This window comes from Tachyglossus aculeatus, chromosome 1 (assembly GCF_015852505.1).
Source record: "Tachyglossus aculeatus isolate mTacAcu1 chromosome 1, mTacAcu1.pri, whole genome shotgun sequence".
Lineage (NCBI taxonomy): Eukaryota > Metazoa > Chordata > Mammalia > Monotremata > Tachyglossidae > Tachyglossus > Tachyglossus aculeatus.
Genome location: NC_052066.1, coordinates 159,778,477 through 160,265,529, shown reverse-complemented (window position 1 = coordinate 160,265,529; position 487,053 = coordinate 159,778,477). Strand labels below are relative to the sequence as shown.

General features: G+C 41.8%; 5 protein-coding genes and 2 non-coding genes across 21 annotated transcripts; 4 read left to right on the top strand and 3 right to left on the bottom strand.

The window, feature by feature from the left end:
- Positions 1 to 45,824: 45,824 nt before the first annotated feature.
- SPATA7 (spermatogenesis associated 7) lies at positions 45,825 to 113,572 on the top strand. 5 transcript variants are annotated; one of them, XM_038746075.1, is made up of 14 exons: positions 45,825 to 46,043; positions 54,172 to 54,243; positions 56,703 to 56,798; positions 59,148 to 59,195; positions 68,838 to 68,971; positions 77,696 to 78,171; positions 81,322 to 81,376; positions 85,998 to 86,119; positions 87,102 to 87,155; positions 88,040 to 88,114; positions 88,911 to 88,968; positions 89,250 to 90,632; positions 108,156 to 108,296; positions 113,023 to 113,572. In XM_038746075.1, exons 1-12 carry the CDS (start codon positions 46,019 to 46,021, stop codon positions 89,814 to 89,816), a joined length of 1,782 nt encoding a protein of 593 aa, XP_038602003.1. In that variant the 5' UTR covers positions 45,825 to 46,018; the 3' UTR covers positions 89,817 to 90,632; positions 108,156 to 108,296; positions 113,023 to 113,572. The 5 variants fall into 5 exon arrangements, with proteins under 5 accessions (XP_038602003.1, XP_038602013.1, XP_038602022.1 ...); XM_038746123.1 differs by lacking the exon at positions 45,825 to 46,043 and adding an exon at positions 52,605 to 52,674; XM_038746085.1 differs by lacking the exon at positions 108,156 to 108,296.
- On the bottom strand, positions 104,913 to 170,023 carry PTPN21 (protein tyrosine phosphatase non-receptor type 21). 3 transcript variants are annotated; one of them, XM_038746050.1, is made up of 19 exons: positions 169,734 to 170,023; positions 161,412 to 161,808; positions 142,445 to 142,614; positions 140,718 to 140,815; positions 137,892 to 137,959; positions 137,112 to 137,182; positions 136,526 to 136,613; positions 134,798 to 134,886; positions 133,940 to 134,027; positions 133,428 to 133,507; positions 123,584 to 123,644; positions 122,890 to 122,974; positions 117,236 to 118,701; positions 114,091 to 114,228; positions 112,976 to 113,197; positions 109,113 to 109,241; positions 108,687 to 108,921; positions 108,141 to 108,301; positions 106,427 to 106,555 (listed from the first exon to the last, which is right to left on the bottom strand). In XM_038746050.1, the coding sequence occupies exons 2-19, from the start codon at positions 161,589 to 161,591 to the stop codon at positions 106,427 to 106,429; spliced, it is 3,558 nt and encodes a 1,185-aa protein (XP_038601978.1). In that variant the 5' UTR covers positions 161,592 to 161,808; positions 169,734 to 170,023. The 3 variants fall into 3 exon arrangements, with proteins under 3 accessions (XP_038601991.1, XP_038601978.1, XP_038601984.1); XM_038746056.1 differs by having other exon boundaries at positions 169,774 to 170,023; XM_038746063.1 differs by lacking the exon at positions 169,734 to 170,023 and having other exon boundaries at positions 104,913 to 106,555; positions 161,412 to 161,591.
- Positions 170,024 to 171,904: 1,881 nt separating this feature from the next.
- LOC119938622 lies at positions 171,905 to 172,042 on the top strand. Its single transcript, XR_005454474.1, has one exon. It is a non-coding gene; the product is annotated as a small nucleolar RNA SNORA7 (small nucleolar RNA).
- A 3,351-nt stretch (positions 172,043 to 175,393) lies between these two features.
- Positions 175,394 to 225,154, top strand: ZC3H14 (zinc finger CCCH-type containing 14). Of its 4 annotated transcripts, XM_038744478.1 has the most exons (18): positions 175,394 to 175,474; positions 179,392 to 179,434; positions 185,392 to 185,506; positions 187,327 to 187,367; positions 187,765 to 187,960; positions 189,705 to 189,882; positions 189,976 to 190,128; positions 194,823 to 194,983; positions 202,389 to 202,489; positions 205,478 to 205,639; positions 210,445 to 210,519; positions 214,643 to 214,802; positions 216,138 to 216,373; positions 219,870 to 219,990; positions 221,752 to 221,888; positions 222,895 to 222,983; positions 224,245 to 224,351; positions 224,611 to 225,154. In XM_038744478.1, the coding sequence occupies exons 1-18, from the start codon at positions 175,439 to 175,441 to the stop codon at positions 224,615 to 224,617; spliced, it is 2,118 nt and encodes a 705-aa protein (XP_038600406.1). In that variant the 5' UTR covers positions 175,394 to 175,438; the 3' UTR covers positions 224,618 to 225,154. The 4 variants fall into 4 exon arrangements, with proteins under 4 accessions (XP_038600406.1, XP_038600405.1, XP_038600407.1 ...); XM_038744477.1 differs by having other exon boundaries at positions 189,705 to 190,128; positions 205,478 to 205,633; XM_038744479.1 differs by having other exon boundaries at positions 189,705 to 190,128; positions 216,138 to 216,253.
- Positions 225,155 to 225,216: 62 nt separating this feature from the next.
- On the bottom strand, positions 225,217 to 396,321 carry EML5 (EMAP like 5). Of its 4 annotated transcripts, XM_038744472.1 has the most exons (44): positions 396,125 to 396,321; positions 360,801 to 360,960; positions 355,419 to 355,517; positions 353,013 to 353,081; positions 345,300 to 345,485; positions 337,632 to 337,767; positions 331,569 to 331,770; positions 324,860 to 324,997; positions 321,612 to 321,868; positions 318,717 to 318,929; positions 317,286 to 317,453; positions 315,053 to 315,159; positions 314,328 to 314,443; positions 308,086 to 308,272; positions 307,042 to 307,147; positions 303,874 to 303,967; positions 296,015 to 296,115; positions 291,660 to 291,862; positions 288,644 to 288,755; positions 287,365 to 287,492; positions 285,944 to 286,085; positions 283,599 to 283,751; positions 280,586 to 280,717; positions 279,893 to 279,981; positions 277,636 to 277,812; positions 276,916 to 277,117; positions 273,291 to 273,417; positions 272,707 to 272,721; positions 264,741 to 264,749; positions 262,359 to 262,437; positions 260,498 to 260,627; positions 257,919 to 258,017; positions 255,191 to 255,211; positions 248,942 to 249,115; positions 244,372 to 244,580; positions 240,068 to 240,225; positions 237,245 to 237,359; positions 235,603 to 235,791; positions 234,955 to 235,127; positions 232,466 to 232,628; positions 232,073 to 232,176; positions 231,661 to 231,814; positions 229,727 to 229,827; positions 225,217 to 229,491 (listed from the first exon to the last, which is right to left on the bottom strand). In XM_038744472.1, the coding sequence occupies exons 1-44, from the start codon at positions 396,319 to 396,321 to the stop codon at positions 229,455 to 229,457; spliced, it is 5,931 nt and encodes a 1,976-aa protein (XP_038600400.1). In that variant the 3' UTR covers positions 225,217 to 229,454. The 4 variants fall into 4 exon arrangements, with proteins under 4 accessions (XP_038600400.1, XP_038600401.1, XP_038600402.1 ...); XM_038744473.1 differs by lacking the exon at positions 255,191 to 255,211; XM_038744474.1 differs by lacking the exons at positions 264,741 to 264,749; positions 272,707 to 272,721.
- Positions 396,322 to 423,405: 27,084 nt separating this feature from the next.
- On the top strand, positions 423,406 to 480,493 carry TTC8 (tetratricopeptide repeat domain 8). 3 transcript variants are annotated; one of them, XM_038750777.1, is made up of 15 exons: positions 423,406 to 423,541; positions 441,267 to 441,296; positions 445,146 to 445,266; positions 451,343 to 451,406; positions 451,519 to 451,678; positions 451,896 to 451,985; positions 460,927 to 460,971; positions 464,016 to 464,101; positions 465,350 to 465,437; positions 467,121 to 467,231; positions 470,918 to 471,057; positions 475,189 to 475,363; positions 475,657 to 475,779; positions 478,357 to 478,440; positions 479,929 to 480,493. In XM_038750777.1, exons 1-15 carry the CDS (start codon positions 423,428 to 423,430, stop codon positions 480,043 to 480,045), a joined length of 1,548 nt encoding a protein of 515 aa, XP_038606705.1. In that variant the 5' UTR covers positions 423,406 to 423,427; the 3' UTR covers positions 480,046 to 480,493. The 3 variants fall into 3 exon arrangements, with proteins under 3 accessions (XP_038606705.1, XP_038606707.1, XP_038606706.1); XM_038750778.1 differs by lacking the exon at positions 441,267 to 441,296 and having other exon boundaries at positions 423,407 to 423,541; XM_038750779.1 differs by lacking the exons at positions 464,016 to 464,101; positions 465,350 to 465,437.
- On the bottom strand, positions 451,006 to 451,141 carry LOC119935134. Its single transcript, XR_005453086.1, has one exon. It is a non-coding gene; the product is annotated as a small nucleolar RNA SNORA7 (small nucleolar RNA).
- Positions 480,494 to 487,053: the final 6,560 nt, after the last annotated feature.

Below are 487,053 nucleotides of genomic sequence, written 5' to 3'. Positions count from 1 at the left end.
ATTAAAGATCACTACATTTAGGGTCAGTCTATCTTCTGCTTTTTCTAATGCCCTTCCAAGCATCCTAACAATAATAATAATAATAATTGTGGTATTGGTTAAGTACTTACTATGTGCCAGGCACTGTACTAAGTGCTGGGGTGGATACAAGCAAATCAGGTTGGACACAGTCCCTGTCCCACATGGGGCTCAGTCTTAATTCCTATTTTACATATAAGGTAACTGAGTCACAGAGAAGTTAAGTGACTTGCCCAAAGTCACACAGCAGACAAATGGCAGAGCTGGGACTAGAACCCAGGTCCTTCTGATTCCCAAGCTGGTTCTCTATCCATTAGGCCACGCTGCTCTCTCTATTTCAAAAATACAACTTCTTTTCCAGGTTCATTCTAAAGCACTCTTTCTTTCATGTCTCCATCTATTGTTCCCTCATTACCCTACATTTGCTCAAAATTCTGAATCTCTGAAATCTCAAGTGGTTGCCCATCAACCTCCATATCAAACAAAAACTCCTCACTTTTGGCTTCAAAGCTCTCCGTCTCCTTGCCCCTTCTTACCTCACCTTCCTTCTCTTCTTCTACATCCCAGCCTGTACACTCCACTCCTTTGGTGCTAACCTTCTCACTGTGCCTCTATCTTGCCTGTCCTGCCGTCGACTTCTGGCCCACGTCCTACCTCTGGCCTGGAATGCCCTCCCTCCTCAAGGCCACCAAACAATCACTCTTGTCCCCTTCAAAGCCCTACTGAAGGCTCTCCTCCTCCAAGAGGCCTTTCCAGACTAAGCCCCCCTTTTCCTCAGCTCCCCCTCCCTTCTGCATCACCTTGACTAGCTCCCTTTCAATCAATCAATCAAGCAATCAATTGTATTTATTGAGCGCTTACTGTGTGCAGAGCACTGTACTAAGCACTTGGGAAGTACAAGTTGGCAACATATAGAGACAGCCCCTACTCAACAGTGGGCTTCGTTCTTCCCCCCTTTCCCCACCCCACTGCACTTTTGTATACATGTATATATCTATAATTCTTTTTATTGATATCGATGCCTGTTTACTTGTTTTGATGTCCATCTTCCCCTTGTAGACTGGAAGCCCGGTGTGGGCAGGGATTGTCTCTCTTTATTGCTGAACTGTGTCTTCCAAGCACTTAGTACAGTGCTCTGCACACAGTAAGTGCTCAATAAATATGATTGAATGAATGAATAGGACAACTGACTAGTTGCACTCCGTGCCCCTGCAGAAGGGTGAATAGTGCTGTACAAGCCACTATTGCTATAATCAATCACTAAATGCAGACTCTCAATCCTGGTCTTAGTACTAGAGTGGTAATTTAATTTATCTGTGTATATAATAGACAGTCTGGGTACTCAGTAGATATTATTATTACTACTCTTATTAGATCGAATACTGTGAATGTCCCAAATAGAACTCTCAGTCAAACAGGAAGGGAGAGCAAGTATCTTATCCACATTTTACAGTGAGGAAACTGACACAGAGAGGAAAAGTGATTTACAAAGCTCACACAGCAGGACAGTGGAAGAGCTAGAACTAGAACACGGGTAGATTGATTTCCACTTTTTGAATCCTTTCCTCTGATTTCAAAGATCCTTCATTGGGCAGAAAGGAAAATGAAAATTAATAAAGCCTCGAGCTGATGTGGAAAATGCTACTGTGTGAATTAAGGTGCTGCCCTGTAGTTAAAATGAATGAAGCTGGGTTCCTTTTCCTGAGAACACGAATCTTGGAATTTTTAGGGAAAACCACACAGAAGACTCTTCAATTTAAGGGGAAAAGTCAGTTACCTTCATGTGTCTTTCACATCCTTTCAGCTAATTCAGAGACCAAATTTTAAATTCAATATCTCAAGTTGTCATGTCAATTTAATGATACCCCTTAGGGGACCTGGGGGTGGGGGGTGGGGGGGTCCATAAAACACTTAATGGATTAGATTTATCTTTAAGCAGATATTTTATCTATGGAACTGAAACAATGGAAAACACATTTGCATATGGGACTCAGTCAGATGGAATGATTAAACGAGTTTGTTTGTTTTCCCTAGAACAGTGTAGATGCGAATACTGCAAGGGTCGAGACAATTTATAAAAAATGAATGAGAACTGCAGTATTTTACAAGGTGTCCTTTTCTGAAGTGGAAACCCCATCGTGTTCTGGTTAGTGTCCTGATAATATGCACTAAACTAGGCAGAACACCAAAGTCAAGGAGCCAATTTGTGACTCGTCCTTCCCTTCCTAAATTGTTTTGGTAACTGCTGAACCAAATGTCATTATAATGACTGCACAATTTGTAACGTGTTTCAGGCAATGGGTACTTGCAGCCAGGAATGGGTATGAGAGGAGAAAATGGCCTTTCCTTCTTCATATTTGTTGATGGAACATCTGTGCCCTAAGAGAGCTCATTTCTTCTATTTCTGTGCTTCTGATTGATTTCATGACCTAGGACAAACTGACACTTAGGACTTGACCATCTTTAAAGGAACACGATAGTCCAAATGGATGGAATAGATATTGAAAGTTTATATTAAATCTTGACCTGTATTTCCAGACACTCCATTCCCAGAAGTGAGCAACAACATTGTTTTGAACTGCATGTCACCAGAGATGCGTTATTCTCTGGAAACCTAACAGAACTAAATTGAGCTAACATATTGTGTGTGTATGTATATAGTACATATATATATATTAGGGCTCTTATTAGAATTTCTAGATGAACTGCTGCCCATCATCTGTCTCCCTTTGAAATTATTAATGTCTGTCTCCCCTACACCTAAACTGTAAGCTCTTTGTGGGCAGGGAACATATCTGTTTATTGTTGTACTGCACCCTCCCAAGCATTTAGTACAGTGCTCTGCACACATTAAATACTCAATAAATATGATTGAATGAATGAAATCCACTGACCAGAACTCCACTGTCCACAGAATTTTACAACCTTCAGCAGGATCAGCAATCATTCAACACCAAATTGACGAGGAAATCATTTTCTGACAAATAGTGTAACATTATGTCAATGTTAAAAAACAATAGGCTTCAAAGCTGTGTACATAACTGACTCAAAAAACTCAAAGTGAGGAACACATTCCATAATATGCCTGAATGTGGAAGGAACTGTCTATATAAAGCAGCTCTTCGTTTTTGAAGAAATTTTGAACAACTCCTTGGGCATCCTGCCATCAGCCATGCTCTTCACTGGACCCACCTAATGAAGCTGTGTTGTAACAAGCATCAATTGCTCTGATGAGCACAAACTGCTGGTGTTCCAAGACTTCTTTCTTTGTGGTTCCGTCTTGCTATTTGACATTACCTGCCCCACTGGAGATGCTGAAGAACTGGTTCAAGTCAGGGGTGATGTCTGTAGTGGAACTAATTTTTTTCATTTAAGAGAAGGACTCTAAACTCTGGACACAAGCTGTGCGCATTCATTATATTTTCGTGGTATGGTGCACGACCAAAGCAATGAAGCACTGTGTATCCCTAAACCCTCTTTAGCCCTCTCTTTCAGACTGAGACTATCTCTCTAGTGACTGCTTGCCACACAAAAGCCCAGGAATTTCTGGTCCCTCCCAACCAGCTCTTGAAACCCTCCTCCCTCATGTTACTCTACACTAAGCAGAAATTAAGGTGTACAAACCAGAGCTCTGGCTGGATGATAGGGTTTTGTTGTCTAAGGACCAAAGGCTTCTGTCCTTCTGGGACCTAATGTTACTTGTCAGGCCAAGGAATATACTTTCACAGGATTCACAGTACTGCAGGAGAACTTAATCTCCAAAGCAAGGGCTAGAATGTGTATGGGCAGCATGCAAGTTTGTATGCAGCCTATTTAAAAAATAATTTAAATGAAATATGCTGCCTTTGGCAAAGGTTGAACTGTGTACTTTTGTTGGAGACCTCCAGTAAAATATGAAGTTTGGTGTCATATTATTATTATTATTAATAATAATAATAATGGTATTTGTTAAGTGCTTACTATGTGCCAAGCACTGTGCTAAGCACCGGGTAGAAACAAGATAATCAGGTTGGGCACAGTACTTGTCCCACATAGGGCTCACAGTCTTAATACTCATTTTACTGATGAGGAAACTGAGGCACAGAGAAGTAAAGTGTCTTGCCTAAAGTCACATAGCTGACAAGTGGTGGAACTGGGATTATAACCAGGTCCTTCTGACTCACTCTTAATAGCACTCTTCCAGAGGTCTTCTTAACTCTGTCTAATACTTTTTAAAAGTTATTTAGGCATAATTGGCTATGAGTATGCTTCATTATTCTGTGGCACAGACTGATCCATAATCTCATAATTACTGTTAATCCATAGGGCCTTGCTGATTGTGAAATGAGATTTGTAGTTGCTTGCATATCAGCATATCTGTGACTGTGTTTCCAGAACAAAATCATTGGGGCTTGGCATTCATGGTGGATTCAAAGACTTGATGAGCTTCAGTCCCTGTGGAGTTAGAAAAGCGTTCCAGGGACTGGGTGCCGCTTTGTGATATATTGGCTATCTCTAACACTAAAAAAAAGATACGAATCCATCAAGTGATGATAAACCTAACACTCAGCAGAATGCCGAGCCCCGAGAACACTATTACTGCTGTGAGATCTTGGAAGCAGCTGTGAAGCCTCATTTTTATTCTGTTGGGGATTATATATGGGATTGAAAGCTATTCCTTAGTATACTTGTAGGGAAAAACTCTACTACTGCTCTTTATCTTTCCACTCCTGGGAGGTCCAATTAGTTCTCCCAGTGTTTTTCAGCATCACTACCTCCACACACACTGAAATTTCCCATGGCATTAAACTTCTTGGATGTTGGCACCCCTGAGTCCATCCCAAACAGTGAAGAATCTTTCTTTTCCATAACTGGTACCATCCATAATGGGAACCTCCTTTTTTTTAAGATGTCTGAATACCATTTTGTTACTAAGTAAGCCAATGGTCATTCAATACTCCATCCGCACTAATGTCTTACTCTTAAGGGGGATGTTGAAAGAAAGTGAAGATCATCATAGGTTGTTAATAGAAACTAATGTCTTTGAACAGCATGGTGAAAGTAGTTCTGGAGCTTTTGTAGCATCTAACATTTGAAATGATGTTTTAAATATTCACCAGAATACCCTGGGTCCAAGTTAACTCTGCTGCTCTGAATAGTAACCTGTCACAAACAGATGTAAAGCACGTGGCACATAGTAAGCGCTAAGCAAATACCATTAAAAAAAGAATCAGTGGTAAGAATCAGTGGTTTAACTCAGAGGTCTGTCATTCATTCAGTCTCTGTACATCAAGTGTTGGAACCCCTGCAGTGATTGTAGGAAGAAAGAGAACCCTAGAGCAGTTTTCTGCACTACTGCAGGTTTGAGCTGGGCCTTTTGAGCAAGAGCCATAAAAGAATGGATTAGCAGAGCTCCCAATAGGGTCAAAAGAACAATGCTTGCATATATATCAATGATATAATGATCCTGATGAAAAAGAAATGCCTGGAATATACCAATATTTAATTAGGACCACAGTGAAAAGACCAAGAGAATACTTGGTACAGTAATTTATTTGTGTTCTTTGTGTTTAGTAAAAATATCTTTAAAATCTTATAAATAAAGGAAGGGTTAAAAGGCTTCCAAATTCCTTTTGAGATAGATGGATTCAGTTGTTCAAAATAACGTTGAAGTAGGATCAGTGAGAAAGTTCAATTTTTTAAAATTCTTAACTGTGACCCAAAACAATAGACCTGAATTTCTTCACATTACTGATGAGCACGGTCACCAGATGCATCATATCTATGACATGAGTAGATTTGTATACGGTCAGAGATATTTGCTTTTTGGCAAAGATATTTGCAATCATGACTATTTTGTCAAGCTCTCTATAAGGCTGGCTTAAGAGTAATATAGCAGCAACCAAAGAGATGCTTGCAATCAAATGTCCAATAAGTTTGACTCTATTACATCATAGCCAGGTCTGCAGACCTCTAAATTCTACCTCTCACAAAGGACCATTTTCTTGTACAAAATATTATCATGAATTATGGGAAGATGGATTTTTTTATGAAGAACAAATCTTACCTAAACAGCTTGTTAGTGTAGGAGTGTTATTTGATACTTGGACTGTCATGTAATACCATTATATACAACCGTGATTAAAATTAAAAAGAATGTCCTCTGAGAATTCTTCTTGCTAATTTTCCAATTTTAGAAACAGAAATGCTGAGGTCAGTAGATAAAGTTGAATTAATAAAGGTCAACCCAAACCAGTTATTGAGATGGGTGTAAAAATTGGAACTCAGCATGTCACACATTCTGGTCTCCAATGTTTTTACCATTTTTCAAAGAAACTGAATGAACTATCTTTAGATCTGGACACAATTCCATTCAGCTAGAGAGAACTTATAGTTAAGCTACATTTGATGTCATTTGAAATTTTGCATCCTCCAGACAAATCAAATGCATACTGCTTCCTGGTAAACAGGATTTGATTATTGGGTTTAAGGAGCATAATGTTAAAGAAGGATTACTGCAGTTGGTGACCTATAGCATTCTGAACTGTGATCTGAATCTCATGGTTTTGCTACAGTCTGGTTTCTAAACGGGTTATGCTCCAAGTTGCTTCCTCATTGTTTAGCACAGCAACCACAACCAATGAAAACAGATGTGTGGTTTACCTCCTAACTAAAGATTATGCTAGACTATATCTTCAGTTGTATTATCTCTTACTGCTCAGTTTAAGATTTGCCAGGCTTTTGCTGATCTGTAAGTAACTTACAGCCAAGTGAGGTTGATCAGGCAACCACCCAGTCAGAAAAGTTGGGGAAGAATATTTGTAGGCAATGAGCTTGGAATCATCTGGATTATTTATGTCTTCTTTGGGTAAGTGGCTGAGAAGGAAATAGGGATATCCATTCCTTAGAATGTATGCTCTTTAAGTACTAATGGTAGTTAGTAAAATGCCTGCTCAGTGCAATACACTGTACAAGAGCTTGGGAAAGTAAATAGAAGCACAGGCACATTCTCTGCCACAAGGACCTTTCACTGTAATTGGAGAAACAAACATAAATGTATTTATAAATATTGAAATCAGAATAAATAATTGGTTGTACAACTGAAAGTGCATCTAAACATGAGTGAAATTGCGCTCACCACTTCCCTTTGCTCTTTTGTTCTTAATGTTGCCCACTTCCTCCTATTTGTAAATTATTTTATGTCTGTCTCCTCCTCTAGATCATAAGCCACTTAAGAACCGGGATCGTATCTTCTTCCTCTATTGTATCCTCGCTAGTGCTTAGAAGGCACTCAGTAAGGTATTCAATACTCATTATTGATTAATTGAATTAATCGTGTCTAACCTGATTATGTGGTATCTACCCCAATGCTTTGTTCAGGGCTCTGCACATAGAAAGTGCTTAACAAATACCATAAAAAACTGGAACTACATAAGTGAAAAAGATGGTTGGTGATTTGACAATAATAATAACAGTATTAATAAGATAATATTAACAGTAATAATAATATTTTTAAGAACCTACTATGTGCCAAGGCCTTTACTATGTCCTGGGGCAGATACTGATACCCAGGTTGGACCCAGTTCCTATCCTGCATGGGGATCACAGTCTAGAGGGAGCAGAAGAAGGACAGGTATAGAATCCTCATTTTATAGATGTGGAAATCAAGACAGTGAGAGTTAAAAGACTTGCCCAAGGCAAATGGCAGAACTGGAACTAGAACTCAGGTGTCCTGATTTCCATATTTGTGCTCTTTCCTAGTGGAAAGGTGAAGCTGTTGATCTGACTTGGAAGGCGGGAAATGCATCTTTGCTTTTGTTGTATTCACCCAATCATTGGTACGTTTTTCTGCACACAGAAGCACTCGATAAGTAGTAGTAGTAATTGTAATAGTAGTTGCAGTAGCATTTACTGAGCTCCTACTGTGTGTGCTGTGCTGTATTAGCAGACAGTTGTGAAGTACAAAATAATGAAAGGGCACCATTCCTTCAAGGAGCCTACACTTGAAGGGGGGGGAAACAAACAGAAAAAATATTTTCAATTGGATAGGTCAAAAATGAATAAAGAAATGTGGCATAGGTCCCTGAATGCTAAGGAGAGTAGAAATAAATTCCATTGCTTAGTACAGTGCTCTGCACACAGTAAGCACTCAATAAAAATGATTGATAAGTGGTAGTAGGAAGGGACAACATAACAGGGAGCTCAAATATCATTGTCTGATTGAACATTAAATTGAATCCATTTTTTACCACTGATACCTGTCCATTAGAATTAATTTTTCATAGAGATCTGATCCCATGAGGTTGAAAGAAACTCTCAGTTGCTACCAATGTTAGGGCAATGTCTACTGGGGTGAATTATCCATGAGACTGCGAAAATCTGTAACATGCCATTGCACAGAATCTTGAGCCAAATGGTGTCATCGTTTAAAGAGAAATTGGTTAATGTGAGCCGTTCTTAAATCTAATTCCTTCCTTTGCTTCTCCCAAGTTTTAAGAGGTGGGTAAGTTTCAGAACTGTGGAGTTGTGGGGAGCAGAGTGGTCATAAAGTCAGAATATGTTAATTCACATTTAGTTTTCATACCACTCCTCAGCTAGTCCCTCCAGGTGAATCTGTCTCAGGCAGTCCTCCAAAACTAACTTTACTTCCCCTTCAAACATAGAAATGAGTTGTTTTTAGAAATGGGGTGAAATGATCAAATTCTAAAAGTGAAAACTAAACACCAGAGGCTGAGATTTGGGATGAGATTGTGACATTACAATAGCAATTTAGAAAAGATTATTGGTCTTTCTCTAGTCCCAGATAATCTTCTGGATTAATTTTCACCTCATCTTCCAGTTCAATATGAATGTACTTCAATCAATCAATCAATCGTATTTATTGAGCGCTTACTGTGTGCACAGCACTTTACTAAGCGCTTGGGAAGTACAAGTTGGCAACATACAGAGCCAGTCCCTACCCAACAGTGGGCTCACAGTCTAAAATACTGTACTGTACTTCTGATATATGATCAGTTCAAATGAGAATAATTTCTCTAAATTTGGATTTGAACATTAAGTACCCACAAAAATTAATGAAGGTACAAATAAGGCATCTGTTAACATATGAGTGCATGTCTAATTCCCTGCACTCCTCCACATACAAATCTTCCTAATCAATCAGTCCTATTTACTGAGTGCTTACTGTTTGCAGAACACTGTACTAAGTGCTTGGAAGAGTACAATACAATAGAGTTGGTAGACAAGTTCCCTACCCACAATGAGTTTACAGCCTAGGTGGGAAATGAAGGGTAATGAAGTGTAAATATTTAAAGAAATTCCGTTGAATTTCTTAGTATTTTGCCATTTTTAGTTCCCTTTGGGACTAGTACTTGCTAGTCTTATTTAAGGTGACTATGAGATCCAGATTCAACAGGTCATTTCCCCCATCAACTAGAAAGCAGCAACTAATTTAGAATCTCAGCCAGAGCAATATAATGTAGAAAATGATCTTTTTCTTTTCTGCCATATTCACTGCTATTATGGGCAGAGAGAAACACCTCCTTTTTCCATAGATCCTTACTTCATTTTATTGACTGGCCATGCTTATGGATATGGAAGAAGGACTTTTAACTCACCAAGAAAAATTAATTAGGTTTGATTTTTGCACTTAAATTATATGCTGATGCTTCACTTAATTCACCTAAGTGCAATCAAAACTAACCTGTTTGTAAACTGCATTTATTTTGTCCTATTAAATTGTCATGTAGTGGAGCAATAAACAAAACAGCATAATTATAGAATAATTCTCCCATAATGGTAGCCATTGCCTTATTTTGCCATAATCAAGGCAATATCTCAATTTTCCAGTCATAACAGAATGAACATTTTAAGACTTTTCCAAAATAATGTCATCCTGCCCCACCCTTCCAAACACATCATTTACATACACTGAACACTTGAAAGGATGGGAATTGGCCTGGTATTTGGAAATCTGACCCTATCAAGTCTTGGCAAATCACTCATTTGCAACAAAAATTTGGTGGGTGACCCCAAGTACCTTGCTTAACACCTCCTTGCTAGGACTTCCTAATCTAAAAGGGGGGTGATACTTATCACCCATTTGCTAGTGAATGTCAAAATTATCTTGTGCTTATTTGTGCAGTGTAAAAGAAAATGATATGGACAACCTATTACAGTATCTTAAAAAACAAAATCAAGATGTCGAGGATGCATTTGCCTCTGGTTCTGAAGGCAAGATTGGCAATTTTCATCATATTAATTGGAATTTGTGCAGTGTCCAGTGTCCAAAAATGCCTATTCTTTTTTTTCTCCATCCTGGAGAAATATGAAAATGTAGTCCCGTAGAAAAACAGATGCTGCGCAAACCGAAGACAAACAGAATTAGACCTGCAATGCCCAGACCAACCCTCTATATCATGTCATTCTTCAGACTTCCTGAGAAAATTGCCCCAGAGCGCCCAAGATCCACCTTTCCTGCTGCAAAGCAGGACATAAGGCTCCAACTTGTTCCGATCCTTACCGATAACTTAGGAGGAGATTAAGCATCTGCATGCTTATCACCAGGACTGTTTCCATCACTTATTTCTTTTACCCTCTCCCTCTTAAGCTGAGAACATTTTCTATCATTCATTGAACTTACATTGCCTTACAATAAACCACTGCACTGCCGTATGCTTCGTTCCAAACCCATCCTTCCCCCAGCCCACTCCCCACCACCAAGACTCAGACACCAACTAGCGAGTCGAACTATAGGCACAGCAGTCGTTGTTCAAATGTTCAGAAGATAAAGAATATGAAAGGGCCCATTGGGCTTCATTATTTAACATGCCCTCAGTGTTGGTCCCCCTAAGGGACATGTTGCAGCAGATTTTATCCCAGCTTGCTGCCAGGATACATTTCCCTGAGAGGACATCCTAAGCAAGCAGCTACATCTGACTCCACAAGTACACCACCCATTTTCCAGAGAGACAAAGATAACCAGCAACAAAGAAGTCACACACATTCAGACTCCTAAATTAAAATACGCAGTGAGTACTGTCTGCTTGAGGCATTTTATTCTACTACTCTCATCCACTTCTGACTAATTTACCTAAAAATAGAAAAACAGTGGGGCTAAAAATACTTATGGTAATTACAGGTAATATATGTTTTCAGAATCTAACACATTCCCCGCCCCCCTCATCCTCCTGCTGCTGCTCCACCGGCTCTGCAGATCTCAGTAACATTTCCAAGCTTAAGAACACCCTGGCAAAGCTTCAGAAGAGAGATTCCTGCGACTTATGGGTAGCGCACATGGAGGAAAAATTACTCCAGATTCAGACCAGCTACATGCTGTCACCCGGCACTATTAGAGACGGTTGTGGGGTGGGGATGGAGGGAGGGAGGGTAAAAGTAAGAAACACCCACCTTTAGGATCCCAGTTCACCTGTTTCCTTGGAGTCTCAATTGGAAATTTCATTGCTCCGTTGCACGGGGAGAAGAAAAATTTAAATAAACTCCCAATCCTTTCCCTGTCTAAATGTTGCAGTCCAATAAATTAATTTCAAATAAGGGAGGAACTGGATGCTTGGCTGAGGAAATTCAGTGGTTGCCAAGTGAGAAAAATATTCAATAAGAAGGGTTCAGAGGAGGGTATTTTTAGAGGGATATGGGGAGGGTTGCACCACCCTGGGTGGAATAAAAACTAAGAGCAGAGATGGTTCGATAGGGAGGAAGGCAACATGAGAGCAGCAAGTCAGATCCAAAACGTGGTTCTCATCGGGTGTGAGGTTCAGCAGCCTGATTGTCCAGTCCATGTGCTGAGAGGGGAGTGAGGGTGAGGAAACCGCTGCAGTATTACTACACACATCTAAGTCGAACATGCACACACACAAGCATACACACACACACGTACACCAGACTAGCACAAATGAAGACCGAGCAAGCCAGCCCTCCTAAGCTACATCCACTGAACGTTGTAGGCACGCAGACACCGTCACACACACACACACACACATCCATCTGCCTCTGCCAGCAAGAAAAATCCTAGTTTAAACCTACACCAGCCCCCACCCCCCAAAAGTCATCTGATGCGTTGCAGCATGGCTTGTGTGAAGGAAAGGGAGGAGGGGGAGAGACTGTCCTATCTGAATGCAGCAGTAGCAGCAGCTTATTAGCTGAAAGAGAGAGGGGGGAGGGGGGAGAGAGAGAGAGAGAGAGAGAGAGAGACGTTTGCTTGGTGGGAGTTCACTAAACGTTTCTGGGGTGGCTCTGTAACTTACAAAGCGGGCGGGAAGAGAAACTATGCTCTTAAGGAGGAAGTCACATCTGCATTTTGAAGAAAAGTACAAGAAGAGTAAAAGGGTGTGTACAATTGTGTGCTGCCTGACGGGTAATCGAGGATACTTACTGGCTCTGCTCTCTGAGTGAGAAGGGAGAGGATGCGGTGTTGTTGGGTGGAGTTTGCAGCCGGAGACACGCTTGGCTGCCTTGTAGCTGCACAGGCAGCAGCAGGAGAAAGAGGAGGAGCAGTGCTTCTGCCCAGCTCTTCCTTCAGGGGACCACTTTCCACACGGGGTCCACTCCGGACCCTGAAATCCTCTTTTTCACCTCACGATCCCCTTTACTCTAGCTTCCTGCTAGTGCCATGGGTAGGTTTCCCTGCCTCCATCGTTGGTCTAAGGAGACCAAGACACGTCCATCAACCTTTTGTTTGCTGGGGCTACTCCCATTTCTGGCCTAGCAACCTGCTTAGGGAAGCCTCTCTCCACTGGCACCACTTCACCTCCCTTCCCCAGCTACCGACCAGCTGGCTGGGCTTGCTGCTCCTTAAGGGAAGGGAGGATGGCTGGAGAGATGTGAACTCTACCAAAAGGAGAGAGGAATACCTCATACCCTGGCTGCCACAGCAACCACCAGCTACAGCAGCTTCTTGGGCGGAGTTGGCTGCTTCCTCCCAGGTTACCATCCCTTTCTGCTCTCCCTTTGGATCCCCACAGGACTCAGTTGGGGAGCACTTTTCAATTCCCATTCCATCCCTTTCCACTGACACCAAATATGCATTGGTAGAGGTAGCAGGGATTGCACTCCATCTTTACTGAAGATTGCTGCCCAGAGGGCTTCATGGGATAATTTGTGGGGACTGAAGAGAAAGGCTTGTTATCTCTCTCTCTCTCTGTTTCTGTTCTTGGGCATCTGACTTTCCAGAGGAACTCTATGCCAGCCTTGCATCAGGAGCAGAAACTGCAAAAGCCTTATTTCTTTGTCATTCAACTCCAGGTTATTCTCAAGCAGGTAGCCTTTGCTGAAATCTGGTCAGATTTCTGATCCATTCCAGAGGAAACACCTCTCTGAGAAGTTATTGATAGTCTAGTGACCCTCTCTAAGCTGTATACCTTGGTATAGTGTCCTCACCCAAGCACTTAGTACAGTGCTAAGCATACAGTAAGCATTCAATAAATTCAAATGATTGATGGTGGGACCATAGTACTGGTCTGAGAGTCAAACCACAGGTACTTTTAGCAGTCCTCCCAGAGGTATCCTCCCTAACAGTAATAATAATAATTGAGGTATTTGTTAAGCATTAATTATGTGTCAAACACTGTACTAGGCACTGGGGTAGATAGAAGGTGGAGAAATCCCTGCCCCACATGGGACTCACAGTCTGAGGATCAAAGTAGGAGAGAGAATAGGTATCAAATCCCAACTTTACAGACAAGGACACTGTCACACCAAGAAGTTAAGTGACTTGCCCAGAATCACACAGTAAGCAAGTGGCAGAGCTGTGATTAGAACCCAGTTCTCAGACTCCCAGGCCCACACTCTTTCCACTAGGCCATGCTGTTTCTCACAGCCTCCCTGTGGTTCAGTTCCCAACCTTGATCCTTTCTCCCTCAGTGGGACACTGTGAAGAATGATGCAAGGTCAGAGTTTTCTATAAAGTGCCTTGAACGCCTCTGAGATCCCTAAATGCCATTCTCTAGCATCAAAGATCAATATAATGCAGGAATTATGAATTATTGTTACTTAAGGGAGGACATTATGCCAACAGTTGTGCAGATCCCATTGCAAGACATGAAGAAAACTGCCTCTAGTTTCTTCTAAAAGGAACTGGATACTCACCCTCAGAGTCTCCCCTCTCAAGTATCCCTTTGGGTAAATACAACTTTGGGTAGCCTGGAATAGTGGCTACCTCTGTTTTCACCATGGTTCCGGCCCTGAATCAGAGAAAGGCAGCAACAGAGAAACAGGAAAACTTCGGTGTATATCAGGTGGCCCCTCTAGATTGTAAGCTCGTTGTGGGCAGGAAATGGATCTGTTATATTGTACTCTCCCAAATGCTTAATCACCATGCTCTGCACAAAATAAGTGCTCAATAAATACGAATGACTTATTGACTGACTGAGGAAACCAAGAGCTGCCTTGTTCCCAAAAACTCAGTTCCACTTCTAGAGATGACTGAGATGAGACAGAGGTTCTGGGTCCTCCCGAAGTTTAAAAATCCTAACAAATGGTTTATCTGTGGTAACTTCTTTGTCCCCTTCCCACTCTGTAGAAGGGATGGGGCCATACTAATGTCGTGGGTCTTGTCTTAAGTCAAAACAGACAACAACACAAAGCAATCCCCCTGGCAAAATCGATACAGTGGAATTCCTCGAACATCATCAGTTTCTAAGCAGAATGGGAAGCAAGAAAATCCTTTTTCCCCTTGCAAACACCCACAGAGTGCAGTCATTGGGACCACTTATTTCAAAGATGCCATAGTTTGGAATGGGCTGGGGGGATTGACTGCCTAAGAATATGATTGGAGAGCTAAGGGCTCCTAGTTTGTGTTAAGTGCTTACACTGACACCGGGACCTTAGGATGATCTTTCTGCTGCTGTTGTTGGGCAGCTGCTCTGCAAAATCATTCATCTCCCCAAACTCCTCCCCTCCCCCATGGCCCCATCCCTCTTGCAGAAGGAGGACAAAGGCAAGTGCATCCTAAAAAAACTCTAAACAAAGAATTGAACTGATCTTAGAACCCCGGTATCACTCCCATAAAGTCCTTATCCCAAAATATGCACATGAGGTGAAATGTGCCTACTCCTTCACCAACTAGAACAACTTAAGACCTTAACCATTTGCACTGTTAGAGACCCCTTTCTTTTTCATCCTCACCCCCACCCCCACCTCCCACCGCTCCCTTTGTTAGGGAAACTTAACATCACTTACCCCGAGTGGGAGGAAAGTCTTCTCTGGTACTGAGTAATCACATCCCAAAATGATGCAGTGCCGAGTAATTCCCTCTCCAGCTGCTTGGTAACTTCCATGCTTATTGATGTTGGTGTGTTGACTTGTGGAAAAGAGAGAGAGAGAGAGCCTGAGGTTCATGCGGCAGGAAAACAAAGCATCGTAAAGTATCCTCTAGCCTTCCTGGTTCGGCAAACTACAGTTTTCTTGCACTCCCGAGGATTCCCCTCTGTTTCACATATTCTTCGATGAATTACTTGATAAGCAAACGCGGTTCCCTTCAGGAAGAAAGTCTGATCGTCCCAGATCCAGTACAGCGGCACTTAACTGCAGCAAGAGTGCATCGGTCCTGGCAGCACCCCGTTTAATTGTTATTGGGTTGGGACCCGAGGAGCAGAATTCTCCACAATAATGTTAACCTCCACCAAAATAGTTTCAGTTGGAGAGGCAAGTTTTCAAGGAGTTGGTTAGCTCGCTTCTCCTGAGCTCAACCCCCACGCTGCAGCCCCTGGTGTGTGTGTACAGAAGGAGGGGGCTCTGCTGTGTGGAGAAACATGGACTGAATGCTAATGAGCCTGCACAGCCAGGTCAGAATTTAACACGATTGCAATGATGAGGCAGGAGAATTTCCTAAGGAAGCAAACCCCAGGGAGTGAAGAGGAGGCCGGGGGGTGGGGGTGGGGCAGTTACTGTTCAATGCTAGTTCAGCAGATAGAATTTTAAAAAACCCAAACCTGATTAGAACTTATCTGGAACTTGCCAAACTCATCATGAAAGAAAGGCTCCTTATAGCCTTGTTTGGATTTCTTCAAACGAGAGTGTAAGAGGAATCCCACTCTGACTGAATACCATCTCTAGAAAGTGTGTGGTAGCTTTCACTTTTATCTTATGGTGGCATCGTTTGTAATGTCCATGGCTGATGGAGGCATGTGCCCATGTGGAATCAAAGATATTTAGAATGTTTTCTTCTAATGAAATTTCCCTCTAGGATTAGTCACTTCTCTATTGTCTTTAATGTCCTAGTACTAGTTGCTTAAACTACATACTAGGATAATGTAGTGTTCAGTTTTGTGGTTGAAAAACTAGCAAAGGCCAGCTGTGTTCATTTTTTAGAAGTTGGAGAGTGACTTCACATACAGACATTGGGTTTATGTATTCATAAATACATAGCATCTAATAGGAAGGAGAAAAATTCTCCTCACACCAGAAATTCAACTTTTACATCATAATAGACCTTTATGTTCTCATCATTAGTTGGTTATTTACCTCTTTTTAAGGAAGGTTCACCTCTTGGGGAACATGGATTCCGCAGGATCTATCGCCTGGGATAGCAATAATTCCTTTGGCAATGGGAAAGGGAGATTGTGGCTTTCTATTGGCTTTCTTTGTAAAGTGAAAGTTGGTTCTCAGTAAAAAATATATGGAGATTGTAGTGAAAACATATACTAGAAGTTGAGCCTGCAGGAAATATTCATGTTTTCAAGATTTTCACCTGCCTAGCGGAAGGGGATAGGTGAGATTATTTACAGTTTTAGCTACAATTTGAGCATTTTATGAAATTGCATAGACAAATTGTAAACTTCCAATTAATTTCTGTGGGGACAATTCTCAGGCTATCCTAACTATGACTGTGTTCAGTAGACAGATATGAAATCTTATAATAATTCCTGATACATGAAACTGCTAGATTTGTTTTATGGCAACACTTAAACACATGTATTTGGGAATATGTGCCATTATAAATGCCTATTTTGGAAATCCGCACTTGGGCTTTTATGTTACAAAGTAACTTACTAAGACCACGTCTGACCAGAGAAAGAGTACTATTTGAAGATATTTTCCAATCAATGGCATTTATTAAGTGCTTACAATGTGCAGAGCACTGTAATCTGTACAGGACAAAAGTAGCAACACCAATCAAGTCAAGTGGGTACTACACTGGGCAAAAAGATTAATGTTTTTGAAGTCATCACCATTTGTGCATGCCCAAATACACCCTGAGAACCTGGGCTCCAAGATGTCTACCGAATTTCCAGTTGGCAAAATGAGTTTTTCCACCCCTGACCCTGTCCCCACCACCTTGCTGTTGCTCTGGGTGAGATCAGTTGGCTAATGTTAGCTGGCTTACACACAGGCATAATTCATGCTGTGAACACATGGGTGGAATCTGTGGGACCTGTGAGGGTATTAAACCTGCAGCTAGATTAGCCCATGCAGAAAATGTCATAAACTCATGTGGTTGAAAGATGTTATTTAACGAGCCCCCTACCTGCAAGTGAGAGTGTCTCAAAAACTATCTAAGACACATGCGTGGCTCTCTCTTTCTTGAATATCTCTTATACTGAAGTCCCATAATCCTTCTGTTTTGAAATTTTGTCTATTTTATGCCTGGTGAAAATCTCTCTTCCTAGGGTTTTGAACCATTTCTGCTTGTTCTCTTTGTTGTAGATATGGAAAAGAGGATCATCCATCAGTGGTATTTATTGAGCATTGTGTGCAGAGAGCACTGTATAAAGCACCTGGGAGGATATAGTATAATAGAGCTGGTAGATATTTTCCCTGTCCATAAGGAGCTTCCAGTCTAGCAGGGGAGACAAATATTAAAATGAATTACAGATATGCACATGAGTGCTGGAAGGGAGAGGGTTGGGGGAATATCAAGTCCTTAAAGAGTACAGATCCAAATACATAGATGATGTAGAAGGGAGAGGGAGTAAGGGAGTTTTGGAACATAGTAAGCGATGGCCTCTTGGAGAAGATATGATTTTAATAAAGTGGGGAGAGTTGTGGTCTGTAATTTATGAAGGGGCAGAGGGGGAGTTCCAGGCCAGAGGGAGGACATGGGCAAGGGGTTGGTGGTAAGACAGATGAGATTGAGGTACAGTGAATAGGTAGGTGTCAGAGAAGCTAAGTGTGCAGGCTGGGTTGAAGTAGGAAATCAGTGAGACAAGCTAATTTAGTGCTTTAAAGCCAATGGTAAGAAGTTTCTGATTGATGTCAAGGTGGATGGGCAATCACTGGAGGTTCTTGAGGAGTTTGGAGATATGGACTGAACTCTTCTTTAGAAAATTTATCAGAGGAGCCGAGGGAAGTAAGAACTAAAGTAAAGAGAGTCAGGAGGCAGGGAGGTAAGTGAGGAGCTGAAGTACAGTGCTTAGTACAGTGCTTAAGCTTAGTACAGTGCTTAAGCGCTTAGTACAGTGCTCTGCACATAGTAAGTGCTCAATAAATATGATTGATTGAAATATGATTGATTGAGCTGAAGCGGTAGTCAAGGTGGAATAAGATAAGTGCTTGGATCAGCATGGTTGCAGTTTGGATGGAGAGGAAAGGGTGCATTTTAGAGATGTTATGGAAGTAAAACTAACAGGATTTAGTGCCAGAATGAATATGTGGATTGAATGAGAGAGATGAGTCCTGGATAATGCCAAGATTATGGACTTGTGGGTTTAGTTGTGTTGTCTATAATGATCTTCTTTATAGTAACTATATACATTCTTGAAGAAGTCATTCATATGTCAACTCTTTTCCAGATTAAGCAATCCTGAATCCTTTAACCCAGTTACACAGATAAATACAGTATATTTGCCAGCCCACCTACTTTGTCAGTCACTCCTTACCTCATTCCCAGGTAGGAAAATGAGAAATGCACATTCTTTCCACTTGCCTGACCAAATCATTCTTCACTTGGATAAGCATTAATTTATCCTCATAAAAATCAATCTTTTGCCCTTTTGTTGATTTCCTGTAAACTGGGAATGGTTCCATACCTTTACAGCCTGACTCAGATTGAAGCAGACCAGCAGATCCCAGGATCTGGGGCTCTTCAAAACCCTAACTGGTCTTTTTCTGCTGTAATTCTGCTACCCATCTATCCCCGTCCTGTATTTGTATTTGTTTTCTCCTTAAGGGTTTTGCCTTGCATTTGCCTATATTAAAAATCATCCTATTTACATAGGGCTATTTTTTTCTCATTTATCTAGGTCATTTACTTTTTTTTCCCTTCCCAGGTCTGCCAAAGTGATAAAAGCTCTACCCAATTTGGTGTTATCTGCAAACTTGTGGAGAATATTGTCAATGTCTTTACCTAGGTCATTGGGAAAAGATGCTTGATAGTTATAAAATAATTGCTAATATAATATTTAGTCAAACTTACTTTATTGTTTAAAATAGTCATTCTTAATTTTGTAAGTAAAGTAGCACTGACCTAATACTTCAGTCAATTCCCACTCAAATTTCTAAGATTTAATGAGAGGGAAGAATTTCAGAATTATTTGGACCTGCAAACTCTAAATTCTAGTTTCACATCCCAAACCTGTTAATTAAAATTTCCTCAGAGTTTCTCAGTTAATTGTTACTTAAAATAACTAAAGGTCAATAAAGTCAACAAAATGAGCATGTATTTCAGGACCATGGACAGTTAAAATAAAATTTTACTTAAATTTGAATCTTCCCTCTGTTTGAAGGGGTTGTGGGCTTAAGTACCTGAGGTGTGTGGAACAAAAGTGTCCAACTAAAAATAGTGGTGATTTGCTCATGCTTACAATGCCTTTGCCCTGCTCAATCTCACTACCTAAGAAGAAATTTAAAAATTCCATAATTTCAATCAATCGAATTTATTGAGTGCCTCTGGTGTGGAAAGCACTGTACTAAATACTTATCTCGAAGGAGTACAACAAGCTAGAAGACACAATCTCTGCCCTCAAAAGAATTTACAATCTAATTAGGCAAACACACAATGTAAATTAATGGATCTGAGGAAGACATGTTTACGTAGCCGAACTATGTAAATTGATATGTATGAAATTGCAGTGTGAGACCTTGAGTGCATAAATGCTGAGGTGGTGCAAAAGTGCTGGGATGGACATTGGGAGTATATGATCTGGGGGGAAGAAAAATTATTTGGGGAAAGCCTCCTGAGGGAAGTTAAATTTCAGAAACGTTTTAAATTCAATCGTATTTATTGAGTGCTTACTGTGTGCAGAGCACTGTACTAAGCGCTTGGGAAGTACAAGTTGGCAACATATAGAGACGGTCCCTACCCAACAGTGGGCTCACAGTCTAGAAGTTTTAAAGATGGGGAGAGCGGAGATATCATGGATATGAAGAAGGAGGGAGTTCGTTCATTCATTCATTCAGTCATATTTATTGAGCACTTACTGTGGGCAGAGCACTCTACTAAGTGATAGGAAAGTACAACTTGGCAACAGATAGAGACAATCCCTACCCAACAACAGGCTCACAGTCTGCAAGTAGGAGGGAGTTTGAGAGTGAGAGGTGAGAAGCAGAAGAGTCAAGAATGAATCAAAGTGAGAAGGTGATCTTGGGAAGAAGCAGATCTTGAAAAATGGGGTGAAGAAGAAGGGAGTGAATAGGTAGGAGGCAGAAAGTTGATGGAGTGCCTTAAAGTCAATGGCCGATAGTTCTGATTGAAGAGGAAAGGAATTGGTAACTAACTGTTGACTTCTAACCTAGAGAGTCAGTTAGAGACCTATGGTCCATCCAGCTATATTTATAGAGAGTCTACTGTATTCACTGGGCCCTTAGGGATATACAATAGGAGGAAAAGATGTAGTCCCAGTCATTGAGGATCTTACAGCACATATCCAAGGTTCTGTCCCCGATAGTGACAAACACAGATGCTTGTAGAAACAAAACAGTATTTACCCTCTATATATGTCAATGGCAATGGAGGTACCATCTTTTCCCTCCAACATTCCTAACTTTTCTCCTTTAGTAGTCCCCATTATTTATCTAAACCTTTCTTGAAGTCACTAATACCTTTTGCAGGAATGAATTCCATGAGGCACTAGTAATCAAACACCAAACAAACAAAAAATCTAAAATCCAGATTCCTTTTGGAAAATGTGAGGTATTTAAGTAGTAATAACATTCCCAAATCATCCTTGTTTTCCAGTAACAGCACTGGGGAGTGAGGGGATTACTCCACTCTAAATACAGGTTTTGTAGAACAAGGAATCCCAGAATAATGTCTGTGTTTCCTAAAACCTGATGCCAGCATTTTATTGGACTTTTAGGCTATCATCGCCCATGAATCCATTTGCAAAACCGGCCTTGGCACTAATCCTTGGGGAATCCCACCATTTACTCAGCTCCATGAATCCTACCTGTTGTAAGGAATGGATATTTTCCCTCAGCATAGGGAAAATAAGACATCTAATGCTGTTTTTGATTTATGCCTTATTAAGTGGACCAAGAAATTAAAAGCCTTCTTCAGAATATTTTGTAAAATCTGCTAATGGTATCATTAGGTAAAAGGTAAGTACCAAAGAAATGTTACATATATTCCAAGGAAAAAAAGCATGTGGTTGTGCCCTATAAATTATTGAATTTTAGAAGTGTGTTTAATCATGTGTACCATAAGATGTATATTGGTTCAAATAATTTATAATATTAGCAAATTATCATAGTCTTGCTAGCTATATGGTTTATCCAGCTTGACATTGTGATCTATATTGATGTGTCACCATGATCATTTCCATTTCATGCAAATTATTCATTCTCTTCCATTTTTCAAAACTAATATGTGATTCAAAATTTCAATTATTAATAGAATTTTGATGGCATCTTTGCTTTATTATTCTAAAAGTCCTGCAAAAACAATATGATCCCCATGTATAATGTAAGAGTAGTTCTCTTGAACATAGTTGGATTTCTTTTTGTTTCTCCAGTTCTCATTAATGTTGACTACAGTAAAACTTCATTAACTCAAAGTTCAGAATAATTTAGTCTACATGGACCTTGAGATCACTTGGTGATCCACCACCCAACTCATGTAGCATCACCAAAACCTCTTGAGAAAACTTGAGATGCCTGGCCCAAATGACTCAAGGTCATACAGTCCCCAGATTTAGTCCATTTCATTTTTTTATACAGGCATTATCATCCACATATGCTTACATAAACTTTAACCCTATCATTAAGGTTATTGCCAACTCTATCTTTCCTTGCCCTTTGACCTTCGGGGTTCAGTGTACTGAATTCCATTTTTCATTGTCGCCAGCACTCCGTGATGACTCTTGGGTAATATACATTTAAATTACAGAATATATCACATAAGACACCTGGTATTAGCAACTGAATCCATTTTGCTTAACTGTTTAAACCCTACAAAAAAAACCCCTAAAACTTGGATTGATGGTTCACTTTTATCTAAAATTCAGATTACTTTAAACAATTTTTAATTAACTACTCTATTTAAAGCTAGCTTTAGCACATAAAATATAAAGTTATGTGTGAAATTGGATTTCTTTTGGAATGGAGCAAAACTGATGAAGTAAGCCTCTATGTCTGTTTTGTGTTTGTGTTTAAACTTAATAATAATAATAATTTTGGTATTTATTAAGCACTTACTATGTGCCAGGTACTGTTCTAAGTGCTAGGGTAGATACAGGCAAATCAGGTTTGACACAGTCCCTGTCCAACATGGTGCTCACAGTCTCAATCCCCATTTTATAGATGAGGTAACTGAGGCATGGAGAAGTAAAATGACCTGCCCAAGGTCACATAGTAGACAAGTGGCAGAGCCAGAATTAGAACCTATGACTTTCTGACTCCTAGACCCATGCTCTATCCACTATGCCATGCTGCTTCTCAAAGAAGTGCTGCCCCTTTCCAAACTGGTTACACATTGACTACTCTTGGGTTAGATGTTCAGCAATGTCTTTGGAGCTTTTCACTCTGTTTGGCTCTCTTACCTTTTTTGCAAATTGTCACTGGGTCTCCAGGGCTCACCATATAGACATTGCATCCAGTCAAAGAAGCACCACTGGTGGGAGAGAGAAACAGAAACACAGAGAGCCCCAAATGTGTCTCTTATCTGCACACTGCCACAAACATTTCTGGTCAGAACTGCAACCTCACAAGTTTTGTTTTATTATCAACTATAAGCCAATAGACAAGTCCACAAATTTCCATCAACAATCGAGAAGCAGTGTGGCCCAGTGGAAAGAGCACGGGCCTGGAACTGAGAGAACCTAGGTTCTAATTCCAGCTTCACCACTTGTCTGCTGGGCAGCATTGGGAAAATCACTTCACTTCTCTGTCCCTCAGTTCTCTCATCTGTAAAATGGGGATTGAGACTGTGAGCTCTATTTGGGTCAGGGACTGTGTCCAGTACAATTATCTTCTATGTACCCAGTGCTTAGTACAGTGCCTGATACAAAACAAGCACTTGACACATATGATTTTTTAAAATAACCTCATAGATGACTAACATGTTGATGTTGATGATGATGATGATGATAATGATAATTGTGGTATTTGTTAAGTACTTGATATGTTTTAAGCAGTGAGGCAGATATAGATAATTACAACTGACACAGTCCTTGTCCCTCGTGGGGCTCATGTGTTTATCCTCAAAATGGACTTTACAAAAGAGAGGGAAATGAAAAATAACTCACAAAAGCACAAAATATGTAGTGATTGCAGAAGTAACCAACATATGGGCTTGCCTCTCCATAAACTGAAACCCCGTCTAATTCTGGCAGATAGTCTATTGCATGTCACAGCTAGTTGGTCTGTGAGAGTTGAAAAGTCAGCATGCGATTCACATTCACCTTGCTAAGGGCATTGTTTGAAGGACATACCACAGGTTTGGAATATGGAATATGGACTATATGAGCAATAAGACACAGAGGTGTATGGATAGCACAAAGTGTCTTTATATAACACTGTTCCCGTCATCCCACCAACTACTTGTAACTGTATTTTGAAAATTGCGTCCAAACCACTTAACAAAAAAAAAGGCGTATTTTCATGAATGGGTACTGGGGTCTTTAAATGGACAAACAACCTAAAAATATCAATAAAGTGCATTTGGAGCTAGTTCAGATGTGAGTTTTGGCCGTATTCTGAACAGGACTATAATATACTCCCTCACATTCAAAAAAGAAAAAAAAGTATATCTGGTCTCATATTTCTGTTTTTTTTCAATTGAATAGAATATACCTCATCCCCTTTACTGTTTTATGGGAGTGTTCTGCACAGTTTAATGGTTGCTATGTTTTAATAAGGGGTGAGTGGCTGATGTGATTTCTCTCTAAATAGCTTTGTAGGGTGATCTGAAAGCCATCTGGTGAAACGGAGGCTACCGGCTTCACAAGAGCCCATAGAATACTGACTCATTGTAATTAATTCATTTTTCTTTCTATTTAATACAGAATCTAAAGATGTCATTAATCTTAAACTTGCAGAGTTTTTTGCCACAATTGGTTTCATAACTGACACCAGCCATTAGCACCAGCAAGTGAAAACAAGAATAAGTAAAACCCTTGTTGATTTTCTTTTCAATTGCATTGACTTGCAATCCTCTGTTTCAGGAGAATTCTTTTACAAGGGATGGTGGATTTAACAGTCATTGTCTACTGTGGTGATTTCCTATAGCCAGCACATGCACTGCAATTGTAAAATTATACATATTATTGGAATTGAGAATATCTACTTTTTTGGTCATTGCTGGTTAAGATTCTCATGTCTCGCTATGATTCATTTCAATGTATAGCATTCCTGGGGGGGTCGAAAGGTCCTTTCTATGGGGAAGTGATGTGTTGGGATGAGAAGTTGAATAGAAATCAGGTTGATGGGTTATCCATATTATTAAAGATAATAGGGGAAAGCCTTGGTATGGATATAAGTTATCCAGTGCAGCAAACAATGTTGTGGTCTCATTGCAGGATCTCAGGGAGATTGCTCGGGAAATTCTGATAATTTTTTTAATGGTATTTGTCAAAGCCAAAGCCATGCATAATAAAATAAAATGATATGTAAATAGGACAACAATTTAGAGCACATATTTAAATTTCTGATTAAATTATTAGTAAATAATAGTGATATTTGTTAAGCACTTCCTTTATGCCAAGCACTGTACTAAGTGCTGTAGTAGATACAAGATAATCCAATCAAACACAGTTTCTGTCACATGGTGTGTGTGTGCGTGTGGCACCGAAAAGGACAATGCAGAATCCCACAGTTCTGGCCAGATTGGGCCTCTGAAAAAGTTGTTCCTTATTGTGTTGTTGTACCTCTCTAGGCTGTAAGCTCACTGTGGACAGGGAATGTGTCTTTTTATTGTTGCATTGTACTCTCTCCAGTGCTTAGTAGTGCTGTGCATACAATAAGCGCTCAAAAAAATGTGATGGACTGACTGACTGTAGCTCAGGACACTGTTTTCTTTTTTTGCCTCCTTATCCCTCTTATGATGTGAAGCTTTTGCTCGAAGATAGTTACTCCCTTCTTGATAGCAGTACAACATGTAGATCTAACCTCAACAGTTGACTTCCAGTTTTCAGCTAGGAGGTAGCATTTTCTGTGGCTTTGTTTTACTGTGCCTTTAAAACATTCCTTCTGCCCTTCTTGCTTTAGGTTTCCCAATTTTAGCTCTCCATGCATGCTTGGGTATCCTGCTGTCATTCATTTTCCTCACTCGTTCCACACAGGGTAGCTGTATTAAGGTGAGCATAGCTCTGATGCTGGGAGACTGACTAGGTTTCAGAGCTTCATTGCTCATGATGTTGTTCTGCCATTTGATATTAATTATTGCCCATAAGTGACCCTAATGGAACTGCTCAGGAAGCCGAGTGTTTGTTTTGTTTTGTTTTGTTTCTATGGTATGTGTTAAGTGCTTACTATGAGCTAGGCACTGTACTAAAGGCTGAGTGGATACAAGCTAATCAGGTCAACACAATCCCTGTCCCACATGGGACTCACAGTCTTAATCCCCATTTTACAGATGAAGTAACTGAGGCAGAGAAGTGAAGTGACTTACTGAAGGTCACACAGCAGACAAATTGCAGAGCCAGAATTAGAACTCAGGTCCTTCTGATTCCAAGACCCGTGCTCTATCCACTGGGCCACTCTGCTTCGGGTCTCACAGCTGTAGATAAGCTTAAAGCCATGATAAAATTTTGCAACCTAGGTAGCATGCTGACAAACGATGCAATGATAGCCCGGGAAATCGACTACAGAACCAAGAAGCCCAGCACATCCTTCAGAAGACTGGGACCTCATTCGCTCCCAGGGCTTCAACTATCATCTCTATGCTGATGACACCCAAATCTACAGCTCTGCCCCTGCTCTCTCTCCCTCCCTCCAGGCTTGCATCTCCTCCTGCCTTCAGGACATCTCCATCTGCCCGCCACCTAAAACTCAACATGTCCAAGACTGAACTCCTTGTCTTCCCTCCCAAACCCTGCCCTCTCCCTGACTTTCCCATCACTGTTGACGGCACTACCATCCTTCCCGTCTCACAAGCCCGCAAACTTGGTGTCATCCTCGACTCTGCTCTCTCGTTCACCCCTCACATCCAAGCCGTCACCAAAACCTGCCAGTCTCACCTCCACAGCATTGCCAAGATCCGCCCTTTCTTCTCCATCTGAACTGCTACCCTGCTCATTCAAGCTCTCATCCTATCCCGTCTGGATTACTGTATCAGCCTCCTCTCCGATCTCCCATCCTCCTGTCTCTCCCCACTTCAGTCCATACTTCACGCTGCTGCCCGGACTGTCTTTGTCCAGAAACGCTCTGGGCATGTTACTCCCCTCCTCAAAAATCTCCAGTAGCTACCAATCAACCTACGCATCAAGCAGAAACTCCTCACACTCAGCTTCAAGGCTCTCCATACCTCACCCTCTCCTACCTCACCTTCCTTCTCTCCTTCTACAGCCCAGCCCGCACCCTCCGCTCCTCTGCCACTAATCTCCTCACTGTGCCTCGTTCTCGCCTGTCCTGCCGTCGACCCCCGACCCACATCATCCCCCTCACCTGGAATGCCCTCCCTCCCCACATCTGCCAAGCTAGCTCTCTTCCTCCCTTCAAGGCCCTAGTGAGAGCTCACCTCCTCCAGAAGGCCTTCCCGGACTGAGCCCCCTCCTTCCTCTCCCCCTCCTCCCCCTTTCCATCCCCCCGCCTTACCTCCTTCCCTTCCCCACAGCACCTGTATATATGTATATATGTATATATGTTTGTACGTATTTATTACTCTATTTTACTTGTACATATTTATTCTACTTATTTTATTTTGTTAATATGTTTTGTTCTCTATCTCCCTCTTCTAGACTGTGAGCCCACTGTTGGGTAGGGACTGTCTCTATATGTTGCCAACTTGTACTTCCCAAGCACTTAGTACAGTGCTCTGCACACAGTAAGTGCTCAATAAATACAATTGAATAAATGAATGAAAGACTGTCAAACAGACTCTGGAGGCAGGGTACAGTAGGTTCTGGACCAAACTAAAAGCCTGTGGTGTTATAGTGTTACCCAACCTTCTCTACTACTTTATTAATGTAGACACCCACACTTTTAAATCTTAAAGTTATCCAATGTGGCAAACAGTGTTGTGGTTCCCTCTAATTGCAGGATCTCAGGAAGATTGTTTTGGAAACTCTGATAATTTTTGTAATGGTATTTGTTAAGCATTCATTATGTGCCAGGCACTGTTCTAAGCACTGGGGTAGGTACAAGCTAATCAGGTTAGACACAGTCCCTGTTCCACAAAGGGCTCACAGTCTTAATCCCAATTTTACAGATCTGGTAACTGAGGCACAGAGAAGTGAAGTGATTCACCCAAGGTCACACAACAGAGATATGTCAGAGCCAGGATTAGAACCCAGGTCCTTCTGACTCCCAGGCCCATGCTCTATCCACTAGGCTATGCTGCTTCTCTAAGCAGGTCACTTGAGTTACTAGAGCAAAGTGACAACTGCCCAAACCCACCTGCAGATTCCAACAGCTCCCTTACCACTCCTTATTCCTCTGTCTTTCTGTCACTAGGTGCACTAGGCTAAAACAGCCCCAACAGTGTCTCTGAGGGAGAAGCATGTGGCATTAGGGCAGCATTTGCTCAGGCAAAATGTGCCTTTGAGGTTCCATGTGCTTTCCCTTAGCTGAACCCACCAAGGCCTTATTCCTACCCTGATGAAACCATGGCCCTTTTTAAAAATGAAAAACCTGAATCTCAGAATCACCTCAAGTCATTGGAGAAAATGGAACAGAATTTAAGCTCTCTGACTCAGTTTTCTTTGTTGTTCACTAAGTTACTCACCAAGCAAAACAGTTTACCTGTCCTTGGGCTGTACACATTGAAAATGCACTTGTTTTTCTTCCCCTAATTGAGTCCATTTTTGCCCATGTGTATTCTTAATGCGGACAATTCTTTAGGTAAACACAATCTTGCGTATACTACTGGTAGGGTCTAGTCGCTGGGTAAAATCATTTATGAGGGTAGACAAAGAGTTAGGATTCTTCAATCTAAGCAATGCAGGTGGAGAGGGGACATGATTGAAATCTATAAAATCAGGAAGTGTGGTGGACAGGGTGAATAAGGAAGTGATGCTTTCCAAATCTCACACTATCAAGACAGAGACACTCACTAAAGCTTGAGGGACATCTACTTCTAAATTCAGTGGGTGGTAAGCATATAGAAACGGTTACCACAGAAAGGTGTACAGGTAGAAAGAATAAGTAGACTCACAAGATATCTGTATAAATACATGGAAAATCTCCCATTATAAAATTAGGGAACATTAGGGTTGAGAGTGGAAAAGCTAGGACTATTAGATCAAAGAGCAGGGTGATCTAGTAGAAAGACATGGACCTGGGAGTCAGAAGACCTGGGTTTTAATCCCAGCTCTGCCATTTGTCTGCTAAGTGACCTTGGGCACTTTAACTTCTTGATGTGATGGTGTCCTCATCTGTAAAATAGGGATTTAATACTTGTTCTTCCTATTACTTAGATACTTTCATTCATTCATTCATTCAATCATATTTATTGAGCACTTACTGTGTGCAGAGCACTGTACCAAGTGCTTGGGAAGTACAAGTTGGCAACATATAAAGACGGTCCCTACCCAACAGCAGGCTCACAGTCCAGAAGGAGGAGAAGGCTGTGGGCTCCCCTGTTGGACAGGGATGGTGTCCAACCCGGTTTATGTTTTATCTAACCCAGTACTTAGTACAGTGTTTGGCACACAGTAAGTGCTCGACAAATATCACTGTTATTATTATTGTTATTATTATTGTTACTAACAATAATAATAATAATGATAGTAATTCTTGTGCATCCCTAAACAACACAATTGAGGCAACTCATTCCTCCAAGCATGTGGTTGCTCCTGTTGGAAGCAGAATACTAGATTAAATGGACTGCTGGTGTAACATAGTAATGGTGTTGTTTGGCTTCTTATATTCTGAATAATCACCCTAATTAGATATGATTTTAGGCATCAGTTCTCTAGTTGTCCATAATATCTTCTTTGCAAGGAGAAAAGAATCCAGCTATTGTTAAGCATTACCTTTGTAACAGACTGGAATCTGTACATCACCCTCTATACAGTAATCACTAAAATAAATGTTCTCGATAATGATGAATTCATTACACCTTTACCATCTACAAAGCTACAATGGGGTTAACTGGCAGACTTAACTGGGTGGTCATGATACACCTACATGATAACATAGTAATAACTCCTCTCAATAATTTAAAGATTTCAAGCTGTCATAGGTGATTCAGGAAAGACCACGGAAGTGGTCTTTACATTTTCAAGTGAAATTTTTCCGGGGAGCCAAGGGGTTAAATATAAGATTCTATTTTTAGCTGACATTGCAGTTTGGATCTCTTGCACTAGAAAAGGGCAGTAAATTAGAGCTCCAAATCTACACCATTTTTTACCCTGTGAATGAGAGGCTCATCTCTATCCAAATTAGTGATACAATGAACAGTTTTCCTCAGCAAAGCCATGATAACCAATTCATAAAGCCTGAATTACAACACAAATATGTTTTGCATGTAGGAGTACCTTTTCTTAGTGAAGGTTTCAACACAGCTAAATTTACCAAGCACTTTCCAGAACCTAGATCTACTTATGGATGCCAATCCTTTCATGAGGTCTGTGGCAATTAGCAAAGCATCTCATTATTTTCCATTGCCAGCAAGATCCCAGCAGATTATCTCTGGATTGGCTATGGAAGATGGAATAGTAACTCAATTTACAGTATTTTTTGAAGGTCAGTTGCCGAGAATAATTTGAGGGAGCAAGAAAGAAGGAAGATAACATGACCTGTTTCTGGAAAAACTTACAAAAGACAACTTCCCTATTCATCTATGAATTTATATTTAATTGATTTTGTGTTGTTTAATGACATATACTAAAAAGAAAATATGTAACATTCAACCACCAGCCCAGTTCTTCTGTGTCATATTTTCTCTTTGGGTTTGTGAAGGAAACATGTACAAAGGGAAAAATTTACCTGCTATCAGTCCACTCATCATAATAAATTATAGATGTATTACTGTCCCAATCTCCACTCACTTGAAATTATTTATAATTTATTTCTTTTTTAAACAGATGACCATTTCATGACTCACTTACTTTTGGAAATAATAATGAAAGAAAGGTATCCATCACCGGCTTTTAAGTTTCCTTATTGTGGCCACCTGTATTTACTACATTTTTTCTTAATCTGTGTTTTTTCTGTTTTTAGTTCTGTTCTAAAGTCTATGAGTGAATTTTGTAGATGATGAATATCAGATATGTACTGACATCTGGTTTTATAAATTCAGTTTTACTGTGGAATCATTGTCATTAATATATTTTTTAAAATTATTGATTGTTATGAATATGTCATCTTGCTTGCTTGAAACAGTGGGTGATAGTTTAGTATTAGGTAAATAGCAAATGAAGGTAGCATAAGAAATAGTTAGTGAAAGCCAAGAAAAACAGACAAGATGTTTTACATTGCAGAGGAGTTGAGAGATCGGGGTAGTCTGATTTTTCTAGATAGTATCGGTTTATTTGCAAATATTTATAAAAAGAGGATCAAAGGGGTTGCACAGGTAGTTTCAAAACTGACAGCTTCCAATAGACTAAATTACAATAGATACCCAAATAATTAACTGTAGTCAGAAATACCTCATAAACATAACTGGAGTGTGACCGTAAGGACTGGGCTTTTGGTGAATAGTTGGGGTTTTTATTTATCTTTGGTTCAATTTGTGTATTAGTTGTTGTTCATTTAGAAAGGACACTGTTGCAAATCCAGAAATTCTTTAGCAGCCTAGACTGTATAGCTCAAGACAAAAGGAGAAAATGTACAAGAGACGGAGCAAACATCTAGTTTCATGGCAAAAATGGGCTGAAAATTGTATTAGGTAGGATAAGTCAAGCTTTGCTATTCAGCCATATCGCTAATGAATTGCAGCGTCTGATTGGCAGTAGAAGAGTAGAAATTGCTATTCCTTAAGCTACAGGGACGGGTTACCTAGTAACCAGAGAATGGCTACATGCTGTTCATACAGAGAGAATTTTTTAAGTGGGTTTAAAAGATTTAAAATGAATGGTTAGCCGAGGAACTAACAGAGATGGAGATGGCTCTGTAGATGAGTGTGGTTAATATCTGTGATATCTGCCACATCTAGTTTACCCAAAGTAGCACAAGATTTATGAATCTATACAAAGTGGAGTCACTCAACCTTATGCAAGATTCCCAAATGCTATTTTTGGCAGTTGCCACCTTAAAAAAAAGTGAAGTCCTTGAAAAGTTAGTGGAAATGTTGCACTTATACAATCTAGCTGTTTTCTGATTTGGAAATGTATTTTTGTGTTGGCATATCACTGCTCTGTTCTTTGAATATGACTACATTTATATTTTAAATAATAGTTTTGGTTTTGAACTGCTTCCTCTGTGCCAAGCCCCTTACTAAGTGCTGGATAAAAGCAGATCAGACACAGTCCTTATTCCCTATGATGCGCCATGTCCAAGAGGGAGGGAGAGCAGGCATTTTTTCCCAATTTTCCAAATGGCTAACAGAGGCACAGAGAAGCTAATTGATTTGTCCAAGCTCACACAGCAGGTAGGTTGGGACTAGAACCCCGGTCCTCTGAATCCCAGTCTCACGAGTGCATTGGAGATCCCTGCAGAATTAGAACAGTTCTGAAAACCCCTAAAATTCCAGTAGGCTCCAGGGCATAGCTGGAAATTCCACTTCATGCTGGACACCTGATAGGTCATCAGAATCAGAATCAGAATCGCACACAAACTGGGAGCCCAGAGGGCTGTAATGATGATACTTTTAGCATGAGGCATGGTCCTCAATGGTCAGAGGTACAAAGAGCTGAAAGTGAAGGTGCAAGAAGGGGAATGAGGTCCCCTCTGATTCTGAGAGATGCATGTCAAATGACACTTCATGAAGATGATCAGTGAAGCAACCAGTATTAGAAATTGGGGGGCATGGGGGGTAGAAGCTGGAGGCGGAAAAACTATTGGGGAGGCTGATACCATTCTAGCTGCAATATGGCAAAAACTTGGACCACGATTGTAACCTTTTGAAGAAAAGGAAGAACCAGGTTCGTCCTTTTCTTTCTTACTCATTCACTCAGTCAATCAATGGTATTTATCGAGTACTTACTGTGTGCAGAGCACTGTCCTGAGCTCTTGGGAGAGGACAATATAACAGAGTTGGGATACATGTTCCCTGTCCAAAATGAGCTTACAGATTAGAGGGGGAGACAGGCATTAATATAAAGAAATTATGGATATGAACTTCAGTGTTGTGGGGCTGAGGGAGGGGTGAATAAAGGGTGCAAAACCAAATGCAAGGGTGACATAGAAGGGATTGTTGGGGAAATGTTGGGGAAGAACTCTTGGAGGATTTGTGCCCTCAGTGAGGTTTTGAAGGTGGGGAGTGGGGTCGTCTGTTGGATATTAAGTGGGAGGGCATTCCAGGCTAGAGGCAGGATGTGGGTGAAAGGTGAGTGATGAGATAAAGATCAAGGTACAGTCAGTAGGTTGGCATTAGAGGAGCAAAGTGTGTGGGTTGCGTTGTAATAGGAGACCCATGAGGTGAGGTAGGAGGGGGCAAGGTGAATGAGTGCTTTAAAGTGAATGGTAGGGAGTTTCTGTTTGATGTGGAGGCAGATGGGCAACCATTGGAGGTTTTTGAGGAGTGGGGAACATGGTACTCTTGAGCACTGAGGTTTTGAAAGGGTATATAATAGGTGTTGTAAAATAATGATGATGTATTTATTGATAATTTGATCTTAAATGAAAAAACAAATTTTAACTTGGTTCTGTTACCAGTAAATCTCAAATCCACACCTTGAAAAATTGAGCAGTTCTGAATTTGTCCATTTGAACTTTCTAGTGTTTTTTGAATCAGCTTTGCAATTGCTTTATTCACTGTGGTACTCAATTCATCAATAGAATAGTCAGTTTAAATTTTTTGAGTGCTTAATGTGTGTAGAGCACGGTACTAAAGACTTGGGAGAGTACAATATAACAGAGAAGCAGTGTGGCCTAATAGAAAAAGCTTGGGCCTGCGAATCAGAGGACCTATGTTCTAATCCCAGCTCCACCACTGGTCTGCTCTGTGACCCTGGGCAAGTCACTTAATTTCTCTTTGCCGCAGGTGCCTCACCAGTAAAATGGGGATTTAAAGCTCAGAACTCCATCTGGGACATGGACAGCGCCCAACCTGATTAGCTCTTATCTACTCTCTGCACACAGTAAGTGCTCAATAAATACAACTGAATGAATGAATCTACTCCAGTACTTAGTGCCTGGAGCATAGTAAGCACTTAACAAATACCACAAAACAAACAAAGTTAGTTGATATGTTGCTTGCCCACAAGCAACTTGAATTTTCCCAAGATCCTGTAGTGTGTGTGTTTACAGTGCTATCTATGACTAGAAAGCTCAAGAATGTTTTAGTTGGATTAAAGATCTAAGAAAGCCTATTAGAGGAAACAGATATGGGAGGTGATATACCCATAACCATGAGGAAGAATGTCAAAGAGAGCAACTATCACACTACTCCTGTAAGCTTCATCTGGTGCTACTGTCATAAAGTACTAGGTCAGATGGACCCAGCGTGATATTTCTTATGTTCAAATTCAAACAGTGCAACTCCTCAGCCTTGTCAGCTTGGGGATTTTTGTTTAGTGACTGCATTCTCATTTGTGATATTGTCACTATTCGAATAAATGCTGTGCAATTATGTTTGCTGTGGTGCTTCATAAAATAAATATCATCCTCTCTGAATAGTCCTCATACATTTTGCTCATTGGGAAATTTAAAGTTGGAAATCTTTTTTGATCGATGCATTAGTACTGTCCGAATGCAAAGAAAATAATAGACCCGATTCAAATTATTGTTTGATACTGATGGGCTTACATTTAGAAATAGAGTCCTCTAAAGTTAAGGCTTCAGCCGTGGGGACTATTGGGCAATGTATCTTTGGTCCAGGTCTTAGGTACCATTCCCAAGCTTCTAGAGTATGGGTGAGTCTTAAACATGTTAAGTTAAAGGAGCCATCTGAGACTAAGAGCAGGATGCCCTAATATAATGGAATTAGCACTGTGTGCCAGGCCCTGCACTAAGCACTGCATTGGATATAAGCAAATCATGTTGGACACAGTCCCTAACCTATGTGGGGCTCAGTCTCAAGCCCCCTTTTACAGATAAGGTAACAAAGCACAGAAAAGTGAAATGACTTGCGCAAGGTCACACAGCAGACAAGTGGCGGAGCTGGGATTAGAACCCATGACCACCTGGCTCCCAGGCCCTGTATTTTAATCCCAGTTCTTCCAGTTACCAGCTGTGTGGCCGTGGGTGAGTAACTTAACTTCTCTGTGCCTCAGTTTCCTCAACTGTAAAACTGGAATTCATTACCTGTTCTCCCTGCTATTTAGACTGTGAGCCCCAATTAGGACAAGAACTGTGTCCAACATGATTAACTTGTATCTACCCCCAGCCCTTAGAACAGTGCTAGACACATAGTAAGAGCTTAACAATTACCATTAAAAAAACTAAAAGGTTGAAGATGATAAGGGAGAGAAGGAGAGTGGAAACAAGTGATTATAGGAAGTAAAGGTGATGAGGTCAGAGATCCAGGTAGTGGAGGTAGATCTACTGAGAGACAGGAAAAAGAGGAGGGGACATTTAGTGCAGAGTAATGAGAATGCAAAGGAGGGACTGATTGGTCAGGCATGAACTTTCCCATTAGTGGTATTTGGCAAAGTCATCAGGATTAGGGAGGGAGGGGGAAGTGACAGCTTCAGGAAGGAGATAAAGGTCTGGAAAAGTTGGTGGGGGCTGCAGGCTTGAGAAAGAGTAATAGGAGATTTGCCAAAAAGGAGAGAGAGCTGAGTTATATTATAGCTGATCAGGGTGAATTTGAAGGGATTTTTAAAAATTATTTTTTACGGTATTTGTTAAGCACTTACTATGTGACAGGCAGTCTATTAAATTTTGGGGTAGATACAAGGGGCTCACAGTATTAATCCACATTTTACAATCAATCAATTGTATTTATTAAGTGCTTACTGTGAGCAGAGCACTGTACTAAGAGCTTGGGAGAGTACAATATAACAGAGTTGGTAGACACATTCCCTCCCCATAACAAACTTACAGTCTAGAGGGAATTAACTGAGGCATGGAGAAGTGAAATGACTTGCCCAAGGTCACACAGCAGACAAGTGGTGGAGCTGGGATTAGAACCCAGGTTCTTCTGACTCTCAGGCCCATGCTCTATCCACTAGGCCATTCTGCTTCCCATAGCAGAAATCATCCGGGGGCCTGGATTTTCCCCAACAATGCTCAGCTTGCAGGAGTGGAGGAAGCAGATTGTGGGGGTGATTCAGGCCTGAGATTTACCGAATTGTACTTTCCAAGCACTTAGTAAAGTGCTCTGCACACAGGAAGATCTCAATAAATACGATTAAATGAATGAATGAATTTGGTGGTGCAAAAATGATGGAGGTACATAGAGACTAGGGAGTTGAGTTTGGAGATGAGAATATTTAGGGTGTGGACTTTACTTCTAAGGGATGGAAGGGCCAATAGGGAGTCCAGGAGGGATGTGATCATCTGGGACAAATCAAGAGGATCCCAGCAGTGTGGCCTAGTGGAAAGAGCACGGACCTGGGAGTCAGGAGGACCTGGGTTCCAATCCAGGCTCCATCACTTGTCTGTTGTGTGACCTCGGGCAAGTCACTTCACTTCTCCATTCTTCAGTTCCCTCATCTGTAAAATGGGGATTAGGACTGTGAGTCCTATGTATGACAGGGACTGTGTCCAACACAATTATCTTGTATCTATCCCAGTGCTTAGAACAGTGCATGGCACATAGTAAGCACTTAACAAATACCACAGTTATTATTACTATTGTTATTCAAGACTGTAAGCTCGTTTTAGACAGGGAATGTGTCTGTTATAGTACACTCTCCTAAGCACTTAATAGAGTGCTCTGTGCATAGTAAGTGCTTAATAAATATGATTGAATGAATGAACACTTTAAGAGCTCTGCCTAAAGATGCTGGGATTCCAGTGCAGGTCAACAGGACTCTCCCCATAAGTACCAGGGCTGAGCTCTGGCACACCCCAACACAATTAGACCATGCTCCAGTACTGTGTATTTTGAGCTAGGGACATCATACCTTTAGAGCATTGCAGTTTGGTGGGGTGGGGGGGACATTGCCCACATTCAGACTTGTTCCTTGGACTATTCTATTTACAATCCTTGGGTATCAAAAGATAAAAATAATAATAATAATTGTGGTATTGTTAAGTGCTTACTATATGCCAGGCACTGCACTGGGATGTATACAAGTTAATCGGGTTGGACACAGTCCCTGTCCCCTGTGGAGCTCAGAGTCTCAACTCCCATTTTATGGATGAGGTAACGGAGGCCCAGAGAAGTGAAGTGACTTGCCCAAGGTCACACAGCAGATGAATGGCAGAGCCAGAATTAGAACCTATGACCTTCTGACTCCCAGACTCATGCTCGCAAATGTACCAGCAAAACAATCACACCTGTTTGGCAGTGCTCCAGGTCATGAGGTTCTGATTCATTTCTGGTTCAGCCAGTGGTCATTTTGGGTCCCATGGTAACCTAGTTTGCACACTGCAACCCTGGGCTCCAATGAGGCAGGCAAAGGGACCTGAAGAGGGCCTAAGACTAAGGTGAGTTGAACCCTGGATTTCTGCCCTTTCTTTACAGGGCTCTAAAGATAGAGGGAAATATATTCCTGAAATACTTTGGGCCCTGGAAGCCTGGGGTTATCTATTGTAGTTTTCTTAGAAGCATTTGGACAGGAAACTTAGAAGATAAAGAACACCTTTCATTTTTTTCAGCAGTTCCAAGGTAAGTGTAGTCGACATTTACTTCAGCAGAAGTCAAATAGGTCTAACTTAACTGGCGACTCCACCTAGTGATCAGGTAACTCCATTCACTTCCTATTCCCCTGTCCTCTCCCACTATTAATGTGGCCTTTTATCTGACATTGTATCAAAAATTCAGTTTTCAGCTGGTCTGTCCCCTCTCTGGTATGGACACAGCGCTAAATGCCTTTGTGACTCTTTCTGTTTTTTTTCTTTGATTTTAAGCAACCAGCATCCCTCTGCCTAGTCTTCTGTTTCTGAGTTCCTTGACTCAAAAGCAATGACTGTGCAAACACCGTCCTGGAGAATACAAATACAATGGCTCTGGAGTTCAGAGTCCTCCTGGAAAAACACCTTGGGTTCAGACAGGCATGGGTGGACTTCCAAAAAATATTGTGGTATGACACCATCATTTTATCCTGGGTGCCTGATATAATGTGCATATTGTGAATGAGAGTTCAGGATCTGGACTTTGGCCCTCTTTGCCCCTCTTCAAACATTCTCCCCCTTGCCCCTCCCCACTGCGGCTTTTCAAATTGTTTCTCTGCAGCTCCTGTGCATCCCCACCTCCACCTGCCCCTGAATCCTCCTCCATCAGACCTCCCTCTGCTCTGTCACCCAGTACCACTTTTTGAATTTTTGTTGTTGTTGTTCATGGCCAGACCAGCCCCTTCCCTGACAGTAGCCCCTGAGACCACCATAGCTACAGGGACCAAACCAGGCCTGATCACCTGGAGGAATTACCAGGGAGATTGGATGAAACTTGTTTTACTTCCTTTGATACAGAACTCAGGTCTGTTGTCACACTGTGTTTTCTTTTAGTGTGAGTAGTTTTTAATTTTCAGGTTAAAACGAAAGAGTCAAGAAAAGAAATATAGTAAATTGGCCTTAAGAACAAAAAAGTTGTGTAGTGATCAACTCTCCCTGAAAATGTGCACTTAGTTTTTCCAAAATGCATGTTTTCACAGGTTTGGCTAGAATGTTGTTAGCACTGTGGAAGTTTTCTATCAGTTACAAATTATTTATTTATATTAATGTCATTCTCCCCCTCTAGACTGTATGCTCATTGTGGGTGGGGAACAAGTCTACCAACTGTTGTATTGTACTCTCCCAAGCACTTAGTACAGTGATCTTCACATAGTAAGCACTTGATAAAGACCATTGATTGATTGATTGATTTTGTCCCATAATGGGAGCCTGTTGGATACAGGATGCCAAAAGTAGCTTGTGTGAATGTATGTGTTGGCATAGTAGATGAGAACTACTTTGCAAGTTAGAGCGTAAGATCCTTGAGGTAAGGGATTGTTTCTACTTACTCTTTCATACTCTCCCATACCCTTAGTATGGTGCTCAGCGCACATTAATCTGTCAATAAACACCACTGATTGATCAATTGACGTTAACAATGGGTTTTGCAAGAAAACAACTTTTGAGTTATTGAAGAACTGGGTATACAGTACCATACTTCAGCATTTTTTTCAGTTTTCCAATTCTAATTGTTGGGATAAGCTAATGTGGAATTTTGAGATGTACAGAATAGGGAATATATAAAGGTTTCCAGGATAAAGGAATTTAAGTGATTACAGCAGCCACTGCTCTTATTTGAAGTAACTATTTATAGTTGGGCTTTAGTTTCATGCTGGAAACTCTCATTCTTTTAGCTCTATTTTAATTTTTCAATTATTGTTCCAAATTAGAGATATTTCCACTGTAAAATTAAAATTACAATCTCCATGATGTATGTTTAAGAAGCAGTTTAACAGGTAACAGGTAACATTATGATGCTCTTTTTCCCTATTCCAAGCTGTGTGGTGGGCAGCCTCTTTCTTTCTGTAATGGTCACATAAGATAGTTCCACACATTAAAGAAAAAAAAAGGAGAGAGACTGCAGCACTTGCTATATCAAGTATAAATCTCACTCCATAATACCTGCTCTTTTAAGGACAGCTAATTGGCATGAGCCACAGATTAGCAAGATGATGATGTTTTATTGCTCTATTTGAGGTGTTTTAAATATGCTCTAGCTGTCTCTGAAAGACTACCATAGGTCTTCAAGCTTGAGAAACCATAAAAATGTGTGTATTAATATGCAAAAGAACTGAGTACCATGGTAAAGGATTTTTTATAATGCTAACACATCATTAATAAAAAAAAATACAAGCTGGTAATTTGAGGCAAAAACCTATGAGGAGAAAGGTTGCAAGATTTGTATAAGATGTATGATTCAGCCCAAAGGATCACCAAATAGTAGTTTATCATGTAACAGCCTTTTATTGCTTTTCTAAGTCCAAGCTGCCTTCAAAGCCACTCCATATATGCCTGGCATGCAACTTCCATGTTAAAAAATAAGAAAGCAAAGAGATTAATCAGTCAATCACATTTATTGAGCACGTGTGCAGAGCACTGTACTAAGTTCTTGGGAGAGTAAAATATAACAACAGAGATGGGAGACCTGTACCCTGCCCACAATGGGCTTACAGTCTAGATGGGGAGACAGACATTGAAATAAATTTAAAATATGTACATAAGTGCTGTGGGGCTGAGGGTGGGATGAACAAATATGTATGTAAAAACTATATATATATACACTTGTCCTTCATACTCAAACAAGACACTCCTGTTGGAAAAGGCCACAGTCCTGGCCACATTGAACACAAAAAGGATGTACCCTGTGTGGTCATGTTTAATGTTTACAACACTGGATGCTCTATTTGATTTTACCTCATTCTCTCTAAATTCTTAATCAATCAATCAATTAATCAATCAATGGTATTTCTTGAGTGCTTACTGTGTGCACAGCACTGTACTAGACATTTGGGAGAGGAGAGTACAATAGAGTTGGTAGACTTGCTCCCTGCTCACAAAGAGTTACAGTCTACAGGGGGAGTAGGACATTAAAACAAATTATGGATATGTTCATAAGTGCTGTGGGGCTGAGGGTGGGATGATTATCAAGGGCTTAATGGTATATATCCAAGTGCAAGGGTGATGCAGAATGGAGAAGGAGTAGGGGAAATGAGGGCATAGTCAGCAAAGGTCTCTTGGAGGAGCAGGGATTTTTAATAAGGCTTTGAAGGTGGGAAGAGTGGTGGACTGTCATCATCATCATCAATCGTATTTATTGAGCGCTTACTATGTGCAGAGCACTGTACTAAGCGCTTGGGAAGTACAAATTGGCAACATATAGAAACAGTCCCTACCCAACAGTGGGCTCTCAGTCTAAAAGGGGGAGACAGAGAACAAAACCAAACATACTAACAAAATAAAATAAATAGAATAGATATGTACAAATAAAATAAATAAATAAATAGAGTAAAAAATATGTACAAACATATATACATATATACAAGTGCTGTGGGGAAGGGAAGGAGGTAAGATGGGGGGATGGAGAGGGGGACGAGGGGGAGAGGAAGGAAGGGGCTCAGTCTGGGAAGGCCTCCTGGAGGAGGTGAGCTCTCAGCAGGGCCTTGAAGGGAGGAAGAGAGCTAGCTTGGCGGATGGGCAGAGGGAGGGCATTCCAGGCCCGGGGGATGACGTGGGCCGGGGGTCGATGGTGGGACAGGCGAGAGCGAGGTACGGTGAGGAGATCAGCGGTGGAGGAGCGGAGGGTGCGGACTGGGCTGTAGAAGGAGAGAAGGGAGGTGAGGTAGGAGGGGGCGAGGTGATGGACAGCCTTGAAGCCCAGGGTGAGGAGTTTCTGCCTGATGCGCAGATTGATTGGTAGCCACTGGAGATTTTTGAGGAGGGGAGTGATATGCCCAGAGCGTTTCTGGACAAAGACAATCCGGGCAGCAGCATGAAGTATGGATTGAAGTGGAGAGAGACACGAGGATGGGAGATCAGAGAGAAGGCTGATGCACTAGTCCAGACGGGATAGGATGAGAGCTTGAATGAGCAAGGTAGCGGTTGGGATGGAGAGGAAAGGGTGGATCTTGGCAATGTTGTGGAGGTGAGACCGGCAGGTTTTGGTCACGGCTTGGATGTGAGGGGTGAGTGAGAGAGCGGAGTCGAGGATGACACCAAGGTTGCGGGCTTGTGAGACGGGAAGGATGGTAGTGCCGTCAACAGAGATGGGAAAGTCAGGGAGAGGGCAACGTTTGGGAGGGAAGACAAGGAGTTCAGTCTTCGACATGTTGAGCTTTAGGTGGCGGACAGACATCCAAAAGGAGATGTCCTGAAGGCAGGAGGAGATGCGAGCCTGGAGAGAGGGGGAGAGAGCAGGGGCAGAGATGTAGATCTGGGTGTCATCAGTGTCATATAAGAAGGGAGAGGGAATTCCAGCCCAGAAGGATGAGGGCAAGGGGTTGGTAGTGAGATAGATGAGAATGAGGTACCGTGAGTAGACTGGAATGAACGAGTGAATGAAATTAGTGGACCGGGTTGCAGTAGGAAATCAGAAGGGTAAGATAGGAGGAAGAAAGCTAAATGCTTTAATGCCAACAGCAAGGAGCTTCTGTTTGATGAGGAGGTGGATAGGCAACCACTGGTCCTTGAGGAGTGTGGAACATGGACTGATCTTTTTTTAGAACAAATGATTTGAGCAGCAGAATGAAGTATGGACTGGAGTGGGGAGAGACATGAGGCATGGAGATCAGTGAGGAGGCTAATGAAGTAGTCAAGGTGGGCTTTTGCTCAAAAAGAAAAACTCTTGTCTTGATGGCAAGAAAATACTCCTTTCTGGAGAAGCAGTGTGGCCTAGAAGATCGAGCAGGGTCCTGGGAGTCAGAGAACCTAGGTTCTAATCCCACTCTGCCACTTATCTGTTGTGTGGCCTTGGGTAAGTCATTTAACTTCTCTGGGTCTCAGTTGTCTCATCTGTAAAATGGGGATTAAGACTGAATCCCATGGGGGACATGGACGGTGTCCAACTGATTAGCTTATAACTACCCCAGTGCTTAGAGAAGCAGGATGGCTCAGTGGAAAGAGCATGGGCTTTGGAGTCAGAGGTCATGGGTTCAAATCCCGGCTCCGCCACTTGTCAGCTGTGTGACTTTGGGCAAGTCACTTAACTTCTCTGTGTCTCAGTTACCTCATCTGTAAAATAGGGATTAAGACTGTGAGCCCCACGTGGGACAATCTGATCACCCTGTAACCTTCCCAGCACTTAGAACAGTGCTTTACACATATTAAGTGCTTAATAAATGCCATTATTAGTATTATTATTATTACAGTGCCTGGCACATTGTAAGTGCTTAACAAATACCATAAAAAAGCAATAGGCTATGTTGGTCTATCCTTGGTATTTAACATTTGAACACCCTGAGGGATGGGACCATATCTAATTACCAGCTGGGCATCCTCTCCTAGCACTTAGTAAAGTGCTCTGCACACAGTAAATGCTTAATAAATTACCACTATATATGATGGAGTCTATGACAGGAATGACGGCTAAGCCTTGGCACTGAGACTTCATAACAATAATTGTGGCATGTGCTAAGTGCTTTCTATGTGCCAAGCAGTGTGCTAAGCACTTGGGTAGATAATTAGTTTGGACACAATCCCTGTCTCCTATGAGGCTAACATTCCAAGAGGGACAACAGATATTTAATCCCCATTTACCAGATAAAAAAAATAAGGTACAGAGAAGTTAAGGGGTTAGTCCAAGGCCACACAGCAGGCAAGTGGTGGAAGCAGAATTAAAACAAAGGTCCTCTGACTCCCAGGTCTGTGGTCTCTCCTCTAGACCATCCTGTTGTACAGAAGAATTATTGTGCTAGTGGTTTGTGCAGCAGCACTCACACCCTCTGGCTCCTGCTAGTCATATTGTCACTGGGGCATGACAATATGCAACAAACTAGCCGGCAGGCAACTGTGCAGTACCTTGTGAATAAATGCTTTTATATATTTAGGTTAATGTCTGCAACTGTAATCTCTTCATAGGCAGGAAACACGTCTACCAACTCTGTTCTGTTGCACTCTTCCAAGCACTTAGTACAGTGCTCTGTACAGAGTAAGTGCTCAAGGAAGCAGCATGGCCTAGTGGATAGAGCATGGGCCTGGGAGTCAGAAGGACCTGGGTTCTAATCCTGCCTCTGCCACTTGACTGCCGTGTGACTGTGGACACATCACTTCGCTTCTCTGTTCCTCTGTTAACTCATCTGTAAAATGGGGATTAAGACTCTGAGCCTAGGTGGGACATAGACTATGTCCAAACTCATTAACCTGTATCTACCCCAGCACTTAGTATGGTGCCTGGCACAGAGTAAGTGCTTAGCAAATACCATAAACAAATGCCATTGACTGATTGACTGATTGCAAAGTGCCCCAGTAGTCTTCATTCATGCTAGCCAACTATAGAAAGGACTAGAAGCCAGGTCTCCTAATTCCAAGGGCAATGCTCTTTCCCCTATATCAACAGCAGGATTCTCCCTCCCTCCCTCACCACCCACTACTATTTAGCATTAATTGGTCAGAACACATTTTCAGAGCACCCCAAATTTAGGGCTTCAGTACATTCTGTAAACTCTTTGTGGGAAAGGAATGTATCTACCAACTCTGTTATATTGTGCTCTCACAAGCACTGAATAAAGTGCTCTGCACACAGCAAGCATTCAACGGATACTACTGCTTGATTGATTCTGTTCTGGATTACTGAAGAATGATTCACCATTCTAAAGAGATATATGTATACTGTGGGTGATGGGCAAGTTGGGGCAATGACTTGCCCAAGATCCCACAACAGACAAATAGCAGAGCTGGGATTAGAACCCAGGTCCTTCTGACTCCTAATACTATTCTCTATCCATCAGACAGCACTGCCCTTTTTTATTTCTAATTGTTAAGGAAGCCCCAAATCTATGAGTTTTTCCCTCATTAGTGATTTTGGATGAACTATGGAAGACTGTACTTCCTCTCATGAGTAGGCCACACTACTGCTCTATTAGTACACTGCACTTAGTACTGGGTAACATACAAGATTATCAGGTCAGACATAGTCTCTGTCCCACATGAGGCTCACAGTCTAAATAGAAGGAAGAATGGGTACTGAATCCCTATTGTACAGAGGAAACTGAGAAAACTGAGAGGAAACTGAGGTATGGAGAAATGACTTTCCCAATGTCACTCAACAGGTACGTCAGAGCCTGTATTAGAACCCAGGTCCTCTGAGTCCCAGGCCATGCTCTTTCCACTAGGCCATTCATCAATTCTAGTTGTTAAAGGAAGCCCCAAATCCATAAGTTTTTCCCTCATTAATTATTTTGGATTAACTGGGGATGACTATATTTGCTCTTATGAGTTTTTTAGGCTGCCAAGGGCCAGGTCCAGATTCAGGTAAAATTGGCCTTGCTGACCCTGTCCCCATGAGGCATATCTCCTCTGAGATGCTTTCCCTAAGCCTTCCTTTCCTCTTCTCCCACTCCCTTCTGTGCTGCTCTTACTTGCTCCTTCATTTATCCTTCCTCCCATCCCCACATATGTATATATCTGTAATTTATTTATCTATTCATTTATTCATATTAATGTTTGTCTCCCCCTCTAGACTGTGAGCTCATTGTGGAATGTGTCTATTTGTTTTTGTATTGTACTCCCCCAAGTGCTTAGTACAGTGCTTCGCACACAGTAGGTGTTCAATAAATACAACTGAATGAATGAATGAATTGCAGGGCAAACCTAAAGAACGGCCATAACTCTGTCTCTGTCTGCTCCCAGACCAGGAAATCCCTCCCTGCCGGGCGAAAACAAACAACCCAGACCATCGTACTGGTCCAAGCCAGTCCTCACAGCAATAATAACAATGATGGTATTTGTTAAGCGCTTACTGTGTGCCAGGCACTGTACTAAGCACTGGGGTGGATACAAGCAAATCAGGTTGGACACAGTCCTTGTCCCGTGTGGGGTTCATGGTCTACAATCCCCATTAGAGAAGTAGCGTGGCTTAGTGGAGAAAGCATGGGCTTGGGAGCTCTGCCACTTGTCAGCTGTGTGACCTTGGGCAAGTCACTTAACTTCTCCGAGCCTCAGTTACCTCATCTGTAAAATGGGGATTAAGGCTGTGAGCCCCACGTGGGACAATCCCTGTGCTTAGAACAGTGCTTGGCACATAGTAAGCGCTTAACAAATACCATCATTATTATTTTCTGGATGAGGTTCAGAGAAGTGAAGCAACTTGCCCAAGGTCACGCAGCAGATAAGTGGCGGAATGGGAACTGGAACCCACGGCCTTCCACTACACCTTGCTGCTTCCCATCCTCAACGTCTCCTCATTCTCCCTTCACCAGGGGTTCGGGGTCGGCGGGAGGGGAAGAGATGCGACCCGGGCCTGGGCCTTCGCCCCTCCATCCCTCAGCCTATCCTCTTACTTTCCCGCCTTCCCTCCCCAGCCTGGAGGGGAGGACATCAGAGAGGGAGGTCACGCTCTGCGTCATGACGTCACAACCCCGGAGCCCTGGAACACGACGTCTTAGCAACCTGCCTGGAGACCGTCACCGGGCGACCGTCGCCGCCGCCACGCGTTCCTTCTCCTCCTCCTCCGGGGGAGGGGGGAGGAGCCGAGCCCGAGCCGAGCACGGCCGAGACCAGCCGAGACCAGCCGAGCCCGAGCCGAGCTCGAGCCGAGCTCAGCCGAGCCCGGGGGCCGAGGAGGAGGGCGTCCATCTAGCCCCGCGGCTGCAGCAAGGGCAGAGCATGGACATTGATGATCATGGACAGCAACCGCAGAGGTAAAAGGGCTTTTTTTTTTTTTTCCGGGAGCCGGTGGGTTGAAAGGTCGCCCCGCTTGTAACTCAATAATAATAATGGCATTTGTTAAGCGCTTACAATGTACCAGGCACTGTACTAAACACTGGGATGCACACAAGCATCGTGTAGAAGGTCATGGGTTTCAATCCCGACACTGCCACTTGTCTGCTGTGTGACCTTGGGGAAGTCAATCAATCAATCAATCGTATTTATTGAGCGCTTACTATGTGCAGAGCACTGTACTAAGCGCTTGGGAAGTACAAATTGGCATCACAATGCCAATGACTTGGAGAAGTCACTTCACTTCTCTGGGCCTCATTCCCTCATCTGTAAAATGGGGATTGAGACTGTGAGCCCCACGTGGGAAAGGGACTGTGTCCAACCCGATTTGCTTGTATCCATCCCAGCGCTTAGTACAGTGCCTGGCACCAATACCAGAATTATAATTATAATTATATAATTATTATATTTTATTATATTATATAATTATATATTATATTTATTATTATTATCATTATTATTATGCAGGCAAATTGGATTGGACGCAGTCCATTAGACTGTAAACTCGTTGTTGACAGGGCACGTGTCCACCGACTCTGTTACATTGTCCTTGCTGTACCCAGACTATGAGCCCCCCCTTCTTCTTCTCCCACTCCCTTCTGCGTCACCCAGACTTGCTTTCAATATTCACCCACCCCAGCCCCACAGCACTTATGTACATATCCATAATTTATCTATTTATATTGTCTGTCTCCCCCTCTAGATTGTGAGCTCATTGTAGGCAGGGAATATGTCTGTTATAGTGCGTTGTATTCCCCCAAGTGCTTAATACAGTGTCCTGCACACAGTATATGCCCAATTAATACAATTCATTGATTGATACTCTCCCAATTCATTCATTCAGTGAATGTTATTGAGCCCTTATTGTATGCAGAGCACTGTAGGTCAGCAGCATGACCTTGGGCAAGTCACTTAACTTCTCTGTGCTTCAGTTACCTCATCTGTAAAATGGGGGTGAAGACTGTGAGCCCCACGTGGGACAACCAGATTACCTGGTATCTACCCCTGCGCTTAGAACAGTGCTTGGCACATAGTAAGCGCCTAACAGATACCAACATTATTATTATTATTATTGTTATTAGAAGGTCATGGGTTCTAATGCTGGCTTGCCACATGTCAGCTCTGTGACCTTGGGCAAGGCACATCACTTTTCTGGGGCTCAGTTCTCTCATCCGTAAAATGGGGATTGAGACTGTGAGCCCCACGTGGGACAGGGACCGTGTCCAACCTCATTTGCTTGTTTCCACCCCAACGCTTAGTACAGTGCCTGGCACGAGGTAAGCGCGTAACAAATGACATTATTATTATTAGTATTGTTACAATGGCCTGCACAGAGTAAGTACTCAATAAATACGACTGATTGGTTGATTGAAAGGCAGTGTGACTCTCTCCCCTCCCCTCTCCGGGATTCGGGCTGTGGGGATTTCAGCCAAGGGCCTGGGCTCCCCCCTGGCTCAGCAGGGGTCATGTACTCTGCCTCAGAGCTGCTTATGGAGTAAATCGACTTTCCAGCAGCGCTGGCATTAGGCAGACCCACCCAAGACGCTGCCCCAGGGGCCAACGTTGGACTACATGTCTGTAATTTATTTATATTAATGTCTGTCTCCCCCTCAAGACTGAGAGCTCATTGTGGGCAGGGAAAGTGTTTACCAACTCTGTTATATTGTACTCTCCTAAGTGCTTATCACAGGGCTCTGGACACAATAAGTGCTCAGTGAAGCATCATGGCTCAGTGGAAAAAGCACAGGCTTAGGAGTCAGAGGTCATGGGTTCTAATCCCAGCTCCGCCACTTGTTTGCTCTGACTGTGGGCAAGTCACTCAATGTCTCTGTGCCTCAGTTACCTCATCTGTAAAATGGGGATTAAGACTGAGCCCCACGTGGAACAACCTGATTACCTTGTATCAGGTACTTATCAGCAGTGCTTGGCACATAGTAAGTGCTTAACAAATGCCATTATTATTATTAATAAATATGATTGATTGACAGAATGATCCACAAACACCACATCTTGAAGCTTTGACATGTCACCTGGTCCCAGCTTGATGCAGATACAGGGTCAGTTTTACTTTCCTGACTGTCACTGTGTCACCTGGTGCCACATTTGCCTAGATGGTTCCCAGGGAGAGGAAGCAGGTGTGCAGGTTGCAGTCTTTAACGGCAACATTTGGGCCTGTGGCTCAGAACATCCTGCCTTATCTGGTAAACTCTTGTCAATCAATCAATCAATCGTATTTATTGAGCACTGACTGTGTGCAGAGCACTGTACTAAGCGCTTGGGAAATACAATTTGGCAACCTATAGAGACAGTCCCTACCCAACAGTGGGCTCACAGTCTAGAAGACTGTGTCCAGGTGGACACAGAGTGAGAAAGTACACTTCAATCTGTGACCTTTGAACACTTGATACTCTCCCCACCACCAACACCATGGCACTTATCTTTGAATTATATATTAATAAATTACTTATTCATATTAATGTCTGCCCCCCCCCCCCCCCCAGATTGTAAGCTCATTATGGGCAGGGATTGGGTCTTTTAATTATGTTGTATTGTACTCTCCCAAGTGCTTAGTACAGTGCTATGCACATAGTAAGTGCTTAATAAATACTTTGAGTACAACACTCAATTTTGATCCCAAAGAGGAATATCCTACACAGATTGAGCTCTATGTGGAAGAGGGACTGAGTCTGCCCTGATTATCTTATGCCTACTCCAGGACATGGTACAGTGCTTGGCACAAGACAAGCACTTAACAAACACCAAATTCTTATCATTATGTCATCATTTATCAGTGTTGAGTGCTTATGTATGCAGAACATTGCACTATTGTAAGATCGCTATGGACAGGGAAAATGTATGCTTATTCTGTGGTATCATACTCTCCCAAGCACTTTTTTTATGGCATTTATTAAGTGCTTACTATGTGCAAAGCAATGTACTAAGTGCTGGGGAGGTTACAAGGTGATCAGGTTGTCCCATGGGGGGCTCACAGTCTTAATCCCCATTTTACAGATGAGGTAACTGAGGCCCAGGGAAGTGAAGTGACTTGCCCAAAGTCACACAGCTGACAATTGGTGGAGCTGGGATTTGAACCCATGACCTCTGACTCCAAAGCCCAAGCTCCTTCCACTGAGCCATGCTGCTTCTCTTAAGTATTAGTATCTAACTATCTCACTTAGTATTCATTCATTCAGTCTTATTTATTGAGCGCTTACTGTGTGCAGAGCACTGTACTAAGCACTTGGAAAGTACAGTTTGACAACAGATAGAGACAATCCCTACCCAGCAACAGGCTTACAGTTGGGAACAGGGGGACTCGAGTGGCTACCAATCAATCTGCGCATCAGGCAGAAACTTCTCACCCTGGGCTTCAAGGCTGTCCATCACCTTGCCCCCTCCTACCTCACCTCCCTTCTCTCCTTCTACAGCCCAGCCCGCACCCTCCGCTCCTCCGCCGCTAATCTCCTCACCGTACCTCGTTCTCGCCTGTCTCGCCATCGACCCCCGGCCCACGTCATCCCCTGGGCCTGGAATGCCCTCCCTCTGCCCATCCGCCAAGCTAGCTCTCTTCCTCCCTTCAAGGCCCTATTGAGAGCTCACCTCCTCCAGGAGGGCTTCCCAGACTGAGCCCCTTCCTTCCTCTCCCCCTCGTCCCCCTTCCATCCCCCCCTTCTTACCTCCTTCCCTTCCCCACAGCACCTGTATATATGTATATATGTTTGTACATATTTATTACTCTATTTATTTATTTATTTTACTTGTACATATCTATTCTATTTATTTTATTTTGTTAGTATGTTTGGTTTTGTTCTCTGTCTTCCCCTTTTAGACTGTGAGCCCACTGTTGGGTAGGGACTGTCTTTATATGTTGCCAATTTGTATTTCCCAAGCGCTTAGTACAGTGCTCTGCACATAGGAAGCGCTCAATAAATATGATTGATGATGATGATGATGAGTGCTGTACACACTGTAGGTGCTCAGTAAATTGATTGATTAGTCCCCAGTGTTCTGCTTTAATGTGAGCAGATGCACTTTGCCAAGATGTTTCATTGCTTATTTATGCTAAATATACGCACTATGTAATAATCTGTAACATTATTTCAGGATTTCCTTATCCCTGTGTCCACACCATTGTGTAGAACGCATGTGCTGTTTTAGACCTTTATTTTACATTGGTAAAAAAGAGAGGCTGATCTCCTTAAGAGGATCTGATGGCTTTGCTTTGTGCCCTTCCATCATTGAGACCCAGCCCCTGGGAAAGAGAAACTGATGACCAAACCCATTGCTTCAGCCATAGTTCTGTGCTCTGGGCCTGGGGAAAGGGTAAAGAGACAAGAAGACATAGAGTGGGAGAAGAGTGAAAAAGAGAGGAGGCTAGAGTAACTGATGAAGACTAGAAGATTGACAGAGAGAGCATGGCGTAGAATGCAGGAGGAGTAGGAAAGACACAGAGAAGTGGGAGAGAGGCTTTTAAAGCAATTACTTAAGTAGTCAGCCAATCAGTGGGATTTACTGAGTTCCTACTGTGTTTAGAGCACTATGCTGCATGCTTGGGAGAGTATACAGGAATCCTCAGTCATTCAGTTGTATTTATTGAGCACTTACTGTGTGCAGGACATGGTACTAAGCACGTAGGAGAGTACAATACAACAATAAGCAACAATTAGAGAAGCAGCGTGGCTCAGTGGAAAGAGCCTGGGCTTTGGATTCAGAGTCATGGGTTCAAATGCCGACTCCGCCAGTTGCCAGCAGTGTGACTTTGGGCAAGTCACTTCACTTCTCTGGGCCTCAGTTACCTCATCTGTAAAATGGGGATTAAGGCTATGAGCCCCCCTATGGGACAACCTCATCACCTTGTAACCTCTCCAGTGCTTAGAACAGTGCTTTGCACATAAGTGCTTAATAAATGCTATTATTATTATTACTGTTATAAGCAGACACATTCCCTGCCCACAACAGCGAAGTGGCCTAGTGGAGAGAGCATGGGCCTGGGAGTCAGAAGGACCTGGGTTTTATTCCCATCTCCTTCGCTCCTCTGCTGTGTGGCCTTGGGCAAGTCCCTTCACTTTTCTGTGCCTCGGAGACCTCATTTGTAAAATGGGAATTAAGATTGTGAGCTCCTTATGAGATAGGTTCTGTGTCCAACCTGATTTGCTTGCATCCACCCCAATGCTTAGTACAGTGCCTGGCACATAGTAGGTGCTTAACAAATACTGTTGTTATTATTGTTATTATTAGTGCTTGGGACAGTATACCAGAAACAAAAGACAAAGACCTTATAATGATAATTGTGGTATTTGTTAAGCACTTACTAGATTCCAAGCACTGTACTAGGTACCAGGGTAGGTACAAGATAATTGTACAGAGACCTTGTCCAAAATGGGGCTCACTGTCTATAGGGGAGGGGTAACAGGTATTTAATCCCTATTTAAATATGAGGAAACTGAGTCACAGAGAAGTTAAGCAATTTGCCCAAGGACACATAGTAGGCAAGTTGTGGAACTGGGATTATAATACAGGTTCTTTGACTCCTATGTCTGTGTTTTGTTTTTTTCCACTAGGTTACACTACTTCTTGTCCTTGCCCTCAAGAGGTTTATAAATTAATGGGGTAATCAAGCAGACATATTTCTTTTTTTTTTGTCAATAATGGAGGCAGGAGAAAGAATAAAGATATAAAAGATAGTGGCAGCACAAATATGTCAGGAAGAAATAGCAGAATAAGTAACTGAACATACATATATACTAAAGTGTTGAGCATGGATGTACATGCTTAAGTGCTCATGGTAGCTGTTGGAGTGACATGACGGGTGTTGGGAGTTGGTTAGGGAAGACTTCTTGGAGATAGTGGGATTTTTAGGACGGCTTTGAAGATTGAGAGACTCTGAAGTGGGGTGTAGGGAGATCTAGGCATGGGGCGTGATATGAACAAAGAGTTGAACAAAGAGGCAGGGCAATAGAGAGTAAAAAAGAGAATTTAAAGAAGGACAAGATGACTGGAATGGGAAGAGTCAGGAAAAAGAAGTGTTTAGACAAACTGAAAAAGGGAAATGAGCAGCACAAAGAGTGGACAAGATTGTCAGCCCTTGGAGGGCAGAGAATGAGTCTTGTGTCTGTCGTATGCATCAAGCATATAGTTCAGTGCACTGCACTCAGGTATTCAGTAAATACCATTGCTATTACAAGAGGGACAGACTGTAAGGACAGGAGAGCTGGGTTAGAAAGAGAAACAAGCCTTTAAGCAATAACAAAGAGAAAGGAAAACAGACCATCAGAAGAGTTGAGCATCATAGAGAAGAGAAGAGTAGCAGAAGGAGAGGAGAGGATGAGGTGGGGAAAGGGAAAGAGGAAGAAAAAGTGGTGGCCGTCAAAGACTGGGCATGCCCAGTGGTCTTGAGATGGAGGCTCCCATCAAGATCCCCAGATATAGCCATCAATGAGATGTGAAGTCTGACTTTGATAGGGAGTGGTTATGTAATATAGTATTTAATAATTATTTAAATGGAACCAGCCACTCCGGATGAAGGCAGCATGGTCTCTGCCTAGTAAGCAGGTAAAATAATGTCCAGATTTTCTACTTTTCTACTTTATTTTTTGTTTTTACTAATTAAGTCAGTATGGTATTCAGTATTGTTCTATTCTTTAAGAATTGATGCTATAAACTCTTAAAAACAATTTTTTTAAGACTGACCTTTTTTAAATGGTATTTAAGTGCTTCTTATATCTATCAATCAATCAATCAATCATATTTATTAAGCGCTTACTGTGTGCAGAGCACTGTACTAAGCACTTGGGAAGTACAAGTTGGCAACATATAGAGATGGTCCCTACCCAACAGTGGGCTCACAGTCTAGAAGGGGGAGACAGAGAACAAAATAAAACATATTAACAAAATAAAATAAATAGAATAGATATGTACAAGTAAAATAAATAAATAAATAGAGTAATAAATACGTACAAACATATACAGGTGCTGTGGGGAAGGGAAGGAGGTAAGGCGGGGGGGATGGAGACGGGGAGGAGGGGGAGAGGAAGGAGGGGGCTCAATCTGGGAAGGCCTCCTGGAGGAGGTGAGCTATCAGTAGGGCCTTGAAGGGAGGAAGAGAGCTAGCTTGGCGGATGTGGGGAGGGAGGGCATTCCAGGCCAATGGGATGATGTGGGCCGGGGGTCGATGGCGGGACAGGTGAGAACGAGGCACGGTGAAGAGATTAGCGGCAGAGGAGCGGAGGGTGCGGGCTGGGCTGTAGAAGGAGAGAAGGGAGGTGAGGTAGGAGGAGGCGAGGTGATGGAGAGCCTTGAAGCCGAGGGTGAGGAGTTTCTGCCTGATATATTCCAGGCACTCCACTAAACACTGGGATAGATAGAAGATAATAAGGTTGGACACAGCCCATGCCCCACATGGGACTTAAAGTCTTAATTCCCATTTTACAAATGAAGTAACTGAAGCACAGAGAAGTTAAGTGACTTGCTTAAGGCCACACAGCAGACAAGTGGTGGAGTGGGGGATTAGAACCCAGGCCCTCTGACCTCCAGGCCAAAGCTCTTTTCTCTAGGCCAAGCTGCTACTCTAATTTGTCTTTATATATATCACACCTAATTAATATTATTAGTATCATTATTATTAAATCATAAATAGTGGAAGCCAAGATGATTAGTAAAGACTTATGTCAGCAACCTAGAGATGGCAACTGAATAATTTTAGCTTCAAAAGCAGTTATTCATTGGAAACAGTACTTTGCCATTCCTCTATTTCCTTTTTGTGTGTGTGAGGATCTCAAAACAGTAAGTTTATTTAACACAGCTTGATCTAAATGAGTATTTCACCAAAAAGCACAAAGGTCATTTCGCAATACAAAGTGAAAGTAAGCATCACAAATGTAGCTAAAGACATTAACTATATCAAATTGTTTTCCAATGATGTAATTACTGCAAGAAGCACTCCAATAATCTGATTGACTATTCCAGTGGTTAATTAGGTTTTTCTAAGAAAGTAAGTTCCATCTGATCCTATTAGTAACAATTATTTTTTTCTTACATTTTTCTTTATAGGGAGAACATCTGCCAAACACAAATATGTTCCATCAAGCCCATTTAAAGGACACCTGAGCACAAAGAGTAATGGTAAGTGAAATGTCGTGCAAAAAATGCTTTTATTGTCATGTCATGTGTTTTTTATGAGGTAATTATTTTGATTGGGTCCCTCTATTTTATGAAAATTCTTTAAGTTTGTGGGACAGTAAGGAAGTTTCAAGTTCTTGTAGATTTTGTGAATTACTATTATCTATTATTGTTTTTATATATAACTTTTTTACTGAAAATGTATTTTACATACTGTAAGCTAAACTCTGTTCTTCATCAACATCAGTATATTTTGAAGGTCTACTTTGTACAGAGCATTGTACTAAGTGATTTGGAGCATATAATGGGAATTAAAGACACATCTTCTGCCCTCAGAAAGCTTGCAATTTAATGGGGAAGGTAGACAGACACAGATTTTATATATATATATATATATATATACATATATATATATATATATATATATGTATGTATAGGAATAGAAGGAGAAACAAATTCAACTGGTGATAGATAACAGGGATATAAATTGAATAAATAACTAGAATAAATATAGCAATATTGATATAAGCACCAAGAGTTGCTGAAAAAGCAACATGAACAAATAAATGGTCAGTAGTCAGGGAGGAGGTGTTTTTTAGGAGGTCTCTAAAGGCGGGAAAAATGCATTTTGGTAGATTTGAGTGAAGGAAGAGTTCTAACCAGGAGAAGGTGTGTGCAAAGTAGGTCAGAACAGGAAAAGTTGGAAGGAAGGAAGGGAGCTAGGAGATTAATGTGGAAGAAGGGAAGACTGCAAGCTGTATTTTTGGAGATGGAGATGAGAAGCAGCATGGTCTAGTGGAAAGAGCATGTGCCTGGGAGTCAGACGACCTGGGTTCTAATCCCAATCCTGGTTCTGCCAGTTGCCTGCTGTGTGACCTTAGGCAATTCACTTCACTTCTCTGTGCCTGTTTCCTCATCCATAAAATGGGGATGCAACTCCTGTGTTCCCTCATGCTTAGACTGTGAGCCCTATGTGGGACAGGGATGGCACTCAACCTGATTAACTCTAGACTGTAAACTCCCTCTAATAATAATAATCATAATAATAATGGCATTTATTAAGCGCTATGTGCAAAGCACTGTTCTAAGCGCTAGATTGTAAACTTGTTATGGGCAGGGGATGTTTCTGCTGATTCTGTTGTACTCTCCCAAGTACTTAGTACAGTTCTTTGTAAATAGTAAGCTTTCGATAAATACCAGTGATTGTTTGATTAACTTGCACCTACCCAGGGCTTAGAACAGCACTTGGCACATAGTAAAAGCCTAGCAAATACCATAAAAAAGTTGGAAGAAGACAGCTAGTGGAGGGCCATGAATCCAGTGGTCAAGGTTTGTTTCTATCCCTTCTAGCACCAGTGACAATGTAGAAATCAATATTTTCATGCAGAAAAATGAAAGCCTATTCTTCCTTTTTGTTTACCAGAGGAGTAAGATATTCTTGTTTCTCATTCGTAAGGAAAAATAGATTGTTTGACAGTTTTATAGTGCCAAAATTTTTTATGATGTTTGTTAAGTGCTTGCTATGTGCCAGGCACTGTTCTAAGCTCTGGAGTAGATACAAGGTAATCAGGTTGGACACAGTCCTTGTCTCATTTGGGAGTCACAGTCATAATCCCCATTTTACAGATGAGGAAACTGAGGCACAGAGAAGTTAAACAATTTGTCCAAGGTCGCACAGCAGATAAGTGGCAGAGCTGGGATTAGAACCCAGGTTCCCTTGACTCCCAAGCCCATGCTCTTTCCACTAGGCCATGCCGATGATTACTTATTTAAAAATTTTGCCAAACAGCGGGATGTTGTTCAGGTTTTAACCTCAGGTTTCAACATGACCTAGTGGAAAGAGCAGAGGACTGAGAGTCAGAAGACTGAGGTCTAATCCTGGCTCCTTCTGTGTGGTTTTGAGCTAGTCACTTAATGTCTGTGTGCCTCAGTTTTCTCATCTGAAAAATGGGGATAAAATTCCCTTCTCTTTTCTTCTTAGTTTGTGAGCCCTGGGGAACAAAAGGATTCTGTCCAATGTGATTATCTTCTATCTACTCTAGCATTTAGCACAGTGCTTGGCAAATAGTAAGTGATTAATAAATACTATAATTTTTTCTTTTGGAAGTTGTTACTGTTGGAAAATGCTGCCATTCCTTTGGCATTCATTTAAGAACTCAGTTTCAGTAATGAAATTTAGAGCCGTGAGGCAAAGACCATGTGCCCAAAGAAAGGACATCTCATACTTGTGAAATTTCTTACTGGGAAAGGTTTGAGTCTCATTGGCAGAGAGCTCATAGGAAGTTGTCGACAAGTGTATTGCAGGCTGAGATTCCCATCATTAAATAATCGGTGTCTTTATCTCTATGTTTCAGAATGTCTTGTGGCCTCTGCTTATTTCTTTCTTTCTACTTATCTAAAGTGTTGGTTGTTTTTATGTTACACCAAAGCATGTAATGATCAAATGTGTTTCAATTTTATAGCTTTTTGCACTGACTCCTCCTCTCTCAGACTAAGTACCCTGTACCTGATCAAGAATCACATGGCTATTCACTATAATAAAATCCTTTCAGCCAAAGGTAAAAATGTACTTATATGAACCTTCTACACACAATTTTAGCCCTTCTCTCCAGTTCTTATTAGAATGTAGCAAGAATGGGTAAATTGAGTTGTAGAAAGATTCATGTTTAATTCAGAACCCAAGAGAGCAGTTTGGCTGCTACTGTTCCAATTTAGAAAATTTGTGATGCGGGCAGGGGTGGGGGCTGTTGTTTATAAGAATAAACTTATTTAAAAGAACTGTTTTAGTCTTATTCCCTTGATCATTTTTATCACTGTTAATATAATATTTCAATACTTTGGTAGTGAAAAAAATTTCTTTGATTTATTTGATGTATTTGATATGATACCTTTGATTTATTTTTTCTGATTGCTAAGTAGAGGAGTAGATAAATGAAAAAGCTATCATAGTTTAGTAGAGAAATATTCTAGTCAGTAATCTTTGAAAAGGTAAAATAAGTGCTCATTTTCAGTAGTGGACTTACTGGACTGAAAATTTACATCTTGTCACTGGCTGTTGGTTCAATTGAGACCACTTTGTAGTGAAGTCACTAGCTAATGTTAATGTCTGGGATAACTGTCTTTTGCATTTCTGCCGTTTCAAACAGATAGCTACTTGAAATATTCCAGCCAAGTATTTTTAATATTCTTCAGTGCTAACCACCTTACTCTGTGTTTTTGTCACTGGTCTCAGTGAGTTTACTTCCTGAGAGTAAGGGGCTCATTTTCTCTTTTTGGGTGTGCTTCTTCAAGCCTTGTGCACACACAGCTCTAGTACAGGGAGCAGTCACTCAGTGGCCCGAACAAGTGAACGTCCCTACCAGAGTGCCTCACTTTTTTCCTAAGAGTACATTTAGTGCCTGGGAGAATTCAACTGTCTCATTTTTTAAAGTGGAGTTTCTACTAATTGAGTAGTGTGGAACATTTCTACTCTAATCATATTTGGACTTTGTGAACTTCCATTGCACTTGGGTAAATTGCTGCTGGCATAAATTCTTTGCCTTTTCATTCAGAATAATTTTATTTAGGAATAATGACTGCTTTTATTCAACTGAATGTGGTTCGTGTTCTGGGAAATTCTGAATTCAGTTAATAGAACTTCCACATATCTTGGGGTGAGCTGTTTTCATGGGCTTGCCAAATAATACCCTGTTGGACTTCTTTATTGTAAATTGATGTTATCCAAATTTTCATTGGATTTACCAACTCCAGAGTTAGTTTTATTATTATAATCAAATGCCAGCTAGTTGTTTGATTCATAGTGACTCTATGAATATACTTTCTCCAGAATGTCGTGTCTTCTGCCATGAGGTAGTTTATTTGAGGAATAAAGAACATGAAGGAATCTGTCTTTATTTTTTTTTTTACATGAATACAGTGTAACCTTAGGGACCACCGTGATAATTGAATGAGTATTAGGCCCAAAAAGAAACTTTCTGTAAAGTTTAGAATTTAATACCCCTGTTTTTCTGAAATAACTTCTTTAATTTACAAAAAGGTATAAACAACAGAGTAAGACGATAGGTACTAAATCATTCAGCAGAAGTTTTCATAAAGAATGAACTTATTGAGGAATGGAGTGACTCTGGAGTGTCACTGTGATTTTCAGGTTTTGTGTGATGGCTTTGCTCATTTCTGACTTTACATTTTAAATTTCTCAGTGTCTCTCCTTGCTTAGGAAGTGTTCTCATCACCCCAGAGAGCAGAAAAAAATCATTTTTCTCTCATAGAATAGTATTCCGTATAGAAGGTTTACGTTTTCCACTCAGGCATCCAAACTGCCTCCTATTTGAAACAGTAAGGTGATCTAGATGCACTATTAGTTTCAGGGTAGCAGTTTCGCTAAACAGTGTTTCAGAGGTGATTTAAGGCACAAGTTTCATTTGAAGTCAAGGAAACTCAGCTATGTGAAGATTTGAGAAAAAGGAGACAAGTGTTCTCTGTTTTTATTCCTTCACTTGGATTTTTAGATTTTCATTTGAGAAAGGTATCTTGTGTTGAGTAACTGAACCCAAGAACATGAATGATTTTGTACAGCACATCCACTGTGTAGAATTAACTTTGGAGCTAGGTAAACACATGTCTGAGTTTTTATTAAATCATATTTACAAAGGTTCAACAGCATAACCAGTTATGTGTGTTCAGTGACATTTTTGCTGAATTAGAAGGGAAATATGTATTTTAGTAAATATTCTGAAATGCTGAACGAAATTCATCTTCAAGAGAATTTTTTATCTGTGTATCCTGTAAGTATATACATCACTTATTTTAGAAATATATAGCAGAACAAACTGATGTTTTAGCTAAAAAATTGCACTTGACACTAACACACCAACCATTAAATAGATCACATATTTTTTCCCTTTCAGCTGCTGTAGACTGCTCAGTGCCAAATAGCATGCTTACCAGCATCAAATGTAAGTATTTTTCTGAATTGTTTTCTTTCTGAAAAAAGTGTTAGAAGCATGATATAAGAGTGGATAACTCCCTCTTGGATGTATCCATGACTAATTTGAACAATGATGCTGTCTTCATAAATGACAGGCAAGTCTCATTCTAGTCACAAAGACTTTGGGTCCGAGAACCTGCATGAAGCAATTGATTATAATACTAGTGTTGTACATAAAAATAATAATAATGGTATTTGTTAAGCACTTACTATGTGCCAGGCACTGTTCTTATTCCCTGTTTTACAGCTGAGGGAATTGAGGCATAGAGAAATTAAGTAACTTGTCGAAAGTCACACAGCAAACAAGTAGCAGAGCCGGGATTAGAACCTAAGACTTCTGACTCCCAGGCCCAGGCTGTATCCACTAAGCCTTGTTACTTTTCACACTGCCTTAGACTGGGATCTTTATGTGGGAGTGGGACAGGAACTATGACTGACCTGATTATCTTGCCTTTACCTCAGCACTTAGCCCAATGCTTGATGTCTAGTAAATGCTTAACAAATACCGCAATTATTACGATTAGCTCCATGTGCACTCTCTTGCCCCTACCAGTTGTATTCTTGCTGGCACAGAGCATACAGTGAGCAAGGAGGCAGGCAGAAGTGCAAGATATTACAGGGTGCATATAAGAATTTTATATACCAAACCCATTTTGGATTCAGGGACCATGCTGTAGTACGATGCATGCAGAGAAGCAGCATGGCACAGTGAATAGAGCACAAACCTGGGAGTCAGAAGGCCATGGGATCTAATCCCGGCTTTGCCACTTGTCTGCCGTGTGACCTTGAGCAAGTCACTTCACTTCTTTGTGCCTCAGTTGCCTCATCTGTACAGTGGGGATTGAGACAGTGAGCCCACCATAGGACAGGGACTCTGTCCAATTCTGTCACCTTCTAGTTATCGTCCCATATCCCTCCTACCATTCCTTTCCAAACTCCTTGAACGAGTTGTCTACACGCGCTGCCTAGAATTCCTCAACAACAACTCTCTCCTCGACCCCCTCCAGTCTGGCTTCCGTCCCCTTCATTCCACGGAAACTGCGCTCTCAAAGGTCACCAATGACCTCCTGCTTGCCAAATCCAACGGCTCATACTCTGTCCTAATCCTCCTCGACCTCTCAGCTGCCTTTGACACTGTGGACCACCCCCTTCTCCTCAACACGTTATCTGACCTTGGCTTCACTGACTCCGTCCTCTCCTGGTTCTCCTCTTATCTCTCCGGTCGTTCTTTCTCAGTCTCTTTTGCAGGCTCCTCCTCCCCCTCCCATCCTCTTACTGTGGGGGTTCCCCAAGGTTCAGTGCTTGGTCCCCTTCTGTTCTCAATCTACACTCACTCCCTTGGTGACCTCATTCGCTCCCACGGCTTCAACTATCATCTCTACGCTGATGACACCCAGATCTACATCTCTGCCCCTGCTCTCTCCCCCTCCCTCCAGGCTCGCATCTCCTCCTGCCTTCAGGACATCTCCATCTGGATGTCCGCCCGCCACCTAAAGCTCAACATGTCGAAGACTGAGCTCCTTGTCTTCCCTCCCAAACCTTGTCCTCTCCCTGACTTTCCCATCTCTGTTGACGGCACTACCATCCTTCCCGTCTCACAAGCCCGCAACCTCGGTGTCATCCTCGACTCCGCTCTCTCATTCACCCCTCACATCCAAGCCGTCACCAAAACCTGCCGGTCTCAGCTCCGCAACATTGCCAAGATCCGCCCTTTCCTCTCCATCCAAACTGCTACCCTGCTCATTCAAGCTCTCATCCTATCCCGTCTGGACTACTGCACTAGCCTTCTCTCTGATCTCCCATCCTCGTGTCTCTCTCCACTTCAATCCATACTTCATGCTGCTGCCCGGATTATCTTTGTCCAGAAACGCTCTGGACATATTACTCCCCTCCTCAAAAACCTCCAATGGCTACCGATCAATCTGCGCATCAAGCAGAAACTCCTCACCCTGGGCTTCAAGGCTGTCCATCACCTCGCCCCCTCCTACCTCACCTCCCTTCTCTCCTTCTACTGCCCAGCCCGCACCCTCCGCTCCTCCACCACTAATCTCCTCACTGTACCTCGCTCTCGCCTGTCCCGCCATCGACCCCCGGCCCACGTCATCCCCCGGGCCTGGAATGCCCTCCCTCTGCCCATCCGCCAAGCTAGCTCTCTTCCTCCCTTCAAGGCCCTGCTGAGAGCTCACCTCCTCCAGGAGGCCTTCCCAGACTGAGCCCCTTCTTTCCTCTCCCCTCGTCCCCCTCTCCATCCCCCCCGTCTTACCTCCTTCCCTTCCCCACAGCACCTGTATATATGTATATATGGTTGTACATATTTATTACTCTATTTATTTATTTATTTATTTTACTTGTACATTTCTATCCTACTTATTTTATTTTGTTGGTATGTTTGGTTCTGTTCTCTGTCTCCCCCTTTTAGACTGTGAGCCCACTGTTGGGTAGGGACTGTCTCTATGTGATGCCAATTTGTACTTCCCAAGCGCTTAGTACAGTGCTCTGCACATAGTAAGCGCTCAATAAATACGATTGATTGATTGATTGATTGATTGATTTGTACCCACCCCAACGCTTAGTACAATGCCTGGCATATAGTAAGTGCTTAACAAATTACCATTATTATTGTATTTATTATTATTATAAACCCTGTGGATAAACCCTGTGGTCTTTACTGCCCACTGTAGCCAGCTATTTTCAGGATCCCTTTTGAGCCCGTCCACCATAAGGAATATCCTAGGTGATTCATTTGTCAGAAACCTTTCCTACTGATGGTATAACCCCTACTTCTGGCTGTTTCACTCCATCATTGCAGTAAGGTGTGGAGAGGGCTTTGGGTGTGGGTGGGGGCAGGGGAGTGGGAGAGGTGGTAATTTAAGTATAAATGACAAGTTTCAGAAGTGATTAAATATAATAAAACCAGTCCTCATATAGTTCATGGGTTCTGTTTCAGAAGAACTCTTATCATAAGCAAGATGTAGGCTATAGTACTTATGCCTTGACTGTTGCTATATCAGTCAGTCAGCCAGTCAATCATATTTATTGAGCTCTTACTATGTGCAGAGCACTGTACTAAGCACTTGGGAGAGTACAATATAACAGACACATTCTCTGCCCAAAGCAAGCTTGTAGTCTAGAGGAGTAATGTGCACAACTGTTTTTCCCTCTTTCATATCATGTTTTATCTAAGTAGAGGCCTGTTGTTGGAAGAATATTCCATTTTTTCATTGCATTCTATCCAAAATGCATTTTGGAAGAACTGATTGATTGAATGCAAGTGTTCTGTGTTTGCAAAATTAATGTTGTATGGTATGTAACAACTGCTAATTTTACAAAACAAAATACTATTAGAATAAAAGAAGGAACATTTAATATAGCAATGCAATTTATTTGAACTTTTGAGGCATTTCAATTTATTTAAGCACTTAGTGTACTCTGCTAATAGTAATAATAATAATAATAGCAATGATGGTATTTAAGAGCTTACTATGTGACAAGCACTGTTCTAAGCACTGGGGTAGACATAAGGCAATCAGGTTAGACACAGTCCCTGTCCCACGTGGGGCTCACAGTCTCCATCACCATTTTATAAATGAGGTAACTGAGGCACAGAGAAGTTAAGTGACTTGCCCAAGGTCACATAGCAGACAAGGGGCAGAGTGGGATTCAAACCCATGACCTCTGACTCCCATGCCTGTGCTCTTGCCACTAGGCCATGCTGCTTCTCTAAGCCCTCAATAACTGTGATTGATGATTGATTGATTTAAAACTCTAAATTCTGTTTCATAATGGTCCATGAGCAAGCCAATCATTTTTACTCAATTGACATCTAGGTTTCTAATTCCTACCCTAGCAATAGAGGAAATTCTTTTTCAAAATTTTGGACTCTGTAATCTCAATTTGGTCAACATTCCAATAGGTATATGTTGTAAAACAACCTAGTCCTGTGGCCTTAAAGTGCTAGTTCTCTAATTTGCATTGTCTGCACAGTCTTGCCCTTTCTTTATATTTGGATAGTAGGTGAAGAAATCAAGTAAGTGGCTAAAGCCTGAAGTCAAGGCAAATAAACCTCTTTCCTGACATTGACATATAATTTTCTGCTGCCTCCTGAGAGCCAGGACAACATTAAAGAGATGATCAATCAATCAATCAATGGTATTTAGGACTGTGCTAAAAAACTTGGGAGAGTGTAATGCAGCAGAGTTGATAGACACATTTCCTGTCCACTAAGAGCTTATAATGTAGAGGGGGAGACAGACATTAATATAAACAAATAAATTTCAGGTATGTACAGAAGTGCCATAGGCTGAGGATTGGGGATGCTTGAAGATCCGGGAGACGTGGACTGAATGATTTTTTTATAAAAATATTCTGAGAAGCAGAGTGAGGTATGGACTGGAGTGGGGAGAGACAGGAGGCAGGAAGGCCAACAGGGAGGCAAATGCAGTAGTCAAGACAGATTAAGATAAATTCTCAGATCATCTTAGTAGCAATTTGGATGGAGAGGAAAGGGCAGATTTTAATGATGTCGTAAAGGTAGAACCAACAGGTTTTGGTGACAGATTGAATATGTGGGTTGAATGAGAGAGATGAGTCAAATGTTAAGGCTCGGGAGATAGGGAGGATAGTGGTATTGTCTACAGTAATAGAAAAGAAAGGGGGAGGACAGGGTTTGGGAAGATGAGGAGTTCTGTTTTGGTCATGTTTAGTTTGAGGTGTTGCTGGGACATCTGGGTAGAGATGTCCTGAAGGTTGGAGGAAATGTGAGACTAAAGAGTAGAGAAGTCAGGGTTGGAGAGGTAAATTTGGGAGTCATCTGCGTAAAGATGGGTAGTTGAAACCATGGAAATGAATGTGTTCTCCAAGGGAGTGGGTGTTGATGGAGAATAAAACTAGATCCCAAACTGAACCTTGAGGGATTCCACCTGTCAGAGGGTGGCAGGCAGAGGATAAGGCTGAGAAAGAGTGGTCAGTGGATGGGAGGGGAACCTGGAGAGAACAGTATCAGTGAAGCCAAGGTTGGAGAATGTTTCAGGGAGAAAGGGGTGGTCCACAGTGTCAAAGGCATATGAGAGGTCAAGAAATATTAGAATGGAGTAAAGGTCCTGGGATTTGGCTACTGCCTTAGAGGGGGAAGTTTCTGTGGAGTGAAGAGGGCAGAAACTGGATTTAAGAGGGTCAAGGAGAGAATTGGAGGAGAGTAAGTGGATACAGCAGATGTAGACAGTTCTCTCAAGGAGTTTGGAGAAGAGTGGTAGGAAGGAGATGGGACAATAACTGGAGGGAGCCGTTAGATCATTGGAGGGTTTTTTAGGATGGGAGATACATAATAATAATAATGGCATTTGTTAAGCGCTTTCTATGTGCAAAGCAGTGTTGTAAGCGCTGGGGAGGTTACAGGGTAATCAGGTTGTCCCACGGCGGGGACAGTCTTAATCCCCATTTTACGGATGAGGTAACGGAGGCACAGAGAAGTTAAGTGACTTGCCCAAAGTCACACAGCTGACATTTGGTGGAGCCAGGATTTGAACCCCTGACCTCCGACTCCAAAGCCAGTGCTCTTTCGACTGAGCCATGCTGCTTCTCCATGAGCAGTGGGGAAGAAGCCATTGGAAAGTAAACAGTGGAAAGTAAAGTTGAAGATAGGAGTCTGGGAGGAAGAAGAGGTGGGCAAATGTTTTAATAAGATGAAGGGGTGGGATCCACGGTGCAGGTAGGGGGGTAGATTTTGAGAGGAGGCGAGAGACCTCTTGAGATTCTGCTGGGAAAATTGGGAGTCAATAAAGAGAAATTAATTCTTCGTAGCTTTCATAATCAATCTATCAATCAGTCATTTATTGAGCACTTACTATATGCAGGGCACTGTACTAAGCACTTGGGAAAGCACAACACAACCGTGTAACAGACACATTTCCAGCCCATGACAAGCTTACATAGCCACTTCCCCTGCTAAATAAGGTAGAGCTGAGTGTTGTAGGATGACGAGTTAAAAGATTCTAAATGGGATTCTTTTTCCAATTTTACACTCATTTTAAATAGATTTCAGAAATACTGGCTATGGGCTTAAGGTAAAAGTGCAAGGAAACAGACATAGTTAAAATGGGAGCTAGGCAGGTATTATTTCACACATATCCAGTGTATATTTCATAGGTGATTTATGACCCTGCATTTGTGATATCCTTTCACATACTTCTTGCCCTCATTTTAATTTGAAAATGTAGAACAATTTAAATGATAGTGGAAGGTCCAGGATGAATTCTAAAGCAACTAACTGTATTTGAATTTATCCCAGAGCAAATAACCTAAAAAGGGAGGAAATTCTTAGATCAATCAATCAATCGTATTTATTGAGCGCTTACTGTGTGCAGAGCACTGTACTAAGCGCTTGGGAAGTACAAGTTGGCAACATATAGAGACGGTCCCTGCCCAACAGTGGGCTCACAGTCTAGAAGGGGGAGACAGAGAACAAAACCAAACATATTAACAAAATAAAATAAATAGAATAGATATGTACAGGTAAAATAAATAAAGTATAAATATGTACAAACATATATACATATATACAGGTGCTGTGGGGAAGGGAAGGAGGTAAGGCGGGGGGATGGAGATGGGGAGGAGGGGGAGAGGAAGGAGGGGGCTCAGTCTGGGAAGGCCTCCTGGAGGACGTGAGCTCTCAGTAGGGCCTTGAAGGGAGGAAGAGAGCTAGCTTGGCGGATGTGGGGAGGGAGGGCATTCCAGGCCAGGGGGATGACATGGGCTGGGGGTCGACGGCGGGACAGGCGAGAACGAGGCACGGTGAGGAGATTAGCAGCAGAGGAACATAGGGTGCGGGCTGGGCTGTAGAAGGAGAGAAGGGAGGTGAGGTAGGAGGGGGCGAGGTAATGGAGAGCCTTGAAGCCAAGGGTGAGGAGTTTCTGCCTGATGCGTAGGTTGATTGGTAGCCACTGGAGATTTTTGAGGAGGGGAGTAACATGCCCAAAGCGTTTCTGGACAAAGACAATCCGGGCAGCAGCGTGATGTTTGGATTGAAGTGGGAAGGGACAAGATAATCAAACTACCTCAATGCTTAAAATGCATTGTGTAGTTTTCTAATAAAGTAAATTTGCAATAATAAATGGAAATTAGAAATTCATGTCCCATCTTGTGTTTAATAAAATGTATAATCCCACAAAAGATGCTAAATTAAGCACTGCTAAATAATTTTGTCATTTCAGTGCTGCAGTTTTTTCATTCTCATGAGCATTGTTATTAACCGTTAATCTAATGTGCTTTTCCTGGGTGACTAAAAATGTACCCTAAATCATTTTATGAGTCGTTTGAAAGACATCTGTTAATTGCTGTACTGTTGCTCTCGGCCCTTACATAGGTTTTCTTGTTATCAGTTTTAGCTTTTGTTTTTTTGATGCTATTTGAAATGTAATTTTTTTACCTGAGGGAAAAACTATAGGAAGACAAAGCTGTGGGTTTTTGATATGCAGTAGTGAATCCAGGCATTCTCAAACAAGAGGGTTTTTATACTTAAAGAGAGTACTTGTTTCTCTAACTAGCCAGATAAGTTTTATGTTAAGAAGTAATCATCTCTGCATTAATATCTCATTTCTAATAGGCTTGAGGAAGTGTAGAATATTTGGCCAGTTTCAATGACCTCTAAGGCCTCGTTCTCGGCAGGGAACGGATTTCCCAACTCTTTTGTATTGTACTCTCCCAAGTGCTTAGTACAATGCTCTGCACATAGGTAAGCACTCAAAAAGTACCATTGAGTGACAGAGCATTTGCCAAGGTCACCAATGACCTCTTTCTCATTAAATGTATTGGTGGGGGGTTGTCTCTACTCCATCAGAATCTTGACATCCTAGCCACCTTTCATACTCTGGATGACTCATTCCTTCTGATAATGCAAACTAATCTTGGTTTCAGTGAAACAGTTCTCTTCTGGTTTACCTCCTACCTCTGTGACAGGTCTTTTTCGGTCTCTTTCACTGGCTCCTCTTCTGCCTCTCACACCCTAACTGTGGATGTCCTCAAGGCTCTTTTCTGAGTCCACCACACTTCACACTGTATACTTACTCTCTTGGGGAGTTCAGCTTCAGCTACCATCTAAGTGGTGTTAGATGGCAAGGTCACAGTCAAAGCGATGTGCTTTCAAAACCCTTTCCAGCAGTCCTGGCAGACGTGTGGCAGTGAAGAAAGCTCGACTGAAGAGCCCATTGTGTGATGGGACTGATCTTGCCTGCACTTCCCAGAAGCTTTTGGGAGAAATGTGTTTTTGGGAGCTTTTGGGTGGAATTCTGGAAGGAATGTGGCTTTGCCAGGAGCGAGAGAGTGGCACTACTTCTGTTGGGGTTGTTGGGCTTGGTGGAGTTTTTCTCAGGAAGGGCTTGGAGAAGAAACTTTCATTAGTTTTCTTTGGTGTTCTTTGCTGCCCGTTACTTGCTCCTGGTTGGGATCATACCAGATGAAGAGTTCCAGCTATTTCCTTTTCCTGCTTTACCTATATCTTGGGTCAAAAGGAAATGAGGATGAGCTTAATTGAAGTTATTTTAGTCTAAATCCTATTCTGTCCACATTCCCCAAGCATAACCTTAGGGTGGCCATGTGGCTCAACACTGGTGAGTGGTTTCTGGTAATTAGACACTCAAGTTTTGCATTTATACACTTAAACCTAAGTGACTTTAAATATTATTCTGTAAACTTCACCTTGTATGCCTTCTGTTGCTATTCTTTTGATTTAATAATATTGAATAAATCTTAACTTTGCTTTTATTCTGTTTGGGAATGTGGTTTGACCATGATGACTGGAGCCATTAGAGAGCTATCAATTAGGAAGCTGCCGGGAGATTCTAATCCCACAAATTTCTCTGATTGCTCCGGACATAAGGTGGTCTTAGTCCTAGTTCAGTTTCATCCTGTTATGAGGCCCCAACCTCATTCATAAGTAGCAAGGCTTCCAAGTCTAATACCTGATTCCTTACCCTCTTTCAACCTCTCTAGTCTGTTGCTTAATTGTGTTGTTTTTCCTACACCACCTCCATCCAAGTGTTAGTCGTAGCTCAGCTTGACTCTTTGTCATCCTCCTCACTAGCCTCTGGGTCATCAATCTCTCCAGTCTGTACTTCAGCCTATGCATATCTACACATTACAGAATTTGATAAAACTGTCATTTGCCAAGGTTGTGGATGGTTAGTTTGAATTCTGCTGCAGATCAATTTGAGTGGAAGCAAACCCCCCAGAATGGTAAATATTTCTGATAGTTATGTTTCCAGAACTGCATCCCTGAAAGCTGATGTTACCACATTTGTTGTCATTTCTTTTAGTAATGGTGGGAGTAGGACAACCATTGTATAAATTACAAATTAAATTGTAGATTATGAAATTCATGTTTTAGGTTATTTCACTGTTACATATTTGCAATCATCTATACATTTTGTGTGGCATTCATTCCTTATGCTATACCTTAGCTTTTGAATGGTTAGCTTTGCAGGTAAAAGTGATGGAGGTGTTTTTGTAGGTGGACCCCAGTGGGCCAAACATAGACAGTTTTGTCGCTTATCCTTAAATAAAAATAGACTTTTAAACTTTTTGGCCTATCCATTTAACCCATTATATCTTTTCTAAGATGTGGACCAGCAGCGAAGAGAGAAACTCAAGAAGGACCTAGCTAACTTCAGTTCTTATTCATGTTGTGCTAAATCCTCTTCACTGCCCAGTTCCAGAAGTGGTTCCAGGACACATTCAGCCATAATTCGTAAGGTGAAGTAACATGGTCTTTTAAAAACCTTATTTGAAATGTCTTAAGTAATATTTTGCACTAAAGCAGTAATGGATCATTTCTTTCCTGCAAAGTCAAGTACTGGTTGGTTATGAGCTTCTTTATTTTTCAGTAAGGAAAGGCCAATAGAGGAATGTGCAAACTCAGTGGCTGTTTCCCCCTTCTGTACATGACCTTTTTTTTTAAAATGGTATTTGTTAAGCACTTTTTATGTACCACGCACTGTTATAAGTGCTGGTTTGACACAAGAAAATCAGGTCAGACACAGTCCTTTCCCACATGGGGCTCAAAGTCTTAATTAGAATTTTACTGATGAGGTAACTGAGGCACAAAGACGTTAAGTGACTTGCCCAAAGTCACACCACAGACAAGTGGCAGAGTCAGGATTAGAACCCAGGCCTTTTGACTTCCAGGTCCATGCTCTTTCAACTAGGCCATGCTGCTTCTGCGCTACAACCCCGCCCCACCTCCAGGCAGGAAATTTTATTAAATAGAAAATTTCCACAGCAAGAATTCTGCAACAGAGACACAGTGACAAGAAAATGCACAACATTCACAGGCCTTGGCTCTTTAAATAGTTTCATTGATTTCATTACCTCATAATAATAATAGTAATAATTCTGGGGAAGATATGAGATAATCAGGTGGGACACGGTCTACTTCAGGGAAGAACAAGTATTGAATCCCCATTTTACAGATAGGAAAACTGAGACACAGAGAAGTTAGTTGACTTGCCCAAGGCCACACAGCAGCTGAATGGAAGACCTGAGATTAGGACCTAGTGCCATGTTCTGTTCCCTAGGCCATGATTTTCTTTCTGCAGTTTTGCAGAAAGTAACTGTTGTGACCAAATTTATGACATAGGCAAGATTTCCACTACATGTTGTAGCAAAATCAGTTACGAGCAAATTTACCACTGAGAGGAAAACGATTAAGTTGAATGATAAAATTTTGCCAACTACCATAGTTACCCATACAGTTGCCCACACCACATTACTGCCCCACCCCGATATTTGATGTGTTAACAAAAAATAATTTACAAAATTGTAGTAAGTTGTAGTCATGTGTACTAGAGCAGGAGGAGAAACAGAAGTGTGAGAAGACAACACAGCAGAAGTTGGGGGGGAATTAATTCATTAAAACTGAGGTGGGTTTAGAGAGGAGGAGCTAAAAGGTGTTAAGTGAGAAGGGGTATGGGGTTGGGACTAATTAATGAATCAGCCAATAATATTTTTAAGTTCTTACTGTGTGCAAAGCACTGTATTAAGTGCTTGGGGGAGTTGGTAGGCATGTTCCCTGCCCACAACAAGCTTACTCTGTAGTCCAAGAGACAGATATTAAATTATGGATATGTATGTAAGTGCCATGGGGCTGAGGGTTAGGTGAATAAAGGGAGCAAATCCAAGTGTAAAGGTGTCACGGAAGGGAGTGGGAGAAGAGGAAAGGGAAGGCTTCTTAGAGGAGGGGTACCTTCAATAAGACTTTGAAGGTGGGGAGAGTAATTTTCAGTCAGATATGAAGAGGGAGGGCATTCTGGGCCAGAGGCAGGACATTGTCAAGAGGTTAGTGGCAAGCTAGGTGAGTTCGAGGTACAGTGAGTAGGTTGGCATTAGAGGCATTCAGGCTAGGTTGTAATAGGAGAGCAGCAAGATGAAGTAGGAGGAGACAAGGTGATTGAGTGCTTGAAAGTCAATTGTAAGGAGTTTCTATTTGATTTGGAGATGGATGGGCAACCACTGAAGGCTCTCAAAGAGTAGGGAAACATGGACTGAGTGTTTTTGTAGAAAAATTATCTAGGCAGCAGAGTGAAGTATGGACTGTAGTAGGGAAAGGCAGGAGGCAGGGAGGTCAGCAAGGAGGCTGATACAGTAATCAAGGCGGGGTAGGATAAGTGCTTGGTTTAACATGGTTGCAGTTTGGATGCAGAGGAAAGGGCAGATTTTAGTAATGATGTGAAGGTTGAACTGAGAGGATTTAGTGACAGATTGAATGTGTGTGTTGAATGAGAGAGATAACACCAAGGCTAACACCAAGGTTACAGGCTTGTGAGACAGGAAGGATCATGATGCTGTCTAGAGAGATGGGAAAATCAGGGGGAGGACAGGCTTTGGGTGGGAAGATAAGGAGTTCTGTTTTGGATATGTTAAATTTGCGGTGACAGCAGGACATCCAAGTAGAGATGTCTTGTTGGCAGGAGGAAGTGCAAGACTAGAGAGTGAGAGAGATCAGGCCTTGGAGATGAAGCTATGTGAGCATATGAGTTTTCCAAGGGAATAGATGTAGAAGGGGAATAGAAGGAGACCCAAAACTGAACCTTGAAGGACTCCCACAATTAGTGGGTGGGAAGCAGAGGAAGAGCCAGTGAAAGAGATTGAGAATGAATGGTCAGAGAGATAAGAGGAGAACCATGAGAGGATACTGTCAGTGAAGCCAAGGTTGGATAATGTTTCCAGGAGAAAAGGGTGGCCAACAGTGTCAAAGGCAGCTGAGAGGTCGAGGAGAATTAAGATGCAATAGAGGCCGTTGGATTTGACAAGAAGGAGATCATTTGTGACCTTTGAGAGGGCGTTTCTATGGAGTGAAGGGGACAGAAGCCAGATTGGAGGGGGTCCAGGAGAGAACTGGAGGAGAGGCAGCGCTCTACGATTTGTGTACAAGAGTGAAGGAATCAGACTCTGGAGGTGATTCAGGGCTGTAGGTTAGTGGTACAAGATCGACAAAAGGATAGTGGAGCGAGTGAGTTGATTTCAGTAAAAAAAGGTGGTGTTAAGGGTGTCCATTTGGTTCTTAGGGGAAGGTTGTTTGGGTAGGAGGCTAAATGGGATACGATTGAGAAAATTGGATGGGGTCAAAAGATTGGAAGTCTCTTTGGGGGAACTGAAGAGATTTGTGAAGAGGAGGTGTGTGGGAGAGAAATTGACAGGTGAGGAGGTTGTGGTCAGAGAGAGGAATTTCACAGTTGATGAGAGTAGAAATTGTACAGTGACTAGATATGATGCGTTCAAGGGATTTTCCAAGTTGCTGAGTGGGCAAGCTGGGGGAGCAGAAGGTCAGTGGAGTTGAGGAGTGACAAAGTGGACTGCGAAAGGGTAATCAGGGACACCCGTGTGGTTATTGAAGTCCCCAGGGATCAATGTAGGGATGGGGAAAGAGAGAAGGAATGTGAGAAAGGGATCAAAATGGTTCAAAAAGTTGGAGTTGGGACATGGGGGGGTGGTAGATGACCGTGACTAGTATCTGGAGTGGGTGATAGAAGAGGTGGGAAAGTCAAGTCAGGAAGTGGGTTTAGAGACACAGAGGAAGAGTTTGGTCTTTGGCATGTTGAGTTTGAGTTGCTGGCAGGACATCCAAATGGAGTTGTACTGGAGGCATGTGCAGATACGGGATTGCAGGTCAGATGAGAGGTCGGGGTAGTCAGAATAGAGAGGATAATAGCTGAAGCCGTGGGATGGGAGCAACCTGAGAAGCAGCATGGCCTAGTGTATAGACCACAGATCTGGGAGTCAGAATCCCGACTCTGCCACTTGTCTGCTGTGTGACTTTGGGCAGGTCACTTAGCTTCTCTGTACTTCAGTTACCTCATCTGCAAAATGGGGATTAAGGCTGTGACCCCTATATGGGATGTGGACTGTGTCCAACCTGATTAGCTTGTATCTTCCCCTGCACTTAGTAAAGTGCCTGGCACATAGTAAGTACTTAACAAAAACTGTAAAAAAATGTAATGAGAAAACCTAGGAAGGAAATTGAAGAGTGAGTCAGTTGTTTATACTAGTGCTTGAAATGAAACAGGTTAGTTGGTGCAGAGAAACCAGAGTGAACCCAGGACTCCACAGTCAAAGCAAAATAGAATCCAAATACTTTTAGATGACATAGGTGGTTTTCCAAATAATTCAGGCCTCAAATCCTCATGCCTGTCTTTTGCCTTTGTAACAGCGTAGCATAGTAGTATGAGCATGGGTCTGGGGGTCAGAGAACCTGGGTTCTAATCCCGGCTGCACCACTTGTCTGCTTTGTGACTTTGGGCAAGTTACTTAACTTCTCTGTGCCTCAGTTATCTCATCTGTAAAAAGGGTATTAAGATGGTAAGCCCCCAAGTGGAACATGGATCTGATTAGCTTGTATCTACTCCAGTACTTAGTACAATGCCTGGCATATGGCGTAGTGGACAGATCATGGGCCTGAGAGTCAGAAGGTCACGGGTTCTAATTATGTCTCCACCACTTGTCTGCTGTGTGGTCTTGGGCAAGTCACTTCACTTCTCTGTGCCTCAGTTACCTCATCTGTACAATGAGGATTGAGACTGTGAGCCCCACATGGGACAGGGACTGTGTACAACCCAATTTGCTTGCATCCACCCCAGGGCTTAGTACAGTGCCTGGCACGTAGTAAGTGCTTAACAAACACCATTAAAAAAAAAGTACTATATCACCAAAACTGATGTCTGATGGTATTTTGAGGAGGAGGGGAGATCCATGATGTCAAAAGCAGCAGAGAGGTAAGGGTGGGTCAGGGTGGACCTGTGCCCTTTGGACTTGGCTATAAGGAGGTCACTGAGGGCCTTGGAGCAAGCAGCTTCAGTGGAATGAAGGGATCAAAATCCAGACCACAAAGCATTATGAAAAGAGTTGGTAAAGAGGAAATTAAGGTTGTGGACATATATAACTTGTTCTAGGAGTTTGGATGGGATTGGGAAGAGGGAGATGGAATAATACCTGGAGAGGATTGTGGGGTAGGAAGAGGGCCTTTCTAAAATTGGAGAGATTTGAAGGCAGGGGGAGGAGAGTAGGAGAAAGTGTTTTTAGAAGGAGAGAAGGAATAGATAGGGTCAGAGCACAGGTAGAGGGGGTAGAATTAAGGTGCAGGAGGGTGATCTTTCATTCAATCATTTTTATTGAGCGCTTACTGTGTGCAGAGCACTGTACTAAGCACTTGGGAAGTACAAGTTGGCAACATATAGAGACAGTCCCTACGCAACAGTGGGCTCACAGTCTAGAAGGGGGAGACAGAGAACAAAACAAAACATATTAACAAAATAAAATAAATATGTACAAATAAAATAAATAAATAGTGTAATAAATATGTACAAACATATATATGTATATACAGGTGCTGTGGAGAGGGGAAGGAGGTCAGGCGGTGGGGATGGGGAGGGGGAGAAGGGGGAGAGGAATGAAGGGGCTCAGTCTGGGAAGGCCTCCTGGAGGAGGTGAGCTATCAGTAGGGCCTTGAAGGGAGGAAGAAAGCTACCTTGGCGGATGTGGGGAGGGAGGGCATTCCAGGCCAGGGGGATGACGTGGGCTGGGGGTCGACGCGGGACAGGCGAGAACGAGGCACTGTGAGGAGATTAGCGGCAGAGGAGCGGAGGGTGCGGGCTGGGTTGGAGAAGGAGATAAGGGAGGTGAGGTAGGAGGGGGCGAGGTGATGGAGAGCCTTGAAGCCGAGGGTGAGGAGTTTTTGCCTGATGTGTAGGTTGATTGGTAGCCACTGGAGATTTTTGAGGAGGGGAGTAACATGCCCAGAGCATTTCTGGACAAAGACAATCCAGGCACTGGTGTGATGTATGGATTGAAGTGGGGAGAGACAGGATGATGGGAGATCGGAGAGGAGGCTGATACAGTAATCCAGACGGGATAGGATGAGAGCTTGAACGAGCAGGGTAGCAGTTTGAATGGGGAGGAAAGGGCGGATCTTGGCAATGTTGCGGAGGTGAGACTGGCAGGTTTTGATGACGGCTTGGATGTGAGGGGTGAATGAGAGAGCGGAGTCGAGGATTGACACCAAGGTTGCTGGCTTGTGAGAAGGGAAGGATGGTAGTGCCGTCAACAGTGATGGGAAAGTCAGGGAGAGGGCAGGGTTTGGGAGGGAAGACAAGGAGTTCAGTCTTGGACATGTTGAGTTTTAGGTGGCGGGCAGACATCCAGATGGAGATGTCTTGAAGGCAGGAGGAGATGAGAGCCTGGAGGGAGGGAGAGAGAGCAGGGGCAGAGATGTAGATTTGGGTGTCTTCAGCGTAGAGATGATAGTTGAATCCGTGGGAGCGAATGAGGTCACCAAGGGAGTGAGTGTAGATCGAGAACAGAAGGGGACCCAGAACTGAACCTTGAGGAACCCCTACAGTAAGGGGATGGGAGGGGGAGGAGGAGCCAGCAAAAGAGACTGAGAATGAATGGCCGGAGAGGTAAGAGGAGAACCAGGAGAGGACGGAGTCTGCGAAGCCAAGGTTGGATAGCGTGTTGAGGAGAAGGGGGTGGTCCACAGTGTCAAAGGCAGCTGAGAGGTCGAGGAGGATTAGAATAGAGTATGAGCTGTTGGATTTGGCAAGCAGGAGGTCACTGGTGACCTTTGAGAGGGCAGTTTCCGTGGAATGTAGGGGACGGAAGCCAGATTGGAGGGGGTTGAGGAGAGAGTTGTCGTTGAGGAATTCGAGGCAGCGCGTATAGATGACTCGTTCAAGGAGTTTGGAAAGGAATGGTAGGAGGGATATTGGGCGATAACTAGAAGGTGAGGTGGGGTCAAGAGAGGGTATTTTTAGGATGGGAGAGATGTGGGCATGTTTGAAGGCAGAGGGGAAGGAACCAGTGGAGAGTGAGTGGTTGAAGCTGGAAGTTAAGGAGGGGAGAAGGGACGGAGTGAGAGATTTCATAAAATGAGAGGGAATGGGGTCAGAAGCACAGGTAGCTGGAGTAGCACTTGAGAGGAGGGAGGAGATCTCTGAGGATACTGCTCAGAAGGATGGAAGAATAGCGGAGATCGTTGAGAGCTGAGGGGCTGGAGAAGGTGGGGGAGTGACTTTGGGGAGCTCAGACCTGATGGATTTAATTTTATTAATGAAGTAGGAGGCCAGATCGTTGGGGGTGAGGGAAGGAGGAGGGGGAGGAACCGGGGGACTGAGAAGGGAGTTGAATGTACGGAAGAGCTGATGGAGATGATGGGCATGGGTGTCAATAAGGGAGGAGAAATAGTTTTGTCTGGCAGAGGAGAGGGCTGAGTTAAGGCAGAAAAGGATAAACTTGAACGAGGTTGGCATGATGTTTAGACTTTCGCCAGCAGCATTGGGAGACTGCTGAGAAGCAGAAGCAAAATGAAGTTCACATTTGTTCATATTTTATGTCACCTGCAATATTTAGAGCCCTTTTTTTTCAAAAGCCCTTAAAAGTTATAAAATGTGATTGGTTGTTCATGGTGCTTAGGGGTTTATCAACAGTGTTTAGAGTCATTTTTCAAATGTCCTTATATGTTTTCTTATTATAAAGGATTAAATTTGACTGGATTTTTGGCGGGGCTTAGGGATTTATTGAACACCTGTTGCCCTGGAGCCAGGTATGAAGCCAAACCAGAAATGTACCAGAAGTTCTTTTGCTTGTTTTGAATAGTCAGGATTATTCTATTGAGTTACCTAAATTGTCACTAAAATTGTAGCACTGTTGAATGGATACCCTGATCTGAAAATTCAGTAATTAATATGTAAAGCAGTTCACATTTATGTACTTTGTTGTTATTTAATCTTAATAAATTATGAGAATGAGGTGAGAAAAAAATAGCAGGCTTTTTTTTCTAATGGAATGTGTTAAGCACTTACTTTGTGCCAGGCACTGTACTAAGCACTGGGGTAGATACAGGTTTATCAGGTTGGACACAATCCATGTCCTGCCTAGGGCTCCCACTCTTAATTTCCATTTTACAGTTAAGGTAACTGAGGCACAGAGAAGTCACAAGGTCACACAAAAGACAAGTGGCAGAACTGGAATTAGAACCCAGGTCCTTCTGACTCCTAGGCCCGTGCTTTATCTGCTAGGTCAAGCTTCTTCTTAACACTGGAATTGTACGTCCCAGTGTTTTTCCATACAAAGTACCTCAGAGGTCAGTAGTGAGAGTAAGATGGGGGAGGGATTCCAGATGGAGGTTTCTGACAGGGTGTATCCCTGAAAGAGGCACAGATAAAAGAATCACTGGTTCCTGGAAAGAGCAGCTTCTCTTCCCTGCCACCCTGGATCCCTAAATCCTCCCTGCCATGGTGCTGTAGAGATGGAGAATTGATCAATCAATGGTATTTATTGAGCGCTTAATATGTGCAGAGCACTGTACTAAGATCTAGGGAGAGCACAGTACAACAGAATTAGCAGGCACATTCCCTGCTTATAACAATCTCAGTCTAGTGGGGGAGGCAGACATTAATATGAAAAGCAGTTGTCACTGGGTCTCCAACTGGATGTAGGAAGGACACCCAAGGTGGAGACTCTGGTTAAAGCCAGTACTGCTGCCAGTGCAATGCTGATTCTGCACTGCACCTTTTCCAAAAGGAAAACAGCATCCAGAACCAATATTTTTAATGATGTTACTGTGTGTGAACAAAGATTTTTGTGTCTTTTTCCAAATAAGACCAAAGCTTTTTTCTTTTGAAACAAGACTAAATTTGATTTTTTGTAAATAATTGCCTAGACAAACAGTTTTAGATTTACAATCTTGGGATGCTTTCAACTTGGATTTACTAACTAAAACTGGTATTATGTTTTGTAAATCTGATAGATTTGTTGCTAATCCTTGTTTGCAGAATGCATATTTACAGCTAAGTATCTGAATAGCTAAATAACCAGGCACTTCAAATTAGATGATGGTAGTATTCCTTTTGTGTTTGCTTAATCACATCCTATTTAGAAAACTAAAATAATCAAGCCAATAAAATATTACCGTTTGTGTATTTTTAGACATCACTGGACTCACAAGACAATGATAAGCGGGTCCCCCAAGCAGAAAATGAATGTCCATATTCAGCAAGATCAGACTGTCCTTCCGAGAAACCTTACTTGGGTCCATCGCATGCTGATAAAGTTGTCAGAGGTCATTCTCGGAAGATCTGTAGTTCCTCCATCTCAGATGTAGGTTACAGGGCTCAGAGTCCCAGGAAGAAGTACTGTGGAGTTTCGTATAGTCCTTCTGCTGATAGTATTCCGAAAACGAAATGTCCACGCAATTTTCAGGATCCAGCGTCCAACAGTGGAGATCTCCTAGATAGACACTCTGAACATTTTACTGAGCGACAACTGCCATTCACTCCACGTACTTTGAAATCAGAAGCTAAATCTTTCTTGGCCCAGTACCGCTATTACACCCCTGCTCGGAGAAAAATGAAGGACTCAGTTGGGCAACAGGCGGAAGCAGAAACCCAAACTGAATTAAGCAGGTATTAAGCACTAGCAACTGGTATTAAAATATGCAGAATATAGGAGAATAAATCGGGTATCTTTCCTTTTTCTGTCTTTATTAATCTTCTAAAGGGAACTCAGGTTGAAGGCTCTTTGGATAATGCTTTCTTAACTGGCATGGGCTGTGAATTCAGTATGTATATATGAACATTAACAACTTCCTAAAATCAGTGTAGCATATAATTAATGGATGTCTAAGGATGTTACTGTTAGCTGAAACTGATCATGGATTTAATTGGACTTCGTTTACTTAAATTGCTGCTTTTGATGTATTACGTAGTTTTGCAAGTACTCCAATCGTATATTTCCAGCTTGGCTCAGTGGAAAGAGCCCGGGCTTGGAGGTCAGAGGTCATGGGTTCTAGTCCCGGCTCTGCCACTTATTGGCTGTGTGACTTTGGGCTTAAGTGACTTCACTTAACTTCTCTGTGCCTCAGTTACCTCATCTGTAAAATGTGGATTAAGATTGTGAGCCCCACGTGGGACAACCTCATCACCTTGTATCCCCCCAGCACTTAGAACAGTGCTTTGCACATAGTAAGTGCTTAACAAATGCTGTCATTATCATTATTATTATTTCCATGCAGAATTTACATTTAGTGACTCTAGAGCACTATTCGACTAGATACTGAAGTACTTGAGTTTCTCATCTCTCTCTTTCTCTCTCCTTCTTAAGTGCCATCCACTTACATCACTGTTTTTAATGTACACCTATCAGTCAGTCCCCCAGCAGCACTTTCTGAAAATAAACTAGGCCCTTAGGGTACCACTTAGAAAATTTTGGCTAGAGTTCAATAAGTAATATCCTAATGAAGCAAAAGAACCTAAATAACTCCAGTTATACCTATCTGAACTCCCAAAAGGGTTGCAAGCTAAGAAAACCATAATATTTTATTATATTTAGCCTTGCCATTTTAATGCCCAAAAGTATATTGAGAAAGAATATGTTAAGGACACTTAAGAAGAATAAAATAATTCCAGATATGATCAAAAAAGAATAGATGGGCCCAAATTCCATAGCTCTTACCAAAAGCCTCACTGTTTTATATTCTGCCCCCTATTACAATAATTACAGGTTCTAATTTAGAGGTTCTAACTTATTATCCCTGCCTAGACGGCAGGGTCCAGATAATTGGTAGCTCATTTTGTACTTAATAATAATAACCTTGGTATTTATTAACTACATACTATGTCCCAAGCATGCTGGGGTAGATAGAAGTTAATCAGGTCGGACACAATCTCTGTCCCCCATGGGGCTCACAGTCTAAGTGGGGAATAGGATTCATCCCCATTTTACAGCTCAGGAAACCAAGGCATAGAGAAGTTAAGTGACTTGCCCTAGTTCACACAGAAGAAAGTGGCAGAGCTGGGATTAGAACCCAGGTCTTCTGACTCCCAGACCTGTCCTTTTTCCACTAGGCCATGCTATGTCACAAATAGGGTTCATATCTTGTTCTTCGTAGCTAAATCCTCTGACTACTTCCTGGTCTGACTGCTACTTCTCTGTTGCCCTTTACTTGTATGTTTCCCAAGAGTCTACTTATGTTTTCTCTCCATATTCCCTCTTAAAGGGTAAAGTTTCACTTGAAGAGCATATGGATTCTATCACACTTAGCTGATGTAAAGTCTGATATCTTATACAATTATAAAAACATGTTTTGTTAATCAAAAATATTTTAAATATTCTATTAAATGCTCGTTTTAGGGAGGAAAAATAAGTTTGTCAGTCCATGAATGGGCACAGTCTGTTCTGGAATAATATATGCAATTTCCATTATTATCAGTCAGTTGTATTTATTGAGTGCTTACTATATGCAACGCACTGTATTAAGTGCTTGGGAGAGTACAATATAACAGTAAACAGACACATTCCATGCCCATAATGAGCTTACAGTCTAGAGGGGGAGATAGACATTTTTGCATATACAGTCAATTGTGTCATAATGTTCTTTCACTACCCATTTAGGGAATTAGACTACCCATTTAAGGAATTAGAGAATGTTTTTCTGACAGTATGCCTCTGTCTGGATTCAGCGCATTGCCCAAGTTTAGTACAGTGCTGTGCACACAGTAAGTGCTCAATAAATACAATTGATTATTGACTGACTGACAATACAGAGCCTGAAGAAACAGTTCTGTGGAGATGGCAGTATTGGTCAAGAGGTAAGTACTGTAACATGATTTCTCCTTGACCTGAGATTCTTCAAGAACATGCTTCCTAGTTAAAGGAGAAGTGACTGCCCTCATAGAGAATTACTAAATTGACACACGTGTGGAACAGTAGGTGTACCTCCTTTTCCCTCTTTATGTTTTATATAAGGCCCTACTGAGAGCTCAAGGACCTACTGAGAGCTCACCTCCTCCAGGAGGCCTTTCCAGACTGAGCCCCTTCCTTCCTCTCCCCCTCGTCCCCCTCTCCATCCCCCCATCTTACCTCCTTCCCTTCCCCACAGCACCTGTATATATGTATATATGTTTGTACATATTTATTACTCTATTTATTTATTTTACTTGTACATGTCTATTCTATTTATTTTATTTTGTTAGTATGTTTGGTTTTGTTCTCTGTCTCCCCCTTTTAGACTGTGAGCCCACTGTTGGGTAGGGACTGTCTCTATATGTTGCCAACTTGTTCTTCCCAAGCGCTTAGTACAGTGCTCTGCACACAGTAAGTGCTCAATAAATACGATTGATTGATTGATTGATATACACTGTAGTGGTGGCTAGATGGTAGTATGCTTTCTTTTATATTTGGAGCAGGGGGAAGGAAACCATAGATCCCTTCTGTGTTTGGTGATGCGAAAGCAGGAAACCACAGCTAAAACAAAAACACCAGAAAATCCAGGTTACTGCCTATGCCACTTGTCCCTATCCCAGTCAACCTGATGAATGTTCCTCAGAAGAAGGGGAGATTAAGTGAAAATATTTGGAATCTGTGCACTCTAATATTTTTATGTTTTTACTATATTTTAAAAAGAAATGCTTCATAAAAACCTGGTTTATTTCACTACCTGAACATCCAGAAATATGTTTCTAAGAATGAATTCCAGAAACTTAAGCCTTAGATTACAAAACATGTATATATATATTGATTAGTGTGCTAACATATTCTTTTTTTAAATGTTGCAGTTTTAATTCTGGGCTTGAGACAACTGAGAATGTCCCACATGCAAAAGTGAAGCAGGTAATAAATAGTGATGTTTAACAAGCACTTGTCTTATCCTGTCGAGTTGTTTCCTACCTATAGTGACTCCATGGGCACATCTCTCCCAGAAGCCCCCCCACTCTCCATCTGCAATCGTTCTGGTAGTTTATCCTTAGAGTTTTCTGGGTAAAAATATGAAAATGGTTTACTGTTGCCTCCTTCCACACATTAAACTTGTGTCTCCACCCTCGACTCTCTCCCGTGCCACTGCTGCCCAGCACAGGTGAGTTTTGACTTGTTGCAGATTGCCTTCCACTTGCTAGCCACTACCCAAGCTAGAATGGAATGGCTTCTGCCTGAGTCTCCCTCCCATAGCCAAGACTGGCAGAGTACTGGAAAGTCCAAGTGTGATCCTGAGAAGGGAACAAGCACTTAAAATGCACTAAACACAATGCTAAATGCTGTGGTAGATACAGAATAATCAGATGGAAGGAATAGGACAGTTCCTGTGCCACTTGGGACTAACAGCCTAAAATAGAAGAAGAAGAGGTATTTTTCCTTATTTTTTACAAAGGAGACTATTGAGGCCCAGAGAGGTTAAGAGACTTGCCTAAGGATACACAGCAGACCAATGACTCACCTTGTTGAGTCTGAGGAAACTCTGGATTTGCTGTTAGTAATCTGAAACTTGTGCTCTGAAATTTGATCAGGAACTCTTAAGAAAAAGGGATTCATTGAGTCGTGTTTATTGAGTGCTTACTATGTGCAGAGCACTGTACTGAGCACTTGGAAGAGTACATTATAGCAGGAGACACATTCCGTGCCCACAGGATTGGGTTGTGATGTTTGCAAAGAAATAAAAAAAGAAGCCCATGCATAATAATAACACATGGCTGAATTCCACCTTGTTGTCATAAGAGTTTCCTATTCCCATTTAACCTTCTTCTGCTTTATCTGTTGACCTGTTAGTGTTGTGAATTCAATATCTTTCACTTGGGGAATGACTAATTGCCTTCTTTAACTAAGACCACTTCTCAGTGGCAGCATGAATAATTTTGGTGACCTCAGTGCTAACTGACATAGGATAGGCAATTCAGGAAGTGTGGTCATGAAGGGCCTAAAATTCAGAATGTTAGCATAGTCTAACACCAAGACCCACTTGGGACTTTCATTAGCCTATCCCTTTCTCCAGTTTTGGGTTTGCAATCCACGGAACACCATTTAGGCTCAACAATCTTTTGTCCTGGAGCCCCTAATGGGTGGGATCAGTGTAAGATCTTTGTAAGCAGGGATCATGTCTACCTGCTCTGTTGTACTTTCAAGCATTTAGTATGGTGCTTTACACACAGTAACTACTCAATAAATACCATTGATTGATTTATCAGTACCCTCTAGTCTGTAATTCGTTGTGGGAAGGGAATATGTCTACCAACTGTGCTATATTGTACTCTCCTAAGTGCTTAGCAAGTGGTCTTAGTAAGTACTCAGTAAATATGATTGACTCATTGTCATCCTTAAAACCCCTTCAAGGAGTTTGATAGACTAGTCTGATTGACCTACATTAGCAGCAACCCCAGTATTTGATTGTTGGGCTAGAATTAGTACATTGCTCATCCAGTGTGGTGGTGGGAAAGTTGTTCAGGGTGGGGTGAGGAGGAAAAGAAGTGGAAATTTATCTTAATTTAATTTTAACATATTGATTTTGGAGCCAATTTATGTTGGGAATCTCAATTAGCAATCTGGGATGCCAGCTCTAAAAAAATCACAAGGCAAAATCCCTTTCTTCTTAAGTAATCTTCTCAAGTCCTCATTACTAATGAGCCTTTGTCCTCTTTAGGATACAGTTATAAGGAGAAAAATTTAACTATATCATGCCTCCATTCTAATCAGTGCATAAACCAAAAGGGGTGTTTTTGTGCACATAGATTTTCATTGGAGTATCTATGTTGTCAAAGTATCAATGGTTATTGTATAATAGGGTGACTGTGTTAATCTTAAAAAAAAAAAAAACAAACAGGATCTTATCCTAAAAGGTTTAGCTGTTCACCTCCCAGGTTGCAAGACCCTAGACCAGATAATTCAATCAATCAATTGAATTTATTGAGCGTTTATAACAATTATGACATTTGTTAAGCACTTACTATGGGCCAAACACTGTTCTAAACTCTGGGGTAGATACAAGGTAATCAGGTTGGACACAGTCCCTGTTCCGCATGGGACTCACAGTTTTAATCCCCATTTTACAGATGAGGTAACTGAGGCACAGAGAAGTTAAGTGATGTGCCCAAGGTCACACAGCAGACAAGTGGTGAAGCTGGGATTAGAATCCATGTCCTCTGCTTCCCAAGCCCATGTTCTTGCCACTAGGCTATGCTTATGATGTGAGAGTTGGTAGGTACATTCCCTGTCCATAATAAGCTTAAAGTCTAGGGGGGAGACAGACATTAATATGAATAAATAATTTATAATAGATATTTTAAAGATATGTACATAAGTGCCGTGGGGTTGGGGTTGGGGCAAATATCACATGTCCAAAGGTCAAAGATTAAAGTGCATAGATGACACAGAATGGAGTGCGAGCTGGGGAAAAAAAAGGTCTAAATCAGGGAAGGCCTCTTGGAGGAGATTCATTCATTCATTCATTCAATCGTATTTATTGAGCGCTTACTGTGTGCAGAGCACTGTACTAAGCGCTTGGGAAGTACAAGTTGGCAACATATAGAGACGGTCCCTACTCAACAGTGGGCTCACAGTCTAGAAGGGGGAGACAGAGAACAAAACAAAACATATTAACAAAATAAAATAAATAGAATATGTACAAATAAAATAAATAAATAAATAGAGTAATAAATACGTACAAACATATATACATATATACAGGTGCTGTGGGGAGGGGAAGGAGGTAAGACGGGGGAATGGAGGTGGGGAGGAGGGAGAGAGGAAGGAGGGGGCTCAGTCTGGGAAGGCCTCCTGGAGGAGGTGAGCTCTCAGTAGGGCCTTGAAGGGAGGAAGAGAGCTAGCTTGGCGAATATGCAGAGGGAGGGCATTCCAGACTAGGGGGATGACATGGGCCGGGGGTTGACGGCGGGACAGGCGAGAACAAGGCACGGTGAAGAGATTAGCGGCAGAGGAGCGGAGGGTGTGGGCTGGGCTGTAGAAGGAGAGAAGGGAGGTGAGGTAGGAGGGGCCAAGGTGATGGAGAGCCTTGAAGCTGAGGGTGAGGAGTTTCTGTCTGATGCGTAGGTTGATTGGTATACACTGGAGATTTTTGAAGAGGGGAGTAACATGCCCAGGGCGTTTCTGGACAAAGACAATCCGGGCAGCGGTGTGAAGTGTGGGAGATGTGCCTTGCAGGTGGAGAGAGTGGTGGTCTGGCTAAAATTCCTAAAGTTATATACAGCAAGAAGCAGACAAAAGTGACATGTGACAATGCAATTTAGGTAATGAGAAGACTGGAATCTGAATATGGCTCTAGGGCAGTACAGAAAGATTTCAGAATATTAGAACACAGGAACATAAATCAGAAGGATAGCAAAGTTAAAACCCTCAAGTATGAGCCCCCCCCAAATCACTCCCACCCACTTTTATATCCATGCTCTCATCCTTGTCAGCCATCTCTGAAGAACTCTCAAGCCTGTTTTCAAATTCTACCCCATGCACCTGTGTTGTTGATCCTATCTTTTCTCTCCTTCTACAATCCCTTCCACCCACTTGTCCCTCCCCAACCACCATCTTCAACTGCTCACTCTGATGAAAATTGCTCCTTTCCCTCCTACCTTGCCCATGTCTCCCTACGTCTCAATCTTTCCTCTGCCTGGAACTACATTCCTCTTATTGTCTGAAAACCGCTCCCCCGCTCCCCCATAGTCAAAGCCCATCTAAAATTATATCTCATCCAGAAGACCTTCCCTGATCAATTTGAGTGCCTCCACTTCAAATCCAACTGCCACTTTAACCTTATTGATTCTGTTATTCTCTCCTTTGAGCTTAATACAGTTTTCTCTACATAGATGCTCAGTAAATGCTATTGATTGATTGTATCCCTGAAGCTTGGTCACTGGCACCAAGAACAGGATTTTAGTAGTTTTATCTCTCTAAGTTGTGAGGCCCACAGAGAAATATTGGTACTCCAGGCCTCCTTCTTTCAGTATAGAAAAAACTTTTCCTGTATAAATAGGCTCTTGTGACTTTCCCCTACTCCTAACAGCCTAGATGGGTCCTTGGGTAGTAGTTATCTAGTAGATTTCCAAGTCCTGCCATTCCCTTTCTGCCACTTTAGCTTTAAAGATTTGTTGGTGTTCTTTTGGCAGATCCCCAAATTTGATTTTCTGGGTCTGAGGGTTTAATATTCTTTGCTGTATATTTACATCTTAAAAACTTGTTTGGTCTCCTAGGTAATGTCATTTAAAATGTTTTTGTCCTTTCATTAAGGCTCATTATGAAGGAGGTTGACGTACCATTTAAACAAGTTTGGAAAAAGTAATTGTTAACATTAATATCAATTGAATAAGATATAATGATATTTAAAATATCCCTATATCTTATTGACAGTAACTATAAACAATTGCAATTTTCCCTTTACCTTTTTTCTTATTTGCTCTAATACTTGTTTCATAATGTAGCATTGATGCAGAGTAAAGATGTATTATTTATATTGCAGCCTAGGGCTTCCAGTTATACCACATGTGGCAACATAGAAAAAAGAGCTTCTTCTCAGACATCAAGGAACAGCTTAACCTGGGACCAAATTAAAGATGATGCTTCTCAGAACTCCTTTTCAAGGTACCCCATCTATAGGGATAATAACATCAGTAAACTTTATTTCTATAACTCTGACATTACAGAAGACCCTGAAAATTAACTATTATTATTATTTTTCACTGTAAAATCTTTTGTAGTGACCTGTTTTAATATTTCAAACCTAGCATATTCACATTTTCCATTAGAATTCCAGTGTATTCTAATAAAATGCACTGTGTGTTGTGTTCATGCACTGTATTCATACATATTGAGGCAAGGGCAGAAACAAAGCATGTCAAACTTTAGATTAATAGTTTTGCTAAGAAGTGTGTTGAAATATGCATCTAGAAACTTAGTATACACAATTAGGCCAAATTAACTTTGGAGCCCCTAGACTGCCTGGGCAAAGGGACTTCCAGATTTGAGGCATATGGTGAATATTTCAGAGGATAAAAACTTGTACTGAAAAAGTGGGGCAAAAAAGAGAAGCAGTCTGCTTCGTGACCTTGGTCTAGTCACTTCACTTCTCCGTACCTCAGTTACCTTATCTGTAAAGTGGGGATTAAGACTGTGAGACATGGACTGTGTCCAACCTTATTAGCTTGTATCTACCCCAGCACTTAGTACAGTGGCTGGCACACAGTAAGCACTTAACAAATACCATAAAATACGTGTGTGTGTGTGTGTGTGTGTGTGTGTGTGTGTGTGTATGCCTATCTATCTGCACATAAATAGATATATATGTACACCGTGAATGATCCATAGTAGTTGCCCTCATCATCTTTATATTCAAGCACTTGTTCAACACTAGTTAATTTTGACTGTTTATATTCATCTGAATGACTCATTTTGCAGCATCTCAGAGCCTACAACTCAGACCAATAAAGGTGCTGGAGAATCCCAATTGTCTGGGTTGTGTGTTGAGCCTGGGAATGTTATATTGTCCTAGGTATCAGCAGTAAGAAAATTACATTCTTTCAAGCAGTATGAGTTAAAGATTTTACATTATTTCTTTTATTTTTAGGGCAACATCTCCCTCTGACACCCAGTCTTCTACAGTGAGAAAAACCCAGTCTGAGTATGTCCTTCTTCATTTTACGTCAACAAAAAGTGAAAGAAAATTTACATGATCAAAATTTATAAAAGAAATGCTGGAACTCTAGTGATACAACACAGTGGTTTTTATCAGGTCAAATCCATAAAATGTACTAAATTTGGAAAAAGTATGGAATATTCTGAAAATTTTCCAATCACGGAACTTAAACTTGGAAGAATAAGCCTCTGCTGTTGACTTCCCAAATATTTTCATAAACTCCTACTTTTTGTTACTTTCAGTCTTTCCAAAATCAGTGAAAGGCAGTTTGGCTTAATTGAAAAATGTGTGGATCTGGATTCTAGTCCCAGCTCTGCACTGCTTTGCTTTGTGACCTCAAGCAAGTCATTTAACCTGCTTTGTGCCTCAGTTTCCTATCTTATAAAATGGACTGATAATACCTGCCTCTCCCTACCTTGCAGGTCTGTTTTAAGTACAAAATAAGATAAGTGATGTGCAAGTACTTAGGAAAAATAGAGCAATTCAAAGTTTTATGACCTAGTCTAGATGTTATTCTCAACTTCTCACTCATATAAAGAAAAAAAGAAAGGGAGCAACACAATTAAATTTAGGTTATCTAATTCTAAGGAATATTTTTCAAAGGGAATCACAACAATAATTCTTTTTAAGAAATTAAGATGCAAAGTATGAATAGGAAAAGTGAGGTTTATCCTTTCCATTTGCTGTGTAGACTTTGTGAGAGTTGAGAGTAGAGAGACAGTCTGATGGACTGACAAAAAGGTATTAAGAAATATCATTACGAGGTTACAAGATAGATGTTTTTACTTTCTTTATATTTAGCTGTTTATGTCTCATATGTAAGTAACTATAAACATGGTTTTTAACTGGATTTTCTATTGCCCCTATAGAGAAGAACTCCTGTATCTGAGTTTTATTCAAGAAATAACAGATGAAATTTTGAAACTTGGATTATTTTCCAACAGGTTGGATGTTTTCATTTCCTAGTGAAGCGAATGTGGGTTTAAACTGGGCCATATTTATAAAAGCATTACCCATAAAGCACTTAGTTACTTTCTGAAATTCCTTCACTAGTGGGAAAGAAGTAAGATGTTTTCTGATTTTAGGTTATTGTTTCATCCTTGGGAATGTACTGGGCAATTCATGATCTGAAAAAGATTTTTGTTTATTAATATAAACGCGATTTGGCTGACATCTAGTTTGGCTGACATCATAGCCCAACTAAATGACCTAATTGCCAAGTCTTCAATGTGTTTTATACTGTGAAGATTTGACTAATGCAAACAAAAATGAAAGATTACTTAAATAGTCAATAATCAAGTTTTTAAATAGTTGCTTAAGTGCTCAATGAATCCATTAATTTAATAGACCAATCAATCATATTTGAGTGCTTACTGTTTGCAGAGCACTATACTAAGTGCTGGGGAGAATACAGTATAACAGAATTGGTAGACAAGCTCCCAGCCCAAATAGATAGCTTTCCTCATGAGAGGAAATGGAATAGGTTCCTGATCATGAATCACACTGACACTCAAATTTTACCACTGTCCTAAATATTGAGTTTCGACACGTAATCTCCCCAGTTTGAGGAACTATCTCACAAAAGAAAGAATGGCATGTCTTTCTGGGAAAAAAAATATGTAGAAGGGGGACGTTCTCATTTTCAATAGTCCAACCTTATGGATTTTACCATATATGTATGGTTTCTTTGTGTTGTTAATATAAGTGATTTCCTGTAAAAGTTTTTTTTTTCTTTTTCAGAGTTTTGGATCGATTGTTTGAGTATCATATATCGCAAAATAGACATCATTTGGAGGAGGTTTGTCTGTTTTTGGAGTATCTTTGAAATAGTTATGATGTTAATACAAAATTAAAAAAAATCTTTCCAAGTATATAAAAGTCTGTTTGAATATGATTGTAGCCATTAATTCAGATTATCTTTTGAAAAGTGGTTGTGCACTCTCACATCATCGCAGATATAAATACAATAGTTTCTTGAAGTAGAGTTTTCTGAGGGTTGAAGAAAGAATTTAGAATATGAAATAAATTTAGTCTAGCAAGTTTTGATGTCCATGATTAGTAAATTTATTTTCTTTCTAGGCTAAAATGCGCCATCTACTGCATATCTTAAAGGTGGATTTGGGTTGCATTACAGAGGAAAAATCTGAAAGATTAAATGCCAGTTTTGACAACTTTGATCTGTTTGATTCTGAAAACTTTTCAACTTCAGAACAATTAGCAAATGAAGATGAAAGAGTAATGCCCCGTCCAGAAAGCCGAGAGTTCCAACAAGCTCTGGATTTGTTATCTGTGGAACAGGAGGAAATGAACTCTTTCCAGGCCATCTGTAGTAAAAAGTCTTCTGGAGAAGATGCAAGTGCGAGAGTAAATGTTGGAACAGATTTTGAGCCATTGGTAGACTCTGATGAAGAACAGGATGTTTCACACACTGTAGGACCAGTATCCTCAGTGAACTCAACTCAGAGTGACTTTGAAAATATCAATGCTTCAGGTGAACTAGGTGAACTAAGTGAACTTGGCAAACTTGGTAAAAGCTTTACTGAACACCTTCAGCTCTCCAATGGAGAAGATGATTATCATGAAAAAGAAGAATGGGCTCCAGAACTCTTTGAAACAGGCACTGAAGATTATTCTCGGGATCTTTGATGGTAGTTAATAAACACTCAATGAAGACTGGAGAACTTGCCAGTCTTTTATGCTTCAGAGCAAGTATTATTCATTAGTTTAAGTGATGAGGATAGTGTTTGTCAGTTGGTCAGCACCTTTGGTCCAAAGACATGTCCATCTTTCAGATGAATTCCTGGTCCTTCTGGGTCACTTACTACAGCTGCTAAAGTTAGAAGTCTAGTTTTAAGACTGTCTTGAAAAAAAAAACTTTGATCTGTAAATAGTGTAAACTAAGGTTATGTAATATAGTATATCACATTTTTAGCACCAAGAGTTGAGCTGAAACTTAGACTAAAGGCCCCAGTTATAAACTTGGGCCAACAGTCTTGAATTTAAAAATCACTAGAAAATCCCCTGGGCTTTTATTGAGATAATTGTATAGTGCAGATGTTTTGAATGAATGAAGAGAAATGTTTTGATATGTAATAATAATAATGATGGTATTTGTTAAGTGCTTACTATGTGCCAAGCACTGTTCTAAGTGCTGAGGTAGAAACAGACTACAGTCAGTTCAGCAGTATGCCTTTTTGATTTGGGCTATTCTTACAAACAGTATATCATGTAAAGGTTTTGATTACCATGGTTTGCAGATAGCCAAAATAAATTGCTTCCAAGCAACTCCCATACATCCCTGCTCTCTTCCCTGAAGAGAGGGCAGTGGACAGGGGAGTCTGAAGGACATGAGGGGAGCAGATGAGCCATGGAAGACATGCCTTTGAGTGGAGCTGCATCTGTAGTCATGTGGAGTTGGCTGCAGATCTGGGGCAGCAGAAGAAAGAAGGAGCTCCATCCCAGGTGAGTAGCTATGGCTCAGTTCACCTGGTTTGTTTAATGCTAACCTTCTCAACTAAAACTTGGGGGGGAATTCATCACAATTGGAAAAGCCATTAGACGATGAGACAGCCTGTTTTGGTTCGTGGCATTTTGATCCTCATTATAAACCTTTGACTGTCTACAGGGAAGCTTCACTAATAGATGCAGCATGGCCTAGTGGAAAGAGCACGGACCTGGGAGTCAGAGGACCTGAGTTCTAATCCCAGCTCTGCCACCTTTCTTAAAAAAAAAATGGTATTTGTTAAATGCTTACTATGTGTCAGGTACAATAGTAAGTGCTGGGGTAGATACAAGCTAATCAGATTGAACCCAGTCCATGTCCCACGTGAGAAGCAGCCTAGTAGATAGAGCATGGGCCTGGGAGTCAGAAGGACATGAGTTCTAATCCCGGCTCTACCATTTGCCTCCTATGTGACCTTTGGTAGATCACTTCACTTCTCTGTGCCTCAGTTACCTGTCTGGAGAAGGGGGATTGAGACTGAGCCCCATGTGGGATAGGGATTGAGTCCAACCCGATTTGCTTGTATCCAACCCAGTGTTTAGTACAGTGTCTGACACACAGTAAGCATTTAACAAATACCATTATATTAGGCCATTCTGCTCTTAGTCTCCTTTAAATTCCAACGTGTTTAGTGCTGGGGTAGATGATACAGGTGTATCAGTTTGGACACAGTCTGTCTCCTCCAAAAGGCCATTTTTTTTCGTTGTTTTTAATGGTAGTTATTAGGCGTGTACCAGGCACTGTACTAAGTGCTGGGATAGATAAAAACTAATTAGGTTGGACACAGTCAATGTCCCACATGGGGCTGACAGTCTTCATCCCCATTTTACAGATGAGATAACTGGAGCACAGAGAAGTTAAGTGACTTGCCCAAAGTCACAGAGCAGACAAGTGGCACAGCTAGGATTAGAACCAGGCCCCTGACTTCCAGGCCCGGGCTTTTTCCAGTAGGTCATGCTGCTTTTCTAGTTCTGTTTAATCATCGTTTTCTTTTGCTCCATGTTTCCTGATGTGGGTGAACTCAATGTAATTTATTCATTCATTCAATAATATTTATTGAGCTCTTACTGTGTGCAAAGCACTTTACTAAGTGCTTGGGCGAGTACAGTACAACAGTAAACAGACACATTCCCTGCCCACAATACGTTTCCAGTCTAGAGGGAGGGGGCGGTCTAGAGAGGGGGATAATTGTGGTATTTGTTCAGCACTTACGATGTGCCAGGCACTGTACTAAGCAAAGGGTGTACTAAGCAAAGCACTGTACTAAGGGTGGATACAAGCAAATTGGGTTGGGCACAGTTCCTGTCCCATGTGGGGCTCACAGTCTTCATCCTTATTTTACAGATGAGGTAACTGAGGTCTGTACTCTCAAAGCACTTTGATATTCACTCCATGCCTTCCCCTACAGCATTTACCTACAGCATTTATGTACATGCTCTACATGTACTTAAAGCAGTGAGTACAGAAGCATTGTGGCTTATTGGATAGAGTACAGGCCTGAGAGTCAGAAGGATCTGGGCTGTAATCCCAGCTCTTGCCGCTTGTCTGCTGTGTGACCTTGGGCAAGTCACTTCACCTCTCTGTGCCTCAGTTTCTTCATCTGTAAAATGGGATAAAGACTGTGAGGCCCACGTGGGACAGGGACTGTTAGTAACCCAATTTGCTTGTGTCTACCCTAGTGCTTAGTACAGTGCCTGGCATATAGTAAGCACTTAATAAATATTATTATTATTGCATATCATTATACTCTGCTGCTTCCCCTCTCTAATATATCATGATGTCTGTCTCCTCCACTTGATTGTAAGCTCCCTGAGGTCAGGGATCAGGCCTACTGACTTCATGGTATTATACTCTCAAGTGCTTAGTAAAGTGCTCCAAACACAATAAATACCACTGATTGTTCGAATGTAGTTTCTGATGGTATTTTAAGCAATTATTATGTGTCAATCACTCTTCCAAACATCGGGATAGATATACGTTAATCAGTCAATCAATCAATCGTATTTATTGAGCGCTTACTGTGTGCAGAGCACTGTACTAAGCGCTTGGGAAGTACAAGTTGGCAACATATAGAGACGGTCCCTACCCAACAGTGGGCTCACAGTCTAGAAGGGGGAGACAGAGAACCAAACCAAACATATTAACAAAATAAAATAAATAGAATAGATATGTACAAGTAAAATAGAGTAAGAAATATGTACAAACATATATACAGGTGCTGTAGGGAAGGGGAGGAGGTAAGGCAGGGGGGATGGAGAGGGGGAGGAGGGAGAGAGGAAGGAGGGGGCTCAGTCTGGGAAGGCCTCCTGGAGGAGGTGAGCTCTCAGTAGGGCCTTGAAGGGAGGAAGAGAGCTAGCTTGGCGGATGTTGGGAGGGAGGGCATTGCAGGCCAGGGGGATGACGTGGGCCGGGGGTTGACGGTGGGACAGGCGAGAACGAGGCACGGTGAGGAGATTAGCAGCAGAGGAGCGGAGGGTGCGGGCTGGGCTGTAGAAGGAGAGAAGGGAGGTGAGGTAGGAGGGGGCGAGGTGATGGAAAGCCTTGAAGCTGAGGGTGAGTCTTTACCCCATATGGGACTTACAATCTAAGTAGGAGGGAGAGCAGGAATTGAATCCCTGTTTTACAGATGAGGAAATTGAGGCACAGAGAAGTTAAGTAAATTGCTTGAGGTCACACAGCAGGCAAGAAATAATAATAATAATGGTATTTAAGCACTTACTTTATGCCAGACACTGTACTAAGCTCTGGGACATTCATTCATTCAATTGTATTTATTGAGCACTTACTGTGTTTAGAGTCTGGATTAGAACCCTGGTCCTCTGACTCCCAGCCTTGTACTCTTTTCTCTAGGCCATGCTGTTGGGAAGATAAGATGACTCACAGTTGAGCCTTGAGGGACACCCACAGATAGGGAGTGCAAGGCAGAGGAAGTGCCAGTGAAATAAATTTAGGAAAATTTAGGCCAGAGAGGTAGGAAACACTGGAGGGGATTGTCTGGGAAAAAAAAAAGTTAAATAATCTGTCCAGGAGAAGGAGGTAGTCCACTGTGTGAAAGGCTTCTGGGAGATCAAGGAGAATAAAGATAGAGAAGAAGCCATATGATTTGGCCAGGAGGTAATTGGTGGCCTTGGAGAGAGTCATCTCAGGGGAGTGAAAGGCAGATTGGGGAGGAAGTGAGACTACCAGGTATAGATAACCCATTCAAGGGGTTTGGGCAGAAATGGGAGGAGGGAGTTAGGGCAGTAGCTGAATAATGACTAAGGTGGGGTGAAATAGATTGAGTTGAGGAGTGAGAGGAAGCAGGAAGCTAAAATGTCCACAGGAAGTCCCCAAGAATCAATATAGGAATGGAAAAAGAAAAGCAAGGTGAGAAAGGCATCAAAATCACCCTGAAAATTGGAGGTTGGACCAGGGTAGTTTACAGCAACTTATAATCGAAGTGGTTGGTAGAGGTGGATGACAGTGGCTTCAAAAGAAAGGGAACAGAGGAATGGAGGGGAGGGATGGTGCAAAAGCAGCACTGGGGGCCAAGAAGCTCGCTGACAGCTTCCTTTTCCCAGGGAGTCGGAGGTGAGAGGTGAGGCCCTGTCAGGAGATGAAGGTGCAGATGAGACTATTATCTAGAGTGAGCTGTGTCTCAGTGATGGAGAGGAGGAGAATGTCTGGGCCAGGATCCAATTGAATTAAGTGCTTAGTACAGTGCTCTGCACACAGTAAGCGCTCAATAAATACGATTGAATGAATGAAAGATGAATGAGTTTGCCCACAGTGGATCTGGGGTTCCTCAGGCTGCATTTAGATGAGGTTGTGGGATGGGGGACAGAATGTGAGGATTGGGGGTGGATTTAATGGGAGTGAGCTGATGTGTGATGCTGGGAGAAAGGGGTTTGGAACAGCAATGTGAAATAAGGACAAGAATGGGGTTGAGCAGTGGTTGAAATGCAAGGTGCCATGTTGAAGTCCTAGAACCTCAAGGACTGCAGCTCTTAGATCAGTGATTGCAACTTAGAGTCTTCCATTCTGAATCGCTACAGCTACCACTACCTGCCTGGAGCTATTGAAGTCGCTGGTCATGAGGGTGGGCAGCTTCCCAACATTTTTATGATAATGACGATATTTGTTAAGCACTTACTTTGTGTCAAACACTGTTAAAAGCACTGGGGTACGTATGAGCCAAGCAAGTTGGATAGTCCCTGTCCTGCATGGGGCTCACAGTCTTAATCCCTCCCAGCCCCACAGCACTTATGTACAATTGAATGAATGAATGAATGAATGTACATATCTGTAACTTATTTATACTAATGTCTGTCTCCCCCTCTAGACGGTAAGATCATTGTGGGCAGGGAATGTGCCTGTTTATCATTATATCTACTCTCCCAAGCACTTAGTACAGTGCTCTGCACCTAGTAAGTACTCAGTAAATACAACTGAATGAATAAATGAATCCCCATTTTATAGAGGAGGTAACTGAGGCACAGAGAAATTAAGTGACTTGCCCAGGGTCACACATCAGGCAAGTGGTGGAGCCAGGATTAGAACCCAGGTCCTTCGGACTCCCAGGTCCGTGCTCTATCCACTAGGCCACGCTGCTTTTATGGTTATGAAGGTGTGCTCTTGGTGGGCCAGGGGAGCTAGAGGAGGGGTCTCCCAACATGAATTGGGCTGGGGCTGCAGTAAAAAAAAGAGTGAATAGGCAAAACGTTTTGGTTGAGTGGCTGCTGGAATTCCACATAAGACTTTCAGAGCATTAGCAAGTCTTTTTTGAGTAGATACTCAGAGAAGTGATGGATCTAAGTTTATGCAGGTGGACAAAATGATCATACTGGGGCTCGTCTGACCCATCATTTAAAGATATCAGTACGTTTTATGTCAGAAAATGCAAATAATTAATTCAGAATTCCATCCCAAAAAGTGGTATGTAATTTTGCTAACATGATTCATATGGGAAAAAGTTGCAACTTTCAGCACCCATGAAGTCAATTTAGCTTTTTGAGAGCTCCCTCTACCATCTGAAGCATGTCATGTTCTGTGGAAAGCAATACTTACCAGTTGTGAAGAGATCTGCTGGTTTTATTTCATCTTGTTTTTCACTCCTGAAAATACAGGGTTCTGTTAGGCAGAATTCAAAGGAAGCTGAAACAGGTCTGGGCACATCAACTGGCAATTCGTGTATGTACACTTTTAATAAATGATTGTGAAGCCCTTGGATTATTTTATAATGTTTCCTTAGGCACTTTGAGACAATCTTTCTGGTCTTTAGCCCCTTTTCTCCCAAGTTCTCTCTTTTGTGTTGTCATTCTTCATTTACAGAATGTGCATAGTCTGAAATAACCTGATTAACAAATGTATTTGCATACAGTATGAAGTAACTTAGCCCCCTTGCCTTTTCTAATTGTTTTGTTTAGTGACCCAAATCTCCAAGATAAGAAGCCAGATAAATACACCTGGGACAGATTTAACATTTAAATTTAGTCTTTGTTGGCTTTTTGATTAGGTAAAAAATATAGTGCCAGCCGAAAGTGAAAATTTCTTCCTAGCTATGGTTCTTGGTAATTGATCAATGAATCAGTGGTATTTATTGAGCACTTACTATGTACAGAGCCCTGTTCTAAGTGCTTGGAAGAGTACCATACAACAGAATTAGCAGACACATTCCTGCCTATAATGAGCTTTATTTATATTACTTAAATAATTACTTTATGTACTTAAAATAGCAGAGGAGGGGCTGCTAAATAGCATAAATAAAGCTTTAGGGTTGTTTCAGACTGTAAGCTCTTTGTGGGCGGAGAATGTATGTTTATTGTTGTATTGTACTCTCCCAAGCACTTAATACAGTTTTCTGCATACAGTAAGTGCGCAGTAAATATGACTGAGTGAATGAATGGTTGAGGACATGGAGGAGGTGAGGAAGAAAATCCCCATTTCCCATCCAACTCTGCCTTGCCCTGTTGATAAAAAAAATTTGGTTAATACTGCAGCAGATTCTCTGATCCACCTCCTGACTACCTAAATTCTGTAATTTATGTTTTCAGGATTTTCTTCTGGCATCTGTTGCCTTCAAGATCAAAGTCAATTCTCCATTGTGGTCCACATCACCCTCTATCATTTTCTTAAGATTTTCATCTCATTTATGAAATTTTTCTCAGTCTCCTAATCCCTGTTTTGGTTTCCTGTCATTCCTGCGTCAGGGTCTTTCATCCTGTTCATGGTGCTTGTAACATCCTCTCACTTATTATAGTATCTAATAGAGTGTCAACTGGGAAAGGATACCCATAAACCCAATTGCTAGTACTTTTTGAGTGCTCTCTACCTATAGAGCTTTGAACCGATCACTATGATGCAAAAAGTGCCTTGCTTCCTTAGAGGCATTAAGTGTTTAGAAGATATGAATAACAAATTACCACCACCTATTTTCTAGTGGGCAAGCACAATACCCAGTTTATCTCTCTTCTTCAACTAGGTCCCATAATTATTGTATTTAAATGGAAATAAGCAGATAAAATGCTTGTCTTGCCTCTGCTATTATAAATTCCTTGTGGGCAGGGCTATCTAATCTTTAAAGCAATGTGCAGTTCGAATATCTTAGTTTAGTAGTCTTGTTTACCCTAGACAGGCAAAGAGTGAAGCTTCTTTCTCCATTCATCGAAAAAGTTATGCTGCATTTCCTGAAGGAAATAGTTTATTGAAAGTTTATTACAACATCCAATATCCTACTCTGAGGATCGAGAGAAAGACTGAGGGGATTGTAGCGTTCTAAATATGACAGATAAAAATTTACACATAGAAGATCTAGGGTACCTCAGCTATTTGAGTTGGCCACATTCACCTGTAAAATAATTAATTAGTGGTATTTGAGTTGTCTACACCGCTGTCTCAAGTTTCTCTCCAATTTTCTCCTTAACCCCCTCCAATCTGGCTTCCATTCCCTTCACTCCACAGAAACCACCCTTTCAAAATGATCACAAATGATCTCTTTCTTGCCAAATCCAATAGCCTCTACTCCATCTTAATCCTCCTCAGCCTCTCAGCTGCCTTCTAAACTGTCAACCCTTCTGGAAACATTCAACCTCAGCTTCATCAACACTGTCCTCTCCTGGTTCTCCTCCTATCTCTCTGGCCAATCATTCTCAGTGTTTTTCACAGGCTCCTGCTTTGTCTCTCACCCACTAACTGTGAGTGACCCTCAAGGTTCAGTTCTGGGTCCCTTTTTATTCTCCAGCTACATCAACTCCCTTGGAGAACTCATTCGCTCCCATGGCTTCAACTACCACCTTTTGGCAGATGATTCCCAAACCTACATCTCCAGCCCTGATCTCTCTCCTTCTCTCCAGTCCCACATTTCCTCCTGTCTTCAAGATATCGCTACTTGGTTGTCTTCCCATCACCTCAAACTTAACAGAACTCCCTATCATCCTACCCAAGATGTGTCCTCCCTCTGACTTTCCCATCACTATAGACAGCACCACCATCCTTCCTGTTTCACAAGCCCATAACCATGGCATTATCTTTGACTCCTCTCTCTCATTCAACCCACATATGCAATCTATCACTAAATCTTCTTGGTTCAACCTCCACGACATTACAAACACTCCATCCAAACTGCTACTACATTAATTCAAGCATTTATTATATCCCACTTTGCTTATTATATCATTCTCCTTGCTGATCTCCCTGCTTCTTGTGTCTCCCCACCAAAGTTCATACTTCATTCTGCTGCCTGGATCATTTTTCTACAAACACGTTCAGTCCATATTTCTCCACTCCTGAAGAACCTCCAATGGTTGCCCACCCACCTCCATATAAAACAGAAACTCCTTACCATTGGCTTTAAGGCACTCAATCACCTTGCCCCCTTTTACCTCACCTCGCTACTCTGCTGCTGCAACCTGGCCAGCACACTTTGCTCCTCTAATGCCAACCTACCCACTGTACCTTGATCACATCTTTCATCCATCTCCTGCCTCTGGCCTGGAACACCCTACCTTCTTAATATGTGACAATTACTCTGCCCACATTCAAAGCCTTATTGAAGGCACATCTCCTCCAAGAGACCTTCCCTAAGTTCTCATTTCCTCTTTACCCACTCCCTTCTGTTGCCCTCCCTCATCCTCCCCCAAGCTCCATAGTACGTGTACATAATGTCCAGTCCTGCCTACAAGGAGTTTATAGTCTAAAGGGTGTTATCCTCGACTCTGCTCTCTCGTTCACCCCTCACATCCAATCTGTCACCAAAACCTGCTGGTCTCACCTCCACAGCATCGCCAAGATCCGTCCTTTCCTCTCCATCCAAATCGATACCTTGCTGGTTCAATCTCTCATCCTATCCCGACTGGATGGCTGTATCAGCCTCCTCTCTGATCTCCCATCCTCCTGTCTCTCCCGACTTGAGTCTATACTTCACGCTGCTGCCCGGATCATCTTTGTGCAGGAACACTCTGGGCATGTTACTCAATTCCTCAAAAATCTCCAGTGGCTGCCAGTCAACCTACACATCAAGCAAAAACTCCTCACTCAGCTTCAAGGCTCTCCATCACCTCACCCCCTCCCAGCTCACCTCCCTTCTTTCCTTCTCCAGCCCATCCCACACCCTCCGCTCCTCTGCCGCTAACCTCCTCACTGTACCTTGTTCTCACCTGTCCTGCTGTCAACCCCCCGCCCACATCCTCCCCCTGGCCTGGAATGCCCTCTCCGCACATCCGCCAAGCTAGCTCTCTTCCTCCCTTCAAAGCCCAGAGCTCACCTCCTCCCAGAGGCCTTCCCAGACTGAGCCCTTTTTCCTCTCCTCCTCCCCATCCCCCCCGCCCTACCTCCTTCCCTTCCCCACAGCACTTGTATACATTTGTACAGATTTATTACTCTATTTTACTTGCACATATTTACTATTTAATTAATTTTGTTAATGATGTTTATCTAGCTTTACTTCTATTTATTCTATTGGTTTTGACACCTGTCTACATGTTTTGTTTTGTTGTCGTCTCCTTCTAGACTGTGAGCCCATTGTTGGGTAGGGACCATCTCTATATGTTGCCAATTTGTACTTCCCAAGTGCTTAGTACAGTGCTCTGCACACAGTAAGTGCTCAATAAATACGATTGAATGAATGGATAAAGGGGGAGAATATTAGAATTTGGTGACAGATTGAATGGGTTGAATGAGATGAGTTGAGAGTAATGCCAAAGTTACAGGCCTGTGAAAAAAGGGAGGATAAGGTGTTGTCTCTAGTGATGACAATGACAGGGAGGACAAGTGCTGGGTGGGAAGATGAGGTGTTCTGTTTTGGACATGCTACATTTTAGGTATCAGTAGGACATCCAAGTAGAGATGTCCTAAAAACAATCTACAGAGTGAAAACACTTGGGCCCCAAAAGAGGACCTTTGTACTGATGACTTATTTCATTCACTCACAAAAATCAAATAGCAAATATTGTTTCAAATATTTATTTTCATGGCAAAAATAAACTACAATATATTCATTTCACATATATTACATATGCAGTCATTCAAGCTTTTCTGCCCATCAAATGCAGTTTATAAAGTTTTACAAACCTAATTTCAATTTTACAAGACTTAAAATTATTCCAATTATACATTTTTACAATATCAATGGCCAAACAGCAAAACATATTTAGCTATTTTAACTGAAAAATAATACTTGAAAACCTATGCTTTTGTTTGAATTAAAATCCGTATATATTGGCTCAAATGACAGGAAAACATTTCTAGGAGACAGAAGGCCCTTTGTATCAGTTTTTTCCAAATACCATTTTGAGTTTATTACATCTTCAAGAAGTGCCCAAAGAAGGATGGTATGTACTTTAGAGAGTTGTTTATTTGGTAGGATTGCTCCAGATTACAAACAAAAATATAAACTGTACAAAATTAACTTTCTGACCTATACAGGAAATTATACATTCCATAGCCTGAATTCATTAGGTTCTTTGTACATTCATTCAATGTATTTCATTCAATCATATTTATTGAGCACTTGCTGTCTGCACAACACTGTACTTAGTGCTTATAATAATGGTATTTGTTAAGTGCTTACTATGTGCCAAGCACTGTTCTAAGCACTGGGGTAGATACAAGGTAATCAGGTTGCCCCACATGGGGCTTTAATCCCCATTTTACAGATGAGGTCACTGAGGGGCAGAGAAGTTAAGTGGCTTGCCCAAAGTCACACAGCTGATGTGACAGAGTCAGGATTAGAACCCATGACCTGTGACTCTCAAGCCCGTGCTCTTTCAACTAAGCCATGCTGCTTCTCGATCAGATTGATGCAGTACCCAGTTAGAGCAGAAAGAAATTAAATATCTAGAGGACAACGTTGAGATCTTTCACATGATTAGAAATAATCAAATCTCATTAATATTTTTGATAGCCCTTTTTTCTTTAATACGTAGAATAATTGCTGACACAGAGCTAAATCAAATGTCCCATCAGTGAGAACCGTGTTCACTGGTGCCAACATAATCTTTTAAGTAAAGCTTCACTGCACCTCTGTTTAAAATATTGCTAAAATGGCTAAAACTTGTGCTTTTCCAATACCAGTAAGAGAAAGCATTTGATTTTTGTCTCAACCTGCATTTGCTGCTCAGAAATATACTTCAGAAGCAGAATGATAAATGTTCAAACAAATCTGTAAACAGAAACTGAGCTGCTTAGCTTTTAGTGACATATTGAAAAAGTATAATCCAAAAGAGAAGTGGAAAGGCAACTCAGTTTATCATACTAACCAAAAAAGTATTTGTTTCAAAACCAAAGAAACAGATGAGATCTACTACATGTTCAGTTATCTAAAATGCCATGAAAATCACTCTGTGATTAAAACCCACTGACCCTACTTAGTTAAAAAAGATTGTTCCAAATCTCATTATTTCTTCATTTATTTTTCTCTACAATTTATATTCTGTTGTTAATCTGGGCTGTCAACTTGATAATTTAGTATCCGTAAAATGACCTTTGATTTAATTTTTACTAGCTACAATTGTAGAATCCTGATTTACCCATTAAGATGGAAATATCTGAATGTTGTTTTAGGTATTGATTCAGTTGCCTGATGTTTTACCCAAACATATATGAAGGTTAACGTATAGGAATTTGTTGCTGTCGGACAGCAATGGCCAGAAAACAGTGGTCTTAAAAAATATCATGTAGCTTGCAAAAGACGACTTGATAACCACATTGCATACTTTGAAGTCTGCTGACCAGTTTTATACAAATGACTGTCTATCCCATTTCAGGACTTGACCTTTCCAAAATGAAAGCATAACATGTAAAATGGTACTCGTCTAGCCTCCAGAAATTCCTGGCCTACCATGAAATTGTAATTATAGAACCAAAATTTAAACAGTGGGATTTGATTTTCTTAATTTTAAAATTTTTTTTATCCCTCTGGAGAAATCAATATTCACTCTTCTATGCAACTTCAGTAACTAAGCCACACAGCCTGAGTGGAGAAAGAGAGCTGTGCCAGATTCCAGTAAATTAGGGAAAGTCTCAGTATGCAGACCAGAGGAGAGGCATAATCAGAGACCATCTGATCCACCTTACTGCCAAAAGGAGACTGTTTAAACTATCCAAGAGAGATTATTGTCTCCCCTGTTATCTATATTTGCTTTTCTGTATTTCCCAACAATTTTTCATAACACCACTTCTCTCTACCTGGTTAGGAAAACTCTCAAATGCACATCCAAAATCAATTTGTTGATCAAGTTTTAAAGACTTCACCCAAAAACACGCATGCATGCAGACTGTATCTTCACAAAGCAAATCAATCTTCATTGATTAAAAAATGAACTATCCCAAAATCCCACCACCACAGTTGTATCATGGAATACCCCCAACCGTAAGTGATTTCACACTTGACTTTACACTGCCATCCATTCAGTTTGATTATACTCTCTCATTCTTTTCATTCCAACCAAGTGATCTACTCAGGTAAGAAAGGAAATGTACTACTTACTAGTAGTCTCCTGCCTGATTAACTGGCCTTCAGGGTGATGATTTGTTTCCACACCTTGGCAGTTGAATAGATGCTCTATAATGGGCTGTGAAGGGTTCACACAATGTCAGTGCAACCTGGAGATTCAGGGACTTTACCAGGAACAGCAGCCTGTAAATACAGCCAGAGTTTCTGCGAGTGAATCAGAGCCTCTCACTGTTCACTAAGAGGTTGTAGAGTTCCAGAAAGGCTGAAAGTGCCAGAAATATGGCAAGGGTTTGGGGATTGTGGGAGGGTTGCTGATTTTGGGACAGACCCACAGATGGAATTTGGATGTGAGGCACTCCTAATCATTGGAACTGTGAAGAGTGATTATAGAGCATTTGGACTCTGAGCTATAATTCACTGAATTTGATTTTCAGTGTTATACAAATATAAGCTGTTATATAAGCTTATCTTGTGAAAATGCAGGCCCTCTTTGCATCACACACACACATTTTATCTCTCATCCAAAAAAAAGTATTGGCAAGACTGACTGACAGAGGCATAGCTACATAGAGTGGAAAGTTTTCTCCTTATTTTGTAAACTACCTCAACCTCCTGCACTGTGTGAGACTAACATTTATTGCTCAAGGGCAGAGAAGAGCCACAATCTAATACAGTTCCATCCTGTGCTAAACTCAAATGAAGACTGTCGTTTCTGTGTTTCTGAACAGCATTTTATAAATTGAAGCCCATAAGCATTGGATTAAAAAAATAATAATTTTAATTTTAGAAGCTGACATAATACAAATGATCTATTTCTTATAATTAAATTGCGCTTAATTTGTGCCTAATCACCAAACTGACAAAGTGTTACTGTGACAAGGTATGATCATAATTTTTCCTCTGAAAATTATAGAAAACTCAGTTTTAAATTTGCTTATTACCTTCCTATATATTTTAAAATATTTTTAAGAATTAGAAATGCCCATTTCACATACCATGAATGGATGAATGTAATTGACCATAGATTTGAAATTCTTAATCTATGAAACAAAAGTTTTTTTTTCCAACAATACTTATTGAAAATAAATCTGTCAAAATAAGGTTGTCACAAATGCACACATACATCCATACACATAAGACCCACCCTTACTGGAATGTCTTCAGTAAACTCTACAAGGAAACCCAACTTTGAACAGTAAATTCCAAAACAAATAATTTTAGATGACTGACAGATTTCCACAAATAAACCATAAATAGTAGGGTCTGGAAGAAGTAACACATCCTTAATGCAAATCTCAGAGAAGGCAGTTTTCTTGATACATGAGATTAAACTTCAGTTTAATGGGCAAACCATAATAACATTTCAATCTCTCAGACGCTATTTTTCCTTGTCATTCATGATTATATGAGAGCAAAATGAAAAACAAATTATGAAAAGATTTTTATTTCACTATCCTTTACCAGGTAGTTTAACTATGTTCTTTTTGCTTAACCCATTAAGCACTTTAGAATCTTGTTTCTGATTTTCTCATTCCTCTATTCCAAGAGGTTAACAACAAATTTTAGGGCTCATTTTCATGCTTCATAGTAGGTGTTCTAGAAGGATAATACTCGGCAGAGAACAGCACTGTAATATTCCATATTTCAACATAAAATACCTCTGCACAAAAATGTGCTCTTGACTGATTAGTCAAAAGTACTATATATCTTGTTCAACTCCCCCCCCCAAAAAAAAACAATGGTAAAAGTGCAGGTTTTGCAACATATTACTTTGTATGAAATTTGATCTAATTTATAAAATATTGACATAAATCCAGTAATGTACAGAGTTCAACTACTGGCTGTATTAAAAATAACTAAGGAAACCAAATCAATAACTAAGTTTATCTGATATATCAGAAAGCTTGGTAAACTGTTATGCATTTCCTTTAGGATATTCTTTCCTCTAAAACAAATCTTGATATAATGTGGATATATCTAAGCCAGCTATCTTTAATTGAAATCCTCAATTTCATTTTTATTGGCCACAATACAATTTTAAAAACTGAGCTGAAACAGGAAGTATTAAATAGACTCTAAGATCTAATAATAATCTAGTATTTTAGGAGAATGACATCTTTAGATGAAGGGATTTTTTGAAATCAGGATATCTTGGATCAAATTATTGCACTGAAAGTAGACCGTTGGTTATTACCTTTTAATTAGACTGTTAGTGTCATTTTTTAAAAAAACAACAGAGTCCTTATTCTTTCAAACTATTAAAACGTAACATTTAACTGAAGAGAAATGGAAAAAGTAGCACCAGTTCAAAAGATGTACCAACCTCAAAAAAGCATTCCAACTGTACATCTAAAGAAACAAAAAATTCAAGCAAACACTCCATTTTATCCTTCTGCACATCTGTCTGAGTATCTTCATTTGATCTACCTTTTTCAACATGATTTTTAAATATGTCAAATTTGAAAATTAACACTAAGTTGATACATAAGAAATGTTCCCATTTCCACATTTTTTCATTCATCATTTCTGAATTTTGCTCATTCTCTTAAAATGGTCTCCAATAAGTCACAATTCAACTTGGCTGACATGAAACACCACTACCAAAACATGAGCAAATCCTGTTCCAAGACTGACAAAATATACTAAGTGATCTCACTGGTAAATTAAGCTGCATTTTTGTTTTATCTTGGAAGTACAAAAGAAAAAAATACATAATACTATATCTTTGCACTGACCGGAGAAATCAAAGAGAACCACATCATTTTGCCATCCTGTACTCATCTATTACTCCCAGTACTCACCTATTCCCCTTCCTACTTACTCAACTCTTTTTCTCACATCACCACTGTAAAACACTTTTTCCTAAACAGTATCCAACATTATTACTGTTAGTAATAGTAAAACAATATACAGATAAAAGCAATATGTATTGCTATTTAAATAACAGCAAAAAGTGCTTTAAAACCATCATTTACTTGTATTCACTTCAGTTTTAACCAGGAAAATCTATACTTATAATACTGAGAATATATTGAATGTTGCTGATTCTGTTGCTGAGATCTCTGTTAAGTAAGAGTGCATCTAATTCAATCCCTTCACTTTTTACATATTCTAAACAAATTTTGTACATTCAGTCCTCAGCTTAGAAAGTTCTGCTATTTTAAGTGGATTTGGGAATATACTTTTGAGTACAAAGAGCTTGCAACTTCTTAAATAACCCCAACCCACTTAAGCTTTTATTTTATTTTTGCAGTTGTTAACTAGACAAAAAGTAACCAATATTTTAAAAGATATTAAAATTGCATTAAATAATAAAGTTGAATTGTATAGAAAGCAGTCAAGACCATGGCAATCCCTGGGTAAAACTGGTCTGTCACTAAGGAAAACTCTAGATAGCAATTTTTCGGTTTCACACTAATATCCGGCCATCAAACCGTTTCAGATAGAAATCAACAGAGCAATATTTTGGGTGCCAGGACGGCCCAGCCTAGCTTCATTAGAAAATCAGTTTATCTAGAAAACACAATCTCATTAACGTGTGCAAGTACCGCAAATCAGCATAGACAGAAGCACAGCCAAGTAAGTCACTCCAAACCAGTCCTCCTGTTCCAACACTTTGCCCACAGACTTGAGATTCATTCCTTCAGCACTGTGCTTCTAATTTTCCACATGATGCACTGTCATGAAGATAAAATGAAACAGGCCACAATGCTACCCTGATGAGCCAGGTGTTGGGGAAAAGGCACAGGCCAGGTCTGCCTTGACAAATGCAATTTTCTTTGTAAACTCTTTAGATAAAGGGGTCCCATAAGAAACAGTGGGAGTTTATATAAGCCTAGAGCTTTTCAGGAATTCAATGAGAACTCTGTAGACAAAAGTATACTGGCTGAGAGTCTGAACCATCATCATCCTTTGTTGCCTCAACATGTCCAGCACTCTTGGGATGTCCAGCATCTAAGAAAAGAAAACCCATGAATTCAAGAATGAGTTAAGTCTTGACCCACATAAACAACTTCTAGAGGAGCAGATGTTGCTCTACTTACTTTCTGAATGAAATGTGCACATTTGTTTTCAGTGTCCTACGAGTAATAGCAACATGAATGGATTCTTAAAACCTAATTAAAAATGAACTAAGTAAAATGGATAAGGTATAAAATGTACTTTATCACCAAAGTGAACATCAAAGCCAAAATGAAAACTGAAATCAGTTATATTATTAACAATAACAATCGTAATTAATAATAATAATAATTGTGTTATTTGTTAAGCACTTACTATGTGCCAGGATCTGTATTAAGAGCTGGGGTGGGTACAAGCAAATTGGGTTGGATACAGTCCCTGCCCGACATGGGGTTCACAGTCTCAATCCCCATTTTAGAGATGAGGTAACTGAGGCCCAGAGAAGTTAAGTGACCTGCCCAAGGTTACACAACAGATGAGGGACAGAGTCAGGATTAGAACCCATGACCTTCTGACTTACAGGCCTGTGCTCTAGCCACTATGCCATGCTGCTTCTCAATTGAATCAGCATCTTTTAAAAGAACTCAATTCAAGGGACAAATTATTCAATTCAGCACTTGCCAAATTGGGTTAACTAGAAAGGGTATGTTTCTGGTTCATTCTTTCACAAAACAAATTTACATATTGAGAACTATTTTTATAGTACATGTTAAGCATTTTTATGGTACTTGATAAGCACAATCTACATGCCAGGCACTGTACTAAGTCCTGGAGTAGACACAAGATAATCAGATTGGATACAGTTCATATCCCACAGCACCTGTATATATGTTTGTACAGATTTATTACTCTATTTTACTTGTACATATTTACTATTCTATTTATTTTGTTAATGATGTGCATATAGCTTTATTTCTATTTATTCTGATGACTTGACGCCTGTCCACATGTTTTGTTTTGTTGTCTGTCTCCCCCTTTTAGACTGTGAGCCCGTTGTTGGGTAGGGACCGTCTCTATATGTTGCCAGCTTGCAATTCCCAAGTGCTTAGTACAGTGCTCTGCACACGGTAAGTGCTCAATAAATACGATTGAATGAATGAATGAATCCCATATAGGAGTCACAGTCTTAAATCCCCATTTTACAGATGAGGTACCTGAGGCACCAAGAAGTGACATGCCCAAGGTTACACAGCAGACAAGTGGCAGAGGCAGGATTAGAACCCAGGTCCTTCTGAATCCCAGGCCCGTGCTCCTTCCACTAGGCCACTCTGCTTCCCAGACTTTTTTTTTAAATGATATTTGGTTAAGTGCTTACTATGTGCCAGGCACTGTAATCAGGTTAACTTGTCCCACATAGGGCTCACAGTCTTAATCCCCATTTTACAGATGAGGTAACTGAGGCCCAGAGACTTTAAGTGGCTTTCCCAAGGTCACACGGCAGACAAGTGGTGGAACCAGGATTAGAACCCAGGAACCTCTGAATCCCAGGCCCATCTTCTCTACAGTATGCCAAGAAGCTTTTATCAGACCCTGGCATTTCCCAATGAAAAGTCTTACTTCCCATAAAACAAATAATCACCTCATTGTGCTCCAGACAGGCAATCATGATCTCCGAGAGGATTACTACTCCTGTTCTTCCTACACCTGCACTGCAATGGACCAGTAGAGGAGGGTTGGGACATTTGGGCTCAGTTGTGCTGTTTGTGTGGCGACGGACTGATTGGATTTCCTCCAGGTAAGCTGCAAGTGCAACGGAAAACCACATTCAATGATTTAGGTTTTAATACAATTCCTGGGTTATCACCATTTAAAAGACACCAGAACAACTTTTTATTTTCCTACCCCTCTTTCCAGGAAGTGCAGAACTTTTTGGCAAATCCCATATCACAAAATTACTGGGGAATATGTCTGTTTACTGTTCTGTTGTACTCTCCCAAGCACTTAGTACAGTGCTCTGCACACAGTAAGTGCTCAATAAATATGACTGACTGACTTATGGAGCATTTTCTAAACTGATCCAAGCATCTCTGTTCCCAACAGTTGTAATGCTGTTCAACTGCACTGGAACATCCCTTAATCACCCGCCCAGGAAATGGTGGTGTTGATGCAGGATTGAACCACTTACACAGAAATCCCTTTAAATCCTCTGGACAGCCATGTTCTGGCCAGTCAGTGTACTGAAGATGCCAAACCGTTCTTTCCTGCCCAGTGAGAAGGTGTTTTATCTTCAAGCCAGTTGTAGCATAGCAACCAGAGTCTGTTCGAAATCGTGTTGTTATTTTAAATCTTCCATAGGTGACAGTGTTGTGCCTTGAACCAAGTCGTGGCCAATACCTAAAACTCTTCTCTCGTCCACCCTCCTTTTGGAGAAAAGAACAGTGTGTGAAAACTAAGGAATACATCACCAGAATTATCAATATTTGTTAACTCTGTGGAATTTGTGGGGGCAACTCTCAATATTTCTGTGCCATTTTTCTCCTAAAAGTAACAGGCTGACTTTCAATGCTGTTTCTGAGAATATGGAGGCACATGAATATGAACAAGCACTCACCTCTTCTGCTGTCACCATTGCTATGATAGCAATTCCTTGTTCCCATACCAACTGCCAAAAATCCTGACATGTATTCTGCAATGGTCCTTGTGTGGCAATGTAATCCCACTCAATGCCACCAACAGAGACCTAGAGAGAAAGGATGAGGAAGAAAAACCAATTACTGTTTATTGAATTCCAAAGTGAACTGGCTTACTAAGGCTCTAAAAGGACGAATATAATAAATAAGCAGACTGGAAATTAGGAAAACTGTCCTACTTCTGGTTCAGCATTATCAATAATTATGGCCCTGTACTATTTTGAGTGGTTTGGGGGGTTTACGACTCTGGCCTTAAGAAACTTAGTAGAGTGGAGCATTAATCATTTGTGATGTCTTGAGCAAGCCACAATTTTTGTGCATTGGATTTTTCACTCCTAAAACAATTAAAATGAAAAATCTACTGGCCTCAACTGTAGAATTTTAAGATTTAGGGAGGTGAGGAATGTGAAAGAGAGAGGGAGGGAGAGAAAGGGAGAGACAGAGAGAGAGAGAGAGAGAGAGAGAGAGAGAGAGAGAGAGTGTGTGTGTGTGTTTTGGGGGCTGTGGGGGAGTGGGGAGTGAATTAGGGCCAGCCTCAAATGGTAAGCAAGGTAAGTGGTTGCCTCAGGGCAAGACATACCTCCTGAAACACTCAAGATGGGCACTCTACATGTGCAATTTATCAGTTGTATTTACTGAGTGCTTACTGTGTGCAGAGCACTGTACTAAGTGCTTGGGAGAGTACAACACAAAGGAATTGGCAGATATGTTTCCTGCCCACAAGAAGCTTATAGTATAGAGGTGGGTTTACTGTCAGCATCCCACCACTCCCTTCTGATATTGGGTGGGCATGGCAACCATTTCTGTTTGATTTTTCAGTGTTCCTCCCACCTTTCTCATACTGCCACCAGACTTGTTTTTAAATTTTTTAAATTTAGGTATCATGAGATCTGGGTGGGGAGGGAAGAGTCAAATATCATAGGGCGTGGGAGGTGGGCAGCAGTAAGTGGTGGAGGGAGTCTCCTGGGGGTGGGTGGGGTCTTGTGGCTGTACCTTTTCTAATATTCCTCTTGCCATGGGATCACTGATATCGCTTCTTCCAGGTTCACTCCCCTCCAACAACCCTGAGTCGGGGGTGTGATGCTACGAGGCTGCGGCAGTGTGACGCTGTGGGATGGGGGGTAGAAGAGTGGTGGGCAGTAAAGAAAAGAAGGGCTTGCTGTGTAGAGCTGGTGAGGCCATCTCAGTGAGCCAGACAGTGCTTGGGCACAGCACCGGGGGCGAGGTGGGGAGGAGGAGAGAGAGACCATAGCCAATATTTCCAGCTTGGGCTGCACAGAACAGAAGCCAGAAAGATTCAGCCACACTGAGGAGAAAAGGAGGTCTGGGGGACACTTCTAGATCCCAGTGGCCAAACAGTATTTACTGATGCCTGCAGTGGTACTATAGGATTGGGAGGAGGAGCAGCGTGGCTTACTGGAAAGAGCACAGGCTTGGGAGGCAGAGGTAATGGGTTCTAATCCCGCTCCACCACTTGTCTGCTGTGTGACCTTGGACAAGTCACTTAACTTCTCTGTACCTCAGTTCCCTCATCTGTAAAATGGGGATTGACTGTGAGCCCCATGTGGGACAACCTGATTACCTTTATCTACCCCAGTGCTTAGTACAGTGCTTGGTACATAGTAAGCGTTTAACAAATAATATCATTATTATTTATTATTGGGCTAGCTAGTGCCCGCCCCCTTCCCCAAGCCCTCAGCTCCACAACTGGTGGGCCAGGAAACTGAGTTGTTGTGTTGTGTGGACTCCCACCCAGCTCCTTAGCATTACTATTGCCATGGCCTCTGGATTGCCCAAACCTGGCACCTCACCTAACCCATTCTCCAAGCAGGCCGTAAGGTACTATTTAGGGTTAGGGAATGCTTTGCCACCCAGGCATTATGACTTGATGTCACATGGGAGTGTGTGCCACGTGGTATCATCGGGTCACATCAGCGGTGCAGCCTATGTACTTGCCTCACAGGGCACTCGGTGCTGGGGGTCAGCCCTGATGGTTAAATGCAATCTACTGAGCCCTACTCACTCTCAGACAGGGAGAGAACAGGACAATTCTAGAAAACACAGTGAGAGCTCATGGCTTTCTGATTAGACACATATAGGCCTGCAGCAGCCTGGATTTATTCTCTCTACTCCTTTGTTTATATTCTGCCAATGTGGCATGTTTGTGCAAAACCTTAGTTATTTCCCAATAAAAACTTCCACTTTCCTGATCATTCTATCTCCTTAGCTTCCTCTGCACAATATGTTTATTCATTTGCACTTGATCACTGTCTTTGGTTGTGTATGTTACATAAATATAATCTCATCCTCTTAATCAAAACTTTACATTGACTGCCTGCCCCATTTAACCATAATGAAAGCTATCCAAAGGTTTATACTTCTTTTATATATTATAAAAGTATTATATATTATACTTCTTTTATATATCCAAGGTTCAGTGCTTGGTCCCCTTCTGTTCTCGATCTACACGCACTCCCTTGGTGACCTCATTCGCTCCCACGGCTTCAACTATCATCTCTACGCTGATGACACCCAGATCTACATCTCTGCCCCTGCTCTCTCCCCCTCTCTCCAGGCTCGCATCTCCTCCTGCCTTCAGGACATCTCCATTTGGATGTCTGCCTGCCACCTAAAGCTCAACATGTCAAAGACTGAACTCCTTGTCTTCCCTCCCAAACCTTGCCCTCTCCCTGACTTTCCCATCTCTGTTGACGGCACTACCATCCTTCCCGTCTCACAAGCCCGCAACCTTGATGTCATCCTCGACTCCGCTGTCTCATTCACCCCTCACATCCAAGCCGTCACCAAAACCTGCCGGTCTCAGCTCCACAACATTGCCAAGATCCGCCCTTTCCTCTCCATCCCAACCGCTACCCTGCTCATTCAAGCTCTCATCCTATCCCGTCTGGACTACTGCATCAGCCTTCTCTCTGATCTCCCATCCTCGTGTCTCTCTCCACTTCAATCCATACTTCATGCTGCTGCCCGGATTATCTTTGTCCAGAAACGCTCTGGGCATATCACTCCCCTCCTCAAAAATCTCCAGTGGCTACCAATCAATCTGCGCATCAGGCAGAAACTCCTCACCCTGGGCTTCAAGGCTCTCCATCACCTCGCCCCCTCCTACCTCACCTCCCTTCTCTCCTTCTACAGCCCAGTCCGCACCCTCCGCTCCTCCACCGCTGATCTCCTCACCGTACCTCGCTCTCGCCTGTCCCGCCATCAACCCCCGGCCCACGTCATCCCCCGGGCCTGGAATGCCCTCCCTCTGCCCATCCGCCAAGCTAGCTCTCTTCCTCCCTTCAAGGCCCTGCTGAGAGCTCACCTCCTCCAGGAGGCCTTCCCAGACTGAGCCCCTTCCTTCCTCTCCCCCTCGTCCCCCTCTCCATCCCCCCATCTTACCTCCTTCCCTTCCCCACAGCACCTGTATATATGTATATATGTTTGTACATATTTTTTACTCTATTTATTTATTTATTTATTTATTTTATTTGTACATATCTATTCTATTTATTTTATTTTGTTAGTATGTTTGGTTTTGTTCTCTGTCTCCCCCTTTTAGACTGTGAGCCCACTGTTGGGTAGGGACTGTCTCTATATGTTGCCAATTTGTACTTCCCAAGCACTTAGTACAGTGCTCTGCACATAGTAAGCGCTCAATAAATACGATTGATGATGATGATGATATTTCACTGTTAGTGGTGACTTCAAATATAAAGAACCATTATACATTGAGATTTGAAGAACAATTCTGAAATTCATTTACCTTCTGTTGTTATCTCACCTTAATATGTGATGCATTGATATATCCAGTGTTATTTTCTTTGGTAGGTACCAATTCCACTCTGGCATCATCATAAGGAAGTACATCTTGGAATCGGTTTCTCTCTGCATTTTCAGGGAACCGTGCCGTTGAACACTCTCCATCTCCTATCCTCCTTTTCAGAACTCGTTCATATTCCGTGAACACCATGCCTTGTTCTAACCGATGTTCCAAAACTTTACACTGAAAAGCAGAATCATTGAAAACTGTGAAGACTTTCACCTAACACTCTTGGTCTTAGCAATGAAAAGAGAATGGAAAAGAAAGAAGCTCACCACATGTTTGTGCTTCTTACTACAGTTGGTCTTGTGCACTACCATTGTTCTAATGCCACATTAATTCAAGTTTAAGAACAAAAGACACAATGCACCAAAGAACAGTTATGTTCATGAAGTTTACCCAGCACACTTGTGATGGACATTCAGAGCAAAATTAATGGCTGAAAAACACTGGGTCACTTCAGCTTGAAACAGTAAGTTGGATGATTATTATCTGATGACCCTTTTGTCTGTTTCTTAGTCTTAAGTATATATAAAATAAAATCCTTCAGGAAAATGCTATATTTGACATTAAAGTTCAATATTTCAAGTACTATAAATAGGTGCTCTATTTTGATGGTATGAAGGCATCACTACCAAGCATGATAGTATATGTTAGCAACTACTTTGAGATGACTGTCATGAACATGTTCATTTTCACTAGTATAGTCCAAAACATTTTTTTGAAATCAAATCTACTAGGTGAGATTGCAAAATTTTAAAGGGCAATCACATCTGATGTCATAAGATGCCCAACAGTATTTTTTTAGAAGTACTTACTGAAAAATAATTTCTTTTTTCTGCCAGAACATTTCTGCTGCTTTAAGGATCAGATGTGTAGAACATGCTAACAGTCTAGATCTCCCACACCTTCACTACCCAAAGTTCACCAAAAATCAGAACACTAAAGAGAATCTTCCAAAATGATTACCTTCAAACAGAAAAAAATCCCAAGGTCACAATACGATCTCCAAGATACAGTTTGTGATGCTCCGAGCAACCTGGAAAGTATTGTTTTCCCCTCAAAGTGTGACTTACCCTTTCATCATTGGTTGCCCTGGTTGGCACTTCCTTCCCCTCATCAGGCAGAGGCAGTCGCAATAAGGAGAGTCCATTTAAAGCAGCCAATTTGAGGGGACCATATTTTTTTGCATCCGCTCGATTCTTTTTCATTCCCTAGAGAAAGACGTTAATGCAGGTAGACGTAACCACAGTTGCATGTAGAAATGGAAGACTACAACAGAGCAACGTTTGAACATCTCATTGACCAAGAGAAGGAAGTCTTTGGCTTTTTCTGTTCACTACTGAACACACAATGGAATGCACTGCTAGGAGGAAGTTGAATTCTTTCCAAGGCCAAAACCGCAGTCCATCTTCATTCCAGATGCCAGATTAGGAATTACTGCCCGATATACAGATCTGTGGTAATGAAAGGCAAGGCACCAGACAAGCAACATTCCTGCTCAGAACAATTATCACCAGCATTTCAAAACACAACCCTAAAAATGTAGCTGGGGTCACTGTCAAGAGTTTGAGGTTGCCCACTTTGTAATGTTTACCACCATTTTTTAAATGACACACGTCTGTCTTAAAAAATACCCATTTGTAAGCAGTCAAATGTCACTCGGGATAGTTTTCTTTTCATTTGTCAGATAAAAGGTTAGAAAGCTTGGATTTCACCATTTTTTAGTGTTTTGGCAGGTGTGCCTTTCTAGCAACTGGACCATCAGCACAAGTGCCCATGCTAAACTTTCCCTACACCATCTCTTTAACCTTGCTCAAAGCAGCACCCTGAGAAGGAGCAGAGCAGACGAGATGAGAGCAACAGCTGTTCTCATAGGAAATGATTCTTTCTATAAGCCTGCTTCAGACTGAAAATAAGAGAGCAGCTGAGAGAGACTTGTCTGTTTTTCCCCTGGGAAGGTCTGAACTGAAATGAAGTGTCCAAAGGTGGCCTTCTGATTAACTCTTACATATTCTTTCAGGTGATATTTTTGGGATTTTGAACTTCAAGGGCTAGAGGGGAGAGGCACAGGAGTGACTGCTCAGTTCTCACGGCACTAGAAAATATTTGTAGGCTGAGGAGGAGTTAAGATAAATGGATGGACCAAGAGGTCAAAAATGAGTATCTAGAAGGAAAGCTTGGAATGGAGAGGAGAAGAGTTGGATGGAACAGCCATAAACATTAGGATGAATATCAAGGAAGCTGCCCTTTCACTTTGCATCCTGTTGCCACAGTTGGAGAAAAATAGGCTGACTGGGCCCCTGGTCTGACCCAATAATGACAATGTCACTTGTGTTTTGATGAATGAGACTTTGGGATGCCTAGAGCCCTTGGGTGCATCAGCCTGAGAAAAGTAAACAGGCACCAGGACAGAAAGATTTAACTGAAAGAAGAAAAAGTGTTACAGTGGGGGCAAAAATCTCACTGGCAAATTCCTTTTTTTTTTAAATGATTTTTGTTAAACACTTACTTTGTGCCAGGCACTGTTCTAAGTACTGGAGTAGATACAAGCTAATCATGTTGGACACAGTCCTTGTCCCACAAGGTGGTCACAGTCTTCATCCCCATTTTACTGATGAGGTAACTGATGCATAGAGAAGTTAAGTGACTTGCCCAAGTCACACAGAAAACAAGTCTCAGAGCCAGGATTAGAACACCGGTCCTTCTGACTCCCTGCTGGGTGCTCTATCTATTAGTCTATGCTGCTTCTCTATGACAAATCCATGACAAATTTTTATGGCCCTTAAATTGGTAAAACTCAAGCTTGAGCCTGATCTCAGATATTAAAATTGGCAATACCAATAAACAATTCAATTATGAAAACTAATTCCAGCAAGTTCTGTCTGTGGAAACAGTATAAATTACCCCCAGTGTAGGGATAGAGTAATATATTGTGATTTTTTTAATGTTTTGTCTCCTCTGTTGAAATGTAAGCTTCTAGGCATTAGACTTCAACTAAGTTATTTTGTACTTCCCAAGTGCCTATTACCTTTTACCTATTGGTCAGGCTTCTTGTAGCTGTTTTGTTTTCCTCTCTTTGCCCAATCTATTTATAGGAGGTTCCTATCACTTTAACAGCCCTTTTTCTCCATATTTTTAAAAACTGCCTTGGTTTAACCTAATCAACCACTTTTTTAATGGAAATTTTCAGTCACTTAAAGGCTGAACTGACTTTACTCAAAAACAATGTGATATATGTGGCAACCTAAGTAAACTGTATCTAATTACATTTTTATTATTACGGTATTTGTTACGCATTTACTATGAGCCAAATACTGTACTTAGCACTGGGGAAGACACAAGTTAATCAGTTTGAACACAGTCCCTGTCCCACAAGGGGCTCACAGTCTAAGTAGGAGGGAGAAGGATTTAATCCCCAATTTACAAATGAGGTAACTGAGGTACAGAGAAGTTAATTGACTTGCCCAAGGTCATGCAGCAGACACATGGCAGAGCCAGGATTAGAACGCATGTCCTCTGAGTGGGTAGTCAATCAGAATGGCTCAGTGGAAAGAGCATGGGCTTTAGAGTCAGAGGTCATGGGTTCAAATCCCGGCTCTGCCAATTGTCAGCTGAGTGACTTTGGGCAAGTCACTTAGCTTCTCTGTGCCTCAGTTACCTCATCTGTAAAATGGGGTTTAAGACTATGAGCCCCATGTGGGACAACCTGATCACTTTATATCCTCCCCAGCTCTTAGAACAGTGCTTTGCACATAATAAGCGCTTAACAAATGCCATCATTACTATCATTATTATTTGGTCAAACTGATTCACCACCCAATATGTAAATAACCACAACACTATGGCTGCACCTTAGGCTCCATGCACCAAAACAACAATTCTCACATGTAGCCAAGGAATAACAAACACTAAAATTGGGCAATATTCACTTCTCCTAATATTCTCCCTAATATTCTGTTTAGAAGCTTACTGTCTCCACCAAACACATTTACAATAGTTCGCTGCCAAAAAGAATGAACTGGAATCCTGTTCTCTTCTTAACATCTCCCACTTGAGGACCCAAACAAAGAAATGCCTCATGAAAAAGGACGAATACAGGAAAACGAACAGCGTAGGATTTAAATAGCCACAGCATTTCTAGGAAGGTGAGAATTATCCAAAAGATGCATCCAATTTGTTCTCAAAGCCCCAGGAGAAATACAAATATCTGGTACTTACCCCTAAAGGTGGAAGACCTTCAACAATATTCTTCTTTCCTGAAACAAAATCAGACACTGGCCTTTTCTTTATTGACTCCTTCCTCACCCTGTATCTTCCTGAGGTTGTGAGATCAGACTCAGACATAGATGGCGTGAGCAACCCCTCCCCTCTTCTGGTCATCTGGCTTTCAATTATTACATGAACCGGGCTTACGTCTCTAACCCTCTTTTCAGGATCCGTAATGTGTGTCTTAGGCTCACAAATATGCAAAGAGCCGGGAACCGGGATTACAGAACCAAAGGGGTAACTCAGCAAAGGTTCTTGAGAAAAATTGTCCATTATAGCTGAAAGTTGGGTTGGCTCGCCAGGGGGAGGAGAGAGTGTCGCGCTTTCCTTGTTCTCTTCTTCAAAATCTTCCTCTTCTTCACTACTGTGAATCAGCATAGTGGCATCTGAAAGTGACTTCTTGTGACCATATCTCACACTTTCCTGCTCTTCACTTTCTTCCTGCTTGGTTCTCTCGATGAAAACGTTTGGCTGAGAACCTGCCAAGACAGCCCGTGGCAGTGCCACATCGGCTGCTGATGCCGACATAGTCCTCTCTTTAATTCTGATGCCGTCAAGGCTGTGAGCCAGCCCAGCTATTTCAATACTGTTTCTTTTCTGTAACTGAGCATGACGGGCTGACGTCAGGGGCTCGCTGACTTCTTGGAGAGAATGGGCAACGGGCAAGCTGTCTTCTTGAAATGTCTGAACTGAGTGGTGGACTCTCCTGGTAATGAGATCCGGGTTGCTGCTGCTTATGTATAGATGGCGGGAAAGGTCTGGGGTGCTGTTGGCGGGTCTTGGATATGGGTAGGGGGGAGGAGGTCGATAGACCTGGGTTTTCATGATGTTTGGAGTCGGATAATCCTGTGCTTGCAGTTGGACATTAGTCAGCTCGGGCACACTGACGGCTCCGACAACCAGTCTCCTTTCAGTGGGGTGAGAGGAGGGAGACTGGCTATGAAAACTGCAATTCAGACTGAATGGATAGTGATTTGACTGGGGAAAGGTAAACTGAGCGTGCTCTCGGATTTCAGGCTGGCTGTAGACCAATGCGTCAGGTCTACTGTATGCATAGGAATTGCCAATGTTCAGATTTCTCATTGAGTGGCTTTGCCTTTCTGCATGCATCATTCCCCTGTTGAGTTGCCTCATCACTGTTTCATAATCCGGAGTAGGGCGATAAGATGGAGGTATCAGGGCGCTATGTCGATTTGATGGAACATAGTCAGGTCTCATAACATCACTTCCGGTAATACTTGGGTTAGAGGACATAGGGGACGGCTGCAGAAAGGGCTGAGGATTATTTAAAGAGTTGGTGCTGTGCGCACTGTAGACGCTCCCGTTGCGGATTCTCCCATTGTAGTCAGGCTGCGCTCGGTCTAAACTCGTTTGAGAATGGCAGTAGAATCCATTCTGATTGTTCACGAAGAGGTTATCTAGAAAGAAAATATTTTTAAAATGAACTATAACCAAGTGGAGAAAGGGAAATCTGGCTAATGGCTTGGGATTTAGTTAGTAATGAGTTCCCCATTCCCCATTTTTTTCACACCGATACATTTTTAGCATGGATGATGCCATTGTTGTAGTACCAAAACTACGAAGGAAAGTTATCCTCCTTTTATGAAAGTCAGAAACATCTCACTTACTCTAAGCCACTGAGTTTCCTAGCATTTGCAAATAGCTTACACACAGATGTTATTTCAGAATGCAGTGATAGTAGTAATAGTATTTACTGAAGTTTCGCTGGGTGCAATGTACCATGTTAAGCAATTAGAAAGTAGAAAATAGGGCAGTGAAATGTTCCTTGCCCACAACTCTAATAGGGTAAGCAGGTGTGAACATATTTTCAAAAGGGGTAATCAAAGTAACTAATTGAAGGTACAACTGAAAAGCATATACTAAGTTGCTCAGGATGGGTACAAATAAATGCATAAGAGTTGGAGATTGCTGGTGGGTTTGTATGACTTGGGAGTGCTGGGAATCAGTACATTTCTTTTATAGTAAAGGTCCTAATCTGAATTGATATTTTTTATTATTATGGATATTATGGTACTTCTTTGTTTACTATGTGTTAAGCACTGTTCTGTTTATTCTGGTGTTACAAAGAAGACCAGTATTGCAACAACAACAATAATAATAATAATGATAACTGTGGCATTTGTTAAGTGCTTATTATGTACCAAGAACTATGCTAAGCACTGGGATAGACAGAAGATAATCAGGTTGGACACAGTCCCTGTCCCAAATGGGGCTCACAGTCTAAATAACAGGGAGAACAGTTACTTATCCCCCATTTTACAGATGAAGAATCTGAGGAACAGAAAAGTTGTGAGTTGTCCCAGGTCACACAGCAAGCAAATAGCAAAACCAGTATTAGAACCCAGGTCCTCTGACTCCCAGATCCACACTCTTTCCACTAGGCCATGCTGCTGCTTCTTGAATTTAAACCTTGAAGCTGAATAGCTGGAAAATAAGCCCATCTGTTAAAAACCTGGGGATTGCCACTGTGGGCAAGGAGCCCTTGAATTATTCTCCTTTGTTTCCGTCCGTCCTCTCTTCTTTCCCTTTGTCCTTCTCTTTCCCAAGAGTAAGTTCCTTTATTCAGGGAAATTCTATGTTGACAAAATACTTATAACCTAATTTATAGGTGTGGAACACATTAAATATAACAGGAACAGGAGCAATACCAAAGAATAAGAAGTAGTGTGGCCTAGTGGATACAGCATGGGCTTAGGAGTCAGAAGGACCTGAGTTCTAGTACCAGCTCTGCCACTTGTCTGCTGTGTGACCTTGAGCAAGTCACTTCACTTCTCTGTGCTTCAGTTACCTCATCTGTAAAATGGAGTCAAAGACTATGAGCCCCATGTGGGCCATGGACTGTGTCCAATGTGACTACCTTGTATCTACCCCAGCACTCAGAATAGTGCCTGACACACAGTAAGCGCTTAAATACCATTAAAAAAAATTCATTATTCTTTAAGGAAAAAAGAAATTCAGTGACGGTGGCAGAACAGCAATAAATTGAGAATTTTATAGCTAAATAGGGCAACATCAACATAAAGCAGATCCAGTCAGTCAACTCACAGTTATGTAAGGGTTTGTTACCCAATTTGCTTCTCCTCTCTAAGGAAACAAAAAAATAATTTGGTGATGGTAGCAGGACACCAATAAATTTATAATTTTATAGCTAAGAAGGGCAAATCAACATAAAGCAGATCCAGTCAGTCAACTCGCCGTTATGAAAGGATTTGTTATCCAGTTAGTTTTCTTTCTTTCTCTGGATTCTTGCCTTTTGGATATGTCACTGCGTTTTATCATCTCTACCAGAGAAATTACAAGGAAATGAAATTCAAATCAGTCAAGCATTTTGTCTTTAGGTAGCGAACTCTGGGAAAAATTTCAAGAGGGATGAAACAATTAGACAATTAAATAGTTTAAGACTATCAAGAATTTAAAACTATGTGACCTTCATTCTTTTTAATCTGGATAAATGAGATCTGGCTGCTCTATTACCTCAAAGAATAAAAATCCAAAGGTGAAAATTTACTTTTAAAAAAGAGTTGGATGTTTGGTCAAAAGTATGTCACTGTGAGCTGAAACATCTCTCTTAACCTTTGTTTTTTCCTTTTGAATAGACTCCCCAGGAATATTTATGACTCTTAGGAGTTACTCATTTCATGCAACAGAAGAATAGACAGTTTGACACTCATACAAATTTTGCCACACATACAGCCACTCCAAATGAGGTTTAAATGTTAGCCCGTGTTTCAGATTATGCACCAGATAGCCAAATTTTGAAAACTGTATCAGTTCATTCATTCATTCATTCAATCATATTTATTGAGCGCTTACTGTGTGCAGAGCACTGTACTAAGCGCTTGGGAAGTACAAGTCGGCAATATATATAGACGGTCCCTACCCACCAACAGGCTCACAGTCTAGAAGGGGGAGACAGACAACAAAACAAAACATGTAGACAGGTGTCAAAATCATCAGAACAGATAGAATTAAAGCTATATGCTCATCGTTAACAAAATAAATAGAATAGTAAATATGTACATGTAAAATAAATAGAGTAATAAATCTGTACAAGTATATATACAAGTGCTGTGGGGAAGGGAAGAAGGAAGGGGGCCTCAGTCTGGGTAAAACACTTCAATTCTGGATGTGAAAACACTCCAGTACTCCTTTCCTCTAGGTAGAAAGACCTTGTTAATAGTGATATCTGAAATGGTCTTCTCTCTCTTCTACCAGACTCTACTCTGTCCTAATCCTCTAAATATAATTCCTTCTCCTCCCCGTGATTTTTGAGAAGAAAATTAAAATATTATTTTTGTAAATAGTGATTGCAAGCATGGCCCAGGATAGGTAGAAAAATGCGCTGTCACAAACTTGTACTGGGAAGTTTTTTGGGTTTTTTTTAACTGAGTTTTTACTGAGTTGTTTACTGAGTTGTTCTCCCAGGGTAGACTGAGCAGACTGGAGGAGAAGGTTACAGTAATTCACTGAGTGCCTTTTGTATGCAGCACCTGGGAGAGTGCAACAGAAGAAAGAGGTTGCAGTCTCAAGTTCCCTCTTATCTTTGTTTTTCTTATTCCCTCCTTTCCCCCACCTTTTTCACTTCTTTCTCCTCTTCATAATGCTAGACTTAATTCCCTTGTAATTGCCCCTCCCAGGTTTTGGGGTTTGCAAGAATTATGCAAAAATGTGGGATAATTGTGTGAATAAATAGGATACATTACAACTCCTCATTAGTTAATGTGACGTTCTGCTCTGAATTAGATCAACCAAGATTAAGCCAGAGTTTAGGGAGGCTTAATGTTAACAGTATATAGCAAACAAAGGAATTTTATATTTTTCCAGAGGTTTTGAAATGGACCCTATTTTATAATATGTAAATATGGGAAAATATGGGAAACCACAGTTTCAGGAAACACATAACTACTGTGGGGTGGCCTGTACTACTGATTAGCTGAGCTAGTTCTAAACTAACAGTCTTAATTTTGTGGGGAAAGGAGCATTTGAAAGGAAAAAAAAGTTAACATAAATTTGATACTGCGTGAAAAGGACTTGGCTGTGCAACTGAAAATGGAACTTTTGAGCCTAAAATTAATTTATTTTGCATGTGTGATTCAGAGATATAAATATCACTGGCAAAATAATAATAATCATGATGGTATTTGTTAAGTGCTTACTTTTGTGCCAAACACTATTCGAAGCACTGGGGTAGATACAGGGTTATCAGGTTGTCCCATGTGGAGCTCAAACTTTTAGTCCCCATTTTACAGATGAGGTAACTGAGGCACAGAGAAGTGAAGTGACTTGCCCAAGGTCACACAGCAGACATGCAGCTGAGCCGGGATTAGTACCCATGTCCTCTGACTCCCAAGCCTGGGCTCTTTCCACTAAGTCATACTGCTTTTGGCATCTCCAGTAGGTTTAATCAATCAAATTGTATTTACTGAGCGCTGTGTGCAGAGCACTGTACTAAGCACTTGGGAGAGTACAATATAACACATCCCCTGTTTAATTTCAGCTAAGAAGAGCTGACGCTTTTTATCAGCGAGGTTTTTTCTATTATAGTAGAAAAGATATCAAGATCTTGTGAGGCGATGTTAATTTACCTTGGGAAGAATTGTAAGGTTCTGTGTAGTGTCCATTATAATGCAGCTGAGGTGGTGGTGGCATCATGAAAGCTTGAGGATTAGGCTAAGAAACAAAATGTTTAAAAACACGATAAAAACTGTAGGTTTTACTGAAGTTGTTACATAACTAAGAATGCAGTATATGCTATATCTCCCCACTTCTATTTTGACATGATGCTACGAAAATGCAGCAATCATAATTTATTAAGTTTTTACTGTAAATGACAGGCCTAAAGCTTCTATACTGACACTGAAGACAATGTCTTTAGTACAAAGCTTAGTCTGTAAATAAGTTACAGCTCTCTGGTTTAGCACTAAGTTTTTTCCTTCATTCTTGAGCAAACAAAGATTAGTTTGTGAATAAAAAACTATGGATTTTGTGGTTTTGCGCACATACCTTATTCCCTTCATTCTTGGATAAACACAATCCCCCTGCATTTAAATTTATGTTTCACTCCAGGTTAAATAGTGAATAAAGCACATTTAAAATAAAAGTAAATATAAAACAGAATTGGCAAATTACTTTTTTCTAGATATGGCAGGCTTTAAAATTAACCTCTCAAATTTCATTATTGCTAGTTTTTCCCCCATCACAGAGCTGCTGCTTTCTAGATAATTAAAGAGCAAGAATGAAGGTGCAAATTAAGCATCTGACTACTTGTCATATTCTTACCAGAGACATCCTTGAAGAAGACCTCCTCCTAACTGGATTCACTGCAACTGTCTGGGTTTGCCTGCAAAATAAAGCACAACAATAAGCACAGTTCCAAACGCAATGGGGCAGTCTTCCTGCGACTACTGGGATAGCAGAGTGGGCACCAGGATACAAAACCCAATCCTTTGCTGCTGGAAAGACATGTTTGCAAATAGGGCAGGATGGGAAGGAAGGAAGGCTGACAGTCTGCCCTCCTATTTCCCCTCTACCCCTTGCAACTCCTTTTCTCTTTTCACGCAAATCCAGCAGAGTTTGCATTTGCACTGCTCCTGCTCAAACAAACTTATATTGTAGAAAGCACTGTGGAGAAGCAGCATGGTGTAGTGGTTAAAACATGGTCCTGGGAGTCATAAGTACATGACTACTAAGCCTGACTCCGCCACTTGTCTATGTGACCTTGGGCAAGTCACTTCACTTCTCTATGCCTCAATTACCTAATCTGTAAAATGGGTATTGAGAATGTGAACCCCATGTGGGATAGGGACTGTGTCCACCCTGATTTGCTTGTATCCACCCCAGTGCTTAGTACAGTGACTGGCACATAGTAAGCGCTCAACAAATACCACAATTATTATTATGATTATTATTGTAAAAAGCAGCATGTTTCATTTTCTAATGATTTTGATATGGCCACTGGATAATTATGATGTAGTAGCAATAAAATGTATGAAGTGTTTACTGTAGTCAGAGAACGGTATAAAAGAGAGTCCCAAGTTGTTTGTCCTGCAGAAGTGAATCCAGATATGACATTCACTTTGAAAGGCATATTTTCAACATGCCAAGTTAGTACATTTCATTGATAAATCAATCGATCGATGGCATTGAGTGCTTATTCTATGCAGACCACCATACTAAATTCTCAGGAATGAACAGTAGCATAAGTCAATGTGATCCCTGCTTTCAAAATGTTTACAGTCTGGTGAGGAGCTGTTTACAGTTTAGGGATTACAGAATAATTACATAGATTACACTACTAAACCTGTTTAATGAGCTAAATTCAGAGATTGAATCAATTTTGCAGTCACCAGATTTTCATAGAACATGACTAAACTATTATCCTATCACTGATGACAGGGAACAGTATATCTCTATTCCTTCAACAGGGAGCCCAAAATCAAGGATCCGAAAACTATCAGATTGAAAATACAAATTTTCTCAGCTCACCCTATGGGAGAAGAACAAGAAAGCATGGGAAAGCATGGAAAAGAAAGAATGAGGAAAGATGCCTGAGAAACTTCCACAGGTGAAGAATCAGGAGAGTCTCTAAGTATGTGAAGATAAAATGAAGAATCAATAAGTACCAGTTGTCCTCTGAAAAGATATTTGTTTCTAGCATAGAAACCTCTCCCTCATTGTGTGGAGGTGTAATAATTACCCCTTTAGAAATGATTTTTGCATTTATGTTCTTAAAATTTTCAACATCTAAAGGATGTTAGCAAAGCTTTTGCAGATAATTCTAGGTTTTAAGTATCCCAAAAGTATTTTCAACAATTTTTTTAGAATAAGAAATTAAATGTGAAAAGTTCAAACAAAAGAGAAAATAACAAATAATTATGAACTTTTCTTTTTAAAATCAGAGGGAGCCAAAGGTCCTGGGTTCCGTTCTAGCTGTTCTGCTCTTGCTGTGTTCCTGTAGTCAAATCAGTTCATTTTTCTGTGGCTTGATTTACCTCATCAGCTCCTGCCTCTTAGAGTTTATATGAAGTTTAATTACTGCTTATAAAACAGCTACAGTGCCGCAAGGAATAATTTCTAGAGGAACAAAAATGCCAAAGAAGAATTAGAGATCAATTTACTTAACAACTCTACAAGCAAATAGCCCATCTCTCATAATTTAACCCTTAGAGGTCTAACAAATATCTGGACTCATAAAATGAGACCCATCAAGTTAACTTGTTTCTTTTTATGACACTTTTTATAATGGAAAAAAATTACCACACACTGGAAATATATAAGGTTTTAACTGATGGAGAAATAGCTGGGCATTTAGTACTTTCCCTTGGTTTTTGGTGTCTTTTAGAATTAACTAAAAGCTTGGTGCAAATCTTCCTGTGCATAAGTTACTTCCAAGAGTAAGCCTCAAAGATAGATGGAGAGAGTTGCTGGAAAATTAGACTGGTGGCAGAGCAGTCTAAAGTGTGGCAAACCATAACTTTTAAAACAGAGACTTTCAGGAAATTATGATAGTGAACTACATTAGGTATTTCATCTGGTTAATGCAAAGCATGGCAAAAGATGATCTTAATATCTTAGTATGATCATAGTGTAGGAGAAACAGTGCACTGTTGGTCCTGTATTAGTCTTTCCAGCTACAATTGAACATACAGATAAAATCTCACTCAGTAGCATCATCTCAATCCCCAAGGTTCATATATAAACATATGTGTCCACAAACATATATACACTGTAGTACCTAGGGGCCTGAAAAGTAAATATGGTAAGAAAAGTGCCCAATTATAAAGTACTAATTTACACACAGGGAAAAATTTCTTGATCCCTAGATAGGCATTGTTTTTGCATGGACTGTGTCTACTAATTCTGTTACACTGTACTCTCCCAAGCATTTAGTACACTGCTCTGCACATACTAAGCACTCAAATACCATTGATTAAACAAAATAATCCATCTCACTCTGTCAAAAAATTTACCCTGAAGCATAATCCGTCACCTCTCCCAATCAAAAAACTAATCTCCCTCTTCGTTATGGCAAGACCTTAGTATTTCTTAGTTTAAAGAAGAAATAATTATATGGGAAATCAAAAATAGATAACTCTTAGTTGATTTTTTTGTTGTTGTTGGGAAGATTTCACAGGAGATGGTTCAGGGGCTTTATTGCTGTTAAAAGATTAGTGATTTGAGTACCACATGAGCTACCAAAGAAAAATCACTGGTTGAATGGGAGCAGATCAGATAAGAGATGGCTACAGGCTCTGAAACTGAGGAGGTTCCAAGAACAACAATAAGATTATGAGGATTTCTTAGAAGAGCTGTGGTTTGCCAAGCATTTTGTTTCCTTTAAGTATTAATGTTAAGGTTTTTGTTTTCTAGTGTTTCCTTAGAAGTGATGTGCAGTGTTTTCATGCCTGATTTCCTTACGTTGATCAGACAACAAGTGCCCTTTCTCTGAAGTTAGGTAAAAGCAATTTGAATAGCTGAATAAAACTGAAGAAGATACTAACCTCATTTGAACTTCCTTTAAAACATGATAAATAAAAAAGAAAGGGAATGAAAGGACTGGATTCTGGACTACCTCTAGTTTCAGAGGAAATGGGGAAATTGCCCCTATAGTATGAATGGCAGAGCTGTTTGCTGTGGGCAAAATTGGCCTCCTAAACTTAGAGTTTATGGGCTTAATTCAGTAGGGGAAGGAAGGGAGAGAGAATTTAAGGAGCAGAACTACTGCTGGTGAGTAAGTTTCGCTCCTTAGACCCTCCATACTCAGGAACAGAGGCAGGAAATACCAGCCCTATTCCAACTAGTTTGCTCCAAGCCCGACACCATCTAGAGAAAACTTAGGATCCACTCACATCTACAAAGAGGGAAAAAGAAAGGAGCAGCAGAAGCATGAGGAGAGGAAACAAAAGTCACAGACCAGCCAAACAGCTGTGGGGCATATCAACTAAAACCTTAAAAACAGATTCAGATGTGACTTTTTGGGGGGTAGGGGATGGGTTAATTCCTAAAAATGTAATTTATTTCTCTGTGTTGTTTACTTCTTCCCTCATCTGTTTTAATACCTCTGTTTTCACTAATTTAGGTTTCCTGGTCTTCCTCATCAGATTGTAAATTCCTCAAAGGCAAGATTCATGACCCTTATTTTGTAGGTCCCCAAAGCACCAAGCACAGCTCAGACACTCAATTATTGCTTTTGAGGATGATGATGATAATGCTGATGAAAGCCTTGTTGGGTATTAGGATTTATGCAATTAGAGGAAACATAAAGAACACTTAAATCAGGTACTACATAAAGGAAAAATGGGTGGCTCATGGTAAGAAAAATATTGGTTGGTGTAAATTATTTATATGCATCAACTAGGTCACCAGTGTGTCAGGCAGCACAAACTATTGAAAAGAGCACCTGGCTGGGAGTCAGAAAATCTAAATTCAAATTCCAGCTCTACCAATGATTCACGGTGTTTCCTTGGACCCCTCCCTTCTCTCTGGATGTAACTACTTTGGACAAGTGAATTGCTTTGTAGCTTCTTTTACATTTTCCTAAAATCTGTACATGACAGACCTTGTGGCTAAGGACCAAACTGATGAACAGCAATTACTAAGCAAAGAAAACAAATGCCAATCATATTCATTGAGTGCTTACTATGTGCAGAGCACTGTACTAAGCACTTGGGAAGAGTACATTATAACAATAAAACACACAATTTCCCTTCACACCAGCTTACAGTCTAGGGAGTTAGAGAGTCATGGGCCCCTCCTAACTCCTCCAAACCTTTCCCAAGAACCCTGGCATCACCACCTCACCACATTAACCAAAATCATTTCAAATTCTTCCCCCATCCGCTCACCCTGAAACTCCCACCCCACTGACAGTAGGAATAACCTCAATGTAGACCTCAAAATCCAGTCCACATGAGCCCAACCTAGTATTTTTCAGCCTTGCTATATATAATACCACAGACAAACAATACTAGTTACCATCCCCTTCTTTATTAATTTGAAAATGAGGTTAATAAGATTAGCACTGTTTCAAAGAGAAGACTGGATTTGCAACTCTGATTATTTTTTTGTTTTTGACTTCTGAGCATGTGGAGTGAAGTTAACAATTCCTATTAAATGAGATATCAGAAGTCTGAGATACTTTTAAAATTGAATTTACCATAAAGTGGTGACCCTTTAAAAAGTTTAGTCACACTGCTCACAGAATCGAATCCTATAAGCTCAACTGCAAAGCATTTCGCTGCTAAAGTTCTTCAAAGATGTGCTTTTTAAATACAGTGACAATTCAACCTGATTTGGAAACTAGCCCTTCAACTGTAATTATTCTACTGAGATCTGAATCAGATTTTTTTTTACTACAGCATTAACATGAGCAGCCTGAATAGTACATAAATATGCCCTTATTTATACTTGGAAGTCAACAAAAGCTTTACAAAGCTTACATTTTGTGCAATTAATATCTTCCCATACTGTAAAAAAGCAATTATTTGTTTTTTCTTCAAATTCTGAAATCATCCCCAAATGGCTTCTTGCCATGTCTATGTCTTTTAGAAGTACTAGATTGCACAGAATTATTCAAGGAGAAGCAGCAGCATGGCCTACTGGAAAGAGTATTGGCCTGGGAGTCAGGGGACCTGGGTTCTAACCCCAGCTCTGCCAACTGCTTGCTATGTGACCTTGGACAAATCACTTAACTTTGCTGTGCCTCAGTTCTCCTGTTCTCCCTCCTACTTACACTTTGAGCCCCTTGCAGGACAGGGACTGTGCCTAACCTAATTTGTATCTCCCTCTGCACTTAGAACAATGTTTGTCACATAGTAAGCAATTAACAAATATTATTAAAAAAAAAAACTTTCCAGGACATGTGCTAAAGTAACTTGAGTAATTACTAGAAAACTACCATTTCCAAGTCTCCCTTCCATTCATTCTATTTTATTTGCCTAGGTTTGCAAGTGTTGAGATTATAAAATACAATTTAACTTCATTTTAAGACATTTCATGAGTTATGTCTATACCTTTTTTTTATTTTTTTTCCACTGTCCACTAATTCCCTCAGCTTTATCCTTACGACCTCTGGCTTACATGGTACAGAGATACAGAAAGGTCTTTGCTTCTTTAATCCTACTGCTCCACTCCACCACTTCATATGGGAAAAAGCAATTTTCTGAAGTTGCTGAGACCAAGACATTCTACCAGGGTCAGGGAAAGAGTTATGCAAAATGGAAAAATAAAAAAAGGAACTTTAGGGATTTCTCAGAAACCAGTTCATCCTAACTGGAAGTTATCAGTGAAGGCTTACGATAATATTGATGATGATGATGATAAAAATGATGATGACTGGGAAAAAAAGTGAAAGGCTACTCAAGGTACCGTTTGGAGACGAAAATCAATCAACGGCATCTGTTAGTGCTTACTGTGTGCTGAGCACTGTACTAAGTGCTTGGGAAAGTACAATATAAGAGTTAGTGGGCATGTTCCCTGCCCACAAGAAGCTTAAAGTCTAGAGGGGGGAAACAGTAATACAAATAAATAAAATTTCTGTTATATACATAAGTGCTGTTGGGCTGAGGGTGGCTTGAATATCAAGTGCTCAAAGACTGCAGATCCAAGTGCATAGATGATGCAGGAGGGAGAGGGAGTTGGAGAAAAGAGGGCTTAAATGGGGAAGACCCCTTGGAGGAGATGTGACTTTAATAAGGCTTTGATGTTGGGGAGTGGTGGTCTGGCGTGTATGGAGGGAGAGTTCCAGGCCAGAGGGAGAATGTGGGAAAGGGGTTATTAGTGAGACAAATGAGACTGAGGCAGAGTGAACAAGCTGGCACTAGAGAAGCAAAGTTTGTGGACTTGGCTGCAGTATGAAATCAACAAGGTAAGGTAGAAGGGGGTGAGCAAGTTATCTAAACTTATTGCCTCCACTTTCTCTCCTCCAATCCTCTCCTTGATCTGATGCAAGATCAGTGCTGCAACAGCTCAACAGCCCTCAGCCCAACAGCATGGATCAGGGATCTGTGATCCTTGATCCTCTCTCCATGGAAAGAGCATGGGCTTTGGAGTCAGAGGTCATGGGTTCAAATCCTGGTTCTGCCAATTGCAAGCTGTGTGACTTTGGGCAAGTCACTTAACTTTTCTGTGCCTCAGTTACCTCATTGGTAAAATGGGGATAAAGACTGTGAGCCCCCCGTGGGACAACCTGACCACCCTGTAACCTCCCCAGTGCTTAGAACAGTGCTTTGCACATAGTAAGCACTTAATAAATGCCATTATTATTATTGCTATTATTATTATTATATTATCCCCTCCAATCTGGCTTTCGCCCCCTTCATTCCACCAAAACTGCCCTCTCAAAGGTCACCAATGATCTCCTTCTTGCCAAATCCAACAGCCTCTACTCCATCCTAATCCTCCTCGACCTCTTGACTCCCTTCTCCTGGAAATATCCAACCTTGGCTATAATGACACTGTCCTCTCCTGGTTCTCCTATCACTCTGGCCACTCATTCTCAGTCTCTTTTGCAAGCTCCTCCTTTGCCTCCCACCGCCTATCTTTGGGAGTTCCTAAAAGGCTCAGTTCTGGGTCCCCGTCTATTCTCCATCTACACTCACTCCCCTAGAGAATTCATTTGCTCCTATGGCTTCAACTACCATCTCTATGTGGATAATTCCCAAATCTACATCTCCAACCCTAATCTCTCTCCTTCTGTACAGTTTCGTATTTCATCCTGCCTTCATGATTTCACTACTTGGATGTCCCACCGGCAACTCAAATTTAGCATGACAAAAACAGAACTTCTCATATTTCCACCCAAACTCTGTACTCCCCACTGACTTTCCATCAATGTAGACAGCACCACTTTCCTCCCTGTCTCACAAGCCTGTAACTTTGGTACAATCCTCAACTCATCTCTCTCATTCAACCCATGTATTTAATCTGTCACCAAATCCCATCGGTTCAACCTTCACAACACTGCCAAAATCCACCCTCTCCTCTCCATCCAAACTGCCATCATGTTAATCCAAACACTTACCTATTCTACCCTGATTACTGCATCAATCAATCAATCAATTGTATTTACTGAGCGCTTACTGTGTGCAGAGAACTGTACTAAGCGCTTGGGAAGTACAAGTTGGCAACATATAGAGACAGTCCCTACCCAACAGTGGGCTCACAGTCTAGAAGGGGGAGACAGAGAACAAAACCAAACATATTAACAAAATAGAATATGTACAAGTAAAATAAATAGAGTAATAAATATGTACAAACATATATACATATATACAGGTGCTGTGGGGAAGGGAAGGAGGTAAGACGGGGGGATGGAGATGGGGACGAGGGGGAGAGGAAGGAGGGGGCTCAGTCTGGGAAGGCCTCCTGAAGGAGGTGAGCTCTCAGTAGGGCCTTGAAGGGAGGAAGAGAGCTAGCTTGGCGGATGTTGGGAGGGAGGACATTCCAGGCCACGGGGATGATGTGGGCCAGGGGTCGACGGCGGGACAGGCAAGAACGAGGCACGGTGAGGAGATTAGAGGCAGAGGAGCGGAGGGTGCGGGCTGGGCTGTAGAAGGAGAGAAGGGAGGTGAGGTAGGAGGGGGCGAGGTAATGGAGAGCCTTGAAGCCGAGGGTGAGGAGTTTCTGCCTGATGCGCAGATTGATTGGTAGCCACTGGAGATTTTTGAGGAGGGGAGTAACATGCCCAGAGCGTTTCTGGACAAAGGCAATCCGGGCAGCAGCGTGAAGTATGGATTGAAGTGGGGAGAGACACGAGGATGGGAGATCAGAGAGGAGGCTGATGCAGTAGTCCAGACGGGATAGGATGAGAGCTTGAACGAGCAGGGTAGCGGTTTGGATGGAGAGGAAAGGGCAGATCTTGGCAATGTTGCGAAGCTGAGACTGGCAGGTTTTGGTCATGGCTTGGATGTGAGGGGTGAATGAGAGAGTGGAGTCGAGGATGACACCAAGGTTGCGGGCTTGTGAGACGGGAAGGATGGTAGTGCTGTCCACAGTGATGGGAAAGTCAGGGAGAGGGCAGGGATTGGGAGGGAAGACAAGGAGTTCAGTCTTGGACATGTTGAGTTTTAGGTGGCAGGCAGACATCCAGATGGAGATGTCCTGAAGGCAGGAGGAGATGCGAGCCTGGAGGGAGGGGGAGACAGCAGGGGCAGAGATGTAGATTTGGGTGTCATCAGTATAGAGATGATAGTTGAAGCCGTGGGAGCGAATGAGGTCACCACGGGAGTGAGTGTAGATCGAGAACAGAAGGGGACCGAGAACTAAACCTTGGGGAACCCCCACAGTAAGGGGATGGGAGGGGGAGGAGGAGCCTGCAAAAGAGACTGAGAATGAATGGCCGGAGAGATAAGAGGAGAACCAGCAGAGGACAGAGTCTGTGAAACCAAGGTTGGATAGCGTGTTGAGGAGAAGGGGGTGGTCCACAGTGTCGAAGGCAGCTGAGAGGTTGAGGAGGATTAGGATAGAGTATGAGCCGTTGGATTTGGCAAGCAGGAGGTCACTGGTGACCTTTGAGAGGGCGGTTTCCGTGGAATGTAGGGGATGGAAGCCAGACTGGCCTCCTTGCCAACCTTCCCACCTCCTGCTTCACCCCACTTCAGTTCACACTTGAAAATAATACAGTAGTTCCAACTCCTGTCTCTCACCCTTGAGAAAAGGAAAGCATTTGCTGTCCATTAAAACTTTCCCAGAATACTAGAACAAGATGAATATTCCAAAACAAGTTGATTCCTAACCATCAGGATAAAAAAGATTTATCTCTTCCACGTGTCTTTTAGTTTTAACACGAGAGACTGATAACAGCCACATTTTCAGATATGGACTCACAATTTTAAGAAACTCTCCAAAACTAAGGAACATCTTAAAGGTAAATCCTAGACCAAAACTAATGTTCAAAAATAATTTTAAGCTGTAACAGGAAATAAGTTATTAACGTCATATTTGTATGTAACCAATGTAGGAAAAAAATTTAGAGTAGCATTACAAAATAAGAAACTATTAATTTTTTAGTTTGGAAAAATATTTTAGTTTTTTAGTTTTTAATTTTTATTTCTAACTATTCAATGTTATAGATAAATGACTAATTCCCATATTTCCTGTAACATGATGATAAAGTAATACTTACAGGCTACATTTATTGAGTCTGTAAAATTTGTGTCTAGCAACACACAGCCTCCACACATATTTAGCAGTTTCCATGTCTTCCTAGCAAAGAAAATATTGATTAATTAATATCAATATTATGAAACATGGTCTTTTTTTGAATACAACTCTTTACTGGACAATATGTACTTTCAACTATAAAAAATGCAGGCTAAAGCCAAGTGGGCTCCAGAGACTGAAACATATAAAAAACAAATTTACAATACAAAATTACATGATATAATGTACAGTTACACCAAATACACATCAAGAATGAATAAAGAGATCTCCAGTGAGGAAGGCAAGGAGCTAGTGACTGAATATTTAGAGAATGCTTTGTATATATCGAAAGCGGAAAATATCATTTTCTCTCCCAACTCTGTTCTAAACTTTAATTTCAGAAGTGTCATTATCACTGTAAAATCACCAACCTTTGCTTACAATTTTTCAGACACTAAAACATGTTCTATGAAAAAAAAAATCACTGACACTCACAGTTTGAAACTGGATGGTTTCTTCTTTATTTGCCAGCTCTAATGCAAAAAAGGACTTGTTGTGAGACATATTAGCAATGTCATGCCACCTAAGTAACAGTGGATAGAGAATGACACAGTAAGTACATACAAACTTTAGAAATCTCAAATTTTTTTGACCTCCTAAATTTGATCCATGGGTGCATAATAATTTGGAAAAGAAGAAAATGAGAGAATATTATTTCTATGTCTATGATATTGTTGCAGTTAAAAATAGAGTAAATATAATCTCTTTAGAGGATATAATAAAATCACAACATTACTTAATAATAATAAGTGCTGACTATTTGCCAAGCACTGTTCTAAGTGCTGGGGTAGATACAGGAAAATCAGGTCCCACATGGGGCTCACAGAATAAGTAGAAGGGAGAACAATTATTGAATCTCCATTTTTCAGATGAGGGAACTGAGGCATAGAGAAGTTAAATGACTAATATCACCTATACTCAAGGCAAATATCCTGTTTTCCAAATCATAATATATGTGTTATGTATTTGGCAGAAATCTAGATTTTTGGAAGTTTGTTTTTGCAGCAAGCTATTTTTTCCCACATGAGTGAGTCCAAGAGCAGATACAAAAAATCATATTAAATCAAAGAGGTTAATTGAATAAGCACTAATTATTGAGCCCAGTTTGCATTTCTGAAGAATCACATAATTTTTACTGCATGAACCTGTTACAGGAGTTCATTGAGTAATAAATAACTTGTTGAATTCATTAGGACATAATTCCAAATCAATTTATGTGGGAGGCTGACTGGTGTCAGAATTGATATCAAAATGACAGACTTCTAGGAATGCTTGAATTTGAATAATAAATACCTAAATATAACTGGAGGCCTCCCACTTTTGTGTTTCACAAAAATACCATCAAGGCATGCTCCAATGCATATGTCGCTCCCTTGGCTGTCCTGAAAGAAAAGAAATAATACAAGTACAAAAAATTGACTTACTGTGCCACTTAATCAAAAAAAATCACAGGTGCTTGTATTTATAAGTGCTCATTTATTTATTTGCTTCAGAAAATAGAATCACATAACAATCATTATGCTCAATGAAAATTTGTTAATTTTATGATTTTGTTGTAAATATATACAAACATCAGGAAATTGTCCCAGAAACCTTTTGCCTCCACGTTTATCCAATTTACTATAGGGTTTGGGTTATGAGAAATATAATTCTTTTGGATGGTGTTTGTTAAGCACTTACTACATGTCAATCACTGTTTGAAGCACTGAGGTAGACTGCAAGCTCATTTTGGGCAGGGAATGTGTCTGTTGTTGTATTGTACTCTCCCAAGTGTTTAGTATAGTGCTTTGCACATTTAAGCACTCAATAAATACAACTGAATGAATGAATGAATACATGCTAACCAGGTGGACACAGTCCCTGTCCCACATGGAACCCTCTCTCTTCATAGGAGGAACAGGTGTTTAATCCTCAGTTTACATATGAGGAAACAGGCACAGAGAAGTGAAGTGACTTGCCCAAAGTCACACAGCAGGCAACCTGTAAAGCTGGGATTAGAAACTAGGTCATATGACTCCCAAACCTGTGCTCTCTCCACTAGGTCATGTTGCATCTTTGGAATTTTGAATTTCAGATATCGTCCGAAAGTTTTTGAACTATTAGCATCAGCATCTCTTACTGCATCAGCCTTCTCTCTGATCTCCCATCCTCGTGTCTCTCCCCACTTCAATCCATACTTCATGGTGCTGCCCGGATTGTCTTTGTCCAGAAACGCTCTGGGCATGTTACTCCCCTCCTCAAAAATCTCCAGTAGCTACCAATCAATCTGCGCATCAGGCAGAAACTCCTCACCCTGGGCTTCAAGGCTCTCCATCACCTCACCCCCTCCTACCTCACCTCCCTTCTCTCCTTCTACAGCCCTCCCCGCACCCTCCGCTCCTCTGCTGCTAATCTCCTCACCGTACCTCATTCTCGACTGTCCCACCATCGACCCCCGGCCTAAATCATCCCCATGGCCTGGAATGTCCTCCCTCCCAACATCCGCCAAGCTAGCTCTCTTCCTCCCTTCAAGGCCCTACTGAGAGCTCACCTCCTTCAGGAGGCCTTCCCAGACTGAGCCCCTTCCTTCCTCTCCCCCTCGTCCCCCTCTCCATCCCCCCATCTTACCTCCTTCCCTTCCCCACAGCACCTGTATATATGTATATATGTTTGTACATATTTATTACTCTATTTATTTGTTTATTTTACTTGTACATATCTATTCTATTTATTTTATTTTGTTAGTATGTTTGGTTTTGTTCTCTGTCTCCCCCTTTCGGACTGTGAGCCCACTGTTGGGTAGGGACTGTCTCTATATGTTGCCAACTTGTACTTCCCAAGCACTTAGTACAGTGCTCTGCACACAGTAAGCGCTCAATAAATATGATTGATGATGACATTAGCATTATTTTGAGTAACTGGACATTGTTTCTGTTTAATAAAAATAAAATATAAAGCAAAACCAAAAAATTAAGATTTCTAAGGACTTGGAGAATTTGTACTATTTGTACTATGAGCCATTAGAATTATAGTCAAGCTTACCTTGGCAGGGTAGCTCTCTTCCCCATAGCCTTCCATTCTTTCTACCTCCTGCATATATAACATTTCGGCATCAGGTGGTGTAAGTCCTCTACAAGCAAAACAGTGTTGGTTCACAATGAGACTGGTCACCAAGTTAGAAGTGAAAAAGCTGTTTCTTAGCAGTAAAACTCTAAAACTTCTCAAAACTAACTCCTCATTTGGAACTTAAATTTTTAAATGCAATAACTCAAAGCTAAACCTCCATCTGAAAAATACACTAATTCCTTTGGCTTCAAAAACAGAAATTCAGTTAAGCAACTCAGAGTCAATCACAAAAGGAAACACCAAGATATATGCATTTATACGGCATAGTCTACTAATGGGATCATCTAAAAGGCATACAATAGTTACTTCAAATAACATGCAGTCCACCTTTGAATCATCTGGGTTTGTCTTGGCTTTCTCTGGTATAAGATTTTTCTTGGATGTAACCATAACCAGAAACTCACACAGCTTTTAGGACAAGCATTCAGGGAATTTACTCATTGTTTACTTAAAATTGAACTGAAATGGCTTATTTCAAAATTCTGTATATTTTAATGCTCACCTGTATTTCCGATGCAGCAAAGCCACTTTTTGTGTAGCTTCTTCAATAACTTTTTCATCCTGTAACCAGCCCTGAATACAAAACAGAAAGTAATTTGATAGTGGAATATCTCTGGAATAAATTTAGTGTGGAGCTTTACTACCACACAAGCATATGATTTAGATTAATCAGAGTCATTTGGGCTCGGGTGCTCTTTGATTCTGCCCTTTCTAGGTTGTGTTGTAAAATAACTCCCACTGGTGAGCCAAAGGAACCTGCCCTATTTTCACAGTTCATATTTCATCACCACTATACTGCAGGGGCCACAAATCATGTTATTCAAACTTTGTAATATTTCTGACTACAAGGAAGTAGGATCTAATCCCCATTTTACAGTTGAGGAAACTGAGGCACAGAAGTTAAATGACTTGCCCAAGGTCACAAAGCAAGCAACTGGCCACGCCGGGATTAGAACCCAGGTCCTGTGACTCCCTGGCCCATGCTTTTTCCACTACACCATGCTGCTATTTCTCTACATGTGAACAGTTTATATCGATTCTGCCAAAATACATTTTACAAATGCCAGATATCAGTGTCTGTCATTACAGAAAGAACCTAAGAGTACTAAATGAAGAAGGTACAGGTCACTAGGCAATGAATTTGGGGTCCTGTAGGATAGGAAGTAGTTTTTTTTTAATTAACAATAATCTATCCATTATATAAGCTTGTTTTTGTACATTATAAAAATATCACAATCATTTTTTATAAACAAATATAACATGAACTGAGGAAGTTTCTTACCACAGGAAACAAGGCAAATCTTTGCAGAAATTCTTGAGATTCATACTGATCAAAGTCACCAAAATCAGCTATAAAGAAATGAAAAAATAGCAAGAATTACTTTATTGGTTTATTAGATTCCTTTTTGCCACACACAGATCTGTTTACACAATACAATTACATGCACACCACACATATATACAACATTATCATACAAACCAACCCACTCAGTGGCTCACAAAACACGAACAGTTAGTAGGGAAATTCCTGAATTATTCAAGTCTGCTGTGAGATAGCTTTCTTCCCCTCCTCTCTCCGCATCAGTGGTTCTTTTGAAGTATCAGCCTGTAGATAGGTCAGAAAGGTGGACAGAGAGCATGCGACGTGGGGCAGATGTCACAGACACCTTGTTTTCTCTGCTTTTGCCTTTTTCCAACCCAAAGGCTGTGAGGCTGGCCTGTTTGACTGCTCTCTTGATGGCTAAGGACAAATTTTTATGGATGCAGGTTTTGAAGAGACAAATAAAAAAGCTCATGTATTGTGTTCTTTTAAACAACATTCGTTTAGCACTTTCCTTACAAAATATGCACAGCTTGGGAGCAGGCACATACAACAAAGCAAGGTTTCCTTAACATGGGAAGCAGCATAGTCTATTGGAAAGAGCATGTGCCTGGGAGTCTAAGGACCTGAGTTCTAATCCTGGCTCTGCCAAATTGCTTGCTTTGTGCCCCTGGGCAAGTCACTTAACTTCTCTGTGCCTTAGTTCCCTCAACTGTAAAATGAAAACCTGTTCTCCATCCTACTTTGACTTTGAGCCCCATGCAGAGTAGGGACAGTATCTGACCTAATTAACGTTTACCCACCCCAGCACTTATAACAGTGTTTGACACACTGTAAGCTTTTAACAAACACCATAAAAAATGAGGTTTCATAAGAATATAACCCTGGCATGAGAGGAGAACTGGGTGTACTATCTTAAAAATGATCTCAACAGGTCTCTTGCTTCCCCCATTCAATGCTATTTGGTCACAATGTGACTAAATAATTATTCCCAGTCATTCAAGTCACAAAACTTACAGCAAGAGAATCAAGTTTGGGAAGTCCCAAAATACTTTGCTCAACAAGCAAATTAATAAACCCTAAAAGTAGGGTACTGGCATACATTATTTTAACAGTGACTCTCCTAAGGCAAGACACATAAGACTGTGAGCCCGCTGCTGGGTAGGGACCGTCTCTATATGTTGCAAACTTGTACCTCCCAAGTGCTTAGTACAATGCTCAGCCCACAGTAAGCGCTCAATAAATACGATTGAATGAATTTAAGGATTAGACTATGAGGAGAAAATAATTATCTCATTTGAAATATTACTAACATACAAAAAGACTGAAGCACTCGTTTTGCAATATGTACAGAGGGAGCTCTACTTCAATCAACCACTTGTATTTACTGAGCGCTTGCTGTGTGCAGAGCACTGTTCTAACCCCTGGGGAAAGCACAATACAGCAGAGTTAGTAGATGCGATCCCAGCCCACAAGGAGCTTACAGTCTACAGGGGGAGACAGATAGTAATATAAATAATCAATCATTGGTATTCAGTGTTTAATGTGCAGTGCTTGGTGGAGCACAATACAAGAGAATTAGTGGATACGTTCCCTGCCTATAACAAACTTACAGCCTAAAGGAGGAGATACACGTTAATATAAATAAAAATTTATAACATTTAATTTAAAGTTTACGTACATAAGTGTTGTGTGGACAGGGGTGGGAAGAATATCAAATGTCCAAAGGTCACAGATCCAAGTGCAGAGATGACACAGAAGGGAGAGGGTTTAAAAGGGCTCTGGGATGTGTGACCATTTAACACTGCTTTGAAGAAGGAGAGTGTGGTCGTCCGGTGTATATGGACATGGAGGGAGTTCCAGACTGGGGGAGGATGTGAGAAGGGTTTGGCAGTGAGACAGATGAGATGGGGGCACAGTGAGTAAACTGTGCTAGAAGAGGAGCAGAGTGTGTGGGCAGGACTGTAGTAGGAGATTAGTGAGTTGAGGTAGTATGGGTGAGCTGATTGAGTGCTTTAAAGCTGATATGGTAAGGAGTTTCTGTTGACATGACGGTGAATGGGGAGCCATTGGAGGTTCCTGAAGAGTGGGAAGACCCAAACTGAACATTTTTGTTAAAAAATGAACCATGCAGCAGAGTGAAGTATGGACTGCAGTGGGGAGAGACAAGGGGCCAGGAGATCAGTGAGGAGGCTGATACAGAAGTTAAGGAGGGATAGGATAAGTGCTTGAATCAGCATGGTAGCAGTTTGGATGGAGAGGAAAGGGCAGATTTTAGCAATGTTGTGAAGGCAGAACTGACAGGATTTGGTGAAAGATTATGTGGGTTGAATGAGAGATTAATTGAGAGTAATGCCAAAGTTATGGGTTGGTTTTTCTCCCCCATTCTCCCATTCCCTGTCTGAGGGCATTCGTGAGAAGTTGAAAGGAAGTGGGATAGAATGAGAACAGAAAATGGATGAAGAGAATAAGCAGTGGAGTAAGGGGGAGACAACAGTAATGAGAGTGGGTCATAGCATTTTGGAAATCCACAGCCAAAGCAAAAAAGAGTGTTCTTCAGGAAATTAATTCAAGGTTAATCTCCAAATCAAATGTGTTCAAACTATAGATTGCAATTGTTTGTGCCAAAGGAGTACAAGTGATACATATGAAAAATCATGAAGCGAGTTACTTTAAGTGATTAGAATGTAATGGACTACACACTAAGTATGTGTCCAGATGGAGTATTTGTTTCCATCTTTAAGAAAAACATCTCAAAGTATTTATTTCCCTCCGACCTCAGCTTACCTTGAACAGCTAAGCCTGCGAGGTGAACTCCTTGTTCTAATGTACAAGGAATGTTTCCTTCTAAGATATCTTTCTTCAGCTGCAAATAATACTGATATCTACCAAAAACAAAAATCCATGATATGTCCTCAAATCGAAATAAAATGCAGTTCATTATGACTCTTTACAAACATGCCAACTGAAGTAATTACATAGAGATTACATAAGGATTACAGCACTATATGATGGATCCTTGGCAGTCTGATGCTGCCCTATCCCACTACAGAATCAGCTACCAAATTCAGTCAGCCACTCCTCGACTGTGAAAAAAGGACCCTAAATTGGACGGATTATGGGTTCTTTGCCTTCTAAGACTCCCTTCTTTTGGTGCCTAACTCCTACAGATGATAAATTGGCTAGCCAATAAACAATTTTCCTTTATCAGTTCATTCATTCAATCGTCTTTACTGAGCACTTACTGTGTGCAAAGCACTGTACCAAGCGCTTACTTCCCCCAAATGGTCTCTAATTACAACCTAATGATTAATTCTGAAAATAATTCAGGTTTATGAGACATCTTACCCTCGCTTTTCCCTCCTGTGTCTAGGAGTTTTCTCTTAAATGGGATACTTCTGTTTGTTTTCAATTCTTTTAACTTTAAACATAATTTGCATGACAGTCACTTTAATTTTCAGTGGGTGAAAAATGACCACGTTTCACTCCAAAAATATTAGTGAATTGTACTTGTGCATAGCAGCTATATTTACAAAGTAACAGAACTGAATGCATAGTATTCTATTAAAACCTATTCATGAGCATTGACTATAAACTTTGATAGTTAAACTTTATCACAAATACTGCATAAGTTTTGCCCCAAAACTGCAAGAAAGTGCTAACTAAAACCTGATCAACACTGCATAAACAGTATTTCATAGCATCAGAATTACTTATTGATGCAAAATATCTTTGCATGTACATGTTATCTAAATGAAGTATTCATAAAATCAGCAAGGGTTTGGTAAAAGTTGCTGTTGAAATATTCTTAATGACATACTGGACAGTACAGTTTAGGTGACTCAGGTTTCCCAACTTTTCTTGGGTAAACATCTCTCCTGGCACTTCAACTACCAATTTAAAGGCCTCCTTTACATTTTTCTCCTTAAGATAGGTCTGCCCAATCAGTGTTTTATCCCCTGTTCTTCCTCCCCATCCAATAAATCCCCAGCTGCTAGTCCCCATTCCTTTTTCGGTCAGAATATTTACTCCTTCAGCACTAGTTAGTTGTTCTACCAACACTTCTTCCCTTCTTTTCCCAAGACCTCGGTAACATCCTCCTGCTTTAGAGACCCTCTCATGGAGTAGCCAGTACCTCTGCGGTAATCACAGCCAGGAAACAATTTTGCATATTTTCCCCCAAGGGAGACCTGCTCTAGGTCCACCCCCTTCCAAACTTCAGTACCATCACAAAAATACAAGAAAACCAAAGGAAATGAAAAAACAAAAACATATCCTGCAATATTTCAAAAACATTACATGTGGAAACTCAATGTTCCTTTCCCTCACCCTTTTATGCCCAGTGATGGCACAGAATTGTAACTCCCAAGATATAAAACCCACAGGTTGGTTGAAAACTTATTGGAGGGATTATACAGAGCTTTAAAATGGGTTGAGTCTCTTTTCTGGTTTTAATTTTAATTTAATTTCTTTATCCTGCTAGATTATTTTCAAACAATGCATACCATTCTCACCTAGTAATCTCCTGCTGAAGCTGAGAAACCGTAGGCACGTAAAACACTACCCCAAAATAGACTGTAGGTTCCAAGGCATACTTATCCAGCTGCTTTTTCAAAGGCTTGTCCAAATCTACCCACCGGCGTTGATTTTGCTTATTGCAATACCACAGGCTGAAGTAAGTAATCTGAAAAGGAAAAAGATGGATAAACAAAGCCAGAAACTACAGAATAATCTCAATCACTGTATTTGGATCAATCCAGAGATGGGGACGAATTACAATCAGTATCAGTTCATTTTTCAGCATAGGAAAATGGTATAGTCTAATAAGAAGAAATAACGGTTGAAACCAATACCTGCCTGCTTGGAAGTGGAGGAAGAAATCCATTTAATTCAAATGTGGGTTCTTACAAATATGTACAAATATTTCAATTTGGTTAATTTGTTTTGGAATCTGCCTCCACATCAGAATGCTTTGGACATGCCACAAAGTTTAAAGTTTAGTCCTTTAAAAAGATGGATTTTGAAACACGTTCTGGTGCATGAATTATATTCATCAAAATTATAATTTAAAATGAACACTTTAATACTATATCTTCATTAGAACACCTTTCCTATGGATTTGCCTCTTTTTGTATGAATTTGTACAATGTTTTCATTCTAAAATACTGTTAAATATGTATGTTTTAAATCAAAAGTAATTTATATTGCAATTCATAGCACAAGATTTAGAAGTTAAAAATAGCAAGTAGAGAGGCCTCACTGCTGTCAGCTAAAATAGCACATAAGCAAATTTCAAAATTTTCATGGACCTATTTGCCAAGATATATTTTAAATCTGCCCTTCAGAATCCCCAAATGATGCTAGAGGGTGAGCTTTTAGTAAATACATTATGCAAAACAAATAATAATAATAATACTTTTTATTAGTGTTTACTCTGAGCCATGAACTGAGCTAAGCACTGGGGTAGATTCAAGGTAATAATATTGGGCACCATACCTATCCTAAACCTCACATTCTAAGAAGACATGGTAAGAACTTTGTCTCAGGAAACAGGGTCCAGAGAGGTTGAGTGATCTGCCCACCACTACACAGCATGTCGGCAGGGATTGTGTCTACCAACCCTTTTGTACTGTACTGTCCCAACCGCTTAGTACAGGGCTCTGTAAACAGTGAGGGCTCAATAAAAATGACTGATCAGCAGAACTAGGATTAGAACCCAGGTGATCTGACTCCCAATTCTATGCTCTTTTCACTTGATCATATTGCCTCTCAAATTTGAGATCTGTCTTGTCTTATGATGTTGACGCTTAGCGACTCCATGAATACATGTCTCCCAGAACGCCCCACCTCCATCTGAAATCATTCTGGCAGTATATCCATAGAGTTTTCTTGGTAAAAATATGGAAGTGGCTTACCATTGCCTTCTTCCACACAGTAAACTTGAGTCTCCACCCTCGAATCTCTCCTATGCTGCTGCTGCCCAGCACAGGTGAGTTTTGACTGGAGAGAGATTGCCTTCCACTCGCTAGCCACTGCCCAAGCTAGGAATGGAATGGGTATGCCACTGCTTGACCCTCCCTCTCGTAGCCGAGATTGGTAGAGCACTGGAAACTCTCCAGGTGTGATCCTGAGAGGGGTTGAGTTCTCTAATAGATGCTAAAACTAAAGCATTACTTATAACAAGGTCAAGTAGCCTTGAATTAATCACAGTATATATTGAACACCAGTTCTGTGGCAGAGCACTGTACTAAGCACCTGGAAGAGTACAATAGAGTTAGAAGACATGACCTCTGCTTTGTTAAGCATCTTTTCCCTTTCTAATGAATGAAAATATTTTCTTTTAAAAGAAAAAATTTCATATTTGTTGAGCACTTACTATGTGCCACGGACTGTACTAAATGCTGGGGCAGATACAAGATAATCAGGTTGGACATAGCCCATGTCCTACATGGGGCTCAAGGGTTTACCTTTTCCCCCAAATAGTCTTCCCACAGATCCGATTTGATTAGCTTGTATCCACCACAGTGCTTAGTACAGTGCCTGGCATGGAGTAAATGCTTAAAAAATATCATAAAAAAGAGTAAATACTCAATAAATTCTACCAATTGAATGACTAATGGCAGGCTCGGGACTATAGCCTTGAAGTCCTGACTCACAGTGTGCTTTCCAGTAGACCACACTGCCTCCCAATGCATTGAGTCACAATGGAAGAAAATTATATTTTGAAGAATAACATTCTAATTTCCTAGACTGCACTAATTTCATTTCTCATATTAACCTGTACATGACCTTATCAGAGGCATCTTTCACCTCAGGGCAATAGAACTCCAAATTCTCCATTATATCCTGCATCCCATAGTGACTCACTCTTTTTCACATTCACTAGTTGCTTCTTGAGATAGGCATGTGGGAGGAGGGATTAAGGGATGTGTAAAAACAGTTCCAGAGTGACTAATAATAGGCTACTAGATAAATATAAACTACATGGATTAATTTTGAGATCCCCAAATAACACTGGCCACATTATTCAATACAGATAGATTTTTTTTAATCGATCTGTGTTCTATAAAAAGAACTTCTATGTCTGTATCAAGGCAGGTCTGCCAGCTTAAAGTTAGTAACCAGCTGTTAGCCTCCATGATGTGACATGCTCTTTTTAAATGTCACCCGAGTAAAAAAGAAATTTCTAGATGCAATCCTCAGGGGAGCTTAATCACTTGTAAATCCAGGCAGCAGAATAGTGTGTAGTTCAGCCATTTACAGGCTACATAATAATAATAATAATAATAATGGCATTTATTAAGCTCTTACTATGTGCAAAGCACTGTTCTAAGTGCTGGAAAGGTTACAAGGAGATCAGTTTGTCCCACAGGGGGCTCACAGTCTTAATCCCCATTTTACAGATGAGGTAACTCAGGCACAGAGAAGTTAAGTGACTTGCCCAAAGTCACACAGCTGACAATTGGCGGAGCCAGAATTCAAATCCGTGACCTGGCTCCAAAGCCCGTGCTCTTTCCACTGAGCCACGCTGCTTCTCTACATCAGATACATCAGACCAAAACTGCTCCAGTCAGGGTTGTTTTTTTTAACATGGTATTCGTTTAGTGCTTACTATGTGTTGAGCACTGTCCTAAGCACTGAGGTAGATACAAAGTTATCTGGTTGGACCCTGTCTAACATGGGGCTCAGAGTCTAAACTGAACAGTCCTCCTTTTACAGATGAGGTAATTGAGGCCCAGAAAAGTTGACTTGCCCAAGGTCACACAGCAGACAAGTGGCAGAGCTGGGATTAGAACCCAGGTCCTCTGACTCCCAAACCTGTGCTCTATCCACTAGGCTATGCAGCTTCAAAGGTGAAAGGAAGGCATGAGGATTTGAGGCCTGAATTATTGGGAAAACCATCTACATTATGTAAAAGTATCTGGATGCTATTTTACTTTGACTGCGGAGCCCTGGGTTCACTCTGGTTTCTCTGTACCAACTAACCTGCTCCCTTTCGAGCATCAGAATAAATAAATGACTCAGTCCTTCAATTTCCTTCCCAGATTTTCTCATTACATTTTTGCTCAGTATAATTTATCCTTCATTAAATAACTGAGAAATGCTATTCACAGACCAATTTTCCAGTTGGTGGATTACTGGATCTCTTTTTCTCCTTCCCATTTTTGATCATTTCATGTCTCAACATCTCCACTGAAGAGAGAGTAGAAGTAAAGAGTCAAGTCAAACCCTACATTCAATTCTGGAAAGCACTGTGGCTTAGTGGACAAAGTATAAGCCTGAGAACATATGCTTTTTAGAAATGGAAATGTATTTATATTGCTACTGACATAATTCAGGAAGATATTTTTCTTACCTTATTAAATGGTGATTTCAAAAACCTCAACGAAATTTTTAAAAATTGTCAAAATTGCAGGCTTTTTGTTTTCTTTGTATATTGTCAGTTTTACCTTATCTCTGATTTATATCTTCTTCATTACCTTTACCAGTTCAATTCAGGCACTCCAAATAGAGATTAGCTGCCCTAAAACTACTATTTTTACTTCAAATTAATTTTGTAAAAATAAAATCTGGTAAATTTTTAAAAAGTATCTTATGTCTAGGAGGAGCAAACTGCCTAAACTGCCGTTTAAAATACTCAATAGCCTCATTTTGACCCAACAAAGGGAACAGATAACTGGTAATTAGTGTTTTAGTCTTTGATGAGCCTAGTTTGATTAATGAATGGTATTGAATTTGAAAACTCAGTATGCCCTAGTAGAAAGAGCGTGGGCCTGGGAGTCAGAGGACCTGGGTTCTAATCCCACTCTGCCACTTGTCTGCTGTGTGACCTTGGGCAAGCCACTTAACTTCTCTATGTGTTAGTTATCTCATCTGTAAAATGAGAATTAAGACTGGGAGCCCCTTATGGGATAGACTTTGTCCAACCTGATTAGCTTGTACCTACCCCAGTGTTTAGTGCAGTGCCTGGCACATAGTAAGCACTTAAATATCATACAAAAAAAAATCCCAGCTCTACCAATTACTTGTGGTGTGATCTTAGGCAAGCTACTTAACCTCTCTGTGGCTCAGTTACCTCATCTGTAAAATGGGGATTAAATCCTCCTCCCTCCAATTTAGACTGTGAGCCCCATATGGGATAAGGATTGTGTCCAACCTGGTAAATTTGCATTTATCCCAACTCTTATAACAGTGCTTGACACATAGAAAGCACTTAACAAATGACATTTGGGAAAAAAAAGGTAGTTTAGGCTCACAGAGCTTTAGTATGGTGTTCATGTGTGTACCTCCCCATTGGTCAGCGAGTCTTATTGATAGCTAATGTCGACAAGTGCTGGACTTCCTGCCCTCCATCACCTGATCTGTGAGAATTTCCTTGACCTCACCCAGGCTGGCAGTGGGAAGCTCATTATGGGCAGGTATTGTATCTTACTGTTATACTGTACTCTCCCAAGCACTTAGTACAGTGCTCTGCACATAGTAAGGGCTCAATAAATACGACTGAACGAAAGTGACTTGGGTCAACAGCAAAGCAGTAACTTGCCTGCTGCTGTCAAACCGACTGGGAGGCTGGAATCAGGATTCCTGAGGCACAATTCTGTAGCGCTCAGAGACTCTTTGGTTACTCACTGTTGTGCTTGCATTAATTAGTGCAAACATTGTGTCCAAAGTTGTTATAACCAAAATGGAGTTTTTTCATTGGAAAAGGTCAGTCAGCATAAGTACTCCTGATGGCTGTAAATCCAATAATAAATAAGGTTGGATTCCATATGGGCTTCACAGGAAAAAAAAAATCCAGAAAGTTAGTCAATTGCACAATGACAAAGGCAAAACCTTTGTAGATGGATACATGGATGACTAATTTAGGCTCCAAAGTTTGAGGTTTTGCATCCCTTACTATTTTCTTACCTTTCCCTGATGTAATATTTAAAGATAACATAATTATCTTACCCTTTTTACAAATCTCAGCTATTATATTCATCTTGTTTTGGTAATGAACTATCTAGATTGGGAATGCACTATGTAAAGACTGCATGTCTTCTTTTTGGAACAAAAGTAAATTCCCTTTAACTTCATCAATTCCTGCTTGCTCTAGTGAGGGAGCTGTAAAGTGATCCTGCTTCCATTATCCTTTCCTTCCTAATTTTGAAACTTTACCTCTATCTAGGGTTTGCTAATCCACCTCTGGTCATCCTATTAGTACAACTAAGATAAATGAAGCTAAAGTGATGTTTGCTTATGAAAGAACTATGCGGGGAAAGAATGGGAAAATATTTGCTAAGCCAGCAAACGATAGGGAAACTATGTGAGCAGAACACTTGGTGAATTAAGTAGAGATCTGAACAATTTTCTAGTGAATTTGATCAATGTGGGCTGTCAACCTGGAGAATTCAGGTCAAACTCTTTTTCCTCAGTATTTATTGAACGCTTATTGTGTGCAGAGCACTGTACTAAGTGCTTGGGAAAGTACAATACAACAAAGTTGATAGACACGTTCCCTACCCACAAGAAGTTTACAGCCTAGAAGAGTTTACAATCTAGAGGTAGCTGCCCCACTCCCTACACATCTCCCACTTTGTTTTGCCATGTTGAATCAACCCACGTTTAAATCAACCCATCTGATTTAATCCCATAGTGATGATGTTAATTAACACTTTTGGGAATGACTTCTTTATAAAGATAAAATCCCTTTAAAATCCTCACAAAACGGAAAAGCCTAAGAATGTTAGCCCTTAAACTGGAATTGCTACCTTTGCAGACCCCTTTTCCTTAACTGAATGAACAGTGTAGTTATTTAAATTCATTTATACAATTTGAGCAAGAAATCGTCATTTGAGAATTTCTACAATTTTATATTTTTTCTTGTCTAAGTCTGTAATTCTTTTTGAATTTTCAATATTTTTTAAATGGTATCTTTTAAGTGCTTAATATGTGTCAGGCACTGTAATCAATCAATCAATCAATCGTATTTATTGAGTGCTTACTGTGTGCAGAGCACTGTACTAAGCGCTTGGGAAGTACAAGTTGGCAACATATAGAGACAGTCCCTACCCAACAGTGGGCTCGCAGTGGTGTAGATACAAGTTAATCAGGTTGGCCACAGTCCATGTCTCACACAGGGCTCACAGTTTTAATCCCCATGAGGTAACTGAGGCACAGAGAAGTGAAGTGACTTCTTCACACAGGTCACACAGCAGAGCTGGGACTAGAACCAGGTCCTTCTGTTCGTTGTTCATTGCCAAGGAGCAAAATTATTTCTTCACCAAAGCAGATAAATCTATTATTGCAGACAGGCCCTACTTACATCTTAAGGCTTCGGTCACAGTATAGTCTCATCCAAAGTGCTATCACGTTAATCCACGTACTTATATCCTATAAATGTATGCTGCCTCCTGTCTCTACCCACTTCAGTCCATACTTCACGCTGCTGCTCTCATCATTTCTCACAAAAATGTTCAGTCCATGTTTCCCCACTCCTAAAGAACCTCCAGGGGTTGCCCATCCACCTCCCCATCAAACAGAAACTTTAAAGCACTCAATCACCTTGTCTCCTCCTACCTCATCTCATGACTCTCCTACTACAACCCAATCTGCACATTTCGCTCCTCTAAAGCCAACCTACTCTCTGTACCTCGATCTCATGTCTCTCGTCACCAATTTCTCGCCCACATGCTACCTCTGGCCTGAAATGCCCTCCCTCCTATCAGACAGATAATTGTTCTTCCCCACTTCTAAGTTTTATTGAAGGCACATCTCCTTCAAGAAGCCTTCCCTGTTTAAGCCCTCCTCTCCTCTTCTCTCACTCCCTTCTGTGCCACTCTTACTTGCTCTTTCATTCATCCTCCCTCCCATCCTCACAGCACATATGTATATATCTGGGAGTCAGAGGGCCTGTGTTCGGATCCCGACCATGCCACTTGTTAGCTATGTGATCTTAGGGAAGTCACTTCATTTCCCTGTGCCTCAGTTATTTCTTTTGTAGAACTTAGAATGTGAGCCTCATTTGGGACATGGACTGTGTCCAACCTTATTATCTTGCATTTATCTCAGAGTTAGTATGGTGCATGGCACATATGATTATTTATATGAATGTCAGTCTCCCTTTCTAGACTGTAAGCTCATTATGAGCAAGGAACATGTCTGCTAATTCCATTGTACTGTATTCTCCCAAGTGCTTAGTACAGTGCTCTGCACAAAGTATGCACTCAATAAATACCAATGATTGATTGATTCTAGACTGTAAGCTCACTTTTTTTAATGGCATTTATTCAGTGCTTACTATGTGCAAAGGCACTGTTCTAAGCGCTGGGGAGGTTACAAGGTGATCAGGTTGTCCCATGGGGGACTCACAGTCAATCCCCATTTTACAGATGAGGTCACTGAGGCCCAGAGAAGTAAAGTGACTTGCCCAAAGTCACACAGCTGACAAGTGGCGGAGCCGAGATTTGAACCCATGACCTCTGACTCCAAAGCCCAGGCTCTTTCCACTGAGCCACGCTGAAGCTCATTGTGAGCAGGGAACTTGTCTATCAACTCTATTGTATTGTACTCTCCCAGGTGCTTAATATAGTGCTTGGCACAAAGTAAGTGCTCAATAAATACCACTGATTGATTTGTAAGACATCAGGCTCAAGTGACAGTTCCATATTTCCTTAGCCCCTTGAATATTACCATAATCAGGTACTCCCTATAATCTAAGGTTAAGCCACAAGTAAAGCAGCTATTTCAGAAGAAATACACCAGGAGTCTTCATGTTGTTCTTATATAAGTATCAAGATAAGTTCAGTGGATACTTGGAATACCTAAAATGGTTTATAACAATCTGGTGACCACGAATATTTTCTGATGTTGTGGTTCCAACCATTACCTTCAAGCACATATTCATTTCATTCCTACTCAACACATCTCCTGGACAAAATAAATTAATCTTGGTTAGAAGGAGTTATGAGAAGAATTTGTTCAAAGTTCAGCAGGCAGGCTTACACTCCCTTGATATATTAATCACATTTCAGGGAGTTGCTAACGCTATACCATTTTCTAAATGTTTCAAGAGAAAAACAAAGAAAAAGAATGACAACTAAAGGAGAAAAAATGCCACTAGTCCAGTCTACAGAATTTGATCAATGTTTATCGACCTTCAGAGAGGAAAAATAAACAGTTCAGTAGTACTGCTGTGTACTGGCAGTCAGTATTCAGATAAGCAATTTTCATTTTTAAACTAAGGTACATAATATTTTTTCTTTGCTACAACATAGCAGACATAAAGCAGGACAGAATGCAATGACTTTAAGATGCAATTTGAAAAATATTCCTTATGAAAAACCAATAATCTATAAAAAACCAACATCAGCATCAACATCGCCAGCATCTTCAAGAGACATTAAGCTTTGCACAATTTTTCTGATTATCTTTTTGAGCGAAATGTTGTCGCTGATTATGCTCTTATGGCTCAAAGTTTACTTTAACTCTCAGAATTATAACTTGTAAATAGAGAAAAGCTTTATACTTTCCCCAGGATTCCTATAGCCTCCACTAAAATGGTATTATGCTAATTTCAACAACTGCGACATAATGCTGTTGTAATGAGCTGCACAGTTATCTTTTGGGGGGCATTTTCTCCTAAATCTCCCCAGAAAAGTGAATACTTAAAGGTATTCAGCCAAAGAACTTTAACTTATCCTGTAAGGCTATTGGGACAGCCAGTTCATACTCATGCTGACATAAACACGCAATAGCCTCTTAAAAGCCTTAACTATCTAGACAGTTCTGTGAACACTCATTAAACACTTTGCTATTGCTGTAATAATAATAGTGAATTCATATAGATTTTAAAAAATTTTCTAAAGCATTTCATGTCAACGATCTCCTTCTGTCTTCATTCTGCCTGCATGATATTCCTATGCTGTAGGGGTAGACAAGTATTACCCCCATTTCAAGAATAAGGAAACTGAGAAATGGGATTTTCATGTTTTCTAGCATCTTTCTAGTTGCTTCCATTGTTCTTTCAGGTTTGCTCCAACAACAGCTCCATAGCCCTGGCCTCCTCCCAACACAATGGGGTTACTGGCCCCATACTGGTCCCCTGTCTTCCTCAACTCAATCAATCAATCAATCCATGGTATTTATTGAGCACTTCCTGGGTGCAGAGCACTGCACTAAGCACTTAGGAAAGAATACAACAATCATTCAATCAATCAATGGTATTTAAAGAGTGATTACTATGTGCAGAGCACTGTACTAAGTGTTTAGGAGAGTACAACGGAGCTGGGAAACACGTTCCTTGTCCAAAATGAGCTTAGTCTCTCAGTGGAGTGAAGGAGGTAGAAAACAAGATTATAGTGGGTGAAGACAGAGTTGGTAGACATGTTCCCTGCCCACAACAAGCTTTCAGTCCTGCTTCCTTCAAGGCTCTATGATCTGACTTTTCCCTACATTTGCCTGTTCCAACCTTCAGAGGTGAGGCTCATTTCTGTCTCTAAGAACTGATTCTACTTTTCCTGCAGGCTGTTACAAGACATCTGACACAACGTCCCCTCTTTCCACTCTTAATCCTCACCTCCCCTGTCCTTCCTGAGGAGGCTCTGGACTCAAAGCGGGGAAAAAAAAATCAAACAGCTATTACTATGAAGATTACCATAGAAAACACTCTGGAGGAAAACTGTCCTAAATCAGGAAAAGAACTTCCATTCACTGGGGTAGGTACCAGGTAATTAGGTTGGAAACAGTCCGTGTCTCACATGGGGCTTACAGTCTTAATCTCCATTTTAACAGATGAAGTAACAGGCACAGATGTTAAGTGATTTACCCAAGGTCACACAGAAGACAGGTGGCAGAGCTGGCATTAGAACCCACATCCTCTGACTCCCAAACCCTTGCTCTTGCCATCCACCTTCAGCATTAATATATATTCATATTCAATTATTCGTTTGGTCACTTCACCAAGTGCAGTTAGTACTGATGTTACGAACCTCCCCCTTCTAGACTGTGAGCCCACTGTTGGGTAGGGACCGTCTCTATATGTTGCCAACTTGTACTTCCCAAGCGCTTAGTACAGTGCTCTGCACACAGTAAGCGCTCAATAAATACGATTGAATGAAGTGACTTGCCCAAGGTCACACAGCAGACAAGTGGCAGAGCCAGGACTAGAACCCATGACCTCTGACTTTCAAGCTCGGGCTCTTTTCCATTAAACCACTACTGTGGCATTTGTTAAGCGCTTACTATGTGCCAGAGACTGTTCTAAGCACTGGGGTAGACTCAGGATAACTGGCTAAGACACAGCCCCTGTTTCCCCCAGGCCTCACAGGGGGAGACCGGGTATTAGTACAGTGCTTCGCACATAGTAAGCGCTTAACAAATACCATCATTAAATTAATTGAATCTCCATTTTACACAGGCAACGGGCCTTGGAATCAGAAGGACCTGGGTTCTAACACAGTTGCTTGTCCACTGTGTGATTTTGGGGTAGTCACAACTTCTCTGGGCCTCAGTCACCTCATCTGTAAAATGGGGATGAAGACTGTGAGCCTCACTGTGGGACACAGACTGTGTCCAGTGTGATGGGCTTGTATCTATTCCAACACTTAGTAATAGTAATGATAATTATAACAATAATAATTAAATTAAAATTGAATCAAAGTTAAAATTAAATTCTTAAATAATTATGTAATTATTACTAGCTTTAATTCTAGTTGTTCTGACGACTTGACACCTGTCCACATGTTTTGTTGTCTGTCTCTCTCTTCTATACTGTGAGCCTGTTGTTGGGTAGGGACCATCTCTATATGTTGCCAACTTGTACTTCCCAAGCACTTAGTACAGTGCTCTGCACACAGGAAGTGCTCAATAAATAAATACGATTGAATGAATGAACCATGACATCCTTGTTCTTGCTCAAGCTATAACTACATGATTGACATCTGCTGCTCCACTACGCCCACTGCAGGGATCATAGCTTTGGCCTGTGGTTGTGCTTACCACAACAGTAAGGACTAAAATACCATCGACTGATTTGACTAACAATTAAATTCAATATACACCAGTGCAGCCAGAAGGCCCTGCCTGGTTAGGACTTTGCTTATAAACTTGATCTTTAAGAAGTGTGACCTAGATAACACTGTAGCATTACTTATAGCCACAGCTGATTTTCTCTTGACTGAAGCGGTCAATTCTTGGCACCAAATCCCCAGTTTTCTCTTCATCTAATAGGGTAGTTCAATAGAATTTTTGAATGAGTCCAAGTTTGATAGTCCTTATATTCAAAATAATATCCAAGTCATCACTGGAATCTCACAAGAAGACCTAGTCCTCCCATCTATGAAGCCCACTATGTTCAGCTCCTAGGTTTTATACAGGTAGCATTATGGAGCATCAAACTTGACCTACACTCCAAAGTCTGCTGCAATAAGCATCTTGCAACCAAGACGCAGCCTTTGATGATGGGAGCTTTATTTGATTGCCAGAAAAAGCCTTCCAACATGGCTACGCAAATTTCACCACCTTTCAAATGGAGCACGATGACCTGCCAAAATACCAAACAACTGCTTTGAGGGGACAGACCCCTGGAAGATGGAAGGATAGCAAATCAGCAACTAGGCAACCTTTCTACTTGTGTTGGACCATCTTCCTTCATTTCTAGGACAACTGGGGAGAGCTGAGTTAGCTCCAGAAAACCTCTTCCTCCCAAGTTCCGAAGAAATGAGGGACACCATTGTCTGGAGTTGGTTCTCACTCACTCAATGAATGACCCAGGCTTGTGACCTGGCATGGCCAATTGACTGGCCTGGGGATTTGGCAAGGTTCTACATCTCTCAACATATGGGTTGAAAGGAGTGTAAACCTGACCCAAAGAATTTCTCCCCAGAGTGCAACGTAGTCTGGCAGCTAATGCAATATTGATATTAACATTAACAGTCATTATGACTAGTGTATGCAAATTTACACTAACCCAAACAAAAAAAAAAACAAAATTGAGAATTGATATTGACAAATATCAGAAGTCATTATGACTAGTGTGCACAATTTTAGCCCAAACAGAAAACAAAATGCAGTTTTGATATTGACAAATATCAGCAGTCATTATGACTAGTTTACATAACTTTACACTAACCCAAACAAAAACAACATAAAAACCCACAGATGTTTCCTATGCCTGGATTGCATCAGCCTAAAAGCTAATGCCCAAAAGTGGTTGGGTTAATTTTAATTATCTATCACAACACATCAGAGGTCACAGTGGGTCCTGGGAGGCAAAATGACTTAGCTTAATAGTAGATAATGGATTTCTTTATATTGTATTTTATTGAAGCCATAGCACAGGGCCTCATAATTTGATTCAAAAGAAGTACAATTTAGATCCGATAAGGGCTTGTGTTAGGAAGATCAATTGGTTTCCAAGCATATTTCACCTCTGGCATGAAAGCATCCTTGGGTTACTATTACTACTAATCCTAAGTATGGTACTTGTTAATAGCTTATTATTTACCAAGAACTCACTTTACTAAGAGCTGAGGTGGATGCAAGAGAACTTGGTTGGACACATTCCCTTGTCCCACATGAGGACTCACAGTTGAAGTAGAAGAGAGTAGGATTTAAGTAAGAATTATGGTATTTGTCAGGCATTTACTATGTGCGAGGCACTGTACTAAGTGCTGGTGTGGCTACAAACTAACCTGGATGGATATAGTCCCTGTTCCACAGTCTCAATCCCCACTTCACAAATGAGGCAACTGAGGCCCAAAAAAGTGTCTTGCTCAAGGTCACACAGGAAACAAGTGGCCGAGTCAGGACTAGAACTCATGACCCTCTAACTTCCAGGCTGTGGGCAGGGAATGTTAATATTGTCTATTTATTCTTGTATTGTACTCTCCCAAGTGCTTAGTACAGTACTCTGCACACAGTAAGTGCTCAATAAATACAACAATGAATTACCCACACTGCACCATCTTGGATCTCAGGTCACTTTCTCTTTCTGGGCAAGAAGCCACTTTTCCAATACCACCTGGGTGCTACTGATTCATTGGATCATATTTATTTCTTTATATATATTATATTTATATATATTTGGATATTTTTATATTTATCTGTATATGCAGTTATTTTTTTCAACTCTTTCCTTCTAATGTTTTTGTACTGCTTCTTGTTTTATCATTTTTCTTCTTCCACTTTTCACTCACTTGTAAATTTGGTGGCGGAGGGCGGGGTATACCTCCCACAATAAATTGTAAGCTCTTTGGGGGACAGGAACTTGTGTCTTGCTACTACTGTGCACTTACATTCAATAGTAGTTCAATAAATACAATTGATTAATTGGCTCCATGTAAAGAAAATGAACAGAAAATATGAGAGGCTCAAAGTGGTCACAATGAAAGGTTTTCCACTCACCGGATACCAACACGAATGGATCACTTTTAGTTTTCTGTAGTCAACAATGAAACTTCAAGTCCAGTAAACAAAAGTATCAAGTTGAGAGTGATGAATTTCTACTCCTAATACAGCACTCTGCCTTCTGTGGGAGCTCTTTAAATGTTGCTGACTGGTGACAAAGATGAGGCCTCATTGCAATGACCCTGACTAAATGCAGGGTACTGAATTCCCTGAGAGTTAGCTATAAAAAGATCACACCACTGTAATTAGTACATTAGGCACCACTCTGTAATGTAGATTTGTGTGTGTGTGTGTGTGTGTGTGTGTGTGTATCTATGTGATTTTTATTAAAAAGTGCTACCTAGTTGTTACTACTATATTTCTTTCAATAAATTGTTGTTACTAGGTGTTTGGTTGGCCTCCTTTCATTACTGCAATTAAAAAAAGTTTTTTGACATGGCCCGTATAAATATGGTGTTAGCTGGCTTTCATTTCAAAGTCCTGAAGTACAAGTAGTAGTACTACTTGGCAATTGCTGATTTAATTTGTCACCTATTGAATTAGCAATCCTCTACATAGCTTTGTATTAGGAAGTTGAATTGTGAATGGTAAGGACTTTATGTCTGCCTTTTTAGGTATAATTGTCACTATTATCACTTCAAACTGATACTTATGGGGTCATTTAAAACTGATGATCCAGCTAAAGCTTAGTGTCAAATTTTATCTTACCAAATAAGACACAAAATAGCTGATGGAGATTTTCTCTTTGAAGTTCCACTTTGAAAATTCCTTTGTAATCTAATATTTACTCAATGTGGATGTCTTTTCCCTTAAAAAAAAAAAAACAAACCCACAAAACTATTCATTTCTAGGTTCAAGCCTAATATTGAGACCCTGAAATGTGAGGAGGTGAAATGGGATTCTTCCATAATACTTGTCTCAGACACAATAACTGGGTACAGGGTGGCTCTGATCAACTGTTCGGTGGTGGCAAATTGGTTCTTGGAAAAAAAAACCAGTTTTCTTATCCTTCCCTGGCATATGTGTTTATTATTCAAATTTATTAAGCACTTACAGTGTGTTTTTCACCTCCTTAATTTACAGATGTGAATCCTCTCGGGAAAAAAGACCGTATTTTAAAAAGCCCCTATTAAATTTCAAAACTGTATTAGCTTTACAAACTTGCTAGTAAATGACTTAAATATTCAAATCCAAATGTGAAAAACAGTGTTAACAGTTGTTTCTAGTGGCTCCTTTCTCAAGTTTAATAGCATGATTTGCTAAAGTACAAATATTAGTGAAACTGATTCTTAGGAGGATGATTAGGTTTTCGGTAATCATAATTTGAGATATAAGGAAACGCAAAATGAAAAGGGAATTTAGGGAGAAGATCATCATAGGCAGTGGAAAATACAAACCAATAAACTTTAAAAATTAATACAGAATGATCTTTAGAAAAAGCGTTTTCAATGGAGCTCCAAATCAGGACAGCACCAGAGGATTACAGATCCACCCTTCCTGCTTCCTTTATTATTGTTTTGATTTACTGATAAAGTCAGAACTAAAATCCATGTTTCCTGCTTCCCAGGTCATGTGCTGTTCTTCCTAAAATGAAAACTGCTCTGACTCTACCAAGTCACCCCAAATCACTGCCTTCAAAGGGAAGAAGGCTCAAGAGATCCAGTATGTATAATCCCTGCAAATACCAAAACAAGCCATTAAAAGCAAGGTATTTATTTATAAATGTCAATGCAGAGAAGGAATGGAATTTAAGCACTACGCTCTGAGGGGAGAACGAATAGCTCTCACAGAGTCTGGATGATGTCTTTGCCTTTTTAGGCTTAGAAAGTAAGTATTGTGATCATCCCAAATCTATGTACTGCTAGAATTAAAAGTAGAAAAGTTTGACCTAGTTGGGAAAAATATCGGACCATCAATGGAAAATCACAGCAGCCCTTGCTCTCCTCTTAATCATACATATATGAATATATGTAGAAAATAAAGACTGTGTGCACAAAAATATTTTAAGTATTATATAAAACGTATATACAGTGCATTCTGATGGCAGATGTGAACAACCCACACAGGTTATTGCTCTTATGGAAATTTTTCAGTTTGGAAGTGGGTTATGCCTTATCACTTGATGATAAAGAGGTACAACTCTGGAGACTGAGACACTAAAGGTAAAGTAAAGGAAGAGCATCTTGGCAGTGAAAGTTGTTAAATGCTGGAAAGAGACTTCAGGGGAAGTAATGAACCACATGATTCTTTGAGAGAGGTGATAAAAATAGATAATGTCCATTTGTGTGGGAATATTTTTCTGAGGTATGGAGAATAGAATCATTAGCTCACCTTGCAAGATGCTTCCTAATCCAATGCCTCACTCAACTCTTGGACTCAAAAGGATAATTTCTCAAGGGCTATATAGTACAGTGTTCTGCATATGTAAGGGGCTCAATAAATAACCATTGATTGATATGATTACCTAGACTTCTAAGAAATATGCCTCAAAACTCAATGAAAAACAGAGACTAAATTGGGAGTCATGCTTTAAAAAAAATCACAAACGCTTGAATTATTTCTTCCGAAAATTTTCCTAGATTGCTATTAAGCCATTAGATGCTGTATAAAGTACTAATTTACACAATTAAAGCAATCAATCAGTTGTATTTGGTGAGTACTTACTGTGTGAAGAGCACTGTACTGGACAATTGGGAGAGTACAATATAATACAATAGAGTTGGTAGATGTGACCCCTGATCACAAGGGGCTTACATTTGTGGAGGAGAGTCAGACAATAAAATTAATTACAGATAAGGGAAATGGCAGAGTTTATATAAGAATACGTATGTTAGTACTGTGGGGCTGGGGTAAGTATCAAATGCTTAAGAGGTACACAGCCAAGTGCACTGTCAATGCAGAGGGGAGGTCAGACATGAGAAAAGAGGGATTAGGTGGGGGAGGCCTCTTGGAGGAGATGTGATGTTAGGAGGGTTTTGAAGATGGAAAGAATGGTGGACTGTTGCATATGAAGGAGAAGGGAGTTTCAGGACAGAGGGAGGACACGAGCAAGAGGTCAGCAGTGGGATAGATGAGCTCAAGGTACAGAGAGTAGACTGGTGTTAGAGGAGCAAAGTGTGTAGGATGGGTTGTAGTAGGAGATCAGTGAGGTAAGGAAAGAGGGAGAGAGAGCTGACTGAGTGCTTTAAAACTGATGATAAGATGTTTCTGTTGATGCAGAGATGGATAGGCAACCACTTACTGGTGGGAGGGGTGCGGCTGGGAGTGGGGAGAAACCGACAGAATGGCTACATAGAGTTCTTTCATTTTCTAGTGGCAGTTACTGTTCAAAAGACTACCAGGTAAATCGCTGGCACTGGTATCAACTCAAAATAAGTCACTCTAAAGCCAGCAGATCATGTTCGCAACCATGTGGGTCCAGTTTACCTGAGTCAGAAAGTACAAAAAGACAAGGAAAAGAGGGAATTTTGATGCAGCAGTATGGTCCAATGGGAACAGTATGGGTCTGGGAGTCAGGAGACCTGGCTTCCTGTCTTAGATCTGCCATCTGTGACCTACTATGTGACAAGTCACCCTTTCTATACTTCAGTCTCCTCACTTGTACAATGAAAATAATATCTGCCTCTCTCTACCTCAATGGATGTTAATAATAATATTTATGGTATTTCTCCCCCTCTACACTGTAAGCTGGTTGTGGGCTGGGAACATGTCTGCTAACTCTGCTGCACTGTACTCTCCCAAGCTCTTAGTACAGTGCTTGGCACATAGCAAAGTGCTCAATAAATACCATTGATTCACTGAGCACTAAACACAGTACTAAACACTTGGGTAGATACAAGATAATCAGTTCTCACATAGGGCTCACAGGTATTGAACCCCCAATTTGCAGATGAGGGAACTGAGGCACAGAGAAGTTAAAAGACTACTGCGGTTATGAGGATAAAATGAGAAGGGGGGGAAAAATGTACTACAGAAACTCAAGGCATTGTTATGCCATGCTTCTGATGTGTTTTAGTGAATCGAACAAAAGGTAGTCTATGAATTTACCAAAAGTGACAGATTAAATTTCTTAATTACTCAAAGGGCTGACAGTGCTGAAGGGTTGACTACCCTTACTCCCCTTAAAAATATCAGTTCCTGAAAGTTCTCTCTTTCATCTCATCCACCCACATAAACAGGAAGATGGAATGTGGGAGGAGGACCAGGGAGACAGAAAAGGAATTCAAAAGAATTTTGCCATTTGTTAGGAGTACTGATTTGGGCACATAGATGAAAAAACAAGAGCATGGGTCTGAGAGTCAAGATACCTGGGTTCTAATATTAGCTCTGCCACTGATCTGTTGCAAAACCTTGGGCAAGTCTCTTTCCCTCTTTGTACCTGTGCCCTTAGCTTTAAAATATCTTTCCCAACACAGATTGTGAGTCTCATGTGTGTGTGACACGAGATTATCTTTACCTATCCCCGGATTTAGCACGGTGCTTGACACACAGTAAGCACTTAACAAATGTCATAACAACAACAACAACATCAAGAATGGTGGTAACACTATCAATAATAAGTATTACAACATTGTAAAAGGAGAGTTTTCATGCCATGCTAGTGTTTATCAATTGGGAAGTCTGAGAATCAGAGAGATAATACATTAAGGAAAATCATTGAGGGATGACGACAACAAAATGGCTATACGAACAGAGTAAACTGGCCTTCACAAGTCCCTGGGCTCTCTTCTGCACTGCTTCCTAACCTTTAAAATCTGCAGCAATCCTGAGAGGAAGAGAGCACTTGCAGAGCCCCCAGAGTCATTTGGCAGCTGTGATAGCATCTGCAAGGTGTTCTAGAAACTCCTTTTTATGTGTAGTTGAGTAATGATGTTGAAGGCCCCTGAGGTTAAAAAAAAACCATGGGAAACCCTCTGCTGGATCCTAATGTTCTAAGTGCTTAGTTCACACTTAATGGTGAAAGCTCTCAAATGGACCAAGCTCAAACGGTGAGCACCCAGCACAGCCAAGAATTTACTGTTGAAAATCAAGAGGACCAATAAGTATGGGGGAGCACTGTGATATTACTTAGGTCTTGGGTGGCTGGTTTCCTACCTCCCGCAGCTCCAGTCTTTGGGCCACAGCTTCAAGGCTCTCCTGGCCAGTGCTCTCCACCGACAGCGTGAACTCCACAAACTCATTGTTCAGTAGCTGGATACGTGCAACTAGGCAACTCTTACTGGATACCGTGTATCGGCGGGTGCGTTTCAATTTCAGCCCAAATGGCAGCGGCATCTTCTTGTCCTTTAAGTGGCAAGAGGTGGAGGAAATAAAACAGCAAAGCCAGCACCAGTTGCCCCCACAGGCTCAGGAAAAGGTGATGAAAAAAAGGGATTGGTCTCCTCAGAGGCTGGGTGCTGCAAAGTCTCGGGCTGCTTATCCAGCAGCTGCAGCAGCCATTAAAAGGCAGCAGATTTTCCAAAATCAGGTGAAGGGATCATCCACGATGGCGCTGAAGAGAGACAGAAGCGATTTATTTATAGGGCTGTAATAAGGATGTAGGTCAAATCCTTATATTTTATCAAATGTTACCTTTTAATGCCACCTTATGGTATGATCGCCATACCATATATGGTGGATATGATAGGCATGATATTAAGGAAGGTAACCACTTCCTTCTGGGTTTTCTAAAATTAGAAGGTCCATTTGCATTTTATGGGTCCCTGTACAAGGAATCTTGCAAATGTAACTAGTCAATCAAGGGTATTAATTGAGTGCTTACAGTGTGCAGAGCTAAGCCCATACTTGGGAGAGGACAAAGCAACAGAGTTAATAGATGCATTCCCTTTCAATTCTTCCGACTCCTGATTTCCTCTTGTCCAAAGGAAAATCAATCAATCAATCAATCAATGGTATTTACTGAGAACTTATGTGCAAAGCCCTGTACTAAGCGCTTAATCAACCAATAGTATTTGTTGAGTGCCTGTAACATGCACAAGCACTGTAAACCCATTGTGGGCAGGGATTGTCTCTATTGAAGAACTGTACTTTCTAAGCACTTAGTACAGTGCTCTGCAAACAGTAAGTGCTCAATAAATATGATTGAATGAATGATTGAATGAATGAATGAATGAATGGCAGGAGAGTACTAGACGGGTAAAAGACGAGACTGCTTCCCTCAAGGAACTTACAACTAATGGGGGAGAGAGACATGAAATAAATTATACATGGGAGGCAGAAGAGAGTGAAAAGGTGGACATGAACGAACGGGTACTTAAATAGTACACAGTATGCAAGTCAATATATATCAAAATACTATGGGTAATTGTGAGTGCATAAATGTTGGGGGGGGGGCACAAAAGTGCTGTGTTGATAGTGGGGAAGATATGGCCTGAGGAGAAGAAAAAATTAACTGAGGAACGCCTTTGTGAGGATGTGGAATTTCAGAAGGACTTTGAAAATGGGGAGAGCTGTGGTCTGGTAGATTTGAACAGGAGGCCAGGAGGAAGAGCATGAACAAGAGGTCAGAAGCAAGAGAGGAAGCAAGACAGGAGAGAATGAGGTACTGTGAGTAGGTTATCTTGAAGAAAGAGTGTGAGCCAGGGTGTAATCAGAAAAGAGGGTGGACAAGTCTGAGGAGAGAGCTGACAGACTGCCTTAAAGCCTCTGGTTAGGAGTCTCTGACGTGTAGAGGAAAGGATAATTGTTGAAGGGTTTTCTGGAATGAGAAGACGTGCACAGAGTGACATTTTAGAAATACTGAAATATGATTTGGGAAGCAGAATGTAGTATGAAATTGAAGTACATTTAATCTATACAGTATTTACGTGGGTCAGGAAGCCCTGGGTTCTAATCCTAATGCCACCACTCGGGCAAATACTTAACTTCTCTATGCCTCAGTTACCTCACCTGTATAATGGGGATTAAGGCTGTGAGCCCCATGTGGGACAGGGACAGCGTCCAACCTGATTAGTTTGTATCTACCCCAGCGCTCAGAACAGTGCCTGACACACACTAAGTGCTTAACAAGTACTATTATTAGTGTTATTTATCACATTCACTTCCTTGACCTTACCTGGCAGAAGGAAAACTAGAGAGGGGGGAGAGAAATGCTTAAATGTCACTTGGAGAAATCAATTATAATGCAATTCTCCAGTAAACTGTGAAGCTGGAGCCTTAAAAGTAACCAGGAGATGAGATCCATGCTAATCTTCCCCCTCCCCCAAACCCTGCCTCCCTCCTGGTAGTCTGGTTCCAAGAAGTACAGGTGTGGAGAGAGAAGCTCTCCAGGAAGAAAGGAAGGGAACTTATCAATCAATCAGTCAGTGGTGTTTATTGAGGGCTTACTATGTGCAGAACACTGTACTAAGCACTTGGGAGAGAACAATACAGAATTAGCAGACAGGTTTCCTGGAGAGCTCCTAGAAGTCTTTTTCAAACAACTGATGGTTTACTAATTCTATTATACTCTTGAAAAGCAGCGTGGCCTAGTGGATAGAACATGGACCTTGGAATCAGAAAGGACCCAGGTTCTAATCTCAGCTCTGCCACGTGTCTTTTGTGTGAATTTGGGTAAGTCCCTTCACTTCTCTGTGCCTCAGTTACTTCATCATCATCAATCGTATTTATTGAGCGCTTACTATGTGCAGAGCACTGTACTAAGCGCTTGGGAAGTACAAATTGGCAACATATAGAGACAGTCCCTACCCAACAGTGGGCTCACAGTAAAAGGGGAATTAAGACTGTTGAGTCCCATGTGGGATACAGGCTCTGTCCATCTGATTAGCCTGTATCTACCCTGGTGCTTAGTACAGTGCCTGGCACACAGTAAATTTTAATCAAATAACATATATATATAATATGTATATATTGAATGTCTATAGTGTGCAGAGCACTATGGAAGCACTTGAGAATATCTATACATAAACAACTCCCAAAAGCTCCTTTAGTATAGTGTATAGTATAGATTTTTGAGAAGCAGCATGGCTTTGTGGTAAGAGCACAGGCTTGGGAGTCAGAGGTCATGGGTTCTGATCCCGGCTCCACCGCTTGTCTGCTTTGTGACCTTGGGCAAGTCACTTCACTTCTCTGTACCTCAGTTCCCTCATCTGTAAAATGGGGATTAAGGCTGTGAGCCCCACGTGAGACAACCTGATTACCTTGTATTTACCCCAGCGCTTAGAACAGTGCTTGGCACATAGTAAGCGCTTAACAAACACCACCATTATTATTATTAATCTTACAGTGCTCTGCACACCTTGCCATCCAGTACACACTGTTGACTGACCCCTCCCAAGACAGAGGCACAGGAGGGACTGTAGGGTCTCTGCCACATCCCCCATCCTTTAGAAGGAGAGTGAAGGTCTTTGGGGCACGGGGGGGGGGGGGGGGTGGCGCGGATGGGGCTGGCGGGGGGCCCACAGGATGCCTGTGAGGAGAAAAAACTGCTTTCTTATGACCGCAGCCCGCCTCAAACAAGTCCCCTAAGAGACATCCAGGGTACTTACTGACCGCGTACTCTTAATAATCCTAATAGTACTTTCGAAGCGCTTACTCTGCCCCGAACACTGTGCTAAGCGCTAGGGGAGGCGCAAGTTAATCAGGGTGGACACGGTCGCTGTCCCACACGGGACTCTCCTCCCCAATTCCCACTTTACAGATGAGGGAACTGAGGCCCAGAGAAGGTGACTTGTCCAAGGTCTCACTGGGCAGATAGCGTGGCTCAGTGGAAAGAGCCCGGGCTTGGGAGTCAGGTCATGGGTTCCAATCCCGACTCTGCCACAGGTCTGCTGTGTGACCTTGGGCAAGTCACTAAACTTCTCTAAGCCTCAATTACCTCATATATAAATTGGGGATTAAGACTGTGAGTCCCACGTGGGACAACCTGATCACCTTCTATCGCCCCCAGCGCTTAGAACAGTGCTTTGCACATAGTAAGCGTTTAACAAATGCCATCATTATACGAGGCGGAGGAAGGACTAAAACCCAGGTCTTTCTGACTCCCAGGACCATGCTCCACCCATAAAGCTCGCAGCTGCTCAAAAACCAGTGAAATCAATCAATTCAGAGGTGGGGCGGATGGTTATCTGCCCTCACACCCCACTTTTGTATCGAAGAAATCTCTCACTAAATATCTTTAAGTGTCATATGACTTCTTTTCCCCCTTCCCTCACCAGAAAAAGCCCATCTACGTTTCTACAATGACTCGACAAAAATCGAGGGATATTCAAGGTTTCAAAAGTGGCTTAGAAAGATATTTTCCAGTTTTAAATTGTTCCTGCCTATAGCGATTACACTTAAACGCTACACCAGACTGTGCTGCTGGAGACCTGGAATTAGAGACCTGGAATAAGCGTGCATGGAGAAGCATTGTGGCTCAGTGGAAACAGCACGGGCTTCGGAATCAGAGGTCATGGGTTCAAATACCAGCTCCGCCACATGCCAGCTGTGTGACTTTGGGCAAGTCACTTAACTTCTCTGTGCCTCAGTTACCTCATCTGTAAAATGGGGATTAAGATTGTGAGCCCCCCGTGGGACAACCTGATCACCTTGTAACCTCCCCAATGCTTAGAACAGTGCTTTGCACATAGTAAGCACTTAATAAATGCCATCATTATTATTATTATAAACTTCTGGTTCTAAGCAATAGGAATGGTACGAAACAATCAGGTAAGACACAGCCCCAGTTCCACCTGGGGCTCACCATCTAAGTAGGATGGAAAAGTAGAAATGGAGTCCCTTTTTACATATGAGGTAACAGGCACAGAGAGGTGAAGTGACTTGCCCAAAGTCACACAGCAGGCACGTGGTGGAGTCAGAATTAGAACCCAGGTCCTCTGTCCTCCAGACCCATGCTCTTTCCATTACACCACACCGCTTCTCTCACCTTCCACCTCCCTGAAAGTGTAGGATTTGAGCTAATGAATGATTTTGGGCAGACATGAAAAATGAAAAAAAATTCAAGAACAACTTTTAAAAGAGTCTGAAAAAGAGACTGAAGGCATATATGTCATCTTAGCAGTAGCATTTTGTGAGGAGCACTGACGTGAGGCAGCACGGTGTAGTGGGTACAGCACAGGCCTGGGAGTCAGGAGGTCATAGGTTCTAATCCCAGCTCTGCCACGTGTCTGCTGTGTGACCTTGGGCAAGTCATTTTACTTCTCTGTGCCTCAGTTACCTCATCTGTAAAATGGGGGTTGAGACTGTGAGCTGTGAGACACAGACTGCATCCGACCCAATTTGTTTGTCTACCCCAGCACTTAGTACGGTGCCTGGCACATAGTGAGTGCTGAACAAATACCACAATTATTATTACTAGGTGATAATATATTCAAATAAACATGTGGCCTTCTATAATTTCATGACCCTGCAAAAATCCTAATCCGAGTGGCCTGTGTGCACTTTTCCTCACTCCCACTCCCTTCCGCATCACCCTCACTCGCTCCTTTTGCTCTTCCCCCCTCCCCGCCCCACAGCATTTATGTATGATAATTATAGAATAGAATTACAATTCTATATACTTATATTGATGCCTGTTTACTTGTATTGATGTGTCTTTCCACCCCCCTTAACCGTGAGCCCGTTGTGGTCAGTGATTCTCTCTCTGGCTGTATGGTACTTTCCAAAAGCCTAGTACAGTGCTCTGCACACAGTAAGTACTCAAATATGAATGATGATGATGATGGTATTTGTTAAGCACCTACTATGTGCAAAGTACTGTTCCATATGAATGAATGGATGCACCCCTCAATAAGGGTGACTGAAGTTCCACGGAAAATAGATGTTTAATTTTAACACCAAAGCAATGATCAAATTTCATGGCAAACTAAATTGTGAAGTTTCATTTTAAACATACTTAACAGAACAATATAACCAAAACAACTAAAGCCTGAAAAGGTACATAAAATAACAAGGAAAAAATCTGCATCTATAATTAAATTAAGTTGTAGCATCTACTCTCCCATTTTTTTTTACCAGCAAAGCAAATAACTAAGTCTTGAAGGCAGAAGATACTACACTACATAATTTAATTATTAACTTAATCTTTAGATTAAGTAAAACTCAGAGTAAAACTTTCAATTGCTTCAGGCAAGTTGTTGCATAATGTTGACAGACAAGTAGATAAAACTATCAAACAGAACTCTGATAGGACTAACTAGCATTTTTATTTTATAAGTGTAATAACCTGGCTAAAACTTGTTACTGTGTAAAACAGTATGCCTTTCTCTTCTGGCTGCTAAAAGTTTTTGGTTTAGTATTTCAGAAAACAAAAAATAAAGGCTATAGTAGAAAAGAGCAGAACCTAAAGTAAATGGTCTGTTTTAACCTGAAAAAAGCAAAGAGAAACTGTTTCAGTGCCTTTGGCTCACCTCTTTAAGACCTAGTTTTATAGAACATACTATACATGCGTTTATAAATTCTCTAAAAACCTATCTGAAGTAACGAGGGGGATTTTATTACCTTAATTTTAGAATGCTTTTGACAAATTATGTCTCAAATTAACAGCAATTGCAAAAGACTTCTTTCATCTTTGATGAACTGGTAAATCCCTGGTTGACAAGAGTACTTTTAACAAAGTTGACAACCAGTAGCTCTAGGACGACTTGACAAATGAGGCCCAAAAGAGTTGCTAAAGTTCTCCACTAAATATTTAAATGTAATTAAAAAGTCCATTTTTATTCCTAAAGACTACAAAAATTTATGAATGGATTTTAAAGCGACGTGGCCTAGTGGCAAGGGCACGGGCATGGTAGTCAGTGGTCATGGGTTCTAATCCCAGCTCCGCCACTTGTCTGCTGTGTGACCTCGGGCAAGTCGATTCGCTTCTCTGTGCCCCAATTCCCTCATCTGTAAAATGGGGATTAAGAATGTGAGCCCCACGTGGGCCAACCTGATTACCCTGTATCTATCCCTGCGCTTAGAACAGTGTTTGGCACATAGTAAGCGCTTAAATACCATCATTACTATTATTGCTATTACTATAAAGTTAATTTGACTTAATTCTCATAGAGGAAAAATGGAGATGTTTGATGACCATGCGGTGTTTAATTGCTGGAAAATGGCAAACAGATCTGCTCAGTGGAATTAGGAAGTTTTATTTGCGCTTAGTACAGTGCTCTGCACACAGTAAGCGCTCAATAAATACGACTGATTGATTTGGCTTCTAAAATATTACTAGTGAATACTTTTATTTGAAAAATCACTTCTTTGGTTGGGAGGGAGAGATAATCTTCATTTAAAAGGTAACAGCATTTTATAAAACTACGGCACTAAATTTCCCAAGCCGAAAATGCCCTTTACCGGTAAATTCGGGTATTAAATAATTTTCTCCCGTTTCGATACAACGGTCTCCCACGTTCAAATATCGAAACAAAAGCTGCCTTTTCATTTGTCAGCTGTCATCCGATGCTGAGCTCACAACTGTTATTTCGGTCGCACGGATAAGTTTAAAAAAATGTTTGGGCGCATACGGTTTTCTCGGCAAAAAGAAAACCGAGGGGAAGCGCACCTTCAGACTTCATCATCATCATCAATCGTATTTATTGAGCGCTTACTTTGTGCAGAGCACTGTACTAAGCGCTTGGGAAGTACAATTTGGCAACCTATAGAGACCGTCCCTACCCAACAGTGGGCTCATAGTCTAAAAGGGGGAGACCGAGAACAAAACCATACTAACAAAATAAAATCATCATCAGTCGTATTTATTGAGCGCTTACTATGTGCAGAGCACTGTACTAAGCGCTTGGGAAGTACAAATTGGCAACATATAGACAGTCCCTACCCAACAGTGGGCTCACAGTCTAAAAGGGGGAGACAGAGAACAAAACTAAACATACTAACAAAATAAAATAAATAGAATAGATATGTACAAGTGAAATAGAGTAATAAATATGTACAAACATATATACAGGTGCTGTGGGGAAGGGAAGGAGGTAAGATGGGGGGGGATGGAGAGGGGGACGAGGGGGAGACGACCGGAGTTGGGAATTTTTGCCGCCATAAAAAGGAAAATCGTACAGAACTCCGACCGGTTTCGCCTCTTGAATCCCGGCAGGCGCTCCGCTTACCCTTGGCGATTTTACGGCACGTACGAATGGAATTTCCTCCCCAAGGCGTACAGTGGGAGCGCTCCAGGGTGGATGCGGCCGGTCTGAGCGGAGGGATCGGAGCGGGCGGAGAGGCAGGCGATGGGAAAGGAAGATTTTCCCGGTGGAAAACCACGACGGCCTGCCTTCCCGATGCTGGAATGGGCCCGACGCAGCGAGCCGCCTGCCCCCGTGGGAAGGGCAGCGCCGCCCCCAGCGCCGTCCCCCTCCTGCCGCTCATCTACCATGTGCAGCCTCAACCGCGGGGCGTGTCCCAACGCTGTGCGCACAGTGAGCGCCCCGGGCGGGGCCTCCGGGCGCTCATCATCAATCGTACTTATTGAGCGCTTACCGTGTGCGGAGCACTGTACTAAGCGCGCTCGGCGCGTTACCTGCGGCCGGAGTCCGAGCGGCGAAGATCCCCGGCCCCGCAGGCTCAGCCGCGAACCCGCAGCGGGGGCGGCCTCGACCTCCTTCTTCTCCTCCTCCTCCTCCTCCTGGCCGGAGACGGGCCCTCCGGCCCCGAAGGCATGGCCCGCCCTGCAGCCTCCCGCTCGGGCGCTCGGGGCACGGAGCGGCGGCTGCGCCCGGCCCCCGGCCCTGCCCTCACCCCAGGCATAGCCAAAACATGCCTCACTTCCTGCTTCCAAAAAACGGGCCGGCGGATCATTCCACCCGGGAAGCGGCCGGCCCGCGGGGAGGGGCCCCAGAAAGGGAGCCCCCCCCACGCCCGCCCCCGGGCTCGGCCCCGCCTCCGCGCGCACGCGCACTCCGACTGCCGTCGGGCTGACTCGCCCCGAGCGGGGAGCGCGCAGCCACCCCAAAACACACACACACACACACACACTCCTCTCTCTCTCTCTCTCTCTCTCTCTCTCTCTCTCTCTCTCTCTCTCTCTCTCTCTCTCTCTCTCTCTCTCTCTCTCTCTCTCTCTCTCTCTCTCTCTCTCTCTCCCTCTCTCCCTCTCTCCCTCTCTCCCTCTCCCTCTCTCCCTCTCCCTCTCCCTCTCTCCCTCTCCCTTCCTCTCCCTCTCCCTCTCCCTCCCTCTCCCTCTCCCTCTCCCTCTCCTTCTCCTTCTCCCTCTCCCCCCCTCTCCTCTCTCTCCCCCACTCCCTCTCTCCCCCCCTCCCCCTCTCCCTCCCTCCCTCCCTCCTCTCTCCCCCCTCTCTCCCCCCTCTCTCTCTCTCCCCCTCTCCCTCTCCCTCTCTCTCTTTCTCTTTCCTGTATATATGTTTGTGCATATTTATTACTCTATTTATTTATTTTAATTGTACATATCTATTCTATTTATTTTATTTTGTTAGTATGTTTGGTTTTGTTCTCTGTCTCCCCCTTTTAGACTGGGAGCCCACTGTTGGGTAGGGACTGTCTCTATATGTTGCCAACTTGGACTTCCCAAGCGCTCAGTACAGTGCTCTGCACACAGTAAGCGCTCAAGAAATACGATTGATGGATTTCTCTCTTTCCCCCTCTTTCTCTTCCTCTCCCTCTCTTCCTTCCTCTCCCCCTCGTCCCCCTCTCCATCCCCCGCATCTTACCTCCTTCCCTTCCCCACAGCACCTGTATATATGTATATATGTTTGTACATATTTATTACTCTATTTTAATTGTACGTATCTATTCTATTTATTTTATTTTGTTAGTATGTTTGGTTTTGTTCTGTGTCTCCCCCTTCTAGACTGTGAGCCCGCTGTTGGGTAGGGACTGTCTCTATATGTTGCCAGCTTGTACTTCCCAAGCGCTTAGTACAGTGCTCTGCACACAGTAAGCGCTCAATAAATACAATTGACTGATTGATTGATTTCCCCCGCAGCCTGCCTTGTGGGGGCGGCTGGCCGGCTTGGTGGCGGGAGGCGAAGCGGCCGTGCTGTGGCCGCCCGTGAGCTCAGGCGGTTGGACTGTTTTGTTTTGTCGTCTGTCTCCCCCTTCTAGACTGTGAGCCCGCTGTTGGGTAGGGAACGTCTCTATATGTTGCCAACTTGTACTTCCCAAGCGCTTAGTACAGTGCTCTGCACACAGTAAGCGCTCAATAAATACGATTGAATGAATGAATGAACGCAATGGCGGGCCGCGGGCCGACAGCTGCCTCGCCCGCCCCGGGGGCATCACAGAAATAGGGGGTCACGGCAAATATTCAACAGGGTCCGGCTCTTAATCACACGATCGCACGTCTCCGGAATTTCCCATGACAGCAAGGCCCTTTTTCGGTTCTTTATGTGTGACTGAAAAAATTGCTTAACGGTTGTTTCTCTTATGAGGTATTTACCCAGCGCTTACTGCGAAGGTCGTTGTGGGCGGGGAAGGCGTTTTATATTGTTGTCTCTTACTCTCCCAAGCGATTAGTACAGTGTTCTGCCCACAGTAAGCACTCAATAAATACGATTGACTGACCGACTGCCAGGCACCGTACTAATCGCTGGGGTGGGTAACAACAAATCGGATTGGACATAATCCCTGTCCCCCATGAGGCTCTCAGTCTTAATCCCCATTTTACAGAGGAGGTAACTGAGGCCACCCTCCCACCCCTCTCAGGATGGCACCTGGAGACTTTCCAGTACTCTATCAGTCTCGACTACGGGAGGGAGAGTCAAGCAGAGGCCTACCCATTCCATTCCTAGCTTGGGCAGTGGCTAGCAAGGGGAAGGCAATCTGCTACAAGTCAAAACTCCCCTGTGTGGGGCAGCAGCAGCATGGCAGAGAGTAGAGGGCAGAAACTCAGGTTGATTGCACAGAAGGAGGCACTGGTACACAACTTCCATGTTTTTACCAAGAAAACTCCATAAATAGATTCACTACCAGAACAATTGCAGACGGAGGTGGTTTATTCTGGGAGTGATGCATCCATGGAGTCACTCTGGGTTAGAAACAACTCAGTGGCATAAAACAAGGCAACTGGGGGCCAGAGAAGTGAAGTGGTGACCGGATCACACAGCAGACAAGTGGCAGAGTAGAGATTAGAGCCCATGGCCTTCTGACTCCCAGGACCGTGCTCTATTCACTAGGAACACTGCTTCTCTTCGAACCCAGGTGCTCCTGATTCCTTTAATTTTCTATCCTTGAAGATGCTGAATAACTGAAAATAATGGTGCATTGTACGGGCTTGGGAGTCAGACGTCATGGGTTTAAATCCCGACTCCGCCACTTGTCAGCTCTGTGACTTTGGGCAAGTCACTTCACTTCTCTGTACCTCAGTTACCTCATCTGTGGATTAAGACTGTGAGCCCCACGTGGGACAACCTGATCACCTTGTATCCTCCCCAGTGCTTAGAACAGTGCTTTGCACATAGTAAGCGCTTAACAAATGCCATCATTATTATTTTTATTATTACTCTCCCAAGTGCTTAGTACAGTGCTCTGCCCACAGACCTGGTAGGCAACCCAGATGAACTCTGTGTCATTTCCTCTTCCCTCCCATAGTTGTAACCTGCGGACTGCGCACTTAAGTACAAGATTACCAACTGTATGTTGATTTTGGCAGCCATATCTCTCACTGACAGAATTCTTTTCAAAAGTTTCTTCAGTGTGAGAAATCTTTATGGGAATTAATGATCTACGTTAACGTCTCTCTTTAGCTTTATGGGAAACAAGGGAATATAAATCTTTCAACTGTTTCATAAGATGATCAAATAAGGTCCCGGTGAGTACACTGATAAGACTAATATGGATATCAAAGTTACATAGAAAAAATAGTTTAATAGACGTAAGTCAAGAGGCCTCGTTTAAATTCGAGCTTTACCAAAAATTGAATAGATGGGGAAAGAGTGCAAGAATGAGATGGTAAAAAAGGAAAGGGGGCCTGTCCCCTTTGCTCCCCTCTCTTCTGCCACTGCCATCAATATGGCTGGACTCCCACCCATACCTTCCAACCCTAGGATAAGTGATTAATAAAAAGAACAATTGAGTAATCAATCAATCAATCAATCGTATTTATTGAGCGCTTACTGTGTGCAGAGCACTATACTAAGCGCTTGGGAAGTACAAGTTGGCAACATATAGAGACAGTCCCTACCCAACAGTGGACTCACAGTCTAAAAGGGGGAGACAGAGAACAAAACCAAATATACTAACAAAATAAAATAAATAGAATAGATATGTACAAGTAACAAGTCACAAGGCTCAGCATAAGTGGGAAATACCACCTAGGAAGTGAAGGATCACAGAAGATGGGGCCAGACGGCCATTCCGTTGGCCTTAGCCAAATCTGTTTCCCCTCCCTGTAAATCTATTTTCGTGTCTCTCCACCGCTGGATTGGGAGGTCCTCGAGGGTTCTAGACTGTGGGCCCGTTGTTGGGTAGGGATTGTCTCCAGTTGTTGCCGAACTGTACTTTCCAAGCGCTTAGTACAGTGCTGTGCGCACAGTAAGCGCTCAAGTACAACGCTCTGCACATAGCAAACGCTCAATAAATACGATTGAATGAATAAGGAGCGTGTCCGCTTCCTCCCTTAAGCTCTCCCAGGCTTTGAGGACAACTCTGTCCCGGACCCAGGAGACGGTAACCGCCCTGTAGCTTGTGAGCTCGTTGTGGGCAGGGACCGTGTCTGCGTATTGTTGTACTGCCCCCCTCCCGAGCGCTTAGTACGATGCTCTGCCCCCGGGAAGCGCTCAGCCCGTTCAGGACCCCGTCAACAGCGACTCCCTCTGGCCCTGGAGCTCGTTGTGGGCAGGGACCGTGTCGGTTTATCGTTGTGGTTGCCAACTTGTACTTCCCAAGCGCTTAGTACAGTGCTCTGCACACAGTAAGCGCTCAATAAATACGATTGATTGATTCCTCTCCCCCTCGTCCCCCCTCCATCCCCCCATCTTACCTCCTTTCCTTCCCCACAGCACCTGTATATGTTTGTACATATTTATTACTCTATTTATTTTACTTGTACATATCTATTCTATCTATTTTATTTTGTTAGTACCTTTGGTTTTGTTCTCTGTCTCCCCCTTTTAGACTGTGAGCCCACTGTTGGGTAGGGACTGTCTCTATATGTTGCCAACTTGTACTTCCCAAGCGCTTAGTCCAGTGCTCTGCACACAGTAAGCGCTCAATAAATACGATTGATTGATTGATTCCTCTCCCCCTCGTCCCCCTCTCCATCCCCCCATCTTACCTCCTTCCCTTCCCCACAGCACCTGTATATACGTATATATGTTTGTACATATTTATTACTCTATTTATTTTACTTGTACATATCTATTCTATTTATTTTATTTTGTTAGTACGTTTGGTTTTGTTCTCTGTCTCCCCCTTTTAGACTGTGAGCCCACTGTTGCGTAGGGACTGTCTCTATACGTTGCCAACTTGTACTTCCCAAGCGCTTAGTCCAGTGCTCTGCACACAGTAAGCGCTCAGTAAATACGATTGATTGATTCCTCTCCCCCTCGTCCCCCTCTCCATCCCCCATCTTACCTCCTTCCCTTTCCCACAGCACCTGCATATACGTATATATGTTTGTACATATTTATTACTCTATTTTACTTGTACCTATCTATTCTATTTATTTTATTTCGTTAGTACGTTTGGTTTTGTTCACTATCTCCCCCTTTTAGACTGTGAGCCCACTGTTGGGTAGGGACTGTCTCTATATGTTGCCAACTTGTACTTCCCAAGCGCTTAGTCCAGTGCTCTGCACACAGTAAGCGCTCAATAAATACGACTGATTGCTTGTGGCGTCCCCTCCGCAGCGCTCAGTACAGTAGCGCTGTACAGGAAGCGCTCGACCAGTAGGATGGACTGACCGGAGGGAGGGGCCCGGCGGCGGCAAGGAGCGGGTTGGCGTGGTCCGCCGGGCCGGCAGGGGGCGCGGGGGGCCGGCGCGGCAGCGGAAGGCGCGGTGGGCGGCGGCGCTCTATCCCCGAGCCCGTGCGCCGGCCTGCCGCTTGCCTCCCCGCCACCGCGCCGACCAGCAGCCGCAGCAGCCCTGACCTCCGGCGGCGGCGGCGGCCCAGCGGGGGCCCAGCGGGGGCCCAGCGGGGGCGGTGCGGCCTGCACGCAGCCGGCCCGACGCCCCGCGGCCCAGCCCCCCGGAGAGCCCCCCCCACCGAGCTCCCCCAGCCCGCCCGGCCATGGAGATCGGCACCGAGATCAGCCGCAAGATCCGGGTGAGGCCCGAACCCGGGAGACCGGGAGGAGGGGGGCACGGGGCCTTCCCAGACTCAGCCCCCTCCTTCCTCTCCCCCCCGCCTTACCTCCCCACAGCACCTGTATATATGTATATACAGATATATATATGTGTGTGTGTATATATAATGTATATATGTGTATATATATATGTATACATATATGCATATATGTATGTGTATATATATATATGTTTGTACGTATTTATTACTCTGTTTATTTTATTTGTACATACTCTATTTCATTTTGTTAATATGTTTTGTTTCTTTCCCTGACTCCCCCTTCCTGACTGTGAGCCCACTGTTGGGTAGGGGCCTTCTCTGTATGTTGCCAACTTGTACATCAGTCACTCAATCAGTCGTATTTATTGAGCGCTTACTTTGTGCAGAGCACCGTACTAAGCGCTTGGGAAGTACAAGTTGGCAACATGTAGAGACAGTCCCTACCCAACAGTGGGATCACAGTCTAAAAGCGCTACTTCCCAAGCGCTTAGTAATCAATCAATCAATCGTATTTATTGAGCGCTTACTATGTACAGAGCACTGTTCTAAGCGCTTAGGAAGTACAAATTGGCAACATATAGAGACAGTCCCTACCCAACAGTGGGCTCACAGTCTAAAATACAGTGCTCCGCACACAGCAAGCGCTCAACAAATACGATTGAATAATAATAATGATGGCGTTTATTAAGCGCTTACTACGTGCAAAGCACTGTTCTAAGCGCTGGGGAGATTACAAGGTGATCAGGTTGTCCCACATGGGGCTCACAGTCTTAATCCCCATTTTACAGATGAGGTAAGTGAGGCCCAGAGAAGTGAAGTGGCTTGCCCAGAGTCACCCAGTTGACAATTGGCGGAGCCGGGGTTTGAACCCATGACCTCTGACTCCAAAGCCCGGGCTCTTTTCCACTGAGCCACGCTGAATGAATGAATGAATGAATGAATGAATGAACGGGGCGCGCGCGCGGGGTCGGGGCCGGGTTGGGGGGAGGGGGAAGAACAACTGCGGAAAACTCGCACAAAGTTCCGCCTTTTCGTCGTCCCACGGCATCTTCCCCGCGTTGAGCAATCAATCAATCAATCAATCGTATATATTGAGCGCTTACTGTGTGCAGAGCACTGTAGTAAGCACTTGGGAAGTGCAAGTTGGCAACATATAGAGACAGTCCCTACCCTACAGTGGGCTCACAGTCTAAAAGGGGGAGGCAGAGCAGGTGTGAGTGTGTGTGTGTGTGTGTGTGTGTGTGTGTGTGTGCGCGCGCGCAAAAACGGGGGGCAAGGGGAGAAATTCCGAGAGGGAATGTGCGGGGGCGAGAGAGAGAGAGAGTGTGTGTGTGTGCGCGCAAAAACGGGGGGCAAGGGGAGAAATTCCTAGAGGGAATGTGCGGGGGCCAGAGGTGGGTCCGGCCGTTCATTCATTCATTCAGACGTACTTATTCATTCATTCAATCGTATGTATTGAGCGCTTACTGTGTGCAGAGCACTGTACTAAGCGCTTGGGAAGTACAAGTTGGCACCATATAGAGACGGTCCCTACCCAGCAGCGGGCTCACAGTCTAGAAGGGGGAGACAGACAACAAAACAAAACATATTAACAAAGTAAAATAAATAGAATAAATATGTACAAGTAAAATAAATAGCGTAATAAATACGTACAAACATATACTTATTGAGCGTTTACTGTGTGCAGAGCACTGTACTGAGCGCTTGGGAAGGACAAGTTGGCAACATATAGAGACAGTCCCTACCCAACAGTGGGCTTACAGTCTAGAAGGGGGCGGCCGGCTAGGCGGCGCGCTCCATCTTCTCATTCAACCGCTTCTGTGCGCCTTGGTCTCGAAGCAGCCCTTGTCGGTTAGGTGCCCGGCCGGTAAGGCGTTCTCAGTCGTTCCACCGATTCGTTCCACTTCTGGAGCGCTCACTGTGGGCAGAGCGCTCTACCGAGCCCTTGGGAGACTGCCGTGCAACAAGAAACGTTGGCCGCCCTAGGCAAGAAACGTGTGTGTGTGTGTGTGTGTGTGTGTGTGTGTGTGTGTGTGCAAAAACGGGGACAAGGGGAGAAATTTCCAGAGCGAATGTGCGGGGGGCGGGGGGGGGGTCCCCCTCCTCCCCCTCCCCCTCCCCCTCCCCCTCCCCATCCCCCCCGCCTTACCTCCTTCCCCTCCCCACAGCACCCGTATATATGTTTGTATATATTTATTACTGTTTATTTTACTTGTACATGTTTTGTTTATTTTATTTGGTTTGTATGTTTTGTTTTGTTGTCCGTCTCCCCCTTCCAGAGTGTGAGCCCGCTGTTGGGTAGGGACCGTCTCTAGATGCTGCCAACTTGTACTTCCCAAGCGCTTAGTACAGTGTTCCGCACACAGTAAGCGCTCAATAAGTACGAATGAATGAATGAAACGGGACAATGTTGGCAGGCGGGGGGGAATTTTGTCAAGCGCGGCTGAAGTTGCTGAATAGCTACCTCACCTCCCTTCTCTCCTTCTACAGCCCACCCCGCACCCTCCGCTCCTCTGCCGCTAATCTCCTCACCGTACCTCGTTCTCGTCTGTCCCGCCATCGACCCCCGGCCCACGTCATCCCCCGGGCCTGGAATGCCCTCCCTCTGCCCATCTGCCAAGCTAGCTCTCTTCCTCCCTTCAAGGCCCTACTGAGAGCTTACCTACTCCAGGAGGCCTTCCCAGACTGAGCCCCTTCCTTCCTCTCCCCCTCGTCCCCCTCTCCACCCCCCCATCTTACCTCCTTCCCTACCCCACAGCACCTGTATATATGTTTGTACGTATTTGTTACTCTATTTTACTTGTACATATCCATTCTATTTATTTTATTTTGTTAGTATGTTTGGTTTTGTTCTCTGTCTCCCCCTTTTAGACTGTGAGCCCACTGTTGGGTAGGGACTGTCTCTATATGTTGCCAACTTGTACTTCCCAAGCGCTTAGTATAGTGCTCTGCACACAGTAAGCGCTCAATAAATACGATTGATGAATAGCTGGCATCGATCAGTCGTACTAAGGGCACCGTACTAAGCGCTTGGAAAAGTGGAATCAATCAATTGTATTTATTGAGCGCTTACTGTGTGCAGAGCACTGTACTAAGCGCTTGGGAAGTACAAGTTGGCAACATATAGAGACAGTCCCTACCCAACAGTGGGCTCACAGTCTAAAAGAATGCAACGTTAAACCTCTGCTGAGCGCTCAGGAAAATGTAGTTCAACTATAAATGGTTACATTGCCCAACTTAGGCCGTTTGTCAACAAACTGGCACATGATTGCTGGGTGTTTTTGTTTTTGTTTTTAACTTTGTCAGTTGTGGCCCAAGTTGCTGGTTAGCTGGGATCAATCAGTCGTCCGTATTGAGTGCTTACTGTGTGCGGAGCACTGTATTAACCGGATGGGAGAGGACAATATAACACAGCTGGTAGACAACGAGTTTACAGCCTAGAGGGATAAGCACGTTGTGGGCAGGCAGGCAGGCAGCGTGCCTATGTATTGTTATATTGTGCTCTCCCGAGCGCTTTGGTATAGTGCCTAGCACACAGTAAGCGCTCAATAAAAACGAGTGAATGAATGGATATTAGCCCCTAACTAGGTGCCCTTCATCGCCCGAAGCGCAGGGGTAGGAACAATAGTAATTGTGGTTATTTGTTAAGCACTTATGTGCCAGGCGCTATTCTGAATGCTGGGCCTATTTGGACCTTCCCCAGATGGGGCTGCCTGTGCAAGAACTTGGTTTTTGTCAAGGGTTCATTCATTTGTATTTACTGAGCACTTACTGGGTGCAGAGCACTGTACTAAGTGCTTGGAAGAGTTCAGTATAACAAAGTATTATAAGGGTAAGAGAACCATATCGCGCACAGTTAATGAAACTTTTCTCATGGGATTTGTTTTTCTTTTCAGAGTGCTATTAAGGGGAAATTACAAGAATTGGGTGCCTATGTTGGTAAGTTTTGCTTTTAATTGGTTAAAACCAAAAGTTGTAAGAAAAAAGGGGTTGAGTGACTCCAAAGAATGCCCTAGCCCCCATCCATCAATGGTGTTTACTGAGCGCTGCCTTCTGTGTGCAGAGCACTGTACTAAGTGCTCGGAGGAGTACAGACTTGAATCACTTCCATTCCTAATCATTAAGTAAAAATGGCAGGCAAATAATTTATACTTCTTGGCATACTAAAATGGGTACTTATGATTCTCCTTTGTTTAAAGGTAAAAACAGCTTTAGAGACATTAGCCACGGTTTTGTTTCTTTTTGCTGAAACATTGTTAAAATTCCTTTTTAAATGAAGTTCCTTTATCCCCCAATTCACAGTACAGGTTGAAAGTGCTTACTGTTTCCATTATATTTGACTTTTCCGCACCCCACCTCCCCTCATTCATTCATTCATTCAATCGTATGCTTCTGTCTGAGATGAGCTCTAGAACCTTTGCACTGAAAAATATCAATTAGTCAATAACCACCTAAAAAATTCAGTAGAAGTATGCAAAATATTGCCTGAAAAAACAAAGAGTATTTCAAATAAATTGCTGAACTGTGCTCCTGTTTTCCTTTGTTTCCTGGTACTAGCGTGCCCAGTACAGTATGTACCAGCTGGGTACTGAGTAAATGGTTTTTCATCATAGTGATAGATCCAGTTACTTTTAGTTCCCCATTATTGTTTCTGCCCTGCCACCCGTATGTGGCATACCTGCTCAAGAAGGGCAGAGGTTTCTTGATAATGAACACCAAAAGAAGGGTGGTGTCGAATACCACGGTAAAGATATTTCAGTGATCTTGCGGGGAAATCTATAAAAAGTCCATTTCTAAAAGTTTTAATAATTTAATATGTAATTACAGTATTTATTAAGCACTTACTGTGTGTCGAAAACCTCTGATGCCACTGTTCTGAGCGCTCGGGTAGACAGAAATTAATCAGATTGTTGGACACAGTTCCTGTCCACATGGGGCTCCCAGTCTTTGTGGGAGGGAAAATGGGTTTCGAATCCCCATTTTACAGTGAGGTACAGAGAAGTTAAGTGACCTGCCCAGGATCCCGCAGCAGGTTCTGTGACTCGCAGGCCTATGTCCTTTCCACTAGGCTACGATGCTAATGAGAGCCCTGAATCCCGAAGCAATAAAATAATAGTACTGTAGGTCATGTTTTCAGTTATTAAAATGCTTATTTTTCCAGCTCATTCGGTGGCTGGGGGCGGTTGGAGGGCTTTGGTTTTACAATAATAATAATAATAATGGCATTTATTAAGCTCTTACTATGTACAAAGCACTGTTCTAAGTGCTGGGGAGGTTACAAGGTGATCAGGTTGTCCCACGGGGGGGCTCACAGTCTTCATCCCCATTTTACAGATGAGGGAACTGAGGCCCAGAGAAGTTAAGTGACTTGCCCAAAGTCACACGGCTGACAGTTGGCGGAGCCGGGAATTGAACCCATGACCTCTGACTCCAAAGCCCATGCTCTTTCCGCTGAGCCATGCTGCTTCTCAAGCAGATTTAAATTTGGGGAAGCAGCGTGGCCTGGTGGAAACTTCATGGGCCTGGGAGACAGAAGCTTTGGGTTCTAATCCCGGCTCTGCCATTTATCTGCTCTGTGATCTTGGGCAAGTCACTTAACTTCTCTTTGCCTTAGTTCCCTCATCTGCAAAAAGAAAAAAAGGCCCGGGGGTGGGGTGGGAGGGGGTTTAATACCTGTTTTCCCTCCTACCCTGTGAGCCCCATGTAGGATTATCCTGTACCTACCTCAGCACTTAGTACAGTGCTTGGCATGTAGTGAGCACCTAACAAATGCCACAATTATTATTATTACGGACCTGGTTCAGGAGACTATAGTTCAGTGATATGGAATTAAAATATTCAGACGTTCCTGTAGTGTGATGGGTGTTTCACAGAAGGGGTACACTTCTTTCGTGGGTTTTTAAAAACAGTGTAGAAGGAAAATTAAAAATAGAGTTTTCAAAAAATGATTTTTTCTAGGACTTTCTGCTCTCTTTCAGGCGATATCATTAATTTCTTTGGGCAAGCATATGGCTTTTACCCCAAACTTAGTAAAAGCGTAAAAGTAAAAGTCAGTGGTATTTATTGAGTCCTTACTGTGTGCAGACCTCTACTGAGCGCTTGGAAAAGTATAATATGTCTAGTTGCAGAGACATACATTAAAATAAATAAGCAATACGAGAAATGGCAGAGTTTAAGGATAAGCACATAAATGCTATGGGACTGGGATGAGTATCAAATTGGTTAAGGAGTTCCTATCCAAGTGCATAGGTGCTGCAGAAGGAGGGATAAAAGGCTGAGGAAATGGAGAAGGCTTCTTGGAGGAAATTTTCAGTCATTCTGTTACCACATCCTGTTCTAGCTTCACTTCAACGTTAGGTTCTATCTTTTCCCCTCCATTCAGACTGGTACTGCACTTAAATCTTACCTGGATTACTGCGTCAACCTTCTCAATGACCTCCCTACCCCTGTCCCTACTCTAGTCCTTATTTCGTTTAGGTGCCTGGATCGTTTTCGTGAAAAAATGTCCACTTACATCTCCCACTTCTCAAAAAACCTCCAGTGGTTGCCCAGCCACCTCAGCATCAAATGGAAGCTCCTTACTAGTGGCTTTAAGGCACTCAGTCTGCCGCTCCCCTCCTACTTTCTCTCACTGATCTCCAATTACAATCCATCTCACGTACTTTGCCCAACCTCCTGAGAAAGCCTCCTCTCTCACCACATCCCCCTGGCCTGATGAGACGCCTGCTTTCCAAGTGTGTTGAAGGAGCAGTGTCCTAGCCCACCATCTCTTAGCAATCATGGGGTTGCTCTCGTACCACTAACCCACAGCCCTGGACCCACTTGCACAGTCTTCAAAGCCTCATAGAAGGCACATCTCTTCCAAGAGGCTTTTCCTGACTAAGCCCCCCCCTTTCCTCTTATCCCACTTCTTTCTGTGGCACCCTGACTTGCTCCCTTTATTCATCTCTCTCTCCCAGCCCCACAGCACTTATGTGAATATTATTTTAAATAAATTACAAATATCTGTCTCCCCCTCTAGACTGTAAACTTGTTGTGGTCAGGGAATGTGTCTGTTATTACATTGTATACTCCCCAAGCAGTTAGTACAGTGCTCTGCACCCAGTAAGCGTTCAATAAGTATAATCGAATGAATGCTCACTAGCTTGGGTAGTACACAAGATCCCTGACCTCAAACGGCTTACAATTTGCGGTGAGACAGAAACTAACTTAACAAGTAAGGAGAAGCAACAGAGTTTAAAGGTTGAACTTATGTGCTATGTAGGGCAGGGTCTCCTATTATTCTCCATCTATACCTACTCTTGGAGAACTCATTCTCTCCCGTGAAATCATGTACCATTTCTATGCAGGTGATTCCTAAATCTCCAGCTCTGATCTCCCTCCTCTGCAGCCTCATATTTCCTCCTGCCTTCAGGACATCTCTACTCAGATTTCCCATCAACACCTCAAACTTAACATGTCCAAACCAGAACTCCGCATCTTCCTACCCAAACCCTGCCCTCCCATTGACTTTCCCATCACCATAGACAGCACCACCATCCTCCCTATCTCCCAATAATAATGATGGTATTGGCATTATCCTTGACTCATCTCTCTCACTCCCTCCAAATATTTAATGTCACCTAATCCTGTCGGTTCTACCTTCACATTGCTAAAATCTGCCCTTTTCTCTTCATCCAAACTGCTACCCCGTTAATCCAGGCACTTATCGTATCCTGCCTTGATTACTGCATCAGCATCCTTGCTTACCTCCCTGCCTCCTGTCTTTCCTTTTTCCAGTTAATGCTTAAAACTCTGCGGCCTGGATCATTTTTCTACAAAACCATTCAGACCGTATTTTCCCACTCTTCAGGAACCTCCAGTGGTTGCCCATGCACTTGTACATCAAACAGAAACCCCTTACCTTTAGTTTTGAACACTTCAATCACCTTGTTCCCACCTCCTTCCTTATCTCTCTGATTTTCTGTTACAACCCAAGCTGCTGTCTTCTAATGCCAGCCCATGCACTGTACCTTGACTGTCTGCTTTCCCCTCTAGACTGTAAGCCCCTTGTGGGCAGGGAACATGTCTGCCAACTCTTTTGTATTATACTCGACCAAGTGCTCGGTAAAGTGGTCTACACACAGTAAGCACTTAGTAAATGCAGTTGACTGAGTGCTTTCCCTGTGCAGGCCACTGTACTAAGCACTTGGAAGAGTACAATACAATAGAATTAGTAGACATAATCCCTGGTCTTCAAGGAGTCTATAGTCTAGAGGAGACAGGCATTAAAATAAATTGTAGATGAGTAGATGGGAATTAAAATAAATTAGAGATGGGAAGATGAGTAGTTCTGTTTTGGAGATGTTAAGTTTGAGCTGTTGGGGGAATATCTAAGTAGAGATGTCCTGATGGCAAGACGAATATGAGACTGCAGAGAATGAGAAAGATCTGGGCTGGAGAGATAGACTTGGGAATCACTTATTTAGTTTAAGATTGTTTAAGCTGTGCAGTGTAATGAGTCCTTCAAGGGATTCATTGTGAATGGAGACTAGAAGGGGACACAGAACTGATCCTTGAAGGATCCCCACACTTAACTTGTGGAGCCAGAGGTTAAGACCGAGAAGTAGGCGGAGAATCAGAGGACAGCGTCAGTGAAGCTAAGGTTAGATAGTGTTTCCAAGAGAAGGGAGTGGTCCAGTAATAATTATAATTGTTCAGTTTAAGGGTTCACTATATGCCAAGCACTGTACACAGCGCTGGCAAATTGGGGCACCAGGTAAACAGACTACCACCCTCTGCCGTAATTCCTGAGAAGAGCAGTTTAAAAAATAATAATAACAGTGGTTGTGCTATTTGTTAAATGCTTTATAGATATATGTATAAACATACATGATATTTGTTAAGCTCTTACTGTGTTCCAGACACTGTAGTAAGCACTAGGGTAGATACAAGTTAATCACATTGGACATTGGCCCTGTCCCACATGGGGTTACTGATCTTAAATCCCATTTTACAGAAGAGGTAACTGAGGCACAGAGAAGTTAAATGACTTGCCTAAGGTCACAGCAGACATGCCGGCAAGCTGACATTAGAACCCAGGTCCTCTTTCTACCGGGCCCATGCTCTGTCGACTAGGCAACACTGCTTCTCTGCCTTTCTCCCCCTCAACTCCCCAAGTATGTAATCTAGAATTGAGATTTCATAATCCCATCAGGGGACATGTTGCTAATAACTTTTTCATCAGCATCATTATTGCTCACTGCCTTCTCACAAGGGTTAAAGTATCCTGAGTTCTCCACTTGAAGTAAGCAGACACTTATTTCAGATCAATCAATGACATCTACCAAAGTGCTTTCCAATGGCGTACAGAGCACGGCACCAAGTACTTAAAAGAGTACAATAGAGTAGGTAGATGCGGTCCCTGTCATGGATCTACTGGTGAAAATAGAGAATGAAAGGAGGTGGTGAAGAGTGTTTGCTCTTCCTAAGGTAGCTCCTCTTGGGAACTTTCCCCAGGAGAGTCAGGCTCATTATCCAAAAATGTCAATATACAAAACGCTCATTTACTCGTCTCGGCAGAGAATGGGCTTTTGGTAATAGCTATCTTCAGTACAGGCTTAAAGGATGATTTTTCTTCATCAAAGCAACTAGATTGCTGCTTTGGACATTACAAGAAACATTTCTGCTAATATTAACATTTTGGACTTAATTGATTAATTCGGTCTTTAATGGAAGAGTTATTCAGTAAATCTCTGTCCTATAAAATACTTCAAGCTCTCTAAGTATTTTGGTAAATCTAGGGGATGTAATACTGCTGCATTATTTCAAGATTATCTTGAAAATCTGAAGTGAATACTCCTTAAATGACAATGTAAGAAAAATAACACGCTTCTTTACTACTATTTTCCAAATAGATGAAGAGCTTCCTGATTACATCATGGTTATGGTGGCCAATAAGAAAAGTCAAGAGCAAATGACAGAGGACCTTTCCCTGTTCTTAGGGAACAACACAATCAGATTTACTGTTTGGTATGTTTTTAGCGTCTAAAATTCCAACTTTTAATTTTTTTGAACTACATCAGTGTAGCACGGAGAGTGAGAACAGGTACATCCCTGCAAAGCGTTGTTTTATAGGTCATAAGTACTAGGTCAAAATTCAGGATATGTTAGTCTTTGTTTTATGGAATTGATAAAGAATCCTCTATACCTCAGGGGTAAAAGGAGGAAAAAGTTCTCTGTTTTGTTCCATATATGTGGAGAGAATAGGCTGTTTTTAACGCCACAAATGACATAAAAATTCATATCCTTTCCCACAATTAGTACAAAACTAAACAGCATCCTTTCAAGGGTGTGTTAGCCACAGCCTATATAGCATGGTTTGGAGGATTCAGGCTTTTGCGTGATATATTCATCGTTGCTCCATTCTCTTTCCAACACTGCAAAATGGCACATCAGGGTATACTGGAATGGAATAGAAAGGGTGGAAATGCTGGCTCCAGGTAATAATCTTTGCCTGAAACTGGAAAATAAGGGAAGAATTTGAAAAAGGTTGCTTTTTTTCTCTCTGCACTTTTCAAGGCTTTAAAGTTCTTGCACATGCCAAAAGCTATAGTGACAAAGGAAAGTTACCAAGCAGCACTGTTTTCCTGCTTCCAGGACTTCTAAAAGTAGCTTTGGACTTCTCTGAGAAGGGCATGCTAACTTGCGTTTTGTGTAAGCAGGCCTCTCTGCTCCCTGCAACCAATCAGTAGTATTTATTTGTGCATCTACTTTGTGCAAGGCACAGTACTATATTTTAGAACAATGCAGCAGAGTTAGAAGGCACAATCTGCTGTCAAGGAGTTTTTAATCTAGTGGGAGAGCCAGACACAACATGAATGAAGAGTAATGTCTGCTTTTCCCTTTCTGCCTCCTTCACTCCCCTACCCCACTGAGGCATTGCAGGGTGTTTTAGGATTAGCTCTCCTGACCCCCCCCCAACCCCCCAGTTACTTCTGTGGCATTGAAAGTGAATTAGATCAGGGACCCAAGGGTGAGAATGGGTGGTTGGTTGGTTTCTGCCCTAGCCCTTGTTCTGGGTGTGGTGCATTTTCCCCTTGCCTCAACATCTTCCTTTTAATAATAATAATAATAATAATAATAATAATAATAATAATAAGAGCATTTACTAAACGCTTACTAAGTGCAAAGCACTGTTCTAAGCTATGTGGAGGTTACAAGGTGATCAGGTTGTCCCACAGGGAGCTCACAGTTTTAATCCCCATTTTATAGGTGAGGTACCTGAGGCCCAGAGAAGTTAAGTGACTTGCCCAAAGTCACACAGCTGACAATTGGTGGAGCCGGGATTTGAACCTATGACCTCTGACTCCAAAGCCCGTGCTGTTTCCACTGAGCCATGCTGCTTCTCTTTTGTTCCTATACCTCAATATGTTGAACATGGCTGGATTTTCAAATGCTTAAAATTATTTAAAATATTATACTTCAAAAGGCCCATGTGGTCTGTCCTCTATGGAGAGCTTCTAAAGGGAAAGTCCCTTTGGAGTGTGAATTCTTCCCAAAACAAAAGATGGCATTTAATGAAAGCATGTATTCAAGTTCTAATGATGCCCTTGTTTTCTAGGAGGATGGGCATTGAAGGGAGCTAGGAAAAAGATCTTTTGAGGTCTGACTAACTGCTGTAAGATTCGGGTAGGCTAGTTCAGAGAAGGCAGCAATTATAAGAGGATTGAGGAGCATGAGACTGTTTAAAAATAGTAATTTGAGAATGCTATTGAAGTTGGAGGCAGTTGACAAAAATAAAAGCCCTTGATTAAGAAATGCTTAAATGTTACATTTTTGTTTTCTTTTAGGCTTCATGGTGTTTTAGATAAACTTCGCTCTGTTACTACTGGTAAGTGGGGCGTGAGAAGAGGCCTGATAAAGGATTTTTTTGAATTTGGTGTCTATTTTATAGTATCAAGCACCTTAGTGTGTGCCAGGTATTATACCAAGCACTGGGGTAGGTACAGAGTACTCAGGTGGGGCACAGTCCTTGTCCCACATAGGACTCGCAGTTTTAATCCCCATTTTACAGATGAGATAAACTGAGGCACAGAGAAGTGAAGTGACTTGCCAAAGTTTAAAAGTTAACTGTATAGAAAGAAAATTTGATTTGGAAAATAATTCTTACTGATTTGTAAAGAAGCCCACGTCTCTCTAAGAATCACAGTATGGTAACATTTTTTTTTTTCCAATTCAGATGTTACTGTAGCATTTGAAATAGGCCATATACATTTTTTTTTCTGCAGAACCTACTAGTGTAAAACCTTCTGAGTCCAATATCTTTGAAAGTAACCCACCTTCAAGCAAAAGTGGTTCAGGTGGGGGAGAAGAGAGAAGGCATGAGGAAGTACTACCACCTGTTGCAGTCTCCAGCACTCGAACTGAACGAAATGACTCCAGAGTTACCACAAGCTCACAAGAGCAGCGAGCCACTACCATTCGGTAAGATTCCAAAATTGTCCCTCCTGGAGGAGGATGGGTCTTTGAGTGCGAGTGCCTGTCACTGGTCAGTCAAGAATGGTCAGATTTTTATAAATTTAATGTCTCAGGTACATTATCGAGAAAAGCCTGGTTGTAGGCAATTTCTAATGTCAAATAAAATAATTTCTAAGATCTCTTCAGAAAAGATTCCTCGTCTTTAATAAGAATTAAGTAATAGTAATTTTGGTTTCTGTTTGGTACTTTTTTGTGTTCAAGCACTGTACTAAGCTCGGGGGTAGATACAAGTAATCAGGTCCCACATGGGACTCAAAGACTGAGAGGAGAAAAGGTATTGAATCTCCATTTTGTAGGTGAGGGAACTGAGGCATAGAGAAATTAAATGGCTTGCCCAAGGTCCCACAGCAGACAAATGCTAGTTGTAGCCAGGGAACGTGTCTACCAACAGCACTTAATACAGTGCTTGCTCTGCACACAGAAAGCACTCACTAAAAGCCGTTGATTGATTGAAGTGGTGGAGATAGGATTAGAACCCAGGTCCTCTGACCCCTAGGCCCATTCTCTTTCCACTAAGCCATGCTTCTCTATAGAAATGATAAGATAAAATTTAAGTAAATGAGGGGTTTTTGGTAGAAGGTTTAAACAGTTATTTTACATTTTTCTCAATTATAACTTCATTTTCACAGTAAACATTTGGAGTGGTGGCTTCCTCCATATATGAATGAGAGAGCACATACAGACTCCTTGTTATCATGGAGCCTTCAAGGAGTTTGTATGCTTTTTCTGTAAACTATAAATTGGAATCTGATTAGCAGCATCACTAAACTGTCATTTAATCTTTGTTAAAGAAATTTAGAGCACAGTGTTAGCTAAATGGGAAATTGTATTGATTATAAATCTTTACAGGAGTCTGCAAAAGTAGAAACATATTCTGCTGACTGGTAGTAGTTTTTTCAACTTTGCTGACAAATTTGTTGCACTTCAGTTGCATGGTAGCTTTCTTCTGCCTTCAAAAACACTTATATCAGGCTAACTCCTGAGAAGCTCTGCACACTTTTGAATTCCTTTTTCCATCAAGATCTTCAATCATTTTTATAAATGTATTATCTTTAAAATTGAAGCAAGAATTCCCTACAGCTAACCTTAGGTGGTAGTGGATTGAGAGCATAGCAACTTCATCTGTTTTGGCATCTTGCAATGATTCATTGTATCGTTGAAGCACTATGAGGTCCTTGTTGGACAACAGTTCTTCTGACTGAAATGCATTATTGCAGCATATGTATAATCCTCTTCTAAATTAAGTTGCCTTCTTAGTTCTACAACTTGTTTAATTATCTGATCAGGGGTCTTTTTCTGTCCTTTTAAACTCTGACCCCAACTATGGGTAGAGCTTACTTACTTCAAGTTCATTATTTAATCTCAGCCCAAGGGAAGAAATTACTTAACTGAAGTGTTCAGCTGAAACATTGTTGTCAGCCTTTTGCCAAGGGTCAGGTACCAAGCTAGGTAGGTTGTATCCCAGGGGTGGTTAAATCATGGGGTGATAGTAACAGAGTAAAGTATAAAATGATATTAAATATATTCCCAAATTGACTATTTCGTGGGGTAGCTGAAACTAGTAGTTCGGTTCAAACAGTAATGACTGTATCCCAGTGTTACGTTTATTGTGGGGTTGCTGAAACTTCAGGTATGGCTGTTTAGTATAATCTATCAAGTAAATGAATGCTATTGGTTTTTTATTTACTAGGCAGTCTTTTGATGATGGATCTGCAGCTCGCTTAATGTCAGCCGTGAAACCTCTGAGAGACCCAGCACCCTCTGAAGATGTGATTGACATTAAACCTGAGCCAGATGATCTCATTGATGAAGACTTAAATTTCGTACAGGAGAATCCCTTATCGTCTCGGAAAAAACCTATTGTGACAGTTACGTATAGTTCCTCTCGTCCTTCTGTGGAAATTTACCGACCACCAGCAAGTCGAAATGCAGATGGTAATGCACATTTGAACCGATTGCAGGTGCAGCAGAATAACATTCAGTCTGGCAAACAATTAGAGGTACAAACAAGATCATTTGAAACAGGCCATTTGGGTGAACCAGAAGCACTTAGCAGTGTAGCAGAGACACATAGACCGTCCTCCAAACCCCACATTGATAAAACAAGCAATGAGGTTTGTATAAAAGTCTACATTTTTACTTTTTTAAAAAAATTTTTTTTGATATTCACACAGCCAGCCAAGTCCGCAGTCTAATGGATTACAGAAAACTACCATTAATATATCATGGTATGATTCTGGTCTAATTATCTTGAGTCTAGCACATAATCAGTGCTTAATAAATAAGTGCAGGAATTTCTCTTCCAATATAGGGGTTGTGTTCTTGGAATCTCATTTATGGTAAGAACGGGTAATAGTAACCATCACTTTTACCAGGATTAGATTACCAGGGTTAGATGGTTTAGAAATGCCAACTGACAATTTTCAACACAATTGCCTATATATTTGTTCCGTGCATCACTTGCAGAAAGCTTACTCGTTGGTATTAAACTGTCTTAAATACAGAAAAGCTGCAAAAGCACCATGGAACAGGTAGTGCTTTACAGAGTAGTGAGGCTGGGAAGCATAGCAGCATCGTACCTTGACAGATGTCACCCATGGGAAAACAACTGTGCAAACACCAAGTCTACTTAGGCCAACTTGTGGATCGGTTTATACCCAGAAAGACTCAGACTGTGGAAAGAAATCTCCCTAATTCTTCCATTGTGTTCCTTCCAAATTGTGAAATGAAAATAGAACTGGGTGTATACCAGTATTGAAAGATAAAATATGAGTGTTTCTACTGATAAAAATCAATTGAGCTTGAGTGTTTCAAGTCACTGCTAAAGAGGCAGCCATGCAAATTTAAGGGTTTAGACAGCTATTTTTTTGTGTGAAATAAAGAATCTGTATACCAAGGATCCCTGGGGTAGTAGATGTAGAGAAGCAGCGTGGATCAGTGGAAAGAGCCCGGGCTTTGGAGTCAGAGGTCATGGGTTCAAATCCTGGCTCTGCCAATTGTCAGCTTTGTGACTTTGGAGAAGTCACTTAACTTCTCTGTGCCTCAGTTACCTCATCTGTAAATTGGGGATTAAGACTGTGAGCCCCCTGAGGGACAACCTGATCGCCTTGTAACTTCCCCGGCGCTTAGAACAGTGCTTTGCACATAGTAAGCACTTAATAAATTCCATCATTAGGTGTAGTAATAATAATAATGATAATGATGGCAATTGTTAAACACTTACTATGTGCAAAGCACTGTTCTAAGTGCTGGGGAGGTTACAAGGTGATCAGGTTGTCCCACGGGGGGCTCACAGTCTTCATCCCTATTTTACAGATGAGGTAACTGAAGCACAGAGAAGTTGTGACTTGCCCAAAGTCACACAGCTGACAGTTGGCAGAACAGGGATTTGAACCCATGACCTCTGACTCCAAAGCCCATGCTCTTTCCATTGAGCCACGCTGCTTCTCCTAATGTAGTAGCTGAGAGCCGTGGCCCGAGGCACTTTTAACAGCTATAAATAGGCAGGTCAAGATGGAGCAGGAAAGAAGGTTGCCTGGCTCTTTTAGTAAAGAAATGACTGTTGTATCATGTGTGATTTTGTGGTTTACTCACATGAAGCTTTTAAATTAAATTTTAGGAAGCGACTTCCTCAAATTTTGTAGATTACAATCTGTTATCAACAAGTAAGAGGTGAAATATTTAGAAAAGTGCCAACCTTTTTATTCTGGAAGTCAGAATTAGCCAGTTAGCAATCCCCAAGTAATTTTTCTTTCCAAAAGAGAATTATCTAGAAAATGGGTCTCCTCTTTCTCCCAAGTCTTCTCTGTCTTTCCCGTAATTGCTTCCCCAATTTGGAGCCTCATTCCTTTTGTTCCACTCACCATAACCTGCAAGATTTTTCTTCTGCCTCACCCTCTGTGCCTTCAGCATGCCTTGTGATGTTAATAGGAAAGAATAGGAAGTCAGTGAACTTAATCTTTAAAATGCTTGGGAAAAGCCCCATTATATTAGCCACTCAATATCATTTGACCTCTTAAACAATGTTCAACCCTGAATCTTTATCATTGTTTGTGGGCTGTGGTGCTAGAAGAATCCCTTCAGATTATTTTTATCCAAATCTTTTATTCCCACAGTAATTTAAAAATATAAAATAATGTGCAGTTGTCCTAAAACACAGCTTGAATTTTCGCAAGACCCTAAATTAAGTAAATTTCATACTGTAGTACGCAAGGTATCCCATACCACTTGTGCCCGTGAGTCATTTTCTCTGACAGTGTGCTGTCCTGTAGCCAAACAAGATCACATTGTTTGAAGACCTCTCTTTAATTCAATAACAATGTTCTAGGCAAATGCGTGGCTAAAAACATAGTGTTGTAGCAGAGCTGAGTGAATAAATGTTTTATTTTGTTCTGTCTGCGGTAGTTGGTAGCAAGCGCTGAATTCTGAGCACTATGCAAGGTGTTTTGTGGTGGGGGTGTTTGAAAGGAGGATAGGGAAACAGTTCCTGCCTTTGAACCCTCAAACTAGCGGGGTTGAAAGAACAAACTGAAGTACTTAAGTATTGAAAGAAATAAAATTTAAGTGATAAGTAACTTTTCTAGATTTTTATGCTTAAGAACCTAAATATGAAAAAAATAGACCCGCTTGCAGAGCTGTACCTCCGAACAAAGAGGTGAAAGTGATTGAAGTGCCCTAACTCTAGACCTGAGTTAGGTGGAGTCATTAGTGGGGTTTCGGAGGGATTCCATTTTTTTTTTTGTAATATTTTGGAGATGAGAAAGGGCGTGGTTTATTCAGGAGTATTTAAGGGGACGTTCTGGGTTGACAAATGGTGCAGACAATAGTTTGGAGGGGAAATTGTGTGCAAGAAGAATGATCAGGATTTTATGGTTGAGGAAGAGAGCATTTTCAGGTATGTTGAGGAGCTGGAAGTAATGGGATGAGAATGATAGTATATATGAAGTGCTTATTACCATATTAACTCTGACAAGTATCTGCCACATAATTCCCCCTCACGCCCCAATTTTGGAGGGGAAATAGAAGATTATTTTGTAAGCAATGATAGGGCCCATAGGAAGAGGAGAAGGGTTAAAATGTGCTAATGCCACAGGATATTCTTTTTTGAAATGTGCACACACCCTGGGGTAGGAAGAGGAGATGGGTCAGAACTTGCTCTTCTCCAGATACAGTCTCAGGGATGGGTTAATTCATTCAGTGCTTTTTTGTATACAGCACTTGAGAAGGTGCATTAAAAGTACTGCATTAAAAGTACTGCCCTGTTTCTTTTCTCTTCTTCCTTCTGTCTTCCTTCTCCTCTCCTTTCGTCCTCCTTTTCTTTCTTCCCCTCGTTTTTGTCCTGCTCCTCTTGCTAGAATTCTAGACTTAATACTTGTATTAGTACCATCCCCCCCACCTCTGTTTTTGGATTGCAAAAGTTATGCAAAAAGTTGGGGCAGTTATGTGAATAAATACGTTGTGTGCCAACTACTGTGCTAAAAGTTGGGGTGGATATTATTATTACAGTACAGTCAGATCAGACACAGTGCTTGCCGTACATGAGGCTTGCAGTCTAAGGGGAAGGGAGAACAGGATTTTTAATCCATTTTACAGAAGGCAAGTCACTTAAGTGACTTGCCCAAAGTGACACAACAAGCAAGTGGCAGGACCAGGACTGGAATCCAGGATCCAGATCTCCTGACTCACAGTCCCATGCTGAAGCTGCTTCTCCCAAGTGGGATGGGGGAGAATGGAGAACAATTTAGCAAGTGGGCTTCAAAGATCATAGTAAGAAGTTTTAAGTTGATGTGAGTGGCAGTTGGAAGTCACCATGAGCTTCTGATTTGAGAGTTTTTACTCAATCCCAAATTTAGCAGTTTTTCTTTGACCTTTTTTGCATCTCTGTGTGCTTTTTCTATTAGCTGAGCTTCCTGGTGTTTAAAGTCAGCTTTAATGCTTAATTTACCATGAAAAAAGCTATATTAAAATACAGATATTTCTGACCTATGTGATGTGTTCTCTCAAACTCAATTTAAGGAATTAGTCTAAGACTAATTTGTTTTCAAATAGCCATCAATTAACTTTCTCTTTGCTTTTTTCTTTTAAAACACTGGATTCCATGATATCTCAGTTAATCTTTCATTTTCTTACCTTTTATCCCTGCTAACACCTCTTCGGCACTTTCACCTCATCTAATCCCATGGATAGTCCCTCCCTCTCCCCCCAGTCAATCAATAAATGGTGTTTATTCAGCACATACTCTGCAGAATAATGAATTAAACACTTGGAAAAGTACAGTACAATATAATTAGACATAATCCTATCTTAACACTCATCTGTAGATGAGTGTTAAGACTAGACAGCCCGTTGTTGGGTAGAGACCGTCTCTATATGTTGTCAACCTGTACTTCCCAAGCGCTTAGTACGGTGCTCTGCACACAGTAAATGCCCAATAAATATGATTGAATGAATGAATCTTTTACACACACACACACACGCACACACACGCACACACCCCTCCCCCCCCCCCCTTCCTATCAGCTATCTGCAGTTTATTTTAGTGTCTCCTCCTCTGTTTAATTCTAAACTCTTTAGGAGGGTGGGGAGGGTATGTTTACTAATTATATTAAACTCTCCCAACTGGTTAGTACAGCCCTTTACCCAGAGTAGGTGCTTGATAAATACTGTTGATTTAGTGATCTGTTGTTATGGTTCATACTACTCGACATGTGAAGTCATGGTCAACATTTTGTGTATGTGCATCAATGGAAATATATGCCTACAAATGGAAATCTGATTGGATTTCTAAATGTGAGTTTCTTGCTTGTAGGAAGAAAACTCTCGGAAAAGAAAATTACCTGTGATAAGTTCAGTCGTTAAAGTAAAAAAGTACGGTAATGATGGAGAAGAGGAGGAAGAAGACGATGATTTTGGATCACGGATAGGAAGCGTCTCCAGTAGTGTTTCGGTACCAGCAAAGCCTGAAAGAAGGTACTATTGTAACATTTGCTAATTACGTGTACTGTGATATTTAGCAAATGACAAGAAGCTTTTAATCGCTAAGCACTTGAGAGAGTACACTACAGCAGAGCTGGTAGACCCATTTCTTGTCCAAATGGCGCTTCTAGTCTAGAGGGGAAGAGAAACAGTAAAATAAAATTATGGGTCTAGGCACATAATTGCTTTGGGGCTGAGTGGGATAAATAGCAACCATTTAAAGGGTACAGATCTGAGTGCAAAGGTGATGCCTGAGGGAGTAGGGGAAATGAGGGATTAGTCAGGGAAGGTTTCTTGGAAGAGTTGTGATTTTAGAAGGGTCTTAAAGGTGGGGAGAGTGGTGGTGTGTTGAATATGAAAGGAGAGGGAGTTCCAGGCCAGATGGAGGACATGGGTGGTGAGATAGACTAGTTAAAGGAATAGTGACTACGGTGGCGTTAGAAAGAATGAAGTGTGCAGGCTGGGTGGTAGTAGGAAATTAGTGCTCAGTCTCATTTCTCATTACCGAATGGTCTCTTAGCTTTCCAACTTGGAAATTCCACTCTCCAGCCACAACCTCCTGACCCGCCTTCTCTCACACACCTCCTTCCCCACAGTCTGTCCTGTTCCCCCACAGTGACGTCTGATCTTTTTACCCTCACTCCAGTTTTCTCCAAGTCATCAGTCCCCTTGTGGTCTCTATATCTATTTTCTATTGATTCACAAATCCATGCCCTCCAGCACTGCGCTCTCCACTGAACTCAATTCCCTCACTCCCCTGTCCCTCCACTCATCTCACACCACCAGCTCACAGCTCTGGATCACGTCCACAGCATACTTCTCCCACTCTTATGCATGGGCTGCAGAGTGTTACTGGTGGAAATCCAAATACCAGGTTCACCTCATAATAATAATAATAATCTTGGTACTTGTTCAAGTACCCCATCCATCTCAGACTTATCCTTACCTGCTTTAATTAACTCTGTTCTCTCCTTCCCTTGTCAACAATATTTCTCCATCCTTATTGACTCTAATGCCTATTGCCTGCATCAGTTACTCTGGACTTTCAACTGCTGTTCTGGACATTTAACTCCCTCCTCAAACCTGCTATTCCTCCATCCCCCAAGCGTCTCTTTCCTCTGACTTTGCCATGTATTTCATTGATAAAATGGAAATCACCAGGCATGATCTCCTAACATCTCCCCTGTGCCTCTCAGTCCCTTCCTCCTGCCTCTTTTTGACTCTCCCATCTTTCCCAGGAATATCTAAAGAGTAGATCTCCCACTTTCTCTCAAATTCTACCCCTTCCACCTGCACCTCTGACCTAGTGGTTTAAAGCCAGTGGTAAGGTATTTGATGCAAAGGTGGGTGTTCAACCACTGGAGTCTTTGGAGGAGCGGCAGTTTTTGTTTGTTTTTTTAGAAAAATAAAAGGGACAGCAGGGTAAAGAATGGACTGTAGTGGGGAGAGAGGAGGCAGCAAGGAGATCAGCAAGAAGGCTGTTGTAGTAGTCAAGGTGGGATATTAGTACTTGGATTAGCATGGAGAGGAAAGGTAGATTTTAGAGATTTGAAGGTAAAAGGGACAGGATTTGGCGACAGATTGAATATGTGGGTTGAATAAGAGAGATGAGTCAAAGATAATGCCAAAGCTGTGGGCTTGTGAGATAGAGTAGTCATGTTGTCTACAGCCATGAGAAAGACACGGAGAGGGTAGGCTTTGGATGGGAAGATAAGGGTTCTGTTTTGGACATGCTATGTTTGAGGTGTCAGTGGGGCATCCAAGTAGAGATGCCCTGAAGCCTGGAGTTTATGCTGGAAGTGTAGATTTGGGAATCATCCATATAGAGATGGTAGTTGAAGCCATGAAACAAATGAGTTTTCCAGAGGAGTGGGTGTACATAGAAAGTGGAAGAAGTCCTAGAACTGAGCCTTTAGGGAATGGAAAGTGGAAGAGGTCCTAGAATTGAACCTTTAGGGACTCCCACAGTTAGAGGGTGGGAAGCAGAGGAGGGACCATGAAAGAGACTAAGAAGGATCAGCTAGAGAGATAGGATGGGACAGGAGTGAACAGTGTCAGTGAAGCCAAGGCTATAATGTTTCAAAGAGAAGAGGGTAATCCACAGTGTTGAAGTCAGCTGAGAGGATGGAGGATTAGGATGGAGTAAAGTCTGTTGAATTCATTCAGTTGTATTTATTGAGTGCTTACTGTGTGCCAAGCACTGAAGTAAGCGCTTGGGTGAGTACAATAGAGCAATAAATAGACACATTTCTGATTGATTTGCAAGATCATTGGTGACCTTAGTCAGTGCCTGTGGAATGGATTGGGCTGATTTTATTTCTTGGAATGTGATTTTAGAAAAGCTCCATATTTCCACTTGAATTTCATAACTGTCATGATTCAATTTAATTTTGGTACTGTTTGCTCCAAGATAGATTTAGAGCAAAAAAGACTAAAACAACTGTTCCTTCTAGGTCAAGTGCCTTTATTCCCAATTCCTCCCCAAAGATGTCAACATGTTTCCTTCAGCAGGTCCATGCTCTCAGCCCATGTTGCTTTTATCTTTTCATTCATGTCCAAATCCCTACCCCTAGCTAACAGAGCCACCCCTCCCTCAGGTAGTCTTACTGGTGCAAATCCTTTGGGGTTTGTCATTGGTTGTTGGATTGGCAGCCCCCTTCTGCATTGTGTCAGTGGTTGCTGTCTTCAGAGCCACTCGTGGTGCTGGGTTGGGGTCCCAGGGCCAGACCTTCACCGTATTTCAGTGTGCAGGGAGTTGGAGCCAGAAACACCTGCCACTCCAAGCTTGCTTGTGAAGCAAGTGCAGAGGAAGGGTTGTGGGCCGGAATCTTGGTTCCTTGGTAGGGGCAACCAGACTCCAGGCTAGCGCCATGCTGCCGTCACCTCTGGGCTGAGTGCTGGACAGGGAAAGGAGGGAGGTGCTCAGGGAGAGGCGAGGCCTGAGCTCCACTTGCTGCCTAACTCCAGACCCTGTGGGACAAGAGAGGAAAGAGTGGATGGGCAGGGCCAACGCTGGGTTGTTGTCACTGATATGTCCTTCGAGGGAAGGGAAAGAAATGGGTGAGGGAGGTGGAGTGGTGCGAAAGCGGTATTGAAATGCAAGAAGAAAGCCAACACCTCCTCCTTTCCCAGTGAATCTGGGAGAGTGGGAGAAGATGAAGCCCCCTCTGGAGAGAGCAGCAGGGGAGACCTTGTTGTCTGGTGAGAGCCAGGTTTCAGTGATGGTAAGAAGGAGTAATAATTGGGTCAGGAACCAGTCAAAGATGAAGGGAAGCTTCCTCGTGATGGAGCTCAATTCTCAAACCACCTAACTCTTAGGAGATTTGTGTAATACAAGTTAATAAATGTCTAAGAAAGCCCAGAATATCTTGGCCAAACAGTCTTGTAACTAGGTTTAAGGAAAGGCCTGACTTTGAACAGGGATTGCTCTAATTGCAAGGTCTTATTCACCCCACCCTCAGCCCCACCACATTTAAGTTCATATCCAAAATTTATTTTAACATCTGTCTCCCTCTCTTAGACTGTAAGCTCGTTATGGGCAGCAAATGTGTCTACGAAGTCTGTTATATTTTGCTCTCCCAAATGCTTAGTACACTGCTCTGCACACTTTAAGCACTCAGTAAATATAATTGATTGATCAAGCTCTCAGTTTTCCTTTTGAACCTGTTGGATATTAGCAATAATAATAATAATGTTGGTATTTATTAACTGCTTACTATGTGCCAAGCACTGTTCTAAGCACTGGGGTAGATACAGGGTAATCAGGTTGCCCCACGTGGGGCTTATAGTTTTCAGACTGTGAGCCCACTGTTGGGTAGGGACTGTCTGTATATGTTGCCAACTTGTACTTCCCAAGTGCTTAGTACGGTGCTCTGCACAAAGTAAGCACTCAATAAATACGATTGATGATGATAATCCCCATTTTACAAATGAGGTAATTGACTCACAGGGAAGTTAAGTGGCTTGCCCAAGGTCACAAAGCAGACAAGTGGTGGAGCCCAGATTAGAACCCACATCCTGTGACTCCCAAGCCCGTGCTTTCCACTAAGCCACGTTTCTTCACCATTAAAACATTGTCCCTTCAAGTTACTTGGTGAATGTAGTCTGGTGAATGTATATATTTCACAATGGAAAGTAGTGTTTCTGACTCCATTTTAGATGTGCTATAAAATAACATGAAATACTCTTAAATCCAAGCTTTCCTTGTCAGCTGTCCTTAGGTACGTGTATTTGCCCTCTTATACAAACAGCACTTGTTTCATCTAGTAAAATAGTACAGTGTTGTTTGTACACAATTTTTCATGGAATAAGTCCTAGAGCATCTCATGCTTACATTGCTAGTAGATTATGAGAGACCTTATGTGAAACCCACTGCAAATCATGGTGTTTTAATTAACAGTATAACTTTGGGACATCTTCCAATCATATTGCTGGGGAAGCAGCTTGGCAGTGGATAGAGCATGGGTCTGGGAGTCAGAAGGTCATGGGTTCTAATCCCAGCTCTGCCACTTCTGCTGTGTGGCCTTGGGCAGGTCGCTTACCTTCCCTGTGCTGCAGTTACCTCATCTGTAAACTGGCGATTAAGACTCTGAGCCCCATGTGGGCCATGGACTCTGTCCAACCTGATTTGCCTGTATCCACTCCAGTACTTAGTACAGTGCCTGCCACACAGTAAGTGCTTAACAAATGCTATTGCTATTATTATAGAAGTATAGGAAAATTTGCATTCTCATCACTATTCTCATAGTCACTCTTTGCAATGACAATACGAAAGTAGTGGTGTAATTTTCTCCAAAGAAGTGTGTGCTATTTCCATTTTCTTTTTTATGCCCAGCACATATTTGAGAGAGCACATTAACATCTTTCTCCCCTCAGGTATTCTCAGGCATTCACTGGGACACCTGAATGGTAAATTTCAGATTTTTCATGGATATGCAATCTGCCTACTGTTATTTTCCAGTTACATGACCCTTCTTTTGTAAAAATAGAACCATGAATTTTTTTTTTGGAAGTGTGACCAAAATATGCCTCCTGAGAAGAACTTTTTTCTTTAAATGGAACATACCATTTAATACCAAGTGGTATTTGGGAAATACCACTTCCAAAAGGAGGAAATTGAAAACTGTCAGGCTTTCTTTATTCAATTGTAAGTGTTTAATTGGTAACAGTTCAGAATATTTCTGCATTAAGCATCAAGCATTATACTACCGTCTAAGTTACCCCCTACTTTATGAATTAAAACCCAGACGTAAGTTTCTATAAGCATGAGGTCAAGTTTTGGAGGCAGCATGGCCTAACGGAAAGCACATGGGATTGGAAGTCAAAAGACCTGTGTTTGAACCCCAGCTCTACCGCTTGCCTACTGTGGGACCATGGGCAAGTCATTTAACTTCTCAGTGCCTTAGATTCCTTCCTCTTAAACTGAGTATCTCACATGGAACAGGGACTGAGAAAGATGTGATAATCTTGAATGTGCCACAGCACTTAGCATAGTGCTTAGTACATAGTACTAAGTATATCATTGTTATTACAGAGAATACTGGAAAATAAGCACCAAGGCACATCAACTTTTTTAAAAATGGTTTTTGTTAAGTGTTTGTGCCGGGCACTGTACTAAGTGCTGGGGTAGATATAGATAATCGGATTGGACATAGTCCCCGTCTCACGTAGGACTCACGATCTTAATTCCCTTTTTTGCAGTTGAGGAAACTGGGGCACAGAGAAGTCAAGTGACTTTCCCAAGGTCACACAGCAGGCAAATGGTGGAGCTGAGATTAGAGCCCAGGTCATTTGGCTCCTAGGCCCGTGCTTCATTCAGGAGGCCACAAACCTCTGTGGTCTTTTAGTCCTAAGGAATCAAAAATACCTTGAGCCAGCAACAGTAGTGTCCTCCTGCCTTGTTCAGTATAATGCTTTCCTTTAAACATAGGGATTTTTTTCTTCTTCACCCTTTTACCCTCCTTTTTATATGCTGGTCTGAGTGTGTGCATGCTGTGTCTGTCTGTCTGTCTTATGGTAGGAGACTTCTCTACTAATATTCTTGTATTCTACTATTTTCCATATCCCTACTCTATTTAAATGTCTGTCTTGCCCTGTAGATTGTGAGCTCCTTGTGGGCAGGGAGCATGTCTACCAAGTCTGATATATTGTACTTTCCCAAGTGCTTAGTACAGTGTTCTGCACACAGTAAGTGCTCAGTAAGTACCATTGATTGATATTCACTGCTGAGTATTCCCCTTCATTCCCTTCCAGACAGTAGCTATGAATTACCAGTAACATCAATGGTATTGCCTCCACTGTCCCTGTGGAGACACTATGTACACAGGCCAGTGTTGAAAAGCTGAAACAGTGTGAATTTAGAAGTATTGTAAGTGCTGTTCACCTTAAGTCAAAGACCTCCTGTGTTGATTCAATTGTAGATGGATTAATGTATTTATTTCGCGTTGCAGAGGTTTCCCTGATAGGGTAATCAACTTTTACGTGGCCTTTCCTGGTGACTGTGTGGTGGGGCAGAGAAGGGAGGATAGAGCAGGAGAGACTGAGGGTAGGGAATTTCCAGATTACCTGATAGCCAGCTGAGATCACCAGGGAGGGAGGAACACATGTTTCATAAATACATCAGATAAAGTAACATACTCTAAATAAATCACTCAGTTGTATTTACTGAGCACCTGCTGTGTGTAGAGCACTTTACTAAATGCTTGGGAGAGTGCAGTATAACAGATACATTTCCTGCCCACAATGAGCTTACAGTCTAGAGGGGGAGACAGAAATGCTATTTGTCCAAACTCAAAATGTTCTGTCAAGGAAGATATTTAAGGCTGAATACCTGCTTGTGCCTTTTAATGGTTTGAAGGGGAGGACAGGAAGCCCCTTCAGTAGAAATAATTTTGGCAACAGCTAAATAAGTGAAATGGTACATTTCTTTTCAAGGATAGGATAGATTAATTGGCCCCATGTGGCAACTGGGTGAGACATCACTATGGTAGCTGTAGAACGCATGGTTTGGTATCTTTCAGTTTGATTTCAAACTGAAGTCTAGAAATGGCTTATAAGGGAGAGTATTGCTCATAGATAAACCAGGGAAATATTTAGGTTATGATAGTACAGTGATCTGCACACAGTAAGTGCTCAATAAATACGATTGAATGAATGGAGGGTCTTGAAAGAAGTTGAGTTCTGTGTGTATTATAAATTTATATGCAGTAACCAAATATAAAGGTCATAGTAAAAGTTGAGGTTCCTGCCCTTTCCCGTAGAGGCTTTCAAAGGAAAAAAGACAAATATGTAATGATGAAAGTGGCTGGTTCCTCAGGCGTAAGTACCTTCAGAGAACTAGTGTAAATATTTCTAAATATACACCGAATCGTGAATTTCTTCACCTTTTTTCTCATTTTAGGCCTTCTCTCCCACCTTCCAAACAAGCTAATAAGAATCTCATATTGAAAGCAATATCTGAAGCCCAAGAATCAGTAACAAAAACAACTAACTATTCCACAGGTAATTTATTGTGTACATGTATTTATGTAAAATAAAATCATTCTGGCAAGATTCCTGCCCATGCACAATGCTTCCTCTCTTTACTAAGGAGTATAGGCCTTGAATCACTACTTCAAGAGAAACAGTGACACAGGGGGAGTAAGGAAGAAAGGAAGTGAAGGTAAGGGAAATGTGGATGAAAGAAAGAAAGAGGAAAATGGAAGACAGGAACTACTGAAAAAGAAAAAAGTAACAGTTAGCTCAACAGAAGTAGCATTGACTCCTTTGGGTCTATGTCAGAATGAATCATGATATATTCAGAGTAAGGACAAGATAAAGACTAGAGTAGGGAATACGTTAAAAATAAAAGGGAGAGGGGGAGGAGGACAGAAACTAGAACTGCAAACTGCAACATACATGGCCACCTACTTGATTCAAAAGAATTAGAATGAGAAAAGCAGAAGACAAAGCAATACCAAGGCAGTGAAGTTATGCTTAAGCACATGTGCGTGTATTCGTCTCCACAGACATACCCACAAAAGGGAGTCACCCCCACTGCCATAGACTCAGGTGATTCCCTTTTCTCCCACAGCCACAAACAGGGAGGCACATCCATCCCTACGTGCAGAGAGGCCATATCCACTGGGAGGCCGTGGGTGGGGGTAGGGGTTTGGGGGGAGGGCAGTTAGACAATCTGTCACTTTTTTTCCAAACTGAAAAATAACACAATTTCTGTTATTCTGTATTTGTCCCGGACTGGTTAATTCTCACTAGTTGGAGATTAAAGTTCCTGAACCTTGACAATCTATACTGTATTCCAAATAGGATTGGATGCCAAGGCATATATTTTTTTTAAGTAAAAATAGCAGGAGAATTATGTATAGAATTCAGTAAAATTCTTCTTTAGAATTCCAAAACTGTTGCAGGGGGTTAAGGGTCAGGGGGTGGGGCACAGAAGATCTTTACAGGGAAGACTGGATTTTACATGAGATTTGATAAAGACTTCCTGGCTCTTAGCACAGTGCTCTGCACACAGTAAGCGCTCAGTAAATACGATTGAATGAATGGCTCAGATAAGTTATGTCAGGTGAGATGGAAGACAAAATGAGTCCTCTCACCCAGTGCTAAATTATTAAAGGCGGAAATATGAAAAGAAGGAAATGGAAGCTTGTGGATGATCTACTGTTTTTTGTTTTGTGTTTTGGGTTTTTTTAGTTTGGAATTTTCAAATGGTATTTAAGTGCTTGCTATGTGCCAGACACTGTAATAATAATAATAGTACTTAAGTGCTTACTACCTGCCAAGCACAGTTTTAAGCTCCAGAGTAGATGAAAGTTAATCAAGTTGGACACAGTCCCTGTCCAACATAGGGCTCATGTTCTTAATCCCCATTTTACAGATGAGGTAACTGAAGCAAAGAAAAGTTGTGATTTGTCCAAGGTCACACAGCAGTTTGGTGGAGCCAGTCTTAGAATCCAAGGCCTTCTGCTCCCGGGCCTGTAGTCTATTCATGAGGCATCACAGCTTCTCTGTTCAAGGTTAACTAGAAAAAGCTTGGGAAATTTCATGGTTTTGGTCAAGACTGGGAAGTTTAACCAGATGCTTGATTTTCATTCAAGTCCCAGGAATATACAAAACAGAAAGCTAAGCACTAAACCTTTTGTAGGCATCATCAATGGTATTTATTAAGAACTTACTCTGTGCAGAGCAGTGTACTAAGCACTTGCAAGAGTACAATACAACAAAGATTGCAGATGTGTTCCCTGCCCACAACGAGCTTAATCTCTGAAGAGAGAGAGAGAGAAAATATGAATGGACATAGAGCTAGACAAAGGCCAAGCTTTTGTTTATGAAGGAACATAAAATAAATTAATATTAGCAAATAAGTAAACTAGTCTAAACAGAGAGGCAGCAGAGATCATGTGTGCTAATCATGGTTCTGCCACCTGAGCAAGTCACTTCTGTGCCTCAGTTCCCTCATCTGCAAAATGAGAATTCAATATCTGTTCTCCCTCCTGCTTAGACTGTGAGCCCCATGTGAGACCTGTTTATCTTGTACCCCTTTGCTTAGTACAATGCATTGCACATAGTAAGTGTTCAACAAATACCACAATTACTATTAGCCTGCAAGTGTTCTTAGAGAGAAAGTTAAGCTCCATTAAAATAGGCGATAGCTAGCCTCATCTCAGTAAGATTCATCACCATCTAATTTAACAGCCAAACAGCACAATATGGTGTCATTAAATTCTGCTATTCTGTTCTTGGATATAGTGTGGAATTTCAAAATGGCCCTATTCCATCCTGTGGCTCTGGTTCCTCTGCCATTCATCTCCTTGCCCTCCACCTCCCCTGCCTTTGAGAAAGAAAAGTCATTCCTGGCAACCAAATTTTGGTGTTAGAGATGATCTGCCTCCCCTCCACCCCTGGAAATCGACTTGTCTAAAGCCAACACTCTTTGACTAAGGAATTGGATTTTGCCAGTGCTCTTGTGATGTATATTAGCTGTTGAGAAGGCATGCATTTCAAAGTGAGCTTGGCCCCAAGTGGACTCAAGGCACCATTGAATGGAATCAAAGCACCATTGTTGAATAAAGGATGGAAAATTGAATGATCCTAATATAGGTCTTGAAATACATTCAGTGTATAAGATGTAGTTCCTTCAATCTGTGAAGGGAGAGTACTGAATTATAGTAACCACCAGCTGTGTATAAGTATGTGGATGATAAATTTGTGAAGTATGTGCTCTTCGGAAGATACTATATAAGCTCAAGATGCTTATGTAGTATCTTACTATTGTATTGACAATGGGGTTTTGAAGCCCTAGTCTACCAGACTGTGCCCTGATTGATTCAGTGAGCCCTACATGGGATAGGGATTGTGTCCAACCCGATTTTCTGGTATCCACCCCAGCATTTAGTACAGGGCCTGGCACATAATAAATGCTTAAATGCCAATATTATTATTATTACTCTTATTTAAATCTGTTTTTCTTTTCCTGTCACGTGAAAGCTCCACAGAAACAAACGGTTCCAGTTGCTCCCAGAGCTCGAATTGCTCAAGAAGAGTCTCTAATAGAAGTGATCCATGGGCAGGGCAGACCCTCCAGGCAGAGCCCCCCAGTACAAGTAGAGGAACCAAAAGAGCAGAATTTAGAAATAATTCAAGGTAAGGGTAAATGGAATACTCAATTCCTTAAGGTGTTTTCTTGAAAGTCACTGTCATGAACATACTAAGAAAGTGTTGACCGAACCAAAGATTTCTTTGTACTCCACAAGTTCCAAGTGACTTCTCAGTAGAAATCAGTCTAATTATCTCATCATTGATACACGTGTGCTTCCCTTGTGTGTATCTCATGTTTTTTCTTATCCATCAAATTTGCTTTCTTTGGGCTCCGTCTCAGAGGTTGTATAGATCTGTCCTGCATGAAAGGTTACCTTGTGGGGCAGCACCATGTGTCAGAACAGTGAGATCCCTAACCCAGTTCTTCATGGCATTGTCACCTGAACCCAGCTGTTGTTTACTGTTTCAACAGCAGTTGTGGTCTTACAGGGTAATGGAGTTGCGCCATCAGGCATACCCAGTGATTGAAGCCATCAGAGCAAATGAATTCTCCCAGAGAGTGGGTGTGGATGGAGAGTAGAAGGGGACCCAGCATTGAGACTTGAGGGACCCCCCACAGTTAGAGGGTGGAGGCAGAGGAGGACTTAGGGAAGGAAACTTACCTTACCTCTCTGATTTGCTTCTACAACCCAACCCACATACTTTGCCCCCCTTATGCTAACATATTTATTCTATTTATTTTATTTTGTTAATATGTTTTGTTTTGTTGTCTGTCTCCCCCTTCTAGACTGTGAGCCCGCTGTTGGGTAGGGACCGTCTCTATATGTTGCCAACTTGTACTTCCCAAGCGCTTAGTACAGTGCTCTGCACACAGTAAGCGCTCAATAAATACGATTGAATGAATGAATGAATGAATGAAACCGAGGAGTGGTGTATGTGTCCTATTAGGCAAAGTCTCTGATCAGAGACCAGGAATTTTTTTCAGATATTCACCTGAAGAAGCAAAGTCACAAAACTCCCTTTTATATAATTGCCATTATAAGAAAAAAAGCCCACACAAATTACACCCCCCCCACACACACACCAGTTCAGAAGTTGCCTTAGAATGCTCCATAATGATACTTTAGGTTTCAGAAACTTCAGTTATTTCTGTCTTTCTGATTCACTTTTTAGCTTCATACATCAGTCAGTCAGTCATATTTATTGAGTGCTTACCATGTGCAGTGCATTGTACTAAGTGCTTGGAAGCATACAATTTAACAGTTGGTAGATACATTCCCTACCCAAAACAAGCTAAAGTACATTACTGTGTATATCAGTTTACAGCTTGAGCTTTTAGGATGAAAGATGATATACCAATTTAAAGCATTGTTATAATCCTCCCTAACTGTCATTAGTATCCCTTAAGATACTGAAGACTTTAAAGCATTATGAGGTTCCAGAACTGTTGAATTCTGATTGTGATATAGATGTTGGCTCTTGTGTCTCTTCCTTTATTGTTATCTCTGGCACAGAAGTGTACCTGAACAGAAAAAACAACCCACACCCCTGAGTGTTAATATGTGGGTCTCAGGTAAGGAATAACTGTGAAGGTAGTTGCAGCACCCTAGTGCTTAGTACAGTGCTTGGGACATAGTAAGCCCTTTACAAATGCCATTATTATTATCATTATTATCATGGGCATCTCTTCATTTAGAAGAACTCTGGGGTCGGAGTGAGAAGATTGTGATACTAATCGTAACCCTTAAATCAGTCAATCATACAGTCAAGTGTATTGAGCACTTAGTGTGTGTGGAGCACCATAATAAGTACAATATAACAGAGTTGGTAGAAATGTTCCCTGTCCACATTGAGCTTGCAGTCTAGAAGGGAGACAGACACTAATTCTGATCATACCTAAGTGCTTTGGGGCTGAGGTGGGGATGAATAAAGGTCACAAATCCAAGTGTGAAGGTGTCACAGAAGGGAGTGGGATACTAGGAAATGGGGGCTTCAGTCGTGGAAAGCCTCTTCAAGGAAATATGCTTTTAATAAGACTTTCAAGTGGGGAGGGTAATCATCTGATGGATGTGAAGAGAGGCATGCTGTTAAATTGTATTTATTAAACACTGTGTCAAGCACTGGACTAAGTGTTGGGGTATATACAAGATATGCAGATTAGACACAGGCCCTGTCTCACACAGGGGGACAGGTCTAAGGGGATGGGGGTGGGTGGGGGAGAACAGGTATTTAATCCTCGTTTGATAGATGAGGAAACTGAGGCAGTGAGAAGTTAGGTAACTTGCCTAAAGTCATTCAGCAGCTAAGTGGTGGAGCTCGGACTAGAATCCAGGCTCCAAGGTTCATCCTCTTTCCACTAGGCTATGCTGTGTTTCCTACTCTGTGCCGTGGATAAATTACATCATCTCTCTGTGCCTTAGTTGCCCAACTGTGAAATGGAAATATCATCTGTTTTACACTTATCTCAGTGGGGTGATTGAGGACTGATGACTGATGGGGGAAGCACTTTGTAAAGTAAAAGGTTAAGTAACTTAGTAGTTAGAACAAAAACCACATATTTTCATACCACTTCACTTGTTGCTTTCCTTTACTGGATTCCTTCCTTTTCTGATTAGCTCTGCAATCAGTATGTTTGTAAAGTACCTACTATGTGCCAAGCACCAAACTAAGTGCTTTTCTGACCTTCTTGGTCCAGAGCTCTTGGGTAGGGGGAAAAAACAAATTTCAACAAACCTAGATGGCAGCCAGTAGAACCACAGTTATATCATAAATTGGTAAATTCTACTTCAGTCCTTACTGCTTACATCATATGAGGTAAACAGTGGGAAAAGTGCAATGTGTCACATGTTTGTTTTCAGCCAATCACTAGTGAGGATTGTTCTTTCTGCAACAGTAGGGTGTGTGGTTTAGTGAGCTGCTGAGCAGCTCCTGAAGAACAAGTTTCACACTATCAGGGATGCTAAATTGGGGATTTAGGGAACATTTGTGGTGTTATACATTTTCAGAGCAGCATTTCAATAAGGTTCCAAGATGGGTAACTGTCTTTAATGTAGATTTTTAAATGCAGTTCACATTCAAGGTGTGCCTCTTAAGTTGTACCTTTATCTCTGTGGAGGAGCAGTTTAAATCATCAGCCTAAACTAACCCACCATTGAAAGAAAAGTCATCTAATGGTAAAGAACGTTAAGCAGTAAACTTGTGAAAATGTTAAGGTTCTTGCCATCATCTTCACCTGTAGTATGTTCAGGTAGACCAGTTGAATTGGGAGCTGAACCTACTGGGTTGTCTTCGGTAGAGGACCTAAACCATATTTTAAAGCTGTTATGGAATATTTCTAATGATGTGGCTGAAATTAAAAGGATGAAGGCAACAGTTTTAATGATAGAAAAAAGCATGGGAACCTTAAATGGTAGGGTGGTGCTGAGTGAAGAAAAAATTTCATCTTTGGAGGTTAAATTGAGTGAATTTGAAGGAACAGTAGCCGAATCCAAGAAGCAGTTTGAAGACTTTCAAGAAATTGAAATTCATTCAAAAACAGCCGACCTAAAAATAATTGGCTGTAGAAACATTGGAAAAGGTAAACAAAGAGACAACATTCTCAGGGATTTTCCTTCCTCCTTGTTAATGTTTTTTCTACTTAAGACTGAAACAGAGCTAGCCCAGGCATTTAGCTTCTTATGCTTCTGTTCTCAAAAACTCTGCATGCATGATGATTTGTAATGGAAATCTGGAGGTCAGCATAATTCTATCATTATTTGTGGCCTACCCTTTCCACAATGTACTTTTTGCTCTTCAGTAAGGAAAATTGATCAAAGCATTTTCATAATGAGAGGGTGATGTTATCTTCAAATAATCTTCCCTGGCTGAGATTATTAGCCCTGCTACCTATATTGCTTTACAAGGTATATGCTTAACCTGTCCTAGTGACTTGCCTGATAGCCAAATACAGTATTTAGCATCAAAGCTGTGGAATTCTAATTCTTCCTGTAACCCCATCTCCCGCTCCCTTAAAAAGCAAGAATGAGAAAAATCCTCTAAATATTTGTTCTTAATGTGCTGGTATTGGAATTTTCATTCCTATTAATCACTTAGTCTTTATGGACTTTTATCGGGTTAGTAGAAACTAGTTTCTTGTAGCACTTTTATCTCATTAGGGAAAGCAGCACAGATTTTCTAAAGGTGGGCCTATCAGCCATTCATAGTAGGTAGCTATTCCAATTTAGGTTTCTTGGGGCCCTTAAAGCTTCTGAAAGCTGCCTGTGACTCGTGATTCTAACAGCTCCACAATTAGTGGCAAATATTATCTCTCATTTTTCTGGTGAAAGAAGGGAAATTCCAAGATAAATTGTTTGCCTAAGATTGAATACTCTAACAGGGAGAAATACAGGCATTCTGACTGTCAAGCTTTCTGAATTTAATTCCTCATTAGCAAATGCTATAAATTAATCTATTAGGGCTTTTTTTCTGATTAGTGCCGTACTTGTATGGGTATTCAGTTCTGCCAGAATGTGTGCTTTCACAGTGTGCTTTGGCTAGAAAGAAGCAGCAGACTTAGGGACCGTTCTCGGACAGCATGAGACAGCCTTGAGAGTGTAACATGGTGACGAAAGAAACAATGGCATTCATGTGCCTGGCATTGGACTTGGTTAGTTCTACTGTGTTGGTTTTCTTTAGCGCAGAGTTCTGTGAGAAGGCCACTCTTACGTTATGGGGAAACTGAGTGTGGGGATAGTAATAACAGTGTGCTGGTATGTGAGTTATAAGTGATTTTTAAAGTTTTTAACTAAAAAATATAAACTTTTTTCTGAAATACTCTCTTAGATTTAATTATTTTTAACACTAGAGAAGTATTGAGGCACAGGTGTTGATTTTAAAAAAATTTTGTAGTATTTTTTTAAAACCCTTTCTTTCTTTAGGCGCTCAACAGAGGGAGTTGTTTTCCCGGCTGCAAATTGACTCAGGGCTGGAGGAAAACGTACAGTTGATTCAAGGTTGGTAATTAATTTACATTTCCTTTATGAAACTATTGTAAAGCACTTATAAGGTACACATTTGGGAATAATCAATCAGTTAACAGTTATTGTGTGCAGATCACTACTCTGTGTTTACAGTCTAGTGGTGATGGACATTAAAATAAATTACAGATAGCGGAAGCAGGAAAGTTTAAATTCTGTGGGGCTGGGGTGGAGATATTAAAGTATTTAAGGGGTAAGACCTGGGTGCCTAGGTGATGCAGAAGGGAGGGCAAATAGAGTTTGGTAATGGGAGATTTGTCAGGGAAGGCTTTGAGAAGATATGATTTTAATAAGGCTTTGAAGATGGGGAGCATGGTGCTCTGTTGGTTATCAAATGGATGTTCCAGGCCAGAGGGAGGAAGTGGAGCAAGGGGTTGGTGGTAAGAGAAATGAATTCAAGGCACAGTAAGTAGAGTGGAATTAGAGGAGTGAAGTTAGGATTGGTAGAAGGGAGAGAGCAGATTAAGAGCCTTAAAGTGAATGGTCAAATGGTGAGGAGTTTGTTTGTTATGAAGACAGATGGGCAGTCATTGGAGGCTTTTGAGTAGAAGGGAGCTGTGCACAGAATGATATTTTAGAAAAACGATCCAAGCAGCAGAGTAAAGTAGACTTTAAGCCTGTTGTTGGAGAGGGATTGTTGCTATCTGGTGCCAAATTGTACTCTCCAAGGGCTTAGTACAGTGCTCTGCACACAGAAAGCACTCAATAAATACGATTGAATGAATAAAGTATTGGTTGGGACAGGGAGTGGGAGCCAGGGAGGCTAATACAGTAGTCAAGGTGGGATATAAGTGAATGGTCAGCATGGTAGCAGTTTGGAGAGGAAGGAGTGGATTCTAGAGATATTGTGAAGGTAGAACCCACAGGAATTGGTGACAGATGGAATATGTGGGTTGAATGAGAAGGATGTCGATATTGGCAAGGTTATGGGTTTATGAGACACAGGGGTGTGGTGGTAGTGTGTACATTTGGAAAGGAGAGGGTTTAGATGGGAAGGTGGGGAGTAGAGTTGTCCCGAAGATCAAAGCACTCACAGCTTAGTGCTCTGACCACTTGTGTGTTTTAAGTAGCTCACTTGGACTAGAGTATTTAACTTCCTTTAGCCTTAACTCTTTTACCTTTAGAAAGAAAGTATTTATTGAAATGTCTTGTCAAATCCACTTGTATCTTAATCCATGACAAGAGCAAAAAGGTAGCTGTAGGCTGTGGTGATGTGGAGAAACAGACAGAATACCAAAGAATCTCACAGTACCATGAGACTGAATGGCTCAGTGCAGTAGGGCCACACTGAGCCTCCAGGCAAGATTTTTTAGTGACCTGTTGAGATCTGGGGAAAAGAGGACATGATGAAAAAGTTTGCAGAGCCCAAAATTGCCAAACCAGGGGACATGGAAAATTGCAAAGAACAGTCAAAAATTTTGTGTTAAGTAAAACATTGAGGCTGAGAAATAGCATGAGAAGCTGGGACAGGAGGTGGCAGTAGCCATAGGAGAAACACTTTGCAGAAAAGTTGGCTTACTTTGGTTATTGAATCCAGTGATATCAAGGCGCTGAAGAGGTTTGGAAAAAAATTTCTTATAAGGCTAAGTGAACTGCAATTTCAGACCAATTCATTTATTTTTTAGGCCTTCATTTATTCATCTGAAAAGTGAGCAGAATGACAGTGCAAACCTTTTCAGCCTAAACCCATAAACCTGGGATCTCTTTGGTCTGTTTTAGTATTTAAATGGGAAGCATGTTTTTAATTTTGAGGATTACATTTGGAATTCCTTTATAAAGTTGAAATAGTCTTTAAATAATAGGTACTCTAAAAATACAGTGTTTTTGCTGTGGATTGGTCACATTTCAGAGACTTTCCTCTCTGTAGCCCATTTGAAGTATATACTCATAGTGATTAGCTTCTTCGACAACAAGCATAGAAGGCTGTGCCTGAGATTTGCAAGTGTTTCAGTGAGGGTAGACCAGGGGTTAACCTCTTTGAATCTGTGGAGTGGTATATTCGTTTAGAAAACTAAATTAACATTTGTTGAGCCCCACTCATTATAGTTAGCATCTTTCACTAGGGTTGAAAGTAATCGAGAGGCCTAGATGCATACTTGTTATTTAATTCTTTCTTTTTACAGGTGCTTTGCTTGTCAGTTTTTCCAGACCACCACCACCACCCTCACCTTCCCCTATCTCTTCATGTTCCTACTCCTAATTCAAATGTGAAAAGCGTGATCCCAATCATATTCTATCTGTTGATATTTTTTACATGTATCAATTCTACCCAAGATCAGAATTTCTGAGATTTTGATATTAAACATTGCCAGGAGTGGATTTTTTTATTCTGCTATCCAAGCTTATTGCAAGTCCTTATTTTAAAAGATATTTGCCTTGCTTTTAAAAAAAGGCAGTCTCACCTGGGCTAGCCACTTCCACATGGCTGCAGCCAGTGAAAGGAATCCTGTTGCCTTGGTTACTGTGTTGTAAGGCACAGACTGCAATTTAAAAAAATATATATGCGTGCAAGTACCCTGTGATAGTGATAATATTTTGAGGTGTTTTTTTTAAGTCATGTTCAAAACAGAACTCCTCAACTTTCCACCCAAACCCTGTCATCCCTCTACTTTCCCATCACTGTAGACAGTACCACCATCCTGTGTCTCACAAGCCCATAACCTTGGAATTATTCATGGGCTCATCTCTCTCATTCAGCCCACATATTGTGTCACCAAAGCCTTTTGGTTCCAATTATACAGCATCACTAAAATTTGCCTTTTCCTCTCTTTCCAAACTGCTACTATGTTGATCTAAGCATGTATCCTATCCCACCTCAACTACTGCATCAGCCTCCTAACTGACTTCCCTGCCTCTGTTTCTCCCCTTTCCAGTCCATATTTCACTCTGCTGCCCAGATCATTTTTCTGTAAAAAAATTAAGTCCATATTTCTTCACTCCTCGGGAACCTCCAGCGGTTGCCCATAAACTTTGTCATCAAAAACTCCTTACTATTGACTTTAAAGCACTCAGTCACTTTGCCCCTCCTAACTTACCTCGCTGATTTCCTTCTACTACCCGGCACACTCACTTGGCTTCTCTAATGCCAACTTACTATATGTCCATCTCACCCATCTTGCCCACGACCTGCCAAATTTTAACAATTCCTTCCATCCAACAGATGATCGCCCCACCTTTAAAGCCTTATTAAAATCACATCTCCAAGAGGCTTTCCCTGACTAAACCCTTATTTCTCCTACTCCATAACCCTACTGTGTTGTACTTGGATTTGTACCGTTTAATTTACCCCCACCCTCAGTCCCAAAGGACTTATGTGCGTATCCATAATTTATTTTAATGTATGTCTCTCTAAGTCTGTAAGAGCCTTCTGAACAGAGAAGCAGCATGACCTGGAGGGTAGAGCACAGACCTGGGAGTCAGAGGGTCCTGGGTTCTAATTCTGGATCCACTTGTCTGCTATGTGACCTTGGGCAAGTCACTTCACTTCTCATCTGTAAAATGGTGATTGGGATTGTGAGCCCCACATGGGACAGAGACCGTATCCAACCCAATTTGCTTGTATCCACCCCAGCACTTAGTACAATCCCTCGCATATAAGTGCTCAACAAAAATCACAGTCATCATCATCATCACAGAACATGTTTACCGACTCTGTTACTCTCCCAAAGGTTCAGTAATGGGCTCTGCTCAGAGTAGGTGCTCAATAAATACAACTGATTGATTTTTATTTATTTTACTATACTATACCTGCTGAGGAATCCTATACTGATTCTGATGCTGTGTCTTGAGACATTTCTTGTAAGCCCTCTGAAGAATTTTATCAACTGAATAAGGAGTGTGATTTCAAGTTCTGTGGTCACTTAATAGGTGTTGTGAAGATAAGAAATTAGTATATTTGAGAAGATTGATTGGAAGCCCTATACATGATCATAGGTACCTTTGTACAGAAACAATGTCTCTTCTTTTTGGTCTTCGGAAAGGTGGCTGTGAAAAGTGTAGAGTACTAAGTCAAAGTTCTTAGTTGTAATGTGAGAAAGACAAGTATGCTTTAAAGTACACTGAGGTTAATTTTAGTTTTTCTGGAATATTCTCTGTTTAGATTGCTATGATATGGATTCGATGGTCCATGCAGACACCAGGTCATTTATTCTCAAGAAGCCAAAGCTTGCTGAAGAAACCACAATGCCATCGAACCAGGAATCAGTAGTGAAGACTGCAGATGCACTCCGGGTCCTTTCAGGGCGTCTTATTCAAAGCCGGTAGGTAACTTATCTTTCCTAAGGATTGTTTGGCAAAGCATTTCAGGTTAACCATCAGCCCCGTGTGGGATAGTCAGGTTGGACACAGTCCTTAACTTTTAACTACTGCAGCGCTGAGTACATTGCTCAGCCTGCGACACAGTTATTAATTATCAGATCTTATAGTCCTCTAGACTGTAAGCTCCTAGTGGGCAGGGAATGTGTCTACCAACTCTGTTGTGTTGTATGTTCCCAAGCGCTTATTGTACTGTCCCAAGCGCTGAGTTCAGTGTTCTGCACACAGTAAGCCCTCCAAAGATACCATTACTTGATTGGTCTTCATGGATAGGGATGTTCATTTTGATACTCCCAACTTAAGCCATGAACAGAAATCTGAGGTTAACCAAACATTTCAGCTTCCACACTGCTAAAATCTAAAAGTCTCTGTAGATGTGTTGGGTTTAGAGGTAGATGAACAGCAAAAACCTTGATGCATACTGTGATGAATTAATGAAATATGTGTTTCTGTGGGTTACTCAAGAGAGTTAAAAATGAAACAGCTCAGAGAGAGCCCATGAGGGCAAAGATCTCCCCAAAACTGCCAGTTTATTCTGAAGTAGCTTTGGTCATTTAAGCTGCTGAGTGTATCGGGGCGGGGAGAAGAGAATGATTGAAATATTTGATCATCTTTTCAAGTGGAAACCAGATGTGGAAGATATTTGGTAAATCGTGGAGTGGCGATGGTTGGGAGTGTTCTGAGGGCAGGTGAGAGTCAGTGAAGTGTCTTGCATGTGTCTTCATCAGATTCTAAGGGAAATCCCATGGATTTTGAAGGAGTGCAGGATATGTAGTGTTGAGGACTGAGCCAGTTTAGATGAGTATCTCAAGAACCTGGATGTAGAAATAACTTTGTAACCAGCAGTGCTCTCAGCACCATCAGTACCCATCTAGGGAGAACAAATATTTCCCCACCAAGTAGAAGCAGAATAGCCTAGCAAGTGGAGCAGGGGCCTTGGAGTCAGAAGGACCTGGGTTGTAATCCCAGCTCCTCCACTTGTCTGCTGTGTGTCCTTGGGTAAATCACTTAACTTCTCTGTGACATCTGTAAAATGAGGATTAAGACTGTGAGCCCCATGTGGGACAAGGGACTGTGTTCAACCTGATTAGCTTGTTTCTACCCCAGTGCCTTCCACATAGTAAGCACTTAACAGATAGCATTACAAATTGAAAAAATCCAACCAGCGTTTTCTTTCTAGGAATGTGCTTATCAATCAAGGAAATGACAGAAGAGGTTCTGCTGCGAAGCTGTGATTATGTTCAGCTTTCCCTAATTCTGTGGTATTTTCTGTCTGGCAGAGAGCTCGTTCCAGCAGATAAACCGGCAAGTCCTAAGTTTATAGTGACTCTTGATGGTGTCCCCAGTCCCCCAGGATATATGTCGGATCAAGAAGAGGAGGAGATATGTGATGAAGGTAACCAGGATCCAGAAAACCAGGCTGCATCAGCAAACAAGGGAATCAATGGCCTTCGGGCCCAGCTGTTGCCTATGATGAATAGGCAGCTTGATGATCCCGATGGAAATTTTCCAAATAGTATGTTTCTTGTCATTTAGATTATCCTTCTAGAGTGAGGCTGTTATTCTGAGAGAGATTTTCACATACTCTGTATCAGTGTTAGTTTGAGAAAGCCTAGCCTTTTAAAATGCACTTGAAAAATCTCTGGGTGGATGAAAGGACCATGCAGTAGAAAAACCCAAAACCTGAGCATTTTCCCAGAGGTTCAACTGCCTGTTTGACATTTGAAAGACCCATTCCCCATTGGGTAACTCTATGTAGTAGGAATTAACAGCCCTTCTCAGAAGTGTGGTGATGGGGTGGAGTTGATGTTGTTAATCTCTGTTTATCCCTTCCAGCTCACTGCCATCAGTGAAATGGACAGCCATTTACAGCTTATTCCTTGAGTGCAGAAAATGCCAGAGAAGCCTCTCCTCTCCCTTACCACCCCTTCCTAAACACCCCATTGTGTGGAAGAATTTCTGGACCTTGTAAAGGACTGGAAATTACAAAGCAAAATGAATATTGTAATTTGAGGATGATGATGCTGGTATTTGTTAAGTGCTTACTATGTGCCAAGTACTGTTCTAAGCACTGGGGTAGATGCTCTCTCTCCCTCCTTCCAGGCTCACATCTCCTCCTGCCTTCAGGACATCTCCATCTGGATGTCTGCCCACCACCTAAAACTCAACATGTCCAAGACTGAACTTGTCTTCCCTCCCAAACCCTGCCCTCTCCCTGACTTTCCCATCACTTTTGACGGCACTACCATCCTTCCCGTTTCACAAGCCCGCAATCTTGGTGTCATCCTCGACTCCGCTCGTTCACCCCTCACATCCAAGCTGTCACCAAAACCTGCCGGTCTCACCTCTGCAACATTGCCAAGATCCGCCCTTTCCTCTCCATCCAAACTGCTACCCTGCTTATTCAAGCTCTCATCCTATCCCGTCTGGATTACTGTATCAGCCTCCTCTCCGATCTCCCATCCTCCTGTCTCTCCCCACTTCAATCCATACTTCACGCTGCTGCCTGGATTGTCTTTGTCCAGAGACGCTCTGGGCATGTTACTCCCCTCCTCAAAAATCTCCAGTGGCTACCAATCAACTTACGCATTAGGCAGAAACTCCTCACCCTTGGCTTCAAGGCTCTCCATCACCTCGCCCCCGCCTACCTCACCTCCCTTCTCTCCTTCTACAGCCCAGCCCGCACCCTCCACTCCTCTGCCGCTAATCTCCTCACTGTGCCTCGTTCTCGCCTGTCCCGCCGTTGACCCCTAGCCCACGTCATCCCCCTGGCCTGGAATGCCCTCCCTCCGCACATCTGCCAAGCTAGCTGTCTTCCTCCCTTCAAGGCCCTACAGAGAGCTCACCTCCTCCAGGAGGCCTTGCTAGACTGAGCCCCCTCGTTCCTCTTCCCCTCCTCCCCCTCGCCTTACCTCCTTCCCCTCCCCACTGCACCTGTATATATGTATATATGTTTGTACGTATTTATTACTCCATTTTATTTGTACATGTTTATCTGTCTTTCCCTTCTAGACTGTGAGCCCGCTGTTGGGTAGGGACCGTCTCTATATGTTGCCAACTTGTACTTCCCAAGCGCCTAGTACAGTGCTCTGCACACAGTAAGCACTCAATAAATACGATTGAATGAATGAATACAGAGTAATCAGGTTGTCCCGTGTGGGGCTCACAGTCTCAATCCCTATTTTACAGAAGAGGTAACTGGAGCGCAGAGAAGTTAAGTGACTTGCCCATGGTCACACAGCAGACAAGTTATGTAAGATCACTTAGTTTAGCTATTAAGATCTTTCCTTCCAAGTCCTTTCCTGTAGCTCTGTGAATAAAGAGCTTCTCCTAATTAGAGCTTCTGCCTCAGTGTGCTTGAAGGGCAGTCAACTGAAGTGATTGTCCTGGAAAAAGCTGCAGTGCTGTATGGCAACATAGCAATTTTACTACCATGGAGAAAGAAACAGCATGTCTTAGTAGAAGGAGTATGGGCCTGGGAGTCAGAAGACCTGGGCTCTAATCCTGACTTGTCTGGTGTGTGACCCTGGGCAAGTCACTTAACTTCTCTGTATCCCAGTTCCCTTATTTGTAAATTGGGAATTCAGTGCCTGTTAACTCCCTCCAGCTTAGACCATGAGCTTGATTATCTTTTATCTACCACAGAACTTAGTACATTGCTAGTAAATGCTTAACTAATACCAGAATTATTATTGTTATCATTAAGAAGTCAAGCTCACCTTTAACCATCCATTATGTAGCATTGTGGAGAATAAATGGATTTTCATAGCAAAGGGCTCCAAGAATAAGTACAGTGGGTGTCTGGTAACACAGTCTTCTCTGGCAACCAGACTCAAAATAAGATTCTGAAAAAAACACTTAATACTCCCTCTGGAATTCCCTGGTACTACTGCATGATGCTTTTATTTTGACAATTTAGATTTCTCAGAATGTGCTGGTTAGGGCCAGACAAGTTCACTTATGGTGATTTGGAGCCTGTTGGTCAGTTCTTGGAAAATTGCTGGTGTTTGAAGTACAATTTGAGTGCCTACATTATTATAGAGATAATTGTCCTTCAGATAAAGGGAAGAGTAAGTCACATCTTTTGGTAAATGAGGATGTTAGACACATTTGGAAAATCATTTATTTGAGAGGATTATTTTTCCCTAACCTAATCCATCTTGCTGGTGATAAAAGATTATCAAAATTTAGAACTTTAATAAAACTGAAGTGAAGTGTTCTCTGTCTCCCCCTTTTAGACTGTGAGCCCACTGTTGGGTAGGGACAGTCTCTATATGTTGCCAACTTGTACTTCCCAAGTGCTTAGTACAGTGCTCTGCACACAGTAAGCGCTCAATAAATACGATTGATTGATTGAGTAGAGATTAACAGCTGCTCTTCAACATAAAATTACCCCATAGATATCAACTAAAATGTATTGGCCAGGGGCATTCATTTAAAATGTCGTGGTCCTGTCTTTCGAACAGATCAGCTGAGCCCAGTTTTAGGGAAGGCAGTGGTTGAAATGAGAGTATTCAAGTCAAATATACAACTGATAATTTAATGAAAATGGATGACTTCTGCCTAAGATTCAAGCAGCAGCAGCAGCCTTCCTTGTTATAGGAATCCCTTTACTAGAATTGTTAAGATCATTTCTCTCTCTGCTCAGTTTTGTGGTTCCTTTGCCTCTTCTCAGCTCTCAGTGTTAGTTAGAATCATTACAGTGTTACCAGAATCATTCTGGCCTTTGAGCCTCTTCCTCCTTTCCTGCTGCCCCTATCTTTTGAGTTTGCTCCAGTTCAGAATTGTAATGGCTCTTCAACAGTGTTTGTTTTGTTGCAAAGGGAACCAGTACGTGCATTTCCTGAGCCTTCATCAGAAGTTGGTTTCCAGCATTAATCCAGATCCTGGGTTTTTTCTTTTAAGATTGATGATGGATGGGGGCCTCTGAAGTAAAAGGAACTAAAAAAACACCATGAATTAAGGCAGGTCCACAAATAATTAACCAGATCCTATGCCTCCTCTTCCCACAGCTGAAGAGAGCGAACTAAATGTTTTGCAGAAACCAGAGAAACTGCCTGAGCGCTGCAAGTACTGGCCTGCCTGTAAAAATGGGGATGAGTGCGCTTATCACCACCCCACATCCCCATGCAAGTAAGTGGCCGATACAATTCGTCACTCTGTTTTTGTGTCCTTTCCATCTGTTGTCTTCGGTGTCTGGTCTTTGCATCGCTCAGTAGTGTTCTTGACTCAAAACAGTGATACTCAGTTGGTGGAGTTCCAGGTAGCCTACAAAACACTCAGGAATACAGAGGACCACTAGACTGGAGTACAGTTAGACACAAAACATTAACTATGTCATTGGCATAGTGAAGTTTTTTGTTTGTCCTTTAAAAGATAGCAGTACTCTGAGGGACAAATGGGGATGGGGTGAGTTTGGATGCCTTGTTTTGGAGCTTGCTTGTTCATTTGGACAAGTATAGGGGAGTTTGACAAGTGATGTTAGACGCAATGGGCTAACATTCACTTATGCTGAAGCTTTTTCTCTTCCAGACAGGCTGTCAGGAAAAGGACCAACTGAAATGCTATATCAAATATTTTTCTATGCCACTTTTGGTATTGCAGGATTAGTAGGAAGAGTATCTTTAATGAATTTAGCCTCTGTAATGTGTTTGCTGCTGTTGGTAAACATTTTTTAAAACTTAACAATTCACTGAGTGCACAAACTATTTTCAGTTCAGGGTTTGAAGTCCAGAGAATTTTAGGTCCTGAAACTACAACTCATTAGAAACTTTCTTTCAGAGCTGTGGCTTTTCCATTGTGCAGCATATTTGTAAATTTGTATTTGCATCCAGGCATTGCACTGAACTTAGAGAGGCAGAATCATTCCTGGCCAAAAATCTAGGACCTGGCCTAAACTTCCAGGGCCTAAAAACTAGGTAGGGCATAAAAAAGTATTGCTTCTTGAGCCTGATATGGTCCTATGGACTCCTGGGATTTGTAGGTTATGTTAATTTGGCTACATATGCAAAAAGGCTGTGGTTCCCCCTCCCCACCCCAGATTGAGACCGCCCAAATTTGAGGGTAGAGGGTGTGGGCTAGCCCAACCAGACAAGGCCCCAAACCTTTGCAGAACTTTACCAAGAAGGTGGTCACCTGTTACTCTCTGCAGCTAATATATTTGTAGCAGGGAACTATCCTTCTACTCAGCTCATTCTTTATCTTCTACCACAGCCAACCCTTGGGGAAATTAAATGTGGTGTTAGGCAGTGGGAATTATTTTTTTCCATTCCAAGATTTTAATAACAGGCTCGGAGACACTGTGCTGAACTGGTTGAAAAGCACTGCTGTAGAACACTTAATGCCTTTGGTCCTAATTATTAATACTGCTGCTCTTTCTCTCCTCATGATAACAGCAGCATTTATCAAGTGTGTACTTTGTGTGTCTGAGCACTAAACTGGGGAACTATCGATAGCATTCCATGGGCTTGTAGCTCAACATGTTAACTTCATTAAGCTCCTAGTTTCACCACCTAACTCATATTCAGACAGCTGATTCTAGGTGGTGGAGTAAAAACAGTATTGCTAAAATTCAAACTAACAATCTCTTCTAAGCATTTCACTTTCATTTCTGGTGGTGTAGGAACCAAAAAATCAGGGACTACAGATTGCGGGAGCTGGTAAAATTGCCTCTTCAAAGTTATGGTGCTGCTTATTTCTAACCCATATATTCTTTCTGGCTTGGTCTTTATCTTTAAATAACCCTCCTTTTTTACTCAGGAGATCCAGAAAGTACAGAAAATATTTCAAACATATTGAATGAGGATCCATTCCTTGGTATGTTCAGTTCATTATAAGTATGTAAATCAAAGCAGAAGGAGGGTAATGACCACAATTTGTTCTTATGTTTTTCAGAGCCTTCCCTAATTGTAAATTTGCTGATAAATGCTTGTTTATTCATCCAAATTGTAAATATGATTCTAAGTGCACCAAACCAGAGTGTCCCTACACTCATGCCAGTAGACGAATCCCAGTTCTGCCTCCTAAAGCAGGTGAGCCAGTTTACCCTTTCCAACATGAAACTTATTTTTCACCAGTTGGTTTGTCTGGGCTTAATGGCCTAAAATAACAGTTCAGGAAATTCTAATGGGGTGTTTGTATTAAAACTGAAATTTTCTGGGTTTTTACCAACTGCCAAAAAATTAGCACTATGCACTTATACCACCCATTGAGAAGTAGCATGACCTGTATATATGTATATATGGTTGTACATATTTATTACTTTATTACTCTATTTATTTATTTATTTATTTATTTTACTTGTACATTTCTATCCTACTTATTTTATTTTGTTGGTATGTTTGGTTCTGTTCTCTGTCTCCCCCTTTTAGACTGTGAGCCCACTGTTGGGTAGGGACTGTCTCTATGTGATGCCAATTTGTACTTCCCAAGCGCTTAGTACAGTGCTCTGCACATAGTAAGTGCTCAATAAATACGATTGATTGATTGATTGTGGAAAGAGCACAGGCCTGGGAGTCGAAGGACCTGGCTTCTAATGCCAGTTCTGCCACTTGTCTGCTTTGTTACCTTGGACGAGTCACTTAACTTCTCCTCCTCCGTTCCCTAATCTGCAGTGTGGGGATTCAGTACCTATTCTCCCTCCTACTTAGATTGTGATCCCCCCTGTGGGACCTGATTATGTTGCATCTACCCTAGCATTTAAATACCACAATTTTTATTATTATTATCAACATGGAGGAAATGCTGTTAAAATTCAAATGGAAAAATATTATTGCATAGTTTATCACTTTAGAATGTCAGAAAATAGGTGGTCTGTGTACTGGAGGACTTGAATGAATAGTTGTATTGGCCATCTCTGAAAGGGCAAATGTGCTTCAGTAGTCTTTGTAAAATAGCTTTCTGTAGTCCGTATGTAGGGTTTTTTTTTAAGGTTGTCTTGACTATGAAAATAGTGAAATGCTAAATCTTATTATCCTTGAACTTTGTTGCTTAGGAAATACCATTGCCTTGGTCCATCATATTTTTTTCTTTTTCTAGCACCAACCACAACACCATGTAACAATAATCACCTCTGCCGATATTTTCCTGCCTGTAAGAAAATGGAATGCCCATTCTACCATCCAAAAGTAAGAACTCGACTGTGGATTTTCTTACCAGTAACATTTAAATTTTAGTTAGTTTGGGAAAGGGGAAATATTTGGTGATTTTCCTTATAACTGGTTTGTTTTTCAATTCAAACTGTAATTGTTAAGAGTCAAAGAGTTACTGTTCTTTTGCCTGGGAGTTTTCAAGTTTTCGCTTCCATTAGGCTGACACTAGTGCAGTCGGCACTTGGGGGGTAACGTGTGCTCTTGGACTGGAGGTGGAGGCCAGGGTGATTTTCACAAAGTAAAAACCTATGAAAAATGGACCCTTTTACAAGGAGATTTCCCTCCCTGCCCAATACTCAAAACTCCTTCTCAGATTGTCTCTTCCCCAAGTAAAGTCACCCCAACTCCTTTAACAAATATCCATTTTCCTTCGTTCCTTAGGGTATTTTTTTTCAGGTCATTCTGTCTCCTCACAACCCAATGAGAAGCCTACCCCTTATTTTGGTAATTCAAGAAAATAGAGATAGTTCTATTAAAGAATATGTTCTGTTGCTAATGACTTGACAAGTTTATTAGTAATCTGTATATAAATGAGTCCCATCCCCAAGAGTAAGTAGACAGGTCTGTTCTTCCAAGTGTCAGCAACGTATTTCTGGATTCTGCTGCTTATGTGGAATTTTCCACAAACAGCATATGCTTATTTTTAAACCTAGGTTAAAATACTTCGCCAAAATTTAATCATTTAGTATGGAATAAAAGAGAGGGCCATTATCCTCTTGTCACGTTGGCAAGAGATTTAAAATTGTGACCCTAAGAAGTGGCACAGTAAGTAGTTACTCTCTAGAGAAGCAGCGTGGCTCAGTGGAAAGAACCCGGGCTTTGGAGTCAGAGGTCATGGGTTCAAATCCTGGCTCCGCCACTTGTCAGTTGTGTGACTTTGGGCAAAGTCAGAGGTCATGGGTTCAAATCCTGGTTCCGCCACTTGTCAGCTGTGTGATTGGGCAAGTCACTTAACTTCTCTGGGCCTCAGTTACCTCATCTGTAAAATGGGGATTAAGACTGAGCCCCACGTGGGACAACCTGATCACCTTGTATCCCCCCACCGCTTAGAACAGTGCTTTGCACATAGTAAGCGCTTAATAAATGACATTATTATTATTATTAAGTCCTAGGGAAGAAAACACAGTTATGGCCTCAGAGTGCATACTTAGAATGGACCTGGTTCTTGCAAATATTTAAAGATCTGTTCCCTTCTGTGGTAATTTGAATTTAAAATCTATCTGTCTCTCTTCCTTAGCACTGCAGGTTCAACACGCAGTGCACAAGACCTGACTGCACATTTTACCATCCTGCAATTACTGTGCCACCACGGCATGCCTTGAAATGGACTCGACCACAAACCAGGTAATAAGATTGTAAACTACTTTCTCGCTATCAGATCGCCTATATCAATTATGTCCTCCAGTAACTCAGATTCTGTTTCTCATCAAGAGGTAGGGAACCCCAGCCTCTGTGTTAGAAGAGAATCCACTGATTTTGTCAGGCTACACAAATGATATGTATTAAAATAATTCACAAAATCTTCAAAACTAGATAAGAGGTGCTTATTGTTTGTGGAAAGGAAATGCCCTTGTTGATCATTGTTTCTCATATTTTTGTTTAGTGAATGACAACCAAACCAGTCAACTTGGAAGAATCAAAATAATTCCTATCTCTGGATTCTACTGCTGAAGAATGGAAACATGTTTAAATAGGCTTTTTTAAATATAAACAAGAATTCAGAGTAAGAAAAAACTAGCCAAATTCCATTAAAACACTTTGAGGCATGGTTGGGAGCCTATTTTGTATCAATACTCAGTTTATAAAATAAGGAGGTTTTGTTGTAAATGTGTGCTTTCCTGTTGTCTTCTATGATACATTTAGTCCTTTCATTTGATGGTAGAACTTCTCAGTTGCAAACAAATGTTCTTATTGTGTCTGTTTATATCAAGTGTGCAAGGAAATTCATTGTAAAGCTAGGAAAAGATAGCCTGAGTCATTGTAGCTCATATTATACAGGTAGCAGGAAGGTATGGAGATTATTAATAACAATTTAGTGAGATTTTTTCATATTGAAAATAATGCAAACAAGGTTTTGGAACAGGGTTTTCAGATGAAGCACTCAATTGTCTTACTTTGTTTGGAGTAAATAAACACTTTGAAAACAAGACCAGTCCTCTTTCATGCATGTGGTACTTGCAGTGAAAGGCTTGGCCAGGGATTCAATATTTAAAATATGAAATGTGGCTGCTATTTACTTTAATAACAAATTTTTTATTAAATCTTTTAGGGAACTACGTTTTCACAAAAATATACAAAAGATGCTCTTTACAAGTATTTACATGGATATCAGAAAACATTATTTACTGGGTATGGTTCTTAAACTCAAATTTAACAAATATAGATATTAATACTCCAAGACATTAACACTTGAGCAGAAAATGAAGGTTGTTCGGATTCTTTTTTTTCAAAAAAACAATGTTTAAAAGCAGGTTTACCATTTTAAAAAGTAATAACTACAGCATATACTAGCTGGAATTAGATACCCAAATTGTTCAGCTGAGGAGCACACAAAACAACAGGATCCTTGCAGGAAAACAGGAACATACCTTTGAACTACTGTGTTAATGTACAGTGCTTTTTTTTTCTTCTTTTGGTTACAGCAAGGAAGATTGTCAGAGTAAAAAATTCAGGATAAAACTAAAAAGATAATGTTACAATTAATGAACAGGGATTATTTTCTTTAAGGTTGGGATAGATGGCTTAAAAGGAGAAAACACTTTTCATGAGAATGTATTTATCAGTAGTTGATGCCGCAAGAAAATAATTATTGGGAAACTCAGATGACACTATTTTCTCTTCCATAGACATTCACCAATATATACTGATGTGGCTTTCTAATCTGATGTGCTCCCTTTTAAGCTTCTTAACCCATACAGGTTCCCTTTAAAGAATGGAGAAAACCACAAAAAAAGGAATTCCACTAAATTGTACTGAACTCCCTCAACATGCACAATGCCGCTACATTGTCCACAAGAATGGCGTATGAAACTTTTTTTGGGGGGGGTGGAGGGGAAGGCTAAATAGATAGAGTATATGGTAATAACAGCACCTTAGCTTTCACACAAATTCAGTTTTGAACTTGTGTGAAATTATACTTTTCCTAATTCAAAAAAGTGTTCCCACAAGTAATTCATTTTGACAAATGAGATACTCCAGAGAGTGAATGCAAGGTCTAGTGTCCAAATTAGTTGCAATTTAAAGGGCAGAAATTGGGGAGTAGCAATTCTAACACTGTTTGAACTACAAAGATGACATTAAAAAGTATGTGTAGTTATTCTCGGATCCTAAAGTATGGTACAGTTACCTATGGCCTCTTGCTGAGCTGAACTGTACTGTAGCAGAAGTCACAAATAGCCAGTCGGTGTGTGTTTAGGTATGGTCCAAATTTGACTGGAACAGAGACAGAACAGGACTACAAAGGGAAAGGTCTGGGTTTGACAGCAGTGTAGAGCACAGTGATTGGTAAGAAGAGTGAGTGCATAGTAGACTTGGCCTGCTCATTGTGTGAATTTTTCATCAACATATATGGGGATAATAGACTTTCAGAACAATCAAATCACGTAAAGAACTCACTAGGCTAAAAATAAATAAGTCAATATATGGCAGTTTCTAGATGTGGCTTGAAATGTTTATCCTTCCCTTAGTCTAAGGGCTACTGCATTCAGGAAGAAGGCCACAGAATGACTCCCAGGTCAGCAACATGTTTCAAAGGCTGAAATGACTAAGGCTAGTTTACCCCCAGCCCTGATTAATTCAAGTCATCTAGCATCTGAGTTCTAAAATGAAATAGCAGAAGATCTCTCAAATTCCCAAAACCAGTCTCTTATTAAAGGTGTCTTTTGTATGAAATTGAGACCCATAGTTTCATTCCTGCTTCAGCTTTTTATATAATTCTCATAATGCTACTTTAAATGTGTTTAATTTTAGAAACTGTTTGGACATATTTAAAAGCTGTAGGCAGCTGTATTTTAACACAAATCTTTGAAAATCAATGGAAAAATAATCAGAACAGTTGTGAGTTCTGGGCAGGATTCAGGCTCTCTTGGGCCTTACTGCCTCTAGGTAGAAGTGGAACTGAGCAAAAGCCTGATCAATTCCACCCTTCCCTCCAATCTGAAACATTTAGGACTAATGAATTGGCTATTAAATTCAGTTTAAGGAAGATATCCTTTCATTCTTACCATGAGTTGCCTGTAATCAATCAATGGCGTTTATTGAGTGCTTACAGTCTGTAGAGCACTGTACTAAGCACTTAGGAGAGTATAACAGGCAAGTTCCTTGCCCATAAGGAGTTTCCTAATGAGATTTGAGTAAAAGATGTCAAATATGTAATAGCACACTAAAGAGATGTATTTAGGAGCTGAGAATCTATGGAAAAATGCTGTTTAAAGAGGAAAGCATGTAATAACTAATGCCCCATAGTGCTTTCTTGAAAGGTTTCAACACTTCTAAAGGATGTTTAAAGGACTAAAAGTTGAATCCAGTCTCTTGTAGGCCTTAGGAACCTGGGCAGTGGAATCAACTACAGAGCTGCAGGCTTGTGCAGTGCCATGCAAGCAGTGTCTACGTACATTAGCCAGGACTCCCGATCAGGGGGAACTGGTAGGAGGAAGGTTTTAAGGTACCAGTCTTGGCTGAAATGTAGAAATGTTAGGTCCAGCTATTGATCTGCTTTGATGAAATGGGTCACAAAAACGATTAGTGGGCAAGAATGTCATTTAGAACAAAATGATACATAGGGATACATACAGCAGAGGATAAAGTTTAAGTTTTGTTGTACTGGAACCAGCTTTGGTTCTATTGTGCAAAGCTATATGTGCCCCAGGTCAAATTTTCTGGAAAGTACATCAACTTTTCAAGCAATTGGGATAACCTAATATACTGAAATGGTAACTTTCTAAAAGGTATATTTTAAGAGCCTTGAAAGAGTTACTGGAGCTTTCCCAACTGCCCAATTCCCCGCCCCCCCAGGGCATCAGTTTAAGCAGGCCTTTCTTTTTCCAATGTTTAAGACAACTACTCAAAACTTGCTCTTCTTTTAGCTATCCACAGGCAGGGTGGGCTTAATTTCAGTTTTACTGCCCAACTCCAATCAACCAAGCAGGTCCAGGGAAACACTTGCACTAACCTTTGATTTATTTTGGAAAACACTGCAGAATGATAGGGCATTTGTTGGATGAACCTTTCCCGTGGAAAGGTTCATTCTCCCCACTTACAATATAGTTAATGCAGCTTATTCCAGAAGCTCAGTGGGTTTATAAAATGTTTTATTTCTGGCTATTTTCCATGCTACTTACTAAATAGAATATTTTAGCCATGGATTAATAAATCTCAGTTGATCAATTAATATTCTAAATTTGCTAATTAATTTTAAAATGGTTCTAAGAATGTAGACTCACATTCAGTTAAGTCTTACATGTATTACTGTTCCTGGCCAAATAATACTACTAGCCTGTTAAGACTGATAAGGAGGTTCAGTCCCCCAAAAACATGAGAACGCCTGCTTTAAGTTTTCTGTTTTCAATCTTTTGTCCTTTGCCTCTTCTAAATAGAAGACTGATGGCTCACATAACTTATGGCAATTCAATCATTTATAATTATTGTGGTATCTATTAAGCACTTACTCTGTGCCAAGCACTGGCTGTGAATGGTTTATTCACAAGGCAAAAACTGGAATTAGACTTTTGGATTGTGGACAAGGCACTTGCAAAGTGATCAAACCTGTTTCTTGTGTACACTTTACTATTTGAGGACAAAAATACTTCCCCTTTAAAGACTGGGTTCATGCATGTTCAATAACATTAACTCTCCTAATTTTATTATGACCCAGGTCCTAAATATTCTTATGACTAATGCAGTTTATATTCCTGGCAGAATTTTCTGCTTACATAATTATACCAATTTTGGGAAATGACAAAAAAATGACTTTACATACCTAGCTACTCAGTTTCCTTTCCTTAGCAAGATGAAGCCTTCAAAACAAAAAAAGAAATGATCATGCTGTCTAAGGGTATTAAAAAAAGTTTACTCATCTTGTAGGACAGATAAGGTTCCAAGAAGAGCTTGTATGTCCATAGGAGGATGAGGGAAAGAGGGGCTGCACTTCAGTTCTGGCACAAAATGAGCCCTGAAAGTAACACATGATAACCCAAAATCCTGTCTGCTACCAGGAACTGCCCAATCATCCCCAGTGCTGCATGAACTTGACCAGATGTCTGGCAGTATGTGGTATCAATATGGTTATGCACGTACGGTAGCTAAGCCATCTTTCCTCAGTTGTCTGTCTTGGGTCAGCATCACTTTTTGAGCATGCAGGGCACTGAAGGTATTCTTCCTCAATGCAAACCTGGGTCCCTTAGACTTGTTACTTCAAGCAGTATCCTTTTTGTGAAGCTTCAGGCTCCTTCAGTGAGGCATGTGCACACATTTCCAAACAAATAAACTGTTGTAAAGAGAGAAAATCTTGTGAGTTCAGTAACAGCCTATTGTCACTAAAGATTTCAAATTGTTATTCCTAGTAACTTTGAGTATTAAAAAAATCCATTCATTATGCTGACAAATGAACCTAACAGCAAATTCTGCAATTACTTAAATATTTTCCTTCAGCTAGTTTTGCAGTCACCATAAAGGGCATTCTTTCTTTTCATTCACTTTTTGAGTACAGGGGAAATACGAACCTGCAGTCATCACCTCCAGCACTAACCACATGCCGATCCCCATTTGTAAATCGAATATTAGTCAAATGGGCTGAATGACCTAGAAACCTTTTGTATTTCGCCTATAGGAAAACAGCATAAACAAAAATCAAAACAGTGTAATTTACAATTGGTTGAAGGGTTGTATTCAACATCTATGATGGAAGTTAAATTGGGAAGCCAAAAGCATGCCCATGAAACCCTCTAAGACTACTAAATGAATGACAAAACTAGCATCTTTGTGGACAAGATTAGAATTCCAAATCTTCAAATTTGGAGATAAGACCAAAGAAGCAGCTGTGGTCTAGTGGATAGAGTATAAGCCTGGGAGTCAGAAGGAGCTGGGTTTGAATCCTGCCTCTGCCACTTGTCAATCAATCAATCGTATTTATTGAGCGCTTACTGTGTGCACAGCACTGTACTAAGCGCTTGGGAAGTACAAGTTGGCAACATATAGAGACAGTCCCTACCCAACAGTAGGCTCACAGTCTAGACGGGGGAGACAGAGAACAAAACCAAACATATTAACAAAATAAATAGAATAGATATGTACAAGTAAAATAAATAGAGTAATAAATATGTACAAACATATACACAGGTGCTGTGGGGAAGGGAAGGAGGTAAGACGGGGGGGATGGAGAGGGGGACGAGGGGGAGAGGAAGGAGGGGGCTCAGTCTGGGAAGGCCTCCTGGAGGAGATGAGCTCTCAGTAGGGCCTTGAAGGGAGGAAGAGAGTTAGCTTGGCGGATGGGCAGAGGGAGGGCATTCCAGGCCAGGGGGATGACGTGGGCTGGGGGCGGACGGCGACGGCTTGTCAGCTCTGTGACCTTGGCAAGTCACTTCTCTGGGCCTCAATTACTTCATCTGGAAAATGGGGATTTGACTGAGCCCCATGTGGGACATGGACTGTGTCCAATCTAACTTGTATCTTTCCCAGTGCTTAGAACAGTGGCTGGTACATCATAAGTGCTTAACAGATGCACACCTCGTAACTGCAGGGTAACTGTCCACTCAGAAAAAAGTCATAAATATTCAATATGGGGGACAGCAAGGGATACATGCACCACAAGCCAACACCCATTGTAGCCCACCTAAAAAGCAACATACATATTGCACGTGCAACACTTTTGAGTTCCCTAAATGAATCTTCCACCTCTTCACCTAAATTGTTTATCAACTCCCATGTGTCCTACTTTTACAACTTGACACATCTTTTTCTTCAATCACATTTACTGAGCACATACTGTGTGCAAAGAGCACTGTCCTATGCACTTTGGAGAGTACACTATAACAAAGTCTCCATGCCTCGAACAATAATAATTTCCCAGATATCCAACATCATTTTACTTGATCTAATTTTCTACGTACTCTTTTCTTCCTTTTTTGCCACCCATGCCGTTTGTTCTCTGTTCAGTTTTAACAGGAGAACTTAATAGAGTTTGGAACATAATCCACTGCTTTCCAAAAACTGGTGGAAATCGAGATGCAACTAACTAGTTTCAGAGGGAGAACTGAATTAAAGTCAGTGGAGATAGTAAAAGCACTTGAGAAACTTTGTTTTGATGTTATTTGTTAAGCACTTACTATGTGCGAAGCACTGTTCTAAGCACTGGGGGGACACAAGGTGATCAGGTCCCACGTGGGGCTCTCAGTCTTAATCCCTATTTTACAGATGAGGTGACAGGCACAGAGAAATTAAGTGGCTTGCCCAAGGTCACAAAGCAGACAAGTGGCAGAGCCAGCATTCGAACCCATGACCACTGACTCCCAAGCCCGTGCTTTTTCCACTGAGCCATGCTGTGCCCATGACAAACAGAAGCCCATGATGCCAATCTAGGAAGCAAAGTACTGGAGTGTGCAGTAAATGGGTTTGGTTCTTTTCACAACACAAATTCTAGACTAAAACACGCACTTACAAATTTTTCAGGACATGGAAAGTCGAAGAGCTTGACCATGCCAAAGTCATCCCCAGTCACAAGGCTAATTCCCGAATGAGAGACACAGGCACAGTTGACATCAGCTCTTTCCGTATGTCTGGACCAGATTCCAATCACTTCATCCCCTAGAATACTGAAGAAGGAAAACAAGAAGAATATGAAGCCTCCACGGCAATAACCACAGTGCAGCTTGGCAGGTTTATACTCCCTCTCCAAAGCTCCTATTAGGAGAACATGGAGAAAACTTTGGAGGTGTGGGTATGGCCCACACACAAAGCTCAGTCTATGTATGGGAAAGTTCCTGCTTCACCATTTTTGGGCAGCTAGACCTCTCCCAAGTCTTGAGTCTCCCAATCAACTGCTGCCTTTGAACTAAAGCCTGGAATCTTACCTTGTCCACGTGGCCCAAGTTATTCTGTCCACGACAGCCTGATCTGTAAGTTGTTTCCCTGAAGGCACTTCATAGACATGCCGTTTGTATGATCCCGTGGAAACCTTTAAAAAAAGTTAAAAGATTAAGTCTTTGTAAGATTCACTACAGTTTCTAAGAATGTGATCACTAACTGTTTCAACATAAGCTTAAAAAAAAAAGGGTCACTCCCCCAAATCTGTTCTCTTATTCCCCATGAAATGAAGTATGATTTACAAACAACGTAGAAATAAAAAAACAAGTGGCAGCTAAAAGTCCAATTTCAGAATCTTGGAAAAGTTACCAAAAGGCCCTGGATTACAAAGACAAAATGTCCCAAACAAATGAAATATATCCAGGGAAGAGTCACTATACCTGAAGATAACAACCATTGGCTGAGAAGTCCATTTGAATGACAAAGCTTGGAATGTCTTTGCAGTAACTGATTCTGTTAAGGGCAGGGCCCAGTGTCAGATCATAAAAATCAACTGCATTCTCACTGGAACCCACAGCTAAATAACGAGAATCTGGGCTAAATCTGAATACGGAAGGTAAAGCAGAAGACGTGAGAACATGCATAAAATAGTTAAAGTATTACACGCATTGGTTTTCTATTCTATCTTTTGAAACCAGCTATCACACTTTTCAGATAATGCTATATATAATTCAGAAAGACTGCTTTGTACTTAACAGAAAATATGGGATCCAAACAGTGAAGGTTTGGTTACCACTCTCATACTGAAATAGAAAGCAGAGGTAATAATAATAATGGCATTTATTAAGTGTTTACTATGTGCAAAGCACTGTTCTATGTGCTGGGGAGGTTATAAGGGGATCACGTTGTCCCACAGGGGGCTCACAGTCTTAATCCTCATTTTACAGATGAGGTAACGGAGGCACAGAGAAGTTAAGTGACTTGCCCGAAGTCACACTGCTGACAGTTGGTGGCGCTGGGATTTGAACCCATGACCTCTGACTCCAAAGCCCATGCTCTTTCCACTGAGCCATGCTGCAGCTTGCACAACTGCAGATTAGATCCAAGAAGGGTTTGGATAAATTTATGGACTTCAGATCTGTAATTGATTACTCTAAAGAAAGTTAAGCTCCTTGCAGGCAGGGAAGGTTTCCACCAACTTCTGTTGCATTATACCCTCCCAAGCACATTGCACACAGTAAGCACTCAATAATTACCATTGATTGACTGACTAATATTAAACAGGGCAACTGTGATAACATTTCCTCCAAGCAACCTGTGTCCCCATTGAAAACTAGAATATTAATGCTGGATAAGCACTTGCCTGACCCAGAAATGGCATTTCTTCTAAGAGCCCAGGATGAAGATGTGAATGAGGAAAAAAAAATTGAGGTCAGCTATACCTTTTCTGGATTCCATTGTACCATATAGCTAGCTATCACATCCTCTTCCTCCTCCCTTTCTTGCCAATCTCCTCAAATGGGTTGTAGTCACCTGCTACTTCCACTTCCTCTCTTCCAAACTCACCTCTTGACTCTCAACATTCCAGCTTCTGCTCCCTTCGCTGAGACAGCTCTTTCCAGGAACACCAATGTCCTAAATGCCAAGTCTAATGGACCTACTCTGGTCCAAAGAGTCCTCATCTTCTCAGGTGCCCTTGACACCATGGACCACTTCCTTCTCTTGGAAACACTACTAAACTGGTTCTCCTCTTTTCTAGCTGATCTTTCACCAGCTCTTCCTCTGCTTTCTACTCCCTAACTGTTGGATTCTCTCAAGGCTCTGTCCTGAGTCCCCTTCATCCACCCCCATGGCTTCAACTGCCACCTCCATATGCATGATACCCAAATTTATCTTGTTGGCCTTTACCTCACACCTCCTCTGAAATCTCACATTTCCTCCTCCCTCCAGAACATCTCTTTGTGGCTCCTTCATTCAATCTTCCTCTTTTCAAGATAATAATAATAATATTGGCATTTATTAAGCTCTTACTATGTGCAAAGCACTGTTTTAAGCACTGATAATAATGGCATTTATTAAGTGTTTACTATGTGCAAAGCACTGTTCTAAGCACTGGGGAGGTTACAGTGATCAGGTTGTTCCACGGGGGGCTCACAGTCTTAATCCCCATTTTACAGATGAGGTAACTGAAGCCCAGAGAAGTTAAGTGCCTTGCCCAAAGTCACACAGCTGACAATTGGTGGAGCCGGCATTTGAACCCATGACCTCTTACTCCAAAGTCCGTTCTCCTTCGACTGAGCCACGCCACACACACTCTTGAGTTAGTCTCCTTATCAAGTCTTCTTTTTCAGTGGTTGACCCAAATATGGTTGGTCTTGCTTTTTTTTTAGTTTTGTTTCCCTTGAATGTCTCTTTTTGCCTAATTTCCATTTTCAACTTCATTTGCCATTTTTTTTTCTATTTCAGACTTATATGGACTGAGCTATCAGCGGAATGACCCCTGTTCTATCTCTCTAAGGCATGCTTCCTTAAGGCACAAACAGAGGGAAGGTATAAAAATCACACTCAGAAAGTTTCAGACTTGAAAATTATTTTGAGGGGTTGATTTTAAATGCTTTAACAATGCAGACAAGGTCAGAATGTTCTAAATACCTAATATAGTATTTGTTAAGTGCTTACTGTGGGCGAAACACTATACCAGGCACTGGGGAAGATGCAAGATAATCAGATTTGAAACACTACCTGCCCACATGGGGCTCATAGTCTAATGAAACTTCAGTTATAGCGCAATTAGGCTACTCACACCCAGACCAAAATCAGTTTGGGTTCAATAGGAATTTGTTTAATGACATCATTTCTGGAACAATAATAATAATAATGGAATACATGTTACCAGGGTCATTCTGACCTACCTTGAAAACTTACTGACCTGATGTCTTGGATTGCAGATCTTCTATCTCTTTTCTTCCCCCATATTTTTAGAGAAGTTACCAGCAATATAATAAATTCTCCATTTTTCATTCCAATGGCTACCATATCCCCTTCAGGGCTATAGCACACAGTACGGGCAGCATGTCCCAGATTGACTTTGTTTAACATCTTCTTTATAAGGACAAAAAAGTCACAGAGGAATCAATTAGTCCAAATAGGCCATAGAAACATTAAACTATTTGCCCTCAAAATGGCTAAATTTCTGCAAAAATAAGTAACCTTAATTTTTTTTAATGGTATGCATTAAGCCCGTACTGTGTGTCAATAATTTTCTAAGCAGTGGGACAGATAATAAGTTAATCAGGTTGGACACAGTCCCTCTACCACGTGGAGCTCATAGTCTAAGTAGTGGGGAGAACAGGTATTGAGTCCCCATTTTAATGTTAAGGAAACTGAGGCACAGAGAATTTAAGTGACTTGCCCAAGGTCACTCAGCAGGTAAGAGGTAGAGCCGGGATTAGGACCAAGGTTTTCTGATTCCCAGGCCCATGCTTTTTTCCACTAGGCCTTATTTAATTGAAAATAAATCCGGGACTTTCATTGCTTATTGGAAACTGTATTTGCTTACTAAATTGCTTACACCTACTTTGTCAGCAATATCCCAGAGTCTGACTGTGCCATCTTCTGCAGCAGAAAGGAAAAAATCTCTTGAGGGATGCGTTGCCAGCCCCCAGATGGGTCCATCCATATGACCATTGATTAAGATGTTACATGCAGCATTTTTCTCTCCAACTTCAATTATTTCGGCATTCTTTGTCCCAACAAGTATTTTTCCCTGAAATACACATGATAATTTTTCTCTTGCCGTAATACAGTACAAACCATGTATCCTAGCGCAATCACTGTGTTGTTATTATTCATTAGATTAACTGGTAAAGGTCCACCTGTAGGCTACAGAGTGCCTTGTGGTAGCCAAGCCCAAACCCGGCTACTGCGCACGGTGTAATGGGACTATGTCCCATGTTGCTTCAAAGCAACAGCTGTTGCTGCCAAAAGGGAAAGGAAAAGGAAGTAGAAGGGAGGGGAAGAGAAAGGAGAAGAAGGGGGAATAGAGGGGAAGGGAAACAGGAAGGAGGAGGAGAGCTTAGTACAAGCACTTAGCATAGTGCTCTGCACAAAGTAAGTGCTCAAATGAGAGGGGAAAGGAGAAAGGAAGGGGGAAGAGAGAAAAATGAAGAAGAAAGGGAAGAGGAGAAGGAGAAGAAGAGAGAAGAGGGGAGGGTAAACAGGAGAAAGAAAGGAGGTAAAGGGGAGGGAGAAGCAAGGGGAAAGGGGAGGAAGAGGAAGGCGGGTTGAGCCGTGTGGATCTGTCCCCTCACTGGGCCTCCCTTCAGGCCCCAGAATCCCATGGAGCTTCCCAGATGCCGAGGGGACCCTGGAGATATGGGATCAGGTCCATGGCCTTTCAAGAGTCAGTGCCCACTCTCCCTGACAGACTGAGGGCCCGGGACAGGCTGCCTGTTGTGTTGCTGACAGGTGCCCCCAGGGTGCTGCGTGTGCTGATTCTCCCCATGGGCTCGATGGCACAGCAGCATCCACCATCTGCAGCTCTGCAGAAGGTTGACACTGTGCCGGCGGGTCCAGTACTGGCACCACGCCCTGTTAGATGTTTGGAGGTGGCAGCGGCCTGCTCCAGAGCTCCAAAAAGAGCCAGGTATTACAGCTGGAGAGCTGAGCTGACCCCTGATATGTGGTATTAGGGTTAAAATGATACTCTTCTGCCTTATGAAAGACACTTTTACAGATGGTTCTTAGAGGATTGTCAGTTGTGCATAATTTTCATATGTGATAGGACCTCCGTGTTAGTAGCGTCATTTTGAATATGACAGATTTGAGCTCTGTCAGTGCACCTGTAAATGTGTCCTCAGCAAACACAACAGTGTAAGTAGAGAAGTATTGACCTGACACATCAAACAGTTGAGCCAAAGAAGGTACATACAGGCCAAAGCAGACAACATCTTGGTGGAGTTTTAGTTTGCCTAGTGGACTAAGCCAAGATTTGGGCTTGAGCAGATGATGAACGAATGGATGTGGCTGATGGAAAAGAGGTAAAAACGTCCAATGAAAGTGTATGTCGTAATATCTCTGAATCGAATCTTTGTCCTTTCACCTAAGAACAGAGCTCTGCTCACTAAGGGCCCACGATAAAGACTAGGTGAGGAGGATGTTAATCAACCTCTCGTCACCATTTGCTACCTAATCCTATAGATAAAAGAAAGATGTCTTACTTTGCCTCTGCACACAGAACGAACACAGTCGGTCAACTGTCCCGTTTCCAGTCTGAAGGCACGGCACCGCCTCAGCTCCTGATCCCACAATTTAACTGCTCCTCCTTCTTTTGATCTAGAAATATATTAGCCCAAACCAGTATATTAGCACCTGACCCTTGAGTGATATGAAGGAAAAAAAGAACATAAGCTTAATTTTCTTTAAATTCAGATACAATTTATATTTACATCTTTAATGTATTTATCAAGGCAAAAATTCAATTCAGGTATTATGACATACATATTCATTAGGAGGATACCTTTTTCCGTCAGCCACACCCATTCATTCATCATCTACTCAAGCCTTACTCCTAATTTGAACCAGCTGATAAAAATACCCCTTTAGAGTGCCCAGAACAATGAACATGTACACCTTTAATGGAACTACAAGCCACGAGAAGCAGTGTGGCTCAGTGGAAAGAGCATGGGCTTTGGAGTCAGAGGTCAGGGGTTCTATTCCTGGCTCCGCCACTTGTCAGCTGTGTTACTTTGGGCAAGTCACTTCACTGTGCCTCAGTTACCTCATCTGTAAAATGGGGATTAAGACTGTGAGCCCCACGTGGGACAACCTGATTACCTTGTATCTACCCCAGCGCTTAGAACAGTGCTTGGCACATAGTAAACGCTTAACAAATGCCATCATTATTATTATTAACTAGTTCCCATATTTCTTGAATTTTCTTTTTCCAGAAGTATTTTTTTTCATATTGATCCCAAAGTAGGTTTTTAAAAGCCTATTCCCTAAAATAGCTATGATAAAGGAAGAGAGGGCCTCAGACTGCCCACTCAACTCTGAGGATCAGAAGCTTCTTCCACTCTGCCTTGGAATTTTGGAGAACAGAACCCTCCTCTGTTACTTGCTGTTTAGAAGAAAAATGACACCGAAGAACTGCAATCCCGACTGCCCCTCCCCAGCACCAGCAACTCTTCCTGCCTATACCAACTGCAGCATGGCCTCATGGAAGGAGCTCGGGCCTAGGAGTCAGAGGATCTGGGTTCTGATCCCAGTTCTGCCACTTGCCTGATGTGTGACCTTGGGCAAGTCATGTCACTTCTCTGTTGCCTCAGTTTCCTCTGTGTGAAAGAAGGACTAAATAACCCCTTCTCCCTCCTGCTTAGACCCAGAGCCCCATCTGGGACAGTAACTGTGTCTGGCCTGATTATCCTGTTTTCATTCCAGCACTTAGTATGATGCTTGGCACATGGTAAAACGATTAACAAATACCCCGATTATTATTACAAGTGGTGGGAGTGTGCTGGCGGGTTCCTGGATGGATGGCCCAGTTCCCTGGAGTTTACCTGCTGCCTCCCATGGCTCACAGCATCGGCAATCTGACAAGCAGCAGGGGCACTTGGACAAGTCACCTAGACTCTCAGTGTTTCCCACAGCATCAGTGCTAACATGCTACAGAAGCAGTATGGCTCAGTGGAAAGAGCACAGGCTTTGGAGTCAGAGATCATGGGTGCAAGTCCTGGCTCCACCAATTGTCTGCTCTGTGACTTTGGGCAAGTCACTTAACTTCTCTGTGCCTCAGTTACCTCATCTGTAAAATGGGAATTAAGACTGTGAGCCCCACCGTGGGACAACCTGATCACCTTGTAACCTCCCCAGCGCTTAGAACAGTGCTTTGCACATAATAAGTGCTTAATAAATACCATTACTATTATTATTATTATTATGCTTCCCAGTTGGGGGCACTACATGGAACCCCGGAGACCAGCACCTCAACAGGTACTCCACTGCTCTCCTTTTTCCCTTATCCTTTCCTCTTGCACCAGCATGGGAGGTTCATATGGGGGAAATGATCTGAAGGGGGACACAGACCTGCAAAGTCACATGAACTCTAGGTATGGACAACTCCTTGGAATTGAGGAGACAATCATCTCTATGTTGTATCTCAAACACCCATGTAGCAAATGACATAGTAATAGTTTACTATTTAACAATCAATATTTCAGACAAAAGGGCTAGGCAAAAAAAATAAGCAATAAACACTAGGCAGAAAAATGACAAGAAAATGTAGTAAAGGAAAAGTCAGCACAGATTCAAATGAAATGAGAGAAAACAGAAGCAATCAAGCACTGGAAAAAGAATAGAAAGATCTGAAGGTGAGAGGAGAAGAAATAATAGGATTTGGAAAGAGAAAAGATTAAACAAATCAGCCTATGTTCCTTCCCCCCACTTATGTAGCCTGAAGTATATTTTCATATTGCTCTCCCCCACTAAGCTCCTTCGGGGCAAGGATCAATGTCCATTAACTCTACTGTACTCTCCAACCACGCAGTACAGTGCTAGCATAGAGGAAGCACTTAATAAATACCACTGACAGTGATGACTACATAAAAGCAGCCAAGAGAAGGGGAAGGGAGGAGAGTAGAGGTAGAGAATCAAAGAGAAGGCCAAAAGTTTAAGGTGGAGGAAGTACAAATTGTCAGCCTCAGTTATAAAAACACAACTGTATTTATGGATCTTATAATAATAATAATAGTATTTCTTAGGCACTTGCTTTGTGCCAGGCCTGTACTATGTGCTGGGGTGGATGCAAGCAAATTCAGTTGGACACAGTCCCTGTTCCATGTGGGGCTCACAGTCTCAACCCCCATTTTACAGATGACGGCACTGAGGCCCAGAGAAGTGAAGTGATTTGCCCAAGATTACACAGCCGACAAGCGGTGAAGTCAGAATTAGAACCCATGACTTTCTGACTCCCAGGCCCATGTTCTACCCAGTAAGCCATGGTGCAATAACCAGTGACACTGTCAAACAATGAAGAGTAAACTCACGGTCTTTCCTTGCCACCTGTTACGATGAGCCCATCTCTCAATGTAGTATACATTGCAAACACGGGTCCATTATGAGCTTTGGCCACAATTCGGGACAGAATATGATCTTTCCAAACACAAACATCTCCACTGATAGTGCCTGTAAATGTCAAGTTATTCTGAAAGTGGGGTAGGGGGAGAAGGGGAGGACACTCATCATAGGAGTCAAGCAAGGTAAAAAGAAATACATACAGTTCTTTAATATCCTTCAGAGTCAACTCTGGATCACTTAAGAGCCTAGTCTGCTTCTGTTCCTTCTCTCTTCTGCCGACTTCTGCCGACCAACTTTGAATCCCTTCATGCTCTTTGGTAGGTGGGAGAAGTGGTTAAGCTACTATATAAAGTAAGCCTTTAAATTACCTGTGGATTTCACACAATCCAGGCATTAGCACAGGTAACTGAGAATCAGCTAAACAGAATTTCTTCAGGTTGAAGAAGCACAAGGTCACACATCTCATTGATCAATAACCAAAAAAGGATGACGAAAAATACTGTTAGTAAGCCTATGGCTAAAAGGTCACTCAGGTTATCCTAATTACAATCTTTGCAGAGTATCTATGAAACATAAGGGTGGTCTATAAAAAGAGTATTGATTCCAATTCTCTACTCTTAATTGGTGCTTTTGTTCCACCTTTCCTTTAGTGGAATAAAAAAAAAAAAGCATTATTCCCTCTTCCCTGGGAGAGAAAGAGGTAGTCATGAATACACAAAGATATTCTTCTATGGGCTTCGATGGGGACGGGGGATAAAATATATTACTTTATGCCCAGGGTCCGAATATTCCATCCTGCACGGTGCTAAGCCTGCAAATGACAGTGCAGCAGAGCCCTGTTGACGGGCAGGGGTCAGGATAAGGGCCGGAGGCCCAAGCACAGTTTTTCAGCCACTTGTGTGTTATTAATCGACACCATGTTTACTTACAAAGTCCACCGAAGGTGTGGACAGTGATGCTACCATCAGCGGAGCCACAGGGTACACTATGTCCTCCACCTGGCAATTAATTCACAACCCCCAGTTGTGCCAACCCAATAGCCACCATCAGCACTTATGTATTCAGTCGCATTTATTAAGCGCTTATTGTCTGCAGAGTACTGGACCAAGTGTTAGGGAAAGTACAGTACAACAATAAACTGCGACATTTCTTGCCCACAATAAGCTAAGCTCAGCCTTTATTTACAGTTCATATTTAATGGTATAGTCAATTATTTCTTCAGCTACTCCATCCTGACATCTGTGCAACTTCCTGTCAGCATGGCCTTGGGGAGCAAGAGCGCACACACCTGGCAGTCAGGGAACTTTCGTTCTAATCCCAGCTCCATCGCTTGTCTGCTGTGTGACCTTGTGCAAGAAACTTAACTTCTCTGTGTCTCAGTTTCCAACTCGGCTAAATACCAGTTCTCCCTCCAAGTAGACTGTGAGCTCCAAATGGGATAGAGATCGGGTCTGGTTTGAATATCTTGTATCTACCTCAGTGCTTAGTACAGTCCTTGACACATAGTAAATGCTTAACAAATACTGCAATGATTATTATTATGACCTTTATCTTCCTCCTGCTCCCACTCTTTGTAAATATATATATATATATATATATATATATATATATATATATTTTTTTTTTTTTTGTCTGTCACGTTCTTTAGATGGTACGCTCCTTGGGACAGGAAACATGCACCTTGCACCTATTTTCTCTTCCATGTGCTTAATAGAGTGCTTTGGGCTCCCTATGCCTTCAACAGATGACACTGATTGATAGATAACTGAGGAGGGAGCACTTACAAGTCTCTGAATGGGAGCCAGGCAACTACCACTGAGGGAGTAATTCCACAGGGAGGCAAAAAGAAGAGGGTGTGGAGGAAAACTACTTTCTTCTCCACAGTTCCTGTGAATTGCCAAACATGAAAAGGGGGGAAAAAAGGTATGGAATTATAGAGCACTCTGGCTACAACAAACATGATCATAGCAAATTGATTATTTTAAGGATTTAATTTCAAAGTCTCCCCGGAAATTCTCTATCAACAATGCTATCTTAGTTAAGAATACCAAATTTCTACATAATTCAAATAAAACCAGTTTCCCGACTCAAAAATTACACTTCTGCACAAAATGTTTCCAAACAGAGAATTTCATTGTCATTTCCAGTCAGCCTACACTCTGCTTCTTGGAGGCTCAGCCCACTACTTGCTGCCCACGGCTGGGAGCAGGAGGATCAAGTTCCTGAGAGCTCCAATGAGGTGGCAGGATGTGGCTTTGGGGCAATTCTTTCCCCATATCCCAGTAGCTTGGGGAAGTCTGGAGGCCACAGGGGAAGGCTGCATAGTCACAGGGAGTTGGGATCATCCCAAATCAGTGGGGCCCAGAGTGGGGGTAGAGGAATTGGAATCTGGGATAGTGCTGGGGTGGACTGATTCACAATTCTAGCCCAAAGTAGACTGAAGATGCAAGTGTTCATCAGGAATGCCCAGGGATAGGGCCTGAGAGACAAGAGTTGGGTGGCTTTTACTTAACTTTTCGGGAACACTATTATCACTATTAGTATTATTATTATTATTGTAGAAGCAGAATGGCCTAGTAGATGGAGAATGGGCCTGGGAATCAGATGGGCCTGAGTTCTAATCCCTGCTCTCCAACTCGTCTGCTGTGTGACCTTAGGCAAGTTACTTCACTTTTCTATGCTTCCGTTACCTCATCTGTAAAATAGGGTTTAAGATGGTGAGCCCATATGGAACAGGGACTACGCCCAACCAAATTAGCTTGTTTCTACTCCAGCACATAGTACAGTGCCTGGCACATAGTAAGTGCATAACAAATACCACTGTGATTATTATTATTTGTAAAGTGCTGAGTCAAGCACTGTTCTAAGAACTGGGGTAGATATAAGTTAATCAGCTTGAACACTTTCACTCTTTAGGGGATTCCAGCCTTCTTTTTGGATGGGGTGGGGTGACTGTGGAGGTGAGAGAATTCAGTATCTGTATTATCACTATTGCTGTTATTAACAACCAATAAAATAAAGAAGGGTTTGGATTGCTCCGTGGAGCCTGTGATTCAGTAAAGTCTACAAAAACCTAGATGTTTTGTTCTCCCTGTCATTTCTTCTGTGATTAAATGGGCTTTCCTGTATACAATGAGCTCATTCCAAGTGGGGTATACACACAAGTCAAGGGTAGCCTGAAAATTCAGATCACTGATATGGGCTTTCCTATGCCATGTAGTCATTGAAACCATGCGGTTTCAATGATAAAAGCATCCAGGCCTGGACTCTGGCAGGGGCACCACAAAACTCCCAGCTGGCCCTGGGGCCAGAATGAGAGAGCAACCACCCCCAGCCAGCACCAGAGCCTGAGGAAAGTGTAAAGGTCTCTCACCCGGTTCCACTGGAGATGAAAAATCCTGGCTCACCTCTGAAGTCCCTGTTAGGGGTTGGGGCTGGGTTAGTAGGCTAGAGCTCTTCAGCCTAGCCCAGGAGCCCCACAGGGACAAGGGGAGCCCCTGACTTGTTCTTTCTGGGGTTTCTGGCAGAGCCAGAGGTGGAAGGAGTTCCCAACGGGCCTCACAACCCCCTCTGCGTTCTGCAATGGGGAAAGCAAACCCTATGCCATCTAACCAAGGGTGAGGTGGGCTCAACTTTTTTGAATCTATCCCAGTGCTTAGTACAATGCTTGACTTACAGTATTATTATTATTATTAGAATGTCTCCATGCACACTTTCCAAATTCTGGGAGAACAAGGGGAAGGCCACCATTGTCCCTCCTCCAAGTTGGCGCCTGTGCTGGAGGTGACATTTTACCTTGTAGTTTGGGGATTCTCTAGTCAGAAAATGCTTGTGTAAGCTAAGTGACACGCTAGGGATTCCCCTTTCCAAGAAAAATTCCAAAACACATCAGGTCTGGGGGAAAAATCCTTGATTTCAACACACCTGATCCAGGACAGGAGGACTGTAAGGGGGATTTCAAAAGCCTGAAGAGTCAATCAAGAGCACCTACATTTGACTTATTTATTGATGAGGGAGATAACTATTTAAGGAATAAATCAGGTTTTAAACTTGACATTCTTTTTGTAAACCTTGGATTTTCGAAAAGCATAAATTTGTACTTAGTAATATCTGGTAGGAAGAGTAGCAATGAGTTCATATAAACTATATTAATTCAGGTATCTAGTTACCCAGGTTAACTAGGAAAGGCCATTTTGAGTAATCTGGTTTCCACTGTACAAAGAGAAAAGTGAGATCAAAAATATGTTTACAGTAACTATATTATGGCACATACTGCTCCAAAAGCCACAGCTAGCATGGTCTGCATCCGGGCATCTTCTATGGTGCTCAGTAGTCCTTTCTTACTAAGCAAAGCCCTTCCCGCAAGGGTCCAGAACCTCACATGCTTCACTCCAACTGAAACAAATTGGGTATCAGAATCGGGTCTGAATTCTGCCACAAAAATACGTTGATTATGACCAGCCCTGCTGGCAATTTTGGCACCTAGCAACGAAGAAAACAACAACACAGGGGTATTTGGTTAATTACACAGAAATAAAGTTTGCTGATCAAAATATGATTATTTTAAAATTGGCAAAGCTCCAAGAAATTACCAGTTTTAAAAAACCAAGCCTACTATGCATTTAGGATTACTAAAATTTGATGTTCCATTAATAGAAAAGTGATTAAAGAAAACATCCTTTTTTTGGCAATACAATCTTGATACAGTAAAAGCACCTTGCCTCCCCCCAAAACTCTAGAAATCAGTATAGTAATTAGAAGTAGTAATTGCATCTGGATGCAATGCAGTGAACTAAGCACTTAGGAAGAGCAAAACAAAGACATAATGTATTCTCAGCCCACAGAGAGTTTACACTCTAACAGGTCAGGGAGATAGAGACATTAGAGAAGCAGCGTGGCTCAGTGGAAAAGAGCCCGGGGGTTGGAATCAGAGGTCATGGGTTCAAATTCCGGCTCTGCCAATTGTCAGCTGTGTGACTTTAGGCAAGTCACTTAACTTCTCTGTGCCTCAGTTACCTCATCTGTAAAATGGGGATTAAGACTGTGAGCCCCCCTTGGGACAACCTGATCATCTTGTAACCTCCCCAGTGCTTAGAACAGTGCTTTGCACATAGTAAGCACTTAATAAATGCCATCATTATTATTATTATAAAAAATACAAATAATCAATGTTCAAATGAAGCAAATGTGTAAGTACTGAGGTAAGTGCTAGGATTAATTGATGGGTTTAAACATCTTAGGGGCTGGGAATTAATTAGGGAAGGCTTGTTGAAGGAGGATGGAATTTCAGAAGGGCTTTAATTATGGGGAAGTCTGTAGTCTCCCACATCAATCAATCAATTGTATATATTGAGCACTTACTATGTGCAGGGTACTGCACTAAGCGCTTGGGAGAGTACAACACAACAAAAGGAATATTTCCTGCCCACAGTGAACTTACAGTCTAGAGGAGGAGACAGAAATTAATATGAATAAATAAAATTACAGGTTTGTGCATAAGTGCTGTGGGCTGGCTGATGCAGAAGGGAGTGGGAAAAGAGGAAATGAGGGCTTTGTCAGGGAAGGCTTCTTTAAGGAGATAAGCCTCCAATAAGACTTTGAAGGTGGGGAGATTAATTGTCTGCCAGATATGAAAAGGGAGGATTCCAGGCTGGAGGCAGGATGTAAGCAAGAGGTTGGCAGTGAGATAGATGAGATCAAGGTATAATGAGTAGGTTGGCATTAGAGGAGCAAAGTGTGCAGGCTGAGCTGTAGTAGAAGAGTAGCAAGGAGATTGAGGGCTTTAAAGCTGATGGTATGGAGTTTCTGTTTGATGCAGAGGTGGATGGGCAACCATGGGAACTTCTTGACGAATGGGAAAACATGGACTGAATGTTTTTAGGAAAATGATCTGGGTAGCAGAGTGAAGTATGGACTGGAGTGGGGAGAGACAGAAGGCAGGGAGGTCAGAAAGGAGGATGACAAAGTAATCAATGTGGGATTGCATAAATGCTTGGATTAACATGACAGCAGTTTGGATGGAGAGGAAAAGATGGATTTTGGTGATGCTGCAAAGGTTGAAACAACAGGATTTAGTGATAGACTGAGTACGTAGGTTGAATGAGAGAAAGGAATCAAGGATAATACCAAGGTTATGGGCTTGTGAGACAGGAAAGAGGATGGTGCTCAGTGCAGTGATGGGAAAGTCAAGGGGAGAACAGGGGAGGTGGGAAGATAAGGAGTTCTGTTTTGGACATGTTAAGTTTGAGATGATGGCACTGACATCCAAGTAGAGCTATCTAGAGGCAAGAATAAATGTGAGACTGCAGAGAGGGAGCTGGAGAAGTAGATTTGGGAATCATCCACATAGAGGTGGTAGCTGAAGCCTTGTGAATGAATGAGTTCTCCAAGGGAGTAGGTGTAGATGGAGAATAGATCTGAACCTTGAAGGACCCCCACAGTTAGGGGGTGGGAGGCAGAGAAGGGGCCTGGAAAAAAGAGACTGAGAATGAGTGACTAGAGAGATAGGAGGAGAACCAGGAGAGGACAGTGTCAGTGTGGCTGAGGTTGGATGTTTCCAGGAGAAGGGGGTAGTCAACAGCATCTAAGGCAGCTGATAGGTCAAGGAGGATTAAGATGGAGTAGAGGCCTTTGGTTTTGGCAAGAAGGAGATCATTTGTGACCTCTGTAAGGGCAGTTTCTGTGGAGTGATGGAGAAGGAAGACACATTGGAGGGGTCAAGGACAGAATTGGAGGAGAGGAACTTGAAGCAGTGGGTGTAGATAACTCACTCAAGGAGGTTAGAGAGGAATGGTAAGAGGGAGATGGGGTGAGAGCTGGAGGGAGCCGTGGGGTCAAGGGAGGGGTTACTTTTAGAATAGGGAAAACATGAGCATGCCTGAAAGCAGTGGGAGAGATACAGGGAGGAAATGAGAAACAGTGTGTCCTAGTGGATAGAGCATAGGCCTGGAAGTCAGGAGGATCTGGGTTCTAATCCTGGCTCTGCCACTTGTCTGCTGTGTGACCTCGAGCAAGGCATATAACTTCTCTGTGCCTCAGTTACCTCATCTGTAAAATGGGGATTTATGCTAAGAGCCCCATGAAGAACATAGTCTGTGTCCAATCTAATTAGTTTGTATCTACCCCAGCACTTAAAACACTGCCTGGCACATAGTAAGAGCTTAACAAATACCTTAGTAAAAAAAAAATGAATTCCAAGCCAGGGAAACAGTGTGAGCCAAAGATTAGAGGCTGGAAAGTCGAGAGTAAGGAATAGAGACATCTCTGAGCACCTCCATATGTAGGTAAACTGATCTCTTGCTCACTGGGATAGGTCAGCATGGCCTAGTGGACAGACCACCGGAGTCAGGGGGCCTGGGAGTCAGAAGGCCATGGGTTCTAACCCCAACTCTGCCACTTGTCTGCTGAGTGACCTTAGGCAAGTGACTTAATGTCTCTGTGCCTCAGTTCCCTCATATGTAAAATGCAAATTAAGACAGTGAGCCCTCTGTGGGACAGGGACTGTGTCCAATCTGATTACCTTGTATCTAGTCAAGTGCTTAGAACAGTGCCTGGAATATAGTACGTGCTTAACAAAAACCATAACAAATACCACTGTGGACAAGGAATCTATCTACCAACTCTGTTATACTGTACTCTCTCAAGTGCTTAGTACAGTGCTCTGCACACTAAGTGCTCAATAAATACAACTGATTGACCGGGGAGCACACTGTTTGAGTCCAGCCAATACTATCTATGCTTCATATTTAACATCAGATGACAATAGAAGATTCTGGAATCTAATTACTTTACCAGTATTGAAGGTAGGTTCATTGCCTCAAAACTTCTCTGAATGGAACATGTGGGGAATTGGAGGACAGCAAGATACCAAGCAGCTGCTTTATGGTAAGCAGAAACAGTGTAACCACAAAGTGGACATAAAAAGTGTTTCAAAGGAACCATGAAGCAAAATCTCAAATGATGTGGTTTAATAGTGCACAGTTAAGAGACAGAAACACAAGATGGATCAGTCTGACATACAGGAATTGGAAATGGGAGTGAAATGGGGTGACAACCTGATTATCTTGTATCTACAGTGCCTGGAACATAGCAAGCACTTAAAAACCCTAAAAAAGAAAAGAGATGCCAGGAAGACTTGCCAAAGATCAATCAATCATATTTATTGAGTTCTTACTGTGTGCAGAGCACTGCACTAAGCTCTTGGAAGAGTACAACAAAACAAAGTTGATAGACTTGTTCCCTAACCACAAGGAGCTCACAGTCTATGATAAAAGCACTGTGGTTAATATATTTAACAGGGCAGCAAGGGACAATGTTTAACTACACATTATGGGAGGAGACCATCAGCCTCATCACATACAACAATACAATAAATATCTATTTCATGTCAGTACTGTGACCTTTATTACTATTTTTATTACTACTACTACTACTACTACTACTAATAATAATAATAGTTGTGGTATTTCTTAGTGCTTATTATGTGCCAAGACTTCTACTAAGTGCTGGAGTAGATACAAGATCATCAGGTCCCATCTGGGGCTCACAGTCTAACTAGGAGGGAAGACGGGTATTGAATCTCCATATTTCAGATGAGGGAACTGGGGAACAGAGAAGTTAAGTGGCTTGCCCAAGGTCACACAGGAGGAGAGATTAGAACGAAGGTGCTCTTACTTCCAGGCCTGGGTTCTTTCCACTAGGCTGCATGGCTTCCCAATGATGATGGAAAAAATGTAATACAGTTAATAAAGAAATTCTATATGAAATGTAAACAAGTGTTGGTTATTAGCACGTTAACATATTTTTTAAAAATATGAACAAACAAAATAAAAGCATTTTCCTACCTTCCTGCCACTTCCAAATGGAAATAGTGTGTTCTGGATCCAGCCCTACTGACAGAAGCAGTTTACCAGTGGCACTGAAGCTTACCGAACAAACTCCCTTGGAATGGTAACATCGCAATACTGACAGAGTTTGCTTGTTAACTGCATCCCAGATATGGATAGAAGGAGCTGTAGCTAAAGAGTAAACATAAAAATCAACATCCAGTTACACTGTTGCAGTAAATACTGCAGCTAATTTTTAGAGTTAGCACATTCAGTATCAGCTTTTTAATACCTGAAAATGTAAAACTGAAAATAAAAGTACCCTTCCTTTCCTTTGAAATGACACAAAGCATTTCACACCCAGACCTTTACCTAGAGAAAACAATAAGGACAAAACACTGAGCACATTTTAAAAAATGCAGGCAATGAATAAATAATAAGAACACATTTGTGGGAAGACAGCATTCAAATAAGTGAATCAGGCCACTATAATTAGATAACTATTCAAAATTCAAGCCCATATGCAATTATTCAATCAATTTAAAGGGCTTCTGATCATATTTTGCACTGCAGCCTAGGGGGGAGTGAGTGAGTGAGTGAGTGAGTGTGTGTGTGTGTGTGTGTGTACGTACATGTGTGCATATACCTATATATGGACTTGGTGAAGTTTCCATGACCAGTTATAGATTTAGAGGTTTCACATTTCAACATGTTCCAGATGCACGTTTTTCTTTGTTGAGTTACTTTAGTTAATATTTGGCACAAACAAATTATAGGGGTCTCAAAACCACATGCAAATATACAGCTCCCATTACTTGTGAACACCCGCTATAAGATGGCACCACCAGGCTATTTAATCAGTGGAGGCCATAAGATTTTTAAAAAGCAGAAAACAAAGCTACCCTGAACTTGCCCAGTAGACTGGAATGAAACAGTGGCTGAAATAGTTCAAAAATATGCACACACATGGCATATCCTAAAAATATAAACCATGTCTCATATGCATATACATACACACACATATACACACACATATATACATATGTGTATATATATATACACACACATGTGTACACACATATATACACACATACACATATATATACACACACATACACAGACACATATACACACACTCATATACACACATACACACACATATACACACACATATACGTACACACACACATATACACACACAAATACACACACTCATATATACACATACATACACACATATACACACATACACACACACATACACACACATACATATATACATATACACACATATATACATACATATATATTCATACATGCACATATATATATACACACATAAACACATACATACACACGCATATATATACACATATACACACACACACACACACATATATATATATATATATCCACACACATATATACATACACACACATATCCACATATACATACACACACATACACACATATATACACACATATATACACATACACACACACACATATATATATACATATATACACACATACACACATATATATACACACATATATATACACACATACACACATACATATACACACATACACACATACATATACACACATACACACATACATATACACACATACACACATATATATACACACATACACACACATATATACACACATATATATATATACATACACACACATATATATACACATACACACACATATATACACACATACACACACACATATATATACACATACACACACATATATATACACACATACACACATACACACACACATATACACACATATACACACACACATATATACACCTATATATATACAGATACATATACACACACACACATATATGTGCATACATATATACATACACACACATATATATATATAAAAATACACATATTCACACACATATATATGCACACACATATACATACACACATATATACACACATATACATGCACATATACATACACACATATATACATATACACATATACACACATATCTATATATACACACATATATCTATATACACACATATCTATATATACACACACACCTATACACACACATCTATATATATACACACACACATATCTATATATATATATATATATACACACATCTATATATACACACACATCTATATATACACACACATCTATATATACACACCCATCTATATATATACACAAACACATCTATATATATACACACACATCTATATATACACACACACACACACATATATAAGCTAGCTCTCTTCCTCCATTCAAAGCCCTACTGAGAGCTCACCTCCTCCAGGAGGCCTTCCAAGACTGAGCCCCCTCCTTGCTCTCTCCCTTCTCCCCCTCCCCCGCCTCACCTCTTTCCCCTCCTTGCAGCACCTGTCTATATGTATATTTGTTTGTACGTATTTATTACTCAATTTATTTTACTTGTACATATTTATTCTATTTATTTTATTTTGCTAATATGTTTTGTTTTGTTCTCTGTCTCCCCCTTCCAGACTGTGAGCCCGCTGTTGGGTAGGGACCATCTCTATATGTTGCCAACTTGTACTTCCCAAGCGCTTAGTACAGTGCTCTGCACACAATAAGTGCTCAATAAATACGACAATGAATGAATGAATGAATATATACACACACACACATACACACACATATATACACACACATACACACATATATTTCAAATCTGTATACACACACATCAGGCTTATTTTATATATTTTTCCAGAAATTTGTTGTGCTATTTATTCACTGAGATTTATCGGTTAAAAATAAAGCTGGCAGATACATCCTTTGCTGAATATAAAAGGCAATTATTCAGGCAACTTCTTCATTTCTCAACATCACTTTCCTAGTAGAACTATCCTGAATTTCAATTTTCAACTACACATGCTCTATCTGATTATTAAGCTGGCATTTCATAAGTAAGAACATTGGGTTTTACTGGATTCCAAGGGGCCATTTGGTGATCTTGGATGGTAAAACGTGTGCTTATTTTTTATACTAATTTTCTTATTTCTTAAGAAAAGGAAACAAAGTACAGATTTGTCACATTTGCTGTTTTGAGAGAGTTACCTGAAACAGAGCTCATTATGTCCTGTATATGAAGATATAATCCTGACAATTGGACTCTTCGGTTCCTCTGAGCCTTTTGTCTCCTGGCCTCCTCTGATCGCCAGCTATAACAGGGGTCAGAGGAGCCTGGGGCTCAGGGGAGCAGAGGATAATGAAACCATGCCATGTAGGGGAGCAGTAAATGGGGTACCACTATGCCAATTTTAGCTCTCTTCCCTCAAGAGTACCTGGGGGAGTCTTTCTTACCCTATGAAGTCCTCAATTTTTCTGGTTTCTTTACCTTAAACCAGTTCTCTGGGGATTTGATGACACAATTATGGGTTCTACAATAAAGCTTTTGTGATTAGATTTAATTTGTACATATTTGATTTTTCTGTGCACCAATAGCACAAATCTCTTATGAAACTGCCCTAAAAGAATTGTGAAAAATGCATTTAGCAGTTTTGGGTCACAGAAGCCAATCATGCATATTATACAAAAAGAAATAGTTTGCCATTTCCCGGGCTTAGATTAGAAAATGTCAAAAGGGAAGTCACTATAAAAATAGTAAACGCACTATGGAAAACAAAGATAGAAGATTGTATTTAACGATTTCATTAAGACGCAACTGATTATGTAATACAACTGAATGTGGAGTAAGTTCTAGGATCTTTCCTATGAAGGTGGGACATTATATCTAATCACTAATCAGAACATTATGTGCTGCTCATGCTAACTTCCTGACAATAAAATGATCAGTTATACTAACTTTTATCCGGACTATTTAAAATCAACTAAACTCTTCATTTAGAAAAACTGAAGTGTCTCAAATGAACAATATAGCTTGATCCAAAAATTTTTGCCATTGCAAAAAGAGGAAATTATTTATATAAAGGATATAAAGGATAACTAAACTAGTTTAAAACACCCTTAAGGAGCTTTAGTTTTGCTAGAGATGATCATTCAGGGCTCAGATCTACTAGCAGACAATGACAATATTAAACCATATCAGTCACTTTCCAGCATTAAACTAAGCAGGAAACTGCTTTGCTTTTTAATAATAATAATAATAATAATAATAATAATGGCATTTGTTAAGCGCTTACTATGTGCACAGCACTGTTCTAAGCGCTGAGGGGGAGTACAAGGTGATCAAGTTGTCCCACGGGGGGCTCACAGTCTTACTCCCCATTTTACAGATGAGGTAGCTGAGGCTCAGAGAAGTTAAGTGCCTTGCCCAAGGGCATACAGCAGACATGTGGCGGAGTTGCGATTCGAACCCATGACCTCTGACTCCAAAGCCCGTGCTCGTTCCACTGAGCCACGCTGCTTATTATCAATAATAATTGTGGTATCTGTTAAGTCCTTCCTATGTGCCAGGCACTGTACCAAGTGCTGGGGTAGATACAAGCAAATCGGGTTGGATACAATCACTGTCTCAATCCCCATTTTACAGATGAGGTAACTAAGGCCCAGAGAAGGGAAGGGATTTGCCCGAGGTCACACAGACAAGTGCAGAGGCAAGAATAGAACCCATCCACTACACCATACATGTGTACATTTCCTTTTCAACAACACAATGAGGTCTGGGTAGAAAAAGTGCTGCTGAGAGTCGCCAGAGACAAACTCGGAATTGGGCCGAGGACTCGCGGACCCTCTGCTTCTTGATTTGTGCCACCGCCCCAAGGGGAGGACGTGAGAGGGATCTGACCATCTTCTGCTTTGTCTGTACTCAATGCTACCTTGGTAGATTAGTCAGTCTCTTTATGGTCTGCCAAGAGTACATTAACCTTGTGAAGCGTTTAACTTGAGAACCGCTGTATAAAATGCTAAAAACTGGAAACAAACTCAACTCACTATTGGCAAAAATATACACATTACTTTGGGATAAAGTTAACAAAAGGTTTTACAAGTATCCAAGTGGGACTAGAAAAAATGCCTACTATAAAATAAACTTATGTGTCAGTACCATCTCTGTGTAATTTCATGTGTGATAGGCATTAGATATTTGATTTGAATGTCTCAAATATTTTATAATTATATTTGCAACTGAGATTCTACATAATTCTATGAATAAACAACAGGCCCTGAAGATCAAAATTAACTTATAATTACCCCCTAAATCCAAAAAGACATATCTCATAAATGATACTCAGTTTTTTAGCTGTAGCTTGTTTCACTTCACGTTTCGGTTAGGATACTGTTAAGAAATTGGGAGCATTTTTCCAAAGAGGTATACCTGTTAGGGCTTGATGTGTTGCGTTATTACAAGAAACTGCTTGTGAGCCCATGCATTTGATGAAATGATAACAATAATGATGGTATTTAATAAGTGCTTACTGAAGGTCATGAACTAAGCTAAGCACTGGGGGAAATATAAGATAATTGGATTGAACCCAGTCCCTGACTGACATGGGGCTCACACTATAAGAGGAAATGAAAATAGGTATTTTATCCACATTTTATGAAGACATTATTTGAGGCACAGAGAAATTAAGCAATTTACATATGGTCACACAAAGGAAAAACCCATGGCTCTTTTGCACTAGGCGACAGGATGTTTATACATGCACATGATGCTGATAAGGGTGAGTAAGGAAACCATGGCTCTTTTGCACTAGGCCACAGGATGTTTATACATGCACATGATGCTGATAAAGGTGAGTAAATTGGTGCCACTTTTCCTTAAGGTAACCTTTTGCAAGAACACACCTATTGCCTGTCCACATGGAGTTTACAATCTAGAGGAGTCTGTTTAGTGAGTGATTACTACACTCACTCAATCATTTAAAATGGCCTTATTCAGATCCTTTGAGGGCACATACATTTCTTAAATTACATTTAGCCAATCAAAAAAATAACTGTAGTACAATATCCTTTGTACAATTTACATACATTGTTAGGAATATGATTATAATCCCTAAAATACTTTCAGCAGAAGTCTATGTTAGAGATGATAAGAGGGTAACTTTTTAGACAATGGAAATATGGATTTCTATCAATTAAGCTCTTTTAATTTGGGTTCAGAGTTAAAATACTAAACTGTTGTACCTATAATTTTAACTAATTGGGAAATAAGCTCATATGCCTTATTTGCTCAATATGATTTTAGAATAGCATTGCAAAATCACCTAATTATATCTGGAAATATTAGAACATTAGAATACCCTTACCTGACATGTCTGCTGCGTCTCCTGTAATGGAAAAGCAGCAGGAAAATCATTAGACCATAAATTAGATGAGCGCTAAAGAAAGTAAGGTTGTGAAATTTGTAATTTCTTAATACCAGTCTTCAGATCATCTTGCAATACAACAGCATTGGCAGTGCTGTTACAATTTATGTTAAAAACAAATATATTACCATTTCAAAACTTTAATTTCTCAACATTTAAGGCTCAATCATATTAAAGCCAGCTGGAAACACAAATTAAAGAATGTAATTAAGACTGTATTTTAACCACTTACAACTACTCTGTAGGAAAGAAAGTACTTTAGGTTAATGATTTTTGGCTTTTCTACCAATTTTTGGTCACATCTAAATTTTCTTTTCATTTGACCAAGCTGATAGTTGAAATTCAAATCTAAAAAAAGCAGATGGGTGCTTATTCTTACTTTTATTTGAGAACTGGAGTAGAAGTGTATATTTTCTTATATACCTCCTTATTTTTCCTCAGGATTTTATGCTCTAGGATCAAAGGATCATCTCATCCATCCCTGTGACTCCAGGAGGAATCTCACCTATTCAGTCAAATCTTCAAAGTATATTCTATTACCTCCTTGGATCATATTAATGGTAGATATATATATTTTATAAAATGCTCATTCTAAGAGGAACATTTGGTTAGGGGAAGACAGAAAATATGGCACAAATGACAAAGAACATGATGGAAATAATGATAACATTTTACTGGGTACAGTAATTTGATGATAATGAAATAGACTTCAAGACAATTTCCAAGTAAATAACTTCACAGAAGAATTTTCTTTTATCAACTGATTGTAGGCTTCTTACTACATAACTCCAAATGCTTCAGCAATGTTTTGTACTTTGGTTGCTCGCACCTTATAGGCCCTCTTGGAATTTGGGAAGGTGCCTCACTAATTAATACTCAAATCCATATTCTCTCCTGCTGCCTGAAAGAATGAGATCTCTGCTGCAGGTACCTAACAGCACTACTACTGGAAGGGCTCTGTTTCCTAGAGTCAAACTCCTGAAAGGTAGGTAGACAGGCTTTTTCAGGCTGTGAGACCAGGGTTGTGAACTGGTGCACAGAACCATTCTCCTTGATCTGACTTTTTTTATGGTATTAGTTTGGCACTTTACTAAGCGCTAAGGTAGCTACAATCTAATCAGGTTGGATACAGTCCATGTCCCAAGTGGGGCTCACAGTCCTTATCCCCATTTTAATCACTTACATAGAGCCAATGACCAAGCTTTTAACTACATGCCTTGAATAATAATAATAATAATGATGGCATTTATTAAGCACTTACTATTTGCAAAGCACGGTTCTAAACACTGGGGAGGTTACAAGGTGATCTCAGGTTATCCCACAGGGGGCTCACAGTCCTCATCCCCATTTTACAGATGAGGTAACTGAGGCTCAGAGAAGTAAAGTGACTTGCCCAAAGTGACACAGCTGACAACTGGCAGAGCCAGGGTTTGAACCCATGACCTCTGACTCCAAAGCCCGGGCTCTTTCCACTGAGCCATAAAGTTCAACTTCCCTTTCTGAAGTCATATCCAATGCAAATGTTCTACAAAATGTCTATTTTCCTATGTATATGGGTACCCAAAGTGATTACATTTAAATAATTTGTCATGGAAATATAATTTCACTTGCATGAACTTTTGCCCAAGTCTGTGTGTCAACCTACACTTAGAAATTATACTGATAAATGGAGTGCAAAAATATACTTGGGGCTGAATTATCTGCGGGTTCCAGCCACAAAAACCTTTCTGATGGGAACATCCAGGATAGTCTAACCAATTTATTTTGGGGGAAAGGGGTACTCAATTACTCAGATAATTTGCAGGGACTGTGTCCAACCTGATCATCTTGTATCTACTACAGCATTTACGGAAATGCTGAACACAGAGTGAAGACAAATTCCATTATTACTATTAAAGGGGAAACTGTTTTTACTTCTCACCTAAAAACAAAGATATAAGGACCAAAAAGGAAAGGAAGGAAAGCAAGAAAAACAAATTCCATTATTATTATTAAAGGAGAAATTGTTTTTCCTTGTGACCTAAAAACAAAGTTATAAGGACCAAAAAGGAAAGGAAGGAAAACAAGAAAGGAAGAGTTCTGACCAATGACCACCTCAAAGAGCCAGGGGAAAGAAAAAAAGAGGTGGAGAAAGTTGGGGAAACATCTCCAAAATGACCTAGTTTAGCCCTGGGTTTTCCGGCTTTTTTCAAGCTCAGTTCTTGTGCTAAACCAGAAACACTTCTGGCCCCCGACTCTCACCCACTATCCTTATTACTCCCCCTGTCTACAGGAAGAGTTCATTTAGTTTACAAGCTACTGTCCTAAAACTCAGGGCCAGTGAATTTCTGCTACAAGATCTTGTCCAAAAAGTTTGAGTAGTAAGGCAAAATACACAGGCAAAATAAATGTTTTACTCTCTCAATTTCATTTCAGCCCATGTACCCAATCAGAGCCATGATAAAAAAGGAAGCAAGGGCAAAAATAACAGTAACCTTTTGTCAAACAGACCCTCAGAGTAAAAAAAGAACCTTTTCTTGCTAATAGAGGGAATGAAAAGAATCAAAAGGACACACAAAAATGACATGCAAAACCAAATCAAATAATGCTTTTTCCATAAAAACCATAGTTATCTTTTTTTTGTTTTTACATTTACACGTTAGTTTCCTTCTCTAAAATACAAACATACCTACTTGGCCAGTAGCCACCACATTGATAAATTTGGGGTGCTGATTTACAGTGAGGCATAGAATGTCATCGCTGTGTTCCTGATAAAAACTCTGAGAACCTAAAATTGGATAAAAAAAAATACTGGTTAAAATGAAATAATAGCAAAAATTTGAGTTTGACAAACTTTTGTACTAATTAAAAATGTTACCGAGCAACAATGCTCTTAAGAATTAGTAGAAACAATGCGGTTTTCTGGCAAAGGAGAGTATAAATTCTTGAAAACTAGGACTTCATTTCTCTTTCAGAAGACGTAGTATTCAATTTAACATTTCAGAACAACAATTAGTACAAGCGCAATTTCAAAAGAAATCTGAAGAGGAGTTTATATTATTCACTGTGTGGAACTAACAGAAGCAGTAAATATTCGATGAAGTAGCCATTGCCACTGCAGAAACACTGCAGAAAATAACTATGATAGAAATTCAGCTGTAACAGTCAGGTAGAATACGGACTCTGACACTGCAATAATGTTAATTACCTAATGAGACCTCCCGAGCTTGCATCAGGAATTTTAACCAAACAGTGTCCATTCCGCCATTCCCCTTGGACACTCTCCAATTGGCCAAGGAGAGAACTGACCCCTGAGGGAGGGGGAATGAAGAAGGCTGTTCTTTCTTTCGGCCCTACTTTTCTCCTTCTGCTGTCTCTGATCATCCCAACTCAGCCAAGAGGACGAAGGAGAGGCTGGTAGAGTCAGCTAGTCTTTCACCAGTGCACCTGCCTCCCCTCTCCCAAGCTGCCTGAAGCCATTCTCTCCAGTCACCCCTCTCATCTCCCTGCTCCCAGTCCACTGACACCAGGGCCACCCCTCTTATGAGGAGGCATGGAGACAAACTTCACCTCTATGTAATATTGTATGTCTTTCATCCAACAGTCGAGAACATTGACCCTATTATCCCTTATGACCAGAAGAATTCATTCATTCACTCATTTAATCATATTTATTGAGCGCTTACTGTGTGCAGAGCACTGCACAAGTTGGAAGTACAAGTTGGCAACATATAGAGCCAGTCCCTACCCAACAGCGGGCTCACAGTCTAGAAGGGGGAGACAGACAACAAAACATATTAACAAAATAAAATAAATAGAATAGTAAATATGTACAAGAAAAATAGAGTAATAAATATGTACAAACATATATACAGGTGCTGAGGGGAGGGGACGGAGGTAAGGCAGGGAGAATGGGGAGGGGGAGAAGAGGGAGATGAAGGAGGGGGCTCAGTCTGGGAAGGCCTCCTGGAGGAGGTGAGCTCTCAGTAGGGCTTTGAAGGGACGAAGAGAGCTAGCTTGGCTGATGTGCGGAGGGAGGGCATTCCAGGCCAGGGGGAGGACCTGGCCCAGGGGTCGACGGCGGGACAGGCGAGAACGAGGCACAGTGAGGAGGTTAGCGGCAGAGGGTGTGGGCTGGGCTGTAGAAGGAAAGAAGGGAGGTGAGGTAGGAGGGGGCAAGGTGATGGAGAGCCTTGAAGCCAAGAGTGAGGAGTTTTTGCCCGATGCGTAGGTTGACTAGTAGCCAGTGGAGATTTTTGAGGAGGGGAGTACCATGCCCAGAGCGTTTCTGCACAAAGATGATCCGGGCAGCCGTGTGAAGTATAGATTGAAGTGGGGATAGACAGGAGGATGTGAGATCAGAGAGGAGGCTGATGCAGTAATCCAGTTGGGATAGGATGAGAGTTTCTTGACAGTAAGAGGGGAATACCCCACTCCTCAAAAACACCCATCGTTTCCCATCCACCTCTGCATCAGACAAAAACTCCTCACCACTGGCTTTAAAGCACTCAATTATCTGGCCCCCTCCTACCTCACCTTGCTACTCTCCTACTACAACCCAGCCAGCATGCTTAGCTCCTTATAATGCTAACCTTCTCACTGTGCCTTGATCTCATCTATCTTGCCACTGACCCCTCGCCCACATCCTGCCTCTGGCCTGGACTGCCCTCCCTCCTCAAATCTGACAGGCAATTACTCTCCCCACCTTCAAAGCCTTTTCTGAAGGCACATCTCCTCTAAGAGGCCTTTCTTAACTCAGCCCCCTTTTTCTCTTCCACTCCTGTCTGCGTCACCCTGACTTACTCCCTTTGCTCTTCCCCCTTCCCAGCCCCATAGCACCTATGGTCCCATAGCACTTATATACATATCTGTCATTTACTTATTTATACTAATGTCTGTCTCCACCCCCTAGACTGTACACTCATTGTGTGCAGGGAATGCATCTGTTTATTGTTGTATTGCACTCTCCCAAGGCTTAATACAATGCTCTGTACACAGGACGCACTCAATAAATACAATTGAATGAGAGAATGAAAAGGAGCCTAAGCAAAGAGGATAATGTGCTGACCATTCATGGGAGCCTATCTCTCTCTTGTACAGTCAGGACTTTGCCTCCACCATATCCCCCTGGCCCTGTCTCCTCTGGAGTGTGCACACGGACAAGCCACATGTCAAGTGCTTAAGGATCTGCATTTTCTATGAGGTTTCTGTCATACTTGCAAATGACCATCTTGCAGACCAACTGTACAAAGGGAAAGAATTTCCTACCAGAAGCCACATTGTATAGGACTCCAACAGACGCTGTGTGGAAAATTATATCATCACCATCATTCAAGTAATGAACATTGTTCCTGCAATCTCTGCCTCGGTAACCAAAGACGAGCTCCAACACGAGGTCCTAACAAAACAGGTTTAAGGATGTTATTAACTGCATTCAAGCTTTTTCTTGTTGTCGTTTTTATTAGTGTAACCATCTCAAACAAGAATATGGCAAGAGCATTTTTTGTAAATGGTGCTTTCCAAAGCAATGTAATGCTGTTGCTTATTTTTCACTTAACCCTGCCAACCATATGAATTTTCTCAATCCTATTTATTGAGTGCTTACTGTATGCAGAGCACTTTACATATTAACAGGTCATTGTATGGACTCATTAAATGGGAAATTTAAGAGAAGCAGTATGGGCTAATGGACAGAGCACAGGCCTGGAAGTTCAAAGAACCTGGGTTCTAATCTAATCTAAACTTATCTGCTGTGACACTCTGGGCAAATCATATCACTTCTCTGGACCTCAGTTACCTCATGAGTCTCATATGGGACAGGGACTGTGTTCAACTTAATTTTCTTGTATCTGCTCCAGCGTTTAGTAGTTTAGTATAGTGTCTGGCACAGGGACAGTGCTTAAATACCATTAACAAAATTGTAACAGCAAGCAAAACTAAAAAAAAAGTATGAGTCCAAATATTGCAAATTCCCAAGAAGCAGAAGAAAAAATACTTGGGATGGTCCTGAATCCTGAAACAAAGCACAGTCAACTGGTGGGTCCCAAATTTTGAATTGGCCCTTTCAGTGTCTCCAGCAGCAGTAACCACTATATTATGGGAGAGGGCTTGTTCTCAGGAAATGCCAGGAAAGGGCACTCATTTTTTAAAATGGTATTTGATATAGGCTTACTATGTGCCAGACTGTACACTAGGGTAGGGACAAACTAATTCATTCATTCATTCAATGGTATTTTATTGGGCACTTACTGTGCACAGAGCACTGTACTAAGCACTTGGAAAGTACAATTTGGCAACAAAGACAGACAATCTCTCCCCAACAACAGGCTCACAGTCTAGAAAGGGGGGAGACAGACAATAAAAAAAAAACAAGCAGACAGTAGACTAATCAGGCTGGGAACATTCCATGTCCCATATTGGGCTCTCACAGTCTTAATCCCCATTTTTACAGATGAGGTAACAGGTACAGAGAAGTTAAGTGACTTGCCCAAGGTCACACAGCAGACCTATGGTGAAGCCAGGATTAGAACCCAGGTCTTTCTGACTCCCAGGCCCATGCTTTTATCCACTAGGCCACATTGCTTCTCATTTCCAGCCACATGCCCAAGTAGGGTTGTGTGGATTCTGGCCCTTTGAGCAAGGCTGGGAGGTGTATGCCCATCTCCCTGAATACAGACACTTAAACATCTCTTCATGACTCTGCTACTAATCCTAATTAGTAACTCTGCACAGGGAGAAGAGAGATGGATGGGTTATTTTAATATTTTAATGTATAGCTAAGGGACATAAAATCACTGAGGTTTAGAACTGTGAGGTAAAAGCACTTTTAATAGGGTCACATAAGGAATGTCTATGTCTAGCACTTCACTAGGGAAAACCTAGCAGTTGTGTCCAAGCTCAAAGGGGGCCTTTCTGGGGTAAAGGGATTTCAGGATGCCAATGCTGAAATTAAGAAGGAAAAGTCACCTTTCAAAAAGCTCATTTGGGACTCATACAAAATTGTTTCAGAATTTCCTCTTTATAAGAAACACATATTTTGCACTGCCTTTGTTCGCAAGCTTCATGAGTAGATTTAGGGGTATGATTTTAAAGCTGAAGTTAAAATGAAAATTTACCATGATTTCCTTACCTCTATGGGTCTCTTCTTTTTGCCAACATTATTTGTCTGAAGTTTTTCAGGCTGTGGTAGTGCCCTACTAACTGGTGGTCTGAAATAGAGAACTGTGAATAAGAAAAGTCCGTCCGTCACCCATTCTGCCTTTAAAAAAAAATCTTCTAATTTTTAAAAATCTGCAAAGAGAAAACTATTACATTAATTAAACTACTTTATTGCTTTTTACAAGAGGTTTCACAACTGTTAGGTGATTAAGAGCAGTTCTCTAAATACTTTAACTTTCTGAAATATACACAACAAAGCACACAACAGGTTAAGTTAAAGAATACAATTTTTCACTTTTTATATTACTTGTAATTCAAAATGGGGAATATATATAAGGGCAGTGGCATTACCCTTGCTACTACTATTATGTATTTATGGGGCTTAGGTCCCAAAGGAGTTCATGATATTTTGTAGATTTAAAATCTCATTAACCTCACAACATCCATATGGCATATGAAAGAGTTGTATCCACTTTCTAGCTGGAGAAAAATGATGCATAATGGTCAGGTGACACGCTTATGGTCATATGTGACCTCCTCAAGTACACAATCAGCTGGAAATATAATTGTGGCCATGCTGAACCTGAATTCTTATATAATGCATTGCTTAGCAATGCTCTTTGGCCTGAATGACTAAAAACTGATTTTTTTTAACATTTTGTCAGAATTAGATGAATATTTAAAGCTATTCCAGTTCAAAAAATTATTTTTCTTTATTCCTACAATCACCTAAAAAAACTTTGGCCTCACATCTCCCAGATCATTCAGCAGAACTTCAGAGTCTTCTTTTTTATCAACACATTGATTTGTCTGATTTGTTAATCCATTATTCACTAGTTTTTTAATGGTATTTGCTAAACACTTACTATGTGCCAGTCATTGTACTAAGTGCTGGGGTAGCTATAAAATAATCCAGTTGAACACTGTCCAAGCCCTACATAGGGCTCACAGTCTTAATTCCCATTTTACAGATGAAGTAACTGAGACACAGAGAAGTTAAGTGATTTGCCCAAAATCACACAGCAGACAAGTAGTGGAGCCAGGATTAGACCCAGGTCCTTCTGACTCCCAGGCCATGTTGCATCTCATGAATTATTTTAAATTATTGATTAAATTGGGACGTAATTTTTCCTCTCATGGCAACAAACACACTGCTGAGCATTGTAAACCACTGTAAATGACACGAACCTAGAGGAGTTAAAACATATCAAGTTCTCCTTCTTGGACCCTAGAATCTAGCAAAGGTGACTAGGTCCACTGCTTTTCTCCGAGCCCTGGGTCTTCCATGGCAAGCTCCATAAACTTTGGGTCCCCACTGCTCCACATCCATTCATTCTGCCCGGTTTGCTCAGGCCTCTATTTGGATAACAGGGTCAGGACAGGCACAAGAACCCGGAAAAGCTGCTCTGGAGGTATAAGAGCAGTGTAGCCAGCAGCACAAGCACTACTACTTGCTGAAGTCATTCCAGTAGTTGTTTTCAGGCATTAGAGTAAATTGCCATTCAGGAACTGGCTTATGTTCTATCCCCTTCCCTATGCCCATTTTAGGAAAACAGTGGGACAACTGCTGTTTGGAGGCCTGAAATTGGGAATCCGAAAGCAAAGGGAGCAGAGAAAATATTTTAAGGGCAGAGTAAAACAAAGCCTTAGACAATGCTGCATATCCCAGCTGAAAACTGGGAGTCAACTGCAGTGAATCACCAGCATACTGTTCTCAAGAACGGAGTGGCTCTCTTCAGACAAACACAGGAGTGGTGGTGGTAGTAACAGTGTGCATTAAGGGCTTACTGCATGCAGAGCACTGTACTAAAAGAATGCACAAGTGAGAATTAAACATGCTTCGTGTTCCTCAGGGGAAGGGGAGGGGGCTTGCAATCTGAAAGTAAAAAGGAGGAGTGGGGCCTGAAGTAAGACCTTCCTGCTCTTATCAGGTGCCCTGGGAGAGAGCCCATGATTTATTAAACTAACACAACATTATTCTCAGCAGCAGCAAACTCAGATGGTGCTGATGGTAGCTATGACAAGAAAAGGATGACTGGGATGAGGTGACATCAGGGAAGGAAAGACCAAAGTATGCTTCTATTGACAAATAATTACTACTTACAATTATTTCACCTGAACCCATGAAACCAACAGTACTTATTGAGCACCTATTGAAAGCATATTTAACAAACTATGACTAAGTGCCCAGAAAATACCGTTGATTGATGAATTTCTATAGGGCAAAGTGAACACAGAAACAATTTTCAAGATAAGCAATGAATCCTAGTAACAAACAGCTCATTAATGGCAATGAGGAAAATGAAAAAAAGTTAAATAAAAAATTGTTAGCATAGCAAAAGACAAGCATTACCTGGAACCTCTTTTCAGCAGCAGGTAAGAAAGAAATATTAAAATACATTTTAAGGAATGTAGAACATTTGTGACACATTAAAAATGAAGATTCTGAATTTTGACATGAGAAAAACTGTATTTGACAAGAGTTTTATTTTCTTTTGTTTAGTTTAGTTCTTCATTTAATGTGAGATTCATTTTTTTCCATTAATGGCAGTGAACACTAAGAGGATATGGACTAAGAGAAAAACTATCCTCATTATGCTGAGAATTAATATCCAGGGCTAGGAAAATGCTGAGAACTCATTCTAGATATCCTTAAATCAGTTTTAATGATCTACACCATAAAAAATTCATAAGCAAATGTGAAATCCTGTTGCAAACCAACAGATTGTGAAAATCCAAGCTGGCTGGGGAGGAGAGGGCTTGTTAAGTAACTCTATTCCTACTCTAAATGTCAACACCTTTGGGTGCCATGCCAGTAATGCCCATATCCAATTGTGGTGGTAAAGTCATTGTTTTTGCCTGCAGCCTTTTAGATCTGACTCTCTGCCAAAAAGCCTCTTAAGACCTGAGAGTTTCCAAGCAGGGTTGAAAAGACCAAAAGACCTGAGATATCATCAAACAGTTGCTTCATGCCTAAAAGCATCACTACTTTGATGAAAGGAAACTTGCCCATTAATAATTCCACAGGCCACAGTTGGCTCATGTTGTAAGGGGGCTGGCTTGAGGGGTAGGAAGAAACTGGATAGGAATGAACTGGTGAGGGCTGGCATTAATCCTTTTTCATCTCACCACTATGACCCCTCCACCGCCCTCCCCTGCCCCTCACTTTACTCTCACAATCCTAAATGAAAGGTTCACACCTGGGAGCCTGATATTTGTAGACTTCTAGGAAAAAAACAGAAAGTCATTTACAGACTGTTCTGACTGACCCCTCTGGCTTTAGGGATTTATAACTGCAATATGATTTGCACAATTCAAGGTTTATTACCATGATTTATCTGGGTGTGTGCGTGGCTATAATTCACATCCAGGCCCCTGAATCCTGAATGAGCTTGCAAATATTCACCCATTAGGAGGTAATGACTTAGCACCACTTGCTCATTCATACTCTCAGCAGCTACAAGCTACTGAGTTCCCACCTACTAAGGGACCTACGTTGGTACTGGGCTCTCCCCCTGACTTTCTTTCCTCAATGCCCTAGCCCCACCATGTTCCCTCAGTCCCCACCCTCTGGTCACCCCACCCCTGCATCACAACCCCCCCCCCCATCACACACCAGCCCCCCCTCATATCACTTCCTTCCAACCTGTCCCCACCCCTTGCACCATCCCACCCCTCTCCCACCTCAACTCTGTTACCTTGACCCAATCAATACTACTTATTGAGTGCTTACTGTGAACAGACCACTGTATTAAGGGCTGTCCCAGCACTGTTCCTCATCCACCTACCCCACTGCCAGCCCCAACCAGTTCACACCTATCCAATCCCTTCTTACCCCTCATGCCATCCCCCTCACAATGTTTGCCAAGTGTTGACTGTGGACCTCTTGAATCATCATGGGAAAGTTTCCCTTCACCAAAGTAAGCACCCAATAAATACCATGAATTGACTGATAACCAAGGGATCTGTTATTGCAATGCCTCATGGGAGTGGCAGCAGTTCAGAAAGAGTCCCCAGCCTTCTGGATATTTTATGGTTCAAGAAGGGTAAAATGGAGGGACATTTACATTTATCGACCTTCCCTTCACTACCCACAGTTGTTACCCTGCTTGCTACCAAAACCCATCTTCATCTTTACATATTCTGTCAAACAAGGAACTCTTTCAAAACTGCCTGCTACCACCGTTGAAATGCCAAGCTTGCAGCAGCAAATTCTAAATTATCAACAAAAAGTGCATAATTAGCTTGAACTCTTTTACTTTAGAAATAGTCATTCTATATGAATACATCTATGACTGTGTAAATTACATCTTATTGGATACAACAATCATTTATTAACCAAAAATCTCTCCCCAACAATATAGCATATATGTTAGGGTATAGGAGCTAAGGAGGACACTGAAAAAAACACTTTTATGTGGTCAGACATAGCATTCTAATTCCAGCAAGTCATTTAACTTGGGGTGCCATTGGCACTCAGGAAAACTGGATGCGGGAGAAGGATGACCTCACCACAACTGAGGAAGTCAACTAACGTGCATTAACCATGGAATGACCAAAAATCCTGCAATGGTCAGTGCTCGGGACATCAGTTGCTTAGTGAGTACATAGTAACATCACCATTTGGTAGCAATCTGACAAATTCTAATTATGATGGTGTTGAAGCAAGTTATCACCTGATATATTCTAAAATGAATATATTCTATATTCTCAGTACATTGCAAAGTACACTGCAAGAGAAAGAAGTGTGGGAAAGGGGAGTGTGAAAAGGGGGCATAGGGAAGGGGTAAACTGTGGCTCTTGAGCCATTTAATGTTCTTTTGAAATTTGAAATTTACCCCTGGAAGAATACACCTTCTTTGGACATAAATTAAATGAAGTTCATAAATCCATAAGTTCAGCTTGCCAAGTGGTGGTTTCAAATCTGGTTTCTCTCTCTCTCCAACTGCAAGTGATTCTACTAGCCTGGTTAATCCCAGACCCCAACATCACCTGTCTGAAATAAACTTTACTGCTTTTTCTCCCTACACCACTGTACAATTTATAAGTGGAGCTTAACTGGGTAGGGAGCATGCCTGTCAACTCTGTTGTACTGTACTCTCTCAAGAGCTTAGTGCATTGCTCGGCACATAATTAGCATTCAATAAATATAATTTATTGACCATAAAAAAAGGCTCTGAATTTTGGCATCCACAGAGGAGGGTGTAACAGAAGAGTGTGGAAGATGGCACATGTCTTAATTCTTGTGAGAACCCACTTTCTGCCTCTTTCTCATTATTTGTTCCCTTGAATCAAACTTCTGAAAATGATCTTCTACAGCTTATAGTGTCAATGCATGCAGCCAGTGCTGAGCTATGCGATTCAACATGAAATCACTGGAAAATAAAGTATCTAAAAAAAACGTAACTGCATCATAAACTCTGTCATGCATAAGAAGCTCTTATTTACAAGTATCATTACAACAGTGATTGAGTTTATTAGGCAGGTACCACTGAAGCAAGGCAACATCTCTAATAATGTTTCAATAAGATATTGTATACAAAAGAGCCACTTGGTTTGCCCAACATTTTTAAATGCATTGTAGCTTTTAATGCCACACACAAAAAGTAGTACTGTACCAATGGTCTGGATTTCATGGATTTCACTATCCTTACTGTCCCTGTGAGAAAGCCGACTGTCCCAAGTATTGTAGCATCTGCCTGCTCTGTAATGTTATGAGGGTATTGTATTTTAAAAAAAATGTTGGGCTGACTGCAAAAGAGTATCACCAATAACCTTCCCAAATTGTAACATATGATAGATTGGAAGGACATGGCTAATAGCCCAGCTGTTGAATCAATGGTATTTACTGAGTGTTTACCATCTGTAAAGCACTGTACGAAGTATTTGGGAGAGTTCATAACAGAATTGCTACATTGGTACCCACAAGCAGCTTTACATGGTGGAAAACAGCACTAACAGACAGGAGTAGGTCATTTTGGAGAAAAATATCCACTGTTCTGTGAAGTACAGAAGGAGAACGCAAAAGTGACAGGTTTTACATAAATCTGCTACTGTCAAATCAAAAGATAACAAAGAAGTACAGGTTGAATGATAAAGGGGTTGTTGGTTCCACAGCTGCCTTCTCAGTCATATACATTCCCTGCCAACGGTTCTATTTTTTTTTAACATGAAAGAGGGTCTGACATTCCAGAAAAAAATATTTGCTTATTTCTGTATTCTATGGATGAAAAATAGTAATGCTGTACACAAAATATGTCATTACTTTTTAAAATAGTCCGTTTAAACCTATATCCCAGGATAACCTAACAGTGAATCAATGGTATTTTATCTAGTACTTACAGTGGGCAAACCACTGTACTATGTGCTTGGGAAAATACAATAGAGTTGGTAGACACAATCCTGCACTCAAAGGGTTTACAATCTAGTACAGGAGACAGACATTAAAATAAGTTGCAGATAGGGGCAGCATCAGAGTATAAGGCTATGTACATAAGTATGGTAGGGGTGGAGTGACTATTAAAGGCTAAGGGTGTACAAACCCAATGCACAGTCAGTGCAGAAGGGAGGGAGAACAGAGTAAGGAGATGAGAGGTTAGGGAAAGTTTCTGGATATGTGATTTTAAAACTCTCAAGATGGGGAGAGTGGTGGAGGGGGAAGGAGTTCCAGGCCAGAGTGAGGACATGGGCGAGCGGTCAATGGCGAGAGAGATGAGTTACAGGGACAGTAAGTTGGGGTTAGATGAATAAAGTATGTGGCTGGGTTGTAGTAAGAGAACAGCAAGGTTAGGTAGGAGGGGAAGGGGAACCGATATACACAATTTATTCATTTAATGTCTGTCTCCCCGTCTAGATTGTAAACTCCTTAGTAAAGTGCTCTGCACATGGTAAGCACTCAATACGTACAAGTAGTTGGAAAGGAGATTTTGATGCAAAGGTGGATTGGCAACTGTTGCAGGCTTCTGAGGAATGGAGAAGAAGGGGTGGATGGATTCTAGGGACATTGTGAAGACAGAATTGACAAGATCTGGTGTCAGACTGAATATGCAGGTTGATCAGTGGGATGAAGGAATGGGTTGAGGATAATGTCAAGGTTATGGGCTTGTGAGACAGGGAGGAAGGTGGTATCATCCAGAGTAATACGAAAGTTGGGGAGAGGAAAAGGTTTGGGTGGAAAAATAGGAGTTTTGTTTAAGAAATGTTGAGTTTAAAGTGCCGGCGGGACATCCAAGTGGAGTTATCCTGAAGTCAGGAGGAATTATGAGGTTTCTGTGAATGTGAAAGATTGGAGTGGAGAAGTATACTTGGGTGTCATTCACATGAAGATGGTAATTGAAGACTTGGGAGTGAATGAGTTCTCTAAGGGAGTGGTTGTAGAAGGAGAACAGAAAAGGACCCAGAACTGAGCTTTGAGGGACCTCCACAGTTAGGAGGTGAGAGGCAGAGGAGGATCCAGCAAGAGACTGAAAGTAGTCAGAAAGATAGGAGGAGAACCAGGAGACAACAGTGTCAGTGAAACTGAGGTTAGACAGTGTTTTCAGGAGATGGTTTCCAGGAGATGGGGTTTCCAGGGGATGGTACACAGTGTTGAAGGCAGCTGGGAGGTCAAAAAGAATTAGGTTGGAGTAGAAGCCATTGGATTTGGAAAAACAGAGGTCATTGGTACTTTGAAGAGTTTAGATTTCATGAAGTGAATGGGGTGCAATCCAGATAATAATAATAATGATAATGATAATAATAATAACAGTGGTGTTTGTTAAGCGCTTACTGTGAGCCAGGCACTGTATTAAGTGCTGGGGTGGATACAAGCAAATCCAGTTGGACACAGTCAGTCCCTGTCCCACGTCTGTCTCTCAGTCTCAATCCCCATTTTATAGATGAGGTAACTGAGGCACAGAGAAGTGAAGTGACTTGCCCAAGGTCACACAGCAGATAAGTGGTGGAGTCAGGATTAGAACCCACAACATTCTGACTCCCAGGCCTGGGCTCTATCCACTAAGCCAACTCGCAAGACTGATCCTATCTAGAAAATACTCCCAAATTAAATCAAGCCTATCAAGATACATGCCTGTTTAAAATAAAAAAAGGGAATATGAAGATGGAGGTTGCTCTTCCTATGAGGCTCCTGACAATGTATTGTTATGCCCTGGGGGGTTCACTCGATCAATCAGTTGAGATCTTGCTATGTGCAGAACACTGTACTAACCGCTTGGGAGAGTACAATAGAGTAAATAAACAAAATTTCTGCATTTTAAAGATATATGGTAATAGTAGATTGATTAAATCTCCCTTGGCTATAGTACTGCTCATTTAAAATTCCTAAAAGGTAAATATTTTAGGTTCCATATCAGAACAGAACTAAAATACCAGCAATCATACTGTTAAAGAGAATAAACACATTTGCCAATATATGATGCAGAGAAAGACTACAAGGTAATGTTAAAATGTATTTTCCTTTTTTATCATAAATTTTCAAGATGTGATAATTGAACAGCATTTTCATGGACTTCTGTTCTCAAGAGTTCGTGATTTTATAAATATGAAGCAAATAAAAAATGCCAGTACATGGATATTTTTAACTTGGCCTGGCATTTTGCCCAATTCTAAGGGCCAAGTTCTTGGAGAAACTGGTTGGTGAGAATTCAAATAAAAAAAATTAAATATGATGTAGTGCACTAATACTATATTTCTATTGACTTCTGATTCTTCTATTAATTAGCTATTTCAGTTCTAAATGAAAAATACTGGCAAAAATGAGAACGGCAAATTTTTCTGAGAACAGGTTATTTTGAATCATTCTGCAAAGGCTTCATAATATCATGTTTCAAGAATTGGCTTATTACACTGAATAATCCCCTCAGAACCTCCTTCCCCTCCCCACAGCACCTGTAGATATGTTTGTACAGATTTATTACTCTATTTTACTGGTACATATTTACTATTCTATTTATTTTGTTAATGATGTGCATCTAGCTTTACTTCCATTTATTCTGATGACTTGACACCTGTCCACATGTTTTGTTTTGTTTTCTGTCTCCCCCTTCTAGACTGTGAGCCCACTGTTGGGTAGGGACCGTCTCTATATGTTGCTAACTTGTACTTCCCAAGCGCTTAGTACAGTGCTCTGCACACAGTAAGCACTCAATAAATACAATTGAATGAATAAATAATTGACAACAGCATTTTCATTGTAATAATCTGATAACTTCTGATGAATGACTATTCAGGGTTTTGAGCCTCCATGGGACACTTAACATACGTAAATTAATACTAATCACAGATGTATGTATTTGCATTTGTGTTTGTCATATGCTATCAAAAGAAATTAGGTGCCAAAATGAAAAATGACATTACAAAATTACATTTCTACATCCACATATCCCTTATTTTTGTTGAACTTGACTCTCCATCCTGATTCTCTCCTGCCTGGGACTCCCTCCTTCTTCATATCTGACAGAACACCCCTCCTCATCTTCAAAGCCCTATAAAATCTAATTTCCCCCAGGAAGTCTTCCTGACTAATCTCATCTACCCAACCTATTTCAATCAATGGTATTTTTCTCTCCTCCTAGCATCACCTATGCACTTCAATTTGGACCTCTTCAGCACTTTGGTATTCACCACACCTCCAACCCCTAGAACAACATGTACAAATCCTTATACTGAGATAATTTCCCTACCTGTAACTTTTTCCATGTCCCTCTCCCCAGCTGGAGGAAATTTTGTTTACCTACTCTCTTGTACTCTCCTCCCAAGCACTTAGTACAAGGTTCTGCATATAGCAAGTGCTCAATTGATTGGCTGAGTGAGCCCCCCAGGGCATAGCAATACATTGTCAGGAGCCTCATAGCAACTTCCTTCTGCATCTCCCTTTATTTTAAGAAGGCACATATTTGCTTCAAATGGAGAATCTCTGACAAGGGGGAAGGCTCTGAATTAATGCCTGCTTCACTTTGCTCCTCAACAATGATGCTGGTTCACCAAACTGTTAGGTGCTCCAGGCAAGAGAGCCAATAATTGCCAGTCATCCTGTCCTGTCCTAGCACACCTTCAAATGGCACATGAACTCATATGGATGCACCTAAGTAAGGCAAGGATTCTGTATGAATACTCTTGCTGGCATCAAAGAAGGGATGGATTTTGCCTCTTTCTGCTATAAGGCGGCAGAGGCATTCCTCTGATGGATTTGTGACAACCCTCTGCTGTGGAGAAGAGTAGGGAATGGATAATTTTTCTACTTTAATGTGCCCAGGCTTATTTTCTAAAGCCTTTATGGTGATGTAAAGGATCCCTTTGGATTTCTTTATCAGGATACTTACCTCACTACCCCTTGCCTGGATAGGAGCAAGGAAAAAGAGAAGAGGAAACAAAAAGAAAATTGAAATACATAAAGGCAGAATAGGAGAGCACTATTATTAATTCAGTAAATAAAATAAAGACCACGTTCTGGGAAAAGTCTAAAAAAAAACTAGATCCAAATCTATCTTCATACATATGTGCAATTATAACTGATACAACTTGATTTCCTACATGCAGTATCTTTATAGTTTATATAATTTTTTAAAATGTAGACGACGTAGAAAATTTTTAACATGGATATTTGATATATTCTTTAGAAGATATATACCACATTGATACAGTCTGAAGTAGGACTCATTTTATAATTTTATAAAACTATAGAACCTATATGAATATAAAGTTTGAGATATCAAATCTAGAACTAAAAAGCAACAGGCATTTATCAAGTATAAACTAGTTGATGAAACCATGCTGAATGCTGTACAAAGCATAGTTTCCCAGAAAATAGGTTTTTACAATATCTTTCTGATCATTAAAAATGGAATTCAAAATTCTCAGGCAGATTTTCTTTTCCCCCTACCATAAGCCTACATTGAGCAGTTACCTTTCATCTAGTGAGGGTTCCTTCTGTTGCAAATGAGGCTTGATTCCAAACATTGGTCTGATATTTGTTGATAAGGCTCTGATGGTGTAATTAATCTCATTCTCTCTTGTAACATCACTATCATAGCCTACCACATATAAGATAAAGGAAGAAAAGGGCATGCACCAATATTATGAACACTGTTACCAACATATCCAAATATGAGATAAATAAATAACACACTACCTTCCATTTTCATTTTCCATGAAATTGGTATTATTTAATTCTAAAAATCTCCTAAAGTGCTTCTACAAAAGCAGCTAGACAACCAAGACATTGGTTTGAAATGTCACACCAAAATGGGGATATTTTAATTATCACACTACATATTTTCTGGATCAACTCGTTTAAAATGATACAATCATATATTCAAAGGGCAGAAGGGAGGCTGAGAGATCATATTGGAGTAGTGGTATCTACAATGTTGACAGTGCAGTGTATTGTATTATGCTCTCGAGTAACAAACTAATAAGTAAAGGGAATGATACCTTTCTTTAAGAACACTGCAATCTAATGGGAGAAGCAATTGTATAAATTGATGAATATATCTAATTCAAGAGACTTTCCTACAGCCGTTACATTCTGCTCCATAGTATAGTATACTTTGTTCTATAAGGCAGAACACCAAGTCCAAAGAGGTTTCAGATGTCAGAAGCATGTTACCTAAACTCCCTAACACTCATTATGTACTCCCAATTAACAATGGTACAAATATTTGACATATGTAAATGAAAATATAACAAGTGGATAAATAAATGGATGTGGGTCTTCTAATCACCTCACTCTACAAACGCTCTTTGGGAGCTCACCCATTTCCATGGTTTAAACTTCCACCTCTATGTGGATCGATGCCTAGGTTTATCTCACCATTTCTGACTTCTAACCTGCTTTATAATCTCACATTTCCTTTCACTTCCAGGACACTTCCATGTGGACAACCTGCTGACACCTTGAATCAATACAGCTAAAAGTGAACACTTCATCTTCCCTCCCCTTAACCTAATCCACCTCCTACCTTTTCCACTGAAATCGACAACACCACTACCTACACAGATGTCATCTTTGACTTCTATCTGCCTCTCACCTCCCACATCCAGTCTGTCTCTAAATCCTGTGGTTTTACCTCCACAACATTTCCTGGATTCACTCCTCTTCCTCTTCCCTAGTCATTTTACTGTTAATTATTACATCACCCTCTTTATTAATTCAATTGTATTTATTGAGTGCTTACTGTGTGCAAAGCACTGTACTAAGCACTTAGGAAGTAACAAATCAGCAACATATAGAGACGGTCCCTACCCAACAATGGGCTGTGTCAGTCCCCTCCACAAAAAAAACCAAAACCCCAAAATCTTCAATAGCTACCTGTTCCTTTCCATATCGAACAAAAACAACTTACCACTGGATTCAAAGTTCTCTACAGCAGTTGCTCTCCAGAATGCTCTCCATTCTTGAGCCTTCTCACTGCCAGACCACAGCTCTCCCAGTTTTCACAACCCTCTCCTAGGAGCCATTCTCAGATTCATTTTTTTCCTCTCAGATCATAGCTTCCCAACTACCTCTTCAGCATTTATATACTTACAGCCACCTGAACACATTCTACTACCACATTTCTGCTATTCCACAGAAGATGTCTTCTTGAAGAATGCCATGTTATAGGACAATTACATTACAGTAACCACTGAGTCAGCGGGAATTAGTGGGTTGGGAAAAGACATTTTATTCTACAAATTTCCATACAATACCAACCACTAGTTAGAATGCTTGCTATCCTTGCCACATATTGTTACTTTACTATATTACATAGTGTAAAGCTACAAAAACAAAAATAAAAAGTTCTGTGTAGATTAATACAGTAGGGCTGAGGCAGAGGCTGGGTAGCAGAGCAGCATTTTGCCTTGACTGTATCACATGCATGCAAAAAACCTCAAAAAACATTTCTCACTACACCTACACCAAAAGCACTTGTGAATTATATTATAGTCAGAACAAACTTGTGTTGAGAAAACAACACTGCATAATATTTCCATGACATATCCAAATCATGTACCAAAAACATGTTCTGGCAGAAATGAGTACATTTATGTACTTATTTATTCACATATCCAGCTGTATATTTCCTAATTGTAAATACCTATCTTTATTTTCTAACTAAATAACTGTGTGTCCTCCCTGTTCAATTAATACTCACTTGCTGGGTTCATTCCTCCCAAGCTAACTGATGTAGCTGAACCTCACTTTCACTTCTAGACCCTTGCATGCAACTCCCTCTCTCCATTCACATCTGCCAAATCATGTCCCTCTTCACCTTCAAACACCACCAAAGAACCTCCAGGAGGTATTCCTTGGATAATTCCTACTTTTCTTGCCAGGTAATAACATCAGCCACTCCCATTTCACAATTATGTGCATTTCAATTTATTGTTTTTCATCTATGTTTTTATTCATCTTTTCCTTATTGGTGTTACCAGTCATATCTTCATTTTCCCTTCTGTCAACTGTATGCATACTATCTGTGCCTGCCATCCCATTTCTCCCATTAGATAAGTTCCTTAAAGGCTGGAACTATATCTTCTACTTTTATTGTATGCTCCCCAACACCTAGTTCAGTGTAGGGCACCAGAGCACACAACAGATACTTAATACAGATGAGGAGGAAGACAATAAAGAAAAAGAAGAGGTGGAGGTCTAATGGGCTACTATGATTGGGAAAGAGGGGGATTAATTAAAAGTGACCTGAAGGAGGTCTCTTTTTAAGAAGATTTTAAATGAGGAGAAAGATATGTTTTGGTTGAGCTGAGTGGGGAACATTCTAGGCACGAAAATGGTATGAACAATGGTTTAGGGACACGAGCTGAGGGCAAAGGACAATGTAAGAAGTAGTGTGGCCCAATGGAAAGACAATAAATAGATCCAGTAGTCAGGTTACCTGAATTGTAGTCCTAACTCTGCCACTGGCCTGCCTGAAACCTTGGATAAGTGGGTTTAAATAATAAATAATGATGGGATTTGTTAAGTGCTTACTTTGTGCAAAGCACTGTTCTAAGCACTGCGAACGATACAAGGTGATCAGGTTGTCCCACATGGGTTAACCTCTCTTTTCCTCTGCTCCTTCATCAGTAAAATGTGGTTAATAATAACTGCCTCTCCATATGTTTCAGGGAAATTGGGAGAATAAAATGGCATAACCAGCAGGAAGACATCTGGTAAAGTTTAAAATAACAATATAATGATAATTCTGATAATATGGTCCTGTCTCCACAGCATAATGCACTGCAACCAGTAGTACAATATTTGTCAAGTAATGTTGTCAAGAAGAATAGCCAGTTACAAATATTTAATAAGGGATCCTTTTCCTTTGGGAACATGAAAGGTGACATATTTCTGTCATTTAAAAAAAAACAGAAGAGAACTGTAGTCAATTTCCAGTTTTGTTCATTCAATTTCAATAACACTCTTTACTAAAGTAACTACTTTGACCTCAAACTTGTCCTACAAAACTTTTTGATTCAAATGTCTTTCATTCAATTAACATTCTCAAGATATCCACATTTTCAGTAAGACATTTTATTTGAAAATTACATACCGCCATCTTCCTCAGAATCTATGTCAGACTCTTCACTATCACACTGTCTCTTCTCTCGGTATCCCTCTATTTCATAAGTCCATACCATTAGAGATGTGTCTGCACCTCCTAAGGTAACCAATAAGCTGTCATCGTAAATCCAGCGAACATTTGTGACATGTGTACTATGGGCGACATACCTTTTGAACTTCGCAAATTTTCCCTAGGAGTGAAAAAAGATATGAACAATTTGAATTTGAGAAGGTGAAAATGGAATAGTCAATCACTCAGTCAATCATATTTATTGAGTGCTTACTATGTGCAGAGCACTATACTAAGATCTTGGAAGAGTATGACATAATATAACAGTTTCAATTTGTAATCTGTGTTTAGGACATGATTTCTACATATACATAATGGTATAAAAGCACTATAACATCACTTGATGATTTTAAGACTGAAGTAACTATACTATGAAAAATTCTGAAAAAATTGAGGACAGTGTACAAAAATAGAGTTTTATGTCGACATCTTTCCCCCAGTATTTATGATTAGAAGTGAAATTTCATAATTAAAATGAAATATGAAATAAAAAGTGTCTAACACTGTGGCATGTACTACGAACATTAGGTAGTAGTACCCTGTGCCCTCTGAACAGCAATTACATAATGCTATTAACGGGCACAGGTGCCACTAGCTTTATAGATCATTACTGAACACAAGCTAAATAAAAATACATACTTTAGCAGGATATCTAAAAAGCTTCACAAATCCAAAATCATCCCCTGTAGCCAGGACCATATTATCACTGGTCAGACATGAAGCAGTTACATCTGTGACTTCTCCTATTATTGGCCAAATTCCCTCACAGCAAGAACCAAGAACACTTGTCCATGATGCCCAACAAATTTTTTCTACCTATAAAAAAAAGTTATTAAATTTTGCATGTTTATTCTTATCAACAGTAAAATTTTAACATTTCATGTTTAATTATATTATGCATCATTTAAATGGCACATAATCAGAGTTTAAATACATCTTTCCACATTTAGGCAGGGGTGAAATTATAATACTATGGGTAGAGAGTTTTTCTTACTATCAATTTTAAGAGTTCCAAAGAAACTGCACAGCATCCTTGGTAAAGTATTGATTGCAGAGTCAAAACAATTAAAATGTTAATCATTTCAGCTACCCAAAACCCCTCCTAGGAAAATTGAAGTCCATTTCTTCTTCTATCTATACTGGAAATGTAGAACAGCAGTCTAGGGGCTACTTAACAGTCAACATTCTCACCTTTCTGATTTTGAGATTAAAAGATCCTATTTCTTATAACATTCCCTGATAGACCCTAATGTCTAACCCCTGCACTCTAGTTTTGCCCCTTAAAGGGTTACACAATAGTTGATAAAATATTTAATGCTTTTGTTTTTTTAAAAAATTACATCTGAAGGGCTGTGTAGGAGTGGTGCTTTCTAATCCTGGCTCTGCCACTTGTTTGCTGTGTGACCCTGAGCATGTCACTTCACTTCTCTGTGCCTCAATTAACCCATCTGTAAAATGGGAATTAAGAGTGTGAGTCCCACATGGGACAGTGACCGTGTCCAACCTGATTAACTCATATCTACCCCAGTGCTTCAAACAATGCTTGGCACATAATAAACCCTTAACAAGTACAATTATTATTATTATCAATTCTTTAAACCACAAAAATCCTTGATATCTACATTTTCAAACAAATTGTGCATCTCCCCGACTTTTTGATGCAGGACCTCAAATCCCTGTTGCAAATTTTCCATTTCAGAGAAAAAAGGAGAAGTAATTACAGTACACTTTTGGCCACATGTAATTTGTTTCTTCTTTCTCACCCTTCCTTATGCCATATAAGCAACATCCCTGACAACAATAGAGTCACTAGCCAGAAAGCAGAACATATAACTAGTTCAGTGTAGAAATAACTTGTTGCTGCCCATTAGTCTTCATAGCAAACACACACATGCACTGGCAGCCTAGGCATCTCTGAATATGAAAGGTGACAGTAGCAGATAAAGATGGTAGATGGAAAACAAGTATGTCATTCAACTGTTTGACTATGAGACACATTTATCCCGCTTGCTGTGATCTTCATAAATCCCTATTGCTGCTCATCAGTATCATTTCCGAAAGGCAATTAATCAGCTGCAGGTTAGGATTCTTGAAAGACTTTGGTCTTGTACTAATACCCTTACATGAACACCTTTCTGAAGTACTTCCAACTTTCAGCATTCTTGCCATCTCTCAGGCAGTTACACTTTCCCAAATTAGAAACGGCAGTAGCCAGATGCCCAATTCCACCAACTGCAGTTTCAGGGACCCTTGCAGACTGCAATGAGACATGGTCCTGCTGAATCTCTAACTCTGAGGGCTTTGAGAAGTTGTACAATAGACAAATCAAGGGTCCCCCAGAGATCTGCATTGCTGGGACTGGGAAAAGGGGAAGAAAGATTGCCCATTTGAATCCTATATGGTCCAGAAGGGCACACTGCAGCCTATGGGCCAACTTTAAGTAACCAACTATGGCCTGTGGTTGGGACCTGGGCTACCAACCAATTGGTGGCAAAGTGACTGGCATGTACTTGCTGTGCCAATTCCTAACTGGTTCCAAGTGTGCTACAGATGGAGCAGGTGGTGACCCCTTTGCATGTCATGGTCCCAGAGTTACTGATGTGAGGGTTTATGATAGGCTCTGTGCTGCCCCAGAGAGAAGTAATGGCTTCCACCTCTTACTTCTCCCTGCTCTCCTTCTTTGCTCTTTACTGTGACAGTCAAAGAAGTTTGGCTATGGTCTGCACAAACTTTGAGAATTTGTTTGGCAACCCATCAGTCCCCAAAATTGCCTGTACTTATTCTGGGAGCTCCTTTCTGTCAACTCCTTAGGATACATGGTCACCTGGCTTCAACAAAAAGTTACAATTCTTTACTTATATAGACTACACAGTTGTGTAGAAGGTCTCTTTCCTACCTCCAAATTAGGAATGTTCTGTTTTTTCCCTCGAGGAGCTTCGAAGAACAACTGCTCTTTAGCACCAGTGTTGACCTGTAAAAGTTTTCCTTTAAAAAAATAAATACACATACTATATAGAAAGTGTTTAAATAGCTCAGGGATTGTACAAATGGGAAAACATCAACTTCAAGAACTGCACAAAATGCTTTTTGTGAATTTCCCTATTATTTCTCAACATTTTCTTTACTGGGTTTCTAAGCATTGGGAATTTCCCTATTATTCCTCAACATCTGCTTTAGTGGGTTTCTAATGCCTACTATAAAATTAAACCAAATTTTATAGTATTGTGAAACAGTTATGATAAATTTTTTCATGATTTAGGTTGTTCCAAACAAATAGATGCCAATTTCTAAAAAAGTCTGGGAAGGCCTATTTAAAGGTATGTTTAAGTATTCTATTTAACAATACAATTTATAAAACTTTTTCAACACAATATGAATACAGACCTCCTTGAATGTGTTTCAAGAACCAAAACCTTCATCTGAGTGAGCAAAATCTTACAAGTCTTCATAAGAAAGACGCTACGTAACTTGTAAGTGCTACTCTATTCTTATACTGTATTTACAAAACCTTTGATCCAAAACACTTTGTGCAATTTCAGACAGTGGTAATACATGGAGTACAGTTTTGCAGTGGCAATTAAGTTCTTACCTCTGAGGTCCCAGTCCATATGTGTTATATAACTTGTGGCTCCTTTGCAGATTCCTACTCGCTTACTACTCATTACATTGTAGATATCTACAAAACTGTCATAAGATGCTACAGCTAGGTATTTCCCAGAACCTAAAATATATTGAAAGCAACATATTTGTTGAGTGTTTCTTCTCTCATTGAAAACTTGAGTTTTGATTTCTAGAACTGAAGTTATGTTTTGTCTTAAAGAATTCATAAAAAATTCTGATCACTGATAACTTCATTGAAATACATTGATAAATACATTGAAATGTGCTCACATCTCACAAATGACCAAATATAAATTTAATATTTTAGTTCAGGCTACAAAGGAAGTCAGGCATTTGTATGTCTTAATTCCTGAATACTTTAAAGTTGCTAATCAATCACATTTCTTGAGCTCTCACTGTGTGCAGAGCAATCAAGTGTATTTATTGATTACTGTACTAAGTGCTTGGGAGTGTACATTATAACAGAGTTGGTAGATATATTCCCTGCCCAGAAGGAGCATCATCCTAAAAAAAAATCTCACTTAACCTTGATTCCAGCTATGAGAACTGGGCACAGTATGGAACAATAAACATTTAAAAATCAATCAATAGCATTTATTGAGTAATTACTCTGTACTGAACTAAGTGCTTGGGAGAGTTCAACAGTGTAAGTAGACCTAATCCCTGTCCTCAAGGAGTTTACAATCTAGCAGGACAGAAGTGTTAATTATTCTCCACAATAACACTGAGGAACAATAGTATTTAGCCCTTTTTCAGGTAATGAAAGCCTAAGCAAGAAAAGATAAAAAGATGTTCCCAGTGCCACATAATAAACCACATAACAGCCACTAGACCCCTTTTGCTCCAATAATTTATTCCATTTAGTTTCAGCTGTGTCATGACAGACCAGTAGATCTAACAATAATGTTTGTTAAACTCTCCTGGAGAATAAAGATCTCCTTTTTTTCTTTTTTTAACTCTATGGACACCTGTCTAAGGTAAGTTTGGGGCTTTTTTTTTTTTCCGAAGCAAGTCCACAGCATAATCTACTCTTGGGCCAAGCCTAATGCTGTGTACTGATTTAATATTAGTGTGATGAAGTATGCAGATAGATGGACTAGAATTTTTGGAACCAGGACCACTTCTCCAACTCTGAAGCTGACCAAGGAACTCTGACATCAGCACCAGATTGACAGATGGCATTTCAGTTTTCCATTTCCCCAGCTTGTCCTTCCAACCTACAGCTGATTGGGGGACCAGAAGGCAACCTGAAGAATCCAGGCAGACAGGCAGAAGAATAGGCACTGGGACACAGGCACTCAGGGCAATCATGCAAACTCAGTGGCCTAGTGGAAAGAGCATGGGCCTGGGAGTTGGAGGACCAAGCTTCTAATCCCGGCTCTGCCATTTGTCTGTTGTGACATTGAGCAAGTCACTTAACTTCTCTGTGCCTCAGTTACCTCATCTGCTAGACAGGGATTAAGACCTTGAGCCCCACGTGGGACATAGACCATGTCCAACCTGATTAGCTTGTACCACCTCAGTGCTTAATACAATGCCTGGGATATAGTAAGTGCTTAACAAATACCATTAAAAAAAACCTCCCCAAAACAACAAGAAATCTCCTAACCCGATTAGGAGGCACACAATCCAACACCAAAACTTGCCATTCCCATACAATCAAAACATTCAACTAGGTCTCCTTTAGCACAGAATCTGCATTCTTGCAAAAACCCAAATTTCTGGGATGCAGCATGGCCTGGCAGAAAGAGTATGGGCCAGGGAATCAGACGACTTAGGTTGTAATCCCGGCTCCACCACTTGTCTGCTGGGTGACCCTGGGAAAGTCACTTCACTTCTCTGTGCCTCAGTTACCTCATCTGAAAAATGGGGATTCAATACCTGTTCTCCCTCCTTTTTAGACTGTAAGCCCCCTGTTGGACCCGATTCTTGCCCATGTCCTGCCTCTGGTTCGGAACATCCTCCCTCTTCATATTCAACAGACAATTACTCTCCCTGCCTTCAAAGCCTTATTGAAGGCACATATTCTCCAAGAGGCCTTCCCTGACTAATCCTCTCTTCCTTTTCTTCAACTCCCTACTGTGTTGCCCTGACTTGCTCCCTTTATTCATCCTTCCTCCCAACCCCACAGCACTTATGTACATATCTATAATTTTATTTATTTATATTAATGTTAGTCTCCTCCTCTAGGCTGTAAAATCACTGTGGGCAGGGAACGTATCTGTTATATTGTTATATGATACTCTCCCAAGCATTTAATACAGCAAGCACTCAATAAATACGACGGATTAATTACCTTGCATCTACCCCAGCACTTAGTGCTGAGCACATAGTAAGCACTTAAATACAATAATAATAATAATAGTAATAAGGATGATGATAATAGCAATAATGGAACTCTCACACTGTGGCATTCACCCTTTCCCAAACTGCAAGCAGGCACTTGAGCCTTTTCTTGCAACACTGTGCAAAGCCATATCCAAATAGGCTCACATTGTCAGACAAACATTCCCTAATTCTCTAACAACATCCTAAGCAAAATGCCTAAGGAAAACATGTATTACAGAATTGACTGTATTGCTTTTCTGCCTTACCAGGCTGAACTGTCAGTGCCATGAAGGCATGAGCAGATTCTGTGAACTTTTTTTTTTAAACTTTCTGACAGGCTTACCTCATCTAGACATGTACTATATATTCCCTTTTAACTCCTAGGGACATGTTGAAAAAACACACTAGAAGTTTCCAGAATTTAGATTATACCTAAGTCACATTCAGTTCACAATATCATTATCATTGTCCAGATGTTCACAGTAAGTTCCAGAAAGGCTTGAAAACAAATAAAGTCAGACTGATTTATTTTTTAAAAAATAATAAAGTAAATTAGACATCCCAAAAGGGAGAAAAAACTATTTCCTCGTTATTTGAGAAATGATTTGAACCATTTTCAAATTACAAGAAACACTGCCTCAACTGACTCTTACCAGGTGAAAATCGAATTTCTGAAATAACATCCTTTCTGTGGTGAAAGGATACAAGATCCTCCAAAGTGTCTGCATTTACCATCAAAAAACTTCCATCATTGAGGCCTACAGCCAAAGCCTTGCCATCAGGAGAAAAACAGCAACACCTGCCCCCTGAGGAAAATAAATAGCTCATTATTCATCAATGCTTTTCCTGCTTTAAAAAAAAGGGCCTGAGCATCATTATTTTCCAAAATGACAGAAGACAATTCAAACTTCACATTCATGCTAAATTGTGTTACTTATTTTATTCTGCCACAGCTATAACCCAAAAGTTATTTTATTTTAACTTACAAAAGTAACAATGTACTACTTGAATTACAGATATCAGCTTAGCCTAAGAATCAGTATAACACCACCCTTCACTAAAATTAACCTTTTATGGATTTAAGTTGAATAGCAGAAATAACAAAAAAACAAAGAACCGGGAGAGTGGCACAGGAATTCAAAAAATTTTAATACTTCTATGTTAGTTTCCTTGTCCTTTGTTTCCAAGAATACAAAGTTTTGAGAATAAAGTATTTCCTATAAAACTGTTTTCTTTTAAAATTAGGGCATGCTACAGCTTAAGACTAAAAGAAAGAAAAAGGTAACAGTCACGAAGTGATCAAGCTTTGGACACAAGAATGGTAAGAGGTTAGTATCAGTGATTAAGAGTGAAAAGTATAAGGTAATGGATGAAGAAATCTATACTGCGATTAATAAGGAGAATGTGATCAAGTTTATAACTGCTCTTTGTTCTAAAAGACATCATCATTGATGGTGAGCTATATCTTTGGTATTATGGGTGTGACTGAAAAAGCCAATACAGGACACACAGGCTGGGCAGGGTGTCACATTTTATATTTACAGTCCCTAGCACTATTTCTGTTTTTGCCTTCTAGTCTCTCAATCCTAAAAGGCTTCTCAGCTTTTTGATTGCCAGGCACCATCCTGGTAGATCAGTGGTAATTTTCTCCCAGTTTTCAGCCAGGGCTTGGGAGTTAGAGGACTGGGTTCTAATCCTGACTCCACCACTTGTCTGCTATGTGCCCTTCTGCAAGTCAGTTAACTTCTCTGTGCTTCAATCATCTCATCTGTAAAATGAGGATTAATACTGAAATCCCTATGTATGACAGGGCTGTGCCCAACCTGATTTTCTTATATCTACCCCAGTGCTTAGTACAGTGCTTGGCACATTGTAAGTGTTTAACAAATACTATTATTATTTCAGCTGGATGCAGCATTGTTTGGATTTTGTTTTACTATATACTTAAAAGCAGTGCTGAAACAAAAAGATTCTTTGATGAGGCTGAGCTATAAAGTGATTAATAAGAAGAATGTGATCAAGTTTATAATTGCCCTATGTTCTGGAAGACAATTTCATTGATGGGGAGATATCTCTCTCTTTGGTATTATGTGTGTGATTGAAAAAGCCAATACAGGACACAAGGGCTGGGCAGGGTGTCACATTTTATATTTACAGTCCCTAGCACTATTTTTGTGTTTGCCTCCTAGTCTCTCAATCCTAAAAGACTTATCAATCAATCAATCAATCGTATTTATTGAGCACTTACTATGTGCAGAGCACTGTACTAAGCGCTTGGGAAGTACAAATTGGCATCACATAGAGACAGTCCCTACCCAGCAGTGGGCTCACAGTCTAAAAGGGGGAGACAGAGAACAGTACCAAACATACCAACAAAATAAAATAGGATAGAAATAAAATAAGTAGGATAGAACTGAACTTATGAGCTCCTTTCTGATTTCCATGCACCATGCTGGTACATCAGTGGCAATTTATTCCCAGTTTTCAGCAAGGGCTTGGGTGTCAGAGGACCTGGGACTAAGTTTTGATGGGAATTTCAGTATAAACTGTAGTTAAGAAAAGAAGTTAATTTTGGAATGGATATCATTTCATAGAATTATTACTGAAAGGAGCAACAGAGACCAACAACAAAGGATAAAAGGCAGCTGGAACCAAGAACAACTGAGTAGTAAAACGCTTTACTGGAGGGGGAAAAATAAGTGTACTTTAACTAAAAAGTATTCAGATGACATATACAAGTTATTTATTTTTCCAAGAGTTGTATTTTGAACCAAGAACAAAGGAAACAAATTCAAGAAGGGAACTGATATTGTAGACTACCATGGAAGTTATTGGAGAAAAGGATTTAAGAATGGAAGAGAGTGAAAACAAAACGGCACTTTGCATAGAGGACAGAGTACAGAACTGCGTATAACCTGGGTGTATCTTGGAACTCTGAATTCTTCATTACAGTATGAAAGTAATCATTTCATACTCCTGGATCAAATTAGCCTCTTACCTTTTCTCAGTTTCCGAACAGCTAGCATACAGTGACTGGGAGAGAGATCCCATATTCTTAGGGTTTTATCATCACTTACAGTAGCACAAATAGGCAAATGAGGATGGGCAGCTAAGCCCCACACTTCCCCTTCCATGTGCCCCTATAACAAGCATAAAAGATATTGTAAACCACCAATCTTGAGGACAAAATTTATCATAAGAGAAACAGTAATCCATATTTAGGATTTTTCTAACTAGTATATACTATTCTAAATTGATTCCTGGGCTGAAAGCTTGATATTTTTTGTACATTTATAGTGAAAAGGTAGGATAAATGTTACACTCTGGAAGTAGCTAAAATTATAGAAATATAGCCAAATGACCAGTCCTCTGCCTCCAGACAAGTAAATGCTCTTTCCTTAAAGATTTCCAGTGGCAGAGATGCTGCAACCTCCTTGATCAAGTACTTAAACATCTAGGCAGTTGGAACATATTTGTCTAACTCAGCCCCTTCTTGATGAAGTTTAAAACCAATTCTCCTTCAATATTCAGTGAAGATTGATTCAGTGAAGATGGATGGCTAAAAAATTTCTCCCCAAAATGCTTTGTATACTTGAAAAAATTATCCTTTAGCTTTCTTTTCTCCTACAAAACAGCCTTACTTCTTTGAATTCTTCCTCAGATATTCTCTTCTCCAACCTCTTAATTATTATTGCAGCTCCTCTTTGGACACCTTTCTGGTTTCTCTATATTTTTTCAAAACTCTAGTAATGAAAACTGGACATACAGTTATGATCTCTTTACGGTAAATGTGAAAATAAAGACCTCCATTTAATTACATACATTAGTTATTAATCATTCTTGTCCATAAAATGGTTAGTATACACACTTGGGAAAAACTGATTTTTGTATTTTTCAAGAAAATCAGCAATTAGGAACCTAACAGGCCCCTAATTACTATTCTTCCATTATTTTTAGCAATTTTGCGCAATATCTATAGAAAACCTATTCTCTGGCCTTGCCTATACTTTTAGATGTCATAGCAACAAGGCAGACAACATACGGAGAATACTGAGGCACCACAGAAGGCTATGGGTCTTATTTAAATTTTGGTCACCTGCTATCTCCTATATCCCTACAAAATTAAACTTATTTTCTGTTGAATTGAGTGTTTACAGGTTAACATTTTCGGTAGTTTCTTCAGTAGTTAATGTCTCCCAGAAAAATTTCTAGTAGTTAATTTCCTTTCATTTTTAAATTCAATAGTCAATCAATTAATGGTATTTATTGAGTGCTTACGTGTGCAGAGCACGTGGGAGAGTACAATACAATAGAGCTGGTAAACATGTTCCCTGCCTACAAGGAGCTACCAGTCCAATAATCTTATAGCAGCTCTTCTGTCAACTGTTCCAGGGGCAAGAACATGAAAATGTTAATTACCTGAACTAACAAGGTGATTGGTCCACCTTTATCTACCTCCAAAATTTCACCATTTTTTGTGCCAACTAAAATATGTCCATGTCCCAATGATATGGCACGTATTGATGGGTTGTCTTCCAGGAGGAGACCTAAAATATCAAATACAGTCAAGGAAGTCACTATAATTGCAAATTTAATTTAAAAATGAACAATAACTTCCAGAAAGACATCTGAACTTGTAATTAATGTTTTTTTCTCATTCACATATATGGAAGATGTCACTGACAGATTGTTCATGTGGGTGGTTGTGGGATAAAAGACCAATTCACAGCTAAGCGATCCCCTTTTCATTACGCACACATGATTTATAATCTGCACTTGTTATCTGTAGCACTGGCATTGTTTTATATTCTGCCTTTTGTATCATGATGTTCATGACACTTTTGCTTCCTTCCATCATTCCTCAAAGTCAGGTACTCTCATCTCCCAGCAGTCCAGAGATAGCACATCATTGGAGGTGGCTGAAAATGATGTTTTGGTACTACTTGCTTAAAACTCCTCTTTATTTCACCACTGAAATAGGTGCATTTATTTTATTTTCATTCGTTCAAGGACACTAATTCCAAAATTAAGTACCAACTTTTGCTGACAAGAAGAACTTCATTACCTTTAGTTATCCAGAGTCCTAGATATTTGGTCTACGCATTTATTTTTCCATTTGCCTATTTTTCTCGATGCAAATTTGATATTTGGCATTCTGCATTTGTTCAATTCTCTGATGTGATCTGACCCATTGATGGACAAGACATCAATACATGGTTCCCCGTGAGCCTCAACCCAGGGATTTCCTATCAAAATGATAATCCAAATCTGAGATGTCTCTTCCTTTTCTTTGTGGAAACCTCTCAGTTTGGTTTGCTAATGTCCCTTTGCTGCTTCATTTGAAACATGTCAACCCATGTAAATAGAGGCTAAGCCACAAACAGCAATAGATGCTGCAAACAAATAGACTTTCAAATGCATAGGTACTAAAACATGATAAGCTATAACATGTATCCAGGATAGGTTAAGAGGCATACATACAACACCAATATAGAGACTATTTAAGGGCACATGACCATAAAACCACTGTAAATTTAAATTTGATTATAGCTGGATTAGAAAACAAAACAAAATGTAGGGAAGTAATACTGGGATTCAACAGAGAACAAAGTTTAGGAAGCTAACAAAATAAAAACTTATAAAGGATATGCTACAAAAAGAAAAAAGGGTGCCATTGGGCTGCAATCCCTCAAATCACCTTTAGATCCAGGGGCCAAGGCAGCTCTTTTGATGGCATAAGTTTTGAGGCAACGTTCAAATGAGTCATCCCAGAGAGCCACTACTCCATCCTTTCCCCCAGTTACAAATCCCTGTTGAAATCAAAATTGCAAGCTAGCATTAGTTTAAGGTTTGCCATTTCCATGTGTGTTCAGTACATGAAAGAATCAAGCTAATTTGTTTCTGGAAATTTAATACATGAAAATCAAAAAGGGAATTATAACAATAAAAATTGCAGGCTCTTACTAGAACAATGCTAAGCTTTCTCAGTAGATTCCCATTATTATTTTCCCTTAAATTATAGAATTTGGATAAAAAAATTCCAGCCTCAAAAGCATTTCAGCAGTTATCTGCTTTAATAAAATTAATTTCATTCTTATGAGCGTTTAATAAATGTTCTAAATCATCCTGATAATGGGGTTTAATGAATGTCATTTGGGTGTGAAGCACAGTACCAAGTGTTCAGGATGTAACAGAAGCAAAACACCCCATCACTGCCCTCTGGGAACTTGTAATAAGGTGGACAGACAAAAAATATTTACCAAAAGGGGAAACAGGGGGAAAAACAAGAATATACTGGGAGTAGCATCAGGATAAAACAATAAGCCCAGATACCTAAGAGCCAAAGTTGAAAATGAAATATTTAAATGCCATGAGTGGTGTTGATTTGACGTGCCTAGGGTGTGCTGTAAGTTAATAAGGGAAGACTCTCCAGAATAAATGGAATTTTAGGAACTTTTTAAGATGGGGAGAACTGTGGTCTGGCAGATTTTCAGGAGCTATTTTCATGCTGGGGAAATAGCTTGAGCAAGAGGTGAGAGGCAGGAGAGTCAACAACAAAGGGCAGTTGTGATGGTGAACTTGGCAGAAACAAGAAATATGAGCTGGGGGCTAACAGGTGAAGAGAGTGGCTATTGAAGATGATGAAAATGTAGCAGTTGAGTGAATGTGGGAGCAGAAAGACAATGAGGAGTTGAGGATGATGCCAGGATTGTGGACTCCTGGGAGAGGGAGAATGGTTATGTTATCAACAGAGATGGGAAAGTTAGGAGCAGGTGTGTGTTTAGGAGGAAAGTTAATTTTTAGACATGATGGAGTCTTCATCAGGAACATCAGATGCAACTGGCTTTTGAGATTCCCGAACTGAGAAGCTACCCAGATGAATGATTATAGTAATAGTGGTTAGTGCAGTGCCACTGTCTTTCTTGACAGACTTGTTCTTGTTAAAGTACCAAGTGCAACTAGTTAGTAGGTGGGCAGGGGTGCAGCACAGTGCAGAGTTCAGGTGTGGTCTCTACCTTCATTAGCCAGCCACAGGCAGAGCCAGAACTCATATTTTTAGGCATAACTGTCACTAGAAAAGATATTTTGTAGTAGCAATAGTAATGGCATTTTTTTTGTGTGTCTACTGAATGCTCTGCAGGGAGGTACAACAGGAGCACAGGACCCATTTCCTGTAGAGAACATAAATCTTCATATCTAAAGACGATTGTTTATTCCAAAGCATTAATATTCATTCATTCAATCATATTTATTGAGCACTTGCTGTGTGCAGAGCACTGTAGTAAGTGCTTGGGAAGTACAAGTCGGCAACATATAGAGATGGTCCCTACCCAACAACGGGCTCACAGTCTAGAAGGGGGGAGACAGACAACAAAACAAAACATGTAGACAGGTGTCAAAATCGTCAGAACAAATAGAATTAAAGCTATATGCACATCATTAACAAAATAAATAGAATAGTAAATATGTATAAGTAAAATAGAGTAACAAATCTGTACAGATATATATATACACAAGTGCTGTGTGGAGGGGAAGAAGGTAGGGCAGGGGGGATGGGGAGGAGGAGAGGAAAAAGGGAGCTCAGTTTGGGAAGGCCTCCTGGAGGAGGTGAGCTCTCAATAGGGCTTTGAAAGGAAGAAGAGAGCTAGCTTGGCGGATGTGCGGAGGGAGGGCATTCCAGGCCAGGGGTCAATGGTGGGACAGGCGGGAACGAGGTACAGTGAGGAGTTTAGCAGCAGAGGAGCGTAGGGTGCAGGTTGGGCTGTAGAAGGCGAGAAGGGAAGTGAGGTAGGAGGGGGTGAGGTGATGGAGAGCCTTGAAGCCCAGAGTGAGGAGTTTTTGCTTGATTCGTAGGTTGGCAGGAAGCCACTGGAGATTTTTGAGGAGGGAAGTAACATGCCCAGAGCATTTCTGCACGAAGATAATCTGGGCAGCAGAGTGAAGAACAGACTGAAGTGGGGAGAGACGGAAGGATGGGAGATCAGAGAGGAGGCTGATGTAGTAATCCAGTCGGGACAGGATGAGAGACTGAACCAGCAAGGTAGCGCTTTGGATGGAGAGGAAAGGGCAGATCTTGGCAATGTTGTGGAGGTGAGACCGGCAGGTTTTGGTGACAGATTGGATGTGCAGGGTGAATGAGAGAGCAGAGTCGAAGATGACACCAAGGTTGTGGGCTTGCTACTCTGCAAGCCAGAGTTCCTTTTTAGTAACAGCCCCATTTCTTACTAGCAGAGAAAATAGAGGGGAGCAAGGGCATGGAGCCTAAATTGAATCTACATGCCATATGCCATTAAGGTGCCTCCCAAAGTGATAATAATAATAATAATAATAATAATAATAATAATAATGGCATTTATTAAGTGCTTATGTGCAAACACTGTTCTAAGCACTGCGGAGGTTACAAGGTGATCAGGTTGTCCCTCGGGGGGCTCACAGTCTTGATCCCCATTTTACAGATGAGGTTTCAGGCACAGAGAAGTTAAGTGACTTGCCCAAAGTCACACAGCTGACAATTGGTGGAGCCGGGGTTTGAACCCATGACCTCTGACTCCAAAGCCCGTGCTCTTTCCACTGAACCAGGCTGCTTCTCTGATTATAGTTCCTGAGCACAGGTGCCAAGGAGGGGGTAGAGTTGCTCCTGTAATTCTAGAATTACCACCACTTGTTGTAAACTCCAAACAGATTTCATTTTAAATGCCAACTAGTTTACTTACTTTTTCTACAGCGTGCATGCTAAACACTGGTCCATCATGTGCTTTGACTGTTTTTATAAGAAATATATCTCTCCAGATACACACATCTCCAGTTGAAGTTCCAGAAAACGCCATCTCTTCAGTCCAACCATACACTGCACACATCATTGTATCGCTTTTTCCCATTGCACCTACACAGCCTTTTCTTCCAATCAAGCCTCCCCCTGGTTCAAAGTAAAAATGTAATTGTTAAAACCCTGCCAAAGTATCATCATTATCACCAACATTCATTAGTTGCCTACTGTGTGCAGAATGCTGTACTAGGCACCTGGGAACATACAACAGAAATATCATACAAGTCCACGCTCTTGAAGAGTTTACAGTCTAATTGGAAAGACAAGCAAACAAAAATTCCCAAATACTTAATCAATAAGAGATCTAGAGAACAGATACAAGGAAATCAAAAGCCAAGAAAAGTGATGATAATAATAATAATAATAATAATAATAATAATAATAATGGTATTTGTTAAGTGCTTACTATGTGTCAGGCACTGTTTAAGCGCTGGGATAGATATATGCTAATCAGGTTGGACACAATCCCTGTCCCACATGGTGTTCACAGTCTTCATTCCTATTTTGTAGATGAGGTAACTAAGGCCCAGGGAAGTGAAGTGACTTGCCCAAGGTCACACAGCAGACACATGGCAGGCCCGGGATTAAAATCCAGGTCCTTCTGACACCAGGCCGATGCTCTATCCATTAATCATGGCATGACCAGGAAGTTAAGGTTTCATCAGGTGTTACCTCTTGGAGGAAGTAGAGCTTTATGAGGGATTTGAAAGTGGGGAAAGGAAGTAGTTACATGGATTTGAGGTAACAGGAACCTGCATGCAGGAGAAAGGATGCGAACAATGCATCAAACAGGAAAACAGATTGAGGTACAGTTAAGGATAACTTTGGGAGAATGGAAGAGTGCAAACTGGGAGGCAGCAGGAAAAGGACGGTCTAGGAGAATCTAGAAGCCACAGCTTTATGATTTATATAGAAATTAATGGGTAGGTCACTGAAGGTTTGTGAATGCAGATATGATCAATATAAATGAGGTTCAGTCTAAAAACGACCTTGACAGTCCAGACCCAACGTATCCTTAACTAACAAGAATAATTGAGATTACCCTGCCAGGGTTTCGTAGGACAAAGACAGTTCAATTTAGAGCACATTGGCCAAGGAGGCTCTAGATCCTTTCCCTTCCCAATGAAGTGTCTTTAATAGGTGCTTCAATAACTAATGATGCTTTTAAAAACAGAGATAGAGACAGGTGGCCTCTGGAGTCAGGTGGATATAAATTATGATGATGATGGCATTTATTAGGCGCTTACTATGTGTAAAACAGTGTTCTAAGTGCTGGGGAGGTTACAATGTGATCAGGTTGTCCCACAGGGGGACTCACAGTCTTAATCCCCATTTTACAGATGAGGTAACTGAGGCACAGAGAAGTTAAGTGACTTACCCAAAGTCACACAGCTGACAATTGGTGGAGTCAGGATTTGAACCCATGACCCCTGACTCCAAAGCACAGGCTTTTTCCACTGAGCCACGCTGCTTCTCATTATATACACTGAGATGCAGCCTGGCCTAGTGGAAAGAGCACAAGGCTGGGAGTCTGGAGACCTGGGTTCTAATCCCAGCTCCATACCTTGCCTGCTGTGTGATCATTGGTAAGTCACATAACTTCACTGTGCTTCAGTCTCCTCATCTACAGAGTGTGAAACCCATGTATGACCAGGACTGTGTCTGCTCCAATTGCACTGTATCTATTCCAGTTTAGCAAAGTTGGCCACAACAAGCACTCAACAAATGCCATACTTGTTGTTATTATTATTATTGTTACTATTGTTAACACAACAATAATAATAATATAAACTTAGTAGGAACAAGAGGAAAAAGAAACAAGGAGCACCTTAAATCAAAATGCTAAGTGCTGAAGGGAGTTATTTGCAACATACAACCAGGAAATTAGCTGGGCCTGTCTCCAGGCAAAAGTGACTTTTTAATCAAAGCCTACTGTATTCAGAGCACTGGTATAATGTTTACTCGTTGTCTCAATAAGCGCATATTATTTGTGTCTATTTTTATAGACAGGTCAGAGAAGCAGCATGGCCTAGTGGATAGAGCACAGGCCTGGGAGTTAGAAGGACCTGGGCTCTAATCCTGGCTCCACCACTCGCCTGCTATGTGACCTTGGGCAAATCACTTCACTTCTCTGGGCTTCAGTTTCCTCATCTGTAAAATGGGAACTTAGATGGTGAGCGCTATGTGGGACAGGGACTATGTCTAACCCAATTACCTTGTATCTACCCCAACGCTTAGTACAGTGCCTGGCACACAGTACGGGCTGAACAAATATTACAATTATTATTATTACCTCCATCTTAAACAAACCTTTAGAAGAAAAAAGTAACTTATTTCAGGCTCATTTCAGCCTTTCTGAAATGTACACTGAGTGGCAGAATTCTCCATATTTTACAAAACAAAGGAGAATCTGCTTCCTTGTCACTGGGACTTACAATCTAATATACAAAATGAAACAAATACAATTAGCAGGGAAAGACAAATTTCATAAATGATTAATTTCTGGCTTTTAGTCACATAAAAGCTAAAACGTAAATATTTATTATTTAATTTGAGAATGGCTAATAGACACCAATAAAATTAGTTCTGAATTTTATGTACAAATGCGAGAAATATTTTTGGTTATGCCTGCTTACTGTCATTCAAAATGGGTTTGATGCTTCAATGCATTTAGGCATTATATCACATGGGAATGGATTTACTGATATTCACTAGAATCATTTAGTGAAAAACTTATTTTGAGGGGAATGAAAATTCAGATATTTGAGAATATGTGGGCAAAAATAAATTAGTACATAGTGGTCATTTGTCTTTGTATGAGAAGCAGCATGGCCCAATGGAAAGAGAATGGGCCTGGGAGTCAAAGGACCTGGGTTCTAATCCCAGCTCTGCCACTTATCTGCTATGTAACCTTGGCAACTCATTAACTTCTCTTTGCCTCAGAGTTTCCTCATTTGCAAAAGAGTGATTAAATACCTGTTCTCCCTCTTGCTGCATGTCTCATGTGGGACCTGATCACCTGATTATTATTCCAGAGCTTAGTACAATACTTGGCAATAGTAAGCACTTAAATACCCCCTTCCCTGCCCCACAGCACTTGTGTATATTTGTACATATTTATTATTCTATTTAGTTTATTAATTATGTGTATATATATATATATATATAATTCTATTTATCTATTTTGATGCAATTGATGCCTTTCCACTTGTTTTGTTGTCTGTCTCCCCCTTCTAGACTGTGAGCCCCGTTGTTGGTAGGGATTGTCTCTGCTGCCGAACTTTACTTTCCAAGCATTTAGTACTGTACTAAGCGCTTGGGGGAGTCCTGTGCAACAGAATTAGCGGATGTGATTTCCTTGCCCATAACGAGGTCACGGTCAGTAGTCCACTGCCTGCCCACCCAGTTCTGATTGGACACTAGAGATTGACTTGACTTCTCTGGGCTTCAGTTCCCTCATCTGTAAAATGGGGATTGAGGCTGTGAGCCCCACGTGGGACAACCTGATTACTTAGTATCCCCCAAGAGCTTAGAACACATAGTAAGCGCTTAACAAATACCATCATTATTATTATTTAGGGAAAAGGAGGGGGTGGTCCTGGGAGGGTCAAGTGACTATCTATTGAGCTCCAAATGACACTAGCACTTAGAACGCTGCTTCACACATAGTAAGCGCTTAATAAATGCTATTATTATTATTATTATTACAGTGCTCTGCACACAGTGAGTGCTCAATAAATTTGACTGACTGACTGAATGAAATACCACAGTTATTATTATTATGGGTTTACATATTGTTTTGTCTGTACAATCCCATGCTTAATTTACCCACTTTTCAAAACGTGTGGGGGGGGGGATCTATCAAGAGCACTGCATTTGTGAATATGAATATATGCACAATTGATAAAAGACAGTGACAACCTCAGGACTTGAAGTCTAGAACTTTGGTTGTCAACCCAACGATGTCATGAATATACTTGATCAGAACTTGAGCAGGTAAATAAACCTTGGAACTTTAGGTCATTCATCTATGAATCATGGAAAATCATAACATTCTATACAATTGTGGTGGTTAATTAATAAATAGCAAACCATTTGCATATCTGAAACTGTATAAATGCAAACAATAGGAAAAAGTAATTTCTAGAGTATTTTTAAATTTTTCTAATGGCAATAGATATCTAAAATACTTCAAGTCATTTTTAAAACAACTTGGGAAGGGAAAAAAATGCTTTTCCTTACCTGCTCTATGCCAAAATCTCAAATGCTTAATTCCAGCTGAAATCAGTTTGTCAGGCATGTAGGGGTTCATCTTTACAACAAAAATCTTATCTTTGCTTCCTCTGAAACAAAGAACAAAATATTATCTTTATCTGATTTTCAAAAACATATATGTCTTTATGGAAATCATTTCATAAATACTGCCCTACTAACCTTTAGTTAATAAACTGTTTGCCAAAGGACATTTCTTAGGTATTCTTTTATTGAGGCAGAGTCTATATTGTTGGCACAAGTTCTATATTTTTGAAAATCTTGAATTTCCTATTATTCTAATGGTTACTTTGGCTACTGGTATAATAAGATTACAAAACTTGCAAGGTGGCAGTATAGATGCCATCACGTTATGTTACAGCATTTCTAAATAGAGCAGTTTTCTTGGCTTAAGAAGAGACTGCAGGAGAGGAAACTCCATCTGAGTCAAGGACAGACTGTCATTACTGTAAGCTTGTTGTGAACAGGGAACGTGGCTGTTTATTGTTATACTGTACGCTCCCAAGGGCTTAGTTCAGTGCTTTGCACACAGTAAGCACTCACTAAATATGAATGAATGAATTTCTTTTTCTGCTTGATACTTAGGCAGCAGTGTAGATTACAATCTGGGAGCAATTATTCTACTAATTTATTACTCCACTAGATGGCATGCACTTAATGCTAAGTTCAGCACACTTCAAAAAAAGGAACTAAATCTTCCATACTTCAGAGGATTTTTAAGTTCAGCTCTTTGTATTCATGCATTCAATCATATTTATTGAGCGCTTACTGTGTGCAGAGCACTGTACTAAGCACTTGGGAAGTACAAGTCGGCAACATATAGAGATGGTCTCTACCCAACAATAGGTTCATTACATTGCACTCTTGGTAATTCTTGTTCACACTCTCAAAAAGTCATATATGCTTGAAATATGGTATAATTAAGTATAATAGTTCTTTTGTATATAAGATATAAAATTTCAATAGGAATTGAAATCACTGGGTTTTTAAATGAATACTTAAAATAGTCTATGTGTTTTTGTAACCCAGTTTTTGATTGAGAAATAACCACCAATTTTGATCCAAATATAGTTTGTTTTCTTTTTTTTTCCCCAATTATAATTGTCTCCAGTACATCCTAATCCTCCTTGAACTCTCAACAACCACTGATACAGCAGACCATTTCCTCCTTTTGGTAATACTTGGTAATCTGGGTTTAGCCAGCACAGGTCTATCCTCATTTTCTTCCTCTCATTTTTAGTTTCTTTCACTGGCTTCCTCTTCGCCTTTCAGCCCTAACTGGTTTACTCGAGGTTTTACTCATCTCACTCTATATTCTTGCTCTTGGAGAGTTTATCCATTGCCATGGATTCAGCTACATTTAAGCAGATGAGCATTTACTATGCGCAAAACACTGTACTAAGTGCTTGGGAGAGTACAACAGAATTAGCAGACATTCCCTGCTCATAACGAGTTTGCAGTCTACAGACTCGCAAATATTCTCCTCTAGTCCCATCCTCTCCCTCCACCTACTATCTCAAATTTCCTCTTGCTGTCAGGATATACATAGGCTCACTATTCAATAAATTGAAGATTGAATTCCTAACCTCCCGACTTAACTTTCTAATCACATTTGACACAACTATCTCCCTCCACACTTCTGAAGCTCTGGAATTATTTTTCATTCTTCACTCTCATTCGACTGCATAGAGTCTGTTGCTAAATTCTGTTGGGTCTTCCTCCATCATATTTTTTAGATCTGCCCAGCCTCATTTTTCTCAGTTGAAATGATCACCCTGCTCTCTCCCCCTCCCTCCAGGCTCGCATCTCCTCCTGCCTTCAGGACATCTCCATCTGGATGTCCGCCCGCCACCTAAAGCTCAACATGTCGAAGACTGAGCTCCTTGTCTTCCCTCCCAAACCTTGTCCTCTCCCTGACTTTCCCATCTCTGTTGACGGCACTACCATCCTTCCCGTCTCACAAGCCCGCAACCTTGGTGTCATCCTCGACTCCGCTCTCTCATTCACCCCTCACATCCAAGCCGTCACCAAAACCTGCCGGTCTCAGCTCCGCAACATTGCCAAGATCCGCCCTTTCCTCTCCATCCAAACTGCTACCCTGCTCATTCAAGCTCTCATCCTATCCCGTCTGGACTACTGCACCAGCCTTCTCTCTGATCTCCCATCCTCGTGTCTCTCTCCACTTCAATCCATACTTCATGCTGCTGCCCGGATTATCTTTGTCCAGAAACGCTCTGGGCATATTACTCCCCTCCTCAAAAATCTCCAGTGGCTACCAATCAATCTGCGCATCAGGCAGAAACTCCTCACCCTGGGCTTCAAGGCTCTCCATCACCTCGCCCCCTCCTACCTCACCTCCCTTCTCTCCTTCTACTGCCCAGCCCGCAACCTCCTCTCCTCCACCGCTAATCTCCTCACTGTACCTCGTTCTCGCCTGTCCCACCGTCGACCCCCGGCCCACGTCATCCCCCGGGCCTGGAATGCCCTCCCTCTGCCCCTCCGCCAAGCTAGCTCTCTTCCTCCCTTCAAGGCCCTGCTGAGAGCTCACCTCTTCCAGGAGGCCTTCCCAGACTGAGCCCCTTCCCTCCTCTCCCCCTCGTCCCCTTCTCCATCCCCCCATCTTACCTCCTTCCCTTCCCCACAGCACCTGTATATATGTATATATGGTTGTACATATTTATTCTCTATTTATTTATTTATTTATTTATTTTACTTGTACATTTCTATCCTATTTATTTTATTTTGTTGGTATGTTTGGTTCTGTTCTCTGTCTCCCCCTTTTAGACTGTGAGCCCACTGTTGGGTAGGGACTGTCTCTATGTGTTGCCAATTTGTACTTCCCAAGCACTTAGTACAGTGCTCTGCACATAGTAAGCGCTCAATAAATACGATTGATTGATTGATTGATTGATTGATCACCACCCTAGTCTCAATGCTCATTGGATCTTGGCTTGACTATTGGATCTCCCTGTCCCAAAATTAAGCCCATTTCCAGTCTATATTTCATTTTGCTCCTTGGTTCATGTTTCTAAAATGTTATTCTGCACATGGCTCTCTTCCTCAAAAACCTCCAATCATTCATCTTCAGATCAAACAGAAACTCCTACCATTGTCTTTAAGGGACCCCATCAGCTCTCTCCCTCTTGTAAAATCCACTCTCTTCTACTACAAACCCAGTTTACATTCTCTATTCTTCCCAAGTTCTCCTTGTCACAGTGCCATCTTCTCAACTTTCTGCCCCTGGTGTTTGGCTCATGTCCTTCCACTTGCCTGAACTCCCTCCCTCTTCAGATCTACAAGACTACAGCTTTCCCCATCTTAAAAATCCTTCTAAAACCTCACCTCCTCAAGGAAGCTTTCCCCAGTTAATTTTCTTCTGCCTACCAACCCCCTCCTTATCATCTCAGCACTTTCTACTGCATTTTTCTTGTTGCACTTTAGTACATATGTACATACTTTCACTTTTGTACATATTTTACACTCTGCCACTTGAGCACTTTTTCTCCTATTTGTAAATTACTTGTATCTGTTTCTCCTGTAAGATTTTTTATAGCATTTATTAAGCACTTACTATGTGCAAAGCACTGTTCTAAGTGCTGGGGAGGTTACAAGGTGATCAGATTGTCCCACGAGGGGCTCACAGACTTAATCCCCATTTTACAAATGAGGTAACTGAGGCACAAAGAAGTTAAGTGACTTGCCCAAAGTCACACAGCTGACAACTGGCAGAGTAAGGATTTGAACCCATGACCTCTGACTCCAAAGCCCGTGCTCTTTCCACTGAGCCATGCTACTTCTCAAGACTGTAAGTTACCTGCAGGCAAGGATTGTGTCTTCTACTACTGTCTTCTCCCAGGTACTTAGTATAGTGTTTTGCCCACAGAAGGCACTCAATAAATACTACTGATTGATTACAGATTATGACTTTAGCATTAGAATACATATTGAACTTTGCAAAATTCTGCATAAGAACATAACTGACAAACTAGGTAAGAACAGTGTTCTATCTAGACTAGAATTCTGACTCTCTGAGAGGCTATAAAATATTCTTGCCAGCACAGTACTGTGATTGTTCTCCACAAGAGGCTTTAGGGTTAAAGGATTTACATTGTAACAGCCTTAATATTGCCCCTTAAACCCATTATGGGTCTTTTTTCCAAGCATTTACCCAAATTTCCCTTGAATGAATTCCAAAATTGATTGTACATTTTATACTACCTTAAATGCTTTTTCCAAAGGGATGCCTTTAATAAATTACAGGTCTAGGAATCAATTTTTTGCCTTAAAATGAAATAATAATAAAGCCTATCTAAAGAAGCAAATAGATGGATTTGAACAGCATCTGAAGAGGAGAATAAAAGAAAAGGCAGTTAATATCAAGGTGAGATTTTGGAAAAACTCAAAAATTAGTATTTTTCTACTTCAGAGTGCTGAGTTATTTTATATATATATAAATATATATATGCACACACATACACACACATATATATACACACACGTCAGCACACAGTGTATAGATTTAATGTATCTGCAGGCATTTAGTGTTTCTCCAGTCACCTGGGATACTACAAATGCAATTAGATTATATAATGATGGAAAAATATCTATTTAAGATTACCCTTGACAATAGGGGGTAATGGGACTGGCATCCCAAAAGATTTGGGGGGCAGGGCTCCCATTGTCGCTCATTCCAGGTCTATGATAAAATCTAGGCATCTCAGATCAAGGCTGAAAAGACATGCAAATGGTGACTTGCAGGCCTGTTAGCTCTTGAATCCTATCCCTTCCCAGATTCCACTCGCAAAGAAATCCTTATCTGTTTTTCACCCCAAAACCCAAAATGAAAAATTTACATAAATGACTCTCAATAGTAAAGTAGTACATATATCTTCTATTCATGCGAAAGTGCCAGAGAATGGCACCATATGGGATATGTATCATCAATCGTATTTATTGAGTGCCTACTACGTGCAGAGAACTTTATTAAAAGCTTGGGAGACAAAAATAACAACAGAGTTGGTTAGACCCGTTCCCTGCCCACAAAGAGCGTACAGTCAGTCAATTACATTTATTGAGTGCTTACTGTTTGCTGAGCACTTCACTAAGGATTTGGGAGTGTGCAATATAACAGACACATTCCCTGCTCACAATGAGCTTACAGTTTAGAGGGGGAGACTAAATAAATTAATATAACTAAATAAATTATGGCTATTACATAAGTCCCACGGGGCTGAGGAAGGGATGAATAAAGGGTGCAAATCCAAGTGAAAAGCTAACACAGTAGGGGGTGGGAGAAGTAGAAAAGAGGGCTTACTCAGAAAAGGCCTCATGGAGGAGATGTACTTTGAATATGGCTTTGAGGGTGGAGAAGGATAATCTGTCAGATTTGAGGAGGGAGGGCATTCCAGGCCAGAGGCAGGACATGGCCGAGGGATCAGAGGGTATTTGAGATTGAAGTACAGTGAGTGTATTGGCATTAGGGGAATGTATTGTGTGAGCTGGGTTGTAGTACGAAATCAGGGAGGTAAAGTTGAGGGGGCAAGGTGATTGAGTACCTAAAAGTGCTTTATTCATTCATTCATTCAATCACATTTATTGAGTGCTTACTGTGTGCAGTGCACTGTACTAAGCGCTTGGGAAGTACAAGTTGGCAACATATAGAGACGGTCCCTACCCAACAGTGGGCTCACAGTCTAGAAGGGGGAGACAGAGAACAGAACAAAACATAGTAACAGAATAAAATAAATAGAATAAATATATACAAGTAAAATAAATACAGTAATAAATACGTACAAACATATATACATACATACAGGTGCTGTGGGGAAGGGAAGGAGGCAAGGCGGGGGGGATGGAGAGGGAGAGGAGGGGGAGAGGAAGGTGGGGGCTCAGTCTGGGAAGGCCTCCTGGAGGACGTGAGCTCTCAGTAGGGCCTTGAAGGGAGGAGGAGAGCTAGCTTGTCAGATGTGCGGAGGGAGGGCATTCCAGGCCAGGGGGATGATGTGGGCCGGGGGTCGACGGCGGGACAGGCAAGAACAAGGCACGGTGAGGAGATTAGTGGCAGAGGAGCGGAAGATTGCAGGCTGGGCTGTAGAAAGAGAGAAGGGAGGCGAGGTAGGAGGGGGAGAGGTGATGGAGAGCCTTGAAGCCGAGGGTGAGGAGTTTCTGCTTGATGCTTAGGTTGATTGGTAGCCACTGGAGATTTTTGAGGAGGGGAGTAACATGGGCGTGAAGTATGGATTGAAGTGGGGATAGACAGGAGGATGGGAGATCGGAGAGGAGGCTGATACAGTAATCCAGACGGGATAGGATGAGAGCTTGAACAAGCAGGGTAGCGGTTTGAATGGAGAGGAAAGGGCAGATCTTAGCAATGTTAGGGAGCTGAGACCAGCAGGTTTTGTTGATGGCTTGGATGTCTTTATATGTCTTTATATATACAATGCAGCTCTCCACTAAATGATGATTATCAGACTTTCATCTATCATGCAGCCAGACCCTAACCTACCTAATCCAAGTTTCACGGTCTAATGCATTTTTGGCAAAGACAAAACTGGCTATACTCTGAATTAAGCAGCAAAACCAAATGAAGGAGATTTTCATGCTCTAATTAACCAGGAACAATTACTGGGATTTTTTTTTTCCCATCTCCAAAGGACTGATGAAATGCTGTACTTTTTTGAATAAGTCTACTGCATTGGCCTCCTCCTTTATCTCACTGCCTTCAGGCTCTCTCCATTCTAATCCATACCTCACTCTGTAGCCTGTATCATTTTTCTAAAATGCTACTATGTATATATCTCCTAACTCTTATAAAACCTCCAATAGTTGCCCATTCCTCTCCACATCAAGCAACAACTCCTGACCAGTTGCTTTAAGGCACTCAATTATCTCTCTCTCTTCTACCTATCCAATCCATTCCGACTCTGCACCAGTTCACTTGCTCTGTTTTCTCAAGATAACCTATGCCTTGTTCTCATCTCTCCCACTGCACACTTCATGCCCTCTCTTCCACCAGGAACTCCCTCTCCCTTCCTATTTACCAGATTGCAGATCTCCCCATATTCAAAGCTCTTCTGAAATCACATCCCCTCCAGGTGGCCTTGTCCAATTACTCTCTAATCACCCTACTTTGTAACCCCCAACTGCCACTCTAACCAGTTAAATACTCACAATTCCTTAGCCCTTCAGTTCAAGGGCTATGAGCAGTCCTTCTAACAGTGGGAAGCAGTATTGCCTAATGGATAAAACACAAGTCTGGGTTCTAACACTGGCTCCATCACTTGCCTGCTGTGTGTCCTTGGGCAAGTCACTTAACTTCTCTGTGCCTCAGTTTCCTCAGCCACAAAAATCGGGACTCAATAACTGTTCTCTTTCCTAAATAGACTAAGAGCCCCATGGGGATAGGGACTATGCCCAACCTGATTAACTTGTATCTATACCAGCACTCGGGACATTCATTTTGTAATGGTATTTGTCCAGTGCTTACTATGTACCAGGCACTGTAGTAAGTGTTTGGGTAGATACAATCTAATCAGGTCCCATATGGGGCTCACAGTTTAAGTAGGAGGGAGATCAGGTATTGAATCCCCATTCCGCAGATGAGGGAACTGAGGCACAGAGAAGTTGAGTGACTAACCCAAGGTCATGCAGCAGACAAGTTGGGGGAACTGGTATTAGTACCCAGGTCCTTCTGACTCCCAGGTCCATGCACCATTCACTACGCCACTCTACTTGACACAAAATAAGCAAAATGGAAAAATGGAAAACATTTTTAGTTTGTATACTTTTCCATTTTCTATATTTTGTTTTAAAATTCAAAAGTCTCTCACCTTGCTACTGACAGTTTCTCTCCTTTCTTCCAATCCCAGAGGACAATAGTGTGACTATCATCAATTCCAACTGAAGTCAAGCGCTTCCCATCGGCTATAAATAGGAGGAGGCAGCTTTAATCAAAATATGTGCTATATTTTCTAATACCACAGCATAACAAAAGCAATGGAGTTTAATCATTATAGTACTCTTTCTTTCAAACATAAAACACCAATCAAAAGAAAAAACCTATTTTGTGTCCCAGTGCTTACATTCCACAAGAAAGATAGAGATACTGACAGACATTAGTAGTAGGATGCTGTTTTTGTCCCCAAACATGTAAAAGATTCTTGTTTATCTATTTTCAAGTTTGAGAAACTTTCTCTTAAGTTTTATTTCTTCTTTATTATTTCTTCAGCAGACAAATGGAGGTGTAGGGATTAGAACCCGTGACATTCCAACTCCTGGGCCCATGCTCTATCCACTATATAGGCTGCAAAACTGGCCCTTAACATCTTCCCTTGTCCCCAATCCTGCTAAGCTTTAATGAGATGTTACCAGTTTTTGAAGAAAAGGTCCTAGATAGCAGGAAGATCTAAGTCCCTATAAACTTCATGGCCATTTTCTGTCCAACCCCCATCACTTAATCAATCGATGGTATTTACTGAGTGCTTACTGTATACAGAGCCCTGAACTAAGCACCTGGGAGAGTACAATGGAATTGGTAGTCATGATCCCTGCCCACAAGGAGCTCACAATCTAGCGGGGGAGACAGATTGTGAAAGACTATCTAGAAAAATGGCTCCATCCTATTTTGAAATTGCTGAAGTAGGTTTGCCAAGAAATTATAAAAGCTTCTGACTAGGGAAAGACACAAAAGACCCCATAAGCAGGAATGTGTGTCAGTTTATCTGTTTATACCTGACAACTAAACGTAACTTCAAACTTGTTTCTGATCACTGAAAAGGTAAATATTGCGGTAGGCTGTGCCTCTGCATGCACACTGTTAAGTAATACTTTAGGTGATAAGACTGTGAGCCCGTTGTTGGGTAGGGACCGTCTCTGTATGTTGCCAACTTGCACTTCCCAGGCACTTAGTACAGTGCTCTGCATACAGTAAGCGCTCAATAAATACGATTGAATGAATGAATGCATGAATAAGCCAGAAATCCATAATTTTATCTCTTAGGACGATTAACAGTCCCACACCTCCAAATAAAACCCCAAAATCAATGGTATTTTTTGAGCACTTCCTTGCAGAGCACTGTACTATGCTTAGGAGTGTAAAATGCCAAAGAACTACTGTGTTAACACATCACAGAAAAATCCCTAGATCAGCTCCTGTGAGGAGTTAAGGATATGCATTTTTATAACAGGATTTCAATTACTACTTAAATACAAGGGCTTAATTCCCAATAAAATGCAAGATAAAATACAGGCTTCTCCAACAGAAAAACCCAACATGCTTTCTAAACCCTTAACTCTTTGAAACAGCAAACACTGGAACAAACTGCTAAAGGGATTTTACTCTCACATGTGGAATCTTTTTAAAAGAAGTCAGATAGACTGCTTCAGTGCAGTGTTAGACCACAGCAACTCTAGCAGAAACCACAGCAACTCTCAGAACAAAAAGTTTAGGGCGAGAGAGTCCTGAGTGTTAAACAGTCCACTGAGCTCTAAAGAGCCAGGTAAACCCTTATAAAGCACAAAAGGGACTGGGAAAACTTTTCCTTCCTGGTTCCTCTTCTTTGTCTCTCCAAAAGAAGTGAGTGTGCTTCTATTCAATACAGTCCAACAAAATTAACCAGAGATTAGAAAAGTATATTTTGAAGCCCAAATTAGGGAAGCCATACCCACAACCAAAAATACACCTTGGCATACAGAGCTGAAAGCTGACAGAATTTTACTACTTAGGCAGCCCACTGATAAATGATGAAATGACAAAGGAAATAGAAAACAGGATCAAGGCCAACACATCCTTTTGAAGACTGTCAAATGGAGTGTAGCAGCAGCATGGTATCACACTCCAGATGAAATTTAAAACCTACAGAGCTGTAACATTGTCCAACCTTCTTTATGGCTCTGAGAAGCAGCATGGCCTTGGGGAAAGAGTATGGGTCTGACAGTGAGGGTACCTGGGTTCTAATCCCAGTTCCACCATTTGTCCGCTGTGTAGCTTTGGGAAAGTCCCTTAATTTCTATGTGTCTCAGCTTCCTCTTATGCAAAATGGGGATTCAATACCTTTTCTCCAATACCAATACCTTTTCTCCATGCCACTAAGACTTTTAAATCCCAAGTTGGAAAGTAACTATACACAACAGAATTATTTTGATCTACTTAAGTATTACTCCATAGCTTTTTTAAAAAAATGGTATCTGTTAAATGCTTACTATGTGACAGGTAGTGTACTAAGGACTGATGTACATACAAGACAATCAGGTTGGATAAAGTCCACGACCCACATGGGGCTCACAACCCTGTCCAAAGTCACAGCAGACAAGCGGCTGGGGTTATGACCCAAGTACTTTTGGTACATAGTAGTATTTAACAAATACTACAATTATTATCTGAGACCTGGACCACATGTAGATGCTACATCAGGTTCCTTGAGTAGTTCTATCAGTGTCACTTACGGGCCATGCTCACATGGCATGGCAAGATCATGAATAATGAAGTTCTGGAAGATATTCAGTCACCTGGCATCAAAGCTATGCTTACTTTAACATACCTGCACTGGGAAAGACAGGTGAGAAGAATGAGTGACAATAAAGTACCTTAATAGCTTCTGTATGGAGAGCTGAAAGTGGGAAATCAAAAGCAGGACAAGCAGAAAAAGGATTTTAAGGAGATGATAAAACAAAGCCTCAGCCAATGCTACATTTCAGCTGAAAACTGGAAGTTAACTGAGGAGGACAGAACTGCACGGCACTCCGCCATCAAGAATGGGGTAGCTTTCTTTGAGCAAGCGCTTCACATGGAAGGAGAGACAAGAAGGCAAAAGACAAAACAGTGGCAGGAGCTACAAATCTTATGCAGAACACCACAATATGGTCAATCTTTTTGTGTGCCTGATGTGGCTGGGACTGTGAAGCCCTCACTTGCCTTTTTAGCCACATATGTTCTTAATGGGGAGTTTCACCATTTGTGATGTCTTTGTTGAATATGCTAGACAAAAAAAAGGTCTTACCCGAAAAGTCGATTGAACAGACACCATATTGGTGATAGCCCTTTAATATTGACAAAGGTTTCATTGTCTCTGTATCCCAAATATGTATTGAGGAATCCTTGCCCACCTAAAATGAGAACAAAATACTATTTCATATATGTCAAATAACTTTCCATCTATAACTGGAAAAAATCAGCAAAACAGAATTCATTCTTTTTCTCTAGATGTTTACCTAAGAAATAAATCCTGGATTTATCTTTCCATTAAATAGGTGAAATTACAAACATTTTAGACTTTAGATAAAAATACAAAATGAATTCTCAGAGTTAACCACATTAGATTCAGATCACACCTCCAGAAAACATCATTCCAATACCATAAGACATTACAGAGGTAGGGAAGTTCTGGTATTATTAACGAATAATTCAGGTCTACAGGGCACTACTGGCAATCTCAGCTACTTTCACCTGCTGTAGTGATTCCCAAGGAGAATAATTTAGGAGAATGCAGGTTTTCCTTCCAGGTATTGTTTGGAGGTTGCTTTTACCATAGTCCTGACTACCAGACATGGATCACTTTATATAGCTATTCATTAGCAATTCATGGGGAAACTAATTGTAACAGTATGCCTACAGTAACAATGTACTTTAAACAGTTACATGTACATTCTCTGTGTAATGCTAAAGAACTTCTGACAGAGTACTGGAGAGAAGCCCAGTACTTTTTTGGTGGCCACATAAAACCATGGGTATTAGAAACTGTAGATAGTGGTAGTCAAAATAGTATAAAGTTGAGCATGGATATTCAAACCGTGGGTGATGAGGAAAGCAAGTACTGCACTCAAAATGTAAAAAAGGGTGTTCAAATACAGTCAATAGTATTTACTGAACACTTAAGAGTGTTCTTCCTCTGTCCCCTCTATCAGTGAAAATGATTCCTGCTCTTCAAAGCCTTAAAAATTTTACACTTTAACTTTACTATTCTGAATTACTAACATTAATTTCAGTGGTTGCCAATTTCACTAACAAAACATCTAATTCAGAAGGAAATAAATGTCTCACCTACCTGACCTGTGGCCACATAATCCTTTAATGGATGAATAGCAAGACATAGAATGTCATCATCATGACCCAGATAAAAGCGTTGGGTATTTTGTTGACGATTATATACTACACCCACAGCAGCAACATGATATACAATTTCACCAGTTTGGGTGTAAAACAGATTACTTCGACAATCATAACCTCTGTAACTAACACAGGAAAACAGAGTTGTCAAATATTTTTTTTAAAGAATTGAATCATAAAGAAAAACATTTCAATGTCATATTCGGGAGATCACAAAGCTACCATAACTAAGGTGGGAAGGAGTACTACCAGATTCTTCCCTGAATGTTGCTTGCCCTAGGGGTTCTCTAAAACTACTCCATTGCTCTTAGATGTCCTTAAAGTGATAATGATACTTTGGGTAGGGCTAATCTCTATCTGTTTGTCAGCAGGATGAATTCAAACCAATAATGTTTCCACCACACTCCCTACTACTACTAATAATAATGGTGGTAATTGTTAATCACTTACTATGTGCCCAGCACTGTACTAAGTGCTGGGACAGATACAAGACAATCAGGTGGGATACAATCCCTGTTTCTTATCGAGCTCTCAGTCTAAGGAGGAGGAACAACAGGTACTGAAACCATTTTACTGGTAAGGCACAGAGAATTTAAGTGATTTGCCAGGGTCACAGCAGGTAGATGTCAAAGCCGATATTAGAAATCAGGTTCTCTCACTGCCACGCACGTGTTTTTTCCAGTAGGTTATGCTGCTTCCCTTACTAGAGATTGCAATCAGTTCAGTATGGTCAGTCAGTCAATCATATTTACTAAGCTCTTACTGTGTGCAGAGCTTAGTACTAAGCACTTGGGAGAGTACAATATAATAACATGGCAGGCACATTCCCTGCCCATGACCAGATTACAGTCCTAGAGTGACCCTCTGGGGTTCTTCAGACTATCAAAATACGTGATGGGATCCCAAAAACCTCACAGTTCCCACAGATTTTCTAGTTTAACAGCACTTATATACATAGCTGAAATTTATGCATTTATATTGATGTCTGTCTCTCACTCTACACTCACTGTGGGAAGGGAATGTGTCTACCAACAGTTACACTGGACTCTCACTTAGTACAGTGCTGTGCACACATTAAGCACTTGCTACTATCATTTGATTGACTGAGAAGCCAGCACAGAGGGGGCAGTTCTAACAGAATCCATACTCTCTGAATGATTTTGGGGGTCCCTGAAGCTGTTCTACGTTTTGAATTATGCAGAAACTTGCAGGCACGCAGGCCTTGGTTTAATCATTCATTCATTCAATCGTACTTACTGTGTGCAGAGCACTGTACTAAGCACTTGGGAAGTACACGTAAGCAATAAATAGAGACGATCCCTACCCAACAATGGGCTCACAGTCTAGAGGGGGGGAGACAGACAACAAAACATGTAGACAGGTGTCAAAATCGTCAGAACAAATGGAATTAAAGGTGTATGCACATCATTAACAAAATAAATAGAATAGTAAATATGTACAAGTAAAAGAAATAGAGTAATAAATCTGTACAAATATATACATTTGCTGTGTGGAGGGGAAGGAAGTAGGGCGGGGGGATGGGAGGAGGAGAGGAAAAAGGGGGCTCAGTCTAGGAAGGCCTCCTGGAGGAGGTGAGCTCACAGTAGGGCTTTGAAGGGAGGAAGAGAGCTAGCTTGGCGGATGTGTGGAGGGAGGGCATTCCAGGCCAGGGGAAGGACGTGGGCCGGGGGTCGACGGCGGGACAGGAGAGAACGAGGTACAGTGAGGAGGTTAGCGGAAGAGGAGCAGATGGTGCGGGCTGGGCTGTAGAAGGAGAGAAAGGAAGTGAGGTGGGGGGGGGGCGGTGGCGAGGTGATGGAGAGCCTTGAAGCCGAGAGTGAGGAGTTTTTGCTTGATTCATAGGTTGACAGGAAGCCACTGGAGGTTTCTGAGGAGGGGAGTAACATTCCCAGAGTATTTCTGCACATAGATAATCCGGGCAGCAGAGTGAAGTATAGACTGAAGTGGGGAGAGACAGGAGGACGGGAGATCAGAATGGAGACTGATGCAGTAATCCAGTCGGGATAGGACGAGAGATTGAACCAGCAAGGTAGCATCCACTGTGCCATCCTCCTTCCCCAAATGAGACAGAAGTTCAACTAACATTAAAACATGGATGAGGTTCTTTCTTCAAAGTAGAGGCTGTCAAAAGGTTAGAAATGAGTGCACTCCAGAGAGAATTAGGCCTTGCACTATTCTGAGTCCTGACCCCAGAGATTTAGCATTTCTACTGGGAGTTTAGTAGGAAGCTTCAATATGTATGATTTATCTCTGAGACTGTTAATTCAAATAATTCTTAGGGCTTTATGTTCTGTTCTTCTGCATCTCCTTACCTAGGCCTCTCCAACTCAGATGTTGGTCCAGTACAAAGCTGCTCTCTGGATCAAAAGGCCTGCCTTTAAGCCCTGGCTTTGCCAAATGGCGCTACGCTATCAGTGACACAGATTGCTCACCAAAAAAATACCTAGGGGGTTCTGGGAGGTGGACAGACCCCGGAGAAATCCTGAAAAATAGCTGAGCAACATAGGCAGCAAAGAATGGAATAGCTCCTGGGTCAAGGTGTCACTGCACAGCACCGGCACACTGCTGTGGTCAATTCAGCCATAAATGAATCCAGTGCATGTAAACCATTTGTGCATGTAATCCACAATATGCTGCACATCTAAGTGCCTACTTGTTCACTGCACTTTGCGCCCCAGTGTGAACATGACTGGACGGGATGAGAGTGGAGCTGTGCAAGCCACTATCACCACACTCGATTCCTCTGTGCAGGTGCTTGGTTTTGAAGTCTCATTCATTCATTCATTCAATAGTATTTATTGAGTGCTTACTGTGTGCACAGCACTGAACTAAGTGCTTGGGAAGTACAAGTCGGCAACATATAGAGACGGTCCCTACTCAACAACAGGCTCACAGGACTCAAGGCTCAGCCACTGGTCTTCATGGGAGACTTTGTCAGCAGCAGGAATAGCAGCAGCATCTCTTCAGGATTCCTAATTGGAATCCTCCTAATTGTCAGGAGGTCTCAGGGGGCTGGGGTGAAGAATTAAAAAAAACCCTCAGAAGTGATGCCCTTGAATCTTACTGAAATTTCTGGCCCGACCTAGGCCCTGTGTTCTGGGGTGGGGTGGGAGGAGGAGGGAGAGGGAGGAGGGATCCGAGAAAGCTGCTACTTGCTCAGAGAATGGGGTGTACAAGGGAGAACTGGTCAGTCAGTCAATCGTACTTATTGAGCACTTACTGTGTGCAGAGCACTGTAGTAAGCACTTGGGAGGGTAAAATATAACAATACAACAGACACAGTCCCTGCCCACAATGTGAGCAGCTATTTCCACTGTCCATATGCTCCCCACTTTCCTGTGCGGTGGCAGTTCTCCAAAGTCCTTGTTGTTAGGAGATGTCAGGTCAAGGCCAAGGACAATTAACCCTCCCACAGCTTCACAGCTTTGCCCTGCCCACTGTCACCCTCACTGAGCAACACTGGTGATGGTGTGAGTGGGAGTAGGAAGTAGAGCCATTCATGGTAAACACTCAATAAATACAACTGAATGAATGAATCTCCTGGGGCCCAAGTGGACCTAGATTCACCCAAAGAATTACTCCAATGTATGTGTCACAGAAAGCTACCAATTAGCTATCAGACTAGCTATCAGGAGCTGAGATAAAAAGGGAGCAACAGAGAAATGGTGAGAATTGCTGAAGCTGTAATTAGAAAGTTGAAAATTTCTACCTTTCACCTCACAATATCCCAACTATGGATAGAAAATAGGAAGCCCGAAATTTGGTTAGCTGGAATCAATCTAAACCTTATACTGGAATAATATGCAATTCGTCCCAGAAAAACTAAGCAACTAGACAACCAAAATGCTTTCTTAAAATGTATCCTTAGTTTACCACAATACACAAATGAATAGTCTTAACATGGCAACAGCACAAAATTGGCTTTATCTTATCAGTAATCCTACTCTTTGCATAATTAAGTCAAAATGCAAAGTTCTCACTCGTGAAATAAGACGGGCGTCATCAGAAAGAAAAATTACTTAAATACACGTAGCCTTTATAAGCACATACAACTTGCAGATCTTGTTTTTGGTGCGGAGTCACTCATATCAAAGGTGGCATCACATCAGATGGATGAAGAGATTTTTGACCCCAGTGGTTTACCGTTTCCTAATGACTCACTTAAACAGTTGGTGACTGCAGCAGCTTGCATTGGAACAAGATGTTAATATCTCACACTTAAAATTTTTAATTTTGTCAGTGGTTTTTATAAGGTGGCTATTTGTTTAAGCGGAATATTATAGGCAGTGGTAACTTCTCAGTGTTTGCTGTTCCTCTTTTTTTAAATATTTGCTAAATCCCAACTATGTGCCAAGCACTGTACTATGCACTGGTTGCAATGTTGAGAGACCAGGGATTGGAACTGGCTGTGGACAGGAAGCCATGTTACTTTGGTCTGTTGAGCTAAGCTCTGTCTCAGAAGGGTGAATTTGCCAACCTGGGTCTTATCTCTCACCTCTTTCAAATCTTCTCTTTCCCCCTGTAGTACTACAATGCTTACCAAGGAATCGGTACAGACTGGTTCAACTTGTTTAACAGGCTAGGAAGCCACAACACAACCAGGAGTAAAGAGCTAGCTTCCAACTCTCCACTCTGAACTCATATTCAGAGTGGGAAGAAGGGAATGATAGCCTTCAATTGATCTCTGGCACCATAAATGGCCTGGAAGATGACGATGAGGGCGTTTGACAAGCACTTATGTGTCAAGCACTGTTCTAAGTGTTGGGGTAGATACAAGTTGATCAGGTCAGACACTGTGAGCCCACTGTTGGGTAGGGACTGTCTCTATATGTTGCCAACTTGTACTTCCCAAGCGGTTAGTACAGTGCTCTGCACACAGTAAGCGCTCAATAAATACAATTGATTGATTGATTGATTGTCCCTGTCCCACATGGGGATCACAGTCTAAGTAAGAAGGAGAACAGGTACTGAATCCCCATTTAACAGTTGAGGAAACTGAGGCACCGAGAAGTTAAGTGACTTGTCTAAGATTACACAGCAGGCAAGTGGTGGAGCCCAGCACCTTTGACTCCCACGCCCATCTCTTTCCAAGGCCTCGTTGTTTCTCAGCTTCCCATGCTGGAGACAGGAGCTAGCCACCTCCTGGTTGGTTGATGACTCTCATATGCTTTTAGTCGAACTGCAGGGGAGTTTTCCCTTCCATCCCCAGTAAATCATAGTTCCAGTTCCTGTCACTGAAATAGTAATACAATTGATACGAAGAGATACAAAATGTGACTGAATTCTTCTGTCCCCTTACACAGATCTAAGAGTTGCACAGGTGAAGAAAGAGGGATATGAGTTGACTACACAGAGCTCTTGAGCCCATTTTTAGAACTGATCTACTCCTGACAGCCAGGGACTAAAGTTCTACACTGCTTTGGCCTGGTCTGTGGTTCTTCATGTCTGTGGGGGCAGAGTGGGCCAGTGCCAAGCCAAATCAAGTCAGGTTAGACTGGGTTGGGCATCTCCCCAATGCCCTGAGGCTCACGGTGCTTGACACACAGTAAGCACTTAACAAGTACAAGTATCTCCCTGTTATTCTTGCATTGTTTGGAGAACTATTGGCTTGGACAATGGTGTATGGTACAGTGGCTGCGAGCGTTCCTCACCAATGTGAAAGTTCCACACATGAACCACTATCCCCTGGGGTTGCTATGCATGCAACTTCCTGTATGGCTGGAGCAATTGCACATCACTGCTAGTGGCTCTCAGAAGTGCCTCTCGCAGCTATGTTCAACTTGGTCCTGCCTCCCTTATGGTGAACCAGACACTGGGAAGGATAGTTGTTGGGGGGTGGGGGCTGGGGTCAGAACTGGATTTTGAGTCAGATGTTGGTTGGGGTACAGTGCTCTGCACATAGTAAGTGCTCAATAAATACGATTGATCATTGATGATCACTGGAGTAGGATGAGTCCCACACTGCCAAACCACACTGGTTCTAGAGATCGCTGCTTGATATGGAAGGGGGAAACCTTTATCCTCAAAAATTTGGGGAGTGCAACACCGGGTTCTTGGGTGGTCACAAGTGACATAATGGGTCATGTACAGCCTAAAGAACTGTGAGTGAACTATGATTTACTATTAAATACAACAAAATTAAAATAAACATTTTCATACCCATGGACAAAGTGTAAACGGATACTATTTTCTGGAGCTTTCTCTTTTCTTTTAGAAGAACTTTTTTGTTTCTCTTTACACTGCTCTTTAAGCTGAGGTAGATCTTCTTTGTAAACCTTTAAAAGAGAGTACATATAAACAGAAATGTACTTGGAGGATGTGTATTAGGAAATGTAACTAATAGAAGGATACTTGCTTTCAAAAGTCTGACATTTTACTACATAAATTTTCCATATATGTAAACTGCTATTCTTCTTCAGTTTGATAGGGTTGATACATTGTTCCAAATATGCTACAGCTATGCTTAGTGTTTTACCATCAATTACAAAACCTTCCTAAATAGAGATTCAAAAGACTCTAAATTTTAGACTAATTTTGATAAACCAAAAATGAACCCGAGAGTTGCATTTGTTCATCTGAACAGTTATGCTGAAAATGGCTCAGTATAGCTTAGGTATCATACATACCCACTTCTTAATGTGTTATTTAAAAAAAAAAAGGTTTTGTGTTTGTTAATATGGAAGTTAAAATAAAACATCTGGCTTTTGAAAGTATGCACTATGGAAGAGGTGAACTTAAATAATTTTTCCAAGAAAATGTGATGAGTACATATTCATTAGGAGAGTGTTTTTGTACATGAGAGCAAAACAAATTTTATGTCACAAAATAAGCATTTTGAGAAATGGGAGTTCAAAGTAAGCAAAAAAACAGAACAGAGAATTTACCTGTCGACGGTATGTGATCTGAGTCTCTTGTTCAATTTCAGAGTCCAGCTCTGGAACATCAGACAGATCTGAGTCTGATTCATCACTATTGGAGTCAGCTAGACTTTCTGAATTTAAAAAGAAGTCACTTTACATATTTTAAAGGGAACCAGCTTAAACAATAATGCTCCAAAATTAATGATTAAAATTAATGACTTCTGAAACTATATGAAAAGATAAATCATAATTTACTCAACTGGAGTTATCAATTCTATTATCAAAGTTTTCAGTAAGCTTTCTCCAGATTACATTTCTATCCATTCAACAGTAATCTCAGTGTCTTCAAAATACGTTTGCTACATCAATATATACTTCTGTCCTTACTTTAAGGCATGTAATCTCTATCTGATATTCCTCCTTGCATGTTTCTAAGTTGGCTCTAGTATTCTAGGTTTTAATTCACTTCAGGGGAAGCATACAATCATAGTAGTTAGAATTTGGTTCCCAAAACACAGTTCAGAGACCCTGATACAAAATAGTGCATCACCCTAATTTTTGGCATTTTATTTAAATTATATTAAGAAATTTTAAGAAGTAAAATATGACCTTAGGTAGCATAAAATAAAAAGTATTAAGAAATGTTTTCCAAATTATGGAAGGTAAAGATGTATAGAGGAATCTTGCTTCCAGGTTTTATGGCCCAGCTTGATCAGACTGAAGCCCTACAGGGACTGGAAAAATTAAAGGATTAGCCAACCCAAACTCCTCATTTTATTCATTTAAAAGTTTGTATTAATTCCAACTTTGAACATGTTACAGGCCAATTTTTAGAAAGAGCCTTTACAATGTCAATATCAGATAGATAGGGATAGACAGCTGAAGGCACGGACTATCCCAGAACGCCCTTCAGTAAATCAATCAATGGTATTTACTGAGTGCTTACTGTGTGCAGAACAGCATATTAAGTGCTTGGAAGAATACAGCAGTTGGTAGATATGTTCCCTGTCAAAACAAGCATGCAGTCTACAGGGAAAATGTCATTCTGAGTTCAAAATGTCATTCTGAGTTCCTTCTAGCTCATGATAAATTACGCAATTCATTTTCGGCTTTTCCAAACCATCTGGGGGTTTCCTAGTTTAGCCTGACCTAACAGATGGTTTGATCTGAGGCTGTGCGAGGTTCTAGAACACCACCCCGTGATGCGCACAGTTTAGAAGTGTCTCCATGTTTGCACAAAGACAATGGTGGTGAGTGCTGTTTCAGATTGCACTTGGAGTAAGGATAATTGATATGTATTCGAAGGTCTTCCCTGGGTACTATGCTCAACGATTTACCCCTCCAAGATGCTTTACTTTTGGAAAAGAAACACTTTATTATTATTATTATTATTAATAATAATAATAATAATAATAATAGCAGCATTTATTAAGCACTTTTTGTGCAAAGCACTGTTCTAAGCGCTAGGGAGGTTACAAGGTGATCAGGTTGTCCCACGTGGGGCTCATAGTCTTAATCCCCATTTTACAGATGAGGTGACTGAGGCACAGAGAAGTTAAGTGACTTACCCAAAGTCACACAGCTGACAATTGGCAGAGCCAGAATTTGAACCCATGACCTCTGACTCCAAAGCCCATGCTCTTTCCACTAAGCCACACTGCTTCTCTAGGGAGGTGCACTGTGGCACATTGTTGTAACAAAATCATGATAATAATAATTGTGGTATTTGTTAAGAGCTTATTGTGTGCCAGGTACTGTACTAAGTGCTGGGGTGGATAAAAGCAAATCCAGTTGGGCTCAGTACCTACCCAACATAGAGCTCACAGTCTCAATCCATTTTCCAGATGAGGTAACAGGCACAGAAAAGAGAAGTGATTTGCCCAAGGTCATAAAGCAGACAAGTGGCACAGCTGGGATTAGAACCCACAGTCTTCTGACTCCCAGGCCCATGCTCTTATCCACTATGCCATGCTGCTTCCCCAAGGTTAGTATTCATTAAAGGAAACAAATAAATTAACATTAACTCACCTTCATTTAGGACCAAAGATACCATTAAGGACCTATGATTTTTCAGAACTCATTCTCTTCCACACTACACAGAAAACTTTTAAATTAACAAATTCCCTCTTATTCAAACATAAATTACAAAAACTCTTACCTTCGATGCTCTGTGACATCTCAATATCTTTATTACCAATAGATTACAAGGGTAAAGTTATGAGGTTAGAATTTTTTTGACCTTTCATATTTTACTCACCTTGGGGTGCTATGTGAAGAGCATCCTTTAATTTTCTTTCAGGAATAAATTTCCACTGGAACACAGAGTGATCTGCTCCTCCAATAGAAATAACCCACTGATAGTCATGCGACCACCTGACATTTGTTACATGGGCTGAATGACCAAGATATTTTTTAAATTTCGCTCCTAAAACCCAGACATTTTAAATTGACTGATTAGTCCTTAATATACATTAATAATAAACAACAGTTAAAATCAGGATATATTTCCACTCTCTTTACAAAATCCCCAGCTTCTTTTTCCCTAGTGTTTTAGCTCAAAATCAGATAGCAGACTGGAGAGCTAATGGGAGCAGAAAGTTTAAATAACATTGCACACAAGAATTATGGGTTAATCCTCCTTCTCTTCCTTTATTTTGTAGCAATCAGATCATCTGAAGGAAACTCATATCAAGTTTTAGCCTCATATTAAAGGAATGAAGAGTTTAGCCTAAAGAAGAGAATGTCAAAAAGTACTAGATTCCTCTACCCATGGACATACAGAAGGCATTCTTTATTCATTCATTCATTTAATCGTATTTATTGAGTGCTTACTGTGTGCAGATTACTGTACTAAGAGCTTGGAAAGTACAATTTGGCAACAAATAGAGACAATCCTTACCCAACAATGGGCTCACCCTGAAGGCAGGATAAAATAAAATGACCTGAATAATTGGCTGGAAAAGTGTAAATTGGTTCTGCAAACTACTTCTGATTAAAGATCATTTACCACAGGAATGTGGAAGTTGTGGAGTTCCTTTTCTAGATATCTTTAAGGACAGTACAGGAACCACTTAAAAAAAAAACCTTGCATTTGTTAAGCATTTGCTATGTGTCAAGCACTGTTCTAAGAGCTGGGATATATACAAGTTAATCAGACCGAATAATGAATACAGACCCTATCCAACATGGGGTTCGCAGTCTACATAGGAGAGAAAACAGTTACTGAATCTACACTTCATAGTTGAGGAAACTGAGGCACACAGAAGTTCACTGTCTTGCCCACAGCAGGCAAGTGGCAGAGCTGGGATTAGAACACAGATCCTTCTGACTCCCGGGGCCATGCTCTATCCACTAGGCCATGCTCTTTTGCTACTTGTTAATTATGCTTTAGATGAAGCATTCTGAGAGATTCGAGAAGGGAAAAGCAAAATTTTGTTTTACTGAATTTTTTAATAACCCAAATTTCTAAATCCAGCACGCTGTTCTATCAAACACGAAATAATTATTCTTGCTATATCATTTCACTCGGACAGCTGTTGTTATTATCATGAACAGTTTATTCACTGCTATTTTATAAAGCCAAATAATTAGAATACACATCCCACAAGTAATCTCTGTTTTCACTAAGAGCATATTCCTGAATGGAGGAATTTAGTAGAATTTATTAATAAATTCAAACTAGACATACCTTTCCTTAGACAAGGATAACGAAACAGCTTTACAATTCCATAGTCATCAGCTGTAACTAAAACTTGGCCAATAAAGTTTCCATCCACAGAATTTATATCACTGATATCTGAATATTTGGGCCAAATTCCATTAACTTCAAGGCCTGAAACACATGTCCACGTAGCCCACTGGACACCTTTAATTTCTTCTTTACTTGTTGCTTCTTTTCCACCTAAATTAAGTGTTATATTTTATTTTTCTTAATCATTTGTTCAAACTTTTTTCCCCATCGTTATTCACTTGATAGACCTTGGGACTCTGGACATGTTACCAATCCCAAACTGGGGCATGGATGTGGGAGAAGAAAAATAACAGTAATACAACCCCCCCCGCCCAGAAACCCCCCCTCTGCATAACAGTTTTCTCCCACAGAAAGTTTGCACATCCATTTTTCTCTCAAAAAGGAGTGCAAAAATGATCTTTATTAAGGGAGAAGGGAGGGGACTGGGGACATAGGCAACTTTCTGGGCTGTACATCAAGAGAGCAAGGTTTTAGAATTCAATGGAAATCAATTATATTTATTGAATGCTTACTGTGTGCAGAACACTGTACTAAGCACTTGGGAGATTACAATATAACAGAATTAGTAGACAGATTCCCTTTCACAATGAGTGTCTGTTCTAGAGAGGTATATAGACATTAATATAAATAAATTATGGATATGTACACATATGCTATGGGGCTGAGGGAGGGGAGAATAAAGGGTGAAAATCCAAGTACCAAGATGACATAGAAGAGGGTGGGAGAAGAGGAAATGAGCATTTAGTGGGGAGAGTGCTCCTGAAGGAGATGTGCTTTTAATAAGGCTTTGAAGGTGGGGAAAGTGGTCATTTGTTGGATATGAAGAGGGAGAGGGGTTCCAAGCCAGAGACAGAACATGGGTAAGAGGTGAGCAGTGAGATAGATGAGACTGAGGTACAGTGAATAGACTGGCATTAGAGAAGTTAAGTGCATTGGTTGGGTTGCAATAGCAGATCAGGGAGATAAGGTAGGAGCGGGCAAGGTCACTGAATGCTTTAAATAATAATAATAATGGCATTTATTAAGTACTTACTATGTGCTAAGCACTGTTCTAAGCACTGGGGAGGTTACAAGGTGATCAGGTTGTCCCACGGGGGGCTCACAGTCTTAATCCCCATTTTACAGATGAGGTAACTGAGGCACAGAGAAGTTAAGTGACTTGCCCAAAGTCACACAGCTGACAAGTAGCAGAGCCGGAATTTGAACCCATGACCTCTGACTCCAAAGTCCATGCTCTTTCCACTGAGCCACGCTGCTTCTTAAAGCTGATTCTAAGTAGTTTCTGTTTGATGCGGAAGTAGATGGGCAACCACTGGAGGTTCTTGAGTGGAGAAACATGGATTGAACAGTTCTGTAGAAAAGTGATCTAGACAGCAGAGTGAAGTATGGACTGGAGCAGGGAGAGACAGGAGACAGACCGGTCAGCAAGGAGGCTAATGCAGTAATTAAGGCGGGATAAGTGCTTGGATTAATGTGGTAGCAGTTTGGATGGAGAGAAAAGGACCTATTTTAGCAATGTTGTGAAGGTTGAACTGAGAGGATATGGGCTTGTGAGTCAGTGCTTAGAACAGTGCTTTGCACATAGCAAGTGCTTAATATATGCCATTATTATTATTATTATTATTATTATTATTGGGAGTATGGTGGTACTGCCTACAGTGATGGGAAAGTCAGAGCGAAGACAAGGTTTGGATGGGAAGATAAGGAGATTTCTTTTGGACATGTTAAGTTTGAGATGTCAACAGAATGTCAGAGAAGAGATGTCCTGAAGGCAGGAGGAAATATAACCCTGCAGAGAGGAGAGACCTCTTTAAAGAAGAAGCTCTTCAAAGTTTTATGCAGAATGTGCTAATGGGAAAGAGCACGAGCAATGGAATATGGGTGCTATGCAGTGACAGTACTCAGATACATAAACCCCTATACGTGCCTTAATCAATCTGTAGTATTGACTGAACACTTACCAAGAGCAGAGTGCAGTAATAATAATAATAATAATTATGGTATGTTAAGCACTTATTATTTGCCAGGCACTGTACTAAGTGCTGGGGTGAATACAAAAAAATTGGCTTGGACTAGTCTCTTTCCCACGTGGGGATCACAGTTTCAATACCCATTTTACAGATGAGGTAACAGATCCAGAGAAGCAAAGAGAAGCAAAATGACTTGCCTAAGGTCATATGGCAGACAAGTTTCAGAGCTGGGATTAGAACTCATGACCTACTGACTTCCAGTCCCATGCTCTATCCACTAATCCATGCTGCTTTTCCAACTCTGCACTTACATAATACCATTGGGTTAGTGGTCAAGGATGCATACAAGGAGAAGCAGTGGTTCTAGCAATTCTGCTAGGAATGTAGTAGCTGATGCTCCCAATTCTCTCTATGAAGGGTCAAGGTGACACATATGGGAAGGGCCCTGTGGCCAATCACAAATGCTTCCACTACCTGGCAGTAATTCTCTACACAAACCAATTGTAATTCAGATTATAGCAGAACATTTTGGAAGCAGGGAGAGTGAGTTTTTGCACCTTCTGCATCTCTGGGGGATGGATGTGCTATTATGCTCTCTGCAACTGCAAGGGGAATATTGACACTTCTTTCTGGGTTAAGATACTAATCCAAAATGAAAGCAAACTGATTATCTGAAGCAGGAAAAGTGATCTTATTCTAGCATAATGACGGTGTTTACTAAGCATGGACTATATGCCAACATGCAATGTAGACTTTTTTTGTTATGGAACTGTTTTCTAGTGCGATTTCATTGAAGAACTAAAAGTATTTTTATGGATGTACTATAAAGCATATGGTATAAAATTTACTACAAAAATCTTACTTGGCATTCGATAAACCAGCCTTTTCCCACTTCCATCATTGGTTTGCAAATATCTACTGTCTGATGACCAATCCAAATGAGTTATGAAACTAAGTGATCCAACACATTCCCCAACTTTTTTGTATCGCTGAATAACTCCATAAATATCAACTGAGCTGTCATTGGATCCAACAGCAAGATAAGTACCATCTGGTGAATATTTCAATTCATGAATAGTTTCCTTCCTATCTTTAATATGAACAACTTCTGTCATATCTCTGTTGGAAAAAAAGAAAATACATCATATGCATGAAAGAACAAGTCCTGGTAATGTTAATTTACCTGGAAAATTTTGTCTAATGACACTAGAACAGAAGGTTACAGTGAACATAACATTTATAACCCAGAAAATTTATTAAAATGGGCATAATTAGAAGGCATTTTGGTATAGTGATTACAGTAGCACAAAAATGCATAAATTCATCTTGTTTCAACTGTAGCTGAAAATCAAAATGTTTCTTTTTTAATGAATAATAATGAAGCCCATTCATTATTTTTAAATAAACTGCCACAAATACGTAAATATTATTATTGGTATTAGTTGGTATATTATAAATATTTTGAATATGATAATCACCTCAGTGAAACAGAATCAACTATGTGCAATTTGTTAGAGGAAGCAGAAGATAGAAAACCCATTAAATCAAATACAGAGCTTTCCAAAAGCAATTTAAACATTAGTGAAAATCTGATACTTTATAATAAAGATCCTAAAATAACTCCAGGCATGGAAACTTTGGGCACCACTTCTGTTAATGCAGAAGTACATTTTATCTAGGATATTTTTGGTATTCCAATTGAGAAGATTGGGATCATTGCTCCTCAAAAGCCACTGACTTCTGAGGCTGCAAACTTAGATGCAAGGTACTGGAGATACAAAGCAAGGTGAGAAACAGTTCTCAAAAAAAACCCCAAAATAATATTAGAAAAATGTTACCCCTAATTTGGCTCTCCCTCTGTTAATCTGGGATGTGGTGTTTCAAGGAAATCAATATTTGGTAGTGGTGGTGTGATTTCAAAATATCCAATCTGACCTTCTGTTAGAGACTGGTAAGAGAAATGTCAAGAAGGAAAGGTGAAACAACATTTCTCAATGGGCAAAGGGGCTGATTTGCTACATTTCACAGCAGTAAAGAGCTGTTTGGGGCTTTCAGAGTTCTCTGGACAGACTCAGCCAAGGTCTGAAGCTCTTTTGGCTCTGACCTTGCTGAGAAGAGCAACTTCTGTCTTTTCTCCCCCAAGTCGGGGACTGCCTCATGGTAAGAGGCATCTTTATTACATAATCATCAATTGGTCACTCAAGCAGGCCAGAGAAATAAGGGTTTGTGGTTTATTCCTGGTTTCAGTTTTAAACTTCTTGCATTCCCCTGCAAATAAATTTGAAGTAAAATATTATTTCCTGCCAATTATTGAGTTTGAAAATTCTCAGACATGTTCAGAGCTCTGCAATTTTTCAAAATACTTTTTGTAGTTTTCCTCTGAGTTTTGGTCAGATCCTCTAACACCGCTACTTATTCTGAACACCTTTTTTATATTAGGGATTTTTATATTAGCCAAAGGAAAATTGACAAGATCTCCCCTCCAAACCACCTCACAAGCTTATACAATATGCTTTCATTCAGTTAGTTCTAGTGCTGCTATCAGTGACACCAAGTTTATTCATACTTTCAATTTTTTCTTCAAACTGTACAGTTAGGACAGTGTGGACACATTTTGCTGTAGAAGGCAGAAATGAAATTTTATGGCAATATGCCCAAGAAGGAATGGAATCTGAGCCAAGCTGAACAGGAAATAATTAGAATGGGAAGTGTGTCCCAGGAAAGAAGCATCTTTCTGAGGACTCCTAAGTCCTCAGGAGTCCTAAACCCCCTTCTGCATCACCCTGACTTGTTCCTTTTGCTCTTCCCCCTCCCAGCCCCACAGCACTTACACATATTGGTAATTTTATTTATTTGGATTCATGTCTGTCTCCCTCCACTCTAGACGCTAAGCTTGTTGTGGGCAAGGACTATCTGGTTATTGTTGTATGGTACTCTCCCAAGAGCTTAGTATGGTGCTCTGCACAGTAAGCACTCAATTAATACTACTGAATGAAGTGACACACCCAGCTTCCTTATGTACTAACAATGCAGCAGCATTCACCATGACTACTGCAAGCACCAGCAAATCATCTCTCAAGATAATCTCTCATCAGCCTACACTTTGCCCCTTTTAATCAATCAATGGTAATTTTTGAATGCTTGTGTGCAGCACACTGTATTAAGTATCTGAGAGAGTATGATACAGATGGTAGACAATTTTTGATATTACTGATGAATTTACAACTGTTTGATTTTTGATGACATCTCCCTACAAAGACATCCACAAGGAAAAAATGCAAATTTTCATTTTTAGAGAACCAGAAAAGTTCTAATGGACTAATAATAAGTCTAAGAAAAACTGACATTAAGTACTAATCTCCAACAGAGTCCAAAAGATTGTTAAGCACAAATAGATGAAGTACAAGAAAATTAAGTAAAAAATGACAGTATGTTCTTTGGGTGACTGGCACAGAGTGTGATACCAAAATACCATCAAGCTTCACTCCCAACCAAAGGTATACAAAACAACAGTAATGTCCAACCTTCTTTATTGATGGGAGAAGTTGGTGTACCCCAAATACCGCATTCAGACCTTTGGAAAATTTTCATTATCTTTAATAATATTGTACACTAAACTCAGAAGTCTAATGGAAAGACAAGCTCATCAACAACAGTCTACCATCATGTAACAATGCCCAGGGAAATATAACTGCTCTGTATATTATATGTGAATATAATAATCTGTGAATATGTGAAGAGAATGGATGCTAGCAAAATACTCTATTGTACACTCTCAAGTGCTCAGTATAGTGCTCTGCACAGTTAGTGCTCAATAAATACCACTGATTGATTGAAGTACCCAAATAACTAAATTGGGTGACTGCAAGCAGCACGACAGAGGAAAAAATTTCAAGATAGTGAACCACTACTTCAAATAATGCCACAGAGTAGTAAGCTGATAAACAGAACAGCAGACTAGCCTGTAATTTTAATGAGTCTAAAGGGTTCCCGAGCCCTATTACTGTGGATACTTTTATGCCATATGAACAGTTTTTTGGTATGTTTTCCTAGGGGACAAAATCTTTTACTGCAGATTCGTGAACTGCATTATATACCTTAATACAATACCTGACTCGGAGTACAGTGAAAGAGCCATCCTTCATTCCGAGAGCAAGATGGATTCCATCCATACTCACAGCTGCACAACGAATTGGTTCCTCCATATTACATCTTGCTATTAATGCATGATCGATGAGGCTCCATATCCTGCAGTAAGCATCCAGTTGAACACAAATATACAGACTTAAACGGATATATCAAAAGACAGGGTTAGGAAATTATTCTCAATTTAACAAAGGATCCACACAATAAATTTGATTTCATTTAAATTAAAGCATTAAAACGTTATCTTAGCCAGAGCTACTATTAATGTAACCCTTTTTAAAAATGCAATAAAAGGGGGGGAAATCAGAATTTGTGATTTAGCCAGATTTATATTTAGCCCAAAATTCACATTTGCAAATACTACTATTCTTTTACTTGCTTCTCCCCCTCGCTAAAGATGAACGAGTTGTTCCGTCTTTATCTGACACTGCTCAGATTAGCGAGCCAAATTCTTCCTTAATTCTCTCTTTTGCTTAGGGACGTTCAGCTATATACGTAATCCTTTGGAGGCTTCTCTCCATGGGTTTATTCGGGGTAGAAGGATTAATTGATCCCATCGTTCCTTTCCCTCCTGCACTCTGTCCAGGATTATTACACAGTGTCCATGCACAGGGCACCTACTCAATAGGGAACATAACGTTTAGGGGATGCTCTTGACTTTTTAGGTAGGCATGGAGATCCTTAGACATAAATTGGACTGCTGACTTTGTAACTAAGAAACTAAGTTTTGAAAGGGTAATAGGAGAGGGAGGAAAGGAAAGAGCAACAAAACTGGAAATTCCACAGTTGCCCAGCTGAAACTCTTAAACCAAAATGCGCATTTCAACTCCACCTACCCTTTGCCCCCAAATGCCCCTATATGGGGGAGAAAAAGTGGATAGTAGCCTCCGATATAAGTACTTCTAAGAATGTGAGCACCAATAAAATTTAATTTTAAAAAATTATGTAAGTAGCATATCTGTTGCATAATGCCACTACTACTGATGAAACGGCACTTATTAAACATTTGCTAAGTGCCAAACCCTGGGGTAAAAAAAAGGTTCTGAGAGCAGACACAGTCCCCCTGACCCAAATGCAGCTCACAATCTATCTTACGCTCACTTTACAGGTGAGGAAACTGAGGTCCAGATAGGTTAAATGACTTGCCCATGGTTATACAGCTGCCCAGTGGTGAAGCTAAGACTCAAATCCAGGTCTCCTGAATCCCAGACTTATTTTCTTTCCACTAGGCCATACTGTCTCTGAGGATAACACAGCAGAAAAAGAAAAGGAGCAGGGCCAACTATAGCAGAATAAATATTATGGCAGATGAAAAGAAAAATAAAGCTGTTCAATTCCATTATCTTATTGTCCATGATATTGCCTCTGATGGCTGTCAGCAATGCTATTTGAAGAGGATAAGATGCCAGTAATGAAAAGAGCAATGTAACAGCACATGCAAAGTATCTTTATACCAAACAAACAATTATAGCAGCACTCAGGTACCAGATGTAACTCAGGCTATGTTTATGCCAAGTGCAGATGGACTGGACATGTAGCCTAAAGTCAGGACAACAGATGGTCAATTTGTCTCACAATTAGCTACCTACATTCCATAAGCACCCAGCTAGGTAGATCAAACACATACCGGGATAATCTAATGTACAAAATTATTTTGGCCAGAGATAGAAACAATGTCAATGCAGCAAAAACAGAATGATAATGTGTCGACTTGAATTGTTGGAGGAAAACTGAATAAAAAATATTCTAAGCTTGTCAGAAGGGAAAAAAGTAGGAGCGAGAAAGGCCGGTAAGGACAAAGCTAAGGAGATGAAAACATAACTAGAGAGCCCTCCAGACCTTAAGTTCACTGTGGGCAGCAAACATGTGCACAACTCTGTTAAACTGTTCTCTCCCAAACATTTAGTACAGTGTGTTCTGCATACTTTAAATGCTCAACAAAAACAACAGGTTGATTGAATCAAAGAGTCAAAAAAGAAGCAGATGCAGAACAGGTGGAAGTGACTGGAAGGCAAAGGTCCTGGGTAATTGCTGTAACTGCAATTTTCAAAGCCTATTGCTATTTGTGACCATGCCTCTTTACTTGCATATGCCATACTCAAAAGTGTGGAGGCTTTTCTCTGAAGGATGCCTACCATCTTGGTCCATCTGTTGCAAGCAGTCAGGCTCTGGTGTTATAAGTGGAGCTTCTGAATAGCTTCAGAGTATTCTTTTTACCTGCTCTGTTTATACTTGCTCTTCATCAGTTGACTAAACAGGAGTTAAGTATTGCATATGAACTCATTATAGGTAGGGAACAAGTCTACTAACTCTGGTATATTACACTTAGTACAGCATTCTGCACTCAGTAAGAGCTCAATAAATATAATTGATTAAGCTACCCTCCACCAAATCAATTCAAGGTAGTTGGTGCTACCAGTGTTTGCGGTCTGTCTTTAATCTAGTATTCAATTGCTGATATTATGTCTTGTGATTTGATTTTAATTTGACAAAGCCATCCTACGATCCACATGTATCACCTAAGGCAATTTCAAGTCTTACAGCCATGTAGAAGACAATATACTTAAAGGGACTCAGATTGTGAACCCTATGCGGAACAGGGACTATGTCCAACCCAATTCATATGAATCTGCCCCTGCATTTTGTACAGTGTTTGACACAACTCCAGAGGGCGGGGGTGATAGGAGTTATTGCCCCAAGAAATTAAGGAATATGGAGAAGTAGTCAATAGCTTCCACGCTGCTGATTCCCATCATTCATTCATTTATTCATATTTATTGAATGCTTACTGTGTGCAGAGCACTGTACTAAGTGCATACGAAAGTACAAGAGAAGCAGCGTGGCTCAGTGGAAAGAGCATGGGCTTTGGAGTCAGAGGTCACAAGTTCAAATCCCAGCTCCGCCAATTGTCAGCTGTGTGACTTTGGGCAAGTCACTTAACTTCTCTGTGCCTCAGTTACCTTATCTGTAAAATGGGGATTAAGATTATGAGCCCCATGTGGGACAACCTGATCACCTTGTATCCCCCCAGTGCTTAGAACAGTGCTTTGCACATAGTAAGCGCTTAACGAATACCATCATTATTATTATTATTACCACAAAACAATAATAAAGAGAGACAATCCCTGCAGTTTAGCCCCCAGAGCATTTAAGACTGGGCAGGTAGTACCAGCTCTTGGACAACATAATGAGGCTAACCTGAAACTGAAGCATATAATATGGAACAGTTCTGGGGCTGTGACAAACCCTGGGCCATCTAGTCCCAGTTCCATCAGGAAGAAGGCTTTCCAGGCCCCCTCTAGCCTCAGCTCCAGGCTTCCTAACCCTGATGTGCCACTGCTCCTCCCAGGTCCCTGGGTGCCTGTACCTTACTGCAGCTCTATATATGTCTACTCCTCTCATTTTTCTCCCTCTCTGGTGTCAATCGTTTCTCTTTTTCCTCTGTTAATGATGGCATTTGTTAAGAGCTTACTATACGAAAAGCACTGTTCTAAGCGCTGGAGAAGATACAAGGTGATCAGGTTGTCCCACATGGGGCTCACAGTCTTAATCCCCATTTTACAGATGAGGTAACTGAGGTACAGAGAAGTTAAGTGACTTGCCCAAAGTCACACAGCTGACAAGTAGCAGAGCCGGAATTTGAACCCATGACCTCTGACTCCCAAACCTGTGCTCTTTCCACTGAGCCACGCTGCTTCTCTGGGCTAGGTCCATCTCTGGCTCTGTCTGCTATTTCCTTTCACATGGCTCTCTAGCTGTGGCCTTGGGTTCAACTGGGTCATTCTGTGGCTCTGGAAACCTGACCCCATGTTAATGTGCAGCTCCAAATGAAAAATTGATCTTTATAATATATTTCTTCCACTGTTTATCTTCACCCAATTCCCCCTTCTAGGCTGTAAATATGTTATGGGCAGGGAATGTGTCTACCAACTCTGTCGTATTATACTTTCACAAGCACTTAGTACAGTACCCTGCCCACAGTAAGTGCACAATAAATTTAATTGATTGACTCAATATGCTCTTCTCAGGAAAAAATTAATATTTGATGTGCTATTATTAAATATTTAAATGGCTTGTTAATGATCCTAAGTCCAAGAAACACTGTAGATATTTGGTATTCCTGGAGAGATATGGCCTATATGTCCCCTTTACTACTACTTTGTTTTTTTCAAATATATATGTATCCATATATAGACAGAGAGAGAAAGTGACTTGAGCTCACTGTCTAATATATTTAAAGAGCAAGTTAATTTAAATTTAGAGGTCTGCTTCAATTTTATTTAGGTTCTTTCTGACTGGATTTAAATTTTCCCTTTTTTTTTAAATCAAAAATTTGCCTGGCAGAGAAACACAGCTCTGAAGGAAGAACAGTAGAATGTGTGCATTTTTATCCCTGTGAAGTCTGGGCTTCAGGTAACATCACACACACACATACACACCCACCCACCCACCCCAAGTTGTGGCTTGGTGGAGTTGATAATACTCTGCTTAGGCTCCAGCAGATCCTTGTTGTTGGTTTCTTAATGGTATCTATTAAGCACTTACTCTCTGCCAGGTGCTGTACTAAGAGCAAGGTAATTAGGTTGGACACAGTCCATATCCCACATGGGGCTCAAAGCCTTAATCCCCATTTGATAGATGAGGTACCTGAAGCACCGAGAAGTAGTGACTTGTCCATTGTCACATGGCAAACAAATGGCAGAGCCACAATTAGAATACAGGTCCTTCTGACTCCCAGACCCATGCTATCCACTAGGCAATGCTGCTTCCCATAGAACCCCTCAGCCATGGCCAAACAGATGTGTGTGCCTAAAAGTGGCTATATTGTGACCCTCTCCAGGAACTAAAACTAAATCCTGCTAAAGGGCACCTGAGTCCCATCACGTTTGATTGGGATTTGCATGGCCTCTCATTCTTCAGGGGAGAGGCAAGGTATTGTGCATGGCTCTACTGATCCTCTTGACCACTGTCTAGAGCTCCAGGAAACAAACATCTGATCAAGTACAATCAACCAATCGTATTTATTGAGCGCTTACTGTATGCAGAGCACTGTACTAAGCACTTGGGAAGTACAAGTTGGCAACATATAGAGACAGTCCCTACCCAACAGTGGGCTCACAGTCTAAAAGGGGGAGACAGAGAACAAAACCAAACATACTAACAAAATAAAATAAATAGAATAGATATGTACAAGTAAAATAAATAGAGTAATAAATATGTACAAACATATATACATATATACAGGTGCTGTGGGGAAGGGAAGGAGGTAAGATGGGGGGATGGAGAGGGGGCAAGGGGGAGAGGAAGGAAGGCGCTCAGTCTGGGAAGGCCTCCTGGAGGAGGTGAGCTCTCAGTAGGGCCTTGAAGGGAGGAAGAGAGCTAGCTTGGAGGATGGGCAGAGGGAGGGCATTCCAGGCCCGCGGGATGACGTGGGCCGGGGGTTGATGGCGGGACAGGCGAGAACGAAGTACGGTGAGGAGATTAGCGGCAGAGGAGCGGAGGGTGTGGGGTGGGCTGTAGAAGGAGAGAAGGGAGGTGAGGTAGGAGGGGGCGAGGTGATGGAGAGCCTTGAAGCCGAATGCTAGTAGAACTCAATTAATTCAGCCAACCTAAAGTTATCCAAGTTCTCACTAAACTGTGGTCAAACTGTTTAAGGGAGGGCACTTCTGAGCCTTTAAAGCTTGAGGCCTTAGGGATTTGGCACCCCAATGGAAAATCAAGATGGAAGCACAGAAGGGAATGATTGTGTCCAATTCTATGAAATTAATGTCTTGGTTTTAACAAAAGGATATTTCAAGGAAAAGGTCATCCTCTTTCACTGAGGTTCTGGGATCTATGGCAGGGCAGCCTAGCCAGACAACACCTTTCTACTACCATCCTGGAAGAGAACCCCCATGCCTTGCATGAGGGAAGCATAGCAGAAACTTACATTTCCAGCATTTAGAATATTGGCAAAGTTTGGCAGGGCAGCCCAGAGTGGAACAATAAAGAAGAAACAATGAATCTGAGGAATAAACTGCTTATTTTTACTATTAACTGATAATCTTAGGCCTATATTTTTTCTGTCAGTTATCTTCCAACTTGGATCATGAACTATAGAAACCCTACCTGAATTAATGTCCAAGTATTCTTTCCAGAGCTTAGTAAATTAAGTACTTTGTGCATCATAAACATTTAACACAAGAAATTACTGATAATTATCATTATTGACCACATCATTAAGGTTCTTTCTTTTAAATACTTATTTTCGGATCAAAAGACAAAGGTTAGATATTAGATATTTATAAATGTAATTTCCAATAACACATTACTCCCCTTTATCCTTTCCTGAACACAAACAATTAAGCATTGTAGGTTTATGAAGGTAACTCCAATTTTTCTTGATGGAAAAATCTACATTTCTCTATAGTGAGTCAAACAACTGTATTTACTGAGCGCTTACTGTGTGCAGAGCACTGTACTAAGCACTTGGGAGGGTACAATATAAGACTATAACAGACACATTCCCTGCCCACAATGAGCTTACAGTCTAGAGGGGGAGACAGACATTAACATAAATTACAGAGATGTACATAAGGTCTGTGGGGCTGTAGTGGGAGCAGGGGGAAGGGATGAGTAAAGGGAGCAAGTGAGGGCATGTGCCTGCGTAGTGACTCAAGATTCTCTTACTAACCTGACTGATCGGTCATCACTTCCAGTCATGGCCAGAGGCTTAGTAGGATGGACTGCCAGAGCCCAAAGCTCACCTTCACAATGCCCTTGCATAATCAGAAATGGTTTACTGCGTTCATGTACTACAATCTCAAAAATTTCACTATCTTGAGTTCCCACCAGAATATGGTCTCCACACCAGCAAACACTCCTAACGGACAAACCTGGTAAAAGAAAAACACATACTATAAAAGATGTTATGTACACTGAGTATCCTAAGTTGGAAGATCATTTGTTCCAACATCCTGCCTACACTCAAGTGAATGACTAAACAAAGACACATGGATGCTCAATCCTCAGGAAACCTAGAAAACAGCTGGTCAGTATCTTCTCCATAAAAATATGTACTGCAAAATGTATATTTATAAATAGTAAATATGGACTATATTTTATTCTGTTCCATTTACTATGTTAAGCACTGGAATAGATATAAGAAAAATCAGATCAGGCAGTTTTTCCAGCCTGTGGGTTTTCACTATGCATTTTAGATAAAAATGCTATTTGGGATTTTGACAATTGGGTGTCTTTGGGATAAAGCACAACACAATGTCAGAAATAGTGGCTGGGCTCACATGAGCCATTAAAGTGTGTACATCATGCCAGTTATTGTCAGAACTATGACTCCCAGGAGTACTGAGTATACTTGTAGAGTTATTCAATCATCCATTCAATCATCCATTATATTTAATTAAGGCTAAAATACCCAAATTCCTTCAATCTTTCAAACTATCTATTCTCCATTCCACATTTCATTTCTGTCTTCCCTGGAATTGTTCTAGTTTTGCTACATGCTTTTTAAATTTCAGTGACAAAAACTGAACCTGATACACATTACAGAACTCACTAATAGTAAAATGGGTAATTCCTATCCCATGCATGCCGCTGAGAAATTAATAAACTGAATTTTTTAAATGGCAGCAATATTTGCTTTTTGGGAAAGTACAATACAACAGAGTTGGTAGATATGTTTTCATCCCACAGCGAGCTTACAGTCTGCAAATTTTAATCAGCATTTTCTCAATTCCTTCATCTGAATCAACAACACACATATGGATAATGAAGAGTACTAGCTTCCAAGCCAAACCTGGCATCTAATTCTTTTAGATAGTGAAAACCTTAGGCCAGAGACTGCATCTATGGTAGTATCTGTAAATCTTCCACTGGCTTTCAGTTCAATGCTTTGCAAAAAGCCTTAACAAATACGATAAACATCAATATGGAACACCCTTTGATGCTTTCCCACTAGTTTACACTGACATGTTTTAATCACTGTCCTTTGGGTGTAAATCTACAACAGCCCACAGGTGTTGGGTTTAAGGGGTCACTAGGAGCTCTGCAGAAATTTTTACCTTACTCACATGGCTGCTGTTCGGGGCAATATGTCCTCTACCAAGGACTTACTACAGTGCTCTGTACACAGTAAATGCTCAATAAATACTACTGGTTGACTATGAAAGCAGTGCCCGTAATAGACCATCTCAAAATGTCCAGTGTGTTTGCACATCATCATAAGGGAAGCTGGTGCTGGCACTTTCTTGCAGTCCCCTTCACCTGACCTCTCCCTCTGCTACCTCTAACACTGGACATGAATATGAGTGGCAGCTGTTTCAAAATCCTCTATTCTGTGAAGAATACGGTGGTTGCTGGAAGAGAGTTGAGAAGCAGATACGGAGAAGGCTTAGACATCAGCCAGGGTCTCCAGACATTGCCCCGGACTGGCCCTAATTCTGCCACCTGGCCTGGGGTCAAGGAGTTTTCCTTTAAAATCCCCTCCTTCTGTTAGTCCACCTGCAACGCTGGTGGTGGTGGTGGGGAATAATTAGCACCAATAGATGCTAATCAGTACTGCTCAGTATGCCCCTTAAGCTTTTCATCTCTTTGTTCTAGGAGGGCATGTTCTTGATGTTTTGGTTGGGGGCAGTCATCAAGAAACCCCAGATAGTGAATAGAGAGGGTTAAAGTAGGTTGGGTGCTAAGAGGGAGTTTGGGGATTTTCCAAGATAGAAAGTGAAGTCATAAATCCCTGGTCAGGTAGAAGAGGGCATGCGTGAGGGGGAGAGGGAGAGGGAAGAAAGAGGGAAGAGGGAAGGAAGAGGGAATCGATCAATCATATTTACTGAGCGCTTACTGTGTGCAGAGCACTGTTCTAAGCGTTTGGGAAGTACAAGTTGGCAGCACATAGAGATGGTCCCTACCCAACAGTGGGCTCACAGTCTAGAAGGGGGAGACAGAGAACAAAACATATTAACAAAATAAAATAAATAGAATAGATATGTACAAGTAAAATAAATAGAGTAATAAATACGTACAAACATATATACAGGTGCTGTGGGGAAGGGAAGGAGGTAAGGCGGGGGGATGGAGAGGGGGAGGAAGGGGAGAGGAAGGAGAGGGCTCAGTCTGGGAAGGCCTCCTGGAGGAGGTGAGCTCTCAGTAGGGCCTTGAAGGGAGGAAGAGAGCTAGCTTGGCGGATGTGGGGAGGAGGTCATTCCAGGCCAGGGGGATGATGTGGGCCGGGGGTCGACGGTGGGACAGGTGAGAACGAGGCACAGTGAGGAGATTAGCGGCAGAGGATCGGAGGGTGCGGGCTGGGCTGTAGAAGGAGAGAAGGGAGGTGAGGTAGGAGGGGGTGAGGTGATGGAGAGCCTTGAAGCCGAGGGTGAGGAGTTTCTGCTTGATGCGTAGGTTGATTGGTAGCCGCTGGAGATTTCTGAGGAAGAGGGAAGAGGAAGAAGGGAGAGGGGAGAGGGAGAGGGTGTGTGTGTCCGTCTTTTAGGGGAGCAAGGTGCAAGGCAATCAATCAGTCAAACTTCCTAAGCACTTACAGTGTGCAGGGCACTGTAATAACTGCTTGGGAGAATACAATATAACAGTATAACAGCTTGGTAGATACATTCCCTGCCCACAGTGAGCTAAAAAGTGAAGAAGTGACTGTCTTGTGGTTGTATTCTCTTAGGGTCCGAGGAGCTGGAAGGGAGGTGAGTAGGGCATGTTTATGGATGTGAATGTGGGGGTGCTGGGTGCGTGGGCTGCTGTATAGCTATATGACTCAGAGTGAAGGGAGGACTGCCCTCATGACCCTCTTCCTTTCCCATCACCCACCCCCATAGTTGCTCTCTTTCACAAGGGGAGCAAGGAATCCCTCAAACAAAAGGTTAGCCAGTCCCAGCTGTCTGGATGGGCACGTAGAGCAAACCGAAGCCATCTGCATTTCCCTTCTATCTCTGCCACGTGAGATGGTGATGATGTCATGGCATGGTGCCATGGATCTATATTCTGGGTCAGGGCCAGGTTTCAGATGATGTGGCCCAGCACCAAACTAATAGTAATGGGCAGGACAGAAATTTGTTGGGCTTATAATGATGATGATGGCATTTGTTAAGCACTTACCATGTGCGAAGCACTGTTCTAAGTCCTGGAATAAGACTATTAGACTATCATTGACAACTTATCTTCCCTCCCACACCCTGCCCTCTCCCTGACTTTCCCATAACTGTTGATGGCACTACCATCCTTCCCGTCTCACAAGCCCGCAACCTTGGTGTCATCCTTGACTCTGCTCTCTCGTTCACCCCTCACATCCAATCCATCACCAAAACCTGCCAGTCTCACCTCTGCAACATTGCCAAGATCCACCCTTGCCTCTCCATCCAAACTGCTACCCTGCTGGTTCAATCTCTCATTCTATCTCGACTGGATTACTGCATCAGCCTCCTCTCTGATCTCCCATCCTCCTGTCTCTCCCCACTTCAATCTATACTTCACGCTGCTGTCCAGATCATCTTTGTGCAGAAACGCTCTGGGCATGTTACTCCCCTCCTAAAAAATCTCCAGTGGCTACCAATCAACCTACGCATCAGGCAAAAACTCCTCACTCTCAGCTTCAAGGCTTTCCATCACCTCGCCCCCTCCTACCTCACCTCCCTTCTCTCCCTCTACAGCCATGTTAGCACCCTCCGCTCCTCTGCCGCTAACCTCCTCACTGTGCCTCGTTCTCACCTGTCCCGCCATCAACCCCCAGCCCACATCCTCCCCCTGGCCTGGGATGCCCTCCCTCCGCACATCTGCCAAGCTAGCTCTCTTCCTCCCTTCAAAGACCTACTGAGAGCTCACCTCCTCCAGGAGGGCTTCCCAGACTGAGCCCCCTCCTTCCTCACCCCATCCCGCCCGCCTTACCTCCTTCCCCTCCCCACAGCACCTGTATATATGTATATATGTTTGTACATATTTATTACTCTATTTATTTTACTTGTACATATTTATTCTATTCATTTTATTATTTTGTTAATATGTTTTGTTTTGTTGTCTGCTCCCCCTTCTAGACTGTGAGCCCACTGTTGGGTAGGGACCGTCTCTATATGTTGTCAACTTGTACTTCCCAAGCGCTTAGTACAGTGCTCTGCACACAGTAAGTGCTCAATAAATACAATTGAATGAATCAATGAAATTAAAAATATCACTTCCATTTAGTATCAGTGCCCTGTCACTATGACAGGAGATTATATTTGTCCGGTACAATTTACTGTTCCAAAGCCATACTGGTTGCTTTCTTCTATCTTATTTTTTTTAGGTGGCTTAAAAATTAATTGCTTAGGATTTATGCCAGTTCTTTCCCAGTTATCAATGTTATATTGATCAATCTGCTATTTCTACGATTATCCTTTCTTCCATGTTTTAAAAAAGGGCAAATAATGACCTTTCCATTCCTCGATTACTTCTCTCATTTTGATTCTCAAAAATGATGACTGGGGCTTTTCAATAACAGTTAATAACTCCTTAACTACCATGGGTTGTACCCAATCAGGCTCAGCTTACTGAAATAGTTACCTGCCAGAGGAGGGAACTTTGCTCTTCTAGGAGCTTCAAAATTAATGTACTGAAGCCCTCTCCTGTCATGTTATCTAGATCTGACTCCATCTCAACCCCATATGCCCCATGCCGCCTCTCCAACATTCCGCAGCTTTCCTCCTCTCCTGGCTCTTCTGCTGGCATCCCAAGCTTATTCCCTTGATGCTCCCAAATGTCTTTCCACTCCAAGTCTCCTCCTGAAACTTCCATTTTCCCCTCCAGTGCTCCTATAGGGCAGGCCCCATCCTCACAGCCACCCTCATCTCAGTCCCTTTAACAGCTACAATGTTGAGGGGTCCAAGGGTGGACCTTGAACAGATCAGGAGAAGGGAGAGTGGATCGGGACAGTGGATGAGGAGGCAGGGGGTTGCCTAGAACCTTAGATCTTCTTATCTGAGACTCCTTCTTCCCCTAAAGTACCCTACCCTCTCCACAGATGCTGCCATCACCCCAGTCCCATCCCTGTTGGGCAACAGATAAGCCTGGGATGAGGGAAAGAGAGTCTAGGAAATCCATGGGGGCAAATGGGGCTTGATTAGAAAGGATGGGGCAGAACTACTTTTCTGAAGAATTCACTAAACCGGAGAACCAAATTTCAATCACTTGAATAAGAAACAATTTTCACCTGGCTGAAGTGGAACCTGATCATCCTTTAACATACTTTTATACTAAAAGTGAAAAAAAAACACTAGAAATCAACCTGTAGCCTTATCAGATTTCTTTCTGCCTTCCAAGTTTGACGTGTGATCTTTTCTTGCCTCATTAATGAATAAATTTGTTTCTTTAAATTAGCTGCATCTAGTTTTATCTTACTGAATCCTATACCTATACAATTGTGCTATTTCTTCACATCTTTTTTGACTGAGAAAAATCACGTTTTTGCTCATCAATCACCTTTTAAACCAAAGATTAAATCAATTTGGCATCCTTATCTTTCTGTCTTGCCCTCCCTTTCATTAGCGTCTTGAATATAGTTATCTTTTGATCACTTCCAACGAAGTTTCCATCCATCTTTAGATCTTAGATTAAGGGCAGATTTAAATCTTACTTGCATTTCTCCTTTCTCAATGATATTCAACCCTTTCATATAACTTGACAAAACAACTAAAATAAACAATTCTACAGATCCTTAGTAACATTCCTGTCTGTGATACTTTAAAACTTGAAATAGTTTTACCTTTGTATCCTTGGTCTGTTTCCCTGAGATCAATCACAGTAATTGGTTTAAAAGTTAAATCCCAGAGGCGAACACACCCATCTCTACCACCTGTGGCAAAGCCTTCCTCACATGCATTCATGCTGAAAATTCCTGCCTGAGAAGAAAGAAAATGCTATTTAGCAATAAGTGATTTTTACAATGTCCATTATGGAAGGAAAAAATGTCTTTGAGCTCTAGAAAATAACTTCCTCTTTTAGTAAATGGTAAAAAGTATACAAAAAATAAATTACAAGTAAATTTCAATAATTTAGCTCACATAGTACTTAGGTTCAAAAATTCTACCCTATGTTTTTGGAATGACAGTGTAGAAAGCTTAATAACAAAGGTAATATTTGTTAACCACTTATTCTGTGCCATACATTTTACTAGGTGCTGGCTCAGATACAAGATAATCATCTTAGACACAATCCTTGTCCCATAGAGAATTCAAAGTCTAATCCCTATTTTAGACATGAGGTAGCTGAGACACAGAGAAGTTAAGTGACTTGCCCAAGATCACATTGCAGACAAGTTTGAAGCCAGGATTACAACCCAGGTCCTCTCACAAGACCAGGCTCTTTCCATTAACTAAGGGATGCTGTTTCTCTTGAATGGAAGTTTATAGGGAAATATTCTGAAAATAATTGTTCACTTTCCAAATCTAATTGGCAATCTACAGAGTAATTACTGAGACCCATCAAAACGCAGAAAACATTCCAAGGTGAAAAAGACATGGCACTTTTTCTAACTATTGAAAAAGTCAACATAGCAAGCATAGCCTGGCAAAGTGTAAAAGCACCTAGTCTTTCAGAGATCTATAAATATGGAGGGAGCACCCTGCTTAAACAACTAAACAAGAGCTGTTCCTCAACATACAGAACATGAAGAAGCAGCCACAGAATCTCAAAGATGCCATTATGATCATCTTCTTCAAAAACAGAGGCAAAAGATCTTATTGCAACTATTATTGAGGTATCTCAACAATCCCCATTACCAGCATGCTCCTCTCCAGAATATGCCTGCATCGGCTACTCATGAGTTTCAACAGTTACCTAGTCCTCTCTACATCAAGCAGAAACTTCGGTCTACTGGATTTAAGGGACAAAAACAGCTCTCTCCCTCATATACACTCTTCTCCTACTACTATAAAACTCCTCGCTTCTCTCAAGCTAACTTACTTATTGTGCCTCATTTCTGCTTCCTACAAGAGGCCTACCCTGATTAATTTTTATTCTCCCCAGTTTGTAACCCAACTGCCACTTCAGCACTGTTCACCACTTCAGCCTATAAGTACAGACATACTCCTGTAGTTCTTTGTATATCTCATATTACTTATTATTGCTTATGACAAACTCATATACATATCCCCTTTTCCTTCTACCTCCCATCTGTTGAGTAATTCTGTGGTTGCTATGTGGCAGCTTGTGCAGAGCACAAACTTAATATAAGCAAGACATATGAAAATTTGCAGCTTTTATTCACAATTGTAAACACTGAGGATCTAAAGCTCTCTTCCATCTGTCCTATAACAGGGCACTTACAAAATAGAAAGTTGGACATTTTTTTTTTCCTGAATCCTGATCTTAGGTTTGAATCTCTATGGTACTCACAACGAGGCAAATGGAAAAATGTGATACATACATGTCTAAAGGCCATTTAAATTACATAAAGTTCACACCATCTGTAAGGTTACTGACTATTAGGGAGGGCTGCTACTTAATGGAAAGCATTAATGGGGGGGGGGGGAAGAAATGGACTTCTAGATCATAGCATGAGCATCCCATCCACCTAGAAGCATGGCCAAATGGTTAGAACATGAGCCTGGGAGTCAGAGGACCTGGGTCCTAATCCCAGTTCCACCACTTGTCTGCTGTGTGACCTTGGGCAAATCACTCCACTTTTTTGTGCCTCAATTACCTCAGCTGTAAAATGGGGATTAAGACCGTGAGCGCCACGTGGGACAGGGACTGTGTCCAACCTGATCAGTTTGTATTTACTCCAATGCTTAGTACAGTGCCTAGCACATAAAAATACCATAAATACCCTAAAAATGCTCCATTTTTTCCAACACGAAGTAGTAGTAACATGAATATAAGCACATGCAGCAGGGAGAGTATGAGGAGTTGAACAGGGCCTAAGACATGCTCTTGCAGACCTATGCCTTACTCTACAGAAGAAAGAGGTATGAGCACTTGGTGCCTCCTAAATAATAGGTACAGCAACATGACAGACACAAAAGAACTGCTGGGCCTGAGGAGCAAAGTGATGGTAAAAGGGAAGTGAGATTGTTGCATTGTGAAATAACTTTCCAGTCTACAGTACTGAATCCTCCCTTGGAGTTTATATGGAAGTACAAGAAATGAAAGACCAAAAACCTAGGGGAAGGAACAAAAAAGATCCTGGGGACAACATCTGAAATTTCTAAATTTCCAGATAAGCACTGGAAGTCTTTGGGAATTATTTTTCTACTAAGGAGAGGAGGAAACGCAGTGACAGCACTGATAATCAGTCACAGAGCTTGCAGTAAAGAGAGACTCATATCATTATAGGGAACTTTGAGAATCTGATTCAGTCCCCTGCTTGCAGACAGGGAAAAATACCATTTAAAATAATTTATTTCCCCTTCTTTCCTTAAAGAACTCCAGTGATGGATACTCCCTAACTTTCCTCAGGAGCCCTTTCCAGAGATTTAACACCTGATAATAAAAAGTTCTTCCTTGTCTAACAAAATTATCTCCTGATTTAATTAAAATTAATTTCCCCTTGTTTGGCACTGTACTGAATGGGAAACTGCTCTCTCATAAAAACCCCTTCATATATTTGAAGACAGTTATTCAACCACTTCTCTTCAGACTGTACAATACCAATTCTTTCAACCTGCCCTTTAAAGACAATTTCAACCTTTTAATCATTTTTGCCCCTCCCTTCGAAGCATCCTTAAAAGCACATCTCCTCCAAGAGGCCTTTCCCCCTTATTTCCTCTTCTCCCACTCCCTTCTGTTAATCCAACCTTTGCAGTTGGATTAGCACCCTTTATTCACCCCTTTCTCAGCCCTACAGCACTTCTGTTCATATACAGAATTTATTTTAATGTCTGTATCTCCTTCTTGACTATAAGCTCATTGTCGACATGGAACACGTCTACCAACTCAGTTACACTGTACCCTCCCAAGGGCTTAGTACAATGTTCTGCACAAAGTAAGCCCTCAATATGATTGATTTTTGATATTCTTCTGCAGACACTCTCCAATTTCTTTTATGTTTAAGGTGCAATAATCAAAAGCAGATAAAGAATTCATTCATTCAATCATATTTTCTGAGTGCTTACTGTGTGCACAGCACTGTACTAAGTGCTTGGGAAGTATAAGTCGGCAATCAATAGACGGTCCCTACCCAACAATGGGCTCACAGTCTAGAAGGGGGAGACAGACAACAAAACAAAACATGTAGACAGGTGTCAAAATCGTCAGAACAAACAGAATTAAAGCTATATGCACATCATTAACAAAATAAATAGAATAGTAAATATGTACAAATAAAATAGAGTAATAAATCTGTATAAATATATTCAAGTGCTGTGGGGAGGGGAAGGAGGTAGAATCCAGAGTAGAAGTAGAAGAATCTACTAAGGATCTTGATTAGTGAGGAATAAAGTGATAAATTACATCCTTACTCTTAAATATCATATTCTTGTGGATGGAAGAGCATGGAATATGCTGTCTTTTGTGGCGATCTCTTGGTTTCTGCTTAGTAGACTAAGGAAAGTAAATGTTTGCATTTTGCTGTGAAACACATTTTGATGTATGCTAGGTAATTACAGATTGACTAAATCAATCTTGGCAGACCTCATTCTCCTGCTCAACCAGTTCAACTAACAAGTTTTGTAGGACAAAACGTTTGACATTCACCCCACTCTCAACCCCACAACATGCATGTACATATCTTTAAATTAAGTATTATATATTAATGTCTGTCTTCCCTTCTAGAATGTAACTTCACTATGGGCAGGGAATGTCTCTCCTAATTCTACTGTATTGTACACGCTCAAGCGAGTAGTATAGTGCTCTGTACATGGTAACCACTCAATATAATTTATTGATTGAAAACAGATTGATTAAATCAGTTTTGGTAAATCCCACTTACCTATCCACAAAAATCAAATAATTTGTTATAAAGGATTAACAGAAGAGAATGCTTACTTAATGTCTTAGAACTAATGATATTAATTGATTGCCTACTAATTTAGTGTAGTGTACTGAGCGCTTGAGAGACAAAACAGAACCACAGGAGATGTTCCCTACCCAAATGGACCTTACACGCTCACTAGAGAGAGACAGACATGGAGCTAACAATCAATCAGTCATAGTTATTAAGTGCTTACTTTTGCAGAGCACTGTATAAAGCTCTTGGGAGAGTGCAATATAATAGAGTTGGTAGGCATACTCCCTGCCTAAAATGAACTTACAGACTAAAGGAATATATGAATTCTTATATTACAAATACACAAGTGCTGAGGGTGGACTTAAATACATACATGCAATAGAGGGCTGAAGGGCTGATAAGAACTGGGATATTAGCCATTAGTCGGGTAGGGCTTGGTGGAGGAGGTGGGATTTTAGGACACTTTTGAAGGTAGGGAAGGCATACTATCGGCATACCTCCATGGGGGAAAACATACTGACAAAAATCAGTAAGTGGGCCAGAAAATTTGGGGGTCTCATTTATGATTCACAAATATTGCTACTGTTTAACCATCTATAAGGATTATTTTAATGAGGTTTCACTCTTCGAGATCTCATCAGCATCAACTCTCAAAAAGAAGCAGTGAGGACTAGTGAAGACTGTCAGCCCACTGTTGGGTAGGGACTGTCTCTATATGTTGCCAACTTGTACTTCCCAAGCGCTTAGTACAGTGCTCTGCACACAGTAAGTGCTCAATAAATACGATTGATTGATTGATTGAATGATTGATTGAAGAGAGCACCGGCCTGGAGTTCAAAGGACACCCCTCACATCCAAGGCGTCACCAAAACCTGCCGGTCTCAGCTCCACAACATTGCCAAGATCCGCCCTTTCCTCTCCATCCAAACCGCTACCCTGCTCGTTCAAGCTCTCATCCTATCCCGTCTGGACTACTGCATCAGCCTCCTCTCTGATCTCCCATCCTTGTGTCTCTCCCCACTTCAATCCATACTTCATGCTGCTGCCCAGATTGTCTTCATCCAGAAACACTCTGGGCATGTTACTACCCTCCTCAAAAATCTCCAGTGGCCACCAATCAATCTGCGCATCAGGCAGAAACTCCTCACCCTGGGCTTCAAGGCTCTCCATCACCTCGCCCCCTCCTACCTCACCTCCCTTCTCTCCTTCTACAGCCCAGCCTGCACTCTCCGCTCCTCTGCCGCTAATCTCCTCACCGTGCCTCGTTCTCGCCTGTCCCGCCGTTGACCCCCGGCCCACATCACCCCCCGGCCTGGAATGCCCTCCCTCCCCACATCCACCAAGCTAGCTCTCTTCCTCCCTTCAAGGCCCTACCGAAAGCTCACCTCCTCCAGGAGGCCTTCCCAGACTGAGCCCCCCCTTCCTCTTCCCCTCCTCCCCCTCTCCATCCCCACCGTCTTACCTCCTTCCCTTCCCGACAGCATCTGTATATATGTATATATGTTTGTACATATTTATTACTCTATTTATTTATTTATTTTACTTGTACATATCTATTCTATTTATTTTATTTTGTTAATATGTTTGGTTTTCTTCTCTGTCTCCCCCTTCTAGACTGTAAGCCCACTGTTGGGTAAGGACTGTTTCTATATGTTGCCAACTTGTACTTCCCAAGCACTTAGTACAGTGCTCTGCACACAGTAAGCGCTCAATAAATATGATTGATTGATTGATTGACTGACTGACTGACCTGGGTTCTAATCCCAGTTCTGCCACTTGTCTGGTGTGTCACCTTGGGCAAGTCACTTAACTTTTCTGTGCCTCAGTTACCTCATCTGTTAAATGGGTATTAAGATTGTGAGCCCCATGTGGGGCATGGACTGTGCCCAAACTGATTAGCTTGTATCTACTACAGTGCTTAGTTTAGTGCCTGGCACTTAAATACCATTAAAAAAAACATTATAATGCCATCACTTCTTATACCAACAGTGGCCATATTCTGTTAACAGAAGAGCCGCAACAAAAAACATAATATGGCTGAGAGCTGAAGATCACAAAAACAACCAGGGTGGGGTTGCAGGTGGGACTGGGTGTCATAGCCCTTCCTTGACCAAACCCACATGAATAGGAAGGGGCTTCCTGCCAAAGGGGCTGGAGCAGTGACACAATGTTGCCAACCACCACTGAAACAATGAAATAATAAAGCATATGTTGATTCATTCACTCATTCATTAGTATTTATTGAGTGCTTACTGTGTGCAAAGCATGTATTAAGCACTGGGACAGTGCAGCATAACAATCAACACTTTTCCTGCCCACAATGAACTTATGTTACCAACTTTTCACTGTCAACTGCCCAGCAAGGCTTATGAGCTACAATTTGACCTCCTATTATATATACCTCCCTAAAGTCTCTCCTTGTTTTTACAAAAATGTCTCCTCTGTATCTATTCTTCGATTTCTTGACTGTGTCCAACACAACTGACAATGTACAGCACTGAACTTGATAGCAGAAATGAAAGGGTACACCCCAGAGATGATGGTTCTCACTTGGTTTTCACCACAGGAACATGTCAGTCTGACAATATTCCTACGGAGACCAGCAGGAGGAGCAGAATGTAACACTGGTAATGGGTCTGGAATACTGAAAATACTGAAATATTGCAACACCAAGGACTAAAGGAGGCACAGCAGGGTGGGTAGGGGAAAAGAAGAGAAGAGTAGGAAGAGGAAGAATGCATGGTGTCTGGAAATACCTCTTGTTCTAAATCCCATCCAGGTGACAGGAGTGGAGTATCTTTTAGGTATGGAAGATTCCTGCCAGAATGTGCTGGTAAAGTTCTGTTACCATTATAGTGTGCTTTGTGTTTAAATCTAAGTTTGATCAAAAATATTCATGTCTGCAGCTACACATTTTGGGGGAATTGTTCATTTGGAACCTTCAAATAAATAAGATTAGTAAACTGATTTCAATTTTGTCTGAAATAGAAAAGAACTGAGCCCATTGTTGGGTAGGGACAGCCTCTATATGTGGCCAACTTGTACTTCCCAAGCACTTAGTACAGTGCTCTGCACACAGTAAGTGCTCAATAAATACAATTGAATGAATGAATGAATGAAAGGGAACCATTCAGCTTCAGGATAAGGTGGCTCAAGATGACCTCTTACCCTATACTAAATCAGTCAATAAACATGTTTACATAGGTTTTTGAGAAATGGGATATGTCTATGATGAATGTAAAATGAATGTGCTCAGAAGCTTTTTGTATGTACCATCTCTCTAATGTACATTAGCTGTGCAAATAAATGAAACATATTGCTCAATTTTTTTCCAGCCTGCCCTAATTTTTAAAAGAAAAATCATGTCATTCTTTCCTAATTACCAGACATGAATCGTTGCTCATTTTAGGTGAGCAGTCACGGAGCTTTCTCCCAAAATGTGGGAGAATACGCAAACTTGACATGTCTCAGTAAAGAAGTACTTACTGCATGTGCTCCCTGAATTGTCCGTACAAGACTGTTTCCTTTCCATACATATATGTCACCATTAAGTGCACCAGAGTAAGTTATTTCATCTCTTGCACAGGCCAGGCACAATATCGTCTGAAGATCACCAGTCTTTCCAAAGACACCTCTCTTTGGAGTCAAAGAGTTTCCACACAAATTCCAGAACTACAAGATAGACAATGCATGGAAATCAATAAAACATATTTGTGTAATTAATAAAATGGAAGATACATCAATACAGCATATACATAAATATGATGAACACAAGAAATTATGAAAAAGCACCAAAAGAATCAAGACTGAGTCTACTAAACTTCACAGTAAAAATGCTCTGCAAAGTTAGACCCACAGGCGATGATCAAAAAAATACAAGGTTTTTTTTTTAATCTTCATTCATCCACATCCATCAGAGATCCCAAAGTCAGACTGTTGTTGGGTAGGGACCGTCTCTGTATGTTGCCGATTTGTACTTCCCAAGCGCTTAGTACAGTGCTCTGCACACAGTAAGCGCTCAATAAACATGATTGAATGAATGAATCTAAGCAGCAGCCATTAAAAACTCATCCCAGCTTCTTCAACTAGGATCTCTGAAGCAGCTGCCATAATTTTGGGGCTGCATCAGAGGAAGCCAAGGATAGTGTTGGGCTCCCTTTTGTTCTAAAGGAAGTCTGGTTTGGATAAGGACTGTTCTGGCAGAGTTACCCTGGAAAATTCAAGCCCGTTGTAAGAAGCCCCAGGAGTCATGCCCTTGTTCCTGGTCCCAAAGGCCCCAGAGAGTGCCTGGGTGATCATTCTATAGGCTGAGGGGAGCTCCTAGGTGCCCCAGACTGAATCTGACTTCTACTCATTCAAGAATGCCCTGGGGTGGATCACTCCTAACTAGTTTCTGGATTGCTGAATACCAAATGGCAAACAAACGGCCATTTGGCTTTCTTTAAGGGAAGGCACCAAGCCCAATAGAGGATTTGAGGGAAGTTGTTACCTAGTCAGAGGGCCAATATGAATCCCGATCATCAGCAGCACTAGGCCTGGATACAGAATGGGTAACTAGCAGGCAAAAGGGGGGCCCCACAGCCAAGCAGCCACCCTCCTCTAGGATACTATGAATGAAGCTTGGTTTCCCCCTCAAAAAGGAGGACAGAAGGGGAGTAAAGTCAGGCATCCAGATGCCCAAGGCCAAACGGGACCTCTTCCCATGAGCAATAAGAACAGATATCTAAGGGTGGAGGGGAAGCACACCCATGAATAGGTCTTCCCTACTGGCTGTGGGGAGATGGAGACTTCCATCTCTGGGACCAGTCACTGAAAAAGGGAGTCTGAGTTTGACCAAAGGCTGGCCTATGGGGTAGACATGAAGGCTGCCTAAGTTTTTACATTACTCCCACTCTTTCTTCTTTCTTCCTTGTCCCCAAATCTTTCCAAAAAGATAATGCCCCAAAGAGATATTTAGGATAACTAGATTAAACATTTTTGCTACTTTTACTTCAAATTATTTTAAGTTATTTAACAGATCTGTAGTCCAATTTTAAATACATTCTTAACCCAAAACAATCAAGTAACCAAATCAATCAATAGCATTTATAAGTACTTACTATGTGCAGAGCACTGTACTAAGTGCTTGGGAGAGTACAATACAATAGCATTGGTAAGCACGTTCCCTACCCACAGCGACCTTATAGTTTTGATGGAGATTTTACAGTAACTGTAAACCTAGACTTTAAAGCAGTTCTTGCTAGGGAAAATGCTTATACTCTATTCTTGTTTATGACAGAAACAGTAATAGTAACAATGGTACCACAGGTAACTTCTTACTAAACACCTCACCAGATGGAGGATATAATAAAAAACAGTTCAGGAAAAATGAATCTATATCCACATTTATTTTGGATAAGAAATTTATTTCAATCATTTAAGTTATATACATATATGTGTAAATATTTATATATCCATATATACCCAAAATATGTATATATTTTCATATATATCCATAAATATGGATATTTACATAAGTCCTTAATTTCTTAAGATGATGTTACCGATAAGAATATAGTCAACTGTGAACTATCTGAATGGCTCTATAACCTCAGATCATAATATGTGACTTTTAAAGAAAAAAAGATACAAGAAATATTCAGAAGGCACCAATATGAGCTCTTAACTGTGCTCATTTACCTTACAAAAGAATATGACACCATCAAGAGATCAGGGCTCTGTAAATTACTAAGTAAATTCAGATGTTCTGAGATATCCTCCAAGATTCTTTGGTTACTCCATGGCCAATGGGTTGGTCATGTTAGAGTTGAAGGAAATTTGTCTGACCTTTCCTTCATCACTGGACTGCTGTGGTCCAGTGGTCTACTGGTCTGGTAGGTCCAGACCAGGTCAATAATTTGAGATCTGAACAATATGGTTAAAGTATAGCAAACAAGTACTTTTATAATCCCAACTAAACTCAACATTATTGACAAGAATTGAAGTTTTGAGAAATATAGCTCTGAGGGATTTTTGGAGTCAAAGCCAGTGGTGAACATTTTTGCAAGGAATTTACATGCACCATATTTTCCAGATAATTTACTTGAGAAACCATTTAACTTCTCTATGCCTCAGTTACTTCATCTGTAAAATGGGGATTAAGACTGTGAATCCCATGTGGGACATGGACTGTGTCCAATCTTGTACCTACCCCAGCACTTAGTAGAGTGCCTGACACATAGTAATTACCTAAAAAATACCGTAAAAAAAAAGGATTGAAATTCAAAGCGAAAACTAAAATTCAATCCACCAACAAGAAACCCAGACCCTTATTTTTTTCCAGCCTAACTCCAACCATTAACTGGATGAAAAGCTTATAACATGGTAAGCATGTTCCAAGTGCAAAAGCAGCAGGAGCATGAAGAAACTGCAAGGAGGGCAAAGACAGGACTGAAAAGGAGGCAGTGTGGGACCTAGCAGATAGAACACGGGACTAGAAGTCCTAGCCTCTGGCCTCAAATCAGCCACTTGGTGCTGTGTGACCTTGGACAAGTCACTTAACTTCTCTGTCCTTCAGCTTCCTCATCTGTAAAATGAGGATTCACTATCCGTTCTCTCTCCTACTTGGATTTGAAGCACCATGTTGGACAGGGACAATGACCTATTATCTTATATCTATACCAGTCTTTAACACAGTGCTTGGCATAGGACAAGCACTTAATAAATATCATTATTATTATTGATGGTATTTATTAAGCACTTCCTATGTGCAAAGCACTGTTCTAAGCGCTGGGGAGGTAACAAGGTGATCAGGTTGTCCCACAGGGGGCTCATGTCTTAATCCCCATTTAACAAATGAGGTAACTGAAGAACAGAGAAGTTAAGTGACTTGCCCAAAGTCACACAGCTGACAATTTGCAGGGCCAGGATTTGAACCCATGACCTCTGACTCCAAAGCCAGTGCTCTTTCCACTGAATCATGCTGCTTCTCTATTATTAGAGGCCCTATACATCTCTTCTCAGAAACCTGGGATCCAGGCCTATATGTTAGTGTAAATTCCACTCCAAAACAAGTAGAGGCAATAGCCCTTCCAGAAATCTGCTAGGAAATTGAGGAATCTGCCCCTTTGCCTATTGGAAAATGTACTTTTTTTTTGGTAACTGTTAAGCACTTACTCTGTGACAAGCACTGTTCTAAGTGCTTGAATAGACATAAGGTAATCAGGTTGGACTTCTAGCTCCATTTTTTGCAGTTACCTTTGTCCACCTCCAACCCAAGATATAATTGGTAGTTATGCTATATCGATAAAACACCAAAATATTTTACTGGCTGTTTTGACATGCAATACACTACAATACTGGAGTGCATAATTCCTGTGTGGTAGGGCCAGTCAAGTCAATGATGCAACAGCTCTTCAAGATGGATTCAACATATGTTTCCAAGTCACTGGAAAAGACTTTTGGCTCAATAGGCTATAAGCATCAAAAAATCTCTCGAGAAGCAGCGTGGCTTAGTGGAAAGAGCCCGGGTTTGGGAGTCAGAGGTCGTGGGTTCTAATCCCAACTCCACCACTTGTCAGCTGTGTGACTCCAGGCAAGTCACCTAGCTTCTTGGGCCTCAGTTACCTTATCTGTAAAATGGGGATTAAGATTGTGAGCCCCACGTGGGACAACCTGATTACCTTGTATACTCCCCCCCCCAGCGCTTAGAACAGTGCTTGGCACAAAGTAAGCTCTTAAATACCATAATAATTATTATTATTATCTCTAAGAGTAGATCTGGAATGGTTATTTACAAATTAAAGGAAATGATATTTGTTGGGAATAACAACCTTCTATGATTCAAATCTCTATTACCCTCAGTTTTGGCAAATTGGGTGTTTTCACTATTCATTTTGGCAACACATTTTTAAAGAGAGTTGTTGAAAGGGGTGCAGAGGGGCAATGATCACTGTTGACAAAACCGATCATTCTGTAAAATGTACCTCATTGTGTTTACACACTTTTCTAATACATCCACAAAAAGGACCCCCACATAGTGGCTTTGCATTGTGGATAACAATAATAAAATTTGTAAAGAGTTTCATATATAACAAGCACCTAGGTACAAGATAATCAGGTTGGACACAGTCTCTGTCCCACATGGGGATAACAACCTAAGTAAGAGGGATAAGCAAAATGTCCTAATAGAAAGAGCAGTAGGAGGACCTGGGTTCTAATTCTGGTTCTGCCACTTGTCTGCTGTGTGACCTTGGGCAAATCACTTCTCTGTGCCTCAGTTCCCTCACTTGTAAAATGATGATTAGGACTATGAGCCCCATGTGAAACACGGACTGTGTCCAACCTGATTAGCTTGTATCTACCCCAGCACATGTCTCAATGGAAAGAACAAGAGCTTGGGAGTCAGAGGTCCTGGGTTCAAATCCCAACTTCACCAATTGTCAGAAGTGTGACCTTGGGCAAGTCATTTCACTTCTCTGTGCCTCAGTTACCTCATATGTAAAATGGGGATTAAGACTGTGAGCCCTACATGGGACAACCTGGTCACCTTGTATCTTTGCCAGCGCTTTGCACATAGTAGGTGATTAACAAATGCCATTATTATTATTATTATTATTATTATTATTATTATTATTATTATTATTATAGTAAGCACTTAACAGGTGCCATTAAAAAAGGGGGGGTATCAAATCTCCATTTTATAGATGAGGAAACTAAGGCAAAGAGAAGCTAAGGAACTTGCCCAAGGCCACACAGCAGGCAAGCATAGTGCCAGAGATGAAAAACTTAAGTCCTCTCAGGTCTTTCCACCAGCATGGGCTGCTTCTTAGGGGGAAGTTAGAGAGGGAGTGTGTTTTCCCACCATTAATTCCTTGTGTGGATAAGAGTACATTTTCCCACTATTCAGAGGGTAGAATCTGATTTTACAAGATCTTGCAGATGAGAAATTATGAGATGGACTATACCCTTCTCCTCAATACGTTATCCAACCTTGGCTTCACAGACTCAGTCCTCTTCTGGTTCTCCTCGTATCTCTCTGGCCATACATTCTCAGTCTCCTTCACGGGCTCCTCCCCTCATCCCAGCCCCTTACTGTTGGGGTTCTTCAAGGGTCAGTTCTTGGTCCCCTTCTGTTCTCCATCTATACTCACTCCCTTGGTGAACTCATTTGCTCCCATGGCTTCAACTATCATCTCTATGCAGATAACACCAAAAGCTACATCTCCTCCCTTGTTCTCTCTCCCTCCCTCCCTCCAGGCTCGTATCTCTTCCTGCCTTCAGGATACTTCCACCTGGATGTTTCCTGCCTTCAGGATATTTCCACCTGGATATCCGCCCGCCATCTAGAGCTCCACATGTCCAAGACTGAGCTCCTTATCTTCCCTCCCAAACCCTGTCCTCTCTCTGACCTTCCCATCACTGTGGACTGCACTACCATCCTTCCCGTCTCACAAGCAGCGTGGCTCAGTGGAAAGATCACGGGTTTTGGAGTCAGAAGTCATGGGTTCAAATCCTGGCTCTGCCACTTAGCTGTGTGACTTTGGGCAAGTCACTTAACTTTTCTGTGCCTCAGTTACCTCATCTGTAAAATGGGGATTAAGACCATGAGCCCCACATGGGACAACCTGATCACCTTGTAACCTCCCCAGAACTTAGAACAATGCTTTGCACATAGTAAGTGCTTAATAAATGCCATCATCAGTATTATTATTATTATTATTACAAGCCTGCAACTTTAGGGTCATACTTGACTCCACTCTCTCATTCATCCCAGACATCCAATCTGTCACCAAAACCTGACGGTCTCATCTCCACAACATAGACAAGATCCGCCCTTTCCTCTCCATCCAAACCGCTACCTTGTTGGTTCAATCTCTCATCCTACCCCGACTGGATTACTGCATTGGTCTCCTTTCTGATCTGCCATCCTTCTGTCTCTCCCCACTTCAGTCTATTCTTCACTCTGCTACCCGCATTACCTTTGTATAGAAACACTCTGGGCATGTCACTCCCCTCCTCAAAAATCTCCAGTGACTGCCTATCAATCCTCACATGAAGCAAAAACTCCTATCGGCTTCAAAGCTCTCCATTACCTTGCCCCCTCCTACCTCAACTTCTCTCCTCCCTTCTCTCCTACAGCCCAGCCCACACTCTGCTCCTCTGCTGCTAACCTCCTCACTGTGCCTCGTTCTCACCTGTCCCACAGTCGACTCCTGACCTGGAATGCTTTCCCTCCACACATCCGCCAAACTAGCTCTCTTTCTTCCTTCAAAGCCCTATAAAGAGCTCACCTCCTCCAGGAGGCCTTCCCAGACTGAGCCCCCCTTTTCCTCTGCTCCTCCTCCCATCCCCACCGCCCCCATTCCCTCCCTCTGGCCTAACCCCCTTCCCCTCCCTATAGCACTTGGGTATATTTGTACATATTTATTACTCTATTTTATTAATGATGTGTATATAGCTAAAATTCTATTTATCTATTCTGATGGTATTGATACCTGTCTACTTTTGTTTTGTTGTCTGTCTCCCCCTTCTAGACTGTGAGCCTATTGTTGGGTAGGGACCATCTCTATATGTTGCTGATTTGTACTTTCCAAGCGCTTAGTACAGTGCTCTGCACACAGTATTCATTCATTCATTCAATCATATTTATTGAGCACTTACTATACTATTCTATTTATTTTGTCAATGATGTGCATCTAGCTTTACTTCTATTTATTCTGATGACTTGACACCTGACCACATGTTTTGTTGTCTGTGCTCTGCATTCAATAAATACGACTTGAATGAATGAATGCACGAATGAAAAAATATCTTCAAATCTGAGGAGATTCGATGATCACCTCTAGCTACTTATGTAAGATGCTAGGCTCATAAGGAAAAAAAAACTCAGTTCTGAATCACCCTGCCACTTAGCAACTACCCTGATGATCATCTGTAATGAAGGCTAAAGAATAAGCGTCACACTCACAAAACAAATCCAATGTTGATTTTGTTTTTGTCCCAAAATTTTCCTATTTCAACATTTTGAGAAGAAAGGAAGTATGTAAAGAATACTATAATAAAGGAAGGTGGACTGAGAAAGAAAAAAAGTTCAGAGAAAAGGGGATGAGTACACTCAGAATCCTAAACTGGTACTAAAATAAGTGAACGTGTAATGTGAATTCTGAAAAAGAGACAAAAGAAAGCCCAAGGAAAAAAAGAAAGAAATGCTTTGGGTACCTTAATATGTTTTATACCACAACTGACGAGTTTGTTTGGCTGGTACAAATCCCAAGAAATGTCAAATATCTGTAAATAAAAACAGAACTTGTAGTTAAATCATTTCAAATAAAATTATGACTTTTTGATATCAACTTATAATATGTATCCTGTTCTTCCACAAGCACTTCAGTGCTTAGAATAGTGCTTGACACTTAGTACGTGCTTAACAAATACTGTCATTATTATTATTATTATAAATCTCAATGATATTAATACTACTGTGCCTGATAAAATGCTGTGCAGTTACATTTATACTATATTAGGTGCTGTTGAAATGTATATAATAATAATAATAATAATAATAATGGTGGCATTTATTAAGCACTTACTATGTGCAAAGCACTGTTATAGGCATATACATTTCTTGGTGAGGATTAATGAAAATGTTTTTCATTATGGGTTTGGTATTTTCTTTTTCTGTATGTTGGAAAAAAGTATGGCTGGAGAAGAAAAAGTGTTTTGGAGAGACATGGAGAATACAGCTCATGATCCAGAGTTGCGGGTGAAGAAAGGCCAAGAAGGCTTACTGCACACAGTAAGCGCTCAATAAATACGATTGAATGAAAGAAACGGCATTGGGTACTGAGAGCCAAAACCTCTTCTTACCACTTTCTCCAACATCTTTTGATCCATTCTTTAGTCCTTTGAATCCCGGATTTCTTAATAGTACCCCCCTACTTAGAACCATCTGAATTTCAGGTTCACAGCACCAGCTCCAAAATACTTTTACATAATAATGGTATTTGTTACATCTTTACTATGTTCCAAGCACTGTTTTAAGCACTGGGGTAAATACGAGTTAATCAGGTTAGACACAGTCCCTGTCCCCCATGAAACTCCTACTCTTAATCCCCATTTTACAGTTGAGACAACAGAGGCCCAGAGAAGTGAAGTGATTTGCCCAAGATCACAAAGCAGACGCGTGGCAGAACCTAGGTCCTCCTGATTCCCAGGCCTTTGCTCTATCCACTAAGCCACAACCCCTCTATCCTCATGCCTTTTAGATTTCCTTTCCTATTCAGGACCACCTTCTCTGCTTAACTTTCCCCATACTGGCCAACTACGAAACCACCAGGCACGGGCTGGGCCAGAGCAGGACAGGGTTGGGAGTCTGCAGTGGCTGCAGGAGCATAAGGGCAGGGGCTGTGGAGTTTTCATTCATTCAATCCTATTCATTGAGCACTTACTGTGTCCAGAGCACTGTACTAAGTGCCTAGAAGAGTACAATACAACAACAGACACATTCCCTGCCCACAACAAGCTTTTTGTCAGGCAACCCCTTTCTTCCCCACCACCACTAGTAGCATTAGGATTAGGAGGTACAGGAGCAATTGGGTTCGCTGCTCTGTTTCTTTCATATACAACAGCTTTTCGGGCAATTGAAAATAGTGAATCATTCAAAGGGTACTTGAAAAATAATTTTACACCTGAATCACACAAACCAAAATATGCAAACTCAAATAATGAAATCAAAGTCTAAAAACATCCAAAACTTTAAAGGTAAAATATCAAGAGATTAAAATTTCAAAAATTCCCTATGAAATATAAAAATATTTGCTCAAACTATGCCCACTCAAGGTCAAGAATATTTTTGATGGATATTTGTCCACTCAGTTAATAAGCCTAAGCCTTTTGGAATGAGTCCATTTAATAAATTACTTGAATCGAAAAAGAAAAATTAACATTTATTCATTCATTCAGTCGTATTTATTGAGTGCTTACTGTGTGCAGAGCACTGTACTAAGCGCTTGGGAAGTACAAGTTGGCAACATATAGAGATGGTCCCTACCCAACAATGGGCTCACAGTCTAGAAGGGGGAGACAGACAACAAAACAAAAGTTGTCTAATGAAATAAGAAACTACTTTTTATCCAAATGAATTGTGTCAAATGGATCGTTCTTAATCTTTCTGATGTAAAAGAAAAATCTTTCAAACCTGTGCATATTAAAGATAATATATTTACATCCTATTTTACTTTCTGATTGTTGGTTTGACATCACTTTTCATCTTGGATAAATATGTATAATTTAAAACTCTGACCACGCAGTGCCTTGATTTATCCAGTTTAAATCTGATTGACACAAGAACCCCTGTTCAAATTCAAAAGCTGAAAAATGGAGAGCACATTACATTCGGAGAAAGAGTTGAGATGCATTTTGAATTTAAGATCAACATCTAAGCAGTGCATTAGACACAGTGTGTACACATATATATATATATATATATTATGGTTTTCACCTTGTGCTCTGTTTGACTAAAAGAACAATTATATTAAGTGAAGTGAGGTTGCAGTTCATGGCAATAATGAAAAAAATGCATCTGATACAAAAGTTATAAACTACAGAATAATGAAATACACTTACCCTATCTGTATGACCAGGGGCCATAGACAACATTTTTCCTTTTCTCCAATCCCACACACAGATAGCATTCTTCGAATCAAGGCCAACTGAAACCAAACGCTGACCATTTCCAGGGAGTTAAAAAGAAAGGTAATTTAATATAAAATAGTCTACCTGTAGAACAACTTTTTTCTTTTAAGTCTTAGTTTAATAACTTGGAGAATATAAAATATTTATTTCTATATTTGATTAACTAGCGTCCATAATCTATAATAAAAGGCTTACTGAACAACAAAAAAACCCACAAATATATATCTAGGGGTAAATAGAATCAAATCTTAATCACCACTAGGAGAAAAAAAGTGCATGTATAAATGAAGCCAAAGATAAAACAGCAGTGTCTAACCTGATTATTTTGTATCTACCTCAGTGCTTAGTTCAGAGCTTGGCACATAGTAAGCACTAAATGATGACCACAATTATTATCAAAACCTTAATTTTAGGCATTACTTCTAATGCATTCCCACAAACCAAGAGCTTTAAACATCCATTTGAATTATTCATTCCTTCAGTTATTTACACCATTTTATACAATTGCTATCAATTGTTATCAATATCAAAAAAGGTTCATTCCAAATTACTTCTGTTAACATTTTTCTTTAATGTTGAGGTGGATTCTAATCCCACTCTGCCACTTGCCTGCTGGGTGTGAGTTACAATTGCTCTGTGGGTCATCTTCCTCACCTGCAAAATGGGGATTAAATCCTACTCAGATTGAAAGCCCCATGTGGGACCAGATTATTTTATATCTACCTCAGTGCTTAGTACAATGCTTAGTTTGGAGTAAGCAATTAACAAATACCACAATGATGATGATGATTCATGAATTGTTAACATGTTGAACACATTAGAGCTGTAACATAAAATGATTAACATTAAAATGCAGTTAAAAATCCCCCAAAGGCTAATATTTAACAATCACAGGTAAAATTATATACTCTATATATACACGTATATATGAACCTGACCCCCCAAAAAACCCTATTTGGTGTATTATAATCATGTCAATCATTTTACATTTGTAACTCATATTGGTTATCTATTAAGTACAACTTTGATAATCTATGGGGAGCAAAATCTTTATTATTTATACAGTATACAAAAATTGGAATTTAAAACTTGATTTTTGTGTGGATATACATACTGAAGCAATGGACTTGCTTCACTACTTTTCTAGTCATCAGAAAATATGATTTTATGATAGGTATCTTTGTGCACATAACATTACATGAAATGTTTTAAGCTCAATATTGCCTAAGTATTATATTGTGATCAGATTCATTTAGATGAAATAGATAAAAAACAGCAACACTGGTGATTTTATGATGTTTACTAGAAAATTAACAGTACAATTACCATTGATTAAAGTTTAATCAATGCGATTATATAATCCTAATTACTGAGCACACAAAATCCTTAGATTGGTCGCAATGCTGATATAATGCTGTAAGAAAATGAAATTAACTTTTTCAGATTTCTAAAAATAAGCAAATTAACAGGAGTTTGAAGAGAGATTACTGTCTCTGGTACTTCAAATTTGATAGTGACTACCAACACATTTTTTGAGCACCTGGAGGTGGAAAAGAGGAAGCAACACCAGTGAAAACTCTCTCTCTCTTTTCTCCCCCCTCCATCCCCTGACCAGGTTCCACTCCTTTCTTCACTACTGCTATCTCTTTCCCATCCTTCACTACCCTCTGGCTGTTCTCTCACTCGCTAAAATCTTTTTCTGGAGCTAGATGCTTGACCTTTGTGAATGCACAAACTGAGGGAAAGCAAATTTAGATAAGCAGAACACAAGAAATGTCAGACCAAGGAAAAATCTAGCCCAGCATGCTGCCTCTCTGGGCTCTGCTCCCAGTATTCCCTGTGCACTATGGGCTGCCCACGTGGACTTAAGCTACCACTTATCATGGCCCAGACCTCTCCCCCATATGGCTGCTTGATTCTTCTGGGTTCCTGCCACCCCACCTCATCGCAACCATCAGGGCTCTGCACCAGCTCTCCCTCCACTTCCCAAGGAACCTCCATCCTGACCCATTTCCATCCACCCCAGTGGAACAGAGAAAAGCAGCCACAGCATGGACCTGCCTCCATGAAAATTTGGGAAAGATGTGGCAGCTCCCTGCTCTAACAATCACGGAGGCCACAGTTTTGAACATGGATTCTGAGCCTTAAGGAGCCTGAAATTCTGCTCCTCTAGCCACAGTACCCTACTGAGCTTTGTTTTTGTCTTTATGTTGTCTTATTGCTCTGGTTCATATCTCCTTCAGTATCTATCACCAGATCCTTCTTCCTCATTTTTTTTTGGAGACTGTGAGGTCCCTGAGGAACAGGGACTGTATCTAAATCCCATCTATGTATTGTTACCCAGTACGTAATAATAATAATGGTATTTTAAAAATAATAATGATAATAATAATTTTGGTATTTGTTAAGCGCTATCTGCAAAACACTGTTCTAAGCATTGGGGAGGCTATAAGGTGATCAGGTTGTCCCATGTGGGGCTCACAATCTTAATCCCCATTTTATAAATGAGGTAACAGGCACAGAGAAGTTAAGTGATTTGCCCAAAGTCATATAGCTGACAATTGGAAGAGCCAGAATTTGAACCCATGACTTCTGACTCCAAAGCCCGGGCTCTTTCCACTGAGCCATGCTGGTGCTTACTATGTGCCAGGCACTGTACTAAGTGCTGGGGAAGATACAAGGTAATCAGGTTGGATAGAGTCCCTGTCCCACATAGGGCTCACTGTCTTGATCCACATTTTACAGATGAGGCACAGAGAAATTAAGTGACTTGCCCAAAATCACACAAGAGACAAGTGGCAGAGGCAGGATTAGAACTCATGTCCTCTGACTCCCATGCCCATGTTCTTTCCACTTGACCACACTGCTTCCCAGTGCTCTGCCCACAGATAAACATTTAAAAAATACCATTACTACTAGTACCCTCTAACCCTGTCCTCTCTGTCTATACCTCTGACCTTCTTAAAAGTACTGCTCCAACTCTCCCCTTTAACATTGCTGTTTGCAAATGAATCTTTCTCTTTTCACAGTTCCCTACTGGTGAGACATAATTAACTAATCCATTGGATTTAATTTGCAGTGGTTTTGTTCTCAGTTGTGATACTTAATAGGCATTTTCAAGATCTACCAACAGCTCAGGGCTCTGCACACAATAAGCACTGACTAAATATGAATTAATGAATGAATAAAGGCAGCTACCTATAAGAAAAGTGGTAGGAAGGAAGCAGACTATTGGATTTATTTCAAAAAAAGTAGCATTTGCCATGATTGAACAATGGATGATCAATGTTCAGTTACCTTTAATATATCTCAGAACTGTATTCCTTAAAGCTTTCTTTCCTTCATGTCTTTGTAACATACCTATCCACTGAATTTATTGAGTACTTACTGTGTACAGAGCACTGTACTAAATGCTTGGAAGAGTACAAACTAATATAACAGAGACATTCCCAGCCCACATTGAGTTTACAGTCTAGAGGGGAATGGGGGTGGGGGAAGAGTGCATAATAGAGTTCCCATATCCATAGTGCTCTTTTTTAAATACATTTTTGTGAGAGCATTATTATAATTTAATGCCAGGATTTCTTTCAGTGTTCTCTCAATTGGAGATAATGCTGCTACATTTATTTTGGTTTAAACACCTTTATTCCTCTCCTCAACTTTTAAAGTATTTCAACTGATTTGGATAAAGTGATTATAGTCCACTTTAGCATTTGCTACTTAATATAGATAATAACAGCTCTCCACTATGGTAGCATAGGGTGCCTTTTTGCTGAATAAAATGTGAAAAACATAAGAAGTGTGAACATTTGATAAATATTTACATATAGATAGGCATCTAATTGAAAGTATTCATTATTCATTCATATATGCATTGCTAATTAATCATATAGCTATACTTATGTTTTCATTGTACATTTTGAATAGACTTCCACTGTTTTGGTCAATATTTTAGATCTCAAGATTGCATAATGTACTTTACATTATTTCCAAAGGGAAAATATATTTCACTTAGGGATCTTTCACTTAACACTATTTTCATACAACCAATTAAGAGCACTCAGTGGGGTATAGTAGTTTTGAAAATGGGTAACATTAATGAGGCTGACATTTTCCTGACCCAAAATCTATTTGGCTCTAAAAGAAGGCATTTAAGGAAAGCTTAAACTTTGAATTTTTATTAAATATATTTATAGACATCAATAAACAGAATTTATTGAGCAGTTAATATATTCAGAGACGTGTACTAAATTTTTGAAAGAACATCAGAGAAACAGTCCCTAACCTCAAGGAGTTTGTTATCTATCAGGGGAAACTGAGATATAAGTCATTCACAAAAAGGCACATCCATTTATAGCAAAATTATGGAAGAATAAATGGATAAATAGGCATAAATAGATATTAATCTAGAACATGTTGAAGTGTTAAGTATATAAACATAAGGGCAGTTGTTGGATGGACACAATCTGGAGAGGTGGAGTTTAATCAGGGTATGTCTTCTGGGGGAAGTAGGTTTTCACAAAAGCTTTGAAGAAGGGGAGAGCTGTGATCTGGTGAAATGATGTGAAAAAAGCATTCCATACAGGGAACAGGGTGCGATTTTAAGTGGTGGAATGTAGATTTGAAGTGGAAGAGAGTTAGTGTGGGCCGAAAGAAGACAGTTTCCTGGGATATAATGAGCCAAGAGAGAAAGCTCGTCAGTAAAGGAATAGAGCTGATGGCATGACAAAGCCAATGGTCAGAAGATTTTGCTTTATGTGGATTAAGAATGGAGGGATCTTGGAGCTGAGAGACTTGAAAAATGACCTGGGCAGCAGAGTGAAGTACAGGCAGAAGATGGAGAAGTTGGAGAAAAGAAATATGACTAGTAAGAAAACAGAGTCTGTAGCCTAGCTGGGATACAATGCACACACACACACCTACATGCTTATTACATATGCTCATATATTGTACAATATTGATCAATATTAAAACATATCCACATAAATAAAATGTCAGAGTGTATGGTGTTCATAATAAATATTGTCAACCACTCTACTGTTAGAGTATAAGGGCCTTGTGGACAGAGAACATGCCTCAATCTTCTGTTGAACTTCCTCAACCACTCATACAATGCATCACACCCAGTAGGAGATCAATAAATATATCATTACCCCTACCACTACTGTCCTTAAACAAAACATTTCGGTCAAATGATTTACAGTCTGAACGTTCAAAACGTGGTGCTTGATAACTTCCTCTAATAAACAAAAAAAAAACTTGGAAAAAATTATTTGGGGTTTTGTTTTGTTTTTGAAAAAAAGGACCACATACTTGCCCATCTAAGTCGAACGCCAAGCAAGCTATACCATGGGTATGGACATCCTTCAGTAATGATATCGTTTGCACAGTGTATGAATCCCAAACACAGATATATGGATCCTTCCCAACTTGTCCTGTTGCTACCAGCACTCTTTCAGGATGTAATGCAAGGCTGCCAAAAAGAAAAAAAAACCAGTCAATAGTTTTAACTGCCTGGAGTTTACTCTTTTGTTTTTGCAGTACATAGCATATAGCATTATAATAAATTATTTAATTTATTAAACATTAATTTATTTTATTATAAAATACATTATTTTGATTTTAAGCTAAATGAGCCCTGAGAAATAGCCTTTTTTTAGCGGTATTTAAGTACTTCATATGTGCCAGGCACGGAACTAAGTGCTGGGGTAGATACAAATTAATCAGGTTGGACACGGTCCATGTCCCACAGAGGGCTCACTATTTTAATCCCTATTTCTACACAAGAGGTAACTGAGGTACAGAGAAGTTAAGTGACTTGCCCTAGGTCACACAGCAGACAAGTGGCAGAGGCAGTATTACAACACAGGTCCTTCTGACTCCCAGGTCCATGCTCTATCCACTAGGCCACGGAGCGCTTACTGTGTGCAGAGCACTGTACTAAGCGCTTGGGAAGTACAAGCTGGCAACATATAGAGATGGTCCCTACCCAACAACGGGCTCACAGTCTAGAAGGGGGAGACAGACAACAAAACAAAACATGTGGACAGGTGTCAAGTCATCATCATCATCAATTGTATTTATTGAGCACTTACTATGTGCAGAGCACTGTACTAAGCGCTTGGGAAGTACAAATTGGCAACATATAGAGACAGTCCCTACCCAACATTGGGCTCACAGTCTAAAAGGGGGAGACAGAGAACAAAACCAAACATACTAACAAAATAAATAGAATAGATATGTACAAGTAAAATAAATAAATAAATAAATGGAGTAATAAATATGTACAAACACATATACATATATACAGGTACTGTGGGGAAGGGAAGGAGGTAAGATGGGGGGGATGGAGAGGGGGACGAGGGGGAGAGGAAGGAAGGGGCTCAGTCTGGGAAGGCCTCCTCAAATAGAAATAAAGCTAGATGCACATCATTAACAAAATAAATAGAATAGTAAATATGAACAAGTAAAATAGAGTAATAAATCTGTACAAACATATACAGCTGCTGTGGGGAGGGGAAGGAGGTAGGGTGGGGGAGATGGGGAGGAGGAGAGGAAAAAGGGGGCTCAGTCTGAGAAGGCCTCCTGGAGGAGGTGAGCTCTCAGTAAGGCTTTGAAGGGAGGAAGAGAGCTAGCTTGGCAGGTGTGCAGAGGGAGGGCACTCCAGGCCAGGGGGAGGACGTGGGCCAGGGGTCGACGACGGGACAGGCGAGAATGTGGTACAGTGAGGAGGTTAGCAGCAGAGGAGCAGAGGGTGCGGGCTGGGCTGTAGAAGGAGAGATGGGAGGTGAGGTAGGAGGAGGCAAGGTGATGGAGAGCCTTGAAGCCAAGAGTGAGGAGTTTTTGCTTGATGCGTAGGTTGACTGGTAGCCACTGGAGATTTTTGAGGAGGGGAGTAACATGCCCAGAGTGTTTCTGCACAAAGATGATCTGGGCAGCAGCTGGGCTGTCCCGGCAGCACTTCAGTATAGACTGAAGTGGGGAAAAACAGGAGGATGGGAGATCAGAGAGGAGGCTGATGCTCTCAGTTCTGTGCTCTTTCCACTAGGTGACATAGCTTCTCTCACTATGCTTTGTCTTGTCCCTTCCATCACCAACCTCCTGCTCACACCCTCCCTTCTGTCTGGAATTCTCTTCCCTTCACACTGGCAGATCACTCGTCTCCCCACTCTCCAGGCCCTTTCCAAATCACATCCCCTCCCAGAGGCCAACGCTGATTAATCTCCCATTTCCCCATCCTATATCCCCCTTAGCTGCTACTTCAGAATTTCTGCATCACTGAAGTACTTGGGCATTCATGCCTCTCATGTAGCATTTATGTACATACCTTTATACTCTATTGCTTCCTCTTACCTGTAATTTATTTTATTGTCTTTTTCCCCTTACTAGATTGTAAATTCCTTGAAGACAGGGATTCTGTCTACTAACTCCATTGTAGTCCTCCAATACAAGGTTTGGCACACAGGACACATACTACTACTGACTGAGGTTAGGATGCTCCAGCTGTGGCTGTAGTGGCTGGGTAGTCAGCAGTCCCCAACCAAGGCTAAAAAACTCAGGCCCCAGACCTGCAGAAAACTACAGCCATGCTGCAACGTCCACATCAGATCAACAGGGTGAGACAATGAAGCAGGAGCAGTTGGGTGAATGTGGTGTGCTTTGGCTGTTGTGGGCAGGGAATGTGTCTACTGACTCTGTTATCTTGTACTCTCCCAAACACTTAGTACAGTACTCTGTACGGAGTAAGTCTCAATAAATGATTGATTGGTATGTGCATTATTAATCATTTCTCTCATTCATGAAACACCTTCAATTTGCAAATCTGTACTAAACTATAGGATAGAAGCAAGAAAATTCAATTCCTGGCTCCCAGAAGCTCACAATCTATGCGGGGGGGTGGGGGGTGAGAAATCAAGCCTTAGGACAGTAGAAATATTAAACGACCATAAAAAAATTGAAATATGAGAACCAAAACATAGCACCAGTAAAATATGGAGGTTAAACAGAGTACTTGGAGAGTGTACCAGAAAAAAATATCTTCTGTTCCAAACTGCTACAATCTTCCTGATATTCTAAAAATCTAGACGCTTCCCCAGGCATTAGAAAGCCCCCTGCAAATCCTAGTGGGTACGTTGATATTTATATATGGGTATGTTGTCCCAGTTCTTGCCTTCTGTTTGGTTCTCTCTCACTTCTTTTTTCCCCTTCTCTTTCTCTGAATTCTTCCCCATCAATTTCCTTGCCCTTTCCCATAATCATTAACAACATTTATTAAGCACACCTACTATGTGTAGAGCACTGAGTTTAGGACTTGGGAACAAGGCTGGCCCCAGGGTGGTGATATGCACCTTCAGGCAAGAGCTCAGTGGGCCTACCTACCATAAGACCTGATGACATCATGTGGCCTGCTCCATGTCACAGCATCTCACAGCACTGCCCTTTGAATCAATGTACTGCTCTGTTCTTGGTCATTTAAAGGCTGACTGCTAAATGCTTCTACATTCTGCATTAATAGTTTGCAAGAGCTAAGAGTATCACAAATACTTTGGCTATTGAAACCTTCAAAGCAAACACGGGTTGTATGTTTTAAACCAAAGAAAATGCCTGAACAATCTGTATGCAGAATCTGCAACACTGGAAAGATCATTATTACAGGGAGAGTGGGAGCACTAGGCAGTCTTACAAATGTCAGTAGTCAGCACTTATGGTGCAGAACTGGCAAGCAAAACCTAAAATGCATTCTGGACTTTTCGATGGGGCCAAATTTAAGAGTTGCAGGACGGTCACCACATTCTACTACCCATAATGCTCTTTCCACCTTGTAACCACCAGGCATGATCTTCCTAAAATCTCTCCTGGACTTCTTCAATCTCACTCTCCTATCCTTCCCTGCAGTAATTCAAGAACTCTTCCACCTCCTCTTAAAATCTACCCCCTCCACCGCTGTGCCTCCAACCCCATCCCTTCATACCTTAAGACACTCGCCGCCTCCCTTCTCTCCCTGACCAACACCTTCAACCACTCACTTTCCAGTAATTCTTTCCTTACTTCTATCAAACATGCCTCTGTATCTCCTAAAAACTCTCCTTCAACCCCAGGACACCATTCAGTGTCCTGGGGTCAATCTCCCTTCTTCCTTTCCAAATGCTAAGTTGCCCCACTTTCTTTTCTCTAATTCTCTCCTTGAGCCCTTCCAAACTGCCTTCTGTTCCCTTCACTCCATGGAAACTGTCCTCTCAAAGGTCACAAATGATCTCCTTTCCAAATCCAATGGCCTCTGCTCCATCCTAATCCTCCTCAACCTCTCAGCTGCCTTCGAACACTGTCAACCACCTCCTTCTCCTGGAAACATTATCCAACCTTGGTTTCACTGACACTGTCCTCTCCTGATTCTCCTCATCTCTCTGGCTGTTCATTCTCAGTTTCTTTTGTGGTTTCCTCCTCTGCCTCCCACCCCCTAACTGTGGGGGGGTCCCTCAGGGTTCAGTTCTGGGTCCCCTTCTATTTTCCATCTACATCCACTCCCTGGGAGAACTCTTTCATTCCCATGGCTTCAACTACCACCTCTTTGCAGATGATTCGGCCCTCGTCCTCCCCCTGGCCTGGAATGCCCTCCCTCTGCACATCCGCCAAGCTAGCTCTCTTCCTCCCTTCAAAGCCCTACTGAGAGCTCACCTCCTCCAGGAGGCCTTCCCAGACTGAGCCCCCTATTTCCTCTCCTCCTCCCCATCCCCCCTGCCCTACCTCCTTCCCCTCCCCACAGCACCTGTATATATGTTTGTGCAGATTTATTACTCTATTTACTTTACTTGTATATATTTACTATTCTATTTTATTTTGTTAATATGTTTTGTTTTGTTGTCTGTCTCCCCCTTCTAGACTGTGAGCCCGCTGTTGGGTAAGGGCCATCTCTATATGTTGCCAACTTGTACTTCCCAAGCACTTAGTACAGTGCTCTGCACACAGTAAGCACTCAATAAATACGATTGATTGATGGATTGAATGAATGATTCCCAAATCTACATCTCTCTCCCTCTTTGTGGTCTCACATTTCCTCCTGCATTCAAGACATCTCTACTTGGAGAAGCAGTGTGGCTCAGTGGAAAGAGCACAGGCTTTGGAGTCAGAGGTCATGGGTTCAAATCCTGACTCCACCACTTGTCAGCTGTGTGACTTTGGGTACGTCATTTAACTTCTCTGGGCCTCAGTTACCTCATCTGTAAAACGGGGATTAAGACTGTGAGTCCCCTGTGGGACAACCAGATCACCTTGTAACCTCCCCAGCGCTTAGAACAGTGCTTTGCACATAGTAAGTGCTTAATAAATGCCATCATCATCATCATATGTCCTCCCATCACCTCCATCTTAACATGTCTAAAAGAGAACTCCTTATCTTCCCACCCTAACCATGTCCTCCCCCTCTCCTCTCCCATCACTGAAGATGGCACCACCACCCTTCCTGTCTCACAAGCCCATAACCAAGGCAGTACCTCGACTCCTCTCTCATTCAACCCACATCCATCATTACATCCTGCCGATTCCACCTTCACAACATAACTAAAATCTGCCCTCACCTCTCCATTCAAACTGCTACCACATCAATCCACTCTTCAAGGAAGTAGGGGTACAGGAAGAAGAGAAAGGGACCCAGAAATGGGCTCTGAGGGACCCCCAAAGTTAGAGGTTGGGAGGCAGAGGAAGATCTGGTAAGAGAGACCAAGAAAGAGTGGCCAGAGAGAGAGGAGGAGAGCCAGGAAGAGGACACTATCAGAGAAACCAAGGTTAGATCGTGTTTCCAAAATAAAAGGGTGGTTCACAGCATCAAAGGCAAACAAGAAGTCAAGCAGGATGAGGATGGAGTAGAAGATACTTTTTTAAGATATTTAATTGCCTTGGAGAAAGCAGTTTCAGTGGAGTGGAAGGGGCTGAAGCAAAACAAGGGAGTTGGAGGAGAGGAATGGTTTGAGGAGTTTGAAGAAAAATGGGCCAATAGCTATATGGTATAGAAGAATCAAGAAGAGGAGACTGAGGCACTGAGAGGTTAAGCAACTTGCACAGGGTCACAAAACAGTAGCCCAAGTAGTTGGGAGGCTGGGAAAGAAACACAGGTCTCCCAACTCTTATACAAAAGTTCTTTCCATTAAGCTAAGTGCTCTAAAGAAACAATAGATCCTATTTTCATGAAATATGGAATTGTGTTACCTTGTACAAATGACTGGCTCTACCATGACGTAAGATTCACTCCTTAGTAATATTAAAAATAAAATCATGCTAATCTGGTATCTCTAACTGCTTAAAATGATGGTGTTAAAATATAATAGGATTATTACACAATGAATAGTGACCAGCTGTTCCAAATCTCCACTGGGAACATAAGGCAGAGAGGAAATAATTTACATTAGATATGAAAAAATAATTTCCTGCTAGTGAAATTTCCTGCATTGAAACTCTCCATACAGTTACTATTTCCTAATGGGACAATCTTGAGCTAAAATAATAGGTATGAAAGGATGACTGAAAGGTTCATAAAAGCCCACTTTGAGTGTCATTGTTCAAGAAGACATTGCTGACTTGTACTTTCCAAGAACTTAGTACAGTGTTCTGCACATAGTAAGTGCTCAATATGATTGACTGAATGAATCAATTAATTAAAAGAAGATAATTCTCCCTTACAAAAAATCAGATAAATTTTAAGGTCATATTCAAAAGAGCAATGACTATAAATGTTTCTCTAGTATGAGAAAGGAGGCTATTAAAGACAAAATGTGCAGAAATACAGGGTTGGGGAGATTCTTCTCTTCTGCAACCTTAAAAAATAATTTGATAGGTCACCTTCACAATAAATGTACGATTTTCAGGAAATTAAAATGATCATATGTGCTCAGAAACAAGTAACTTTAGTATATACACACCCCATTATGATGATGGTGAGGATGATAAGCATCCTCTTTCTACAAATCCACAAAAATCAAAAAGGAAAATCTCAAAGGAATTTTGTAATAGAAGAATTCTAGCTACATACTATTATTAGACCTAAGAAAACGTTTGGAGAGCAGATTTGTTCGGTTGATTTTTCAATTTTTTAATAGTATTTGTTAAGTGTTTACTATGTGCCAGGCACTGTACTAAGCACTGGGGCAAATACAAGCTAACCAGGTTGGACGCAGTCCACATCTTACATGGGGCTCAGTCAATCCCCACTTTACAGATGAGGAAACAAAAACGTTACGTGACTTTTCCAAGGTCACACAGCAGACAAGAGGCAAAGCTGGGATTAGAACCCAGTTACTCTGACTCTCAGGCACGTGCACTTTCCACTAGGCCATGCTGCTTCTCTTTTGTGTTGCAATGTCCTCATTCGGAGGGTACAACCACTGACTCCTCACCATCATGGGCCCTGCCTTTCCGAAAGACCTCAGCAGCTATAAATGCAAAGGGCAGATGGAAGATGGCACACTATTCCCCACAGTTTGCATGCTGTGGTTGAGCACGGTGAACTGCCAGGAAGGACCAGTGTGTCCACATAGGAGTTGCAAGGAAAGTATAGCATTGGTTTCAGGAAGAGAGTCAGTTCTAGGTTAAAGTTAGGAACAAGTGTCATCTATCAATCAATCGAGAAGCAGCATGGCCTATTAGAAAGAGCATAAGCCTGGGAATCAGAGGACCTGGGTGCTAATCCTGACTCCACCACTTCCCTATTGTGATCTTGGGCAAGTCACCTAATTTCTCTGTACCTCTGTTTCCTCCGCTGTAAAAATCGGTATTCAATACTTATTCTCCCTCTTACTTAGCCTGTGAACCCAAGTGGGAGGAGGACTGCCTTCCCCTCTGCCTTCAAACATGCCCATGTCTCTCCCATCCTAAAAAAAACCCTCTCTTGACCCCACCTCACCTTGTAGGTATTGCCCCATCTCCCTCCTACTATTCCTTTCCAAACTCCTTGAACGAGTCACCTACACGTGCTGCCTCAAATTCCTCAACACCAACTCTCTCCTCGACCCCCTCCAATCTGGCTTCCGTCCCCTACATTACACGGAAACTGCCCTCTCAAACGTCACCAATGACCTCCTGCTTGCCAAATCCAATGTCTCATACTCTATCCTAATCCTCCTCGACCTCTCAGCTGACTTCGACACTGTGGACCACCCCCTTCTCCTCAACACGCTAGCCAACCTTGGCTTCACAGACTCCGTCCTCTCCTGGTTCTCCTCTTACCTCTCCGGTCATTCATTCTGAGTCTCTTTTGCAGGCTCCTCCTCCCCCTCCCATCCCCTTACTGTAGGGGTTCCTCAAGGTTCAGTTCTTGGTCCCCTTCTGTTCTTGATCTACACTCACTCCCTTGGTGACTTCATTTACTCCCATGGCTTCAACTATCATCTCTATGCTGATGACACCCAAATCCACATCTCTGCCCCTGCTCTCTCTCCCTCCCTTTAGGCTCGCATCACCTCCTGCCCTCAGGACATCTCCATCTGGATGTCTGCCCGCCATCTAAAACAACATGTCCAAGACTGAACTCCTTGTCTACCCTCCCAAACCCTGCCCTCTCCCTGACTTTCCCATCACTGTTGACAGCACTACCATCCTTCCTGTCTCACAAGCCCTCAACCTTGGTGTCATCCTCGACTCCACTCTCTCGTTCACCCCTCACATCCAAGCCGTCACCAAAACCTGCGGGTCTCAGCTCCGCAACATTGCCCAGATCCACCCTTTCCTCTCCATCCAAACCGCTACCCTGCTCGTTCAAGCTCTCATCCTATCCCATCTGGACTACTGTATCAGCCTCCTCTCCAATCTCCCATCCTCCTGTCTCTCCCCACTTCAATCCATACTTCACGCCGCTGCCTGGATTGTCTTTGTCCAGAAACACTCTGAGCATGTTACTCCCCTCCTCAAAAATCTCCAGTGGCTACCAATCAACCTACGCATCAGGCAGAAACTCCTCACCCTCGGCTTCAAGGCTTTCCATCACCTCGCCCCCTCCTACCTCACCTCCCTTCTCTCTTTCTACAGCCCAGCCCGCACCCTCCGCTCCTCTGCCGCTAATCTCCTCACCATGCCTCGTTCTCGCCTGTTCTGCCGTCGACCCCCAGCCCACGTCATCCCTCTGGCCTGGAATGCCCTCCCTCCCCACATCTGCCAAGCTAGCTCTCTTCCTCCCTTCAAGGCCCTACTGAGAGCTCACCTCCTCCAGGTGGCCTTCCCAAACTGAGCCCCCTCCTTCCTCTCCCCCCCATGTCCCCCACCTTACCTCCTTCCCTTCCCCACAGCACCTGTATATATGTATACATGTTTGTACATATTTATTACTCTATTTATTTATTTTATTTGTACATATTTCTATTCTATTTATTTTATTCTGTTAATATGTTTTGTTTTGTTCTCTGTCTCCCCCTTCTAGACTGTGAGCCCAATGTTGGGTAGGGACCATCTCTATATGTTGCCAACTTGTACTTCCCAAGCGCTTAGTATAGTGCTCTGCACACAGCATGTGCTCAATAAATATGATTGAATGAATGAACGAATGACTGTGTCTGACCTGACTATCTTAAATCTACCCTATCACCACTACACTTGGCACTTAAGCACTTAGATATCAAATTATTATTATCATTATGCACCAGTGGTATTTACTGAGCATTTAGTGTGTGCATAGGAAAGTACAATATTATAAGTAGACATGATCTCTACCCTCAATGATCTTATAATCTGGATCAAGGATATTCAGTCATTCCTTGATCTAACTTAAAATTCCCTTGGTGCTAACACACCTGAACTGTTCTTGGCCATTTACATACTTAACGATGAATGCTACTTAGGGTCTACATGGATACTCTGCAGTAGCTAAAAGCATCACAGATACTGCTGAAAACTTTAATGAAGTAAATACTAGTTGTCTGGATATAACCCAAGTGTGCCCCTGAGCAATCTCTCTGTGTGTGCACTACTGGAGAGATCCCTATCACTAGGAGGGATTTCCCATTTCTCCAAATCTCAGCAGCTAGTCCTAGGGTGCAGAACTAGCCCATGGAATTCCAGATGCAACCTGTGCCTTCAAAACGGAACAAACTGAAGAGTCACAGAGCAGTGAAGGCAAACAACTGGGGTAGGATGCGTAAGCAGGGAGCACCAGAAGTGTTCCTAACTGGGGGCAGTATGACAATGGGACAGTGCTCCCATTGTGACAATTGGCTGCCCAACCACAAAAGTGACCAAGAGTCACAGATAGCTGGAGTTGTAGCAATGCATTGCTCATCACCGATATAAAGGAATCTGCTCTTCCTCTCACTTCACTCTGCAGCCCAGATCATTTAAAAAGTTCAGCCTACAACTCCCCACTAAAAGCCTTTAGTAGTTGGCATCCACCTCACCATCAAAAAGAAACTCCTTACCATTGCTACTAGGCACTCAATCAGCTCTCACCCTCCGACTTAACCTCGCCGATCTTCTACAACCCAGCCAGCATACTTCACTTCTGTAATCCCAACCTACTCATTGGACCTCCACCCGTCTCCTCTATCTCACCATTGACCTTTTGCCCCCATCTTCCCTTTGGCCTGGAACTCCCTCCTCACTTCATATCTGACAGACCATTCACGCTCCCCACCTTCAAAACCTGATTAAAATCACATCTCCTCCAAGGGGACTTCCCTAACTAAGCCCTCAATTCCCCTACTTGTTCTCACTTCTGGGTCACCTATGCACTTGGATTTGTAACCTGTAAGTGGCTGATACTTACCCCACCTTCATCCACAAGGCACTTACGTACATATCCTTATAGCTTGCCATTTCCCCTACCTGTAATTTATTTCGGGGTCTGTCTCTGCCTCTAAACTGAGTTTCTTTTGGACAGGGATCAACTCTTTTGTATTGCACTCTCCCAAGTACTCAGTACAGTGCTCTGCACACATTAAGCATTCAGTAAATACCAACGCTTGATAGCGGTAGTAGTAGTGGTATCTATTAAGTTCTTATTGTGTGCACATCCATGTTACACACTGGGAGAGGGTCCATGAGAAACCAAGTATAGAAGTTTCAAAGGGCTGGGAAGACTCACCAAGGGAATTCTGAGGAACAGAGATGGGTGAGAGCATCGTATCTCAAACTTGGGACTGGGAAGACTGAAAAATAGCAAGGAAAAATGCTGAAGACAGAAAAAAGAGTAGAGTGCAGATGATCAAGTAGAGAGGAGGAGACAAAGTGGAAATCTTAAATCCTCCATAAATACATCCTCCATAAATTGAGATTCAGCTAGTTTAATTTTGTCTTCATATTTTGCTCGCTTGTGGTTTCCAGGAGACCAACTGAGCTTTAAAATGACTGAAAAATGAGAAGAGATCCTAACTCCATCTTCAGCTACAGCCTGAAGCCTTGTCTTAATATGAACTATAGCATCATTCACCTTACTTGCTCTTACAGAAGGATGATGAGTAAAAAACCAGGATTAACACAATTCTGAAAGGCAGAAGGAGGTTTTATACATTGCTGGTTGCAATGTGGAACTAATCCCTTCGTCAGGTGCAACACACTATCTTAAAAAAAATAGGATCCTGCTACTATTTAAACATAGAAAATGGTATGAAAATCATGGAACTCTAGCTACACGTGAACATGACAAAATGGTGTGCTCAATTATCTTTGGAAATAGTACTAAAAACACGAGTGAGTTTAAATCTTAATTTACAATATATAAAGCCAGTAACCCTTTACAGGGGACGTCTTCTCCATTGCCAATACTCCATTACAGTGAATGATAGCATTCACTCATTCAATCGTATTTATTGAGTGCTTACTGTGTACAAAGCACTGTACTAAGCCCTTGGGAGAGTACAAGCAATGTGCTTTAGTGGAAATGGCACGGGCTTGGGAGTCAGAGAGCCTGGGTTCTAATTCTGGCTCTGCCACTTGCCTGCTGTGTGACTTTGAGCAAGTCACTTAACTTCTCTGTGCTTTATATACCTCATCTGTAAAATGGGGATTAAGGCTGTGAGTCCCACATGGGACAACCTGATTACCTTCTATCTACCCCAATGCTTAGAACAGTGCTTTGGCACATAGTAAGCAATTAACAAATACCATCATTACTATTAATATCATCATATGACAGGGTAGATACATATTGCTTCTATTAAATCACATTTAAAAAATAAAATATTTTATTTGTTAAAATTTCTACACAAACTACATTTCAGTAACTTGCATTTAAGCTACCCTAAAACTCAAAGATCAATCACAACTTTAATCTAGCCTAAACTGTTGAAAAATAAACACATCCTTTTATTTCCCCCCTGCCATAACTATACTTCCACTTTCATTTAATTCCCTCATTTCCTCTTCCTTCCTTTAGAAGGAAGGAAGGTTCCTTCCTCCTCAAGCTCCAACAGTTTCCCAGTTGTGGTCCTCTTCCCTTCAGCAGTGGAGGACATAAATGGGAACTCAGTGGAGTAAGGTCCTAGTGAACCAATGAGGGCCAGAGAGGGCATTCCAGTACTGGCACCGCTGCACCAGACTTCACAGGCCTGGAGGGGGAGGTGCCCACATGCAGTGCAGCTGCCCTGCAGCATCCTCTCCTCCCACAGTGAGTCCTGAAGAGCTTTGCACAGGGGCCAAGGGGACAAAGGGTTCACACCCAAGGGAAGGGTCCTGCACCACCAGGGGGAATTTACAGGGAGTGCACATTGATGGAGGAGCTGGGTAACCAATCCCTCATATTTACTGAGTGTGTACTGCAAGCAGCGCGCTGTATTAAACATTTGGGAGTGTACAAAATAACCGAGTTGGTAGACACATGCCCTGCCTACGAGCTTACAGTCTAGAGGGGGAGACAGACATTAATATAAATGAATTGCGGATATGTTCCAAAGTGCTTTGGGGCTGAGGGAGGGATGAATAAAGGGAGCAAATCCAGGGTCATACAGAAAGGAGTTGGGGAAGGGGAAACGATGGCTTAGTCAGGGAAGGCCTCTTGAAGGAGATGTGTCTTCAATAAGTCTTTGAAGTGGGCGAGAGTAATTGTTTATAGGATATGAAGAGGGAGGGCATTCCAGGCTAGAGGCAGGATGAGATGATAATAATAATAATAATGATGGTATTTGTTGAGTGCTTACTATGTGCCAGGCACCGTACTAAGTGCTGGGGTGGGTATAAGCAAATTGGTTTGGACACAGTACCTGTCCCGCATGGGGCTCACATTCGCAACTCCCATTTTACAGATGAGATCACTGAGGCCCAGAGAAGTGAAGTATCTTGCCCAAAGTCATATAGCAGTCAGGTGGCAGAGCCAAGATTAGAACTAATGACCTTCTGACTCCTAGGCACATACTCTAGCCACTACACCATGCTGAGGTAGAATGAGTAGGCTGGCATTAGAGGAGGGAAGTGTGAAGGCTGAGTTACAGTAGGAGAGCAGCAAGGTGAAACAGGAGGGGGCATGGTGATTGAGTGCTTTAAAGCCAGTGGTAAGGAGTTTCTGTTCGATGTGGAGGTGGATGGGCAGCCACTGGTGGTTCTTGAAGAGTGGGAAAACAGAGATAGAATGTTTTCTAAAAAATGATTCGGTAGCAGAGTAAGGTTACTAGAGTGGGGAGAGATAGGAGTCAGGGAGGTCAGCCAGGAGGCTGAAACAGTAGTCATGGCAGGATATGATAAATGATTCTATTAATGTGGTAGCAGTTTGGATAAAGAGGAAAGGCCAGATTTTAGCGATGTTATAAAGGTTGAACTGACAGGATTTAGTGATAGACTGAATACGTGGGTTGAATGAGAGAGATGAGTCAAGGGTAACACCGAGGTTATGGGCTTATGAAACAGGAAGGATGTGGTGCTGTTTATAGTGATGTGAAAGTCAGGAGGAGGACAGGGTATGGGGGGAAGAGAAGGAGTTCTGTTTTGGACATGTTTAGTTTGAGGTGACTGTAAGACATCCAAGTAGAGATGTCTTGAAGGCAGGAAGAAATGCGAGACTACAAAGAGGGAGACAAATTAGGGCTAGAAATGTAGACTTGGGAATCATCTGCATAGAGGTGGTAGTTGAAGCGATGGGAGTGAATGAGTTTTCCAAGGGATAGGGTGTAGATGGAGAAAAGAAGAGGATGCAGAGCTGAACCCTGAGGACCCACAGTTAGGGGGTGGGAGGCACAGGAGAAGCCCATGAAAGAGACTGAGAATGAGAGGCCAGAGAGATAAGAGGAGAAGGAGAGGTCAGTGAAGGTGAAGTTGGATAATGTTTTCAGGAGAAGGAGGTGGTCGACATTGTTGAAGGCAAGTGAGAGGTCAAGGAGGATTAGGATGGAGTAGAGGCAGTTCGATTTGGCAAGATCATTGGTAACCTTTGAGAGGGCGGTTTCTGAAGAGTGAAGGGGATAGAAGCTAGATTAGAGGGGGTTGAGGAGAGGAGTAGAGGAACTTTAGACAGTGAGTGTAGACAACTCGCTCATGGATTTTGAAGAAGAATGGTAGGAGGGATATGGGGTGATAATTGGAGGGAGTTGTGGGGTAAAGGAAGAGATTTTTTTAGGACAGGAGAGTCATAGGCATATCTGAAAGCAGTGGGGAAGAAGCTATTGGAGAGAGAGTAATTGTAGATGGCAGTCAGAGAGGGAAGAAGGGAGGGGGCAAATTATTTGACAAGGTGTGAAGGTAATGACATTAGGGGAGTAGAGGTGCTCTGTTTAGCGATCCAGTTCAGCACAATCCAATTCAGCTAAACCATCCCCTCACACTCCACCCTGCTGCTCCCTGCTCCACCCCAAATCCACTTTTTAGGGAAAGCGGAATATGGTGGGCCCCTCACTTCTTTCCTTGTAGAAAGGGAACATGACTACCAACTCTCTCCAAAGCGCTTAATTCAGTACTCTGCATACAATAAGTACTCAATAAACATGATTTAGTGACCAACTGATTGATTTTATAATCAATCTAATTTTATAATCCTTGCACAATCAGAACTGTGGCCCACACTTCCACTGGGCTGCAGAGAGAAAGAGCTACTAGGAGTGCAAAGAGGGAAAGATGGAGAAAGTCAAGGGGCATAATAATAATAATAATAATAATAATAATAATAATAGTATTTGTTAAGCACTTACTATGTGCAAAGCACTGTTCTAAGCACTGGGGGGATACAAGGCGATCAGGTTGTCCCATGTGGGGCTCACAGTCTTAATCCCCATTTTACAGATAAGGTAGGCACAGAGAAGTTAAGTGACTTGCCCAAGGTCACACGGCTGACAAATGGCAGAGCCAGGATTCGAACCCATGACCTCTGACTCCCAAACCCGTGCTCTTTCCACTGAGCCATGCTGCTTCTGTGGGGGAGTTTCTGTCCCTTGCCCAGTAGGCTGGGAAGAGGGTGAGGCACTAGGCCTATCACATTATGTTACCTACCCTGGGACAATGTGTGATGTCCAGCCTCCTATCATCCACCTCAGCTGGGGCTGCCCTTCATATCTTGTAGCCACCAGCAGACATTTCGTTTCATTCACTCCCAAGCGCTTAGTACAGTGCTCTGCACACAGTAAGGGCTCAATAAATACTATTGAATTCATTCACTCATTCAATCGTATTTATTGAGCGCTTACTGTGTGCAGAGCACTGTACTAATGGCTTGGGAAGTACAAGTCGGCAACATATAGGGACAGTCTCTACCCAACAGCAGGCTCACAGTCTAGAAAGGGGAGACAATTTCCCAACTTAGTCTCAGTTTTCTTTCCTTGCACCAGCCTCTGGCTAATTTCCCTGGCCCAGTGACACTACAGCCTCACTTTCTGACATACCAGTCTTCCTGCACCATCTCCCCAACCCATCATACTTGTAGACTACCATGGCCTCTCTCCATACCTCTTGGGCCATCCCAACCTGTCTCCTCTTTTCTTCTTTTTTTTTCCCCTCCCTCCCCCTCACCACCATCATCATCAATCGTATTTATTGAGCGCTTACTATGTGCAGAGCACTGTACTAAGCGCTTGGGAAGTACAAATTGGCAACATACAGAGACAGTCCCTACCCAACAGTGGGCTCACAGTCTAAAAGGGGGAGACAGAGAACAAAACCAAACATACTAATAAAATAAAATATATAGAATAGATATGTACAAATAAAATAAATAAATAAATAGAGTAAAAAAATATGTACAAACATATATACATATATACAGGTGCTGTGGGGAAGGGAAGGAGGTAAGATGGGGGGGATGGAGAGGGGGACGAAGGGGAGAGGAAGGAAGGGGCTCAGTCTGGGAAGGCCTCCTGGAGGAGGTGAGCTCTCAGCAGGGCCTTGAAGGGAGGAAGAGAGCTAGCTTGGCGGATGGGCAGAGGGAGAGCATTCCAGGCCCGGGGGATGACGTGGGCCGGGGGTCGATGGTGGGACAGGCGAGAACAAGGCATGGTGAGGAGATTAGCTGCAGAGGAGCAGAGGGTATGGGGTGGGCTGTAGAAGGAGAGAAGGGAGGTGAGGTAGGAGGGGGCGAGGTGATGGAGAGCCTTGAAGCCCAGGGTGAGGAGTTTCTGCCTGATGCGCAGATTGATTGGTAGCCACTGGAGATTTTTGAGGAGGGGAGTAACATGCCCAGAGCGTTTTAAACAGATGGCTCTACATAAACTTAATCTTAAAAAATTATCTAATTTTTAAGTATGTAAAAATGTCTTAAGGACATTTACTTGAAAGAAATTAAGACTTTTTTATGAGAACTAGTACATTTTCTTCAAATTATTCTACAATATCTTGCTGGTATAAAAATATAATGTTCAACCAAATTTCTATAAGATTTTAGTACAAACTTCATACAGGTATATTGTTTTAATGAGCATATCATTTTAAAATAAAAATGTGACAAACAGAAACCTTATTAAAATAAAAAATGTGACAAATGGAAACCTAAAATTCATTCTCACCTGCTTCAATTTGACCCTCTCCTCTGCCCAAGGACACTACTTCTTCCTAATTCACTCCCATACCCAACATCTCTACCAGCTGTTCCAGGTATTTAACTGTTTCTCAAACCTCCTGCCCCACCCACTCTCTTCATCTCTTTCCCCTAATGATCTGGCCACATACTTCAACAAAATTGAAAGCATCAGGTGTGATCTCCCTAAAACCTCATCTGCTCCTCTGCCCTCTTTGACTCTCCCATACATTCCCTGCAGTAACACAAGAATTATCTCGCCTCCTCTCTAAATCTACTCCAAACATCTGTGCTTCATCATCATCAATCGTATTTATTGAGCGCTTACTGTGTGCAGAGCACTGTACTAAGCGCTTGGGAAGTACAAATTGGCAACATATTGAGACAGTCCCTACCCAACAGTGGGCTCACAGTCTAAAAGGGGGAGACAAAACCAAACATACTAACAAAATAAAATAAATAGAATAGATATGTACAAACAAAATAAACAAATAGAGTAGTAAATATGTACAAACATATATACATATATACAGGTGCTGTGGGGAAGGGAAGGAGGTAAGATGGGGGGGATGGAGAGGGGGACGAGGGGGAGAGGAAGGAAGGGGCTCAGTCTGGGAAGGCCTCCTGGAGGAGGTGAGCTCTCAGTAGGGCCTTGAAGGGAGGAAGAGAGCTAGCTCGGCGGATGGGCAGAGAGAGGGCATTCCAGGCCCGGGGGATGACGTGGGCTGGGGGTCGACGGCGGAACAGGCGAGAACAAGGTACGGTGAGGAGATTAGCAGCAGAGGAGCGGAAGGTGCGGGGTGGGCTGTAGAAGGAGAGAAGGGAGGTGAGGTAGGAGGGGGCGAGGTGATGGACAGCCTTGAAGTCCAGGGTGAGGAGTTTCTGCCTGATGCGCAGAGTGATTGGTAGCCACTGGAGATTTTTGAGGAGGGGAGTAATATGCCCAGAGCGTTTCTGGACAAAGATAATCCGGGCAGCAGCATGAAGTATGGATTGAAGTGGGTAGAGACACGAGGATGGGAGATCAGAGAGAAGGCTGATGCAGTAGTCCAGACGGGATAGGATGAGCTTCTGTGCTTCTGACCTCATCCCTTCAGAGCTTTTTAAAACACTCACCCCCTCCCTATTTCCCTCCTTCAAGGCCATCTTCAACCATTCACTTTCCAACAACTTCTTCCCCCTGCTTTCAAATAAGCGTATGTATCCCCTATCCTAAAAGAAATTATCCCTTGATCCCACAGCTCCCTCCAGTTTTCACCCTATTTCCCTCCTACCATGTCTCCAATTTTCTTTAGGTTTTTTTTTTTTTTTTTTTTACACCTGCTGCCTCCACTTCCTCTCTCCAGTTCTCTCCTTGACACCCCCCAATCTGGCTTCTGCCCCTTCACTCCTAAGAATTAGCCCTCTCTAAGGTATCCAATTACCTTCTCACCAAATCTAATGGCCACTACTCTATCCTACTCCTCTTAGACCATTCAGCTGCCTTTGTCACTGCAGACCACCCCCTTCTCCATGAAATTTTATCCAAACTTGGCTACACTGACACTCCTCTTGACTCTCCTCCTATCTCTGACTACTCCTTGGATTCTTTTGCTGGCTCCTCCTCCGCTTCCCTCCTTCTGACAATAGGGGTCTCTCAAGGCTCAGTTGTAGATCCCCATCTATTCTCCATCTACATCCACTCCCTTGGAGAACTCACTCACTCCCATGGGTAAACTACCATCTCTAAATGATTGCCAAACCTACATCACCAGCCCCCACCTCTCTCTTTCTGTGCAATCTCATATTTCCTCAATCACATCTGTTGAGCATTTACTGTGGGCAGAGCACTGCAGTAAGCATTTGGGAGAGTACAATAACAGATTTGGGAGACACATTCCCCGACCATAATATCCTCCTGACTTTGGGACATCTCTACCTGGACGTCCTGTTGACACCTCAAACTAAACACATTCAAAACTGAACTTCTTGTTTCCCCACCTAAACCCTGTTCTCCTCCTATCTTTCCCATCACTGTAGGTAATACCACTATCCTTCCTATCTCACAAGCTCATAACCTTGGCACTGTCCTCAACTCATCTCTCTCATTACACCCACATGCTCAATCTGTTGTCACATCTTGTTGGTTGTAACTTCATGGCATTGCTAAAATCTGCACTTTCTTCTCCAACCAAACTGCTAGCATGCTGATCCAAGCACTCATCCTATGCCACCTTGACTACTGCATCTGCCTCCTCACTGATCTCCGTGTCTCTGGTCTCTCCTCACTCCAGTCCATACTTCACTTCTGCACGGATCATTTTTCTAAAATCATTCAGCCCATGTTTCCCCACTCCTTGAAAACATCCAATGGCTGCCCGTCTACCTCTGCAAAGTAAATTCCTTACCACTGGCTTGAAAGCAATCAGCTCGCCCCCTCCTACCTCACCTCACTGATCTCCTACTGCAGCCCAACCCATCCACTTCACTCCCTTTGACCAGTTTACTCACTGTGCCCCAATCTCATCTATCTTGCCACTGATTCTTTTCCCTCATACTCCCTCTAGCCTGGAACGTCTTCCCCCTCCACATATGCCAGATCATCACTCTCCCAACCTTTAAAACATTATTAAGGACAGGCTTTCCCCAATTAAAGCCTCTTTTCCCCAGCTCCATCTCCTATCTGCATTGCCTACGGACTTGGATCTATGAACTCTGGGTATTTGATATTCGCGCTACCCTCAGCCCCATAGAACTTGTGTATATATATATATTTAAATTATATATTCTAAACTCTTTATTTACATTTATATTAATGCCTGAACCCCCAAGATTGCAAGCTTATTGTTTGCCAACTCTGTTGTACTGTATTCTTCCAAGCACTTAGTACAATGTTCTGCACATCTCAACTGCTCAATACCACTGATTGATTAAGCAACATTCATGATTTTTTTAAAATACATTCACTACCTCTATCAATTTGTGATTCCTCTCTGCATCAGTCTTTATTCATCTTTGTCTCTCTATCTTGCAGTGACCATAAGGAAATTCTCCAATGCCCATTTGCAGTTCAGTATTTTGAGAAATACTGCCTTATAGTATGTTGTCATACCTTCAGGATAAAAAGATTATGCTTACTGGGTGGAAAAATACAACCAAAAATCTTACATAATTTAAATTGGAACTATAGGTCGAAAAGCAGTTTTTTGGCTAAAAAAAAATCAAAGCTAACTATCCAATTTCACAAAATCTTTAAGCAGCAATTATTTTTTTTTAAAAAAGAAACTAACTGTCCTCTTGCTTGCACATTTATCTAATGATCTTAAAGATACTCAAGCCTATGCACTGGCTTGGCTACTTAAGATCATTAGACAAATCTGTAATCGGGGAGGGCAGTTGTTCATTTCTGCTTTTTTAAAATCTTCAACTTTAAGACAGCTTAAATATTATGAAAAATTTTAGTCTTTTTCACTTCTTTGTACCCGTAGTGCTACACAAGTACTTCACAGAAAAGTAGCAAAAAATAAATGAGAAAAAAAGCACTTCAAGTACATGTGAAAGGTGAATGTGAAACGATATCTCTGTTTATCATCTGACTAAAACAATGCTAGACCAACTGCTGATGCATATCCCCAGGGTCAAGATGGGTTCAATTTTTAGGAAAGGAATGAATTTTTGCCAGAGGTGGAAGTCTATAACCTTGCTGGGCAACAACCAACAAAACCCACAAATATGAAGAACAAAATATGGCTCCACTGAATGTACTTTTTCTGTCTATCATGCAGCAATGATCATATGTGCTGTGCTACATTTTAGTCTGAAACTACACTGAGATTCACTTACTGTAGTCTGTTCAAGGGATTCTGGTTAGACTCATGCTGGCAGTGTAATACAATGACATGACCAGGTAATTTAGTTAGACTCACCACTCTTCTTGAAGATGGTAATTACTACGCTAGGGGTTTCCTTTTATGCATAATTTTGCAACCCCCATGTTTTAGGAGAACTGAGAATACCTAAATTAAAATTTTAAATTTAATACCAATTGGCACCATCAACATTTTGGGAATGATTAATCAATCAATGGTATTTACCGAGTGCTTACTCTGTGCAGAGCACTGCAGTAAGTGCTTGGGAGAATACAACAGAGTTGGAAGACACATTCTCTGCCCACAACAAGCTAAGAGTCAAGAAGCATTCAAGATTCGTGTTCATGAAAAAGGAATACACTATGAATATTCAACAGTTTCTCAAGATCCTGCAAAACAGCCTCAGTTGTGACATACAAATCTGGTAAAGGAACATATGCAATGATGCTAAGGGTGAAGAGATCCAGAGTGAGGCACGGTGCTGCTAAGAATTATTATTCTAGCCATTACTAAAACAGATATGTGGTCCTGGACATTCTATAACAGCACCTCTAAAGAGTGAAAGATGGCTAAACCCTCACTGTGGAGGAAATCCTGCAAAGCAACACTTAATCTTGAACACTATAATCTACAGCCATTCACTACTATAAAACATACATACTATATTACATCAGTAATATGTAACTGAATGTTTTTACATATTTCTGCTACTTTAGTTAGCAAAAAGTGTAACAATATTTCCTAACTCTTATCTACTCTTTTCCCACTATGCTACTACTCAAACTCTTTGCTCTTCTCAGGTTAACCTACACACTGTGCCTTATCTTTATTTCTTCCATTTCCAAACCCTTGTTCACACTCTTCCTCCTCTCTAGCACTCCCTTCCCTTTCAAATCTGCCAGTCCAGAGTTCTCCCCATCATCTACGCCCTCCTGAAATCACATTTCCTCCAGGAGACCTTCTCTGATTAATTTCCTTCTCCGTAGGCCATATTCCCCTTCTGCTTCTAGAGAAGCAGCCTGGCTCAGTGGAAAGAGCCCGGGCTTTGGAGTCAGAGGTCATGGGTTCGAATTCCAGCTCCGCCACTTGTCAGCTGTGTGACTTTGGGCAAGTCACTTCACTTCTCTGTGCCTCAGTTAACTCATCTGTAAAATGGGGATTAAGTCTCTGGGCCCTACGTGGGAAAAGTTGATTACTTTGTATCTACCCCAGTGCTTAGAACAGTGCTTTGCACAGAGTAAGCGCTTAACAAACACCACCATTATTATTATTACCATCTCAACAGTATTGCACTAATTAGGCATTTATGTACCTGCAGTAGTTCTGTACATACTGACCTAATATTTAAGCACCTTCCCATCTACAAATCCATTTTTCCTTTCTCATCTTTCTCTAAATAACTTTGTGTCTATCTCCTTTGCTGGACTGTAAATTCTTTGAGGGTAGGGATCATATCTTCATGATTTTTTTCCCAAGAACTAAGTATAATGTCCTGAATACACTAGTTGTTCAGTGAATACTACTGTTTGAATGCACTGATGCTCAAGAAGGTAGAAGATCAAATCAAGAAATCCAACATTTCCAGATTGAGTTTGTTGGTAAAATAATTTCAGGCTTCTGTTCCAAACTGAAGGTTGACAAAACTGTAATGCTCTCTAACCTTCTACATGAAGTAGTGTTTTTCACTTCAAGATAATGCTGTAAAGTTTACCTAGGCTTAAATACTTCCCTTGCCCTCCTCTTTGACATTTGAAGTTTTTGACAGACAAACTGTGATTAAAGCCAACTTCAATTCTGCATCATATAATGATAGGCAGGCCTCCAGTACTTTAGCACCAAGTGCCTTCTGTTGAATAAACAGCAAAAGATAACACTCTGAAAATAAAATATTACTAAGTGTACATATAAAAAAATTCAAATCATTTTATTACTGCTACATATTCACACTATTTATCCAGATAACCACTGTATACTTGCTTTTCACCCCCATTTTCTACTACATAATTTTGGATGCTGGGGACACATTAATGCACATGATATTTCCTAGGGAAAGCAATACTTCATCTAGTGCACTATCAATCAATGGTATTTATTGAGTACTTACTGTGTGCAGAGCACTGTACGAAGTGCTTGGAAGAGTACAATACAACAGAACTGCTCTCAAGGAGCTTACAATATAGTGGAGGACACAGAAGTCAAAATAAATTACACATACGGGAAGCAGGTGAGTACAAGGGTTTGTACGTTAAGTTCTACAGGGGTGGAGTATCAAAGTGCTGCACCCCCAAAATACACAGGCCACACAGAAGGGAGGATGGAGAAAAGAGTGGAGCAATAAAAGGTTAGTCAGGGAAGTCTTCTTGGAAGAAATATAACTTTAGTAGGGCTTTCAAAATGGGAAGAGTGGTGATCTACTGGATATGAAGGTGGAGGTTGTTCATAAAGGCCAAGAGACGAGACTGAGGTACTATAAACAGGTTGGTATTGGAAGAGCATATGAGTATGCTGGGTTGTAGTGGGAGACCAGTGAGGTTTGGTAGGAGGGGGAGAGCTGGCTGAGCTCAACCTTAAAGCTGATTGTAGCTCAGCCTTAAAGCTGATTGTAAGGAGCTTCTATTTGGTGCAGAGATGAATGGGTAACCCATTAGAGATGTTTGAGGAGTGGGGAGACGTGCTCTTTCTCATGAGTCCTTACACCACATCTACCATCTTGAGCATTCTTTAATGGCACCTAAATTCTCGGGTCCTTATCCTTCCTATTCTGTACTCACTATCTCAGGAAACAACTATTCGTACTGCTGTACCTACCACCTAAACAGAAGATGACTCCTGTTGCAAGGTTGTGGGTTCCCTGACCACAATGAAAAATCTAGTAAGACCTACTAAGACAAGGAGCATGCCTAGTGGAGAGAACATGGGCCTGGGATCCAGGAAGATCTGGGTTCTAATCCCTGCACTTCCACTTACCTTCTCAGTTACCTTAGGCAAGATACTTCACTCCTCTGTCCCTCAATTATCTCATCTATGAAATGGGGATTAAGACTGTGAGCCCCACGTGGTACATGGGCTGTGTCTAACTTGATTAGCTTGAAGCTACACCAATCAATCAATCAATCAATCGTATTTATTGAGCGCTTACTATGTGCAGAGCACTGTACTAAGCGCTTGGGAAGTACAAATTGGCATCACATAGAGACAGTCCCTACCCGATAGTGGGCTCACAGTCTAAAAGGGGGAGACAGAGAACAGAACCAAACATACCAACAAAATAAAATAAGTAGGATAGAAATGTACAAGTAAAATAAATAAATAAATAAATAAACAGAGTAATAAATATGTACAACCATATATACATATATACAGGTGCTGTGGGGAGGGGAAGGCGGTAAGGCGGGGGGATGGAGAGGGGGACGAGGGGGAGAGGAAAGAAGGGGCTCAATCTGGGAAGGCCTCCTGGAGGAGGTGAGCTCTCAGCAGGGCCTTGAAGGGAGGAAGAGAGCTAGCTTGGCGGATGGGCAGAGGGAGGGCATTCCAGGCCCGGGGGATGACGTGGGCCGGGGGTCGATGGCGGGACAGGCGAGAGCGAGGTACAGTGAGGAGATTAGTGGTGGAGGAGCGGAGGGTGCGGGCTGGGCAGTAGAAGGAGAGAAGGGGAGGTGAGGTAGGAGGGGGGCGAGGTGATGGAGAGCCTTGAAGCCGAGGGTGAGGAGTCTCTGCCTGATGCGCAGATTGATCGGTAGCCATTGGAGGTTTTTGAGGAGGGGAGTGATATGTCCAGAGCGTTTCTGGACAAAGATAATCCGGGCAGCAGCATGAAGTATGGATTGAAGTGGAGAGAGACACGAGGATGGGAGATCAGAGAGAAGGCTAGTGCAGTAGTCCAGACGGGATAGGATGAGAGCTTGAATTAGCAGGGTAGCGGTTTGGATGGAGAGGAAAGGGCGGATCTTGGCAATGTTGCGGAGCTGAGACCGGCAGGTTTTGGTGACGGCTTGGATGTGAGGGGTGAATGAGAGAGCGGAGTCGAGGATGACACCAAGGTTGCGGGCTTGTGAGACGGGAAGGATGGTAGTGCCGTCAACAGAGATGGGAAAGTCAGGGAGAGGACAAGGTTTGGGAGGGAAGACAAGGAGCTCAGTCTTCGACATGTTGAGCTTTAGGTGGCGGGCGGACATCCAGATGGAGATGTCCTGAAGGCAGGAGGAGATGCGAGCCTGGAGGGAGGGGGAGAGAGCAGGGGCAGAGATGTAGATCTGGGTGTCATCAGCGTAGAGGTGATAGTTGAAGCCGTGGGAGCAAATGAGGTCACCAAGGGAGTGAGTGTAGATTGAGAACAGAAGGGAACCAAGCACTGAACCTTGGGGAACTCCCACAGTAAGAGGATGGGAGGGGGAGGAGGAGCCTGCAAAAGAGACTGAGAAAGAACGACCGGAGAGATAAGAGGATAACCAGGAGAGGACGGAGTCTGTGAAGCCAAGGTCAGATAACGTGTTGAGGAGAAGGGGGTGGTCCACAGTGTCAAAGGCAGCTGAGAGGTCGAGGAGGATTAGGACAGAGTATGAGCCGTTGGATTTGGCAAGCAGGAGGTCATTGGTGACCTTTGAGAGCGCAGTTTCCGTGGAATGAAGGGGACGGAAGCCAGACTGGAGGGGGTCGAGGAGAGAGTTGTTGTTGAGGAATTCTAGGCAGCGCGTGTAGACAACTCGTTCAAGGAGTTTGGAAAGGAATGGTAGGAGGGATATGGGACGATAACTAGAAGGTGAGGTGGGGTCAAGAGAGGGTTTTTTTAGGATGGGAGAGACATGGGCATGTTTGAAGGCAGAGGGGAAGGAACCAGTGGAGAGTGAGCGGTTGAAGATGGAAGTTAAGGAGGGGAGAAGGGATGGAGCGAGAGATTTCATAAGATGAGAGGGAATGGGGTCAGAAGCACAGGTGGCCGGAGTAGCACTTGAGAGGAGGGAGGAGAGTTCCTCTGAGGATACCACTGGGAAGGATGGGAGAGTAGCAGAGAATGTTGAGAGCCGGGGGGTTGGAGAAAGGGGGGAAGAGACTTTGGGGAGGTCGGACCAGATGGATTTAATTTTGTTAATGAAGTAGGAGGCCAGATCGTTGGGGGTGAGGGAAGGAGGAGGGGGAGGAACCGGGGGCCTGAGAAGGGAGTTGAATGTACGGAAGAGCTGGCGGGGGTGATGGGCATGGGTGTCAATAAGGGAGGAGAAATAGTTTTGTCTGGCAGAAGAGAGGGCTGAGTTAAGGCAGGAAAGGATAAACGCTTAGCTCAGTGCCTGGCATATAGTAAGCACTTAATAGATACCATTAAATATAAAAAAAATAATTAAAGCCAGGGTTCCAAACCAGCAAGGCTACCCTGGAGCTGGCCACATGTTTGCGTGGCTCCTGCTCTCCCCTATCCTCACATTGCCATTTATAGACAGCTTGGGGTAGGAGGAGCAAAGAGAGGGGAAGCAGTGCAATGAAACTGGGATAAAAATAAACCAAATTATACAGATTATCTACGTATCCAGGAAAGCTTTCATCCCCTGTACGCTAGATAATCTAAACAGACAAGAGGGTATAAGACTGAACTGCTGGGGATGCAGAAAGATCAACAAAGAGAGATGAGAAGTAAAGGCAAAAGCAAAAAAGACATGGGAGGAGTCATCAGAAAGGTCAGAGGAAAACCTGGAAAAGAAGGGGAATCAATCGAAAACCAAAATGAATTTCTAAGAAATGGGGTGTCAATTTATCAAAGGTATCAGAGATACTCGGTATTGTCACTTGGATCAAAACAATTATAAAGTCATTCAAAGACTGAACTCAAGGAACAGAGCACAGGTTTAGGCTAAACTAGATAAGGAACGCTTTATGTGATACTTCAACACTCCAAGGTAAAAGGGAAGTGTTGACATCAAGAATGAGCAGTAAGTGAGCCAAAGTAATTACCTGACAGCCAATGACGTACCAATCTTTTGCATAAAACACACTACGATATTATTGAATTGAAGACAACATACTGAATTATTGATGCAAGAATCAGTCAGTCAACAATGATTTACTGAACACCCAGTAAAAATGCACTTCCACTAAGGCATTGACTAGTGCCAGTGTTACAATATCAGCTCTCCAGAACAAAACTCAATAAGGTGCTAATTTCAGTACCTTGGGATGCCAAGGAACACAGTCACTGGGACACAGTAAAGACGTTTTATCCTAAATCAATTGCAGGTGACTGTCCTTCTAAGATTCTTTTAAAGAAATCCCGAATAGAATGCAGAAAACTCAGAAAACCAAAACAGAAAGAGAGGAGACCCTGAGGTTTCCACACAATTATTTCCTAGAGAAGAAAAAAAAATATTAAGGCCTGAGTCCAGACCAAGAATGAAGTAGGCTATATCTGGACAATCGTCTCAGGTTTTTTACTAAAAATTTTTTAATGTTGTGACGGCAGGTAATATACCCTAGAATAGCTTTGACAATAACACTTCAAATATTAATAAGGGACTTACCAAGGAAGGAAAGAAACATGTACAAAATATCACAATGACATATCCTAGCATATCCCTGTTGGCATTTCTTACTTTTTCCTCTTTCTTTGGGCTTGGAAATACTTTACATTTATTCTGCTGCATTTCTAATTATAAAATTAAACAGTTACTGTATACAAAATTCTCAACACTCTGAAAACAGTTGGCCCTATTTCCTATTCCATCAGAGTAATTAGACTACCATGGAAATTAGGCCCATCCAATCTACCAATCATTGGTATTGATTGACCATTTAGAGTGTGGAAAACTCTGTACAAAGCGCTTGGCAGAGTACAATAAAACAGACTTGGTAGACACATTCCTTGCCCACAACCAGCTTGCAGTCTAGAGGGGAAGGCAGACATTAACAGAAATAAGCACTGTGATCTAGATTGTAAACCCAGCGCGGGCAGGGATTGTATCTCAGTATTGCTGAATTGTACTTTCCAAGTGCTTAGTATTGTGCTCCACACACAGTAAACGCTCAATAAATATGACTGAATTGGATGAACCAGCAACCTTGTTTCCTTTGAAGTTGCACATTAAAGACTTCTCATTCTCTAAAAAAATCCAAAAGTGAAACAATTAATGAACAGAGCTTAAAAGAAATCCTTCTAATCTCAAACAGTTTTTCCTCTACTACTTTTCTGCTACCTCACTCCCCAAACTCTTTCCTCAATGTGTAGCCATAATAAAATATTGTATCAGTTTCTACCTTTTTCTTCCCAATTTAGAGGTCCTCATGTATTATTCCAATACATGATAAAGGATAAAGGAAGTTTGCTATTGAAAGGCAAGCCTCTAAAAGGTAAGATTCCCTTCTCCCACCTGATGTAAACACCTTGAGATATTTCAAATACATTCCTGCCACTTTGGCTCATTTTTCAATGTGAATATTCTGCTGGAAAAATTGCTGAGGGCATGAGTGGCAGTTGAAGAGAGCTGATATTTTATGTGAGAGCAAATGCACAGCCTTAAAGCCAGTAGTCAGGAGCGCTGCTTGATGCAGACGACTCCCATGGACCAGTGTAAAAAGCATGGGCTTGGGAGTAAGAGGACCTGGGTTCTAACCCCGTTCTTTTTTTTATTTTTTTAATGGTATTTGTTAAGCACTTACTATATGCCAGGGACTGTACTAAGCACTGGGGTAGATACAAGTTTATGACGTTGGATGCACTCTCTTTCCCACAGTCTTACTCCCCATTTTACAGATGAGGTAACTGAGGCCCAGAGAATTTAAGTGACTTATCCAAGGTCACACAACAGACAAGTGGCAGAGCTGGGATTAGAACCCAGGTCCTTCTGACTCTCAGGCCCATGCTCTATCCATTAGGCCATAACCCCTCTGCCATTTGTCTACTGTGTAATCTTGGGCAAGTCACTTAATTCCTCTGTGCCTCAGTTCTTTGCTGTAAAATGGAGACTCAATACCTGATTTCCCTCCCTCCTACTTGGATGCTGTGCACCCCATGTGGGACAGGGACTGTGTCTGAACCAATAGTCTTGTATCTATATCCCTCTGCAACATTTTCAGTATCCTTCCCTTCCTTTCTATCCAAATGCCCACCACACTGGTCCAGGCACTTTACCATTTCCCAACTTTACTACTGCATCTGCCTCCTCATTGATGACCCTGTCTGCCGTCTCTCCTCTCTACAGTCCATGTCTAGTCATCTGGATCATTTTTCTAAAACATGGCTTAGCACATGTCACCTCACAAACTTCCAGTGGTTGCATATTTCCCTCTGTATAATGCTGAAAAGTCTCACCACCAGCTTTGAGGCATTCAATCAGCTTTCTCTCCCCACCACTTTCCTCTCTCTCTTCTCCCACTACACTTCAGCTCCCACGCTTCATTCCTAACAACCTACTTTCCTGTCCTCATTCTTGACTCTCCCACCACAGATTTCTTGTTCACAGCCTCCTTCCTGCCGGGAACTCCTTCCCACTTCACAACTGGCAGATTGCTACTTTCCCCATCTACAAAGTCCTTCTGGAATCACACCTCCTTCAGGAGGCCTTCCCTGATTAATCTATCACCCCACCCTAAATCTCAACTGTCATTTTAGTATGCCCACATCACCCAGGGACTTGGATAAGGCACACCCTCCTATAGAACTTAAGAACTTATCTTTATATTCTATTACTTGCTCCTCTCTGGATTTTACATTAGAGTCTTTCTCATTGTAAATTCCTTGGAGGCAGGGATCACCTCTGCTAATTCTTAGTACCAAGCACTTGGTACCATTCTCTGCTCAAGATAGGCCCTAAATAACTACTACTGATTGATGTGGAGTAACGAGTAAATATTGGAGGTGAGAGACTTATTTGCTGAGTGATATTTCTACAAACTACTGGTTAATTTTCACCATCATCATTTGTGCAGAGTACTAGCTATACCACAAGCTTACTGGTAAAATACACAGTTTTCTAATGACAAAAACTAGGAGATTCATTCATAACATGGGAACAAGAAAAACAGGTACAACTGGAAACAGTAAAAGCAGCAAAAAACAAATAAATAGCATGGCTAGTAGCGGACAAGACCAGGTTGCGGGCGGATGTGGGGGGAAGTGGATGAGTCATGGAAAGCCTTGTGGAGGAAGTGCTTTTGAAGGAAGGCTTTGAACACTGACTGGTGGATATACTGAGATCCTTAAGATCTTGCTGCTGATCATAAACCACATAGGTAGGAACCACATAGGTTCCTACAGGCCACAGAGATGGGTGAGTTGGACCCTTTCCCCAAGCTATGCATATCTGCAGTCGGGATTTCTGGGTAGGAATGATTTAGGCCCCTACCACATAAATGAACACTATATTGTGATTTCTGTCCTATATGATACAGAAAAAACCAGAGACCAAAGAATCTATCTGCAGCCCAGCAGCTGGCAGTTCTCTTCCTGCCCCAAAGACAGTGGCTCTCCAGTCTAGCTTTCCCAGTGCCACTGAAAACAAGGCTCTAGTGAACTTCAGAACTACCTTTATCTTAGAATACTGAGGCTCCTCCTTTCTCTATCACTGGAAAACCTGAGCCCAGAGAACCAGTAACATCCTTCTTCAGTGGCACAGTCAGGCAGGTATAGAGTTCAGGAAAAAAATAAGGGAATCCAGATCAATACCTTTTTAGGCATGTAAGTCATCAACATCTCACCAAGTCCCCTTGTAACCCTGGTAGTTGCTTGGTTGGGGCCATTCAAACACTTTTCAAAATGTAAAATGGATGTCATTTAACTATGTGAATCTGCTATATAAACACACGTACGAAGGAAAGTGAAGAGATGCAGAAATTTCCCAGCATAGTGCCCATCAACTTAAGCCAGACACCAACAGACGAAAGGAACACCACATCTGAGCTGTAGTGTACCACTCAAATGCTCCTGAAATTTGACTTAGTTCTGGGGTCTCTGAAGTCTCCCTAGAATATTCAAGACAACTCACCCAGGGCTGGAGACTCCCCAAGAGAACCCCTCTGGAGTAGAACTCCGGGGAAGGTAACTCAGTTCTTTCAAGTGAGATTCTTATTTGCTAAGAAGGTTACCAGAATATACAAACTACACTGATTTTCATGAATGCTTTCTAAATGAACTGGATGCTTAGAAAGTTGGAAGAAAGAGTGAGAAGGAAGAGTCGGAAGGGATATAGGGACTAAAACTAAAATACTGCCCTAGAGTATTCAGGAAGGCTGGCTCAGTCCTCAAAAGGCACTTCAAATCTGAAGTGGGTCACTTTGACACACTCCAGTCTAGATCTGTGCCACTAAAATGGTCCCAAAGGCCAGTGGCCAAGGGTCTGGAAAGGTGAACATCTGGCATGCCTCAGATTAAAAGGAGGTCCCTTGTATTTTGAAACAGAGCTTTCACACAGGGGGAATGAACTTCATATTCCACCCTTTAAGACAACCAATAGGAACTTGATTGTAAACGATTATTCTCACAATACAAACAATGAAACATAGAAGAAATAAACACTGACTATTTGGCAAAGTCAACACAGTGCTAAAGCCTGCAATGAAGTCTGAAAATTACTAAGGACCCACACAAGCCTGCTCCACAAAAATCCTAAATACCACCAAATCTCATCATTGTTAAGTGAAGAGATTAAATCATTTACTGCTTTTTGCTACTTCAGATACAGACCTGCTACAAATAATACTAACAGAATTTACAGATCACCCACTGGACACAGTGCATTGTACTAAGTGCCTGGGAAGTGTAAAACAGAAGTGACATGCTACCTACCCACATTTCCCCTCTAGAACAGTTTTATTCATGCACGCCTCAAGTTACTCAATATCAGAGAGAGAAAAAAACCTGAAACTGGCTTAACCAGATTGGATATAGGTGAGAGATGTGGGGGTGGGGGAATCTTCAAATATGAAGAATTATTCAGCCAACCTATTAAACTGAAAAATACAGCCAATTTTCCAATAATGCAGAGGTTACATATACAAGAAGCTGCTAAATGGCAGATATATGACAACTGGGTCATTGATGCTGGATGCGAGCAGCGTGGCTCAGTGGAAAGAGCACAGGCTTTGGAGTCAGAGGTCATGGGTTCAAATCCCAGCTCCACCAATTGTCAGCTGTGTGATTTTGGGAAAGCCACTTAACTTCTCTGTGTCTCAGTTACCTCATCTGTAAAATGAGGATTAAGACTGTGAGCCCCCCATGGGACAACCTGATCACCTTGTAACCTCCCCGGTGCTTAGAACAGTGCTCTGCACATAGTAAGCACTTAATAAATGCCATCATTACTATTTCTTAGTTTGCACCTTCCCATGGTCTCCATGGGACCACACAAGTGCCGTTACTGCCATGCTGACCTCTACTCATGTCCAAACCCACACTCACACTGCAAAGACTTCAGACCATGCCCAGCCCCAACTCACACCCTTAAAACCCTAGCCCCACTTACTACCCTGAGCCCCCCGCCCACACCGTGCTCTCTCTTGGGGCTATGGAGACCCCAGCCCCAGTCCTTATAAGAGCCTGCTGACATACTGCACAGGCTCCAGTCGGCAAACAGCCCCTGTTCGTGCCATGGATATCCCCAACGCATTTGCGCCACAGAGACCGTTGCCCCCATTCAGAGCTGCAGGAAATCCAGCCCACGTGGAACCTGTGGCATTTCCAGCCCCAGATGGCAGGGGGGAAAAGGTGGTGGAGCAAGCTCGTTATGAGAAAACTGAAGGGTGAAGTTGATTGTGCCACCTCCCACGTGTAATGACTTAATGCCTGAGGGAGGGAAAGAAGTAAAGGAGGGGGAAGAGAAAGAGAGACATTCTTGCTCATGACAAATTAAACCAAACACTGCAGATTTACAGCTGCCCACTCTCTTTCCTCCAAACCAGTCTGGAAAAAGGGGAGGAGGAAAAACTGGATGACTATGTACACTTGATTTGTGTCCTGTCATCAACGGCATTGAATAATCTGTGCCAAAGCTCCATTTGTTTCTTCCCTTCTCAAAACACCCACTAATCATGGATACTAGAATAGCGTAACCAAAAATGAATCATAAAAAAATCTTATAATGATCACTAACAACCAATTTCAAGTAGCGAGAAGCTGGTTTCATGAGTTCCATTTTAAGTCCTAGCAAATAACACCACTACTTCAGTATGTCAGAAGATTCGAAATTTCACTACTTCCACCTCCGTTTTCTAAGACAGTTGAAACAGAAATTTGGTAAAAAAAAATAAAACTTTTTCATTTGTATACTTCTGTACCAGTACCCCAACGTTCACATTAGTATGATACACTATAAGAACAGTTTGCACTTTAAAAAAACCCAAAAAACAGAAAAAAGTATCTACCCCTAAGTGTCCCTAGAATGACATTCCAGATAGCAAAAAGCAAGACAAATTCTCTATCCACTTGAAATTCCCACCTGTTACATCATCTAAACCAGGTTCAGTATCATTGAAGACTTGGAATCAGTATCTCCAAACCCGTGATTCAACTGTCGTTAATGGTCATCACCAAGACAGGAATGTAAGTGAACTGTTCATCCAGCTGTGGAAGGTCTACCTGATTTTCTCCATAAAAGGATGCAGGTTTGTGGGTGGGGCTGAAGCAGTATCAGCAGGGTTTCAGTGTCAACTTCCTAACCTGCGGGGAGGGTTGGGGAGGGGGAGTCAACGAGCCGCTTTTCCAGGCTGGATTTATTCACCCGGTCCAGCAGACATTGGGAGGCATTGAGAAGGAGATGGATCAGCAAAGACAGAGGAATTGAGAGGAAAGGATTAGGGACTAAAAGAATTTCTTAGCCTCCGGTTATTAAAGATCCGGATATGAACTCACGCCATTAGAGTGCTATTTTTGCAAAGTTTTGGGGACATAAAACTAAAATAGAGCATTTCAAAATAATTCTGAAAAGTGACATGACTAGACATTTTCTTGGCTAAGAGGAAAGGACTGAAACTAGACTGCAGTCTACTGGCATAGAAGAGTATATTAATAGAAATCTATTACAAATCTTCCTCCTGCCTCTACCTTAAGTTCTCCTTGCCTTTCCCTTTCTGATCGATTCACTTTCTTCTATGTTGCCGATTTCCTATGGAATGCACTATTCACCGTATGCCTAGATTCAAAATCGGAGTCACTAGAACGACTTTAATTGGAAGACCCGCTGCCCCGTTTTCTCCTGATGAGCTCCAAAAACATAAGAGCCCCATTAATGGAAAGCCACACACTCCGCTCCAATTGTCACCCTGTGCCATGGGGAATCAGGACAGCGCAGTAAGTGAGGCGTTGAAGAGCCTAGCAACAAGCGCTGCCACTACAGTGAAATAACAATAAACTGTATGACAGCTCCAAACAGGCTACTATATTCTCCCCTTTGCTAAAAGGCCTAGTGCGGGTAAGCGCAACTAGCAGTCGCGTGGAGTCGCCTGTGCCCCTGCAAACGTGACCTAGATCACCAGGGGCGATTTTGCATCTCCAAATGAAGAGCTGAAAAGAATTCATTCATTCACCCAATCCTATTTATTAAGCAATTACTGTGTGCAGAGCACCGTACTAAGCGCTTGGCAAGAACAATTCGGCAACAGATAGAGATACTCCCTACCCAACAGCTGGCTTAATGAAAACGTAAGAGGGAAAGGCGGCTTGGAGATCGGTCCTTTCCGCCCCCCGGTTCTCTTGGATACAAACTCCACCCCCCGGAGCCAGCAGCACGTTTCAATGTCATCGGAAGCGGCTGCAGCGTATTTCTGCTCCCCGCTGCTAATCACCAGCGAAATCTGCCCCAAAAACCAGGTCGGAGAGGCGACGTGTGCCCTCCCGGCTGGCACCCTGCACCGTCTCCTTCCTCCTTGGGGTTTCGCGGACTTCGATGGGTCCTTTTCAGGGTCCACCGCAAGCCGCCGACGGATTTTTCTTCCAGAGAAGCTCTCTTCCTCCCTTCAAAGCCCTACTGGGAGTTCACCTCCTCCAAGAGGCCTTCCCAGACTGAGCCCCCTCCTTCCTCTCCCTCTCCCCATCCCCCCCGCCCTACCTCCTTCCCCTCCCCACAGCACCTGTATATATGTTTGTACAGATTTATTACTCTATTCATTTTACTTGTACACATTTAACATTCTGTTTGAGCCTCAGTTCCCTCATCTGTAAAACGGGGATTAAGACTGTGAGCCCCACGTGGGACAACCTGATCACCTTGTATCCTCCCAGCGCTTAGAACAGTGCTTTGCACATAGTAAGCGCTTAACAAATGCCATTATCCATCCCCCCATCTTACCTCCTTCCCTTCCCCACAGCACATGTATATATGTTTGTACATATTTATTACTCTATTTATTTTACTTGTACATATCTATTCTATTTATTTTATTTTGTTAGTATGGTTGGTTTTGTTCTCTGTCTCCCCCTTTTAGACTGTGAGCCCACTGTTGGGCAGGGACTGTCTCTATATGTTGCCAATTTGTACTTCCCAAGCGCTTAGTACAGTGCTCTGCACATAGTAAGCGCTCAATAAATACGATTGATGATGATGATTATTATTTATTTTGTTAATGATGTGTATCTAGCCTTATTTCTATTTATTCTGATGACTTGACACCTGTCCACATGTTTCATCTCCCCCTTCTAGACTGACAGCCCGTTGTAGGGTAGGGACCGTCTCTATATGTTGCCAACTTGTACTTCCCAATTGCTTAGTACAGTGTTCTGCACACAGTAAGCGCTCAATAAATATGAATGAATGAATAATATGAATAATATTATTCATATGATATGAATAAATATGAATGAAGGCCCAGAAACCGCTGCCCTGGCCCAAAACGGGGTCCACGGGAACACGACGGGGCCGGGCTTTTTTTTTTTTTTTGCCCCCCGCCGGGTCGTCGCTCCCCGCGCCTCCGCCCGTTACCTAATGATGTCGTCGTTGTGTCCCCGGTAGAACTTCTGCTTGTGCTCCCGGGGGCTGTAGACGACGCCCACCCCGGCCACGAAGTAGACGATCTCCTTGGCGGCCGTGTAGTAGAGGTTGTTGCGGCACTGGTGGCCCCGGTAGCCGTAGACCCACTCCAGCCGCAGGTGGCAGTGCGGGGCGCTCCGGGCCGCCATCTCCGGCCGGCGAGCACCGGCGAAGACCGGCGGCCGGGGCGGCGGCTCCTCCCCCGTCCGGGCCGGCAGCCCGCTAGGCGGCTCCCCGCAGGCGCATCCCGCTCCCCGCGACCTCCGCCGGCTGGCTCGCCCCGCTCCTAGCGCACGCAGCGGAGAAGAGCGCTCCGGCCCCGGTGCACGATACGGCCCGCTCGAGCCCAGGGACGCCGCCGCGCAGGGCCCGGGTACCCTCGGCGCGCTCCCGCCGCTCGGACCCGCGCTCGGCAGCGCCCCCTCTCGGGTGCCCGCCGCTGACGGCCGCGCGCTTCCCCTCCCCGATCAATCAATCAATCAATCGTATTTATTGAGCGCTTACTGTGTGCAGAGCACTGTACTAAGCGCTTGGGAAGCACATCCACGCCGCGCGCGCCCCCGCCGCCGCCGTGGGCACGTGCCTGGGGCTCTTGCTCGCCCGGGGACGCGCGAATTCCACGCCGCCCCGTGGACAGGCAGCAGCGGCCGGGGCGCGTGACCAACCGCCCCTCGTCCCCCTCTCCATCCCCCTCATCTTACCTCCTTCCCTTCCCCACAGCACCTGTATATATGTATATATGTTTGTACATATTTATTACTCTATTTATTCTACTTGTACATATCTATTCTATTTATTTTATTTTGTTAGTATGTTTGGTTTTGTTCTCTGTCTCCCCCTTTTAGACTGTGAGCCCACTGTTGGGTAGGGACTGTATATGTTGCCAATTTGTACTTCCCAAGCGCTTAGTACAGCGCTCTGCACATAGTAAGCGCTCAATAAATACGATTGATGATGATGATGATGATTTATTACTCTATTTATTCTACTTGTACATATCTATTCTATCTATTTTATTTTGTTAGTATGTTTGGTTTTGTTCTCTGTCTCCCCCTTTTAGACTGTGAGCCCACTGTTGGGTAGGGACTGTCCCTATATGTTACCAACTTGTACTTCCCAAGTGCTTAGTACAGTGCTCTGCACACAGTAAGCGCTCAATAAATATGATTGATGATGATGATCAGTGGCATTTATCGAGCGCTCACTATGTGCCGAGCACTGTACTAGGCGCTTGGAAGAGCACACTACAACAGGGCTAGCAGACGCGTCTTCTGCCCCCAACGAGCTTGCCGTCTGGTGGGGGAGGCGGACATTAATATGAATAAGTAATGGATAATATATAATTTAAGGATACGCATATAAGTGCTGTGGAGTTGAGGGTGAGGCGAATATCGAATGCCCAGAAGTCACAGATCCAAGTCACAGATCCAAGGTGCTTAGAGGACCCAGAAGGGAGAGGGAGCTAGGGAAAAGAAAGCTTAATCGGGAAAGACCTCTTGAAGGAGATAATAATAATAATAATGATGGCATTTATTAAGCGCTTACTATGTGCAAAGCACTGTTCTAAGCGCTGGGGAGGCTACAAGGTGATCAGGTTGTCCCACTTGGGGCTCACAGTCTTAATCCCCATTTTACAGATGAGGTAACTGAGGCCCAGAGAAGTGAAGTGACTTGCCCAAAGTCACCCAGCTGACAAGTGGCGGAGCTGGGATGTGAACCCATGACCTCTGACTCCAAAGCCCGGGCTCTTTCCACTGAGCCACGCTGCTTCCCTTAATGTGACCTTAACCATGCTTTGAAGACAAGATCGGGGCACAGTGTATAAACTGGCGCTAGAATAATAATAATAATGGTATTTGTTAAGTGCTTACTTTGTACCAGGATCCGTACTAAACGCTGGGGCGGATACAAGCAAATCGAGGTGGACACATTCCCTGTTCCATGTGGGGCTTACAGTTTAAATCCCCATTTTACCGATGAGGTCACTGAGGCCCAGAGAAGTGAAGCGCCTTGCCCAAGGCCACACAGCACACAAGTGGTGGAGCTGCGATTAGAACGCATGACCTTCTGACTCCCAGGCCCGTGCTCTATCCACTACGCCACGCTGCTTCTCTCCAAAGGAAGAGGAGCAGAGTGTGCTGGTTGGGCTGTAGTAGGAGATTAGGGAGGCGAGGTAGGAGGGCACAAGCTGGTTAAGTGTTTAAAGCCAATGGTAAGGAGCTTCTGGAGGTGGTTGGGCAGACTTTGGGGGTTCTTGAAGAGTGCTCTCCAACATGCCTTCCCCAAGAAAAGGGCCACCTGTAGCTGTGAGGGAAAGGAAGGCTAAGGGAGGACTGAGCTGTGAGCCATGAGCCTTGAGTTGTGAGCTGGTTGCTGCTACCACCGCCACCAACACCATCGACTATACTATTGACCCATCTAGGGCCCCAAGCCCCACTCTGATCTGTCCTCAGCTTGTGAGTCCCAGGAGGGTAAATCTGGCTCCGACCTGATTATTTTCCAACTACCCAATTGCTTCCATATGCTTCTCTCTATGGAAGCACAGAGAAGCAGTATGGCCCAGTGGCAAGAGCACAGGCTTGGGAGTCAGAGGTTGTAGGTTCTCATCCTGGCTCCTCCACTTGTCTGCTGTGTGACCTTGGGCAAGTCACTTTACTTCTCTGGGCTTCAGTTACCTCATCTGTCAAATGAGGTTTGAGACTGTGAGCCCCATGTGGGACAGGGACTGTGTCCAACCTGATTATCTTGTATCTACCCCAGTGCTTGGCTAAGCGCTTAATACAATAATTATTATTACCCTTGTGCCTAGCACTGTCCTTGGCTCAGAGTAAGTGCGTAGCAGATATCACCAGGTTCACATAGGAGGGAGAAAAATTATTGTATCTCATTTTACAGACAAGGAAACTAAGGTACAGTGAAGTTGAATGACTTGCCCAAGGTCATACAGCAGGCAAGTGGCAGAGCCAGGATCAGAATCCAGATCCTCTGACCTCTTGTTCTGTGCTCTTTCCACTAGATAATGCTACTTATTACTATTACTATTATTATGATTGAAAACACTAATTCGTAAGATAATTACCTTGCAATTAGTACTTATCTTCAGTCCTTTCCTTTGTTGCCCATTCAGTCTACCTTAGAGAGAAGTTTGGAGAGGTTATTAGCTTGATTTTTAGTTTGTCTTTTGTTTTCCTCTTTGTTTTTTGTTTTGCTAGTTTTTTGGATTGGTTTATTAACTTTATGGGCTTCTGTGGCATGAAGGGTGGGATGTACTTATTTGATGGAGAAAATAAGAAATTGCTGTATATAAAAGATAATGAAAATGTGACAGTCCTCACTTAAAAGTGACTGACATACTACTCTCAGTTTGCCAGTCAACAGCGTTCACTGAGCATCCACTATGGAAAGCACTGAAGTAAGCACTAGAGAGAGTAACAAGTGAAGTACAAAATAGCACCCCTGGCCTTGAGGAACTAAAAATATATAGGGATAAATGGGACGAACATACAAAAAAAGCCAAAATTATACATGCAAATGTAATCAAATGCATAGAAAAAAGGAAGAGGAAAAAATTCAGGTGGGAAGATGTTGCTGAAGTGATTGGAACCAAGAAGGGTAAATCTGTAGGAGCTTCATTGAGGAGGTGAGTCTCCATCAGAATTTAGAAAAGGAGGGATGGATTTTGGTGACAAGGCATAGAAAGGATACTAAGGAAAACTGGCATGTATAGCTACAGTAATTACTCAAGGAAGATGGTGAAAGAGTACAAAGAATAAAAACTGGATTACACCCAGAACAGAGGAAAGCTATTTGATATATTTAAAAGTGAAAAGTATGCTCCAACTATTTTGGAAAAATGGAATAAAAATAACAGTGAATAAGGAATATTAGACCTGCTAAGAATTTAAGTATATTTTTCTATTGTTCTTTTTGTTTAATTTTCTTCTATGTTGGAATTTTTCAAAGGCCCATATTTGTGAAACACACAAGCAATATCACTAGAGTCATCCCCCGGGCCTGGAATGCCCTCCCTCTGCCCCTCCGCCAAGCTAGCTCTCTTCCTCCCTTCAAGGCCCTGCTGAGAGCTCACCTCCTCCAGGAGGCCTTCCCAGACTGAGCCCCTTCCCTCCTCTCCCCCTCGTCCCCCTCTCCATCCCCCCATCTTACCTCCTTCCCTTCCCCACAGCACCTGTATATATGTATATATGGTTGTACATATTTATTACTCTATTTATTTATTTATTTATTTTACTTGTACATTTCTATCCTATTTATTTTATTTTGTTGGTATGTTTGGTTCTGTTCTCTGTCTCCCCCTTTTAGACTGTGAGCCCACTGTTGGGTAGGGACTGTCTCTATGTGTTGCCAATTTGTACTTCCCAAGCGCTTAGTACAGTGCTCTGCACATAGTAAGCGCTCAATAAATACGATTGATTGATTGATTGATTGATTAGAGTGTATGCTCCTGATGGGCATAAGAAGCAGCGTGGCTTAGTGACAAGAGCACGGGCTTGGGAGTCAGAGGACATGGGTTCTAATCCTGACTCCACCATTTGTCTGCTGTGTGACCTGGGCAAAGTACTTAACTTCCCTGTGCCTCAGTATCTCATCTGTAAAATGGGGATTAAGACTGAGCCCCACGTGGGACAACCTGGTTACCTTGTATCTACCCTAGTACTTAGAACAGTGCTTGGCACATAGTAAGCGCTTAACAAAATACCATAATTATTAATGTTATCATGGATCATGCCTACTAATTCTATCATTCTCTTTCAAGTGCTCCCTACAGCGCTCTTCCCATAGCAGGTACTCAGTAACTACTATTTATGGATTGACTAATTAAACTGCCTAGGGATAAAATTATTGTCAGAACTCCAGTGCAGATATCCCCTGCTATGAGCCTTATCAGATGAAGACTCAAAATATGTTCTAAATCCCTAGCCACACAAAGAACCAATGTTGCTGATTGGAAAGAACATGGGCCTGGGAGTCAGAGGTGCTGAGTTCTAATCTTGGATCTGGTACTTACGTGCTGTGCCTTGGGCAATTCACTGAACTTCTCTGTATCTCGGTTTCCTCATTTATAAAATGGGGATTGTATATCTGGTCTCTCTCCCCCCGAAACCGGTAGCCCCATGTAGGAGAGGGGCTCTGTCTGATTTTATTATCTTGTACCTATCCCCATGCTTAGCACAAGGCTTGGCACATAGTAAGTGCTTAACAAATATTGTTACTTATTATTATTATTGTCATTATAAAATCTCCCTTGCTCCATTTCCCAGTCTCTGCACTTTGCTTAGCCTTCCATTCCAGCAAGCATAGGATAGAAAAGGCAAACCTATTCTAGCTTCACTAGTCCACCTCCTCAAGAGTCCTGAGCCTCAATGCAGCTGAACCTACATGTAATCCTTTAGCTGAAAGTATAATAGTCCAGTACAAAGGAGGTCCCCATCAACACACTTCAAGGCTCTCCACTGCTTTTTCTATCTTACATATCTATTCTCTTCTCTCATTATTCCTCAGGTCACATTCTTCGTTCCTCCTAAGGTTATGTACTCACTAATTTGCTCTGACTTTACGTCTTTGTAGCTTTTTATCATACTGTTCCTCAGCTGGGAATATTTTCCCTGTCAAGAATCACTAGCGCACCCTGGGGCCAGCTCCAGAAACCACATCAGCGCATTTACGTCATGAACTGGGGAAAACGTCAGGGTTTTCCTTGTTTTATAGAAACGATCCTTGTGCTCCTAAAGGTTTGCCTGAAAAGATGTTCCCCCTCTTTCCTCAATCACCTTTCATCCCTTCATACAGACCTTTCATCCAACCTCTGTTCACACAAACTCACTTCAGACACATGCATACTTTCACTCTCATGTAGGGTTAGAAATACCAAAGCCTTATGATGGAGTGGAAAGGAAAACCAATGTCAAAAGAAAACGTCTCTTCTACATCCCAAAGCCTGGATCACTAAGCAAGACATTCTTGAGTTATAATGTACTTTCATAAGCACTTAGAACAGTGCTCTGCACACAGTAAGTCCTCAATAAATTGATTGATTGATTGATTACTGTGGCTTCTTGCTTCAATTCCTATTCCAAGCTCCTATATCTGTTCCAGGTGTCTAGATAATGTCTGTGTCTTCTTCAGAATTCCGAAGTTGTAGAATTGGCCTATGGTTTGGAGATGACTGCTGCTTGTGAGACTGTGTACAACAGTACAAGCATCAAACTGAGAAACCCTTGCACACTGAGCCCATGAAAATTCAATGGGATACCTTTTCTGATCCCTTGCTTTCTGGAGTGAGCATTCCTTAGGCAGACAGACACCAGCAGTTAAGGGGAAGAGAGATAAGCAGTGTGGCTCAGTGGAAAAAGCCCGGGCTTGGGAGTCAAAGGTCATGGGTTCTAATCCTACCTCCACCACTTGTCAGCTGTGTGACTTTGGGCAAGTAACTTCACTTCTTGGTGCCTCAGTTACCTCATCTGTAAAATGGGGATGAAGACTGTGAGCCCCATGTGGGACAACCTGATTACCTTGTGTCTACCCCAGAGCTTAGAACAGTGCTTGGTGCATAGTAAGCACTTAACAAATACCATAATTATAATTATTATATATCCTACTTCCAGGCAGCCGCCCATGTGTTGTTTTTGCACTAGTGGTGATCCATCGATCCCTGGTATTTATTGAGTGCCTACTGTGTGCAGAGCACTGTACTAAGCACTTGGGAGAGTACAGAATAATAGAACTGATAGACATGTGCCCTGCCTACAGTGAGCTTACAGTCTAGAGGGCTGTAAGAACACCAACGCTGAAGCAAACAAACAAAAAACATTGTTGCTGGAACACCCATGATGTCTCTCAGGATTACACTGGGCTGGCCATAATGTGATGATGATGTCAAGGGCTGGGCCAGAGGCCAGGGACAGACAACCTCAAGAAATGTCATTGTCCTCCAGCCTGAACCAGTTCTCCCCACACCCCAGTGATGGGGTGTCCTGCAGTTTGTGGCACACAAGGCTGTGGCGCTGGGCCCAAGGACTCTCTTTTCCTTCCTGGAGCATTCCCTGGCTCTGGCAGCAAGCACCCCAGTGGAAGCAGCAGGAGGAAAGGATGAAAGGAGGAAGGGCAGAAGGAGAGAGAAGGGAACAAACAAGGAGCCACCATCATCCCTTTTCGCCCTGGAAACCAGGCTTACGGTGAAGTGGAGGTCAAGACTTCAGCAGAGGAGCCACCCTGGCTGGACACATGGGGAGGCCCAGGAGGAGGCCCATGGGGTTTGGGCCTACACTCACAGCTGGGGTTATGGCTGCAATCTGTGCTCACAAAACAGAATATTGCTGAGTCCTTGATGGCAGCAGAAACTGCCAAGCCTTCGCTCATTTCATAAGCCATCTCTGAGTACAACCCTCATTGTGGCTTTATAAGGTTGGGGGAGTCTTTTCCACTTTTCTGCAAAAACTAGAGGAAAAGTCAAACAACAGCAACAACCAACAATACCTCCCCTAGGGGTTGTGAGCCTCCATCTGACCACTTCTGCTCTAGAGAGCTTTCTCAGCATCTTGGAGATCTGGCAATGGGATATGGTTAGTCTGTAGGGCCCAATGCACACCTTTGGAGTAGCCAAAAGTACTTCAGGGCCACTAGGGAAGTAGGCATGAGCACATAATCAGATGACTTAAAAAACCTATGTCTGTATATACTCAAACAAACAGCTTTTAGCCACGTCAGGAAAAAATATAACAAAAAAGAACTAGTTGCAAATACTCCTTTCATTGGATTGCAAAAAATGCTTTTACCATTTTCTCCATCGAGAAACCTGTGGGTTTGGCATTTTTTTCTTTCAAATGCAGAGTAAGTTTGTGCCAACTAATGCATTAATGACATTTTCTGGTACACCCTGGGTTTTCTTTGGAAACCTTCCAACCAATTACTAACTAGGATGGATGGGATTACAATGTGAGGTAGTAGAGCTGTAGAATAGCTGTAGACCCACGCTCTATCCACTAGGCTATGCTGCTTGGGTGAGCTCTCTCCAGCATACTACCCCTGTCATGGCTGCTGCCATTATTTCCAGGGCTCCAGGGCACTGGGGACCACTTTACCTCCCGGTTCTGTCAATTGTCAGCTGTGTGACTTTGGGCAAGTCACTTAACTTCTCTGTGCCTCAGTTACCTCATCTGTAAAATGGGGATTAAGACTGTGAGCCCCACATGGGACAACCTGATCACCTCGCAACCTCCCCAGCGCTAGAACAGTGCTTTGCACATAGTAAGCGCTTAATAAATGCCATCATCATCATCATCACAACCAAAGCAACATTCTCCTCCTCCTTTTGCTACCACTACTAACCCTTATGGCTTGAGAGGCCCTTAGATTAGGGCATTTAATCATTAGGTGAATAGAAAAAGAATCCCAGGATTCCTATATTTACCTCATGTTTTACCTTCCTACATTTAAACTCACCTGACTTACCTAATGAGGTGTCCTATATTTCAATTTTTTAGGTATGGTGTTTCATCTCAGTTATTATACATAACTGAGGAAAGTATGGCCACCACTGAAATCCTTAGGTAATACAAACCTGATTTTAACCAATTATTTCACCTTTCTTCAGAAATTGCCGTCTTTTACCAGAGCTTCTAGCAAGCAGCAAGATTTTCTGATTCAAGTTTTATTTCTTTTTCATTTCCCTTGCCTACTATTTGATGGATACACTAATGAGCAGTAAAATGATTAAATGATGGGAAAGCTTATGGGGAAATACATGCAATATTCATTTTTCCTGTATGTCCCGATAGCAGATTGCCTGCATAGGGTCATTCTCTGGTTTATACATTCATTCATTCATTAATTTACCCATGTGTCTACCCAGCAGCCAGATTTTATCTGTAGGATGACTGATAGAAAATCCAAGGACAGTGTGAGAGAGTCTTTCAAAGAGGAAGATGGATTGTGTCTCTGGAATGTTTATCAAGTTCCAGTTTGCTGGGCCCAGGGCCAAGTTTCAGAGAACTTTAGCAAGTTTTCTTCATTGAGAGGGACTGAGACTTTATCTTGTGTCCCTGCCTCCTGGCACTTTTCCACTGTGCCATTTCCCAGACCAGAGGAAGCAAAATCCCCATATGCAATATAAGCCTAAGCCATGGACCAGACAAGGCAATGAAATGTGGGACAGAGCTTGGGCCAGGGTAGCCTCAACTCATCCCCCCGAATTAGGCTTCTTCAGAGACCCCACTGGTGAGCCAGTGGCGTGGAAGACTGCAGCCTCTTTCAAGACAGAGTGTGATGTGCTACGTGTCATGTCATCCACATGTATGGAATTCACATGCATCCATCAGTCAATCAATCAATCATATGCTTACTATGTGCAGAGCATTCATCCATTCAATCATATTTATTGAGCTCTTACAGTGTGCAGAGCACTTTACTAAGCGCTGAGGAAAGTACAATAGAGCAGAGTTGGTAGACAAGGTCCCTGCCAACAACGAGTTTAGAGACTATACAGACCCAGGGGTCAAGTTGAGTAAGGGTCCCACAGGCTTTGAACTTAGCTGAGCTCAGGTTCTGCAGACTGGGATGGGTTAAGCCCAAGAATTTCAGACCAAGAAGGGCTCTAGGAATTCTTACAGAAACAAGAACTTAGGTTAACCTCACACACTCTCCCAGATGAGTATTAGTGGAAACAGTGGAGGCACTGTGACAGAGAACATGAAAGAACACCTGTGACAATTATTATTATTATTAATAATAATAATGATGGTATTTATTAAGCACTTACTATGTGCCAAGCACTGTTCTAAGCTCTGGGGTAGATGCAAGGTAATCAGGATGTCCCACGTGGGGCTCATAGTCTTAATCCCTATTTTACAGATGAGGTAACTGAGGCACAGAGAAGTTAAGTGACTTGCCAAAGGTCACACAAGAGACAAGTGGCGGAGTTGGGATTAGAACCCACGTCCTCTGACTCCCAAGCCCATGCTCTTTCCACTGAGCCATGCTGCATCTCCACACACAATTACCACAGCTGCCACAACCACTGGCATGGCCTTCCTTGTAGCAAATATGGCTGATATTTTTCTAGTGGTCAGAGAGGAGCAGCATGGAGTAGTGGATAGGGCAAGGGCCTGGGAGTCAGAAATTCATGGGTTCTAATCCCGGCTCTGCCACTTGTCTGCTGTGTGACCTTGGACAAGACACTTAACTTCTCTGTGCCTCAGTTACCTCATCTGTAAAAAGGGGATCGAGTCTGTGAGCCCCACGTGGGACAGGGACTGTGTCCAACCCAATTTGCTTGTATCCACTCCAGAGCTTAGTACAGTGTGGGGCACATAGTAAGCGATTAACAAATACCATAATTATTATTATTGAGTATGAAATAGAGAGTGGTTTTCAAATCTCTGACAAATGAACCTAAGTACTGGAGTCCAAAGTCAAAGAAGAAAATAAAAGCAATGAAAATAGGATAAGGGTCTGTAAAATGAAGCAGCGTGGCCTAGTGGAAAGAACATGGGCCTGGGAATCAGAGGAATTGGGTGCTAATCCTCAGTTGCCTCACCTGTAAAATGGGCATTCAAAACCTATTGCCCCTATTAATAAGACTGTAAGCCCCATGTGGGACCTGCTCCTCTTGTACCTACCCCAGAGCTTAGTACAGCACTTGATGTATAGTAAGCTTTTAACAAATACCACAATTATTATTATGAAAAATCCTCAATTTGGGGGCAAAGTATGAGACAAGAAGAATTGGAGAGTCTGGGTGAGAAGAAAATAAAACCATAGGCTTTTTGGGAAGTCAGGGAAGCTCAAAGAGCACATCCCTACAGAAATCAGCATGCCTCATTAAGCAGGGTTTCATTCTGTTCTTTCATAGATGAATTATGTCTGACTATCACCAATTGACAGCTTGATTTCCCTGATGTGTTTTTTTCATTACATAGGGAACAATAAGACTAATTGGTGAGAAAACAGTTGGCAAGTCTGCCTTTCAGCAAAAGAAGCCTGAGAATGATTAACAGAACTGTTTTTTGACAGATAGTTTGTGCCCATTGATTAGAAAAGAAAGGGAGACAGATTTAAGGGAAAGGATTTAGAATCCATCTTCCCCATCTTAAAAAGTATGAAGCAAGTGCTTGTTATTCCTTAAAAGAAAATGGATAAGAAAGGGCCCAATTGTGAAAAGGTTATAAAAAAGCTGAATAAATCAGGATTGAGAGGTGAGATGAATGTAAACAGGAGAAAAATGATAGGGAGAACTCTTGAGGGAAAAAATTCAGACACTCATATGGATTTCAAAAGGTTGAGGAAGACAAAACTAAGTAGTAGTGAATAAATCGTATTTCAGGGTTGGGCATGGAAATACTCAAGGTCAGATGCAGGAACACCTCATTGAAGGGAGAACAATAATAAGAGCCTTCTAGGATATAGCAATGGGGAATCTGTTGGCCAAGTTAAATAAGGAAAAATAAAAAGTGTGTCAGTGGTGCTAGCAATCAGTGTACTGCCTTTTGGAACATAATGAAACACTGTAAGCTCCTCTAGGGCATCTTTTACTTCTACTGTACTGTATTATACTTTCCCAAGTGCTTTGTACAACGCTCTGCACACAGTAAGTGCTAAAATATCACTGATGATTGAGGATATTGTCTTCCCAAGCACCTAGGACAGTGCTTTCCCCAGAGTAAGGTTGGTTATGGTCTTTACTAAGCAGTTGATATTTGCTGAACACTGTGCTAAGCTCTGGGGCAGATACAGCATAATTAGATGAGACACAGTCCCTGTCCCACACAGAGCTCACGATCTAACAATTCAGTAAATGTTGTTGATGATGACGCTCCACAGTACTCAGTTGTATCAACAGTAGCAACAGCATTTACTGATTATCTACTGTGGAAAGAACACTTAGGAACTTAGGGAACATCCAGAAAAAAATAGAAAAAAATGACATTATCAGAGGATTAATTATGGAATTCATTTCATTAAGGAAAGCAAGTTCTCCCTAAAAGTAAAAGGGAGGGAAAATAGTAATATTGAAGAAGGTAGGATGAAAATAACTGTGTTCACAATTACACTTCTTAAAACCTTCTTGCCATAAAATTAATTAGAAGGTCCTTGGGTTTGTACACACTGGCAGTGACTATATATGCTCCAGCACTGGCATCCACATAGTAGTAAGCTCTGGACCCTAAAAAGCCTAAACCCAGGCTCAGTACTTTCAGGAAAAACACTAATCTAAGCCATACTTAATATTTACAATAGAGATATTTTCAAAATAAAAGATTTGGCAAAGTTATTGTAAAAGTATTGTAATTCAAACTATAGACTTCTAAAGGAAAGCTATAAAAATCCATACAAAAATATGCAATGAAGTAGTTTTAGTGGAAATAATATTTACTCATAAATTGAGGTTATCAATATCTTAAGCACCAATCCCTTTTATTCCATCTTAAAGTTACTCTTATATTGTATTAGTGATAAAAATAAGAGAACATTGTTAATCTATAGTGTGAGTATCCTCTTGAGTTTAACTAGAAATTTTTACTGAATTCCTCTAAAAATTAGAAACTGCATACTTCAAATTGTTTACCATATGCCACTAACATCTATCTTGGGGAAACAGAGGACAGGGTCAGGGATAGGGACTGTGTCCAACCTTATTAACTTGTATCTCCCCAGCACTTAGAACAGTGCTTGGCACATAGTAAGTGCTTAACAAATACCATAATTATTATTATTAATTATTATATGGCTGCAGTTAGCTACCACCTCTGTGCGGACAAAGCCCCTACCCTTACAAAGCCCCTGTCCCCCAAACATGCCTTCAAAATCTTGACTCTGCCTCACAACCCACTTGGGCCTTAGAGGCTCCAAGCCACCAACTCTGTTGTTTTGTACTCTCCCAAGTGCTTAGTAGGGTGCTCTGCATACAGTAAGTGCTCAGTAAATACTATTGATGATGAGGAGGATGCCTTGCACCCAATTCCCTCTCATCTCAACATCAGGCCCCATTCTCCTCCTCCCTTTTCTCGCTCTCTTTAACTCAATCTCCTTTGGCTCCTTCCTCTCTGCCTTCAAACAGGCTCATCTCCCCCATACTGAAAAAGTCACTTTGTTCCCATCACCCCAATGTCCCATTGCTCTGCTCTTACCCCTCTGCATTTATCCTTTCATCTTTTCCAATTGTGACTATTTGTGGCAATTTGTCTTCCCCAGTAAATTGTAAATTCCTCTGGAAGAAATTGTGCCTTTTACTTCTTTGTTCCTTAAACCTAGGACAGCTGCCAATAATGATGATTAATTTGGCATTTGTTAAGCACTTACTATGTTTTAAGCACTATTCTAAGTCCTGGAGTGAGTATCTACTAACTTGCAGATATTTGGAGAAGTGTGGCCTACACAGGCCTGGGAGTCAGAAGCCCTGAGTTCTAAATCCCTGCTCTGTCATTTGTCTGCTGTGTGTCCTTGGGCAAGTCACTTAACTTATTTGTTCCTCAATTACCTCATCTGTAAAATGGGGATTGACTGTGAACCCCATATGGGTCATGGACCGTGTTCAACCTGATTAACTTGTATATTGTCCATGGTGCTGCTGTGGGTCAGAGACAACTCGATAGGAAAAGACAAGACCCCATCCCTTAGCATAATGCCTTGCACATAGTTAGTGTCTAACAAATACCATTTTAAAAAAAGAGTCAGGTCAGATACAGACCCTGTCCCACGTGGACAGCCTAAGGGAAGGAAAACAAGTATTGAATACCCATTTTAGAGATGAGGAACTGAGGCCCAGAGAAGTGACTTGCCCATGGTAACACAGCAGACAACTGGCAAATCCAGGATTAGAACCTAAATCCTCTGACTCCCAAGCCTGTGTTCTTTCCACTAGGCAATACTACTTCTCCAAACTATTAGCTAATATAATCTATTAACTGTATTTTGGCCCAGTTAGAACTCATTGTTGGGACTCATCAAAGTCCATTATTCTATTTTTAAAATATTTAAGAGTGAAAAACACTATACATTATTAACCATTAAATACAAAGAAGATATTGTTTCCTGTCATTTCCAATCCTAGATAGAGACAGAGGTAGCCTTCACATAAATAGAATTTAAAATAGGGTTCTAAATGTAGGTACTTTATAGTTGAAAAATCAATTCATTTTGAGACTTCAGAATCTGTTCTTCAGTGTAAGAATCTTGATGGAAAAAGAAAACTGAATTTAATCAACGGCTCCTTATGAGCTTCATTCAGAGTGGTTTAGACTGTCATATTTAATGTGAATTGGAGGCGATATAAATTCCCAAGCCCACCTAGATGGATTACCTCAGTACATGTATAATTGTGAGTGAAATTTGAACTGAAGCAGGCAAATTTAGAAGCAGTGAGTGTGTTAGACAGTGGTATTTTCCCACTATGACATTTTAATATCTTTGAGAAAGTGACAGCTCAGTACAGCACTCACTGGATGACTTTTGGAACAAGATAGATGTTAAAGTGGCATATGGTAAACAATTTGAAGTTTGCAGTTTCTAATTTTTAGAGGAATTCAGTAAAAATTTCTAGTTAAAAAGAGAATACTCACACTAGATTAACAATGTTCTCTTATTTTTATCACTAATATCATAGAAGAGTCACTTTTAGCTAGAATAAAAGGGATTGGTGCTTAAGATATTGGCAACCTCAATTTATGAGTAAATATTTTTCCACTAAAACTATTTCATTGCATATTTTTGTATGGATTTTTATAGCTTTACTTTAGAAGTTCTAAAGTTAGAATTAAAATACTTTTACAATAACTTTGCCAAATTTTTTAATTTTGAAAACATCTCTATTGTAAATATTAAGTATGGTTTAGATTAGTGTTTTTCATCAAAATACAGTCAGTTCTAACAACTATCATTCCATCAACCTGCTCCCATTCCTATTCCAAATTCTGGAATGGGTCACATACATCAACTACCTTGACTTCCTCTCCACCAACTCTCTTCTTGGCCTGCATTCTAAACGGTATTTCATCCCCTTCACTGAGATTACACTCTCTAAGGTCACCAACAACTTTCTCATTGCCAAATTCAATGGGCTTTTCTCTGTCCTAATTCTCCTTGACCACTCAGCTGCCTTTGGTGATGTGGACCACTCCCTCCACCTTGAAACACTTTCAGGCCTAGCTTCTAATGACACTGTACTCACCTGGTTCTCCTTCTACCTTTCTGACACCTTCTATTCAGTTTTATTCCCTGACTTCTCCTCTGCCTCTCATCCTTTAACTGTAGGTGGCCTGCAAGACTCTATTCTGTGCCCCCTACTCTTACTGTTCTACACCCAATCTCTTGGGGAGGTCATCCACTCATGTGGCTTAGACGAGAAACACTGTGGCTTAGTGGATACAGCCCGGGCATGGGAGTCAGAGGACCTGGTTCCAATCCAGGTTCCTCCATATATCTGTTGTGTGACTTTGGGTGAGTCACTTAACTTCTCTGGGCCTCAGTTCCCTCATCTGTAAAATGAGGATTAAGAGTGTGAGCCCCATGTGGGACAGGGACTGTGTCCAACCTGATTACCTTGTATCTCCTGAGAATACTGCTTGGAACATAGTAAGTGCTCAACAAATACCATAATTATTATTAATTATTATATGGCTGCAGTTAGCTACCACCTCTGTGCAGAGAACTTGTCAATCTACCACTTTAAACCCTCACACTACAACCTAATCTATCCTCCAACCCACCACTGACTTGCACCTCCAGGAAATCTCCATCTGGATGTCCTGTAGGATCATCAATGCCATTGGAGTCTTTTGGGAGGAGTCTGCCTGCCCTGTCAATAGTGGAAGACCTCTGCCCCCTCCTCTGTGAATGGGGTTGAGTTTTCCTCACAAATAACTTTGGAAGAAGCTTCAATTTACTGTGCTGCATTGAGCTCTCTGTCTCTCTCTCTCTCTCTCTCTCTCTCTCTCTCTCTCTCTCCCCCTTCCCACCCTTCCTCCCTTTCTCTCAGTTAGACTATGCTGTATTATGGTCAGTCTTTGGTGAGAGCCGTATGTTGAAAGTTGGGAACTGCAGAGAAATACAGGATAAATTATGTTTCCCAGGAAGCAAAGGGGTTGATTTGCTATCTTCTTGCACCACTATAAGAGATAGTATGGGTGGTGCCAAGTCCCCAGAGTTCTCTTTGAGAATGGAGCAGAGACAAGACATTTCTTTCTTTCCCTGGTGTTGGTGGAGTCAGGTGCTTCTTCTAGCTCTTACGGGCATGCTTCAAGACAGAACTCCTCATCTTCCCAACCAACCCTGCTCTTCCCCTGATTTTACTATCACTATAAACACCAACATTTTCCTTCTTTCACATGTCCACAAACTTGGCATTATCCTCGACATCTCTCATAATGAAATCCAGTCAGTTCAACCTTCACAGCATCACTAGAATCCACCCTTTCCTCTTCATTCAAGCTGCTACCATGCTGATCCAAACACTTAGTTCCTGCCGCAACTACTGGATCAACCTCCTTGCTGATCTCCCTGTCTCCTGTCTCTCCCCTCTCCAGTCGGTTTTCACTCTGCTGCCCAGATCATTTTTCTAAAAAGAAGTTCAGCCCACATCTCCTCAGTCTTTAAAAACCTCCAATGGTTGCCCATCCACTTTCATACAAAATAAATTTGTAAATACCATGTATAAGACACTTAAACAGCTTGCCCCCTCCTACTTTACCTTGCTGATCTACTTCATCCCAATCTGCACACTTTGCTGTCTTGATCTGTACCATGATCTCATCTAACCTGCCACTGACCTCTTGCCCACATCCTCTCTCTGTCCTGGAACTCCCCTCTCCTTCATATCTAAAAATCCACCACTTTCTACTTTCAAAACTGTCCTAAAATCATATATCCTCCCAGTCACCTGTGCTGATTGAAACCTCCTTTCCCTGTGTATTCTCCTATCTGTGTCATCTACAAAAATCTCCGGTGGCTACCAATCAATCTGCGCATCAGGCAGAAACTCCTCACCCTGGGCTTCAAGGCTCTCTATCACCTCGCCCCCTTCTACCTCACCTCCCTTCTCTCCTTCTACAGCCCACCCCGCACCCTCCGCTCCTCTGCCACTAATCTCCTCACCATATCTCATTCTCGCCTGTCCCGCCATCGACCCCCGGCCCATGTCATCCCCCGGGCCTGGAATGCCTCCCCTCTGCCCATCCACCAAGCTAGCTCTCTTCCTCCTCCTCCAGGAGGCCTACCCAGACTGAGCCCCTTCCTTCCTCTCCCCCTCGCCCCCCTCTCCATCCCCCCATCTTACCTCCTTCCCTTCCCCACAGCACCTGTATATATGTATATATGGTTGTACATATTTATTACTCTATTTATTTATTTATTTATTTATTTATTTATTTTACTTGTACATTTCTATCCTATTTATTTTATTTTGTTGGTATGTTTGGTTCTGTTCTCTGTCTCCCCCTTTTAGACTGTGAGCCCACTGTTGGGTAGGGACTGTCTCTATGTGTTGCCAATTTGTACTTCCCAAGCGCTTAGTACAGTGCTCTGCACATAGTAAGCACTCAATAAATACGATTGATTGATTGATTGATTCCTCCCTTCAAGACCCTACTGAGAGCTCACCTCCTCCAGGAGGCCTTCCCAGACTGAGCCCCTTCCTTCCTTTCCCCCTCGTCTCCCTCTCATCCCCCATCTTACCTCCTTCCCTTCCCCACAGCACCTGTATATATGCATATATGTTTGTACTTATTTATTACTCTATTTATTTATTTATTTATTTATTTATTTTACCTGTACATATCTATTCTATTTATTTTATTTTGTTAGTATGTTTGGTTTTGTTCTCTGTCTCCCCCTTTTAGACTGTGAGCCCACTGTTGGGTAGGGACTGTCTCTATATGTTGCCAACTTGTACTTCCCAAGCGCTTAGTACAGTGCTCTGCACACAGTTAATGCTCAATAAATACGATTGATTGTTTGATTGATTGATCTATGCACTTGGCTGTGTATTCCATAAGCACCCTCATACTCATCCCAGCCCCAAAGCACTGTATATAGCTAAATACTCTACTATTTCCCTTATTTGCAATTCATTTTAATGTTTGTCTTCCCCCTCTAGGCTTTAAGTTTCTTGTAGGCAGGGATCTTGTCTACCAACTCTGTTGCGTTATATTCTCCCAAGAGCTTAATACAGTGCTTTGGCTTAAGTAAAGGAGGCTAGGGGGCAAGAGAGAACTACCTTTTTTTTCATTTAAGCTTTATCCACACACTTTCCTATGTGAAAACATTAGTTCAGGATATCTGCATGGCCTTGCATGTGGTAAATAGCTTTGATGTCAGGCAATCAAGCTTTGCATTTGCAGATTTAATCATCACTCTGAAAACCACAATCAATCAATCATATTTATTGAGTGCTTACTGTGTGTGGATCACTCTATTAAGCATTTGGGAGATTACAGCATAAAATCTTTGTATTTCTGTTTCTATTCTTTGAAATTTGCAATATTAAATATTGACTTTGGCCTTTATTCTCTTTGGGAATCTTGTTCAGTCATGATTACTGGGGGCTTTGCAGAGTTAGCAAACCAATTTTGGCTAAAATCCATTCAGCCTCTTTTGCCTTGGATTATTGCAAATAAAGGACACTCCCTATTTGTATTCTTATTATAGCTAATTCTTGTTCCATGTATATTATCCAAGTGGCTCCCATCAGTCTCTCTAAGTCAAGGAGTCCAAAACAACAATTCAAGTTTTTTTTGTGTGTGTTGTTTTTAATAGCCTACGTTATGCTTGCTGATTGCTACAAGGAGTTTCTCAGTGGGAGTCTGTAAGCTTCTTGAGGGCCATGATCATGTCTGCTTATTCAATGGAACTCTCTTAAGTGCTTAGTACAGTGCTTGGCACAGAGTATATGTCCAATATATATTACTATTGATTGACAGTGAAACCTAATAAGTATGCCATTCTGACATGGACCCTTGTAGGTTCTGAAATTGTCTGAAACGTGTAAGAAACTCCCAGTCATATCCCCTAATGCCCACGTCAGCCCTCACATGCACTGGCTCATTGGAATTTTCCCTGTATCATTTTGAGCTCATCTAGTCCCCTACACAAAGTTGGAGAAGCTGTTCAGAAGCAAAAGAAAGGGGCAGGTTCCTTGTTCCAACCCTGGAGAGACCTCCCAAATTCACAGTGTGCCCTGGTAATACTGGGGAAAGAATCTCTTCATTGCTGCTCTAATTAAATAAAAGCAAGACATCTATTTTAAGCTGAAGTAGTCACACAGTTTCTAATTTAAGCCTAGTTTTTTTAAAGAAATATTACCTCCAGATTATGTGACTGTATGATGGCTTAAACCTCTACTGAAAGAAAAACGGACAGGTTTCAGAAAAACTGAAAGGGAGGTTGGGCATTTAAAAATAAAAATTACAGGCCTGAAGTCATCAGGATATCATATTTGAAAAGCATAGGGGACAGATCAGTTAAAAATGGGGCCATTTAGTATGAATCCAGATATAATTGTAACCTTATTCATGGTACATATCCAACCACTGTCCCCCCATACCCTCCCAAACACACACCCATTTATGTATGTGCATTCCTGAAAATGTTTTAAAGCACCTATGAATTCAAATTTAGAAACCTAGGTTTTGAGGAGCTACAATTGATGAAACACCATTAATTCTGACAATGAATAAAATATTCTAGAATGTTTGTGAGGAAACCCATTGCAGGCTTTCATTTATTAAGGGTATGCAATCAATAAAATAAAGTCCAGTCTCCTCCACCCTTCCTTGCTATCTCATACTTCAATCTAGCCAGCATATTCACTGAACCTGATCTCATCTATTTTGCCCACCCCTCGCCCAGTTCCTCCCTTTGAACTCCCTCCCTCTTCATATGTGAGGTGATCACTCTCCACTTTCAAAGCCTTGTTAAAAATATCACAGCTATGGGTCAGATATGCACTGGGATCTATACTATTTAAACACTATATCAATCAATCATATTTATTGAACGCTTACTGTGTGCAGAGCACTGTACTAAGTGCTTGGGAAGTACAAGTTGGCAACATATAGAGACAGTCCCTACCCAACAGTGGGCTCACACTATATATTCACCCCACCCTCAGCTCCCCAGCACTTATGTATTTATGCTTACCCTCTTCCTTCTACAGCCCAGCCCACACCCTCTGCTCCTCTACCTCTAATCTCCTCACCATGCCTCGTTCTCGCCTGTTCCGCTGTCGACCCCCGGCCCACGTCATCCCCCTGGCCTGGAATGCCCTCCATCCCAACATCCACCAAGCTAGCTCTCTTCCTCCCTTCAAGGCCCTACTGAGAGCTCACCTCCTCCAGGAGGCCTTCCCAGACTGAGCCCCCTCTTTCCTCTCCCCCTGCTCCCCTTCTCCATCCCCCCGCCTTACCTCCTTCCCTTCCCCACAGCACCTGTATATATGTACATATGTTTGTACATATTTATTACTCTATTTATTTATTTTACTTGTACATATCTATTCTATTTATTTTATTTTGTTAATATGTTTGGTTTTGTTCTCTGTCTCCCCCTTCTAGACTGTGAGCCCACTGTTGGGTAGGGACCGTCTCTATATGTTGCCAACTTGTACTTCCCAAGTGCTTAGTACAGTGCTCTACACACAGTAAGCACTCAATAAATACGATTGATTGATTGATTGATTGCCTTTTCTCCATATGTAACAATATCTGTCTCCCCCTCTAAACTGTAAACTCCTCGTGGCTAGGGATGATGTCTACCAACTATACTCTATTGCACTTTTCCAAGTTCTTAGTACAGTGCTCTGTACACAGTCAATCGTATTTATCGAACACTTACTGTGAGCAGCACATTGTACTCTGCACATTACAGATTTGGCAGATGTGTTACCTACCCACAAGGAGCTCACAGTCTGGAGACTGTACTGTACTGCATATAAATACCATTGACTGAAAAACCTTCTCCTCTTCCCAGGGTAAAATTCACTGCTTGAGAAAACAGTCAATCTCTTTAGCACCAATGTCTCTGCCTCCTTCCTTCACCCCCAATGATCTGGCCTCCTACTTCATTAATAAAATTAAATCCATCAGGTCCGACCTCCCCAAAGTCTCTTCCCCCCCTTCTCCAACCCCCCGGCTGTCAACACTCTCTGCTACTCTCCCATCCTTCCCAGCAGTATCCTCAGAGGAGCTCTCCTCCCTCCTCTCAGGTGCTACTCCGGCCACCTGTGCTTCTGACCCTATTCCCTCTCATCTCCTGAAATCTCTCGCTCCATCCCTTCTCCCCTCCTTAACTTCCATCTTCAACCGCTCACTCTCCACTGGTTCCTTCCCCTCTGCCTTCAAACATGCCCATGTCTCTCCCATCCTAAAAAAACCCTCTCTTGACCCCAACTCCCCTTCTAGTTATCGCCCCATCTCCCTCCCACCATTCCTTTCCAAACTCCTTGAATGAGTCGTCTACAAGCGCTGCCTCGAATTCCTCAACAACAACTCTCTCCTCGACCCCCTCCAGTCTGGCTTCCATCCCCTACATTCCACGGAAACTGCTCTTTCAAAGGTCACCAATGACCTCCTGCTTGCCAAATCCAACGGCTCATACCCTATCCTAATCCTCCTCGACCTCTCAGCTGCCTTCGACACTGAGGACCACCCCCTTCTCCTCAACACGCTATCCAACCTTGGCTTCACAGACTCTGTCCTCTCCTGGTTCTCCTCTTATCTCTCTGGTCATTCATTCTCAGTCTCTTTTGCAGGCTCCTCCTCCCCCTCCCATCCCCTTACTGTGGGGGTTCCTCAAGGTTCAGTTCTCGGTCCCCTTCTGTTCTCGATCTACACTCACTCCCTTGGTGACCTCATTCGCTCCTACGGCTTCAACTATCATCTCTATGCTGATGACACCCAAATCTACATCTCTGCCCCTGCTCTCTCCCCCTCCCTCCAGGCTCGCATCTCCTCCTGCCTTCAAGACATCTCCATCTGGATGTCTGCCCGCCACCTAAAACTCAACATGTCCAAGACTGAACTCCTTGTCTTCCCTCCCAAACCCTGCCCTCTCCCTGACTTTCCCATCACCGTTGATGGCACTACCATCATTCCCGTCTCACAAGCCCGCAACCTTGGTGTCATGCTCGACTCCGCTCTCTTATTCACCCCTTATATCGAAGCCGTCACCAAAACCTGCCACTCTCACCTCCACAACGTTGCCAAGATCCGCCCTTTCCTCTCCATCCAAACAGCTACCCTGCTCATTCAAGCTCTCATCCTATCCCGTCTGGATTACTGTATCAGCCTCCTCTCTGATCTCCCATTGTTCTGTCTCTCCCCACTTCAATCCATACTTCACGCCGCTGCCCGGATTGTCTTTGTCCAGAAACGCTCTGGGCATGTTACTCCCCTCCTCAAAAATCTCCAGTGGCTACCAATCAACCTACGCATCAGGCAGAAACTCCTCACCCTCGGCTTCAAGGCTCTCCATCACCTCACCCCCTCCTATCTCACCTCCCTTCTCTCCTTCTACAGCCCAGCCCGCACCCTCCGCTCCTCTGCCGCTAATCGCCTCACCGTACCTCGTTCTCGCCTGTCCCGCTGTCGACCCCTGGCCCACGTCATTCCCCTGGCCTGGAATGCCCTCCCTCCCCACATCCACCAAGCTAGCTCTCTTCCTCCCTTCAACGCCCTACAGAAAGCTCACCTCCTCCAGGAGGCCTTCCTAGACTGAGCCCCCTCCTTCCTCTCCCCCTCTTCCCCCTTTCCACCCCCCCGCCTTACCTCCTTCCCTTCCCCACAGCACCTGTATATATGTATATATGTTTGTACGTATTTATTACTCTATTTATTTATTTATTTTACTTGTACATATATATTCTATTTATTTTATTTTGTTAATATGTTTGGTTTTGTACTCTGTCTCCCTCTTCTAGACTGTGAGCCCACTGTTGGGTAGGGACTGTCTCTATATGTTGCCAACTTGTACTTCCCAAGCGCTTAGTACAGTGCTCTGCACACAGTAAGTGCTCAATAAATATGAGTGATTGATTGATTGATTGCCTTTTCTCCATATGTAACAATATCTGTCTCCCCCTCTAAACTGTAAACTCCTCGTGGCTAGGGATCATGTCTACCAACTATACTCTATTGCACTTTTCCAAGTTCTTAATACAGTGCTCTGTACACAGTCAATCGTATTTATCGAACGCTTACTGTGAGCCGCACATTGTACTCTGCACATTACAGATTTGGCAGACATGCTAACCTACCCACAAGGAACTCACAGTCTGGAGACTGTACTGTACTGCATATAAATACCATTGACTGAAAAACCTTCTCCTCTCCCCAGGGTAAAATTCACTGCTTGAGAAAACAGTCAATCTCTTTAGCACCAATGTCCCTGCCTCCTTCCTTCATCCCCAATGATCTGGCCTCCTACTTCATTAATAAAATTAAATCCATCAGGTCCGACCTCCCCAAAGATACTCCCCCACCTTCTCCAACCCCCCGGCTGTCAACACTGTCTGCAACTCTCCCATCCTTCCCAGCAGTATCCTCAGAGGAGCTCTCCTCCCTCCTCTCAAGTGCTACTCCGGCCACCTGTGCTTCGGACCCCATTCCCTCTCATCTCATGAAATCTCTCGCTCCATCCCTTCTCCCCTCCTTAACTTTCATCTTCAACCACTCACTCTCCACTGGGTCCTTCCCCTCTGCCTTCAAACATGCCCATGTCTCTCCCATCCTAAAAAAACCCTCTCTTGACCCCACCTCACCTTCTAGTTATCGCCCCATCTCCCTCCTACTATTCCTTTCCAAACTCCTTGAAGGAGTTATCTACACGCGCTGCCTCGAATTCCTCAACACCAACTCTCTCCTCGACCCCCTCCAGTCTGGCTTCCGTCCCCTACATTCCAGGGAAACTGCCCTCTCAAAGGTCACCAATGACATCCTGCTTGCCAAATGCAATGGCTCATACTCTATCCTAATCCTCCTCGACCTCTCAGCTGCCTTCGACACTGTGGACCACCCCCTTCTTCTCAACACGCTATCCAAACTTGGCTTCACAGACTCCATCCTCTCCTGGTTCTCCTTTTATCTCTCTGGTCGTTCATTCTCAGTCTCTTTTGCAGGCTCCTCCTCCCCCTCCCATCCCCTTACTGTGGGGGTTCCCCAAGGTTCAGTTCTTGGTCCCCTTCTGTTCTCGATCTACACTCATTCCCTTGGTGACCTCATTCGCTCCCACGGCTTCAACTATCATCTCTATGCTGATGACACCCAAATCTACATCTCTGCCCCTGCTCTCTCCCCCTCCCTCCAGGCTCCCATCTCCTCCTGCCTTCAGGACATCTCCATCTGGATGTCTGCCCGCCACCTAAAACTCAACATGTCCAAGACTGAACTCCTTATCTTCCCTCCCAAACCCTGCCCTCTCTCTGACTTTCCCATCACCGTTGACGTCACTACCATCCTTCCCATCTCACAAGCCCACAACCTTGGTGTCATCCTCGACTCTGCTCTCTGATTCACCCTTCATATCCAAGCCATCATCAAAACCTGCCGGTCTCAGCTCCGCAACATTGCCAAGATCCGCCCTTTCCTCTCCATCCAAACCGCTACCCTGCTCGTTCAAGCTCTCATCCTATCCCGTCTGGACTACTGCATCAGCCTCCTCTCTGATCTCCCATCTTCGTGTCTCTCCCCACTTCAATCCATACTTCACGCCGCTGCCCGGATTGCCGTTGTCCAGAAACGCTCTGAGCATGTTACTCCCCTCCTCAAAAATCTCCAGTGGCTACCAACCAATCTGCACATCAGGCAGAAACTCCTCACCCTCGGTTTCAAGGCTCTCCATCACCTCGCCCCCTCCTACCTCACCTCCCTTCTCTCCTTCTACTGCCCAGCCCACACCCTCCGCTCCTCCACCGCTGATCTCCTCACCGTACCTCGCTCTCGCCTGTCCCGCCATCGACCCCCGGCCCACGTCATCCCCCTGGCCTGGAATGCCCTCCCTCCCCACATCCGCCAAGCTAGCTCTCTTCCTCCCTTCAAGGCCCTACTGAGAGCTCACCTCCTCCAGGTGGCCTTCCCAGACTGAGCCCCCTCCTTCTTCTGCCCCCTCCCCCTCTCCATGCCCCCCGCCTTACCTCCTTCCCTTCCCCACAGCACCTGTATATATGTATACATGTTTGTACGTATTTATTACTCTATTTATTTATTTATTTTACTTGTACAAATATATTCTATTTATTTTATTTTGTTAATATGTTTGGTTTTGCTCTCTGGCTCCCCCTTCTAGACTGTGAGCCCACTGTTGGGTAAGGACCGTCTCTATATGTTGCCAACTTGTACTTCCCAAGCGCTTAGTACAGTGCTCTGTACACAGTAAGTGCTCAATAAATACGATTGATTGATTGATTGATTCTGAGGTTTCTGAGATGGGAGAAAAAGAGTGGCCGATCAGTTACTATGGTCCCAGAAGCACAGACGGGAACAGCTCTGATGGGTCGGGGCAGAGGCTGGGAGCAAGGAAGGAGAGGGCAAATTGGGGTTGGAAAATTGAAACGGAGCCAAAACCATGGGTCAGCTTGTGGTTCCCTGTCCGACAACGTTGTCACGTTATGTCTGTGCCTCAGTGGGACGCGGAGTACGAGGAACAGAGGAGTGTGCAGAGAGCCAAGAGAATTAGAGAGCTCAGCTGAGCTGAGGGAGTAAGTTCTGCTGCTCCTGCTCCTCCTGCTCCTCCTCCTCGGCACGGTGTAGTGGCTAGAGCACAGGCCTCGGAATCAGAAGGGCGTGGGTTCTAATTCCGACTCGGCCACTCATCTGCTGTGTGACTTTAATAATAATGATGGTACTTGTTGAGCGCTTACTAAGTGCCAAACACTATTCTCAGCGCTGGGGTAAATACAAGATAATCAGGTTGTCCCATGTGGGGTTCACAGTCTTCATCCCCATTTTACAGAATAGGTAACTGAGGCACAGAGAAGTTAAGTGACTTGCCCAAAGTCACACAGCTGGTAAGTGGCGGAACTGAGATTAGAACCCACGACCTCCGATTCCCAAACCCGGACTCGTTCCACTAAACCACGCTGCTTCTCTAGGCAAGTCACCTCACTTCTCTGAGCCTCAGCCCACTCATCTGTAAAAGGCGGATTGAGACTTAGCCCCACTTGCGACAGGCACTGTGTCCAACCCGATTTGCTGGTAAAAATAATAATAATTGTTCAGCGCTTACTATGTTCCAAGCACTATTCTAAGCTCTGGGGAGATACAATTCTACAATACAATAGCTATAATTCTATTTGTTCTGACGATTTTGACACCTGTCTACATGTTTCGTTTTGTTGCCTTTCTCCCCCTTCTAGACTGTGAGCCCATTGTTTGGTAGGGACCGTCTCTATATGTTGGCGACTTGTACTTCCCAAGCGTTTAGTTCAGTGTTGTGCACACAGTAAGCGCTCAATAAATACGATTGAATAAATGAATACAAGGTGATCAGTTTGTCCCACAGGGGGCTCACAGTCTTCATCCCCATTTTCCAGACGAGGGAACTGAGGCAGAGAAGTTAAGTGACTTGCCCAAAGTCACACAGCGGGCAAGTGGCGGTGTCGGGATTAGAACGCACAACGTCTGACTCCCAAGCCCGGGCTCTTTCCACTAAACCACGCAGCTTCTCTTGCATCCGCCCGGGCGCTCAGTACAGCTCCTGGCACACAGTATGCGCGTAACAAATACAATTATTATTATCACGATTACTTGACTTCTCTGGGCCTCAGTTACCTCATCTGTAAAATGGGGATGAAGACTGTGAGCCCCCCCCCCCCCCCCCCGTGGGACAGCCTGATCACCTTGTAACCTCCCCAGCGCTTAGAACAGTGCTTTGTACATAGTAAGCGCTTAATAAATACCATTATTATTATTATTATTGTTATTATTATGAAGACGCCCTGCTGACGCTCCTTCTCGTCCAACCTCTGTTAAGGCTGCTGCTAGGCAACCACCCCCGCAGCGGGAATCAGAGGTGTCTAAGTCACTGCCTGTTCGTTTCCATCCGTCTCTTTGGCTTCTAAATTCCCCCTCCTGCCAAGGATGTATTATCCATTTTAGCGCTATCCCTTAGTGTCCGAATTCGGTGGGCATGGAGTTTCTTTTCCTGCTTTCCGTCCTTCTTTGATTCAGGCGGCCCGAGGGTAGCCCCGGCGTTGCCGGGCAGAAGAAGACGCGGCCCCGGACCGGTCCCTGGGCCGCTTCCGCCCTCGCCCGCGCGATGGGCTCGGAGATGGAGCCGCTGCTCCGGGCCTGGAGCTACTTTAGGCGCAGGAAGTTCCAGCTGTGCGCCGACCTGTGCACGCAGCTGCTGGAGAAATCCCCCTACGATCAGGTCGGTGGAGGTCGCCCCCCGCCAACGCCAGGGGGTCCGCCCGGCTGGGGCCGGCCCGGGACCGGCTCCCGCTCCAGCTCCCCAGGCACACACGACGGCCCGGGGGAGGAGAGGAAGAGATGGCTCGGGGCTTGGAGATCGGGGCTGGGGGCTCAGAGATTGTCCCGCCATCGACCCCCGGCCCACGTCATCCCCCGGGCCTGGAATGCCCTCCCTCTGCCCATCCGCCAAGCTAGCTCTCTTCCTCCCTTCAAGGCCCTGCTGAGAGCTCACCTCCTCCAGGAGGCCTTCCCAGACTGAGCCCCTTCCTTCCTCTCCCCCTCGCCCCCCTCTCCATCCCCCCCATCTTACCTCCTTCCCTTCCCCACAGCACCTGTATATATGTATATATGTTTGTACATATTTATTACTCTATTTTATTTGTGCATATCTATTCTATTTATTTTATTTTGTTAGTATGTTTGGTTTTGTTCTCTGTCTCCCCCTTTTAGACTGTGAGCCCACTGTTGGGTAGGGACTGTCTCTATATGTTGCCAATTTGTACTTCCCAAGCGCTTAGTACAGTGCTCTGCACATAGTAAGCGCTCAATAAATACGACTGATGATGATGATGATAGGGGCTCCGGCCTCCGGGCTCGGAGATCGGGGCTGGGGGCCACTGGCTCGGGGCTGGGGGCTTGGAGATTGGGGCTGGAGGCTCGGAGCTCCTGGCTCGGAGATTGGGGCTGGGGGCTACTGGCTCCAGTAGCCAGTACTGGCTACAGGCAGAAACTCCTCACCCTCGGCTTCAAGGCTGTCCATCACCTCGCCCCCTCCTACCTCACCTCCCTTCTTCTCCAGCCCAGCCCGCACCCTCGCTCCTCTGCCGCTTATCTCCTCACCGTGCCTCGTTCTCGCCTGTCCCGCCATCGACCCCCGGCCCACGTCATCCCCCGGGCCTGGAATGCCCTCCCTCTGCCCATCCGCCAAGCTAGCTCTCTTCCTCCCTTCAAGGCCCTACTGAGAGCTCACCTCCTCCAGGAGGCCTTCCCAGACTGAGCCCTTTCCTTCCTCTCCCCCTCGTCCCACCTCCATCCCCCCATCTTACCTCCTTCTCTTCCCCACAGCACCTGTATATATGTATATATGTTTGTAAATATATATTACTCTATTTTACTTGTACATATCTATTCTATTTATTTTATTTTGTTAGTATGTTTGGTTTTGTTCTCTGTCTCCCCCTTCTAGACTGTGAGCCCACAGTTGAGTAGGGACTGTCTCTATATGTTGCCAACTTGTACTTCCCAAGCGCGTAGTACAGTGCTCTGCACACAGTAAGCGCTCAATAAATACGATTGATTGATTGAGGCTCGGAGCTCCTGGCTCGGAGATTGGGGCTGGGGGCTCGGAGATTGGGGCTGGGGGCTACTGGCTCGGGGCTGGGGGCTCGGAGATTAGTAATAATAATGATGATGGTGTTTGTTAAGCGCTTACTATGTGTAAAGCACTGTTCTAAGCGCTGGGGAGGTTACAAGGTAATCAAGTTGTCCCACGGGGGGCTTACAGTTTTAATCCCCATTTTACAGATGAGGTAACTGAGGCCCAGAGAAGTTAAGTGACTTACCCAAAGTCTCACAGCTGACAGGTGGCGGAGCCGGGATTTGAACCCATGACCTCCGACTCCAAAGCCCGTGCTCGTGGCTGCGGGCTCTTGGCCCGGGGCTGGGGGCTTGGAGACTGGGACTGAGGGCTTGGGGCTCGGGACTGGGGGGCTCCTGGCTGGGAGGTCGGGACTGGGGGCTCGGAGATCGGGGCTGGAGGCTCCGGGCTGGGGGCTCGCCGGCCATCACTTCGTGTCTCTGTGCAGTCCTCGGAAGCGCCACCTCCACCAGCCCTTCTTGCAGTCTCAATGCTAAACCCCAGACTAAGCCCCCTTCCCCCCAAACTAAAGCCCCCATCCTCAGCCCGCCCCACCTCTGCGTCCCCCAGACTCGCTTCGTTCGCTCTTCCCTCCTTCCTCCCCGCCCCACAGCACTTATGTGTTATATCTGTCATTTTATTCATTGATACTGATGCCTCTTTACTTGCATTGATGTCGGGCTCCCCCCTCTAGACTATAAACCCGTTGTGGGCAGGGATTATCTCTCTTTATTGCTGCATTGTACTTTTCAAGCGCTTAGTACAGTGCTCTCCACACGGGAAGCACTCAATAATAATAATAATAATGGCATTTATTAAGCCATTATTAAGGGGGAGAGAGCAGGGGCAGAGATGTAGATCTGGGTGTCATCAGCGTAGAGATGATAGTTGAAGCCGTGGGAGCGAATGAGGTCACCAAGGGAGTGCGTGTAGATTGAGAACAGAAGGGGACCAAGCACTGAACCTTGAGGAACCCCCACAGTAAGAGGATGGGAGGGGGAGGAGGAGCCTGCAAAAGAGACTGAGAAAGAACGACCGGAGAGATAAGAGGAGAACCAGGAGAGGACGGAGTCTGAGAAGCCAAGGTCAGATAGCATGTTGAGGAGAAGGGGGTGGTCCACAGTGTCGAAGGCAGCTGAGAGGTCGAGGAGGATTAGGATAGAGTGTGAGCCGTTGGATTTGGCAAGCAGGAGGTCATTGGTGACCTTTGAGAGGGCAGTTTCCGTGGAATGTAGGGGACGGAAGCCAGACTGGAGGGGGTCGAGGAGAGAGTTGTTGTTGAGGAATTCTAGGCAGCGCGTGTAGACAACTCGTTCAAGGAGTTTGGAAAGGAATGGTAGGAGGGATATGAGGCGATAACTAGAAGGTGAGGTGGGGTCAAGAGTGGGTTTTTTTAGGATGGGAGAGACATGGGCATGTTTGAAGGCAGAGGGGAAGGAACCAGTGGAGAGTGAGTGGTTGAAGATGGAAGTTAAGGAGGGGAGAAGGGATGGAGCGAGAGATTTAATGAGATGAGAGGGAATGGGGTCCGAAGCACAGGTGGCCGGAGTAGCACTTGAGAGGAGGGAGGAGAGCTCCTCTGAGGATACTGCTGGGAAAGATGGGAGAGTAGCAGGGATTGTTGAGAGCCGGGGGGTTGGAGAAGTGGGGGGAAGAGACTGGGGAGGTCGAACCTGATGGATTTAATTTTGTTTTTGAAGTAGGAGACCAGATCGTTGGGGGTGAGGGAAGGAGGAGGGGGAGGAACCGGGGGCCTGAGAAGGGAGTTGAATGTACGGAAGAGCTGGCGGGGGTGATGGGCATGGGGGTCAATAAGGGAGGAGAAATAGTTTTGTCTGGCAGAAGAGAGGGCTGAGTTAAGGCAGGAAAGGATAAATGTGAAGTGAACGAGGTTGGCATGGTGTTTAGACTTTCGCCAGCAGCGTTCGGCAGCTCGAGCATAAGAGTGAAGGAGGCGGACGGGGCAGTGATCCAGGGCTGTGGGTTAGTGGTACGAGAGCGGCGAAGGGAAAGGGGAGCGAGTGAGTCTAGCTGAGTAGAAAGGGTAGAGTTGAGAGCAGTAATCTGATCATCAAGACTGGGTAGAGAGGAGAGGGTGGCGAGGTGGGGTGTGAGGCGCTCCGAAAGATGGGTGGGGTCCAGAGAGCGGAGATCTCTGTGAGGGAGTAATACGGATTTACAGGGGAAAGGAGTGTGAGTGAGGAGGCAGGTGAGAAGATTATGATCAGAGAGAGGGATTTCAGAGTTGGTGAGGGTGGACACAGTGCAGCGGTAGGAGATGATGAGGTCGAGGGTATGACCAAGTTGGTGAGTGGGTGAGGTGGGGTGCAGGAAGAGTTTGGCAGCATCAAGGAGAGATAGAAGGTGGGCGGCAGAGGAGTCGTCAGGGATATCCATGTGGATATTGAAGTCTCCGAGGATCAGAGTGGGCATGGAGAAGGAGAGAAGGAAGGTGAGAAAGGTGTCAAAGTCGTTAAAGAAGTTGGAAGTGGGGCCGGGGGGGGCGGTAGATGACGGCTACAAGAATCTGGAGGGGGTGGTAGAGGCGAATAATGTGGGCTTCAAAGGAAGGGAAGGAAAGGGAAGGGGGAGGAGGGATAGTGCGAAAGCGACATTGGGGGGCGAGAAGGAAACCGACACCTCCTCCTTTTCCGGTGAGTCTGGGGGAGTGGGAGAACAAGAGGCCTGCACTGCAGAGAGCAGCAGAAGAGACCGTGTCGTCTGGAGCCACCATGTTTCAGTTAGGGCGAGGAGGAGTAGAGAGCTGGAAAGAGATAGGTCCATCATTAAATATATAAATATAAATATAATATTATTATAAATATAATAATAATTATTATTATTATTATCATGGGGTTTGCACCCCATTCACCCCCCAGCTCTGATGATCTATATATCCTCCACCCACCTCTTCTCTATGAGACTGTCCTAAATGTCAGTCTCATAGGGGTAACTGAGAACTGAGGCAGGAAGATTGGGGGACATGGGGGGAAAAATGAAAGTATTGGGGAGAGACGTAAAGTGATGGTTGAAGTTAAGCAGTTATTTGAGGGAGAAGAGCAATGAATTGGGAGAAGTGCGAAGGTTGGCTAGAAAGTTCCTGTGGGGGTGTGAAGAGACTAGTAAATCTTGAGGAAGAGAGAGACTATTGGGTTGGGGGCTGTTTCCACTGCTAATCTGGTGACTGGGGAGAGGTAGAGTGTGTGAAACACACAAGACTGGAGCTGAAATTGGAAAAGAATGTCAAGAATTTTAATTCCTGCCATCACAAAAGAACCTTGGACAGCGCTGGCTCTGATGCCTGCATAGTACGTATAGACCGAGGGAAGGAGATAAGAAAAGAGGCGTAAGAGGGGCTAAGAGGTGTGCAACTAGAACATGTCTCTTGGATGGTGAGCTGCCCTTGAAGAAGAAAAGATAACTTTCAATGCCATTCTTTTGTCCAAGTTGTCCTGTTCGCTGACAGTGAGATTGTAACCATTGAGCGTGGGAGTGTCACTGAGTTAATATGTGGATCGATATGTTATCAACAACCCATGCCAAAGTAGAGATGATGGTTGAAACCCAAAGAGAAGCAGTGGGACATAGTGGGAAAAAACCACAGGTGCGAGAGTTAGAGGACCTGGGTTCTCATCCTGGTTCTACCACTTGCCTGTTGTGTGACCTTGGGCAAGACACTTAACTTCTCTGTGCTTCAGTTTCCTCATCTGTAAAATGGGACTTAGACTGGGAACCTGGGACAGGGACTGTGTCTGACCTGATTAACTTTTACCTATCCCAGTGCTAGAATAGTGTTTGACACAGTAAGCACTTACCAAATACCATAAAAAAGTGTACACTTTGATCCATGCTTGGCATATAATAAGTGCCTAAGAAATACTCAGTTTTTTTAAAAAAACAAAGAGCAATGGGTTACAAAGAAATTAGGAAGCATTCAGGTTTTGAGGATGTAAAGTGCAACGAAGGTAGATAGAAGCTCTGTTAGTTGCAAGAGGCACAGATAGACCTCCTACCTGTCAGTTTGGAACATGCCCCCTCCAATCCCCCCCCCAATCAAAAAAAAGTATATGTGTAAAACCAAGAATGCTCTGTGAAAACTTTGTTCAGAATGGGATGTAGCAGGCTTAAAATAGAATAGTGGGTGTCAGTTTGTTCTCTGAGGAAACAAACAAGAAGTAGGAGAAAAACTATTTTAGACAATGTGTATTGTTGATTATGTTTTGATGGTGAAGAGATAGTGCTCCTTTTGCTAGGAAGTGATGCTGATGATGAAAGTATAGGTACAGAAAGCCCTGGGACTTACAAAACAAGTGAATTCTGAAAATTGCATCCAGTCAGAAAGTGGTTGGAACCAATTTTCTCATATAAACAATATTATAAATGGAGGATTGGTTCTCAAACTTAGGTCAGATACTATTTTAACCAAGATACCTTAAGATTGTATACCTAGTCAGTTGTTAAGGGTATGGTACAGGTTCATTAATTTAATGTATTCAGCTGCCATTTCTACAGAGACGATTCCCAAATATACTTCTTCAGCCCTGACCCCTCTCTATCTCGCTAGTGTCACATTTCCTCTTGCTTTCAGGGTGTCTCTACTTGGATGACCTGCCATCATCTCAAACTGAACAGGTCCAAAACAGAGCTCCTCATCTTCCCACCTGAACCCTCTCTTCCCCACAACTTCTCCATCACTGAAGGCAATACCTGCATCCTCCCTTTCTCACAAGCCCACAGATTTAGTATTATCCTCTACTCACCCTTCTCTTTCAACCAACATATTCAGTCACCAAATCCTCTAGGTTCTTTCTTCACATTTCTAGAATCTGTCCTTCCTTTCCATCCAAACTGCTTCCGTACTGGTCCAAGCACTTGTCCTATCCCACTTCAACTAATACATCAGCCTCTTCCCCACCCTGTCCATATTTCACTCTGCTGCAAAATCATTTTGCATGTGTCTCCACATTTCTCAATTGTTGCCCGTCCATCCATAAAAAAACAGAAACACCTTACCATTGGCTTTAAGGCATTCAATCAGTTCTCCCTCTACTACCTAATGATAATAATAATAAGAAGAATTGTGGTATTTGTTAAGTGCTTACTATGTGCCAGGCACTCTGCTAAGCACTGGGATAGAGACAAGATAATCAGGTTGGACACAATCCCCATCACACATAGGGCTCACATTCTTAATGCCCATTTACAGATAAGGGAACTGGAGTCCAGAGAAGTTAAGTGACTTGTCCAGACATGTGGCAGAGCCAGGATTAGAACCCAGGTCCTTCTGACTCCCAGGTCTGTGCTCTAGCCACTACGCTACACTGTTCACACTGTTGCAGGCTAAACACACGCCTGTGATATCAGCTATCAGGTGTTGCCGTCTGCCTCCACGCGTCCGGCGCAGTGGGGAGACGGGCACTCGCAATGAAAGAACGCAGGCCAGGCGAGTCTCAAGGTGGACAAGGAGACTGTTTATTCAGCACACTGTGGAGGATTTTATACAGTGAGGAGCCTCAAGGGAGTCAGGGGACAGGCAGATGACTGCAAGCTTATCAGCAAGGCTGAGCTTATCAGCAAGGCTGAACTTATCAGCAAGATTGAGCTCATCAGCAAGACTGAGCTCATCACCAAGGCTAAGCTTATCAGCAAGGCTGAGCTCATGCCTAGATCTGCACGTTCCCATTCTCAGAACAGCATCAAGTTATTCATCTAGCAGTCTGACTTCCTTCATTTCTCCTTGTAAGTCTTCCTGTGAGCACAGAAGGCCAGGTGGCCTGGCTTACTACCTAGGCCCAGATGTTAGGTCTGCCACAATCAGGACCCTTTTGCAGCTGCCATTTTCAAAAATATCCATCATCTGGTCACAGCCAAGCCTCCAACCTGTCTTTCCATGGCCGAACATTTTCTCCACTTGTCGGAATCTCCAGGCCTTGGAATGCAGTTATTGGTCAGAATGTGGAGTGGGTGGGATGTTTGTTCCTTTAAAGGTGGATGTTAACTCCCCTCCTTCAAACTCCAAAGGTGAAAACATAATCATTTGTAAATTTCCACCCACTTTTGCATGCCGGTCATGTAGCCATGAAGCCTGGGATTCTTTTTCTACCAAAGTCCTTTGGTTCTGTGGGAAATGAGTGATCATGTCTCAGGTATTCAAAACTAGAGAAATTTTGTGGTGGTGGTAGGGAAGCTGGATGAGAACCTAATGGACTCAAACCGGCACTAAACTAATGAAAGTCAAAGGAGGAAGCAGCGGGATGTTGGCTGTTGGATTTCCTTGACTCAAATCATCGCTCCTCAGCTCTTCCATTTTTACCCCCTAACCACACTTATTTACTGGGCAGTTAGAGTACTCCTATAATGACTCAGTGACTTAGCTGAGTAACGTCCCCATTTTGATTCTGTTCTCCAGTCATTTGGGGCCCAATTGATAAAACTTCCCAGAGTCCACCCCAAGCTCATAGAGTGCAGAGCAACTGCTGATCTGCATTTGTGGCGGTCCACAGTGTTCCAGCTCCCCGACAGCTGCCAGGATGCGGGACGGTTGCTAACTCTTCCAAGGGAGAGTAAAGAGACCAAAAAGCCAGAATTCATGGAATGCTTTGTTCAAAAGGTTCACTCATCTCCCACTACAGCCCCACTCTTGTACACTACAACCCAACCTGCTAACACCAAACTACTTACTGTACCTCAATCTCGTCTCTCTGATTGTCTATCTCTTGCTTACATCCTTCCTTCAGCCTAGAACTTCCTACTTTTTCGTATCCAACAGTCCACCTCTCTCCCCATCCTCAGAGCACTACTAAAACCATATCCACATCTCCTTCAAGCAGCCTTCCCTGATTAACCCCTCATTACCCCACCCTATCCTCCCTTCCAAGTCACCTAGGTGTTTGGGTCACTACTGGCGAAGCTAGTTGATACTCACCCTACTCCCACAGTACTTACATACACAACTTTATACTTTGTTCCTTCCCTTAGTTGTAATTATTTTAGTGTCTGTCTTCCCCAGTCTGTTGTAAGTTCCTTGAAGGCAGGGAATGCTGTTACATTGTACCTGCCCTGCATACATAAACACTCAATAAATACCATTGATTGATTGACTTATATTGAGTCAGAAAAGTTCCACGAAAGGGAAGCAACTTGTACTTCATTGGAAGTGGAATGGACAAATGGATCCTCTCTGGTGCCTCCCTTTCCCCTCACCCCAGGCCTTTTCCATTGTTTCCTCATTTTGTAGCAGTTCCTAAGAGCACTCTTTCACTCCTCCTCAGCCCATGCACCACAGCTACTACCATAGTGTTGTAAATCTGTGAAAATATGAATTTAGAAACATTGAAATTAACATAAGCTCATTGTGAGCAGGGATCATATTTGCCAATTCTGTTGTATTGTACTTTCGAAGTGCTCAGTAGTTCAATTCAATTCATTTGTATTTACTGAGTGTTTACTGTGTGCAAAGCACTGTACTATGTGCTTGGGAAAGTACAATATAACAATAAACAGACACATTCCCTGCTTACAATGAGCTGACAATCTAGAGGGCAGACAGACATTAATATAAATAAATGAATTACAGATATGTGTGTAAGTGCTGTGGTGCTGGGAGGGGGATGAATAAAGGAGCAAGTCAGGGTGATGCAGAAGGGAGTGGGAGAAGAGGAAAGGAGGACTTAGGGAATACTCTTGCAGGAGAGTAGAGTGCTCTGCACACAGCAAATGTTCCATAAAATACCACTGATTGATTGATTTAAAGTGATGTTTGTTTAACTCAAAATATTTAAAGTTGAAGACTTTCTGAAAAAGCCACTTTGAAGTTTTGCTTGTAATAGTAACAACATCAATAGTACTTATTGATTGCTTATTCTGTGAAATACACTAATACACTGTACTGTTTGGAGAGTACAATGCAGCTAATAGACATTATAGCTGCCCTCAAGGAGCATACAATCTAGAAGAGGGAAATAGACACAAAAATAAGTTACAGGTAGGAGAAAGGAAAAAATAGAGGAAGCAGGTCCTCTGACTCTGTAGTCAGAGGACCTAGGGTTCTAATCCTGGCTCTGCCAGTTGTCTGCTATGTGTCCTTGGACAAGTCATTTAACTTTCCTGTGCCTCAGGTACCTCATCTGTAAAATGGGGATTAAGTCTGTGAGTCCCATATGGGATAAGGGCTGTGTCCAAACTGATTAACTTGTATTTACCCTAGTGATTAGTACAGTGCCTGGCACATATAGTAAACACTTAACAACAACCATTAAAAATGTAAAGAATATGGACATGAGGGAAGTAGAAGAGTGTCAGTACCTAAATGCTTAAGTGATGCCAAAAGTGAGATGATTCAATATTAATCAGAGAAGTCCTCTTGGACATGTGATTTCAGAAGTGCCTTGGCAATGAGGAGGGCAGTGGCCTGCCAGATGTGAAGGGGGAGTGAGTTGCAGGCAGAAGGGAGGGAGTGAGCAAGAGGTCCAGCTGTGAGAGACTTGAAAATAAGGCAGAGTGAAGAGGTTAGCTCTATTGGAACCAAGTGTACAAGCAGGGATGTGGTGGGAGAGGAGTGAGGAGAAGTAGGGGGAGAGAGTGCCTTAAAGCCAGTGGTCAGAAGTTTCTGGTTTAGGAATTGGCAACCATTGAAGGCTTTTGAAAGTGGGGAGATAGTGGAGAGTGAAGTTTTAGAAAAAATGATCTGGTCATCAGAATGACATTCAAGCTCTCATCCTATCCCGTCTGGACTACTGCACCAGCCTTCTCTCTGATCTCCCATCCTCGTGTCTCTCTCCACTTCAATCCATACTTCATGCTGCTGCCCGGATTATCTTTGTCCAGAAATGCTCTGGGCATATTACTCCCCTCCTCAAAAATCTCCAGTGGCTACCAATCAATCTGCGCATCAGGCAGAAACTCCTCACCCTGGGCTTCAAGGCTCTCCATCACCTCGCCCCCTCCTACCTCACCTCCCTTCTCTCCTTCTACTGCCCAGCCCGCAACCTCCGCTCCTCCACCGCTAATCTCCTCACTGTACCTCGTTCTCGCCTGTCCCGCCGTCGACCACCGGCCCACGTCATCCCCCGGGCCTGGAATGCCCTCCCTCTGCCCCTCCGCCAAGCTAGCTCTCTTCCTCCCTTCAAGGCCCTGCTGAGAGCTCACCTCCTCCAGGAGGCCTTCCCAGACTGAGCCCCTTCCTTCCTCTCCCCCTCGTCCCTCTCTCCATCCCCCCATCTTACCTCCTTCCCTTCCCCGCAGCACCTGTATATATGTATATATGGTTGTACATATTTATTACTCTATTTATTTATTTATTTATTTATTTTACTTGTACATTTCTATCCTATTTATTTTATTTTGTTGGTATGTTTGGTTCTGTTCTCTGTCTCCCCCTTTTAGACTGTGAGCCCACTGTTGGGTAGGGACTGTCTCTATGTGTTGCCAATTTGTACTTCCCAAGCGCTTAGTACAGTGCTCTGCACATAGTAAGCGCTCAATAAATACGATTGATTGATTGATTGATTGATTGACAGTATGGCCAGAAGACGGGAGAGACTGGAGGCAGAGAGGTCTGCAAGGTGCCTGATGCGGTAGATGAGTTGTGGGATAATAATAACTGTGGTATTTGGTAAATGCTTTCTGTGTGCCAAGCCCTGAACTAAAAGCATTAGGAAAGGTACAATACAGACAGATTGGACACAATCCCTGTCCCATGTGGGACTCACAGCCAAAGGGGGAAGAGAGAACAGATCTTTAATTCCCATTTTACAGATGAGCAAGCTGAGGCATGGAAAAATTAAGTGGCTTGCCCCAAGTGACACATCAGGCAAGTGGAGGAGCTGGGATCAGAATCCAGGTCTTCTGACTCCCAGTCCTATGTTCTTTCCACTAGGCCATGCTACTTGGACAAATGCTTGGCCAGGATGGTAACAATTTGAAGAGAGAGGAAGAGTTAGGATCCTTTACTGGGTCTAGCTTGTTGTGGGCAGGAATGTGTCTATTTGTTGTTATAGTGTACTCTCCCAACAACTTACTGCAGTGCTTTGCACACAGTAAATGCTCAATAAATACAACTGAATGAATGAATGAATAATGATTTTAGAAGTGTTGATGGACCTTGGGGAGGATTATTTAGGAGACATTTCATAGTAAATTGATTTCAGTGAACTTCAAGGTATCCTAGATTTGCATCTGCTACTTTGCAAAAGTACTACATTGAAGATAGTTTAGCAACTTTCAGAAATTATAACATTTTTAAAAAGTTCTTAGAAGTGAAAAGTTTGCTTTTGGGGTGTTTTGCAAAGACAAGAGTTGTCTCCATTCTCCTGTGTATTCTTCTTCATCACTACTACACACCAGTAAACTCCTGAATTAGTACTGGCTCAGGTGCTCAGATCCCAGCTGAGTGATGAACTTTGACAATAGGCAATGCAGGAAAAAGCCTGTGTTCCAGGCTGCACCACTGTTTACCTGTTTGTTGCGGGAGAGGCAGCAGTGCCATTGATGGGTCTATGATACACTACCTATGGAAGTAATTCTTCCTCCCCTGGATGGCAGGCTCCCTACCAGATTTTCTTGGTTACCATGACCACAGGATGCAAGAGTGCCTCCATGTGTGTGAGTCACTGAGAGACAATCTGGCCATCAGGAGCATCTCTTCAAACACAAAATGACTACAACTAGTATAGAAATGTCTTGAAACTCACTGGTTGAAACAGTTAAAAATTTCTTACTAAAGAAGATAGAGTTCTCTGACCTGGAACCTTCGTGGAAAAGTTGATTCTAGTGATCCCTCTATCTTGCTCTAAGGGTGGGAGACTCTCAAGGCTCAGTTCTGGATCCCTTTTTATTCTCCATCTACACCCACTCCCTTGGCAAAGTCATTTGCTGCCATGGCTTCAACTACCATCTCTATGCAGATGATTCCCAAATCGACCTCTCCAGCTCTGACCTCTCTCCTCGTCTGCAGTCTCGGATTTCCTCCTTCCTTCAGGACAGCTCTGAGTACCTCAAACGTAGCATGTCCAAAACAGAACTCCTCGTTCCCATTCAAACCCTGTCCTCCCCCAAGTCTTTCCCTTCACTGTAGACAACACCATTCTCCTCTCTGACTCACAAGCCCTTAATCTTGGCATTATCTTTGATTCATCTCTCTCATTCAACCCACATAGTCTGTCACCAAATCCTGTCAGTTCTACTTTCAGAACATCTCTAAAATCTGTTCTTTTCTGTTCATCCAGACTGTTACCACCCTGATCCAGGCACTTATCCTATCCTGCCTTGACTACTGTCTCAGCCTCCTCACTGACTTTCCTGCCTCCTGTTTCTCTCCCCTGTAGTTCTTATTCACTTTGCTGCCTGGATCATTTTTCTAAAAAAACAGCCAGCCTACATCTTCCCACTCCTCAAAAACCTTCACTGGTTTCCCATCCACCTCTGTATCAAGCAGAACCTTCTTACTACCAGCTTTAAAACACTCAATCAGCTCTCCCCTCCTATCTTACGTAGCCAAGTTTCTTACTACATCCCAGCCTGCACACTTCACTCCTCTAATGCCAACCTACTCACTGTATCACAATACCAGCCTACTCACTGTATCTCTATCTCATGTTTCTTGCCCACATCCCCCCATGACCTGAAACTCCCTCCTCCTTCATATATGGCAGATCACCACTTTCCCCAACTTCAAAATCTTATTAAAATCACATCTCCAAGAGGGCTTCAATCAGTTGGTCTATGGTATGTATTGGGCGCTTACTCTGTGCAGAGCCCTGTACTAAATGCATGGCTGAGTACAAAACAAAAGAGTTGTTAGTCATTCTCTGCCCACAACAAGCTTACAATCTAGAGATGGCATTAATATAGTTTATGAATTTGTACGTAAGTACTGTGGAGCTGAGGGTGGGGTGAATACCAGATGCCCAAAAGGCACAGATCCAGGTGCATAGATGACACAGGAGTGAGACAGAGTTAGGGAAAAGAGGAGGAATGTGGGCAGGAGGGGAATGTCTCTCGGAGGAAATGTGACCTTAGTAAGGCTTTTAAAGTGGGGAGAGAGGTCGTCAGGTGTAAATGGAGGGGGAGGGAGATCCAGGCCAGAGGGAGGATGTGGGAAAGAGGTTTGTGGTGAGATCGATGAGATTGGGACACAGTGAGTCCGTTGGTGCTAGAGGAGCAAAGCTTGTGGGCTGGGCTGTAGTAGGAGATCATTGGGGGATGGTAGGACCGGGCAACCTGATTGAGTGCTTTCAAGCAGATGGTAAGGAGTTTGGTGCAGAGGTGGATAGGCAACCACTAGGGGTTCTTGAGGAGTGGGTAATGTGGACTGAACTTTTTCTTTAGAAACTGATCTGGACAGCAGAGTGAAGTATTACCTGGAGAGGGGAGAGACATGAAGCCCGGAGGTCAGTGAGGGGGCCTTTCCCAAGCCAAGCCCTCATTTCCTTTACTCTGTTCCCCTCTGCATCGCCCATTCACTTGGATCTGTACCCTTTAACACTTGGTATTCATCCCATCCTCAGCCCCACACGACTGATGTACATATCCATTCCTCTAGGCGCCATGGGCAGGGAATGTGTAAAGTCAGCTTTATTGTACTCCCCCAAGCGCTTAGTACAGTGCTCTGAACACAGTAAGTGCTCAGTAAATACCAGTGATGGATTCTCGTGCCAACAATTTGTGCCACCCAGACTCTCTCATCCTGCCCAGTTATGGTCCTGCTGGGGCACAGAGAGAAACCAGTGAGTGGGTAGGGAGGGGCAGCACATTGCAAAGCGTACACAGAGGTTTCTTATGTGCAGGACCCATTTATGACCTGTGGATTGGTAGCCCCAGGGCTAATGGCTGTATTAAAGATGTGAAGTTAAAATTAACTTTGAGAGCAAAAGTAATAATAATAATTATGGTACTGGTAAAGCACTTTCTATGTGCCAAAAACTGTTCTAAGCTCTGGGTTACGTACAGGTTAGTCAGGTTGGACACAGTCCCTATCCCCCATGAGGTTCACACGCTTAACCCCCATTTTACAGATGAGGTAACTGAGGCACAGAGAAATAAAGTGATTTTCCCAAGGTCTCACAGCAAACATGTGGCAGAGTTGGATTAGAACCCAAGTCCTTAATGCTTAATGATGTAGTAAAGACTTTTACTCACAGTACAGTTTCAAACTTTTCAAATACTTTTGGAGATGCAATTCTAGTACTACAGTGTTTAAGTCAAACACAATTTAGGAAATTTTCCTCTCAGGGAAAAAATACATGACAAAGAATAAACAATTCACAGAGTAGCATATTCTTTCCTCATTTAGTAATGCTTAATTTAGGCTGAAGAAGTTCAGTGAGATGTAAAAAGGGAAAATTAACCTATGCATTTATTAAGATGAAATATAGGAACATTATCTACTGAACTTAAAATAGATCATCCTGGTTAGTTGCCTAATCTGATGACTGTTCTTTGTGTTCAGTAAGTTAGAAGCAAGGCATCACACCAGTAAGGTACTTCAAGGTCATTTCATAATAGAAAAGAATACCCTAAAATGCCATTCCTCTTAGGTAAAATATATAATTTTATAGAATTTTTGTAGGATTTTAAAAGTTAAAGTTTTAAACTAAAATATATTTTTTATGTAAAAAATGGTTGGCTTTTCTTTAGTGTAAAAACAAGGACACTGATGTTAAGATAGGTCCAATGAAAATGACCCTTATTTATCCCATGATTCAAACTTCCCTAAAACCTCTTTCATTAATAATAATAATGATGGCATTTGTTAAGTGCTTACTATGTGCGAAGCACTGTTCTAAGCACTGGGGAGGATACAAGGTGATCAGGTTGTCCCACATGGGGTTCACAGTCCTAATTCCCATTTTGCAGATGAGGGAACTGAGGCACAGAGAAGTGAAGTGACTTGCCCAAAGTCACACAGCTGACAGTTGGCAGAGGTGGGATTTGAACCCATGACCTCTGACTCCCAAGCCTGTGCTCTTTCCATTGAGCCATGCTGCTTCTCTACAATAAATTTTCATTACAATAAGCTAAACAAAGATCATAATCATTTTCTGACTGGGGAGATATGGTCTAGGTGTGTTCTTGGGGTCAGAACAGTTCCTTTTGTTATAATATTGAACACCACATAGTACAGTAAAATAATAATAATACTAATAGTAATTATGGTATATGGTAAGGGTTTACTATGTGCCAAGCACTGTTCTAAGCTCTAAGTAGATACAAGGTAATCAGGTTGGACACAGTCCCTGTCCCACATGAAGCTCACACTCTTAATCCCCATTTTCTAGATGAGGTAAGTATGGCACAGAGAAGGGAAGTGATTTGCCCAAGGTCACACAGCAGACTAGTGACGGAGCCAGGATTAGAACCCATGACCTCTGACTTCTAAGCCTGTGATCTTGCCACTAGTCCATGTCGCTTCCCATGAGGATTAAGACTGTGAGCCCTATGTAGGACAGGGACCATGTACAACCCAATTACCTTGTATCTACCCCAGCACTTAGTACAGTGCCTGGAACATAGTAAGCACTTAACAAATGTCATAATTATTATTATTATTACTGCCAAATTAACCCCCAGCAGCAGTCACAACTCTCTTTTTTTTATAACAGTATCTGATTAGATCCCTTCCATCCTTCTATTAATCTCTGTTTTAAACTATGTCTATTTCTGCTTGAAGTGACTGCTAAAAATGGGACAGACTGCTTTGTGGCCCAAGAGGGGAGACACATTAAGCAGATTTAGGTGGCAATTTGTAGGCCACAAAGTGGCTTAGGGGAAAGAGCACGGGCTTGGGAGTCAGAGGTCATAGATTCTAATCCCCACTCCGCCACTTATCAGCTGTGTGACTTTGGGCAAGTCACTTAACTTCTCTGTGCTTCAGTTATCTCATCTGTAAAATGGGGATTAAGACTGTGAACCCTACATGGGACAACCTGATTACCTTGTATCTACCCCAGCACTTAGAACAGTGCTTGGCACATAGTAAGCACTTAACATACACAAAACAAAAAAGATTCAAACTTCAAGTACTTTTGGTGATGGTTCTAGTACTGCTGTAGTCCTAGTAGTAGTCTAGTAGTTCTAGTCCTATAGTCTAACAGAAAATTGCACTTTGATAAAATGAAATTGAAGTATGTATCTTTAATTAGATATTTATAGTTCTATGCATATACAGGTGATGTTTTCAGTGGTGTGTATAAATACCAGTGTGGCTAGAATGTCCCATTTTGTGCCAATTAATCTGAGAAAATAATAATTCACTCCCACTGTTTCAACAACCATCCCTAAGTGAATGACTACCAAGTCTACTTCTGCTCCTCCAACCCTCTCTGTGAATATATATACTCATCAAATTGTTGAGGTTCTTTCTTCACGTCTTCAGAACCTGTCCCTTCCTCTCCATCCCAACTGCTACCACGCTGAACTGAGCACCAGTCATATCCCACCTCAGTTACTGCATCAGCCATTTCGCTGACCTCCCTGCTTCCAGTCTGTCTCCTCTCCAGTCCATACTTCACTCTGCTGCTTGGATCATTTTCCTAAAACATTTTTCTGTCCAGTTCTCCCCACACCTCAAAAACCTTCAGTGGTTGCTTATTTCTCTCCCCATAAAACAGAAATTTGTAACCAGTTGCTTTAAGGCACTCAGTCAGCTCTCTACCCCTACATCCCAGCTCACATACTTTGTCCTTCTCAATCCAACCTACTCATTGTGGGCAAGGATGCTCAAGCGCTTAGTACAGTACTCAGCACACTGTAAGCACTCAAATACAATTGATTGATTGATCTCTCTTGCCACTGACCTCTTGCTCCTACCCTCCCTGCCTAGAACTCACTCCCTCTTCACACCCAGCACACCACTTCTGCTCTCCCCATCTTGAAAGCCCTCCTAAAACCACATCTCTCATCTTCCCATCTATTTCCTCTGCTACTGCTACTTCAATACTTGGAATCACTTTAGCACTTGGGCTCCTCTCTTTCACCCCTCTCCCCTCCCCTGCCCCCCACCACACACACACACAGTCACCTCTGTAGCTCTTATGTACATATATTTAATCTTTGTTGCTTCCCCCACCTGCATTTTAACATATTTCTGCCTGACTTAATTGTAAGCTCTGTGAGGGCACTGATGAGTCTACTAACTCTGTCATACTCTCCCAAATGCTTAATTCAGTACTCTGAATAGCACATAAGTGCCCAAGAAAATTACTGATTGACTTATTACATTGATGATTGTGGACTCTTAAAGTTGAATAAGTTAAGTATCACATTTGCTTAATTTTCCTATTTGATTGTAGGGAAAAAATTCATTGCTTTCTTTCTTCATACTTTCCAGGACCATGATTCTGAATTCCCAGTTTCTCAGGTAAAGGTTTTGATAGCTACTGTCCTTCGTGTTGGAAAGTGTATTTTGGCTTTTTGTAGTTGTAGTTGTAGCTTAAATAATTAGTCTTCGCTTAGCTGTTAGGGTCGCTGCAAAATTAGTTTTATATTGACTCATTGCCTTTTCAGAAAATTATTGTTTTATTCTCAAATAATGGAATGATTTGTTCTTCAAATGATTATTATCTGAGATTAAATGATAATATATCCTTGTAAAATCAAAATGAGAACTAGAATGGACTTTTCTTCACAGGAAGTGGTCAGATAAACTTGTTTCATTTTATGAGTAAAAGAGTTGATGTGAGTAATTGGAGGAATGGGGGATGACACTGTTTTTTATTTCCATTTTACCATAGTAGTCGGCCTTGTCTCACCTAGGCCTAGAGGATAATACGGTAGGTTTGCAGAAGTATCTTTAGCAAATGAGGTCTTCATCAGAAGCCAGATCTCATAGTAGAATAGGATGGTGTGCATACAGGAAAAATGAAAGGTGTTCTCAGTCTCTTGTCTCATCTTACTGCCTCATATATAAGGTTTTGTAAAAGAAAAACATTTCCCCCATGTACCTATTACCTAATTTTAGTACACATTTCATTCCACAGAATATCAGCACTTCAAAATAATCATCAGCAGTGAAGAGCCTTGAACTCTTTTCAGTGCTTAATCAAAAGAGATTATATTGCTCTCTACATATTTATCACCATTAACCAAAGTTTAACTTCATCATTGTGCTTACATGCTTTTCTTCATGTTTAGCTACCTGTACCTGGATTAATAATAATTGAAATGGACTGTAGAATTAGTCAGTTGTCTAATGTGACCAGATCACATTTCATGGTAGACAAGTGAGCAAGGAATCAGTGCAGTGATTGCCTCTGTAGATGGGGGAAACCGATCTATACTCCTATTTCCCCCTTGAAAGAAGAACAACAGCAAAAAAAAGTTGACTGTCATTTCCTACAAAGTCCCATGTCGGTTTGCCCAGGGTAAAAAAAAGAGGTCAGTATATGTCATTCCTTTAAATTCACATGCCTGCCATTTCCTGAAAGCAATTGGTATAATTTATTTGCATTACAAGTGCAAGTATAATTCTTTCCGCTAAAATAAAGTATACATTTAGAGTACTGAAATTGGAGTGTTGTTTAATGGATACTCCTCATTGATTATGTAACATGAATAAACTTTTTCTTTTTAACAAGTTGCAGCATTTTAGAGGTTATAAAATACACTTGGCCTGCCTCCTCAATAAAAATTATTTATTTAGAGCCAAGGATCTCCCATCTGCTGTTTTGATTAAAATCCCTGGAATTGTTACATTGCCACAAGCAAGCCTTTGAATTCAAGCTGAAGTTTAATCAAGCAACGATATGTGACTTCCAAGGTCATTTTTGATCAGGAGATAAAGCCAGGGGCCTTTAGTTAAAAAACTGAATGTTAGTTTTATAATAGACTATGTGAAACTCATTATCCAACTAATATAACATTTTCCAAAACTGGAATATATTAACGAAAATAGATTTATGCAATTTAGTATATGTATCTGACATCTTAGTAACAAATTCTGATTAGCTACTTAAATGAATAATTCAGAGTTCAAAAAAAAAATCATGGTTGCCACATTCTTCCTGGCTTCTAAATCTTCTAATCTGGTTATGAGATAGAACTCGACAAAGGTTTCTCTGCCATGCTTTGTTCAAGAGCCCTTTCTGCTGGCCAGATCCAGCCCACGAGTCTTGAGTCTTGAAACAGAGCCGGGTCAGCACAGACCCACTGGACCCTATTGTCAGGCCCTGATTCAGTTGCTTCTCTAGCCGCCCCTTGCAGTCCTTCCTCTTCCCGGTTGTTTTGGCTGGCGGGGCCATGGCTTAGGAGCTGGGGTGTTAAGCGGATCGGGTCCAGGCTGAATCAGAAGATTCTGTGTGGGCCTCACATGCAATGGGCACTGCTACACATATGTGTATGGGTTCCTTGAGCTGAGCTGAAGCACCATTCCAGAAATGAGGGAAATGAGGGCTGGGCCACCCATCCCTGATGCAGCGGCCTAGAGTCACTTCTGGGCCTCTCGGTTTAGGTTCTGCAACATCCAGGCTGTCACTTGAGAGGAGCCAGTAGAAGTGTGAGCTGTGTTGTGCAGGGCTAGAAATTTCTGACCCCCGTGGAGCTCCACCTTACTCCAGGAATTCATTCAATCAGATTTTTTGAGGCTTACTGTAAGCAAAACACTGTACCAAGTGCTTCGGGGAGTACGATATAACAGTAAACAGACACATTCCCTACCCATAACGAGTCTAGAGGAGGAGACAGACTTTAGCATAAATAAATTACCTTACAGTAATGCAGAAGGCACTCTCATGATACCCACAAGAAGTTAGTGTGGGGGCAGTTCTGTGTCTCTCTTTTATTCTGCCGCTCCAACTTGCAAAGGCCTATTTTCACTTTTGTTTCCTTGAATAATGATTTGTCCTAAGTCATTTGCTCAAGAAGCCCATTCTATTCCTAATTAAGATCAACCTTCACTGCCTTTAAATTATTTTTTTCTTTCCCCTGATCACCCCACAGTGAAGTTGTTTGGGTGTACAAAATTACCCAGTCTCTGTACCTGTTCTGCTCAGGAGCCCTGGGTTGCAAAAGGTAGAGTTTCAGTGCTGGCATTACTGACTGACTATTTGATGTTAAGTGTGGCTCATAATCAGTCTTATTTGTTGAGTGCATACTCTGTGTACAGCACTGTACTAAGTGCTTGGGAAAATACAATATAACAGAGTAGGTAGACTCAGTCCCTGCCCACAATTATAGCTGATTGGCCTGTAATTTACTTATTTATATTAATGTCTGTCTCCCCCTGTAGACTGTAAACTCATTGTGGGCAGGGAACTTGTCTTTATTGTTGTGTTGTACTCTCCCAAGCACTTAGTACAGTGCTGTACACAGAGTATGCACTCAATAAATACGATTGAATTGAATGAATGAAAGAAGCCCAATGTAACAGAGATCCAGCTCACAGCTACAAAGAAGATTGCTGAACTGCAGTTTGATTGGATAGTCAATTTTCTGCTTCTCTGACAAATACGGGACAGTAAATATATTAAAGAATGCTCCTTAGGGAGAAGAATTCAATGACATTCTTCATCTCTGTGTTGCTAATGAGTTTTTTCTTATAGTGAATAGGATTTACCTGGGTAGAGGACAAGTAACACAGAGCAGCAAGTGGCAGCGCACAAGCCACTAGCCCTATAATCAAGTCCTGTGCTCAGATTCGTGGTGCCGAGATCTCAGGGCCGAGGCTCATCCATTGTTCCTGACAGAGACGCCATCATGGTTTGTTAGTCTGAATTCCCAGAGTTGAGTTTTTAAGACTGAAAAGGGAATGGTGGAAGCAGAATTGCAAGACTTCTAGATAGTGTACCCCGCTATCCTGTTGTTTAATGAACTATTTGCCCTGTCCCTTATTAGAACACATTAACTGCTTTGGACTAAAGTTTAGCTGGCTGTTTTATATTTGTGTTTTCAATTTATCTCTGAATTGTATTTTTTTATTGTATTTGTTAAGTGCTTTACTTTGTGCCAGGCACTGTTCAGGGGAGATACAAAGTAATCAGTTGGACACAGTCCATGTCCCACATTGGGCTCACTATCTTAATCCCCATTTTATTTTTTGAGTAAATCAGTCTCCAGAAGTGTAAATCCATGAGTAATTGGAAAACTGAGTTAAATTACAACATGCTAATCAAAATCTAAAAATAAGGTTATTAAAAAAACCATCTTTCCCAAAGCCTTACTTATTTGCCAGAGTTGTGTGACAGGTGTACTATTTGCTTTGTCTGTGATGTAGGCAGCATGGATTTTGAAAACACGTGCTCTGACAGAAATGGTGTATGTGGATGAAATAGATGTGGATCAAGAGGGAATAGCAGAAATGATACTGGATGAGAATGCTATTGCTCAAGTTGCACGTAAGTACTGATCCTTTAAATATTCAAAATATAAAGAATATGATAAAAATGACCAGAAAACAAAAACATAATTCCATGAAAAATTCCTTCAACCATGCAAGGAAGGTCTGTCAAGGAAGGCGGTTGATCTAGTGGAAAATCTTTGGTAATAAAACTGACTCTGTCATTGAAAAATTGAGGCCCATTTTGTGCCTCGCTTTCCCTAACTGAAAAATTGAGCTAATAATAATAATGGTATTAAGCACTTACCATGTGTCAAGCACTATTCCAAGCACTGGGGTTGACACAGTTTATCAGGTCGGACACAGTCCCTGTCCCAATTGGGGTTCACAGTCTAAACAGGAGGGAGAACAGTTATTGAATCCTCATTTTAAAGATGAGAACACTGAGGCACAGAGAAATTAAGTGACTTGCCCAAGGTCACACAGCAGGCAAGTGGCAGAGCTGGAATTAGAACATATCAGTACTTAGCAATATTATTTTAATGTCTGTCTCCCATCTGTCTCCCCATCTGACTGTGAGCTCCTTCTGACCAGGGAACATGTCTACCAATTCTGTTTTGTTGTATTCATTCGTTCATTCATTCAATCGTATTTATTGAGCACTTACTGTGTACAGAGCACTTTACTAAGTGCTTGGGTAGTACAAGTTGGCAACTTATAGAGATGGTCCCTACCCAACAGTGGGCTCACAAACTAGAAGGGGGAGACAGAGAACAAAACAAAACATAATAACAAAATAAAATAAGTAGAATATGTACAAGTAAAATAAATAGAGTAATAAATACGTACAAACATATACATATATACGGGTGCTGTGGGGAGGGGAAGGAGGTAAGGCGCGGGGATGGAGAGGGGGAGAGGGGGAGAGGAAGGAGGGGGCTCAGTCTGGGAAGGCCTCCTGGAGGAGGTGAGCTCTCTGTAGGGCATTGAAGGGAGGAAGAGAGCTAGCTTGGTGGATGTGGGGAGGGAGGGCATTCCAGGCCAGGGGATTGACATGGGCCAGGGGTCGACGGCGGGACAGGCGAGAACGAGGTATGGTGAGGAGATTAGCGGCAGAGGAGCCGAGGGTGCGGGCTGGGCTGTAGAAGGAGAGAAGGGAGGTGAGGTAGGAGGGGGAGAGGTGATGGAGAGCCTTGAAGCCGAGGGTGAGGAGTTTCTGCCTGATGCGTAGGTTGATTGGTAGCCACTGGAGATTTTTGAGGAGGGGAGTAACATGCCCAGAGCGTTTCTGGACAAAGACAATCCGGGCAGCGGCGTGAAGTATGGATTGAAGTGGGGAGAGACAGGACAATGGGAGATCAGAGAGGAGGCTGATACAGTAATCCAGACGGGATAGGATGAGAGCTTGAATGAGCAGGGTAGCTGTTTGGATGGAGAGGAAAGGGCGGATCTTGGCAATGTTGCGGAGGTGAGACTGGCAGGTTTTGGTGACGGCTTGGATATAAGGGGTGAATGAGAGAGCGGAGTCGAGCATGACACCAAGGTTGCGGGCTTGTGAGACGGGAAGGATGGTAGTGCCGTCAACAGTGATGGGAAAGTCAGGGAGAGGGCAGGGTTTGGGAGGGAAGACAAGGAGTTCAGTCTTGGACATGTTGAGTTTTAGGTAGCGGGCAGACATCCAGATGGAGATGTCCTGAAGGCAGGAGGAGATGCAAGCCTGGAGGGAGGGGGAGAGAGCAGGGGCAGAGATGTAGATTTGAGTGTCATCAGCGTAGAGATGATAGTTGAGCGAATGAGGTCACCAAGGGAGTGAGTGTAGATCAAGAACAGAAGGGGACCAAGAACTGAACCTTGAGGAACCCCTACAGTAAGGGGATGGGAGGGGGAGGAGGAGCCTGCAAAACAGACTGAGAATGAACGACCGGAGAGATAAGAGGAGAACCAGGAGAGGACGGAGTCTGTGAAGCCAAGGTTGGATAGCGTGTTGAGGAGAAGGGGGTGGTCCACAGTGTCGAAGGCAGCTGAGAGGTCGAGGAGGATTAGGATAGGGTATGAGCCGTTGGATTTGGCAAGCAGGAGGTCATTGGTGACCTTTGAGAGGGCGGTTTCTGTGGAATGTAGGGGACGGAAGCCAGATTGGAGGGGGTCGAGGAGAGAGTTGGTGTTGAGGAATTCGAGGCAGTGCGTGTAGATGACTCGTTCAAGGAGTTTGGAAAGGAATGGTAGGAGGGAGATGGGGCGATAACTAGAAGGTGAGGTGGGGTCAAGAGAGGGTTTTTTTAGGATGGGAGAGACATGGGCATGTTTGAAGGCAGAGGGGAAGGAACCAGTGGAGAGTGAGCGGTTGAAGATGGAAGTTAAGGAGGGGAGAAGGGACGGAGCGAGAGATTTCAAGAGATGAGAGGGAATGGGGTCAGAAGCACAGGTGGCCAGAGTAGCACTTGAGAGGAGGGAGGCTAGCTCCTCTGAGGATACTGCTGGGAAGGATGGGAGAGTAGCTGAGAGCGTTGAGAGCCGGGGGGTTGGAAAAGGCTGGGGGAGTGACTTTGGGGAGGTCAGACCTGATGGACTTAATTTCATTAATGAAGTAGGAGGCCAGATCGTTGGTGGTGAGGGAAGGAGGAGGGGGAGGAACCGGGGGCCTGAGAAGGGAGTTGAATGTACGGAAGAGCTGACGGGGATGATGGGCATGGGTGTCAATAAGGGAGGAGAAATAGTTTTGTCTGACAGAGGAGAGGGCTGAGTTAGGGCAGGAAAGGATAAACTTGAAGTGAACGAGGTTGGCAGGTTGTACTCTCCCAAGCTCTTAGTACAGTGCTCTGCACACAGTAATTGTTCAATAATTATGATTGATTTCAAATGGAGAGTAGAGCAGAGAATTGTGACTTAGGAGGGTTGGTTAAGGTTGTCAGGGTTAACGATAATGCTCTCCAACCTTTATTTTTCCATAGGCATAAGCCTGCTAAAGGTCATTATGGGAAAGGACTGTGTCTGCTAATTCTGTTTTATTGTAATAATAATAATAATAATGATGGCATTTGTTAAGCACTTATTAAGTGCAAAACACTGTTCTAAGCGCTGGGGAGGATACAAGGTAATCAGATTGCCCCACGTGGGGTTTATAGTCTTAATCCCCACTTTACAGATGAGGGAACTGAGGCCCAGAGAAGTTAAGTTACTTGCCCAAAGTCACACAGCTAACAATTGGCAGAGCTGGGATTTGAACCCATGACCCCTGACTCCAAAGCCCGTGCTCTTTCCACTGAGCCACGATGCTTCTCTTGTGCTTTCCCAAGTGCTCAGTAGAGCGCTCTGCACATACTAAGCACTCAATAAATATCATTGATTGATTGACTGATTAAAGTAAAGAGTTACTCCATAAGCAAAGCATTCCACCCACCAGTGCCACTCTTTGGAATGCATTGATATGGTATTAGAAAGGTGTAGACTAGTGATGGCCACCCAAATGGGGTTGTGTGCCGTTGAGGGAATGACCACTTCCAGAATATAGCTTAACAGTCTAGCTCTTAACTTCTGTGGAACAGAGCAGATGACTATTTCTTCTTCATTAAGAGAGACTCTCCTCTCCACAGGGGATAGAATCCAACTTATTATTAATAATTATGACATTTGTTAAGCCCTTACTATGTGCCAGGCACTGCACTAAGGTTATACTCATCCCTCTGTCAGCCTTTCGTCAATTGCCACTGACTCCACAGCTGAGAAGAGATGAAGAAGGTGAACGGAGCATATGCAGTTTCATACCAAACTCCAAGTTCAAGTGGGCAGAGCTGAGAGAGTAGGCAGTAGGATCCTCAGTAGGGTTGCCAACAGCTGAGAACAAATTTCACAAACAGCATGAATACAAGTTCCTGACTTTCAAGCCTTTTTTTTTTTTTTTTTTCTTACTGACAGACCAAAAGTGGCAAATAGCAGGTGTTGAGAGGAGTGGGAGGAGGGAGGGGATGGCTGCACACATGGGAAAACCTGGCTGGGCTCACATTGTGACAAACTGTGCTGGTAGAAATCATTCTCAGCAGTTGGCAACATTGGCCACCAGAAACCAGCCGCTTTAGGTGTAAGCTCATTATGAGCAGGGAACATGTCCGCCAACTCTGTTGGATTGTAATAATGATCGTGGTATTTATTAAGTGCTTACCATGTGCCAGGCACTATACTAAGCGCTGGGGGAGATACAAGCAAATCGGGTTGCACATAGTCCCTGTCCCACGAGGGGCTCACAGCCTTGCCATTTTTTACAGATGAGGTAACTAAGGCCCAGAGAAGTTAAGTGACCTACCCAAGGTCACAAGCAGACAAGTGGCAGAGCTGGGATTAGAACCCATGACCTTCTTACTCCCAGGCCCATGCTCTATCCACAATGCCAAGCTGTCAAACACTTAGTACAGTGCTTTGCACACAGTAAGTGCTTAATAAATATGAATGATTGGTTAGATGAGGCTGCAGCAGTGGCTGTGGCAGCAGCTCTCAGGGCAATGACACCATTCTACCGCTAGCTCAGTGTGACTGCCAGTCAGTCAGTCAGGCAGTCATATTTATTGAGCACTTACTGTGTGCAGAACAGGGTACTAAGCGCTTGGGAGAATACAGTATAACAAACAGGCATATCCCCTGCCCACGATGAGCTTACAGTCTAGAGGGGGAGACAGACATTAATATAAATAAATAAATTACAGATATGTATAAAGTGCTGTGGGGCTGCAGGGGGTTGGGGGGATGAATAAAGGGAGCAAGTCAGGGTGACGTAGAAAGGCGTGGGAGAAGAGGAAAGGAGGGCTTATTCAGGGAAGGCCCCCTGAAGGAGATGTGCCACACTCCCAGATGTCCAAATATGTTTTAAAGGCTTTACACCCAAAAGCACTTTTAGCTTGTTTATTCTGTCTCTCAATTTATGGGATATTGGCATCTGGATCCCCGGCCATCAAGAAAGATGGGGTGAGGGATTGAGAGCAGCCATTACAAAGCCATTACACTTGCCTTCTATGGCAAGTGTGGCATCAGAGATGCTGTTTCCCAGTAAGATGGGTTGAGGAACTAAGAGCCACAGAGGAATAATCTTCGGTTCCCACAAAAGGCTTGATTGCCTCGAGTTTGTATTTGTTACGTAACTGCAATGCAGCAATATTGGTCTGCTGTTTATAGTAACAAAAATACATACTATGTAATTTCCAATTGAAGAATTAAAACATAATTGCATTTTGTTTTAACTTGTCTAATACTGTTCCCTTAGGAGCAGAGTTTTGATTATTATTATTATTGTTGGAGAAGCAGCCAAGCCTAGTAGAAAGAGCACGGGCCTGACAGTCATAGGACCTGGGTTCTAATCCTGACTGACGCTTGCTTGCTGTGTGACCTTGGGCAAGTTACTTAACTTCTCTGTTACTCAGTTTCCTCAACTGTAAAATGAGGATTAAATACTACTCCTTCCTGTTTAGATTGTGAGCCTTATGTGAGACAGGGACTGTGCCCAACCTGATTAACTTTTTTCTACCCTAGTGCTTAGAATAGGGCTTGACACATAGTAAGCACTTAACAAATATAATAATGATTGCCTTGTCTTATGCTGTCAAGTCATCTCCGACCTATAGCGATTCCATGGGCATATCTCTCCCAGAACGTCCCACCTCCATCTGCAATTGTCCTGGAAGTGTATCCGTAGAGTTTTCTTGGTAAAAATACGGAAGTGGCTTACCATTGCCTTCTTCTGCACCATAAACTTGACTCTCCACCCTCGACTGTCTCCCATGCTGCTGCTGCCTAGCAGAGGTGAGTTTTGACTTGTAGCAGATTGCCTTCCACTTACTAGCCACTGCCCAAGCTAAGAATGGAATGGGTATGACTGCTTGACTTTCACTTCTGTAGCCGAGACTGGTAGAATACTGTAAACTCTCCAGGTACGATCCTGCGGGGGATAATAATAATAGTAATAATAAGAAAATTTAACTGTGATTTACTGTTGCATTTTCCAACTGCATAATTCGTTTTTATTCCTGCAATTTAGACAAATAATGTTAGTATATCTGTGCCTGGGACATTCAGAAAATAATTACAAGTAAGAATTTAGAACTCTTTTTTTAAAAAAAATACATTTTTCCTTTCCCTTTATTTTGTAGGTCCTGGAACTTCTTTAAAGCTGCCTGGAACTAGTCAGATAGGGGGTCCTAGTCCAGCTGTCAGGTACATTAACCAAGAATAAGGGAACAAATGCAGTAAGCTGTGACTTTCTGTTCTTGCCTCCCATGTTGTGCTTCTCTGTTTTATTTTGCTCTCAAATTTTTGGCTTCCCCAGGCCAATAACCCAAGCAGGCAGGCCTATTACTGGTTTTGTTCGACCCAGCACCCAGACTGGGCGACCAGGCACTATGGAACAAGCCATCAGGACACCCAGAACTGCGCATACCGCTCGCCCTGTGACCAGCGCATCAGGAAGATATGTCAGACTGGGAACGGTAAATGCTCTTCACTCTATTTCACGATAAGCTCTCATATCCTTCTGGGAAAGATCTCATATTTGAATCTTTGGGGGACTCTGAAGATGATTCTTATTTTAATATTCTGCCACTGGTCCTTCTCCCCCACCACCCCCCCCACACAATATGCACTAAAATTTAGGTGTATGTTTAAATAAAGGTTTAAGATTTATCCTGTCTTTTTTTTTCCCAACAGGCCTCTATGCTCACTCACCCTGATGGACCTTTCATAAATTTGTCTAGGTTGAATTTAGCAAAATATGCCCAAAAACCTAAATTGGCAAAGGTAAGTGAATATTTTGTTTTTATAGTCCAGCCTAATCATATTTTAGAATATGATGAGTTTTTTTTTAATGGTATTTGTTAGAGCACTTACTATGTGGCAGGCACTGTACTAAGCAATGGGGTAGATACAAGCTAATTAGGTTGGGCACAGTCCATGTCCCACATGGGGCTCACAGTATTAATCCCCATTTTTCAGATGAGATAACTGAGGCACAGAAAAGTTAAGTGACTTGCCCAAGGTCGCTCAGGCAAGCAGCAGAGCTGGGATTAGAATGCAGGTCCTTCTTACTCCCAGGCCCAAACTTTATCCACTAGGCCAAGCTGTTTCTCATGTTGTTAAAGTGCTAAATTAATTTTTTACCATCAAAGGGATCTTTGTTCAAACCTCAAATTTTCTGCTCAATAGCCACCTCTCTTGGGATGGAGAGACTGGGTGAAGAGGCAAGCAACGAGGGAAGCTACCATCTAGGTTTTTCCTACTTCCTACCCATTTTTGAGCCTCCTACTGATCAGGGCATTCCCAAGGACCAGGTTTACTGATCTGATTTTCAAATGCACAAATTATGGCATAATAAGCTTGCATTCTATTAACAATGTATCCAGAATGGAACCTACTCTTCTAAATCACAAGCCCCAAAGATTATGAAAAAGTGTCTTTTACAATCATATTTTCTTATTGTTCCTTAAAATTGCCTTTGATTTGTCTGGTTTGACACGGCATGCCCATCAATCAATCAGTGATTTGTTTATTGAGCACTTATAGTGCTCTGTACTGTAGAGCACTGTACTAAGCAGTTGGGAGAGTTCAATACGTAAAGTAGGCAGGCACAAACTGTACCCTTAAAGGGACAATGAAGCAAATTGGAATGGAAAATCTCCACCCCATTTTATAATCATATCTCTTTTGATCTAATTCCAGTGCTACCACTAGCCTGCTGCGTGATCTTGGTCAAGTCACTTAACTTCCCTCGGCCTCAGTTCCTTCATGTGTTAAATGGGGACTCAACTCCTGTTCTTTCCTACTTAGACTATGCACCCCATGTGGGACAGGGACTGTCTGACCTGATGAATATATATCTACACCAGCACTTAAAACAGTGCCTGATATATAGTAAGTTCTTAACAAATACCACAATAATAATCATCTTTTTTGGGTGTTGTTTTGAGACTGAAAATAGCTTTGTTAGCATTTGAAAAGCAAACACAGCAAATTATCCGTGTCTAAAGGACCGTTATTCTCCACATCATATGCTGTTTTTTACAAATAAAAATCAAAATTTTCAGATTGAAGTGTAGGTTCTGGGCTCACGGTACATAAACTCAGAATTGTAAATCAGTAGTTGTGACACTGTGACAGGTGGAGACAACGAAATCTGGGTAAACTGCGCAGGGAAATTCAGCCTATTTAGTCCAAGTAAATTTTTGAAGGAATACGCTGAAAACCATGTTGTATGCATATGGAAACTATCTTCAAATTTTAATAGTTTGCATAAAATAAAAATTATTCTGGTTTGGTCCTACCTACTCCATTTCCTCAAATAACTTAATTGACCTAATCATCATTTCTCACCTAATGTTCCCTGCCCACACTAATCCCCCTGGAGCTACTTCAGTCCTCTCTCTTCTCCAGTTCCCACCAAACCCTAGGCCACTTTAATGTTTTGATTTTTTTAAATGATTTTCACTCTCTCTGTCACACAAATGTAATGCCCTATCTTTTTTGCTCCCTCCCTTCCTCTCACTAGCTCCATATCAGAAGTGAGAAATTAGCTAGGCCATTCTGAGAGAAAGGGAAGGAATATTCTTTGCTTATTTAATAATAATTGTAGTATGTATTAAGCACTTACTATATGCCAAGTATGTACTAAGTGCTGGGGTTGATACAAGATAAAAATCAGGTCCCTCATGGGGCTCACTGCTTATATAGGAGGGAGAACAGGCTTTGAATCCCTGTTTTGCAGATGAGGGAGCTGAGGCACAAAGAATTTAAGTGACTCACCTGTGGTCACATAATAGGTAAGTGGCGGAGCAGAGATTAGAACCCAGGTCCTCCATCTCCCAGTCCTGTGTTCTTTCTACCGGGCCACAATGCTTCCTTGTATCTGAGAGATATTGGAGTTTGCTAAACTATGGGGGACTTTGACAAGCTTTGAGTTTTTGGAATGAGCAAGGGAAAGGAAGAAAAATCATAGCCTATTGAGCATTTTTAAAGAACCAAAAGGATATGTCTCAATTGCACCTCACTTTGAAGTTTCCAAATTAAGCACTGCTTTGCTAGGTGTGAAAATATGCAGGTAATTCCCTCTGTTATGGTGCTTCAGAATTATAAGCTTGGCTTACATCCAAGGCAATGGCTTGGATTTGAATTTCAAAGCTGTGTTCCAGTGAAGAAAACTATCTAAAAAGCCAAGTTGTTAAGAAGTGCAGCCTAATTCTGAAACTGTCAGTCCCATGTGCTTCAGTAAAAAGAAGGCAGCCCAGCACAGGAAGAGGCAAGCAACTAAAGGGGCTAAAACTAAGTCCTGTCTTTATATTGAGAGTGACAGAAAGGCATGTATCAATTGCTGCACATTCTCAGGCAATTGCCTTCTATTTCCTTGTTCAGTCAGTCAGTAGTGTCTTTTGAGTACTCACTGTGTGCTGATTCCCATATTAAGCACTTGGGAGAATAAAACATATTTGGTTGACCTGTTTCCTGCCCACAGAGAGCTTACAGTCTAAAGGAGGAACTTACAAGAATTTATTTTCTGCTAAAGCAGCTTTTAATGGATAGAGCACAGGCCTGGGAATCAGAAGGACCTGGGTTCCAATCCTGCCAAATGTCTGCTGTGTGACTTTGGGCAAGTCACTTTCAGTTACCTCATCTGTAAAATAGGGATTAAGACTGTGAGCCCCATGTGGGACTGGGACTGTGTCCAACCAACAGTTCTTGGCATATATTATGTACTTAACAAGTACCATAATTCTAAATTATTATTATTATTATTATTGCTATAAGAGATGCATATCTTCCAACGAATAGCCATGTTTTAGGGAAGTGCTAGAGATATTATTTGTTGTCATGAATTGAAGCCGATATTGCCCTCACACATGGTGGTTTTCATGTCATCTTAATTTCAGCCACTTCCCACCTGCAGTCACTTGTACTTCCTGGTCAGCAAACCTCTGAGAGGATATATTAATATAAACATATTTTTCAGGCTGAGGGATTAGGGTAAAAGCTCTTTATCTGGCAGTTTGCACACCGAAAAGCTTTAGTAACCAATTGTATTGGTCCTCTGAAGGGGAGAAGATCAGAGCCTTCCCTGCTGGGAGGGAGGGGGGCTAATGAGGTCAAGCTAAATTCATTTTCCCTAGGTCAGGCTGGGCTGCTCTGGGCAGTCTGGCTTTGCAGGCAGTGGGATATTCTGTTCATCTGAGAGTGGTTCCAAGGCAGCCCTGACTTTTAGTTAATGGGAATTTTGGACTAACCAGCAGTCTCAGCAAGCCAGATATCATGAACTCTATACTTGAAATCACATTTTGGGTACAGCTCCATTATCTAAGAGCGATAAAGTCATTAAAACCATAATTGGTTTTTGAGCCCATACTCTGAAGCTTTTTTTTTCACAACATGTGTAATGTCTGTTTCTTGAGAGGTATTTTCCTTTTCAATTTTGGCAGCAACATTTGCTTTATAGCCCCATCTGAGGTCTGTTCATTCAGATTAATTTCACCCTGTAAGTAAAGTCATTTATGTGTGGAGGAGTCATTTATAAGAGTGTTTGTTTTTCTCAGTAGCATCTGGTAGAGTGCTGTCATGCCCTCTCTGGGCACTTAATTCTCTTACAGTACTTAAATTTAGTGATCCCTTGGCCCTTAGGACCCAAAAACCAATCACCAGGGTTTTATTAAACCTCTTCTGGATATAGAAACCACTGACTAATCCTCTCAAGATAAAATGCTTGTTTAATTTCCTTGTTGAAAAAGTTCAGTGAAACCCTTGAAAATTATGGCCACAGGAAGCAAGACCCTTTGGATGTCTAAAAGTTCTTAATCTGATTATTCATATTTATCTAGATTCTTTTAAATGTGTATGTTTATATATTTATTTTGTATATAAAATCTGTATGTTTAAATGCAAAAAAATGGTCACTTTTGAATAGTTAAAATATGTAAGCTTTATCAGTCGATGAATCGTATTTGTGGAGCCCTTACTAAGTGCAGAGCATTACAGTATGACAGAGTTGGTAGGTATGTTTCCTGCCCACAGTGAGTTTACAGTCTAGAGGGGGAGACAAACATTAATATCTCCTCCCCCTCCCATCCCCTTACTGTGGGGGTTCCCCAAGGTTCAGTGCTTGATCCCCTTCTGTTCTCGATCTACACGCACTCCCTTGGTGACCTCATTCGCTCCCACGGCTTCAACTATCATCTCTGCGCTGATGACACCCAGATCTACATCTCTCCTCCGCTCTCTCCCCCTCTCTCCAGGCTCGCATCTCCTCCTGCCTTCAGGACATTTCCATCTGGTTGTCTGCCCGCCACCTAAAACTCAACATGTCCAAGACTGAACTCCTTGTCTTCCCTCCCAAACCCTGCCCTCTCCCTGACTTTCCCATCTCTGTTGACGGCACTACCATCCTTCCCGTCTCACAAGCCCGCAACCTTGGTGTCATCCTCGACTCAGCTCTCTCATTCACCCCTCACATCCAAGCCGTCACCAAAACCTGCCGGTGTCAGCTCCGCAACATTTCCAAGATCCGCCCTTTCCTCTCCATCCACACCGCTACCCTTCTCGTTCAAGCTCTCATCCTATCCCGTCTGGACTACTGCATCAGCCTTCTCTCTGATCTCCCATCCTCGTGTCTCTCCCCACTTCAATCCATACTTCATGCTGCTGCCCGGATTGTCTTTGTCCAGAAACGCTCTGGGCATGTTACTCCCCTCCTCAAAAATCTCCAGTGGCTACCAATCAATCTGCGCATCAGACAGAAACTCCTCACCCTCGGCTTCAAGGCTCTCCATCACCTCGCCCCCTCCTACCTCACCTCCCTTCTCTCCTTCTACAACCCACCCCGCACCCTCCGCTCCTCTGTCGCTAATCTCCTCACCGTACCTCGTTCTCGCCTGTCCCGCCATCGACCGCCGGCCCACGTCATCCCCCGGGCCTGGAATGCCCTCCCTCTGCCCATCCGCCAAGCTAGCTCTCTTCCTCCCTTCAAGGCCCTACTGAGAGCTCACCTCCTCCAGGAGGCCTTCCCAGACTGAGCCCCTTCTTTCCTCTCCCCCTCATCCCCCTCTCCATCCCCACCATCTTACCTCCTTCCCTTCCCCACAGCACCTATATATATGTATGTATGTTTGTACATATTTGTTACTCTATTTATTAATTTATTTATTTTACTTGTACATATCTATTCTATTTATTTTATTTTGTTAATATGTTTGGTTTTGTTCTCTGTCTCCCCCTTTTAGACTGTGAGCCCACTGTTGGGTAGGGACTGTCTCTATATGTTGCCAACTTGTACTTCCCAAGAGCTTAGTACAGTGCTCTGCACACAGTAAGCGCTCAATAAATACGATTGATGATGTTGATTAATATAAATAAATAAATTACAGAGCCGTACATAAGTGCTGTAGGGTTGAGGGAGGGGTGAATAAATAACAAATTTATCTTCCAGAGTCTTTCAAATGTTAAATTGGGTAAAATCCAGGGATTATGTGCAAATTCCACAAAAGAAACAGAATTGCCTAGTAGATAGAGCACAGGCCTCGGACTCAGAAGGACCTGGGTTCTAATCCCAGATCCTCCACTTGTCTGCTCTGTGACCTTGGGCAAGTCACTTAACTTCTCCATGCCTCAGTTACCTCATCTGTAAAATGGGGATTAAGACTGTGAGCCCCTTGTGGGACATGGACTGGTTCCAACCTGACTAGCTATATCTACCCAAGTGCTTAGTACAGTGCCTGGCACATAGTAAGTGCTTAACAGATGTCATAAAAAAAATTCCATCATGAAGCAGAAGGGGTTTCACACACACACTCACATAATTTGGACACTTATGCCTTCTCTTCATCTCTTTCAAAATCAGATACCTTGACTATTTCACTTAGGCTAGTCATACGTGGATATTATGTTTACCATCACAATCATTTTAAACTAGCTTTAGAAACCATGGGTATTGATAATTATCAAGACTTTTGAAATATAGTCCTGCATCTTTCCAGTTTGTTTTTGATCCCAGACTTTGGAAGGTTTTTCTTTGACAGCTTAATATTGGTTTCTTGAGATCTATTTTCTTTAATTTTGAAAGTTGGGTATGGCCCTGTAGCCACAGCTGAGGTCTACTGTCCACTCAGGTTAACGTCATCATCCACAACATGTGAGCTTGGCTCTAGTCTGTAAGCTCGTTGTGGGCAGGGGTTGTCTCTATTGCTATATTGTACTTTCTAAGTGCTTAGTACAGTGCTCTGCACACAGTAAGCACTCAATATATACAATTGAATGAATGAATGAATTTATTGAGCACCTGCTGTGCATATTCCATTTACTCTTGGGAACCTACCACAGAAGTAAAAAAAATGGTCATGATAAAGCAACTAACCAGCGAGCCCTTATATCAAAGGCTTTTAAAATGACGTAGTCAATCTTGTTATAAAAATTAAGAATTATGAACAGAACCATGATTAGAGGTAACCAAATTTAGGGAGTATGATAATATAATTCATGAAGGAGAATCCAGACCAGATGGAACTAGAAATGCGTAACTCTGTCTTCCTCTGTGCCTGGCATGATTAAAAGATGAATAGTGACATACTACAGCAACAAAAGGAGTCACAAGGCTGGATAAGGGGACCTCAAATCCCCTGTCTGTAAAGAAGAATTGGTGTACCCACTTCTAATTAGCTATATAATGAGGTCCAAAGCTCTCAATTCAGGCCTGTTCAAGCTAGAGAGCAACAATACAAAACCTAAAACAATCAGTGTGGCCTAGTGGAAAGAGCACAGGCCTGGGAGTCAGAGGACCTGGGTTCTAATCCCACTGTGGCATTTCCCTGTTGGGTGACCTTGGGCAAATCACTTAATTTCTCTGTGCCTCAGTTCTCCTGTTCTCCCTTTACTTAGACTGAGAGCCCTATGTAGGGCAGGGACTGTGTCCAACCTAATTAACTTGCACCTACCCCAGCGCTGAGACCAGTGTTTGACACATAGTAAGCGCTTAACAAATACCATAAAACAATCATCTACTTACTAAGTGCTTCTTTTCCCACTTGAAGAAAAGGAATCTTTTTGATTGAAATAAGCGTTAGGAGTGACAGGATAACTCAGAAGAGAAGAGTGCTTCTTTCCACTGATTTATGGTCCTAGGGGCAGATTCATTTAATGTGTGAAAGGGAATAATAATAATTGGGGTATTTGTTAAGTGTTTATTACATGCAAGGCACTGAAATCAGGCAGAAACTCCTCACCCTCTGCTTTAAGTCTCTCCATCATCTTGCCCCCTCCTACCTCACCTCCCTTCTCTCCTTCTACAGCCCAGCCCGCACCCTCTGCTCCTCTGCTGCTAATCTCCTCACCGTGCCTCGCTCTCGCCTGTCCCGCCGTCGACCCCCGGCCCATGTCCTCCCCCTGGCCTGGAATGCCCTCCCTCCCCACATCCGCCAAGATAGCTCTCTTCCTCCCTTCAAGACCCTACTGAGAGCTCACCTCCTCCAGGAGGCCTTCCCAGACTGAGTCCCCTCCTTCCTCTCCCCCTTCTCCCCCTCTCCATCCCCCCATCTTACCTCCTTCCCTTCCCCACAGCACCTGTATATATGTATATATGTTTGTACGTATTTATTACTCTATTTATTTATTTATTTTACTTGTACATATCTATTCTATTTTATTTTGTTAATATGTTTGGTTTTGCTCTCTGTCTCCCCATTCTAGACTGTGAGCCCACTATTGGGTAGGGACTGTCTCTATATGTTGCCAACTTGTACTTCCCAAGCGCTTAGTACAATGCTGTGCACACAGTAAGCGCTCAATAAATACGATTGATTGATTGATTGAAGTTGGTGCTGGGGCAAATACAAGATGATCAGATCAGACAGTCCCTGTCCCTGGCTTATGGTTCTAGGGAGTAGATTCATTTAATATGTGAAAAGGAATAATAATAATTGGGGTATTTGTTAAGTGTTTATTACTTGTAAGGCACTGAAATAGGTGCTGGGGTAAAGACAAGAAGATCATGTCAGACACAATCCGTGTCCCACATAGGCCTCTCAGGCTAATGGGGATGATCAACAGGTACTGAATCCCTGTTTTATAGTTGAGGAAACTGAGGTACAGACAAGTTAAGTGACTTACCTAAGGTTACACATCAGGTAAGTGGTGGATCCAGGATTAGAACTCTGGTCTAAAAGTAATAATAATAGTGGTATTTGTTAAGCAGTTCCTGTATGCCAGGCACTGTACTAAGCATTGGAGCAGATACAAGCAAATTGGGTTGGACACAGTCCCTGTCCCATGTGGAGTTCACAGTCTCAATCCCCATTTTACAGATGAGGTAACTGAGGCACAGAGAAGTGAAGCGACTTGCTGAAGGTCACACAGCAGACAAGTGGCAGAGCTGGGATTAGAATCCATTACCTTCTGACTCCAGGCCTGTGCTCTATGCCTGTGCCATGCTGCTAGACACCTTCATTATACCTATGATCTTTAAAGGAGCAATATTTAATAATATAACACTTATTTGTCCAAAGTTGTTTAACATTGGTTACTTCATTTTGTCTTTGCAATATTCTTGTGAAGCAGGGGCAGCAGATATCCCAATTTAGAAGTCCATGATGATGAGGAAGGAAGGAGGAGAGGCATATATGGGAATATGTTATTCTGATAAAAAAATCTATGGTTGTTAAAATGGTTGTAATATTAAAATTTGAAATACTTCTGGTTTAAAACTTCTCTCTTCCAGGCTTTATTTGAATACATTTTCCACCATGAAAACGATGTGAAGAATGTAAGTTGATATACTTTCTTTTGCTCAAATTTTTATTATCTGACACTTCAACGAGTCTCAAATTTCTGAAAATATTATGTATCTTGACTACTTCTGTATGGTTTGTTGGTGTAGGGTTGTCGCAAATGCTGTGTACATCTGCTGTGTGTTTTCTTCTTCAAATATAGGAGAGGTAAATTCCTAAGTAACTAAAATGAAATAAAATAAAATAAAAATCCCACACTGCAGTTCATCAGCAGTAATAATAAGCAGTCCGTTACTGGAAATAGCCCTGGATTTGATCAGATCTCCTAGGGGTATCTGCAGTTTGGTGCAGGTGCTCAGGAACCTGTGGCAACCCAGGGCACCACCATGAGGTGAGGGACTTTCAGATTCAGAACGTGCACAAAGGGGTATCTGGAGAGGGTTGCAGAAATGGAAGAATCGCCACTTAAATGCTCATGCCCCACAGTATCCCTGTACAATTGAGCTCAAGGTGCCATGTCATGCCTTGTTTCATCTTGGAATTCCCTCCCTCCTCAAATCTAACAGGACACAACTCTCCATCATTCAGAACCATCCAAAAATTCCACCTTGAGCTAACCTTCCCCAATTTTTAATGACGTTTATTAAGCACTTACTATGTGCAAAGCACTGTTCTAAGCACTGAATTAATTCCCAGCACACTAAGCTGTTTAAGAAACCCATCAGCCAGTCATTTCTAGCACCTATGAATTTATTTATACCCACTGTCAGCACTTTTAATACAGTTACTCAGGTGTACAATCAGTCATTCATTTTCTCTGGAAATATTTTTGTGTCTGTCTCCCTGTTAAGAGTTTATTCTCCTTTTGGGCAGGGAATGTGTTTCTTTTTTCCATACTTCCCAGGGATTTAGGATGAAATCTCTTTTGGCTGTCTCAGCTACAATCAGTGGTATTTACAGAGCACTTCCTTTGTGCAGAGGATTGTACTAAGCACTAGGGAGAGTACAATACAGTTGGTAGATACGATCCCTTGCTCTCAATAAGGTTATAGTCTAATGGCCTTAATTTAGGTAAAAGAAGAGAAACAAGCAGGGTGGTGGTGTACTTGACACCCAGAGCTTCTGGTGTCATTCCTTTCTCACTAGAGAGGCAGCGAGGCTCAGTGGAAAGAGCCTGGGCTTGGGAGTCAGAGGTTGTGGGTTCTAATCCCGGCTCTGCCACTTGTCAACTGTGTGACTTTGGGCAAGTCACAGCTTCTCTGTGCCTCAGTTCCCTCATCTGTAAAATGGGGATTAAGACTGTGAGCCCCACGTGAGGCAACCTTGATTATCTTGTATCCCCCCCCACAGCACTTAGAACAGTGCTTGGCACATAGTAAGCACTTAACAAATACCAACATTATTATTATTATTATTATTACTATTATTATTATTATTATTATTATGTGTAAAAAAAGAACCTGACCTGTTCTCTTTCACAGAATCAGAGCATTTCATGAGTTCTCAAAAATATTAATTAATAATGATAAATGGTGATAAGCACATTTCCTCCAGAGAGGAATTGGGGACAATTGCTCCAACTGCTTTTTAAGCTAGGCTTCCAGATTTGCTCAACCCAGATCTCTACCAAGTCTGAGAGTTTTGAATTTGGGTAGAAAAAAATGAGGTTTTCTAGCCTACTAGCTCTTTGAAGCCCATCCCTTCCTAGTCCTCATCCCACTTAAAAACCCCTTTCCTCTTTCCCTCCCTCATGGACAATGAAAAGTTGGCACCTCTAATAGTAATGATAAAATGTTCAGTCTACAATTGCAGGAGGTGTAGGAAGAATTTTCAGTAGTACAGTAGTCACTTCTGAGTACCTGAAATATTTATAAAGAAATAAAATAATTTGATCCCTGAAAGTAAAGGTCTTTATGCTTGTCCCAGCAACATAAAAATGTGTATTTATCTATCATATCTTTTGACCTTAAAGCTATGGAGATTTTGTGGAACAGAAAGCATCTTGGTGCTAGAGGAAAATGAAAAGTCACCAGTTATGTGACTTTTCAAAACTATACAAACTAATTCTTGTGATATGTCTGGATCAAAGATGAAAAAGGGAAAAATAGAGTCACATGTCTCTAATTGCTGTCATTGGACACTGGGCTAGGCTGGCAGTTCGCAGAGTTCATCATCATCATCAATCGTATTTATTGAGCGCTTACTATGTGCAGAGCACTGTACTAAGCACTTGGGAAGTACAAATTGGCAACATATAGAGACAGTCCCTACCCAACAGTGGGCTCACAGTCTAAAAGGGGGGGATGACAGAGTTGACATGTTTCTCATTGGGGATTCTAATATCTATTTCATAAGCATTTTGCTCATGGTATTTATTGAGCATTTACTATTCATTCATTCAGTCGTATTTATTGAGCACTTACTGTGTGCAGAGCACTGTACTAAGCGCTTGGGAAGTACAAGTTGGCAACATACAGAGACGGTCCCTACCCAACAGTGGGCTCACAGTGTATAGAGCACTATACTAAGCGCTTTGAAGAGTTCAGTACAACAGATTGAGTAGACACATTACCTGTCCACAAGATGTTTATAGTCTAGAGAAAGATTTTAGTCACAGATTATTGAAAAGTACATAACAGAATCCTCCATAACGGGGAGACTAAGCTTTATGACCTACTTTCCTAAATGTGTTTCCTACATTTTGATTAATATTTGAGAAGCAGCATAGTCTAATGGAAAGAGCACGGGCCTGGGAGTAAGAGAACCTGGGTTCTAATCCCAGCTGTGCCACTTCCCTGTTGTGTGATCTTTGGCCAGTCACTTAACATCTCTGGGCCTGTTTTTCTATCTGTAAAATGGGGATCCCTCTTCCCCCCTCCCCCTAGATTGTGAGCCCCATGTGGGACAGGAACAGTGTCTGATCTGATTGCATTGTATCTACCTCAGCGCTTAGCACTGTGCTTGGCACATAGTAAGCACTTAACAATTATTGCTACTATTATCAAATTTGTTACAATGTTTATTGTATTACTGACTCCAAGTGCAAACATTTTAAAACTAAAATGAATTGTTTTCAAAGGCTTTGGACTTGGCAGCCCTTTCCACTGAACATTCTCAGTACAAGGACTGGTGGTGGAAAGTGCAGATTGGGAAATGCTACTACCGGTAAAGCCTCTTTTGATTCCTGTATGGGATTTAAATAGAATGAAATTTCTCAGAATTTCAGATCTGGTCACTCTCATGGGCATTGGGTATTAATGCTATTGGGAATGAACCATTCTTGGCCATGAGAGAGACAGTATATTGAATTTAAATGACATAATTGCCCCACACTTTTGCATAAATTGTGACCCAAAAAACAAGGGGGCAGCTGTTACATGGGGAATTGAGTATAGGAATAAACAGAGGGAAAAGAAAGAGAAAGGTAAGAGGGCACTTGAGACTGCATTTCTTATTTCCATTGCAATTGATGAGTTACAGTGACTCCCCCTTCCTTTCTCAACTGGAGCCTGTCCTTTTCAAAGAAACTCCCCATCCCCCATCAACAGCCTATATCTCTGGCTTTTTCAGGCTCTGACATTATTTTCTTCCTGCCCCACCAGATGCTCCTTTCAAAGAAGAAATTCCCCTGCCTGTGTCTGCAGTATCCTTATCCTCCTTTTCTTACCCTGGCATGGGTGTGCATATTTCAAAGAAGAAAACTCTCCACCACAAGCTTGATTCTGTGGCTTTAGCTCATTCTGACCTTTCTCCTCTTTCTAACCCAGTGCACACTGCTCTCACTACTTCCAAACACAATATATATTTTTCCCTAGTTAAACCCTGAGACCTAGAGAATCCCAGTACAATTTAACTACTACCTAACATAAATGTTTAAAAAAGTTTGTGACAGACTTAGACAAAAAAATTTGAAAAATGATTAAAATTCAGCAGAATTCAATGGATAGATTTGGTAACCACACCATACTACCTGGTAGCTATATGGACTGGTAATGTATGTTTTTTATTTTGACTTAGAAAATAGTTGAAATAGAATTAGAAATAATGTGCATTTCCTTGGCTAATTTCCTTTTTCCAAGCTCCACTTACTGTTCTTGCCCCCCACTTCCATAAAATATGGGAAGATGCAGTTGGGGAATGGAAGTGGTTGGGGTTGCTGGAGACATAGCATCCATTCAGTTGTAGCTTGTGGCTGGACATGTCGAGCTTAGCGGGTCACAGAGGCCTCGGATGACAGATGCATTAAATAGATCACTGACTGTCATGTCATTGGTTTAACATCCATATTCAAGGAAAGCAGGGAGGCTGTGTGTAATTTGATCCCCAACTGATTCAAATTTTTTTGTAATGAATAAGTGCAATGCTTTTAATTTTTATTATAGACTCTGTAAATCTTTTTATGATTGCTGTTAGGTTAGGAATGTACCGTGAAGCAGAAAAACAGTTTAAATCCGCCTTGAAGCAGCAGGAAATGGTAGACACGTTCCTTTACTTGGCAAAAGTAAGTAAATATTAATTTGAATGCATTATTTTAGGAGAAATTTCCAGAATTCAGGCCTGCTCATGAGAAATAGTTGAAAGTTTTTTTCATTATCAGTATTTATTGAGCTCCATGTGCAGAGCAATGTATGAGATGCTTGGGTGCACACAATAAAAGTCAGTCATATTTACTGAGTGCTTACTGTGTGCAGAGCACTGTACTAAGTGCTTGGGAGAGTAATAATAATAATAAATATGGTATTTGTTAAGCACTTACTATGTACCAAGTACTGTTCTAAGTACTGGGGTAGATACAAGGTAATCAGATCGGACACGGTCCCTGTCCCATATGGTACTCACAGTCTAATCCCCATTTTACAAATGAGGCAACTGAGGTACAGAGAAGTTAAGTGACTTGCCCAAGGTCACACAGCAGACATGAGATGGAGTCAGGATTAGAACCCAGGTCCTCTGACTTCCAGGCTCATACTTCCTGCCCACAACTAATCTTCTAGGGTAGACTGGAATAAAAGTAGAAGACAAACTCTCGCGAGGCTTACCAAATTCAGACTTTACTTTTGGGTTTTTTCATGAAAAAAAGGACATTTTGTAAGACCCCTTCCATTCAAAAAGATAGCCTCTAATCCTTGATTAATCCCCCTATGCAGGTATTACCTTTTTAGATGGAAGTATGCGGGCTATCTCCCCTTTTCCTAAAATAATTGGTCATAGGATACCCTCATCCCACCTTCAGTGCTTCCTGAAGAATCTCTCAGTCAACCCCTCTCACCTTTAGTACTGCTCCTACTAGCTACCACAGTAATGCTTGTGGTGGGGCCAGTTTGACAGCACTAAAGACTGATAACTGCTGTGTGGTTTCCTAGCACCGTAGGATTGGAACCAAATGCTTTATCCCTGCACTGAGACATCTTGTGCATAAATGCTTGGGCTAGTGCAGTAAAAATAGTGCCATTTTGTTGAGCCCTTAGAAACTTTTCACTTATAGTAGACATATTAAAAATTGTTGGAAAAAGAAGGTGAAGAAAGCTGCATTAGGCTTCTCAGTTGAAAATGAAAATGGTATTGATTCACAGTATGCACTATTGTCAAAGCTTCATCTGATAACCCTCTCAAACTTGAGCTCTCTTTTGATACTGTGCCTGTTAAATTTAAATTCTTACTAAACAATTTGAAGACTTCAATTGGACAGTACAATAATGGTTTTCTGCTAACTGACAGAAATGAATGTTCAATTATTACTTTCTGTCTTTCACATCTCCTTAATGGTTAGAAATTTTCCACTAATATAAATCTGGCAAGTCTTCAGAGGGATCTGATTTTCTAATCCTCAGGCTGAAAGAATACTACTTAATAACAATGAAGAATCTGAACATATATTAAGAAATTAAAAGGGAAAATATTTTCCTTTAGGCAAATTAAATTTATGTGCATTTTAATATTCAATTTGTTTAAGGAATTCTTATATTAATGTAAGTAAATTTTCCATTTGAATGCTTTAATTGCTAACTCAAGCAAAGGATGGAAATATTGAGTATGGGATTAGTGTTCAAATTCAGTACATAATAAAGCAATGCAGATACAATAACAGAATCCATTTCTGGGTGTTCCTGAGAATCTTAATTAGCAGTTGCATTATTATGAAACAAATGCTCACCATGACATTTGAAATATGCTTTGGTTTTAGGTGTATTTTCGCTTGGATCAGCCGCTGACAGCCTTAAATCTTTTCAAACAAGGTCTAGATAAATTTCCTGGAGAGGTATCCCTCCTTTGTGGAATTGCCAGAACATATGAGGTACAGCATATTCTAAAAGTCAATATGTAATGGAGAACAAGAACTGTGTGTGTATTTGGGAAATTAGTTGGCATAATAATAATAATAATGATGGCATTTGTTAAGTGCTTACTATGTGCAAAGCACTGTTCCAAGCGCTGGGGGGGGGGGGAACACAAGGTGATCAGGTTGTCCCACGTGGGGCTCACAGTCTTCATCCCCATTTCCAGATGAGGGAACTGAAGCCCAGAGAATAATAATAACAATAATGTTGGTATTTGTTAAACACTTACTATGTGCCAAGCACTGTTCTAAGCGCTGGGGGCGGGGGAGGGGAGTACAAGGTAGTCAAGGTTGTCCCACGAGGGGCTCCCAGTCTTCATCCCCATTTTCCAGATGAGGGAACTGAGGACCAGAGAATTAATTAATTAATTAATGATGGCATTTATTAAGTGCTTACTATGTGCAAAGCACTGTTCTAAGTGCTGGGAAGGTTACAAGGTAATCAGATTGTCCCACGAGGGGCTCACAGTCTTAATTTCCATTTTGCATATGAGGGAACTGAGGCCCAGAGAATTAATTAATGATGGCACTTATTAAGCGCTTACTATGTGCAAAGCACCATTCTAAGCGCTGGGAAGGTTACAAGGTAATCAGGTTGTCCCATGAGGGGCTCACAGTCTTAATTCCCATTTTACAGATGAGGGAATTGAAGCCCAGAGAATTAATTAATTAATTAATTAATGATGGCATTTATTAAGCGCTTACTATGTGCAAAGCACCGTTCTAATCAATCAATCAGTCGTATTTATTGAGCGCTTACTGTGTGCAGAGCACTGTACTAAGCGCTTGGGAAGTACAAGTTGGCAACATATAGAGACAGTCCCTACCCAACAGTGGGCTCACAGTCTAAAAGGGGAGACTAAGCACTGGGGAGGTTACAAGGTGATCAGGTTGTCCCACGAGGGGCTCACAGTCTTAATTCCCATTTTCCAGATGAGGTAACTGAGGCCCAGAGAAGTGAAGTGACTCGCCCAAAGTCACCCAGCTGACAGTCGGCAGAGCTGGGATTTGAACCCATGCACTCTGACTCCAAAGCCCGGGCTCTTTCCATTGAGTGACGTGACTCGCCCAAAGTCACCCAGCTGACAGTTGGCGGGGGCCGGGATTTGAAACCACGACCTCGGAGTCCCAAGCCCGGGCTCTTTCCCCCGAGCCAGGTCGCTTCCGCTTCTTTAGAGAAGCAGCATGGCCCAGTGGAAAGAGCCGAGGCTTTGGAGTCAGAGGTCACGGGCATCATCCAAACACAGTAGTAATTTCAAAAAATTGCAAGCAGTAAAGAGAAACAAATGGAATTATTTTTTCACATAACGTAACAAACAGATGCATAAAACCTTCCAGTCAAAAGACGTGAAAACATCCAGGAGAGCCTGACTGATACTGGTTGGCTTCCCTAGTGTATTCTTGCAAAACCTGTTTTAAGGAAATTCACATTATAGCACTCATCCATTTCTAGATGTCCACAATATAAATTTTGAGCCTAGAGCACAAAGTTCTCACTAACCTGCAACAACAGACTGAGTTATTAACAACTTGGTAGATTTCCCTAAGCAGAGCAGCTTGAGGTTGCCTGTACTGTGAAATTTTGACTGCCAGTATAAGCAAATTGAAAAGTGGAATTATTTCGATTTGGGGAAATAGCAGATCCATTTTTAACAGGTCTTATAGCTAAGAAACATATTTTCAAGTTGGTTTAATAAAAATTGTTTCTTGTATTCTTAAAAGTGTTACTAGAATGATATTGTAAATTGAGTACTGTGTGCTCCTGGCAGGTTTCAAAGTTCCATAGATTCTACTCGGAATGAAAAATTAGTTGATAGGGCTTTATAAAGACATATTTCTAACCCTGTTTAAGTTTCTTGAAAATACTAATGATTGTTAAAAAATATTTTCATTTGTTTCCCTTTCTGACATGATGGGAAAATTTGAAAGATTAAAAATGATGGAATTCAATTTTTATTTGATTTAACAGGTTAAAGGAGATAAGATGAGGAAATGTAGAATAATGTCTAGGAAATTTTATTAAAAGGAGAACTTTTTAAGTGGATATTATTTTCCTCATTGGGCGGCAACAGAGTCAAAGCTTAATTACTAAAGATTTTTACCTTGAGATGCTGGCTGCATATATTTGCCTCAGGGTATCTTTGTTCCACATCTCATTTGAAGTTTTCTCTGGAGATCTGTAAGAAGCTGCTTAGTCCCGTACTATTTCCTATTTTTGTTTTCATTTTCATCTTCTTTCATTTGGTATCAGTTGAAAATTTTAAACTAGTCCTTTTATCATTGTTTAGTGTTCCTTTTGTCTATTACTGAATTATTGAATAGGATTAAATATCATCTGTTGAAGCTAAAGTTTGGTGTTGAAAGCCACTCTTAAAGCAGGTGACTATTATAGTGGAACAGAGGCAAATGACTTCCCCTCTTTCCCCCCCGGCTTGTACTTCAGAATGAACCTGTAGGAACTAGAAACCTTATCTTAGAAAATTCTTATATTTTTCTATTTCTGAAGTTGTGGGTTTTGAAAATTGGTTTGAAAATAATAATTGTAAAAATACAATTACTTAACAGCAAGATTAGATATGTACCCAGTTCTCCTCTAAAGAGAGGGTTGTGTTCTTGCAAAACCCACTGCTGCAGGGGCACCCAAGCTGTCTCATCGATAATGTGGCATGTTGTTGAAAGAACATCCCCTAATTCCCTAATCACATTCTAGCCAAGATGCTTATTGAAAATTGGCATCCATTTTCACAGAACCATGTGTTCTAAATAACAAGGGGTAAGTTTGCAGACTTAAAGATCGTTTCAAATTTCCTTAAAGTACACATCGAGTACTCTTAGAAGGGCCCTTGCAAAGGTCACTAAGTGTAGCACAGCAAGATGGGATTTCTAAAATGAGTTACTGAAATGCACTGCATTGAGTTTCATCTTCAAAAGCAAGCCTTTTAGACATGAGCTGAATTAGAAAATTGAGAAAGAATGGAATAGGAAATATGCCTTGTCTTTTTCCTTCTTGTACTTCAATCAGTAAATAGTATTTATTGAGCCTGTACTGAGTCTAAAACACTGCAGTAAGCATTTGGGAAAGGATATCAGAAGCAAAACATTCCTGTCCATAAGAAGCCTACAATCTAATGTGCCAATGGCTATTTGCACTCCAAGGTTTGCTGAACCTCACTTTGGATCACTGTGAAAAGGGAATATTTTAAATTCAATTGTCCTAACATTATTTGTGAGTTATTTGAAGTTGGTGCTTACACAAGAATGGGGTCTTCATTTCTTGCTGTTGGAGAAGTAGGACCTTGAGGGCAGGGCTGCAAGTAGCAATTGTAAATTTGAAGCCAGATTTGCCTTTGACCCCGAAGGGATTTTGGGAATTCATTTCACTGGAATTATTAACCGTGTCCTACTTTGTCATCTGTAAAACAGAGATGCTAAATCTGGGTCGTTCCCAAAATAATAATATAAGAATATAAGGTGTGACTTTATAAGTGATTACAAATTGTTTCGAGAGATTCCACTGGCAATGCTAGATATTTTACTTGTTTTTTCTTTTCATTCCTGTTACTTTTCAGTTTCAATCAAACTGCAATTTTAAATGCCAGTGTAGAGCTAAAATAAAATAAAACCTTTTTTTTTATGGGGAACAGGAAATGAACAATATCTCAATGGCTGCCGAATACTACAAAGATGTTTTAAAACAGGACAATACTCATGTGGAAGCCATTGCATGCATTGGAAGCAACCACTTTTACTCTGATCAACCTGAAGTGGCGCTGCGATTTTACAGGTAGGCTTGATATCAGTACTGATCAAATTTATCTCCTAAGAGTATGAAAAATGAGTCTGATAAAGGAGTGTACGGTGGAGGATATAAGGAAAAATATCATCTAGCCTCTTTCACTTTTGTATTATAAATGCATTTGGGAATTGTGCAGGGCAGGGATGACTGCAGTCTTAACATGTATTCCGTCATTACTGATGTACTTTTCACAATGTAAACAATTGTCAAGAAGAAATAGTATGGGCATGTATTTTTTTTAACCTCTTGGAATAGTCAGGACCATAATCAAAGCCATGAAGAATCATAGGCCTGGTTTGGAGCTCTCTGTTGCTCCAACAGTGCTCTCTGTTGACGGCACTACCATCCTTCCCATCTCACAAGCCCGCAACCTTGGTGTCATCCTCGACTCCGCACTCTCATTCACCCCTCACATCCAAGCCGTCACCAAAACCTGCCGGTCTCAGCTCCGCAACATTGCCAAGATCCGCCCTTTCCTCTCCATCCAAACTGCTACCCTGCTCATTCAAGCTCTCATCCTATCCCGTCTGGACTACTGCACCAGCCTTCTCTCTGATCTCCCATCCTCGTGTCTCTCTCCACTTCGATCCATACTTCATGCTGCTGCCTGGATTATCTTTGTCCAGAAACGCTCTGGGCATATTACTCCCCTCCTCAAAAATCTCCAGTGGCTACTAATCAATCTGCGCATCAGGCAGAAACTCCTCACCCTGGGCTTCAAGGCTCTCCATCATCTCACCCCCTCCTACCTCACCTCCCTTCTCTCCTTCTACTGCCCAGCCCGCAACCTCCGCTCCTCCACTGCTAATCTCCTCACTGTACCTCGTTCTCGCCTCTCCCGCCGTCGACCCCCGGCCCACGTCATCCCCCCGGCCTGGAATGCCCTCCCTCTGCCCCTCCGCCAAGCTAGCTCTCTTCCTCCCTTCAAGGCCCTGCTGAGAGCTCACCTCCTCCAGGAGGCCTTCCCAGACTGAGCCCCTTCCTTCCTCTCCCCCTCGTCCCCCTCTCCATCCCCCCATCTTACCTCCTTCCCTTCCCCACAGCACCTGTATATATGTATATATGGTTGTACATATTTATTACTCTATTTATTTATTTATCTTACTTGTACATTTCTATCCTATTTATTTTATTTTGTTGGTTTGTTTGGTTCTGTTCTCTGTCTCCCCCTTTTAGACTGTGAGCCCACTGTTGGGTAGGGACTGTCTCTATGTGTTGCCAATTTGTACTTCCCAAGCGCTTAGTACAGTGCTCTGCACATAGTAAGCGCTCAATAAATACGATTGATTGATTGATTGATTGATTGATTGGAGCACGGCAGGGAGATTCTGAATTATGGTTGCTATTCAGACATCCTGATGCATTTTTACTAAATGCTTGGGAGGAAATGCCCTGGGATTTCAGAGATGCTTCATCAGAAGCAAAACACCTTAAGAATTCCTCTAGATTGTCCCCATTAATCTAATCATGGAGTCAGTGGGACTGAATGTGCACCATAAAGGATAAGGAAGCCCATGATGCCAGTCATCTCCCTTCTGACAATACCGTGACTAGTTTGTACTTAATTATTTTTGAGAAATTGAGAAAGATCCAGAGCATTTCCAACATTAGACAAGTGAGCACCCAGAGTAGAAAACAAGTTTTCTCTCCTATCACCACAGAGTGTGGGCTAGAGATTTGGCAGCCCAAGAGCAATCACTTTGAAGTTGGGATTGGGTCCACTCTAGCAGAGGGGAGGCCAAGGGGAATAAGGGGTATAAGGTACAGTAGTACCTTAATACCACCTCCTCAGAGTTCAGTCAGGACTTCTTTCTCCCAGGCATCTCCCTGCTGGAGTGCCAAATTTCCACCCCGAAAATTGACACCCCCAGGTGACTGCCTTCTTCCTTCACCAGTCAATTAATTGTATTTATTAAGTAGTTACTGTGTGCAGAGTGCTATTCTATGTTCATAGGAGAGTACAGTATAACAGAGTTGGTAAATATGTCCCCTGTGCATAAGGAATTTACAGACTAGAGGGGAGACATTAAAAAAAATTACAGATATGTACATAACTGTGGGGCTGAGGGTGGGCTGAGTATCAAGTGTATAAAGGGTACATATCCAAGTGCAAGGTCAACATACAAGAGAAGGAATAGGGGAAATTAAGGCTTAGTCATGGAAGGCCTCTTGGAGGGATTGTGATTTTAATAAAGCTTTTAAGATGGAGAGAGCAATAGTCTGTCAATATGGAAGGGGAAGGAGTTCCAGGCCAGAGGCAGGAAGTGGGTGAGGGGTCAACGTCAAGATAGATGACATCTAAGTACAATGAGAAGGTTGGCATTAGAGAGGAAAGTGAGTGTGTCAGCTTGCCTTAGGAAATCAGTGAGGTAAGAAACAAGGGGGCAAGGTGATTGAGTGATTTTTAAGCCAATGGTAAGGTGTTTCAGTTTGCTGTGGAAGTGAATGGGTAACCACTGCAGGTTCTTGAGGAGTCGGGGAATATGGTCCAATCTTTTTTAGAAAAATGTTCCTGGCAGCAGAGGGGTGTATGGACTGGAGCCAGCTAGCATCAGATACACCAGTTAACTGAGGTCCCCTATGGTTGGGATTCAAACAATTGGCACCCCTTTACACCCTGCTCCTTGCAATCCCATAACAACAGCCCTGAACCAAAGAACCACAGAAATTCATTCTAAATACAAATATGGTTGATCCTCTGAGGAACTGCTGTAATGTTTAGCATCAAAGCCTGCTACTGTTTCCCTTCTCTTTGAAGTGTAGTAACTATATATATATATATCCATGCTAAGAGCTTTAAGACTCCTTTCCCCAGTCCTAACATCCTAAATTGTGGAATAGGAGGAGAAGAGAAACAGCGTGGTCTACTGGATAGAGCACAGACCTGGGAATCAGAAGGACTTGGGTTCTAATCCCGGCTCGGCCACTTATCTGCCTTGTGACCTTGGGCAAGTCACTTAACTTCTCTGTGCCTCAGTTACCTCATCTGTAAAATGGGGATTAAGACTGTGAGCCACATGTGGGACATGGGCTATGTCCAACCTGAATAACTTGTATCTACCCCAGTGCTTAGAACAGTGTCTGGCACATAGTAAGTGCTTAACAAATATAGTAAAAAAAAAAAGAAATGGAGGGGGAGGCTGCTGGCATGAACAGCATTGTGTGATCCACCATCTTGGAGGGTGAGCCCTGTGTATCCATGCATAGATCTTTTAAGCTTCACTCAAACACGCTGAAAGTAATACAGTCAGAGGCGTCGTTTAGGAGAAAGAACTTTCAGTTAACTACATATGGATTGTGAAGCAGAAAATCATCCCAATTTGATTGTCTGATGGCTCAACAGAACTACAGTAGGTAACATGAAAATTTAACAAAAAAATGTGGGGACTGATTTTGAAAGCCAAGCTGCAGTGGGAGGTCTGAGCAACTACTGGATGTTAACGTGATGCCCTCTACACTGAAAGCTTATTTTGGGCAGGGAGCGTGTCTACTAACTCTGTTATATTGAACTCTCCCAAGCACTTAGTACAGCGCTCTGCACACAGACGCTCAAAGAGTATGATTGATTGATTGACTGATTGATTAGCTTTCCAAGTTTTATACCAAAATTGAACTCGTCTGTGACAAATTGAAATATAGTGATGTTATTTCAAGGGCAGAAAATTAAGTATAGCTTTGATTCATCTAGTAAAATATAAAATAATACCCCAAGAGAAGTAATTTAGTTACGTTCTCAAAGTATCATTATAGAAGTTAATCACAATTCAGAGTTCAAAGAAAAGTCCTTTTAACCTTGTTTTAGTTTGTTTTTTGTTGAATCAATCAATCAGTAGTATTTACTGATCACTTAATACGTGCAAAGCACTGTTTTAAGCACTTGGGAAAGTGCAATACAATAGAATTGGCAGATACCTTCCCTGCCCACAGTGACCTTACATCTAGAGGGGGAGAAAGACATTAATATGAATAAAGTAGAACACTGTAGTGTCATTTAGCCTGCCCCCATTATCATTAATCTTTTTGAAAGATAAGCCTTTCAATTTCAAGATAAATTGCTGAGGTCAGGAAAACAAATAACTGTTTTTTTAAAAAATATTCCTGTTTTTCTTCTTCGAAAAGGAGACTCCTGCAGATGGGTGTTTATAACTGCCAGCTTTTTAACAATCTGGGTCTTTGCTGCTTCTATGCCCAGCAGTATGATATGACTCTGACCTCATTTGAGCGTGCCCTTTCTTTGGCTGAAAATGAAGAGGAAGCAGCTGATGTCTGGTACAACTTGGGACACATAGCTGTGGTAGGATAAGAATTTAAAATATGGTCATGGTACCCCCTGGAGAAGTAGTTGTACAAATGCATAGTCGGAAAACAGAACCCCAAAATTACTAAATCCAGACTATCACATATTAATGTATAGTTACAGATTTATGATATTTAATAAAGCTTAAGAATGAAACTTCTTAGAGCTTTGATAGCATTCCCATAATAAGCATATGGTGTTCCTGTTTTTGTAACATGGAAAGGACTTGTTGGAGAAAATCAGGGGAAAAGTATTTATGTGAATAAACATAAAAGTATTTTATTTTGTAGGGAATAGGTGACCTTATCTTGGCCTATCAGTGTTTCCGGTTGACCCTGGCTAATGATAATGACCATGCAGAAGCTTACAATAACTTGGCTGTACTCGAGATGCGAAAGGGCCATGTGGAACAGGTTAGTAAATTCAACACCACATTGTGGTATCTTTTTCCAAAACTAGGCAAAGTAGTTTCTCCAGAGGAATCTCTAGTTTAATGTGTAATTTTAATTTCAAATTTAAAACAAATATTTTCTTCCTTTCTACTCTTATTTGGGTTTAAAATAGCTTTGCTATGTCAGATGAAAAATGTCATTGTATTCCCTTTTCTATGTACTCTTGAGTCAGTTGGATTCTAAATAACATATTTTTAGGGCTTATATTAGAAATGTCCTAGCACTGAATGACCCTAAGATAATTTTAAATGATAATTGTAACATTTTATGTTATAGCTAGGTGCAAATTTGGCATCAACTTCATATATGTTGAATATTTTTCCCCTAAGTGAAGATAAAATATTTCTAGTTAATCACTTACTATTTACAGTTCATTAGTTACAAGTCACATTTTAATAAAACTTCCACAAAGTTACTGTGAGAAAACAAAGTAGAGAATGATTCATTTGAAATGACGATATACTAACAGGAAAGAGGCATTTATGTGCTACTTTATATATGTAAAAATTCTCTTTAAGGAGTTGTAATATTTTCCTCAATTTTGAATCATATTCTACACACATTTCAAATGAATAAGCAAGAGTCTAGAGTGATCTATATGGCCCTAAGTAGTTATGTGATTTTGTATTCCACTGAGGCCATCTCTTCGTAAAGCAGTGTTTCCACTGAAACTCTACTATTAGGTCACAGACATTTTCCACTCTGCATTTCTTGTTTTCATGGAGGGCCAAAAAATGGAGCAAGAGAGTGTTTCACCTATTACCTAAAATAGTTCATAAGATGGATTCACATACACTCTTGCTGGTTTTGGTCCTAATTCTACTCTAGAATCCATAATAATAATAATAATAAGGGTATTTGTTAAGCACTTACTATGTGCAAAGCACTGTTCTAAGCGCTGGGGGGATACAAGGTGATCAGGTGATCACCCACATGGGGCTCACAATCTTAATCGCTATTTTACAGATGAGGTAACTGAGGCACAGAGAAGTTAAGTGACTTGCCCAAAGTCACAGAGCTGATAAGTGGCAGAGCCGGGATTAGGACCCATGACCTCCGACTCCCAAGCCACTCTTTCCACGTAGCCACGCTGCCTCTCTATGTTCTCATTATGTTCTCTGTCTGCCTGGCCCAGCCCTTCCTGCATAGTTGCATATTAAAGTACACTCATTTCTGCCATAATAAATGTGTTCAGTACATGATTTGAATGAAACATGATGGAATTATGAAGGAACATCTTCCCACAGTACAAATTTATATTATTTATCATCATCATAATAATACTACTTGTGGTTTTAAGCACTTACTATGTGTCAAGGACTGTACTAAGGGCTGGGGTAAATAAAAGATAATCAGGTCCCACATGGAGCTTAAAGGATTAGGTCACATCTCCTTCAAGAGGCCTTCCACGATTAATCCCTCATTTCCCTGGATCTCTCTCCTTTCTGTGTTGTCTATGCACTTGGATCTGTGAGCTTTGGGCATTTGCTATTTGCCCCACCCATAGCCCTTATGAACTTATCTATAAATTAGATATTATAAATCATTTTTTTTTATTAATGTCTTTCTCCCATACTAGACTGTAAGCCTTTTGTGGGCAGGGAATGTCTCTGCCAACTCTGTTGTATGGTACTCTCCCAAGGACTTAGTACAGAGCCCTACACACAGTAAGCACCCAATAAATACCAGTAATGATAATGATGGTGATGGCAGCATGGCCAGTGGAAAGAGCCCGGGCCTAGGAATCAGAGGCCCAGAGTTCTTTGCCATTTGCCTGTTATGTGAATTTGGGCAAATCACTTAATATCTCTGTGCCTCAGTTCTCTCATCTGCAAAATGACTGTGAGCCTGTTGTTGGTTAGGTACCGTCTCTATATGTTGCCAATTTGTACTTCCCAAGCGCTTAGTACAGTGCTCTGCACACAGTAAGCGCTCAAATACTACTGAATGAAAATACGGATTAAGACTGTGAGCCCCATGTGTTGCTTTTATGGTTATTTAAGCATTTACTATGTGCCAGACTGAGGTAGATAATGGTTGGACATCACCCGTGTCCCATGTGGGGCTCACAGTCTTATTCCTCATTTTATAGATGCTGTAACTGAGGCACAGAGAAGTTAACTGACTTTCCCAAGGTCACACAGCAGACAGACGTGGCATTGTTAGGATTAAAACCCAGGTCCTCTGACTCCCAGGCCCAAGCTTTTTAACCACTAGGCAATGCTGTTTCCCTAAGTTCTTGCCATTGGGGTGGAAAACAATGAAATAAACTACTTTTTGCCCTTTTTTGCCACTTCATTCAGGTAGTGTGTTCAACCTAATTAATCTTTATGAACCCCATTGCCTAGAGCAGTGTTTGACACATAGTAAACAACAAATACAAAAAAAAATAGAGGAAAGTGAATGGAGGGCTGAATCATTTTTTCCATTCTGAAGCAATATGCTATCATGAACCAAAGAGAATTTTCATAGTGGTCAGACTGAATTGCTAAGTACAAGTGTGGAACTGTGACTCTTCTATTTTCTATATTCATATAGGCAAGAGCATTGCTACAGACTGCTTCATCTTTAGCACCCCATATGTATGAGCCACATTTTAATTTTGCAGCACTCTCTGACAAGGTACTCATTAATGTGATCTGTTTTTCAGTTGTTCTATATTAGTAAAAGAAATTATCATTAGATAAGAAAATACCAAATTAAGCTTGTTTTAGTGCTTTATTTTTGGATTGAATGTGTAGGTCTTTTGGGGATTAAGTACTGATCTATCTAAAACCAGCTGTCTCTTCATTATTTTAAAGTTTGTAAGTCACTGTCATATTTTCTAAAAAGCATCTGCTTAAGCAGAATCCAGTGTGTATTTCACAGGTGGAATATTTGTGATAATGATCAAAATTCTATTTTCTAGCTAACATCAACAACTTGTGTACAATTAATAATAGTTGTGAAATCATCCACAATTTGTGTTAGCTCAGAAATGTACTGGAGAGAAACATTTCTGCTACTATTAAAGATGTGCTTAAGTGTACTTATCCAGGGTCTCAAAGAAATCAGATCATTCTTTAAAGAAAATAGCATGTAAAATTGATTTAGTAAACTATCTCTTCTTCCAGCTAGGTTTTCATATGGGTTTAAATGTATGGGTGAACTCTGAATATTCTGGCTGTCAGAATATTTTAAAATCTTCTTTGCCTAAAGATATGAAGAGGCTTAGAAGGAATTAGGTGAGGTTAAGAAAGTGTGAGGGTGTCATTTGTAAATGAGCATGGAGGTTGAAACATTTACCCCCAGGTATAATTTTTTGCTAGCCACTATCTTGTTCTAAAATGTCTGCCTATATCTGAAATACCTAGCTTCCAACATGATCTTAAGCAGCTCCATGAATAGTAATTGACCATCAGCAGCTCCCACCCGGGAAGTGACTCCCAATTTAAGTGGGCATTTGGTATGCATTAGATGGAGAAAAAGGGAAGGATGGTAAGATGTTCCTTTCCCATTTGCTACTCCCCAAAGTGTCTTGTAATCTTAAGGAATCAGGATGGAATGAGATAAAACTCATTAACAGTTAAATACTTATTCTCGGAGTCAAAGCCTTGATCACTACATTATTTTATGGATGGGTTAGAGAAACTTTCTAAAATACTAAATTTTTCCTTGTCTGAAATTAAAACTTGATACTCTTACGTTAACATTGAGAGAGAGGTTTTGGTGCACCCAGGATTTTCCAAGTAAAGCTTTCCTTCAAATTACATATAAATATTTTTATTCAGCATACAAATCCTGCTGTGCTCACAAGAAAGAACTATTCAGTGGGTTGTTTAAAAGAGCTATAAAGTGGGGTTTAGAAATGGCTACTAGTTACATTATTCTGTAATTTAGGATGTACATTGTAACTTCCTCACAGGGAGGGACCATGTCCTACACTTCTGTAACAATGCACAGTAGACCTTCAATAAGCTTAAGTGGTGATGGTAACAGTGACATAATACTGTTGTCCTAAAAACAACAAATACCCTCTGGAACTGAAAACATGATGGTACAATATATACAAATTTGTTTATGCTTATAATTTGTACTTTATCTCATTTTGGTGGGTTTTTTTTTTTACAGGTTGGAGATCTGCAGAGAAGTTATATAGCTGCTCAGAAATCAGAAGTAGCATTTCCAGATCATGTTGACACTCAACATCTAATTAAACAGTTGAAACAGCACTTTGCTATGCTCTGATTGTTGTACCCAAAGGAAGTACAGTTGAGGAGAATTTTTTTGTATAAATGTTATTTCAGAAAGCTTAGTATAACCTGTGCTCATTATATTCAATCCTGAACTTTTATAAAAACTAGTTATAAACACCTACGTATTCAGGCTGAAAATCATATTCATAATTACATCATCAAAACAAAGGTGCTTCTCTGATATTTACAAAATATTTTAATGAAACTTTTAAATAGCTCTTTTCAAACCTTTGGCAGAATAATGAGATTTTAATGTTTGAAAACGTCTTCAGAATCAGAGGTCTGAAATCTGCATTTTTTTACTGAGCTTGAGAGTTTAATCCCAGTGGAAATTTTAGTCTTTTAAATAAAATATTGAAAGCTATTTTTCTCATGAAATATTCTAAGAAAATGTGGTACATTATTTCTGTATATTCAGTTGTAAAATAAACTTCTTATATACCCTCATTTCATTGATTTTTATTTTATAAGAGCCTGATTCTTCCACTTGAAACAAATCCGTTTAGGGACCTGAAGAAAGGAAAGCAATTCCCTCATTTCGTTTTCCTATGTGTAGCAATGTGTGCATGGAGAACTGCCAACCTGATAATGGCAACATATACCACTTGCCCCTTCCCATCATCCCTTGTTCTGGAATATTGAGGAAATATTAGAAAGGGATAAAACAGAAGCAGCTGCACTGATGGCAGAATCGCTGCAGCTGACCTGATTGTTATCTACCCCATTGCTTAGTACAGTACTTGCCACACAGTAAGCACTTGACAAGTACCATTATTATTATTACTATCCCCACAGCCTCCGGTAAGCCATTTCCCCAAATGGCAGTATTTTCCATTTTTAAGCATAACCCATGCAAGAATGCTACCTAATGGCTTTCAGGTGGGTACTCCAGTATAATGCATTTTCCTCTTGTACCCTATTCAAATTCATGTAGACACAGTTATGTGAAATTAAGATTTCCCTTTCCCACCCACATTCCCTTCTTGGCCTTTCTTCCTTCCTTCCTTGGCCAAGGAAGTTAAGAAATAGTGAAAGGGAATCAATTCATCAGTAGTGTTTTTCGAACTTATTGTGTGCAGAGCACTGTACTATGAGCTTGGGAGAGTACACAATAACAGAGTTGCTAGACATGTTACTTTCCCACAAGGAGCTTACAGTGTAGAAGGGGAAAGAGATATTTATTTATATTAATGTCTATCTCCCCCTCAAGCTGTTAGCTCGCTGTGAGCTGGGAATGTGTCTACTAACTCTGCTGTATTGTACTCTCTCAAGTGTGTAGGACAGTGCTCTACACACGGTAAGTGCTCAAAACATATACCATTGATGATGATGATATTAATGATGATGCTGATACAATACGAGTTGGTAGACCTGTTCCCTGCCCACAAGGAGTTTAGAGTTTAGAAAGAAGGAAAGGAAGAAGGAGGGAAACAAGTGAGAGTCAGGCCCAAAATGAGTTTTGTCTCCAAAATTAGAAGCTTGTGTCTTGGGCAAAATACATTTTTAGCAATTCTCATGCATAGAGTTGTACTGTAAAAATGTTGGTCCAGTCTTAAATGGTATTTGGTCTTTTGCAAGAGATGTGAATTTCCAAATATTATTAACTACGCCTTTAAAATAGTAATGTACTGGCCAATCACTAGGATTAGGTTCCTGAAAATAAGGTTGGCAAGATGGAAGATTCATGGAATAAAGAGGGCTAGGGACTGCCTGTTTTACATCACACTGAGAGAAATTAAAGGTTATGGTCCACATGTTTTGTTTTGTTGTCTGTCTCCCCCTTCTAGACTGTGAGCCCGTTGTTGGGAAGGGACCGACTCTATATGTTGCCAACTTGTACTTCCCAAGCGCTTAGTACAGTGCTCTGCACACAGTAAGTGCTCAATAAATACGATTGATGATGATGATGATGGTGGGATGAAACTGGGGTCAGGTAGCAAGAAATCATTCTAAGCCTGCTATATGGGTTGGACTTGCTCACTACCTACTCCTTGGGTGTGGTTGTGCTTCTTTTGTCACTGTTAGTATCTCCTTAATATTCTACTGGAAGCCTAATTGTAACAGTTTAAGTCAACTGTTACCATAAGCCTGCCACTGACACAGTTGTAGAAAAGCATAATGCCTGCCAAAGCTAGCAAGTTATGAGGACAGTGGATTGAAATGCCATCTCATTTGACTGTCCCCAGAACTCCAGTTACCATTCTCACCCCTACCATGTCCCTTCCTTTCTTCCTCTACCTGGGAAGGAAAAGCACTCCATTGGGAGTTCATTCAGATAAGCATTTCACTCCACCTTCTGGATCACTAAGGCAAAGTTCCTTCTGCCTGGAATGAGGAAAGCTCTGGTTCCTCAAAACCCTACCATAAAAGCCCAATGGTCTACTGAGTGTGGGTTCTCCAACCACAGTTGGAAAAATATATAAAACCATAGTTGGCAATGAAAATTGTTATTTGCAAGAAACTTTCTGGTTGATATACTGTTGAGCCAACTCGGTCAATTGTATTTATTGAGCATTTACTGTATGCAGAACACTGTATTAAGCACTTGGGAGAGTACAATATAACAATACAACAGACATATTCCCTGCCCGCAGTGAGTTTACAGTCTAGAGGGGGAGACAGACAATATAAATAAATTACAGATATGTACAGAAGTGCTATGGGGCTGGGGGTGGGGAGACAGCATCCACTCACCTCCAATGAAGCATAGAGGCCTAATGGAAAGAGCATAGGCCCAGAAGTCAGAAGGATCTGGGTTCTAATCTTAGCTCTGCCACTTTTCTGCTGAGTGACCTTGGGCAGTATGGGCCTCAGTTAACTCATCTGTAAAATGGGGATTAAGACTGTGAGTCTCATGTGGGCCAAGGACTGTGTCCAACCTAATTGGTTTGATTCTATCACTGTGTGCCTGGTGCTTAACATATGAAAAAAAAAAGGGGGGGGGGGGTGGAGAGAAACTCCCTCTATCTCGTCCTTCATTCTCCAGTTGCTCTGATCAAGAGGGCTACACTGCTCTAGTCTGTGATCCCTCCCAAAAGTGCTCTGAGAATTATATTCAGGGTGCCACAGCTCTTGAGAATCAGCATAGCCTAGTGAAAAGTCCACAGGACTGGAAGACAAGAGGCCTGGCTGTCCCCATTGCACCTCTTGCCTGTTGAGTGACTTTGGGCAAGTTGCTTAACCTCTCTGTGCCTCAGGTCCTTCATCTGTAAAATGGGGATTAAAATACCTGTTCTCCCTCCCACTTGGAGGGAGCCCCTTGTGAGCCCCCTATGGGACCTGGAAATCTGATCTGCTTAATACAATGCTTGGCATTGTAAGTGCTTAATAATGCCACAATTGTTATTATTATTACTGAACATCCTTCACCTCCAGGCAGCGCCAACCCTCAACTCCTCCCTCCCAGCCCCCTCCCCGCCCCCACCCCATCCCAGTTCTCCTTTCTCATGGCCACCCCTCTTCCCACTCTCCCCACCCAGGCCCCCACAAACTCATCCCAATCCAAACCCTCCCCACCCCTCGCACCCTTCCCCCTCCCTCCCCTCCCTCCACAGCTGCTGCCAAGTGTGGCCTCTGGAACCCCCGTTCCATTATAGGTGAGTTCCCCTTCACCCTGGACCTATTCCTTTCCAGCTCTCTACTCCTCCTCGCCCTAACTGAAACATGGCTGTCTCCGGATGACATGGTCTCTTCTGCTGCTCTCTCCAGTGGAGGCCTCTTCTTCTCCCACTCCCCCAGACTCAGCGGAAAAGGAGAAGGTGTCAGTTTCCTTCTCACCCCCCAATGTCACTTTCGCACTATCCCTCCTCCCCCTTCCCTTTCCTTCCCTTCCTTTGAAGCCCATATTATTCGCCTCTACCACCCTCTCCAGATTCTTGTAGCTGTCATCTACTGCCCCCCACCCAGGCCCCACCTCCAACTTCTTTAACGATTTTGACCCCTTCCTCACCTTCCTTCTCTCCTTTTCCATGCCCACTCTGATCCTCGGAGACTTCAACATCCACATGGATATCCCTGGTGACTCCTCTGCCGCCCACCTTCTATCTCTCCTTGACGCTGCCAACCTCCTGCTCCACCCCACCTCGACCACTCAACAACTTGGTCACACCCTCGACCTCATCATCTCCTACCGCTGCACTATCTCCCCCCTCACCAACTCTGAAATCCCTCTCTCTGATCATAACCTTCTCACCTGCCTCCTCACTCACACTCCTCTCCCCTGTAAATCTATATTACTACCTCACAGAGACCTCCGCTCTCTAGACCCCATCCATCTTTCTGAGCGCCTCACACCCCACCTCACCTCCCTTTCCTCTCTACCCATTCTTGATGATCAGATTACTGCTCTCAACTCTACCCTCTCTACTCAGCTTGACTCCCTTGCTCCCCTTTCCCTTCGCCGCTCTCGTACCACTAACACACAGCCCTGGATCACTGCCACTCCATCTCCTTCGCTCTTATGCTCGAGCTGCTGAACGCTGCTGGCGTAAGAATAAACCCCAAGCCAACCTCGTTCACTTTATCCTTTCCTGCCTTAACTCTGCCCTCTCCTCTGCCAGATAAAATTATTTCTCCTCCCCTATTGACACCCATGCCCATCATCCCTGTCAGCTCTTCCATATATTTAACTCCATTCTCAGGCCCCCTGTTCCTCCCCCTCCTCCTTCCCTCACCCCCAATGACCTGGCCTCCTACTTCATTAGTAAAGTTAACTCCATCAGGTCTGAGCTCCCCAAAGTCACTCCTCCCCCTTCTCCAACCCCCCGGCTCTCAACCCTCTCCGCTACTCTCCCATCCTTCCCAGCAGTATCCTCAGATGAGATCTCCTCCTTCCTCTCAAGTGCTACTCTGGCCACCTGTGTTCTGAACCCATTCCCTCTCATTTTATGAAATCTCTCTCCCCGTCCCTCCTCCCCTCCTTAACTTCCATCTTCAACTACTCACTATACACTGGTTCCTTCCCCTCTGCCTTCAAACATGCCCACATCTCCCCCATCCTAAAAAAAACCCTTTCTTGACCCCACCTCCCCTTCTAGTTATCACTCTATCTCCCTCCTACCATTCCTTTCCAAACTCCTTGAATGAGTCGTCTACACCCACTGCCTCGAATTCCTCAATGCCAACTCTCTCCTCGACCCTCTCTAATCTGGCTTCCGTCCCCTACATTCCACCAAAACTGCCCTCTCAAAGGTTACCAATGACCTTCTGCTTGCCAAAACCAACAGCTTCTACTCTATCCTAATCCTCCTCGACCTCTCAGCTGCCTTCGACACTGTCAACCACCCCCTTCTCCTCAACACACTATCCAACCTTGGCTTCACAGATTCTATCCTTTCCTGGTTCTCCTCTTATCTCTCCGGCCATTCATTCTCAGTCTCTTTTGCGGGCTCCTCCTCCCCCTCACATCCCGTTTCTGTAGGGGTTCTTCAAAGGTCATTTCTTGGTCTCCTGTTCTCTATCTACACTCACTCCTTTGGTGAACTCATTCGCTCCCACAGCTTCAACTATCATCTCTATGCTGATGACACCCAAATCTACATCTCTGCCCCTGCTCTCTCTCCCTCCCTTCAGGCTCGTGTCTCCTCCTGCCTTCAAGAAATCTCCATCTGGATGTCTGCCTGCCATCTAAAACTCAATATGTCCAAGACTGAACTCCTTATCTTACCTCCCAAACCCTGCCCTTTCCCTGACTTTCCCATCACTGTTGATGGCACTACCATCCTTCCCGTCTCACAAGCCTGCAACCTTGGTGTCATCCTCGACTCTGCCCTCTCGTTCACCCCTTACATCCAATCCATCACCAAAAACTTCTGCTCTCACCTCCGCAACATTGCCAAGATCCACCTTTTCCTCTCCATCCAAACCACTACCTTACTGGTTCAATCTCTCATCCTAACCCGACTGGATTACTGCATCAGCCTCCTCTCTGATCTCCCATCCCCCTGTCTCTCCCCACTTCAATATATACTTCACGCTGCTGCCCGGATCATCGTTGTGCAGAACCTCTGGGCATGTTACTCCCCTCCTCAAAAATCTCCAGTGGCTACCAATCAACCTACGCATCAGGCAAAAACTCCTCACTCTCGGCTTCAAGGCTCTCCATCACCTCGCCCCCTCCTACCTCACCTCCCTTCTTTCCTTCTACAGCCCAGCCCGCACCCTCTGCTCCTCTGCCATTAACCTCCTCACTGTGCTTTGTTCTTGCCTGTCCGGCCGTTGACCCCTGGGCTACGTCCTCCCCCTGGCCTGGAATGCCCTCCCTCCGCGCATCCGCCAAACTAGCTCTCTTCCTCCCTTCAAAGCCCTACTGAGAGCTCACCTCCTCCAGGAGGCCTTCCCAGACTGAGCCCCCCCCATTCCTCTCCCCCTCCCCATCCCCCCGCCCTACCTCCTTCCCCTCCCCACAGCACATGTATATATATTTGTACAGATTTATTACCTTATTTATTTTACTTGTACATATTTACTATTCTATTTATTTTATTTTGTTAATATGTTTTGTTTTGTTGTCTGTCTCCCCCTTCTAGACTGTGAGCCCGCTGTTGGGTAGGGACCGTCTGTATATGTTGCCAACTTGTACTTCCGAAGTGCTTAGTACGGTGCTCTGCACACAGTAAGTGCTCAATAAATACAATTGAATGAATGAATGAATGAATGAATGAATGAATGAATGCCCCAAACAGCCCCATGCACTCTAGGGAGGTATGCACTCTCCATTCCCTTCCTAAACCTTTGGATAAATTTGTGTAGCCATCCCATCAAAGGACTACTGCTTTCCATTCTCCCTTTAGAGAAAGAGTGGAGTTAATTAGAATTTGACCTAATCAATAATGTAGTTTAAATTAGTGGATTTCAATATGACTAGAATTCAGGAAAATCAATCAATCAATCAATCAATCGTATTTATTGAGCGCTTACTGTGTGCAGAGCACTGTACTAAGTGCTTGGGAAGTACAAGTTGGCAACATATAGAGACAGTCCCTAAAGTGCTTACTTTGTG

Bases quoted from the DNA above. Each gene is read 5' to 3' on its own strand.
- PTPN21 (XM_038746050.1), bottom strand. From the start codon at position 161,591: ATGCCGCTGCCATTTGGGCTGAAATTGAAACGCACCCGCCGATACACG. The intron at 122,975-123,583 runs GTAAGAATATGA...TTTGTTTCTTAG, and splicing joins CTTCTTCAAGGATGTCTCTG to CCTAATCCTCAAGCTTTCAT. The intron at 108,302-108,686 runs GTAAGTGGTTCA...TTGCACTTGCAG, and splicing joins GGATTTAAAGGGATTTCTGT to CTTACCTGGAGGAAATCCAA.
- ZC3H14 (XM_038744476.1), top strand. From the start codon at position 175,439: ATGGAGATCGGCACCGAGATCAGCCGCAAGATCCGG. The intron at 202,490-205,477 runs GTAATTTATTGT...GTCACGTGAAAG, and splicing joins AACAACTAACTATTCCACAG to CTCCACAGAAACAAACGGTT. The intron at 205,640-210,444 runs GTAAATGGAATA...TTCTTTCTTTAG, and splicing joins AGAAATAATTCAAGGTAAGG to GCGCTCAACAGAGGGAGTTG.
- TTC8 (XM_038750777.1), top strand. From the start codon at position 423,428: ATGGGCTCGGAGATGGAGCCGCTGCTCCGGGCCTGGAGCTACTTTAGG. The intron at 451,679-451,895 runs GTAAATGCTCTT...TTTTCCCAACAG, and splicing joins GATATGTCAGACTGGGAACG to GCCTCTATGCTCACTCACCC. The intron at 475,780-478,356 runs GTTAGTAAATTC...ATATTCATATAG, and splicing joins GAAAGGGCCATGTGGAACAG to GCAAGAGCATTGCTACAGAC.
- SPATA7 (XM_038746085.1), top strand. From the start codon at position 46,019: ATGATCATGGACAGCAACCGCAGAG. The intron at 81,377-85,997 runs GTAATAAATAGT...TTTATATTGCAG, and splicing joins CACATGCAAAAGTGAAGCAG to CCTAGGGCTTCCAGTTATAC. The intron at 87,156-88,039 runs GTATGTCCTTCT...TTGCCCCTATAG, and splicing joins GTGAGAAAAACCCAGTCTGA to AGAAGAACTCCTGTATCTGA.
- EML5 (XM_038744472.1), bottom strand. From the start codon at position 396,321: ATGGCGGCCCGGAGCGCCCCGCACTGCCACCTGCGGCTGGAGTGGGTC. The intron at 360,961-396,124 runs GTAACGGGCGGA...TCTTTTTGGCAG, and splicing joins CACAACGACGACATCATTAG to CCTTGCATTACATCCTGAAA. The intron at 277,813-279,892 runs GTAGGAAAGAGA...TTTTTTTTATAG, and splicing joins AGAACATTCCTAATTTGGAG to GTAGAAAAAATTTGTTGGGC.